The sequence below is a fragment of the Vanacampus margaritifer genome, chromosome 17, assembly GCF_051991255.1.
Source record: "Vanacampus margaritifer isolate UIUO_Vmar chromosome 17, RoL_Vmar_1.0, whole genome shotgun sequence".
NCBI lineage: Eukaryota > Metazoa > Chordata > Actinopteri > Syngnathiformes > Syngnathidae > Vanacampus > Vanacampus margaritifer.
The window spans coordinates 16,093,609-16,532,385 of NC_135448.1; the positions used below are offsets into that span (position 1 = coordinate 16,093,609).

Genomic DNA, 438,777 nt, shown 5'->3' on the forward strand with positions numbered 1-438,777 from the left:
GGAGTTCAGAAGATTTTAGCTGACACAAGTGCAGGGATGTGATTTGACCAAAGTGAAATTATCTGAAAATTTAGCCGGGGGTCTGGGGGCCGCTGGCACCCAGCTAGGTCCAGGGCAGTGCCCTGGTGGGGGGAGCTCATGGGTTTTCCGTGTTTTTAAGTACTTTCAATGCACTCACATGACAAAGAAATAGACAAAACAACAGCATAAATTTTCAATGTATATTGAACTATCCCATATAAAATGGCAGTTTTAGTCAACTCAAAATCAGTCACATTCAAAAACATTGGACTGCCTTTGCTTTTAAAAACTATCACTGAGAATATCATCATATCTAACTCATGTGATTACTAAGTTAACACATAAATAATGTTGAAGAGTTCAAATTTCATGAACAAATAATTGTATCATGACCAAATGAAAAGTAACTCATATTAGAGCATACCACAAATGTCTTTGTTATAGCAGAAGATGTTATCTGTCGGAGTCATGTGCATACACAATGAACTACTAAAAAATAGGGGGGGGGAGATAAAAAAAACGGAATTCCGCGAATTAGCGGAAAAATCACATCCCTGCAAGTGATATACTAGCACACAGGAGGACCTGCGTGGCTCGGAGAGTAGATGGGCTGTCTCCCAAGCTGAAGGTCGTTAGTTCGTACATCAACCCTTGAGTGACTTTTATTTATTTTTAATCTTTATTTTACTCTCTTCCAAGTGTAAATTTACTGTGTAGGTGCACCTTAAACTGGTCACCAGCCATTCACAGGGCACACAGACAAACATTCACACTCATGCTCATGAACAATTTGGACTCGTCACTAAAATGTTTTTGCACTGTATGTGGATTGCCACTATCTCACCGTCCTGCTTAAGTGTCATTGTATGTATATTACAAACCTAAAAAGTAAAGCAAACAACTCAAATCACCCAAGAGGAACTTGCTTTTGGTAATCTGTGAAACTTTTCACTTTTGTTTCCTAAATCAGCCCAGTGTCGAACATGCATCAGACATGAAATGTAATCTCCCGCCTAAGCTTAGCCGAGCCACAGGGAAATGCCGCGGCAGCCTCTGTACAGACTGTAATGTTTTATTCATCTCAAAAGTAGCTTGTAAATGTGTCTTTTCTATGCCATGGAACATGGAACCTATGTGTCACAGTGCAGAAGCTGATTGAATTTAAAAGGTATGCTCAGGCGAGGTAGCTTTTACCCAGCAACTGTTTTAGCCTGTGATTCTCTTCCGGTAGATGATCAGATGAATAGATTTTGTGTGAAATGTGCTGCAATGGGCTAAAAAGAAATACATGCCGAGGTTCGTGATTACCCAAACTGCGGGCGAAATAATGAAAGAGAACAATAAATTGGCATCAGCGTTTGGATGATCCACACAGATGAGGAGTGCGCAATCGCTTCAAAGTAATCAACGGGGCCGGAAAACTGTTGATAACATTGACAATTTGCTCATAACAGGCAGAAGATAACAGATTTCCATTTGTTTGGGTTATTTGTCATATCCATTGCTTTCTAAAATGTATTGTCATTTTGATTGTCTGACTGAGTGACTCGGATTCAGTGGAACTAATCATGCTGCTCATTTGAATTGGAACCCAATTGCCAAAAATGCCAAATTAAAGTGTACTTGACGCTATGGCGTACTGAAGTTATCCCAAATACCGTCAAATCCTGTGAATAACACACGCCCGACACCGCCGATCGTCCAATCCCCCACCCCCAAAATCACCCTCTAAACAAGCTTGTGTAAAATAGGGTCCATTTCACGGGATTTTACAGTGCTATTTTTGATGGTGCGATAGGGATAGGCCTTCGATATGGCTTTTGTCCTTAAAGCTTATCGATATACGTCTAGTTTTCAGACTGAGTGGCTTAATCAAAGTATTGCAAGAAAACCTGGTGTTGTGAAAATCGGCAAGAAAAAAAAAACACCAGGTCGAATCAGCTCAAATTGTGTTGACATTCTTCTCCACAACCCCCACAACAGCAATCGAGTTGGACAAGCTTGACACAGTGGTTTGAAGACGGTCCAGTTTTTCTGTGATTAATGGAATAAGTATGAGTCAGAACAATTTACATACCTCAGCATTGCCTGACATTTACTTGGCTCTGCTGTTCATGTTGGAAATAATGAGAAATCAAATGCACAATGTGTTTTGCCACCAAAATGAAGGATGAACTGTCAACCGAGATAGCATTTAGCATTAGCCAAAGTAATAACACAACCATATTCACTAGTGATTAAATTAGTTCCTGGTGAGAATTTATTGTATATTCAGGGATGTGATTTGACCAAAGTGAAATTATCTGAAAATTTAGCCGGGGGTCTGGGGGCCGCTGGCACCCAGCTAGGTCCAGGAGCCCCCCGGAGCTCATGGGTTTTCCGTGTTTTTAAGTACTTTCAATGCACTCACATGACAAAGAAATAGACAAAACAACAGCATAAATTTTCAATGTATATTGAACTATCCCATATAAAATGGCAGTTTTAGTCAACTCAAAATCAGTCACATTCAAAAACATTGGACTGCCTTTGCTTTTAAAAACTATCACTGAGAATATCATCATATCTAACTCATGTGATTACTAAGTTAACACATAAATAATGTTGAAGAGTTCAAATTTCATGAACAAATAATTGTATCATGACCAAATGAAAAGTAACTCATATTAGAGCATACCACAAATGTCTTTGTTATAGCAGAAGATGTCATCTGTCGGAGTCATGTGCATACACAATTAACTACTAAAAAAAAATAAATAAATTGATTTTTTTTGGGGGGGGGGGATAAAAAAAAGCGGAATTCCGCGAATTAGCGGAAAAATCACATCCCTGTATATTTGATACTTGAAACTATACTGTCCTGGTTTTCAATTTTGAAAGTCAGCTGACCCTAATCATATGATTCATTTTAACTGTTTGATTCCAATGTGTTTGTTTTTTCAAAATATCCAATGGCGGTCAGCCTTTCAAATAACGTCAGACTTAAATCTCATTAGGCAATGCAGGTGTGGCGGGAGACAAGCACCGCCACACGAGCAGGTGGAGACAGATTTATTGAGCTTTGTTTTGGCACGTCCATAAAGATAATGCGAAACGGCATCCAACATGCACCTGTGCGCACAAACAAAACCAGTTATGTGAAGTAGAAGCACCATAAAGGAGTTTCTATTAGCGTGACTAATTATCTGAAAGCTGAACCACTATATTACTTGCATGATTACTGAGCTATCTATAGTTAATTATACAGCTTGCTCTTGCCTGACCTCTGCCAGTATGATACATTACTCAACTCCACGTCCGCACTTTCATCCGCCGCCATCATTCTTTTGTTCTCCCATTTAAAGTTGCCTTCAACTCTCTCTGCAAAGTGTGACCTTTTTATACCTTATCTTAACAAGACGTAAAAGATGGTCTGGTAGCATATTAAAAAAAAAGGAGCATTTTACCACTAAAGCTCCAATTAGCATAACCACTCACAGAGTTAAGTCACTTTGTTGTAAGCTTTCTGCATGTTTGTATGCATGTCTGTCAAATATGCCATTTTAAAGCATCAAGTGCCGTTTTGGAATGAAATGAAAACACGACAGCTTCCCTAAGGAGCTTTTCACAAATTTTATCACAGCTAGAATCAAATGCATTATTTATTCCAAGCTGAGTCACTGCTAGTATATATATTTTTTTTTTTTTCGTCTTCGGCTTTTAACCATGTTTGTACATGCACCATGTTTGTTAGCTCTGAGGCAGTGGCACTTCTTTGAAAATAAAATGGTTGTGATCTTCAAGGTCTTCAGAAATAGAATATGTTCGATAAAGCGGGAAAACAGCAGGCTTTTAAAAGATTTGGTAAGTTACACGTGATCCAGTTACCATTTTTATTGTCCACTATAATTGTTGTTCTTTGTGTTAGCAACAAGATGAAAGCCTCCTTGTCCGATTCGACAAACAAGCTCTTCTATTTAGATAGTGGACAAAACTTAATATTTAGAACCAGTAAAACGAAGTTTAGACTATTCATATTGGAGAATGAACTTGAAACAAAAAAAAATAAATGTGCGGATGCAGTAAGGAAAAAAACATTACTGCGGTAAATTAAAAACACAACAATGGCCTTTTTGGCATTGAAAATAAATGTAACTATAGAACAATTAGTACTTAAAACAAAGCAATGTTTGACCCTGAAACAATTGTTCAATTCACTTTAAAAAATAAAAATAAAAAAATTTAACTTTCCCCCATTATGATTTGTTCTTACATTTCAGTCTCCAGATTTCCCCTTTATTCATGCATACAAAAAAAAGAAAAAAGTCATCAAGTTGAAAGTAAAATGTCAAATATGCAGGTTTGCGTGGGAGAGTGCAGAGGCAAATACAGAAAAGCAGAAGTCATGTTGATAAGCAGTTATAAACAAAACGGCTAACAAAGTTAATGGCAAACATCTAAATGCTAAATTCACACAGCCACAAAAAAAAAAAAAAAAAACACTGAAGTGAAAGTAACAACAAAAGCAAACAAAACACTCAACCACTAGCTAAAGTTATACAAACTCAAAAAAAAGCATGGAGCTAAATACAAATAAATAGCTGGTACAATGAGGCACACCTGGACAAGTCCAAAGCAGGGTTATTATAGTTTTGGAACTTTCATTTTAGTTCGTATTTATTTCATTTTGAGTTTTTTTTTTTTAGTTAGTTAGTTTTAATTACTTTTCAGGGCGGTTCTGTTTGATTGATTTAACATAATTTAAAACGTTGTTATTCCGGTTAATATGGAAATAAATCTACTTAAAATCTAAATTTAAAATCATTCCCAAAATTGAATTAATGACCAAAGACTAAAACAAAGGACATTTTCGCTATAATTATAGTTAGTTTTGTAAACATAAAATGTAGTTTCAGTTAGTTTTTGTTTTTTTAAAAAGCATTTTTTATTTTAGTTTGTTAACTAAATAGTTTTTTTAATTTTAAGTTTTTTCGTTAGTTTTTGTTAACTAAAATGACCTTGGACTCAAGTAGCCGGAGAAAGCTGCCAGGTCGACACAGGAAGCAAAAACTTAACAAGTTGACCGGACATGAATGTCGAAAAACATGACAGAAGATGAAACAAAAAGTAAAGCTAAATTACTATGTCATTTTCTCTGTCGTACTGAATAACGGATCAGCTCGGGAAAAAAAAAAAAGAAAAAGAAAAAAAGTTTTTCTTAAAGCTAGACAGCAATTACAGAGATGATCCCAACGGCCAAATTGTTATGAAGCAATTAAAAATATTTTGCACTGTCTTCTATTGCTGCCATTTGAGGAAATGCTGCTGATGGAGGAAAGGGCATATAAGCAAATTAATAAAACAATTTGTATCGAGTAAAATACAAGTTGTTGCCCTTTACTTTAACTATGCCAACAAAGAGTACATGCATCATCATCATCAATTGCTGCCATCACCTAGCCAGTAACATAAGTCTGACAGAATCACAATAACATATTTGTGATACCTTGTTTTTTTCCTGAGAGAAATGTTCAGTTGATTGCAAAATGTGAATATCCATCTTGACTCATTTAAAAACGGCGCGAACCCTAATTTAAGATCAGTCATGCCATTTCGCTTTAGCCATGTAAATATTTGTCTTCTAAACAGATAAACAACTGAGCGGTTTGACTTTCATGTAGTGTGGCTTTTTAATTCCCGCCAATCTTCTACTTTAAAGCCATCCCAAGCTTAGAAACTTTTGCTTCAGCCTCCATGCAATTTCATCACATAAGAAGAGCGATTTCATCTTCTAGGTTTCACAGGTCTAAAGGGATAACAAGATGGGGGAGGGGGGGTGGGGGGTGGATGCGGAAGAGGTACAAAGTGCAGCCGACCACCAGGTAGTGACAGAGCAAAACGAAAAGCAAATGAGATGACACTGCTGAGAAGTCAAGGTGAGGATAACACTTCAAGGATGAGTTGGAGCAGGATTCGTCCTGGGAGCACAAACTCCGAGGACGTCATTAGCTTGTGGTGCTACATAAGGCAATACAGAAGAAATCGAAGAAACTATCTTGCAGAATTTAAAAGTGCAAAGCAACAACCTATCGCGAGCAAGAGACTCAGAGCCTGATTCCCTAAGATTGGAAAAGCCATATGACATGACGCCTTCTTGTGATTGGCTCCAAATCAACCCTGAGATGATTTAGAACAGAAGTCACCAACCAAAATAATGAATTTGCTCAAATTACATTTAATCATATATTATTATTATTATTTAGGGATTGACCGATTATCGGCCTTTTTACGACTCTGAAGGCCGATAAAGCTGGTATCTCACTGAGCTGTGAATGCTTGCAAACTTGACAAATGTAGGGTTTTCATCAGGATTTGTAAGATGTTCACAGACAGTTTTTACTTGTTGTCGCAAAGACATTTCGAACATATTTAACAATTCGAAAATATTTTTAAACTTTTTTTTTTTTTTTTTTTTTTACAAACCCTTACAACAAAAACACATTAGCTACATTTGCATGCATTTGTTGCTCAATGAGATACAGGGAACATTTTATTTATGGATTTATTTAAATTTCCACTTTATAAAAAAAAATATGCCGACACTGGGAACTCCCTACACTTTATGTTTAAAAAAAAAAAAGTTTTAAGAAATTATGAAATTTTGGAGAAATTTATGTACAGTAGAAAATTTTAAGAAACTATTTACTTGCTTGGTATTTGACTTGGCTTAATGATGACCCTGGAAGCTCCCTGCAACTTTAAGGAAAACATTTTTTTTATTATTTTGACGCAAATATTTTCTCTTTTACTACAAATGCATACGGCTTGAAATAACGGTTATCGACCTCCTCGACAACTATTAATCAGTATCGTATCAGCCTTGAAAAAAAACAATATCGATCTACCACTATTATTATTATTATTCTGTTGTTATTAGGACTCGAGGCAATAATCGGCGAACTCGACCGCAATAATTGGTCAAAACAAAAATTTCTGCCTTCAAAATTTTGCTCAAATTTTTACATGTGAAATCATTTAGTAAAGATTTTATTCTCCAGCCCAATTTAGTACGGCTACAAAGGATGGTAGACTGTGGTTTGGTAACGCTAATGCTTTGTACACTCTTTACACCTGACACACAATGAAAAGACGAAAGTGGACCAGAGCTTACAGGGAAGAAAAAGAAAAGAGTGACTGGGTGAGGATGTCGCAGCGAGGTAAATTGCATTAGATGATCATTGATTGGCAGCGGGACAAAAGGCGAGAAGTATGAAACAGCAAGGGGAGAAAGAGGAACAAAAAAAGTCTGTTCCCACATGGGCGCACACAACCCATGTGGTAAAATGGAAAATTGCAGCCCATTTCACATGGTCATTCAGCTGGTAATCATGCTAAGGGTGATCATTTGTATTGCTTTGTTGTACTGTAGAGCGCAAATAGGAGGCCACTGCACAATAAGCACATAAAGGAATACAAAATAGAGACTATAGACACATGAAAGTTATCCTACAAGAAAACGGCTTTGTTTTGCCCATCAATGTTTTAATGTCCACCTATACAGCTTTGCTATCAATGTTTAATGTTATGTACTCTTCTCTTGCTTTTTGCTATTTACAGTACCTGGCTGCAACAGTTCTATACTGAAAGAGGCGCTTACCTGTTCTATAACATGCACATGGTAACTCTGTAGTGGGTAAAAAGGTTCATAGTGATGTATAGAGTGTTGCTTTATTTAGTGTCAATTTTACAAAAGCTTTGAATAGCCTCCAATTCGGTAGAGAACAAACTCTAATCTTGTTGTAGATGCTGTTGGCCCTCTTAAAGAAGACGGGAATCTCTCAAGCAACAGTGGTACTAGCTCCTTGGTATGGAGCTTTAAAAACATGTTTTTCCAAGCAGACTATATTGGGAACTCTCTGCACCTTCTTGTTTTATTGGAATTCGAACTAAGATACTAGTAAGTGAAAATTAAACATATTTTGAATTAGAAATTTTGGGAAACTTTATTTACTGTAAAAAACAATAGGTAGCCATTCACGTGTTTTCATTTAACGTTTTAAGACACGACAGTGATCCTGGGACCTCCCTGAGCTTTTTTCTCAAATTTTAGTATTAAGTATTATAAAATAAAATGAACATTATGTAAATCTGAAAAGTCAAAGAGTTTTGTTTTTTTATACCAATATTTTCCCTTTTAGTTAACTTGACTATTGGCTACAAATATCGGTTATCTGACGATTAATAATCGGTTTAAAAAAAATTTAAAAAAACATACCGGTCTATCTCCACATTTTAATGTTTTATTTTGTTTTCAAAATAAGTTGTGGTAGCGTATAAAGAGCAAATGACAAAACTCTGTAGCTAGCTGTACAAAAAGCTACAGTGGTAACTCATTTTGGATTTCTTTTTAAAGACAAGCGGCACAGGGCCAGCAAGGGTTTTGCGCAACCTGCTATATGCTGATGAATGGAACGGGAATGTAACTTTATGACTTTGACACAAGCCACTGGTTAGCCATGCTGCAGATCATCCGCAGCACTCAGCTAAAAAATTTATGGCGCTGTTCCATTCGCAGGCCCTTCCTCTAATGCGTTTGCTGAAAATGAAGATATAGTGAATCAATTTTCATTTGGCTTTTGTTTCTTTTCAGTTGTTGCGCATATCAGTCCATCTACTTTTTAAGCCCACTATCAAAAGTGGCAATTTCCACCAATAATCAAATTCTACACATTTCAGTGAGAAGTTCAGCTTCATGCAACCAATGTAATGTTGCTGCTATACTGCGTAGCACTATTATTCCTTTTATGCCCCGTCTATTTAACGAAGCATTGTCACTGATATTCACATATCAAGCCATGAAACCGTCTCATTTGCTCGGTGTTGAGTCAACAGTGCTGATGACTGTGTGAGATTAAAGGACCCTCCAAACAGCCATTTTTCCACAATCTCGCTATTTTGGATGACATCTTAATACAGGCGCTCCCCTACTTACGAACGAGTTACGTTCCGAGCGATCGTTCGTATGGTGAATTTGTTCGTAAGTTGCTTCAGCGCTATATTTTGTATTATAATTTATGTTTAAAGCCTATATAAGTATATTGAAGGTTTATATAAGTATGTTTAAGGCTTGTATACAAATAAACTGCATTGGTTTGTACTGAAAAAAACATTAAATAAAATGGAGAGAATACGTACAGTACTGTACTGTACTACGTATGTTAGAGAGAGAGAGCGAGAGACACACACAGTATGTACATGTACGTAATAAGATGAATAAAATGAAGTTAACTTACTTTTGGAAGATGTACTCGATGCTTAAGGAGATGATGGAGGAGGAGGAAGAGGAGGATTTTATATCATGAGAGGGTCTTCGTCGTCGCTGGATTGCGCTTCAAAAGTTACTTCCTCCTTCATGGGGACAGGCGTTTTCTTCCTCTTCCTCCTCGACACGTTGCTGAGCCTCCAATGCTGGGTGAGCTCTCACAGCGCCAAGCGTCGGTATTAGCGGCGGAAAGAAAACTACTCGGAAAAAGGCGCGCATACAAAATCTAACTTACAGCATCTCTTTCCGAACATTTTTCGACATACTGTACGCGCAGACATGTTCGTATGTACCGTTGTTCGTAACTCGAATGTTCATAAGTAGGGGAGCGTCTGTACCTCGAAATCTTATCAAGGATACGTGAGAAATTTTAGAAGAAGAAGAGATTTTTGTCCACACACGTAGCCACAGTTGATACTATTGTTTTCTTTGAAACTTTGTAGATTGATAACGAAGTGCTTATCAACCCTTAACCGAGCTTTATGAAAAGCATACCGTGCACCGTGTCACCGATTGGCTCCTGATCGGTCCCACTCCACCTTGCAGCGGCGCAGCATCAGATGGCCTTGTTTGCTCGTTCTGCTTTCTAAACTCACACTGTGTCATCCTTCATTCCACTGAACGCCAGTAAAAATAAGAATCCAATCTACTGATGCATTTTGAAGCACAGGACAAACAACGGAGCGCAAAGAGGCAAGACAGTGGCAGAAAGTCAGCAAAGAAAGAAAGCGGAAGCTGTGGGAGAGATTTATTGCCCAAGCAACGGATGAGCTGAAATGAGACGGAGAAATGCGAAGTGGATTACGGCTGTTCTGATTTCATTTCTACGGCAGATATAATGACGGTTAGTTTTCTATTCATCCTGCTGGATCCGTGGGAGCACAGTAGTCGAATCAGGTTTCAGGGTCTGGCCAGTGGGCATTGAGGAGGGCCATTAAAGTGTCATTACCATCTTCTGCCAATACTGAGCAGTTGCGCCAGTGGAATTACCTCAGTAATGAGATCAACCTGAACCCGACGAGTGCTTGCTGCGAGGCTGACCAAGACACGCACGCAAATACACAGTGCGTAGTCTGGACTTTTATCAAAAATAAGTCCAATGAATTGAATGAATGGATAGTAATAGATAGTATTAGTAGATAAAGGCATCGTGATGAATAGCCCATCTTATAAAATACTACTGGTTGGGCTCGTACCCTAAACCGCTTACCATTTAACTTTAACGGCACTGTTATTAGTGTTAATTTCAATAACGACAACTAAACAAAAATATTTTTGTCAACACACATTTTCATTTTTCACCAGACGAAAACTAGACTAGACTAAAAACCTCATTAAAAAGCAATTACAATAAATAGAGGAATTGTGGGATATATCGGTGCTAACCAGTGATGTAAACGGCATGGTTAACTTTGACCGTGCTGTTATTTAACAGCAACCATGTTTTGAACAACGTATATTTAACGGTCGGTTAGTTAACGGCGGGTTAGAAATTTAATCACCAAGTAATGTATCTTTTCCCAGTATTTGTTTGATCATTCTCATTTGGGCTCTCCCTTAGAGATAGGGTGAGAAGCTCGGTCATCCGGGAGGGACTCAGCGTCGAGCCGCTACTCCTCCACGTTGAGAGGAACCAGTTGAGGTGGCTCGGGCATCTGGTTCGGATGCCTCCTGGACGCCTCCCTGGGGAGGTGTTCTACCGTGTCCTACCGGCGAGAGGCCCCAGGGACAACCCAGGACACGCTGGAGAGACTACGTCTCTCGGCTGTCTTGGGAACGCCTCGGGATCCCGTCGGAGGAGCTGGCTGAAGTGGCTGGGGAGAGGGAAGTCTGGGCTTCCCTGCTAAAGCTGCTGCCCCCGCGACCCGACCCCGGATAAGCGGAATTGAAGACGGACGGACAGGCATTCTCATTTGATCTCTGTGTGGTGCTGCAGCTGCTCCTAACCACCACATAACCACACATGATCCAAGTATAATTTGACGAGCACATCTTTGTGTCTGTTCGCACTTAGTGTTCCTTCTAATTAATGGTCTGCCTCGTATTAACAGCGTAGAGAATGCTGAAAAGGTTCAAAGGTTTTTGCACCGTGAGGTAAAATAAAGGCCAGTGCCTGTTAGCATCAGGGAGAACACTTGGCTGAGGTACAAAGTGACAGCCTGTGTTTGAAAGATTAGCCATTTGAGTGGGGGGGGGAAAAAGCCACCTCAATCTTAATTTTGACCTCATGTATCAACCTACTCGGATGGTTTTCAAAATCAATAGGCTTCATACTATGAGCAATAATGTCTTAAGGAGAGAATAATTGGTTGCACTCAGTAGAAAATAATTATATACCCTGCCCTACAGTACAATCGTACTTATACTGATTAGTATGGATATAGGCTACAGCTCACCCATGAAAATAATGAGGAAAACCAGTAGAGAAAATGGATGGATGAATCACAAAACGACTACATAAAACTGTATGTCTGTTATATTACCCCAACCATTCAAGACCATCTGCAAGAAAAAGCACTTGTGAATAAATAATCCCCACTCTGACCCGGATTTTGCCTCTTTCACGCAAACAATTCCAATTTCCTCTGCCTCACTTTCTATTCCTGAGACACTTAGCGAGAGATTCACATACACAAATGGATGTTGTGTGGGGGTGTGGGGGTGGGGGGGCGGCGCTCTATCAGAATGTGTGGACAGGGTGGGGTGTGTGCAAGTGTCAACGCAGACAGATCACCAGCCTGTCAGCGGGAAGCCATTCAGTCTGAGAGGTGTCAAGCATGATAATCCCTATGGGAGAGCAAAAATGTGAGTGTGAGCGCGCGTGTATGCAATCGCGACCGCAGACGGGATTATGTGAGAATATGCAGTCGCTGGGGAACGTGCGCGGTTCACGAGTAAAGATATGAGGGTCGAACTATATCGAGTATATGTCTTTGTCGAATGTGCATGTGAGCATATTAATAATATGAATCTTCCTGTTTGGATTCAGGATTCTGCCGGACTACAATCCGGATATTCAAGGAGAAAAACGGTGTGGCTAAAACGTTAAGAAACATCACGATACTTTATTATCACGATATGAAGCTCACGGTACGATAACTTATCACAATATTGTGGGGAGGTTGGCAATAATAATAAAAAAGTCACAATATTGCAAATAAATAAGATAGAAGGGCCAAAACATCCCTTACGAAAATGTAACTGCACTAAAAAAAAAAATTAGCCACCAGAGGGTGCTAGAACTGCACAAATAGAACTTTTTTAACAGATGTGCTGCTTTTATTATCATCACATGATGACGACATTGTGGCAGTTTTACTAGCCCGCAATCACGATATTGCCGTTATCATTACATCCCTAATTAATACCATTCATGATTTGAAAATGTCCACACTAAGCTGAGTTACGGAGTGAACACCTCACCACACCCCCACAAAAAAAAAAAAACATTTAGCCTAATAAAAAATTTAAAAAAATTCCCCAACTTTGAGGAATTATACAAATTTTCTAAGCCACCAGTCGGCTTGAATGACTCGCGGTATGGATCTGAGGAGTGGCATTTCCGCACAATCCTGTGTATGCTCTGCTATGTTCAATGTGTCGTCTTGTTTGCATTAGTGTGCTTTTGAGCATTTCCTGTGGTTTTCTTCCCGCCATCCCATCCCTCCATAACAACGGAGCAGGTACACGGTGTGTTCTACAAACATGACAGAGCACCGTAGTGGGAGGAGATGCGCGTTGTTTGCCATCACTCGCTCTGTTTGCCCTACAGCCATGCGATAGTTGAGTCCCCATGACGGCAGCTAGAGCAAAAAGGTTGTTTGCGACACGAGCGCAGATCCACTCCACCAACGTCATCCTGCCTCCCATACAAACAGGTGCTTCTCTTCTTACTCATCGCTCTCCAGAATTGTCATTATGCTTATTGCGTTAAAGCCGCACAAATCGTTGAACTTATTACAAAGCATAAATCATGATGCGGTTTGACTTTGAAAATAATCTACATGAGAGTTTATAATGGCTTCCTTGTATTCAAAAGAGTCAAATCTCTGTCCTCTATGAGTCAGTATGTTTTTGTTGATAGTATCCAATCATGCGGGAGCACGAACCTATCTAATAAATTAATTCAAATGTTTGCAAGCACACCCGCAAACTTGTTTGGCTCCCCCATGTTTGGTGTGTATTTCCTTTGATGGCTAATGCAGCGCAAGATAAGGAAATTGTTTGAAAATGCAAGAAGGTTACTGTTTTATAGAGCGTGCTAGAGGAAAGGAGAAACAGTGGCATCTAGTGATAAGCATTTTATCCTTCATTAAAGATGCACCACAATTCCTTAAATGGGAAACCAATAGTAAATGCAGTCAAACTCACTGTTTGTTCCTGTTGTTATGTTTATCTGCCATTTTCACTGAAGCAACACCCTTCGCTCCCGGCTGTTTTACTGGATTTTGACAGATTTTGCAAGGCCCACAAAATATTGTGTTCTATTGCTATAAAAACATGGAACCTACCAAAAGAAAGATTAGAGTCTTTTTGTTCATCAGAAGGAAGTATATTTCTATCTGTTTCCATTTTGCAGCAATTAGCATTCAAATATAGCTAAGTTTCATGTTACAAATCTGTAACACTGGGGAAAAGAGCTTGTTGCAACATGGCCATGGTTGATCTTGTATACTCTACTGCCACCTGCAGGCCATTTTGGTAATAACTACCATTGCTTCAAGCGTTTTCTTCAGTTCAGAAGCTGCATCATTTTTTATGCTCTAGCATAAAAAAACGTATAAATATGTTTTTGGGACCATGGCCATATTGATAGTAGAACGTTTTTATACGTTTTTTGGAGCAAATGAGAAAGACCCACTGCACAGCGGACAACGTGGAGAAAAAAATTTGAGTCAGTAACTCAGACCCCCGCTTATTAGGTGGACAGAAACGCGTTAAAACAATATTCAGTGCTCTTGTGGCGGCGGATGAGAGCGAGCTTGTGCCTGATCCGAGCCAACTGGCCTCTGCTGCGCCCGTCTAATGTCAGAGTCAAGCTGGCAGCAGTGATATGACTATCACAGAGAGGCAGGAGGAGGAACAATTGACTTGTCAAGTAAGAGTCACTTGACAACTTCTCATAGATCAATTATGGGCATTTGGATCAAAGTGCCTGTGCCAAAGTGGGGAGCTTCCGATCCATGTAAAACCGTTCTGGGCTAGTTACATGATCTCAAGCAACAGTCGCTACAACAATAGGAGCTTTTGTTGCTATCGATATATTCAATTGTGATATTCAGGAATAGCTCTACTAGAAAAAACACTCATAATCCCAAGTAAACAAGACCCCTTTATACCCTTAAAATGCATAACTTTTCAAAGTTGATACCAAGAAACTGTCAGAATGCAAATATAATACAGTTTAATCGAGTTCCACGCTCTCTTGTATGTGACAATACGTCGGCAGAAAAAAATGACGGTTGTTATACAAAATACAGCCAATCACTTCCACCTTTACTTTAAAGGAATTTTCAGCAGTAAAGTTAATATTTTGTCCAGAATAAATTTTTATAAATTTATAATTTTTCTTGTACATTAATGGCTCAATGAGTCGAGTATCCTTTTAACTTAGTGGGTTCTAGAGCTATCAAAAAAATTAATCAACAACAATTTTAATAATCGAGTAATCGTTTGGAGCCATTTTTTTTTATTACAATTGTCCAAATTTTCTGATTTCAGCATATCAACAGTTAATTGTTCACCGATTTCTGTAGTCCTTCATGAAAGAAGGCGGATTATATTCTGTAATTAATCACAATAAGACATTTGCAAACATCTGTTTTTACTTTGGAAAACAAATGACCGAACCAGTAACATAGTAATCCCCCCCTTTTTTTTTTTTTAATCCCTATACAAATACAAAGTATTCTTACGTGTGAGTCAACAATATTTGAAATGGTTTACCATTCAGAGGTAATTTTATTCATATCATTGGCCATGTGTACCAGTACTGAAAATCTATGCACAAAAAGTTACTGTAGGTGTTCAAATGTAAAAAAAATTAAATAAATTGAAAATAATTTGGTACTTGGGTGCACTTTGTTTGTTGTCCATGTAACAACCGTACCAACATGTAACAACAGATTTGACCACGACATTCAACAGTCTCCTGCACGCAAAGGGCTGAAGGGAACTTATTTATTCATAGCACACAGCAGGACGGTTTGATTTAAAGCATATTTCATTTTGAACTGGTTTTACCCATGTTCAGGTTTGGCCTCATATGCTCTTGGACCATGTTTTCTCAGAACCACACATATTTTAATACAGTTACAACTGATTAAATATATATATATATATATACTGTATATATATTACAAAATGTGTGTTCATGGGGCAATGCGTATACTGTAAGGTTAACCACAGGGTGCCGCAGACAAAATGAAGGCAGTACATGTTAAAGGAGAGCAGCTCAAAAGAAGCACAAAAGCTACCAAACCATCGCTGAAATGAAGCTCAAATACAAATATTATCAAAAGAGGATACGATTACCAGAGCATAGGACGTGAGACTGCTGTGCTTCACTGAATCCAGACAGGAAAAAGAAACCAACTCTATTCAGTTTTTGGACATTGGTGCTGTTGATAATCCAATGACATTGTAAGCAATTTACCTAAAATAGGTGAAAATACTAACCAAGTGGATTGCAGAAGTACCCTGAAGTACCATATGAATTTGTATGATGCTGTGAATGACACCTGGCCTGTAATGAAAAATGTTGCGGTGAGTGGAAGGTTGGGCTCTGCAGCACTTCCACCCGGATAATTAAATAATGGCACTAGCCACAAATTAGAAAAGGGTCTTTGCAGAGAGGATATTCTGTTGGTTGTAAAAGAGCAAATGGCCTGTACAATGGCCTGGAGGTAAAAGCATAAATGCAGAGCATAAACCTGTTTGCAAAGCACCAGACGGCGACAATGAGGAAAGGAGGTCAAAGTGGAAGGACGGAGGGTTATTGAAACATGAGGAAAGGCTCGTTAGTCCCAACATGGGACTTTATACAAGGCATCCTTACGGGATTAATCATCATTCATTCCTGAATGCAGCACAAACATGGACGCAGCATTTTTTTTGTACAAATATGCCTTAACGACTTTCTATTTCTGGGCAGTGTTGAACAGAACGGCAAAGTGACTGTATGAAAGGGGCTAGAAAAGGAGGAGGAGGTAAAGAGAAGAGGTGTTAATCCATTTAACGCTTGACATTTCAGACCCACCCGTACAGGTCTCGTTTTTTTGCATCCCAAAAACACTTGAGGTATGTTTTTTTTTCTCCCTAGAGCCTAGAAAACACTTTGAGTTATTGAAAAAGTTACAGGCTACAACCCATTTGGAATATTGCCTCTAACATCTTTTATTCGCTCCTCTGTATTAAATCTAGTGAGGTAGTTATCAACGCCAATATCTGATTTGCCCCTGTTGGGGCTTATGAGCACAGTGGAAGAGAAAATCTGTTGCTCTAAATGGCTTGTTTGTGCACATTTTCCAATGACAAATTTTAATTAAAACGATCAATTTGGGGAACCACATTGAGTTTGCAGCTGGCAATGGCATCCAGCAGTGAATAAAGAGGAAAAAGGCTTATTTTGTGTGTTAGGTTAGGAGAATGCATTATTTTGCTTTAGGAAGGCCATTTCACACCCTTCATAGTCCATTTGCGTAAAACCGTGGTTGCCCACAGCCTGCCAAAGAGAAAAAAAAATGTTGGGAATGTGATACAGTACACGCTCAGGGTTTACTGCAGATGAGATGGAATTAATTAAAAATAACAACCCTGAGGTCAAATCTTACAGCATCCAATAAACATGTAAATATTTTTCTAAAAAGTTGTTTGAAAGTATCCAAAACATCTACTCTTCATCATCAATAGTTTCATGATTTTCTCTGCAGGAGTTTAAAGATATCCTATCATCCCACATAGAAGGTGTCATCTATGAAAGAGAAAGCAGAGACGGAGCATAAATGTTTTTTTTTAATGTCGTTCAAAAACCTTATTTAGTTAGAATCTCCTCGGTACCAAAGCTAACAATCTTAGTTCCTGTAATTACATTCTGCATGTCTTCACTATTTATTGTACTTTAATGGGAGCACTCTTGACTCCTCTTGTTTGCCACACAGTAATTAATGGAATGGATGACGCCAAGACAAGGACGATGAAGAAAAGGTAAAGGAAAGCAGAATGGAAACTTCTCTTATCTGATGACCAGCCGAGTGACCTTAGAGTTTCCCTTTCAATCTCCCACCTCCCGCCCTTGTTGCTCTTTTTTCCAGTGTTCTCTTTGACAAGCTGCCAGATCTAATGTCCTCTGTGAAATGTGCCTTGTCAACTCCCATAAACTCTTATATCTATCAGAGTTACCCCCTTTATACCAAAAAAAAACTCCCTCCATTACAGAGAGTGATTAAAAATGATCTCTAATCATTGGCACAGCCAAGGGTATGGTGATATTTTTTTTTTTTTAACAAAGAAACAATGGCAATATTGTTCAAGATTTGCATATTATCTGCTTGTAAAAACATGATGGGAGTTTTGGTAGTCTTGTAAAAAAAAAAATGTTGACCCCAACAATCTTAAACAGCAGATTGGATCAAAAGCCACTGACGTTAATCAACAATCTGTTCCAGACAATCTACCAAATTCTTAACAACCATTTACAGTCCTACTCACATAACTTTGGGGCATGAAATATGAATCAAAACTGAACAGTACAGTGAATTATTTTTGCCATAGCATGAGGGTCAAGAAAGTAGCCGAAAAATTTGCATTTTGTTTTTTTCCTACCAATTAAAGTACACAATACTCTTTTGTCCAAATTCATGGTACAAAATTACTGAGAAGATTGGATCAGTCATCAAGTTGATTGGGCAGAAAAGCAATATCTCTCGAAATCTGACGTAAGAATCTTGCAATATGACAAACTAAGACTTTGCTCAGGAAGGACTACACTGAAGTACACACATCCCCATTAAGGATTCTGGTCTCCTACTTTCCTGCTTCTACTACATATTTGGCACCAGGCCTTTAATAACTCTAGTTGGCCGAATAAGGTCCTATGTTGAGTGGGAGGGAAGCAATATTTTGAGTGAATTACGGATGAAAAGTAAATTTGTTTCAAGGGGCAGGAAAACAAAAACTAACCTAAACATTAGAGATCTTATACTGTATTGTGGCCATAAGATGGTTTAAAGATGTTGCTGCTGTAAATCACAACTATAGTACATAAAATGAGAACATTGCAAGTAATAATTAAATATGTAAATGTTGAAAGCATTCACACCATTATAGTTTTTTATTCTGACATTTTTTTGCCCTCCAACTACTTCTACATTCCTTGACCGATTCAAATCATTCCAGCTTTAACATGTTCCAAAAATTCACGCTTTGCGGGCTATTAATTTTCTCATTTCTAACATTCACTGTTTTCCCACAATTCAACATTTTTCACCCCCAAAATTCCTATTCATTTCCAATGAGGCGTTCAACAATTCACTCCCATTCAAACTTCTCAATCTTTGGCTCATTCAATTCACCTTGGGATAAATTTTTAACAGTCCCCCTATTCCCACATAGCACAAATTCCACATTTTTCACTAAATAGTGCATATTTTTGACCAACAAAATTCCTAATTCGAGGAAATGTGTTCGGGTTTAGGTTCAGAGCTTGTAACATTCCTATTCAAAACTCTATACAATTTCAACTGATTCAATTCCTACATACCAAAAAATCAACATAATTCCGTATCCTTGAACTGCATTCCACCTCATTCAATAAGATTCCACATTTCTATATGTTTTTATTCAGCATTTGAGTATTCACACGCAATTTCTCCAGAAATGTCTTCATCTAGTTAAGAAAAAAACAATTGGCAAAACGCATAAATCTCCTAAAGTAGGACAACAATGCATATGGCCAAGGTAATGTGAGGCTATAAAAGTTGGGGGTGTTGCACAGATGAGAGTGCATGAAAAGATGGGAACAAGACATAATCTATTCTGGTAAAGTGCACCATTGGACATCAGACAGAAAATGTTATGAGGTACAAACGCTTCCTCGTGCATATCAAACAGATGATTTTTGCCCGAGTGATGCCACCTTGGCGTTATCAAACTGTAGTGAGATGGTAATGCAGGCAGCTGAAGAAGGGCTGGTGAATTTCTTGGACAATGCATACCAAATGAGATCTACAACATTGTCCTTTACTTCGCAGCTTGGCATTTCTTCCACTTGCATCAGTCTGTCTTCGTGCCAACATAAGAGGAAAAACGTACGTTTTAAATTGTCTTGAACTCACAATAGTTTGGGAGAGTTCTGTATGAAAAGTAATGCTCTGTAATTAGTGGAAAACAGACTTGTTTGGGGTTTCTTTGAGCATTTTTTTTTAGCCAAGAATATAAAATATATATTTTTTTTTTTAAAGAATCATTTAACTGTAACCGCTGTGAAACTTTGGAGTGTTTTTGCATGTTTTGGGAAAATGGTTTGAACATGATTCAGTGTGATTTCCCACTACATTTTCAAGCTGCTTGTTTTGCATGCAAATCTTAATTATGCATTCAAATCTCATTACCTTCTTTGAGTGGATGTGATAAAGCAATGGGACATCATTTTAATTAGGAAAAATAAATAAAAGGGATTGCCTTGTCACCGAATACCAAAAATGTCAACATGATGTTGGCCTGGGATTAAAAGTCACGGGATCGTCAGGGGAACTGACAGACAGGCTTTGCCATCCCCTGAGTTGTGCCACCAACAGGGTTTGAAAGGCCATTGTTTGGCTCCGACATCTCATGTGAATCCAACTACGTTATGACATTTCCACTCCACTAAAATGGGAGCAGAATTATGTATCTGAGTCATGCAACTTTTTCAGTCTGAAGCAGGTATAATTGGTGAATTGATATTCCTCAGATAACATGTTGGTCACACACAAAAAAAAAAACACTTATAAGCACAAAAATATCCAATTCAATTTGCTTTTAACAGTGAGCGGCCAAGTAACATTTTATAATTCAATAACTTCTTGAAAATGTAATAAAATGTGCACTTTACTACTTCAAAAATGTTATAAAACACAGTAAAGTAACGTCACCATAATGTTATAAAAAAATGCTGACTGATGTTGTAATAACTATTTTTACTGATAATGTAATACCAGGTGTGAAAGTGGCTAGAATTTCTTGCCAGAACTCCCAAGTTTGCCACGCAGCTAGATTTTTTTTAATATATATTTTTTGGGGTGGGGGTCAAACCTCCTCAAACCACCGAAATGCAAAGAAAACTGCGTATGGCACCGTTATACCTAAATCACACAACAGGTCTTACACTTGCATTAGGCTACTACATTACATTTACTGTAACATGTTTGTAATGAGGCATACGTGAGAAAATTATATTTGATTCAAAATTGTATTTTTTCCAATGATGTGAAAAATAACAGATGACAAAAACACTCATGTGCGTGACTGGATTCATCAGATACACAGAGAACGGAGCTGGTGGACAAAACTCTGTGGAATAAATAAATAATAGTAATAATTAATATATAAAATAACAACACACCGCCTAAGCCCCCCGCCTCTTTTGGTGATTTGTTTGTATGTAAATCTGACGTTAGTAGATTGTTTTCTTCTTGTGTGGCAGCCTGGCAGGTTATTTAACAGTTGCCGTCATTTGTCCGGGACCGATAGCACCGTTCCGGATCGTTCCGGTCCCGAATCTTTTACTGGAACGTAGTAACTGACTGTTCCGGCACACTTTCATCCTTGTGTAATGCCTTATCATATCCCAGAAGTCTTTGCGGGCAGTGCAGTTCTAATCAAGTGGGTGGAGCCTATTTTTATTAACCTGCTACAGAGTTGGTTTAACACTAAACAAATTAACTCTGCCAAGTAACTCCAAAAATGACCTCCATTTAAATCAGAGAGTGTTTTGGGGGTTGTCTGAAACATTTAACACCAAAAATTTGAACACTCCAATTTTTGCTGTGAAATGTTTATTACAGTCTTAGATGCTCAAAACACAAAATGTACATCTTTGGACTGAAAATAAATATATAGTACATATTACATTATTTATCAAGTTTTACATTACCAGTATAATTAAATAAATAAAGTGATGGTAAAAAAAAGGTACTACAATATCAGTGCAAATTTGACTACATTTTCAGGTGTTATTACATTTTCAGGAAGTTGTTACATTATCGGTTGCTATAGCCCTTCTATGTCCTCAGTCTGTGTTCTCCTTCTTCCCGGAACATCCCAGCCAAAATCCCAAGGCAGCAAACAAAATGGCACAGATTTGTGAATAAAAGATCAAGTGGCTGTAAGAAACAAGAGAGGACAGAGTGTATTGTTGCTCAGCTATCAAGTATAGAAGAGGTGCCAGAAATGTGGATACAAAAGACTTGATGTTGCGTGTCTGTGTGTGTGTGTATTTAGCAAATGAGTATCAATGATTTTATGTTGCCTCTATATATCAGAGGCCACAACAATGGTGTCTTAACTCATTCAAACGCAAAAAACGTATTTTTCAGTACTTTGTCCTTAACTCCCAAAATGTGTTTACACATTTTTTATGCAACAGCATACAGAAGGCTTTGATGCAGCTTCTGACATGAAGAGGTGGCTTAAAGCAATAGTAGTTATTTAATAAAAACGGCCAGCAGGCGGCAGCAGTGTATAAGAGATCAGCCAGGGCCATGTTGCAACAAGTTCTTTTCCCCAGTGTTTTAAACAGGTTTGTGAATAATGAAGAAACTTAGCTATATTCTAATGCTAATTGCTGCAAAACGGCAACAGATACAAATATACTTTTTTTCCCCCGATGAAAGAAGAGACTAATCTTTCTTTTGGTAGTATGTTTTTATAGCAATAGAACACAATATTCTGTGGGCCTTGCGAAATCAGTCAAAATCTAGTAAAACAGCCGGGAGCGAAGGGGGTTGCTTCAGTGAAAATGGCTCAGAGTTAATGAGTGAACAACCAACAGAGAGCACAATTATAGCAGTTTATTTCTTGCCTAAAAAAGTTTACCATGAAAACAGAAGTAAATTGGAAACATTTGGTAAAGGAATAGTCCAGTGTGAGCGGGAAAGTTATTCGGTAAATATTGTAATAGAATCCACAGACTGGTGGAGAGTGAATGCAGTGATGCGCCCAAGGCGGAATAAGTCAGCGCATCAAGTATTCTGCATCTACTTAACTTTGCTATGGTGGGAGTCTGTATTTTCGGCTGCTGGACTCATGACACAAGGTTGTGTTCACAAACTGATGTTTAGCGCTGAGTCACTGACTCCATTTTCTTAATGCTCATCTACTGTGTTCTGCCTTGTTTCTCTGATAAGAGAGGGGGGGATGGGGGGGGGGGGGTCAACAACTTCAGAAGGCACATGTAGGCGATATAAAAAAAATTTATAAAATCTTCGCAGTCCTGTTCAAATGGCAGGATTTTGTCAATGCAAAAATAGACCAAGGTAAATGATTTCAAAATATTTTCAGCAATTAATGTAACATTTACAAATAAAAAGTTTTTTTCAAGAGGGGAAGTATAAATAAAGTGCAAAAATGTGTTTTCATAAATGTACACACCCTCTTATAATTCATGTCAAATGGGGGTTAACACCTCATTTGAAGTGCCTCTTTACCCTCTCTGAGGGTGTGCACACTTTTGCAACCACATTATGTTGTTCATTTTTACTTCCACTCACAGTCAAATTTTTTTTTTTTCAATTGTGATGTGTAGGTTAAAGAGGTCACATTAATGGTGTAAAAAGATTTGTTGACAAATGTTTGACAAAATGACTTCTTTTTTTTACATCGCAAAAACTGACATTTGAACAGGGATGTGTAGGCCTTCACTTTTTATAGTCTATATAAATGGTTTAATAGTGTTATAAATAATACATTTTGGATTCTCTTACTGCTTTTTTTTTTATCAACAAACTGGACCGAGCTTGAAATGGCAATGTGGACTTTATTTGTATTTTTTCGAATGCAGATCACTCCTCTGCTGTATTTTAATTAGCCTGTGCGTTTTTTAATTATAATTGACAAAAAAAAAGACAACATGCCAATTGACTGCAGTACATGATCCCCATTATTTCTCCATGAGATGTCATGTTTATAATTGAAAGTATTATCTCACTGATCACAGCTACTTTTCCTATCATCATAATTACCCCTGCTGTGTCATTTAGATGGTAATTCGCGTGATTGTTACCCGACAAAAAAACATTCATCACATTAATAGCATCCTATGGGATTGAACGTTATTGGAGATTTTTTAATAGTGGGCTTTTTGCGCATTCATTCTCAGCTTGAACAACATCGCTGCTGTGGAGTAATACGGAATGAGCCGTTTATTCCAGGTTGACCTTTAGGTCCGACACTCTTCTTTTTTTTTTTCAATTTTGCTTTCTACCAACCTGCAGTCTGTTGTCCAAAAAGTTGTCATCAATATGAATGTTGTCGAGTCAAGGCTGTTTGCCAATTTCAGATAGCAGATATTTTCTGAGGGGTACGCGCAAAACAAAAATAGAGCATTTGCCAGCAGCCAAGATTGGTGTGTTTGTTTATTTATTTATTCATTTTTGGGTGACCTTTATTCATTTCTTCTTCATTTAGTTTTAAATTCCTGATTGTGTTATAATATTTTGTCAACCGTGTTTTCACACTTGCTTGTTGGCAGCACTGTTGGCAAACAACATTTTATTTCCATTGTTAAATGGAAAAATTAACACAAAATGTTCTTAACAATTTATTGCATGCACCACCACTAGTCTAAAAATGGCATTTGGATTAACTCTTTGACTGCCAGACGTTTTCAGAAAAGGGATGCCATGGGTGCCAGCCGATTTAAGCATTTTGACTGATCTTTCAAGGTCCACAGAAAATTATGTGTTTGGACTATGGAAACACACATACTACCAAATAAAAGATTGGACTCTCATCTTTCATCAGAAAAAAAAAGTTTGTTTCTACCTTATTCCGTTTTTCAGTAATCAACAATAGAAAATGGTTAGTTTCACCTCTGTTTTGAAACAAACGTATTTTAACGTCTTTGGCACTCCTCCATAGGATTTTACTAAACGTTATTTAACGTTTTTGGCAGTCAAAGAGTTAATATTGTGATTATGGAAGATGAATTAAGCTGGTAACGGGCTCAGGTAACGACCAATTATGGCTCTCCAGGTCATGTTTGTAAATGAGAATTAGTTCTCAAATATTTTACCTGGTTAAATAATGCAAGTGGCAAAATGGCCGCACCCTTAGATAGATAAAAACAGGTGGATTTTGCTACTTAATCCATATTCCACAAACGGAATATTCGTCAGAATGTCATGTTTAGACGATTGTGGCTGCATAGAAGATATTATTGTAAAGAAATCCGCTTTAATGTTTAGTTTTAATACACACTGCTTCTGCATACATGTAAGTTACTGAAACTAGAGTTTTCAGATACAAAATCTAAAATATTGAAAACATTTTCACTCCAATTAAGGTAGAATCCCACCCATTCTGACAGTCTTATCACATATAGGGAGCACGTGCACAAGGATAATGTGAATCCTCCTTGCACATCTATTGTGTGGATCAGCCAAAATGTCGGTCGACAAATCACAATAGAAGGCGGGATGTTGGGATGTCAAAGGTTTAGCTGCACCGAGATAGCATAACACACACACACGTTATCATGTAAATTTTATTCCAGATAGGAATCGTCAAGGGGAACAGAACGCTGCTATCAGCAAACATTGGGGGGGATTTTGGCAGCTTTTACAAACAATACTGAATGTCACCGTGAGTGAGCACAAAAAAACGATGAGGTGTCGTCTCTATCCAAGCCGCAGTGTTTGTTTGGGGCCCGAGCACATGTCCTGTAGCAGATTTTGTGTTGCGGGACGTTGTTTCGGTATATCAACTCACGTAAGCGAAACTCTTCACACATTTGTGTGGCAGTGATAATCATTGTAACACAAATAATGAAGAAGCGATAGGAAAGCAGCGTGGAGGCACGGGAGGTTTTAGAATTTGAAACGTGCAAGCAGCGGAAAATAGAGATGCTGTAAGGGAAACAAAGAACGTTAAACTTTAAGTTTTAAAGGTACTTTCCTTTCATTTTTTTTTTAAACGTAAGGACATTTGATAAACGCAGTATAACAGCCTCACCCTTCTTCTGAATTTAAATTATTTGGTTTGCATTTGTAGGTTTTTTTTATCTAGAGCCCAAAGAAATCGTGATCACACTAAAGACAAATTGGAGTATTAGTAAAGATTGATCTCATTGCTTCAGCATTTCCACATATGTTATGATTTTTATTCTCCACACTTTTTTTCTTTATTTGCTCCCAAACATGTATAAAAACGTTCTGTTTTAAATATTGCCATGGTCCCAAAATAGTGTTTATACATTTTTTATGTTTGAGCATACAGAAAGCTTTGATGCAGCCCCTGACCTAAAGAGGTCGCTTAAAGAAAGAGTAGTTATTACAAAAAAACAGCCAGCAGGTGGCAGCGGAGTATAAGAGATCAACCAGGGCCATGTTGCAAAAAGTTTTGACCCCACAGATTTGTGAATAATGATGAAACTTAGCTAAAGCTATTCTAATGCTAAATGCTACAAAATGGAAACAGATAGAAATGTACTTTTTCCTCTTCATGAAAGAAGAGAGTCTAATCTTTCTTTTGGTAGGTTCTATGTTTTTATAGCTATAGAACACAATAATTCCAGGGGCCTTGCAAAATCCAGTAAAACAGCCGGAGCAAGGGGGGTTGCTTCAGTGAAAATGTCTGTCAGTAAATGAGTTGAAAGATAGAAAATCAGCCTCTTGAGTCCAATAATAATAATAATAATGATAATAATTATTATTATTATAAAATTATCAATTTGCTACTTACATCGATCCTGTATCAATAATAATTTTAAAAAGGGTGTTGAATATTTCTGACAAAATCTATTGGTATTATTTTTGCTAGGGGAGAAGCAAATCACCTGGAAAAAATAAAAGACTGAGCACAATGCCCAACACAAACACGCACGCCCGTACACAATAGAGGCTAAATAATGAAGAAGAGAGGCACATTGCATAAGTGATCAATTATCCATGTCACCAGATTAGATGATGTGCAAAAAAGAAAATAGTCTGTTTTTCTTTTCCACCACAAAAGGCATCTTGAGTGCGGGTTCGATCGAAGTAATAACAGCCATTTGTTGATGGATGACTTCAGGCGAGCATTCATCAGAAATACAGATCGGGGATGTACAGTGCTGCATGTTGGAAAATGTTTGTGAGACGACACTTGTCGTCCATTATCTATTTTATAAATATAATAATTAGGGATGGGGAAGTATTGATTACAGGTATTTCAAAATATAAGCACTCACTATCAGGCGCGCCATTTTACGAACAGGAACAAGAAATTCAAAGAATTTCATGCAATTTTATGGAAATATGCAACATTGGGATATATACTTCTTTCTTTCAAATGATCTAGTCAACATCACCTAAGAGCACAAACACATTGTTTTTTTTCTCAGGTGCTCTGTTGCGCAGCTAGGCTTGTCCCAATACGAAACTGGAGATGTGGTATGTATATAAAAAGGTAGGAAATTGAATTCAGCGAGCTGCCAGCAAGAGTGACCTCTTCATCTATCGATTCCTCTCCTGTCTGAATGGATCAGCGTCAGGGTGTGAGGAGCACATTAATTTGGAAAAGTGTGAAGGCAGCTACTTTTGGAAAAACTTCAGACAGAGGCACATTCATACACAACCTGTTACATAAGTTTTTGCAAATATATAAATAAAGCAGTTAAACAAGTTAGTTCAAATATTATTTTTTTTTAAAAAAGGTGGTCGATAGCATAAAATCTGAATGGCAACCAAGCAAAAATGTAAAGATCTTACTTTCCATAAAACACATTTAAAACGCTCTTTTTTTTTTTTCTTTTTTTTTTTTACGGGACAACAACAACTGACTTACCACTGACTTACTATCGCTAAAAAAACAAGTCTTGTTAACTGGAAAAATAAACAAACTCTGAATATCGACCAATGGTCTAACCTCCTCATAAATCACATTTTAATGGAAAAAATATCTGCCTCAAATAAAAACCAAATATCAAAATTTATAGAAACATGGTCTACGTATATAGAATTTTTTAACCTCCTTCCGGTTACTTAATTCTGTCTGTTAGCGAGAGCCACTACATCGCGATAACTTACATTGATGTTTCTGCATCTGGCAATTTATTATTATATTATATTATTAGTATGGGATTTTTTTTTAATGGGCTTTAGGTGAACTGATGAATACACACACGCTCGCACGCACGCACGCACACACACACACACGCACATACACACCCACATACAAAAAAAAGGGTATATATATATGTGTGTATATGTGTATATATATATATATATATATATGTATATGTATTTAAAAAAAAAAAAAAAAAAAAAACATTTATTACATTTTTTTTAATTGATTTGTTGGATTAAAAAAAAAAAAAAAAAAAAAGGAGAGCAATGATGATGTCAAATCGAATGAACAATACTGAGCTCTCCCGTAAAAAAAAAAAAAAAAATTTAAAACGCTCTTAACTCTTGAGCATTTTACTTTTAGTCACAAAATGTCTTTCTGCATTTTTTTTTTTTATCCAAAGAAGTGATTTGGGTGAAACCAACACATTCTACTAATGATCACATATGAGCCTCGCAATAATTTAAATTGGCATTCAAAAGGTTCTCTTTTTTTATGGCTGGCAATTAAATAGTTAACATAAAAACGAATAAATAGTCAAAGGTTTCATTGCAAAACATTTAGACATTCAATATAACAGTACTCACAGTCGTATACGCTTCATCTTCTGCGAGTAATTGAGCGGTCCGTCCTGTCCAGGCCGTCCATGTACAGCATGGCTTCCATCTCCATGAAACAAGTTCACCTTGTATCTCAAGGCACCAACTGTAACAGGAGTCAAAAGTCAGAGTGTGAATTTCCCTTCAAGGCAATTTAAATGAAAATGTTGCAGGAAAATCAAGCGGTGGGATCACTGTCCCGTCTTCAAAAGTCAAATCAACAAGAACAGCTTTGGCTTGTCTCCTGTCACTTACTGTAGTTGACAAGTTGCTGTGAAATTCCAACCTTAACAATGGAAGATGACATTTTGCACATCTATTCCTGTCAAGGCCTTGTCTTGTGTTTTTTTGACGCCTCAAAGTAAACAATGGAGTATTTTGGAGGAGTTGCGACATAGCTTTGAAGCATTTCAGTGACAGTTGCGTCGGAAGGAAGGGGAATTTGATTACAATTCTGAGGACCTCTAACTCACAATTGGGCCCTACAAAATACTATTTTCAATTTGTGCCATTAAAGTGGCAATATCTTCCTCCTGGTATCAATTCCAGACAAGATGTGTAAAATGTTAATAAGATTAAGAGGTAAACCCTTGTGGCGATGCACTGCATGGTCCAAACGTTGCGAATATGGTGCGCTGAAATGTTAAATTGTGTCATCATTTCCACGTGTTTATAGCGGTAGGGCATGTGATTAATTGAATCCTGTATATGTGTTACAGTTGGAACGTAATCATATTAAATGAAAATATGCTCCATTGGTACATAAAAAAAAAACACACCTTTAAACCACATCATCATGGCAGAGACTAATGCTGTGCTTCTCTATTGCAAACAAACACAGCTGAGATAGACCAAAACGTAAAACTGATCCCGTCACTTTGGTCTTCTAGATGGACCGCACAGAGATATGCATAGGTACACACTTTTGCATATATTGATAATACAGTATATTAGGGCTGTCAGAGAGTTCTGTGAAGTTCAGATCAGGTTTTCGTTATGCTGTATAAGCAAAGCAGCAAGTGGTCGGATTAGGTATCAAAGAGAAAGAGAAACAATTAACAAATCTACGATGCAAATATGAGGAAACCACTTTGGATTATATATTTATATAATTTACAGTATGTGATGGGTTCAGATATGGTTTTACTACAGTTCTCTTTCTTTCTTTCTCGTTCAGAACTCTTTCAATCTAAATAAAATAAAAAATAAAATAAACTTAAATTTTTATATTTCATTAATTTAGTAGGATGTTGTACATAGACTTAATTTTCAGTGGTTATCAGCAAATTAGCATTTGCTTAATGGTGCTTATAGCCAATTTTGTAGACGCGGTGCTTGATTAATCGTTTCTTGATGCAATTGCACTACTTGGCTGCAACCAGAAGAGGTGATCTATGACTCATTCTGGTTTGGAGAAAAGCATGACGTCAGCAAAGGAAAGAAGTCCTTGGTTGCATTCTGCTAAATGCCAAATGGACATCGACATCATTCTCAGCAGTTCTCAGAAATCACAGTGATTTCACAGCATCATTTTAAAACAATAATTGATTAAAGAATCCTTCAGTATGTCAAAGAATAAATTCCTAGTTTTTGTAATGTGCATGTTAAAATGTGTTAATGTAATGTTATATATTTGTGTATAATAAAAGTTCAGGACCTGCAGCAGTTTGGAGAAAGAAAGGTATTTTTTCATAATTTTTTGTCATTGTGTTAGATAAAATAGTCGCTATTCAGTATTTCGGAAAGGTATGGTATAAGACTGGTTGGGTTGAGCTGACTGCAGATCTATTTAAGAAACAGGCAACAGTTTGTGTCAAAAAGGTGACCATAAATTTGAATACAGTCATATTACATGTGGAGTACCGCAGAGGTCAATATTAGGTCCAAAATTATTTTAATTATACATCAATGCCATATGTAGAGTATCAAAATTGTTGAAGTTGGTCTTGTTTGCTATTGATACAAATGTTTTATTTTCTGGGGAGAATTTGCAACAGATTTTTTAAAGATTATTACAACAGAAAATAACAAATTGAAGTACTGATTTGACAGAACTAAATTATCTAGATCAGTGGTGCCCCTATCCAGCCTGTTTTCCATGTTTCTCTCCACTAACACACCTTTTTTTTTTCTTCTTCTTCCCTGGAGAGCTCAGTATTGTACATTCGGTAATTTTATCGATTTGACATGTCATCATCATTGCTCTCTTTTTTTTTATATATATAAAAAAAAAATTATTAATTTTTATATTTTAATTCTCGAGGACCGAACTTGCGCGCCCCTGATCTAGATTACGATGTTTGGAAGACATAGAATTAACTGCCATGTAGAACGGATAATAGATAACACAAATAGAAAGAGTATATGAAATCAAATTTCTTCATGTAATCTTAGACCACAATAATATGCCATTATACTAAAGGAGGGTGCAAAACAACTTCCTGGAACGTCTCTGAAATATAAGTTCACTACGTTTAAGATGAATAACAAATAAAACAATAAAAGAGGAGAGAATGCTGACAAAGAGCACTCAAAGAAAATAAGATTACTTCCTGGCCTATCAAACTTGCTGACCGTATTTGTACGTCCACAATGTCCCGATCCATACTTCCAGGTCTTGATTATTGCATGGTTAAAATGGAAATGCGGCGTCTCAAAAAGTACAGCAGAGTGAGGGCATTGTTATTGACGATATATCGCTCCCCCCTCTAGATTTGAAGCGTTTTCCCTGCGAGGGAATTCGGTTTGCATACATTATGTCAATGAAATACGGCGTCACAGCAGGTAATATTACCTTGCACCACCATGCGTCTTTCCCCTAAGGCCTGCTAAGTGCACCGAGCAGCCGTCATGGGACCCATTTATAGCTGTCCATTCCATTCACATGAATTACATCCCACATAATTTCCATCTTTGTTCATGCACGGCAATGCCAAAAGCCTGTGTGTTTGACACTCGTGTAAATCAAAGAGCAGTTCGCCATTTTGAATTAAGGTTCCCAAGTTACAAAGCTATCATTGGAGTGAGTCATGCCGTGAAGTATGGATGGCATGGGCATTCGCGGGACTCCATGCCAAGTGGGGATCGCGAGGAAGCCGCACACGAGAACGTTTATTATGCTCGCCGATTTATGACTTAGCATGTTTGCTCCTTGGCAATCATTGTGAATAAACTTGAAAATTCCTTAACTAGAAAATCCATATTTCCATCCGTTCGCACTGTATTTGCGGTAAGTATGATTGAATTGGCAAGTCATGCTTACATTGTCTTCTGCATATAGAATTTACAACAGCTCAATAATGCAGAGTGTTCACATGCTAAGCGTTCATGTTATGACCGTTGTGTGTTGGGTCATGAGGTCATTGTGTCATTCTGTATATGTCCCTTATGGTGATGTTGTCACTTATTATGTAAAGTTGCTATGGTCCTGTTGCAAAAAGGACAGTAGAAAATGTAAGAAGAAAATATAAGAAAATTACTTCAAATAAGCAAAATTATCTGCCAACAGAACATTTTACTTAAATTTACCTGTAAGATTTCGAAAATCCAGCCCTGCTCTCTGTTGTTATTTTCTTTTATCTCTGTTTTCCAAGTCCCGTGTCTTGTCTGCGTTTGGGTCTTAATGCAAACACCTCACGTGACAGTTCCTTCACCCCCCCAAAAAAATGACACCTCAGAGAAAATATGGAGAGAGACACAACAGCGGGTGCTGAAGTGGCGTGAGAGCGAGTACTAAATGGGCCATGAGATTTGAACCATTCCCTTTCATTCATCATTATGGAGAAAGTGAGCTCACTCGCTAAAGGACAAACTAATTGTCTTGTTAGAAAATTGCAGTTGTTTGTTTACATTCAACCGTAATCTGCTGCAGCCAACATGAGTGAAAATTCTTCAGATTCATGAAGTTTACCTGTATTATTATGACAGTATATTAAGTATCTTATAACCTTCTGAAGGCAATTAGAAGATGACAAAGATAAGGTTAACGATAACAGGGATTCACTGCACCAAATGACCCATGACTGTTTTAGCTTGCATTGCTTTGCCAAAAATGACCGTGACTAAGATACGAGGCACGTTTGCCCAGAGCTTAATTATTGAACAGCATCCATCTCCAAAATCTACTTAAGTTCCATCCTCCCTTTCCGTCGTCCTGTTTATTTCCCTGACATCACAAGACACAAAACAAGAAAAACAAAACAAAGCTCTCGACTGCAAGCTGAAAACAACATATCAGCAAGTGACAACAGAACCACCCAATTTACTTTGACACGAGCAAGATTGCCATGCGGCCGCTGTATTAACAAAGCTTTAACGGCTGAAATCTCCCAAGGCTAAACTCAAAGTATTCCCTGGACTTTGGCATTAAGTGCAGCTGTATTTTATTCACCACGTGAAGATCTTTTCTGTACTTGCTTTAACCTTCATTGAAAAGAAAAAGTGGTGTTGATGAGAAATCACTTTTTGCAGGTAAATAAAAGGGAGTCATGGACTCAATGGGTGTTCAATGTTCATCGTGGACTCGTATTTTGCTCTGCACAGTGTGTAGGTGGCGATTTTGCATTTACTTTAAAAAAAAAAGGTGTGAATGTTGAATAAAGGAGCCGACTGTGAACCCGAAGGCAATATATCGTATTATACTGTTGCTTCGGAGTAGCTTAAAATACTGTATTTATTTATTTTTTTTGGTCCTCCAGGCTTGTCTGTGTCTTCATCACTCTGACTTGTATGCTGCTGATGGCCTCCGAGGCAACACACTTCTGTGTTAATGCATCACCACCACTTGCCAAGGCAGTTGGAAAAGATTTTGAAGCAAATACGAGACGACATATTGCTGGAGGACACGTGAAACCTCGGGCATAAGCTCTAGCCTCACTGACACTACAAACCGAGGGTGGACAATCGGACATAACCGCAGGAGATGGGCTCAGTCGAAACTACACTATATTGCCAAAGTATTCGCTCACCTGCTTTTACTCTCGTATCAAATTTAAGTGGCCTACCATTCTTAATCCATAGAGTTGAATTAAACGTTCCCTGTTCGCTAGTGCTGTGCGCAAGTGGGTGGTCATTTGTTTGAGTGGGCGTGGCAAATGAATCAGGAGTCAAATTTTCTCTGGTGATTTGATGTAATTTTTTCCGGTTGTTGGTTGGAACGCCGACAGCGCCAACAAGTGGCCAAGCCAAGAAATGTGGAAATGCTAAGCGATCATTTAGAAACAGGAAGCAGAATGCGTACATTTCATTCAAGTCGGTATAGATATCGACACATAGAGCCTTCACTGAGCACCGCAATAGTCTTTATGTTGAAGTCCCGCTTATAAAAATGATGTGTCATAGCTGCATGTCTGACGTTTGTAACAAACCAATTCCCGTCAAAATCGCTCAATAATTCAATGAGTTATAATGAACTTTTATTTTGAGCCAGACACACGCGAGATGGCGGCTTTATGTGCGTCATCGATCAATCAAGTCTAGCTACGGTATGCTAGTATTTCTATGGTCTCCGCAGCTAGCTACCAAAGCATGCAAGCTAATCCATCCAGCCAGGACTATTTACTATCATTTTACGATGTCCATGTGTGGAATAGCCAACCCAAATTCTACCGTTGGTGACAATGCAACACAAGATTCTAAGAAAAGAACAACTATTCCGTAGTGTGTCTACTGATTATAAGTTATCAAATAACTGAATGACGAGCTTTGACACCTAAAGATTTCTCAATTTACCATTTTGATCCAATTGTATTCATCTTCCTGGAAATCCAATTTTTGTTTGCCCGAATATGTCTTTAAGTTACGAATCCAAACGGAATGTTCGCTGACATCGGTATGATTAGCCGGGATTTGGGAAGACATTCCAGGGCTCTACTGTTAGCACACAGTTGGGGATATGGAATTGCCCAAGAATGTGGGTCCCTTATTTCCACTGAAAGGGAAAACAGATTTTGGACAATTCCATGCATGTTTGAGGATGATGCATCCCTGATCCAACACGTGCTGCACCAGTACACAACGGTAGATCCATTAAGACATGTATGAGGGAGTTTGGTGTGGATGAACTTCACTGGCCTGCACATGGTCCTGACCTGGACGTGACCCGATAGAACACCTCTGGGATGAATTAGAGCAAAGACTGAGAGCCAGACCTTCTCGTCCAACATCAGCCTGACCTCACAAAAGAAGAATGAAAAAAAGGGTCAAGAATTCTATTAAACGGCCGCCTAACCTTTGTGGAAAGCGTTCCCAGAAGAGTTGAAGCAATAGTGGGTGGCCCGACGTCATATTAGTTCCTATGAATTATGAGGGGGATGTCAATTACGTTCCGTGTTTCCGTTGGGAGTTGGAGCTTGTCCAAGTTTGTTCTTAATTATTGATATTAATAACCAGTTTACCCATCGCCACCATATCGGTCCCTCTATTAATGTTGGCCCATTAGATATCAAATGAACCATGAGTGTCATTCGGAATAACACACAACTTCAACGTGAAATAAATGGTTACAAATATGTTTCAAATGAGACATTAATAGAAAGCAATAAATAAACCAAAACAACAGTTTAACCCAAAACGGAGCAATTTGCAACCAGTCAAAGTTTACATTGCATTTCAGTTCCAAAGTAACTTTGATTTTTATACCGGCACTTTTATGATATCCTATAAATTTATGGCGACGCAAACATTGAAGCTTGCTGAGATGAATTGGATTCATTACCAAAATATAAACCACAAGGCACTTTGCCCATATATTTATATGAATCCAAGGTATGACACTGACCATATATTTACCGTGCCTCGCATTATGACATTTTGCAAAAGTTGGCTCTTTGATCCCAGAACATAAACAATTGGCTGCGTATGGGAGACTTGTGAAGGCAGACTGAAGATGGGGTGACCTTCTGCCTCAAGCGCAGTTCAAACAGAATTGGAAGAAAGCCAAATGAGAGGATGGCACGTGAGAAATCACAGCACAATGTTGTTTTAATCATTATTATGACCCTTTTGGTGGCTTGGACTACTAACAGTCGCATGCGAATAATGAGCATACAAAAGCTACCAAAACGAATTACAGTATAGTATAAATGCAATGAGATCCTAACTACAGTAGGTTTTATACTAAAAAATCAAAAATGAATAGTCTGCCTTTCAGTCAGTTTATATTCAAACATAAATTTGTCACAGAACCCCGCCCCCACCCCACCAATTCCAACCAAACTCAAACTAGCCGACTTCAAATGCCCAAATGGCAAAGGTCAACAACCCAACATGTCCACAACTACCGAGAACAAGGGCACTATATATCGCCTAACAAGAGAAATGAATTGCTCAGATGATTGACACCTGTCAGTGCAAAGCAACACAAAAGAAACTTCAGACATTCAACTAAGCTGCAGATGAGCACCAAAGACACTACATACAAATGAACAATGTGAAAATTGAATGCTAACTTTAAACAAAAGCATGTCAGTGAGAGAGGCAAAAACATTTCTCAACTGGCATTCTTGTCCGTTCTTACGTCCTTGTGATTCCGTGAAATGCCATCAGTCGCGGCGCAAGTACTGTTCCAACTGAAAAGCACTGAATACCCGGATGTTCTTGTTAGCTAGCTTAAACCAAGGCTGGATCGTCTGAATACTTGAGTAAGGCTTAGCTAGGAATATATCCCAGGACGCATTTTGTGCTGCTATCATGGAAATATGTCAGATTGAGAGAGAAGGTAATAAGTACACAACAGTTCCAATGTTCAAAGATACTCACGTTCTTAGGAAGACCGTACTCTGCGTTCTTCATATGGAGAAACTTTTTCAATTTAGTTGCGACTAACGAGCGCAGCTGGCGAGTGGGGCAAGTTGCTCGTTTGGATCAAATAGTCAATCAGACCCGCTTTCTTGTCCCCGATTGGTGGGTTGAATTGAGGATGAGGGCCACCAATCAAGGGGAAGCAGTTCGAGTAGCCAAGTAGGGCACAAGCGCACAGATTAAAATGTACAAACACTTTCATAACGTAATCTGACAACCAGAAAATACTATGGGCCATAGCACGAGACAACAAATCTCATTTCAGTTACTCAGCAGCTATGATGAAACCAGACACGGCTGCTCATAACTAACGTATATAAAGCAGCAGCCATTTGGTAATTTACAATTCCGGCCATGTGTTGCCTAGTGAATCACAAACAACATTGTGTTCAATTTTACAGAAAGCCAGAGGTTAGACTGCTTAAACTTTTAACTTAAACTAAATTATTCTCATTAATTTTAAATGACTATAACTAAGTTCAAGATGGAACCACACGAAACAGTGACAATGCTTTACATTGATACAATTTGCATGATGCTCAAAATGATCGACGTCCAACGTGCAGGATTTTCTGATAAGTTAGTGCAGAGGTCCCCAACCCTGGTCCTCAGGGACCGGTATCCAGCCTGTTTTCCATGCCTCCCACAGCCAACACAGGTGATTCATATCATCAGCTAATCAGCCATCTCTGGAGAAAGGCTGATAACGATCTCCACCTGTGTTGGCTGTGGGAGGCATGGAAAACAGGCTGGATACCGGTCCCTGAGGACCAGGGTGTTTTCCATGCCTCCCACAGCCAACACAGGTGATTCATATCATCAGCTAATCAGCAATCTCTGGAGAAGGCTGATAACGATCTCCACCTGTGTTGGCTGTGGGAGGCATGGAAAACAGGCTGGATACCGGTCCCTGTATCCAGCCTGTTTTCCATGCCTCCCACAGCCAACACAGGTGATTCATATCATCAGCTAATTAGCAAGCTCTGGAGAAAGGCTGATAACGATCTCCACCTGTGTTGGCTGTGGGAGGCATGGAAAACAGGCTGGATACCGGTCCCTGAGGACCAGGGGTTGGGGACCTCGGAGTTAGTGGACTTAGGTAAATATATATAACGCAACAAGGAAGGCTTTTGTTTTGGTCCTGATAATGATCCTCAGGTATGTTGGCTGATGGAGACCGGGGTTGAGAACCAGTGTGCTAGAGCATACAGAAGGCTTTGATGCAGCCTCTGACCTGAAGAGGTTGCTTAAAGCAATGGTAGTTATTACAAGAAACGTCCAGAAGGTGGCAGCAGAGTATAAGCAACAAGCTTTTTTCCCAAGTGTTTTCAACAAGTTTGCGAATAATGATGAAACTTAGCTATATTCTCATGCTAATTGCTCTGACTCTTTCTAGTCTTTCTTTTGGTAGGTTCCATATTTTTTTATAGCAATAGAACACAATATTCTGTGGGCCTTGCAAAATCAGTCGAAATCCAGTAAAAAACAGCCAGGAGCGAAGAGGGTTGCTTCAGTGAAAATGGCTGGGAGTGAATGAGTTAAAATGGACCATTTCAAATTAAATCATTGCATTCGGTTTGGTGCTTAAATGTGTTTTTAGTTGTGGTTCGAAGAATTTGAACTAGAAATCACACTGAAAAAAAATCACCTTATTGAGACATCACCCTGAGCATAAAAAAGAAAGAATATGTGGATTACAACAGCTAAATAAAGGGCAGAACTTTTTTTTTTTTTATCAACGGCACCAGTACCGCAAGAAATCTGACCTTGCAAAAACTGCATGAACCCAACCCAACTAATATTGCTGGCAGAGAGCGTATACTTGAATAGCATTTGCGGGCATATTCTGGCAAAACTCCAACCTAATAAGTAATTCATGTACTGTATTAAAGCTAGGATAAATTCAGTGGGCGTATGAGAAAGAGTGTGTACGAGTCGTCCACTTGCTCCATGCCGGCACAGATGGTATAGCTGGTCTAAAAAGTGTTGTTAGTGTTGCAGGGGAGCAACGGCCGCAGCAAGTGGACAATCACCGCGCTGAGAGATAATTTCACACTCGCTGCTCTGATAACTGTCTGGACTGCTGCTGGAAGCAAAACTGGCAGAGTGGCCCTGCAAAGAAATCTTCGCACTTCAAGCCTAACAGAATTAAGAAAACTGTCCAGGCAGTAAAGCCAGTGTGCAGTAAGTACATGAGTGCATCTCGTCATTAATTTGTAAGTTCTTTATCAGTCATTGCCATCAAAATTAACCTTTTTCATTTGTGGTATAGTTGAGTTTTCAACCCTCCACCATAGTAGACCTTGAGTGTTTCATTTGCTAAATCCTTTCGTTCAAAAGCAACCAAATTTCACATGAACATATTCTTTGAATAAGATACTTTTTGTTAGTACAGCAACAGTTACCTGTTGAAAAAATAAAGAAAAGAAAAAAAGAAAATCAGACCGAGGGCCATGATGCCGAGCAACATGACACAAATCAGAAGTGAGACTATATTAACAGCATCTGCCGTTACTAGCGCTGTCAAAATTAATCGATTATCAAAGTAATCGACAACTAGGTTAACTCAATCACTCCCAGCCCTTTTCACTGAAGCAACCCCCTTCGCTACCGGCTATTTTACTGGATTTACAGGTTGATCTCTTATACTCTGCTGCCACCTGTTGGCCGTTTATTGTAATAACTACCATTACTTTAAGCGACCTTTTCAGGTTAGAAGCTGCATTGAAGCCTTTTTGTATGCTCAAGCATAAAAATAAAAAAATAAATCATAAAAAGCGCATAAATACGTTTTTTGGACCATGGCAATATTTAAAATAGAACGTGTTTATACGTTTTTGGGAGCAAATGAGTTAATAATCGATTGATCATTTAAGGCCAATTTTTTAACATTTAAGATGATCCCAATCCTATGATTTCAGCCTCCCAACAATAATAATATTTTTTTTATTTCTGTAGTCCTTCATGAAAATAGTTTTGCAATACAATGTAATGCCAAATAAAATTATACCCAGTTATTCAATTATTTGTTGAATTAATCCATACAATAATTATATATCATATAGTAACGATATAATAAATACAGTAATATATAATATAATAAAATAATAATGATTCTATAAATATTCAATAATGAAATTCACCTACTTAGTACAGTCGTTTCACGACATAATGTACCACAATTACACAGAAAACTCAAAAACACACAGCAGGCAGCGAAACAAATGCACATCTTGCAAATACTGCATAGCACATCGTGTTTCAAGTCTTTAACCACCAACTGTCCCAATATTTCCTGCTCTCCCCTATTTGCTTTGTAATATCTGGCTTTGCATGAGGTAAACTGTGTCATTAAAAAGCAATCCATGAATATTTGCACCATGGAACCTTCTGTGCAAATAGGTTCAAATGTGTTCATGCTGAAAAGACTGCAAAACATCTAAACAGGCACAATCAAGCTAGCTTTGACGGGATGAATGACGTCCTTTGACTTTGACTTAGGAATAAAAATAAATAAATTACCACAAGAATAAAAAAATATATATACAGTATGTTGTATTAACCATTGACATAAAAACAAAGGCAAAATAAAACATTTTAACAGGTTGTCCCCTCACTCCATAAATGTGTTTGACTGGTGGGGATTGGTGCTAAAAAGCCTCTGAACTATTTCAGCTATACCAGTAATAATAATAATAATGTTTAAAAAAAAATGTTCAAACATACTTGCATGGAAAGTACTTTCAAAGGTACTTGTAGGCTAATGCTAAAAACATAGCATATTTTTCCCAATGCCCATGAGGTATTTATTATGTGCTAACCCATCGGCAGTTCCACACTAACACTAACAGAATGGTGACACAAAGCACACTCGAGTGATTCAACAACAAATGAATCCTTATCTTTAAAATGAAACCCAGAAAGAAAGAAAAACAGGTAACTTACATGTAGCATTCCCAGATGCTAAAGATGAGCTTCTATTCTTCTTCTATCGTTTGTGACCTGCCAGCTAGCAAATCACTTAATGGTGCATTACTGCCACCAACTGGTATGGAGAGCGGATCATGATTTACTTAATAAGGAAGAAAAAAATATCTATAAATCCTACTAATTCTATGGATTTCATTCAAATACTGCAAATTATTATTAATTAATTTATATATTTTTTTTATATTTAATTTTTGAATTATATATTTTGAATTCGTTTTTATTTTCACTTTTATTTATTTATCTATTTATTTAGTCATTTATTTATTTTTAATTTTGGCAGTTTTGGTCCTCCATACTTCAGCACCAAGCTTGTGCCACATTTTAACATGTACATCCTCCTTTTACAGATATAGGCGTGTATCACAACTGGAGAGCTTACAGTAGTAGAGTAGAAAAGGGCGTGTCATTGATTCCCCAGTCATAGAGAAAGAATGTTCCCAAACAGATATGTCATGTTTTATTTGGTTCCCACTCCATTTTTGCTTCCTTTTTTTTTTTCCTGTCCCCTTAATGTACTTTCAAATTCCTTGGACTGGCAGAAGGCATACCTGACGTCCAGGGCACGGGGGTCTCTATATTAGATAATTATTCTATCTGTGGTGACATTGTAAAAAAGAAAAGCAAGTCATTTCATGCTGTGTTGAGCAACTTTGCTAGATTATGTTTGGGTCTCCGTGGCGTTCCCAAACCGTACACATCCACATCCACAAGTCTCAGCAGCCTCGCGTAACTCCCCCCGTGACAGATGGAGGAATAGAAATGAGCAGGTGTATAACTCGGCAAAATCTGTGTGCACAAGTGTTGCAGTGGAAAGCAGCGGTGAGGAAATAAGCCGCGTTGAGCCTTGCAAAGCACACGATGGGTTTTACAGTCTAACTCGTATCGCCTCTGGTGCCGGCACATTATTAAAAAAAAGAAGCAACATTTGCTTCTTTTAAAATTGCATGTTTTTGACTGCGTCACTCGAGTCGTCAGCCTTTCACCCATTCACTCCCGAGTCAAATTTGATAATCTCACCATGAATTTGCATAAATCCTTCCTGGCACTTTTGTCAGGATACATTAAAATGCTAAAGATAATCATCCGCAAGCTCTATTCTCCCCCTACGGGGGGAAATAAACGCTCCAGTATTAAGGAAACAGTCAACAAGCACAATTCTGCCAGCAAACTTAGCACAAGAGCAACTCCAAGGGGAGTGCTCAGCAGCCGATTGTGAGCACTGATGAGTTATGCAATCAAAGCAGTCAGGGGAATGCTCATTATTGCATTTTTTGGGGCTTTGTTTGTTTGGCTTATTTTTTGGTCTGTTTCTCCCTCGGTGGTACACGGTTATCTCATTCGAGAGCTCCTCATGGCCCGCCGATATTGCCTTCCTCTCCATTTGATGTGGGGTACCTCTCCGCAGTGCCAAGGCTGTCACAGCAGGAGGGAAAAGAGGGCTCAGATGCGTGCAGCTCTTATCTTTGGGTTCTCGGTGTGATGAAACGGAAAGATGTCCCAAAAGTTGAGTTTGATCATATACTGTGCTCTACAACCAGGTACAGGATCAAAAGTCAGGAAAAAGATATCAGCTTAAACAATTTGGCATTATTCACCTTTAGTGTTATTTGATTTGATAAAAAAGCTAAGTATTACAAAACTGGAATACATAATTTCAAATACTGATATAAGAAATATTACACCATATGCATTGCAATTCTCCTAAATAAAAGAAAAAAATACAGATCTAACTATGCCAATCGGAATTTCTTCTTGATTCAACTGATCTAAATGTAGTGTCGTCTCCGTGCAGTTGAACTTGATTCATTTTCATTTCATTTATTTCAGTAACTTACATGCAGGCTATAAGTGTAGCAGACTTAAGATGGATGTAGCACTCAAGGAGATGAACACTCAGGCAGGAGTCAGGACAGACACTTGTTTTCATTCTGCATGTAGCAAGAGAAAGGCACAGTCACGCTCGGGAGGCAACGGCGAGGTCTCTCACCTGCAGCAAAATAATGTACAGGTGAAGCCAAAGCTCAGACGACATAATATAGTTTAGTGTCACTTTTAGCAACCAAAACCAACTCTAAAAATCAGCTACAGGTTAATTATAAATCTACATCACATTTCTATGCAGTTTAGGAGCTTTTCATTAACTTTTGCAACTCGCTAGTTTAAAACAATGGAGAGAGCATCGCGACACGTCTTACCCACAAGCAGTTACGTCACAAATGAGCCCTTGTTGTGCTTCATTAATGAACGCCCCCCTTGCTACAAACCATGTGGAACTAACATAATTATTTACAAAATAGTCAATATGAATTAACGGTATAACAGAAATAACTGTAAAGTTGTTTTAACCCCTGGGCGTTATTTGACCATTTTTTGGCTTTTTGTTGGTTCTGACCAAGCCATTTCAAAATAAAATAACGTCAAGGGGTTAAACAAAAAATATGGATTTTGAGACACAAAATGAGAGTAGCAAAATATTTACTCAGCTACATACGTTTATTTTGTAAAATGATATATAAACAGTCAATCCTTCCTGGAACAGAGCTATTGTTTGTTTGTTTTTTTAAATATTTTTAGCTCTGTATATGCGATTTCCAACACAAATTCTCACCCACAATAACACCTAAAAACTCTCTTTCTCTTACTCGATTCATTTCAATACCATCTATATTAATGTCTCTATTAATAATCTCTAATAATAATAATAATAAATATATTTTAATTAAATAATTAATTAAATTATTTATTTTAATCATAATAATAATAATAATAATAATCAATAATAGTCTTTTTTAATATTAGTGTCTCCCATTACTGAATATCATGAAGTTTTTTTGTTTTTTTTTAATTTAGATTTAGCGGTAAATTATTGACAGCACACCACATTTTTATCCTCGTTTAACCACATTAAAAACGTGATATGTGTGATATCATCTTCAAAAAAGAATACATTTGAGCAGTTTCGATACACAAGTCAAATAATTCATAGACAACTAAACAATTTTGGCTCAAGGGCTGGTCCCTGAGGTACTCCCCAACAAATATAATGTGATTCGGTTTATATATGACACAAACTGCTGTCTATTTTTTACATAACTTAAAACCCATTCAAGTTTCTCAGTTGTAAGAAGTAGAGACTCATGATAAGGGGGTTACCGCTCCACTGTTCTCCAAAGCTTGTGAATGTTTCATACCATGTTTATTAAACCGAATACACGTCTGCCAGTTCAAGTGAAATGAATTGTTTTTCAGTTTCTCGTGGATGAATTTGTACACCAGCGTTTTCACTTTAAACCCCCGGCTGCATTCATACACCACGGTTTATGTATGTGTTGCTGTGATCTTACTGACCTAGAAAAAGCACAGTGAGTGAGATCGGGGAGTCTCCACGCAGTGACGGGAGGGAAGAGGGGAGAGAATCCGAGCTTCACTGAGCAAGCCTGCAGTCTCACGCCGTCGACAGCATTGTCTGGTCCCGACTAAACTGGAGCGGTGCAGTGGAACGCCCGTGTTCCATGAGGAGGATCCTCGGCATCAATCAAAAGTTCACCGCACCTTCTGGGAATTTCATTTTGGAATAATTTGGAAAGGCTTGCTTCTGAGCACCAAATGAAGCGCAATCCACAATTGGCGTTCACTTCACTTTGATTCAAGTTGCAAAAAAAACACATGCTCTGTTGAAGCCGTTTCCAGAAGTAGTCATGGACATTTGATGTGGATCTAGTGAGATGGGGAATCAGCAATTTGTCACTGAATAATGTATATTCACAAACATAGAATTTGCACTTTTCACAAAATTTTAAATCAGGGTTGGTCCAACAACCACTCATGGCAGCTGCGAAACTCAAAGTTCAAAGGCGTCAAAATTCTTGATCTGTTTCTGTTCATACCCTAGCTCTTTGACTGCCAGACGTTTCCAGAAAAGGGATGCCAGCCGGTTTAAGCATTTTTGACTGATCTTTCAAGGTCCACAGAAAATTATGTGTTTGGACTATGGAAACACGCATACTACCAAATGAAAGATTGTACTTTCATCTTTCATCAGAAAAAAAAGTTTGTTTCTACCTTATTCCGTTTTTCAGTAATCAACAATAGAAAATGGTTAGTTTCACCTCTGTTTTGGGAAAAAAAACATCTTTTAACGTCTTTGGCACTCCTCCATAGGATTTTACTAAACGTTATTTAACGTTGTTGGCAGTCAAAGAGTTAACCTTCTGCTAAGCTTCTCTAAACTTTGAGAAATATTCAAAAAGTCAACGCCGCCCAAAAATCTTGACAACAATCAAGACAATAACAAACATGCAACAAAATCCAGCCATTTTGATCCATCTCAGGGGGGCGGCCATTTTGCCACTTGCTGTCGACTGAAGACGACGTCAATGTTGTTCAGGTCTCAGGTAACAACCAATCACAGCTCAGCTTCAGAAAACAGGTGAGGTGTGATTGGCCGCTTCCTGAGCCTCTGGCCAATAGTTTTCAGACTGGATTCGGGTTCGAATTTCCCGCCCTCTGTCTGCGGATATCATGTGCCCATTGTGTATGTGAAGATGGGTGTGGCCTTAATGTACAAAAAAAAATGGACCAACTTCACAAAAAACGTATGTGTAGATGCGTAGATTTATGATCATCATAGTATGAAAATATTACAACAAAGCTTGCAATATTTTGGATTACATTAACGTGTTATGGTTGTACACTTACGCCATTAATACAGTATAATCCAAAATAGTGTGAATTTTGTTCTAATATTTTGACGTGGACTGGACGAAAATGTCCAACATGGCAGCGTAAGAATTTTTTCAGGGAATCAGATGCCATTGATATTTGCATTTTTGAATGAAGGAAAATAAAGTTTGAATGGTGAGTTCCTTCAAAAATACAGTGAAGACATTTAATTTCGACAACGCCGTACTTGATAGCAGTTGGTAGTAGTCACGCTCGCACTACCACGCACTGTGACGTACGGTACGGTGAAAGATGAGGAATCGGGGGATCACATCTGTGATGTATCATGGCAACAGAGACAGACGGAGGGAAGGGCTGTCATTGCAAGGCCCTTCACAGGAACACAATAGATTAGTCACACGCAACATCAAGTAGCATCCATGAAGCAAGGTGCAAATACTGTATATTAGTCAAAAATGACTTCTTCTTTTTTAATTAGAGCCCAGAGGACGAACAAAAAGTGCATTTTCCGTAGGCGGATCAAGACCCCACACTTGCCTTATATTGGAGGAGAGCTCAGGTGGGTTTTACATTTGAAGGATCATCCAAACCGACATTGCAATCAAAGCGGATGGCAACATCGAGGGCGACGTCCCCTGGACTCCATCCACTTGTAATAATGTCAAGTGCTTTGTATGTTTGGACCTTGTCGAGTGACAGTAAATCGAGATGAGATGTGGTTTCTTAAAATAGCATCGAAAGACACGGACAGACATATTTTTTTCTAATAGCTTTAAAAAGACATTTCGGAATTTGTCATGTGCTGTTTTCAGCTCATCTCCAAGAGAGGAGATTACATTAAAAAGCTGATGTCAAATATTAACCAGCCTTGCGATATCTTCTTGGCTCATTTGGGCTATTTAAAACTCCGGCTGCACTCGGATCAAACTGGCCTCTAGACACAAGCTCTATCCGTTTGATTAGGATCATCTCCTTTCCACAAACAGGATGGAACTTGGCATTATGGTAATGTTTGGTTTGAGGGGGCGAGTTGACATATCCACAATCCAACAAAAAAACAAAACACACACAGAGTGGAAATTCCAAAGTTGAAAACACTGATTTTTGATAGACTGAAACTGGAATTGGTAGCAGAGTCAAACTGTGGCTATTCTCAAATCAGTATTTACTAAACAAGCAACAGGCTTAGGGATAGACTGATAATTGGCCTGGCCGATTTTTGACAAATATCGGTATCGGCCTCTTCTTTTTTTTTTTTTTTTTTTTTAAATCTGATGGCTGATAAAAGGTAAATCTAAAACCATTTTAATCTCAGCGAACTATTCGTTTAAATTTTCACTTAACTTTATAAGAGATGCTGCTGACCCTGGAAACATTTTGTTTTTGTTCAGAATTAAAACAAAGTGATGTGAAAATTTAAAATTTCAGGTATTTTTTAATTTTGGGAAAAAAATATTTTCTGTAGAAAACTATAGAGAGCTATGAATTTACTTGTAAATTACAATTTAACTTTTTAAAACTCTTTGACTGCCAAAAACGTTAAATAACGTTTAGTAAAATCCTATGGAGGAGTGCCAAAGACGTTAAAAGACGTTTGTTTCAAAACAGAGGTGAAACTAACCATTTTCTATTGTTGATTACTGAAAAACGGAATAAGGTAGAAACAAACTTTTTTTTCTGATGAAAGATGAGAGTCCAATCTTCCATTTGGTAGTATGTGTGTTTCCATAGTCCAAACACATAATTTTCTGTGGACCTTGAAAGATCAGTCAAAAGATCAGTCAAAATGCTTAAATCGGCTGGCACCCACGGCATCCCTTTTCTGAAAACGTCTGGCAGTCAAAGAGTTAAGATGTAACCCTGAAAAAGTTATTTTTTTCATGTAAATTCTTATTTTTTATCAAGTTGTTGGAATGTGCACGTTTTTTTACCCTGTCATCAGCGCCCAAGCCCAAACAGCATTTTGGACTGTTTTGTATGTTAAAAAAGAAATCAAAATCTACCCTGAAACGTTCCGATCTGCAAGGCAGATGATACAAAGTAATATTTTAAAAACAACCATTCAAAAATCATTTTTTAATAATATTCAAAACGACGTTTAAGACTGTTTTATTGTATTGTATTTATTTATTTTTAAGAGGGACGTGACAATTTGCAGTTACTTAATTTTGCCCCTGGAGGTGGTTCGAAATAAATCCCGCTTCACAGCACACATCAGCTTTGCTAGCTCCCCATCTTTTATGCAGCAAAAGCCTATAGTGATGCCACAGAACATTCAATTTATTCACATGCAAACCTTCAGTGTGAAGGTCTTCGATTCATGTAGCCTGCTTTTGTTGTATTTAATTGTCTGGAGGATCTGTAACCTTTGCATACTTGAACTAGGGATGTGACATAAATGCCCACTAAATATGCTTTACGCATTAATTACTTACGGCAAGCTCCACACTTGAGTTCACGTTGTGCTCAAGTGGGTCGAGATTCACAGAAGATCATGCTCATTAAAGTAGAAGGACGGGAAAAAAAAACCTGAAGTGTATATTGCCGTTGTGCTGGAAAGGTTGGTAGTTGGTACCTCATGAGAGACATCATTATGTTGTGGTTTTGTATGAGCAGACCTAAAATTGATTCAAAAGCAATTAAAATTTCATTAAATTACCAAGAGGATTACTATCATGGGTTTACGCTTAACCCTACAAAGCCTGAAGCATGAAATATATGAGAGAAAAATCAGTATTGGTTCTTTTGAACAAACAAACACATTTATTATTATCATTTATTTTTGGGGAAAATTTACTTTCACATATGACTTTGGATTTGTGTCATATTTGATACATCTGGTCACAAATTTTCAATTTTCAATGTGTACATTTAAATTTTAAATGTGTACATTTATAAATGTCAAAAATATAATAATAAACAGACATATCAAACATGTTAGTATTTCCAAAAATCAGAAAGAACATTTCCCACTATAAATAAGTATAAGTGTCTCTCCTTTCTCAATTGGAGCGATCGCTAGAAAAGCCATCAGACGGGTTATACTGCCCTCTAATGGATTATCCATGCAGTGCGTAATGGCAAGAAATATATATACTCATGAAATAGAGGGCTCAAAATATATTGTATTTAATATGATACGTTTGGCGCTATAGGGTTAACCACATTTCACAATCACAAGAAGGAGTCATGCCATATCGCCTGTCAAAATGACTTTTTGACTTCATTTTGCGCTTGTGGTGCTCTCCCAAATCTTTCACGGTGAAAAACAATCAGTGACTGGAAACCAACTACCTCCTGGAACAAAGATCGAAATCAATGACACCTGCAAGCATCACACGTTCGCCAAGCCGTCGTGGGACAATTTGCCTTGGCTGACATAGAGCACTTACAGCTCAAGAGTCAGCCGTGGCTAACAGCTGCGCACGTATCCAAAGTAAGCAGATTATGGGCAAGAAGCAACAGATGTGACACTAAATGGGACATTTAGTGGAGTGCGACACGTTTAGATTACACAAAGTAATGCAAGGTGGACCACAATGTCTGCACCGTGCAAAGGGGACACATGCCCTGCTTTGTAAAAAAAAAAAAAAAAAGTATGCACCGGCAGAATGATAAATGATCACGCTGAAATCAGAAATGGTTAAATGACAAGATAACGAAGATGGGTGAAGTCCAGAGCGCTGGGGGAAAAAAAAGTTGAAGAACATGAAAGTCAAAGCACAAAAGTGTCAGATGTAATAAAAGGGACAATAGGGGGAAATCTATCGAAGACGGAGCAAGGGCGGGAGAGATGTAATGTCCGTCGTCTGGGGCCGCAATGAGCCTGCAGCGGCGAGTGCAAAGAGGCAGAGGGGCCGGTATCCCTGACAGAGCCTTATCTCATCTTCACCCTGGAATAAAACCTATTTTCCAGCCTCGAGACAATAAAGCACAAGGTCAAAAGATCTCCCATCTGTGGCACACTATTTGGAGAATGGCTTAGGTTCGACATAAAAATGCATAACACCGTCACCATTGTGCTCTTCTTAGCTTGCTTTGTCTTACTATAAATGGAAATGTGTGATTGACCCTCGGGAATGGGATGTTCAATGGCGCAATAATGGAATTGGGAGGGTACATAGATACATATAGATGCATTTAAATCCAGTTTAGACTGATCAGAAGCAGAGGTGGCAAATTTAGGCCCAGAAAGGGTTTTTACTTTCCTACCTCTGATCAGAGGGTGGCATGGCACAGGTGGTAGAGCAGTGGTCTCGCCAACCGAAGGCGAAGGGTTTAAACCTGAGTCCAAGATCCTGAAACCCCCGAGTTACTCTTGATGCTGCGTCATCAGTAGGGGAAGTGATAACTTACATTGATGTTTCTGCATTTGGCAATTTATTATTATATTATATTATTAGTATGGGATTTTTTTTTTTTAATGGGCTTTAGGTGAACTGATGAATACACACACGCTCGCACGCACGCACACACACACGTACATACACATACTCACCCACATACAAAAAAAAATGTATATATATATATATATATATATATATATATATATATATATATATATATATGTGTGTATATATATATATATATGTATATATATTTTTAAAAAAATAAAGAAAATAAAAATTTAAATTTTTTTGGTTTATTTTTATATATTTTTTTAAAAAAAGGAGAGCAATGATGATGTCAAATCGAATGAACAATACTGAGCTCTCCTTAAATTTTTTTTATTTTTTTTTAAATTTCGGTGAAGTGCTTTCCTAGTAACTTGAAGGTAGAAAAACACGTTTAGAATAAATGACACTATCGTTGCCCGGACCACACACTGTAGCTTCCCGCTCTTTCTTTCAACATGCAACATTTTGTCCTCAATGGTTTTCATCCCACATGTTGTTTCTAAAGTATGCCAGAAGCTGCTTTGAGATAAAAGACTGGGAAGAGGAAGAAACAAAAATCTCTGGCTGTTAGAATCCAAAAAACAATTGTGTTGCAACTTGCAGGTTACCGAATTTACTAGTTTACTTTGACTCTGAAACGTGATGATTTTTTTTTTTTTATAACGTTGCAAAACGTAAACTTCAATCAACACCATTCCGACTAAAAAATAACAAAAATTCTCCTTAGCACAGAAAATGTTTATTCATGGTTTACTTGTTCCACATTTGCCGTGTTTGAGTCTCACCTAAAGACATGTTCGACGATCAATAAGAACTTGGCTGATATGGTTGATCCAAGTGATCCGATTTGCGCAATAAATCTGATGCTAGGCCAAGATAGGAGCACTCATAGTCATTGGCTGTACCAGTAGAATTAGACAAACATTATTTTGCTGTTCCTTTTTTTTTTTTTCTGGAGAGCTCAGTATTGTTCATTCGGTAATTTTACCGATTTGACATGTCATCATCATTGCTCTTTTTTTTTTTTTTTTGTATGTGAGTGAGTATGTGTATGTGCGTGTGTGCGTGCGAGTGTGTGTGTATTCATTAGTTCACCTAAAACCTATTAAAAAATCCCATACCGTTCACCTAAACCGAACACTTCCAGCCAGAGTCGTGAGGCCGTCAGGAGACCCGAGGAAGGACCAAAGAAAGGAAAGGAAAGTGAAATCCAGCACCGACCAGACACCACCCACCAGGCCACCAACCAGAGTCCTTCACCAACCCCAGAGATTTTTGCTGTTCCAGAAAGAGTCTCAAAAAAAGACATTGTGCTGTCACCAGCAGAAATTTTTTTTCAACCTTATACGTCGACTGAAAATTGGACTATAGTGAAAAATGGCGGTTTAAGAATTGTTGTCGGTCTTGTTTACCCTCATCATCGGTTCAACATATGCTTCTATTGGATTCGTGACAATTCAACAAGCTACAGCTCAGGAAGACCGATCATCGTTTGGAACTATTCCAAAATAAACATTTTTTTTAAAGTGGTTTACACTAATTTGTTGAAGAAAACACTCCACCATGTGTAAGATCTTAAGTAATTTCCCACAAGCTGTTGTAGAACAGTTCAATGAGCCCCCAACAATGTAAAAATAAATTTGATTTTAAACTGACGGAACCCCTGTTGATTGGTGTCTAAAATAATCAACCCAATCTGTTCATTATTCCAAGGATTTTGCCCGGGATTCATCCGAGCACCCCTCACTGGTTTAACATCTCGGTTCATCCGAACGGCGTTGAAAGCTTCAATCCCTTGTTACTTGCTCCAGCGATGTTCTTTTAATGACACTTTAGTGCACATATGGTGTCTTGCTGAGTCATTCAGAGGCAAACACAATCACAGCTGTGTTACAAAAGAAGACTGCAAAATGGGGGACTAAAAAGATACAAGGTAAAAAAAAAATTTAAAAAAAATGGAAGCAGCCAAGCGAGTTTTATTTATTCCAAGTCCTTGCAAAGGTTTAGCAAAAAAGTGAAACGTCTGAGTTTGCCAAATTTGTTTTGACTCATTCCTAGCTAAAATGCACTCAAATTAAAGCTGGAATTTCTCCTTTTGTCAAGTCGCATCTGTGTTAAGAGTGAGGCCGAGCGTTTAGAGGCGAACTGCTGTCGAAAAGCTGACATTATTTGTCAGAGTGTATTTATGTCACGTATTAGTTGCAAAAGAGTCCGAGGCATCAAAGCTTGTTGATAAGCGTCATGTTCTGATTGGAGGATATTTCGAGCTTTCCGTAGCACAACTCTTGTTAACTCATTCAAGCAACCGCCATCGCTCGTGGCTGTTTTACTTGGATTTGGACTCATTTTGCTAGGCCCACAGAATATTGCTATCAAAACATAAAATCTACCAAACGAAAGATTAGAGTCAGGAAAAATATATTTGTTTCCTTTTTTGCAGCGATTAGATTTCATCATTATTCACAAACCTGTTGAAAACACCGGGAGGAAAAAAAAAGCTTGTTGCAAACTCGCAACGTGGCACTGGTTGATCTCGTATACTCTGCTGCCACCCGCTGGCCGTTTTTTGTAATAGCTACAATTGCTTTAATCAACCTCTTCAGGTCAGAGGCTGCATCAAGGCCTTCTGTATGCTCTAGCATAAAACAGACAAACGTATAAATACATTTTGGGACCGTGGCAATATTTAAAATAGAATATTTTAATACGTTTTTGGAGCAAATGAGTTAAATACAAGTGGCTAGGGTTAGGGTTGAATGTTTCATCGTCCTCTGTGAAATGTCAGGAGTTGGGACACGGAATCACATTTTCCAACCGATATCTTTTGGCAATAATATCCTCAACTACTCAGACTATGACTGTGTTTACGTGCATTCGATATTTTTTTTATTTTTTTTTTCATTTTTTTCTTCCTCAGGAGAGCTCAGTATTGTTCATTCGATTTGACATCATCATTGCTCTCCTTTAATTTTAAAACAAATAAATTAAAAAAAAATTAATAAAAATGTTTTTTTCTCTCTCTTTTTTTTTATAAATAAATATAAATATATAAATAGTATAAATATATATAAATATATATATATACATATACACACACATATATATATATATATTTTTTTTGTATGTGGGTGAGCATGTGCATGTGCGTGCGTGCGTGTGTGTATTCATCAGTTCACCTAAAGCCCATTAAAAAAAAATCCCATACTAATAATATAATATAATAATAAATTGCCAAATGCAGAAACATCAATGTAAGTTATCACGATGTGGTGGCTCTCGCTAACAGACAGAATTAAGTAACCAGAATTAGGTTAAAAAATTCTATATACGTAGACCATGTTTCTATAAATTTTGATATTTGGTTTTTATTTGAGGCAGATATTTTTTTCCATAAAAATGTGATTTATAAGGAGGTTAGACCATTGGTCGATATTCAGAGTTTGTTTATTTTTCCAGTTAACAAGAATTGTTTTTTTAGCGATAGTAAGAGCTACAAGTGTAGATTGAAATTGTTTATGTGGTAAGTCAGTACGTGCATTCGATATTCAAAGAGCATATTTGGTTTTTTTTGCGTGTGTTTACATGGCCTTTGAAGAACTGAATATTAGCAATATTCGGGTTTTAGATGGGTTGTTGAGTGCATGTAAACGTAATCATGGTCGTCATGGTAACCTTCCGTGAAAGAAAAGCAAACCACGATGGTCACGACCCAAGAGGCAGTCACTCCAATCAAACGATTCCTGTCAGTTTGGGTCAGACTTGTTTGCACCTGTCGACAGGGATTTTGTCTGACACCTCGTAAGCAAAAAAAAAAAAGTTGCAGCCGCCTCAACATTGCCTTCTTCAAACGGCATGTTTAAAACTCCTTCCGCAGAACAGATCAATGGGATTGAAATCGGGGCTGATCAAAGGCCACTTCAGAATAAGCTAATGTTTTGTTGAGAGCCACAGATTTGAGACACCCTGGTGCCATGTGCAAGCATAGAACATAACAGAGCTCAAGCGGGATTTGAAAAAAAAAAAAAAAAAAAAAGCATATTGACGTGCCAAGCTTTTGGAAGAATGTACTTGGGACGGATAAGACTAAGTATTTATTTTTTATTTTTTGGGGCAAGTCACATCAACACATTGGGGAGCTTTTATGAGTTTCTTTCTATAACAGAAGGGTTACCAAAAAATATTGCCCATGTGTGTGCGAGCTTTTCTATGGGCACGCAAAGAAAGAACCATAGTGTATATGTTGTCAACTTGTCTGTATGTGTCTTGCACAAAAATAAAGAAATGTGTCCAACGCAAAATCCGTTGAGGTTAAACTTGGCTCGGCTGACTGGAATGCGTTCCAAACAGCAAAGTAATCTATTCACAAAAATGTCCATCCTTGGAGAGCAACGAGCCACAAAGGCTTTATCCATCACAGAGTTTCAATTAAAATCCATTCAAAACTATTTAAAGGATAACCTCACTTCATTATAACTTTTTTTTTATTTGCAACATTACTCGTCACGGTTTCTTATTTAAAAAAAAAAATCCCAGATCAAACATACATTTCATTTGATCAAGTACACCGCGAAAAGTTACAATTCCATTTTAAGCAAACATTTTCAACAAATAAGTAAATTTGTTGTTCAATTTGAGTTTCGTTTCATACAGGACAAACATTATATTCAGGGGTGTCAAAATGAGTGCCTTAATTTATAGTTCCTTTGATGCCCCTAATTAGAAAACTGGGGGAATTCCAGTCGCAATGCGGTAGTCACGTCCATGTCAAAATTTAGCAGTAATAAATTTAATAATGCATATATTTGTGGAGAATGGGGTAAAGTTGTATTTTCCAATTTTATAAATGTGCAAAATTTCACAAAGTTACTTTATGTTAAAGATTAGATAGCTCTTTAACTCTTTGACTGCCAGACGTTTTCAGAAAAGGGATGCCGTGGGTGCCAGCCGATTTAAGCATTTTTGACTGATCTTTCAAGGTCCACAGAAAATGATGTGTTTGGACTATGGAAACACACATACTACCAAATGAAAGATTGGACTCTCATCTTTCATCAGAAAAAAAAGTTTGTTTCTACCGTATTCCGTTTTTCAGTAATCAACAATAGAAAATTGTTAGTTTTCACCTCTGTTTTGAAAAAAAAAAACGTCTTTTAACGTCTTTGCCACTCCTCCATAGGATTTTACTAAACGTTATTTAACGTTTTTGGCAGTCAAAGAGTTTAATATGAAAAGAAAATGCTGTCACCAACATCTTACAAATGCAATTATGCTATCTAGTGGCAGAAAAATTACCTCAACACTAATCAATATCACACTTGTTTTTTACAGTACAGTACTTTGTTAATTAATTTTAACTCAAACTTTCAAATTTTAACTTTTAACTCAAATTTATGAATTATGAAATTACTGTTTGAATGACTAAAAGATGCAGCCATATTTTTATTAATTTAATTCCCCCCCCCCCCCCACACACACACACACACACACACACACTTTTATGTTAACAAGAGGATGAAAACTTGGGAAAAAAAGATTTTAATGTACATTTAGAACAGATATAAAATTTGACACCCCTAATTGAATTACAGACTGATACAAAAATTCAAAGGTGGCTGCACAATTGATTCGGACAAATAATCATCACTACTGTATAAATCGTTTGACAACTGGAATCAAGACAAAGGCCGAGAGGAGGCCGTGACCTTCTCGAGGAGGGACACGCGGACATCATCCAAAGTGGCGGTGAAGATGGGACTTTGTCACAACACAGCGCAGAAAGTGTCGAGCTCCATGTCGCCACCTCTGATAAGGGTGACAGTAGCGGTGCCGGTGTCCAGGATGGGGGTGACCGGTGTAATCGGAACATTGAGTGATGGTGAGGAAGGCAGGGGAGGAGAAAAGAAATTAGAAGGTCATGCTGTTGTGTAGATATTTGGCATGAGAGCTCACAAATATAAAACACGGATTACCATACAAATTTGCGTTCATTTAAGACATCTTGACTTACCATAAGCCATAAATCAAATTCCCTGTATACTGTATTAGCATTCGAGTCCGTCCAATTTCATCACCGCAGTAGAATGCAACTACCAAAAGCTCTCAACAAAGCTTTGCCTCCTAAATGTGTCTGGCATGAACTATATTGAGTAAATTTTACTCTAAACTGAGTCTATTTGATCCCATGCTAAATAGAGTAAAATTTACACTTGGAAAAAAATGGAAAAAATAAAATTAAAAAAGTCACTCAAGGGTTGAGGAACAACTTTTTATTTACTTATTCATTTTACTCTTTCAAGTGTAAATTGTACTCTATTTAGAGTAGGAACTTTGAGTGAATCTTTTTTTTGTTTTGTATTTTTTTTTAATGTTTACTCTCTTCCAGATGTAAATTTTACTCTATTTAGAGTGGGAACTTTGAGTGAATCTTTTTTAAAAAAAAAAAAATATTGACGTTTCCTCTCTTCGAAGTGTCATTTTTTACTGTATTTAGAGTGGGGCTCTTGAGTGAATTTTTTTTAAAGTTTACTCTCTTCCAAGTGTAAATTTTACTCTATTTAGAGTGGTAACTTTGAGTGAATCTTTTTTTTTTTTGTGTATTTTTTTTAACGTTTTCTCTCTTCCAAGTGTAAATTTTACTCTATTTACAGTGGGAAATTTGAGTGAATCTTTTTTTATTTTTTTATTGACGTTTCCTCTCTTCCAAGTATAATTTTTACTGTATTTAGAGTGGGGCCCTTGAGCGAATTTTTTTTTAACGTTTACTCTCTTCCAAGTGTAAATTTTACTCTATTTAGAGTGGGAACTTTGAGTGAATCTTTTTTTTTTATTGTATTTTTTTAAAGTTTACTCTCTTCCAAGTGTTAATTTTACTCTATTTAGAGTGGGAACTTTGAGTGAATCTTTTTTTTTTTTATTGTATTTTTTTTAACGTTTTCTCTCTTCCAAGTGTAAATTTTACTCTATTTACAGTGGGAAATTTGAGTGAATCTTTTTTTATTTTTTTATTGACGTTTCCTCTCTTCCAAGTATAATTTTTACTGTATTTAGAGTGGGGCCCTTGAGCGAATTTTTTTTTAACGTTTACTCTCTTCCAAGTGTAAATTTTACTCTATTTAGAGTGGGAACTTTGAGTGAATCTTTTTTTTTTTATTGTATTTTTTTAAAGTTTACTCTCTTCCAAGTGTTAATTTTACTCTATTTAGAGTGGGAACTTTGAGTGAATCTTTTTTTTTTATTGTATTTTTTTTAACGTTTTCTCTCTTCCAAGTGTAAATTTTACTCTATTTACAGTGGGAAATTTGAGTGAATCTTTTTTTATTTTTTTATTGACGTTTCCTCTCTTCCAAGTATAATTTTTACTGTATTTAGAATGGGGCCCTTGAGCGAATTTTTTTTAACGTTTACTCTCTTCCAAGTGTTAATTTTACTCTATTTAAAGTGGGAACTTTGAGTGAATCTTTTTTTCTGTTTTTAAATTTACTCTCTCCCAAGCATAATGTTTTACTCTATTTCGAGAGGCACCCTTGAGTGAATCTTTTTTTTCCTTCTTCTTCTTATTTGACTCTTTTCCAAATGTCAAATTTAGAGCGTGACCAAACAGACTCCGTTTAGAGTAAAATGTACTATACCGAGTTTACGATGTATACTTTTAATGCTCAATACCTGTTTGACAATCAGACAGGTGCCATTGCTTCACTGGTCCTGCCATCTTTGGGTTCTTTCCCTGCATGTAGACTGCATGGACGAGATTTTCAACCTTTATTTACTGCATGTTTTTTTTCTGCAAGCAGAATGAAGGAGACTTATGTGTGCGGCTTGCCTGTTATGCCTCACGCTTAATATTAGGACAGGAAACACCACAAGCTATTTTGATCAATGGCGTTATGTTTGAGATTTATTTATATGGGTAGCATCAAAAGATAGAGCGGTAGTTATATCGGTTCTTTCTTCTTCTTTTTTTTAAGACGTGACTGAGTCCATTTTCAGTCAAATTTAAAGTCTTGAATCTGTGGATGATCCGGCTGCTTTTTTTTTTTTTTTCCTGGTCTGGGCAGTTCTTTCCTTTTTGCTGTGGACTATTTAATGGCCAACAATGGAACATTAGCGGCCTCTAGAGGCCTTTGATTGGTATAACTTTGTGCGGATGAATTTCTTCTGACTTTCAAGTGCAAAAATCCTATAAAACATTACACAGCAATTAAACACAGCGGCAACTTTACATGGACTTTGCATGGTTTTGTTTACATCATCTCAAATTCATGCAAATTCATGCAAATCAAGTATGAACGTTTTGAGGCTAGCACATTTTCAATGCGGTTCAAGTATAACTCCTAATTTTATTGTATGTGATAAAGTGGTATGCCTTTGAGTAAAGATTTTTTTTTATGACTTCTTAGGGATAAACTGACCACCCTCTCAGTTTATGATAATAAACTTTGTAGCATACTTTCCGCAGCGGCATTTATGGTCAAATGCATTTTTATTCCTTCACATTTCTTTCCCAGTGTTATTGCGCTAAACAAAATGGATGTATGCAATTCAACATAAAAGCTTTACTACCCAAATAAAATTGTTTGCTTTTGTCAAACACTGTAATTCAGACCAAAATAATTGCTCTGATTATTTCCTCTGTAGAGTCACATGATTGTGTGGAGTTTTGTTGTTATGCCTAAACCCCATTTGTTGCATTATATCACTCAAAAAAGCACTCCAGGCAGCATGCGACATTATTTTTGTAATTGTGCTGCATATAAAATACAAATTAGAATAATGAAAACGGTGTCAGGCACAGAATCAAAAATATATCTATTTTTTTTACTATAAACACAAGCATGCATAGTCCTAAAATAAGTTCACTCATAGATGGAAGCTCCGCCCATCGCATCATCACCGAGCGCCTTTAATAACAACCTGAAACCTGAACTTGTCATTTGCAAGGCTTCCCTGTCAAGTAAGGTAAGGGCGATGTTTACACTGTGCAATACAGCCTTTATACAGTATTTAGACTTCCTTGATGCCGACAGGAATTTACAATGTCTCTTTCTTGTATGTACAGTCAGTTAAAACAACTTTAAGAAAAGATGTATGGAATGTAATCGTCAGGTGCTTTTTGTTCTCCCTTTATTTGACATTATGCATGCAAATTATTTTTTTATTTTTTTTTAAAGGAGGCTAAAGACTCCAATTCAGAGAATTCTGTCTCACTCTAAAAAATGATTTACCAGTAATTACTTTTAATATTCTATCAATAAAAATGGTCATTACAATTAAAATAAGTTATACAGTACATTTCGCCAAATAAAGTACATAACTTGTTCTTATTGAGGCTTGTTGACCATAACCTTATGCTGCAGTTACTTGTTTCTTCAATTAAAAAAGAAAATTAATTTTTTTTTAAATGATCAATTTTCGCATATTTTATTTCAGTCAAGGGCGTGCTTTAGCCATTCAGAAAAAAAAAAAAAAAAAAGCCTGGCAAAGCAGACGTGAGACCGCACCTGTGTTGAGTCAACGACAACATGATCTAATAGAATAGAAAAGCAACTTGCCGGACCAGTATGGCAGGTCACTGAACAATCAATGTGGTGTGTGCGCTCATTTTACATAACAGCACTTAAGGCTTTTAAAAATCAAAAATAACATTCCAATTTTCCTCCTCGGTTGTTTTTGTGTTGCGAATGATCAAATTAGTGAAAAGGAAATTGTTAGGGTGTAGTGGTGGTTGCGGACCCAAATGCGGGGGAATCAGGGCAAGGAGGCAGAGGTGACGTTTAAAAAAAAAAGAAAAAAAAAAGGAATTGAATTAAACAAAACAAAAGCCAACTCCAAATGACAAACAATACAAGACGTGAAGCGGACAACAAGGCCCAAAAAAACAAACAAAAAACTGGCAGCATAACGGGAGGAAAACAACAATGCACACTAACGACAAAACAAGACACACCTGGGGCAAGACACAAGTGGCTGAGGGCACTGATTGGCTGGCACGAGGAAGGGCAGGATTACATTTAACAAACATAACACAACAGATCGCGACAGAAATTTTAAGAAACGGGACAAAATCAAACAGAACCCCAAACATGACAGAAATGTTGGCATAGTCATTTTCAGTAATAGGTGACGTTTTATTTTGAGTAATTACATCGGATCCTCCCTTGGAATTTCCCTCGTCCCAATTTTTACTTTCTATTTCAGCCAAACCCATTTTTGAAGTTAATAAATATAAGCACACTAAAGAAGACAGCTTCTATGCAAATGTCAATGCAAATGCAATGCAAATCATGCATAACTTTTGTTTTTTAGTGCATTCAACCTTAGACATCATCTGGTTTTACTCTCAGATTGAAATGTGCCACAAAATTGGAATGGTACCAAAGTATCTTGTATGTCAGAAAATTCGTGACAAGGACTCTTGGCACTGAAAAGCAGGAAACAGGAAAGTTTGCTGTAATCAACAATGTTATTTTGATCAACAAAGCAAGCAAGTTGGTTTCACTTCTATCTTTATGTTGGTGTTCCATGAAAAGGGCACGCCATCTTTCACAACAGCATTTAGCTGAATCGGCCAACTTAAAATGTTATCAAAGTTTGTTGCCTTGAAATCTTGACTTCACCCAATATTTTTTGCAGCGTAGACCAGGGGTGTCAAACATGCGGCCCTTGAGGACAGAACACAAACTGCAAGTGCTGCTGCTAATTTTGCCCACTGGAGGGTGCATTGAAATTCTGAAATTTGGCTTTTAGTCAGGATTGGATGCAAAAATGTTGTACTTATTACTGTTAAGAAATTTCAGATTACTCTGCAATAAAATGTAATAAATGGGAATGCTTTCAAAATGTACTTTTATTTGCACCAAAAAAAACATGATTTAAGCCTTTTTTCTTGATTATTTGTTTGTTTTATTGTCCAACCACATGTAATTATTTTCCATTATAAAGTCTGTCTGAATGGCTGTTGCCAATGAAGCTCCTTTAAACTCATTCCCTGCCAATGACGACTATAGACGTCAAAAAATAATTTTAACAATTTTTATCAGTAAAACATTTTTTTCCCACTTTTGTTAACAAGAGTTTGAAAACCTAGATTTTTTTTTATTGTATTAAAACAGATTTAAAATTTGTGACTTATCGTGAGTTAACTAGTGAAGTCATGCGATTAATTACGATTTACAATTTTTTTTTAAATAATCTTTGCTTTAAAAAAAAATTATTAAAAACATTCCATAAATTAGGGGCATCAGGCGATTAAAATTTGTAATCATAATTAATTGCATGACTTCACCAGTTAACTCACGATTTTTATATCTGTTCTAATATATCAAGTTATGATCAATTAAGGCCATTATGACAGAGGTGTGACTCAATCGAAACCATTGTATAATCCAGGAAAAAATAAATGTAGGTCGTCCATTTGAAACAAATGAAGCTGAAGTCTGAGCTTGCTAATGCTACGTTAGCTCAAGATGACTTATACTTCTCTTCTGTTTTCTCAACTCAAGCTTATCCTGTCAAGAACGTCATTCATTCATTCATCTAACGTCTGCCGACCAAGGCAATCGCCATGAACTGGTCGGCATTGGAAGTCCTCGTGAGCGGGGTCAACAAATACTCCACGGCGTTCGGCCGTGTCTGGCTCTCTATGGTTTTCGTCTTCCGGGTGTTGGTGTTCGTGGTGGCGGCTCAGCGAGTGTGGGGGGACGAGAGCAAGGACTTCGTCTGCAACACGGCCCAGCCCGGCTGCACCAACGTTTGCTACGACTCGGTCTTCCCCATCTCTCACATCCGCCTGTGGGCCCTTCAGCTCATCTTCATCACGTGTCCGTCCTTGATGGTGACATGTCACGTCAAATATCGCGAGAAGAGAGACCTCGAGTACACCACCTCGCACAAGGGGGCCCATCTATACGCCAACCCTGGGAAGAAACGTGGAGGTCTGTGGTGGACCTACTTGGTAAGGATGGCCGACGCAAAGGGTCCATTGAATGTACAAATAAATAAATGAATGAATAAACAAATAAATAAATAAATAAATAAATAAATAAATAAATAAATAAAAGTCCAAATAAAAACGGATACCAAAAATATAATTCAAAAATTAAATACAAAAGAATAATGGAAATGGAAATAAAACAAAATATTTCCATTAACAAAATAAAGAAAAGCACAAATAAAAAAAAATTAAAAAACAGATTCAACATATAAAAATAAATACAAAAATAAATGTATTTTTTGTTATTTATTGATTTATATTTAATTCTATTCATCTATATATATATTTATTTTATTTCCACATTTACCTTTATATTTATTTTTTATTATCTCATTTTTTATTTATTTTTGCTCTTATTTATATATATATATATATATATATATATATATATATAATTTGTTGTTTTTATTTCCATTTCTATTTTTGTATCGAATTTTTCGAATTTTATTTTTAATATCACTTTTTATTTTCACTTTAACCATATATTTATTCATTTATTTTGTCATTTTTTTATCTTAGCATTTATTTTTGCTTTTATTAATGTATTTATGGATATATATATTTTGCTGTTTTTATTTCCATTTATATTAATTTTTTTGTATTTCATTTTGGAATTATACTTTATATCAGTTTTTATTTATTTTTAATTTTGGCAGTTTTGGCCCTCCATACTTTGTACTGATTCTGATGTTCTGATCCTTGTTTTCAATTAGGTCAGCTTGATTTTAAAGACCACCTTTGATGCCGGCTTCCTGTACATCCTCTACTATATTTATGACGGCTTCGACATGCCCCGGGTGTCCAAGTGTTCCCTGGAACCCTGCCCCAACACGGTGGACTGCTTCATTTCCCGACCCACCGAGAAAAAAATCTTCACCCTCTTCATGGTGGTCTCCTCACTGGTCTGCATTTTGATGTGCACTTGCGAGATGATTTACTTCATCTCCAAGCGCGTCCTCAAACACAAAAGAAAGAAGAATGAAATGATATGGAGGGAATTTGCCGGCAATCATGAAATGACATCGCTGGCGGCGCCCAGGTCAAAGTTCAGGTCCAAAAGTTACCTCCCAATGGATCCCACCGCCTCGAACCACAACCTCAATAACGTGCAAGTTGAGGAAGTGGAAAAAGGACCTAGAAAATATTCACGACGTGAAAATGGCAAGGTGGAGAACATTTAAGGAGCTCTCAGACTCTGTCGACGGCAACTGTTGAAAAGTGTATAGATATTCATCGATTCAATGATGACTTGTAAATGAATGACTTTGTGCCTGAAGGCAGGATCTGTGCATCTAAGTACATATAAGCTGCACCGTCAATGACAATCTCAAATGAAAGTGTAAAGTGTGTCAAACATAATCACGTGTATGTCACAAGTAGAAGTGAAAGTCAGTGCTTTCTTTCACTTTTTATTCCTTATTGTTTGTTATTATGACTCTGATGTTTGTACTATTTAGTATTTAGCAAAGAAGCTCTAGAAATGTATATTTTCAAACTTTTTTTTTTGTACCACTCGTCTGCTTTGTGTTAACCATCTTGTAAGCTAAACGGGCTGTCAATTGTAGCGCTTTTCCACCTTTGTGGCACTTAAAGCACTTTCGGGGGCTCAGGATCTTGCTCAAAGACACTCCGGCATGGTCACATGGGGGTCAGGAGAAAACCCGTAGTTTCATTTTCACCCCATCTGGAAAATCTCCTTCAAGTAAAGGTCTGTGTGGAGACGACAGCCTTTGTGTGATTGTTGATTCTGTTGAAAACTTACACAGGTGTCAAATTCAAGTCCAGGAAGTAAAAGTCCTGCCACAGTTTGGCTTTAGCCGCAGGTACTTCCCGGGGAGCTCGTTTAATATTTGTTTCCGGAAAGTGCAAGTATACCGGAGTCGTTGGAGAAAACAAGCAAGCAACATCTACTGCCCCCTACTGTTCGATGAGAAAATATAATACCTGTATGTATTCAGGTTTGCTACTACCCATGCACATCTGTTCTGTTTCTTAAGACTGTTTTCTGCTGGGAAGGTAATTTAACTTTAATCAAAGTAATTGCTATTTAAGTAAGAATATAACATAATCAATTGTAGCTAATTATATGCTGTATACATTTATTGAGTGAACTATAAACCAGACTTGCAATGCTTCAAGTGTCACTTCTGTGCTTTGCTAGCTTTTTGGCTTGCACAAGTAGATAATGATGAAAAATAACTCTTTATATAAACCAAAAAAACTCAATGAAAGTTGCTTAGAAATCAAGTTAGACTTCATTGTGCATGAGTATCGACTTGTACGTCACGAGAGAAATGTCGTCATCACGCTGCCACTTTGACTGTCCAATCAAAATCGAGAAGGATGGGTGCGGTTTGATTGTCCAATCAAAATCTAGGACGATGGGCAGTTTAGACAGATGGTATAATGAACCAATCAGTGCCTCTCAGAGAGAGCAAGACCCACCTCTTGGTGAAAGGAAGTATTAAAAACATGAGTTACAACTACGGACAGGTACTGTATATTTTTATTGTTTTGTTGCGTGTGAAACAAAAGTTGTCTCACCTAGCATGTTTTTACTCTTACGCTTTAACATTTTACTTGCTTACATGTTGATTCCTTTACATTAAATGTTGTACTTTGTTAGCATGTTGTGGTAACCTACATTAATGTTCCGCTACGCGTCAGACAAACTACAGTCGAAGATTTGCGCTCAGTAGCCGCGTTTTATTTACTGTAAAAGTAGAATAAAGGGGAAATAAACAGAATATTGATAATGATGTCTATTATGTCGTATGTTGTTATAGAAATAAATGCAATACATTCGGCGCAGCATCATGTAATCCCTGCATTGGATTAATAGTGGATAAATGTCATTAATCCATCCATTTTCTATTTATGGACCCAATATCCGGGCATTTCTGCCATTTCCGCAATACAACGCACCATACAGGGTGAAAACAAATGGCATATTGGATTGTTTTTGCCTGTGACTAGCATACAAACCAGGAATTCAAATAATCCTCCCAAATCAAATCACAACGATCGAAAAAACAATGCAATGCTTTAAGACCGCCGTTTTGACCTGTGACACGAGCTCGGAATTGTCCATTTCTTTCTCTTTTACAAGCTGGCACTCTGTACTGGTGGAATGAGTCCCGTGAATTACGTCATGTTATAGGGCTATCCAGGAGCAGCAGGACATCCAGCTCCAAATGCCGCTGGTCCATATGCATCTGCACCTTCAGTTCCGTACGGCGGTGCAGCGGTTCCAACAAGAGGCTACTACGGCCAAGGTCAAGGGGGGCAGTACGGACCCGGACCAGGGGGTGCGGGTTACGGAGGACAACCTCATGGAGCACCTTATCGCCATCCTCCCCCTTCAGGTACTGCCGAGAGCTTCTTGCCGGCCCTTTGTTCATAACTCCTCTTTTCACGGCACCTGCGGTAAAATGACGGATGTGAAATGAGTGCCACGCTGACAGATTCACTTTGTACCCGCCAGCAGGATCAGACCGCTGAAGCCTATGTTTAAACCCGTCAGGTTTTAAACCCTTTCTTGGCCCTTGTTTTGTCTTTAGGCAACATCCCCCCTGGTGTCAACCCCGAGGCGTACCAGTGGTTCCAGAGCGTGGACACGGACCACAGCGGCTTCATCAACCTGAAGGAGCTCAAGCAGGCGCTGGTTAACTCCAACTGGTCCACTTTTAATGACGAGACTTGCCTCATGATGATCAGTGAGTGCTTGGCCAGCATTAAAAATATATCTACTGTTTATTTATATAAAATATACTTGAATTTTCTTTTAGACATGTTTGACAAGACAAGGTCAAGTCGTATGGATCTTTTCGGCTTCTCAGCACTCTGGGACTTCATGCAGAGGTGGAGGGCACTCTTTCAACAATATGACAGGGACCACTCGGGATCGATCAGTGGCGCAGAGCTCCACCACGGTAACCGTCTTAAGACCTCTAAGAAGCTGCACCACCCCTAGACATGTATCTCACCTCATCTTCTACCCCGTTAGCCCTGGCACAGATGGGCTACAATCTGAGTCCCCAGTTTTCCGAGTCGTTGGTGCGGCGCTTCAGCGTGCGTGCCGCGCGTCCCGGCATACAGTTGGATCGCTTCATCCAGGTGTGCACCCAGCTGCAAAGCATGACGCAGGTTTTCAGGGAGAAAGACACCAGCATGACGGGGAACATCCGCCTCAATTATGAGGACTTCCTCTCGGGGGCCATCACCAGGCTCATGTGAGCGTATTGTGTATGGTGGTCTGCATTTGACATATCAGCCAATATATCCTGTGACATGAAACCTAACCTACCAACTGAAAGTAGTAACTTTCGAAAATCATGTATTTAAGAAACTACTACTAACTACCCTTCCCTCATACACCGTCTACTAAATTCTGCAGTATTTTACATTAGTGAAAGATTTATATATTGATAGTGAAGTTGTTTACATAGATCAAAAAGACATACCACTTATGAATATTGTGTGATTGTAGGCTTTAGGGGGCCCTCACAACCCGCAAAATGTATTTTTGTACCTTCATACCACTGATTACCTACAATTCTAAAAATGTTGATCAAAACAGATTTCCAACAAACACACCCTCTGTCTGTTGTTTTACATTCCATAGAGGTTTATGTTCTAATAAGTGCCAACATTATGTCATTTAAATATTGATGTTTTCATTACTTTTTGTGTGTGTGTAATGAAAAACAATTGCACTTTCAAGGTACTTAAACAAACCTTGTAAAATAAATAAACTTCCCAAACTATTTTTGTGTTGTATTGTGTTTTAGTGCCCTCATTGTCGCTTTAATTTGCATTGTTTTGGTTCCCTTTTTAAACGTGTTCTCGCCCTGGCAGTGTATTATTCTAACCACTAGGTGGCCTAAAGACGAGCGAAACCAGTGTTACAACTGCTTGGTTAAAACGAAGAAGACTATTGGACCAATCAAGTGACAATCCGGAAGTGTAAACACACACTTAAACGTGTTCTCGCCTTGGCAGTGTATTATTCTAACCACTAGGTGACCTAAAGACGAGTGAAACCAGTGTTAAAACTGCTCGGTTAAAACGAAGAAGACTATTGGACCAATCAAGTGACAATCCGGAAGTGTAAACACACACTCGCATGTTACGTTGACCCACTGCGGCACCAGCGTGAAACGTTAAAGGTGAGTCAAATGACATAACTAATGTTTTGGAAAACAACATTTATAATAAAATAAGCAATAGTAGTCACTCGAGGGGCGTGCGTATGCAATATCCGGGGTAACGTTGACGAGTAATTGCAAGCTTACCTCACTACATTCTGTATTAAGGGCATTTGTTACACTGATGTATTTATCTTTAAATGTACTCAGGTAAAAGAAACACCAAGTCAACGAAATACTTGAAATGTACTTGACAAACCAAAACACAACACATTTTTAATTGAAAGAATGTATTTGTTTTGAAACACAAGGGGGAGCCACCTGTGAAGGAATGTAGTCCAGTACAATGTTCCAATTCTCAGTCAACTAAGGAAACTTAACATCAAATATTATGACAATTATGCTTTTTAATCTTTGTATTTTCCCCACCCCTAGGGATCCGACTACACGTGCAGCCATGTGGCCTATAGTCTGGACAGCCATGCGGACCTACGCCCCGTACGTCACCTTCCCCGTGGCCTTCGTGGTGGGAGCGGTGGGCTACCACCTGGAGTGGTTCGTCAAGGGGACGCCCAAACCTCGCGAGGAGGAGAAGAGCATTTTTGAACAGAGGGAGGAGAGGAAACTGCTGGAGCAAGCCGGGATGGACAGCACGCAGGTGCTCAGCCTCAAGGAGAAACTGGAGTTCACGCCCAAAGCGGCTCTGAACAGGAACCGGCCTGAAAAGAGCTAACGTCTTCGAGTACAGACGACATTATTCGTCACAACTTCCCGATCTTTTGTCCACACTATTTGTGCTCTTTGTCATTCTCTCTCCAATTGTGTCGCCAAAGACAATCATTTCTTGTGTGAATCATGAGGTTTGTGAAGTCAACCATCAGTATGAGAGATCTACGATGAAGATTAAGCTGCTTGGTCGTCTTATTGTGTGCAACAACTACACTTTCATTCTAGAAAGTTGTCCACTTTGAACAGTGGGCCATGTGTGTGTCATGTGAAAGGTGCTTGAATAAAGATTTAAGTGTCAAACTCTGGGCTCTTGGGAGGTCATCGTTCTGGCTGCGGCCTCATCTCGAGTGGAATGCATTCAAGTGAAGAACTTCCATCTTTTTACCTTTTACTAAATGTGTGTTGATTGGGTAAAAATAGGGATGTTAGATACAAGTACTGATGGCACTAGTACCCAAAAAGTTTGGATGCAGACTAAATTCAACTCTATAGAGCACTTTAAAACAACCACTGCTGTTTTTTATTATTCTTTTTTTTTAGAGTGGAACCCAGACCGCAGATAAAATGAAAACAGCAGAGGCCCCAGAATTGAACCCTGTAGAACACCATACCTTCAATTCATATCATACATACAGTACAGGCCATATTTTTGGACATGCTTTCTCATTCAATGCATTTACTTTATGCATGAAAACTTTGTGTGAACTGATGTCGAGTTATGTATTTAACAAACAAAAAAAGGTGAAATCATTGAAAATGTGTTTTATATTATGGATTCTTCAAAATAGCAATCCTTTGCTCTGGTTACTGTTTTGCATACTCTTGGCATTCTTACGTCTGGGAACTCCTTAACTCATTTACTGCCATTGACGGTTATAAACGTAAAAAAAATATTTCTCTTAGTTAAAAAATGTTTTTCTACTTTTGATAACAAGAGTATGAAAACCTAGACTTTTTTTATCGTACATTTAGAACATATATAAAATTTGTTTATTTTCACCTTTTCTTTTTTTGCTCGACAAATTTGCCCTCTAGTTTGTTATTCGCTACGGTGTTTATTATTTGTATTATTGTTATAATTATAATAATAATTATTATTATTATCATTTTTATGAGTAGTAGTATAATTAGTATTATTTTAGCTAGTTAGTTCTGGACTCAGCTGCGACCCGGAAGTTAAACACTGACCGGAAAAGGAAATGAAAAATTGTTTAGTTCGGCGTTTTTGTTTGTTTGTTTTGAGCACATGCTCGACTCCCAAGTTGCGTTAGTTGGTAATTTTGGAATGTTTACATGCACAGAGGCGTCCACAATAAAGGAATATTGTCTCCACGTCGACTGCTGCCCGTCAGCTGAAGAAAAGTGGCAACGTGTTGTGAAAAGGTAACTCGTGCTCAACTTTCCCACGTTTTTACTGCATGGTCCTCTAAATGTATATTTTTGTTTAAAAAGAACCATCGTCGCTTATTTAGCGTGTCCTCGGTTGACTCGATTAGATAAACTAACGAAACACGATACTATTGTCCAATGTAAAATGTGTTTATTTGGTCTACTTGTCGAAAACGAGAAAGTGTGAGATAATAATATTAAATACTAAAAAATAACATCAGGATTAACAAAAAAAATCCAGTTTGAGCATTTGAAAATGTTCTAATGACTCAGTATTTCTGATGCCTTGTGGGATTAGTTGATGCTGCATTCGAGAATGGTCGTAATTTATCCGACTTGCTTTTTCAGTTCCGACCTTCTGCGCAATTTAGCTTCATTTAATGTTTTTATCTCATATCATAAGCTTTTTATACAGTTCAGTAGTTCACCGTATAATTGCATGTAGGGAGATAGCGGCATAGTGCCACGTGCGTTGTGTTACGAATAGTTATGTCGTATATTTAGGAATGAAAAAAGCTATCTAGTGTTATACTCGAGTAAATTGTGGGTGGGTGTGACAATCAGTGGTACTTTAACTTTTACCATTTACGGTCTGTGTTTTCAAAGGGGTAGCCATTGTAGAGTGACGTCACATTGTAGTCCGTCGGTGAAATCGGGGTACTTTTTTTTCCGGATTTCGCAAGTGGGATTTAAAAAAATGAAAAAGAAAAATAATCGATTTTCGAGTTCAAGGGGGCGTTCCCGATTTCCTGCGGGGCAGCAGCGGTTGGCAAAGGCGCGGTCTTGTGCGGGTGGTGGGCGTGAGAAGGGTGGAGTCAGCCGAGCGGAGTGAGCGGGTGATGGGAGTGGCTTAAATTGGAATGCACTGACCTGCTTGCTCACTGCATGTATCACTTGTATTCTATGAAAAATCATCAACAGGCAGCCTGTAGTCAAAACTTCAATAATATGACATTTATCAACGAGTGACACGAATATTTAAGAGAATTTCAATTGTATGAAAGTCTAGTGTTTTATGCAAATTGGCACCTACGATATGCAAATGAGCATTACTCACCGCTTCCGTTTCTGTTTTCTTGACAGGATCGAGGCCGTTTGGGACATGGATGGGTCTGCGCTACAAGAATGCAATTGGAAAGCTGCTTTTCGACAGGTGTGTGTACTTTTTTTTACACCGAGGATGCCATGTTGTGTGCTTAAGGTGTGTCTGATGCCACTTTGCCATTTGTCAGTGCGCTGACTTGCGCTTGATCTACTTAGACACACACCAGAACAACATTCAATGGTTCTGAACATGTGCTTTTTTTTTTCTTTTTTTTTTACATCACATTGGTGTGGCTCAAATGATTGAAAAATTAAATATTTAGAAAATATAAAAACTTTTTTTTCTAATATATTAAAAAAAATCTTAGGTTGATATTATGTTGCCTGCTTATTCAAATAAATACTTTTTGTACAAAAAAAAATCTTCATAGCACATGTCCAGGAGCATTGAATGATGTGATGTTGTGTGGTTCCACTTGTGGATGAATCGAGTGACGGGTCAGCCCGTTAACAGCAACTTGTTGCTGTCTTGACTAATGTGTAGAGGTTCTGATAGTAGATAGAAAAGTCACAAGGTGCCCCTCAAGTGCACCTAATCAAGTGTCCAAATATTTAAAAAAAAAAAAAAAAGATTTGCTAAAAATGTTTCTGCTTTTACTGATGATTTCACATGCTAACCTTTGTTAACAATTTTTAGCCGATTTGGCATGATTGCTTACTCACTGTCAGTTTAAAAAAAAAAAAAAAATGGTTGAGCTGGGTAGCATCGGACTTAGCTGTGTTGTGAGTAATTTGATGTGAATGAGCATGACTGACTCCTTTTGTTTTTGTTTCCCGACAGGATGGGAGGAGGTCTTGGACCAACACGCAGCCAACAGACTCAAGACTTTTGGGACATGTCGGATGGTTCTGCACTCCATTGACAGCAAGCTGCTTCTGGACAGGTGCGTGCGCTATTTGAAGGCAAATGTTGTGTGCTTGAGGTATGTGATGTCACAAAGCCACTTCCCAATGCGCTTGAACCTCTGCTTGATTTCCGACACACACACAGCAGAACATCATTCAATGCTTGTGAGCATGTGCTTTGTGAAATGACATTGTTGTGGCTAAATGATTGAAAATGTTTGGCAAAATAACATGAAGGTCTTTTGAAATCCATCAATGGATGTTATTTTTGCCAACGTTTGAAAATAATGCTATTCAAACAAATGTCGAGAAGGATTGAATGATGTTCTTGTCTGTTAGTGTGTTTGTTGGCTTTCGGAGACGATGGCTCACTTGTGCTCATGTGACATCACACACACACACACAACATGGTGCCGTGTGTTGCTGCATCCATGTACAGCCTGTCAAGCAGTCTTTGTAACTTGAGCTCAACATGAAATGATTGCTGTGTCCAAAAAAGTGCTTGTCTCAAGTCAAATATATTGTTGAAGTGAAATGAGTGTCTCCGTGTTTGATTTCTAACTGCGCTGTGCTTGTATTTTCAGGGCCTTGAATGGATTGCACGTGGATTGTTCTTGAAGACGTTTGGCCTCACGTCCGAGCTGGCTTTCTGGCTTCATTTTCAAGGCCAGATGGCGGGATTTTTAACATGAATCGAGGAAGCCTGCTCGGACCAGGGGCCAAAACATCTTCAAGAACAACCTGAACAATCCACTTGCAATCCGTTCAAGAGCCCAATAATGTTTTTTTTGCTACTAGGAAGCTTCAAAATGCAAATGAATGGACATAAAAAAAATAAAATAAATCAATGATTTGCATAACTGGCCACGCCCTCTCTGTATTGACCAATCAGCTGGCTGCATGCAAAATAATTTGCATAACTGACCACACCCTCTCCGGATTGACCAATCAGCTGGCTGCATGCAAATAACCACACCCACTTTCCACACCGGAAATTGGATACATGGCCTAATTTGCATAAATCATGCCCATTTATGCAAATAAATGGTGCAATTTGCATAAACCACGCCCATTTATGGGGCTAGCCAATCAGATTCTGTTACTTATTACAGAACCCACCAATCAGATGGCTTCCTGCTCAATAATTTGCATAAACGTCCATTTATGGGGCCAACCAATCAGATTCTGGCAATTAAAGAACCCACCAGTCAGATGGCTTCCTGCGCAATAATTTGCATAACCATGCAATCTGGCCACACCCCTTTATTTAGCAAGATTTTTTTTCCCTTTTTTTTTAATTTTACAAGAAAAGTTATAATTCTTTCAAAATGTTTTTTTGCAGGTTTTCTAATGTTACAAGAAGAGTTCAGCAAAGTGGAAATGTTTCAATTTCTACTTTTTTTTTGCAGAGTAAATGTTGAAATGACAAAATGAAAAAGTAAAGATGTTTTGTTTCAAGTTTTTTATTAACACAAACAAAAAAACAACTGCAAGTTGTATGACTTCATTGCCTTCTCCTTGTGGTCAGCAGGTGAAGTTGCGAGCCAGCAGGAGCAGATCGTGCGGCCCTAAAACAAAACGACATCAGTGAGTCAAGTCAACTTGTTGTGCAGCAAACGTTTTTGAAATATGATGAAGCCCACCAGCAAAGAAGGGGATCCGACAACTTTTGTGGGATTTGGGCCGATCGCTCACACGGCTGCGTCGCCAGGAAGCCCGCCATGTTCCTCGGCACCTGCAGCAGAAAAACATTGTAAGACAGGAAAAGCTCGACAACATTCAAAGCTTACCGTCAACTTCAAGCTGATGGCATCAATTTAGCACCAAGAACACAAGTGTTGGACAAAAGTCACTGCCTGGTCTAGTGGACTCTACAATAACAAAAACGAAGTCAAGTGTTTTTTTTCTTTTTTCTTTAATGCAGCAAATTTGACAGAAGATGAAACCCACCAGTGCAGAAGAGGACCTGCGACTCGTTTCTGGGACGGTCAGTGATGACGCAGCTGCTTTCACAGGAAGATGACCTTGAAGAAAACATTGAAGTGACCTTCCACTTCGGCAGCGGACGAACCGACACACAAACAGGAGATGAGCAATGAACCAGTCTAGCTTCTACTTCAGTTTATTAACATGTGTCAACAATTAAAAAAAAAAAAAAAAAAAAAAAAAAGTGGTTAAGCTACTCCAGGGCCCAGAGATGCTTTGGCACCATTTAGTTAACAAAAGCAGAAGAAAACCAACGTCAACGTGTCAGCAAAGAAGGTAAATGTACCTTTTTTGAGGGTCCCGAGTGAAGCGCAGTTCAATGCAGCTTTGGGGAAACTACAAAAAGAGAGATGGTCAAATAGGTTTATCAAATGTTCACGTCAGCCATTTTGTTTTGCAGCATGCTCAAACCCAGCAATGGCCAGCCTTGTACACGTTTCTTGTTCTTCATGCAGCTCTGTTTCAAGTCAAAATGCCGTTTTTACCTGTACACATAGAAAAAAGCAGGACGTTAGGAATGGTCAGTGCAAATCACCTGGCATGTCTTTATCTTCCTCACCATGAACTAAAACAAATTAAAACATGATATCACATTTTAACGTGTATGAGTGTTTGTGTCTCACCAGTGACGACAACAGGGCTGGGCTGGACATCGTGTCAATGGCCTGGGCTGAAAGACACGGTGACATAATATGGTTAGCTTGGAAACATGCAAGCACGTTTAGCCAGTGTGGAGCAAAAAAATAAATAAATAAAAGCCTTCTAAGCCATGGTCAAAAAGATGGGGGAAGTAAGCAACTTGATTTCAAGGGGAGTCTATTCGCTTCAAGATGCAAGCCTGTGGACAAATGTAAAGAAAGTTAAGAGTTGATTTTCACTGAAGTTGCTAATGTACAAACGCTGGCAACTTACCTTCTGCCAAACGGTGCTTTTCTCCAGATGCTGGAAAGGGAAAAAGCACTTCGTGTTACTCAAGATCTTCCGTTTCCAAGTACCGTTCGGCGTTTAAGAACAAAGTTTTAACAAAGAAGTACTTTACTTACCGCGAGCATTTATTTCCGAACATGTCAAATAAATGCGTTGGTGTCATTTTAGCACGCGATTGACGTTGATTTATTGACCACGATCGCGCAAACATTTTAGCTAGCATGCTACCAAGGTGTTTGCATGCTGAAAAGGTGAACATGTTAAAAGTTACAACTACGAGTGTAATAAAAAATCTTTAAACAAACCTCTTGTAAAAGCTTTTGGTCATCTTGTCGAGATGTTGCGAACAGCAGGCGGAGGACGTCGACGTGATGCTGGCGAAGAAAGAAAGATCGCTCGTTCAATTAGTCACACCTTAAATAGGTTTTCGGTAACAACGTCATCACTTGCTGTTTTTTTCAAAAGCTTTATTGAACCAAGAAAACAAAAAAAAGTATTTCGACTGCATTTAGACAGAAAATCCTGATAAAATCAGTAAAGTATTTGATGGGGATCGAACCCTGCTCGTCTGTTCCAGAGGCCATGTCGTTAGCCATTCGTCTAAGCCGTCTTGAAACTTCCGGTTCTTTAGGTCAAATTTATGGTATAGGTATAGGGTGAAACGCTTCTTCCGAACTCAAATTAGTGTACAAACTCGATAAATTTGAGCTTCACAGCGAGGAAGTTGGCCGAGTGGTCAGTAACAATGGTTACCGTAACCACGGACCTGAGTTCGATTCCAGAGCCCTTCAGTTTTTATGAGATTATTTCTCAAATTATAGAAAATAAGGTAAAGGGCGGGAATCGAACGCGTTACCAACGGTACGGGAGTCCATATCTTATTTCACATGCCACCTGTTCACGTTCTTCTGCCAAAAAATTAATGAAGGTGATGAGTACGCTTCTTCCGAACTCAAATTAGTGTACAAACTCGATACATTTGAGTTTCATAATTGCGAAATTGGCTGAGTGGTCAGTAACAAAGGTTACCGCATTCATAGACCAGAGTTCCATTCCAGATCCCTTCAACTTTTATGAGATTATTTCTCAAATTATAGAAAATAAGGTAAAGGGCGGGAATCGAACCTGTTACCACCGGTACGGGAGTCGATGTTTTAATTCAAGTGCCACCTGATCATGTTACTTTGGCCAAAAATTAATGAAAGTGATGAGTAGCTTCTTCCGAACTCAAATTAGTGTACAAACTTGATAAATAAGAGTTTCACATAGGCGAAATTGGCTGAGTGGTCAGTAACAAAGATTACTGTATCCACAGACCTGAGTTCGATTCCAGATCCCTTCAGTTTTTATGAGATTGTTTCTCAAATTATAGAAAGTAAGGTAAAGGGCGGGAATCGAACCCGTTACCACCGGTACGGGAGTCGATGTTGTCATTTCATGTGCCACCTAATCGTGTTGCTCTGACCAAAAATTAATGAAAGTGATGAGTACGCTTCTTCCAAACTCAAGTTAGTCATTCACAGCGAGGAAATTGGCCGAGTGTTCAGTAGCAAAGGTTACCGTATCCACAGACCTGAATTCGATTCCAGATCCCTGCAATTTTTATGAGATTATTTCTGGAATTATAGAAAATAAGGGAAAGCGCGGGAATCGAACGCGTTACCACCGGTTCGAGAGTCGATATTTTATTGCACATGCCACCTAATCACGTTGCTCTGACCAAAATTAATGAAGGTGGTGAGCACGCTTCTTCCCAAATCAAGTTAGAAGTTATTTACTCAGAGGTACCCCCAACCTTCACCCCTCCCCACCAGCCATTATATAATTTTTTTATGGGTGTTACTTTCAATTCACACATACACATGCTGGTCGTCAGCTATGTAATCTACTCAAGTACGAATCCAACGATTGTTATATATATTAATTAACAGTTCACGAACAATTCAATCCTATTTCCATTCATCCACAGGAGGGCAGTATTGCATCGTGTCTCAGTTGCTTCTCAGTTTTTCTCTGAATTTTCACTAAACTTTGCTTGACTCCACCCACACGGATTCTCAACGATTCTTCTTTTTTTGTCGAACTATTATTTCCTTGGTGGCTTTAACGATGCGCGTCTTATAACGGCACGCTTATTGTTTTATCACATTATTGAACAATTACAAACGAGCCGAAACCCGGATATGCTAACCTGAAACGTCACCCTTCCAGGGAGTGCGCCATTTGCTGGGGGCATGTGGTACTGCACCCAACCCACAAATTTTTATGTGGACTTCTTTTCCCACAACTTTTGAACCCAATGGCCTCGAGCAGTGTTTCTCAATCCTGGTCCTCGGGGCACACTATCCAGCCTGTTGTCCACGTCTCCATATTGCAAAGCAGGTGAGGATTGTTATCAGGCTTCTCCTGAGCTTGCTCATGAGCGATCATTGGAATGACATGCGTCGGTCGACACAAACCACATCACATCTGGATAGATTAAATATTTTTTATTTGCACAAAACCGAGATCAGAAAAAGTGCATGAGGTGAACACAGAAGACTTGAAGGGAAAAAAAAGTTAGGGAACAACACTAATAACCTTTGACCTCCGCCGAACACCCGAGTCATAAATGGACGTCAGGAGGCTTTTAAAATAAAACTTGCAGAGAATGACAGTTTTGTTCTCGCAAGCCTTTCCTGTTTTGAATAATAATATCCGATCTTCCAAGCCCCGGGACCTTTTCACATGCATTGCACCAGAAAGTTATTCATGGGAAAGACGACGAGACTCCGGTTTGCTCACCACTCTTACTTTTCAGAAAGGATGGATGTGAAGCTTGAATCTGCATGGGGAGGAAGCGGGAGTGTGTACGTCTGCGTCCTTCGGGGAACAATTAGAGGACAGGTAACAATGGAGCGGCGACTCCTCCAAACTGGACAGCACTGTGGGAACTCAAGTCCAAGGCTCCTGGGAAAGTAGAAGGGGGATGTTGGGGGGCGTTCCATTGTTCCTGCTGGATGATGGTGGACAATTACGGAAGCGTATTGCATTCACTTTGAGGGAAAAAAAAGTCCTGTTTTTCTGACTAATTTTTGGAAGGGAGTTTTGTTTTGTTTTATTGAATATTTTAACCCCTGTTTTTTTTTGTAGTATTTTTCTTCTGTTTTTCTGAATACTTTTTAAAATGTTTTTCTGATACATTTTTCCCTGTTTTATAAAATAATTATTTTTCAGTTTTTATGAATATTTATTTTCTGTTTTATTGAATATTTTCCCCCTGTTTTTTGTGTGTAATTTTTTTCTGTTAAAAAAATATATATATATTTTCCTCTGTTTTTCTGAGTAATTTCCCCCTGTTTTATAAAATAATTATTTTTCTGTTTTTCTGAATATTTGCAGTATACAGCATAGTAAAAGAGAATATTTTTGGTAGTTGTTGAGTTAGAGTGCAGTCCATCATCCTCCTCTTGACTTTTGATGGGCAGCGTCGAACAAAGCCCACTGCAGCCCCCCCCCCCCCCCCCCCCCATTGTCAGGGTGAAATGTTCCTCAGTGGACCGGTCCCAGTGGGGAAACAATAGTGGAAGAGGAAACAGATACAGACCCACTTCCTGTCCAGAATCTAAATTTAGTGATTGCAGAATAGTTTTGTTTTGTTGAGGTGTAAAATGCCCAAATTGAGGACTGGATATTGTTATGGATACACGGAGAGTCGTTTGTCAGCATGAAAGTCCAGGAAACAAAAGAAAGTTGGCATACATGTTAACAGTAAACACTAAAGAACGATAATTACATCATTATGTTCAAATTTTTTTTTTGAACCCAGCCACTCCAATGCCATAGCCAGTTTTCGTTATCCCTGCCTATATAACATTTGCGTGTAAATAACTTTATGCTCATTTTCTTGCTTTTTAGTTTCTGTGCCTTCATTAAAATGATCGAGGAACGCCATCGACGTTAATTGACGTCAACTATGTGGTTGTTGTTTTTTTTTCTTCAATGGGCAGCGCAACATCTTTCATGAATGAGCTGGGGGGGGGGGGGGTCAAACAACAACAAACTCATTCACTGCCAGCCCAGTAAAAATCGATGTTTTGACGTCTATAGCCGTCATTGGCAGCGAATGAGTTATGGGAACACCATAGCACAGGTCTTGCACTGATGAAAGAAGAGACTCTAATCTTTTTTTTTTTTTTGGTAGGGTCCATTTTTTTTATATATATATAGTAATAGAACACAATATTCTGTGGGCCAGTAAAACAGCCAGGAGCGAAGGGGGTTGCATCAGTGAAAATGGCTGGTAGTGAATGAGTTAATGGCACGTTCCTTTAGTTTTGCTCGATAGTTAGTTGCGCTGGAACCCAGAGACAGCGGAAACAATGAAAACAGCAAAGGCCCCAGAATTGAACCCTGTGGAACACCATACGTTCCATTATACATTTGCATCCATACGACAAATCGTGTCCTATCAGGAAGTCGGATTTGTCTTCGGGGTTGTTTTTGTCGAGATTTGTGGCTTTCTTCGCGTTTATCAGCAACACGTGGCTTACCAACACAGTGAGGAAATGCATCAGCAATGACTCCGACAATCTCAGGAAGCGCAGTCACAATGGCTGTCCATCCCAAAAAGGGTTGATGTAGGACCGTAAGGACGACCCGTCATTCACGATGACTCATCATCTTATTCACATTAGCTTATTTGTGTGACGGATTCTGACGGCGGCGAACGTAATAAAGAATGTTGGCACTTCATCTTCCCTGGTTTTTGGTCGGCAGCTCCGACGACAATACAGGTCGACCCCTGCAATCTGTTGAATGCCCCCCCCCCCCCCCGCCCTCCCTGTTTGGCTCAGTGAAAACACCCACGTTAACAATAACAGGGTTGTGCCCAACGCGGACGGCTGCACGCGTGCACCCGCCCACCCGTACCGAGATAATAGGACGGCGCGGGAATGCCAGCCAAGTTTTAGTGAATAGACTTGGAAACCGGCAACTTTGGAAGGTTGTTTGGATTGTTTCGAGTTAACAATATCTGCCAATTCATCTTTGACGGTGCCAGAACATAATAAAAGTTCCTCTTTGAAGACGGTCTTCCGATTATTGTGTACCACGTTTCCATTCAACTGCAGTGAAATGAAAGCATTTAAAAAAATAAACAAGAAACTTGAATGCCTACAATCCCAATTATAATCACAGCCAAATTGAACTTCAATCGTAATTATAATTTTATGGTAAACCAGTCCAGGGCATACCTTTCGCTTAAAGTCATCTCACCTGCGACTTAATGAGGACCAGTGCTGGTGAAAATGGAAGCTAGTAAAGCCAAAGTCTTGTTTTTATCTCAATTACTAGCCATGAAAACAGTTTTAACAATGAGACGTCTCTTTGGGATTTTCAACAGAGCTAGCAAAAGTGCTCAACCGCCTTCATTTTACAATATAATTGAATACGTTGTTGTTTATATGACATCAATATTCGAGTTAAGGTGAAAATTTTGGATTCTGAAACATTCGGGATAACCCGTATAAGCGTGATTAGTGATTAGTCCTACACTGCAAAAAATGCCGTACTAAAAATAAGCAAAAATATCTTAAAATTTCGACAAATTCTCTTACTTTCTGACTTTTCAGACACACACATGAGTATATATACAGTACACACACACAAAATAAAGTGAAAATGCCGCAGAAAAATCACTGTATTCAAGTTACACTCACTTAGCGATTGGCAACGTAAGATGGCCGCCACACATACATAAGTAGTTCCTGTGACAAAGATTCTTTGCGGACAAAGCGTTTGCCTAACACAAGCCAATGTTTTGTTCACAGGTGCTAACACTCAATTGCGTTTATGTGACCAAACATTTGGGTTCGAAAAAGGGTAACCCTGGGGTCTTATTCAGTGTTTGTGAGTTTTGAGTAAATGATTGCCGTTACTCCCTGATCAGCGGTAGTGAAAGACATGAGGAATGTTAGCCAACCAACATCATTCACTTGTGACGGTTTATCCTAACTTTATTTTCCAATAAATAAACAAAACATTTTATATAAATACATATTTCATTGATTTGGCACCTTCTGTACCACCTTTAGTCCATCTTGTTTCCTGTCAGACCCATTTGAAGCATCCAAGCGCCGGGAGCTGGTTGAGTAGACGCTAAAAGCTAAACTGTGCCAGAGTTTTCATTTTCTGGACCTGGGTTCAGAAGATAAAAACCCTACCACAGTTTGGCTTTAGCCCCAGGTGCTAGCTAGCTAGCTCCCTAACTAGCTCGCATGGTGCTCGTTTACCTGCTAGCTAGCAGGTCCAGAAAATAAAAACCCTGCGACAATTTGGCATTTTCTGGACCTGGGTCCAGAAGGTAAAAACCCTACCACAGTTTGGCTTTAGCCCCAGGTGCTAGCTAGCTAGCTCCCTGACTAGCTCGCATGGTGCTCGCTTACCTGCTAGCTAGCAGGTCCAGAAAGTAAAAACCCTGCCACAATTTGGCATTTTCTGGACCTGGGTCCAGAAGGTAAAAACCCTATCACAGTTTGGCTTTAGCCCCAGGTGTGAGCTAGCTCCCTAACTAGCTCGCATGGTGCTTGTTTATTGCTAGCTAGCAGGTCCAGAAAGTAAAAACCCTGCCACAGTTTGGCATGGTGCTAGCAGGTAAACGAGCACCATGGGGGCTAGCTAGCTAGCTAGCTAGCTAGCACCTGGGGGTAAAGCCAAACTGTGGCAGGGTTTTTACTTTCTGGACCTGGATTTGCCACCTCTGTTTGGCACCTCTCAAAAATCCAACTGGTGGTCGGTCAGTAGTCCATTGTAGTGAGCCGATTGGAATCCTCACAAGTCCCAAGTTCTGTTATCTAGCCTCTGACTAAGTCACCAAATGCGAAACGGGAAGCAAACAGTACGTGTGCATCTGCAAAGCCATTATCCTCTCGGGAGCGGAGCTTAGACCGGAACATTCCATCATACGGGCTAAGAGGAACTCTAGGGATGACAATGCGGACCTCAAGGGAATGTATTTATTTTTATCCGTTATACAACTCTCTTAAATGCTCCCATAACATCCGGCGCCCTCGACCCTTTTTTTCTTTTTCACATATTCAAGCTATTTAATGTAGCACCTTGTGACCGTCAAGTTTTTGGTTGCCTTGGGGAACAGTTCTTCAAAATAGGTCCGTTATCAGACCAATGTTTTTTGAAGCATGTTGCTGCCTCCGAGGCACTCGGGTTCACAGTGCAACTCTTGTCTGTTATTTCAGCTACCTCTTTTTCCAGTGTCATGTGCAAACAAGCATGTTAGAATCATAACAAAATGTCTGGCTCAGACATAGTGCTTCTGTTTCGACGCTCCCCTGTGGTTGTCCTTTGTCTTTTGTCCGTAGTGGTTCCTGGGTGAACGGGATGTCCTCATGGCCTCCATGCAGTTCGTATAGCTGGGAAGCACGTCGCTTCCGGCCTCCGCCGGCTCCCAGTTGACCGTTATGGCCAGATCGCCGAAACTCTCACAGGGGTTCGTGTAGCCCGTGGACTCGCTCGGGCTCCCGGTGTAGGACTCTGGCGTTTCATCCCGGGCCTCCGGGGCCTCCGGTCTGGCCGCCGACGCCGCTACCTGCTCGGAACGTTTTAGGTAGACTTGACCCTGAGAGCGGTAGCGTTTTTTCAGCCGGTGGGAAATTGCGAGCTGGAGCAGATGAAGGAGCTCGATGAGGTTGAGCAGCAAGGAGACGGCGGCGATGGCCTGAGTGTAGATGGTGAAGATGGTCTTCTCGGTGGGTCGGGAGACGAAGCAGTCCACCGTGTGGGGGCAGGGGAAGCCTACGCACTCGAACTTCGCTTCGATCAGGAAGCCGTCGTAAAGGAACCACAGCCCCAGGATGAAACCGACCTCCAGGAGAACTTTTAGGAGGATGCTGAAGGTGTAGGCGCATAACAGCTTGCCTTTCAGTTTCGGCGCTTCTGGTTGGCTCCTCTCAGGGACGCTTCCTTTCTGAGCACCCCGCTCTTTATTTTTCTTGTGCCTTTCCGCGACAGCTCCGCCTTCTTCCGGCCGCTCGTCCTCCGCAACTTCCTCCTTCGCCGACCGTATGGCCACGTATCCAAAGTAGAAGATGGTCGGCGTGGAGACGAAGATAACTTGGAGGACGAAATAGCGAAAGTGGGAGATAGGGAAGGCTTTGTCGTAGCAGACGGCGGTGCAGCCCGGTTGCCGCGTGTTACAAACGAAGTCCGCTTGCTCGTCGTCCCAGGCGGACTCCACGGCTGTGCCGAGGACCAGCATGCGGAACAGGAAGAGAACGGTGAGCCAGACGCGGCCGACGCCTGTCGAATACTCCTGGCCCTCCTCCAGCAGGTGCTCCAGAAAGGACCAGTCAGCTCTGGACATCCTCTGATCCTGCGAGGACAAGGACCAGGAAGGAATCATCAGAATCGGAGTTTGGTAGGCTAGTCACGTTCAAACTTCATGGGACTCAGAAGACACCTGCCACCACTTAACATCCCTTTGATAAAGGCCAAATAAAATTCAGATGTTCTAGTAGGCTTTTCCTGACATTTGATTGCTTTCCAGCAGAAGCCGAAATGTTTTGTACCGTTTTGAACTGTTCATAATATGGTGCTCGTTTGCTATTGGCTATCGACCAATCACAGCGCAGCTTTAGAAAACACGTGAGCTGTGATTGGTCATTGCTTGAGCGTCATCTTCAGTCGACAAAATGGCCGCCCCCTCAGATGGATGAATCCGGCTGGATTTTGCTTCATAACTCATATTCCAAAAATGTAATATTAATCAGAATGTCATGTTTAGAATAGTGAGGTCACATATAACACATTATTGTCAAGAAATGTTTGAGGTTGACTTCCACTTTAACTCATTCACTGCCATTGACGGCTATAAACGTCAAAATTTCATTTTAACTATTTCTATTTAACATTTTTTCCCTATTTTGTTAACAAGAGTATGAAAACCTAGAATTTTGTATTGTACATTTAGAACATATATGAAATTTGTGATTAATCGCGAGTTAACTAGTGAAGTCATGCGATTAATTACAATAAAAAAAAAATTCATCGCCTCTTCCCCCTAATTTTTTAAAAATAATAATAATTTATGGCAGTGAATGAGTTAAAATAGTTTTACGATATGTGGGTGCAAAACCAGTCAAGGATGATTTAATTTGAAAGCGGAACGATTCAATTCCTGATTTGATATGGCTTGGTCCGAGACGGTATGATGCAATGCCACTTTTTGTTGTCATTTTAAATACATTGAAATGAACTTGTCTGTACTGTAAATGTGGAACAATTAGATTGAGTTGGATTCAATGCAACCACATCTTTTAAATAAAATAAAAAACAACATTTTCCGGTTCAAACCGTTTTTTGTTACACCCCAACTGAGAAGATTACGGTGAAACTACATTTTCCAAATACCTCTTCTCATCCAAACTTGATGCGTTCCTGAATGTTCACAAGGCGCTAAAATGAGGCAGGTCAGCCCAAAACAAAGCCCCTTTTATCAGAATCTTTTTTACTTCTTTTTTTTTTTTTTTTTTAACAATAGTCATTTCTTTGTGTTCAAATAGGACACAGCAATAGTTGCTTGCAAGTATGTTTTTCTTTTTTCTTCCAATCATTCTAAACATCGCTAATGAGCCGCCACCGCTTTTACATCTGCATTTGCGAAAACAGCAACACTTAACACCTAACTGGTATTTTATTTCTGCACCAGGCGTTTTAACGAGCACGCATCTAATGCATAAGTGCGTAATTATGTAGGTTTATTAAAGTCTCTGCTAAGTGGCATCCCCCCCTCCGCACTTTTACTAGGGAGCGAGGTTGGCTATTGCCCCCCTATTGCTTCTTCCATGAGCTCAGTCTTGTTACAATGGTCTTCCAAACAACCTCCACTCCCACAAAAACAAGTATACCGTGCTTAAATATTGACGATCATGAATGTAAACATCTAACTTTTTTAGGATTCTTATAAAAGCTTTTTTCCAGCAGTGCTATTAACTCGTTCACTGCCATTGACGGCTATAGACGTCAAAGATTCATTTGAACTATTTCTATTAGTTTTACATTTTTTCCACATTTGTTAACAAGAGTATAAAAACCTAGAATTTTTTTTATTGTACATTTAGAACAGATATAAAATTTGTGATTGATCGTAAGTTAACTATTGAAGTCATGCAATTAATTAAAATAAAAAAATGTAATCGTCTGACACCCCTAATTTTTAATAATCTTTTTTTTCAATCGTTAACTCACAAGTAATCACAATTTTTATATCTGTTCTAAATGTACAATATATATATATATTTTTTTTATAGGTTTTCATACTCTTGTTAACAAAAGTGGGGGGGAAGTGAAACTAATGGAAATAGTTCAAATGAATTTTTGACGTCAATGGCAGTGAATGAGTTAATCGAAATGAGGACAAATCAGCGATGCAATGTGAATCTTCATTTGGGTACAAAATGATTGCTATAATTGCATCGTGACTTGAGAGGAATCGCAAATGGGGAGTGTTTAATGATAATGAGACAGTAGTTTGTCGGGAAGCCACACACACACACACAAACACACACACACTAACACACACACACACACTATACATCTGAGTAAACATCCTGTGAGGAGCGAATTTGGGTACCGCTGTGACACTTTTTTTTTAGAGTACTTTTTGTTTTACTGTTAGCTCAGCCCTGCTAGACAAAAAACGGGGGCAAAAATAAATCCCACATAAAGTCAAGTCATGGATATTTATGACTAAATATCGCCACTTTCATTTAGAATGTAAACATTCCTCTAAGTATTGAATAAGTCAAAATAAATTAAGTGAGATGTAAGCAATAGCAACTTTATAGTTACTGTAAACATGCAAACATTTCTAAATCTTTGAATTATACACGGTAGAAAGTTTTATTAATTAGTATGCGAAGGTTATATAAGGCTATTCTTTTTAGAAATTCATACGTATTTGATTATTATTATTTCTACAAAAAGACGTCCATTTCAAGCCCGTTTTTACCTTTCTCTCTCGCGGAAGGTCTCAGTCTCCCAGCTTGCCCTCCCTTTTAATGCTCCTCTGAATCCTATTCGTCTTCTTTAAAAAGATTCCGTGTCATCGGAAAAATAAAGTGAGGAGAACTTTCCCATGCTTCCGAGTTCACTTCGGCCCTCCCTCAGGAACTCTGTCCAGGAAATGGGATGGGGCAACTCTATAGTACGTGACCCTCATTTGCGCTCCTCATTTGGGGGCAACGACACAAGACGTGTGTGTTTTTTTTTTTTTTTGTGTGCGTGCCTTTTACGTCATGCTCAATAGACATTTCAATAAATTCAAATTTTAATCAGAACAAGAAAAGGAGGGAATTATGCATTTATTTATTTTTTATGAAAAAGTTGAATTTTCCGTTAAATTCATTATCACCATCTCAAATTTAGAAATCCTCCACGCGGCGACACAATCCTTCACTTGTTTGCCCTCTTTAAGAATTTACTAATCAAGATTCATGATGTAATTTTCCACTCTGCCGCCAGGTGGCGCCAGTCACCCAAAAACAACGCAGACGCATGCTGGATGACTTATTTTGTTTGTTTTGCAGCAATGGTTTTTATTGACCTGTTAAAAGTTTATAACCCGCAAGCGCTGCAAAATCCACCCAAAAGAAAAAGAAAAAAAATATTATATAGAATAGGTAATGCTGCATTGTAAAAAATTCCAATGTTATTGCTTTGTTTCTAATATGTCAACGAGCCATGTGTGTGTTGAGCTAACATGTTTAACTAATTCGAGTGTGAATAGATTTAGTAAGCACTTTTGTCAACATTTTTTCAAGGTTAGTCATACAAAAAAAAAGCATTTCAAATGTTAGAATTTGAATTTATCATTAGTGCTCTTGCGCAATCAAGTCCTAGAAATGAGAAGAATAGAAAATTGCCATTCATTTCATGCAATTTCAAGGAAAATACTGTATTGGGATATTGAGGTCCTTCTTTAAAATGATCTCTTTTTTTTATGTATGAAAAAGACACTTTCCATTTTTCTTTTACAGAAACGTGCTATTCGTGTTGTTTGCGGTTGTGGATACAGAGACCACACTAGCCCATTATTATTTATACAACTAAAAACGTACAAATTGAATGAAATTGAATCGCCTTAAAAATATGTATAAAGCCCATCAGGAAATTTTACTAGTTAATATACAAACTAAATTTATAAAAAGGGAAATATAGACGAAAACAAAAATAACTATGCATTTCAACAATCTGGATCGTAAAAACAAAATCTTCTCAGTCTTTTTTTTTTTTTTAAAGCATTAAAGCACAATTACTGCAAAAAATTTTTTTTTTTTAGTTGATCAGGGGCAGACAAAATAAGTTTTACTTCTTTCTGTCCCCTTTCATTTTTTTTTTGCTTTACTTTGAATTTCAATATTGCCTTTTTTTTCCTTTTAAAAATGAATGAAATAAATGGATTAAAAAGTACTAGTGGTATCCGTACTTGGAATTGGTATCGGTGACCACTCAAGAGTACTCGTTACTGGTATCAGTTTTGAAAAAAAGTGGTATCAAAAATCCCTACTAACTATTGCATTTCAACCATTTGGACTTGTTTCGTTACAGTGCAGAAGATAAACGAATGAAATAATTTGCCATATTTCTACTTTTTTTTTTATGTTTTTTTTTTTTGTGTGCAAAAAAACCAGCATCCCGTACAATATGCGCTTGTTTTGAAGTCGAGCTAATGCAAAAGCGTGTTCGTCTTGCTCCTGCTGAATATGCAAACGGAATATACCAGGCAGTAAAAACATTGCTGGAAGCCAAGATGTTCTCTTATCAGTTTTGTCCGGGAAAAAAACAAAACAAAAACAAAACAAAACCGCAAAACCGCATACCGTTTTGAGCATTCAACCGCAACATTGAAACTGTGAATAATTTTGTGCAGAAATATATTTGCGCATGACTGTGACGCCTCCAAATGTTGTCATCACCACTCAGTCAAACCAAAGCCTTTAGTCAGAGGTCGTCTCCCCAAGGTTCGACCCAATCAACGGCCGCGTCCTAAAACGGAGATGGGAAGGCCAGCGGAAAAAAAAAAAAAAAAGGTGCGCTGTCAAAATCGAATTGAAAGTAAATCATCTTGACAGATCATGTTACGTCCCGGCCTCGTTTCATCTGCAGACGAGCGGAGAAAGGAAGCCAGCCAGCCAGCCAAGCCGGCGGAATACAAGTGTTTGCATTCAGGGGATGTGTTCTGCTTCCTCATGTTTGCAGTCTTCCTCCCTGCGTGTGCAGTTTGCAATTAAACTAATTGCCTGGTTCGGCTCAGCCGGTCTCTCACCAGCAGGCCCACAATCGCTCTTTTACATTCATTGTGTGCATGCGTGAACGAGATGATGACATCATCGATACAATGTTTGTTTGGATTTGTGAAATCTTATTGTGGGTAAAATGCCGATGTCGATTATATGAGGCGGCAAACAGGGTTGGTAAAAGGAACCGGTTTCGCGTTTGGATGCAAAATAATGAAAAAATGCTGAGGCAACAAATCATGCTTGCAGTTATGATTTTCCACATGAATAAATAATGACATTTTTTAGTCAGTCCTGCCTTGCGTCGCTAAATTAATAAACGCCGCTACTGCCGGGAGACAAAAACAAAACCTGTCGATCATGTTTCAGCTTGTGAGAGGGAAACAGTTCAGACCATTAAACAAAGCAAAAAAAAGTACATAAAAAATTATATATATTAGGGGTGTTATATATATCGCAATTCTCGAATCGATTCGATTTTTAAACTTACATTTTTTATGGGAATATTCAACAAAACGTCTTACATAGAGTTAGGATTTACACATAAACTCATTCACTGCCATTGACGGCTATAGACGTCAAAAAAAATATTTGAACTATTTCTATTAGTTTAACTTTTTTTTTCCACTTTTGGTAACAAGAGTGTGATTAATTAACTAGTGAAGTCATGCAATTAATTACAATAAAACAAAATGTTATCGCCTGACGCCCCAAATTTTTTCTTTTCTTTTTTAAATCACATCAGGCGAATTAAATTTTCAATTGTGATTAATCACATGACTTCAATAATTAACTCACGATTAATCACAAATTTTACATCTGTTCTAAATGTACAATAAAAATTTTTTTTTTTTTAAAAGTGGAAAAAGTGTAAAATTAATAGAAATAGTTCAAATGAATTTTTGACGTCTATAGCCGTCAATGGCAGTGAATGAGTGAAGCATGGAAGAATGTTATATTAATGGAACATTAAGCCTTAATATTTTATTTCAGTGCGGTTCAAACATGAAACAGACTGCAACCTGTTTGTTAAATGCAGTGGCTCAGTTATAAGCCTCCATTTTCAGATAAATAAATACCTTTTCATACAAACCTTACAGTGTACATGTACAAGTTTATTGATTAGTATTTTCTAAATTTGAGTAAAAAAAAAAAAAAATCGCAATAATCAATTTATAGATTCATATCGGGATTAATCAGTATGGAATCGAATCGTGACCTATGAATTGTGATACGGATCGAAACGCCGTACTAGGCAATTCACACCCCTAATATATATATATATATATATATATATATATGCAATACCATTTCAATCTGGAATACTTGAATAGTCCAGAAAACTTTTCCTTTTTGCATTATTAACTACTGCCAATCTTGTATACACTGCCCCTTTAATTGCCATTGTTTTTAAATTGCTCCTACGTACACCCTCCCCCCCGTTGCTCCTTCAGGATTCCATCTTTGTGATATTAGGATGCATTGCGTTATTGTCAAACCGTATCAAAGTGAAGCCACGCATATCCAGCATATACTGTGCAATATTTGTAAATGCAGCAGAACTGCTACTATCAGCCGTTTGTTTTCGGTAAAAGGTGTCACAGAAACATGAGCGATGGATGCCACAACCTTGTTTGTTGCAAGATAAAAAAAAAAAAATGCATGACACTGGCAGGGCTTTATATCTTTTTTGGAGTGAACGCAGTTGGCACATGACTGAATTCGACTCCACGTCCAATCAGAGCTTACCTTGCCGGCATCGTTAGGGGGAGGGACACCTTTAGTGACAGTCGCTCTTGACTGACAGCTTAAAGCCGTTGACGGCTAGTAACGGTTTTGGTCGGGAAGCCGAAAATGTTGATGAACAAAATTCCCCACACTGAAGTCTCATCTTTGTTTGGGAATCAACGCGGCGGCTGTTGTGTTCAGCTCATTCTGTCCAGTGGGGATGAACTCTGACCTGAGGTGAAACCAAACTATAAATACATGCAGTAATAATAATAATAATAAAGTTGATTCTGTAGACCTGTGAACTAATTCATATTCATGTTTTTTGTATGCTGGCAAACCCAATAAAGCAAAACTGATTTTCCTTTAGCCTTCTTTCAATTAGCATTAGCATGGATACAGCAAAGTTCAGATCGGAGCCTGCTGAGGAATGTTGGAAGTGAATGCAAATTTCCTCGAGTGCTTTGCAATAACTCATCCATCAGTGGATAATTGTGAGAAATAGTTGTCATCGGTTACATCACCCGATTATAAGCTAGACTGGCTCACGCTAGTATCGGACATGATATATGGAGCCTCAGTGAGTGGCTCAGGTCACTGGCCATGGTCCTGAAACCAATCGATTTTCTATGCCTATTAGTCTTCTTGCATTTAGAGTAGAGCTGTCAAAATTAAGCAACAACTATTTTAACTCATTCACTGCCATTGACGGCTATAGACGTCAAAAATTCATTCGAACTATTTCTATTAGTTTCACATTTTTTCCCCCCACTTTTGTTAAGAGTATGAAAACCTAGATTTAAAAAAAAATGGATTAGAACAGATTTAAAATTTGTGATTAATCGTGAGTTAGGCTCCTAATATTTAATAATCTTTTCTTAAAAAAAAAAGATTTAAAATAAAAAATATATATGTTTTTTTTTAAGATTAAAAATTAGGCGCAGCAGGCGATAACAATTTGTATTTGTAAATATTTGCGTGACTTCACTAGTTGACTCACGATTAATAACAAATTTTATATCTGTTCTAATACAATAAAAAAATCTAGCTTTTCATACTCTTGTTAACAAAAGTGGGAAAAAAATGTTAAACTAATAGAAATAGTTCAAATGAATTTTTGACGTCTATAGCCGTCAATGGCAGTGGATGAGTTAATTGAATCGTGTGTTACCAATTGAAGCATTTTTTTTTTTAAGTTGGTCAACAATTCAATTAATAATCTTAAATTGGTTCAATAATTCTCTTTTTGGAGCATAAAGTCGTTGGAGCGTATTAGTAAATTTGTATGAAAAGTAAAGTAAAAAAAATAAAGTCGTTCGAGCGAGTCGTTTCAACGACTTTTTTTTCCCACTTTTGTTAACAGGAGTATGAAAACTAATGTAACTAATGAAGTCATGTGATTAATCACAATTAAAAATTTTATCGCCTGATGCCCCTAATTAAGAAAAAAAGAAGAAAAGATTATTCAAAAATAGGGGTGTCAGACGATGAAATGTTTTTATTGTAATTAATTGCATGACTTCAATGGTTAACTCACGATTAATCACAAATTTTATATGTTCTAAATGTACAATAAAAAATATTATAGGTTTTTGTACTCGTTAACAAAAGCATTTTTTTTTTTTACTAATATAAATAATTAAATATAATTTTTTACTTTTATTGAAAATGAGGGACGTCAGGCGATTAAATATTTTAATCGCAATTAATCACATGACTTTACGAGTTAACTCACTATTATTTACAAATGTTATATCTGTTCTAAATGTACAATGAAAATAATTGTTGGTTTCCATGCTCTTGTTAACAAAAGTGGAAAAAATGTTAAACTAATAGAAATAGTTCAAATGAATTTTGGACGTCTAAAGCCGTCAATGGCAGTGAATGAGTTAAGTGCTTTCACGATATTCATGAAGGTGCAAAAAGCAACCTAACCGCTTAACCACTTTGACAATTTCATTAACTCATTCACTGCTATAAATTCATTTAGAAAAATAATAAAAAATTAGGGGCGACAGGCAATACATTTTTTTAATTGTAATTAATCGCATGACTTCACTAGTTAACTCCCGATTAATCGCAAATTTTATATCTGTTCCAAATGTACAATGAAAAAAATTCAAGGTTTTCATACTCTTGTTAACAAAAGTGGAAAAAATTAATTTTCGACGTTTATAGCCGTCAATGGCAGTGAATGAATTAAAAAAAAAAATAGAAGAAAAGATTAAAAATTTGGGGCGTCAGTTGATTAAGATTTTAATCGTAATTAATCACATAACTTTACTAGTTAATTCACGATTAATCACAAATTGTATATCTGTTCTAAATGTACAATAATTTTTTTTATAGCTTTTCATACTCTTTTTAACAAAAGAGGGGAAAAAATGTTAAACTAATAGAAATAGCTCAAATGAATTTTTGACGTTTTTAGCCGTCAATGGCAGTGAATGAGTTAATAAGCATACGTTATTATCTATACTACATGGATTCAGTCTCAGCACAGAAATGGATAACGCACAAGATGCTATCTGCTAAATTTGGAAGAGTTGCGAAACAAAGCTCGACTGCGGCAGTGGAATCACCTCAGGTGGTTTGCCGCCGTTTTGGATCCTGGCTGGAGTCTCGATGGATGCAGGCTGCGGTGAATTCATAGACGCAATATCAAAAATGAACACCGAAGGCGTTTTGTGAAAAAAAATCAAGGCGTTTGTGAGGCTCGTGTTGACGACTTTTGTTATGCCTTAGACTCCGCATTGCGTCGCGAATGTCTGCCTTAGACTCCTTCGTTATGATCTCAATTTCTAGACTTGGGTAAGGGCTGATGATGTCGCCGATTGGTCCTCAAGCCTGTTGAGTGTCTCAAGGGGAAGAGGGAAAATGTAGGTCATTATTATTTTGCTAACCTAATAGCAGCTCATATTTGAATATTCCCAGATAATCATAGAAGAAGGATATTGGTCATTTTCTGGTAATGACATGGGCGATTGTTTTGTTTTATTATTAGGCTAACGATTAGCACGTATATGCGCTAAGCACTCATCAAATGGCCATATTGGCCTATTGTTAGAACACGCACTCTCTCACTCGCTCCATCTCGGTGACCCATTTACAGTAGTGTCTAAGTTAAGTGCCTGGCGTGGTGACTTTGAACGCGGGCAGAAATATCCAGCATGACGATTCGATATGAACGTGTGAAACACAAACACAATCTTTAAACGTCAATACAAGCTACATCATCATCATCATCACAATGTTTTCCCTTTTACAACAAATTAACTCATTCACTGCCATAAATTCATTAAAAAAAACATTATTAAAAATGTAAAAAAAAAAAATTAATCGCATGACTTCACTAATTAACTCACGATTAATCACAAATGTCTGTTCTAAATGTACAATAAAAAAAAATTTGGTTTTCATACTCTTGTTAACAAATGTGGAAAAAAACTAATAGAAATAGTTCAAATGATTTTTTGACGTTTATAGCCGTTAATGGCAGTGAATAAGAAAAATACAAATAAAAAAAGATGATTTAAAATTCGGGGCGTCAGGCGATTAAAATTGTAATCGTAATTAATCGCATGACTTCACTAGTTAACTCGTGATTAATCACAAATTTTATAGCTGTTCTAAATGTACAATAAAAAAAAATCTAGGTTTTCATACTCTTGATAGCAAGTGTGGAAAAAAAGTTAAACTAATAGAAATCGTTCAAATGAATTTTTGACATTTATAGCCATCAATGGCAGTGAATGAGTGAATATCGGCTCCAAATATTGGGTAATCAGCGTCATTGACTACTAATAATCAGTATTGGCCCTAAAAGCAACAACAAAAAGAACATATTGGTATATCACTAATGATTTTTTTTTTTTACACCTCTGAAATCAATTCCTTATCAGATGGCAATTTATTTGAGTTGTAGTGAGAATTGCGCCATTTGAACAAGGGGTGTGTAGACTTTTTAAAACCAGCGTAGCTACTTTTCACCCCCTTTGCAACTGGATTTATTGCCCATAGTGGATACATTTCACACAATCAAAACCGTTTATCTTAATTGTGCCAATCATTTTGACAATGTTTGCTTAAGCACCTGCCCCAAACATTTCTGTGCACGTGAACACATATCAGCTTGCACCGCCGTGTGTAAATACATATTTTATTACCCACCGAGCCCGGTTAAGACCAGCAGTACATACTGAAAAAGCCTTTGTGAGTTCTTCCTGCTGGTTCCTTCCACCAAATGCTCTTTTCTTCCTCCGACCATGTCGTCTTAACATATATCTGACGCAAGCGCACCCTCAGGATGCACATGCATTTATAATCAAGTCATTATATTTGGAAAAGAAGGAATGTTCATGCTGCTGTATACAGTACAGGCCCTTCTGTAGACCAATCGCTTGCCTCTGACATGTCTTTGGGGAGCGCTGCATGTGAGCCACGTATGGAGGGGAGGGAGTTTTGAGAGAGAGAAAGAGACAGAGAGAGAGAGAGAGAGAGACAGAACGACAGAGACAGAGAGAGAGAGAGAAAGCGAGAGAGAGACAGACAGACAGAAAGAGAGACAGAGGCAGAGAGAGAAACACAGATAGAGACAGAGACCGAGAGAGAGAAAGAGACAGAGACAGAGACACAGAGCGAGAGAGAGACAGAGAGACAGCGAAAGAGAGTCAGAGAAAGAGAGACAGAGAGAGACAGACAGATACGGAGAAAGCGAGAGAGAGAGAGGGGGACAGAAAGACAGACAGAAAGAAAGACAGAGGCAGAGAGAGAAACACAGATAGAGACAGAATGAGACAGTGAGAGAGAGAGATAGAGACAGACAAAGAGAGAGAAAGAGCCAGAGACAGACAGAGAGACAGAGACAGAAAGAGAGAGAGAGAGAGACTGACAGAGAGAGAGAGTAAGAGCCAGAGAAAGAGACAGAGACAGACAGAGAGAAAGAGCGAGAGAGAGAGAGACATCGAAAGAGAGTCAGAGAAAGAGTGAAAGAGAGAGACAGAGAGAGAGAAAGAGACAGAGACAGAGACAGAGAGACACAGAGCGAGAGAGAGACAGAGAGACAGCGAAAGAGAGTCAGAGAAAGAGAGACAGAGAGAGACAGACAGATACGGAGAAAGCGAGAGAGAGAGAGGGGGACAGAGAGACAGACAGAAAGAAAGACAGAGGCAGAGAGAGAAACACAGATAGAGACAGAATGAGACAGTGAGAGAGAGAGAGATAGAGACAGACAAAGAGAGAGAAAGAGCCAGAGACAGACAGAGAGACAGAGACAGAAAGAGAGAGAGAGAGAGACTGACAGAGAGAGAGAGTAAGAGCCAGAGAAAGAGACAGAAACAGACAGAGAGAAAGAGCGAGAGAGAGAGAGACATCGAAAGAGAGTCAGAGAAAGAGTGAAAGAGAGAGACAGAGAGACGGAGACAGAGACGGAGAAAGCGAGAGAGAGAGGGACAGAGAGACAGACAGAAGGAGAGACAGAGGCAGAGAGAGAAACACAAATAGAGACAGAAAGAGACAGTGAGAGAGAGACAGACAGGCAGAGAGAGAGAGAGACAGAAAGAGAGAGACAGACAGAAAGAGAGAGAGAGACTTACAGAGAGAGAGAGAGAGAAAGACATCGAAAGAGAGTCAGAGAAAGAGAGACAGAGTGAAAGAGAGAGACAGAGAGAGGGAGACAGAGACGGAGAAAGCGAGAGAGAGAGAGAGGGACAGAGAGACAGACAGAAAGAAAGACAGAGGCAGAGAGAGAAACACAGATAGAGACAGGAAGAGACAGTGAGAGAGACAGACAGACAGAGAGAGAGAAAGAGCCAGAGACAGACAGAGAGACAGAGACCGAAAGAGAGAGAGAGAGAGAGGGACAGAGAGAGAGGGACTGCCAGAGAGAGAAACACAGATAGAGACAGAGAGAGAAAGAGACAGAGAAAGAGAGAGAGCGAGAGAGAGAAAGAGCGAGAGAGCGCGCGCGTGAGGGAGGATGTAGCTCGCACCGCTGCGTCTCAATCCTTTGCCTGCACAGTGTTCGGGGGAGCTGCACGAAGAGGCGGACGTTTGTGACACCCCACTGAGCATTACAGCAGTCTGCTGCAAGGTAAGAATATGCGGTGCTGAAAGTTGCTCATTTGCATGCACGCGCGTCATTTCGTCGCTACTATTTTGGGACGCAAGGTAAGATTTTGGTGCAGATGTGCCGTTTGCTGCATCCCAATGAGTGGCAGTGCCGTGTCAAGTTGACACACATAAAAAAAAAAAAAAAAAACTGAACTTGTGGATGGCTTTCAACACGCACACACGTTGCACCCGCGCGTAAATGTGCGCTGACCGTGAACGCGCGCTCGCTTGTATGCGGCTCGCGCTGCTGTGTTTTAAAGTCAGAGGAAGCACAAGAGGCAGTGGGCGGAGCTACTACAATTATCTGCACTGCATTGCTTTGTGGAAAGGGTTCAAAATCAATCACGTGAGCGCCGCGGACGCGGTTATCCTCCAGGGGTGCTGCTAATGGCGGGATGCTGGGATCTACCTGTTCATGCGTGTGTGCTGTGTAAACGCGTTCACTTATTAAGAAACGTCCCGGCGCAACCTTTAGCGCACATTTGTGCAAATGGTGAAGACTTTGCTTGCAGCCGGCCTCGTCATTTGTCTCAGTGAGCTCACGATGAGCAGATGAGCTGTGTCAGAAAAGTTCCAGGACTGGTGCCGATTATTTTTTTTTTTTTATGCTTAACTTTCCCCCCCTTGGAGGTCTTGCGAGGTTTGCTTCATTCAGCGCGCGATAATTGAACACAACCACGATTAGTGGATCTAGAATCCACCATTTATTAATTTTTTTGCCTTGATGTTTTGTGATTTTCTTGCTCGCCCATTTCACCAAAGGAGCCTGTTTCCATTGGAGACCACCTCAATCATATACAATTTTCTCGCTTGGAATCCGTCAGACGTGACTAATGCAGGCTTATTTGGCATGAGTCACGCAAATTACAGTTTTTTTTTTCACAAGGTGGATGGATTCCTGCCGCGTAGCGTAGCGTCGTCTTGACGGAGCAGTTCCGACTTTACCAAGAAGTCGTCCGAACAAATTTGTCAAGATGTTGTTAAAGTCGTTCAAACGACTCGCTCGAACGACTTTATTTTTTTTTACTTTACTTTTCATACAAATTTACTAATACGTTCCAACGACTTTAGCCGACTTTACCTAATACGTTCGAACAACTTTGTAGCACGCTCCAAAAAGAGAATTATTGAACTAATTTAAGATTATTAATTGAATTGTTGATCAACTTAAAAAAAAAAAATGCTTCAATTGGTAACACGCGATTCGATTAACTCATTCACTGCCATTGACGGCTATAGACGTCAAAAATTCATTTGAACTATTTCTATTAGTTTAACATTTTTTCTCACATGAAAACGTAGGTTTTTTTATTGTATTAGAAGAGATATAAAATGTGTTATCAATTTTGAGTTAACTAGTGAAGTAACGCAAATATTTACAAATGCAAATTGCTGCCCCTAATTTTTAATCTTTAAAAAAAAAAAAAAAGAGAAGATATATATATATTTTTTTATTTTAAATCTTTCTTTTTTTTAAGAAAAGATTATTAAAAATTAGGGCCATCAGGCGATTACAATTTTTAATCGTAATTAATCGCATGACTTCACAAGTTAACTGACGATTAACTCTTTGACTGCCAAAAACGTTAAATAACGTTTAGTAAAATCCTATGGAGGACTGCCAAAGACGTTAAAAGACGTTTTTTTTTTCAAAACAGAGGTGAAACTAACCATTTTCTATTGTTGATTACTGAAAAACGGAATAAGGTAGAAACAAACGTTTTTTTTCTGATGAAAGATGAGAGAACAATCTTTCATTTGGTAGTACGTGTGTTTCCATAGTCCAAACACATAATTTTCTGTGGACCTTGAAAGATCAGTCAAAAATGCTTAAATCAGCTGGCACCCACGGCATCCCTTTTCTGAAAACGTCTGGCAGTCAAAGAGTTAATCACAAATTTTAAATCTGTTCTAATCCAATTTTTTTTTTTTTAAATCTAGGTTTTCATACTCTTGTTAACAAAAGTGGGGGGGAAAAAAAATGTGAAACTAATAGAAATAGTTCAAATGAATTTTTGACGTCTATAGCCGTCAATGGCAGTGAATGAGTTAAGTTAGTCCAAAGTGCTCCAATCCATATTTAAGGTTTAATAGTTCATTAAACTTAATACTTTGGATTGGAGCCACTTTGGATTAACTTAACTCGGGTGAAAATATTAAATTGAATGAACTCATAATGAATGAAACAATATATTCACTTTAAAGACTTTCACTGAAAAAGACTTGAACCAGGCATCATTGCCTTCTTATGTTACATTCTATCATATAGTTTTGCAAACAATCTCTCAATAACACATTCGAATAAAAGAATAGCATGTAATTGCCTAATTAGCACTAAACGGCATTAGCCGAAAACAAACGGATTTAACCTTCTCATGAATAAAAACAGCCAACTCAATCCATGCCAATCGTTTATGTGGAGATCCTGGAAGCACTCCAACATCTTGCGCTTAATCAACAGTTTTATCTTCATCCAGCAGAACGGGAGAGGATGAACATGAGTGGGAAACTAAACCGGTGACTTTTCCACCTTGAAACTGATTTTTTTGCTTATTTGCTCAAAGGGAGACGGGGGGGGGGGGGGGGGGGGGGGGGGGTGAAGGTGAGTGGTGTGTTTGGCTCATCTGTAAAGATGTTGAGAACTTTGGACCAGGAACGGCTGCAGGGAAATAGAAATTGCAATAGAGATTCTGAAAGTGATTTTGGTTTGCCCCCCCCCCCCCCCCCATGTTTTGTATATTGGAGAAATGATAAAAAAATATATTTTTTTAATACCGAGTTACAGCACAAACACTAATAACTGATAAGGATGAGCTCAACTAAACATACATTATTTAATTGTTGCTTTTAGCACCTTAATTAAACAATAAACATCTGTTATCTTTCACATTCTCAATTTTAACGATTAAATCTTCCTAATATATATATAAAATTTTGGGGGGTGGGATCCATGAACATGAAATAGTGAAAACTCAATTCTATAAGCCATCACCTTTCATGTTTTAGGAGGATAGTTTTCACATCATTTCAAAGACTTTCTCATCAAAGTGTTGTAGACGTTGCATCATTGGCACTCCACCAAATCCTGTTCTTAATGACTGAAAAGGTAAATCGTGAATTGCGTGGGAAAGATGAAAAAAACTATCACAGAACTGAAAGGAATTAATACTTCCTGTATTATGGTGGATAACATCAGTGAGATTAGGTATCTTAATATATATATATATATTAGGGGTGTCAAAATGAGTGTGTTTATTTTGAGTTAATTTAAATTTCCTTTAGCACCACCTGTCCTAGGGGAATTCTAGTTGCAGTGCAGCAGACACGTCCATGTCAAAATTTAGCAGTTATAAATTTAATAATAATAGTGCATATATTTGTGGAGACTGGGGTCAAGTTGTATTTTACAATTTTTTTTTTAACTCATTCACTGCCATTGACGGCTATAAACGGCAAAAATTTATTTGAACTATTTGTATTAGTTTAACATTTTTTTCCCCACTTTTGTGAGAATTTTTTTTGCCGTACATTTAGAACAGGTATAAAATTGGTGAATAACTAGTGAAGCCATGCGATTAATTATGATTAAAAATTAATCTCCTAATGCCCCTAACTTTTTAATAATAGTTTCTTTATTTTAAAAGAAAAAATAAAATATTATTAAAAATTAGGGGTGTCAGATGATTAAATTTTTTTTCGTAATTAATCGCATGACTTAACTAGTTAACTCACGATTAATCACAAATTTTATATCTGTTCTAAATGTACAATATATATATATATATATATATATATATATATATATATATATATATATATATATATATATACATGTTTTTAGGTTTTTATGCTCTTTATAACAAAAGTGAAAAAATGTTTAACTAAAATAAATAGTTCATAGCCGTCTATAGCCATCAATGGCAGTGAATGAGTTAAAAATGTGCAGAATTTGACAAGTTACTTCATGTTAAAGATTAGGTAGCTCTTAATACGAAAAGAAAAATGCACTGAGCCTGTCACCAATGTCTTACAAATGCAATTATGCCATCTGGTGGCAGAAAAATGACCTCCACACAAATCAATATCACACTTGTTTATTTACAGTACAGTACATGTTTTTAATTTTAAGTCAATTTGATGAAATTACTGTATTAATGACTAAAATATATTTCTATTAGTTTAGCATTTTTTCCACTTTTACGTTAACAACAGGATGAAAACTTAGAACAAATATTTTATTGTACATTTAGAACAGATATAAAACATGCGATTAATCGTGAGTTAACTATTGAAGTCATGCGATTAATTCCGATTAAAAAAAATGTAAACGCCTGGCACCCCAATATACCGTTTAAATAAAACATACTTGAGCCACTATTAACAGGATAGTAAAGGTTCAAATATTTGCAGCAAAATGATAAACGCGGAACAGCTGCTGCGTTTGAGAACCGTTTCATTCCTCCGTTTTTCTTGTTTTCTATAAATCCATCTGTGCTCACTCAGTGCATATATTGCTAGGCTGCATTTTGATTAAGCCCGGCGAGTTCTGTTGAGCGTTCACAGACGAGTCACGTTTTCATTGGCCTTACTTCTTAATATCCGTATTGTCGGCGTTTCCACTTTTAAGCTCATCGTGCGCTATAACATTTAAATGCCGCACGTCATCGATTTGAATCTTCCTCCCTGAAACAAGTACAGTGACTTAAATACACCTGCAATGTGTCATCACGTGTAAACGGTTTTGTGAAGGGGACCTGAAACAGCTTCCAGGCGAGCGGTAAGGTTAAAGAGGCGAGGGTAATTGCTGTAACCTATCTGGGTTGGGGGAAAAAAAAAAAAAAAAGTTTGCCTGTGTTCCCGGTGTCCTCCTCTCTGATGCGCCTGGGCATGAAATTGTTCCCCTTTTCCGTCCTAGCAAGCCCCCGAGCCCCCAAGTCAATTGGCCGTCAGACGAGGCGGCCTTCCCGCATGCCGTTTGCTAGCTCGCCTCCTCCTCTCATGACGGCCGAGCGTTGTCAGCCGAACCCTCGTCGCCTCCTCCCCGACGAGCGGGATGCGCGAGCGGCCACTACGGGCCGGAATCAAGCGAAACTGCAAATGTACTGCGTGTTTGGTGAGATAGCGCTGGAGGAAAACATTGCATTGATTACACCGGGGAGATGAAAAATCCATAAAGTATGAGAAATATGCCGCAGTTGTGCGTGTTTGCGAAAAAGAGCCAACATGTTTGCTCTTGCTTACATGTTGGAGCGTCCCAGGAGATGTTGTGCATAACTGTTGAATAAATCCAAGTCATTTTCATGGGTAATAATTTAGCCTATGTACTCTGTACATGTTCTGTTCTATGATGTATGTAAGTATTGTGCACCCATGTGCACAAAGTGCGCTGTTTTTTGTCTGACTGAAAAGAGTGGGGGGAAAAAAAGTGTCGTATTTATTTTTCATATTTAACTCATTCACTGCCATTGGCGGCTATAGACGTCAAAAATTCATTTGAAGTATTTCTAGTAGTTTCACATTTTTTTCCACTTTTGTTGACAAGAGTATGAAAGCCTAGAATTTTTTTTATTGTAAATACAGAACAGAAAATGTGTGATTAATCTTGAGTTTAAATAATTAAGTAATCAAACAAAAAAGAAAAAAAGAAAAAAATTAGGGGCGTCAGACGATTAATTTTTTTTAATTGTAATTAATCGCATGACTTCAATAGTTAACTCACGATTAATCACAAATTTCATATCTGTTCTATAAATCTGCATTTTTTTCTGGGTTTTCATGAAACTAATAGAAATAGTTCAAATGTATTTTTGACGTCTATAGCCGTCAATGGCAGTGAATGAGTTAAATATTAAAAAAAATTAAAAAAAATAAAAAAAATAAAATAAAATAAAAAAATGACAATAGCCACTTTTTTTTTAACTAATAGAAATTAATTTTAACAAAATGACAATAACCACTTTTTTTTTAACTAATAGAAATTCATTTTAACAAAATGACAATAACCACTTTTTTTTTAACTAATAGAAATTAATTTTAACAAAATGAGAATAACCACTTTTTTTTTAACTAATAGAAATTAATTTTAACAAAATGACAATAACCTCTTTTTTTGTTGTTGAAACTAATAGAAATAGTTCAAATGTGTTTTTTGACGACTATAGCCGTCAATGGCAGTGAATGAGTTAAATATTTAAAAAAATACATAAAATAAAAAAATGACAATAACCACTTTTTTTTAACTAATAGAAATTCATTTTAACAAAATGACAATAACTACATTTTTTTTAACTAATATAAATTCATTTTAACAAAATGACAATAACCAGTTTTTTTGTTGTTGAAACTAATAGAAATAGTATTAATATTGAATTTTTGATGTCAATGGCAGTGAATGAGTTAATTGGATCGAAAAACCCTCTCAAGTTATTTAGTGGTTGAATAAAAGGCACTGAAAGACTCCAGATTGAATTAGTTGGATATTTTTACAGGATATATCGAACTTCATGCCTTCGCCACCACGCGATACTATATCAAGGCGCAAGTGGGCAGGGGCGAGCCGGAAGACGAGCCCAGTCATTATAAAGGGGGGGGGGGGGGGGTTGAGATGACGACCTAATGGAGTGGATGAGCAATGGCTGTCGATGAGTCACGCTGAAAAGCTGCCGTTTGACGGACGGGGGATGATTGTAAATGCTAGGCTTCATCGCAAGTATGGCAGCCCGTCATTGTCTCCCAGCGTGGCGCTCTATTCTCTTCCTGTGTTCCGTCCTGCCGCCTCCTCACTCGAGTTGTCTGCTTTCCTTCCTCCATCACCATCTCATCTTCTTTAACGCCTTCATCCATCACCACGTTTGTCCCCGTCTGATTGCAGTTTCCCAAACTCTTTAGCATGGGGCACGTCCCAATCATGCCACCAACCGTCGAGCTCTCGTCAACGGAGCAGGTGGCGGAGCGAGGACGCGTTTTCAGTGGGACATGCCGGCGCTGAGATTTAAATAGATAATGGCAGAGCCCGAGCGCTTGTTGGGCCCTCTGAATAATGCAAGAGGGTCCCCGAAGCCATTGTTGCTAGGCGTCGCTGATGTAGCAGCTCGGGAAGCTTGTCATTTTGATACCCAAAGAGATGGACGGGCGGCAGTTATGTTTTTATCTAAAAAAAAAAAGAAAAAAAAAGCAAGCTTTTGAGTTGCAGATTTGTGGAAAATGGCAATTTGGTTGGTTCAACCGATGAAGCCGTTATTTTGAAGACCGACACCGGTTTTCCTGAGCCAACCTAACAATTCAGTCACCAGTGGGATAGACAGTAGTTACTCTGGGTTACCTGAACACTGAGTATCGCAGTATAGTGAGCCAGTGATCAGGGTTAAGCATGGGTTTGACGGTTACACCGTCACCGTGATGTTAAAAAACGTAGTTTAACTCATTTGCTCCCAAAAACGTATAAATATGTTTTTTCAATTAATTAATTAATTATTTTTTTTAAAGTATACAGAAGGCTTTGACGCAGCCTCTGAACTGAAGGGAAAACTTAAAGCAATGGTAATTATTACAAAAACAGGTGGCAGCAGAGTATAAGAGATCAACCAGGGCCATGTCGCAAAAAGCCCCCCCCCCCCCCCAGGGTTTTAAAGAGATTTGTGAATAATGATGAAACTTAGCTATATTCTAATGCTAATTGCTGTAAAACGGAAACAAATAGAAATTTAAAAAAAAAAATCATGATGAAAGATGAGACTCTAATCTTTCTTTTGGTAGGTTCCATGTTTTCAAAAAAAAATCAGTCAAAATCCAGTAAAACAGTCAGGAGCGAAGGGGATTGCTTCAGTGAAAATGGCTGAGAGCGAATGAGTTAGTAACCACAAATACTGGCTTTCACCGGTAATTAACTCTTTGTTTAGTTTTGAGGGCATAATATGAACAAGCTCTTTGAAGTTACTTGCTACCAAGGTGCCAGCGGGTACTAGTTAGCCCCAAGGACAACATAAGAATCCCACGGGTCTGAGCTTTAATTTCAATACTATGATACTGTAATATTTTTTAGCTCATACTGTCAGAGTCTAATATCCTCCAATGTTTAATCCGAATTCAAAACGGTTCCAAAGTGTGAATGCTTCTTCTTCAGGCAACCAGTCCAGAATTTTAGACTCCGCTAGAAAGAGTTTCTGTTGGAAGCCTGCAAATTGGCGCCGTCAACAACGGACTTTACAACTGATGCACTTGCCATCTGGCTTTGTCTCAAAAGTGTTTACTCATATTGTACTTGTATCACATGGCACATAAAGTGCTACTGTACCTTTTGACAACTCGGAACGAGAACGAGCTCATTTATGTCGCAGGTCCTTAAAATGAGAGAAGTAATTTAGTAACCATATTAGATCACATAAATCCTTCATCTGGTGACGGAAGATATGGAGTAGTGTCAATTCATCACTTGTCATGTTCTGATGGAATATCATCAGTGGGATTGATTGACTTGATAACCATCCACTAATAACCTCGTTTGGCCTATCTGCCCATCGCAGTCTGTTTTTACACTCCGTGAGGACAAAAGGGGAATAAAGGAACAATTTGAGTTTTTTCGGACGAGTGTGATCCCAATATCTGTGTATGCTGTATATGTTGCCTTCCAGTTGGCCAGTTTAGTTTTAATGTGGTGCATCTGGAAGAGGGCGAGAGGCAGCAGCTGATGTGTTCAGAAGTGAAGGGAGTTGGGGTGGGGGTGGGAGAGGAGGAGGGGGGGTCCACAGCTGTCGCACTGCTTTGACCCGCCGGGCAGACATTGGGGCGTGGCAGACATCCACTGGCCCAACATGATACTGCGAGGGCTGTGACCTTTGTGTGCAATGTGACTAACTGCCACACCCAACGAGCGAGTAAAAATGGATTATTATCTTGGGAAAATATTTTACGGCCCCACAGAGTAATTTACATACATATACAATGTTGCTGGCGACGGGCCAAAACCTCATAAGTCACAATTTGGCACATTTTCTTTTTTTTTTTTCTAGAAATATTTACTATTGGTCCATCCATACAAATAATTGCTGGCCAATTTAAAGTGTTGAAAATGTCTTGCACGCTTTGATGGCCCAACGCCAGTGACATATACACATACATATTATACATATGTATTAGTGCTGCCAAATAATTACAATTTTAACTAATTCATCACACAAAATTTTCCATAACTAACTCATTCACTCCCAGCCATTTTCACTGAAGCAACCCCCCTTCGCTCCCGGCTGTTTTGCTGGATTTTGACTGATTTTGCAAGGCCCACAGACAAAACATGGAACCTACCAAAAGAAAGATTAAAGTCTCTTCTTTCATCAAGAATAAAATAATTAAAAAAAAAATAAAAAAAAAAAAAATAAAAAAGTAAATTTTCTCTTTCCATTTTGCAGCAATTAGCATTAAAATATAGGTAAGTTTCATCATTATTCACAAATCTTTTTAAAACTTAATGGCCCTGGTTGATCTCTTATACTCTGCTGCCACCCGTTGGCCGTTTTTTGTAATAATTACCATTGCTTTAAGCGTTCTCTTCAGTTCAGAGGCTGCATCAAAGCCTTCTGTATACTATAGCATTAAAAAAAAAAGTATAAATACGTTTTTGGGTCCATGACGATATTTAAAATATAACGTTTTTATATGTTTTTGGGAGCATATGAGTTCATCACGATTAATAGCATTTTCTAAATTTTCACACAAAATTTTCCATAATTAACTCATTCACTCCCAGCCATTTTCACTGAAGCAACCCCCCTTCGCTCCCGGCTGTTTTGCTGGATTTTGACTGATTTTGCAAGGCCCACAGACAAAACATGGAACCTACCAAAAGAAAGATTAGAGTCTCTTCTTTCATCAAGAATAAAATAAATAAATAAATAAAAATAAAAAAGAATAAAAAAGTAAATTTTCTCTTTCCATTTTGCAGCAATTAGCATTAAAATATAGGTAAGTTTCATCATTATTCACGAATCTTTTTAAAACTTAATGGCCCTGGTTGATCTCTTATACTCTGCTGCCACCCGTTGGCCGTTTTTTGTAATAATTACCATTGCTTTAAGCGTTCTCTTCAGTTCAGAGGCTGCATCAAAGCCTTCTGTATACTCTAGCATAAAAAAAAAAAAAGTATAAATACGTTTTTGGGTCCATGACAATATTTAAAATATAACGTTTTTATATGTTTTTGGGAGCATATGAGTTCATCACGATTAATAGCATTTTCTAAAAAATAAAAAATACTGTACATCCACATACACAAATACTATTATGCACGCACCTCTACATATAAATACACACTCACACACACATTCAATATTGTACTTAACTCTTTGACTGCCAAAAACGTTAAATAACGTTTAGTAAAATCCTATGGGGGAGTGCCAAAGACGTTAAAATACGTTTTTTTTTCAAAACAGAGGTGAAACTAACCATTTTCTATTGTTGATTACTGAAAAACGGAAAAAGGTAGAAACAAACTTTTTGTTCTGATGAAAGATGAGAGTCCAATCTTTTATTTGGTAGTATGTGTGTTTCCATAGTCCAAACACATAATTTTCTATGGACCTTGAAAGATCAGTCAAAAATGCTTAAATCGGCTGGCACCCACGGCATCCCTTTTCTGAAAACGTCCGGCAGTCAAAGAGTTAATACATGGCATTATATGTATTTAATGCTATAATGTTTCTGAACAATTCAAAGAAATTGAATACATTCTCATTCATCACGCTTTGCTGGAGCAAATTCCCTGCAGGCGTTGTTGTTGTTGTTCCACTGATGTGCATTAAAGAAATCTCTTGTCAAGTGTACGAAGCTACATACACAATACAAAATGATTAGCGCCTCGCGTGTTTGCTTTGCAGTGATTACTGAAGAACTGCCAAAGGAGGTTACGAGCGCCGAGTAAAAACGACGGCACTCATAGACAGACAATATGTCACCTCATCGCAATCTGCGGGTTTGATTTCCCATAAACAAAAACACTTGAGAGTCGTCATATTGATTTTTTAGATTCAAAGATTTTTTTAGAGTCCAAACAATGTCGTGTTCTTACAATTTGTATCTAGTCTGTATTGATTACAAAAAGTAAGCGACGACAATGTTGCGAGTGTTGAAGTTTGAGTGAAAGGAGACAGGAAATAAGGCATGTATGGAATTGGTTTGTGCTCCGTGTGTGTGTTAGTTGAAGTGCCTTTTTGCGGATCAGCCCACTTTGGCCATTATCTTCCTGGTGTGGACGTTTGACGAGCGTGTGTCGAGGCTGCAAAAACCAAACCACCCCCGCCCTTCTCCTACTCCAGTTTATTGATTCCTGCCGTCACTCACTCTTGACATTTTGTAGCTTCTCACAACTCGCCCCTGCCTCACCTAGTTTTTTTTTTTTTTTTTTTTTAAACTCTCCCCTACAACCCCTGAGTCTTGGCTGCTAGTCCATCGCTCTACAGCTACTTTATGGCGAAATGTGTGACAAGGTGAGGGTCGAGATTGGAGCCAACAGGGAAACGGCTGAGTGAGCCGGGGGGGGGATGTTGTGGCGCGAGGGAGTTCAAGGGTCAGCCATGATGGAGAGCTTGAACGATGAGGGACGAGGTCAGCGGAGAGCACTTTGGATTGAGAAAGGTTGGGGTGAGGGTGAGGTGACGTGAAGGACGAGGAAGGGGAGATGATTTAAGTGAGCCGGGTGTTGAAGGTTAGAAATGTGTCACACTTGGGGGGCAGGGGGTCATGTTACATTTAACCGCCAAAACAAAGGTATCTTTATTCAGAAGTTCGCATGGTCGCAAATGAGGAAACTAACAAAAGGTTGACGTGAATTTAACTCTTTGACTGCCAAAAACGTTAAATAACGTTTAGTAAAATCCTATGGAGGAGTGCCAAAGACGTTAAAAGACGTTTTTTTTTCAAAACAGAGGTGAAACTAACCATTTTCTATTGTTGATTACTGAAAAACGGAATAAGGTAGAAACAAACTTTTTTTTCTGATGAAAGATGAGAGTACACTCTTTCATTTGGTAGAATGTGTGTTTCCATAGTCCAAACACATAATTTTCTGTGGACCTTGAAAGATCAGTCAAAAATGCTTAAATCAGCTGGCACCCACGGCATCCCTTTTCTGAAAACGTCTGGCAGTCAAAGAGTTAAAAAGCAAATATCGGTAACGGTTTCATTATCACAACAACACAAAGCCGCTCCACACATAGAAGAAACAGAACTGAGCAAATCTGCTGCTTGAATAGAAACAGACGCTGATTAGCCCCCGCCCCCTTCAGGTGTGCGGCTCCACATTGGCGCTCGTTGTCTAAACGAGCAGCACCCGCTCCATTGAATTCTAAAAAAAAATAACAATAATGAAATTAAATGTAACCGAGAAGGTAATGGTCAAAACATTAGGTACAAATACAAAAAAAGGTGTTGACCAAGATGGCACTAAATAGGGAGAATATCTTAATTTAGATCAGACAAACAACAGGTTGCAATGAATCAACAAAACAAGAACAATTTGAATATCGTAGCTCCAAAAAATAATATTACAAGTCGTCCATTGAAAGTTTGTGAATTCCACCTGCCGAGTTGTGACTTTAGCGTTTTTCAAGACATAAGCCGTCGTAGTTTTTGCTTTGCGATACAAGCACTGAAAACGACGTTTTGAAGTTCACTTTCAAACTGAACACAAAAGAGAAGTACACACTATGTATTTTAAAAACGACCACACAACTTCACTTTAAAGAACGGCATAAGACTGGTGTACACAATTTTTGTTGAGTTTGGTCTGGAAGTTGTTTTTAAGTCATTTTTGAGTGCAGAATCTAAAACTGATCTCAGTTTTTTTTTTTAGATACGGGATCCCTATTTTCTTCAAAAATACAAACTAAATGTAATAAAACAAACTGATGGAATATTTACAAACTTTGAAAAACAACCAAACAAAAAAAGAGAAAAGCCAGCACTAATCCTTTTCATTCGCACTATGCTAGCTTTCTAGCTATGCTAGCTTTTTTTTTTTTCCTTTTCTTCAGATATTAATAGTACTGATGCAGGTACTGGGAGCTGCACAGAGCTCTTACTTTCAATTGTGACTGCACAAACAATTTGCCACGTAGCTGTCATTCAATCGTAAAATCAGCTCTTCTTACTACAGTCTTACTACAGCTAATCAGTGGAATTTTCCTTATCACAAAGTCCATTGAATTGAAGCATAAATGTGGTAACGACGGAGTAATTTCTTTACATTCTATTTAATCACGTCACTGGCGACGTTTACATGCAAGCAATATTCGGGTTATGGTCAGAATTCAGGTTTCTGGAACAATCGGAATAATATGTTTACATGCGAAAGTTGACATAGTTACACCCCCGTATACATGGCGTTTTGGAATAACCCGATGTAAGAGGGTGAAGGACGGACACCATCATGGCAGAAATAGACGTCATTTCCGCTTCTAACTTTAAACGGTCAATAAAATACATTGTATTCATGTCACTCACCACGCTAAATAAAGGAGTCGGTTTCCTACTCGCTCCAGAGGTGTGGTTCTTGTCGGTACACGCCAGAAGCACGGACTTCGTTTGGATAAAGCGGAACTATGTGTGTGTCATCTAATGTTCCTACACGGACGTGTATTAGATAAACATTGTTTAAGCATTACGAGTGATGCCGAGTCCGTCTCACATGAATAGTTGACGTGTCACAAACTGGCATTTTCGCCGCAGAAGCACAACATAACGGGAAAACGCCGCGGCGAAATCAATGTATTAAAACGAGGCCCGTGTAGGACGGCGCTGCGCATAGAAGTCGTTACTACGAAGGCCAAGATTCCTTGCGAGCGCAAATAAGTCGAAGAAAAGGAGATGAAGAAGAGCAATGACCCCGTTGATTCGAGGTATGCCGATTGCGTTTATATGAACCGGTTTTCCGGTTATTAAAAAGGGGTAACCATATTCGGGTTATTGCGCGTGTTTACATGGCCTTTCAAAACCTGAATATCGCCAATATTTGGGTTTTAAAAGGGTTATTGCCTGCATGTAAACGTAGCCACTGGGCTAGCTAAGTGTTGCAACAACAAACAAACAAGGAAAGGATTTTAGTATTCATGACGCAGTTTCTAATAGCGGCTGTTTTGGTGTCACATGTTCACTCGCCAACTCAACACCTTATTGTTGTTGTTATACGTTGCCTTTGCCACCACCTTGTCGCTCTTTCTTCGCACTCATTCCATATTCAGCGCAGCCATCCGGGTCAGTTCTAATTATCGGGGTCCAATTGGAATTGACTTTTCAATTTTTGACGGCGTAGTGGTGAAAATCACAATGTGCCAAGCCCCCCCCCCCCCCCCCTGCCCCCTCTCCAGCGGCGTGACTTAATATGCCCGATACGTTCACCTCACTGCGCCAAGGCTTGGCACGTACGGCCCAGCGTGAACGCCCGTGCGATGTTAGGTGGAAAACGAGAGACTGAGGCTATTATTGTAAGTCGCTCTAAGGTCAGCCGGAGTGCGTGATCAAAGGGGGTGTGTTTATATGGTAAACAGATGTGTCGGGGCTAAAGAGCGCACGGGGCCACGTGCGCGCGCGTGCACCGGATTGTTAAAAGAGGTGGGAGTGGCCCGGGTGCTTTGCTTGGGGTCCGCAGTGCAGAGGGAAGATTAGAGCGAGGACGCTTCTTTTGAAGTTTGGCATTATAGAAAAGGCAACACACACACACAGCAACCAAGTGATGCAGTAATGGGAACCCTCGGTAGGTTTTAACATTCCTCAAGAACTCAATAGTGTCCCCTCATTTCAATGAGGGGTAAGGTGATAAGAAAATAAACTCCTGATTGAGGTGAAGGGGACTTGTGGCCCACTCAAAAGATGCGGGTGGACGTCACATCAGCGCGCTCAGTATTTGTAAATGTGGTAAATAAGATGACTAATTGTCCACTCACAATGGACTCAGCTCTAATTAATGAAAGTGGCCTTAATAAGAGTCTGAAGCAGAAATACCAAGAGGTCATTTCGAGGTAATATTTTAGTCTTGTTAAATGTCAGTGTCACTTAACAAGCTACGGCTCATTGCTTTGCCAAGACATTTTGGAAAATCATAGTTTGGATTTAAAGAATATTATGTTATGTCGCTGGAATGAAGTTAGGATGCAGCTATGTTGGATTGGTTAAATGTAGGGAAGACAATTTCTGTATGTTATGTGTGAATGACAAAGCAGAACAACAACAGACTGGCGAGGTTATTTTAGTTAAGAAAAATAACGAAACAATATGACTAAAAAATAACATTGGGAAAAACTTTTAAAAATACGAAATCTGTAACTATAGCAAAATGTTTCGTTTTTTCGTCTTTGTCAGTGTCATACGTTGATTTTAAATGTATTTACAGCACGACCGTTAGCCAGAAATGGGAGTCGTGGTCCTTTTATATTTGAAAAAAAACAACAACCTCAAAAACAATACGTTGATTATCATACGTTGTGACGGGTTGCCGAATTTAACTTTAACTAAAATGAAGCATTTTTGCAAATAAAAAAAAATAGCAAACAAGCTATAAAAGCCAATTAAATCCAACTATATTTGAAAAAAACAACAACCTCAAAAACAATACGTTGATTTTAAATGTATTTACAGCACGACCGTTAGCCAGAAATGGGAGTCGTGGTCCTTTTAGTGCGTGTCGCCAAAAGCGACGTGATTGAGCATCAGCCAATAAAAACGTGCAACCAGATGACATCACTACTAGCAGAAGTGAGCGCGTCATTGGGCAATCGTCAAGTCGGGACACGCTTCCGTCATCGTCGATATTTCAAGCCGAACCGTCAATCCGTCATCATGACGGAATGCCGAATTTAGCTTGGCTAAAATGAAGCATTTTTGCAAATAAAAAAAAATAGCAAACACGCTATAAAAGCCGATTAAATCCAACTATATTTGAAAAAAACAACAACCTCAAAAACTGATGATAAAAAGCATTCCAAAACTATTATAACCCTACAGACTGGTTGACATTACTCCAGTTAATCACTGTAAAAGCACTAATAATCCATACTTGCATTTTAAATGATATGATGTCCATAGCATTTTCAACAGGACCAAAACAACAACCTTCATTGACTTTCTTCTTGTTGTTTGACATGAGTGGACTTTATTGATGTCGCAGTTGAAATATGGCTCATTTTCTGTGCCGTTGTGTATGACACACGAAAGTGTGCTCACATTTCTGTGTTGACAGTCCATTGCCAGCTCTCCAATCAATCCACATTCATGAACATTGGCAGGCTGCGGTGAGGCGTGATCGGTCTCGTTCTGTCATACGGATCGTTGTCAAGCGACAAGCGATACGGATGGTGACACTTGAGGCGAGTGCGAGTTGCATCTTATAGCAGCGCAAAAGAATAAGCAACAAACTAAATTGAAATTCTCTTGAGTCATGCACAACAGCCGTTCCCTACTTGACCTCAAATTCCCTTCCGCTGCAGCAAAACTTTACTATCCGTATTTCTTCCCTCTCAAAGGATGCGGTTAAAAGAAAAGCGGCTTGAATTAAACACGGGGGGGGGGGAAACAAATATAGAAGTCGAGTTTTGAAATGACTTGAGTGACACATTTTTATTCATAAACGTCACAACATAACTTATCTCAAGGTACGCCGGATCTCAGCAGGTGCGAGTGTCCCTAATGAAGTGTCCGGTGAGTGTCGTCTGTATGTAATAAAACCGGCTTAATGTGGTGCTGGCTTCCCCCCCGTGTTGGCTTTTGTATCAGCCCCCAGCTGAACATTGTTACAGATCAATGCCATCGACACGCACGCACGCACGCACACTCGCACACAGTTGGGCTTGTTTACAGTTTGAACAGCAGGTGGCACAGATAACAACCACTTAATCCGGAGCCATTTGGATGACTGAATGCAACACCCAAAAACGGGGCTTTTCTTCTTTTCTTACTGCCGCTGCCAAATAGGAGGGGGAACGTTTTTTTTTTCATCGCAATCTTTAAAGTTGTTCGTCACTCACGGATGGAGTATATATATATATATATATATAGTAATATACTGTATTTGGTTTAATATGTTTACAGCTGTTATGTGTTAAGCGGCAAGGTGGACCGTCTTGAAATGTTTCCTGAGATTGATGAATAAAAACGGCTTTTAAACTCTTTGACTGCCAGACGTTTTCAGAAAAGGGATGCCAGCCGATTTAAGCATTTTGACTGATCTTTCGACTGATCTTTCAAGGTCCACAGAAAATGATGTGTTTGGACTATGGAAACACACATACTACCAAATGAAAGATTGGACTCTCATCTTTCATCGGAAAAAAAAGTTTGTTTCTACCTTATTCCATTTTTGAGTAATCAACAATAGAAAATGGTTAGTTTCACCTCTGTTTTGAAACAAACGTCTTTTAACGTCTTTGGCACTCCTCCATAGGATTTTACTAAACGTTATTTAACGTTTTTGGCAGTCAAAGAGTTAACTCAAGACAGAGCTACCAATTGTAAGCCGTTTTATGATAAATATTTTTTAAATTGTTTAGTGGACAACTATACAAAAGCAAATAAAGTAACACACATTTTCTAAGTTTTTTTCATTTATTTATTTTTTATTTTTTTCCTGGAGAAAACACATTTTCTAAGTTAGCCTCCACCTTTTTTTTTTTAATTAAATTAAATTTTTTTATTTAATTTTAAATTTAATGAGAACATCCTTGGAATTATACAAAGCAATCATAACAAACAGTGAGATATAATTAAACGCAGACAGGATGTGTTGCACAAATAAACAAACAAAACCCGTTGGGTAAGTACCTTGAACCTGAAAAGTTTGATAAAGACTGGTTGGAAATAGTCGAGTGGCTTCCCAGGGGACTATAAGGAAAGTGAAAAGAAGAAGACTGGACTAAAACGGAAGATTCTGGCTCTATTTAAAAAAAAATAATAATAATAAGTTAACTAGGGCGATGGTATGCTCAAAGGTGGCTGTAGAATACAACCGTGTGGAACGGGTGGGTAAACTCATACGGTTTGCTTTTGTGAAAATTGTCTTTCTTATATTTCACGGCAAAGAAATAAGAGTTTACAGAACGGTTGTCCTGTTTACGGAACCCCAACTTAAAGATATAAGTACAAATAACAGTTCCATGCTTCCGTACGTTTTAAGACCATGAATCATTCTTGTAGCCGATAACATTTCTCTTAAATAAGGCCATGGCTGGGGAATTTCTTGCTTGTCCGAATCTGTTGCCGTCATAGTTAACTCTTTGACTGCCAGACGTTTTCAGAAAAGGGATGCTGTGGGTGCCAGCCGATTTTAAGCATTTTGACTGATCTTTCAAGGTCCATAGAAAATGATGTGTTTGGACTATGGAAACACACATACTACCAAATGAAAGATTGGACTCTCATCTTTCATCAGAAAAAAAAGTTTGTTTCTACCTTATTCCGTTTTTCAGTAATCAACAATAGAAAATGGTTAGTTTCACCTCTGTTTTGAAACAAACGTCTTTTAACGTCTTTGGCACTCCTCCATAGGATTTTACTAAACGTTATTTAACGTTTTTGGCAGTCAAAGAGTTAATGATCCCTGCTTCATGTTCCTTGTCGCTGCTGTCCGTTTTTTTTTTTCCCCGTCTTTATAAGTCCCGAAGAGCTCAATCGATCAAGATCTCGACTGCGGCTGACAAAACGACATTGTTTCATCTTCCATGCAAGTTGCAAAAGGCAACAAGCCTATTTTGGCAAAATATGAAGTAGAGCTATCTATAAATATATCTAAATAAATACAAGTGGAGATATCTGAAAAATGTGTTACTTCCCACCAGTGCACTGACGAAATAAGGCTGCCCTAATCTGCCACATTCTTCTTCCGTCCAAGCAGCTGTTCTTCTAGCAGCTAGCTTCAGCGCCAGCCTTCTTTTCACTTCCTGGTGCTACGAGCGGCGATGAAAGCCAGTTGGTGAAAGCTTGCCTCTCGAGTTGGTCTTTGAAGAGCTTCCAGCGCCTCCTTCGCCGACGCTTCAGCGGGTTCAATGAAGACGACAAACGTCTGCAGTCTGCGAGCTTTTTACCATCTTTGGGACAGCTGCCGCTTTTTGCGGCTTTGATGCCGGACAGATGTGCTTTGTCTTCCTCGTTGCGCCTCTTGCCAAACCAGCAAGACCACTTTCAAAAGCATGTTTGGGGGGGTGGGGGGGGGGGGGTTGGTCTGCTAATTTGAATGGCGTATGCAATTGCATGCGCCCTCACATGTTAAGTGTTTATTGGCAAGGTATTGTTGTGTGGTCTTCGCCAGGTTTCATGCGAGGCTTGTAATTAGGGTGAAGTGGGAAAATATAGCGTCAGTGAGGGAGGAAGCGCCGTGACATATGAGATGGGAAATTGAGGGAAATGGCAAGCAACGGAGCTTTAGTAAGGCAAGCCAACGGTAAAGGTTCCACTCGTCACCATAGCAACCCTTTATAGGACCCATCACCAATGCAATTAGAGCGCCTTTGATGTAGGCAGTCCAAGGGGCTCGGATGACGATAAATAATGCCAGGAAGTGAACATACATCATAAGCAGTGCAGATGAACGTGTGAAAGTGCATCCATCCATTTTCCGAACCAAAGATGCATGGTTGAAAAAGTGGATTTTGACCTGGAAAATGGATGCTACATCAGTTAGCATTTTCTTATGTGTAATTGTCTATATATCAGGGATGTGATTTGACCAAAGTGAAATTATCTGAAAATTTAGCCGGTTTACATTCGATTTCACGAAACATGAATATTAACAGTATCTCGACCCCCCGTGCCTGTGTGACAATTTTTCTGTTGGCTGGCTTGTAAGTTTTGTTGTCGATGTGATACATCATGAGGGCAGTGCCCTGGTGGGGGGACAAGGGGGGCGAAGCCCCCCGGAGCTCATGGGTTTTCCGTGTTTTTAAGTACTTTCAATGCACTCACATGCCAAAGAAATAGACAAAACAACAGCATAAATTTTCAATGTATATTGAACTATCCCATATAAAATGGCAGTTTTAGTCAACTCAAAATCAGTCACATTCAAAAACATTGGACTGCCTTTGCTTTTAAAAACTATCACTGAGAATATCATCATATCTAACTAATGTGATTACTAAGTTAACACATAACTAATGTTGAAGAGTTCAAATTTCATGAACAAATAATTGTATCATGACCAAATGAAAAGTAACTCATATTAGAGCATACCACAAATGTCTTTGTTATAGCAGAAGATGTTATCTGTCGGAGTCATGTGCATACACAATGAACTAAAAAAAAAAAAAAAATCGGATTTTTTTTTGGGGGGGGGGTAAAAAAAGCGGAATTCCGCGAATTAGCGGAAAAATCACATCCCTGATATATACATATATAAAACTCAATGATTGCACTTTTTGATAGATATTGTAACATTTTTAATACTTCATTTTATTTTATTAACCATTGTTACACATTATTAACATTTTAATTCTTTATATTAACCTTGTCGAAATGTTTTGTGTCCTGTGCAGAGCAGATGGTGTTGACTTCGTATAGGCTGACCTTAAGCTGGGACATACTATTTAGTCTAAAAAAAGTTCCTTCTCAGCGCTTTGTGCGAAAACACATTTGGTCCTTGAGAACAGAATCTGTTTTTGAACACCCACACCTGACTCTGTTTTCGTCCATCGCTCACGGAAAAGTACCAGAGAGTATGTTTTGTCTACAAATGAAAGAGAGGAGGTCTTTTTAACTATAAGAAACCGTTGTGCACGCGGAAGAGCTACATTTGACGCTCTGAATCCCACGATGTTTAAGTGATGATAGAGGCGTTTATCTGTCCAGAGATCTCTGATTGATTAAAAATCATTTTTGCAAAGGTGTATTTTTCTTACATTAAATCTATTTTCATTTTTGGAACACGCAAAGAGGACAAAATTCGAAATTCCTCTTCACTTTATAAAAGTCTATCTACTTAAAATCTCCAGAATATGCAATTTATACCACCTGGTTGTTGCGGGGCTTTTTCACACCGCGACAACCAAGCGCTCTAAAGTGACCATGACCACGTACGGAAGAGTGGAACTGTCAAAGTGGAGTTTTGAACTGGCAATTATGTTCAAACATATTTGTTTACTCTTTGACTACCAAAAACGTTAAATAACGTTTAGTAAAATCCTATGGAGGAGTGCCAAAGACGTTAAAAGACGTTTGTTTCAAAACAGAGGTGAAACTAACCATTTTCTATTGTGGATTACTGAAAAACGGAATAAGGTAGAAACAAACTTTTTTTTTTCTGATGAAAGATGAGAGTCCAATCCTTCATTTGGTAGTATGCGTGTTTCCATAGTCCAAACACATAATTTTCTGTGGACCTTGAAAGATCAGTCAAAAATGCTTAAGTCGGCTGGCACCCACGGCATCCCTTTTCTGAAAACGTCTGGCAGTCAAAGAGTTAATACGCTTGAACGTATGTGTAAGTAGGTTTGAACGTATTTGCAAGTACATTCAAAGGCATTTGCAAATACGTTCAAAGGCATTTGCTAGAACGTTCAAACGTATTTTTAAATACGTTCAACGGTATTTGCAAGTACGTTAAACCGTATTTATGAACATGTTTAGACATATTCGCAAATACGTTTAAAGGTATTTGCAAGTACATATTTTCCAGTCAAATTTTTTTTTATTTTTGCTCGCTTCCGTATATACGCAGTAGAACCAAAAAATAAAAATAACGTCAGAAATGTTTTAGCTCAGTTTTGTCCACTTCTAAACTGAGTGGTCTGTCTGAGGCTTAAAATGGCCAACTCCTAAACTTTTTTTCATCGTGTTTTTCAAAAGAAAAAAAAAAAGCTACGGAACATCAAGTACCTTGCATTATTGCACCTCAAAGTATTGTTATTTGATTTTACGCTAAAGCAAGCACAATGACATCATCACAATCGTAATCTCTCATGCTAAAACAGTGAACAAATTAATGGTGGTGTGAAATCGTCCACCCCGATAAGACCTCCATTCTCTTTCTTCTACGTGTCACGCGGTGACTCAACTGCGCTCGCACCCATGTGGAAAATGTTAGGACGGGAAGGAATGAGGATATTTTTCACTGCACATCGAGGGCACGTTGATGACTTGTGTTGCACTCGTCGCGCTGCTGAGTGTTTATAATGTAGCATTTGCACTCCACTGCCCAGATCCTGCAGCCCCCACAGGGGGAATTGATTCCTGCTGCCTTTTCACATTTCTATCTTCCCCTTCCATACTCGTTAGTCCTCTTAATGTCATCTTCAACTCTTACTTCATCTCTCACGCCAATGTCTTTGGAATTCGGCATTCGTCTCATCCTTCACTTTTGTTGCATTCGCTCCCTCCTTGTTCCCTCTGGCTGTCTTGTCGTGCCGGCTTATTTTATTGTTTCAAACAGTGTCTGAAAAAGCAGCCACTGTTTTCTATTGCTATCCCCGCACAGCATTGCGGCCTCGTCCTCATCTTTTTTATCTTTCACTGCCCTTGTATTCACACCCACCATCTGTCTAATCACCCGATCGTTTTCTTCCTTTTGCCTCTTTTTCCTGATTCCGTCGTGCCCTCCTCTTCCCCTCTCTGTTTGCGCCGGTGCTGCCAAGTGTTATCCCTGCCTCCACTTCTCCGTCTGTCTCTGTGTACCGGGTCCTGTCTTCAGCCCACAGCCTGCTTGACAAATAGATAACATCTCCGAAAGACACCGCATCGCACATCTTTATTCAACGGCATCCATTTTTTTTTCAAGGCTTTTGGAGGGTTCACTTCAAATTCCAGGTCTCGTAATCATTTGTGTATGGCGTAAAAAAAAGATTCAAATATTTAATCAAGAGTGCAGCGTGTTTATCCGCAATTAAATCCCACTCCTACATTTCAAAATAGACCTTGACGTGTGTGAACATTTATCTCGGTTGCGTTCCCTCCTAGTACATACGGTAAAGTATGTACTCGCTGCATTTATAAATTATTTATGAGAGAATGCAACCTGCGACGTTAATTGCCTCAGTCAAGGTTTGGTTTCAAAGTGGCACGATTCTGAAAGTGTGGAGTTGTCATAAATAGTTGTAGAGAACCATATCGAGGTAAAATAGCAATGCTAACAATACGAAGCTAGCATTAGCATTGTTTAGCTAACCCTACATATTGTGTTTCAATATACTTGCAAATACATTCGAGCATATTTGAAGGCTAAATGCTAAAAACACTTGTTTTGGCTCGCGTTTTCTTACGTCTATACATAATTTCATTTCAAAATATATCTGCTTAAAAACTTCAGGCATATTTGAAAATACGTTTCAACTTCTAGACAAAAATGCTAAAAACGTACCATTTGTCCAATAATGCATATTGACTGTTGTTGTTGTTGTTGATTTTTAAGCAATTAGCTAACATTATACCAATATGTTCATAAATGATGTAAGTAAATATTGTTTATTCAGAATTTTTATGATTTATTGTTATGTCTGCAGTGCATGATTTCCGTTCGGTATATTTTCCCATAATGCCACGGGGTATGCGCGCGCGCGCAAGTAAATACCGTGTTCTTAGGCTTAGCTTTTAGCGTTAAGCTTATAAGTTGGTTTGTACATACTTGAAAATGACTTTGCAAACTTCCCCTTTCACAGTTTTATTCTGCAAGAATGGAAAAAAACAAAACAAAAATTTAGACGGAAATGTGGAAGATTGAAATTATGGTACGGCTCCTGAAAGTACTTCATCTGTACAACAACAGCGCGTTCCCCGTTATGAAAACAATCACGGATTTGATGAACAGTAGGTGGCTGATGATGGGAGTTGTTTAGATGAGGGAGACGCCTGCATGCTGGTCCAGCTCCATTTCCTTGTCAAACCACTGTCACGTCACGCAACAATCTTGCTATAAAACTCCATACAGTCCACCATGTTAATTTATTCCGTATACAACACGGGGTCATTCGACTTTAGAGGTTCCATTGTACGGATTTGCTCGGCTCAGGCTGCCAAACCTTTCAAACGTGCCCTTTTGAGGTGAATTATTTAGCATTTCCACAGTGAAAGACTGTCACACTTGGCCCACATTTCTGTGTGTATAAAAATAAATATATAAAAGTTGTGAACTGTGACGCCAGCAGTCAAATGTTTACTTTCTTTCAATTAAGCAGCACACTTTAAATTGTTAAGCAGGAAAACGATTTCTCGAGACGTGACCTTATAACCTTTTCCTCGAGATTTTGGCGCTCCATTGAGTCATTCAGTCAAATGAAAAATCGTTTTCTTAACACCGGGTGAAAGCGATCCATTCGCTTGTTTTGTTTTTTTCTTTCTTACTATTTATGTTTGATTGCTGCACTTGATTATGCGGCGCACGGCGCATACTAAAAAGTCAGCCATCTGCATAATTTAAAATGAGAGGGAATCAAATGTGCCCCACTCGCTGATTTCGACACCATTTGACACAGCAGCGCGATTTACTGACATCTTTGTGCGCCAATTGTCTTAATGTCAGGCAGGTATTCATTTATCACAACGGTGTCCACACTATGGCCTGGGGGGCATTTATGGCCCGCCATCCATTTTTAAGCAGCCCATGGCATACACTAAAAATAATAATAAATTTGTGTTACAAACTGTAGAGCATTTCTAAAACTAAAATATGCAAATTAACTATTTACAATTATTAACTCTTTGACTGCCAAAAACGTTAAATAACGTTTAGTAAAATCCTATGGAGGAGTGCCAAAGACGTTAAAAGACGTTTTTTTCAAAACAGAGGTGAAACTAACCATTTTCTATTGTTGATTACTGAAAAACAAAAAAATAAGGTAGAAACAAACTTTTTTTTCTGATGAACGATGAGAGTCCAATCTTTCATTTGGTAGTATGTGTGTTTCCATAGTCCAAACACATCTTTTTCTGTGGCCCTTGAAAGATCAGTTAAAAATGCTTAAATCGGCTGGCACCCACGGCATCCCTTTTCTGAAAACGTCTGGCAGTCAAAGAGTTAAACAAGTAACATTATTTTCATAACACTGTGGTGAGTGCAGATGATTTTTTTTTTACAATGGCCATTATCGAGCCGCCTCACTTGGCGCCAGCATGAACGTGTTTTAGCCTCTATTGGTATTCCATATTGCAGACATTAAGGTAATGGATGACGTCTCAGTGTGACAAATGCCCAGATGATGCGGTAGAAATCAGCAAAAGAAAGTGAGGAAGATGGACGAGGACACGCGATCGGGATGAGAGAACAGACCGAAAATATGGGAGCGCTCCTTGGTTGAGATATGACGGCACGCACGCCGCTCAGAGTGTGACACATGTGGCCCGAGCAAGCAGGTGCTTCGGCCACGGAGTGAAAGAGAGTATGAAAAATTGATGTGGCCTACTTAGAGCAGCTGAGCAGACCGTGGCGGGAGAGAGGGCGCTCGCTCCACTGGAATGATATTAGAATTTAGAATCAAGCAAAGCGTATCTTTTCCTCCTTTTGCGCATTACATCACATTGTGCGTGTGTGTGTGTGTGTGTCAAGTTAAAGTTGAACTGCTTTTGCCTCGTAGCCGCACGGCTCTCATTAGCCCATCTCGCACTTTTTTTTTCGATGCTGTTTAACCAAGTGCGGATCCTTTAGCTGCCCTCCTCCCATTAAAACGCGATTGGGGGAAAAGGAGCGTTCCCCGAAGGAGTCAGCACAATAGCAAAAAAAAAAAAAAAAAAAAAGCTGCATGTTAATCAATGCTTCCCGAACTCCACGCAGGGACAAACGCAGGAAGCCTCGCCTCCGTAGCCGGTTTTCTCAGAGGAATATGTTAACGACCAAATGAGTTTATTTATAAGCGGTTATTGTATGTTGCGGAGCGTATCCGTTGCGCGATTCGTGCTGTCCTCAGCAGATGGCTTACTGCGACATTCACTTCATGTGGGCAACATTATTTGAGCACCTGGTCATTGAAGCGACAATTGAAGAGCATACGGAGTTGGATTTGTGAGTGTGATTTCACATGTTCCACATATGGAGTGTAAATAGGTGGCTAAATGATACAAACACAAAATGTTTTGGTTTTATTGTCCTCACTGATTGACATTCAGGATTTTGGAGCCCACCAATAGCCCAAATTTGCCTAAAACTGATTCCCATTGGAATGCATTGAAAAATTAACTACAATTAAATCAATCAAAACATTCTCCCAAAAACGCTAATAGACAATCAAGGGACAGAAAATTGCCCCCCAAAAAAACTAACTAATTAGTAAAAATATATTGGGAAATAAATTGATTAAAAAATCCAACTGTATATGCTAATAAGTCTTTGATTTTTAACAATAAGAGCACAGAACGTCCCTGAAGTCAGCGGGATTGCGTTTACTGTATTGTCTTATTTTGCGGATCCGCTCAATGATGTCATTGATCGATTAACAAATTATGACTGATTTACAACCGAGCACCAATTTTGGGTAAAATGCAAAATATCTGAAACTGTTCCAGCCGATCAAATTTGTGTAAAGCCTATTGACCAATAGCCATTTCTAACAACAACAACAACAACAACAATCAACTTGACGTCAACAGAAAATCTCAATTTTTTTTCGTGAAATTGGGAAGTCTCAACAGCACCGATATTCATGTATTATTTGTGATGTCGGACTTTGGGCCGTACTATAATAAAGTGTAATTGCTCATCCACAACTGTAAGTGGCAATAGCACTCTCAGTGTCAAAAAAAGCACTGCATTAACTTGATAGCAAAGATTTTCACTAATAAAAACGGTCTCAGGGAACAAAATTGATTCCAGTCAGTTATTATGTGTCGCAGATTAAAGTAAAATGTTTATGGATATTTTATTGCTCATCCAACAGGTACGCGTTTTCTTGGCAAAGGGCTTTTTAATTGACTTTTTTTTTTTTCATTCGATTTAATGACAATTTAAGGGCAATTTGTGTTGTATTTTAGTAGGGTTGGGTCCCAATGCTTTATTAAAACTCTTTGACTGCCAGACGTTTTCAGAAAAGGGATGCCGTGGGTGCCAGCCGATTTAAGCATTTTTGACTGATCTTTCAAGGGCCACAGAAAATGATGTGTTTGGACTATGGAAACACGCATACTACCAAATGAAAGATTGTACTTTCATCTTTCATCAGAAAAAAAAGTTTGTTTCTACCTTATTCCGTTTTTCAGTAATCAACAATAGAAAATGGTTAGTTTCACCTCTGTTTTGAAAAAAAAAAAAAAAAAACGTCTTTTAACGTCTTTGGCACTCCTCCATAGGATTTTACTAAACGTTATTTAACGTTTTTGGCAGTCAAAGAGTTAAGGTCTTGAAAAAAGTGAAAAGACGAGCTGATATTGATGCTACCATTAGTTGGACTTCAAAAATGTGAAGCAGGCTGGCAGCAATGCACTTAGAAAGTCTTTTACCAAGTCAATTGCATGCATACTTGAGCTTGCTGAACTATTTAATAACACACACTGACTGAACCTCTTCTTGAAGTTTCATGTTCAGTAAAAGTATTCCGATCTACTTAAAGACACCTTCATTTTAAAGCATCCATTTTTTTTTATAACAGCACAATCAGTGTGACCCCATATTAGCAACAAAGACAATTAATAAGACTTAAGGCGAACGCCTGATAGATGGCATTAACTATAAGTAGAAGAGGTGACCTTTAAACGTTGACACAATTGGCCAATGAGCAGAAGGTGTTTTTGGATGATGAGAAATACTGATCATTAACTCTTTGACTGCCAGACGTTTTCAGAAAAGGGATGCCGTGGGTGCCAGCCGATTTAAGCATTTTTGACTGATCTTTCAAGGTCCACAGAAAATGATGTGTTTGGACTATGGAAACACACATTCTACCAAATGAAAGAGTGTACTCTCATCTTTCATCAGAAAAAAAAGTTTGTTTCTACCTTATTCCGTTTTTCAGTAATCAACAATAGAAAATGGTTAGTTTCACCTCTGTTTTGAAAAAAAACGTCTTTTAACGTCTTTGGCACTCCTCCATAGGATTTTACTAAACGTTATTTAACGTTTTTGGCAGTCAAAGAGTTAATATGGCAAGTTTTTTTTTTTTTTTCCTTTAAGGAGACACATACAGAGTGTTAGATTATTTTTGTTTTTACGACTAGCTGAGGAAAGAACACTCATTAGCGCGTTGGTCCTCCAGAAACTTTCAAACAATCAAGTGGCAGTATTTCATAAAATGAGACAAATGACAAGCGTGTTTATTTTTTTGTTGAACATTCTGCCCATTTTCCGCTTCAACCAACTTGTTTTGTATGTGTACCCCCGAGGAAGAAAAGTTCATTTTGACATGAGGCGCAAGTCTAACCAGATGGAGGTGTAGCTTGCATGCCAGTCCAATGGATTTAGCAGTTCCTTAATGAAGGCCAACACACACGCGCACACGCCTCGTTTTGCCTAAATACTCCTTCTTCCAGTTTCCAGATGTGTCTCTTAGCCATCCAAAATAGATACGGATACATCTGTGCATATTCTTAAAACTGCAAGTCGTTTTGTTAAAAAATGCAAAACTACAAAATACATAATAACTCCAAAGTAACCAGTTAATCCCCCCCCTGCAAGTCTTTTCCTTTTTTTCAAGATCCTGTCCTTTCCCTGACTGCCCATTTAAGGATTTAAAAAGAGCTTCTTCAAGGCGTGAAGGAAATAATCCACTGTTTCCATAATCCTGTGCGGATAGATGCACTCAAGCCATCAGCGCACATTTGCGCACATTTGCGCACATTTGCATATTCAAATAAGTGCGCAGTCACTCACACACAGATTCAGACACGTATTTTAAACAAGCTGCAGGGTTTCCTGGAAAGTAGCGAAACTATCTTCCTGTTATGCGACTCTTGTTCATTATATATTACTTTGGCTATTCTTGTATTTGATTATGTATTCACATAGCTAAGAAACACCGACAAAACATTTAAATACAGCTACTGGCAGATGAAGCAAATTCTGGAAAAATGACGAGTGAATGCTGAAATGTTGATTGAAAAAATACAGAATCATATTGAATGAGCTGGAATGTTGTTAAAAGATGTGGAATTATATTGATTTAGAATGATATTGAATGGTAATAGTTATGTATGGATTGAATGATGTGGAATGATATTTAATAATACGGAATTAGGTTAAATGATATTGTTGAAAATGTGCAATATGTGAGTAAAAAAAATGGGGAATTTTTGCTGTATGGGAATTGGGGTAATGTTGAAAATTGATCCCAAGGTGAATTAAATGAGTTGAAGCGTGACAATTTCGAGTGAGAGACAATTGGAAATGGAATGGGTGAGTGATTTTTTTTTTTAAAATTTGGAATGGTTTAAATCTGTCGAGAAATGTAGAACTAGTTGAATGGCACACAATAGCGAAAAAAAATATATATTTAAAAAAAAAAATGCAAAATAGCAATTTGTCAATTAACTCTTTGACTGCCAGACGTTTTCAGAAAAGGGATGCCGTGGGTGCCAGCCGATTTTAAGCATTATGACTGATCTTTCAAGGTCCATAGAAAATTATGTGTTTGGACTATGGAAACACACATACTACCAAATGAAAGGTTGGACTCTCATCTTTCATCAGAAAAAAAAGTTTGTTTCTACCTTATTCCGTTTTTCAGTAATCAACAATAGAAAATGGTTAGTTTCACCTCTGTTTTGAAACAAACGTCTTTTAACGTCTTTGGCACTCCTCCATAGGATTTTACTAAACGTTATTTAACGTTTTTGGCAGTCAAAGAGTTAAAAGACAGAGAAAAATGTATCCCACTTGGTCCAGGCTAATTAAGGTTGAGACTAAGCCGCGAGGCGTTATATGTTGCAATCTTTACGCAATTGTTATTTTGCATCGTTCCGGCCTGTCAACTGCCTCAGACTAGGATGACAACAAACAACTCAATATGGTTTAAAGTGACTCCAGAGAAGCTTAAGACACAGACAGAAGGCACTGGTTGTGTCTATTAGATCTCGGTACGATGCTTTGTGACCGGAGGAGACCGTTTGCGTATGATTTTGTAATACTTAAGGGTTAATACGGCTTCTGAAATGTAAAGCTCCGAGTGAAGGACACCACGCAAACAAGCACGAAGACTGCGCGCAAAAACGCCGTCGTTCAATTAGCTCCTTTTCACAGCATCTTCTTCTTGTGATATCGAAGTGTCAAAAATTGCACTCAAAGTGCAAAGTTCAAGTGCGAAAGGTGCGTCGGGATAATCATGGTGCAAGAACTCGGGGGGGGGGGGGGGGCATCCATGTCAACCCTAATTTGGTCCCACCTGTATTACAAACCCATAAAATCCTTATTTTCCCATAAAAATCCTCATGTCAGTTTTATCAATACTAAAGCTGTTTCATGCAATAACATTAATCTTACCTTACTTTCTTTCTTATATGAAGACATTGACAGTATCTTGTTCCAAATGACATTTTATTGCACAAAGAAAAAACAGATTTCTAAATATCACAGGGACGGTTGACTTTTTTGTTGCTTCACATTTCTCTCGTGCAACTTTGATTTCAAATGTTCTTTGACATCGTAAATGCCAGATGCCGCAACCTTAATGTCCCGTGAACAAAGCGAACATGATGCATACTCTTCTCCGAGTTTTGACGGACCAATTACCTTAAATAAATCCGTCCATTCCGAACGAAAACGTCCGGTGTATCTTGTTTTTTTTGGTCGGCCTGTCCCCCATTTTCTCAACCACTGCGAACGACTCGCAAATTTTCGCGCTAACACAAATTTCTTAACCGCGCATGTCAGGAAACTGTTAGAAGTCTCGCGCGATAGACGAGATTTTGTGACCGGTTGTTGTTTAAATCGAGCTTATGCACACGTGTAGCACGTAGCCGACAGTAAATACTAAATAAATTTAAAAAGGGTAAGCAATATATACTAATATTATTATTTTCATGAAAACAGTTAAATCCGTATTCATTTCCAAATACGCCCGTATGCTTTTGCAACACTTAAAAATCCGTAAGAAATACGGACAAACCTTATGGGTTGACATGTATGGGGGGGGGGGGGGGGGGCATTTCGGGAATGTCATTTCACACTTCCGATCGCAATGAGGAGATTGTTGTAGCCAGGCCGAGTTAAATGAAAGTCAAACTAAAGAAAAGAGAAACAAATCTTCTTGCTGTGATCAAATGCTACCCTTGGATTTCTCTCTACTGTGATGGCTATTTCCCCTTTTGCTACCTTGGTATGATCCAATTTTTGACATCATTATACCTATCAAAGCCTGCCAAAAACCTAGGGTTTCCTTCTAGATAGATCTAAATCCTCAATATCCAGAAAATAGCCCCCACATTATATCATTTGGTATTCATTGGCCGAACCGAACCCCAAAACGTGTTCAGTATTCCGAGCCAGTTTGCGCTGTTTTTGTGTGTCGGAGAATTTCTGTGCAGGCGCAAAAAGGGCAGGAAGGCTCCCCGAAGGAAAGACCTCATTCCAAGGGCCGTGCCTGTCGATATTACTGCTACAAATCAGGGCTCCCCACTGCTGAGAGGAGCAAATACTCACGCGCCAACCACACGCGCGCACACACTCGCGGACCCGGACTGGACAAGGGAATTATGACCAATCTGCCTCGCACCGCTCCCCTGCCGCACGAGAGTCGTTGGAATGCTCTCAGACTTATTGAGCATGTGCGTGATATGCTGATGCGTGGACGTGGCTCAGGTCCTGATCCACATACAGAGCTATGTTGGCGACTTGTTATGGTGCACTCGCGGGAACAAATTTGAAGTCGTACCGTAAATGAATGAAATATACTTTTTCGTCTTTTGCTTCCAATTATACAGATCCAGGCAGTCTCCAAATAAAAAAGAGCAAAAATAGTAAATGTATAATGTTGTTTCGGTTTCTCCACTGTATTTACAACTCCAGTACGGTGAACTACAGACGCTCCCCACCTTACGAACGAGTTACGTTCCGGACGATCGTTCGTAAGGTGAATTTGTTCGTAAGTTGCTTCAGTGCTATATTTTGTATTATAATTTATGTTTAAAGCCTATATAAGTATATTGAAGGTTTATATAAGTATGTTTAAGGCTTGTACAAGTAACCTGCATTGGTTTGTACTGAAAAAAACTTTTTAATAAAATGGAGAGAATACGTACAGTACTGTACTGTACTACGTATGTTAGAGAGAGAGAGCGAGAGACACACACACAGTGTCAGTAAGATGGGGGCTTTAGGACCCAGATGCGGGAAGGCAGGGCAAGAAGGCAGAGGTGCAGTCCAAAAAGACGTTTTAATATCTAATCAAAAAAAAACTAACTTCAAAATACAAAATAAACTGAACTAACAAAACATGAAGCTAAACATGACAAAACAACTAAGGCGAGACTAACAACGTGACATGGATCCTGATACGGCGAAGAGGTCAGCGTGACGTGGCGAAAGACTTACGACAGTGGCAACAATGAACCGACACAGACAGGGGGGAGACAACCGACTAAATACACCAACACTAATGACATAACAAGACACACCTGGCTGAGGGCACTGATTGGATGACACATGAGGGTAATGGGGAAAGGTGGACACAATCAGGGATCAGGGTTGACAAAGACACCAAACAAGGAAGGGCAAGTGACCTGAAATGAGAGGAGTCAGACTTTTCACAATAAAACAGGAAGTGACACGACAAGGGGAACACACAAGGAAAACAGAGGCTAAACATGACAGGGACTAAACAAGACTGAAAATAAACATGACACACAGTATGTACATGTACATAATAAGATAAATAAAATGAAGTTTAACTTACTTTTGGAAGATGTACTCGATGCTTAAGGAGGAGGAGGAAGAGGAGGATTTTATATCATGAGAGATTCTTCGTCGTCGCTGGAATCGGCTTCAAAAGTTATTTCCTGCTTCATGGGGACCGCCGTTTTCTTCCTCCTCCTCCTCCTCGCCACGTTGCTCAGCCTCCAATGAGCTCTCACAGCGCCAATCGTCGGTATTAGCGGCGGAAAGAAGCACTACGCGCAATACAAAATCGAACTTACAGCATCTCTTTCCGAACATTTTTCGACATACTGTACGCGCAGAAATGTTCGTATGTACCGTTGTTCGCAACTCGAATGTTCGTAAGTAGGGGAGCGTCTGTACTATAGACTTCGAAAAGGTAGTCGAAATCTTTTCGGGATAAACACAACATTGGGAATAGTTTCTGGAAAACCTTATATTATACTACATTTCTTGAGTAAACAAATGGGGCTGTCTAGAACATTTTTCCATGGCATTGGGAATTTGGCGAGTTTCCCAAACGGCTGGTCCAATCTCATGCCGGTCGCCACACACACACACAATCTGGTCGCTAAATATTAATTGCCAGCCACTGTACGCACTCCTCGGCAATAAACGGTGAATAATAATCGCTGGATGTAAGCCGGGTTGCCGTCCAACCCCGCCGACGAACAGGATTTGGCACAAATTTCCCAATCTTCAAATTGAACAAGGATTGGTGTCCTGTTTCTTATCAACAACTATAGCCGTGGTTGCTAGCTAACACACTGTGCATTAGCCTTGTTAGCTGCGCAGTCTCAAATCTCGTTTTCAGGGACTGTGCGAGACAAACAGGTTGTTTTCATTCCTTTTTTTTTTTTTTTTCATACCTTTATCTCCAAACTTGTGTTTGCTAGGTGACCTAACAACAACTGACTTACCACATAAACAATTTCAATCTACACTTGTAGCCCTTACTATCGCTAAAAAAAACAATTCTTGTTAACTGGAAAAATAAACAAACTCTGAATATCGACCAATGGTCTAACCTCCTCATAAATCACATTTTAATGGAAAAAATATCTGCCTCAAATAAAAACCAAATATCAAAATTCATAGAAACATGGTCTACGTATATAGAATTTTTTAACCTAATTCCGGTTACTTAATTCTGTCTGTTAGCGAGAGCCACTACATCGTGATAACTTACATTGATGTTTCTGCATTTGGCAATTTATTATTATATTATATTATTAGTATGGGATTTTTTTTTTAATGGGCTTTAGGTGAACTGATGAATACACACACGCTCGCACGCACACACACACGCATATACACATACTCACCCACATACACACAAAAAATATATATATATATATATATATGTATGTATGTGTGTATATGTATATATATATGTATATATATTTAAAAAAAAAACATTTATTAAATTTTTTTAATTTATTTGTTTTGTTTTGGTTTTTTTTTAAAAAGGAGAGCAATGATGATGTCAAATCGAATGAACAATACTGAGCTCTCCTGAAAAAAAAAAAAAAAAAAGTTGTTTTCATTCCTTTTGGGAATCTACTTTTCACTCCTCATCCAACTGGCAGACCACAAAGGAGTCAAAACTATTGTTGTGAGATCTTTGTTATCACCGTCCATCTGTTAGACAGGCACTGGACCTCTGGTGACTTGGGGGGGGGGGATAGAGCGTGTGGACGAAACAAAGAAGTCTTACCGCAGGTGGCGTTAATGTGACCGGATGGTTGGGGTGTCAGACGAGCTCGTGTCGCAGTTGTGCCCATCACATGCGCTTCACACCTGCGTCTCGTTTTTTCAATAAACATCCATCGTGACATGACGGGCAAGTGCTCATTCTGCACTACGACATCACAGTCCTCTCAAGGAGCGGGTATTCTATTCTTATACTCGCATGAAACCAATCGTTTCCATATGTTTCTCGGCCTCTACCGCCCTTGCTCGGTCTTCGATTTTTCCTATGATTAATCCGCATTTACATTCATTGTCATGCAGAGACTTGTAAACCTCTGCATTCTTTGTCCGCTTTCAAACAGTTTGAATTGTTATGCATGCCTCGTAGTGTTTTTGCTCATTGCCACTTCCCACAGTTTAATAAAAAAAACATTTTTATAAACAGAATAATTCATCGGCAGAAACAGCATCCTTGCCGGTTTTGTTGACAGAAGCCTGTGATACCGTCATAGGAGCGTGTTCATTACTTTTTAATGAATACGTTATTACTGCTTCTCTATTCTGAGTGTGGTGCGCGTTTGATGGATTCAAAAGAAGCACTCCAGAGTTGAACGCATCAAAAGGACGAGAGAGCTGGCGATGCTGACCCGAGAGAAGCGCACCCTCACGGGTCAAATCTGACCTTTGTCTGCCTCCTGCTCCAAGTAGGCTTTGATCCGCGGCGATGGCGCCGGGCTTTGGTGGTGCGGCTGTCTTCTTAAGAGTTGATTTGGTTAAGGAGCCATTCGTTTTAATTAACTAATGAATGTGTTTGGTTAAATGGGGATGGATACTAGGTTGCGTGCTCTCATTTAGAAAGTGAGTGAATGTTGCTGAAGGTCACAAAAAGAGGAAAGTTGTCAGGAAAGGATGACAAATCATTCCTGAAAGCTGAATTTTGCTGCTGCTGCTGCTGCTGCTTCAGTTTTTTTTTTATTTTTTTTTATAACTTGAAGCAGACATTGACATAATCAAATTCCGATTTAAATGATGCACAGAAGAGCTATCGACAGCGCAATTAACAATCATTCCATGACGTGGAACTGCCGAGTTAATGAAGGAGAAGGAGCGGAACGGGAGGAAAGAAACCAAAGGCAAAGCTGGAGAGGGTGAAGACGAACGGCAAGACAAACAGATGGTTTCGGCTTTCTCGCTCCAGGCACTCCATATCCACAGAAATCACTGGGACGATGAACAGGAAGATGAAGATGATGAGATGAAGCACTGAATCCACATCTGCAGATGTCAGGGCTCTACATATAGTATGCAAAGACTAAGAAAAAAAAGTAGTGGAGAGGAAAGCGAAGACTGACATCACCAACAGGCATCATGTCAGAAAATATAGCGGAACTGCTTTACATGATGTCATTGGTCAGATTTGGAGGATAAAGGTCTGCCGGGCGTAGTTTTCACCAGTACTCTCCAAACGTTCTGATACGATTGCCTTCTAAGTAGTTGCCCAATTCACACTGAGTGCGGAACGGACACGGAACGGCATCCATACGGACGCTGGGAGGAATAGAAACCATTTGAGTCAGCAGTGCGGTGCGTATGCGGTGCGGATCAGATTCGGAGTTGATTCGCAAGGTTTCCGCAAGCTTTCTATTTTTTTCCGGATTCCGCATGCGGGATTTTCATGAAGCTGAAGAAATTATACGAGCCGGAACAGGAAGTCAGGCGTCGGCATCAAGGTTGAGCCGGTATATTAAAATCAAAAATAAAATCATTTTGGGGAGGGAAGCTAGCTAACTACGTAGCTCCACATGAGTCGGACATTTAAAAGGCAAAGAACAGGCTCAGAATAAATTAAACATGACAAAATAACACTATTTAAACACAAAACGTACGTGGTAGAAGAGCCATGGTAGGAGTCCAGATATAAATTCCAAAAAGCAGATCGATGTGACGACAGTTTACCGATAGCACGATATATACACGGTTGTTACCGCGTGAACTCAACTCTCTAGCGTGAACCCCACCCCCGAGATATTGTGGTCTGACGGGTGCCGATTTCCCGACACGTACAGCTCCCGTACTCTGTGTCGCAGTCAGTGTGAATTGGGCGTAAGAATTTTTCTTAACTCTTTGACTGCCAGACGTTTTCAGAAAAGGGATGCTGTGGGTGCCAGCCGATTTAAGCATTTTTGACTGATCTTTCAAGGTCCACAGAAAATTATGTGTTTGGACTATGGAAACACACATACTACCAAATGAAAGATTGGACTCTCATCTTTCATCAGAAAAAAAAAGTTTGTTTCTACCTTATTCCGTTTTTGAGTAATCAACAATAGACAATGTTTAGTTCCACCTCTGTTTTGAAAAAAAAACGTCTTTTAACGTCTTTGGCACTCCTCCATAGGATTTTACTAAACGTTATTTAACGTTTTTGGCAGTCAAAGAGTTAATACAACGGTCCCATAGACAGCTCTCTGGTCTCCCTGTTTGCTTCACAACAAATGCAGTATTCACAGGTGAAATCCATAAGCAAAAACAAGCACTATCTAAAGTTTCTCACTCCGACGTAGCACATGATAGCAAAAAGATTCAAACAGAAACATCACTGGCCTAAAATCTTACAACGGAGGAGCAGTAAATACCTGATTGACATCCTATTTCCTCTCTGGCACTTCACTTTGGACACACGCACACACTGATACACTGCCGTATTAAATGGGTAGTGAATGATGGATCTGCGGCAACCTGAGAGACAACGGAAGATTCTCGTTCGGCTCCGGATCCATCGTGGCGTTTGAATACAGTTGACACATGGACCGGATTTGTGTCTGGAGAGGAGAGTGTCGACTTTATTAACGCGAGTGCCTCATGACCTCTACTGAGATGATCGTCATTCCCTTTTTTTTTTTTTTTTTTCTCCGGGAGCTCAGTATTGTTCATTCGGTAATTTTACCGATTTGACATGTCATCATCATTGCTCACCTTTTTTTTTTTTTTTTTTTTGTATATATGCGTGTGTGCGTGCAAGTGTGTGTGTATTCATTAGTTCACCTAAAACCTATTAAAAAAAATCCCATACCGTTCACCTAAACCGAACACTTCCAGCCAGAGTCGTGAGGCCGTCAGGAGACCCGAGGAAGGACCAAAGAAAGGAAAGGAAAGTGAAATCCAGCATTCCCCATATGCTAACGAATGATGAATATTAGCCTGTTTTATTTCATAGCGCCGCGTTTTCAGTAGCGCGGCACCTTGTCACTGCGATTGCCACGCTGCGTCTTGACTCAAACGGACCGCTCCAATGCTAACCGTAGCCACTCAAAACACATTTGAAGGCGCAACTTTTACCTCACTTGTGCAGTTCATCCAGGGAGAGGAATGACTGCACTCGCTTCATCTGCCCGTGGGTACGTGACGCATCGATGAGAAAGAGAAAACGCACGCTGGGATTTTGTGTGACGAGACGGGAAATCTTGGTTTTCATCCGGTTGGTTCTGCCTTGTCGGACCCGTCTAATTCGAAAAAGACGTGTTTCACCCGATTTTTTTTTTCGATCCGAGCGCACTCATCCTCTCATCTCCCGCTTAAGACATCCAGAAGGTTAACGGAGGAGTGTTATGCAGCAGATAGCTTTGCCCTTTGCAACAAAGAATTGGTGCCCATTAAAGGCTATGAGTACGGCAATGGATGGACTAAAGAGCGCGTGTGTGTGTGTCAGCCTGTTTCTCGCCAGGCGTCTCACACATACGGCCTAAAAATGTCAGCTATTCACCCAGCGAGGATACATTTATTCAAATATTTTGCCCAAATTACCGCTGCTGCTCCTCGTCGTTCTCTCGGCTGGCAAACTATTTATTTTGTGTCACACTACGTCCCGAACGTTTCGCATGGCAGAGTTCGGTCGGCTTAAAAAAAAAAAAAATATGTCACAGCCACTTTGTAAAAGTTTCCCAAGATTTTCTCGCTCGTCACGGCCGCCGAGGCGATGGACCTTCATCGCCGGTGTTATTAATAACCCCTTTTCATGTAGCGAGCACGCGACGCTGCCGCCTCGCATCATTCAAAGCTTTATGATTGTTGTCTCCTGGATCGTTACATCGGAAATGTAGATCATAAAGTTTGATATTAATCACTCGTCTATTACCAGTTTTACAGTGTTTGATCGTAAGCTTTCGTTTTCGGTCTTAAATATACCACTTCTTGACTCCCGCCCTGAAACATAAATTGGATGGAATAATCTCTGAAGGCCACACGCATGTTTCAGGAAAATAAACTAATCTCTATATATTTATTTATATGAGAGACCAAAAAAAGCAGTCTTTGATGTCTTTTGGGTGGGATTTTTGTGGCTTTAGCCCATTATTCTGCGGTTTGCATGGGAAACGACATGAAGTCATAACAAGGTCACTTCAAGTGGAAAGCTGGTCTCACTGGATTAGAGCTCCCGCCACGTGTTCTGGGGCATTCTTATAAATACCAACAAAGCCACGCTGCTTGAACGATCCTGATATCTCCTTTTTTGAAATAGTGTCACACTGCTACCTTGATGCAGACTCTGAAATAGGATTTACTTCCCTGGCTTGTTTTTACACCTTTTTTTTTTTTCCAAGTTAAAAGTGACGGGACACGGTGGCACAACAAAGAAGGACTTTGAGGTTCAGGGATTGAATTTGTCTCCTTGGGTGCAAACTCAAGACTCAGGCGAGAAGATTGCACTTTCATGACATAAAAGTACGATGAAATGGATTTTTTTTTTTCCTTTCAATGTACAAAGGAACTTTTTATCCAGGCATCTGATTTTTCAATAGTAAGCGAGAATCCAGCTATCTATCCATTATCGATGTATTTATTTTACCGCTTAACTTTTCTTGTGAGCTGGACTATACCAGCCTGTCAATACTAGGACACATACCGTCCTTTGTTTAACATGTACCCTTGTATAACACACACCCGTGTATAACGTACCCGTACCCATGTATAACATGCACTGGTGTATCCTGGCAAGCCACACCCACTTTCTTAAAAAGGAAAGTGGGCAGGCACCCATAAGACAACGATTCGGCACCGGCCGAAAACAGTTCGAATATCAAAACAGAGTGACTCATGACACCATGAATCTTCAAGTTTCTGTTTCCACAAAAATTTTAAAAAATATTTCAACAAGTTGCTTTTCTGACGTCACGACAGCTCGTCGCTCATTGGTTCATTCCACTGTCTATTAGATCAGGTTTGCCCCGCCTCAGAAATGCGATAGAGTGCTGCGATGCTAACCTCCTACCATTGACGGTAATCTAAGAAATATGCTTTTTCGGAAATCAACTCTAATAAAACATAAGATGACTATTCAGTCCTTCTGCCTGTTGCTGATATGTGCATTTTTAAGGCAAATAGCTCCCACAGGCAGGTTAGCAAGATCAGGCCAACACATTCGCCTCCTCTTACCTTCAACCTCACAGCATAAAGATATTGGAAGATTCTTAAGCAATTGCATATGCGAAAAAATACCCTCCAAATCACGCTGTTTTTTTTTTTTTTTTTTTTCAGGAGAGCTCAGTATTGTTCATTCGATTTGACATCATTAAAAAAAAATATATATATATATATTTTTTTTTTAAATATATATACATATATATACATATACACACACATATATATATATATATATATATATTTTTTTTTTGTATGTGGGCGAGCATGTGCATGTGCGTGCGTGCGTGCGTGCGTGTGTATTCAAAACTTAGCGTGATTTGTATTCAAATCACGCTAAGTTTATTATCTAAGATGCGCTGTCGTGCAACATTCAGGGCGGGAAATGTGACTTTATCTCAGATTTGAGTTACACCGTTAGAGCAGTGCATAGTAAATAGTGGCGTGCGCAACTTGCCCCGGCACAACTCCCGCTGTATGAAATAATAATGCGACAGGAAGAGGAGAGGTCTGAACTCATGACCTCATGCTTCATAATGAGCCGTGTTGCCCACCGTATGCACCATTCGGCTTTCTGTGCGGACCCGTGTGGCGCATGTTTTGTCTTCGGCTAACGTAAGGATGCGCATGCGGCGGCGGCGTTCTCATGCAAAATGCATGTCGCTAAGTGCTGTCGCCGGACAAGGAGCGAGCGAGGGGACGGCGGCGGAGCAAAAACCGCCCAAATGTTATGCAAGGCTTGAATCCCGTGAGACGTCGACGGTACATTAAGATTAAGGGCCGCTCTGTCGTTTGACTCAAAAGTTGTTTTGCCAGCAAAGCACAACAACAGGCAGCGATCAGGTCCGACAGCTCCTTTTTTTTTTCAGTATAGCAAAACATATAGGATGATTCAATTCCAAACAGAAAAAATAAGCTACAGTGGGTATTGTAAATCTACACACCCCTATCAAAATACCAGATTTTTGTGACATAAAAACGTGAGGCCAAAAAAAAGTGAAAAAAAAAAGGTAAGGTCATTAAGGTTGCACAAGTGTGCACACCCTCCTAGAAATAGTATGTGGCTGTTTTCAGAAGTAACCAATCACATTCAAACTAATGTTAATTGGGAGTCAGAACACAACTGCTACCATTTATAGCCCCTCTGATTAACCCAAAATAAAGCTCAGATGTTTTACTAGTCTTTTACTGACTTTTTTTTTAAAAGCAGATACACATTTCCCTGAATGTATTTTGGAGATTTTGTTATAATCCAATGAAACTAATGTTGAACTTTTTGGCCATAACCAAAGTCATTTGAACACACTATTAAAAACACACCTAGTATTTATTATTATTATTATTGAACAACTTTAAAAATTAAATTTGGATTTTATGGCAACACTGTTAGCACAACAAAACAAACAAGTTGCTTGCTTCTGTCTTTGAGGGACAATAAAAGCGACAATTAGTTCTGTAAACTCTTATTTTTTTGTTCTGAAATGTGGAAAAGCATATTTCACACCAGCTAAATTTAAAAGATTTAGTTGAACGTAAAATTTCATCAAAGTTTGTTGCCTTGCAATTTGGAGTTCATCCAACTTTTAACTACTGTATGCATTCACAGGCACTATAAGTGTGACAAATAAAATATCAATGATTGAAAAGCGGCATGTGATCGCCATGTTGCAAATCTACAAGCAAGAAAGTGCTCATAGCCGACTGCAGCGTGTGAACGCTTCCCCGCGTGTTGACACTGCAAGTGCAACGTTCCAACGTGTGCGCATGTTCTGGCTCGCTTTATTGAACAGATCTCAGGATTAAAACAAGCATAAAATGAGAGCATAGCAAAAGCAATCTATAGGCGCAGAAAAAGAAGAGGTCCAATTTTTCCAGACGAGATGCAACACTTCCGTTTTCATCATCTGAACATCCTAAGGGCAAATTGGGACGAGCACTTCAGCTGGCTTCAACTAACACAGCGGTGATGTTTTACCTCTGAACAACCCTTCAATCACATTTTGCAGTTGTGATTTAACACAAATGGACTTGTTAGGAGTGCAAATGAGATTCCCGCTTCAAGCTGACTCAATTCATGCCTTCAGTTTCAGTCAAAACATCCACCAATTTGACCATTTTACATACTTAACCCATTCGCTGCCATTGACGGCTATAGACGTCAAAAATTCATTCGAACTATTCATATTAGTTTAAAACTTTTTTTTCCACTTTTGTTAAAAAGAGTATGAAAAACCTAGAAAAAAATTATAGTACATTTAGAACAGATATAAAATGTGTGATTAGTAGTGATGGGAAAATGAAGCTTCATGAAGCACTTGCGATACTTTTTGACTCCTCAAGATGGCACTCATGATTCAAAGATGCAATGCAAATGTATTAATTTTTTAATTGCACTTACCTTTATTTTTAAACCAAGAACACCATCTAGAGGAGTCAAAAAGTATCGCAAATGCTTCATGAAGCTTCATTTTGCCATCACTAGTGATTAGTCGTGAGTTGACTATTAAAGTCATGTGATTAATTACAATTGAAAATTTTAATCGCCTGACGCCCCTAATTTTTAATAATAGTTCCTTTTCTTTAAAAAAAATAAAAAATAAAAAAGATCATTAAATTAAATTAAATTAAATTTAATTTTTTTTTATTAAATTAAATTATTTTTAAAAAAAATCTAGGTTTTCATACTCTTGTTAACAAAAGTGGAAAAAAATGTTAACTAATAGAAATAGTTCAAATGAATTTTTGACGTTTATAGGCTCACGACTAATCACACATTTTATATCTGTTCTAAATATACTATATTTTTTTCCTAGGTTTTCATACTCTTGTTAACAAAAGTGGAAAAAAAATGTTAACTAATAGAAATAGTTCAAATTAATTTTTGACGTTTATAGGCGCCAATGGCAGTGAATGAGTTCAATTGTAATGTGTTACTTGAAGCGCCATTGTCATTTTCCGCAAGCTACTAGGCAACATTTTGGTAACAGCAACCCCCCCCCCCCCCACCCCCCACCCATTGATTCCTGTGACATTGTGCAAACAGCCTTTCTTAATGGAGAGAATCCCGTTTGGTAGAGAATACCTTTTCTTTTCATTGCAAGCGGAAGTCTTAATGCACCGAGAAGGATTTCATTCGATCAGAGCGGCTCCATAACAGTGGGAGCTTCACAGAGCAAATTCTCGGCTAATCCCTGTATTGCTTGAGGGCTACAAGCGGAAGCGAGGTGGCACGGCGCGCTGGTGCCACATCTCGGGAGGAGAGAAAATGAGTGTGTCGCTTTTCATTTCGTTTTTATTTTGCTTGTATTATTTGCTACTTTTGCTAGCATGACGACGTGCAGTTAAGCAATGGAGAAAAATCAGTTTGGGCGCCCTATTAACACACCTGTAATCACACACACACACACACACAACCACACACAGACATGCACAAAAGTACACACGCAAGCATGCTAATTACAGTACATGCAAATGTAATGTATGTAATTAGTTAAGTAAATAATTAGTGGCAAGATTTATTTGCATTTTTATGGCATGGTGTATGCGGCATGTCCACACTGTTTATGTGTATGTGTGCATTTAGCGCCTTTAATTCAAGGATGGCCAATTTAAACACTGGGGGGGGGGGGGTGGGGGGGGACACAATTTCTCATCAGTGGGGGCCACATTCGACCACGTATTCCCAAACTAGATGTGTGGCAAAATTGTTATTTGCGGTGACAAGCATATCATATCGTTGCTGCTATGTGAAAAACACTTATGTCCATTTTGTTATTTTTATATTTTTTGGGATGAAACTGAATGCAGAGACATCCCAAAAACATAAAAATAAAAAAAGGGGAACAAATGGACATAGACCCCCCCAAAAATGTGAATATAGTTTTTTCACACTTATGTCCATTTTCTTTTTCATTTTTATGTTTTTGGGATGAAACTGAATGCAGACATTCCCAAAAATATATTTTTTTAATGGGGGGAAAAATGGACATAAGTGTTAAAAATACTTAGATTATAATTCATTTTTTTTTAAAAGGTTTTTGGAATGTCTAGCATTCAGTTTCATCCCCAAAACATAAAAAAATGGGAAAGAAAATAGGCAAGTATTTTTCACACTTATGTCTGCATTCAGTTTCATCCCGAAATGTCAATTTTTTTTATATTGTTATTTCTTTATATTCCTATTTTTGGGATGAAACTGAATGCTAGACATCCCAAAAACCTAAAAAAATATATATATATAAAAAAATAAAATAAAATATAATCCAAGTATTCACACTTATGTCCATATTAATATAATTTTTTTTACGTTTTTGGGATGCCGGCATTCAGTTTCATCCCAAAAATAGGAATATAAAGAAATAACAATAGAAAAAAAATGGACATTTTGGGATGAAACTGAATGCAGACATAAGTGTGAAAAATACTTGCCTATTTTCTTTCCCATTTTTATGTTTTGGGGATGAAACTGAATGCTAGACATTCCAAAAACCTTTAAAGTATTTAAGTATTTTTAACACTTATGCCCATTTTTCACCCCATTAAAAAAAATATTTTTTGGAATGTCTGCATTCAGTTTCATCCCAAAAACATAAAAATGAAAAAGAAAATGGACATAAGTGTGAAAAAAATTATTATATTCACATTTTACGTAAAACGTAAAAAAATATATTAATATGGACATAAGTGTGAATACTTGGATTATATTTTATTTTATTTTTTTTATATTTTATTTTTTTTTTAGGTTTTTGGGATGTCTAGCATTCAGTTTCATCCCAAGAACATAAATAAAAGGGGTAAAATTGGCGAAAAAATGGACATGAGTGTGAAAAATATAAACTAAAATAAAATAAAAGGGGAAAAAAATGGACACAAGGTTTTTCACATAGCAGTGACGATATGTGAAAAATACATGCTCTTTATATATTTTATATTTAGTTTATTATTTCTTCTTTTTTTTTATTTTATTAATCAAGGGGCCAATCAGAGTGCGGTCGCGGGCCGCCACATGCCCATCTTTTTTGATCATTTGAAACTATCGTGCCTAAGAAAAAAAAGACAGAAGACGTGAGTCATTTGTCACAGATTCACACCCCCACTAAAAATAACTCTGACTCCAAATATATATAACATTTAGTGTTTCAGTATAGCGACACTTTATTACCAATTTTTGGTAAGACTTTTTTTTTTTGCTAACTCCCATGAAATGCTTCATTAAATTCTTCTAGATTGTGCGGAGGTCATCATCAGGCGACTTGTCATCGTCACACACAATAACATAATAACCTCTCTAATGATGCGGTCGCCCCACGCTGGGGGGGGGGGCCGCAGCAGCCTAATGCTAACAAATCACCGCAAGCGCTCTCATGCATGGCACACACACACACACACACATGCGTGACGGCATTTAGAAGCCAATTAATGAGAGGAAAGGAAAAGGGTGAGAGGAGAGAAGTCCAAAAAGACAACATTCCTCCTTGTCAAAACTGGAAGCTGCTGCTATGCTTTGCACTCCGTCTCCTAATTAGTGTCCAGCTATGGGCTCACTTTTGTGTTTTTTTTCTCGCCATTGTGTGCTTGTAGTTGAGTTTTAACATTTACACAGTCAGTGGGAAAAGAAAGCGTTTTGTCTTGGTAATTGGGGTTTGGGAAACGGGAATCGAAAAGCAGCTGGGTTTTATCAAAGTGATGAAATATCACAGAAAAATTTTTGGTTGCTTTTTGGACTAAAAAGCCATACAGGTTATGTGGCTGTGTATCAATGTTTGTTAACGTATATTTTTAAGACAACGCAGCTATGACAGCCACCGAGCAACTTTATTTTATTTTATTTTATTATTATCAAACTTTCGTCTGTACGTGCAAAACACAAAGTGATGTCTGTGTGCCTGGATCGGTTTGGTTTGCAGAGTTCCTGAAAGGTCACCGGGACATTTGCTATTCCGCAACATGCAAACTGGAGATGGCACCGAGTACAGACCTCCGCCAAGGCCAAACGAAAATGCCAGATGATTGTACAGAAGAAACATTGGCCAAGTCGTTTCTTTTTTATTGTTTTTGTTATTAACTCATTCACTGCCATTGACGGCTATAGAAGTCAAAAATTCGTTTGAACTATTTCTATTTTTTTTCCCCCACTTTTGTTAACAAGAGTATGAAATCCTAGGAAAAAAATATTGTACATTTAGAACAGATATAAAATTTGTGATTAATCGTGAGTTAACTAGTGAAGTTATGCAATAAATTACGGGGGGGAAAAGTATTGCCTGACGCCGCTAATTTTTTTCTTTAAAAAAAAGAAGTAATTTTATTTATATTTTTTGTTTTTAATAATCTTTTCTTTTTTTAAAAAAAAAAAGAAAAAGAAAAGATTATAAAAAATTAGGGGCTTCAGGCGATTACATTTTTTCACAAGATGCGCATTTCTTTCAATGGCTGAATTTCAAGCTTTGTAGCGCACCCGCACACCTGGTTAAAATTTGAATATTAGCCGGCACGCCCCATTGTGAGCTTTCAAAAACGCTTGTCACAGTGAATCGGGTAGTCGCTCTGAAGCCACGCTACGTTTGCAGACATATTGAACTCTGCTGCAGTAAACCGAGAAGGGGGAATCTGAAATCTCTTTGGTGAAACAAATCCACATTTCACTCACCGCGTAGCCTTCAAATCAAGTGGCTTGTTCGCCGAAAATAGTCCAAAAAAAGAAAACTCCAAATAACTTAAAAGGCCCGTGAATGTGTCTTGCACGTCATGCTTCTTACTGGTGCAAATTAGGCAGCCATAAAGGTCTCATTTGTTCTCTTTTAAACACGCTTTGGAAAGTATTTTCAAAAGGGAGTGTGGGGGAGAAAATGTAAATGCGCTTGAGTGACAGTGAATATTGCAGGTGCAAACACAGTCAACTGGTAAAAATGAAATCATGAAGGCTGACTCGCTGAAATGAGCTGAAGTAAAAGCAAAGGACAATTCGCTATTTATTTCTAGCCTGGCCTTTTTCCAGAGAGACAAAATTAGCAAGTGTTTCTTGAGGAAGATGTTTTGAATCGAGCACTGATTTTTTTCTTTCTTTCTTTTTTTGTCCTTTTATTTAGAGCTGGTCTGCCGCAAAATGTTCTTAGGTAACCATTACAATTACAAATGGTCTTCTTAATACAATCATCGATGCTATAATGTCTGGTCCGTTAGCAGGAAAGCTACGTCACTAATGACAACGCGCTCCCAATTTAACAGGGATGTGATTTGACCAAAGTGAAATTATCTGAAAATTTAGCCGGGGGTCTGGGGGCCGCTGGCACCCAGCTAGGTCCAGGGCAGTGCCCAGTGGGGGTTGGGGGGGGGGGGGGGTAGCATGAAGAAATAATTATATCATGACCAAATGAAAAGTAACTCATATTAGAGCATACCACAAATGTCTTTGTTATAGCAGAAGATGTTATCTGTCGGAGTCATGTGCATACACAATGAACTACTACAAAAAAAATAAAAAATAAAAAAATAAAAAAATAAAAAAAATAAATAGATTTTTTTTTTGGGGGGGGGGGATAAAAAAGCGGAATTCCGCGAATTAGCGGAAAAATCACATCCCTGTAATTTAAAACTTAACAAAATAATGGCATACAATGTTGTACAAAGGAGTGACTATAACATAATTTAGCAATAATTAATAGAATATGAATATATATATAATGTTACTAGGGTCTAGTTTTAATTTACAATGAATTAAATGGGCAGGAATGAACAAGTTGCTTCATGTTCGAATCAAATTTGCTCTTAATTTGAAGCAAAAACTGTACTGCTCCTGTAGCCAACATTCAACATGAAACGCTAACGCCACCTAATGGCAGAAAATTCGCCTCAACAGAAATCGATGACTCAATGTTTAACACTCATTTGAACGTCTAATGTATATGTCTTTAACGTAAAATAACCTTATGAACTGCTATAAATTTACAATGAACTAAGACATACAACCACATTTGTATTAGGGCACGCATCGCGGGAAGTCACGGATATTTGTCAACAATTTTTATTTAACAAGAGTTTTAAAAACGTATGAAAAAAAGATGAAATATATATATATTTATTTATTTATTTTCATTCTTTTTTTCTCAAGTTTCATTCTCTTGTTAACATAAAAGTGTTTGTGTGGGGGGGGGTTAAATTAATCGAAATAGGGCTGCATCTTTTAGTCATTGATACAGTAATTTCATAATTCTTTATCAAATTGAGTTAAAATTGAAAAGATGTACTGTACTGTAAAAAAAAAAAAAAAAAAAACGAGTGTGATATTTATTTGTGATTAGGTCATTTTTGTGCCACTAGATGGCATAATTGCATTTGTAAGACATTGGTGACAGCTCAGTGCATTTTTCTTTTCATATTAAGAGCTATCTAATCTTTAACATGGAGTAACTTGAATGAACCCAGTCTCCACAAATATATGCATTATTATTAAATGTATTACTGCTAAATTATTAGCTAAATTCCAGTACAGGCTTTCCAAGTAAGCGGCGGTCATTAATCGCACATTCAAGAAATTTGTGGCGTTAAAGGAACTTTAAATGAACTCAAAATGAATGCACTGATTTTAACACCCCTATATACTGCGACTTTAATTCAAACTGACTTTGTTGAGGTGCATTGAAGCTGACTAGCGACTCGGATTTCCACCTAACGTTTCCACACGAACACCAAGTGCTGTTTGAAAGACGAGCGCAAATAAACAGAAAATGAATGCGATTGTCCGTCATTGATGCCCTGCAAGTGACCTTGAGCGAAGGCCGATGACGCGGTCTCGGATGACGCCTTAACCTTCGCCGTAACCCTGGTATCACATTACCAATAGTCTGCCTCTAATGGACATCCTCTTCATTACCTTGAGACAGTCTATCTGAAATGACCTCATTGTTTGAACTGAAACACAATTATGCACACATTTACACACACATGGAAAAAAAAAAAAAGAGTATGCATCATTCAGTTTTGTAATCAGTGCTCAGCCAGTATGTTTGTCTAATGATCTGTAATGCATCGGCAAGCAAGGGATTTGGTTTCGGGGGTGTGAAAGGATGCAGGCATTAAATTACATTCCGAAGATCACCCCGGCACGGAGTTTTGAGCATTTTCTGACACCCACGCACACACAAATCTTTCACAAGTCGCATGGCGAGTAATGACAACGCTACCGATTATACGCGTATGCTCCGGGGGGGGTATCAGCGGGACTTCGGGATTTAACAGAGGTGGCGGGATGAATTAATCATCAGTTTAGTCGTTCTTCAAGTCACCCGCTTGTTAATAGCTGCTAACATGAGGCCACATTTGACGCTTTGCGAACTGGTTTTGTTGTGTTGTGGCGAAATGAATATGCAAAGTGCCCAGCGTGTTTTTGCTGGAAATGTTGGTTTTGTGGATTTGATGAAAAAAAGACTAAGATAAATGACTGTATTAATGTGTTGCATAGGAATTATTATCCACACAAAAATAGGGATGTTCGATACAGCTGTTTTTTTTTTTAGCTATTCAACTGTAAAATGTCAAAAAAAAAAAAAAACACTTTGGAGATTGCAATTCTGCCTAGCAACGAGTGACTTTGCAAACCTTTCCTTTTCTGACTAGTGGGTGTGGCTAGCACGTACTATTTCCTTGCAACTGGCCTATTGGGCAGACTCATGAAATCTGCCTAGCAACAGGTAACTGTGCAATCATTTGACTTCCTATTCTTGTGGCTAACGCACTATTTTTTTTCATCCCATTGGACCAGTTATGATTGCGCCATATTTCTCCATGGTCACGTTAAGCCAAGAGTTGAACATAGAATACCACACTGAATGCAAACTCGTCTATTTAACAAACACAACAAGCAAGCGCTCCCTGGGTAAATGGTCACCGATCTTAAGACGAGGCACTCGTTTGTAGGTCAACATGCCAGAAAGCAGATGCACCATAAAGAGGCTTAGTGAAATTAATTAAGGTGTCTATGCAAAGTAGGCGACACTAGTGGCATAATGATGCCGAGCTTTAGAACGCTCACTTCCTCAGTTGAGGTTTAATTATTGCGCTGCTTCTCGTTTACACAGCTGTTGGGTTTGCATGCACACTGAGCTGACAGAACAGAGATAATACATGCGAGGTGTAACAAACAAAATAGTACTGTCCACTTTTAATTGATACAGTGAAAGAGTGTATTTATTATCGGAGTTTACAATAGAGTGAAAGTACACGAAAGGTTTTATTTTATGATCCTTAGAAAACTGGGTTGTCAGCATCTCTTAACTGTAACTAATAAAGTAACTTGTAAGACATTTTAGTTACTTTTTAAACTAAAAGGAATCTGTAAAGTAACCAAGTTACTTTTTTATGTAACTGGCAACTAGCAAATTCACTCACAGCCATTTTTACTGAAGCAACCCCCTTTGCTCCCGGCAGTTTTAATGGATTTTGACTGATTTTGCAAGGCCCACAGAATATTCTGTTCTATTGCTATAAAAACTACCAAAAGAAAGATTAGAGTCTCTTCTTTCATCAGGACAAAAAAGAAAAAAGAAAAAGTATCTGTTTCCGTTTTGCAGCAATTAGCATTAGATTATAGCGAAGTTTAATCATTATTCACAAACCTGTTGAAAACACTGGCAAAAAGAGCTTGTTGCAACATGGTCCTGGTTGATCTCTTATACTCTGCTGCCACCTGCTGTCCGTTTTTGTTGTTGTAATAACTACCATTGCTTTAAGCCACCTCTTCCTTCAAGCCTTCTGTATGCTCTAACATAAAAAAAACAAAAAACATACAAATACGTTTTTGGAACCACTGTGATATTACGTTTTATACGTTTTTGGGAGCAAATGAGTTAAATGTAACTAATGAAGTAACTTGTAATCCAATTTAGTTACTTTTTATTTAAATAAATCTTTAAAGCAACGAAGATACTTTTAAAATCGAGTAATCTGTAAACTAAGTAACTAAGTTACTTTCTCAAGTATCTGTGGCAACTAGCAGATAAATAGTAGTGTATGATGTGTAAAAATGTAATATCCTCCCATCAGGACAAAACTTGCCGAATTCAAAAACAAAACATTTTGTGGCTCTTGTGTTTGAAATAATAAACATCCAACTCCCATTTTAAATTAAGTTTCACTTGGTGGAAAGAACATAGAGGGATTTAATTCCAATTTGAGAGTGACTTGACAGAGAATATTTGGAAGTGAGGGAGGAAAATCTTCAGTTCAAAGATCTGACTAATGTGCACACAAGTCTACAAGTGAAGATACTCCAGCCCTGTGTGATAACACATTAATGCGATTAAAATCCCTCTGTACTAGCTTTGATTGATCCAACGTGCAAGCGTTAGCGTTTTCTTTTAAATATTCCCCGGAAAATGTTTTGGATTGGATGGAAACCAGATGAATGGTACCTGACTGCAGTGGTTAGATCAAGTCAAATGGGTCCTCTGCTAGCTTGGTATGAACTGGACTTACTGCTGCACCCTGTAGGGAATCCTTGGCGCATGTCTGGCCCTAATTAATGCCCCCCACTGCAGCGTCTTGTTGGAGAAGATAGAGAGAGAGTCAGTAGAGAAGCGGCCCATTAAATATTGATTTTATTTGTATAAATACCCGCAGCTTTAAGCCCTGCGTGACCCCACTTGCTAGCGTTGCACCGTTCTGGCTGAAAGAAGCAGAGAAGATTGCGCGGATCTCCCGCAATGCGACATTATGCTGACCCCCTCTTCCGAAAATCAAACTATCACAAAGGCCACGAGTTGTCCGTGTAATTTATACCAATTATTGCCCCATCAGCTCAAAAGCACATAACGTTGATTTTATGGTGAGTTATCAGAGGGATGGGTTGGCGCAGGCACTTGAAGAGGCGAAGTATACTTGCTCCGTGCTACTTTGACATGATGACCGACAGGCAGAAGAAGAGAGAAGATAATTACTTTCCTCTCTCTCTCCACACTCGGCTGTCTCTTCTTCAACTTGGCTGCAGCCCAGTTGTAGCAAATGCAGTTCTTGCCTAAGTCCCTGTGATTTGGCTTTGATCCATCGCAGGCACGCAGGAGATGACCAAGGATGTATTTAACATGTAAATAAATAAATAATGGTTCGAATCTGAGCTTCGTCTGTGGAGTTTGAATGTTCTACCAAAATTTTCGTGCGGGGCAAGTCGAGTTGACTGTGTTCGGGAATTTGGCAGATCATGCTAGGGCAGGCTGATGGACTGACACAAAGCAGACTGGACTTTAGCCCAGGTTTAAAAAGAAAAAAAGAAAAGAAAAAGCAGGTCTAAGTTGTGGCGCAAGGGGGAAGAGGCGATTAATTTTTTTTAAATTGGAATTAATCACATGACTTCACTAGTTAACTCACGATTAATCACACTTTTTTTTTTATTCTAGGTTTTCATACTCTTGTTAACAAAAGTGGGGAAGAAATGTTAGTTAAATTTTTTCCCCACTTTTCCTAACAAGGGTATGAAAACCTAGAAAAAAATATTGTACATATAAAATTTTAAATTAATCGTGAGTTAATTATTGAAGTCATGCAATTAATCACAATTAAAAAAAATATATCGCCTAACGCGATTTAAAAAAGAAAAGATTATTAAAAATTAGGGGCGTCAGGCGGTTACAATTTTTAATCGTAATTTAATCGCATGACTTCACTAGTTAACTCACAATTAATCACAAATTCTTTTCTTTTTTTTATTCTAGGTTTTCATACTCTTGTTAACAAAAGTGGGGAAAAAATGTTCCCACTTTTCTTAACAAGGGTATGAAAACCTAGAAAAAAAATATTGTACATACAAAATTTTGGATTAATCGTGAGTTAACTATTGAAGTCATGCAATTAATCACAATTAAAAAAAAATATCGCCTAACGCGATTTTAAAAAGAAAAGATTATTAAAAATTAGGGGCGTCAGGCGGTTACAATTTTTAATCGTAATTTAATCGCATGACTTCACTAGTTAACTCACGATTAATCACAAATTATTTTCTTTTTTTTATTCTAGGTTTTCATACTCTTGTTAACAAAAGTGGGGAAGAAATGTTAGTTTAATTTTTTCCCCACTTTTCCTAACAAGGGTATGAAAACCTAGAAAAAAAATATTGTACATACAAAAAAAATATTGTACATACAAAATTTTTGATTAATCGTGAGTTAACTATTGAAGTCATGCAATTAATCACAATTAAAAAATTTAATCGCCTGACGCGATTTAAAAAAGAAAAGATTATTAAAAATTAGGGGCGTCAGGCGGTTACAATTTTTAATCGTAATTTAATCGCATTACTTCACTAGTTAACTCACAATTAATCACAAATTCTTTTCTTTTTTTTATTCTAGGTTTTCATACTCTTGTTAACAAAAGTGGGGAAGAAATGTTAGTTTAATTTTTTCCCCACTTTTCCTAACAAGGGTATGAAAACCTAGAAAAAATGTTTTTGATTAATCGTGAGTTAACTATTGAAGTCATGCAATTAATCACAATTAAAAAAAAATATCGCCTAACGCGATTTAAAAGAGATTATTAAAAATTAGAGACATCAGGCGGTTACAATTTTTAATTGTAATTTAATCGCATGACTTCACTAGTTAACTCACGATTAATCACAAATTTTATATCTGTTCTAAATGTACAATAAAAAAAATCTAGGTTTTCATACTCTTGTTAACAAGAGTGGGAAAAAAATATGAAACTAATAGAAATAGTTCAAATTAACTTTTGACGTCTATAGCCGTCAATGGCAGTGAATGAGTTAAAAACCAACAATGTGTATGATGACAGACATCCAGTATTTATTGTCATCGAAACGCCAAGAAGCAATTCATGCTGGCTTTGTGGACACCATTCTCTCGTCTGTACAATAAACTCAGGGATGTGATTTGACCAAAGTGAAATTATCTGAAAATTTAGCCGGGGGTCTGAAATAGACAAAACAACAGCATAAATGTTCAATGTATATTGAACTATCCCATATAAAATGGCAGTTTTAGTCAACTCAAAATCAGTCACATTCAAAAACATTGGACTGCCTTTGCTTTTAAAAAACTATCACTGAGAATATCATCATATCTAACTAATGTGATTACTAAGTTAACACATAAATAATGTTGAAGAGTTCAAATTTCATGAACAAATGAAAAGTAACTCATATTAGAACATACCACAAATGTCTTTGTTATAGCAGAAGATGTTATCTGTCTGAGTCATGTGCGTACACAAAAAAAAAAAGAAAAAAAAAGAGAAAAAAAAGGAAATTTTAAATTTTTATTTTTGGAGATAAAAAAAGCGGAATTCCGCCAATTAGCGGAAAAATCACATCCCTGTAAACTGTATATGCAACAGCATTATTTGCGTGCAGGCCAAGCTGATCAGCGTCCATGCAGTGGTCTTTGTCACAGGCTGACCTATATTAGGTAAAAGCAGCTGGATCAGTGTCCTGCAGGGACAGCAAAAGAGTTGTGTTCTAATTATCTCGGTAGAAAGCTAGCAACGCGTCACTCCCACACTCGCATGACTACGCACACAAAACTCCGGCAAATCAATGAGAGAATCTGCAGCACAACACGTATCGTCGCCCGTTCAATAGTACGCGTTCGGCCTTTTGATCCCGTCGGGTCGCGGCGTTGCCACGACTTGATTCTTCCCCGCGCAACGCAACCACAAGGAGAATTTATTGGGAATTGTGCGGGAGTCGTCTTTTAAGGCGGCTATAGTGTATAGTGTACATGGGCCGCTGTTGCCATGGAGATGCAAGCCCTCGCTTACAAAGGGCGTGTGTAAGATAACTTAGAAGCAGAGATGAAGAAAAGTCTAGCTGCTTACACTAATAGAAGGATAAAGTATCTCGCAAAAGTGCGCACACCCCGAACATTTTTTTTTCAGGTATTTTTTAACTTCCCGTGAGCAAACTTTAACACACCTGCTCCCATTCTCACCTGAGACCATATAACAGTAACGATTTACAAAACAGCAGGGAGGGGAAAATGGCTAATGGGGGGCCTAATTGGGACAATTTCCCTGAGGGGTGTGCTCACTTTTGTTGTAATCAGTTTATCAGCAATTAGAGCATGAGCGAAATTGAACACACCTGCTCCCATTCCCATATTTTTTTTTATATTGATTTGGATTTTTATTTCGAACATGCATAAAAAATAATGAAAATAAAAATTGTGAAGCCAAAATTTGTAAACAGCAAAAAATAATAAGAAAAAAAAAACAATTGAAGTAAATAAGAAACAAAACTGAACAACAAAAAGTAAGCTCAGTTTTTTTTTTTTCAACATCAAAATCTCTTCTTTTTTTTATATAATTTGTAAATTCTGCTAAACGTAGTATACTATTAGGCTATCTGGTATATTATTAGACTTAATGAGAATTAATACACTTCTTATTCGCAATAAACATGCCATATGTAGTTGGCTTTTACATAACAACAGCAATAATAATAATAAGATGATGATGATAACAATAATAACAACAACAATAACAATAAATATTATTATTATCAGCATTATAGTGTAACCAAAGTGTTTCTCATAATACAGTATAACCATTATTTCCACAACAATTTACTAAGCAGTTTTACTATTTGGACAGTTTCACTTTGGGGTGTGCTCACTTTTGTTGCATTCCTGCTGTCACCTTGACTATTTCCCCCCTTAATCAGATTAAACGAAGTCAAGCCAAGTCATACGTTTTACACACTAAGAGGGCAACTGAATGCAGCATGCACACAATTAGCTCTTGCCTCTCGCACCCTCACCCCTTCCCTTTTTTCTTATATTCTTTCCATCACTAATGTTGTCATCTAGTACACCCCCCCCCCCCCCATATACACACTCTCAGCACATCATTTTCTCTGATCATCCCTCCTTTTTATTATTCCTGGGGAGGGGGTGCTACAGCTGTAGCCAGGCAGTGAAGGGAAGGGGTTGGGGGGGGGGGGGGGGGTGGCTCATACCACAGTCCATTTTCAGGCATCACCAGGGACCCATTTACAGGTCAGACTACATAGTTACCATTACAGAGAAAAAGAAATGCTCTGTAGGCACGTATGGGCTTATGTGCAGCTTCCCTGATCTTTTTTCTCTCTCTCTCTATTTTTACAGCAGAGGGACTGTGAGTGAAGTATAAAGTCGGCTGTTTCTCCCCCCCCCCCCATCCCCACCCCCCACCAAGTAAACATGGAGCACCATTTCCCGACGAGATTGTGGTAAGTAGCCGATATGCGCATGTACACCGGCGCTCGAGTGTCATTCCCGCTGCTCGTCGTCACCTAGCACGTAGAAATCCCACTTCTGCCTGGCGCGTCCTTGAAATTCATCCCCTTGAGGAGTGCGCGAGCGAGCCCGCTGGGACCTCTCAAGGATTAACCCGCAGCCAGTGAAGTAGCTCCAAGGAAGTGCATGCCACTCACTCTCGGCAGCCGTTTTAGGTGTGAAGCGGAGTTGTTGTCCTCTTGTCGTTTTGGCTTCATACGTTGCTTTCTCCGGGGTCAGCGGTCACATAAGCGTTATTCTTGAACGGCCACAGTTGATGGAGAAAAGAGAGAAGCGCGGCTGACAAGTCGGAGCTGGCACGGGATTAAATTGAAAAATAGCAGGCGGGGGCCGAGGTTGTACCGCTATTCTTAGCCATAAACCTCCTTTTTGCTCACGTCTGTGCTCCAGAGGGTTTTTTTTTGTCGGAAATCTGGTGCCTGCAAGCACAACTGGATCCATCAGCTCAACTGTAATTGAATGATTTTATTTGCGTTCGCCACTGATTCAATCTTTATTATTTTACCTTTATTTTCAGATTGGATTATATCTGTCAACGTAGACATTTGAAACATTGTTCCTTTTGTAGCATTTTTCTTTTCTACAGTAATTCCAGTACGTCTGCTTTTTTTTTTGTTTGTTTGTCCCATTCAGATTTCATTTATGTGTTGCTATGTCAATGTAATCTGCCCAGGGCCTTCGGAATCACTAGTGAAGGTTGATATAACAAACTATGTTAGCAATGGGACGTTTCTGCGGACATCAGCATGTTTCCAACCTCTGATTGGTTGGTCAGAGCAAAACTATCCAAACGTCGCAATATGATATTATCACGATATGAACCTCACGGTACACAATTAGCACGATTTTCGGGGGAGGGTGGCGATATTAAAAAAAGGTTACGATATTGTAGAAAAATATGAGCTCATACTAAAAAATAAAGCTAACGCATTGCACACATTGAGTTCCTCCACACATATTACATTGCCCTTCATGGCAAGGATTTTAAACATATGAGGGACAAAACATGCTGTATCAAAATTAAACTGCACTAAAAAAAAAAAAAAAACACCAGAGGGTGCTAGAATTGCGCAAATGGAAATCAACGACATTTTTAACAGATGTGCTGCTTTTAATATTGTGGCATGACGACGACGATACTGTGGCAGTTTTGATATTGCGATATCACGATATTGACGTTATCGTTAAGTCCCTACTTCTGACCTTACCATACCATACTAGATCACTTTATTTAAATAGCACTAAAAAAGACAACAGAAGTTGACACCAAAGTGCTGTACAAAGAAAAAAAAAGTTAAAAAACATCAAATGTTTTTTTGTTTTTTTTTTACTGTTGAGTGTATTAGGAGGCAAAGACTAGCAAAACATGTCTTTAGTGATCTGCATACATTGTGTTTCATAATCAGCTTCTCTGGTGAGTAGATTGCATTTTATGCAAATGTTTTTGTCATGTTATTAGATTTCAGGATGATTGTACGCAGTCGTGTGCTCTTATATTGCATTTTTGTATTGTGTTGATGGTTTCTATTAAGATCTGTTATTGTTTTTTGGGGGCAATTTTTACGTATCAAAAGTACTAGTGCTATTGGGACTCGGTATCTGTATCGGTGACTACTCGTGAGTTGAGTATTGTTTGGCTGGAACATGGTTGGGAAAAAAGTCAACATTTTTGTGGAAGCCCATAGCATATTGTGTGACTCAGTGTGATGACTTGCCAAGCCAATCAGTCCAAATATTCCTGAGGTCATTTTGAAAATCTTTATCCCGTTTTTACCCTGTGCCAGAGCAATTACACGCCTTTCCTAATTACTGAGCCCCAAAAAATAAAAAAAATAAAATCATTCACTAAACTGCTGTTATTATTCCACATAACTGCTGCAAATGGGCCCTCAAATGATCCCAAAATTGGCAAATCATCCTTGGCACCTAACACGTTGTGCCGACTGGAAGTTGAATGCTTAAATTACTCTTGAATGAGTGAGACGAAAAAGATGAGCAATCAAAACATGATCTCCAATGACTGTAATGTATCAGGTGCATGTATTTGAGCACTTTCTGGGGGGAGACGATTTTAAACTGCAGCATTAGAAGCATCCCATTGGGAGGCACGTTAGGATGTTGATTGTTGAACACAACAATTTTGATGAAGCGGATATAAGTCAGCCAGCAGGAATACAAGTTATCAATTGTGCTTCTTCCTTTGTTCAGTTGCGGCTTATCAGTTGTAGATAAGAGAATTGGTCTGGAAATTGTTTTCTCTGCTGTCGCCATCCTGCATGTGTGCTTTTTCAACTCACACTCCCAATACTGTTTATTTTTCTTTAAAAAAAATAATGCTTAGGTTCAATTCAAAAGTTGGTAAATAAACGATAAATCTATTGTTGTAAATCACTGTAGTGCTCATTTTTTTTGCACTGTGACAGATACAGTAAAGATAGCAAAAAGACCATTAGCTGATGCTATATTTTGGCATGTTGCAAAATTTTTTAACTCATTTGCTCCCAAAAACGTAGAAAAACGTTGTATTTTAAATATTGCCATGGTCCCAAAAACGTATTTAAATGTTTTTTTTTATTTTAACGCTAGAGCATACAGAAGGCTTTGATGCAGTCTCTGACCTGATGAGAGTGTTTAAAGCAATGGTAGTCATTCCCAAAAAACGGCCAGCAGGTGGCAGCAGACTATAAGAGCTCAACCAGGGCCACGTTGCAAAAAAGCTCTTTTCCCCAGTGTTTTCAACAGATATGTGAATAATGATGATACAAATATACCTTTTTTCCTGATGAAAGAAGAGACTCTAATCTTTTTTTTTTGGTAGGGTCCATTTTTATATATATATAGTAATAGAACACAATATTCTGTGGGCCAGTAAAACAGCCAGGAGCGAAGGGGGTTGCATCAGTGAAAATAGCTGGTAGTGAATGAGTTGATGGCACGTTCCTTTAGTTTTGCTCGATAGTTAGTTGTGCTGGAACCCAGAGACAGCAGATACAATGAAAACAGCAAAGGCCCCAGAATTGAACCCTGTGGAACACCATACGTTCCATTATACATGTGATTTCATATAGCACATATTCATCCAACCATTTTCTTTTTTTGCTGGACTTAGTATGAAGGGATTAACAGAAAGAAATCACATGATGTACAATCACAACAGTCACAACTCGACTACAAAGTGCAACAAATTCCCTGCAGCACAGCCAAACAATGCAACGTGATTGACTGGTTAAGAACAACTGATTTAGATATTCAATACATCCTTTACATATGCCGACCTCCTTGAGAATTTGTGTAGTTTTTGTAAGATCACAGTTAGCTGTCGCCAAATGAAAAATGACGACTCATCGCAAAGCCTCCCAATATAAAATCTAAACTAATTTTCTGTAAGCACCAGCGATACTGCTCTCTAGTTGTCCATCTTTTCTGTGTAATTCATTCTCACAGCCCTCTCTTGCTACCTCATGATGATTTATGGATATCTTTTATCAGCGCTGAAGTGAGAGCTCATCTTTTCTGAACTACTCCAGTCCCAAAGCATCGAGCGGGCGCGAAACAAAAAGAGGGGCGGAGGGGAATAGAGGGAGGCGCCGACTGTCTCGGCCTTCATGCGCTTTAATCAAAGTCATCCATCACATGCGGATAATTAGACAGCAGCAGAGATCTGGTGGCCACGTCCCATCGCTTACAACCAACACACACTTGTGCGCAGCTGCGTCAACACATGCTTTTCTGCCTTTACAGATGGAGACAGAAAAGCAACACAAGACGCGTCAAATCTTCCGTTCAGTCGCCATAGTGACACCAACCAGTTATAGCCAGTCGCTCACTCTGGCCAATTAAGTGGAGGATTAACATTGCTGATCCAAGAGCTTTGATTATTTCAAATTGCTGCGGCAAACAGCAAATATGAACAACTCTTCACTCTCAAATCACCTTTCCCCATTGAAATGAATGGAAATGTCATTAATCTGTTCCAGTCTCCCACCAAAAAAAAAAAAGTCAAAGTGCACTGCCTCCAAGGACCACGAGAATCCCACAGGGCTGTTCTAAAAATAGCTCACCAGTGATGGGACATTGTGACATTGTGAGAGATTTTTATTTTTTTTTGTCGTTGACAAAATTAAAGAAAAATTAAAATTATTTAAAAAAAAAAATTGGGTGATGATGTACATTTAAGACACGATATAGTTAATAAACTACAGTAAATGTATTCTCATAACGGGTAAGTCCGTTAAAAATAAACTCTGATATATTTCACTTTTGCAATATTAAGGCAATAGAACGTGAAATGTCAATATTTAGTGGAGATTGTAAGATTAAATCAGTGCAGTGGTGCTCAAAGCGAGAAAAGAGTCCAAAGTGATAGCTTGGTCATTCCTCCACATAAGACAAATGAGTCCACTCGTACTTTTTACTTTGAAAATCAAGATCATTTTAATCTTAACTCCGGTTGTCGGCCAAACTGCCACTGTCAGTATCTGCAAAAACCCAAAAGACTTTTAATTTAATCTACAAAAATGACTGATGTGATTGTGCAGTGCTTATGACTTGTTTGTTTTACTGAGGATTATAACGCTGCCATTAATGATTCTTGCAATTAAATTGCATTTGTGGATGATATGTATTGCAACTACAGATTAGCACTAATCCTTCCAAGAAGTCTTTTCATATTTTGTTCGCTCATAGTCAACCAACAATGGCGCTGCCAGTGATCCTCTTTTAATGGGGCTTTCTTATTATAATGATGAGCGTCCATACAGGATTTGAATCAAGACGAGAAGACGTGTATATGGAGGACCAAAACTGCCAAAATTAAAACTAAATTAATAAATTAATAAATAGAAGTGAAAATAAAAAACAATATTAAAAAATTAAATATAAAAAATATATATAAATGGAAATAAAAACAACAAAATATATATATACCCTAAATAAATAAATACTACCGAAAATAAAAATTTATATAAAAAATGTAATTAAAAAGTTAAATGCAAAAATATAAATATAAATGGCAATTAAACCAACTACCCCGAATAAATAAATGAAAGTAACAATAAAAAAATAAAAATGAGATTAAAAAATATTTCATGCTGCAGACGCTCTGTCAGGTCGAAATGCTATTCAAATGAGGGGGTGGTGCCAAGACATCCCAGCCCCCTCATTTGAATAACATTTCGACTTGACAGAGCGTCTGCAGCATGAAATAAATAAATGTGAGAGCACAGCGTTTTTATTTATTGATGGATATTTAATTCTATCTACTGTATATAATTATTTTTGTCTTTATTTCAATATATTTTAAATTTTTGAATCTCGTTTTTTATCTGTATTTTTTACTTTTATTTATTTATTTAGGGATATATATATTTTGTTATTTTTATTTCCATTTTTATTTATTTTTGGTATTTAATTTTTGAATTATATTTTTAATATCCGTTTTATTTATTTATGTATTTATTTATTTTGAATTTGGGCAGTTTTGGTCCTCCATACGTGTATACGACATATTGACGCCCCCTCATTGATGCTTCTGCTGACTAAGACCAGTTGTCCTCTCTCCACTCCGTCCTCACACACCCTTTGATTGATCACGAGCCAGCGGCGAGGACGCAGCATGGATCTGTTCCAGGGAAGGTGAAAACTCCCCAGGATTTGTTTTTCTCCCGTCTTTGATTTGTCATTCCCGCAATGCCATCTCGCACACAATCACACGCAACGAGGGCCTGAAAAAAAAAGAAAATTGCATCCCCCACTTCTATGTGTCGTAATCGCCTCATCGCTTCTCCCGCTTTCATCCTCAGTTGTGACTCAGTCAGTGCAGGTAATGAGTCGGTTTGAGCCTAAAACACATCCCCTTGGAACAAAAAGCTGCTGAAATACAAAAGGCGTTGTTGTGAAACTTGGTGGGGGGGGAAACGAACCGTGTGTGTGTGCGCATGCCGCTTCGGGATCATGTTCGTTTGACAGCATGTGTGTGTATTCTGCGTCCAGCGGGAATTGAGGGCAGTTGAAAATTTGAGCCACCCACAGCCTCTTGCTCCCTGCCACTCGCAGCTGAAATAACATGTGCTTGTCACACACATGCACACACACATTGAGTTCAGAACAACCTTGATCTAGTAAATTTTTAACATCCGGATTGTTTTCACCAAACGCTTAACCCCTTAATATTACCGTATCCACCAAAAACAACAACAAAACCTCTGAAATTTTACCCATTCGCTCCCAGAAATGTTCACTTTAGTCATTTTCACTGAAGTTTGACTCATTTTTTAAGGCACACAGAATATTATATTCTATTGCTATAAAAATTGCAGCAATTTCTGATCTCTTAAACTCTGCTGCCACCTGCTGGCCATTTTTTTTATAATAACTACGATTGCTTTAAGCCACCTCTTCATGTCAGAAGCTGCATCAAAGCCTTCTGTATGCTCTTGCATAAAACAACAACATAAAACGTATAAATACGTTTTTGGGAGTGAAGAACAAAGTATTAAAAATGTGTTTGGGTTTGAATGACTTATTAAAAACAACAATTATAGTTCCCCAAAAGTATTGGAACGACAAGGTCAATTCCGTTGTTTTGTTGTATGTTGATAGCTCTCTGGGCTTCTTGTCACAGCAATAACAGCAAATTCAGTCTCACAGGTGAAATTCAAAGCCAAAAACAACACTAATGATTAAGCAATCAATCTAAAAGGCACATCTGAGCAACCCCAAACAACCACCAGTCACATGTTCTAGTAAACTCATCTAGATGGAAAATACCATGAAATAAAAGCTGGAATTCTTAACTTTTGATCTGAAACCCAAATGTCTTCAAGATACAACAAAAACAAATGAATTGTTCCAATACTTTTGGAAGGCACTGTATATTTTCCTCAAGGTAGCTCTTTCCACACAGTTGTGAATAGGGAGGGATAATATTCAATAAGCAATACAAATTTAGCACATGGACATGATGAGCACGATTTGAGAATGTGAGGAGTGATGTCAGCAAACCACTCGAGACACTGTGAGCATAAAAACACACTCAGGCAATCTTTTATTTATGATGTTTTCTCACTGGGATATGACACATTGCATCACTGAGGTACGTACAGTACATCGGACTATATGCGGTGTGCAGTAATGAGCAGTCAGTATATGAATGGGCGAGGTGTTGACGGTATGGTTGCCATGGTGAGCGTGACCTATAGCCTTGAGTGGAAAGCAGAGTGATGCCTTCACTGGTAAAAAAAAAAAAACGGACTCTATTTTGATATATTTTGTGAGTGCACAACCGCCTGAGAATGATGTGATGTGTTTTTTTGGGGTGGGGAAGAAAATATCATTTTGTCGTATCGCAACTAATACATCACCCAGTAAGCAATATTGCAGGAATTATCATACAAATTAGTTTCTCTGGAGATGAGCCTTCAAGCTTCTGGAATTGTCACTGTTGCTGATAGCAACAATGTCGCCACTAAGAAGCTTTCACACGCATAGCCTACCCGCTCTACCCTCTTTTTTCCTTTTTTTTTTTAATTAGAGCAATGTATTAGAATACCAATATATAGTTAAAGGGGACTTGCATATGGGAAATATACTTTTTTAGTCCTCATATGCAACTTGTTGTGTCTGCCCACCCGTTATGTGTGAAATTAAGCAACTAGGCTGGGTGAAGATTCAGAGCCACCTTTAGTTGTTGGCCAAATTACCCATCAGAGAAACTTGCCCATCCCATTATCTTATGGCCACTGAAGAGGTTAAATTTTATTCCTCTTTTGCGTGTTCCAAAAATATGAAGACAGATCTTTAATGTAAGAAAAAACACCTTTGCAAAAAATGATTTATTAAAACAGAGATCTCTGGACATCGTGACAGACTCCGAACATCACGTAACAGGTGGAATTTTCAGAGTGCCGAATGTGCCTCTTCCTCGGGGAAGATGGCTTCTTATAGTTAAACAGACCGCCTCTCTTTCATTTGTAGACAAAACATACTCTCTGGGTACTTTTCCATGAGCGATGGCGCAAACAGAGTCAGGGGTGTGTGTGTGTGTGTTCGAAGCAGATTCTGTTCTCAAGGACCAAATGCGTGTTTTCGCACAGAACACTGAGAAGGAATTTTTTAGACCAAACAATATGTTCCAGCTTAGTGTAAGGTCAAATTATACTGAGTTCAACACTATTTCACCCACTTTACACATCTACAAAACACTTCAACATGGTTAATATATGAAATAAAGAATTAAAATGTTAATAATAATGAGGAAGAATCATATTCCATCCAAGGTGCAGCAGATATAATGAAAACAGCAGAGGCTCCAGAACTGAACCCTGTGGAATGCCTATATGTGAGTGGGGCAATACACAATACTGCGGTCGAACGATGAATACAATTAATGAATGAATACATTTTTACAAGAATATGACTTGTGTTGCTGTAATGTTATGTTCAATCCGTTTCAAGTTTTATAAGCTTTGAAGCATAGCATTAAGATAGCAGATGAAAAGGCTAAGCTACGTGATTGTTTTAAACAGACAATCTGTACTCTGTTTTATTTTTAGTGTGGCGGTAATCTTCATCTGGGTGGGGCAATAAATAACTTAAAGGCTCTTTTTTTACTATTACTTGGTGTGAAGTGAGTTGAGTCACTGCCCACTGTTGATCGACCTCATATATTTTAAACCTCATAAGTCACTCGTATCTAAACGCACCACTGTGCTTTCAATATATAGAAACCAAAACAACACTAATTCAAAATATTTAATATTTCCCCTAAAAGTAAGAGAAATAATTTAAAAGTGAATGAGTGAGTTGCCTTTGTCCAATGTCATCCCTTTTCTCACGTAATTTTCCATTTTTCCCATTTCACCAGCAAACTTCTCTTGGTATAGTAGTCCTCATTCCACCCCTCTTCTGTTCTTATCTCCATTCCCCCGACTGTGCTGAGACACTCCAAAGCTCTTCTTCCCTCATTAACTCTCTTTCATGTGGCTGCAGTTGACAATAACTGGTTTGGAAACAGTAGACAATGGGATACAAGGATTATCCCTGGCTCGTACCCGCCATCGCCGCCACACCCGTCCAGCATTCGTCCGATGTTGCTGCTCCGACTCTTGTCCTTGTTTTTCCCTCTGAGGGTTAGGTTTTGCCCCTTTTTTTTCCCCCCATTCTTTTGTTTCATAATTAATTCCGGGTTCTTATTTGAACCTCCATTATTCATTAACTTCCACTTGAGATTCCTTAAAATCCTTTCTCACGGAGCTAAGAGACGAGTTGCGAGTGCGGTAATCCGATCACGGGTGCCGATGGCATTACTGTCGCTTGTGCACGTACCTGCTTCTGCCAAGTGGTAGTGACGTTTGATTAAAGGGTGTGACAAATGTGATGTCAGCTCTTCGTGAAATCATGAACCTGCGAAGTGACAAAGAGGATTGGCTCAGACGGAAGATGAGGATGCAGAGGGGGTGGCTGTGGACAAACAAGTCTTTCTAAATAAGTCCCCTTGAAAAAAAATTAAAAAGTGTTTTTGTGAAATTCAAAACATTCAGCTCATTCACTCAATTCATTCGATGATTTTTAACATGCCAAAAAATGTCCATTTACCACAAATATGGCATTTTCAACATTACAGTTCCCACCAAAAATTCCCTATTTATTCCCAATGACTCATTTGACAAAACAGATTCACCTTGGAAATGATTTTCAACATGCCCACAAAAAAAATAAAAATTCCCAATTGCTCATTCAAAAAAACTTTCATTACATTCAATATCTATTTCTTTCAATCTCATCCCATATTTTTCACATCATCAGCATTTCAGCCTTCGTTTTGTATTTATTTGTTCTATTCTTTAAAATGGACCATCACCAAAATGTGTTCTTCTTTATCCACTTGGTGAAGCAGGCATACAAACAAACCTAACCTCAAGCAAAAATCACAGTCACCCAATTTCACCTCATAGAGAAGACCACAGAAATTTCAAGTGAAACTTTTTTCTCTCGCTGGTATCCAATCTACTTGTTTTCTCCTCATCAGTCTCTCCATTCCACTCCCCATCTGCTTTCTCCTCATTTCATTTTGTCCCGAAAAGTCACTCCCTCCGCAGTTCCGGCTCATCCCGCCCTTTCGCTGTCAGCTCATCCCTCTCGATAGGATTCTCGGGTTTCGGTTTCGAGCACTGTTTTAGCGCAAAGAATAATGGACTGTAATTCACTACCACCTCCTATCTGTTTGTCAAACCTTGTGTTCAAGTAGGGGGGAGGAAACTGTGTTGTCATGCAGTTCGAAGGTCATCTGATGAATTATGTAATCTTTTCTGCCCTTCCAACCTAAGACCATTTACACATTTTTTCCTCCATGAAGTGACACATCCACCTGATCCTCCCCATCAAAGTCTCCAAGCCTCAATCTCCCCACAGTATGAATAATACAGGCATCCCATATGTGTTCGCCTGTAAAACTAGAGCACCAACTGTGGGCCCGAGGAAGCTCTCGGTAGGGCGAGGGCTGCCCCAGGGGCCTCCGGGTTGTTGTGGGTGTGGGCTATGCAGACTGTCCACATCTTTGGGCAACTCATGACATGTTGACACTTCTCAATACTAAGAATGCACCGATACTACGTTTTTTTCCCAGACAGAACCGAGTTGTGTTTTTTTAGATAACACATGCAGAGAAAGACGAAAAACTATACTATAACTCTCATTTTCCACAGTGGTCAAATTGTTCATTCACAAGCTGAGTCGTCGTTACCTGAGCAACTGTGATGTAATTTTCAGTCGACAGCAAAAGTCGATGGATAAAAAACAGGCTTTAAGATAGCGGCAATGACGCTGTGTGTTTGTAAGACAAAGTACTTGTTTGGGTAAATATGTAGTAAATCTCTATTGTGTGTTTATAATAATAATAATAAGAAGAAGAATAATGCATCACATTTATAGTTTCAAGGTAAACTTCAACTGGAGCGTCAATACAAAGTTTGAATCAAGCAAAGTTGGTCTCTTTTTGAGGAACTGTTAGCTATTAGCCAAATGACATGACTGCCTGCTCAGGGAGGAAAGATACAGTACTATCAAGTGCATCATTATAATTAATAAACATAAAGAAATAACGTCTTCACTGCACGTTAAAACCAATCATTGGTTTATGGCCGACTTGGTTTTTCCAGGCTCCTACTATGCTCCCCTATGGGAGCATGGTTTGAGCTTGTCTTTTTTTTTTTTTTCTTCCCCTCCCTAGCGCCCTTTAAGATTTTGGGGCACTGAAAAGCCTGTCTACCTCTATTTTTTTTTTTGTTTTTCATGTTTCTTGGTCAATTTCATTGCTCTGTACTTTGCGCATGTGCAATGACAATACAGATCCATAAATTCCTACATCCCACTCTAAATCGGAACTGAACCCGTACTGCTACACCATCAGTAACTGATGATTAGTCGTCATTTCTACAGCAATTAAAAGCCCTCTTTTCTTTGGAATATGGCCATAAAAGCCTGCCTGTATTTATGATTTATTACATGCCTAATTTGGCATTCACGTGTATTTTATTATTCATAAGGGTAAGTAGTAGCATGTGTATTTCAACGGCAAAGAGAGCGTGACAGATATTTCAAATTACATTGCTTTGCTCCATTCTTAATTCTATTCTCCCCGCACTCAAGTATAGCACTCCTATTTGAATTAACGGTGATGTCTGAGCAATGTTTGCCTGCCTCCCCGAATCATCCCAGTGTGCCGCGATCATAAAAAATGCAGAATACATCAAATAAATGTTTCTCAAACTGCTCCTGGAACAATAGGAAGGGGGAAACAATGATGGCTCAGCCGGTGAGTTAAGTTCAATAATTCAGATCCCGCTCATACATACCACGAATAGATCAAAAATAATCACTTGAAAGTTTTCCACTTTACCATCAAGCTACCGTGCAGACACCTTCTACCATTCTTGTTCTTTCAACCGCGTCCATAGCTTCAGATTTAAAGTCTTAAGATTTGTTTTCTTTCCCATCCGTTAGCCGAAATTGCCGGGATATGCCGCTACCGTCACGGTGCCGGACCTTTCCCTTCGTTAGCGCCAAGGTTGCAGGCGAGCTGCTTTGTTTGTAGAGACGCGCTCAGCAATTCAATTTCACAGCTTCATCTCACGAGAGGAGCTGGACGGGCGGCAGGATTTGAGGGGACAGTAATTGAAAGGCACTGAGGCTCATCCGGTGTCCTCGTTTTTTTTTTTTTTGTGTGTGTATGCCTCTTGTAGTCATAGAGGCATTTTGTGTTTGCGCTATCATTATTGTTGGAAGGTACATCTGGTCGTCTATTGTCACCCTCCGAATGTGCCACAAAGCGAACTGACATTCTGCTTATGTCTACATTTGTCAAGCTTGTTTTTGGGTCAAACGTTTTTGGTTCCCCATTGCTGGAAAAATGGGAATATATTTTATCTGTAAACGTCAATACGAATCGTCAAATTATTTGCGTAGCAAGGAGGACCTTTAATTTCATCTTTAATCGATTAATTGCAACTAGGTCTGAATGTTTCGACAGTGATTTTGAAAGGCGAGCGACATGAGTGGGATCCACGCTGCATTATTCAGAGGGAATGGGAGATTATGAGCCATCTGCGTCCATACCCCAGTGGGCCTGTCACAATTGATCCACAACCCTTGCCCTCGTCCATACCAGCAGTGTTTTGCAGCCATCCCGTCACGTTTGTCGTGATTGCGTGCAAACGCAAGGCTTTGGACGGACAGACTTCGAAGCTTGTCAGGATCGCCTTGGTCTCAGCACAGATGCTATTCATCCGTTAGGTCATCTGTGCAAAAACTCCAGTATCACTTGTAAATAAAAAAAACGGTCTATGACTGCTCCGGATCAGTGGGAGGCTCATCTTAAGAAATCACTGACCTTTAATACATACTGAGATCGAGACTTGCAACTCGACTTAGATTCATCCACTAGACTAAGACTCGGACTATTCTTTCGGGACTCGTGAGCATTACGAGTCTCAATGGTGTGGCTTGTGCTCTCATTTTCTCTCCTTACAGCAAATATCTATATGTATGTGTGCGTAAGTTATCTCTCTCTCTCGCTTTCTCTCTCATCATTTCCGTGTAGCTGAGCAACATATAAAGCGTTAGCTTTGTTAATGACAAAGAGTACACAAATGCGACAAGAACACACAAGCAAGTCCGTGTCTTGGACTTCACTTGGACTCTTGGTCAGGGACTTGAGACTTGACTCGGACTTGTGGGTCTTGACCTTAGAGACTTGTGCCCATCTCTCCTACAGATGATTTGATTTACGTTAGAGTTCGGAGGTTTGTTTCAGAGTAATTCATATCCAGAGAAAATTTCTTAGATTTTTGGGTTTAGCTAATGAAAAATGAGTGTTGGGTTTATATTTTTGTTCAGAAGTCTCATGGATACGTACCCCTCACAACTGCGTTCAATTTAGGCATTTTCACTTTATTTTTTTTTTATTTTATTTTTATTTATTTTTTTTTCCAGGAGAGCTCAGTATTGTCCATTCGATTTGACATCATCATTGCTCTCCTTTTTTAAAAAAAAAATAAATTAAAAAAAATTAATAAAAATGTTTTTTTTTCTTTTTTTCTTTTTAAATATATATACATATATATATATACATATACACACACATATACATATATATATATATATATATATATATATATATATATATATATATATATTTTTTTTTTTTGTATGTGGGTGAGCATGTGCATGTGCGTGCATGTGCGTGCGTGTGTGTATTCATCAGTTCACCTAAAGCCCATTAAAAAAAAATCCCATACTAATAATACAATATAATAATAAATTGCCAAATGCAGAAACATCAATGTAAGTTATCACGATGTAGTGGCTCTCGCTAACAGACAGAATTAAGTAACCAGAATTAGGTTAAAAAATTCTGTATATTAAAAAATTCTGTATCGGCATTTTCACTTTAGGGTGTACTCACTTTTGTTGCCAGGTGTTTAGCTATCAATGGCTGTGTTTTGAGAGAAGAATAAACGTACACTGTTAGAGAAGCTGTATAATAACTACTTTTCATTGTATCAAACTGTCATTTATTCCGTGATTAAATATCTGCGGAAATGTGAGGTTTGTACTCCTGTTTGTAGTGAAAGTATGCTGTGTGATGACATACTCTTATACTAAATATCGTTTGTAACCGTGCATGGTTGTATGGACTAACCAAACACCTTAAAATACAAGGTTGAACACAATCCGTTCTTGGAACACTGTTTGGATTTTACCATTTCGCCACACGGATAATTAAGTAAGATTTTCCACAATGTGACACTAATAGTAGTGGCTGGGGCTGTGTGGTTGATTAGCGGCTATTAGACTGACTTCTGTTGAGGCAGCGTGGGTTGAGTTAACACTCCCTGACGGTGTAAATAAGAGTGTGAATGTTTGTTTGTGCCTTGAATTCAACTCAGTGGGGGTTTGGTCCACCTTTTGCCTGACGTTAGCTCCCTGTGACCCTGAACAGAATTAGCATGTAGCAAATGGATGCGTACATACGTAAAACAATTTTTTTGTGTATAACAACAATAAACACAAGTTATACACTCAAAAAAAGCCAAGGAAAACGTTAATCACAAAACTCTCATGGGGACCAGGTTCTACCGCACCCTTTTTAGTGGCCTTAGCCTTCACAGTCGAAGGTCTGCTGATGCAACTTGCCATCTCCAAAGAGCTAATCATCATCAGCGCCGGCATACAAACTACAATATGAACGCCTCTTTACTTTGCAATTGATGTCAAAGAGCAGCCGAGCAAACGGGCAGAAAGCTTCCCTCTCTGATCCACCACGTGTTCTCACACCTCCGCAGGTTCGGTTATCATACTGAATCACCGTTTTACTGTCTTGCCACAGCTGGCTGCAAAGATAAGGCCGTTAAAGGTTAGCATCGATGTGATGAGCCCAAATGGTTCCGCTTTAACGGCGCCCTTGGAGTCGAGTGAGGTCGCACGCTCGCAGATGCTTACGTTCGTATACCAATTGTGAAGTACAACCTGCATTAAGACCAACTGTGTCCATAGGAAAGAAGTGCTGACACTAGGTCAGGCTAGTGCGCAGCTCTGACTGATTGTAGTTAATTAGATGATGAGAAGTGTGCCATGACAAGCTGCTTAGTCTGATTAGAGAGATCAGCTTCCTGTGACAAGCAGAACTTAACGGGGCTTGCCAAGCTTGACGCCGAGCTTTTGGAGGATGTGAACACTCTCAACTAGTTTTATTGCTTTTTTTTCTGCACAAGACCAAAAAGCACGATTTTTATACCTTAACTCTTTCACTGCCACTGACGTTTAAAGACGTCAAGTAAAAACCTACGGATCACTGCCAATGACGTCAAAAGACGTCATCCAATGATTTTTTAATTTTTTTTTTGAAACGGGTAGAGGAAACCCTTCCGCATGTCTGGTGAAAGTTTCCAGTCTGTCTGTTGTGCCTAATGACTATTTTTGGCCCCTAGAGGGCAGCGATGACTCTCTTTTGACAAGATCGGGTGGGCGTCAGTAGAGGCGGAGCTAGAGCGTCGAGCAGGAGATGAGAATGGAAGACAAAGGAAAAATGGCGGCCGGTCGCGAGGAGCTCACGCCCGAGACGTTTTTTTCAAAGACCAAAAGCATCGCTGAAAGAGCACATTGTTGACGACGATGATCATCATCGATGATGAAGATGAGGGTGGTGACTCCGTGGTTGAGAAGCATTGACGCGGCAGTAGAAGACGTTAGATGGAGCTAGATGGCGGAGGGAACGGGCAATGGCGAGCGTTTGCAAGCAGCTCTACACTTACAAGACGAAAGGCATCGACCAACGCTAAAATAGTACATTGATGACGACGGTGATCATCCTCGATGATGATGAAGGTGAATCCGAGCTTGACGGCGAAATTGGAACCGCTGACGCGGCGGCTATGACGGTGTCGTAACGCGGAACGCAACCGAGCACGCACAGGCGGACGTTCGATCGGACGACGGAGAGTGCCCCGAGTCCAATGCATATTCATCGGAGGAAGTGTGTACAGTCTGCTACTTGCTTTTTATTCCCCGGAAAAAAAGGCCGTCAAGAAAGTGTAACGTTTGCACGCAAAACGGACCAATGTGAAAGTGAAAGTAAACTGTTGTGCGAGTCCTGGCGTCTCCTTGCACGCAGGAGAGCGTTACAAAAGGAAAAACTGTATTTGAAACATCCACATAATTGTAAGTAGTACCACAGTTGCACACATTTGTAAATAGTTTGCGAAATTGTTTTGTCAAATTGTTACACTGTTGAATGGAAATAAACGTATTTTGCAATCAAAAAACACTTTTTCATTGTTGGTGAAAGCGTTTTACAGAAGTAAAGCACTATTTAGGTGTTTGTGGCATCATTCATGGACAAAAAGAAGTGTACAATTCACTAGAGTGCATGAAATAACATCGTTTCACAAAAAGCTCTTTTTCTCCGTTTTTTGTTTCAAAAGAGAGAATTTCGGTGAAAGTAACCATTTTCTATTGTTGATTACTGAAGAACGGAATAAGGTAGAAACAAACTTTTTTTTCTGATGAAAGCTGAGAGTCCAATCTTTCATTTGCTAGTATGTGTGTTTCCATAGTCACAACAAACACAACATTTTCTGTGGACCTTGAAAGATCACTCAAAATGCTTAAATCGGCTGGCAGTGGGGACAACCCGTTTCTGAAAACGTCTGGCAGTGAAAGAGTTAAAGGAAACTTGTTTTTTCAGATTTAAAATTATTTCAGGCGTCAGGCTAGATCTGTAATTCTTACATTTGCTTTGCAGCTCGGCTACTCCAAAATCTTCCCACTTTCACAACCGGCATATTAGGGACATTTCTCAAACCTGTCATTTGAAAAGTGGTGTGTAGACTTTGTACAATATTCCATAAAGCTCAAAAGTAATGCAACCTTCCAGAAGATGAGTCACTGTGTCTTTCAGATCTATTGTTCCTCAAGATGTATTTGATTATCGCAGCATTTAAGGCAACCAAGAGTGAAATTAAGGGAAATTCAGTGTGCCATGACCTCATTGACGCTAATTGCCAAGAGCTGCTGCTGTACAATATTTGCATATTCCAGTTACGCATTAATTATTGACAGTAATATCCGATGTGTTTCGGCGTTGCTTTTGCTAAGCGGTGACTGTGCTGACTTGTGCTGCAGAAGAGGTTAGCAGTTCTCCCCTTTCATTTCATACCAGACCGTCTATGCTTGTAAAATCGTGAGCCGGTTGTTTCCAGTTTATTTGCAAACATTTGCCCCGTTGAATAGACGTGAATCCTTCACCGTTCATTTTGTTCTTCTTACATAAGCATGCTTCCCCAACATACTCCCTTTTATGCGAAATGACAGGAGTGTGTTGGTTGTACCGGCCGGGATGCAAGGACAATTAAATGACGAGCTAAAACGTATATATATATATATATATATATATATCAGGGATGTGATTTGACCAAAGTGAAATTATCTGAAAATTTAGCCGGGGGGCCAGCCAGTGGGGGGAGCTCATGGGTTTTCCGTGTTTAAAGTACTTTCAATGCACTCACATGACAAAGAAATAGACAAAACAACAGCATAAATTTTCAATGTATATTGAACTATCCCATATAAAATGGCAGTTTTAGTCAACTCAAAATCAGTCACATTCAAAAACATTGGACTGCCTTTGCTTTTAAAAACTATCACTGAGAATATCATCATATCTAACTAATGTGATTACTAAGTTAACACATAAATAATGTTGAAGAGTTCAAATTTCATGAACAAATAATTGTATCATGACCAAATGAAAAGTAACTCATATTAGAGCATACCACAAATGTCTTTGTTATAGCAGAAGATGTTATTTGTCGGAGTCATGTGCATACACAATGAACTACTAAAAAAAAAATAAAATAAAAAATCTGAATTGTTTTTTTTGGGGGGGGAGATAAAAAAAAAAGCGGAATTCCGCGAATTAGCGGAAAAATCACATCCCTGATATATAAATAATCGTATTTGATGTGCATGTAAATGCATGTAAGGACTTGTTTCTCCGTGGAAATTCTCTCCAAGCGTCTCAGTCGTGTGTTTACCGCTGATAGCTTTTCAGTTGCGCTCAATTAACCCGAGACAAAAATCCTCAAAAACTTTTGCAAAGATTGTCCCTGTGAGTCTCTTTTTCTCTGATTATGGATATTTCTCTGAGGGCTCACTTGTCTGCACTGAATGGTGACGGACATCCTCCCTAGTTGAGTGACACAAGTGCGTACACACACACACAGCTTGCTTGTGTGGCATAAAAATAATAATAAGTCCCATTGCACACATCAGATCGTGCAAAGAGATAAAAAAAAAAAGAAGAAACTTGATGAAAGGAGAGCCTGACAAAAATGGAAGAGCACTCTCTGTCATCCACTTTGGCAATGTTACTGTTGGAAACGCACTAATCCTGCTTCCATTGTTTTCCATTACCGCCAGCCAGACAGGTAATCAAGTGTCAGAGTGTTTCCATGAGTTCGCTTCTCGTTTGAACTCATTTGCATTTTCCCACCACTTACTGTACATAATCTGCCTTATACACTCCACACCAAATATATTGGAACAGTGACATCAATTCCTTTTTTTTTTTGTTTTGTTTTTTTGCTTTGGAATAAACTATATGTATTCAAAGCACACTGAAGAAGGTTTTGATTTAAAGCTTATTTTCAAATGTTTTTTTTTTTGCATAACACAGTGGAGTTAACTCTTTGACTGCCAAGCATTTTCAGAAAAGGGATGCCGTGGGTGCCAGCTGATTTAAGCATTTTGACTGATCTTTCAAGGTCCACAGAAAATGTCGTGTTTGGACTATGGAAACACACATACTACCAAATGAAAGATTGGACTCTCATCTTTCATCAGAAAAAAAAGTTTGTTTATACCTTATTCCGTTTTTCAGTAATCAACAATAGAAAATGGTTAGTTTCACCCAAATGCTCTGTTTTGGACCAAAATATGGAGAAATCAAGCTTTTTGTGAAACTATATTATTTCATGCACTCTAGTGAATTTGACCCTTTTTTTTTTCCCATGAATGATGCCACTAATTACTAACTCGATCTGCTTGATACTTTAAGCACAGCTGGCCAAGGCTTTCCTCCACCCCCCAAAAAAAAAATCATAGTTAACGTCTTTTAACGTTTTTGGCAGCCCTCATTTGGATTTTACTAAACGTTATGAAACGTTTTTGGCAGTCAAAGAGTTAATGTCATGTCTTGGGCTTGCATGGCTTCATATCTGGCGAGCTCACTTATCTTCATTTCTGTAACAAATGATTGCAGCAGCCATATGAACTCGGTGATCTACAGAAAGAAATCCTTTGTCTGCGAATGTAAGGAAAAATACAACCAACTTGATTGGGAGTTCATCACGTTGCAAGATAAGAACTAAACAACAAAGGGAAAAAAAAATGAAAGATTCTGGACCGTATAATAGATCCAACCCAATAATTGTTCAGGCTACAACATAAATAAAAGGAATCGGCCTCACTGTTCCTCATATGCATATATTGAAGTCATCATCCTTTTACAGTATATTCAATATATTCATGAATTTCTTTTTTTTCCCCCCTCATTAAATAATCCACCGTATGACCTGTGACCTTACCAGCTCATTTCATATGGTCGCCTGACTTTGGCATTATAAAATTATTCTTGAGATTAAGGTAGTATGCGCTTGAACATTTGATTAAAAAAGAAAGCCTCCCTTTTAAACTAGTGACTAACAAATATATTACCAATCCATAATTGAATTTCACAGCAAATACATATTTGCTTCTGCTATTATTGTAGTTAAAATTGCATCTTCAGTATATTGGTTACCGCATATTAGAGACATGTCACGTCGTACACATCCGGGCGTCTGTGCCGGCAATGCAAACGTAGTCATAGGAAAAAAGGGACCTAAATAGACTTGGGCTAATCATGCAGACAAGAAACAGCTGGGTTGAACACAAGCGCAACCTGGGAGCTGATTGGCTGACAAACAAAGAGCAGGCCAGGTGAAGCCAATGATAGCCAAACAATGAGCGACATGGATAAATAAATAATAAATACAGGAGGTGACTTACTGCGGTTTGGCCAACAAGGAGTTAACAGAAATTGTAGATACTGTATATTTCACTCTCTATACTTGCCAGGAAATTAAAAGATTCATTGATTGCCAAAATGTCATCTACATTCACCAGACACAACATTAGGTACACCTGAACAATATCCAGTACAGTATGACATTCATTACAAAAGATAATCGAACCAATCTGCTTTTCAAAAGATGATGCGCCATTTTGACACTGTCAGGGAGTTAATTTAATGTGTTTATTGTAGTGCTTGTAATTTGCAGTGGTGTGGATCTGCTTATTGGGCTCCATGACATTTGAATATTATTTCCATAATGATGAAGAGTTTAAATTAAAACGCAGCATTACTAACTTTTGCAAAGGGCGAATTTTTTTAGACAACAGTTAAAAACATTTTAATCATGTGCAACAATGTAAATGTATGTTATTATTTTATGTTCATCTTATAATGTGTATGTTTCTTTTTGTTTTATTGGTGTTTTTAGGGACTTTGGAACGGATTAATGGCATTTCTGTTCATTTCAATGGGGAAAGATGATTTGGCATTAAGTCTAAGGCACCATTGTCATTAAAATATATATATTTTTTAAATCCCATGTACAGTATATGCATCACCTCCACCAGATTTTGTGACAAGTGAAGACCTTTCAGCGATGAGGAGGCGCAGAGGTGGAATGTATACGTCTAAACGACGACATGACAAACGAGAGCGTGTAGCAGCGGTGATTAATTAAGTCTTTATTATCTCCTGTTTCCCGCTTTCTCTTTTCGTCCTCACTCTGGTCTACGCTAACTGTTTTCCCTGCTTAGATTGCATCAATTTTTTTTTTAAACTTCATAATGAGAACGGGCACAATAGAGGCGTTCTTCCCCCCCCCCACTTTCCATCCTCAGCAATACTTATTCTTTTGTCTGAGGCTTCCACTGATTGTCTCTTGAATGTCACCAGCTAGTTTTTTTTTTTTTTATCTCCCCTCCCTTACTTTCTGCAAGCAATTCTCATTGATTTTGAATGTTGACTGGAATGAATGAGGAGACCTTTCCATTTATTGCACTACTGACTTTTTTTTTGTGTTGTATGAACCAAAATAGCAATTTGTTCATTTCAAATCGTCCTTGTGCATCGGGATTTTGCATCACCTGACACACATGCTGCCACTCTGGGATGACTAATCTCTTTGAGTTAGACTAGACTGGTGCTGAAATGCAACATTATATGCATTTTGAATATCCTATTAGATCGTATCTATTGCAGAAATGAAATTACCTTCAGTTAATTCTATTTGCATAATATTAGGTTAATAGAGAAATGGAATATTGTGTGCGGCGCACTGTCGACTATGAGCCGAGCAAATATATTTGTACATCCATAAGGCGCGTCTCTGCAACCTCTGGATGTGTTTAGTAGCTTGCTTTTCAATTATAGAATTCCATGTTCTCATCTTCAACAAAAGAAGATAGCAGCGGGAAGCCGTTAATCACATAAAGCACATGGACCGAATTTTGCTTGACCTCAACGCACAGCTTTATAAGCAGCCTTGTTAGCCTTCCCGAAAAAATATGGAACGGGGGTTAAGCGTGTGCAAAGCTCACACTTTCCCTGCCTGTCACCTCTAACATATTGCGCAGCTGCGTCCCTGCTACCAGGAGCGACCTCCTAGCACAACTCACTTCTCACCGTTTGGTAAGGTTCATTAAGTTTGTTTGTATCTATAAAAAGCTGTCTCTTTACCACATCACATGACAAAATGGATGCCAGGTCTGCCTTTTGCCACACAATCTCTTTAAAAATGTGAGTGAAAGCACATACGATGAAACAAATCAGTGTTGTATCTAGGCATAGGCCGATCACAAATTGAACAGGAAATGACCTGGAAGTGCCCTCAAATCAACAGGAAGTGCCCTAAATTGAACAGGAAGTGACCTGGAAATATCCCCAAATCAACAGAAAGTGACCCAGAAGTGTGCCAAAACCAACAAGAAGTGCCCCAAAAACAGGAAGTACTCAAACTCCACTTCCAACATGTTCAAATCATTAAAGCCATCTTATTTATTATTCCCCTCCACTAAATTCTCAAATTTTTCACAATTTTTCGACGTTTATGAACAATTAATCTATTCAATCCAACATATTCAGTTCATTCTCATTCATTGTCTATCATTCCATGTTATTCATGAATATCATTTGACATCATTCAGCCTTCTCTCAAAACTGATACTGATATGAGAATTCTGATGATGCGATCTAAAATGACCCTTTTGAAATATTTGGGTCAATAAAAACAGCAAATTTGTTCCCACAGAACGCAATCTATTTTGTATAGATTATTTGTCTTAAGACTTTTAAAATCATAGAGTATACCAGGCTTTTTGAAGTTAGCACTGTTGCTATAGCACTGACATTGACTGAGTCACTTTTCTCAGGTCAAATTAAGGAAAGGAAATGAAAGGTAAACAAAAAGGGCAAAAAATGGGCTGACTGTGTCCTCAAAGCTACATAGCAATCCTGAATAAGAATCTGCACTTATGCACACATATATTATGCAAATGCACATACAATATAAAGCGGGTTTGTCATCACTCACCCATGTAAGACGTATGCAAATGCACTGTAAATGTAGTAACCTAGTTTACTAAGTAACCTAGCAACACCAGTGTGTGTCCATGCGGTGGTGTGCCCCACTGTCAGTGTGGGATTTGCATTTTATTCTTCCTAAGAAACTTGGTGCGCTAATTAGCAAACCACCAGGCTTCTTTTTCTGTCTCCCTCTGATGGTTATTTTTCGGGTTTCTCGGACAGGTTGTGACTGTGAGGACAAATTCCTTGTCTTTTAAAAAAAAAAAGAAAATACTTAGCTGATAATTCTGATTCTATACACGTGCAGCAATTGAAAAGTGCTGGAGACGAGTGCTGGGGATCAGTCTACAACCTTGAAAATTAAGACTTATTGTAGCAACCAGCCACAAAACATTCATGAGTCAAATCTCTTTCTGATTTTCCTTTGCCGTCATGTACTGCATTTTTTGCGTTTTTTTGGTTGTTGTTTTTTAAACACAGCCTTCCCGTCAGTTTGTTCTTGACCTTGAAGAGTGTATTTTACAAGTTAGTAGCTGAATAATTCTATTTGCTTTAAGTTCCACAGCAGATGGACTTCCCCAACTTGTCAGAGATGCTTAATTAGTCATTTTTTTCAGCTCTTCCTGGCTTAAATGTTGACCTTGACAATAGCAGCTGCCCGTGCAACCTTACTTAAGGCTCCATTCAAGTATTTCATCGTTGATTTTCAGAGGTGGCAAATCCAGGTCCAGAAAGTAAAAACTCTGCCACAGTTTGGCTTTAGCCCCGGATGCTAGCTAGCTAGCTCCCTAGCTTTGTTTACCTTTTAGGGAGCTATCCGTCACCATTTACTATTAACATCTAAATGGCAAAGAAGCCATTCTATACTGATTAACACACAATCGCTGTATTGTAATATTATTCTTCCATCTGTCCGTTTTGCCGCTCGTAGCGGTAGCCCAATCTGAACGCTCTCTCCACTCATGCGCGAGTGCGTCAGTCTTTAATATCAGTTACAGATGAAAGAAAATCAATTTTACTTGTTTAAATGACGTCTGAAACCACTCATCAACCCTTTCTATCTCGAATTATAAATCTGGGCTCTTCAATTCGTGCTGCCGCATCAGCGACAATTGTGACGGCGCACCAATGCATTTTCCTCGTCTCGACACGAGAGTAATTACGTCGCGCGGTCTTAGTGATGAATCTGGATGAAGCGGCACTTTGAGCTGCTCAGCCTGCGAGCAATGTGTGACGTGAGCCTTCTCCGAGCTGCGTCTACCTTCATCTGCCTTTGATTATCCGTCAGGAGAGCTTGTAATACAGCAAAACACAACGTAGGCCAGAGAGAGGGAGTTTTTGGAAGCGGCAGAGAGGGAACGGTGGATTGAGACCAAAAAGTGAAAGCAAGTTGAAGAGTTCACTTGCTGTTCATCAGCCATGGGTAGATGATAAAAATAGGTCAAATGTGTGGTACAGTATACGTTTATCCGTTGAGGTGTCAAATTAAGAAAGTAGAAGTAGGCGGAGTAGGATACCTTTATCCCCAAACTTGTGTTTGCTAGGTGACCTAACAACAACTGACTTACCACATAAACAATTTCAATCTACACTTGTAGCCCTTACTATCGCTAAAAAAACAATTCTTGTTAACTGGAAAAATAAACAAACTCTGAATATCGACCAATGGTCTAACCTCCTCATAAATCACATTTTAATGGAAAAAATATCTGCCTCAAATAAAAACCAAATATCAAAATTTATAGAAACATGGTCTACGTCTATAGAATTTTTTAACCTAATTCTGGTTACTTAATTCTGTCTGTTAGCGAGAGCCACTACATCGTGATAACTTACATTGATGTTTCTGCATTTGGCAATTTATTATTAGATTATATTATTAGTATGGGATTTTTTTTAATGGGCTTTAGGTGAACTGATGAATACACACACGCTCGCACGCACGCACGCACATACACATACTCACCCACATACAAAAAAAATATATATATATATATATATATGTGTGTATATGTATATATATATATGTATATATATATATATATAAAAAATAAAAATAAAAACATTTATTAAATTTTTTTAATTTATTTGTTTTTTTTTTTAAAAAGGAGAGCAATGATGATGTCAAATCGAATGAACAATACTGAGCTCTCCTGAAAAAAAAGAAGAAAAAAAAAAAAAGAAGTAGGCGGAGTTCTTGATGGAAATGAGCAAAAATGAGAAGCGAGAGGGGACAAGGCACATCAAGAAAAGGGAGAGACGATTTAGACTACGTGAGATGCGAGAGGACGGGAGTGGGAGTAATATCCAAATAAGATGTGTTTACATGCATGCGTGCGGAGAGGCGAGCGCCCGGGCGTCCACGGCTGCTGATGAGCTGAAGCTCAAAATGAGCCTGTTGTGCTATTCTCTTATTAGCTTTCATCTCCTGTTGTACGACCATCTCATGTCCCCAGCAATGTCCCCTCGCGTTATCGAGGTGGAGAGCGAGAATGTAAGCCAATTACGAGCAAGCAGCACCGTCTAAGCGGTGTTGGTATTTTTTTTTTCTCATTACAGTCAGCAGCTCTCTTAGGGATGTTTCTGTGCTGTAAACAGTTGATGATCACGAAAGGGCACACGTTTTGATATATGATGAATTTCATGCGTATAATGATAGTCGTTTCTCTCTCACTAATGTGTTTGAGCATCCTAGAGGGATTCGAAACAAAAGTAAACGATCATTTGCCGCAGTCTTCAATGAACCTTAGGCATGCCGATTTGATCACCTGATGGGTTTTGAGGCTCCACACACACTATATTGTACTGAATCACATTTATTGAGCCATAAAACCATAGCATGATTGGCATTATGAAGTTGGATACCCCAAAGAGAGGAACAAGATGAGAATAAGGGAGAGAGTGTGGATAGAGGCTGATTCGCACCGTTCGTTGACTCCACCCGGCATGCTAGGTACATCACTCGGGTGAGTTTTGGTGACAGCAAACTTTGCTATTTCATCCAATATCCATATATTAGGGATGCAACAAAAAAAAACGGTTTGAACCAGAAAATCGTTTTTTTATTAAAAATGTGAGTGCATTAAATTTAACCAAATCGTTCTACTTCTGTATATATATATATATATATATATATATATATATATATATATATATATAGTATTGACAAGTGCATTCAAATGTATGTGAAATGTCAACAAAAAAATCCATTGCGTCGATCATACCCTCTCAAACTGAGCCGTACCATATCGGGTCAAATCGCAACCTCACTGAGTTACACTTACAAATAAATTGAACAGTCCTCGCGCCGATCCGCACACCCGTATATATATGCTGCTATCTTACCATTGGATTTGTATCTCAAGGCACAGCTGTGTGTATTCAAGCACCTCAATGGAAATCGAGTGAGTCCTACTTGTCAGTTCCTTGGAGCTTCTCAATGGCAAGAAAAAATGACACTTGCCCGAACGTGTGTTCTAGAAATGATGAGAGAAAATGTGTCAAATTGTAAGTGGAAAATCAGGGTAGATGGAAAAGCAGGGCAAGGCTAGGAGGAGAGTAAGACAGAAGGAAATACCCCCAAGGCTCTCTTCCATTTTGCCCTTATGATGGCGGCATATTTCCCTTGTGCTGTGGCCATCAGAATCTCTCTCACACACAGACTCACTCACGCAAACCTGTGCTAAATTCCATACCAAAATATATCAAATTTGATCCAAATGCTTTAGCCTAATAGCATAATTGCCCATGTCATTTTTAACTTACTGTCACAATGTCAATAAGAATGCATGCTTGGTTGTAATTTTTCTTGTTTTCCAAAAATGTTGAAAAATGACGTGGACAGTTATGGCATTAGGCTCCACTTGCATTTCAATCACTCTCAGTCATCCACATAAAAAAAAGGTATTTCAGTTGCCAGCTCTTGGGAAATATTTTTTCATGTCCACTGGATAGAACGGTTAGAAGGCACAAGGCGCGTCCACGTGACTGGAACCATCTGCAGTGCCGTCATTTCACACCGGTTTCTATCATTTCTCCTTTCAAAGTCCCCAGCTACAAAGTCTTCATCTAAAATAGATATAAAAGCATTTGCCCGCCTTGCAGGTGCTTTGCATTTTTTAAAACCCCGAGACATGACTTCCATTCCTGTCTTCTCGTCTTTCCACTTTACTCTCTTGTCGACCTTTCCTTCTGTATGGGCAGGAATGACAAGCGTCTCCCCACTCCCAAAAATGTTTCCTATTATCTTCAAGTCTTCCTGGATCTCACTGCCAGAAGAGAAAAGTGTGTGTGTGTGTGTGTGTGTGTTCATTAGTCTTTTTTTCCCAGAATGTGGATTCTGCCTACCAACATGAGACAATTCTATTTTTTTTTTTGTTACTGCCCATTTTCCATGACAGCTGTACGGAGATGGTATCTTCAGAGTCGACTGTACTCTCCCGTAGCAAGCTAATGAAAACCCGTTTGGCTACAATTATTTAAGCAGCTCATGCATTCACGCTCTCCAATGGATCGGCGTATCAGCATGGAGCCCGCGGTTCATTGTAACCGCGGTCCAACAAAGCCCACATTCGGGGACACAAATGCTCTCTGCCATGCAGCATTAGCCGTTCCAATGAAAGCCAAGGCAGCGGCTGGCTTGTGATTATCTACTATTGTTTGGCTTGCACCACAAAATGACAAAAAGCTCAAATAAAAAAAAGTGTATTGATATTACATTTTCAAACTATGTGACAAGTTCAACACCAAGCTTTTTTATTGCCAAACCAAAATGTGATGTCATAACTACAAAACTATTTGCCGTACGAAACCTCAGACCAAACCAGTAGTTTGGAAAATCAGTGGAATGTTACTACCAAGGGTTCAAGCAAAAGGTGTAGTAATATTTTTTTCCCACCCAATCCTTCACTCACTGCAGTTAGACCTTCAGTACCTTTCCCAAGGATACTTCCACGGGTCCTCTATGTGCCTCAAGATTTTGAGCCTGACACTTTTGAGAGTGACCACTACTCACTAGAGGCGGAAAAAAATAAATAGGGTATTCAAGGTCTTGAAGTTATAGTAGAGTACATCCGTAGCGTGAAGCACCCCCTTGACCCACGCTCTCATGAAGATAGCAAAGAGCGGGGCCGACTCAGCTGTTAGCAAAGTGGGTCAGAGCAGCTGGCATGATCGCATGAATATTTAATGAAAAGAGCTCCGGAGTAAAGTCTCTGCAACAGTCAGGTTGATACTAACAGTGTTAAACATCAGCGGCATGACAGCATGTTGTTGACTCCCCAATGAATAGATGCTACTTCAAATACAGGCAGAGGCGTCATAGATGGATATGCATCCATCAAAAGATTTCTTCTTCATTCCTAGAGTCAGTACAAGACAACCATGGGCATATGGGGCATGCTTTTGTAGTTGTATTGTAGCTGAACTTCACATTTGTGTTCAACTTTGAGCTTCCACTGTGGTACAGTAGGGAAGAAAAACTACGGAAGAAATCCCACAGAACACCGTTGAGAAATTGCGATATAGTGCCTGATGTTTAACGTCAAAAGTCAATACAGGGATGTGATTTGACCAAAGTGAAATTATCTGAAAATTTAGCCGGGGGTCTGGGGGCCGCTGGCACCCAGCTAGGTCCAGGGCAGTGCCCTGGTGGGGGGAGCTCATGGGTTTTCCGTGTTTTTAAGTACTTTCAATGCACTCACATGACAAAGAAATAGACAAAACAACAGCATAAATTTTCAATGTATATTGAACTATCCCATATAAAATGGCAGTTTTAGTCAACTCAAAATCAGTCACATTCAAAAACATTGGACTGCCTTTGCTTTTAAAAACTATCACTGAGAATATCATCATATCTAACTAATGTGATTACTAAGTTAACACATAAATAATGTTGAAGAGTTCAAATTTCATGACCAAATGAAAAGTAACTCATATTAGAACATACCACAAATGTCTTTGTTATAGCAGAAGATGTTATCTGTCGGAGTCATGTGCATACACAATGAACTACTTAAAAAAAAAAAAAAAAAAAAAATCGGAATTTTTTTTTTGGGGCGGGAGATAAAAAAAGCGAATTAGCGGAAAAATCACATCCCTGTCAATATAACAGGTGTTAAACTCAAGGGCTGCAAAAGCAAATCGTTTGTGTCAACTTCCACGATTCTTGCGAGAATTTTTGCCAATTTTTCCAAATTATCGTTTGTAATAAATGGCGTTGCAAAATTGCAAGGGTTTTTATTGTTACCAAACCCTTTTTTTACAGGAAGGTGACCAATGGTTGGAAAACTATTATCCTTGATTTATGATTTCAAAACTATTTAGCCATCAATTTGTTGGGTAAGTGTAATATTATGATCAGGTGGTTTAATATTTATATTATTATTAATAATTATTAATAATAAAAAATAATAAAAATATTTAATTAAAATTTATTTAATTTATTAAAAAAATATTAATTAATATTATTATAATTATTATTATTATTAATATTTATATTTATTTATTGTTTTACAGTCATAATGCGTAAGAAAAATTGGATTGATACCTCTGGTCTATACTGTCCCACTCAATGAAGATGGCGGTATAGCACAATATACACAGTCAATTTTGTGGAGTAATTAAAAGGTCGATTTGGCCCCACTTTAAACAGAGTAAAATTTACACTTGGAAGTAAATTTTCTTTTTAGAGTAAAATGCACTCTACGAAATTTACTGCGTAGTGATCAACAACAGCCAAATTGAAAAAAAAAAAATGTTTTACTGTCTCCTGTTTCTATAGTGATTGTCCTCATTATAGAGTGATGTGCGATCTGGAGCAACATACAACCAGTCACCAGCCAATCACAGAGCCCATATAGGCAAATAACCGTGCACAAATCTAATAAACATGTTTATGTTACGTGGGAGAATGCTGGAGTACAAAAAAAAAAAAACACAAGCATGGGGTAACTAGCGATTTTCACATCTGAAGGCGGGACCCAAGACTCAAACTGTGAGCCAGACTCGCAAACTAATTCACCTTTTTGTGGAATCAGTTCTCAAAATAAAAGATGGCGAAAGTAGTCATGCAGCCCTCAGTTTGGAGTTTATAAAGCCTGTAAGGAAGACTGAGCACGATATGTTAATATTTAGAGCGACTGATGGTGGATCAAGGTGTCGAGAATGAAAACAAGCATTTGCTAACAGCCAGTGAACCAGATGGGCATATTAAGGAGAGGACTGTGGGATGGGACACCCAGGATGAATGGAAGTAGGTCAGTAGGAAAGGCAGAGGAACAGGTGCCATGTGGTGAAAAAAAAAAGAGTCAGAAATAATGGGAATTGTAGCACTTTCTCTCCTGGCGTTGTCTTCGTGGCTGTGTGTGTGCATGCGTCACAATGATTGGCAGCTTCTATATAGCAGGCAGCCTGTAACAACGCCACAGACTCATTGATAAACACAACCGGGTTTAATTTACTCCTTCAGGCAGAACAACACTTGCCATCTATTCATAGAGGGACACCCACAAATAAGGCACACTGCCAATTAGAATTCAAAAAAACATTTTAGTGGAGTCCATCCACAAATACAGTCCAGTCTCTTACGTTCATTTTTTTTCCTGTCCACGTCTGTGTACTAGACACTTGAATGAGGGTTAACCGTCTTAGTGGCACCTCTCATTTAGCCAATCAAGGCCAGCAGGCCCCACTCTGCATGATTATCTCGCACGTGCGCACCAACCCGGCGACGCGCACTCACCGAGTCCCACGCTGCCGAGCCAATTTAACTCTAATTATATTTGAAAATGACGCGAGATGCATGTGTTCAGGAGTTGGAGAGGATAGTGGTAAACAGAGAGGCGATTATATCAACTACAGTCAATAAAGTCCACTTTAATCCCATTTGGAATTTAATCGCCAGTTTTTGAGCATTTGGTGACAACTGCAATGGAAACTCCAAACATGAACGCATTCCATTCTAGAGGTGTCAAAAATAATCAATTACAGTATTGGACAAGTAATCAATTAACAGGTGCTCCATGGAAGAGTTGAGGCGGAAAGCAAAGAGAGAGACTTTTGATTTATCAGCCCGGCCATTGAGATAAATGAGAGTCAGACATCTTTCTGTGGTTGCTTTGTAGAATCTGTTGGATGGATGCTCACCATTTGCATTTGGGGGGTGCAGAGAGTGGCAAAAAATGTGTTAATCAGAAAAAAAAAAACGTGTTTCCACTTTCAATTCATTAAGCCACTTCACAAATGACATAAAGCAATCTGCGCATCAATCGTCAGTCTATTGCCGACGTGGTGATTTGTGTGTCGCGAATGGGAAAATGCAATAAGTCATTTTTCTGACACACTAGTTACTCAGGGTGTCATTAGAAAAATATATTGTTTCTGTTGTCGACACTATGAATCGTGTATTTTCATTGTTACAAGCATTTGCTTCTTACAGTACACAATGGAAGGGAGGAATATTTATGTTTTATCAAGTTTTTGAATAAAATCATCCCTCACTATATTGCACTTAATTTTTTTGTGGCTTCACTGTATCATGGATTCATGGAAGTCGCTCAATACAGCAAGGCTAACGGGTTAGCCAGTCAACAATTAGCTAGTCAACAGGGCAGGCCCCCCTTATTAAAGTCACACATTCAGTCACAGTAACAGATACAGCACTGTGAAACATGAGTTTTGTTATTGTGCATAAAGCTTTAAAATAAATACAAATAGGGATGTGACAAAAATAGATTCTAATTGGAAAATGTTTTTATTTGACAAACCGAATTGCTACATTTTAAAATTGTTGCATCCTTGAATTGTATTGCATCCTATGTATCGAGATTATGAAATTGTCTTTTATCACAAACGTACACAAAGGTATAAAGATTTGTTGTTTATTTGAATTTAACTAACTTTGATAGTTCAAGTTTTGGAGAGTTTTTATGTTGTTGAATCGCAATGCCAATGGATCAAACCGAATGGAATTGTTACATTCTAAAATATTTATATACTTGAATCATATTGTGTACCACATGTATCAAAAAAACATATTGAATCGTCTTTTGTGGATGCACACCCACCCCTACTTACAAATAATAAAATTTTGTTCTTATTCTATCGCGAGTGGTCTGGAACGTAGCCCCCCGCACTTAATGAAGGATTGCTGTAATGTGCTATTGCTCTCTTTCATACTTGACTATCTTCCTTGTGTATGTGCAGGTGAGACTTGTGCAGCCCTGTCACGCCCACAGCGCCCCCTTTCTGCCCGGACGGCCCACCACGCCCCGGTGCATATGAAAGGGTACCATGTCAGCCGAAGCTTGTCCCAGCATTCCTCCAGTGGTGGCGGAGGAGGCCCCTGTCACTGCCCGCCTGAGGACTACGACGGCCCAGCCAGAGACTACTACCACGGTCATAACGATGGCCACTACTACCCTCCGGGAGGTCCGGCGGAGGTTTTGGCGCTGGAGAGACACCATTCCCACTCCCATTCCCATTCTCACAGCCACTCAGGTGGAGGCACTTTCCCTCGCTCGCACCCCAGCCAACATCCGCCTCTGCAGTCGTTTGACTCGTGCGAGGAATGCTTGTCGTCGGGCCACGGAGGTAAGATGCACCGCATCCCTCCAAACCTGATAGATCAGTTTGAGAAGCAGGTACCCTTCCACCCGGATGGCTTCCACACGCTGCAGTATCAGCGCACCACGAGTGGGGGTGCTGAGCAGCGCAGCGAGAGCCCCTCACGTATCCGCCACCTGGTCAACTCGGTGCAACGTCTATTCGCTAAGTCCCATTCCTTGGAGGCCCCTTCCAAACGGGAGTACAATGGCACAAGAGGAGGCGGGGACTACCGAGGTGAGAGAGGAGGGGGTCACAGGAGTGGTGGAGAAGACGGTGGGGGTCATTACTCCGGCCACCAGTCTCGCTCTGCTCGGAGGAACAAGTCTCGAGAGCGCAGTAAGAGCGGGGACTCTCGGCACGAGTCGGGCAGACGACACCGCAGCAGGACAGCCGGCTGGTGGAGCTCCGATGACAACTTGGACAGTGACAGCAGCTTCCTGGTGAGCGGCGGCAGGAGAGGATACCCCAGCGGGCACGAGAGCTTGGACGCAGCCATCCAGGAGCTCACCATGAAGAGGCCCAAGGAACGAGGCGGCGGTGGGCCAGGGCCTGCCGAGTGCATGGCCTGTACCACCATCGCGCTGGCTGGAAGCGAAGGAGGCGGACACCATGGTCACACAGGTCACCCTGGTCACTCCCTGAAAAGGAGTACGTGGTCGGCCATGACAGTCAGTCAAGCCAGGGAGGTGTACCCTTCTCGGGGGGGCGGAGAAGGCTATGACAAAGCTCTGGTGCCCATTGAGAACAAACTCAAGGAGAGGACGCTCCATTATCTGCAGGTGAGTGCAAGCCTGCGTGTTTGTGTCTGGTATGAAGCCTAATGTTGAGCAAGACTTTGGAAAATTAGCTGTGCAATGACGCATTACGTAAGAACAGCACATTGCATGTTTTCTCAGCAATCTGTTCAGGCAAAACTCATCAAATGGAGACTTGAAATGGACACTAAAGTATGTTCCTACTCACATGATGATGACGGATTGACTCCCAAAGACAATTTCCATTACCGTAAGAAACAGCACAAGCAGTTGACCTTAACGCATTCACTCCCAGCCATTTTCACTGAAGCAACCCCCTTTGCTCCGGGCTGTTTTACTGGATTTTGACTGATTTTGCAAGGTCCTCAGAATATTCTGTTCTATTGCTATAAAATCATGGAACCTACCAAAAGAGAGATTAGAGTCTCTTCTTTCATAAGGAAAAAAGTATATTTATATCTGTTTCCGTGTTGCAGAAGTTAGCATTAGACTATAGCTAAGTTTCATCATTAGTCACAAGCCTGTTGGAAACACTGGGAAAAAGAGCTTGTTGTAAAATGGCCCTGACTGATCTCTTATACTCTGCTGCCACCTGCTGGCCGTTTTTTTTTAATAACTACCATTGCTTTAAGAGACCGCTTGTCAGAAGCTGTATCAAAGCTTTCTGCATGCTCTAGCATTTAAAAAAATACATTTGGGAGTGCAAGACAAAGTAGGAAAAAAAACATATACTGTATATATATTTTTGGATTTGAATGAGTTAGTTAATGTTGATGCGCTCCCCAAAACCAGCATGGATTTCAAAGTAGCGTTTTGCCCTGACAAAAGGAGGTAAAGAAAGAAGAACAGGAAGTAATCACTAGTTTGAGAATAATAAGATGCTGTCAGGTCTCCGCATTCTCAAAGTCACTCACTCAGCAGGTAGCCACAATTGTCGCTGGAGCTTGGTCAACTTTCATCCCTTAGCCACAGCTCAAGGCTGCTGATACAAAGCGAGAGCATCTCTCTGTAGGTGTTACATAAATCCTTGTTAAATCACAATAGAGCTTTATATAATAGATATAATTTACAGTATGTTTGACAGTAAGATGCAACAAGGCTTTTTCTGTGGTTTGACAGAATTCATCTTAACTGTGTTCATGAAAGTGGAATGAAAGTACTTTCCATTGTACACTGTCAACGCTGATATGTCAAAACATGCCACCCCGAGAATTAATTTTAACTTTAATGAAACAGTGTTGTTTTGTTTTGCCTCTACCGTCATCAGAAAAGTTAATATCTCCATGTTGGCTTTGCACTGCTTCACAAAGCTTCTAAAATGGCTGTCATTTCACACAATATATCGTTCAGACTTTATAGTTTGGCAAAGCTGAAACAGTAGAGTAAAACAATAGATTTATCTTTGAGAATTTTGTCCATCTTGTGGACGGTGCCGTTGAGTCACTCTAAACCACGTCAGATGTATTTTTAATCGCTAGAAGATGGCGCTTTCTCCGACAGCACCACCAGTAAACAAACTCATACTTCCTGGCAAATGAAATCACGAGATAGCCATAAATGATCTTTTCATGGTGAAATGGATACCACAATGCAGACCAGACATTAGAATTGAGAAAAATCAGCCAAATAACCGTCGCAAAATGAAGTACCACAAAAACTGATGGACTTCGGACCTCAACAATGCCTAAGCCCCTCTCTTCTTATCTCGATCTGGATATAAAGAATGACAAAAATGACATTATAGAGAAAGAGTGACACATAGGCAGATATAACATATCAGGTGCAATGATGGAGGGAAATATACGGGGTGCGAGATAGGAATCCAAGCTGAGGGAAGAGATAAAGTGATGGCTGCTACGGAGGGGATAACGAAATAAGAGGAGAAGAGCATGGAAGCGATAGTGAAAGGCCAGAAGGGGTGGCAGATTAGACCTCAAACATATTTGAAACGATGACCTTAAAAATGGGAACTCAGGTGAGATGCCAAAGCCTCAAGGCTAGACTGTACGTGTAGTGCCGGAATGTACGCTTTGCATAAGTGTCACAATGGGAACCGGTTAATGTAACCGTTTCATTGCTTCTTATCCGTTTTCTGCACCTTGTTATTGTCTTCATTCTTTTCGTTTTCTCATCAGATTCTCATTGCTTTGTCCTTCTGTCTTCTCCACCTGTTTTTTATTCATCCTTTCCTGTCTTTGTCTCTCACTTTCTCCTCTTTCATCACCCCGTACGTCTGTCCGGGCATGTGCCACCCCTACTCACTGTCTCTACGTTTTGTTGTCCGTCATTCGCTCTGCTTGGCTACCTGCCTCTCTTTGTTGCTGTCTGCTTGCGACTGATGCTTCCTTTTTTCTTTCTCGCGCGTCAAGTGTTTCTCCGGTTGTCAGTTTCTCTCTCTCTCTGTAAGTTGCTGTGTCGCAGTCTCTCTTTGTAGCATCTCTCCCTCACTTTCTCTCGTATGCATGTACAGCTTGATCTCACAGGAATTTAGGAAGATTTCATATGAAAGGGTATATCATAACTAGAGAAGGGGGGGGGCATGTTTTTAAAGGTTACATGTCTCTGTTGTATTAACCGCTTTGAACTTAGGGCTTAATACAGTGGACTATCAGAACCGGAATATGATTGGAAAACTGTGTGACCTATACTGTGATCAGAATTTATACATTCCAGGACTAAGATTTGCAAAAAACTTTTAAATACTGAACAATTCTTGTTTTAAGTAGTGTCTGGCAGTAACAAGTAATAGCCACCCATTCTTTATATTGCCAGTTCTCTTCAGGGTTTGTGAAAACTGGAGTCTTCCCCAGGAGACTTCGGGCAAAAGGCAGACTACATCCTGGAGTGGTTGCCAATTAATCATGCACATAAAGAATCAGACAAGCAAGTCACTGAGTGGGAACTGAATTCACGTTGGTCAAGTGAGTCAACCACAACTCTATGAATGACTCATGTAATCATAGTAAGACCTATAAACGATAAAGGCTATACTTCCATTTTTCCTCTTGGGCTTAACATGACTGATATCCTAGTTAACAGATACCCATGACAAAAAAAAGACGGTGACATTAAATCACAAAATCAGGTGATGTGCTACTCAAAATGTGTTCCATCTGCAATGGTGATTAACTTTTCAAACATGTTCTAGTAAATTCTTCTGAGATCATGCTGGCATGTGACTTGCATGTACAGTACTTGTGAGGTAATGGATGTCGCACGTCTACTTTGTGTGTCTGTGTAAGAGGGAAAACTTATTTACCACAACAACAGAGAAGCAATACTGTCACTTACTCATCTGACCTTTTTTTTTTTTAACCTATAAAAAGACTCTGCCTTGCCGAGTGTCAACAAGCTTGTACTCTACTCACAACTGCCGTATTGTAAGGGCCTTGGTAGATTCATTGCTGATTTTCAAGTGGATGTGATTGTGTCTCAGGTTCCTTCAGAAGACTGGGGGGGCGGATACGGTGGCACAGACAGTGGAGGCGAGATTCCCTGCCGTCGCATGCGCAGCGGTAGTTACATCAAGGCCATGGGCGATGATGACAGTGCTGATTCAGACAGCAGCCCTAAAGCTTCACCCAAGTCCACCATGATCGCTCAGAGGGATGCCTTCAGACGATCCATCAGCATGGATCAAAGGTCAAACTTCGCATACGCACTGTTTAGCATAATACTGACACTGCACATTTACGCTGCAATCTGTTTAGTCTGCTTTAGCCACTTGCTGTTTGGTTTGTCTGTTCAGTTCTGGCATTTGTCTGTGACATTTAATGTGTCATTGTCATATTTGGATAAGGGTGTGAACCATAGTGATGATGAGATGAGGATTGAGGATGAGAATCACAAATCCAAAAATGAGATTATATAAAATCTGAAGAAGCTGTTTCAAAACTCACACCATGAAGAGTAATACAGTTGGGTGTTTCCAGAATAGGAGGATGATTCAGGCACAAACATCTTTGAAAATGTGATTATAAATATGCTAATATTGTAATAATGATAATTAACCATCATATAATTTAATTCTTCTATCTTGACAATCAGAGGGACAACAACAGCGTTATGTATCAATGCTAACATGAAGAGGGTTCTCTCTCTCTCTCTCTCTCTATTGCTCTCTCTCAAGTGTGTGCTAGCTCTTATGCTAACTGGTCAAGAACAAATTTAGCTGTAGAATGAAAAAAAGGATATGTATACAGTATGTCTTCCTGATAAAGACTCACAGTTGGAGTGACACACATCAGGGCAGCTAAAAACATTGAACAAATATGAAGAGGACATACCCTAGGTCTATCCATGGCAGAGCAATGACCTCAGTCATGTAGCTTACTTTCTTCCTATTCTTCGAGATGGGTTTACATTGAAAGACAACTTCAGAGTCCTACTATTTTAAATTCCTGTTATAAATGACTCACTAGTTGGTTGTGTTTAATTTCAGATATTCATGTAAGCAGTGTACGGACTCCTATCCTAACAACCGAACGGCACCCAAGTCCCACACGCGCTCACGTAGTTATACTCGCTCGCTGACCAGCTCACAGGTAACAGTCACTGCGTGGGTGACTTTGAGGACGTTCTATTGAAGCATTGACTTATCCAGATGTTTGCTTTAGTTGGGAGACACCCTGGACAGACAGTTTGAGGCCGTGTGCGAGACCATGTTCGGGGAGGTGGAGTCCCAAGCGGTCGAAGCTCTGGATCTCCCGGGGGTGTTCCGCACGCGTAGCCATAGCTATGTCCGCGCCATCCAGGCCGGCTGTTCCCAGGACGACGACTGTCTCTCTGTATTCTCCATGTCTGGCCCCCAGGGAAGCATCAAGGCGGGAGCTGGTAAGTTTCTGTGCAATTCACTCCAACGGTAGGACTGTGCTGGTGAAGGTTGGGTGTAAATACATATTTAAATAATACAGCTTACAAATGTAATTTGCTCTGTAACTCCACTTACTCGTATATCAAATCCCCATTTTGATGATTTGAAATGCCATTAACGTATTCCTTTTGAAACAAACAAATTGAAGGTCGACCAGGTCCTATAAGGCATTGTGTTCAACCTTAGAGCTTCCACTGCACAAGGACTGCTTTTAATTAGGCCTCATGAATTTGCTTTTGTGTGTTTTGTTCTCTACATTTGTCTATGCACTTTTGATTGCAAAGCCCAAATATCCCAAGCTAAAACAAGTAAATCTGACAATATGAACTAAAGCCTCTGCAGTGTCGAGTCATCTCCTTCACCTGATAAACACGATCCCACCTTTGCTAACAACCATGCATGCTCAACATATTTGAGTGCATCTGCTCAACAAAGCCGTTAAGGTAGAGGAGAAGACTGAAGAGGGGAGGGACGAAAGGCCTCATTTTAATATCTCCAAGGAAATTGCTTCATCTTCTAAAGAGGTAGACTTCAGCTTGCTTAAGGGAAGAGCCAAGTACTGCATATCATTTAAAATTATGCAAAAAAAAAGCTTATTTATTCAGAACACGGGGGCTTTCTATGAGTCATTTCTCAATGGTTTTGTTATTTTTCCCTCCCTCTAATTTAACTTCCTCGATGTCAATATTCTACTTTGTTTCCATCCCCTCATCCCTCTAGTCTGTCCCTTTTGTAAGTATCCATCCCTGATCCCTTTTGGAAAAAAAAACTTTTTCTCTCAACAACAACCTTTGTCTTCCTTTCTCCCACTTCTCTGACACTTCAGTCTTTCCTTATCGCAAAGGTGCTCCTCCCCCACTCCCACCTCGCATGTCCAAGTCTTCGCTGTCAGTGCGAGCCCAGAGCAGCACAGAGTCCACCCAGGACGCCTACTACCAGAGCAGCCACGGACGCCCCAAACTGCACAGTAACTCAGTGGACCTGGGCTGCTCCGACGGACCTTCGGGACGCTCTTCCAGAGTCGGCTACTACACCGCCACAGGTCCGGGGCGTTCCCGGCAGCACAGTAACTCGGCAGAGAGCCTGGATGGAGGGATCAGGGGCTCGCGGGAGATGGTGCCCTACGGAGGAGGTCCGGGAGTCGGTGTGCGGGCCAAACACAGCAGCTCAGCTGATAGTTTGCTGGAGGGGCCACCGAGGCCAGCTCGGGAGAGGGACAGTCGGGTTGGGGGAAGCCTGGGGAAGTCAGTCTCCCTGCCGCAGAACAGCATTGTTTTGAGTAAAGCTGGCGGGCAGGATGACGGATGCAGTGGGAGGAAGTGGAGGCCATCCATCGCTGTGCAGGTGAGAAACAAGTATGCCTTTGTGTGTATTACAGAGAACCCCAGCTTAAGAGAATCTCATTCACTGCCAGACATTTTAGAGTATTTTGACATTTTCAAGACCCAGAAGATATCCATCTTTCGAGGAAACTAACAATTATGAAAAGAAGTGTCATTTATCAGTGGATTGTCTTACTCACTCCATTTAATTACAAAAACATGACATGCATGACAGTACTATCCAAATGGATTGACCTCAGACTATAAGGAAACACTCTGTTGCATTCTTGCCAAGAGAGAAATGAGATGAGTGATTAGATCGGTGTCTGGCTTGGCAGCTGTGTTTGTCATTCCCAGATCGGAGTTTACTTATGATGCATACCAAGCACACATTTTTGGCTGACTCATATCCGACCTTTTTTTAGAACACATTTTTCATTAACATAACTCGTGATCACAACACACCTGGGCCTTCTCTGGTGTCCTGCCTTCATTAACCTACCCGTGAATGCTGTCATTATCACACCATGTCAATATGCTTGATATTACAAACAGAGATCTTGTAGTCGGAATAAATGTCACCACGAACGCCACAAAACCTTCAAGTTGTCAGTCAAGTTGTCAGTCATTTCTGCCGCATGCACATTTCCAGATGAAGCTTTGACACTAAAATGACGGACAAACGAATTACATATATAAATTTGGCTACTTCATAGTCATAATACTGCTCGTGTTTTTTTTTAACTGGCAATGGCCAACTTATAAAGGTGTTAGACAGGGCTGTAGTCAGGTCCACCATTATTGAGTCCAAGTTAAGTTTGAGTCACAAAGGCCCAAGTCACAAAGGTCCTAGTCCAAGTCCACAAGATCTGAGCACAAGTCCAAGTCCAAATCCAAGTCCAGATGAGATCAAGAGCAAAGTACTTTAAGACAGAAATGTACTATTTTCACGACCACAAAATTAGAGAAATGTCGAGATGCTCAACACTCTTCCAAGATAGTATGTGACCCTTTGCTTTATTAACCATTACTAACACAGAGTAGTCGGGAGTGAATTGGATTGTGCTCTTTCTCCTTTAATCCAGGTGGACAGCTCAGAGACTCTGTCAGATTCAGACGCAGATGGCAAAGCTCTGACAGAGGTTCATTCAATAGGAGTACAGGTGGAAGATGACAAAAGGTAATGTCAAATTATTAACTACCTTATTGATTGCATATTATACGTACATGACATTTAACAGAAGTGCAAACTTAAAATGTACTCATTTATATTTAGTCCAAAAATATGTCTTTTCAGCCCAAGCATCATCATTTGATTGCATAATTTACAAAAGCTTTTATTTTTGTCAGGGCCCCCAACAGGGCAAACACCTTTGGTTGATTTCGCCAAAAGATCCTATTTAACATTTCATCAGACGTCACAGCTTGAAGTCTGTAACACCTTATGCGTTTTCTAACCATTAGCGTGCACTCCTACTGCTATGGTTTCGGGTGTGCTGTGGCCTGAAGCCCTTGGTCAGATTCACACATAAACACAGAATCCTACGCTAGAGATTGAGCAGTCCGTGTGTCCTGTTGTCATCGCGTATGATAGTGTCACACCTCAAACTGTCACACAACACAGACGAGGAGGGGAGGTGTAAATGATATGACTACATCCATTGACGTACACTCGTTTGTCATATGCCAGATGATTTAACAAGACTTTACTACTAGTGAGGGAGTAGTATTGACAGGAGTTGCAGTGTGATGCTCACTGCTTAAATTATCCGGAAGGAATAAGAAGAGAAAAAAAAGGAAAAAATTGAGTCTTTTGCGTGCGATGGCAGTGCATAACGGATGGCTCTGGGCCTGCTGTGACTTCCCTGTGTCACAGACGCGCCCGTTTCAAGCGCTCCAACAGCGTGACGGCGAGCGTGCAGGCCGACCTGGACCCCGAGGGCTTCCCGGGGCTCAGCGTTGCCGTGCCAACGCAGGACAAGAGTCTCCAGTTTGGTTGCTCCTTCCAACGGCATTCATCAGAACCGGAGTCAGCTGGCCAGTACACGGAATGCCACCGCACTGTGCATACACAGGGACAGTGGGCTTATAGAGAGGTATGTGTGATATTTACCCATCTAACTCAACCTTTATTGAACCTTGGCATGTTATATATTAGAAAAAAATCACAGCACTGATAATGACCTTTAAGGTCCTGTCTACTCATTCACCTAGTGATGGTACAGTATTAGCAGCACCTATGGGTTAAGTGTCTTGCCCGACATGGTGACCTAAAATCTAACCTGCAACCTTCAGGGTTGAAGACGCCCTCTCTAAAACCTTAGCAATTCCAAGTGGGTTCCTCAGCCATTAATCTTCTTGTAATGCTTCTTATTTGGAGGGTGTTTGACCATTTGTGAGCTCAGATCTCTCTAATTATAGTTCAGATCGATCACCAAAGTATTCGATGGGTTTGGTGGACCGAAACGAGCCTTCCCAAAACTGTGACCAAAAAGGTGGAAGCATAGCAATGTCCCAAATAAATGGCAAAACTCGATCCCGCCCCATCGACCTTCACATGATTACAGGCCTCACTGTGATCTTGCTGTGGAATCTACCTGAGGATGAATGGAAGGATCAACCAAGTGGTGATCCACACTCCATCCAATTTTGCGGATGCAAGATATAGCCAGTGAGAAAAACTAGTAGTCTGACAATGACTGTCTCCCACACCTCCTTCACTGCCGGCCCCTTGACTGTAACCCATTAACAACCCTGCGGCAGCTATGCAGACTTTGTGCTCTCTCAGCTATTCTCCTTCGAAATCATCTGGTCACAACGATCCCCAAGTGAACTTATCCGTGAGGTTCTGCAACCGACACCGCCTTCAACATGGTGAAGGCGGGTCGGTGGGCAGCTGAGGACATACGGTAGACAAGCATGCTCAAAGATTCACTAGCAGACATCAATGGCCCCGAAGACGTCAGCCTCGGTCACTGGAACAGGAAATGGCTGACCATCGCATATGACATGGTGCAAGATCACCATACATGGGCTGCTTCTGTTCAGGCTGCGGTCCAAGCCAAGGAAAATGCTGGCTCAACCCGGACTGGGTGAATTCCGTTTCAATAACAACACCAAAACTTGATTGGTTAATTAAATGAATAGGTGCAATCCAAAGACTGTCCATAGATATGCTTGTGGTTGACTGCTATAAGACGAGAGTTAAATTGATCTGCTGTCCCCCAATCATTCCAGGACTTTATCCAGAGCGGCTACACCACAGATGCTTGTCCAGGAGACCCACGGTCACACCAGCATCAGCACCTTCCTCCACGTTCCCACTCACCACTCCCCCTCACATCCGAACGAGCGTGGGCTGGGACACCCTCCTTGGAGGGTCCCCGCAGTCTGCCCGACTCGGGTCGAGCCTCCCCCTGCATGAGGGACGGAGAATTCTTCTTGCGCCTCCTGCAGACAGAAGTGGAGAGGATGGAGGGCTGGTGCCAGAACATGGAGAGGGAGGCGGAGGAGAATGAACTCCCAGAGGAGAGTGAGTTTGAGGAGGGCAACCTTTGAGATCATTGCAATAAACAATTTCTGTCTTCAACATCTTCTTTTTAAACAACTCCAGTTCTAGAGCTGATTCGCAGTGCAGTTGGCAGTGCCCAGATGCTGATGTCTCAGAAGGTTCAACAGTTCTTCCGCCTCTGCCAACAAAGTGTGGTGAGTTTGTGTGATTGCATGTGAAGTCATGACCACACTACAGAGGTGGTTGAACACAGTCTGTAGTCTTCTTATTCTCATCATTATTCCTCTAATAGACTAGCATAAGCCAGTAAGTCTTTTGGAAAAAATGTAAAATGCATGTTTTTATTATGGTATATTTTATCACTTCACACCCACTCTAGGACCCATCTAGTTACCCTCAGCCCACCTCTCAGGACCTAGCAGGCTTGTGGGACCTACTTCAGCTCAACATAGAAGACATCCGGGTCAAATTTCAAGATCTCCAGAGGCTGAAAGACTCTGGCTGGAAACTCCCCGTTGAAAAGAAGGTGAGCCAAGCAACCATGGTTTCCCTCCAGCACTCCCCCAAAGCTAAGCTGGCTATGTGCAGAAGACTACCACAGATGTCCTCAATACCGTCACAAGTGCAAAATCACAATAAGAACTGAACTGAGTTCCAAATTTAAATCTACTCTATATTGCAGGAAGGTGTTTTGTTGCATTCTGTCGAATGGTTAAGGTGCTCAGTCACTAAATTGCTGCTCATACTGAAAGAACTAACCGTTCTCTTTTTTCCTCTTCTTCTTTCACATCATGTCATTGACCATTTATGTTCTTATCCCATTGTTCCCTTTCTTTACCCTATGCCAATGAATATACACGACCCAATTTCAACAACAAAAACTGTTTATACACACCCATTGTCATCTCCAATGTGCACGTCACCGTTGTTGGGCTATAGGAGGATAAGAAGCTTCCTCCTCCCTTACCAAAGAAGCCAGCGGGCGGAGTGAGTGGCAGCCTCAGGGCGGATAGCGTCGGCGATGGAGGCGGCGGAGGCGTGTCAGGGGGCCTGGTGGTGCCTCGTGTCGGGGGACACACCCTACCAATGAGGGAGAAGTCCCTGGACCTCGTGGAACGTCAGAGGACAGAAGCAAGAAGGAGGCTGCTGCAGACCAAGCGTACTGCCTCCTTCAGGCAGAATTCGGCCACAGAGAGCGCAGACAGTATCGAAATCTACATTCCCGAAGCCCAGACTCGACTCTGAAATCCCCACTCAGCCACTTCACTCTGACCAGCCACATAGTCCTTTGCAGCTCTGGATTACCTGCAGGTCATTACTAAATCATCCGCTTCCCCCCTAGACTAGAGCATTTCCATTAATACACTTCGCATAACTCTTAATTCAGTTCTCAAGCAGTAAGAGCCATTTGTGTGTCTTGAAAATTGCACATATTACTGACACAGAAGCCTAAAAAAAAAAACAACGTAGACTAGCTAGCAGATACGAATTACCGCCTTCTTTTCAAGTCTCTGAATTTATATTTATTTATTTATTCTATTTATTGTTTTACTGACAACAAACAAGAAACACTTTTTTTTTGGTAATGGTGATTTGCTGAGGCTCTCGCACTAGTTAGTAGCATGCCTGGTCATGTTCACCCAGCACTTGTGCATCACTGAAAATTAAGGGCTTAGCAGGCACAAAACCTCCATGACAGGAGATGACAAGACTTCCCAAATTTGAATTCCTGTTGCCACCCTCGGGAAACACTTTACATTTGTTGGGTTTGCCATTCCCAGCAAGACGTATCCATACTCTTCACTGACACTGCCAGTATGGATAACAAGGCACGCCCTTAAATGTCTGATGGTTCACTATCGTTATACTCCACTAGCCGTCTGCATCTTTAAATTAAGCACTTTCTGTTCTTTTTGTTTGCTTCAGCATCAAACCACATTCATGCAAACGAGCATTTGGACCACACTTGAAAAACAATAGTACAGTTATATGAAATACTGTAAGTCCTACTGTGTCACGAGAAATGAGTCGTAACGTGACAAGACTAGCCATAGCCTGAGGAAAAAGTCATATCACAACAATAAAGTCAGAATGTTAGAAGAATGGTCATATTGGGGCGGCATGGCTTAGTGGTTGAGTAGTCATCTCCCAACCCGGAGGTTGTGGGTTTGATCCTCAACCCTTGTGACCATTTTTGAAGTATCTTTGAGCAAGATACTGAACCCGCAGTTGCTCCTGATGCTGCATCATCAGTAAGTAAAATGAGGCAGGGCTAAAGCATTTTCAGTACCTAAGGTAGAAAAGTGTGAAAGACCAGTTATTATATTTTTGATGAATTCGACCAAATATGAGAAGAACGTTTTTTATTGTAATGTGACTTTTTTCTTGTAAATGATATTTTCAATTGTAATATTTCAAATGTATTCCCCTTAACCCGCGGGCAGTATTTTATTTTGAAATGACTCGGTCAGAACCAACAAAAAGCCAAAAAATGGTCACAATAACACCTCGGGGTTAAAATGACAATAATTCAATGGGTTATTTTCCCCAGTGAGTCCCATATACTCGTTTGAACATTCAACGTGAGGTTTTCCTGATTGAACAGTTGCTATTTTGTCTAGAGCGCTCACACTCATTCTTGCCAAATGGAGCATTTGCATGGTAGCATCAGAGCCTTGACAGCAAGAGAGCATCATTGGCCGTAAAAATTGTTCAGTTGATTGGCTGAAGTGGCTTCTCAGGACTCCACTGAAAGGGTGGGGGGGGGGGGCTCCATTTCACTGTGAGACTATAGCACCACCAAGTGGTCAATTTAGGAAGAAACAAGAGTATCTAGTCTGGATTTTACAAGACGCCCTTATGAGACAGACATGACGGAAATACGTTGTTTAGTTTTGAAAATTTACCCGACTCACTGCTAAAAGCAAGAATGACAAATCTTATCAACAAGATGAGTCTCTGTCTGGGAAACTGCTTCCAAAGAGAGTGGTCACGAGATAAAAAAGGAAGCTGCTGGGTCACAAGGAGTTGTGAATGAAATTGACGGATCTTGAGTGTTTTGACGAAAACAAGTGCGGCAGTGTAGCATGACTTTAATAATTGTGTTCATTCGCGTGAAAAAGAGTAGGAACACATTTGTAATTTCCAAATATTTTTTATGGATGTTTTGTACGATGCTTAAGTGAATGCAGCGGGCGCGTGCGTGCTGGCGAACAGAAGTGATGAAGATCAATCAAATTTAGCCATTAGCATGATTTTTCTTTTCCCCTAATATCTGAATGGAACCTGGCAAATATTTTAACGGGAGATGTATATTTTATAATATAATCTACATTTATAGATAAATAGAGTCTATTGAGTAGAGTGTGCAAAAAGGCCTATATGAAAATGTGAAATACCACTGTATTATTGTTATTATTATTATTATTATTATTATTATTATTGCATAGACTTGTGTGATACTACTGCTGTGTGACATATCCAGATGCAGCACATGTGAAAATATTATGTGAGTGCTGGGTCAGGTTCACAGGGTAAAAAAAAATAAAAATGTTAGTTGCCAAGTCAAATCCTCGAGAGCAGTGGTTCTTAATCTGGGTATGATCGAACCCCAGGAGTTCTTCGGTGAGTCAGTCTCAGGGGTTCGGCGAAGGTTAAGACACACCTGACTCAAATGCTTCGTGGTGATATGCCCCGATTGGCCACCATTGGCTGCAGGTGATCACGCTACATTATTTGGTCTATGTTGCAGGGAAACTGGTGCGCTCGGTGAATTCTTTATTATGTAGGCCCTTTATGCTAACCATGTTGAGTAAAAAAAAAAGAAAGGGGTCAAACGAATATGTGCAATATGAACTGACCTGTAAAACGGAACGTATGGTGTTCCACAGGGTTCAATTCTGGGGCCTCTACTGTTGCCCCTGGGTTCTTTCTTGAAGAAACAGTGGTGGTTGTTTAAAAGTGCTCTATAAATATAGAGTTGAGTTGAGTGATGGAAGCTACTAAGCTAGCAAGCAAAACAAAAGGGACACTTCCCTATGCTGCATGGAGATGGGGAATACAAGAACACAACACTTGCTGAATTCAAGTGATGAGAGCAAGAATTAAAAAAAAAAAAAAAAACATTTTATTTTTTCCATAAAGAAGAGTTCGGTGAATGCGCATAGGAAACTGGTGGGGTTCAGTGTCTCTAACAAGGTTAAGAACCACTGCTCTGGAGCTTTTGACATATTCGAATTACATATTTCCTCCTTTCACTCTCTCCTTCCCTCTATTCCCACATTCGAACCAACGACATGTGCCTAACCAGCTATATATGGAGGTTACTGTTCAAGTTTACACTGTGTACATATGTTCGATGTATACATAATCAGAGGTGGCAAATACAGGTCCAGAAAGTGAAAAACCCGCCACAGTTTGGATTTAGACCCAGGTGCTAGCTAGCTAGCTACCTTTCATGGTGCTCGTTTACCTGTTAGGGAGCTAGCTAGCGAGCATCAATAGCTAAAGTCCAAATGTGGCAAGGATTTTACTTTCTGGATCTGGATTTGCCACCTCTGTACATAAGAGAAACTAACAGTCAAATTAATTTCAGGCTCTTCTTTGTCACCCCCTCACTTTCTGGAATACTTTCTGTTTGGCGCTGCATGTTTTGAGAGGTATTAGCCTGCCGACGAGAGCTGATTTTGTAGCTTTAAAATCTTTGTAGAGATCTTTAAGAGACAATATTAGTGGCAACGGACAAACAAAGTGCTGAAGGAAGTGTTCCATTCACTTGCAGCAGTGTCGAACTTGGCATCATCCGAGTGGTGGTTGAGGCTCATCAAACAAAGCACAAAGACCTGCTTTTTATACTCTTACGCCACTGTGAAAGACTCCTGACTGGTCTTTTCATCACAAGGATTCAACAAGTTTATATCCACAGTAGCAACTTCAATTCTCAAGTGGAGAAGTTGATTGAATCACCTACATACAGCTTTGCTTTTTTTTTTTTTTTCTTTTTTTTATGTCACACAGTACACGTTTCAAGGACTCTCGCTTTGAATATCACTCACCAACACACCTGACTGACTGTATGCCACAAAACACCTGTCACCTCTTCGGAAAAGTGCAAAAACCCCGCATTCAGAGCCAGACGAACAAACCCCGTGTACCTCAGCCTTTTGCGACCCGGGCCTCTGTCCTCAGGGGATTCTCTATACAACAGCACATACAAACAACTAGGACAAACACAATACAGTGCTTTTTAAAATGTTTATTGCGGACAATTTTCTGCAACTGGGAGAAACAGGAGTTCATATAGTGCATACGAGGGGTCTTGTAGCTGCAGATTTGAGTTTTAGGTGGACATTTCTAAGAGGCTGCTCTGATGGTACTAAAGACATTTTTACATTTTGTTTATATCCGTTACAGGGGGGGCTGGATTTTGATTTAATTTTAGTATTGTGTCTTATTTATTTTAATTGGAACAATCAATAAATATAATTTACTATTTAAAGGATCCCGGAGGGGGGAATCTAATTGACTCAAATATGGGTTCTCTTTTTACAATTTTACCAATGATAATAAGGCCTACCAAATTTCATGTTGCTCAGTAAGCCTGGTTTAGGCATGGGCCGATTTCCGGTTTGCTGTTTTAGCGTGGTTTTAAAAAGTCAAGGTGTCAATAACCGCTAATGCTGGCTTATGAGCTCTTCACCCCCTTTTTTTTTTTTGAGGGGACATCTAAGCAGAGCAAAATATAATTGCCTCCTTGCAAAGTTGAGTAAACAAGCCACTTTTTTTCTCTCCTCAGAGCATAACGCGGGAGAAGGGAGCAAGATGTGATACTACATACACCAGATGCCTTTTTGCTCTGATGAACTCATTTGCTCCCAAAAACGTATATATACGTTCTCTTTTAAATTTTACCAGTGTGCCAATTTATGTTTTTCTGTTAGAGCAAATAGAACGCTTTGATGCGGCCTCTGAAAAACGGCAGCAGAGTATAAGAGATCAACCAGGGCCATGTTGCAACAAGCTCTTTTTCCCAGCGTTTTGAACAGGTTTGTGAATAATGATTAAACTTAGCTATATTCTAATGCTAATTGCTGCAAAACTGAAATAGGTTGAAATGTACTTTTTTCCCTAATAAAAGAAGGGACTCTAATCTTTTTTTTGGGGTAGGTTCCATGTTTTATAACAATAGAACACAATATTCTGTGTAATCAGTCAAAATCCAGTAAAACAGTCAGGAGTGTAGGGGGTTGCTTCAGTGAAAATAGTTGCGAGTGAATGAGTTAATGTGCATTATGCTAAAAAAAATCTAATAAAAAAAATAAAAAAAATACAAAATCCCTTTGAATACTATCTAGCCCAAAGGACTACATGAGTAGCCCACAGGTCAGTTCTAAAAAAATAGCTCACCAGTGATGGCACATTGACTTACTAAGAAAAACATAAACAGAAAATTAATGTTGACATTTATTTAATATTTATTTAATAATACATAATAATACACATTTCTTGTGCACTAATTTTGTTAAAAATAAAATTGTGTTCAATAAGGGGGGGAAATGCTGCTTTTATCTACCAAAATATTTCAAGAAAAGTAACTTTACACCTGTAATTTTAATACTATGATACCGCAATATTTTTGCTCGGCCCATGCCTATACTGGCTTCAAAACATTGTGGGTGGCATGAGCCAATTATTAAAAATGAAATTTAACGAGGCACCCGCATTGATACTAATTGCGAACAAAAATGACCCTTTTTGTTTATACCGTTTCTCCTAATTGCATTTGTTACACGATCGGGAAATATTTGCATGTGTTATACATCCATGTTTAAATGTCACATTTGGACATTTTACAATCCACAGAGCAGCCGAGAGACATGCAACTGAAACTCCAATGTGCCTTTAGCACTGAGGTGTACTAACTGGTGTGTATCAACACTGTAACAAAATGATCACAAACTGAGCTACGTATTACTGTGTAAAAACAAAACAAACAAAAAAAAAAACACCCTGCCACTCTTTTGTTTACAAAAAAATGTAAATACATGTTGCCAACGAACATTGCTCAACTGAATATCACATATATTGTTATTGCAATACGATTATTAGTTGTAGTATGGTTATTGCCCTTAAAAGAGGGTTAATTATTGCCACCGCTGTCATTCTTATATAAAGTTATTATATAGAGCGAGGGGTGAGTCTTGTGTACAATAACTAGCTTAATGTGTTAGGACATGTCTTTTAAAAAGAAGTGCTGCTAGGCTGGACAAACAAAGGGACATGAACTCTGGGAAGACGTACTGTATTTCTCTCTGGGAATGGATGATGGACACCCTCACGAGGAATCACAAAAGAGGGTGGATTCAAACATTGTGTGCTTTTTCTTCCCTTTTCAACTCGCATCCAAGAAGAGGAACGTGAAATTCCAGGACTTCCCATGTCGTCCACTATATAATGTAGCAAAAAGCGAAAATGTCCTCTGCCCTCGTTCCATCTTCTCGCCCTAAATACCAGACGGGTCTTACACATTATAGGTTTTCTCTTCTGTTGAATACAGTGCCAAGACAACATCGTGTACATAGAAACATTCTTTTTTGTTGTTGTTGTTGTTGTCATTTGAAATGAGACAACTGGAGCAGATAGCAATACCATTCCGATATAAATGTCTCATCGATCCAGAGAAGACGCATGCTTGAGAAACACCGCGGTGACTTGAAGATGTGTCGGTCGGGATCACGGTTCGTGGTTCGGTGTGTTGTGTTGCGGGTCTCATTGTGTACATAGCGATTTGTATGATTTCCTGTAAAAGTTTTATGGCTCGGGATGTGTCCAAGGAGCACGCCCCGGAAAGCCCAGAGAGATGGCACACTGTGACGTGGTTTACCCCTCAACACAGAATGTAACACGGTCTAACGTCAAAAACATTTTCTAAAGGCTAATATTATTACTATTAATATGATGATTACTATAAAGCTATTTTAGCCAGTTAAACGAGGCTGCCGCGTCTCCTTTGTCTTCATTTAACATTTTTCATACCAGGATCAATTACATTTGAAAATGGGGTACTAAAAATGATGCTCAAGGCAAGTTTTTGTTTTAAACTACACTCTAAAAAGAGAATTGTTGAACCAATTTAAGATTACAAATTGAATTATAAACTTAATATATTCACCTGTAAAGTGAAGTAAAGTAAGGTAAAGTATTGAGTTTAATAAACTTAGTTAAACTTAATATATTCGCATTGGACTAACTTAATTCAACCGTGTGTTACCAATTGAAGTGTTTTGTTCTTTTTAAATTGGTCAACAATTTAATTTGTTATTTTAAATTGGTTCAACAATTCTCTTTTTAAAGCGTAATCTATTTGTTTACATTAGGATCAAATGGATTCAAGATGGCCATTCCCTGTCAAATTATCCATAAGGCATTGCCCCAACATGTCCACTAATGCAGACTGATTGATTGATAGGAGGGCGGGCATTTTTATTTACAGTACCCCCCCCCACACACACACACACACACACACACACACTTCACATCACTTGTGGCAAAGAGCTGCAGGAATATTACATTATAGTTATATATTACAACATTGGGTGAGATTTTGTAATTTAAAAAAAAATAAAATAAAAAAAATAATAATAATAATAATAATTTCTATCCCCCAAAGAATCAGCGGTTGGCTATATTGTTATTTTTTATTTTCAAAAACAGTAAAAAAAAAAAAAAAAAGTAAAAAACAAAAAAAAACTTTGCACTCTTAGTCATTCAATTTTGTCACCGTGCAACAAAGCAAGAAATGAACAGGAGTCCTCAATTAGGCGTAATTACATTACATTATCAGTAAATTATTACATTACAGCGTGTTACAAGCCCAAACAAAACTTTTTGATTTTTGTACCTCCAAGTTTGAAACTGTGTACCTTAAAATGTTGAACGTTCACTTGACGCCATCCAGTTTGAGGGTCCAAGCTTGTCCTGCAGCGTCGGGGAGTTCGGGTAAAACAATAGTAAGGCCGGCATTGGGCTTGATAGGTGACCAAGACAAAGGCGTCGGGTTCCCCAACAACGTCACCTAGATGCGGACCAACAATGTGTGATGACGATTTTTAGTCAAGTACTTAAATGCTGACTTTTCCCAACATTACAACAGCGTTGTTAACTCAGTTTATACCTTGGTGGTGGCTGACGTTTTGGGTTCCAGAAGTTGCACAGAGGGCTTGGGGGGCCTCGTTGTCAAGAAGGCATAAATACTGTCCCCTTTGGAAGTATACCTAAAACAACAACAATAACTGCATTATCGATATTTGACTTCAGTTACTAAATTGGGACACATTCTAGCAAGAACTTAACACACAAAAGCTGTCAGCATGTCACACCTAAATTTCACTGATTGAATGTATGAATATAATGAAATACAGTTACACTCATTTTAATCCCCAAATGTTAACTGTAAATAGAGCCTGGCCGGTATGCATTTTTGAGCCCGATGCCGATACTGATTTTTGGCAGAAAAAAAACACAGATTACCGATTAATCTGCCAATTATTTAAAAATATATATTTAATGTATAAAAGTATTATTTAAATAGAACTTGAAAGGACAATGACAAAATAAAACAATAAGAAAGTGAAATAAGAATAGAATAAACTAAAACAATAGCAACTGAAAAAACAGTACGGACAAATATTGACAGTTCCTGCATGTTTTGGCCTCTTGGGGGCAGTGTGGTGCCGTGCATCCATGCTGTACACACTTAAAAGTGAATACTGAACAAAGTTGCGATTGAATTCTGTTAAAACTTATTTTTCACACATTGAGAAAAATGTGTGCCTTTGCGTAGTGCTATCTTACCTGTGGGTATGTGTTCCCACAGCATTTGTGTGTGAATATTCGTTATTTGAAAGAGAAACACTCCCGAAGTCGATGCTAACTTCCTGTTCGCATTTGAATGGGATCCTCCCTTCGCTTTTAGCATTAGCGCTATGCTATCGATATTTTAAAAACAAAGCATTTTTTGTTTTTAAATATTCAGTGAATGTAATTCTTATCGCCGTGTGTTTAGTTTTACAGTTAACTCCAACTGGGGTGTCATTAAATAGCCTAAAAGATGCTTAGCGACAACAGAATTCACATACGCTAAACACTTGGTAGTTGCTAATGCTACGCAAGCAAAATGGTGTATTCAGGGTACTTTCACAGCGTCGGAAACTTCCAACGTTTTAAGGGGAGAATAATCGGCCATTTGGCCCGATTGGCCGATGTTTGAAGGGCAATAATCGGCCGATTAATGAACTTTAATGTACAAATGCACTAAGAAAGAATGCATTCAAGGTTTGAGCTTCTATTAGAACAGAGGGCACTATTTGAGGCAAAATTGTGATTTTGCGTTCCTAGCTACCTACCATACTGGCACGGAGGCGTTTTCCATCTGGACCCTCCAAGGTTTGGAGGCGTAGACAGCCTCTCCGTTGACTTCGAGCCAATCACCGACTCCCCGCAGCCGCTCCTCAAACACCGCTGGGATCATTCCGTCAGGAGTGGGGCCCACATTCAGGAGGTAGTTTCCTCCCAGCGCCACAGTTTGGACCAAATCCTGAACAGGAACAGGTCAAAGGGTCAGACTACATTTTAGGAGGACTGATGATTTGATTGGCTTGGATTCAATCACCTTTATGATGGCGGGCAGGTCCATCAAGTCACTCAGTTTCATGTTCCTGCGATAACCCCAAGAGAACGTGTCCACGGACGTGCATTTCTCCCACTTATGTGTGGGCAGCTGGCCTGGAGTATACTTGTCTTCACAGTTGTAGTAACCTCCATGTTTACATGAACAGCCAGCTCCCCATCTGTCATTGGTCACCACTGTGTCCTAAGAAATAAACTATAGTTACAAAGTGGGAAAAAATATTAAAGTTTAGGGTTGATATTAACTCATTCACTGCCATTGACGCCTATAATCATCAAATATTCATTTGACCTATTTCTATTAGTTTAACATTTTTTTTACACTTTTGTTAACAAGAGTATAAAAATCTAGAATTTTTTTATTGTACATTTAGAACAGATATTAAATTTGTGATTAATCACAAGTTAACTCATACAATGAATTACAATTTTTAAAAAATGATCGCCTGATGCTGCTAATTTTTTAATAATATTTTCTCTTTTTTTAAATCACGTCAGGGGAATAAAAATTTTAAATGTACAATAAAACATTTTTTTCAAGGTTTTCATACTCTTGTTAACAAAAGTGGAAAAAAAATAACTAACAGAAATAGTTCAAATTAATTTTTGACGTCAATAGCCGCAATGGCAGTGAATGAGTCAAAAATTAGGGCCGTCAGGCGATTAAAATTTTTAATTGTAATTAATCGCAATGCGACTTCAATAGTTAACTCACGATAAATCACAAATTTTATATCTGTTCTAAATGTACAATAATTTTTTTTCTAGGTTTTCATACTCCTGTTAACAAAAGTGGAAACTAATATAGTGCAAATGAATTTTTGACGTCTATAGCCGTCAATGGCAGTGAATGAGTTCATGACACGTACTTTAACAGGGCTATCATTGTAGAGCCAGGCCAGGAATTGCGTGGAGTTCCAGTACGTGTCAGGTGCCTCCCAGTCTCCATCAGACCAGATCACATCAGGTCTGTACCTGTAAAAGGGATGCTGAAATTTAACGAAGGCTGCACCGATATGTTCATTCATAGGCATGCGTGGATGAAAATGTAGGTGCGAGCTACCTTACAACCATGTTATACAGCTCTGGCAATAGCTTATGATGCACAAACTCCTGCGTTTCGAACCCATTTTGCTTGTCCATCAGGTAAAGAGGGTGGAACCACTCGTAAAGGGAGTTGTACAGTCCAAAGTGCAGCGACCTAAACATGGAAATATAATCCCTCACTTAAAGCAAGTGGAACGAAAAGCAACACAACTACATTGAGAGACTTGAATGTTGTTCATCTACACGTATTTCATAGCGAAGTAGCCAAGAACACACCGCTTCCGCACAGCCTCCCCCAGGTCTCCGACAAGATCTCTGTGAGGACCGACGTCGACAGAATTCCAGTTCCAGGAATTGGGAGATTCCCAGTTGGTAAAACCTTCGTGGTGTTTGGCTGTCAAGACGACATATCTGGAGTGGACATAAAGAACAAGACAAGGTGATGATGTAACAGTTGGTTGAGTAGCTGAAAGTGTGAATTTGATTCATATTTATTTATGTATTTATTTAGGGGGTGGGTTCAATTATGAGTAGTCCTTGGGGGGGACCAAACAGAATTTGCCCTGTGAGGGGCCCCTGTTCCCCAAAAGTTCGAGACCCCAAGTACTCACTTAGCTCCAGAAGCGATGAATATATCAGCCCACTCCTCCGGGTCAAAGAACTGAGCGTGAAACTGGGCAGCAAACTCCGGGTAGCTGAACCCGGGTGGGTAGTTTTTGTTCATGTAAGCCACGCATTTGGGGTCGGGAGGTTTCTGACCTTGCCAGTGCCACCAGAACCACTCGCTGTCAAAGCCGGGCACGGAAAACACCCCCCAGTGGATGAAGATGCCCACCTTTGCCTCGTCGTACCAGGAAGGCAGCGGTCGGGCGTCAAGACTCGTCCAGTCGGCCGTGTAGCGAGCACCGGACGCGAACGTGACGAGTAAAAAGGCAAACGTTAAGACAAGCATGGCGGTATTTGGGCTGCCCAAACTCGTTGTTAAGCTATTAGCCGCTCAATTGACTTTATTATTCGTTGTAGCGTTACACGTTGTAGTTTTAAATCACGTGATTGTAGTCTTACGAAGAGTCACGTGACTTCTTCATCGTTTGGATGTGTTTATATTACAATCCAGTTCAGTGTTAAATAGCGACCCCTGCGGAGCTGGAGACACTAACATGACCCGGATTTGCCCACTACACTGGATAGCTTTTTTACCATTTTGAATTAAAAACGAACTAAAAAGCTTAATTAGCTGATTATAATGCCTGAAAAAATACACCATATCAGTGTTAGTTTTTTTCACATTTGATTTTTTTTTAACAGCAGACCCTCCATTTTGTAGACTGATGCAAGGCAACACATTCTCTGTGGCATCGTCATCAATACTCCGTGTTGCTGCTGCTGATGTCCCTATTTTTCGGCCTTATAAGTCCGCAAGACCTCAACACCACCATTTCCATTTATTTTACATTGCATATGCATAATTTCGAAACAGTAACAAGCCCGTTTTTGACAAAGAAGTAGGATGTAAGAAGAAGATATATTTTCTAATCTGGTGTAAAACATGCTTCTTTAAAGCACAGTCCAGATATCTGAAAAGTAGTGATGGAAAAATGAAGCTTCCTGAACCACTTGTGATATTTTGTAATCCTCTACATTGCTTGGTTTAAAGATGTCGTGGAAATTTAATCAATTTCCATTACACTGGTAAAAATATAAAATGTATATAATCACAAGTGCTTCATTTTCACATAACTATTGTAAAGGCTACTTATGTATAGTAAAAAAAAAATTAAAAAAAATATTTGTTACTTCCCACCAATGCAATGACCAATATTTATTGATCACCTGACTTTTTCATCATTCATGACAAGTTTCAGTCTCTTGTATCCCTTCCATCTACTTTTTCTTAATCACACAGACAAACATTTGATAAAATCCCATTTTATTTGCCATGTCAAAACAAATCGACTTCAAACTAAAAAACCCATGTCAGTAGTAGTGAAAAAAATAGTAACAAAATAAGTAGTAAAACAGAGAGAAGAAAACTAGATCGTCTTTATGGCAAGCATTGACCTTGGGCGTCGGTGGTCTGGGTGGTTGCGGTCCTCGTGAACATTTTAATCCCGGGAGGGTCGCTCCAATTTCGGGGAGGGTCTCAATCGAACTCACATTGGATTTGACTACCCGTTTTCGGTGCAGTATTGTTATTGTCAGCCACGTCGGTTGCTAATTCATCCTTCTTCTGATCGTTGTTCCGAGGCGACGACCTCTTACCAGAAGACCCTTCCCCCGACCGAGCCGCCGAATTTCGCGTGGAAATCTTCCACGTATAGCCCAGCCGCTTCAAGACCCGCTGGGTGGTTTTGATGGAAATGGGCTTCTCCGCGGTGCGGTTGTACAACCGCTGGATCTCCACGACGGACGCCTGGTTGTTGGCCTCCACCACTTGTTCCATCTGCAGCTCTCCCAGCTCGTCCACGAAGGGTTTCCTGCAGCCAGTCCGCTCGCTGCGGGTCTTCTTTCGGACGCACCAGTCCCTGTAAACTCTGGACACGGCGGTCTTGGAGAAGCCCAAATGGTTTACTGTTTCCGAAATGCTGCGGCCGGCGCTCCGGAGGCCGACGATTAGGCCCCGCTCAAACTCGCTTAAGTCCCGCGCCTTGCCCATGTGGTAGCGTCTGGGTCCGAACCCTGGACTGGGATGACTCGAAAACTCCCCCTTTCTCACCTTGTGCTTTTTGTTTTGATGGAAGAAAGCTGGGCTCTCACTTATTTTTCATAAGACCGTCTTCTTCTATTGTGTAGCTTTGTGATATAATGGACTCACTGATGTACCCCTTAGTTTGCTTTCGGTACTACATGCTGCATTCGTAGAAGGTGGGAAATCCGAATGTAAACTACAAAGATGGCTGACTCCGATAAATAGTTTTTGTTTTGATTAAATCTCAACAATTGTTGACCTTTGAAAAACCTTACTTCATAAATTCCTTTACTTTTGTTTTTTCCCCCATTTAAATCTGCAATAAATTCCATGCATCAAATCTACATGCAGTTTTACATTATGTCGAATAGTTACATTAAGTAATAATAAATCAAATATATCTCAGTCATTATCTTGTAAATTATGTTTTGCAATCGGATCTCCCAAGTTGGGGGCGAAAAAAGGACCCCAAGTTCACGGTTCACACTTTTCAGTTCAAAGTTGCATTCTATTTCACTTTTCCTGATCAGAGGTCAGAAATTTTAGACTTCCCACTTTCGGCGAATGCAGCATTAGCTAAAGAGGTATAAAATGAAGTACCTTTGTTCATTTTCTCTTTTTTTTCAGTTTGAATCTATTATAAATCAGTGAGACGAGAAAATATAATGCTTTCATGAGATGGCAGAAATTTTGTGACAATAATAATAAATAGCGTTCATTCAAAATAATAGCTTTATGATAAAAAGTCCAAGATTTCTTGACTTTCACTGCTACATATTTTTTGTACCCAAATTGAGACAAGATCATAAGATTTCCGTATGTATACTTTTTGGGATTATTTTTGTTTGGTGTTGGACTAAGTGAAATATGGATCAGCTCATATAAGGCAGAAAAAGACTAATTTAATCAATGCCTCATAACACATTTACATTCTTTTTAGGGAGAAAAAAATTGACATGCAAAGTGAATGACACTTTTATGCGCGGCAAAGAAAACAAAACTCAAGTGAACACATACAATATAAACAACACACAAATAAAATAGTGCAGAGAAGTACGCCATTAATAGCCAACCTAAAATTACTTTTAAAAAAAGTTCTTTAGTCGTCCATCTGACTGGGTGTGAGGCAATATACACCCTGGACAGATCCTTTAATTGTTCATAATTAGGGAAGAAAATTGTGAATGGTATTCAGGCAGTAGGCTACAGTAAAACTACTATATTGATCAAAGTAGTAACTATAAATACGAGTGCCATCCATTTCTGGTCACCAGAATCACAAGGCACATTAATTCACACTCCACAATGAGAGAATCACTCCCAAGCTACTATATTGTGTCCTATATAGCAAGTTCACCATTTTGTAGTTTTGCTCACAGGTCGTCCCCTACATAGTGAACTCAATGTATCCCACAATGCATCTTGAAAAGTAGTGAACAACTAATGGTCACTACTACTAGAAATGCAATAAATTGCATGATACAATTAAATGCACAAGTTATTTTGTGAAAATGTAGCAACACCTCATAATGGAGATGGACATAAAGTGCAAGTTAGTTGAGCAAATATTCTCAACACAAGGGTGGGGGGTGGGAGGACATTTACCATATCAAATGCTGCTGTGGGGCAAATACTGCAGGCTCTAAAGTTTTGATTTGCATTGTTTACAAATTGTCAATATATTTTTTAAAAATGTCAAACGTGCTAGGAATGTCGGTAAATGTTAAAAAACAAACCAATGTATGACAATTTACACACAAAAAATACTTAACTGCCAGTTGCTTACTATAAAAGCTACAATGCAAAAAAAAAAGTGACGTGCATGAAAGTGCATAATTGTAATGGTAAGCCACTGTGTTGAAAGTGTCCACAACTTCTCGTGGAAAAATCCACCAAAGTGTCCATTGGTGGGAGAATAGTTCAAGAAAGTGCATGGGGCAATAAACTAAAAATTGAAGCAAAGGGGCCACAGGCACCGGTGGTCTTAAAGGTCCGGGGAGGCGCTGCAGTCCTCACGAGCACTGTGAGCCCACTTTGGTTACTCCGACTTTGGGGACAGTCACACTGCAACCCACGGTAGCTCCATCTTGACGCGAAGGATCCAGGCTTTTCCTACACGTAGCCGCTTCTGTGACGTATGCCGTGGATAACTGAGACGGCGAGTTCTCAACGGGGTCGGCCCGCGACACCAGATCCCGCCGGGTATTCGCCCGGGTGTAACCCAGTCGCTTCAAGACCCGCTGGGTGGTCGTGATGGAGATGGGCTTCTCCACGCTGAAATTGTACAACGTTTGGATCTCCGTGATAGTCGCTTGGTTGTTGGCCTCCACTACTCTTTCCATCCGCTTCTCGCCCGTCTCGTCGACGAGGCGTTTCCTCCCGCAAGCCCCCCGCTCGCTGGTGGTCTTCTTCTTGCCGCACCATTCCCTGTACACCCGCGACACGGCCGTCTTGGAGAAGCCCAACCGGTTGACTGTCTGCGAGATGCTGCAACCGGCGCTCCGGGCGCCCACGATCAAGCCCCGCTCGTACTCGCTCAAGTCCCGCGACTTGCCCATGTGAACCCCCGTGCGGTCCAGCACCCGGACTGGAGGAAAACACGTCTTTGGGGACTCTTACTTCTTTTGTTTTGATGGCACCAAGCTCAAACCTACACCATGGACGCCTCGTAAATAAAGCTCTTCTTCTGTGGTTGTATGCTTGGCGCATTTGCGCCCTCTTCTGCTAGGTTTAGTTACTACAATTGTAAACATGGACGCCTCGTAAATAAAGCTCTTCTTCGGTGGTTAGTATGTGTGGCAATAGACACGTTTCCGCCCTCTTTCGCTTAATTTGGTTACTACAATTGTAAACATGGACGCCTCGTAAATAAAGCTCTTCTTCTGTGGTTGTATGTTTGGCGCATTTGCGCTCTCTTCTGCTAAATTTAGTTACTACAATTGTAAACATGGACGCCTCGTAAATAAAGCTCTTAGATTATTATTTGATTCATCTTTAAATGTATCTTGCTAAGTTTTGTTTTCATGAATGTAATTGTGTAAAGTCGATACCTATTTTTTTCTGTTTTTGAAAGAGATGGATGTACATTTACAGTCCATCTCTACTTCCAAAAATAAGAAGGCTATCAAGACTTTAAATTTGTGTTCTCATTTTGGTGTTTTTAATATTTCTTAGTTTAAGACCCCTGGCATACTTTTTATTTTACTTTATTTATTTTTCCTTTATTGTTTTTGTGAGATTATTGTGTACTGTGATGATGTTTGTTTGCTTAATGTTTGCCATGTTTGGCTTGTGATTTCAATTTGTTAAATAAAGCATTACAAAAAAAGTCACCAAAAAAGATCTCTTCTTCTGTGGTTGTATGTTTGGCTCATTTGCGTCCCCTTCCGCAAAGTTTAGTTACTACAATTGTAAACATGGACGCCTCGTAAATAAAGCTCTTCTTCGGGGGTTTGTATGTGTGGCAATAGGCACGTTTGCACCCTCTTCCGCTAGGTTTAGTTACTACAGTTGTAAACATGGACGCCTCGTAAATAAAGCTCTTCTTCTGAGGTTGTATGTTTGGCGCATTTGCGCCCTCTTCTGCTTAGTTTAGTTACTACAATTGTAAAATGGACGCCTTGTAAATAAAGCTCTTCTTCGGTGGTTTGTATGTGCGGCAATAGACACGTTTGCGCCTTCTTTCGCTAAATTTAGTTACTACAATTGTAAACATGGACGCCTCGTAAATCAAGCTCTTCTTCTGTGATTGTATGTTTGGCGCATTTGCGTCCTCTTCTGCTAAGTTTAGTTAATACATTTGTAAACATGAACGCCTCGTAAATTAAGCTCTTCTTAGAATATTATTTGATTAATCTTTTAATTTATCTTGCTGAGTTTTATATTCATAAATGTAAACGTGTAATCTACTGTTAAATGGGACTTTGGAGTGCACACAAATGCCACCATTTAGTTTTTAGTATGTTTACAGGGAGAGTTGTACTTACTGTGGAAGTTAAAGGTTTTAATTGTATGAATTATGTATGTTTTTACGGCTGTTCAAGTTATTATAATGTAAAGGGGGCTGAACTAATGCCTTGCTTCCTTCAACCTCTTCTCAAACTTGTACTTTATCAGAGTGTATTTTTTTCAGAATATTTTTTATTCTTGTTCATGAGACAAAAATCTAATATAAAGTGGATCGATTTAACCTCAAATAACAATTTTTTTTTTTTTCCTGTTGGTGTTCAACCAAATGATTCTTTGGTTGACACTTTACTCTGGTCATTAAATAATCATACAATTGTGAATACAAGTAACTAAAAATAGACATTTAATGGATAGTACCAAATATTTAGGAACATACAGGCATCGTTACCTTCACAGGAAAATGCATGCAAACCTTAAGACACGGGTGAATTTCATAACAACATTTGAGGCAAGTTCAAATAAAGATATTTACAAATATCTGTAAGGTGCAAAAATAATATTAAAAACGCAGAAACCTCAGACAATTCCAATAACATTCAATTGTCCATACACAAAAATCAATATAATTTAAGATTATGGAGACAAAGGGAAACATTCAACAGCTCACAACAGATTTACACGGCTGTTTGAGCTCTTTGCTTGAGAACTCGTTAGAATGGTGCTACCTTTACTATGACTTGAAAAAAGGTAAACAACCCCGACAGCAATGGTGAACAAGCAGAAAGAATTATGACAATTAATTTGATGGTGAAAGGTTGAACAACAAACCATGTGCTGTTATCATTTTTAAAACGGCATGCAGTTGCGTGCGCTGCACTGCGGTTGTAAACGTGCTTAGTGGCACGAACTTTCATGGAAGTGCTTCAAAGTATAGCATACAAGTGTTTTTACACAAGTACGTGACATTTGGACTACAAGGGATAACAAAAATGAAAAAGATGATTAAATGTGGAACAGTAGGCATAAAACCCTGCAGTAAAATTTTCAAACTGTGCCTAACGGGGTATATGCCACGGAGGAGGCGGGACTTCCGACTTCCTGGTTTTCTTTTGTGTTTGCTGTTTGCAAAGTGTGGGCCGAGTTCCAGTTATTGCGCTTCCGCCTTTGTGCCCACCCCCTCGGTTGCGCGTTCCCGTCGACGGGTGCGAGTGTGTCTGTCTCAGTTGTCCGAAGCATTTCAGAGAGTTGAGACGCCCTGCTGCGCGATCCCGCCGACGGTCGGTGTGAGTGTTGGAACGCGGCCATCAGTGGCCGGAAACGACGCTGATGTGTGGAACCCGGAAGTCCGTGGCATCTACCCTATTTTACAGCAGCTTGAACTTTTTTTTTTTTAATTCACTAAAGCACATTTGTTAAGTAATATTCAGGTGTATTTTCCTTTGAAGTAGTCAACAACAATTGTGCGTTTCTGTCTTTTAAAAATTAGTTATATTATTCAATACGGCTTAAATGATTAATCAAATAACAGTTGTTTTTTCATTTTCCTATACTTTAGCACAGTGGTAACACAGACTGTACATGTTATGTTAAAATGACTTAAATGCACTTTTCATTTGGTCTGAAGGCTCCAGGTCCAGGCCGTGCATTCCTCACCAACACTGAAATCCAGGTAAAGGTGCTCCAACCCCGGGGAGCGTCTGGTTGCAACTCACAGGGGCGCCCTCGTATGGCAACGTCTCCTGGTTTTTACTCCCCGTGTCCTGTTCTGCATTGTTATTCCCAACCAAGTCCGTAGATACGGGACTCTGTTCTTTGGGCTGCGAGCTCTGGACGGGGTCCGGCTGCCTGGTCCGGGGTACCGAGTCCCGCCGGGGAGCTTTGCGGCTGTAACCGAGTCGCTTCAAGGCCCGCTGGGTAGTTTTGTGCGAGATGGGCTTCTCGGCGCTGCAGTTGTACAGCGTCTGGATCTCTTTGACGGTAGCCCGGCTGTTGGCCTCCACCACTCGCTCCATCCGCCTCTCGCCGATCTCGTCAACGAGGTGTTTCCTTCCGCCGTTCCTCCGCTGGCTGGACGTCTTCTTCTTACCGCACCATTCCCGGTAAATCCGGGACACCGCCGTCTTGGAGAAGCCCAGCCGGTTGACCGTTTCCGAGATGCTGCAGCCGGCGCTTCGAGCGCCGACTATTAGTCCCCGTTCGAACTCGGTCAAGTCACGCGACTTCCCCATGTCTGGGGGCTGGGAAGCAGCTCCGATTCCTTTTTCTTAATTAACCTTTTGTTTCAATGGGGACCATATTTGTTATGCCTTTAAACAATGGCTGGTAGTAATTGTAGCTCTTCTTCTACGGTCTTTTTTTACTACATTGGGCTCACTGTCGCCCTCTTCAGTTAAAGTACCGATTCACATCCCGTACTCAAGTAAAAGTACACTAGTAATTCATGTAATCAACTCGCTACAAAGTTATTTGATTTTCACTGAAAATTTAAGAATGAAGGCTGTCATTGGAAATTACAATAGAAAGGGAAAAAAACAGCAAATTACTCACAATATTGAACAGTTGGACATGTGCATTCAAAACTTTAAATTTAAACAAATGGTCGAATTGCGCTCAAAGATTTAAGTGCATTTTAGGTTCATCCTTAAATGTCAACCGAAAGAAAAGCACTTTTTGTGAGTGATGTGCTGTATCCCATACAATTTGAAGACGTGGCAAAAAAAAAAAAAATCTGCACACAAAAGTTTCCCCTCTTTATATAATGCTCATACTGACGAAAAATAAAATAAAATCACATGCCGCTGTCTTGCTTAAAATCTAGCAGGCCATGCATTATTTGACTTTTATGGAATCCAACAAGTGTTCCCATAGATTAACAACAATGTGAAATGACTAACCAAAAAACGCTAACTTAGCTAATGAAACTGGAAGAAGAAGAAAATACACCATGTATGTTTTTTTTTTCTTCCCGCAGATTGGACGGGTTTAAAGCTAGTGGTTTTAGGCTAGCACGAGACAACACATTCATTGCAATCATTCTTGGTGCCAACAACATCAAACAATTCTTATTTTTGATTGATGCAATTCAATGTAATACTAAAAAAGGAAAGAAAACACTTATTTTGTCATCATTGGCTCCCAAAAGTGAAATGGCAAGTTAGCAATGCAAGTGTGTGAAATCACCACTAGGGAGCAGCACTCTGCTTCTCATAGGACAAATTTGCTCAAGCCGTGCACCAGGGATCAATGAAATTTCAATATATAAAAAAAATCATACACAAGACACTTGAGTCAGAAGAGAAAATGAATGGCCTAACCATCCTCACACAATTTCATCTATAAAGCATCTACCTAACGCTGAGTACACAAATAACTATAAATTAGCTTAATTGAATCATTTTTCCTTTTTCAATCAAATTCAGCAAATACGTCTTCTTTTTTCTTCGTGTGAGATTTCGCATTCATTTACTGTAAAAAAAAAATAAAAATCTAACTATGTGCACACAACTAACCTAAATCAAATTGGGTGTCTCCATGAGTCAAAGATATTTTTTAAAATCACAGAATTTTGTAGTTATAAATACATCACTTAACTCATTCACTGCCATTGACGGCTATTGACGTCAAAAATTCATTTGAACAATTTCTATTAGTTTAACATTATTTCCCATTTTTGTTAACAAGAGTATAAAAACCTAGATTTTTTTTTTATTGTATTAAAACAGATATAAAATGTGTGATTAATCGTGAGTTAACTAGTGAAGTCATGCGATTAATTACAATAAAAAATAAAAAAATTTTAACAATCTTTTCTTTAAAAAAATTTTTTTTTTTAAATGTTTGCTTTTTGGTTTAAAAGAAAAGATTATTAAAAAATTAGAGGCATCAGGCGACCAAAATTTATCGTAATTAATCTTAATGACTTCACTAGTTAACTCACGATTAATCACAAATTTTATATCTGCTCTAAATGTACCCCCCAAAAAATCTAGGTTTCCATACTATTGTTAACAAAAATGGGGGGGGATGTTAAACTAATAGAAATTGTTAAAATGGATGTATTTAAAGTCTATAGCTATCAATGGCAGTGAATGAGTTAATGACAATCAAGGAAGAACTACAAATTATAATTCTGTTCAATCCCCAAGTGCAGCGAAATGTTTTGTTTTTTTTATTTCCCCTCAATGTGGCCAGTACCCTTTACACACATGCTAATAAGCATAACGTGTCTTTAGCGACAGACGCTCTCCTGCATTCACAATATTCTATTCTGGGAACCCGGAGACAAAAAAAAAAAAAAGCAGAATACAGTATGTATACAACTTAAAGGTTCACAGAGTGACCTACATCATCGCACGCATTCAGCTGCCTTTCAAGCATCTGTTTCTCCACCAAGTCTTCCACTCGGCCGACCTCCACCTCGTCCACGTCGTCCATGAAACTGGCCCAGTCGGTGCCGCCGTCTTCACGCTCCATGGGCTCCGCCTGGCCGGCCGGGTGCAAGGGGGTGGAGTCGACGTGAGTGGTGGTCACGCAGTTGCAGCTGTCGCAGATGCCGTAGCGCCGGAAGCCCGGAGATACGCTGGCGCCGGAGAAGATTCTCCTGCAGCTCTTGCATGACATGGGCAATTCATGCCGATGGACCTGGTTGAGGGTTCGCGGACAGTTGGGAAATTATATTATTGAACAGTGTTCCCTCACATATTTGCAATTTCCTATTGGTAAATCTATGCACTGATTTTTTTTTTTTTTGGGGGGGGGGAACTATGTTCGAGTGAAGGGAGGCACTTGAACTCATTCACTGCCATTGACGGGTATTGACGTAAAAAAATCATTTGAACTATTTCTATTAGTTAAAAAAAAAAAAAAAACTTTTGTTAACAAGAGTATGAAAACCTAGAAAAAAAAATATTGTACATTTAGAACAGATATAAAATTTAGGATTAATCGTGAGTTAACTATTGAAGTCATGTGATTAATTACAATTCAAAATTAGGAGCGTCGGGCAATTAAAATCGTAATCAATTGCATGACTTTATGAGTTAACTCACGATTAATCAAAAATGTTATATCTGTTCTAAATGTACAATAAAAAAATTATAGGTTTTCGTACTCTTGTTAACAAAAGTGGAAAAAAACAGAAATAGTTCAAATTAATTTTTGACGTCTATAACCGTCAATGGCAGTGAATGAGTTAATTAGCCATAAAATCACCTTTGTTGCTATCTATCATACTTAGAACCCTGTTTGGGGACAATGAGATTCAATTACTTGCACTTTGTCACTACTAAGCCCTTTTCACACTGCACTCGCTCAGTGTGAAAGAGTTGAGCAGTAATACGAAATGACCGGTTGCCAGCGTGCCCATATTTGGAAGTGCCTACCAAGAAGTAAAAAAAAAAAAAGGGGGGGGATTTTGCCGCTGGTTAGACCGCACCTCGAGAAGATGCATTTTTAATTGTTACAAAAGAAAGCCCTGACTTTGCTCATTTTAAGCAGCGGAGAAATAAATAATGGCTTGGCAGTAAGTTGGATAGTTTAATCATGCCGCTATTTGTAAATAATTTCACCAAAGTTACACTACATCACTCCGCCAGATCCTCTCCTATTTGAACACCACATACACAACGGATGGGCACTACTAAATGCAGTGCGAAAAAGGGGGTCCAAACTAACGTCGCAAAGGATTGTGGTAAAGTAGCAATTCCCTCTTAAATTTACTCTTAAAGTAAATCGGCTATCTTAGAAGCCTGTTATGGAAAGTTGAAAGGGCGATTCAACTCTTACGCTCAGGGCGTGGGTGCGAAGATGTTCCTGCCTGGTGAACCTCTTGCCACACATGGGACAGGGGAAGGGCCTCTCGCCTGTGTGACAGCGAAGATGCCGCTTCATGATTCCCTTCTGCTTGGCCGTGTACGGACAGAAGGGGCACTTGTGCAGTTTGACCGGAACCAGTAAGCTGTCACCTGCAGGATCGACCGGGCGGTTAAAATTCATTCGACACAAGTCATGATCACAGATTGCACCGAACCAATCAGGTTTGCTGTACCTGTGTCCTCTCCAATCCAATCAGACTGGATCTCCATGACAGATGAGCCCACAAAACCTAAACTGTCCTCCATCCGGCTCACTCCTAAAATGCTACCCGGTGGTCTTTGAGTCATGCGCTGGGCCCCTCGGTCCACCAGTGGGTTGGGGCCTTCACCCCTGGCCAGCATCTCCATCAGCTGCCTGGCACTAAAGGAAGAATTATAACCCATGGAGGAGCGCTCGGTGGTAAAACTTGGGGGAAGTGATCTACTATGATGAGCAACGGAAGGCCCGGGATATGACGCCAGGTCTTTATTGTCAGGAGATTCCAAAAGCTCCTCATCTGGGTCGTACTCTATCTTAGGGTTCACCAACTCGGGAGTCAAAGTTGAGCCGGACGTCGAGGAGAGGTTAGTCTGATCCGTGTGTGCTTTTGGTTTGTCGCTGCCTGAATGGTAGTTGGCGTCCACGTCTCGGCTCGGGCCTGGCGGGACGTTGCCCGGCATGTTCAAAGGGCTTCGACTTAGCTTTACAGAAGCTGCGTGTGCTTCCGTAACCTGCGAACGATGCTCCAGGGCCGCAACACCACTCGACTTGGACGCAGCGGGAGTGCCGCTGTCTGCAGGTCTGTATCGTCCTTCCTGTCCTGGATTGTGCTCCTCTGCTGCGCCCTCCCTGTCTTTATTGCATATTTCCAAAGAGGAGCTAATGTATTTTTTGCAAAGGTTCACCAGGTCGGTCATTTGCAAGTAGCTGGCCGCTGACATGACTTCGATGACACTGCTGCTGCTCAAGGCCAGCCGGCCAGAGTAGAGGAAGTCCAGGATGATGGAGAAGGCATCAGCCGTAACTATGTCTAACGACGCTGTGCTTTGGCGCTGTCCGTTATCCTGAAATGAGATCAACAGACAATTGACAAAATGGATTTAAAAGGCAGAGTTTCAAGTATTTGAATAGGGCTGCAAAAGTTTTTCATTTAACTTATTTAGAATTTTGTAATGTTAGAAACTTTCTCCAGTGCTAGGAATAAACCAGAAATTTAGACAATTTAAGGTTTGCTCCTAATAAGGACTTAGTTGTGCAGAATATATTGCAGCATAGAGCTAAATATCCATAAAATGGAACATCCTAAGCTGTACTGTATATATGGATCGATGGATAATTGACATCAATAAGAGATTCAAAGTCATTTTTGTTTAGAAAGTGAACCAAAACGCTACCGCACCTGTAAATAGTGAACCAAAAGAGCCCTAAAGTAGCCGCTTCCCGCAAACAGGACATTGCGATGGGCCTTGAAGACGCGGCCCTCCACCAGGATGCTGCAGTCACAGAAGTAGCCCCGCTTGCGCTGCTCATTGAGTTCAAACAGAAGCTTGGGCAGGTAACAAGGCACCTCCATGACCAAATTTCAGTGGGCTCTGCCAGAGGGGAGGAAACACTTAATTAACTGGAGCGTAAAGGGAAATGAGTCACGTTAGTTTCAATTGAGTCACATTATAAAGAACAAAATAAAACAATTAACTTGGCAAAGTTATTGTTTCCTGACTTTTTTTTTTTGCAAACCAGTATGTATTGTGTGTTAATCAGATGCAGAGTTTGTGTGCAATTAAAGATGTTTTATTGCGCTAGACAGCGTGAGTCCGCTACAAGATGTTAGTATGAAACATTTCCATGTGGACTTGCATGAAAAACTGCAGCCACATAAAACAGTGTTTAAAGCCTTCATAAGCAGCAACGAACTCTGGAGTTGATGCATTTGCTCCACGTTGTCTTTGTTTTCAGGCTAACTAGCGCTGCTAACGCTAAATAGCTAGCAAAACCATATTCGTTTATTCGCACGCAACACCTTAAAGAGCGCGTGTAAAATAAAAATACAATCAATCCGAATGACTTACTTGTCGATACCCTGAAAAAACCCTCGATGGTTGGCCGTGAACTTTGAAACATTAGATTGCTAATACCACTGTTTTGTTGTTTTTCTGCGATCGATGTACAAGAGAAACACTTCCGCCTTTAAAAGATTGACGTTTACGTTTAGCCAATCAGGAGTGACGCGGTCGTGGCTACAACCTCCGATTGGCGGACCAATTGCAAAAGCGAACAACAACTTCGATTAAAGATTAAATAATAAAATAATAATAATAATCTAAAAAAGAAACTATTGGTGGCTCAATGAATAGACACATTTAAATATAACATAAATAAATGATAGTAAAGCCCAAAAAAAAGTAAGTCTTTTGTTTGAAAATTTATTTAACCTATCACATAGGTTATTAATTAACAATACATGTTAACAAGGATGGCATAACCTTATGTTGAGATATCAAAATTATGAAATTACATGTGTGGAGCATAAAGTTAAACATTGTTTCACATTTAAAGACATACAACAGATGCCCAATGGAGATTAATAAACACTAAAAATATATGCGGTTTGACGGCAAACTTTTCTGGTCATTTTCATGCTAGTCATTAGCTTTTATGTTATTATGCTTTATTTGTGTATGTTATTTAACTGACGGTATTGTTCATACTGAGCTGCCAACCCCAAAAAGCCAAAGGAAAAAAAACATTAGATCTGTAACTTTGTGCTTAAGTAATGTTTTCCATTTTAGAGTGAAACTAATCTGCCTGGTTGCAAGAAACAAATGATTAAATTACTATTCATTTGTTTGCCACATCCACACATCTCAACACATGGTTCTTTACTTCACTATATTTTCCTATGGCGTGCTGTGAGAAAACCACATTGATGCTATGACAGTCCCATAAAAAAATATGACCAGGATGAATATTCAACCAACACTAATCTTGCTCTAATTAAGGGTTTCCCAAACTTTGTCAGCACAAGACCCAAAGAGAAGTTTGGATCCTCCCTGCCAGGGATGGCGCTACAAAAGGACTAGGGGGTGCTGTAGCCCTTTTAAAAATCTGTGTGGCCCCAGTTAAGTCCTCTAGTATTTAATTTCATATTCTAAAATATATCTGTAAATTATTTTATGGAATCTATGAGGAAGAGTCGTTCCTAAAAAGTGTGGAACTGCCAATGATATGTAAACATTTTTGACTGGTAATTATGTTCGAATGTATTTGTGAGTACCTTTGAATGTATTTGTGAGTATGTCCGAACGTACTTGCGAATATAGTTCGAATGTATTTAAATGGGGGGTATCAATATTAGTGCGTTCATTTTGAGTTAATTAAAAAATCCTTAACGCCACAATTTTTTTTTTAAATAAATTTTTGTTACTTGGCAAGCCTACTGGGGGAATTCTAGTCACAACGCAGCAGACACGTCCACGACAAAATTTAGCAGTAATAAATGTAATAATAATGATGCATATATTTGTGGAGAATGGGGTCAAGTTGTATTTGACAATTTTTAAAATGTGCAGAATTTCACAAGTTACTTCAGGTTAAAGATTAGAAAGCTTTCAATATGAAAAGAAAAATGCACTGAGCTGTCAACAACATCGTACAAATGCAATCATGCCATCTAGTGGCAGAAAAATGACCTCATCACAAATCAATATCACACTCGTTTTTTACTGTACAGTACATCTTTTGAATTTTAACTCAATTTTATGAATTATTATTAACTCAATCACTGCCATTTACGACTATAGACGTCAAAAATTCATTTGAACTATTTTTATTAGTTTAACTTTTTTTTCCCACTTTTGTTAACAAGAGAATGAAAACCTAGAAAAAAAACAGATAGAACAAATATAAAATCGTGAGTTAACTATTAAAGTCATGTGATTAATTAAAAAATTTAAAAAAATAATCGCCTGACGCCCCTAATTTTTAATACTCTTTTCTTAAAAAAAAAAAAAAATGTCTAGGTTTTCATGCTCTCGTTAACAAAAGTGGGGAGAAAAATGTTAAACTAATTAGTTCAAATGAATTTTTGACGTTTATAGGCGTCAATGGCAGTGAATGAGTTAAATTACTGTATCAATGACTAAAATACGCAGCCAAATTTTTAGTAGTTAAATATTTTTTCCACTTTTATGTTAACAACCGTATGAAAACATTTAGAAGTTATAAAATTTGCGATTAATCGTGAGTTATCTATTGAAGTCATGTGATTAATTACAATTAAAAAAAATAATTTAAATACATTTCAACATACTCGCCAGTCAAAAATGTTTACTCCACATTGGCAGTTCCATGCTTCTACTGTATACGTATTGTGCTATTTGTAGATTTTGTTTTTTTTTTAGGAGTGGTTAGTGCGTATCTTAAAACGGCTTCTCTAATTGATCATTTGTTTACATGTTTCGTTACTACACCGAGCAACCTCTTCAGGACAAAAAAAAAGACCAAACTCGTGATTTACGACCAAAACTGCCTTCATGTATGCTTAGCATCCGCACTCATTGTGTGCGTCGGCCGCAGTCTGGCGCTGAGGGCCTGCAGCAGCACCCCTCGCTCCTTGTGGTCTGACGAGCACTCGGGCCTGCATTTTCCCAGGCTGAGACAACGCACCACGGTGGCAGCGCAAGCCACACTGGCAGCCTGATTAAAGACTCGGGACAATGGAGGGACCGCGGTGGCATTTTCCATTCCTAGCGCCGTCTCCCGGGGGGGGGGGGGGGCAAGTATGCGCCGTGAAACGTTTGAATGATCCCAGAATCTCTGGAATTCCGAGCGAGGCTCCGCGGCGAGGACCCTCGACCGGGGATCAAAAAGACCAGAACGCGGTGAGGTGGTTTGGTGGAGAAGCACACCCACACAAAAAAGCGAAACATTCACTGTTGTGGCTGCAGTTTATTTGTGATTTTTGGCCAATGAGCAACAGGCATGTGGTGTGTATTGTCCTTTTATCTCTCATGGGCAATCACTGGGAGTCTAATACAGCAGGCGCCCCTTTTTATTCGGGAGACACCACTCTCCTCTCTTGTTCTCTCTGTAATTATCATTTCATGTTGTGAGAGCGACGGCCCGGCACATCTCACGCTCTTTTCATCACTGGCTGGAGAGGACGAAAAGAATTTGCGACTGAAATAAATCTGCCAGCCTTTTTATTATTGTATATCGAGCACCACGGAGCCTTCTCACACCACAAACTTCCGGTAGCGAAGGGCCCCAAAAAACTGATGTCTTTGCCACAGGCGGATTGCCACGATCAAAGCCTGCTTGTGCTATATGCAGTTAGCCAAGAGCCCTCAGACGCTGACCTCAAACATAGCTCATGTCTGAGCGCAACACTGACTGTGTGTTTGCGGTACTTGCGAGGAAGATTGTGTAGCAATGGTTTCGCGGCACACGTGTTGCCTTTCAGCAAGATTTTTTCTCTTTCGTCTCTCACAAGTCCGCCTTTCATGTGAGCCTGTCGGCGCTGGCTATGAAATGTTGACTTGAATGTTGCGCTTTTAGCAGAAGTGGGGGACTTGAGTCGCGTGACTTGTAGACAATTTTAGGACTTTGGCTGACAGAAATAAAATGTGTGATTAATCGTGAGTTAACTAGTGAAGTCATGCGATTAATTACAATTCAAATTTTAATCGCCTGACGCCCCTAATTTTTTATAATCTTTTCTTTCTTTTTTTTTTAAACGTAAGGTGAATAAAAAAAAATTGTTTTCATGAATCACATAACTTCAATAATTAACTCACGATTAATCACAAATTTTATATCTGTTCTTTTTTTTTCTGGAGAGCTCAGTATTGTTCATTCGGTAATTTTACCGATTTGGCATGTCATCATCATTGCTCTCTTTTTTAAAAAAATTTTTATTAAAATAATTTTTTTATTTTTTATTTTTATTTTGTATGTGTATGAGTATGTGTATGTGCGTGTGTGCGAGTTCTAAATGTACAATATATACATATATATTTTTTAGGTTTTCATACTCTTATTAACAGAAGTGGAAAACTAATAGAAATAGTTCAAATGAATTTTTGACGTCTATAGCCGTCAATGGCAGTGAATGAGTTAAGACAAAAAACATCTTCTCTGTAAGTGATAGTGATGATAAACATCAAAGCCTTGTCGCACACTCTGTATAATCTCTTCTGGGAACATTAAAAGTGTCCCATGAGTCCCGTTCAGCGATGGCAAGTTTTTTTTCGGATGACTTTTTTTTTTTTCTGAGCTTACGGCCGCTCCTCTGAGATGCCACGGGGGGTGACGTGTGGACGGATGCCTCCCTGATAATCGGAGGTGTTCCGTTATAAGAGGGATTTGAGCTACTAAGAGGCTGTCAGAGGGACTGTGTAAAACACAAACGCGTCACCCCTCCCTGTGGCATCCAACAACGCCGAGAGCAAAAGTGTATTTTGGATACATTCCTAACAATTTCTGCGGACTTTCCCTTCAGTCCTTCCATGGATTGCACCATGTGGAAAAAAAAATTAAGAGTCCTATTTCAGAGTTTTCAATATTAGCCCAGACGTAAAAGAGCGTAAGTCATTCGATTAAGCACAGTTGTTTTCATTTATCACTTTTTCTTTGTTGTGTGTGGCCCATAAAAGATGAAATCTTGTATGTGATGTGCAAGTCACAATGAAGTGATTACGGGCCGGCGTGCCTTTGAGACATGGCACTGAGCGGCATTCTTCACGCTCTTAAAAATAGAAACCGTCTGCTTTTCCAATTTCACTCACTGGAGGACATTTAGGCATCTCCTTTTTTTAGCAAATAGAAAAATAACATTCTTTCAGATGTTCTGCAGCATGTCCCTGTGATTTTATGATAGCATTCGACTAATGCGGGAACGGCGTGGGAAAGGCACAACGTTGCTTTTCATGAGCAAGGAAGCAAACATTTTGTGGAGCACCCCATAAGTGGAACAATGTGGCGTTCAACAAAATAATTTGGTGGGAAAATATTTCTGCAGTCAAAGTTGGCGTTTCCAAACGTTATCGATGAGTGCAAACAGCTGACTGACAAAAACATAAACGGAGAACTCGAACCAAGAGCTTCAGTAAGCTGAAACTCGAGCCCAGAAAGTCACACCAAGACCTGTATCTTGACGTCACGCACTAGGCCACGCCCCTTAAAAGGGAAGACAACCTTGACATTTTCTTTACAATAATAAGTTGTATGCGCTCCCACTATTGCTACGATTAATATTGCGTTAGTGGAATATGAATTAAGCAGCAAATTCCACCCATTTTATCCATCTCTGCGGACGGCCATTTTGTAAAAAAAAAAATCTCAAAAGCATAAACACAAATTATATAATTAAATATTATGCCAAGCGGATGCTATCATAATTAGCATGTAGCTGCATTGACGAGCATGAATGGAAATTGTGATGCTTGTCAACAAGCGGCACATCATCACCGTCCTCCATTTGAGTTTTGTAATGTTACACGTGGAGACCCGCAGGGATCGGTACTTGACCCTCTACTGAAGGGGTGTCCAAACTTTTTCTTCCGAGGGCCACATAGAGCAAAATCAAAGGATGCAAGGGCCACTTAGATCTTTTTTTTTAACTTCATTTGATCAAGTTCATCAAAAGTAGTCAAAACAGGCAATTGCGTAGTTTTTTTGGTTTTGTGTTTTTGTTGTTGTGAAAAACAACGATTAATTACGATTGAAAACTTTAATGACCTGACGCTCCAAATTTATAATAATATTTTCTTTTTTCTTTTTTTATTCATTCACTGCCGTTGACGGCTATAAACGTCAAAAATTCATTTGAACTATTTCTATTAGTTTTGTTCCACTTTTGTTAACAAGAGTATGAAAACCTAGAATTTTTTTATTGTACATTTATTACATTGATTAATTGTGAGTTAACTTGTGAAGTCATATGATTAATTACAATTTTTTTTTAAAAATCGCCTCTTGCCCCTAATTTTTAATTACATTTTTTTAAATTAATTTATGTCAGTGCATGAGTTAAAAATTAATTGACTTGTCTTGACTCATGAAAGCTTTTTCCTCATTTTTTGTTGATATATTGAAAACACAATTTTTGTTCCCATCTAACAAACTCGGGGCGCTTATTAGCGAACCACAAACTGAATCTGAATCTGATGACGGTGATAGTCTGAACCCGGAACAAATGAATTCACTTTGCATCATTTCCTATGGGAAAATGAGTCGAACTTGGAAGTCAAACAGCATCCATCTCAGCTTGCGTTCCACATTGTAGGTTCGACTAAAGATAAAGATCAGAGCGAGGAGGCAGGCCTGCACAGCGCTGTGACAAATGTATGACAAACTGTCTGAGCAAATGTTGTTCCCCATCGAGAACAAAGAAGGACAACATGAGCGAGACAGAGAATTGAACGAGGGGAGAGGGGGGGGGGGGGGCGGAAAACAAATGTGGATGGATTGGTGGGAGCGTGGGGAGGAAGATGGCTATTGGGGGGGAAATAACGCAGATCAGTCAAAGGGGGCGAGAGGGGAAACATTCGCCCTTGCCCACATTAAAGCCATAAAAAAAAGAAAACAAACAGAAAAACATGTCTGACATAAAGAGACTGGTTTCCGCGGCGACAGCACAATGGCTGCCTGTGGCTCCTCGGGCCCTCGCCATCTCGTCTGGGGCCCGGCACCAGCGAAAGTCACCGCAGTCCCATCAGTACGTGTGTGCGTCTGTGTGCGAGTGTGTGCGTGAATGTCATCATGCTGGATGCTGTGGGAACGGCCATGAAAGAGACCCCACTCACAAGCCACAAAAGCTCCTTTCTGTGCCTCCTCGCCGCCTTTTAGCCTCTCTATTTATCTTTGCGCGGGGGAGCCGGATGAGGAGGGAGGACTCGCTCTCCCGTCTCACGCCGTGACAAGCCGACTCAGCCGTGACTGACATCTCACTGTCACACTTAGCTTCGTATCAGCTTGAGGAATCCGACTTCCTGACAACTAAACAGCAAAAAAAATATCAATCTCACTAACGTCTCAAACCATACGGAGTGAATCAAGGAGCAGTCTAGACTAACACATCCATTCCCGCATGGATCCAGTCTGGACATCGCTGAGACATTCTGGTGCCAGTTCCCATGCCGGTCCTGACTGGATCGCTGTCAAGGCCTCGGACCGAGAAAAGGGCACAGATCACTTCTGACACTTACAGTGTCAGTATAGCAAGGCATGATGAGCTCGTAGCAGCATGGAGGAGGACGACTGGATATTTAGAGTCGCGCTGTCACTATAGAATTTTTTTTTAATCAATTCATCAATCAATTATTCCATGAATGAAAATGAATAGGATTCATTTTAATGTTTTTTTTTTTTTTTTTTTTTCAGGAGAGCTCAGTATTGTTCATTCGATTTGACATCATCATTGCTCTCCCTTTTTTAAAATAAATAAATAAATAATTTAAATTTTTTTTAAAAAATATATATACATATATATACATATACACACACACACACACACATATATATATATATATATATATATATATATATATATTTTTTTTTTTGTATGTGGGTGAGCATGTGCATGTGCGTGTGTGCGTGTGTGCGTGTGTGTATTCATCAGTTCACCTAAAGCCCATTAAAAAAAAATCCCATGCTAATAATATAATATAATAATAAATTGCCAAATGCAGAAACATCAATGTAAGTTATCACGATGTAGTGGCTCTCGCTAACAGACAGAATTAAGTAACCAGAATTAGGTTAAAAATTAGGATTCATTTTAATGTTTTAATGTGATTGGAGTTTATTGTTTACTTCATATCTGTACGACGTATGAAGAAAAAAAAGGGGCGGGGATTGATGTTGTACTATATGTTGCTGGTTCGGTCATTGCTTTCCAAAGTAAAAACAGATGTTTGCAAATGTCTTATTTTGATTTAACACCGAAGATAATCAGTCTTCTTTCATGAAGGACGACAGAAATCAGTGAACGACTACTATTGAGATGGTGAAATTAGAGGATTTGGACAATTTTAAATTAAAAAAATGACTCTAAACGATTATTAGATTTTTAAAATAGTTGTCAAGTATGAGTTTTTTTAAAAAAAAAAAAATTCTGGAATCAACTCTAAGGAAAATGCATATTGGTGGTTTATCAGCATTTTTTAAAGGTTTTCTTGGGTTTACAATGTTTTGTTTTTTTCCTGCAAAATTTCCCCACTGCATTTCAATAGGCATCAATTACACACAGATTTTTGCTATTACTGGCTGGCACATATTTTGTCTGAATAAATTTTTTTTGTTGTTCATCTGGTCCGAAAGTGTGTGGTCGTTTGTGGGCTGCCCAGTAGTGCCTGGTGATGGAAAAATTCCCCCCCCCCCCCCCCCCATCCCTGAGCTATTTTTTTGTAGAAAGGGCGAGTACCAATAGCTTAATATGAAGGTATCGAGTACTCATGGAGGCTGCCGATGCCAGCCGACAACCGTCAAAAAAACCTCTGAAATCAAGTAAATCCTCCTTGCCAGTAGTTGGCGCTAACTTCAACGAAAGAAACTTCTTTGATCACAGTTTTTTGTTAATGTGTTAAATGGCATTTTAGAAATCAATGTAACCTGCATCTGAACAGGGGTGTGTAGACTTTTATAGCTACTTAATATAGTACATAATAAGTCAAAAATAACTTCTTCCTTTTTTTTTTTTTTAGGAAAAGTGGAAAATAGCTTCTTTATTTATAAAATCAAGAAAATATGTCGCAACTCCCTTTTGCTTTTCAGCCGAGCTAAGTGACTGACGCCCCACCATCAGTGTATTCCATTTGAAGCCAGTTTAACCAAATTAAGCAAACGAGGTAGTGGTTGCATGCAAGAACATCTTTTTTTTTTTCACTCATGACTAACATAGATAAGATATTCTTTGATGTTTCATTTTTCTGACGTAATGTTGCTGAATGAAGACATCTGTTGCCCAAATATGACATGCTAATGAAATAAAAGGAGTCATTCTTGATACAGATTGAATTTTAGATCAACATCAAGTAAATTGCCGCTTGTCAAATTACATTTCAGATATTCTTGCTGAGATCAAACATAAAAAAACTAGAAAAGAAGATGCGAAAAGTTGGTTGTCTGTTTCTACTAAATGGAGCACAGTTAAAGTAGATGTAACATATTCATGTTATATAATACAATATACTATTTCCATAGTTTATAGTAAAGTGGGTGTTGTATACTTGAGTACATTAAGTACTTTTTTTTAGGGATGTCAGGCGATTACATTTTTTTTTATCGTAATTAATCGCATTACTTCAATAGTTAACTCATCATTAATCGCAAATTTTATATCTGTTCTAAATGTACAATAAAATGTACAATATTTTTTTTTATAAATTTCAATACTCTTCTTAACATAAAAGTGCCAATAGAAATATGGCTGCATCTTTTAGTCATTAATGCAGTAACTTCATAATAATTCATAAAATTGAGTTAAATTAATAATATGTACTTTACTGTAAAAAAAAAAAAAAAAACGAGTGTGATATTGATTTGTGTTGGGGTCATATGTCTGCCACTAGGTGGCATAATTGCATTTGTAAGACGTTGGTGACAGTTCAGTGCATTTTTGTTTTCATATTAAGAGCTATTTAATGTTTAACATGAACTAACTTGTGAAATTCTGCACATTTTTAAAATGGGAAAATACAACTTGACCCTGGTCTCCACGGCATTTTTATTAAATTTATTACTGCTAAATTTTGACGTGGGTGTGTCTGCTGCATGGCGATTGGAATTCCCCCAGTAAGGGGGCGGTCATTAATCGCACGTTAAAAAAATGAGTGGCATTAAAGGACCTTTAAATTAACTCAAAATGAACACACTCATTTTGACACCCTTACTTTTTTTTTTTACCTTTACTTAAGTAAAAGAGTAAAAGTATTTTACCGTAAAAATATGAATACTTTTGCCGCCTTTAAAAACAAAACTGCAAATCGGGCCACACACCAGAAGTAATAATTGCGGCTGCGAGTTAGTCCTTATAAATTCCATCCCCGTTCGTGTGAAGAGCAAAGGCGTGTGCGTGAGGGAAAATTGCAAAAGTATGAGCCTGTTAATTTCAACGAGGGGACGTGGCCTTGTTGTGGTTTGGAGGGATGTGGCGAGGAGAGGACTTAAAATAGCAGATCAAGACTGGCAGAAATCTTGCCGAATTCCATCTCATCAGCTCTCAGATCTCTCGCTCTCATGTCTGTCTTCACCAAACCCCGATCCGCACACGATCAAACTACTCCTCATATTTAACTCATTTACTTTCTTCATTCATCTTCTTAATCACTTCTGTCTTTGGGCATGTTTTTCATGCGAGTTGCGTCATTTTGGAACAAGCAAGTGTGGCCAGCTTAGAGCTGTAAGTGAAACCAGAATGTACATTCTAAAAACATGCATACATTTTTTTTTTAATTCTAATTAGAAATTAATGTAATTGCACATTCACTCCAGTAGATGGCAGTGGTGCTCTCATTTTATTATTTATTTAATTTAAAATATTTTCTGTTACATACTAAAAAAAACAATGATCTATATTATATTATATATATTTCTATCGTTTTTCTTTTTTAAATACATTAATAAGTATACAATTTCATGTAGAGGCATACTGTACTTATAAAATATTTTTTCATCACCACTCTTGAGTAGGATATAGAAAATGGATGGCAGGATACCTTTAATAATGTTTTGACTATTCCCACTATTTCATTTATTTATTTTTGTTGTCATTTTAGTATTTTATTTATGAATTTATTACAAGTGTGTCACTAATATGCTGGTGTATATAGAAATACTATACAATAGATACTCTTCTCATCATTGCTATATTTACATAATATTATTTTTTAAGTAATATTTTGACAATTCCCTTATTTCTATTAAAAAAAAAGAAGTATTTTTGTTGTTCTTTTTTTCCATTATTGTCCTGATAGACTTGTTTAGAAAATTATTATTTTTTCCCACAAAAACTCTAGTTTTTGCTACAATTTCAAAAACGAATAAGTGCATATACTTTTCTACTAAGTGTATTGTATGTATATAAAAATGAGAAGAATAGATAATTGCCATTATTTTCATGCATTTGCTAGGAAAAATGCTGTTTACCAAAAAAAAATCTCTTTTTTTTTTTTTGGAAACTGGTATCGGTCTGAAAAAAAATCATATTGTATATCCCTAATATATATATATATATATATATATATATATATATATATATATATATATATGTTAGTGTGTGTATTACTTTACGTATGAAATCCAACTAGAGGTGATGTCTTTTCCTGTGCACACACAAATGGTAGCCTGTGTTCCCGCTAGCTTTTAATAAATAGATTGCCAGGGCAAGTTCACTTGGATAAAAGTACTTTAAGTATAAAAAAAGAGCATATAATTGAGTCGAGACCGAATCTAGCGCGAGATGTTAAGCCCTGAAAGCACCAAAACAAACGCTAATGCAACATCTTGCACACAATCGCTGTCGTATGTTTAAACGAACACACCCTTTCCAGTCTGCCAAGCAGGAAGAAACACACTCAGCTGGGCATTGTGTCCAACGGGGCATGCCACTTAGCCTCGCTCTTTTCACGCACACACACGCGGCGCCGGGCTCTCGTGTTTCCATGGCAATCTGCGCCAGCGATCTTCCCACGGTGGCTGTGGAACCCGACGACTGAGTGTTGCACAGAGGCGCATGTGTGAATGAATGGAGCGCGCTTGGTGCGCGTGTGTGTGTGCGTGTGTACAGAGTGCTAACCTGTCCAGTGAAGAATCCAGATGTTCAGACACTCACTGGGCTGATAGCGCTCTTGACCCTCAGTGTACGGGACCTCAATGGGGCCGGGCCTCTTATCTGTCATGTTGCTTTGCTTTGACACTTGGCACCTGGGATGCTATCTTCAGTAGTGGGTAGTAACTAAGTACAAATACTTAGTAATCATACTTAAAGTAGATTATTTAGGTATAAGCGCTTCTTATGTTTACTCCATACTCGTACTTGGTGTGTCAAAATAGGCTTGTTCCTTTTTTTTTAACCTCCGTGGATGATGACAATGTAAAAAAAAAAAAAAAAGACGGGAATCAGGGAGCATTAGCAACAATGATGTAGCAGATTCAGAGAATCAAAGCCTTATTTTGGTTGGGGATGACGATTATTTATGCCAGCCTAAAAAAAACATTCCCTTAAAAATTGATCTAAAATCGAATCTTACAAAGGATGTTTTTGTTCTCTCTCTCCGTGCCAATTTATCAAAACGGGTATTGCATGCAATTGACAGTAAAAATTACACAGTAATTTTTGTAGCGTAAATTTGACTCTGTTTAGAGTCGAAGGAATCGGATCGCGCATCGATAATGTAATTAATGTAATGTAATTCTCTTTTTCGAATTGGAACTTTCCTTTCCTTTTTTTTTTCTTTTTTTTTCTTTTAAGGAGAGCTCAGTATTGTTCATTCGATTTGACATCATCATTGCTCTCCTTTTTTAAAAAAAAAATAAATTAAAAAAAAATGTTTTTTTTGGAACTTTCCTTTCCTATGCCAGCGGATTAGGTTGTTGGAATTCTAAAATGATGGAACCTTATGGAATTATGGAACATGTGACTCACCTTTAGCATATTTTACTCTGAATTAACCTTCATGAAATAGATCAGGGGTGCTCAAGTTCGGTCCTCGAGAGCCACTATCCAGCCTGTTTTCCATGTTTCTCTCCACTAACACACCTGATTCATGACCAGGATCGTTATCAGGCTTCTGCAAAGCTTGCTGATTAGCTGATCATTAGATTCAGCTGTGCTTTAGGGGGGGAAACATGGAAAACAGGCTGTATAGGGGCTCTCGGGGACCGAACTTGAGCACCCCTGAAATAGATGATATTGGTTACCCATAAACCTTTACGACTTGTGCCTCCATCACGGGATGAATTCGACAGTAGTAGAGCCACATTTTGGATGAATGGATGGACTGCTTATTATTATATAGCGCTTTTTTTAGCTTTAGGGAGCAAATCGGGGTTCAGTGCCTTGCTCAATGACACTTCGACACGGTCACCAGGGGTGAGGTTCGAACCCACAACCTCACGGATCCACACCATATTCATATTATGATCTAAAAAAACAAAATGGCCGGTACACAACAAAAACAAAGGAATTGACCTCGACTGTATTTTCACAGGGGACAAACCCTATAAAGTCTAAGGAAAAAGTGGAATTAGCATATTAGCCATTCTGAAGAAGCCCGTAGAGAAGCTAAAAGAAGAGAATGAACATCAATCAACATGCAATTTTCCCACCTGAGAACAATTGCTGACTACTCTCACACCTCATACAAGAGATGGAGTCCTCATGTTCCATCATTCCCACACTCCTCACCTCTGTGCCACAAATTAGTCCGGCCATTGTTCTACATGAGCATACAATTAAAGAAGCATGAGAAGAAAGAAGGAAGGAAGGAGAGCAGGATGAGACTGGAGGCTAATTGACAGAGGGTGACTGAGCAAAGGGTTGGGAGGACAGGGTGGTGGTGGGGGTGACAAGTCGGGGGAAGGGCAGATTAAAGGCGAGGAGGAGGGACACGAAGAGGAGGCGACCAGGGGGGGGTGGAGGGATGGAGCCAAAACTGGCAACCCTGCCTCAACTGCCAAACGTTGTCACTGGGTGGCTGTGACAGGGAGAGGACATGCCAGAGGGAGACGAATAGAAGCTTGGGAATTCTCACCGCTTTGTCATGGGCCCTCGGGGGTCGAGTAAGTGCCGCCGCCACTAGTCAAGCAGTAGAGGAGGGAAGACCGACGAGTGGAAAAGCAACACAACGGGCTTCTTATAAGCAACAAGGAGGAGACGGAAGAAGCAGAAGAGGCCAAAGGGGGCACCATCCGCGGTCCAAAAGCAACATTTTCAGCCTGGCTCCTTCCACCGACGACCTCGTAAGGGCCAGCGAGATGAAGAGACCTCACGATTACAGCTCAGAGTCGGACACGGACGAGCTGATTGATGTGGGACAAGAGGACGGCTACTGGTGAGCACACCTGACACAGGACAACGGAAATATATGGGAATTTGACATCAGAAAGTTAAAAAAAATTACAAAAGTTGACAAGTTATTTTAATTTATTTAGTTATATCTCTAATATATTTTATATCCATTCAGGATGCTAGTTATTAAAATTAATTTTACACTTAATTGCACACTTAAGCATATATATCAGCATATACAGATTTTGAGTTAGCAATGAGCAAAAAACTATAATATTTTACTGCTTCCAATGTATGGAATTTGCATATAAACAAAAACACGTCTCATTATTATTCACAGAAAATTTAGCAAAAAATAAGTTCTTATTACTTTTTCATCAAATAAAAAAGAAACATGACTAGATGTTTTCAAAAATTTGAATTGTTGAATAATAATAATAATATTCACTCATATACTATCCAATCCAATCCTGCATCATACTTTAGGGTATTTATAATATTTTGACTCAAAAATGAAGTAAGATGTAGTTCAGTTATACACCCCAGCAAAATGTAACCTTAAAAAAAAAACAGGGTGTAGTATCTCACAGACTCAAAAATAAATATTTATAAATATTAAAAAAAATATATACATTTAAAATGTTTAATTTTGTGGTGTTTATTCAACACTTAGAGAGTTCAATTTAACACTGCGTTTGAGTGTAGGTGGTCCTTATAAGAATTGGTGATAGAGTAACTCTTTCTACAGTGTTAAAATGTAACTAAAAATTGATTTTAAAAAAATTAACACTGGCCAACAATGCGCAGTGTTAAATAACTCTAGAGAGTAAATATGACTGCTAGTAGAGTTGATTATTTACTCTAGAGTGTATAAAAGCATGATGTGTTATGATTTATGGTAATATATGGAGCAAAAAAGTTCAACTAAGCATGGGATAAGATCAAATACAAAAATAATTTAATCAGTTCCATGTCAACAGAAAAGTGTGTCTGAAATTGAAATATGTTGCAAGTCATCGACACATGTTGTTGGAACTGTTAACATTGAGAGTTCAAAGGTTCCAAAATCTGTGAGGTTCAAGACACTGAATCACTGGTGCGATCAGAAGGAAGAAAAAAAAAAAAAAGCATCTTCAAAACAGTTTAAAAAGGGTCCGCAGGCGACAAGCGCGCTGGGCTGTAACGGACAAAACCGATCCCGTCTTATTTGTCAGCGCGTGTTTGTAGTCGGAGGAATTCTGACGACGTCACGGGGCCTCAGCAGGCAGTACGTGACAAAAAAAGACGGCCTCGGGGTCAATTGAATTTCTGCCTGACATGCCCTTTCAAGTGGAAGCCATCAAACGGCATCCTAAACAAAAACACACGACCACATTGGCAGTGTTAAAATCTCATAAAAAAAACACAATGGGGACAATGTTGCCGCTCCCTCTTGCAGGTCTGCGCGCAAACAAACATTGGCAGGGTGTAACCATTTCGGATTGTGCCTCATGGGAGCGTGCGCATGGCCTGCAGGCCCGTAAAATCTTCTCGAGAAAATGCGTTCAGACAAATGGAAAGTAGAACGGCATGTAATTCTAAATCAATGCTTGTTCGCAAAGCACTTTTTTGCAGCAAATGCCCAACGAGGTCTGATGTTTTATTCTGCCTCTGTGTTAAATTAAAGAATGGTAATAAAAACAACATGTAGACTCACCAAATATTCTCATGCTTTATACAGCCCAGTCACCGGGTCCATGTCCCCTGGCAGCGCATCACAGATTCTGGCCCGAAAGAAAAGAAGAGGGGTGAGTGCATTCAAATCTTAATGTGGTTAAACGATAATATTTTGCTAAGCCTTTTGCGCTTTTACATATTCCAACTGTTGTAGTCATACAGTACATAATCCTAATGTACTACTTTCCTATTAAGAATGAATGAATGTTGAATTTTTCAGTCAATAATAATGCAAATTGGTAAATAGGGTTAGGTTTAGGATCAGGGTTCGACCATGGACGGAGTATGGTAGGTGGAAAACTTATGATATTTGGTGCCCAAGTCTGGAAGTCCGGGCTGGGTACGATTGAGGTAATTGGGGGGTTCCAAACTCCAAATGCCCAAAGCCAGCTGGGATGGGATCCAGCACCCCCCGCGACCCTTGTGAGGAATATGCGGTTAAGAAAATGAATGGGTGGAATTTAATTGAATTAAGGGTGGGGGGGGGGGGTGCCTGGGATCGACCCTAAGCCGCCGCTGATGTGCCAGAATGCCAGAGGTCTGAAGTATGGAGACCTCCAGAGGGCGACATCTCCTGGACACGTAGCCGAGAACGAACCATTGCCGTCGAGAGTTCGAGAGTCGGGGTCTGTGTTTAAGCCCTTCAGGGGAAGGTTGACTTGGTACATTGCTAGCTAGCAAGGAGGGCTAAAGCCAAACTGTAGGAGGGTTTTTACTTTCTGGACCTGGATTTGCCGCGTTTTGGACTACAAGATGATCGCAAAAGACTTTCTTCTGGTTTCTGATTGGCTAATACACATCACAGTTGGCGAGTTATAGTGGCAGCAGTTGCCCCCAGCATGCATCTTGGCAGCCTACGAAAATATACTGATAGAATTTTGCTCTCCAATAGATCATTGAGAAGAGGCGCAGGGACCGGATCAACCACAGTCTGTCGGAACTGAGGAGGCTGGTGCCAAGCGCCTTTGAGAAACAGGTGACAACTCAAGCCAAATGGTTGTTTGTGTGTGTAAAATCCTATGGCATATATTTTGAAATACAGTAAAAGTCCATTTTGGTGAAAAGAATCTGTGTCTTTTATAAAAGACCCAAAACATCTCTTGAGACAAATCTGATCCGGGATTGTAGCTATTCAAAGGTTGATTTTGCATGACACAAATTCTTGAGTCTTGGCGGAGGTCTCAAGTCTTAACTTAAACTATTGTGGACTTTCTGTTCTGTTCAGGGCTCCTCAAAGTTGGAGAAAGCCGAGATTCTGCAAATGACTGTGGACCACCTCAAACTTCTGCATGCTATGGGGGGGAAAGGTAAGAGTTCTTCTTTGTGTCCCTTGTAGAATAAAACAAATGATAGCATCTCTTCTTCTTTTATGACAACTTTCTCCCAATTTGTTCTAGGTTACTTAGACGCAAGGGCTCTGGCAGTGGACTACAGGACTTTGGGCTTCAGGGAGTGCGTTGGAGAGGTTGTCCGGTACCTCAGCTCTCTGGAAGGAGAGTCTCCAGACCCCATAGGCGCCCGCCTGGTCACGCATCTCTCCCACTGTGCAAGTGAACTGGACCCCCTGATTCTTCAGTCGCACCCAACCTCCGCTTTGCCCTTCCCTCCTTGGCCCTGGGTCTCCTTCCCCCAGATGTCCGCCGCCCTGCCGGCCTCATCCTCGCCGCCCTTCCCCAACGGACGAAGGGATCTCGCCTTGATGGGGAGCTACCCGCCAGCCGCAGCGCTCCGCCTCGCACCGTTGGCCGGCTGCCAACGAGGGGCGCCGCCCCTGCTCGCCCCCACGGCTCTTGCAACAATTCACAGGCTGCCATCCCCCGTGGCATCCCCATGCTCAGGTCCGCCCAGACCGGCTCAGGCGTCCCCTCGCAGCAACTCTAGGAACTCGCCTCTTCCTCCTGCCCCTTCCTCTTCCTCTCCAACCACTGCGCCGCCACTGGTCTCATTCAGACCATTTGCTCCCCTGGTGTCTTCCTCAGTCCAACGTCGTGGCTTAGTTGGATCCGGCAAATCTGCCCAAGGATGGGCGACTGAAATTGGAGCTTTTTGAGGACTATCTTTCTTTCTTTTCTTTTCTTTTTTAACCCCAACTGAACTTTACAAGGGATACAAAAGTCCCATGTAGCAAACGATGCAAACGATTGATGAACATTTAAGGACTGTGACTTTTTTTTTTTAAAGGACTCTACAAGCCATATCAGACTGAAAGTTTCTGATTATCGTCAACAAAGTATCAAGGAACAATGAAGACATTTGTCAGCAAACGGACGATCTTGATTGTTAAATAGAAGAATGTCCAACAGAGCCATATGTGTATGTTTAACACAAAGCAATGATTTCTCAGCTGTGATTTATGTATTAATTTCCAAATCAATTATACATAAGATGATTGTTTGTGGCAAAGAATGTTTTGGACAACAAATCTACATAAAAACAAAGTGCCTTTACCTTTTGGTTGTGTATTTTGTCATCATCCCAAAGGTGTTTTTATTCCCGCTGTATCATATTCCCATCAGGGTTGGGGAATCCAGGTCCAGAAAGTAAAAACCCTAAAACAATTAGGTTTTAGCCACAGGTGCTTCTACTCAACTGGCAGGCAAATGAGCTCATCTCCACCTATTGAGTAGAAGCACCTGTGGCTAAAACTCAACTGTTTTAGGGTTTTTACTTTCTTGACCTGAACTCACGAATACCTTTCTTCCCAATCTTTTGTCATTTTATTATGACCTCTTTCTCATAATATTGCCACTTTTAAATTATGACGAAAATGATTAATTTATTCCCATAATATTTACACTTGGTTGACTTATTCTTTTACATGTGGTCTTAATGCAATCATAGGAGTAGGGTAAAACTAGTGAGGCAGTTTCCACAAAACTTTGGAGCCAAGGACAAAATCCTGGATATACTTATTTGTGGGATTTTTTTTTTTTAAATTTCCTTCATGAATATTTCATGAATCCTAAGAGGATGATTCAGTCAGTGTTGACCTAAAATTTGATTTTATCAATACGTTCTAAAAACTTTAGCAATGCGTGCAAACAACTTTATACCAAGACATTCGAACAACTTTATACCAAGACGTTCAAACGACATTAACAATACGTTCAAACGACTTTAAACCAAGACATTCAAACTACTTTATCAATATGTTCTAAAAACTTTATTAATGCGTTCGGACAACTAAAAATGAAGACATTGGAACAACTTTATACCAAGACATTCGAACGACTTTATACCAAGACGTTCGAATGACTTTACCAAGACGTTCGAACGACTTTACCAATACGATCAAACAAATTTATACCAAGACGTTCGAACGACTTTATACCAAGACATTCAAACTACATTATCAATATGTTCTAAAAACTTTATTAATGCGTTTGAACAACTTAAAATGAAGACATTGGAACAACTTTATACCAAGTCGTTCAGACGACTTTAAACCAAGATGTTCGAACGACTTTATACCAAGACGTTCGAACGACTTTATACCAAGACATTCAAACTACTTTATCAATATGTTCTAAAAACTTTATTAATGCGTTCGGACAACTTAAAATGAAGACATTGGAACAACTTTACACCAAGACATTCGAACGACTTTATACCAAGACGTTCGAACGACTTTATACCAAGACATTCAAACTACTTTATCAATATGTTCTAAAAACTTTATCAATACGTTCAGACAACTTAAAATGAAGACATTGGAACAACTTTATACCAAGACATTCAAACTACTTTATCAATATGTTCTAAAAACTTTATTAATGCGTTCGAACAACTTAAAAATGAAGACATTGGAACAACTTTATACCAAGACGTTCAGACGACTTTAAACCAATACGTTCGAACGACTTTATACCAAGACGTTCGAACGACTTTATACCAAGTCATTCAAACTACTTTATCAATATGTTCTAAAAACTTTATTGATGCATTCGAACAACTTAAAATGAAGACATTGGAACAACTTTACACCAAGACATTCGAACGACTTTATACCAAGACATTCAAACTACTTTATCAATGTGTTCTAAAAACTTTATTAATGCGTTCGGACAACTTAAAATGAAGACATTGGACCAACTTTATACCAAGACGTTCAAACGACTTTAAACCAAGACGTTCGAACGACTTTATACCAAGACATTCAAACTACTTTATCAATATGTTCTAAAAACTTTATTAATGCGTTCGAACAACTTAAAATGAAGACATTGGAACAACTTTATACCAAGACGTTCGAACGACTTTACCAAGACGTTCTAACTTTACCAATATGTTTGAACAACTTTATACCAAAACGTTCAAGCGATTTTACCAAGACTTTCAAACAATTTTATGCCAAGAAGTTCGAACAACTTACCAAAAGTCATTCAAAGGATTTTATACCAAGATGTTTGAACGACACACTGTCAGTTCCACACTTCTATACTGTATATAAGGAACTGACTTATTGGGCAAACGGCATTCAGTATCTAAAGGGAGCGGACAATGTTTCGGGGATGCCACAGCGGGGCAAAGCCGTCACATTATCCCGCACCACCGTAATTATGTTTCCCCTCATATCAGCGTGCATCATCTTCTCCATTGTCCCCCCCCCCCCCGCCACCCAATCCTGCGGTCTACCAGAAAGCTATCTTCTCTCCCTGTTTGTCTCCGCCGCTGTCTCCTCAACAATGGGCAAGACAGTGAGGATGAGGCAGAGATGCAAAAGGGGGAAAAACAATGACAAAGATCTCAAAGGCTTGCTTGCGTTTGCGGAGCATGTGCGGGCGGGAAGATGACAAAGCCACGGCGAGATGAGAGGAAGAGTGTGAATCCCAAAGGGGTCGGCGAGAACAGTGATGGATGACGCTTGGGTCGTCTCTCAAGCAGACAAGCGTAATTGTGTCGTGCCTCATGAAAACAGTCGCGAGGGGATGAGAGGGACTAGTGTGTTTGCCGGAGAATGCTTTGATCCGCTCCAGGATACGATGTCTGTGGTCTGCGGTCCAAAAATGTGTGTGTTCTGCAACGTGCACTTTGTTTATTCGAGCCAGTGTGCTGGCAGGCCAACGCTGCGCCGTTGCCCTGTGTTTGTGCGCCTTCCAGAGGGCTTTTGTTTATGCGGAGCCATGCGTGTGCGTGTGTGTTATGCGAGTCTTGGGGGCTGGCGTCAGGACTGAACCGCTGCGGCGGCACGGCTCTCGTGCAAGGTCGGCCGGCGGTTGCACGGATGGGATTGCGGCGGAATGTTTGTGGAGGACGCGAGTGCGCGCACATGGCACACTCTCTCACAGACATGAACGCACACGTACACAGCCGGACTGGCAGCGCTCCGACTGGAGGAGCCAGAGTCACCACCGCAGCTTCCAGAGAGCACGACCGCAGTCACACTGCACGGAGGTTCCCACGGGGGAGGGGAGCCGGGAAGACGCGGCAATAATTTGTGCGTGCGTGTGTCGGGCGTGTCTGTGAGAACAACTTGAAAAGCAAGGGTAGTTTTAAAAAAAAACAACAACAAAAAATATCTGAAATAGAGGACATTTTTGCTATTGTGTGAAAATAAACTTAGGGAGTCACATGCTCATTGCTTACTATTTTCAGTTCAACTCTCCACCGGGTGCGTGTGTGCGCGCGAGTGTGTGTAAATAATCACACAAAAAAAAAAAAAACTCAGCAGCAGGGGGATTATAGTTTTCTTTCGCACCATAGAAACAACAAAGTTTCCATTTTCTTGTAAATAGTCAGTATGGAAGCGTGGAAATGCCAATGTGGAGTAAACATTTTTGACTGGCGAGTATGTTTGAGCTAGGGGTGTCCGGCGATTACATTTTTTTAATCGAAATTAATCGTATGACTTCAATAGTTAACTCGTGATTAATCGCAAATGTTATATCTGTTCTAAATGTACAATAAAATGTACAATAAAACTTTTTTCATACTGCTGTTAACATAAAAGTTTTAAAAATGTTAAACTAATAGAAATATGGCTGTATCTGTTAGTCATTGATACAGTAATTTCAAAATAATTCATAGCATTGAGTTAAAATTAAAACGATGTACTGTACTGTAAAAAACGAGTGATTATTGACTTGTGTTGAGGTAATTTTTATGCCACAAGATGGCATAGTTTCATTTGTAAGACGTTTTTCGTGCATTTTTCGTTTCATATTAAGAGATATGTAATTTTTACCATGAAGTAACATTTTTTAAATGGTAAAATACAACTTGACCCCAGTCTCCACAAATATATGCATTATTATTAAATTTATTACTACATTATGTCATCCCTGAAAGTAGCTACATAGCTTTCCAAGGCAATTTGGATGCTATCGCTAGGCTAGCTGCTCCTTTAGCTAACTACATTATGTCATCACTGCAAATAGCTACATAGCTTTCCGAGGCAATTTGGATGCTATCGCTAGGCTAGCTGCTCCTTTAGCTAACTACATTATGTCATCACTGCAAGTAGCTACATAGCTTTCCGAGGCAATTTGGATGCTATCGCTAGGCTAGCTGCTCCTTTAGCTAACTACATTATGTCATCACTGCAAGTAGCTACATAGCTTTCCGAGGCAATTTGGATGCTATCGCTAGGCTAGCTGCTCCTTTAGCTAACTACATTATGTCATCACTGCAAGTAGCTACATAGCTTTCCGAGGCAATTTGGATGCTATCGCTAGGCTAGCTGCTCCTTTAGCTAACTACATTATGTCATCACTGCAAGTAGCTCCATAGCTTTCCGAGGCAATTTGGATGCTATCGCTAGGCTAGCTGCTCCTTTAGCTAACTACATTATGTCATCACTGCAAGTAGCTCCATAGCTTTCCGAGGCAATTTGGATGCTATCGCTAGGCTAGCTGCTCCTTTAGCTAACTACATTATGTCATCACTGCAAGTAGCTACATAGCTTTCCGAGGCAATTTGGATGCTATCGCTAGGCTAGCTGCTCCTTTAGCTAACTACATTATGTCATCACTGCAAGTAGCTACATAGCTTTCTAAGGCAATTTTGATGCTATCGCTAGGCTAGCTGCTCCTTTAGCTAACTACATTATGTCATCACTGCAAGTAGCTACATAGCTTTCCAATGCAATTTGGATGCTATCGCTAGGCTAGCTGAGTGTTGACACTAGCTCTAAAAACCGCAATGAGCTCAAATCACACGTACCATTGTGCTGTTTGGTCCGAGGAGCGAGGCCTGCTCAACAGGTTCTTCCTTTGAACCGACAGAAAATGGATCACTTCTTCATTCCATTTGCAACACATCTCCTCACAGGCATTGTAAAAGCTACCCGGTTATTGTGTCGACAGTCTCAGACACACACTCACTCTTCATTTTTTTCTAATGTACCTGTAATCGTTTTTTTGTTTGATTACATTTTATTTCTCACTTTATCTCTTATCTTTGCATTTCTCAAAACTATAATACGTCAAGACCCTTACTCACCAATTTGGGAGTGTGTTAACAGATACAGATCCGAACAAAGACATATCTGTGCTCACTACCCGAATAGATACGGATCAGCACAAATATTTATACACACAGCATAACTGAACAGTTTGTGTCCGGCGAAGTGTGCCTTTGAACACAGCTTTATCTGAAAACTCTCACGCACAAGGTCTGGCAAACATGAGATCTGGCTTGCCACGAACAAACCTTTTGTGGCTTATAGTCAAGAAAGTCAGGAGGTTGCTCATTGCAGTTCCTCTTTGTGAAACCAGACACCACACTTAATTTCGAAACATTTATTCGTAGGGTCTCCCTGCCCCCGCCGTCCCCCACCATTTGCTTCCAAAAATAAAAAATTTTGATGCAAGTGACAAAGAAAGCCTCGTCAGGAGGTTGGTGATCTAAATGCAGTTCCTCTTGGTGAACCCGGACACCACATTGTTCAGTTTGGTAACTTTGGGAGGAGCCGGCATGGTGATGAAGCGCTTGAGATAGCAGCGACGCCTGTCGGAAAGAACTCGTGCATATATCAAAGTCGAATGTCGAAATTAGCGTATAATACTGTACCAGTAAGCGGAGTCCTGGAAGTCCTCATTGACGTAAGTGTAGAACTGGCAATTCTGATCAATGGAACACGTCTTCTGGCACGTTTCTGCATCATCCATCAGCTCAAAGCGAATATCCGAACCTTGGAAATCGACCCCTTCGAGAGCTGTCTTTGCCCAGTCTGTTGGTCCAAAACAACATGATGACCAAGAAATAGCTGCATTTCGACAAGAATTGGAGATGATAAATAATGACAAATTTGTCACATTTTCATTCACTTTTTATATACAATCGATCAAAGCAAGCCTACAATATTGTTATAAATACACAGTACGACACCAACTCTCCGCCCTGACTATAAATATAATATTTGTTGTGCACTCTCTGACAATGAGAGCACTACTGCCACCTACTGTATTGGATGCAGAACTACACTTTATTCTAGCACGGCTTATTTTTATTTATTTAAATAAATAAATAAATGACCTTTCCTGGGGTCACCCAAAATCAGTACTGTATAACACAGTTCAATCATTTCTCTCATAACACGTCTAAGAATAAAATAAATAAATGCATCATACGCACCACAGATGTTTATTTATAGACAAACTCAATTCTCTGTTGCTAGCATTGTTGATATGGTCCGAGAGTTACCGTAAGCATAGTTGCTGCTAGTGATGGGAAAATGAAGCTTCATGAAGCACTTGCGATACTTTTTGACTCCTCAAGATGGCACTCATGATTCAAAGATGCAATGCAAATGTAATCATTTTTTAATTGCACATACCTTTATTTTTAAACCAAGAGCACCATCTAGAGGAGTCAAAAAAGTATCGCAAATGCTTCATGAAGCTTCATTTTGCCATCACTAGTTGCTGCCACTGTAAATGGCCAATAAATCTTTTACTGGGTTGAAACAAGCTAGCCAGGTACAGAAACAGTTTTTTTCTTTTTTTGAAAAGTCCCCATGAAAATGAATATTCAGACATGTTACAGTTCGTTCCTCTCCCCGCTCTGAACCAATCAGAGGACGGAAAAATGTTGACGTCCACCAAGGCCTTGTCGATTTTTTTTTTTTTTAAGTTTTAAAAAGGTGATGAATAACACTCACTGGTATCTTGTTGACAGAAGTGTGTTGCTATCCCAGACGTTACACCTTCTTGGGCGCTCATCACCAGTTCATTGGGATTGTTTTTCAGATGACAGGTGAGGGAATCGCTGCACAGATAGAATACACCTGTGTTTAATGTTTAATCAGTAAATGGGAATAACAGGCTAGTCAAACGAGTACCTGTGGTGAGAGAAGTAAGTGCAGCGTGGATGAGCAGAGCACAGCGCCAGACAATACTCTGGCGTGCCGGCCGGTTGTGACTCAAAGGGTTTCCCCGCAAATTGGGTGTTCGGAAAGAGTTTCGAGGAGCATGCTAGATTAGAACGCGGCAATGTGATACGGTTAAGAACATGCGCAGCATTACCTTGGCTTTTCTTACCTTTGTTGGAGGGCTGACTGAATTGGACGACGTGCGAGAAGCCAGAAACCACGCCGAGCTTCCTGTTTACGTTCAAGGTCATCGGCAGAGGCCAGCTGAATTTCAGGTGGCATTTATACCTAAGAAAAGAAATATTTGTATCAAGGGGGTGTCAAAATGAGTGTGTTTATTTTTGAGTTAATTTAAAGTTGGGGGAATTCTAGTTGCAATGCAGCAGATACGTCCACGTCAAAATTTTGCAGTGATAAATGTAATAATATCTGTGGAGACTGGGGTCAAGTTGTATTTGACAATTTTAAAAATGTGCAAAATTTCACAAATTACTTTATGTTAAAGATTAGATAGCTCTTAACTCATTCACTGCCATTGGCGGTAATGAAAATGTAGAAAAATAATTATTGTAAATTTAAAACAGATCAAGTCATGTGATTATTACAATTACAAATTTTAATCTCTTGACGGGCCTAATTTAAAAAATATATATATTAAAAATAAGGGGAATTTAATGGTAAATAATCGCATGATAATTTTATATCTGTTTTAAATGTACAATAAAAAAAAATTCTCAGTTTTCATAAAAAATGAAATGAAAAAAATTACCAGCAAATACTTCACATGAATTTTTGACGTCTATAATCGTCAATGGCAGTAAATGAGTTAATATGAAAAGAAAAACTGAGCTGTCACAAATGTTAAACAATTGCAAATATGCCATCTAGTGGCAGAAAAATGACCAACACGAATCAATATCACACAAAAAAAATGTGTTTACTTCTTTTTAATTTTAACTCAATGTTATCAATTATGAAATTACTGTATTAATGACTAAAAGATGCAGTCATATTTCTTTTTAACATTTTTTCCACTTTTATGTTAACAAGAGTATGAAAACTTAGGAGAAAAAATGTATTGTACATTTAGAAGAGATATAAAAAATTGTGATTAATCGTGAGTTAACTATTGAAGTCATGCGATTAATTACAATTTTAAAAAATTATCACGACACCCCTATTTGTATCAAACCATGCAAATTAATTTACCTGATCCTCTCAGGTGTGAAGATATCATTGACGAATGTAAAGAACTGGCAATGAGGGTCTTCAGTGCACACTCTCTGACACTCCTCGTAGTCGACTGTGAACAGGGTCCGATAGTCTGCCCCCAAAAAGTCCACATTCCGGTACATGCCTGACAGGCATGGCTCTTAAAGACAGGAGGTGGGAGTGTTAGCATAAAATTTGAATTGCTTTTGGTAAAATATGTGGTGTAAATTTACGTGGTTCTGGGCTGCAAGGTTTGAGAGAATATCCAGAGGTGACACCAAGTAAGGATTTCTGAAGGTTGGGCTGTCCAGAAGGCGTAGACTTAAGGTAGCAGTAGAAGGTTCTGCAAAGAGGTCCAGCAAAGAATTACAATACTCACAAAAAGTTTGAATAATGGGTTTTGGGGCTTTGTAATTTAGAAATTAAAAGATTAAGACGTCAACTAACAATTGCCCAAATGTCCAATATCCTTAATTTACTGCACATTTAAACATATTTTGCCAACTTCCTTTTAAATGTGTATTTCCACCTGTCATCTCTGGTCCAATCCGCCCGTAAGAACGTAAAGAAGAGACAAGATGGGTGCTGCGTGCACAGATTTTGACAGTGCTGCACATCAGGAGAATACTGGAATTTGATTTCCGTTCCCGGAAAGTCAATATTCTCCAACAATTCTCGTTGACATTCTAGATAAAATGGAAAAACAAGTGTGCATATGAATGCCAAATCACATGAAAATGAATACAGTTTTTTACCTTGGCTTAAGGAGAGGCTGCTAATAGAGAGGACGCTCAAGAGGATGAAAAACGCTTCCATGTTGCAGTCCACAGTGCAACTGCCTGTTTTGCAATTTCATTTAAAAGAGCAACCTCTGTGCTTAGTGTCATTGACCTGTGATTGGCTTATGACATCGCATAATATTTGCCGACTCAAAAAAAAAAAATTGTTTCGTAAAAGTTAAACAAAGCTGCAATGAAACATCCTGGGGAGGTTATCAGTCAGAGTCTATCAACCTCTGCTGCCAAAACTTACTTCAGCTGATTGACCTTCATTTGAGTGAAATGCTACACAAGCATGCCAAAAGTCCAAACATTTTATTTAATAGTTTCCTTTGCTCCAGAAATTAAGATGCACACAGCAGTCATGAGGTTAATCATCTAAACGCAGTTCCAGTTCAGATTGGCCACTTTAGCAACTCTGGGAGGAGCTGGCAAGGTGATGACACGTTTGAGATAGCAGCGGCGCCTTTGCATCTTCAATAAACTACATTTTTTTTGGATGGAGATTGTGTTCAGTTGGTGTGCTGCTCTATTTAACTAGTGTATTCTAACCATGTAGACAAAATAAAAATGTCATCCGTCAAGTTATTTACCTTTAAAAAACATACAGCACCTGTATTTGAATGTGATGTTTTAACAGCACAAAAGCTGCTGCTTCAAGTAGAGAAACCTATAGGACTAACACTTTTTAAAGACAATACAGAAGATTAGTATGTCGAATTAAACACTTTACATAAGTTTCTTAGAGGAATTTGTTAGTCCAAAACCTGTTTTGAGTCGAGCAACCTTTGCTGTCAAAATAGAGCGCAGCCTAAATGTGCTCCCTCTGCTGGATTGACCCGGTAGTGTGTAAAAACAAAACCCACTTAAACGATAAAGTGTAAACATTTATTCTACCCATACCACAGACAACAGTTTAATTTTTAATACATTTTTATTTTTGCTCCAGACATTATGATGCACAGCAGTCATGAGGTTGATCATCTAAACGCAGTTCCTCTTAGCGAAGCCGGAAATCAAATTGGCCACTTTAGCAACTCTGGGAGGAGCTGGCAAGGTGATGACGCGATTGAGATAGCAGCGCCTGTCAGAAAGAACATTTATCAATGTCAAAGAGAGAGACAGCAGAAAGTCCAATACCGTACCTGTGAACGGGGTGGTTTCCATTGATGAAAGTGTAGAATTGACAATTATGATCCATAGAACACGCTTTCTGCGTCATCCATTAGCTCGGAGCGAATGTCTGACCCATGGAAATCGACACCCTCAAGATCCGTCTTGGCCCAGTTTGTTGGCACGGAACAAAGCAAGCATACATTTTGACGACTAAGCAATGCTTTACTTCAAAACAAAGGCATTTTTTCCTTGGAGGGGGGCGTAAATGAGGAAATACTGTACTCTAAAATATCCAGTAGGGGGCACAAGAGCATTTCTGTGGATTGATAATTACAGTCTGCCCAAGAATTTACATAAAAAAATTTTTTTTAAAAAAACTGTAAGTCTCCTGGCAGAGTACATTTAAAAAAGGGAAACTGATATATTTAAATATTAGAAAATTCATTTTATACAAAAAAAAAAAAATGCCACCAGTGCAAGTACGCATTCAAAGGCAAAATGGATGCTATCGCTAGCTGCTACAGCACAAGCCAAGTATAGTATTTTCCTTTACTAAAAAAAATAAATAATAAGATGAATAACACTTACTGGCATCTTGTTGACAGAAGTGCGTTGCTATCCCAGATGTTACACCTCTTTTGAGCACTAATCACCAGATGATTGGGATTGTTTTTCAGATGACAGGTGAGGGAATGACTGCACAGAAAGAATCAACCCCCGTGTTTTTCCCCCCTCCAAATAATCAGTAAGTGGGAATAAACAAATAATTTAATCACCGGTCATAAGAGAAGTAGGAGCATCGTGGGTGAGCGGAGCACAACGCCAGACAATACTCCGGCGTGCCGGCAGATTGTCACTCAAAGGGTTTTTCCGTGATGTTGGTGTTTGGGGAAAATTTTGAGGAACACAACATAATACGGTTAAGAAAAAGAAAGTTTAGACCGCATTACCTTGGCTTTTTTTTTTTTTCTTACCCGTGCCCAGGGGCCGACTAAATTGGACATTGTGTGAAAAGCCAGACACTATGTCAGCATTTCTGTATACCTTCAAGGTCCTAGGTAAGGGCCAGGTGAATTTCAGGTGGCATTTGTACCTAAATGAAAAAAGGTATTTGTTTTTGGTGACAAAATTAAAGTACTGCACACATTTTTTTGTTACCGTTTATGACAAGATTTCTAACGCTTAGTCAAACAAATTAAACACGGCTTTGGTTTCACCAGTCAAGTGGGTTAATTTACCTGAGGTACTCAGGTGTGTAGAAACCATTGATAAATGTAAAGAACTGGCAATAGGGGTCTTCAGTGCACACTTTGACACTCCTCGTAGTTGGCTGTGAACAACAACCGATAATCTGCGCCGAAAAAGTCCACAGTGAGGCAGACAAGGTTCTTGGAGAAAAGTAAGAAAAAAAAAGTGAGAATACTTTCAAATTAGACACATTTGGTGTAAAATGGCTCAGGGGGCGTACGTGGGTTTGGGCCGCAAGGTTTGAGAGAATATCCGGAGGTGATACCAAGTACATGGGTCTGAATTCTGGGCTGTCTAGAGGACATGGCCTTAAGGTAGCAATGGAAGTTCCTGCAAAGAAACCCCAGAAATAATTAGACAAATTCTTCAAAAAAAAAAAAAAAAAAAATTTGCTGTTAAATTTTCTATTCCCATCGCTTGGCAGCAGTCCAGTCAGCACGTAAAAATGAAAAGAAGACACAAGACGGATGCTGTGTGCACAAATGCTCACAGTGGTGCACATCAGGAGAGAACATAAACGTGAGGTCCGGTCCCGGAAAGTCAACATTCACCACTACTAACTGATTGTTGTGAGGTTTCCTATTTTATACCTCACAACGTCTACGCTGATTGGACTTGAGCTGTCCTGTGATTGGCTAACACATCCATCCATTTACTGCCGCTCGTCTAGAGTCAGTTTGCTGGTGAGGTAGCAGCCCCAGCAGGTCATTTGCTGCTAATTGATTAATTGGCTACTGTGGTTGCATGTTTGCAGTCTGGGGTGTTAATCGTTACAACATTCTGCGATCTTGGCAAAGTGAGTGTCAAAACATTAATTAATACTATTGTGAGATTCGAGAAAATAAACTCTCATGTCTCATGTTACCCCAACAGCAGTTAGCTTAACAAGCTAATACTAGCATGCTAATGTCAAGTACCATATGGTCTGTAAATGTGATGACCTGAAGCCAAATTAGCAACCTTATCTTAGTTTGGGCTATCATGTGTTTCAGCCATCTGGTTATTTATTTATTTTTTATGAATGCTCAGTTATTTCCTCATCTTTAGAATTTATTTGAACAGAGATTGATTCATCATTTGAATTGTGACGTTTTGCAAGAATGCCACCAGCAAACGTTGTTTGTTTGGTATGTCACCCTTTTTATTTATTTTGAAGTAACTAACGTCTAGTCTGATGCTTGATTTTAATTTGAATCCAATAATTTGGATAATTTTGATGTTTGCAATGTCTGAATGATTTTCCTTTATACAGGGTGACAAAAAAATGTTTTTTTTAAACAAAACTAATAAAACCAGGAGTGATGGAAGACAAATATTTTATTCATAGTAAGTGAAACCTTAAAACATTCCATTTTAGAAACAATTTTGGATTAAAAAATGTATTTGAACTATTTCTATTAGTTTATATGAAAACCTACAATTTTTTTTACTGTACATTTAGAACAGAAATTTGTGATTAATTGTGAGTTAACTAGTGAAGTCATGCGATTAATTACAATAAAAATTTCAGGCGATTAAAAGTTTAATCTTAATCGCATGACATCAATAGTTAACTCACAATTAATCACATTTTATAGCTGTTCTAAATGTACAATAAATAAATGATTTTCATACTCTTAACAAAAGTAGATATTTTTTTTTATCTAATAGAAGTAGTTAAAATTCTTTTTTGACGTTTATAACCGTCAATGGCAGTGAATGAGTTAATTACGTACTGTAGATGGTATCCTCTTGTATGAATCTATTGAAATCTGCTGTTGAGATTCCTCATTGACCGCTGCAACATCTCAGTTGGGATTCCATCATTATTTGATTGTAGACGGCATGTTTGAAGCTTTCAATTACTATGAATAAAAAAAAAAAATCTTCGATCACTCTTGGTTTTCTTGTATTGTTAAAAAGTTTTTTTTTTCTCACCCCGAATGCTTTTAATGTGTTATGTGAAGCACATTGAATTGTCTTGTACATGAAATCTTGCCTAATGTTTTTTCATCTGTAAAGCCAACAAGTATACCTTGAAAGAGACAAACAAATGACTGCGCGTGTATTTGAAAGTGCGCTTTTTATTGACTTTCATAGCACAAATGCTGTCGTTTAAAGTAGAGAAAACTACAGGAGTAACACGTTTAAAGACAGTACAAGATGAGGTCTTATAAATGTGATGATTACTCCGTTGTAAAGCTTCACTTTGTCTTTGCGATGTCTTTCAAGAGGTCTTTAGTATCGGTCCAGCTAGTAGGCCAGTGTTTGTTTATGCTGGGCCGGTCCTTCAGCATGTTGTAATATTGAGCCAGTTTAGGAAAACGCTCGGGACACAACCTGGAATATAAAAAAAGAAACATGTTGTTTTTATAACTACCTTTTGTAGTTTTGTCCTTGTACAACCTTTGACACACTTACCCATAGTGGAAGGCGTAAGCGATGTTTGGAAAAACGACCACATCAGCCAGGGAAAAGTTCTTTCCTGCCAGGAAAGGTCCTGGCCCCTGCAAAACGGCAAAAAGGGGATTAGAAAATAAAGTCAACGCCCTGATTATGCAAAAGATAGCAGCTGTATAATGTCAATTCATTCATAGGCGAATCTGCATTATGGAAATATTCCACCAGATGGCGCTGTTATTATTTGCCTATGTTTCACGAGTAAGGGCGTTTTTTTGGTGGGTTGTCTGCTGCAAAAATTACAAGGTATTTGCAGGGAAGGCAGTCACTGCATTTTTATATTACTAAATAATTGTACATATTTATATATTTGTATCTTTTACCTTACAAATGTATCCCTCCCACAGGCTGAGCTCGACCCCCGCAGCCTCTTTGTTTCTCTTCTTTGCAGACTCCTGCCTCTCCCCTTCCGGGACCTTCCAGTCGTAGTAGATAACATCACCTGCAAAATGTCAGCAAGTCATTTTAGAAACTAGATTGGTGAGATTTTGGGAGGATACAAACATTCGTTTCTGCATTTTATTTTCACGTTTTAAATAGTTGGCGTATCAGTATTTTTATTTTTTACTGGATGAAAACGTCATTGAATAAACAAAAGACATTTTTGTAACTAAAAACAAAAAAAGCATCCTGTGATTTATTAAAACCTACAGTGATGACATCATTCTAGAGATTGTAAAAGTTACAAACTGGCTTTGCCACTTTTTTTGTTGTTGCTTCAAATCAGTGGAATTTATTGCTTAGCCACAAGGGGGCAGTATAATGCTATAACAGTCCTCAATAAGCCCCATGTATATCTTGTCAATGAGTATATCTACCTGGATGTTGTATTGCTTTATAAAACATTTTTATTCTGAAATGACTTTCTTTCATGTTTAAAATGCAATAGATAATCTCAATTTAAACTTAATTCCGAACGTGGCCCTCAAGAAATCAGCTTCGATAATGTAAAATTTTGGAAAAAAAAAACATTCCCCTTGCAAAAACCAAATACCTCGTCTTATGATTTGTCTCGCCACTCCTAGCATGTGATCCTTTGTGGGATTAACATCAGCGACCTCTTATTAATCACTAGCGCCCTGTTGCCACGAACGCACACATGATGTGTTTTGAACAGTCCAAATCTCTCGGGGTGGCCTGTTGTTATGAGCTTCTCTCATTTGGGGTGGGGGTGGGGTGGGGGGGAGCATGTGATGGCGCCAAAGGCGATCGAGTGTCAAGTCACACGATGCAATCACACAACGGATGGAAACCTGCAAAATAAGTCAGATTGTTTGCATACCGAGCTTCTGGCCAAGTGTGGAGGCCTCGAAAATGCGCTGGTACATGACAGCTCGTTCTTTAGGACAGGTTGGGGTCAGATGGGTTCCTTGTTCCTTGAACTCATTCTGTTTTGTGTTTAACAAACAAAAACAAAATTAGCATTTTTTTTTCTCTCTCTGCCTTATGGGCAGTGATGAGCACATGACACACATTGGCATATAAAATTCTGTCCAATTCGAAAAACCCTTCCAGGCCAGGTACATTGTTCAGTTATTTATCATTGAGCTAATTTAGCATTTTTATTGTTAGTCAGTTAGCAAAGCTACAGCACTATAAAGTCTTTGAATTTACATTTTTGAGCATGTACATCGGTTATACATGATTAGCTCATTCACTGCCATTGACGGCTATAGACGTCAAAAATTCATTTAAACTATTTGTATTAGTTTAAGATTTTTTTCCCACTTTTGTTAACAAGAGTATGAAAAAAAATATTGTACATTTAGACCAGATATAACATTTGTGATTAATCACGAGTTAACTATTAAAGTCATGCGATTAATTACAATTTAAAATGTTTTGCTTTTTCTGAAAAAAAAAAAAGATTATTTAAAATGTTTTTTGAAAAAAGATGATTTAAAAAAAGAAAAGATTATTATAAATTAGGTCATCAGGCGATTACAATTTTTATTTTTTATTAATCACTTTACTTCAATAGTTAACACACGATTAATCACACATTTTTATATCTGTTCTAAATGTACAATAACAACTTTTTTCTAGGTTTTCATACTCTTGTTAAAAGTGGAAAAAATGTTAAACTAACAGAAATATTTTAAATGAATTTTTTTTTACGTCTAAAGCCATCAATGGCAGAGAATGTGTTAAAATATGGTAAACCGATGAACATGTTAAAAATTAGTAAATTTAAAGCGCTTATTAAGATATTTAGCATTTTGTCTTGTTTACCAAAAATATTGTGATCACTTTTTGAGTAATTTTGCCACTTCTGGCCTTACCTCCAGGTACATGCAGGCACCAGCGGACTCATTGACGACTCGTTCCCCATGTTTGAAGGTAGGAAGCTTTTAGCAAACACATACTTCAAAATGAGTTACATAACACACAGTTGCACGTTGACGGCTTTTTGCAAGCAAACTTACTTGCCCTCTGGGGTTAATCATGAGCACTTGCTGCGACTTGTGCTCCCCCTTCTCAAAGGAGAGCAGCTTGCTGTTGTAGCCTTGGAGAGCTTTCTCCTCCAGGGTGATCAGCACCCTCCAGCACGGTGGAGAACCGTCGCCCCACAACAGAGTCATGTCCTTGGCCATGGTTGAATTTGCAGCGAGTTCTCAATCAGCACCGGGCGTCGGGAGAGCGAGTAAGACGGTGGATTGTGGAATGTCTGTTTATATAACGAGCGTGGAGGGGGCACACTTTCGGTTTGGCAGGAAAGGGGAGAGTCCCGCCATAAATTAGCATAGTCACGCCCCCATGTTAAACTCAACTAATATTTAACAAGTCCGCACATTCGTGCACACACGCCGGTTAACTTTTATACTTAAATGCCATTTTAGACCCTGAAATAAAGATTTTGTTGACTTTAAACTTAATAGATTACCTTACCACCAATACGCCAAAAAGGATGAGTGAATCATCTCGAACTGTGTGCTTACTCTTTGATTTTACTGGCGCTAACACGGAAATGGACATTTCTGTCGTCAAATAAGTAAACGAAAAAAAAAAAATTGTAAACATTTTTTGTTTGAAACTTCCCCTGGCTTCTCATTTTCTCTGTATTAATAATTGTAAAAAAATAATAAAAAAAATCTTTCGTAATATTTAAACATAATTTTTTTTTTTTTTTAAATTACCCCCACTGCTTAGATTACTAGTACTACACATATTATGATGTCTGTATACAGTCGTATTGCAGTTTTGCATGTGCGTTTTCATGAAACGTCATAATGACTAAGCACTTTTATCTTGGACGCTCTGCAGTTATCAAGCATGTACACAATAGGTAATTTGTGCATTTATGAAAACAATAAAACCTCCATAGGAATTGCACCAAACATTATTGCACACATTTTCATATATGATTTTATTTATTTTTTTAAAGCTGCATTAAATTTCTTGGCACACTTGTAGCCTTTTTTTTTTTTTTTTTTGAATCCTCGGATGGTGTACACAATCTTTGCCCTCCACACCCTTTCAAGACAATATAATCTAGTAGTGAGCATTAACAATTTTGGTTCATGGTACAGTGCGAACCTTTTATATGCCCCATATCAACTTTTCCCATTCTAAGTTAACCTGATCTCGTGTCCATTGTACAAAATAGGTCAGATTACCAAACATATTCATTATGCAAGACCTTTAGTGGAGTCTTATTGTACTTCGAAATGTAGGCTAACAAAATCCATCCAATTTCAACGCTTTGTTAACACAAGCAACAGAATGAATCATGAATTAACATATCAAATATTAGGTTATTCATGTGTCAACATTAGTGATCATCAAAAAGTCACCATGACAGAGCAAATGGCGGTTTTGTTTGGGCAACAAAAACCTGTTGGGGCACAATTGCGGCGTGACGGCATTTTAAAGTAAGTGATAGTAAAAGTCATACCTTTTTGTTCTGTTGTAGATAAAGAGATGACTTGCAGAAAATAAAAACAGCAAGGTTGTTCATTTAAAGTGCTTAATTTGATTTTATTTGATAGAATCAAAAACAAAAATGCCTTCTGAGTAAATGGAACTTTTTCCTTACTAGTTTGTTTGATTAAGCAGAATTAACCGATTTCATCAGACATAATAGTGCAATCTTTTTTTAGAAGATGGCGGTGACGTGCACGTCAGACGTCTTTGAGGGTGTCCTCTCCCTTGGGGTTCTCCAGCCAGTGAGGCGGCCAGCTGGCTTTGATGCTGGGTCGATCCTTCAGCAGAGCGTAGTAAGCAGCCAGTTTTGGGTAGCGCTCAGCTGACAACCTAAAAATTAGGGATGCACCGAAATGAAGATTTTTCACTAAAAAAAACAAAACTAAAAATGAGAAAGGCTTGGCCGTAAAAAAATTACGCCAATTTTTTTTTATTAGCATTGCATTTTATTATAATCAACTCATTTAGTGCCATTGACGCCTGTAGACGTCAAAAATTCATTTGAACTATTTCTAGTAGTTTAACATTTTTTTTCCACTTTTGTTAACAAAAAAATATGACTTTTTTTTATTGCACATTTAGAACAGATATAAAATTTGTTATTAATCGTGAGTTAACTAGTGAAGTCATGCAATTAATTACTACTAAAAAAATATATCCCCTGACGCCCCTAATTTTTAATATATATTTTTTTTAAATCGTGAGTTAACTAGTAAAGTCATGCAATTAATTACAATTAAAAAATGTTAACACCTGACGTCCCTCATTTTTAATTATCTTTTCTTTTTTTAAAGATTTAAAAAAAGAAAAGTTTATTAAAAATGAGGGGCGTCAGGTGATTAAAATTTGTCGCATGACTTTACTAGCTAACTCACGATTTTATATCTGTTCTAAATATACAATAAAAAAAAATTCTAGGTTTTCATACATTTGTTAACAAAGTGGAAACAAATGTTAAACTTATAGAAATAGTTCAAATTAATTTTTGATGTCTATAGCCGTCAATGGCAGTGAATGAGTTCATAATTGACCCGAATCTGCTGGTCTCAGAACCCTATTGGGTTTCAAGGTCACCCAACTCACCCGAATCGGAAAAGATTAGCAACAGTTGGGAATATAATCACGTCAGCCAATGTGAAGGAAGTCCCGGCCATGTGGGGTCCCGCCTGCAAAGACAGGCCAGATGACGCATGTTGAATACAAAATAAAAGTTTTTTCGAGTGGAGCCTTTTCAATTTCCCCCGTGCTCACCTTGTTCAGGTAACCCTCCCAAAGCTGCAGCTCAGTGACGAGGGTTTGGCAGTTTCTCTTCATGGCGGAGGCGAGCCTCTCGCCTTCAGGAACATAATACTCGTAGTAGATAACGGCACCTAAAAACGAGGTGAGACAACAAACAGCTTTGCTGTGCGACTTGCGGGCTAATTAATTCCATTGGGAAGCTTTCCAACTGTGCCGTCTCATCACTGCGAGCTCATTTAAAACAAAAATGATAGTACCTAGTTTGTCGTAAAAGGTGAGGCCCTCAAACGTGCGCTGGTACACGAGGGCTTGTTTGGCGGGGACGTCTGGGATCAGATTGGTCCCCTGACTCTTGAACTGGCTCTGCCAAAACAAGTCAACAAAACACGTTAAAAACACGCTTACGCCTCAATAAACAATACCAACGTTAGTGTTTTTTTTTGTTTTGTTTTTTTACTCACCTCCAGGTAAAAACAGGCTGCGTAGGATTCATTCAATACGTTATCGCCATGTTTGAAAGAAGGAATCTGAAAGAAGCAATTTATTGAGCATTTGGAATAAATAAAAATAAATAAAATCAAATAGTTGACCTTTCCATTATCTAATTGTCCAATTCAATATGTTAAGTTTTACATCTGGGGTCAACTATTTGTATACTCAAAATTTTGAGCTAAATATAGGTCTGGAAAAAAAAAAGACAACTGAAAAATTAGTAGTTGACATTCCCTGTCTATGTAGTACGTCCATGTAATTCTGAAGTGTACCAACGCTCCCTCTAGTGGCATTTCAAAGAATCACAGCTCTGGTACAATTCAGTGGTTTTATTTTTGTGTGTATTTTCATTCTATCTTTAAGGACAGTTTATATTTTTAAACATTTATTTATGTACAATTTTTATTCTCTATTTATGCACAATGTTTATGTTCAAACTGTTGATACATTTCAGAGGTATTTAGTTTTCAGTACTTAATGTTGATCATACGGTGATTCTTTTTTTTTTTTTTTTTTTTTTAAGGCTACTTGTAATACGTTTGAAAAATCCAACAGCAAATATGATTGTGACACAACACAGCAAGCAGCTTTGGTCCTCAAAGTCCATCTTTGATTTTGAAGTCTTTAAAAAATATATATATTTATGTAGTGTTCTCTTTGCCCCAATACGTTTTATGTGTGTGATTATATCACTTTTGTGCATGTTTATATGCACATTTTTGTATTATGACATTCTAAAAACAATCTTAAAGGAAATCAACACGGGCCGAATGATAACACTGCCTCTGTTGATTTCAACTAACTCAAAAAGTACGTCGACAAATGATCTTTTTCTTTTTTTGGGCGTAAAAGTAAAAATATCAAAATCTTGCAACGGACTCTGGCTTTGACCTAAACAAATCACAGCGAGTCAATGCATGCATGTTTCTTACTTGTCCTCTGGGATTTATCGCCAAAACAGCTGCTGACTTGTGCTCCATCTTATCGAAGGAGAGCAGCTTTTGGTCGTATCCCTGCAGGTTCTTCTCCTCCAGGGCTATCATCACCCTCCAGCACGGAGCTGAGCCGGAGCCCCAAAAAAGATGCATGTTTTCGGCCATGGCTGACGGACGGACGGAGCTCTTTTCCAACTGACTAGAAAGTAAGTGGGCTGCGGACACGTATGCCTCCAAATGGTCTTGATACGATTAACTTCTTCGTCAAGGATTAATTATTGGCCTGTATGACACCGTTAGATAAGATGCTGACCCCTTATGGACGAAAATGTCACTAGCACACATGACGGTTTCTTCTTTTGGGGACGTAAGCCTAATGGTAGTTTTGGGCGCATTGTTGCCACCTACTGGCAAATGCGGTATAGCAGGAAAAGACCCACCTCAGGGTTGTTGAATTTTGCAGCACAGCGATTGCAATGCTGCTGTAAAAAAAGAAGTTATAATTATTATTTTGAAATGCCATTTTATTATTCATCTGTGACAGACCTAAAAATTTGGTTCGATTGATATTTTGTGATTAAACAAATGGTATGTCCTCCGAGATGGATAAAACCAGGTGGATTTAACTGATATGCCACAAACACAATAGTAAACACATAAAATATATTGTAAATAATATATATATTTTTTTGTAAATTTTTTTTGAAGCACTTTTAAAAAATGTATTCCAAACAAAGTAAAATAAAGTCAAAATGGCACATTATTTCCCCCCAACACACACTTTTTTTAAATTTTATTTTTATTCATGTACAAACAGCATTTCAAGTGAGACAGTTGGACTTCATGGTCTTATATGTGGTGATGCTTCCCAGGTTGTGAAGGAACTTCATTTCCTTCAGCTCGATAAAGTAAAAAAAAACAAAAAAAAACAGAAGCTTTGAAAGCAAAAGAAGCGAGGAGTACCTATAAAAATATTACTTCCCTCTATATGACCAAATCTAGTTTGTTTTTACAGATTAGGCTCTTCTGTTTGTTTTGCTCCATCTATAATACAACTTTCTACACATTTTATAAAATTATAACACAACTTGAACCTCATACACGTACACGCTACAAACACCGATGTAACGGGGCACGTACACGTCATATGCAGTCTTTGCTGCGTGTCTTTCAAATACTTTAATAGTTGTAAAAAATATATAACCTTTTTACACTTTACAAACACTTCCTCCAAAAAAAAAAAAAAAACTTCCTTTACTGTGAGTGACTTAGTAAGGTGCAAAAAGCTTACAAAATGAGAGTGAGAGCTTTCAAATAAATACTGAGAAATTTTTCGCCCAAACATAAAAGTGAATCGTCAGCAATACTGACAAACTTAACAAATAACAGAAGCAGGTGAGTAAAGCAATACAGCATTTTCCCTTTTTTTTTGGTAAAAAGGCACCTAGCCAATTGAAGGCCTTTCGCATTTTTACCTACCAAGCACTCGCCGCAAGCAAACGTGTTGATTTTTGATGTCATAAGGTACTTTTGGAAGTGGGTGGAAGTGATCATGATCAGTTCGTCTTTGGGTCATAAGTTCACAGCTTAAATAGGAGACGTCTTTAAATAACAGTTGTTCCATTTAACGCTAATATTAGCATCACTTTCCCTCCTTCAAGTTGACACGATGCCTCCTCTCTCGCCTCATCCTCGGGAGGATTGTCTCTGTGCAGCATTCAAAAGCCAAAAAAAAAACAAAAACAAAAACAAAAAAAAACACTGACTTCATCACTCAGACACATCCGGCAAAGGTTAGCAGCTGACAGAAACTTAGAGCTCCTGTTTGGTGCAATAAGAAGATTGTGTAGCGAAGGCAGCCGGCGGGCTGGCGGGCAGCGACCACGTTGCCGACGGCGACGAGGGCGTGGATTACATCTGCGGCTCGCCAGAATCGGTTAAACCCAACGCCAGTGCCTCCTCTGGGGTCAAACCGTTCTTTAGGGTCCGCCTCACTGAAAGAAAAATGTGAGCATTTATTCGATAGCCAACCCCAAAAAATTCCACTATTGACTTTGTAAGATTAAATTATAATTTGTAATCTTTTGCGTGTTCAAATAAACCAAAGATGAGATTCTTGTGAAGAGGGTCCTTGCAAGGATGATTTATTACAGAGATCTCCGGTCACACAATTGAATATCACCAAAAGAGTGTCATCCAAGAATGTGTGTCTCCCCCCATGAGACACAGCCCTTTATTACAATCAGAGTTTGTACAGAAAACGCCTCTTCTCCTCCGATCAAATACGAAAAACAGATTACATTCTCACAGTATGCTATGTTGATCTTTCACATTTAGACAAAACAGGTTCTCAGTGTGCCAGCTTGCACTTTCTCAAACAGGACAAGGGAAAGGGAATTTAGACGTAACAAGATAACAGATAGGTTAAGGTCGAGTTATATTGAGTTTAACCTAATTTCACCTGCTCTACACATCTATAACTAAATTCAAAATAGTTAAAATATAAAATAAAGAATTAAAAATGTTAACAACTTTCACTGCTGTAGGCCTTACATGATTTCCGATTAACCCTCGATCTCCTCCTCTCCCGCGGTTGCGGCCTACTTCCTGGAGCCTGAGTGGCCGACCTCACGATGCGCTCCATGATCTCATCCGCCGCGTCGTCCCCGCACACCTGGTCGTCTTCCACGGCCGGCGTCCGCGCCCGCATGCTCGCACCTGGGCACAATTGAAATGTCAAAATGGTTCCATTCAATTCATTGGATCCCGCCCGGTCAGTCACCCTCACCTCCCCGTCCTGGTCGTGAGCGAGTGCGCGTTCGCAGGCCCGGCACGCCGCTGACGTCCTTGTCGCTGCTGCTGCTGAGGCTCGTTCTCAGCACCGCTTTCATGTGCTCGTGTTCGGCGGCGTCCTCCGCGTGGCCCAGACCTTGTGGCTGCGCGCTGTCCTGGCAGCCACTAGGGGCGCTGCTTGAACCATACTTCACACTCTGTACAAAGACAGAAGGCAAAGTCAGCTTTACCAAACTAGAGCAAAGAGATCCAAATATATCACTCCAGTCCTTAAGTCATTATTTTTGAAACACAATAAACCCAGAATGCTGTCGACGTCAAAAATTCATTTGAACTATTTCTATTAGTTTAACATTTTTTCCCACTTTTGTTAACAAGAGAAAAACCTAGGAAAAAAATTATTGTACCTTTAGAACAAATATAAAATTTGTGATTAATTGTGAGCTAACTAGTGAAGTCATGTGATTAATTATGATTAAAAAATTGAATCGCCTTGAAAAACGAAAAGATTATTAAAAAAACAAAAAACTTTTGGAGAAGAAAAGATTGTTAAAAATTAGGGGCGCCAGTCGCCAATTTTTTTTCGTAATTAGTCGCATGACTTCACTAGTAAACTCATGATTAATCATAAATTTTATATCTGTTCTAAATGTACAATAATTAGTTTTTCTAGGTTTTCATACTCTTGTTAACAAAAGTGGAAAAAATGTTAAGCTAATAGAAATAGTTCAAATGAATTTTTGACGTCTATAGTCGTCAATGGCAGTGAATGAGGTAATATTTCTGTGCAATCCATTTCACTTTAAAATGGGGGAATTGAAAGTGACAGGAAGTGATGTCATGCACACACGTAAATGCACATGCAGGAGACGGGCACGCGTTTTGGTACCTCGCTCTCCTCTTCATCATCAGACTACACGGGAAAGAAAGAGGGAAACTCAAAGAACAACACCAAGAGGATCAAGGGAGGAATTTCAAGGAGCCACACTCCATTTGAAGGAAGAAAAGCAAGAAAATGAACCTGAGTGTGTGGCGAAGAGGTCGCGTTGGCGTGAGAACTCACTGTCCCGTCGATATCCAAGATCATCTTCCCTCGCGTCTTGTTCCGCTCGCGGTGGTCGGCGCGCTTCTGTTTCTGCTGCAGCACGCGGTCTCGGGTGGTGCGGTACTCCAGAGCAAATTCGCTGAGGATCTTACTGAACCTGTGCACGCTGACGTCTCCCGCGCTGTACGCCGGATGCCCCAGAAACAACAGGAAGGAATGGAACCTGGTAGGAAATATAGATGAGGACACAAAGTTCTTTCATTTTCTTTTAATAGTTAAGAATACTATAGGGCTGGTGAAAAACGTCAACCAAGTCGACTATATTAAAGACAATTCAAACATTGAGCTTCCCCAAAACACAGGAAAGTAAGTTCTGAACATCCTAAAAAGCACTTGGGCTGTAATTAATATAAAATATAACTCGGTTTTAGATGTTCATCTCAACCAGTAGAGGGCAGCCACGTACTAAGTGTGCCCAAAAGAAGACAGGAACAGGAAGTTAATGACCTAATGTAGCTAACAGCTAGCGCTAATTTAATTAAAATAATTAAATAAATAATTGAATGCTAGCGAGCTAGCTCTACCCTTGTTCACTCATGCAATAATGTTGAATGTTGTATTGTATGTGTGAACTAAATGTTAGTTAGTGTTCGTTTACCTCCCGAAGTGGTCATTGCTAGCATGCTAATGCTAATCGCGATTGCTAAGCGTTTAGCTTAGGCTAATCTTGTTGGTGTTAACTCATGCACATGCATAGAAGATAATTAATTATGAGTACTTACTTCCACCTAATTCTACTCAACCAACTTTAATGGCTTATCAAAAAATATATAATAATTGGGGTTAGGATAAGATAATCAATTTGAAAAAGATTTGATAGTGACAGCACTGTAATACTATACATTAGGGATGTTCAATTTTCCTTAAAATTGCACCAAATTAACGGCTATTTTCTATTCTTCTCATTTCTAGTTGCTGATCGTCACAAGTACCGATACTTTCAAATAAGGCCAGATATCGGCTCTGATGCGCCAACCCTTGAAATTGCAAGCAGTTTGAGTGGTAATCAGCCAAACCACCAGCAGAGGGAAGCGGTGCTCCATTTTAAATTCAAAATCCACCCGTTTACCAACTATTTACAGTGAGAGCAGGGGCGCTATTATCATGTTGATGAGAAAAAAAAATGATCTGCAAAATAATCCCAGCCTTTGTTGTGACAAAAAAAAGTCACCTGACCAAAGCCTCCAATCAGGTTCGGTGGGAAAATTTTGAAGCGCAGCACCTGTTATCTGAGATCAGATTTCAGATAGGAGGTTTTCCGTTTTGGATGTCGGATTCGGCGTCAAGGAAGTATGTTGGAGTGATACATCTATTTTTAAAGGGATGATGAGTAGTGTGTAGTAAATTAATGTTTTAAACTCCTAATCTATGCAAATATGACCATTTTTATGAAGGGGGTGTGACAGTAAACAAACGAATGATTGTGAGGAGCGCCACCTATTGATGATCCTGCGATGGACGATCTTGAGGATGATGATTCGCTCCGCACAGTCTTTGAGGAAGTCCGACATCTTCTGCTTGAGCTGGGGTTTCATCTCGTGCTTGGCGATCACCTTCAGGTGGTCCCACGACGCTTTGCAGCGACGCTCCATCTGACCCAGGTTCTCCCGCAGCAGGTCGAAATCCACCTGCCGTCGAAAAAGGAAGGATCATCATCAAGCCTTTGATTCGCTTAAAGAAATGATAGCTAGTATCAAAGGCCGACCTTTGCGGAACGTGTGATGGCTCCGATTTCCGAGTAGAGGTCGGTGCTTTGAGGAAAGTTCTCCACCACCACGGAGCAGGCGTGATGTAGTAAAGACTGCTTATGGACCGTGTCCTTGACTTCGGGAACCTTCTGCAAGTACGTCAGCTGAAAACCTTTAGCCTGGAACACAAAAATGGAGCACGTAAAAACAAAACAACAGAAACGGCACCGGCCCGAACCCAGCAAGGATCCCCGACTCACGTTGGTTCCATTGAGGAAGTTTCCGATAGCGAGCAAGGTTGAGAGAATGTAGCGCAGAGTCTTGTTCTTCTCTAGTTGCTCCATTCCTTCCTTTAGATCCTGCAGTGGCTCAGCTACTTCCTGCAGGTGAGGAAAAAAAAAAAAGACACACTTGTATATATAGTGCTAACAAACTACAATGTGTTAGCCCCCCCGCAGCTAATCACATATAGTGGATTGAGGTCAGTCGACCTTTGTCGGAAATACGGCCCTTTTAAAGGAAATATAAAAGAAGACTGTATCCTGTGAGAAGCGCGAAATTTTACAAGACCACACGGAAAGCGGCTTTTTTTCTGAAGATTTTGACTTTGAACTCTGTATGAGTAAAACGCGATACGCCGGAGGAAGGCAGCTAATAAGCTTGGTGAGGTAACGGCGTTGATGTTTTGCACGCACCACACAGATGCAGCGCACATTTAGATGATAAATGGACAAAAGTATTGAGACAGGGGAAGTAGGTTTGAATTTAATCGACTCTCCTGGAAAGACATTTTTCTATTCTTCCGATTTGTGGTTCCTGGTTGTAAACCGGCCACAAGAGGTCGCTACCATCGTGATGATGATGATCCCTTAAAACACGGGTGTCAAACATACAGCACGCGGGCCAGAAACGGCCCGTCAGGGTGTCCAATCTGGCCCATGACAACAGAACACAAACTGCAGTTTTCACTAAAAATAATTTTGTCACTGCAGGGTGCACTGACGAACACTTAAATGGTATTTTGAAATTTAGTTAGTCAGGATTTGATTAAAAAAACAATTGCGCTCATTTTTGTTGCATTGAGGTGATAATAAATGGGAATTATTTACATATTATTAGACCATTGACATACTGGTCCGGTCCTCTTTCGATCAAATTTGGGTTTAAGTGGCCCCTGAATTAACTCATTGACTGCCATTGACGTGCTTATAGACGTCAACATTTTATTTTAACTATTTCTATTAGTTTAAAAATTTCCCCCACTTTGTTAACAAGAGTATGAAAACCTAGAATTTTTTTATTGCACATTTAGAACAAATATAAAATTTGTTATTAATCGTGAGTTAATTAGTGAAGTCATGCGATTAATTAAAATAAAAAATTTGTATCACCTGACGCACCTAATTTTTAATAATCTTTTTTTTAAATAGTGAGTTAACTAGCAAAGTCATGCGATTGATTAATTACAATAAAAAAATTGAATCACCTGATGCCCCTCATTTCTAATAATCTTTTCTTCATTTTTTTTTTAAAAATTTAAAAAAGAAAAGATGATTAAAAATGAGTAGCGTCAGGCGATTAAAATTTGTCAGATGACTTTACTAGTTGACTCACGATTTTATATCTGTTCTAAATACAATACAATTAAAAAAAATTCTAGGTTTTCATACTATTGTTAACAAAGTGGAAAAAAACTGACAGAAATAGTTCAAATTACGTCTATAGCCGTCAATGGCAGTGAATGAGTTAATAACCCAATTATGGATCAAAAATGGACCGATCCACTTTATGGGTCAATTTATGGGCCAATTTGACCCAACATTTTTGGGTTGTTTTACACTAAAAGACCCATTTCTTGACTCAAAGTCGGGTCAAATGGACCCAAGTAGAGGATCGGTCCATTTTTGACCCCTAGTTGGGTTATTTTGAACCCAACTGTTTTGAGAGTGTACTTGCCAATCCCTATTCTAAATAAACAAATTCTCCTAAACAGACCTTTTCAGTCGCCTCGTAGTCCATCTTGAAGGCCCACAGCTGAAGTCGGGCAGAGAGCTCGCTGATGGACGACAAAGTGAGGAGGAACTGCTCGGCTGAACCCAGAGGGGTGTCAGGATTCGCCAGCTGAGCCTCCTGGATCTTCTGCTTCTCCTCCTCGGTGGGGATCATGGTGAGGATTTTCTGTTTGATTAGCATAACGCGAGAGGGAGACAACATTCAACGCCCGGGTTCCTTTGATTGAAATCCTTGCCTTCGTATCATACCTCGATGCCTTCCTTGTTGAGCGCGTATTCATCAAAGTTGAGGATGGCCGTCTTGATGGTGCGAGGGGGCGGCAGAACGGTGAGCCCGATGTTGATGGCGTTGCTCCTTTTGGAATCCAGAACGATGACCTCTTGACGCTTGCCGTCCGCTGCCGTTTTCTACGAGACGTAAACACAGCGAGGGGGTCACTGCTGGGTCTCGTTGGTCTCCCGAACCGTGTGGTCCCGCTTTATGGGCTTTTTAAAGGTTTAAAGCTGGTTATATTGTCTGCAGCTGTTGTGGACTACAGGTTTAGTCCTATGAGGAACAAAAAAGTCTGTAGTGATGACAATGACTGCGGTTGTTGAACTGCATTAAATATTGCGCATTACGTATATAATCCACTGTAGCTGAAAATGATTTGTTTGTAAAAGTCCGAGAGCTTTGAAGACCAGGTGGTCCTTGACGTGGAGGATCCGCACAGTGACTGACAGCTTAACAGGACCGAGACTACCGTAGCCGCAGACCCGCGTAAACCTCGTCAGTAAGTCTTTGGAAACGGAAAGGCCGCATCTCAGCTCCTGTTGTTTCTATATACCGGACCCTCAAAAGCATACTTGTTTGATCTGGATCAGAACACACATGACCCGGCTTAACCTTAAATATATTGGAAGAACAAAGAGAGCCACTGAAGGATTCTGAGACTTACCTTCGTCACAGGCATTTCTTTGGACTTGGACTCGAACAGATGTTCCAGTTTGGCTGTGTCTAATTTCACTGAATCCAGTTTGGACCAAACGCAGTCTCCATTTCGCTTGTAGCCCCTGCTCAGCACTTCTGGACGCACCTGAATACACAGTCAGGATGTAACGAGTCAGACACAAGGTAGACTTCAACACATTTTATTGACTTTATTGCTTTAGCTAATGCTAAATGCTATCTTGGTTGACCGTTCAACAGCGCGAAACCAGACAATGGACAACTTTTTGGGCTCCGTTGTCGGTTGCTATTGGTTAGCTGGCTGTGCCGTTTACCCTCGTGTCAGTCCCACATTGTAACATTGGAAATATGCCGCCACATCTCCACCATCTCTTCTCAGATAATATGTTTATATCATATACATCCTTGCTCCAAAAATACAATATAAAAAACGGGAATTTTTTACATTATCTACAAGTTAAAAATATGATAAAGAAAAAAATTCCAACACTTCGGGGTACGCTCCAACCGCCTGTTTTAGCTAAAGATATTAACAAGCTTTCTCCGACAACAACAAAAAAACTTTCAAAAATATATAAGTTACTTTCATATACTGATAAAATGTCTTTACCCATCTCGAAATTGGAGACAGACTTGTCTATAGCACCGGAATATGACTTTTGGATTCAAGTTTGTGAAAACGCAGTTAAAATGACAAAACGCACAAATTTACAACTTATCCAATATAAAATTATTCACAGAACATACATTACTCAATATATGATGAAGAAAAAGGGACTCTCAGACTCCGACATTTGTCTCCAATGTTTACAAAACACTACAGACACTTATGTTCATGCTTTATGGTTATGTACTCCGGTTATGTATTTCTGGACTAAAGTCTTAGAAAAACTTTCCGCTATTTTGGACCTTTATCTCCAAACTTGTGTTTGCTAGGTGACTTAACAACAACTGACTTACCACATAAACAATTTCAATCTACACTTGTAGCCTTTACTATCGCTAAAAAAACAATTCTTGTTAACTGGAAAAATAAACAAACTCTGAATATCGACCAATGGTCTAACCTCCTCATAAATCACATTTTAATGGAAAAAATATCTGCCTCAAATAAAAACCAAATATCAAAATTTATAGAAACATGGTCTACGTATATAGAATTTTTTAACCTAATATATATATATATATATGTATATATATTTAAAAAAAAAAAAACATTTTTTTTTTTTTAAAAAGGAGAGCAATGATGATGTCAAATCGAATGAACAATACTGAGCTCTCCTTAGAAAAAAAAAAAAAAGGAAATATGCCGCCAGAAAAGCTCACCTTGCATTGGGTCTGACTGGCTACCGCAACATTAGGCTAGCAGGACTACATTTCCCATCATTCTTAGACAATGACGTATGACGAAAACATGCCTGTTAGCAATTAGATAGATTAGCCGCATGAATCGCTTTTTGTGCTTTTTGTGTGTGTTGGTCTACTCCAATGCCCTTTATCGAATGTGCTCTGGTGCCAAAACTGTCAGCACCTCGAAACGTCTGACTATAGAAGCCGTCCGAAAATTTGAAAGAAAAAGAAAACTCAGAAAAAGCACAGTCAGCAACCCAAGCACCAAACCAGAAGATGCGTGTTTTAATGTATCACGCTAGCACAACAAAAAATCGGCCCTGGCATTTCGACTTAAGCTGGCCAGCCCGGCCCAACTCCTGATCACTTTGCCTAACATATAATTCAGTTTGCTGACTATATTCAAAATGGATTAATGGACTAGTCGCTCTAAATTGTGGGCCAGTCTCTTGGGGTAAAATGGAAGAGAACAATAACTCAAAAGCACTGCATTGGCCCCAAAAGACGCCGGCCCACCGGGCATCTACCCGCTATGCCGGATGGCCTGTCCAGCCCTGCTCTCACCTCATTCCAGAACAACCTGATGGTCTTCTTCTTCTTGTTGAAGAGAAGAGGCTCGGGAGGAGGAGGTATTAGGGAGCTGAGCGAAGGGGGAGGCGGAGGAGGCAGCAGCATCCCCGACAAGGGAGGAGGCGGCGGACAGGTGCCGAGCACGGGCGGCGGTGGAGGGAAGGAGGGGAAGGAGAGCGGCGGAGGCGGCGGCGGAGGAGGAGGAGGCGGCGGCAGGTCGCTGCAGCTGCTCATCAGGGTGGCGTCCAGGATGTCCACGTCGTCCTCCTCCGTCAGGTCGGTGAAGTTGATGTCGCCGATGCGCAGCTCTCGCGGGCTGGCTAAGAGTTGGTCCCAGATGGTTTCCGACTCCTTTTTGGGAGGAGCAAGCGGCGTTACATCGTCGGCTTGGCTGTCCGAGTGCGGGCCGCCGATGTCCTTGATTAAGTCTCCGAAGCGCTCGGCGAACTCGCGTATGCTCCCCCGCTGCTCGGGTTTGTCCTCGCGGTTGTCGTCTATCTGTTCATCGCTCGGCTGCGCGTCGTCGTCCTTGTGCGTCTCCTCTTTGTCGTCCTCCTCTCCTTCTTCCTTCTCCTTCTCTGCATCCTCCTCTTCCTCGCAGGGCTGCTTGTTTTGCGAGTACAACATGTCCAGCATGAAGAGTTTACTGTGGAGTTTGCTACTTTGCTTGTTTACTTCTTCTTCTTTGAGGTCTGAAAGGAAGAAGACGAAGGGAACGTTGGTCAAAGGTCAAAGGTTAAATGAAGATCCGCACTCACCATTCTCGTTGCTCCCTCGCTCCTCTCTCTCCAAGGTGCTGCTGGCTGACGAGATGCTGGAAGCCGAGCAGTTGTCCTTCTCGTTCACCTCCTCGTTTTGCCGCTCCTTGTCGCTCAGGATGCCGCTGTCCTCCTCCGCCTCCTCGCGCTCCTTCGTGGCTTGAGGCTCCTCCCGTTCGCCTTCCTCCTCGCTCTCGATCTCCGCCTCCTCCTGCGCTTCCTCCGTTTTCTCCTCCTCTTGTTCTTCCTCCGGCTCTTTCTCCTCGGGTTCTACGCTGGCCCTCGAGCCGTCGGCCTCCTCTGTCGCTGGGAAATACGATTTTGTTTATTTTCCACAATGCTCGTATCAATACGCCACAGACGCATAGTGTAACGGTTGATGTTTTTGCTGCGTTCAAGGGGACTTGTGTTTGGACGCGGGCACGTGGATCAACACGCATTTGCACGCGCGCTCGCAAGAAAAACAAACAACGCTTGGCTAATGCGAAACCACATCCCGGCACACAAAGCCGGGTTGTGGCGGCAACTGGGATACGAAGAGGAAATGAAGAACCGAGTTCCTGTTTGTGCCAAAACGCAACTCGGGAGTACAGTCGGCGCAGTGACGCCGGCGGGGTTAGAATAACACGGCGTCGCCCCTGAGCTACTGTACACACCTCGCGGCACAAATCAGGCACTTTAAAATAGCCCTTTGACCCCTTCACCTATTTCCCCATCTTCTTTCATCTTGTTTTTCACTTCAGTTTGTAGGTCATCATTGACAAATGCACCTATCTAGATGCTGCCAAAGTAGGAAAGTAGTAGCGTAAAAAAAAAAAAGCATCATGAAGACGGAAAAAAGGTAAATGTGGATAATAATAAGGTGGGGGGAGGGGATAAAATATTCTTATAATTTGTTAGGATGAGAAACGTCTTTACCTGGGAATGGTAGTTCATTTAGCAGAAAACAACATTTCAGACATTTCAATTGTCTCTCAGACCCAACTTAATGGTGATAACTTGCAAGTAAAGCAGAAATGTCCTTATAGTGAAGTCACAGGTGAAAATATAACCAAACTAGGTCCTGCGCACTCAGAAATGCAAATCGAAATGTAGTTAAAGGGTCTTCCATGCTAGCATTGGATTACTTTCTTATCCTAACGAGAAACTTTCTAGTTCAAACGAGAAATGTTCTCGTCCTAATGTGAAACCACCCAGTTAATGAATAAATATTTTCACAGGCCAAATTGTGTCCCCAGTTCGTCCTTGATTCATTCTAAACTAAAAAAATCAAACTTTTTTTTTTAATATGCCAGTCAAAACCCAAAAAACGTATAAATACGTTTTGTAATACTTTGTCCTGCAATCCCAAAAACCTATTTATACGTATTTTATGATTTTTTTATGCTGGAGCATACAGAAGGCTTTGATGCAGCTTCTGACCTGAAGAGGTGGTTTAAAGCAATGGTAGTTATTTCAAAAAACGGCCAGCAGGTGGCAGCAGAGTAAGAGACCAGCCAGGGCCATGATGCAATAAGCTCCTTTTCCCAGTGTTTTCAACAGATTTGTGAATAATGATGAAACTTATGCCAATTGCTCCAAAACAGAAAAAGATACAAATATTCTTCTTCTTTTAGATGAAAGAAGAGACTCTCATCTTTATTTTGGTAGGTTCCATGTTTTTATAGCGATAAAACACAATATTATGTGGGCCTTGCAAAATCTGTCAAAATCCAGTAAAACAGCGAGGAGCGAAGGGGGTTGCTTCAGTGAAAATGGCTGGGAGTGAATGAGTTAATAGATACAAGTAGGTGGGAATCATCACTTGTGTTATATTTACAGTTTTAACTATGAATGAAGGCAATTCTAAACATTTGCGGAGAGAGCAGTCCCTCATCATCCCGCTCACGATTCTTACCATCTGGAGAGGCCGCATAAGGGCTGGCGTTGGGTTCGTCTTCGTTGTCAGCCTCCGCGTCCTCTTGCGAGGACGGGGTGCTGCTGCGCGTCGACGACGTCCACGTCTCGGAAGGTTCAAAGGTCAGGCCGAGCTCGGGGCGAGTCCTCGGCCCGCGGGGAACGCGCTCTTTCTCGTATTCCTCCGCCGCCACGCGCTCCACGTTCTTATACCTGAGAGGGAGGATCACGCAAATTCGGTTTCAATCAAGAAAATAATGCAAAAAAAGACTTGTTTGGTTGCTCAACGGGCCAAAATGAAAACCTATTCACGTTCAATCCCACAGCATCCAACCTGCCAGCTGGAGCTTGAGTTTGAAGAGTGGACCCTCTCCCTTTCTATGCTCCTTCCACTAACCCCTCCTCTCTTTCCCATGAATATGTGGTGCTTCTGTTCCGAGTTCATTAGCATCGGACCACTTCAGAGGTCCAAGGGAACTGGATACCGCTTTGTGTGTGTATTAGCACGGTGTGGAGTGAGGGAAGAAGTGTGACAAACTGTGTGTATTTATGGTGAATGAACCTGGAGAGACTGTCTGCAGATACAAACACAAATCCGCTAAAGGACCTTTTCGATTGGATGCATACAATCAAGTTTCCTGTTGGCAACGTGCATCACTGTATGCAAAATATTTCATGCAAGTTTCATTGCAGGTCGCTGAGGCTCTTAGTGTGAAGGAAACGCAAAAATATTTGCATCAGTATGCAAACGTGCGAGTGACATCTTAGTTCCGCATGTTAGCTGGCGCTAGTGGTTCTCACGAGAATTTGGGGGGGGATCTATAAGTCCTAAGTTGAAATATTCACAACGTTACACTGACACAGAAAAGAGGAAAAAGTTACATTTCCTACTAAATTGCAAAATCTTGCATGCTTCCAATCAATAATCTGCTGCTGAGAGTGACGGGAGAATGTCTCGGGAATGAGGTCACACGGAGGATCTGTACACACTTTAGAAAGTAAACAGGAAGGAGTCGAGGATCATAAATATTTTTTTCTTCTTAGCAGCAGATGCTTTCAGAATTATCAAATAATTTCCCTCATTATTTCTCTCATGTAATAAGTTGTCCTACCATACTAGGAGGACAATTGAGGCAACATTTGTTGTGGTGCTAAGAGCCATGTTAGTGACCGGTGAGGCACTGACTCCTCTTGAGTCAGATATTTAAAAAAATAATAAATAAATAAATAAATGTTGGACTGAAAAAGAAAACCAATGTAAAGTTAAAAAAACAAAAAAAACAAAACAAAATAATAAATAAATAAATAAATGTTGTACTGAAAAAGAAAACCAATGTAAAGTAAAAAATAAATAAAAAAAATACCCAAAATAATAAATAAATAAATAAATGTTGGACTGAAAAAGAAAACCAATGTAAAGTAAATAATAATAATAATAATAATAATAATAAATAAATAAATAAATGTTGGACTGAAAAAGAAAACCAATGTAAAGTAAAAAAAAATAAAAATACCCCAAATAATAAATAAATAAATAAATGTTGGACTGAAAAAGAAAACCAATGTAAAGTAAAAAAAAAAAAATACCCCAAATAATAAATAAATAAATAAATGTTGGACTGAAAAAGAAAACCTTTGTAAAGTAAAAAAAAAAAATACCCAAAATAATAAATGAATGTTGGACTGAAAAAGAAAACCAATGTAAAGTAAAAAAAAAATAAAAAATACCCCAAATAATAAATAAATAAATAAATAAATGTTGGACTGAAAAAGAAAACCAATGTAAAGTTAAAAAAAAAAAATACCCAAAATAATAAATAAATGTTGGACTGAAAAAGTAAACCAATGTAAAGTAAAAATAAAATAAAAAATACCCAAAATAATAAATAAATAAATAAATGTTGGACTGAAAAAGAAAACCAATGTAAAGTAAAAATAAAATAAAAAATACCCAAAATAATAAATAAATAAATAGATGTAAAGTACAGACCAGAATACCAAAATAGAAAAAAAAGTATAAAAAAAAAAAATAATAATTCTACTAGACGGCAGGGAGGCTCTCCCTTTATTATTATGCAAATGATGTTTTTCTCTGATTTTTATAAATAGTAAATGCCAGTTCACATCCGAACAGCAGCTTCGGGAGGCTATTGTGATATCCTGCAAATAAATTCAAGAATAGAATCTACAAAAAAGGTTTGTTTCTAAAACTCGAAAATGATTCTCTAACAATCGACGACTTGAGACGGCTTACCTCTCTTCCCGCGCCACTCTGACCTCTTCCATTTTATCCACATAGTCTCGGCTGTGGCACACACATCAACAAAGATTGAAGTATGATTAAAATCAGCAAGAAGTGATATATGGAGAAAAAATGACAGTGTGCTTTTTGTTGTTGATGTCAAAATAAGTGATAGTAACACCTATAAAACAACATGCATGCAAACCAAACCTGTGTTTATTCCTCTCCTCTCGTTCGATCCTTTGCAGTCTTTCCTCTCTCTCCACCCGGCGGCGCTCTCGTTCGGCCGCCAAAGACTCTTGGTGTTGGCGGTACGAGGAGGATAAGAGACCCCCCAAAGGCGGCCTGAGGGTGAATGAGAATCTTAATTGAACTGTTTTCATATCCTTGTATGACGATAATCACATGACATGCGAGTGCTCACTGGATCATGCAGATAAACAGAAAAAAGCGTAATTATGAGGATGGCGCTCGATCATGTGACTTCACCTGGGACTGGTGGGCGTGGTGGGGCCGCTGTGATTCGAGTAGGACGTGAGACCTCTATTCCTTGGAAACGAACAAAAAACACGACGGCAGTGAGATTTCAAGGTAAGGAATAATGTTGACTGGCTGGAGTCGGAGGCAAGACACGGAGGTAAGATGATGATTTGCTGCAAAAAAAAATCACCAGGTGCTTTGATTTTATTATGAATGTGCAAAAAAGTACTGGTATTAGTTTCTTTTCTGTATATATTTATCTGTCATATCAAGTCCAACTACTTCAAGAGCAGATCCAAGTGCAGAGGAAAGTGCATCCAAATGCTTGAGGGAACAATTCACCAAAACAATGCTGAGAAAGTATAAAGAGTCACCATTGTATGCAAATGAAATTGTTAAGAAGTGAAGAGAAGTTCCTTAGAGGCCGACAGGTGAAGAGTGGGGGGGGGGGGGGGGGCAAAGTTGTTAGGAAAACGGAATAGTGACAAGTGTGCCAAGAACTGAAGTGAGTCTTTCTAACAAAGTGTGGAAGTCTTTCAGTGATGTGATTAAAGAAAAGTGAAGCGCATTCAAAGAAGACTTGCTCAAAGTGAAGAAGATTGTGATTAAGAAAAGATTGAGGAAAAGCCAGAACCAAAAGATGAAATTTCAAGTCTGGGTGTCCCTCTGACCTGTCCGTATCCACAGATTGAGCCGACGTCTCTTCATCCATGTCATAGGAGAAGAGGTGGAAGGGCGAGTGGGGCTTGTAGGGCAGGTGCTCGGGGGATGGATACAAGCCGCCGCGCAACGGCGGGCTGACCTCTTTGGTGGCCGGCACGGTGCTGGTAACCCTCTTCCTGGCCAACAGGGCGGCCAAAAGCGAGGGGGCGCTGAGGGGCGAGGGCATGGGAGGCGGGGAAATGGGCGTGGATGGGGAACTGACGGTGCTCGCAGGATGTGATTCCTTCCAATTCCCGGGATCTCGCTCATGTATGGGTTTGGATGTGATGGTGATGGACTGGATTGTCCGCTGGATGATGGATGGAAGATGGCGAACCGGGCTAAGAAGAGAGGATTGGGATAGGATGAATAAACATGAAATGAAGTAAATGGCAACCCAAGTGGGAAACAGTGAACGTGTTCTAATAGTTTATAAGAGCTTCGGAGATTTGTTTAACTCATTCATTTCCAATTGTATTATGGACGTCAATAGCCGTCAATGGCAGCGGATGGATGACTTTAAGAAGGCCAGACTGTGCGGTTTGCCCCATTGTACCTGGAACTACTCTGACTAGGCAAAAAAGCGTCATCGTTTTCATCGGAATCAGACTCAGTCAGTGCAGGCTCATCCTCTTCATGCTCCTTTATCGCTGCATCCTCATAATCCTCATCTCTATGGAAGGGGTAGGTCAGATAGAAAGTTCGGTTACATGCACAGGCGGATGGCAAGATATTGGATGCAAGGTTAAAGGGAAATACACAAAAAGCATCACAATTCAATTTATATTATGTGACCGATGTAACCTGTAATAATGAGTCCGAAAGGGGAAAAAAATGAATAAAACAAAACAAGAACGTGAATGGGAAATGATTTGAGCGCTATAATCCCAATTCACAACATGCAAGTACGCCCTCTAGTGGTTTTAAGCAGATTATGTTATGACATCAGAGCAGTCGAATTGGAGTGTTTTTGGAACATTCCAATCATCCCCAAAATGCTAATCAAGTTTTTGGGGGTTGCACAATAGCATCAGCGCATGCGTTTGAATTCAGTATTTGGTCAATAAAGATGGAATGCAGGTACAAGAAGTGAATTCATGGAGAGGGTTAGAGGAAATCGCGATGAACTTGATTTCAAAGACACACTACAGCATCTGTCGTTCCATATCCGTAATACTGATAAAATGTTATCAGTATTTTGATACCATACATAGCATACTCAATAAATTAGAATATCTTGGAAAAAATATTTTAGAATTCAAAAAGTGAAACTATTACTATTTACCCATCCCTTTATATTTTTTTAATACATAAATTACAAAGTGTTATATTACGTGTTAATCTGTAAAAGTTTCACTTTTTGAAATGACCTATCGAAAACAATTTACCGTTCTATAATATTCTTATTTATTGAGTTGGGCCCGTAATAACATGCACAACATATGATGCCAACAATTGCTTTTTTAAAATCCTATTGTTAAAATACACACTGTATTGCAAGCTTGATTATAAGTGACTTGCAGCATACATACTTTTTAAGTACGGCTTAATTGCAACACAATCCTGTGCAAGTGAAGGGAACTTATTTTAGAGCACACGTTGAAGAGGAGCCTGTGCTTGTTTAATAGTGTGAACAATTTACGAATTAAAAGGGCAGCTGTTACATCCTGGAAGATCCGACATAATGTTGATAAAGTGATACTTGAGACACACAATTAGCCTCTATGGAGGTGAAGGTGCATGTAGTAATTGATGGTAGTAGAGGACCACATAAGGTCAGAAGCTGATCTTCTTTCCAGTGAACTCAGTGAACTTTTGAACTTACATGGATGGAAGGCAACCTGAAAGTGCTCTGGAGCAGAAAGTGTTGACACAAAAACCGTCAGAATTTTTTCTCCTGAGTTATTTCAAGAGAAAATCCTTTAAGAAATGACAAGTGGGTTGTTGGTCTACGGACATCTCCTCTTTCGTTTCCTCACTCACCTCTCGCTAATCTCCTCGGCCCTCTGTCCGTTAAAGGGGTGGAATCCCCCCCTCTGGGGAGACGCGGGGCTGCAGGGGGACGCATGCCCGGATCGCACCAGCGAAGCCCTGCGGCTCCGCCTCCTCTCCAAACCGCTCCGCTTATCCCCGGCGCCGATGCTGGCTCGCCGGCGATCCCGTCGACCGGTTGGCGGAGGCTGGCTGTCGTCGTCGCCATCCTCGTGCCGGAGCGTGGACTGGCGGATAAATATTAATCAGCTGTTAAAAATAGGAGGAACACTTTTTATGGCTATTTTTTTTTTTTATTCATTCAAACAAATAGTTTGTCCTTCACTCCCAAAAACGTATTTACATGTTTTTTTAAATGTTTTTTTTTTTTTTTTTAATGCAAGAGCATACAGAAGGCTTTGATGCAGCTTCTGACATGAAGAGGTGGCTTAAAGCAATGGTAGTTATTACAAAAAACGGCCAGCAGGTGACAGCAGAGTATAAGAGATCAGCCAGGGCCATGTTGCAACAAGCTCTTTTTGCCAGTGTTTTCAACAGGTTTGTGAAGAATAATGAAACTTAGCTATATTATAATGCTAATTTCTGCAAAACGGAAACAAATACAACTTTTTTTTCCCCCTTGTGAAAGAGGAGACTCTAATCTTTCTTTTGGTAGGTTCCATGTTTTATAGCAATAGAACAGAATATTCTGTGGGCCTTGCAAAATCCGTCAAAATCCAGTAAAACAGCCAGGAGCGAAGGGGGTTGCTTCAGTGAAAATGGCTGCGAGTGAATGAGGTATCCAAACCTCATAAATGTTGAGCTGCTCAACCAAGTCCAGATCAGTGCCTTTCCGACTCAGGTGTCTCTGGGTTACCGTCTCCATTCCTTGCTCCTCCAGACCATCCACCATGTCGTAGAAGGAATCTTGGTCTGGTAAGGCCGCCAATGTCTGCCGAAACAATAAACACAAAGTTGATACGAATGCTTCTGTTAGTTAAAGCATTTAGAGAGTCTTCAGTGTAGTACCCAGTTTTGCCACATCATGCTCGGCAGCACTGAGTCTACTAGGTGAGATAAAGAATAATTAAGAGCAAGAAGAAGACAGAGAAGGTTGCCAACTCTGCTCCACTACACAAGTAATTAATATCCTTGAATGACCTTATTGATTAGAGTCATGGCATAGACCAGCAGCTCTGTGTCGACGCCATCTTTCTCTTGTAAGATCTCCATGGCGTTGGACCACGCTTTGATACCTGGACACACAAGTTCAAATGCTAAACCACCTGGATGAATTTGTAGATGAACCGAATTCCAACTGACGGGTTTTAGTGCACCTCTTTTGGAATCCACCGTGGATATGGCTTCTATGAGAAGCGGCGCGTTGGACTCGGAGTACTCCACGAAGACCAGCAACAGTTTCATGGCTGTTTTTACCACCAGACGGAACTAGAAACCAGACAAGAGAAAATGTTTGCTATTTCTGTTAAAAGTGACAGAGCAAATAGTTTTTAGGTTTTTCCAGATGTTTTACTTTTGATCCGACAAGCGTGTAAAGCCACTCGATTGTCTCCGTGTGGCCGATGACGCCGTTCATCCCGTCCACATACAGCATGATCTGTCCCAGAGCTGTCAAACGCATGATAACAAACACATTACAATAAACAAACTACCGCCACGCCTGCAATCTTTGCATCTCATAATCTCCCTTAATCTCTCAACACCGTCACACGTTCATTTGAACAATTTCAAGCACATTTGAAGGTCATGTTAACATAACATCACCTACACCTGTGAAACACACCATCGATGGCATATGTTATAAAAATAACGTGAGTCATACGTGCACCCTTTTTATTTCAAGGTGATTAATAGCAGGGGTGTTTCTCTCGGGGGACCGCAGACAACTGTTCTAAAGTGCACCGAGCCGCCCCGTGTTGTTTATCACATGGCTGCAACTGCTTTGAGTCATTAGGCTGATAATAGCAAACCAAAACACTCCATCATCGTGCAACGATGCTCCATCTAAGTATACAACTAGCAGGACTTTGCACAAGGCTGAAATTAAAACAAAAACTAAGAATACTTTTACGTACATTGTGGACTTTTTCTGCTTTGTGTTTTTGCCCTTCTTTACTATGTTTCAGTGTACAGTAGTATATTGGCGTTACAATGTGTTCTAAATACCTCTTAATATGTAGTTCTGGTAGTTCTGGTCCGCTTCTGCGCCCACTTTAATGAGACACGTCAAGCCTTCAGCTATCACAAACTCATGGACCAGGTCTTTGTCATCCTAATGTACAGAAGATGGAAATTAAGATCATATTTCGGTATACATTACACATCCATGCAATGATCAAATACACATTTTGCCCAATTGCATTGTTTCTCCCCCCCAGCAGGAGGCAGTAAAGTCTTCGTTTACAACAAACTGTCAAAATCAAGCGCAATCTGTTCTACCCTTGCTAACCTTATGGCAAAAACAAGATCAGCAAGTTAATCATGTAACCAAATCCAAAAGACGCAGGCCGCGCCCCCAAAACATGTCATGTTTTGTTTTTGTTTTCTTCTTTTTCTGGACATGTCATGTTTTTATCTTGTGCGTTATTATGCATAGAGAAGATTAGGCTCAAAAGACTTGAAATACAGCAGTGTAATGAACTCCGCAGATATTGGAATACAATTTCAGTGTACTTCTGGGTGGCATTCAATTTTATTTACAACATGGAAAATCTTCATATGTGGTGTTGTTGTATTCCAAAATAGCACATACATTCATATACTGTACTGTTGTATGTTGTGTAAGAGCTAGCTATCCTTGACTCAACTATTATGCTATCAAAACAAAGCATAGTGTTACCATTGCTTTACTAGTCTTGTGAACTCAACAGAAACAAAAAAAATGTTACATTTCCTACTAAGCGTTAGCTCGACCTTTATGCTATCAAAACACACTTATGCGCCCAACTTGCTAGTATTGTGAACTGAGTAACAAAAAATGCTAAATGCTAAGCGCTAATAAGTTTTGGTCATTGTACCTGAAAGACTTGCTTTAGCGAGAAAAGCGCCCGCCTCAAGTCGCGTCCATTGGAGTTATAAAGTCTTTCTGCAAAGAGAGAGAAACATACATATGCTTTAATAGTTATTAAGATTTAATTAGGAATAGGCTTTACACATTTTATGAAAAAAAAAAACTTCTAAATTAGTCTCAGATGTGCAAAGCTTTTGAAGTGAGTGGAGTTGATGGACATCATCACACACATCAGTGCCCTGCTGGCCACTGGCACTGAACACGACACCGCACACTTTCGCCGTGTCCTCACTGGCCGTGCGGCACGTGTGCGACCTCTCACCCCCCCCTCTGTCTGTCTCACACGGACACACACTCACACACAAACACATGCGCACACGGACACGTTGCAGTAGTGATTAGAGTTGTAATGGAATGTTAATGAGCTGCTGGCTGGTTTTCAGCTGTGAGGTATTCAGGTCACGACATGGAAAGTACTCGGGACCAAATGCTATAAGTGCTGATAACACGGCAATTATACTTAACCTTGTCCATCTTCCAACATAAAAATATATATTTATGACCTTGTTAACTGCACTCCATATCTGATGATGTATAAATTTTACATTTGTATGCTGATGTGAAATCCTTTGGACCATTACAAGGGGGACAGGGTTTTGCTAAAAGCATATGAAAGTGAGGGCACCCCCGATGTCGGCCCAGACGAGGGCGAGTAGGGCGGCGGCGCTGGCCTGTCTGTCTGGGGTTCAGTGGTAACAATCTCTGACGTGAGGCTAACCCGTGGCCAGGGTCACAATCATTATCATTCCACACGAACAATTACGCGCCTGTCTGTCTCCCCAACGAAGCAACATTCATGAAATATGTCTGTCTATACAACAGTTAGATGTGACCAAACAATTTGATTGGGCAAGAGACATTCCACGAGTGATGATAATATACAGACTTATGCTGCATTCGAGGAGAGCGGGAAGTCGGACTTTTCTGACTTCAAACCAGGAAGTGTGTACGGAAACTTGCAAAGTTGGGGGGGAAAAGGACCCCGACTTCACCGATCGACTTCAATGTGACGTCACTCTTTGGAAACACAAACTGCGAATGGTAAAACACAATTTACTTGAGTATAAAATTAGATAGCTTTCTTCATTCATAACTATTCAACGTAACTTCACGAAACACAACATACATGGCAGTATACTGCATGAAATTGGTCAAAATGTGTTTTGAGGTCCACAACAAAAAACAATTTATCACTATCCGCCATTTTGGTTGTTTACTTTCGCCTCGAATGCTTTCAGGTTGGATGGAACTGGGAGAATCCAAGTGGGATAACTCCGACTTCCGAGCTTCCTCGAATGCACCATTAACACATTCTCCGCCTCACAGGTGTTCTAATCTGTTAATTTAGCCTACATTAAAAGTCAGTTAAAACACAATTTACTTGAGTATAAAATTAGATAGCTTTCTTCATTCATAACTATTCAACGTAACTTCACGTAACACAACACACATGGCAGTATACTGCATGAAATTGGTCAAAATGTGTTTTGAGGACCAAAACAAAAAACTATTTATCACTATCCGCCATTTTGGTTGTTTACTTTCGCCTCGAATGCTTTCAGGTCAGAACTGAGAGAATCCAAGTGGGATAACTCCGACTTCCGACCTTCCTCGAATGCAGCATTAACACATTCTCCGCCTCACAGGTGTTATAATCTGTTAATTTAGCCTACATTAAAAGTCAGTTAGCTAACAGAGGCTGTCAACAAGTTTGCGTTGCTAGGATGGACAGAAAAACATTTCATTCAAAGCATAAATGGTTGTCAAATGAGGACAAAGGCAAGAGAATAGCCCAGAAATGTCACCACAAACCTCCAGGTATGCTCATGTGATTAATTAGGAACAGACTCTCGGCCAGGATGCTAACATGGCTAACAAGTGCAGTCATTGTGTCGGTTAGCTTAATTTTACATTTCCAAACTACTTTGTGTAACTTTTGAACATCGTAGAGCTCGGCAAATGACTTTACTTGAAGTGGACTAATTGTCCAAAATACACTGTGAAAGTGAAACAGCAAAACAAGCTCCATTTGTTTGATTTTTGGCTAGTTAGCTAGCGATTAACTCCGTGGCTAACACCACAGTTTGCTGCTATCTGTGTTGTGACCGAGTCAAATAAGTGATTAAGTAAACAAATTAATCTTTTGGTTTTGTCACTTGTTCGTTATTACTGTTGGCTAATGAATATTGCTTGTAGAACGTGTGCATACAAGCAATATCACGCTTGAGGCCATGATGTCGCACCATAAATCATCACGGCTGTGATTTGGTCGACGGCACGAGGCCACAGGCTCCTTCTACTCCGTCTCATGTGATATTGCTAAGCGGTGATGGAAACAGTAGCCAACATCATCAAACAATCAAAATTAGCTCTAAGAAGTGTTCAGCATACAAAAATAATCGAGTCAGGCATGCGAGAACAAAATTAAACTGATTGTCTAGATAAAGGCAGCACGGTGAGGGTTGTGGTTAGCATGTCTGCCTTGCACTTTCGAAGTTCAATGTTTGAATCTAGGCCTTTTTGTAGGGATCTTGTGTGGGTTTTTCCGGCATGACAGGTTTATTGAACACTCTAAAGTGCTGCATCAGATGTGAGTGTGATCGGTTGTTTGGCTATGTCATAAATCATGGAATCCAATAATAAAATGCTTTACATTGAGACACTTTACACTCACTGGCCACAATCCAATGAGTCCCAACACAGTATCCTAGGGTTTGACGGACACTGCCATAAAGCTGTTAATTAAATGTTTATTATAGTGGGTGTCAATTACATTTTGTCAAAATGCACTGCATCATATACGCCAATATTTTTTTCGTCTCCCATAGCTAAATAAGGAAACATAGTGCTAGATTGAAGTGTCATGTGACTGGATGCCCGTTTAGAACATATAGGTCAAACTACTACCCTGTTTTGTTATCCACTTTATAATGTGATCTTTTCCTTATGGGCACTATAAAAAGTTGCCTGCGCCGCTTTTATGGCTTCGCTGCCACCATTTCTGTTTCCTTTCAAATCAAAGCCAGCAACACTGTCTGGGCCACTGGATCACACTTAGAACCACACAAAGAACCTCGAGTGACAACCATGTTCCCTCACCAAGCTGTCAGGGTAACCTTTACTTCAACATCTGCTGCCCATCAGAGGCATGTAAGCATCTGTGATAAGGTTGAAACGTGGCCTAATTTATTGTGCAGTATGAGACCTGCACTTAGGTTCAGAAAATCCAAAATGAGGTCATGTCAAGATCTAATCTGTAGGTGTTACAGCAGCTTTCTGTAGCACAGGTGTGAATTTACAGGTTCATCAACATACTTGGAGATGAACAGTTAATTAGACTATAAGAACTTTTTTTTTTTACTCTGGCGTAAGACTGGAATTCCAATAACTCGCAAACTAGGCACGTCTTAAGATAGATGAAGACAAATGCCTCCAGTTGTTGAGGGAGAGAGAAGAGGAAGGAACGAAAAAACAAAAACAAAACAAAGCCACGGCGTTCCGAGCGAAGCGTTGGCTGTCCACGTGTCCTACACAGACCAAACTCTCATTTTCCCCCGGCCACGCGTTTTATTATTGTCATAAGGAAACCTGAAACACTGGCTGGGATGTGTCATCGCGGCTTGTACTTGTACTTGAGCGCTGTCTGTGCACGCAGCGTGTGGATGCAGACTGGATGACACGTTTTCAGTTCAAACTTTTACTGTCCTCGTTTTTTGTTTTTTTTGAAAGGACACATAGTCCTTCATCCTGACCTCACAGGCGCTGCATTGTGGCAGCCTCAGCACATAATTTAATCCCATATAACCGCCTTAAAATAGATTTTTATAAAGACAAGAGAAAAAAAATAAAAACCGCAATGAGCTGTTATTGTTTTATTATAAACGTCTGCAAGGCCATTTTCCCTCAAATAGTGCACAGGGGGTATTTTTTGCTCAACTGTCGGGAGTAAAAACAAATCTATTTAAGAGGAGGTGGAGCAAGACATTTCTGTCTGTTGATTGGTTGTTTTTGTTTTATTGGAATTATCTGACTTACTATTTATATATTCTCATATGTAACCTATATTACTTTTCATGTATTTTACATAATCATGACTAAGGTGTCAATCATTGCCAACAGCGGTGCACGAGGCTAGTAAGCAAGAAGCAGAGCTAAGCGACCTCAGGCAGCCGAAAGGATTCAGAAGTGACGTGGAATTAGCAACATTAATGCTCGACAGGTACGTTTATCACCAATTGATTGTTCATTCCAAAAAATACCAAAGTAGCAGCTGTGGCTAACTAGCATTGGGTTGTTTACAGTGCTAATGCTAGCTTAGTATTGATAGGCTGCTATTTTGTTGACGCTAGATTTTCTGCGACTATTATGACTTTGCGCTTTCATAATCGCATGCCATTGTGAATGGACGTGTTTGAGAATTGTGATTGTGCACATTTGTGATTGCTTTGGTCAGAGACTCGGGGAGGGGATTAGTGAAGTGTGGCTAAATCAAAATCTCGCTCGCACTATTAAGAATGCACACTCTTAAATCATACTGTAGGTCAAAAAGCATTCTCACACTTAAGAGTATATTACTGACCTTTTTTCCCCCAATTAATAGTTAATAGTTTGTCATGTGGATGGATCAGTGGGAGTGTCCTCGGCACAGAGGGATTCCCCCCATACTGGATTCTTCCTACTACCGCTAAGTCGCTCAGGAGTGCTGAGATCCCTCCTTCTTCCGCCATAAAGAGATTAGCACTGTGACCCTTCAGCTTTGGCTAATCCCTCAACATTTTACTTAGCATCTACTCACAGATTTCACACAAGTCAACTCAGGCTGACATTATAGGCCTGAGTATCACAGCGACGATGTATTTGCGATACGTTAGTCAAGTTCAGAACAAAATCGGTCCGCAAATGACATTAGCCATCGTAGTTAGCATTGCAGATCTAATAGTAGCCGAGAGAGCCTGCTTTGACGGGAAAACTGGCATCAAATTCATCTTATGAAATAAACCTAAGCAAATTGGGAAGGTACTGACAGCAAGACAAACAAAATCATACACTCCATCTGATTGACAACTGAGGTCAATATCGTCATCTTTGTTTGGCCACATGAGTGTCAAGGTCAACCAAGGGTAACATTATTCACAATGGCACAACTGTCAGTGGGTCAAGCTTGAAAGGGGGGGCATCATAGCTGGCGGTCCCCACTGTTTAAGCTCAGCTAAAACCGCTGACGTGTTTCTTGAGGATTTAATAGCACCCCTAAAAAAATCAACAGCCCCCACCCGGCTGTGTGGGCCAATCAGTCAGTTGGTTCTTAAACTAGGTCTTCAGCGGCCTCTAAAATAAAGACGTGAGAGGAGCATGGGGTGTAATGGCACGCTGGAGGGCTTTATTTAGGCTCACAAGTGTCAGTATATCATGCTATATATATATAGCCAGGTTGGGTATCACACACACACTGTAACATGTACAGTATTTTTTTGTTGTTGCTGCCAGGTCATCAATTGAGGCCTTTTAAACTTACAAGTAAGAATGACACGACCATAATGAGACAGTTCCACAACAGTGGATTACTTATGCATCAATAAAATAAAATGTAAATAACGTGTCATTAGTGTGACTTTCTTACAGATCGATCAATTATGAATAGAGAATGTAAGTGGTTCACAGAAAGAGCCCAGAGGTACACCATCGTTAAAGGAGGTTTTGAATAATGGATTATTCAACAAAATATTTTTGAATGGATGCTTTTGGAGGATCACTTCAAATGTTTTTTTCTCAAAGGGGATCCGATTATTGCTGTGTCAAAGTACAGCTAGGACTGCATGTTCATGACTGTGTAGTCTAGAGGGGGAACAAAAAAAAATAGCCCATCAATCTCTCAGAGGCTAATACAGTTTGGATAATAATGGTCGATTACATTCTCATGTCAAAGCGAGGCAGAAAGGAACATTTGGCAGGCCGTGACGACGAAACTGCTGAGGACAACTTTGTTATTTTGCGACTGTCTATTTTCTCTCTGTTGGTCTTGGCCCACGAGGAGGAGCGCTGGAAGCTGCTGATGGTGCGGATGACGATCGAGAGCCCATGAATTTTGAGTGTGTGTGTGTGTGTGTCTGTGCACAGTAAGACCTCCAATGTTTTCCTGTGGGATATATGTGACTAGATGTAACCCGAGTGTGTGTAAATGTCCACATACAGTAAGTGTGAATTGTTGTTTGTCTATATGAGGAGGCCCTAATGACGACAAACAGTTTATGATTTCTGACCTTGGAACTATTTCCCATGGGAAATAAAATCGGTTCCAAAATCCTCCTCGAACAGATGTTGTCAACCTTCAAGTCTCCGCTGTATTAAAAATCCAACCCATGGTGAAGTTATTGAATACCGTCATCATAGCATGGCTCACCTCACCTAATTAGATTCAAATTGCAACTCATCGGTGATTGTGGGAACCGCGCCGAGCTCCCTCCCAGATTTTTGTGTGCACGTGTGAAACAAGCGCTCAGTGTTTTCCCTCAAACAACCCCCACCCACCCTTTGTCATTTCCTCTCATGCCCTCTCTCACTTCTCACGCTCGCCGTCATTGTTAATTGACTGGCCCCGGCGTGCATGTGCGGTGACGTTGCATGGCGGATAAACAACAGAGGAAATTAGAGACAAGATCAGGGATTAGATCCTGAAAGGCGGAATATATCATCCTTTGTAATAGATTTGAATTCAGATTGATGTCAAAACAGAATTGGAAAAATGAACCATACTCTATTTTAGTAAATTGGCTGGTGCAAGAAATAAATAGCGCTTATATATAACAAATTACAACCGTAGATGTAAAGAATTAAACCATGGATGCATCACGATTTGATTTCATGTTTCAATGCCCATTGACGTTCTGTTCAATCGAGTGTGTTTGTGTCTTGGCCACCAGGTGGCAGTGTAATAAGGACATACAAAATACACAAAGAAGAGTTTCACATCTACGTGACTCAGTAAACTGGATTGAAGTCAAAACCCCAAATTTGCTTTACAATTTCACTTTCCATTCAAAGGGGCGGCCATTTTGTCCCTTGCTGTCGACTGAAAATGACATCGCAGTTGCTCAGGTAACAACCAATCACGGTTCAGCTTGTTAATAACTGTGATCAGTCGATAGCAAGTGAGAAAATGGCCACCCCCTGAAATGAATAAAAATGGGTGGATTTTGCTGCTTAATTCATATTCCACAAATGCAATGCTAATCAGAATGCCGCGTTTAGACTAGTGGGGGAAAATGAGAGAAAATTAGAGAAAATGTTTGGGTTGACTTCTCTGAAAGGTTTTAATCACAGAAACATTGATGCTAGTTTTGTTAGCCTTGCATTGAGTGTTAACATTATGTTCGTGGACTTTCGTAACTTATTTGGTTTAGTTAAATATCCAACGTGTGATTCAGTTTCTTTTCTGGTTGAACTTTAACTGTTAATGGCAATAAAGCCATTAACGTAAGCACTTGGCCTATTTTTTGAAGAATTGTTGTCTTATATGGTGCTTGGCGTTCACGCCACCATTTAGTGTGTTGACGATGAAGTTCACAAGTCAGGTTCGCCTTATATGTCATGCTTCCTGTAGCGTTGTTTTTATATTTGGAAGTACTTCTGTGATTTTGTTTTTGTTGTCTAAATACTTAAGTCAATCCCATTGCCAGTGCTCCACCACAGCCAAACAAAACAAAACCCTGACACAACTTTATGCCGATGCAATATTATCTTTAAGAAGCTGAATTTATGATATGCACGCAAATTATATGACACAGCAGTTACCAAGTGTTTGTATTGGACCAAGAGTGTGGTTTCCTGTTCCATTGGGTCCGTAGCCAGAGAACTCATACGAATGTCTACATTAAGGAGGACAGCAAGGAACGATCCCGTCTTTACGTATTTCTTTACATTCTGCGATGTCTGGCAGGTTGGGTCTCCCTCTTGTTTTGTCTTCCATGTGTGTTTCCTCTCCTGATTCACCAGTTTTCCCTGGAACAACCGCTACCCCCCCCCCCCCCCCCCCCCCACACACCTATCTCTCTCCTTTTCACTCTTCTCACAAAGCCCCTTAACTCATCATCCCTTAAAAAAAATACAAAAAAAAAACTCCTGGATCGGACCCCAAGCTCGCAGATTCTCCCGCGCGTGCACGGCATGTTTAGCTTGTGGTGATCCTAATGTTTTATTGCATTATGTAATCGTTGGAAAATGATTAAAACAGATGAGCCAGAGGTTTGCGGGAGGCGCGCTCAGTGGCTATAAGCAAAAATGCAGACTTTGCAGTTAAACGCACACATGCAGCTGAGCACACATTCACACATGGAGTGATATACGCTTATAGTAGTGTATACTGTATATTCTTCCATACAATGTGGATCCTGATTTGAAAACCTCAAGTTTGGGCCTTTGGCTTTCATTGTCTTAAATCTTCGCTCCAGTGGTGCAAGAAGAATTTTCATTTTTATTTTTATTTTTACAAATATATTTTTAAACCGTTGCATGCAGTGACAGTCAACAACAATCGCTCACCGAGGTGTTTTTTATAAGAAACTGTTGGTGGGTCACCAACCACTTAAGGTAATCTTCATACCAGCAAAACTACAACCCTCCATCATACTGTGCGGTGTGCTTTTTTTTAAATTCCTATTTGTCTTTCCACGGCAAGTTAAATCAAATTTTAGGAATAGCATCTATAGTAAAGGCAACAACGTAGAGCAGAATTTTTCACATTCTGTCTCATGGTTATGTAACACGTTTGTATAGTAGTCTTGTTGTTAGGCGGCGTTAATAGGTGCGCCAATGACAATTGCATATTCCCGCCATGCCTCCTAGGCTGAATGACAAAAATAGAACGTCAGACATACAGTCAAAGGAAAGTACTCCAAAGTACAACTAAATTAATTTTGATATTGACTCTGTATTCAATAAAAAAGTGCATATTGGAAAGAGGAAAAAACAGTGTCAGTGGCTGGTTCTGATGGTGACACTGAGTCACTAGTCGCGCTGCCCACTTCTTTTACACAGGCTATTATTTTTCCGGTGCGTGCATTGAGGCTTAGGAGAGCTCACCCCAAAGAGCCGCAGCACAACAGTTGGACGGCTCATGTTTGTCACCATAACTGCAGGCCTGGGAAAACCCTGCCACATCCACAGCAAGCACAACACACCACTTTTGCTGTACAGTAGTTGACATTTATTCCCTTTGACATTTAGGAAAACTCAATGCACGTTTGATGTCTGTTACATTTTTTTATTTAAAATGTGTCATTAATGGCTGAGATTGAAGAAAACTGTCATATGAGCTTAAAGTCAGAGACGGCACATAGCCAGGCAGCAGCAGCGGGTCAGATAGACGTTTGGTGCTTTTTGAGCTACTGCTGAATTATTCCACGACTTCCACCACTTTACACCTCCGTCCATAATACCTCACCAGCTCCACATCTCCCACGGCGGCAGTAAGCCATGACTCATGTGGGCTCTTGCCTGTCGGCGGTGAGGGTAAAGGGGAAACTATGCGAGCGATTTTCCCTGTATTTTCTTCTCGCTGTGACCGAAGACGAGGGTGTCCTCGATTCTGATTTGTCGGAAAAACGCACTGAGAAATGACGCACACGAGCATTCATTTTTGAGCCGTAGTCACAGGTGAGCAAAAGTGTAAGTGTAAATAGAGATATAGCCAGAAAAAGCTACGCAGACTGTACGCTTTTCTCAATAACTTTCTTACTCTACAAAAGAATGTCCCGTGACAATGTGCAGTAGGAACATTGCTAGTGTGGTTAGCACATATTTAACACTTTTGACAACTGCCAAACAAATTATGAAGATCTTCCTACCAATTCATTTCCCACTCAGTTGACAGTGTGAATGTTTGTGTGAATGGTTGTCTCATTATATGTCTTGTGATTGACTTGTGACTAGTCCAGGGTGTAGCCGCCCTTGGCCCAAAATCAGCTGGCATAGAATGCAGCTCTCCGTATCCCTGACAGGATAAGCGGTAAGCTATTAAAGATGGATGGATGGATTTGTGATGCTAATGCTAAAAACAATGCTAACAACAAAGCAGCAGGCTTCCCTTGTTATTTGTGTCTTGATTCGTGCCGAAAAGGTGAAGAAAGAAGATACAAAGGTATTTTAACTAGCTATTCATGTCGCGATTGACTGAATTTCCAGTCAAGGTCAAGGGCTGGCAAGCATCATATGACTTAACAACACCTGATGATCCTTGAAATTCATTGTAAATCTGGTTTGATACTGTCTAAATTTGAATGTAGAGTTCAGCTCAAGCATGGTACGCATTGGCCTGGGAAAGCCTGATCTGGCTTGCATTTGTGTGTGTGTGGGCCAGATGGTGACAGCTACATAAGCTATGCACTTTAAATAGCATCACACCAACAACCCCAACCCCCCTACGACATTAACAAAGATGAGGTACGTTATATAGAAACAAATGACAACCGTGGCTTTGTGTAATTCCTATTTAATTGGGGATTGTTGTCAGTCTGCAAATACTGTATTCTGAACCCCACCATTAGGTTGTCAAAAGTGGTAAAATACGGCTGAGTTATTTCGGTAGCCTTCACAATTTTAGACAACGGAACCCCCCCAAAATTGCATACTGCATCAAATTGAACTGAACTATACCGTTTAACGGAAACAAGCCTCTTGAGTGTGTTATTGCAGAGCAGCCTTTCAGCTTGGCCGTAATGTGTCTGGACCTTAATGACTGCAAAGCCACAGATGTCCTGTTCAACTGCCCCCCTCCTAGCTTAGCCATCGCCAAACATTATCTCCCTGTCACACCATGCCATTGCCAGGCCTTATCTCCCGCAGCCTGCACAGTAAATCGCTGTTCGAACCAGCTGTTTTCTCAACTTGCATCTCAAAGCCAGACTGCACTACACAACTGCGCCCCTGCTGGCATAGAAACAGCCACTTGTCACTGGACCACCGAGTCATTTGAGCCTGTAGAGTTTATTTACTGGCATTGTGATTTACTCCACTTCAATATCTAAAAGCATAGTTTAATTTCCAAAGCCAAGTGACATGGGATTGAACGGAAGCCAGAACACGGGCATGGCCTTTTGTTTTACCTGCTGCACTACTCTCATTAGTCTGGCATACCTGTCAAATATCATAGCCGCTCTATTTTTGATCAGTCAAACCAAGAGTAATTGCTGCATGTAGGAATTCGGGCCACAAGGAAAAATAACTTGCAGAATGAATATTCCCTACTTCCCCAAATAGCTTTAAATGTGTGGCAATACTTAAAAGATTTTTGATTGACTCTCAATACAGCATTCCAGAAATTTCTGACCCCGACGTATGACAAGTCAAAGTCAAAGTTGAGACTACGCAGCTGCGGAAATCTGACATCACACAGTTAAGGAAGCGCCCACTTAACCACAGAGCGACTATAACAGACTACATCAATTGTATGCATTGGTTGCTTTTGGGGTCAGCTTGGTAACCGAGCGGTTAGTGCGTCTGACTCAAAATTGTGAGGTCCGGGGGGGGGGTCGAATCTCTGCTCTGGCATTCTGGTGTGGAGTTTGCATGTTCTCCTAGTGCTTGCATGCGTTTTCTCAAGGTACCTTAGCCTTCCTCCAACATTCCAGAACTGCCATGTTAGGTTCATTTAAGCCTCTAAGTTGTCCGTATGTAGGTGTGAATGTGAGTAAGACTGGTTGTTTGTCTAAAGGCGCCCGGCAATTTTCTGGCAACGAGTCCAGGGTGTGCCCCGCCTCTCGTCCATATTCAGATGGGATAGTCTGGCTCACCCGTGACCCTAATGAGAATTAGGGGTATACAAAAACGTAAAGATGGGATATTTTCATTTTGGATAACATGTAAGAATCTACATGTTCTCTGTTTACATTTGACTGGAACGTGAGTTTGTATCCTGTAAGCTCCAAGAGGGATATTTCGGACTTTATAGCTTTGTTTTGTCTCTTAGCGCACCGAATGACGTGTCTGATATGTACGGTATTTCAGCTATTGCAAATTAAGATTGATCAATCAATTTTTTATCCCGCTTGTCCCCATTAAGGTTGAGCTTGAGTCTATCCATGATGACTTTGGGTGAGAGGAGGAGTACCACTGGTCAAGGCACATGTAGACATAGAAGGATTTGCCATTGAAATCGTTCCCATTTTTTCTTAAAAATGTTGTTGGATTCAAGCTTGATCCTGTATTACGCAAAAGTCGAAACAGTCTGCTACCTTCGTCACGTTTCTGTCATGTCAACACTTTCTAAAGATAAAAGTGTCCTCTGCCATTCAACCCCCACCCGTCATTCCGGAACCGCCTCTTCTCCACCCGTCTGCTTTTAGGCCTGCAACGACTCCACAACCGTTCGACAGCTAAAATTAACCTTTAAACAGGAGGTTGTGGCACTCTAATGCGAATGCAGACCGCAGGATTATCTGAGGGAGAGCAGGCCTTTCAATAGACACAGAGACAAAGAACGATGCTTCTCATACTTTAAGTCTTTTCAGCCTGACGACTAAAGATCGGATTCTGCCATTTGACCTGAATCCAAGCAAATACTGATTCTTTGCTAATCAAAAACACGACCCGGGTGAGATTACAAATATCTTAAATGAATTGATCCCTTCCTGTGATTCAACCATACATCAGTCCGTGCACAAGCAAGCGTAAAAGCAATACACCGTAGACTGATTCTGCAAGCAATCTCAGTATTTGATGGTGACGGACTTTTTTATTTAGTGGATACAATTCTGACCACTACTCAAGCGATTTGAAGGTCAAGACCTCGGAAGGATTAGAGCGCGTTAAAGAAGCAGATGAGTAGACAACTGAGCCAGAGGGCGGGGTAACTGGCCCGTAGGTCTCGAAAGTCAACAGACCACGTTACACTGGTCGTAAGTCTGTTTACTGCAGCAGAATTAGGAAACTGCTACTGTACAGCTTTGACCAAAATCTGTCCTGCTAAAACCTAGACGGGGGCCAAAGTGGTCCTCGTCAAGGTTTGTTGTTGACAACGCTGATGATAGCTAGAGACATTTCTAGGAAGCAAGTGTTTATGTCATACTGCAAGAAAGCAAGCACAATGTTGGTTTTCCTAAAGCCGAGATGTGCAATGTGTAATCCCCCATAAAGGCATGTGCACTGTAGTAGTGTAAGAAAGGGATTTAGCCAACAACGCCAATCCTTACGCTCAATCAACCCCAGCAGAGAGGCTGTCATATAAATGTGGCTTGTTCACTAAGGCTTTACTTGTCGTTTGGACATGCTTATTTGCAACAGGTTGCAGGTTTCTTCTCAATATTTTCAAGCTCCCATCCTGTTAATACGTAGTGAGCCGTATCTACATTTGTGGTTTGGTCGTCGAAAAAAAAAATGATTTAACCAAAAAAGATTCAATAACGTTATGTTACAAAATATAGAATCCAGATCCTGAGAAAAAGCTCTGCTGTATAAGCTTATCCCCAGTCAAGTCAACTCAAAGAAATGGTCCAGCCCTGGAGTGTCAAGGCACACACCAAGCCACATTAGTTCCCATTTTAATGCACACTACTGAGCTGACTGACGCTAACTTGAAAAGAGCAACGGTAATCGTAGGACATACTAAAAAGCGGTTGAGATGTTCAAAATCGCTAAGTGTGTACCCTATTTGTTATACTATAAACAACGGTTACTTGTATAACGACTTGTTGCACATACAAGACTTATTTAAACTATCAGAAGTCTAACTATGGTATTGAACACTTCTAGATGGAAAAATGCATTTCAAATCCCCTATACAGTATAATGTTGTATATTTAGAAATATTTTTGCTTCCCACTCAGTATTATGCTTTTCTGAAGCCCTGCTCTGCTTGATCCATCCTATGATTAACTCTCAATGATCCAGGCTTTTTTTTTTTTTAAGTCGTCATCCAATCAGCACCAACGCTGCTCGTATCTAGTATAGCCACCTGTTCCCTTTTGTCTGATTTGTTCAGTAGTATTTTTTTTTTTATCCTGTTGTTTCACGTTCTTTGTTCAAAGTCGTCGTTTGTGTCTTTAGTAGTACAATTATGCCTACTTTTGAAATGAATTTTGTTTCCGTCTGTCGGAACATAGCTCAGTATATTAGCAATGATTAGTCTTTATTGTCACCATTAATGCTTTCCCAACTTTCAATGAATATACTTGTCGTAGGTGATATAAATCTGATGCATTATTAATATTATTATTATTATCTCCCTAAAGATGTTGTAGGCGTTTGAACTCCTCTCATTTTCAACCACTGATTCCGCCATTCATATTTAGAGCTGCTATCACTGGCATGGACTTTGCTGACGCTGGCTACGGACGGGTCATGAAGGACAGCAGTGAGAGGGAAAGAGAGCAAAGCATAGATAGAGATTAATTTAATGCCTTTGGAAAGAGGGCAGGAAATGGCAACTAAATACTCTCGTGAGATTCCGCGCAAAAAAAGATTTGAGCCGCTCGACCGTAATAAGATATTTAAATCGCCCGTGTGCTCGTGGGTATTTCCGCGAGACCGCAAAAATAAACCTTGCTATACTTTATGCTATTTGACTACTGAGAATTTCCTACATAGAGCGAGAAAATATTTTTTTTTTGAAGGGAAATATTAATACTCGCATTGCAGGAGATGGCCATTGCTTGTTTTATTTTCTGTGGGAAATGAGTCTAGCATGTTAACAAGTCATCAACTTAGGGACGTCATTATGAGGTTAATGATTGCTAATTGCACTTAAGTGGCTCTGGCTGATTTACATTGCATTAGTCTGACACATATTTAGACATAAAACAAAAAATTGACATTGTAAACACTATTTTATATGACAAACCACACAGCTGGATCAAAAATTCTCCCTGTACACCACATTGTTGAAATGATCAAGTTCATCCTAAGAGAGCCATCACCCAATAGCACACTTCATCTTCTCCAATACTAGCATTTTCCAGTTGGGTCACAGCAGTAAATCCTATCGTGCTTCTTCCTCTCTTAATCATGCCTAAATTGCCAAGAGACAAGGGATTTTCCAACCGGAGACCCCAACAACTCCCAGAGTAAAAACTACAGCACAGAAGTTGCTGTCACATCACTTAACACACTTAATGCAATTGAGCTATCCATCCAGAGGTTATCATCATCATCATCAATTTTCTATCCCTGTATAAGCTTCACTCGCAATGATGTTTATACCATATTACACTAAGTGCATTGGGAGTCTTAAAATACCCGTGCTTCCTCACAGTGGGAGGTTGATCATCCCGGGGGGGAAAAAAAAAATCTGGATGTTCAGTAACGACGCACATTTGATTGTTCATGGGTCAGACTATAATGCATGTCATTTCAATGGAAGAAATATGAAGAAATATGCTACGTGGTACTCACCAATGCAGGCATGTACGCGGACGGTCAGTTGGGTTCGTAAAACGACACTGTGCTTTTTCCCTCTGGACCTTTGGGAGAGAAAAATACACATTTACGGTCATTCCAATAGTAAAGTAAATTCTGTTGGCATTCAAGGTTTTCATTGGCTTTGGTGCCATTACTAGTGGTCTACTAGTAATGATCGGTAGGTAGTCTGTCAAGAGATTTTTGCTGATAATCAAAAATTGTTAAAATCCCTACATTTCCAAACGTCACAAGCATTAACTTTCTATTTCATGCAAATTGGCCATTTGGACTCAAACTACATTTAACACGGGAACATACATACATACAGCGGATATTAGATGTCGACACACATCTTATCAAATGTCAGGTTTTTGCGATACGAGACCACGATAAACCATTTCAAACATTTTTACACTATTAATATGATCTACTACTACTATTTCGAACTGTTCATAATTCCATCCATCTTGACCAAGGCCCAGTTCCCGCCGAAGGGTAACAGCCCCAAAGTGTGACGCTGCCGTATGCTACCTGTGAGATTTTTTTTTTGAAATCACCAAAACCTGGCATTTGAACAGGGGTGTGTAGACTTTTTATATCGACTGTAATATTATAACCTTAATATTGATTTGTGTTCACATGATTTGATAACCTGCTGCACTAAGAACTAAATGAATTTGAATGAACCCTAAATGTGTTTTTGGTCACTTATTGATTTTTGAAGGTGAGTAATCAGTTTTTGTTTATGTTATATTTGTTTTGGGCTCATGTAGTCTTTTTGTTTTGTTTTGTTTTGTTTTTCTCCAGTGTGCCATATTCATATCTTGTCAACTCGTTAGGTTTTCATTTCCACCTGTTCTCATCAACCCTGTTCCTTGTGTCTACCAATCAACTCCCTGCACCCACTTGTGTCTTGTCCAGGTGTGACTCGTTGTGCGAAAGTGAACAACCAACCTGAGTTCTTTCAGTCTGTGTTTGTTCATTGATGTTGCAAGTCATGTTCTGCTTGTCATGTCGTAATTGTTGCCGTGTTGAATGCCTTCCCTTTGTTTCCTGGTGTTACTTTCAATTATGATTGTTTTAAGATGCTACTATTTAGGATTTCCCCACTGAATTGCCTACCTTTTTTTATTTTGGGAAATAAATTATTTTAATGGAAGATAAATTCCGCCTTGCCCTCCTGATACCTGCTTTGTGACACGAGTGTAGTATTTTAGCATCAGTGGAGTTTTGAACCCTTTGAGTGTGCAATTTATCGTGTAAAAAATGCCATAAAATCCTTAATATTTTTCTGACAAATCTAGTATCAAGTTTGATAAACTATGGCATCCTCTGCCCTTATATGCTGATATACATCTGAGACTAGAAGATGAGGCAGCAGGACTGCAGACAAAACACTACATATAGTCACATATTGTAAGAAAAACAAAATGACGGGAAGGTATGATGGTATTTTGCGCAAACAAATCGAAATCTCGTTTCTAATCCTGGTTGTTTCATCCAACCTGTTGCTAATCTGACTCCCATCACGTCCACGCTGTTGGAATTTCCAGGCAAGCAAGGAAAGCGTTGATGTGATAACAGAACTAAGAAACCCCCTATAATGTGTGAGAAAATCACACCTAAACACACCAAAAAAGTTCTGCTGGATTAGTTTTGTTTAGAACTACAGTACAGAAAAACTATAACTGGACTTGTTTGGTTGTTGATGGAAAGACAAAAATGTTTTCATTGCAGATAATTTTTTTAAAAAGAAGTGCAGGTGTTGAGAACATTCTGTATCATATTGTTACCACTCACAGTGGCGTACCGCTAAACCGTAATGTACGGGTAATTTATAGGTATACTGTATATTTTGACACGTACGTTGTCTGATAATCTCTTCCACATTGCAACAACATTACACCAAAGATGTTGTGCCCATCTCCTTTCCTTTTGTTTACTATCAACTCGGTTGTGACGGGATGCTGCCGGAAACCTTGAAAACTCTGCTCAGGTTGTGTTTTGCTTGTGAAGATTAAATGACCAGGGTTAGGCAAAAACTACTTAACAGATTAAGAGAAAACTTTGTGGAAGAGAAGCAAAAATATCTACTGCACCTTAATTAAGAACTGCTGAGGCTTGGGAAGAAATATCCATCCCCAAACCTGTGAGATGTTTTTCAAGTTAAACCCAACCCCAGCGCATGACTCAGTGCCTTCTGTTAATTCACTGTGACCTTTGTTTAAAAAAAAAGAAAAAGAAATCCGCATTGATTGAAAGGCACTGGGTTCCAATCCAACCAGTTTCTCCAGATCGCAGCCACTTAAAAAAGTCACGCCTTGATTCACCTGTCTGTTATCTGGAAGCACAGCTGACAAAGTAGACACATGAGACAAACAAATGGACACAGGTTTTGTGGTTTTGTCTTTGCTTAGTGCGCTGCCGCTGGCGTCCAAACAGACCCGCATACCTCAAACCCCTGCAAACAAGCTAGGACTTAAGTGGTGTGATTCTGTGAAGTAGACGGGCGAAACACTCAATATTGTTTTGCTATAAGTCCTCTACGATTATTGTAACGTGTGGTGGCGCCGAGCCTATAGTTTTTCTTTCGGCTAAACAAAGTGAATCCGTGTACTGCCAATCCTTTTGTTGCTCTCCCGTTTTGTTTTTGTTTTTTTTGCTCTTGCACCGCCTGTTGTTCCAGATTGGTTGAGAACTCCCTTGAGTGAATCACAATATAAATCTGGCTATTGTCAGGTTAGTTAGCGATAGCACTTTTAGCATAAAAAGCTAACAGATTAATAATTTACTAGTGTAGTAGGCTATATAGAAGTGAATAAGCAATCATTGAGGCCACTTTTCCCTTCAGTGCAGTTAGCGTTAGCACTTTTAGCATAGAAAGCTAACAGTTGCCACATGGACTAGCAGGGCTTGTGTTATTATTAACCATTAGAAATGCACAGTTAGTGCAACATGAGTTGTAGGGAACGAAGAGCAATTAGTCTGAGTGTTTCCACAGAGTTTCATACTTTCCATGAACTTCTGCTCCAAACAAATCTACTATCAAGCTACTTATTACTGAATGGGGGAAGTTTGCGTATGTGTTGGTTTGTTCAAGTGAGAATAGTTAAATGGATGTATTCCTATGGTATGTGGCAAATGATTAGTGATGATATGAAGAAGTCGTCTCACCCGGTGTCATCCTGCTGGAAGCCTTCCAGCTCGTCCCTTTGCTCCGCCAAGGAAGACTCCAGGTCAAGATAGGTGCCATTGTGGGAAAGCTGCAGCGCACAGTCATCGAGCTATGGAAAACAATAAGAATAATAAAATAATAAATAATAATAAAAATACTTACCACATAAACAATTTCAATCTACACTTTGTAGCCCTTACTATCGCTAAAAAAACAATTCTTGTTAACTGGAAAAATAAACAAACTCTGAATATCGACCAATGGTCTAACCTCCTCATAAATCACATTTTAATGGAAAAAATATCTGCCTCAAATAAAAACCAAATATCAAAATTTATAGAAACATGGTCTACGTATATAGAATTTTTTAACCTAATTCTGGTTACTTAATTCTGTCTGTTAGCGAGAGCCACTACATCGTGATAACTTACATTGATGTTTCTGCATTTGGCAATTTATTATTATATTATATTATTAGTATGGGATTTTTTTTAATGGGCTTTAGGTGAACTGATGAATACACACACACTCGCACGCATGCACGCACACACACACACGCACATACACACACTCACCCACATACAAAAAAAATATATATATATATATATGTGTGTATATGTATATATATGTATATATATTTAAAAAAAAATAATAATAATAAAAAAAAAACATTTATTAAATTTTTTTAATTTATTTTGTTTTTTTAAAAAAAGGAGAGCAATGATGATGTCAAATCGAATGAACAATACTGAGCTCTCCTGGAAAAAAAAAAAGAAAAAAAAAAGGAAAACAATAAGACATGGTTTGTTTGAATAGATGGTTTACAAAAATCAATTGAGATGTCAAAACTCAATTTGATTTCAGTTTGATGCGAATTTGCGACACTCGCCTCGGGTTCAAGTTATAGTTGGTCTCCACGACAGTGTTTGCATGTGTTTCAAAGAGATTTTCATCTGGGGTTTGAACATGACAACAGTAGGGGGGCCCTTTTTCATGTGGCTCAGTTTTAATGTACTGGGGAATTAACTTGTTGGGGGTACAACTAAAGACAGTAGATCATAAAACTCAAACCAGAAAGAAACCGAGGGGGGGTTTGTTTAAGTGTAATTCAATTAATGCTGTGTTGTTAACGTAAAGAACTCTATAGGGTAAATGTGTACGTGGAAATTGGTGTCCCGCCGCGAACAACCAATAAATGCGGTCGTGACATCTGCTTTTACTTCATCCAAGGTAACACTGCAGTGCATTGTGCGTCAGAGTCGCTCCATTACATTGTGTAACTGGAAACCCCGCAGTGTGTTTGAGACCAGGTGCACAAGAATATATCTGTACACGACTTCCATTGATGTTTATGAGCACGGTCACAAGTTGACAGCAGGTGCTCCGAGCTGTCCCGGCGACTACGCATAATAAGTAACATATCTCACCAGATGTAAATATAAAAATGCCCACACTCAAAAAAATGTGACTCTAAATTGGTCATAGGTCTGAGTGTGATTGGTTGTTTGTCTATATGTGCCCTGTGATTGGCTGGAAAGTTGAGGGTGTAATCACCAGGCATCGGCTTCAGTTGCCCTCAATCCGAAAGAAGACACGTTGTATAGAACATGGCCATAAAGCTAAAAAATAGCAGATTCAAGAACAGAGGTCACTAACATGAAATAAAGGTCATTAATTAACATTCCATCGATTATCAACACGGCCACATTTTGAGGCAGAAATTTTCGTGTCAACCAATTTTGTTTGGTTGACTGACTTGACTCTGATGATAGTGATGATGATGAAAAGTAATTTGAGCAAATGTATTTCAGAAGTGGGTATGAAACTGGTAAATGTTGCTACTTTTTCAAAAAAACTAAGCTAGTGTTTGTCTCAAATTGCTGATGAATGAGATCAGAGTCCAAAGTGTTGAATTAGCATTTAGCACCTGTGCGCTATCAGTATGGCATTGACCTGGAATGGTCCCGGGTTGCGATGCCAAGCACCCCCCCCCCCGCTGGAGCATGACGACACAGCGGGACCGGCAGGCGCTGATCACAATCCCTCCCTCGGAAACAGAGACGGCCCGTCGGTCGGTCTCACAGCATAAATATAACCCGGCTATATTTACTCGAGGTTGCGTCCACTCAGGAACTCAAGGGTAGGTGTGTCCCTGAAGCTCGGGGAGTTGAATGGCCAGTTCTATATGAAGCTTGTCAAATTTAGAAATCGTAGATTATTCCGGAACTAAGCAGGCCACAAGCAAAGGCGGTGACTTTGGGTCTTGTTCTAGTTCCTCTCTCACTTTAATCTGAGCCAAATCCTAATCCAACAACAGAGGAAAGGCAAAACATGGGACAGTAAATAATCAGACACAACCCTGATTAAAAACGCAGTCGGGAAAGGAGATTAAAATGCATTTGTAGCTGCGTTTCCGTGTTTGACACCGTATTATTCAAAGGACGGTCAATTTGCTCTTCACGTTGTGTGCCTAATGCTCGGTAATACTCCAAATCTTCATCACAGCACACATAATTGACAAGAGAATGATCATTTTAACACTGCACTCATTTAAATAAAACTCAACCTTGTGCTGCCCCACTGCCCCAATTTGAAGTTGAAATAAGACAAAAGCCTTTCTTGTGCCACATCTGTCCACATTATTCAGCGCGTTTACCGACCGCTCTCATTCCACAAATACCTCGCAGCCACTTTTATCCTTTTAATAGTCGAGTGGAGCTTTTGTTATCTCTATCAAGCCCTATCAACTATTCACCTTGCACACTCTCAATCACACATGCTGCTTAGACGAGTGAAACTAATAACCATCCAAAGCGTCTCAAGTAACTAAAACTCTCCGGTGGGCGAGTGGATGCAGTTCCAGGAGCAACTGTAAGGTCCCAGGCCGTGCCCAGAATCACTTAGGAGCAAGTATTATTTACACTCATTTAATCAAACTCTCCCCGAAGTGGAGAAGCCGGGAGAAAAGGGAGAGTAATTATTTCCGTGTTAGAATAACACAAAGCTTGCTTGTGTTCCCCGCACTGGTATCGACCCCATTATGTAACTTGGAGGATGACTCTTTAAGAACTTTCTACAGTCAATCAGAGTTGCACTTTGAACACAAGTGGGTCGGGTGCGTGCATTATCGCCTCTAATAAATGGTGCGGTAATGAATTGTAAGGAGCAGTCTATTGGGCACATTAATAGTGGAAATGTTTTAAAATATGGTTTCTTAAGATAGAACCCAGGGGGCAGCAGATTCAATGAAAAAAAGACGAGGCCCCGGAATTGAACTCTGTGGAACACCGTACGTTGGTGGGCCAGGTGGCCAGGCTAATTAAACGGTGGTGGAAGCCCTAGGAAGCAAAATGAAATTCATGGAAAGCCTACTACTACTTTATTTGGCCTTAATCAGAAGCACTTACAGTGTTTCCCGCAAATTTGAAATCTACTTGGGTGGGTGGATTCCGGCGGTGGGGATGTGAGGTGGGTCTCAGTCCTGTTACCATGTCTCCTCTAGCCTCACGATCCACAAGTGAGTGACGACAGACTAACGTTACATGCGGTATATCCTGTCGCGACACTTTTTTTTTTTCTTTTTAAATATATTTTTAAAAAATGTTCTTGAAAACCTCTTGGGTGGTGGCCAAAATTGGGGTAGCACGCCCAAGTATTAACATGGTGTGGGAAACACTGACTTAGGTGACAAGAGTGTTGCTGATTAACATTTAATATGAGTTTGGATATGGCTGGTTAAAAAAAAAACATAGCAACGTCCCAATTTTGAGAGGGTGTGAACACTAATGCAACCACTGTCAGTTTGTTTTTATTTTACCTGCACTTTTACTTGTACAGTCTTTAGGGCACATTAATAGTGAAAATGTTTTGAAAGTATTGATCTTTAGCTTGTTTGTTTTTTTTAATATTGCAAAAACTGGCATTTAAACAGGGGTGTGTAGACTTTTTATATCCACTGTACACATATGCAAGCTCTAAACTGACATCGCCAACTTCTGGCCTGGCATGCATAATCTAACATTTCAAGTTGATTTTGCACTTGTGGGATTGTTTTGTCAACACGTGAAAACTTTTAGTCAGCTGTTGACGCGTAAACGTCCCCTTATTCCACGCCGTGTGTTTAAGCACGTTTGAGCGTCTGAACTGGTGTGCGGTCAGCGAGGTGGAAGGAGGAGACAAGGGGGGGAAGAGGTCATGAAAACCATGTCACCTAAAGTGAGAAGAACAAAGTGTCGCAGGCATCCGGGCCTCGGCCGCAAGAATTCTGGGCCCAGTGACCTATACTTTATGTGTAACCCAGCTGGCCATTCGCAAAAGTCACAACATAATCATACAGTAGGTTTTGCTGAGAGAAGGACAGGGGAGGTTATTTTGCTTTGACAAAGAGACGTTATCAAATATTTTAAAAGAATCAACACTCATTGAGTGTCAAACCGCCGGCAAGTGTGCCATGTTTCAATAACATAATCCCAAAGAAGTCCCTTAAGCATTAGCTTTGCAATCTGACGGGGGGGGGGGGGGGGGGAGTGCAACTTTTCAGTTCCATCCCTATAATCTAAACTGGGTATCCAGTTGCCATCGCACACAAATTGCAAACACCAACGCAAGCCGTTGCCATCTGTCCATGTAAAGGTTGTAATCATAAGCTTTTCTGCGCTGCGGGCCATTTTTCATTTGTTTTGCGGCTTTTAAATACGGGGGCAGCTCGAGATCGGCTGGTGTGGAAAACCACTTTGCTGTCGAAAGTCGGTTTGCTGTCAGAAATGTGTGCGAGCGCTTCAACTCTTTTCAGATCACTTTTTTTTTTTTTATACACCTTCAACTTTTTGTCTTACAGTAAAAACAATGTCGCATATGTGGTCATAACGGAGTATGTGAGTGCCTGGAAGGAATGCGCTGCTGTTTTGGAGTTTTCCCTCTGGCTCCTTTCGGACCTTGAACTTGGCATCTTTTGCTTTTCACATACCCGTCATAAACTGACAGTGACCACTATACACCTGTGTGTCAGGATACTTCCAGCTAAATGAGGCAGCTGGAAATTATTTGAGCGCTTGCGCTAATAATGACTTTCACAGCGATCTTTACACTTGCATAATCTTACTGTATTTGTAGACCTTTCCTAAAATATGGCCAGCGTATCACACCGTGGGATTAAATGAGGACAGTTCATCATGAGCAAAAGGACATTTGCGGTGGAGTTTGTTGCTACTGTAAGCTCGGAGGCAAACATTTGCGATATATTTCACCCCTCAGGCTGGTGACCAGTCATGTGCTTTTAAAATAGGATCTGGGTGGCTGTTAGGGAAGTTTTCTTGGATTTGAAGGTTGCAAAATAACCTTGGTAAGTTGCAGCAAAACATTTTGGAGGGGCAAAGTGTTGTATGGTTGAAATAACGTTTTTGAAATGGATGCATTTTCATGATGGAATTACAAGGTACTAAATATCCAATCAGATCGCTTGATTTGACTTGTTAGGTATATTTGTGTTGCAATTCAAATACGATTCCTATTTTTTCTTTTTTTTAATTTAGTCCCACATTCCCAGGTAAAAAATATGTAATAAAAAATTTAAAAAAAAAATTACTGATACTCTCTACTGCATTTAGTAAAAAAAAAAATGCAGTACTGATGACCTTTTACTTTTCCCCCCACATTTGAAAACATATATTTGTACTTTACATTCTCAAAATCGGCAGGTTACTTTTTTTTAACCTGGGCATATGATGACATAAAAAGGCATAATTAAAAAGATATATACAAAATAAGTAACACTATTAATTGATTCCTTTTGTACTGAGTCAAAATTACCACGAGGTGCCTTTTGAGAATTCATTTTTTTTCCACCCAAACAAACTTTTCCTTTGAACTCCATTCATTGTATGAAGAACTTGTTATGAGGTTAGGAATGCATAATAAGCTCCCGCAGACAATGCAAATCCATGCTGACTGGGTGGACAATGACAGGGTGGACAATTTTGACTAATGTTAAAATTAACCTTCACTTAGCAACATGATTCAGTTAGCAAACTGACTGCGTACTCTTAGACAAAGAGCCCCCCCCCCCATATTGATATTTATTTTCTGATATTGCTTGGTGAAATCCTACCGCACACAAAATATGATGAAAATTTCAAAACAAGTGTAAATATTTACTCTTTAACTAACCAGTGTTTCTTCCCGCATCGAAGAAAAACAAAATGCTGGTCATAATGTCAACTAAAAACATCGGCAGGTTTCCTAAAGGCGCGGTTACACCATCATGACAGGGTGGACAGCAATTTCAGGGACATTCATGATGAAAACGATGAAAATGGCTCAAATAATTTGTTGTTGATAATAACATATTTGTTTAGTATACACAGGGCAGTTAGAACATTTGAAAATATTGTATTGTTATAAAAATGTTTGACCAGTTCCATTTTGCTTGATTTATGATGACTGAAAAATTCTGAGGACACCAAAGGCACGTCATAGTGATACTGACCCACTTACAATCCTTTTTATTTTTCATTTACTTTTGCTTACATACAAAAGAGCCAGTAAAGTAATAAATGTTTACCTTGTGCGGAGCCTTGAGGAGCCGGTGGATGCCGGCGAGTTGGTTGATGAGGGGGATGTCCTCCCTGAAGGTGTACAGCGGCGGTCGGGTCGGTTCCGGGAAGTTGGTGCTGTTGAACGGATCGGTGTCGTCTAAAAACTGAACCCTGCACACAAAGGTGGCCATGGTGCATCCATGCAAGTGGCGGCCAGCTTCCCTGAGGCTGCTGAGAGCTTCTCAATTTGGTAACCAACACAAACAAACAAGCGTTGTCAAGTGGGAACCCGGGTCCGAGGTGGGGGGGGGAGTTAGGGAGGTTAGTCCTGATCCCGAACCGATGGACAACAGGTCACTCACTAATGTTGTCCCGTCTTCCAGTAGTTTTTAGTTTTTTTTGCACTGCCCTGTTTTATTCTGGGAAAGGCAGGTGGCCAGTAAAAGGGGACGTAGGCGGACCCCAGCAGCAGCCTGGTGCCGGAGAGTGTCCGTCTGACACTGACAGCCGCTCTTCTGTCTGTATGAGAGTCCCACTAAATCCTCCCCCCTCCTTCTCATGCGAGCACACACAAGCACTCGCGCACTGGTTGCACTCGAAGTGTGACGCATCAATACAATATGCCCTTATTTGTTGTGGTTCTTTATGTTTATATTTCAAAAGCGTTCTTGTCCCCCCCCCCCTAACCCCCACCCCCACCCACTGATTTTGTTTTTTTATTCATGAAAGCAGCATGGTTTTTTTTTTTACGTTTTTATCATGTAAATAAACTTCAAATGCACTTCAGCTCACATTGTTGTTGTTGGGCATTTAAAATATTACAGTGTCCTCAATATTAACGGACCTTTGTCTCGTCGATTTGTGGCCGCTGTAGGCTTACATGACGGACAGACAGATGGACAGACAGGCAGCAGTGGTGTCTATAGTCAATAGGGGGCGCTAGAGCACCGCTCCACCACGCATGGTGGGCAACACGTTACTTTCCTTGGGGTAATTAAAAAAACAAAACAGATATAATATATTCATTATTATGATAGATAGATAGGCACACCTCACGGAACAGTAGTTGGGAATCACATCTAGTCTTCTATTAGCATGAACTAACCATGTTTTTCGATTATGTAGTCCATCTGTCCAAGTAGGAATAGTTTCAGCACGAACTCGCGTGATTTAAAGTGCATTGCGAACCAATGGCGCCCTCTTGTGGTTGTAGCTTTTAAACGCAAGCGCCGTGGTGTTAATCATCCATCCAGGCATCGATTTTCTACCACTTAGCCTGTTCAGGGTCACTGGTGAGCATGACTCATAAACTAATGTGTAATATCTTACACGTTCATATTTGCAGGGGAGTAGCAGCAAAGTTGCTGTCACGTTTTTGTGATAATTCATCACATTGTAAATAAAAAGTCACAAATGTGGCCCACACGCAGCACCAACAGTGTGTAAATTATTTGTTTTTATTTATTTTTTTAATTATAAATTATTGGGGAAAATTAGTCAGGTGGTCATTTTCACCTCTATCCAGGAAGTTTTTCCTAGACGGTGGGGGGAAAATGACGGTTCAATTTAGTAGGCTACAGAAAAGCTGTTTAGAAGAAAAAAAAAGGCAGGAAATGGAAGGCTTTTATAGACAGTGTAAGAGTTTGTAGTGTTGGTAAAGCAGGCCAATGAATCCCATTTGCTACCAGGGGGTTAGGCCAGTGCCCTCAATTGCAGACAGTAAAGCGTTTTAAAGCATTTTGGATAAAAGCCCTATAAAAGTGCGGTCTGTTTACGATTGCGTGTATCGCTTGCGTGGAAACTGTAAACACCATCTGTGCATGAAAATCGACCTCAAACACATGATACATGCAATCCACTGCTAATTTAATTAATCATTTGTATTTAAAATGATTATTCCTAGCGGCAGTCCCGAGTTTAAGCTTGAGAGTTTTGCATGTTGCTGAATCTTGGACTCGCTGTTCATGAACACATTCATAATGGTCAGAATCAAAAACTGCGATGAGGCTAGAGGTGAAAATGAATGAAATAACATTGAGCACAAAAAAACAAACAAACAACGTACATACATTCAAGTAAAGAGTGTGCGTGGTTACTTATAAAGTCAAACTAGCAAAGTAAACAGGCCTCAACGTGACATGACTCCAATAGAGCAATTACTTATACAGATTGCCATTCAATGTGACAGTCGTGTCATATCAGCTGATTTACATCCGCTACCAGCAACACACACACACACACACACACGCGCACGCACAAAACAATCCCGGCAACAGAATGAACTTTCAACCCTGCGTTCACCCCACACGCAGCGTCATACATGATAATAGAAGACAATAAAAACAACCTTTTTTTCAAGGTGATATAATAAAGATTAAAATCGTCCTTGTATATCAGATTTTTTTTTTTTAATGCTCTCCACTCCGGTTCCATGAATATCGTCACTCCCCGCCATCTTTTCAAGTGCAGTAAACAAGGTGCGCACCTACAGTTCCTATCAGTCAAGTTATCGTGATAAGTTTACCTTGGTGTGTCCCACGGTTTCTTTTATGATCAGCCTCCTGTGACCTTGGGCATTAGTTTGGGCAAAATACTCTAAGTCTGGTCTCTGAGTTCTCAGTTAATGTTTTAAGGAACAAGTGATTGTGTTTTCCCATGATTTGATTTCAAAATGGCTACCATGATGTCATTGGTATTCATCGTCGTGAATGATCAACTTCGCTAAATGTGTTACCATAGTCTGGACAAAACAAACGGTGTACTTATTTTGTCCAATTTTTACCAAGCCAATTGTTTGGTCCACATGTATGTCAATCACAATCACAAACAAAGCGATTCATACGATAAAATAATTAACTCATTCACTGCCATTGACTTCTATAAACGTCAAAAAATAAACTTTACTTAACTATTTTTCCCCCACTTTTGTTAACAAGAGTATGAAATCCTAGACTTTTTTAAATAATCTTTTTTATTTGTTTGGGAAAATATTATTAAAAATTAGGGGCGTCAGGCGATTACATTTTTTTTTAATTGTAATTAATTATTTAAATAGTTAACTCACAATTAATCACTCATTCTAAATCTGTTCTAAATGTACAATATTTTTTTCCTAGGTTTTCTTACTGTTGACAAAAGTGGAAAAAATGTTAAACTAATAGAAATAGTTCAAATTAATTTTTGACGTCTATAGCCGTCAATGGCAGCGAATGAGTTAAAAAGGAATTCAGCTGGTAAAATGCTTCCTGTTTACTTTCACATTCACGTTTGCTTTCTCATTGTCATCTAACAGCTAGCAAGTATCCAATGTTTTCATCTTACTGGAACTAGAGCTACTAGTTCCTGGTGGAAATTTCTTGTATATTTGATTTTCAGCGAAAATGTAGTGTCCCGGTATTTAATTTTGAAAAACTGGTCACCCTAAATGAGCACTAAAGCTAAGCTAAACTGAGCTAAACAAAGCAATTCCAGTATTTTTCCTTTACTATTGACAACCAAGTTCACGTTAGTCTACTACTAATCCAGTTCACTAAATGACCTCAATAGGGGGAATTTTTTTTTCTAGAGATGTAACATCATCTTATCAGTGTGTGTAAATGCTATACAAACCGCCATGTTTATATGATGAGCACTTATGTAGTGAATTTGTTTATTACCTCCTCTTAGGTAATAAACAGCAAAGACCCCTCACCCCTCCTCCGACGGCTCATCACAGACACTGTAATAGAAGTTCAATCAGCAATTTTTTCTTAAAAGAGACACCATGCACAGGTGTCCGAAAAGTCAATATACCGGTAGGCCTACATGTTCTTTTTTTCAATTTTGATTTAGGTATTATTCAGACATATGTCAGATGAAGCCATCATCAGTTGACAGCTTTTTGGATTTTTTGTTCATTGTCACTGGAGCAGCATTGCAGAACTGCCACATATCAAAACTTTCTTATTCACCATTTCCTGACCTAAGCCAGGGTGTACAAACTTTGGCCCTGGGGCCATTTACGGCCAACCTTCCATTTTTTAGCGGCCCCGCGGCATTCTTTCTTTCTTTTTTTTTTTTAAAAGGACACTCCTACTATTATTTTAACATAAGTTGTACAAACTATGGCCCTGGGGCCATTTACGGCCAACCTTGCCTTTTTTAGCGGCCCCGCGGCTTTCTTTCTTTCTTTTTTTTTTTTAAAAGGACACTCCTACTATTATTTTAACATAAGTTGTACAAACTATGGCCCTGGGGCCATTTACGGCCAACCTTGCCTTTTTTAGCGGCCCCGCGGCATTCTTTCTTTCTTTTTTTTTTTTAAAAGGACACTCCTACTATTATTTTAACATAAGTTGTACAAACTATGGCCCTGGGGCCATTTACGGCCAACCTTGCCTTTTTTAGCGGCCCCGCGGCTTTCTTTCTTTCTTTTTTTTTTTTAAAAGGACACTCCTACTATTATTTTAACATAAGTTGTACAAACTATGGCCCTGGGGCCATTTACGGCCAACCTTGCCTTTTTTAGCGGCCCGCGGCTTTCTTTCTTTCTTTTTTTTAAAAGGTCACTCCTACTATTATTTTAACATTAGGTGTACAAACTATGGCCCTGGGGCCATTTACAGCCAACCTTCCCTTTTTTAGCGGCCCCGCGGCTTTCTTTCTTTCTTTTTTTTTTTTTTAAAAGGACACTCCTACTATTATTTTAACATAAGTTGTACAAACTATGGCCCTGGGGCCATTTACGGCCAACCTTGCCTTTTTTAGTGGCCCCGCTCTTTCTTTCTTTCTTTCTTTATTTTTTTTTCATTTGTTTGTTTCTTTTTTTTTCCATTTGTTTGTTTGTTTCTTTTTTCTTTCAAAGGACACTCTATTATTTTAACACTATTACGATGACTAAATCTTTCTAGACAGGCAAAAATATATAAATACATTTATAGCTGAAATAGTTATGATGTTTCTCTTCAATAACACTGTGGAAAATAAAGACAACACAAAATTGTGTTGTTCACATTTTGCTCTTTGCCAACGTCCAATTTATGGAAATTTCCGAAGCATCTTTTCTCACTCGAAATGACTCGCCAAGCTCAGCACACAGGCTCAATGTTAGCTGCGCCATTTTACACAGGACGTCTCTGTTTTTACAATGTCGATTATGCATGCGAATATGCGTTAATGTTTAACCCTTTTCCCCCAAGACATTGTTTTCCCATTTTTATTTTTTTTATTTTTTTTTATGGGACCTCTTAAAAACCCTTTTCCGTTACCGTAGTAATTTTCATATGTTTTCTAGCCTCGACACAATTTCCACAACGTAGCCTCTTTACTGTATGTGCTGTGCTGTAGAAGATGAGCGTCAAGGCATTGAGACTTTTTTTTTTTTTTAAGTTTAAAAGAGTTTAAGTTTGATTAAATCGTCATGTGCATCTAATAAGAAGATGATTATACATGTATGGGGATTCTTAACGGCTCTGAGGGATATCATAACAATGACAAAAATGAGTTGCGCACGCACACCTGCGCTAAGTGATACATAAAAGATTAGTGTTTAGTAACACACACACACTAAAACGTGATTGAAAACAAAGCATGAAGTTCATTATCAGTCAAGATCTCACGCACACTTCAAGAAAAACTCACATTTCTAACGTTGGTTAATAATTGCGTAAGAAAGGAACACTGATTAGATCCTCCCTTTGCACCGCCTGACAATAATTGTACACAGGAAGGAAAAACAACACAGAGTGAAAAATGTTAAAAAAACGTGACCATGTTTTAGTTTTGGAAAGTGACAAGAGGAGGAAATCAAATGCGTGCTTATCACTAAGCAATATAATCAAATTGGTCCTGGTGAGATAAGATAAGGAAAATAAATGATATCTGATCAGATTGTGGATCATTCTTTTATTTCAATTCCACACAAGGACCATGAAAGCGTTTGGTGCTTTAAATGCATTATTTAAATTCAGTTACATCACATTAAAGTGAATCCAAGTGCATTTTTATACGTTTATACATTATCTTATCATCATGTCGACCCTTTGCCTCACAAAAATGAGGCGCATCATATTTATACGGTCAGTGCAAAGTGTCGCCGATCATGTGATGCATTAACCATTGTCGAGAGGGTGACACCTACTGATAACTGCGCTTCAGCGGCCACGGGTGACAGTAAAAACTTCAGACCTCGTGCCGGGAGCACACAGTGACACTTGAGAGAGGACGACACTCCACAGAGGACATCCGCTTGTCGTGAAGGGGAAGACGTCAACACATTCAACATGAAGCTGAAGCTACCGAACCCGGGACTGGACGATCGGATTCCCTCTCACGGGGAGCTGGAGAAGATGGAGATGGACGAGGCGGGGGACAGACCCAAATGGGACAATAAAGCCCAGTACCTGCTCACCTGCGTGGGGTTCTGCGTGGGGCTCGGCAATGTCTGGAGGTTCCCGTACCTGTGCCAAAGTCACGGAGGAGGTAGGCTAGCCGCTGGCATCAGAGCTTGTGAAATTCAAACGGACATTTTCTAAAGCTTTGTGGATGTTGATTCCCTGCGAATGTCCCCTCCAGGTGCGTTCATGATCCCCTTTCTAATCCTGGTGGTTCTGGAGGGAATCCCGCTACTGCACCTGGAGTTTGCCATCGGGCAGCGCTTGAGGAAGGGCAGCGTGGGCGCGTGGAGGTCAATTAACCCCTACTTGACTGGAGTTGGTGAGTAAAAAAAAAACGGAATCGTTGTACAGTGAACCCTATTTATATGCGAGGTATATTGCCCATAAGATGGCGGCAATGCACTACTTTTGTCTAAAATGAAACTGCTTAACTCATTTCAAAAATATTTACTTGACTCAATGAGTTCATAATGTGAAAGCAAAGCGCTACTTTTGTCTAAAGTGGAACTCCTCAAATGACTTCAACATAGTTCCTCGATGCCAAAGTAATCCTTTGGAATGTGTGAATTTGCAAATGACATTTCTTAAATCACTACAAAGTAGTTCCTTGACACCATGAGTCCAGCAAATGGAAGCAAAGCACTATTTTTGTCCGAGTGAAACTCCTAAACAGTTCCTTGATACCAAAATAGCGGCAAAGTAATTCATTCGATTGTGCGAATGTGCGAATTTGCAAATGAAAATAAATATTTCCTTGACACATTACTCTCTTTATAAGACAGGAGCTGAAATGAAACTCGACTGACTTCAATATAGTTCTTTGACACTAAGATTCCACAAGATGGACGAAAAGCACTCTTTTTGTCTAAATGAAACTCCTCAACTTGCTCCAACAACAAAAGAGCGCCAATATAATCATTTGGAATGTGTGAATTAGCAAATGAAACTCCTTTGCGCCCTCCAAAATATTTCCTTGACACAAAGATTCTATAAAATGGAAGCAAAGCACTCGTTTGTCTTAATGAAACTCCTCATCTCAACATAGTTCCTTGACACCAAGATAGTAATCCTTTCAAATGTGTGAATTTGCCAATGAAAACAAACCTTTCCTTGACACATCACTCTATGAGACGCTGTCTTTGTCTAAATGAAACTCCTCAACTTTGACAACAAAATAGCGTCAATGTAATCCTCCTTCATGACGTCTATGACTGCAGGTATATCATCTTTGATGGTGTCCTTTCTGGTGGGCATGTACTACAACACCATCATGGCTTGGATCATGTGGTACCTTTTCAACTCCTTCCAGGATCCTCTGCCATGGAGCCAGTGTCCACTCAATGCTAACCGCACAGGTACGACTTTCGAGAAGCTCCAAATAATTCAGCAATTGATGTAACGTCGCTCACTATTTACCTGTACTTGCTGCCAACAACCAATAGAGGGCGTATTTGTCCCATCTTTCATTGGAGTGACTCATAACACTCAGCAACATAAACATAGATTGTAAAATTGCACATTTGTGCTTTTAAATGTCAGCGTTTGCTTAAATTACAAATATCACCCGTGAGTGGCTTACACTGTACTGTAATAATATATTTTGTCAACTTTGAGCCCTTTTTGTCATTTATACCATTTGCCTCCAAGGCTAAAATTGCTATATTCTTGCTACAGTATATTATTTTATTATTATTTTAAATCCAAAAAGAAGAATCATTTAGTGAGCATCTTCACCTTAGGGTTCTTCATTTTTTTCCCCCTTCTAGGTCCGGTGGACGAGTGTGAACGTAGCAGCACTGTGGATTATTTCTGGTACAGGGAGACCCTGAACACGTCAGAGTCCATCGAGGACTCTGGAGGTCTGCAGTGGTGGATGGTCCTCTCTCTGGTGTCCGCCTGGACTGTACTCTACGTCTGCTGCATCCGCGGGATCGAAACCAGCGGCAAGGTCTGAGCAGCCCAACAAATTCTCATGCGCCATTTTCATTCCGCATCGTGTTCGATTGAGCTTGTTTGATTTTTGTTCTACAGGCTGTGTACATCACCTCCACTCTGCCATACGTGGTTCTGACTATCTTCCTTATCAGAGGACTCACCCTGAAAGGTTCAGTGGCGGGAATTAAGTTCCTCTTCACACCAGATGTAAGCATTGATGTCAATTTATTGTAATGAATTTTTTTTTTTTATATATATATATAGGCCTAATAACAATAATAATTAATTAATTAATAAATCAATTAAATTCGAATATTTTTTTGGTATACGATAATGCTTATAGTGCTGCTAATATGAGACAAGTTAATTCACGCAAATTATTTTTGAATAACTACTCTGTATGAAAAACACTGACATCTGATGGATATTTTGGGTACTGCACCCTTCACGGTTCAACGTCATACAGTTTTCTGAAGTCACAATAGCACAAATCCGAAAGTAACCGTTGACAAATATATTCCTGAGCACAAAAACAGCATAACATATGATAGGTTAATAAACAAATAGATTCAAATATATATATATATATACTATACTATACCATACTAAAATAGCCTTATGCTGTTCATACAGTTGTAGCTAGAGTCAACATATTTTCTCAAGGCCGGATTAATAATATCTTCGCCATAAAAGGAATAGCGCCCAGATAAAAAAACAAAAACAGTTATTACATTGGCGAGAACTCAATTTTATTGCACTATTACCTTTTATGATTCTCCCACAAAAGGGTGATTTCATTTGAAGCGTGTCATATCAAAGATTACGATCTTCACGTAATAAATACGAGCACGTTTTAGCTCGCAAGGAGGGAGCGTGATATCGTTTCGGATGATATCATTGATCCGTTGTTCATATTATTCCATTTTATTATCAAAGGTGGATGAGTTGATGAATCCCGCAACGTGGTTGGACGCCGGCGCGCAGGTGTTCTACTCCTTCTCCTTGGCGTTCGGAGGCCTCATCTCCTTCTCCAGTTACAATTCTATCCAGTGAGTAAACATCCCGGCGGAACTGAACAACTGCACTTCCGTTACATTATCGACATCTTATTTTTCACGTGCGACCCCGAAGCAACAACTGCGAGCAGGATGCCGTTCTCATCTCCATCATCAACGGCTGCACGTCAGTGTACTCGGCCACCGTCATCTACTCCATTATTGGCTTCAGGGCCACAGAAAAATACGACGACTGCATCGGAGGGTGAGTTATGATGAGCGGCGTGCGGTCGGGGTGGGCGAGTGAGGCGGCGCCGCTTCCTGTTAGCCGTTCTCTGTATGTGAAAAGTGATGACTTGATTCTGATTGCATTTAGCTATTGTTAGATTATTGTTTTTAATCCACAATTTTTTTATATATATATTTTTTAAATATTATGTATATTAAAAAATATATATATATAATTATATAATTTTATATAATTAATTATAATATTTTATTTTATTTTTTTAAGATCCACTTGGGTGTTTTTATTGGTTTGTGTGTAGCCCATGTGCTAGGTTAGCATGCTAGGTTAGCATGCTAGTTCAAGTCATTTGTTTTCTCCCTGCAGCAACATCCTGAAGCTGCTAAACGCCTTCGACTTACCCGAGGGCAACATCACGGAGGGCAACTACGGCGACATGCTGCTGCACCTCAACCAAACCAGCCCGGGTGTCGTACAAGATTTGCAAATACAGACATGCGACATGCAGTTCTTCCTCAGTCAGGTCTGTCGAACGTTTATGGATATTACAACATAAAAACATGTGCGGTGACGTTTGGCGTGATCTTCCGCAGGGGGTGGAGGGAACCGGTTTGGCCTTCATCGTCTTCACAGAGGCCATCACGAAGATGCCGGTTTCGCCAATCTGGGCCGTGCTCTTCTTCATCATGCTCTTCTGCCTCGGCCTGTCCACCATGTTTGGGAACGTGGAGGGTGTTGTGGTGCCGCTGCAGGATCTCAAACTGTTGCCCAAAAAGTGGCCAAAAGAGCTTTTCTGTGGTGATTCTCTCTTTATTGATACTATCGCAGGACAATTCATTAGGTACACCTGCACCGAATACCGAAACGATGATTCTGCCTGCGACTATTATGTCGTCGCTATAGATTGATAAAAGTAAATACATGTTTTTTCGGACGAGTCATTGGCTCACAATATGTAGAGAATACATCTATAAAAAATGAGTATTTGTCTTTGCTTTCAGGTTTGACATGCGGCATCTCTTTTGTCTTTGGCATCATTTTCGCCCAGCGCTCCGGAAACTACTGGTTGGCTCTTTTTGACAACTTTGCTGGCTCCATTCCTCTTCTGGTCATCGGGCTCTGTGAGATGATCGCCGTTGTCTACATTTATGGCATAGATAGGTACGCACCTCCAGGAAGTTATCGCTCCGTTTGCGTTCTGTAAAAAAATGCTTTCCTCATTGCGTGTTAATTATTCATCCTCATATTTTGAAAAGCACAGAGACGAACTGGTGAGAAACATGGCAGTGCCTTCACAATAGTACAAATCGTACTTTTTAAAATATTAAATTCCAGTGACGAAAACACTTTATGATGTGGAACTACTGTATTTTGGCTGTGATACATTTTCCTCACAACAATTTTATTGTCCTTTTAATTGTTAGGTCATGTCAAGAATGAAAAAAGAGATTTATTGAACCAATTTAATAAAATTGCTTCAAGCAGGAACACACAATTGAATTATATTAATCCAAACTGATACGATAAGTTTAATTAATTATGCGAAAAACATGTTTTAATAATGATAAGTGGTATAATTATATATATTGTTTACCTTCATATACCGTATGGAAGTTGTGTGAAAAACACAGTGGATATAAAAAGTTACACACTTTAAATGTTACCAATGCTCCAATTTAAATGCCAGTTTTTGTGATATGAAATGAAGATGAAAATAAATAATATCGATATTTTTTTCCCCACCATTAATGCAACCTATGATCTGTACAACTCGATTATTAATTAATAAAAATGTTGTTTTTTTTGCCATTTTGGGCCATAACATCATTTTCCAAGCACGTGGGAAAATAATAAATAAATAAATAAATTAGGGTAAGAGATTAAATGCATTAAAAATATCCATTCATACATCCATTTTCTTAACCGCTTGTCCTCACAAGGGTTGCTGGAGCCTATCCCAGCTAGCCTCGGGCAGTAGGCGGGGTACACCCCGAAAAGGTTACAACCATCCACACAATCACACCTATGGACAATTTGGAGTGTTCAATTATGATCACCCGCATTAAAAATATACTTAAAAAAAGAAAATATTTTTTGTACAGTTTATAGGGAACATTAATGTTGAAAAAAGTTTTGAATTGATTTATCTTAGTCTCTTTTTGCATGCTTTAAAACAGTAGCATATGAACAGGGGTGTGTAGACTTTTTTTCCTCATGTTTTTTTTTTTTGAAAAATTCGTCATATCTTTTTTTTTTTTTTTTTTTTCTCAGGAGAGCTAGTATTGTTCATTTGATTTGACATCATCATTGCTCTCCTTTTTTTAAAAAAAAAAAACTAAATTTAAAAAAAAAATGTTTTTTTTTTTTTTTTTTCTCAGGAGAGCTCAGGATTGTTCATTCGATTTGACATCATCATTGCTCTCCTTTTTTTTAAAAAAAAACTAAATTTAAAAAAAAAAAAAATGTTTTTTTTTTAAATATATATACATATATATACATATACACACATATATACACACACATATATATATATATATATATATATATATATATATATATATATTTTTTTTTTTGTATGTGGGTGAATTCGTCATATTTCTGATTTTATCAGGTTTATTATCTTCTCTATCTTGTTATATGACCGCTCTCATGCACGCTTGCGCTTAAACGACATCTTCTATTGCTTCCGCACAGGTTTAACAAAGACATCGAGTTCATGATTGGCCACAAGCCCAACATCTTCTGGCAGGTGACCTGGAGGGTGGTCAGCCCGCTCATCATGGTCATCATCCTGGTGTTTTACTTCGTCACGCAGGTCACAAAGTCTCCCACGTATCTGGCCTGGAACGCAGAGTCGGTAAGCGTCCCGGCACATGTTTGTCGGAGTTAGTCGTGCCACGTCGATCTGATCGCGGCTCCGTGTCGCTTCACAGGAGAACTTTCCCACCCTGGAAGTGCGTCCGTACCCGAGCTGGATCTTTGTTATTATTTTCATCCTGGCGGGCATTCCCAGTTTACTCATCCCGCTTGTGGCTCTCTTCAAATGCCTGCAGAGGAGATGCTGCAAGCGGAGGGACGACGGCGCTGACACAGTGAAGACCATCTCGGCCCAAATTCAGTATTAGCTGGCAAATCTGTTCAGGCTTTTTATAGGATTTTTGTCATGTAAATCTTTTATTTCCACCCTCATTTGTGTTGTTAATAACGTGTTTGCCATTATTGGATTATTGTAATATTTATCTTGTGTATTTTACCATCTACGCTTGTGTATGTGATGTTATCATTTGAATAAATGTGTAAATAATAAGCTATTTTAGTACTGAAAGATCAATAAATGTGGCATTTTTTGTATCATATTATTTGGTATTTTGTGTATTTAAGTCCGTCTTGACTGCCAATGTTGTGATTAAAGTAACACTAAGGAACTTTTCAACATTTTTCCTGGCATTAAGCAACTTTGAGGAGGATGGTAGGAAGTCAATTTGAACGTCACCGCACAACTACTGCTTTCCTGGCAGAAGCTGCAAAACAACCGGAAAGTTTTGTCTGAGGAAACGTGAAAGAAAAAAGGTAAGCTATCCGGGTAAAAGGACAGTCAAAGATCAACATTGGTCCGGCTTTCACTCGCTGGCGTGAGCTAAAAAAAACAACACAACGCGCTTGCCCTCATGGGAAATGTGGTCTTCCTTGAGGCATAACAGTACGGCTTTTGTCCATATGGCGGCGCCATAATCAACGTAAACTGAAAGCTCCTTAGTGTTGCTTTAAAGGGATACTTTCCTTTCTTTTCTTTTTTTTGCCATTTTCAGCAGTAAAAAGTTAATATTTTGTCTATAATTAATTTGATATCTTCATTACTCGCATGTACAATTAATACTTTAAAAAATGTATTTTGCCACACAGTCAACTGAAAATGACATCACAGTTCGTCAGGATAATGACTCGGCGCAGCTTGTGAACGTCACATGACCGGGTGAGCCGTGATTGGTTGTTACCTGAGCTCTGAGTAACTGTGGTGCCATTTTCAGTTGGTGTTAAGTGACAAAATTGGGTTTCTACCAAAAAGGATTAGGGCCAGTGAAGAGAGAGAGAAAAAAAAAGTTTGCCAGAATTCTGACTTTATTCTCAGAATTCTCACTTTAACTTCAGAATATTGACTTTAAAGTGAGAATAATAGTAGCACTAATAAAATCTGACTTCGGACTTTATTAGTGCTACTATTATAGAATTCTCACTTTAAAGTGAAAATTGTGACAATTCTCACTTTAAAATCAGAATTATATGATTAAAGTGAGAATTCTGAGAATAAATTAAATTAAAAATTAACTAATTCTGACTTTATTAATTCTGAGATTAAAGACTGACTTTAATTTCAGAATACTGAGATTAAAGTCAGAATTCTGACTTTAAAGTCAGATTTCTGAGAATAAAGTCCTGCCAAACTTTTATTTTCTCTCTTCACTGGCCCTAATCGCGTATGTAAAATAGCGAGGTTATCAAATATATTATAGAGAGACACTATATCGTGATAACTTACATTGATGTTTCTGCATTTGGCAATTTATTATTATATTATATTATTAGTATGGGATTTTTTTTTATGGGCTTTAGGTGAACTGATGAATACACACACGCACGCACGCACGCACACACACACGCACATACACATACTCACCCACATACAAAAAAAAAAAAATATATATATATATATATATATATGTGTGTGTGTATATATATATATATATGTATATATATTTAAAAAAAAACATTTATTTATTTATTTTTTAAAAAAAAAGGAGAGCAATGATGATGTCAAATCGAATGAACAATACTGAGCTCTCCTTAGAAAAAGGAAAATATATATATATATATATTATAGACAAAATATACATTTTTACTGCTGAAAATGGCTAAATAAGTTAAGGTCTTTTTAAAGCATTTATTCATAAAATATTTTTTTCAAAAATGTTGTTTTTTTTTGCGCTGCACATTCTTTTGGTAATAATTCTTCACTCTGCTTTTAAATGTCTTGAACTGTTTTGTTTGTAAATGCTTTCAAAAGTTGTATTGTTAATTTTGTGAAGCTCATTGAGTTAGCTTGTGTCTGAAATGTGCTATATAAATAAAGTTGTCTTGCCCTAATATCAGCTCTAGCCAAATCTACTCCATTATGTTTTGTTGAACATGTTCAGACCGAGCCAATAAATAACTTGATAACATAAAATTAGTCGTTAAGCGTTTTAAATGTCGTTCTCCCGTAAAATACTCCAAATGGATTAATAGCGCTTTGGAAAAGAGCTCTTCAAATAGTATTTGACAATTGTTCAATTATTAGTATTTAAAGGGTAAAAGTGCAGAGTACATTAGCTAATCTATATCCACAAAAGATCATAAAGCGATTCCGACGTTGCTGATTCGTGCTCTGGACGTATTTGTGCCGCCGCGTTACTTAGTTAGAGTGACCACTGATTGTGAAGGCTCATTTCAGCGTTTCATCTGGCGGGTGCAGACCATTCCTCCACGCCATGAGACTGACGATTCCCAACCCGGGGCTGGACCTGCGGATCTCCAGCTATGAGGATCTGGACAGGATGGACAAAGAGGAGGCTGACAACAGGCCCAAGTGGGACAATAAAGCTCAGTACATCCTGACTTGTGTGGGATTTTGCATCGGCCTCGGCAACGTCTGGCGATTCCCGTACTTGTGTCAAAGTCATGGAGGGGGTAAGCTGGGGGACGGTTATTTGAAATCAAACTGATATCGGGTTAAAGGCTGAAGACTTGGCGGTTGGGGCGCCTTCATTAAAGGAGGGCCAAAGTCCTCAGCTTTTACTTAAACGTTGCCTCGTCACTTTCAATTGAAAATCGCTCTTTGTGTCCTTTTGTGCCGGAGGTCAAACGGCATGTTGAATACATAACCCACACACGACAACTGCAGTGGAAATTTGTTCCGTTTTGTTAATCATTGTGGGAGTGGAAGCTCCGCCGAAGAAACCTCTGGCGGTACATTGTGTTGAGACTGTATAGATTACGTGAGACACGATAGTGAGTGTTTATCTTGTCTAGTTTATAAGAATTTTTGAGGCAAAACACATAAAATGCACGTCCGACAAACAGCATGTCATAATTTGTACAGTTAAGGACAATGACCTGCCCCCAGTTCCAGGACTAATATATATATATATATATATATATTGGTAGGACTGGAACAAATTAACTGTATTTCCATTATGTTCAATTCAAAAATTTGATTTGACATGCGAGTCTCGACTCGGAACAAATTACACTTCGTATCTCAAGACACCCCTTTAATCGTGTTTATTGATATGTCTCCAGCCATGATACCAATTACTACGATTATTATTTTTAAATCATCATCATTATGCATTAGCAAAATGAAGGTAAGTGCGTATTATACTCGTCGATCCCATTTGCTCATTATTTTGGAAAAATGTTAAACAGATTTGCATGTTTTCATGTGAAAAAACATTGACAAAATCTGCCGGTGCTACCCTAGTTTGATAGTTTTTTTTTTTTTTTTTTTGGGTGTATCACTCCAAATGTAACACTCAAATTGTGTCGTTTTCCAGGAGCCTTTTTGATCCCTTATCTGCTCCTGCTGGTGTTCGAAGGAATGCCGCTCCTCTTACTGGAATTTGCCATTGGCCAGCGTCTGCGCAAAGGCAGCGTCGGAGTGTGGCGCGCCATCAGTCCTTACCTGACTGGTGTGGGTACGTTCAATACTGATAAAAAAAAAAAAAAAAAAATTTAAACATAAAAAACATGCTAGCTTTGTTTGTGATGCTGTTTTTTTTTTGTTTTTTTTTTTGTTCCAGGTATAGCCTCCATGCTGGTGTCCTTTTTAGTCGCTCTGTATTACAACACTTTGATAGCCTGGGTCATGTGGTATCTCTTCAATTCCTTTCAAAGCCCACTTCCTTGGGCCCAGTGTCCTCTCAATGAGAATGCGACAGGTAAATGAGAAGAGTTTTACAATAACGGCACAGCTTTTGTGTTTATCGATCAGTGCTACTTTGACTTATGAGTCACCCGACTTAGTTGAGTTTTTAAGCCAGTATTTTGTATAAATAACGAAAAAAATTGTGTCTATCTGACTGAGCTAACGGCTAAATAAAACAAGGGGAAAATATAAAAGAAACTGTACACCTAGTTTGTGAAAGAAATTTATTTTGCGTGCAAAACGATTCACCCTTGCCCGAGGGTAACAACATGGCGTCCGTACTTTCAGTTGGCCAGACTCTCTCTATATACGGCTCTGATTTTGTACTTAAAAATATTTAAAAAATTCGCCAGGCCCGATGCAAAGTTTGCTAAATTTATGTTTAAACCGTCAAGGGATGTGAAACATTGCAAATAATAAAAACAATAATAATAACTTCTACAGAAATCTAGCCAAACGGTGGGGTGACCATATTCCCATTTCGCAAAAAAAGAGGACACTTTTCCCGGCTTTTAAATTGTGGTTCGAGTCGCAGTTACACAGTGTACTTAACCTCCTATTAGTCACAAAATACCAACCGGACATTTTTATGAATTTATAAAACCCCAGGACGCCCGAACTGGACGTAAGAAAATGGTCTGTCCTCCCAAATGTCCTCTTAAAATACCAAACGGCATACCATTTCCTCGTGAATGTCCACTAGCTTGATGCTAACACATAACAGGAAACAGCATCATCCGCGTCTTGATATTTTCAAACTGTATACTTGCTTAGGTTTTGTACCAGAATGTCAAGAGAGCTCCACCGTGGACTATTTTTTCTACCGGGTGACCCTCAACAGCTCAACCTCCATATCCGATTCTGGTGGGCTCCACTGGCCCATTGTGGTGTGCCTTTGTGGCGCGTGGGCGGTTGTCTGCATTTGCTGCATCAGGGGGATCGGCACCTCGGGCAAGGTGAGTTGTCATTGACGACACGTCAAATTAGCCCTCAAAATATGTATGAGATGTTTTAACGTGCGCTGTTGTTGTCTTGACCGCAGGCTGTTTACATCACGGCCATCCTTCCATATGTAGTGTTGTGCATATTCCTGGTGCGAGGGCTAACCCTGAAAGGCGCCTTTAGCGGTATTCAGGTGCTCTTCATTCCAAAGGTATTTTTTTTTAAATCTCACAATAATAAAACATTAACGATTTCATGCACAAGTTAAGATAACCTACATTAGAAAAACGGTTTTCTATTACTCTTTAGGCATGAAAATAAATAAATAAATACTTACCTTCATTTTTTTTTTAAACATACATTTTTCAAGTTGGTGACATGTCCACTAGGGTGGACAATGTGCATTTGAGCAACAGATTAAATACGTTTGTAAGAAAATAATAAATAATAATAAAAAAAAAATTATGTAAAAATTATAGAAAATGTCAGTTTGATTTTTAACATATTTCAAAACTACCACATGTATTGTAAAAAATATTTACCCAAAGAAAAATGTACTTTTTATGAAGTATAGATAGTCATTTTCTATTTTCTGGAAACCATTCATAATCAATGTGGCTGTCATCATCCCCACTTGAGTCAGATGGCAAATGGTGGACTGTCCTGTAGGTTTTGCTAGCATGTTCCGCACTTGACCACTACAAAACATAAGGACCATAATTACTTTCATATGAGGATTAAAATCCATAAAATATTGCTATAATGAAAATTACATGATGATTTAAAGAAGAAAAAAAAATACAATGACTGCAGATGAAGTATTTTCAAAAGCAATCACGAGTCACGTTACAGCTAATGATGTCCAATTTAGTGGACTTGTGATCAATCGCTGTTTCCTCAAATTACAAAATCAATACTTGGCTAGTTTAACAATTAAATTATTCCTTAGTTGTTGCTTGATGTTCCAATTTTTTTTTTTGACATGCAAGGGCCCCCTGGAATAGAAAAAAATAGACCCTTATTCCTTTCTTCACATCTGAACTTCTGTCGGCCATCTTGTCGTCTTTTTTTTTGTTTACACTTACAAACGTTGACCACTGGATGGCAGTGTATGTCAAGACTCCAGTAGTGTCCACTGGAGTGGCGAATGGTGGCAACTGTGGCAAAAAGTACGTTTTAATAGCTGTCCACTGTAGTAACCACTATCCGTGAAAGGGTTAATGTATGCTTGCGCAACACCTTTTCTCACAGGTGGAGGAATTAATTAATCCGTCGACTTGGCTGGATGCGGGGGCACAGGTCTTCTTCTCGTTCGGTCTGGCATGGGGAGGCCTCATCTCGTTCTCCAGCTACAATCCCGTTCAGTGAGCGTCTTATGTTTACGCGAGAGCAAGATTTATGCGGCTAATGCTAATGCTAATGCTGGTTTCTCTTCCTAAGTAACAACTGCGTGCAAGATGCTGTCATCCTGTCGGTTGTCACTGGCCTGACTTCCGTGTATGCTGCTACGGTTACGTATTCCATCATTGGCTTCAGGGCCACTGAGAAATATGACCAGTGTTTTAGTGAGTGAGTACATTTCCTTATTTTTATTTACATGGGTTATTTTTTGACGGATTTTTGCTGTCAGTTTTGCTGCTGTTTCATACACTCAATGATGGCATGTATTTATTTTTTTTTAAATGGCGTTCATAGACAAATTTATTGGTGGCCAGTGGCGGTCTGAGCTTGAAAGATGCCTTGTGCAAGGTCTCGGCATTGCCCCCCCCCCCCCCCCCAACCCAACTTGATGCAGTCTGAAATCATCGTACGAATGAAAACAAAACAAATTAATCTTCCCCCAGTTGCATTTCAAGCACTAATAGAAAAAAAAGCTAAACATGTAAAAAACAGGAACAAATGATAGTGGTTGTAATTTGTTGTGGTTGTTGGTAGGGATCAGGGTTATTATAGTTTAGGAATTTTCATTTAAATTTTTATTTTTTATTTTTTATTTTTTATTAGTTTTCAGGGTGGTTCTGTTTGTATTAGTTTTTTTTTTTTTTTTTAATAAAAAAGGCTACATTTTAGTTTAGTTTTAGTTAGTTTCAGTATTAGTTTTATTTATTTATCTTTTTTCTTGAAAAAAAAAAGGTGTATTACTTGAGCGCAATATTTAAGAAATGGTCAAATTATAAAAGTAACGCATTTCTTACCTAATGTTGCATTTCGGCCGAGCCATTGGCGCCAAAAGCATGCAAAATTGTGAGCGATGTCATCCGAGGGTGTTTTTCTATCGGCTGCTGCTAAATGACGTCCTTATGCTGGTTAATATCAAAATAAAAGGATTTAAAAGGATCCCCAAAGGCTCATGCATTAAATTGATTACCAAAGACTAAAACGAAGGGCGTTATTTTTGTAAACGTAGTTTCGGTTCGTTTTCTTTAAAAAAAAAAAAAGCATTTTTATTTAATTTTATTTTGTTAACGCAATTGTTTTAGGGGTTTTTTTTATTACAAAAATAACCTAGTTGGACTTGAATGCATCATGCTGACAGCTGTTCCTAATATTTTGGCTTCCATATTGAGCTAGATGAAATAATGAGTGAGTTTCTTTTAGCGCAAGGTGTTTCTCTCAAATATTTCGAAGTTGCTTTGAGCATCCACCTATTTGAATTCTCGCTCATTTTTTTCTCTCCCCCCCCCCCCCCCCCCTAGTAACATCATGTCCTTAATAAATGGATTCAATCTTCCTGAGAACAGCATCACTCCAAGCACGTTCGACGCGGCCTTACAAAATCTGAACAACTCCGACCCCGAGGCTGTTCTTGGATTGGACCTTAAAACCTGCGACTTGCAAAAATTCCTCAGCGAGGTAACCATGTCACGTGTTGTGTTGACTGTTGTTTTTGACATGTTGTGTCATGTGACTAACATGCGTAACGTACCACAGGGAGTGGAGGGAACGGGTCTGGCATTTATTGTTTTCACAGAAGCCATCACCAAGATGCCCGCTTCTCCTGTTTGGTCTGTTCTCTTTTTCATCATGCTCCTCTGCTTGGGGCTTTCCACCCTGTTTGGGAACATTGAAGGAGTGGTGGTCCCCTTGAGGGACTTGGGGGTTTTCCCCAAAAAGTGGCCCCATGAAGCCCTGACTGGTACGTTGATCTGTTTAATTAACACAGTTAAAAACGGACTTAACTTGAATGTGGAATGGGGGAAATACTTTTTTTAAAGATGGATTTAAAAGCATTTATACTCGAAGCAACTTTTTCCAATTTTCGCGCAGCATAACATCAAAATGCCGCTTCACCATGTTTGCTTTGCTTTAAAAGGAACCCCGACCGAGGAAAAAAAAAAAAAAAAGGAACCCCGACTGTAATGACAAGTTTGTTCTATATTATTTATGTGGTTGTTACTAACATAACTATGAGATTCATTTTTAAAAAATCGTTTCCAGTTTAACTCATTCACTGCCATTGACGGCTATTGACGTCAAAAATTCATTTGAACAATTTTTTATTAGTTTAACATTTTTTCCACTTTTGTTAACAAGAGTATGAAAACCTAGAAAAACAATATTGTACATTTAGAACAGATACAAAATTCATGATTAATCCTGAGTTAACTTTTGAAGTCATGCGATTAATTACATTTAATTAATGACGCGATTTAAAAGAAAAGAAAAGATTATTTAAAAATTAGGAGCGTGAGGCGATTGAAATTTTTTATCGTAATTAATTGCATGACTTCATGAGTTAACTCACGATTAATCACAAATTTTATATCTGTTCTAAATGTACAATAAAAAAAAATCCAGGTTTTTATACTCTTGTTAACAAAAGTGGAAAAAAATGTTAAACTAATAGAAAAAGTTCAAATTAATATTTGACGTTTATAACCGTCAATGGCAGTGAATGAGTTAATACATTTCCTTTAAATGAAAATGAAATACAATGTATTGAACTTAACAGATCACTGAACTAACTGACATTCTTTTGAGTACCACTAGAGGGAGCCAGTGTACCACACACACACACACTGTACGCTGTGATGTGATTTTGTGTTTCAGTGATAACGTGTCTCATGGCCTTCATCATCACCCTCCTCTTCGCTTTGCATTCTGGGATTTATTGGATTACGCTTTTTGACAAATTTGCCGGATCTGTTCCGCTTCTGACTATTGGATTATTTGAAATGATTTCGGTTGCTTACGTATACGGCATTGACAGGTAAACACCGTGATGATGATGATGATTAGGTTCGGTCGCTTTCCGACTAACCAAATTCTCGTGCGTCAGGTTCAACGAGGACATCGAGTTCATGACTGGACGCAAACCTTCCATCTTCTGGCAGGTGACGTGGAGGTTTCTCAGCCCTCTCATTGTCCTGGTGATTTTAATTTTCTACCTGATAACCCAAGCCCAAGAAGAGCTCATCTATTTAGTGTGGGATCCCGCTTCGGTAAGCACTTCGCGGCTGTGACATCATCAGATTCCACGTTTTCCTGGCGACAATTAGCTAATGAATGTATTTTATGCCTCGACAGGAAGTTTTCCCGTCATTGTCAACTGAAGCATATCCATCATGGATCAATGGAATGATTTTTCTGTTAGCGGGAGTTCCCACTGCCATTGTGCCTCTGTATGCATTGTGTAGGTTCATCTATGTGTGCTTCAGGAGACACTAGATTGAATAATATATAGCTCACACTGTTTTAGGTGCTTTAGTTTTTTTTTTTTTTTGGTTTGGTTCTCTGGTTCACACTTAATTGCAGGTTTACATATATATATATATAAATTAATTAATCTAGTAGAACCTGTAAATAGTTTCACAGAGAATATATGAAATATATAGAAAAATGTTTGGCTCGGTTGTCTTTGAGTAATTTAGCAAATCATAACGTTTAGCCTGCGAGCTAACATTAGCGCTAATGCATTCAGTCTATTTTAGCGTCGAAAGGGATTGTATATAAATTCAACTAATTTTAAGTCTCTTAAATTGATAAAAAATAAATTAAATTAATAAATAAATGATTGGCATTCATGCAGAAATATTTTAAAAATAACTCTAACTATAATAACTATATTTCGAATCAAATTATTGCCTCCCCCCATTATTTAATTCTTATATAATTTTGTAAACATGTAAATTGGATTGTCTGATCTTTGTATTATACCTCTGTGTCTGGTGTCTAATAAATGTTTATTTAAAAAAAAAAGAAAAAAAGATAGGTGAGTACACTTAATTTTGAAAGTTGTGTTTTTTTTTATGTCAGTATACTGGTGTTGGATCACATCACAATGGCCACAAGGTGGCAGTCTAAGCAAGGGGTCACCGACTTTCTTTTTTTGAAACTGACAGCTACTTCGTGACTTCGTGACTTATTAAGGCAAAGGGCTACCAGTTTCAGACACACGTTATAAATAACACATTCGCACAAATGACCTTCCAATTAAAGTTTATTGTTAACAATTTATGATGCTCATCTATGTGAAGACGCTAATCCTGTTAGCGATTTCTCACAATAATGATCAGCAATGCTTTATTTTACCAAGGAAGGAAACACAATCAAAATGCAAGACTTTAGTCCTGTAAATCGCTGCAAGTGCTTACACTTTGACAGCATTCCTAGGAAATCACAATGGCGCATCACTGGTCAGATACATTCCGAAGAGGCTCCCCAGTCGAACCTTGGTGACAACCTGCACCTTCATGTCCTAAAGCTCACCTGTTTCCGCCTTTCAAATGAGCACAGCCTTTATCGGGGACTGTAAGAGAAATTCAGCCAAGCTTTTTATGATGTGCAAACGAAATCAAAATGTTACAAAGCACAATATCCTTCATGGTAACAACATCTCTGGATCCACGTGCATGATGTGTGTATTATGTAACGGCGATTGTTGGCAGCCCGATCTGCATTGGGACTATTTTTTGTGTGAGAAGAAGTGAATGAATGAATGGGAAATGAATAATGAGTGTTTTACCGACACATTTTAACTTAAAATTGTTTCATTTCTGTCTTGGTTTGGGTTTATTTTGGGTTTTGCGTTTCTGTTGACTTTTTTTCTGTTGTGATCAGTGTTTTTTTTTTTTTTTCTTGTTGCTCCCCCATGTCTCGTCAGGTGTGACCACCTCCACCTGTGTATGTCTTCCCTTCCTGTGTGTCAACCAATCAGTGCCCTCTCGCCCAGGTGTCGCCTTGTTGTGTAATTAGCTAGTGTGTATTTATTGAGTCACCCGTTTTTGTTGTTTTCATGTCTTGTCTTGTCCTCAATATCTTCCGTTGTTGTTGTTGTTGTTGTTGTTGTTGTTGTTGTTGTTGTCACTTGTCAGGTTGCTCATTTGGATGTGGACTTTGTCGTTTTTTTTGCCAAGTACCTTGTTTGCCCATTTGTTTTTTTTTTTGCTTAAATTATGTGCATTTGTTTTCAAGGACTATAAAAATGACAAAAAAAAAAAAAAGCCTACCAGACCAACTTTAAATGGGGCAAGGTGCAACAACACAATTATGCAACTACATTATTTAAAGATTATTTTCTCATGAATTGGACAGGTTGCATCAGCAGTTATTTTAAGTAATTTATGTTGGTGTCACTTTTTTATATTGAAAATATTTGGTGTTTGAACAAGGGTGTGTAGACTTTTTACATCCAGCGTTGATCAGAAGCGGATAAATGTTATCTTATGAGAGTGGGCCTCATTTCTTCCCTCTAATGATTCTGTGGTGTCAAATTTTATACAGAAGGAAAAAAAAAATGTTTTTGGCCTATTAAAGTTGGTATTTAGGTCACACTGAGAAGAAAATAGGACAGGAGCGCCCCAAAAATGGTTTACCTCTTAATCTTTTTTAATAGGAAAATCCTAATACGTATCCAATATCTCATTGTTGGTTCTGAGTTGGTGCACGGTGCAAAAAAAAAAAAAATAAAAAAATCATCCAAGTCACATCCACGGGCAGGTGACCAACATTTATTTACCATTATCAACTTTACAATAAAACCAGTAACATCTGTCAACATTAGCAAAATAAAGAACAGAAATCAATCCAATTGTATTTACAGAGACAAAAGCAGATTCAGGCTCACACACGACAGATAAACAATTCTGCTTCATATCAAACCGCAACAGTGAACATAGCAAGCTGAAGTGTTCTTTTTTTTTTCATAGTAAGGTAAAAATCAAAACTTGTCTATAGTTTTTTTTTTTGTATTTTTTTTTTAACAAACAAGACATAGCTTCTTTTAAGATGGTTCTCTATAATACACCACAAAATACTTCAAATTTGGGTTAAAATATAGGAATGTAAAAAGTTGGCGAGTCTCTTTTCGGATTTATCTCTTATTTTCTGTTGTTTTCTTTTTTGAGCTATTTAACAGTCATTTCAAGTGGTGTTGTCCTAGTTGTTCCTTTTCTACCTTCTTTTCTTCACAAAGAGGTTTTTTTTTTTTTTTTTTTTCTTTTTTTTGAAGATGCGTCCTCCATCAACCTATTTGCCCGCTTGATGATGTCGTCTCGCCGCCGCGCCGAAAGCCTCAAAAGTCAGTCAAGGTCCAGATGTCGAGCAGGAAGTGACCTAGTGAATCTCGTCTGTCGTCTTGACGAAAAGTGGCACGTCAAAGGAGTCTCTCACATACATGTGTATATATTTACATATACATATATCCATATACATATGTATACATATACACATATATATATAAATATATATATATACTCTTAAATTCTCTCTCTCTCTTTCTTTGAAAAACAGTTCAGCCAGTTCATTGTGAGTTGCGCGTACAATCACTCCTTCTTTTCAGAGGGGGCGGGGGTCGAGCTGCTCTCCTCTGTGGGTTTCGAGGCCTCGGGGGCTGGAGCAGCTGCCTCCTTGGCCTCCTCCTTGGGGGCGTCCTCTTTGGCAGCCCCCTCCTCGGCTTTCGGGGCCTCGGCTTGGGCCTCCTCCTTCACCTCCTCCTTCTTCTCCTCTGCAACGGCGGCGGTGGCGGCGCCGGCTCCGGCTCCGTTCTCGGCGGGTTTCTCCTCAGAGGAGGGGGTAGCAGCAGTGGCGGTGGCGGCGGCGGCGGCGGCGGACGGCTCCTCCTTGACCGCCTCGTTCTTCTTGGTCTTCTTCAGGTTGATCTTGAAGTTGAAGGATTTTTTCAGGGAGAACTTCTTCTTCTTCTTCTTAGGGGTCTCCTTTGTGGCGGCATCAGTGGCGGGGGCCGCTGCGGCCTCGCCTTCGGGTTTGGCCGCCTCGCCGTCGGCGGCGGGCGCCGGCTCGATGGCGTCGCCCTCCGCGCTGGCTTCGGGCTCCTTGGCCGCCTCGGCTGAGCCGTTGGTGGCTGCAGCATCCCCGTCGGGCTTGGTGGAGACATCGCCATTGGTCTTCACATGCCCATTCTCCTGCAAAATAAATAATTAATCATCTCTGTGTGGAAAAATAAATCAATAAAGCAAAAAATGACTCTGTGGGGTAAAAACACGCCATATTTGGTCTCATTCCATGACAATTTCTCATTATTTGTCAGAGCATCGTCGTGCTCATCAATTAGCGCCGTCTGGCTGAGGCGACGCCTTGCAGCTCCTCACCGAGCCGATAGGCGGCGGTAGAGCCACGCAGACGGCTCGGGGTACCAGACAGCCCCAACAAAGACGCGACTGGAGAGACAAGCCTTCACTTATTGTTTGACTATATCGTCCAAAAACACAAAAGAACATCCATTTGAACTCGTTTATGATTAGTGACGCCATAAGGGAACATTAAATTCAAATTAGCGGTTAAATCCTCAAAACGAGCCATCGATTAAAAGCAAAATGTGAAAGATGCAATTGGTACAATAGAGATAGCAGGCTTACTTATAACAAGGGAGTAGACTGCACTCAAGACGCCCCCTCCCCCTCTTTCTCTTTTGCAGATTTGAGATTAAACACCCCTCCTTTTAAATGCACTTATTACAACTCCATCTTGACATATCAATGATGTCTTTTTAGATGAGCGAAGGATGCTGAAAGCCACACCTGCCCCCCCCCCCACCCCCAACAGAAAAAAAAAACCTCCTCTCGTTGAAACTGCATCAATTTAGTCAACGCGTTGATATTGTTGCAAAAACTTTGAAGCAATCGAATTGTACCTGGCCGTTGGTTTTGACAGCCGCAGCATCAGCGGCGGCGGCGTTCGCCTCCACGGCCACCTCTCCCTTGGATGACTGAGATCCCATTGTCTTCTTTGTCTGCCTCGTTCCAAAGCAAATGAAAAAGAAAAACTAAAAAAGAGTGGCCCGAAGTTAATCCAACCCCAGGTCGAGTCGCGTATCCAGCGGTGAAGCGACGAAAAGTGTATTTGTGGTGGAATTATGATAATTTTCGAACGAATTCCAAGTCCGTCTCGCTCGTACTAGTCACTCCGGGGGAGAGAGAGCCTCTAAACTCATCAGCGCTTGAACGCAACGCTTCAACATACAACAGGTTTGGGGCGACACCCGGTGGGCGGGGCTTGCGGCGGCTTCGACCAATCGGCGTCCTGTCTGGGGGAAAGTCTACCAGGCTGTGGCCAATCAGCGCTCGCTGCCTGGCAGAAGACCCCCAGCAGCGAGTTTAAGTCAGTCCAACTCATTTCTCTACCGTAAAAAAAAAACATGAAACATGCATAAAAGCTATAACTACATTTTATTTACATACATTTAATTGACATAAATCCGCTAGTATTATGCTTCATACAGTTTGTGTGTGTGTGTGTATGTAATAGATTCAGAGATTTAGATACTAGTGAAAAAAGAGAAGTAAATGTAAAAGTAAGTAAAAAAAAAATGCTTATTTTTATTCCAGATGCTCAAAAGTAGAATAGACACTACCTGTTTTCTTTTTCTTCTTTTTTTTTCTTTTATTGTGAATCTTATTGAACAAAGTAGTTTCCCTCGTGGGTTAGCGTGAGCGTTTATGCTAACAAAAACAACATGTTCCCATAAATTAAAAATAAATGCTAGACTTGCTAATGGATTATGAAGAAAATTTTTCAATGCCATATCTAAAAAAAAAAAGAAAAAAAAGTATAAAGTACAGTAACAAAATGTTTTTCCTTCTTTACATCCAACCTCTGAATAGAAATGTGTCAACCCTAGTACGGTAAACTCGGCATGTTTTGACCTTTAGGCGATAACATGTAACCTTTAAATGACTTCTAGACATGATTTGGATGAATCACTAAGGACTTTTCTTGTTTAATTACACACAGATGCGCGCACACATGCACCATCTTCACTTTCACTTTGACTATTCTTCAAACAAGGGGATCTTTCTTAATGTGACTTTCGTTTTGAGTTATATAAATCATTTAACTGCTTTTATGATTTTTTTTTTTAAATATTTACACATAATTACACACAGGTCACAGTCCGACTTATTTTTGTGGCTGTCGTTTGCAATTGTGTACACAAAAAAAAAAGTTGTAGTTCTATCACACAATAGTGAATGGAGAAATAATCTATTGTAGCTATTGTTCAACATGGTCGTGTATATGTTGCGTTAAAGAACCAGATCAGCATTTGGGCTGATGCTATATCACGTTGAGTCCTCATGGTTGCATGACTAGATTCGTTGTTCACTTCCGCTGGTCAACAACATACCAGGAGCAAGAAAAAAAAAAAAAAAAAAGTCAACGGGATGATCATGCACATTCCACCTGATCGTTTTCTCCCATGCGCATTTCTCGCAACAGCTGTTAAAGCTACAAATCTCAATTAAGGGAAGAAAAGAGTCTCAGTGTTCGACGTGACAAATTGATCTTCGCTGCAACCAATCAGTCAAATTGATTTTGCGAAACTTGGGAACAGCCCGAACCTCTCGATTTGCAATTCGGCTTAAGGGCCAACTCCTTTATGTAAAACCATGCTTGTGCCAATAATTGTGATTATTATTTTTGTTTGTTTGTTGAAATGTATTATGATCATTTGAATAGAACGCATTTTGTTGCTAAAGCAGTAATGTGATTGCAGGACCACTTACCTGGAAAATTTATGTTAAACCTCTAATTGCCAATGTCATATAATGTCTAAAAGTGATTACGCAAAGAGGGAACATACGTACTGTAACATCAGTTGAGCAGAAGTATGAACAAATTAGAGATGGTTTCACTCATAAGTATGAATTCTAGGGATGTACTGGAAAGGCAGAAGACTTATCCAGAACATGTCCTGCAGCCAAACTGTGACCCGAGTAAGACAAGGGCACCCACATTCCGCCCTTTACTGTTTAATTTATATACAGAATCGTCCATCAGGAAGGAACTCCCAAGGATTTTCAGATACTTGCCTGAAAGTGGGTAGAACTCGTGAAAAATGGTTGTTGGCAATAACCAGCCCTACTAATCGAGAAATGAGGAAGATGATGAAGAAGAAGAGCTAAACTACTGGTAACTCTCAAGAGGCCTGAAAAGAATGGCAGAAAGAATAGCGAGGGATGGCAGATGACAGACCTGTAACCTGTAGAAGGACCTGCCCGTTAAGGCAAAGCACTCATGAAGTAAGAATGAATGTGAGCAGCTTCCTCAGTGCTTAACGTCCATTTAATGGGCTCATAACACCCACAAAGGGACCAAGACGTCAATAGGATTTAGATGTTGATTGGAAAAAATGCGCAAAGACTGCAAAGGCATTTTCTTAGGATCGTTTTCATGGATCTAGATCACAGGAAACAAAAATGGAAGATATATATTGAATATATAATCTTCTCACGCATTCCCATTGAGTTGAATGTTTCGTTAACTGCTGGATTTAGAAAACGCGCCGCCTAAAAAGTCATGTAAATTAGAGTAGTCCAAATGATTGGACAACTGAACGCTCGTCTATCTCCGAAAGTGAATATTGCTGGGTCGTGGCAGTTTTTTTTCCATGCCGTGACAACGAGGCGCTCTAAAACCAGTTCCAGCATATTGTCATGGGCAACAATGAGGCACTCTAAAGCTAGCTAGCCAACTTAATGCACGTCACCCTGCTGGCACTCAACGTTTGTATATACTGGCACAGAAAATCAAGAAAATAATGAAAAACGGTTAACATTATAACTCCCCACCTGATTACCACGTAGCTCTCAGTTTTGCATGTTTCCATTGATCATTTTCAAACTAGCAAATTTGAATGAATTCACTTAAGAGGGTCTCTAAAAAGGGAAAGGATGTCTTAGGCCAGGATGCATTTTGCTCACTCATTTTACTTCACCATTTCACCTCTACCTTGTCTCCATGGCGTACGCACACTCATGGCCAATAATGAGGCACTCTAAAGCTCACTAGCCAACTTAATGCACGTCACCATGCTGGCACTCAAAGTCCGTATATACTAGCACAGAAAATCAAGACAATGATGGAAAATGGTTAACTCCCCAACTGGTTAGCACATAGATGATAGCTCTCAATTTTTGCGTTTTTCCAATAATTTTCAAACCCGCAAATCTCTGAATTCGCTTTACAGGGTCTCAAATGATAGGATTTCTTAGGCCAGGATGGATGCATGATTTCATCTTTCTCACTCATTTGACTCCCCATTTCCCGCCTACTTTGTCTCCCTGTTGTACGCACACTCATGGGCAACAATGAGGCACTCTAAAGCTAACTGGGCCAACATGCTCATAACATCAAGATCTTATATACTGGCACAGAAAATCAATAAAATTATGGAAAACGGTTAACTCCCCAACTGATTAGCACATAGATGATAGCTCTCAGTTTTTGCGTTTTTCCATCGATAATTTTCAAACCCGCAAATCTCTGAATTCGCTTTAAAGGGTCTCTAAATCGAATGATAGGATATCTTAGGCCAGGATGGATGGATGATTTCATCTTTCTCACTCATTTGACTCCCCATTTCACACCTACTTTGTTTCCCAGGTGTACGCACACTCATGGGCAACAATGAGGCACTCTAAAGCTAACTGGGCCAACATGCTCATAACATCAAGATCTTATATACTGGCACAGAAAATCAAGAAAATGATTCACATAGCTCTCACTTTTTGCACGTTTCCATCGATCACTTTCAAACAAGCAAATCTCCGAATTCACTTTACAGGGTCTCGAAATCAAGCGAGAGGATGTCTTAGGCCAGGATGGATGCATCTTCCTCACTCCTTTTGCACGTTTCATAAGTGTTGCTGTGAGTCAAAGACAAACTAAATCCACAGCTGCCCCCACAACCTTGACCAAGTGGTGTAGCCATGACAACACAAAGGAACCAAAATCTTCAGAAGAAATATGTTATTGGTGTATTGTGGTCAGGTCCGAGCCAGATTGTTCTCGTATGTATTTATGACGGCGTCAGAGAGGTTTGTCAACCAAGACGGACACATATGCTGTCATATTACACTCTGCTTCTTGCGTCGCAGTCACTCCGAGGGCACGGCCTTTTTCTCACACACATATCACGCTGTATCTATCGACTTGGCCTTGTAAATGTCATAATAATGTGTCCACTGTGCGCTGTGGAATGCCTGGCACGCGGGCGCTCCCGTCTCCTCCGGCCGTCTTCTCCTGTGAATGGGCTTCTTCAGCCCGCCCCGAGGTAACATCATGCTTAACTTTCGCAGATGGAGCAACATCAAGCGCTCCTTTCTTCCCCTTGAAAAAAAAAAAAAAAAAAAAAACCCGCGCTCGGTCGCGGTGATGACGACTAACGTCGGAGGCGGTGACGAGGCTCTTCGTCCTCTCGTTGTGGTTGCGTGCGTGTTTGCACATGTGCATATAAGGGAAGCATTGTCATGGGACGACCACTGAGCGTCAAGGGGTGGGGGGGGTGTTAAGGAAGGAACAGAGAGCAATCCTTCACACATGGATCGCACATAATGCACACACACATACATACAAGCGCAAGGAGGGCATCAGCTGTGACAGAGTTCATTGAGTTGGGTTGAGGGTTGGAATGCAGAGAGAAGACGAAATACCGAGTCGGGGGGGGGGGGGGGTGATCTGTATGATATAGCCGAGAAGACCTTAGATGGAAAGAATGAAATGGTGGCGAAGAAACGGGTTTGATGCCGATGGCAAAGTGGTGTTAATAAGATGGTATCAGTTAACCACAATCTCACACTTACAGTACGTGTGGGTTTGCTTCGATCAAAAACAAGGAAGCGGTGCAAAAATGACAGGAAGTCGTTTTTGACGGGCCCATCTGCTTTGCATTCTTAAATTCTCCTCATACCGTTTTCAGCGCGGGGGTAGAGGACTGGTTCTCAACCGCGGCTCCTCGAGTAGCCTGTTTTCCATGTCTTCCTTAGCCAACACAGCTGAGGATCGTTATCGGAGCTGGCTAATTAGCTGATCGTTTGAAAACACCTGCGTTGGCTGACATGGAAAAACGCGAGGACCGCGGTTGAGAACCACCAAGGTAGAGTATAACGAGACCGTCCTGTATGCGGATTGGTCGACAATATTGCCGCGTCGACGTTACGGTGCGGAAGGAGCGGGAAGGAAACAACACGGATGCGGTAGGATCGGATCAGGGATTACATGAGAGACGGGGAATCCAGGTTCAGGGAGCCAAAACCCCGCCAGAGTTTGGCTTTAGCGACAGGTGCTTGTGCTCAATCTGACGGTTAAACGAGGTCATTACAAGAAGCACCTGTGGCAAAAGCCAAACTCTGGCAGGGTTTTGACTTTCTTGACCTGGTTTTCCCATCGCTGGTTTACATACAGTATGTCTCAGAACTGAACTGTTTCACTTTGTAGAACCCCCCCCCCCCCCCCCCAAAAAAAAAAAGTGAAATGTGTACTGATCTGTGTACATTTTATTGAAGCGTCAACTTGTCATTGGATAAATGCTGGGCTTTTCCCGCCAATGGAGTGCTCAGCGTCTCTTGGGGGTCTGGACCGGACGCACAGCTTCTGCATGACGATTGGATGGAGGCGGAATCCCTCTTTGATTGACAGTGAAAAAAAAACGACTCAGCAATCTTGAAGTATAACCATCCACCCTCCAGATCCGAAGACCTTACAGATCCTTACAGTCTTTTTTTTTTTTAAACAACTAGCCTTGTGCTTGGCGACTCTTCTGTCACTCCGCAGTGGCAGTTGCGTAACCCCTTTCGCCACAAAATATGGAAAATATGCCGAGTTGGTACGACGGGGGTCACAGATCGTTTTCTTGAAACGGAACGGAATATCGAATTTACATATAACAGAACATTTCTGAAAGACTTCTGATTTGTTATCCCTCCCAAAGTGCCGTTTTAACCTTCAAAATATCAACTTGTCGTTCCCAACAGGAAAAATACGCCTATTTTTCAAATCACCGTAACTCGTGAACCGTTGGCGCTAGCAAGGTAATTCCAACGGCTTCTGAAAGCAGAGAAACTGTGCTTTATATCGAACACATTTTAATCAACTGACGCCGCTCATTTTTAATAATCAAAGAAAAGATTATTAAAAATGAGGGACGTCGGGTGTTTACATTTTTTAATTGTAATTAATCGCATGACTTTACTAGTTAACTCACGATTTAAAAAAAATATATATTAAAAATTAGGGGCGTCAGGTGATACATTTTTTTTATTGTAATTAATCGCATGACTTTACTAGTTAACTCACGATTTAAAAAAATATATATTAAAAATTAGGGGCATCAGGTGATACGTTTTTTTAATTGTAATTAATTGCATGACTTCACTAGTTAACTCACGATTAATAGCAAATTTTATATCTGTTCTAAATGTGCAATAAAAAAAAGTCTATTTTTTTGTTAACAAAAGTGGAAAAAAATGTTAAACTAATAGAAATAGTTCAAATGAATTTTTGACGTCTACAGGCGTCAATGGCAGTAAATGAGTTGATTATAATAAAATGCAATGCTAATAAAAAAAATTGGCGTAATTTTTTTCCCGGCCAAGCGTTTCTCATTTTTAGTTTCGGCCCCAAAAAATGTTCATTTCGGTGCATCCCTAATTTTTAGGTTGTCAGCTGAGCGCTACCCAAAACTGGCTGCTTACTACGCTCTGCTGAAGGATCGACCCAGCATCAAAGCCAGCTGGCCGCCTCACTGGGCTGGACAGATTACGTTCGAATGCATCAAATATGACAACGTGACAAAACACTCAGTTGAGGTTTGAGTGGAATGACTCAATTTGAAGATCCTCATCTGACACCGAATTGAGCTCATCAGTCTGTTACGTTCTCATTTCTTGTTGACACCTTGTTCCGCCATCTTCCACCTCGGGTTATCCTCCAAATTGTCCCCGACCTTTAACCCAGTCTTCCCCCACATTGCTTTGATCACTTGCAGGAGTTTTTTTTTTTTAGCCTGGGGCTTGTCCTGCAACACAGACCCTTGACCAGGAATGCTTTTGGTTTTGGTCTTGGAATGCTGGACCCATCGCTACCTGTGCCCTTCGTTTGACGCCGGCATCAAGACGATGTCATCCATTTGCGGTTTCTCCTCCAAAAGAGGCAGCCCCTTCTCCTCGCCAGCGAGCCGTCAATGAGGCTTTGTGTTTATATTCACGGATGTCTGGATTGCATACTACGGGTGAACTCGGTCTCCCAAAGGGGCCCATTGTTCGGTGCCTCATCTCGCTGTGGATGAGCATCACAAACGGGGTGGGTGGGGGTTGAGGAAAAGGGTGGGTGAAGAAAGGGAAGTGAAGAGGAAGAGCAACCGAGGAGACAAAGGATTATGGGTATTAAGTAAAATCTCACTGAGAAGGCTGCCCCTGCAACAGCTCAATGTTTGCGGACACGGTCACCCTAAACAAAGCAGGAATGTCATGTTTTGAGGATGAAGTTCATTATTTTTGTGGGGGGGGAAACAGTGCCTGGCCCAGATTATAAACAGAATTTTAATCAAAGCCACCCTTTGCTGTGGTCAATCTCTACAATAGATCCCATATGGCTTCACGCTGGACTTGACAGATGTCTGTGCTGGACAGAAGCAGGGAAAATAATCACCACGATAGAGCCGTGATCTGCCCCAGCCGACTGGGGTCGAGAGGTCAGGGAGTTGGTGGTAAACAAACGGAAGCAGGAAGCAGAAAGGTGTTATGTTTTCAGTACGAGGTAACTGGGTCACATTAGCATCTCGTCTTCTCCGAGCAAGACAGAAAATCATTTGAATTGCAAATGAGGTAAGAATAAATGTATGTTGTCCACCTTTTCGGGGATTACTGATGAGTGGACACCAGATAGACAACAAGCATTTTCAAGGGAAACATTTGGGACTTTCCAGTGGCAGTCTAACGACTCCTTCTTGAACCGTCACTATCTTGCTTTCTAAAAGCCAGTGGCGAGTGCGGTATTGTCCAATTTCATTTTCTGTTCACTTCCTCTTCCGTTATCTCAGTCCTGGGAGGGGAAGGCGGGGGCTTGGGTAACGCTTGTATGTCATAGTGTACTTTTACAGCGTAATTCAGGGTTTCCCGAATTTGCCATTTTACATGATTTTACAACCAGATTACATTTTGTGCTTCTTCCCCAGGAAATGACTCAAATCTACCATGCTTTCGCCAGAACATTGAGAATATAAAATAGATAAATAGCAAACAAAACAGAGATGAAATATAATACAAACAACATCCTGTTTCCAGAAAATTAGCTTGATTGACAAACAAATAAATATCTTAAACTCATCCACTAAAATGGATGCTAAATTTTAAAGGATAAGTCAAGTAAAAAAATATATATTTTTGATCAACTAAGCAAGAAAATCCAACCGTTTTTATCCAACTCAGGGGGCGGCCATTTTCCTGTCAACAGAAAATGACATCACAGTTGCTCAGGGCTCGGTTAACTACCAATCACGGCTCACCTGTGATCTGAGTTTAGTCACGTAACGTTCGCAAGCTGAGCCATGATTGGTCATGACCTCCTAGTGGGCAAACTGTGATGTCATTTGCAGTCAACAGCAAGTGACAAAATGGCCGCCAAACAGAGATGGTTAAAAACAGTTGAATTGTGCTGCTTAATTCATATTCCACGAATGCAATATTAATCCAAATCTTTTGTTTAGACTAGTAGGGGCTGCATGGAGCATTTTGAACCTGTCTTTCCCTTTTTAATTTGATTTAATTTTGACAAAGAAAGACACGCATATTTATTTGCAACATCATCCTTGCTAAAAAACAGTATTAAGGTTGGATTTTATGGTTATAAAGCAAAAGAAAAGATGCCCATCAAAATGTTTGGGAACCAATGATCAAAGAAATGACCAGACAGTCTATATCTACTGTAAACACACATAAATACCACCCCCCCCTCCCCCACACCCCCCCAGGCTAGTGCAGCACTGGAAATGGTGTCAGTCCAGTATAAATCTCTTTTGACTTGTGAGCATGCCTATGACCTTATTGCCATGACAACACTTTCTACAGGATAATAACATTGTGGCAACGCTGACACGCTACGACACAACAACGCAGACGCTCGTTGTGCGAAATGCCGCTCAGAGCTTTTTATTCCCCCCCCCCCCCCAAGATTTTCAATTTCTTTCTTTGTCCTGCATGTCGTGCTTCAGGTGCTCCCCCCCCCACCCCCCGCCCTTTTTTTTCTTGATGTGACCTGAATTTCTATGTGTATGTGTGCGTTGAGTGTTGTGAGTAAGAGAATTTAGTCTTGGAGCTAGAAAGGAAAAGCATTTTTGCAGTTGCTTTGAAAACAAGATTGATAAAAAAAAAAAGAATAAAAAAAAAAAAGGATAGGTCAGGGCTCATCTATGAGCATGTGCACATGCTTTTCCTGTGCATGTGTGTGTGTGTGTGTGTTTCAAATCTGTGTACACCCACGCGAGAGTCCTAAAATAAATGCTTCTCCTTTCATACATGTGAACACATTCAGCAGTACTGAACAACACACTCACCCCCTCCTCTTCCTCTTCTCCCTCCTCCTCCTCCTCCTCCTCCTCATCTCTCCTCCACTTTGGAAAATGTCAAAGGACAGCGTTGGATGGGAAATTAGGAGAAAGAGAAACTGAAAACAATAAATATGTGTTCTCGTGCTTGTTTTCTGTGGAAATGCTTGTAGTTTTAGGGAAGGAGGAAGTACAAAATGGAATTGAGAAAATTAAGGGTTTTTTTGGGGGGGGGGGGGGGGGTATCAACTGTAGTTCCTGTTTATGAGCATTCATTTTACTTCCAGACACAGTTGTGTAGAACCGGTCTCACTATCCTGTGCTATTTATAGAAATATTCAAGTTGAGAATTAAATTACGCTTTACACATGAGTTATTTTGACAAAATGGGGACAATCAGAAATGGCGTCGCCTGACACAACAATGAGCTCGACTGTGATTACCGTTCATCTGTCATCATTGATGGATTCTAAAAGTATTCAAAAAAAATCAGATTCTGATTTTTTACTGATCCTTAAAAAGGAAAATCAACCAGTCAGATTCATAGCCGAACAGAATGGGAAGCCTGGCGGGCCGACTTTCAGCGCCCCCAATTAAGCAAGTCTCCATTCTCGTTATCAGTCCACTTCCTGTTTCACAAAAGATGATTTTATTGTTTGTTTGCAAAGAAAGTCGCTTCTTCTTAGAAAGAAAATTAGCATTACTTTTAACCAAAGATCTACTGATAGCCTGCTAACCAATTTAGCTTTAATTCATATGGAGAGTTTTTAGCAGTTCTTGGATAAAAATCCTGACTCAGCGTCTGGGTTATTATAATTTTGGAATTTTCATTTTAGTTAGTGTTTATTTCGTTTAGAGTTTTGCTTTTTAAATGTAGTTAGTTTTAATTAGTTTTCAGGGGGGTTGTTAGTTTTTATTGTAGTTATTTTTTAAAAAAAGCTTAGTTTTAGTTAGTTTCAGTATTAGTTTTTGTTTACTTTTTTTTATTACTTGTGTGCAATATTTAATAAACACCATAGTAAAATGAAAAAAGTAATCCATTTCATACCTAGCGTTGTATTTTAGCTGAATTAAATGAAAAAGTGTGACATCATCTGCAGGTGCTTTTCTATTGGCTGCTGCTAGATGACATCACTTCTGTGTGACACACTTTCAAATGTCCTTATTCCGGTTAATATGGAAATAAATATACTTAAAATCACGGATATTTTCGCTATAATTATAGGTAGTTTTGTAAACGTAAATTCTACTTTCAGTTGGTTTCTGTTTTTAAAAAAAGTTAACGAAAAATGTTTTGGGAATTTTAGTTTTAGTTATTTGGTTAGTTTTCATTTACTAAAATAACCTTGCCCAGCTTGCTGGGTGACATCCCCAATCCGGAAATACTCTATTTTTTAGTTGTGGCTATACCACCTGAACATAATTATTGACTATAAGCGTGTTAGCCAAGGGTGCTAAATTCTTTGAGTTGAGCTGAAAAACCCAGTTAAATCTTTGTGCGCAGTGTTTCCCCTCCTAGCTAAAAATGCTAATTCCCTGTGTATTATGTATCTTAAGAGACTTGCCATGTTTATTTGGAAATGCTTCATAATTAAATGCTGTTCAGGAAAGAAGCTTAGTGAATTACTGTATCTCAGAGCTCGCCTTCCTCGTTCCATCCAATCAGAACAGTGCAAATCCAGATCCACCTTTCTGTCAACTTTTTTCTTCTTCTTTTTCCTGGAGAGCTCAGTATTGTTCATTCGGTAATTTTACCGATTTGACATGTCATCATCATTGCTCTCCTTTTTTTATTTATTATTTTTTATTTTTATTTTATTTATTTATTATTTATTTTTTTGTATGTGGGTGATTAGGTGTATGTGCGTGTGTGCGTGCGAGTGAGTGTTTATTCATTAGTTCACCTAAAACCTATTGGAAAAAAAAAAGAAGAAAAAAAAAGAAGAAAAAAAAAGAAGAAAAAAAAGAAGAAAAAAAAGAAGAAAAAAAGAAGAAAAAAAGAAGGAAAAAAAAAGAAGAAAAAAAAAGAAAAAAAATTCTGTCAACTCCTCAATGGAAAACGTTTTGCCCAGGTGTCCCCTAGTCAACCTGATGAGTTTGCTTCCTTCAGCCGCCGTGCGTACGTCCCGGCTCATTCAGCACTCGTGAGTAACGCCGCACGGTGCCCACTTGACGAAATACGGAGTATGAGGCATAGATGGACGGGCGTGAGTCACGGGGGGGGGAGAAGTGCTGATGAATGGCTTGATGGCACACTGACCCACTAATGTTCGCAGCTGCGTCGCCGGTGGCTCCGCGTGGCCTCGTGAAACAGACACAGACTCGTACTGATACACACAAATTAATAAGGCCTTTTTAACTGGACTTAGAAGTCCCCTTGCACCCCTGACAAGGGAAAGGGCTTTTTATATCCTCTTATTGTCGGGACTTGAAGCGGCGGTTACTCATTCGCTATTGTATTTGTCGTCGGCTGCCGCTGATGATTTAAGCGCGGAAGCCACGCACACTCCTGCCATTTGCGCTAATCGCAGACTGGTGTTAGTACAGGTCACGAAGAGAGGAAGCTATGTCGCGTCTGTATAGGAAACTGGTTTCACTACTCCTTTTGGAGCAAACAGAGGTACTAAATCTGGGAAATGTATTTTGGGATGACCCTTTGGCTTGATTGAGTAACAGGTTCGGGGATATTGAAACCAACGTTGGTAAAAGATCATGGCGAGTTCCTCAACTTTTTTTAACCCCAAGGCAGTCATTGCGGAAGCGTTAGGACTGCCAATGTGGAGTTTTTGACCTGCAAATAGTTTTTTAGAAAGTTTTTTTCAAATACGTGGAAATGTATTTACAAGTTCGTTTGAGCGTACTTGCAAATATATTTAAACATATTTGTACACTTGACGGGGGGGTGGGGGCGATTGCGGAAATCATGCACTGCAGAGATAATAATAATCATAAAAACTCTCAATTAAAATTGCTTATTTAATTTTCAAGCGTGCTGATATAATGACGGTCAAATGCTAAGAATTTTTATTTATTTTTTTGTATTTTTTATTTTATTTTATTTTTTATTTTTATTTATTTATTTTTTTTATCATGCGCATGCAAGTCAATACATTGTGGCATTTTTGGGGGAAAAAAAGCTTCTTTTTTTTATAGCATTTAGCCTACAAGTACATTGGAACGCATTTTGAAACGCAAGTAAGTTCGAACGTATTTAAAAGTACGTTCGAACACACTCGCAAATACAAAGAAACATTTAAATATGTTTCAATGTATTTGTTTACTCCCCCTTTGGCAGTTCCATGTCGGCCCTCAGAATGCTTTGGTTATGAGTGATCTGTTACAATGTATGCCCCTGGATCACAAACCTCTCCCAAGGCTGACACACACACACACACAAACATTGTATTTGTGTTCTTTTGACTGCCCAGCTCAAATAATGTAATTATATTGTGAAAAAAGAGAAAAGTCAAGTTTTGCACCCAAATGTATCGTTTTCTTCCTTGGCACAAGTCCCACTTCTACAAATGTTCAAGTTGAATCTGTTAATTAGTTTTTGTGTAATCCACCTAACTAACTAACAAACAGCAATTAAAACAACACATTCCGCCTTCACGCTCGGCGGAGTTCATTTTAATTTAACCTTTATTTATCCAGGTGAGGCAATTGAGAACTTTTAATTCGCAATGCCGACCCGGCAGCAGACTACAAAGTCAAACAAAGTCAAACAGAAGCAAACTGTGATATAATTGCATCTTAAAATACATAATAAGACACAAATAAGAAATAAGAGATGACTGTACACTCTAAAAACAGTAGGGTCAAAAATAACCCAACCATGGGTCAAAAATGGACCGATCCTCTACTTGGGTCAAGAAATTGGATCATTTTGTATAAAACAACCCTGAAAGTTCGGTCAAATTGACCCATATAGGATCTGTCCATTTTTGATCCGTAAATGGGTTACTTTTGACCCAACTCTTTTTAGAGTGTAGAATCTGATGCCTATAAGTGAGTTAGATGAAAAATGTCATGTTACTTCTGTGTGCAACTGCAATATAAAGTAAGTCAAAGGTTTAGATTTAGATCATCATTTTAATTTCCAGTAAAGTTAGCTCATTCACTGCCAGCTCATTTAAAATTGAACTTTGACGTCTATAACCGTCAATGGCAGTCAATCTGGTAAAATGCTGTCTTGGCATTGGAGCATTTTTATTTCCCCAAACACGCTTAAAGCTAATACAAATGATATTTTATGATGGCGGTACGCTCACACATATAATCAAATGTTTTTAATTAATTAGTCTGTCTGTCAAGCTGCAAAGCATTTTTTTTTGCCATTTGTGTCATTGCTGTAAGGTCAAATAAGGACGCATGAACTGAATCAGGGAGTCGGCAATCCTGAAACTTCTCTTCACCTTGTTCAGCTTTATGGAGATCCTTCTACAGGCATCCCAGCCCATCATACTCAGCCTAACCCAAATCAGAGCCGCGCAGGGCCGCCGGGCAGGTGATTTTTCGAGGAATGCTGCTGAATTTGCATGGTTGCGTTTGTGGCGAATTTGTGTGGCGTGCGTTCCGCATTGGCGGGCGCGCGCTATTGAGGTGACGAGAAGCGAAAGGGCAGTAAGTGGCCGTCGCCGAAATGCTGGCTAGCCCGGCCTGGAAAAGCTACTGTGGCAGAAGCTAGCGTTGGCATCATCAGCAATAAACACACACACGCACACACACACATCGGTTATGCCCTCCCAGCACACCCTCTGGGCTGGCACATGGAGCAGAGGGGGGAGGGGGCGGGGGCGTCCGTGTGCCCAAGGATGAGGCTGAAAAGAGAGCAGGATGTGGCGATGGCAAGATGGCCGCACGGCTTTGCCTGCCTTTGAGCACTGCTTTTAAAATCAAATCCATTTGACTGGCTGGAAGTGTTCGGTTTCGGTGAACGGTATGGGATTTTTTTTTTTCCAATAAGTTTTAGGTGAACTAATGAATACACACTCACTCGCACGCACGCACACACACATAATCACCCACATACAATAAAAAAATTAAAATAAAAAATAATAAAAAAAAAAATTAAAAAAAATAATAAAAAATAATAATAATAAAAAAAAAAAGAGAGCAATGATGATGACATGTCAAATCGGTAAAATTACAGAATGAACAATACTGAGCTCTCCAGGAAAAAAAAAAAAAATCTAATCTATTTGACTCAAAACTGCATCTAAACGTACCGCACGGAATAATTCCACTGCGGAAAATCAAACACATTCAAACATAGAATCTCCAAATGATTCCTTAGTGGCTGATTTATTTTTTTGTCATCTCTTTTTTTTTTTAGGGAGTGGGGACAACGCTACTGGCGTGTTATTATATAAATTCCTGTAAAAACAATTGATAGACAGACAGCGAGATGTGTTGGGAGTCAGAAAAGGCAGAGAAACGAGAAAAGGAGTGTGTGTGTGTGTGTGTGTGTGTGTGTGTGTTGACCTAATTCCATGCAAATGGCTGCTCGAGTGGCAGACGCAAACGTTGGCGCTTCACTGTACATTGTAATGCCGGAGTCTGGGTTTGGGCCAGGCGTGTTACACGCATGTAATCGACATGCATCTGCTCCCTAATGATTGGCATGTTATGTTTTGCTTCAAATGTTAACAGGGGGGGAGGAGAAACGATCAGTAGAAACAAATGAAGGAATTGAGCTCGCGCATGACAGGTTGGCCAAAAAAAAAAGCAGAGCGGTCCCAATTTGGATCGGTGTCCGATTGTACACCTTTGAAAGATGCCCGCTTCCTCTGCGGCTTGGAATTTTGGTCGTTAAGATTCATGTATTATTCACGTTCATTAAGGATGATCTCAAAATGGATACTCACCTCATATCAGGGTTGGCACCAAAAAAGGGGGTCTGGGCTTACATGACGCCGCAATGGCTACGTTTCCATGCAGTCAATAATCGGGTTAAGGTCGAAATTGCGCTTTGTGAAATATTATATAATATAATATAACTTATTCACACCCATATAGAGACAGAAAATAAAGTAAACGTCAATGTATTCAGGTTAACACAAACCAAGGTTCCATTCCAAGGAGATACCTCAATTGTGTTTATATAATTAAATATTTGGATTGGAAAGGGGGTAATCTTATTTGGGTTTAAAATTTTTTTTTTTTTTTCAAGTGCATATTCGGATTTTTGCATTTTTCCAAACCCGAATATTGTCAATATTCAGATTTTGAAAGTGTTATTGACTTTGTTTACGTTGTTGTCAATAACCCATGTCATGTAAACGCTCAAAAACCCGAAAAACCTCCTTTTCTAACCCGTATGTTTGGTCATAAAAACGCGATTTGGGATGCCTCCTTTGAACGTTGTTTTGTGCTCTGTGCATGCGCTGTTCACAAGATCGGAACTCTTCGTATACGCGGCGGCCATCGTACATTGCCGCTGACTAAATCAGCCTCACTTGAATACACTAGTGGGGTTTCCATTTTTATTGGAATTTTCAAGAAATGCGAAAATCAAACTGAGTGGAAACGCTAGAAATCCCAAAAAGGGCGCAAAATTCGCAAAAAAAAGTTTTTACGCTTGGAGGGGGGGGGGGGGGGGGGATTTTGAAACGTATTGAAAAAAGGAAAATGCTAATTTTGGCTATGGAAACACGTCACACGTTCTGACCGGGTATTATCGTCACACGTATGTTCGTAGTCACAAAGCAATGGCGGACGACAAAGTAAAGTATGTTTTGTGGGACGACGAACCAGAAATCTTTTTGGAATGAATTAAAGAAGCGAATATTAATGCAATTTTAGATGGAAAACAGCAAAGAAACGCTACGGTTTATTCAGAATTACAAAAGCAAAATTATACGACGTCATCGCACGGCGCAGTCGCTTCCTGTTGTTCTGCTTCTTTTAAATTATTTTAGGGTCCCCTCTCAATATTTGCAAAAGAAGAACAGACGGAAATGTTTTGCTCATTTTCAGTCAATTCGCTTAAGAAATTCGACACAATTGGATGGAAACACGACTATTGATTTCTCCGCGGCTTTTTCATGTTCTGTCTCTACGTGAAAATAATAACACGGTGTATATATATATATATATATATATATATATATATATATGTCTATATATGTCTATATATATAAATAAATGACTTCTATATGTTGTCCGTGGGCCGTTTATATCAGATCATGTATACGGGAGCACTCTGTCCGCTCACGCATGTGAACGGGTTATCCCGGTGCATTTTTGACCTTGACCCGATTATTGACGGCTTTGTGTTCTTTTGAACTTGACAAAGTAGCCTACTATTGTATTCTCTTGCATTGTCCCCCGTGTCGAATATCTGAAGCTTCACACTTGAACTGTGCACGCAGCAATACTGTAATTGCATTTCTCCCGAGCATCTATAAAGGTGTTTTATTACTCCTGTTAAAACCGGACGCTCTTATCTAAATGCTGCTGAGGCCCGCAGAGTGGCCTCCAGCCCCCCCCCACCACCACCCGGGACAAATCCTGATTCATTCTATTTGCACTGTATTCAAATTGACACATTTAACGACGCCGAATATCAGCGGTGAACATCTGCTGGCGGCAGTCGAAGATACGCGCGTAGGTGTGGAGAGTGTCAGCATTTTTGAAAAGGCATTTTGGGGCCAGCAAATCTGGGTTACGGGGATCTAAACGTTTCTTTAAATGTGTGTCAGAGATAAAATGAAACATTTGTAAAGCGATCGTAAGCTACAAAGTAGCTTTTTTGTCTCATCAGCTCGTTAGCGTTACATTTCCAGCTGTTGTCGTCAGCCCTGGCAATCAATCAGCTCCTTCCCAGCACTTGCGTCTTGTCCAGGTGTGGCTTGTTGGCTCGTTGGTATGTTTGTATTAAGTTCCCGACTTTCTCCCGGTCTGCCACTTCTTTGTTGTTGCTGTCGTGTGTTTTCCTCCATAGGCTTCAGTATTGACTGTTTTGTTTCTCCCATTTGTTACTTTGACTGTTAAGTCAATATTTTTTTTTGTTTTATGTAGAGCCTGCCACGTCTTGTCTTGTAAAAAAAGACTTAACATAATGCAAATGTGATTTTCAAGCAGTTTCGCCTCACGTGTTTCATTTTTTAACGTTTTTAATTGTCAATCCCAGAACAAAACAGTCTACCTTTGATATTCTAATTGACAATATTGCGTGATGACTAGGGCTGGATTAAAAAATCGAATAATCCAAATTGAATCAATTTAACTTTTCAAGCCCGATATCGATTCATAAAACCATGAATAGATTATTTAAATATCTCATTTTTCCCCCATAAATTAAAAAAGCTGACTTTTAAAGCCCATTTTTTTTATCTTAGTTTTCTTGAAATTACTGTCAACATGAATTGAAAAGTATTTTCTTACAATTATGAAAGACCTGATTTATTGCGCTTTTAGACAATTCAGAATCTTTTTAATTTATAGTATGTAAAATTATAAAAATATTTTGATCTCATCCTTGCTGATGTCAATGTGTGTAACACTTAAGTGATAATACTACATGCTAAAATTTACTTTGGAATTGAATATTTGTGGAGTTTTTATCATGTCCTTGACATTTAAGAAGAATTTGATGTTCCATAATTAATCTGATATCAGATTGAAGTGAAGTGAATCGAATCGGATTTTTTTTTTAAATCAAATCAAACTAAACTCTTGTGAATCGAATCGATTGAGGAAATTAGAATCGATAGCTACCCAGCCCTAATGACGGCTGTCCATTTTTGGGGGGAGAAGTGCAAAAAAAAAAACACTTGACTGGAGTTATGTTGAGGGCATTCCTAAATTCAAACTTTTTGGTGACTTAAGATCCCTTTTTTCCCCTGAAAATTAAAAAAAAAATTTTTTTGTGACTATGACCTTGTTTGATTTGATCATTTTTACTATGTGCCGTTTCTTTCTGCGGGCAATTGTACTCATTTATTTTTGTAACCCAGGAAAAAAGGTTTCACCGGAATGTCCTTGCTTCCAAATTCAAATGACTCTGACTACAAATGCTTGCCCCCCCCAAAAAAAGACCAAAAAATCCACCTATAAAGCGAGGAGACGACGTTTCTATGCACGCTGTGATCAACCGAGAGCTGATTAGCATTTCCAAAATCTTCCGTCCAATTCAGGAATGATTGGGGGAATGATCGGAATTCAGCGCAGGGCTTTATCTGGCCACGCAATCATCTCTTTGCACCCCAACCCCCCCCCCCCTACCCCCCTCTTCATCAGCGAGTCGAACTTTATCCAGTTCTGACGGCTCTTGTGTGCGCGTGCGCTCGTGGAAGCGCATACACAAGAGCCGATTGAGTCTCTTTTTTTTTTTTTTTTTTTCATGCCGCCGTTTCGTTTAAAAATACAAACACACACTTTCTGACGCTATTTTCTTCCCTCTTCTATATGCCCAATCAGCTCAAGATTCCCCCCGGCGCCATTGGGTAATGAGTCATCGTTCACAAACACGCACGCTCACACAAACCGCTCCAGTCCCTTAACGTCGTTATAGCACCCGCTGGTTCAAATTATCCTCAATCAATAAGGTCTTGTTTATCTGTTGGTTGGTGGCTTGTGTGCATGCGCCTGGCGTTATCAGTGGCGAGCTCCTTGGACGCTCCCATTTTGGGACTGACCCCCATCCCCCCCCACCCCTCCCCCGGGGGGAAGGCAGCAGCCACATCAATGAAGGTATTGGTATTGGGATCTGATAAAGTCATTGACTCCCCAACTCTCAATGAAAAGCTCATTGAGATGCAGCTCAGCGTCTCCCAAGCAACAATGAGGAGAATGTTAATGTTTTTTTTGTTTTTTTTAGGTGTGGGGGGGGGGCAACAAGGTAAACACCTCAAGCAGTCTGGATGCCTGTTAGCATTTGTTCTGCCACATTATCACACAGCTGCTACACAATGCAGACGGTGATAAACATTCCTGGAATCACAGGGCCTCGTTATTTGGCAGGGTAGCGTCGGTTGCGGCCTGCAGGAAGGGACATATATCAGAATTAATGCAAGGGAGAGAGTAAATGCCATATTTCTCTTGGTCATAAAAAGGTGGAGACTCCAGTTTGAAATATTGGATCCATATTGGTCAACATCGCCCGTTTAATTTCACACACTGCCTCGGTTATAAAACACATGTTGTTTGTGGGGTGTAATGCGTACCACATGGAATATTTATATACAGAGCAACTCAACTAATGACATTGCCCCTCTGGCATGAAAAAATATATAATGTATGTGCCATTTTATTGGGTATACCCGCTCAGTCTAATGAGATCCAATATACTGTAGTTTTATCAAGCACTTTGCCTATACACAGCTAATAGTCCTCTTACACAGCTAAATAAGTTAACCGTCCCTCAATCCACCCATCCATTTTACATGGAAGCGTGGAACTGCCAATATGGAGTGAACAATTTTGACTGGCAAACACGTTCACACGTATTTATATATGTTCAAACGTATTTAGATGTTCAAACGTATTTATATACGTTCAAACGTATTTATATACGTTCACACGTATTTATCTACGTTCACACATATTTATATACATTCAAACATATTTATATATGTTAAATTGTATTAATATACGATTACACGTATTTATATACGTTCACACGTATTTATATACGTTAAAACGTATTTATACATTCACGCGTATTTATTTGTTCAAACGTTTGAATGCATTTATATCCGTTCAAGCGTATTTATATACGTTCACACGTATCTATATACGTTCATATGTATTAATATACATTCAAGCGTATTTATATACATTCACACGTATTTATATTTGTTCATACGTATTTATATACGTTCACACGTATTTATACGTTCACACGGATTTATATACGTTTGCACATATTTATACGTTCAAACCTATTTATATACGTTCGCACGTATTTGTACGTTCAAACGTATTGATTTACGTTCACATGTATTTATATACGTTCAAACGTATTTATATACGTTCACACGTATTTATACGTTCACACGTGTTTATATACGTTCACACATATTTGTTTGTTCAAATTTATTTATATACGTTCACACGTATTTATATACATTCAAGCGTATTTATATACATTCACACGTATTTATATTTGTTCATACGTATTTATATACGTTCACACAGATTTATATACGTTCACACGGATTTATATACGTTCGCACGTATTTGTACGTTCAAACGTATTGATTTACGTTCACATGTATTTATATGCGTTCACACGTATTTATATTCGTTCAAACATATTTATATACGTTCAAGCGTATTTATGTACGTTCACACGTATTTATACGTTCACACTTATTTATACGTTCACACGTGTTTATATACGTTCACACGTATTTGTTTGTTCAAATTTATTTATATACGTTCACACGTATTTATATACGTTCACATGTATTTATATACATTCACACGTATTTATATTTGATCATACGTATTTATATACGTTCACACGTATTTATACGTTCACACGTGTTTATATACGTTCACACGTATTTGTTTGTTCAAATTTATTTATATACGTTCACACGTATTTATATACGTTCACATGTATTTATATACGTTCACATGTATTTATACGTTCACATGTATTTATACGTTCACACGTATTTACATACATTCAAGCGTATTTATATACGTTCACACGTATTTATACATTCACACGTGTTTATATACGTTCACACGTATTTGTTTGTTCAAATTTATTTATATACGTTCACACGTATTTATATACGTTCACATGTATTTATACGTTCACACATATTTATATACATTCAAGCGTATTTATATACGTTCACACGTATTTATATTTGTTCATACGTATTTATATACGTTCACACAGATTTATATACGTTTGCACAGATTTATACGTTCAAACGTATTTATATACGTTCGCACGTATTTGTACGTTCAAACGTATTGATTTATCTTCACACGTATTTATATTCGTTCAAACATATTTATATACGTTCAAGTGGATTTATATACGTTCACACTTATTTATACGTTCACACGTGTTTATATACATTCACACGTATTTATACGTTCACACAGATTTGTATAAGTTTGCACATATTTATACGTTCAAACGTATTTATATGCGTTCACACATATTTATATTCGTTCAAACATATTTATATACGTTCACGCGTATTTATACGTCCAAAAGAAGTGACAATGTTTCTTTTAGTAAGGAATTAGAATAAGGATAAAATAAGTATTTTCTCAAAACTGCCTCACAGCTTGTGGTTCAGTTTACTTAAGAGGTAAATTTACATTAACTTTTGCGTTGTTTATTTTCTTCGTCCATGGTATAAGGTCATAAGTTGATACCAGACTGTACCAACTAAGACGATCATTTCAGTCATGTTGAGCTTTATGTCAAAAGACATCGTAAACAATACATTGAGGCATTCTAGGTGACATCCAAGGCGAAAAAGCCCCCCCCCCCTTCCCAGTGGGATGTGGAAGGGGTGGTCAACCCTTGCATAGCCACTTTTACAGACAAGCAATTAACACAATGAATACAATCCAGACATCCAATTAAAGCATTGTGGTAAACCCCTTCTTCTATGTAAATGAGCCCTGGAACTTGCAGAAATGCACTTGAGTGCTCTCAGGAGATAGCAACAAAAAAAAGCAACCAAAATGTGAGTGTGGCTTGCTTGGAAACAAGGTTGTGACGAAAGCAAAATCGTCGCCGCATCAACGTTTCATGAGACGGGCTTCAAGTCAGCTTGCACATTTGCTGCTTACTGTACGGGATGGCGTCCACAAGGGTACGTTTGCGGTCGTACCCTCCTATTTGTTGAACACATCGCAGTGCAGATTGTGTGTGCGTCCGGGGGAGGATAAAATCGGCAGTTTGGTGAATTTGTGTGTGGGATCACACCAACACACTTGACTCTTAATGCCAAAAAACACACACTCACAAACTCACAAACACATTTTGGGCTTTGATCCATAAAGCCGCCAATACATTTTCTTCCTTCAGTTAGAATTGCTACTTTATCGGTCTTCTTTATCATGTAACAATTGATCAACCCCAACTCGCCAATATGAGGCTTCAAACAGCTCTCAGAGGGAACCCGCCATTCCGTTTAGCCGCAGCAGAAGCTGAAATTAGAATAAGAGAATAAGAAATAGACGAATAAGTTTTGTTGGGCGCTGTACGTACCTGCCCGTCGACAAATATTCCCGGGTCAGATTTACTAGTAAATTCAGCCGTTCACTTCCCTGTTAGATAACAGCAAGTAGTGCAGAAAGAGCAAAAATACTGACCATTTGGACATTCAAAAGTATAGAAAAGGACTGATTGAATTCACCTGTAAAACTAAACCTAACGATTTGTGAGCAGGTTATATTATTATTATTATTATTTTAATATTTCAATTATATTATTATAATTCAAGCGGTGCAACATTATAAACCTCAGAGCTCCAAAAATGTGGAGTTTGGGACACTTTTTTTTTTTTGCTGAAAAATTTAAATTAAAAGTATTCTGTGAAAAGAGAAGCGGAAGTAAAACAGGCCAAAATTCAGGTGGCAGGCTACAAGAGACTAGTTAGGTGCTAGGTGTTATTTAACCGAGTGTGCGATTTGAAAAATTTCTAATGCTTGCATAACATTTTTTTCTAACAAATTTGATGCTTGATAAAAAAAAAAAAATATTTTTAGGGCTGATACCGATTATTAGTGGTCAAGGAGGCCAATAATCAATATTTGGAAATTATATTGATCAGCCGGAAATATATTAATAAATATATATATATTAGCCTCAAACTAAAAAACAACAACTTTGTTTTCATGTAACTTTGGTCATTAGCATGTTAAGCTAAATTAGAAATAGCTTTTCAATAACGTCAACATTATCTGAACATGTTCAACATTTCTTTGCTAAAATGAAAACTGTTTGCGACAAGTAAAACCGTGAACATTTTTGCAACATCTTGAGAACCCTGACGAAAACCCCAAACCCTGAGAGACCAGCGCTATCGTATTTCAGATTTTTAAACAAAAGCCGACGCCGATATCCGTTAAAATGCCAAATATCGGCACCGGGTGATAATCGGTCTATCCCTAATTTCTATGTGTTATTGTAAAGATGTGATTCCATTGTATTAGTAGTGACGGTTTTTGTCAGGCGTCGTCCCTCATGAGCTGTCATGTCATTAGATTGTGATTTCTGCCACCCATGTACTCATGTGCGCCATAATCTCAGCATGTCACATTGGCTTATCTGTGTGTGTGCGTATATATGTGTGTGCGTGTGGTAATGGGATTGAGCTCATCATGTTAAACCCAGTCACATCAGCAGTATTTTGCCGTGTTCTCCATCATCACAAACCGTCCTCCTCTCGGACGACATGATGCTTTTAAACCAATCGGAATCATTTCCAAACTCAATTGCTTGGAGCTTAAATGATGTGCAACCGGAGGCTCTGCTAACCTGATTTGTCTTCCACTGTTTTAATTAGAGCCTCTAACAGTACTGATTTATTCAAAAAAAATTACCCCCCCGCCAAAAAAAAAAAGTGCTGAATGCTGCTGTATTGTAACGCATGCAGCAAAACTGGAACAGGCCGGTTTCTCAATTTGCGAGAGCTGTATTACGCTTTTTTTTATTATTATTATTATTTTTAGCTTTGGCAGCCATTTTATCATGGATTATTTATTTATTTGTATTGAAGAAATGTACATCCATTAGAACGCTCACTTTTCATGATATTAGGAATGCAGTAAATACACCAGATTGACCCTCACCTTGTTGATAATGTCTATCAAAATTATGATTTGAATTGATTCCGATCTTATGTAAATATATAATATAATCTCTTTTTCATCGGACCAAGCCCTGACACAAATAGTGACAATTTGAGTATAATTGAGCATTTAAATTTGACTATTTTTAAATCAATTCTTCTTCTTCTTTTGACCTGCTCCTGTTTTTTGCAAATCTGAACTGAATTTCCACATCTGTTTCATCTGAAAAGCATTCCAGCAACGGGTGTTGTTGTGACCTGTCTATCAAATAAGCAAGGATTCCTCTTCTAAGGCACCCAGCTTTAACAGTTTAGTCTGGTTTAATTTTCTAAATGATACAGTAAAGAGCTATTTTGTGAAGCAGTTGCTAACCCGCGTTTGACCCTGGATTTGAATAACCTCCAAAAAGGAAATCAAATGACTTTTGGAATCTCCCTCCCTAAAGAAGAGAACTGCACCAAGACAATAATCCTCCAATTTGCATCAGCACCAGCACAGAAACATTTTGATTCATATGGTATATTAGGACATTTTCACTTAGGGATCTGCTCACTTTTGTTGCAAGGGCTTAATTATTTTTGAAAACTTTAATATAAGATGTACACCATAAGTCTCAAACTCTGATCTTCAAGAGCCTCTATAATGCTTTTTTTTTTTTTTTTTAGATCAACACACCTGATTCAATTCATCAGGATTGCTATGAGGCAAATGGAAAAAATATCTGCCTCAAATAAAAAACAAATATCAAAATTTATAGAAACATGGTCTACGTATATAGAATTTTTTAACCTAATTCCGGTTACTTAATTCTGTCTGTTAGCAAGAGCCACTACATCGTGATAACATACATTGATGTTTCTGCATTTGGCAATTTCTTATTATATTATATTATTAGTATGGGATTTTTTTTAATGGGCTTTATGTGAACTGATGAATACACACACGCTCGCACGCACACACACACACGCACATACACATACTCACCCACATACAAAAAAAATAAATAAATAAATAAATAAAAAAAAAAAATATATATATATATATATATATATATATATATATATATTTTTTTTTTTATTTTTTTTTATTAAAAAAAAAAAAATATATATATATATATATATATATATATATATTTTTTTTTTAAAAACAAAAAAAAACATTTATTATTATTTTTTTAATTGATTTGTTTGTTTGTTTTTTTTAAAAAAAAGAAAGGAGAGCAATGATGATGTCAAATCGAATGAACAATACTGAGCTCTCCTGAAAAAAAAAAAAGATTGCTATGAGGCTTATGCACAGCTTGCTGCTGAGCCGACGATTTGAATCAGGTGTGTTGGAGGATAGTGGCCTTTCGAGGACCATGGTCGGTGGCCCCACTTTTAAGATGTTTCTACCTCCAACACCCCTAATTCGAATCCCTACCAGGCTCCTGCAAAGTATTGCTGAATATCATCATTTGAATCAGGTGTGTTGAAAGAGGGAAATATCAAGATTTGTGAGACTTTCCAATCAGTTTGGATGAAAATTCCCAGTCTAATCCAATGTCTACATCTGTAGCCCCGCCCCTCCGCACTCAAGGGAGTAAACAGGTGCATTTCATGTCTGGGTCACTTTCCGGGCCACTTTTTCCCGCACCCTCCCGTCTTGGGCAATATCCATCCAACACTCCCTTTGGCCCCCAGCCCCATCCTTGCTCTACCCCTGATTATGTGCTGGTAATGAGAGGTCTAGACATGCTTGATTAGGATTAAGGCCTGGGAAGGCCGGCAACGGCGAAGTCACGCAGCCAGAAGCCGCTTTAGCTCGGACACACACTGCTGCCGAGACGGGACGCGCACCAAGAGGGTCCCGGGCCAGAGGTTTTTGAGGAACGTTTAAGGGGTCACAGAGAGGGAAGAGACGCTTGAAATGAAAATCACGATTAGGACTAACTGGCCTGGAGTGCTTCCGTGCAGTGTTTTCCAACTGGGCGTGGCCTAACAAGATCACATTAAGAGGATCATATCTTTAGCCAAAAGATATTAGATTTTTTTTTTTTATATCATTGTTTATGTGTTGTATTGTATTTGAAAAAAAAAAAAGTTTTCTGACAAATTTTTGGGGACACCTTTTTTTGTGTATTTTTAAAATGTTCTGTTTTTCAAATTTTTTTTTCCATTTTACAGAATTTTTTTTTCTGTCCTAAAAAATATTCAGAAACATTGAAAAAAATTCTGAAAAAAGTTTTTCTAAGTGTTTTTTTTTTTTTTTTTTAACCTCTGAACTGCTAATGCTAACTGACTTGCTAATGCCGGACACTTTCCCGCATACCTCCAACGTACCTCCAATGTTTTGACTTGCATGTACCGTCATTAGTAACACGCACAGTATTGGTAATGTTTTATGCTTTTAAAAAAAAAAGTTTTTACTGTATATTATCATTCTAACGTAAGATAAGTTTATCGTTTTATGGACCATGTAAATAAACGAACATGTCAATCAATCGCTAACTAATTCGCTAATTGCATGCAACAAGTCAATTGGAATTGAGAGGTAAATAATATAAATAAATAGTCCAAAAAAAGAGAGCACCAGCTTCTGTTTTTCATTATTCTTATTCTTATTTTTTTCAGTTTTTTTTTAGGGGGAGCTTTGTTTTTTGTGTAATTTTTTTTTAAATATCTGTTTTTCTGATTCATTTTTCCTCCTTTTTTTCCTGAATAATTTTTGTTCTTGTTTTTCAGATTTTTTTTTAAACAGTGGAAAAAAATATTTAAAAAAAAAATGAAAATTAAAAATTACACAAAAAAATCAAAGCTCCCCCTAAAAAATGTTTTCCAAGTGAATGCAATACGCCTCCGTAATATTATACTGAGCGAAGTCATTGTAGTTAAGAAAAATTAACAACAAAAAAATTAATTAAAAATTTTAATAGCAGAATTCCATTGTTCCATTCCAGTAAATATAAGATTTTAGTGATTAGTTGAAGATTTTCACAAATTTGGGGCTGCATTGTTAAAGCCAATGGAAGTACAGTATAAGTAAAGTATCTTTTTTTTGGGGGGGGGGGGGGGTACAGTATCTTATGTGCAGCCTCAACGTGTGCACTAACCTACAAACACAGACGCCGATAGACTCCGAATTGTTGAAAAGCTTTACATTCGCGCCCTCGTCCCTATTCACATCTCACATCTCTACTCTGGGGCCACGAATGTAAGATAACAGGCACATGCTAATGTGTGCTAATGATGTCATTATCTCCTGATGAGTGCAAATGGAGCGAGAGATGCAACAGGGTGGAAGGTGTAGGTTCTCCCCGTCACATTTGTGTGCGCGCGTGAACATGTGCTGGGAAGTTACGCAATGAGGACGACGGAGACTGGATAAGGAAAGCTGCGCAGTGGAGAAAACAAGAACGGCGGATGCGTTTAGAATGGATCCTCGAAAGTCACGCACAGTTGATTGGGTTTTGTGTTTTCCATTTTGTATTTTATTAATTTGGCCTATTATTAAATCCATTAGAGCTCACAGGGTCCAACAAATTAAAGTATGTCACTCTGGTCCGTCTGAACTTCGAACCATCATGTAAATAATGCATTGCAACTCACTCAAGTTCTTTCCTGCCTGGGATTCCAGCAGAGTCCCGAAATCCTCTCCACTCAGCGATGTGCAATCGGTGTCATTTCGTCGGCACCACAGCTTGCGGATGCCGAAGACTCCCGTCTGCTTTTTTTTTTTTTTTTTCGCCGTTTATCGCACGCAAGCCACGTTTTCACAAGCTTGCGTCATCGGACTCCCACACGTGTGGGCCCGCGCGCGCGCGCTCCTCTACAAAAGCGATGGAACGTTTGCCTGAGCACCGATGAGCGCCTTGTGGTTCAGAAAACAAAAAACTCTGCCACAGGTGCTTCTATTCAATCGGCAGGTAAACGAGTCGGTGGAGATCGTTTGCGAAAGAAGAACTGGCGACTTAAGGCAAACTGTGGCAGGGTTTTTACTTTCTGGAACTGGATTTGCCACCTCTGGGTAGGAATGTATGTAAAGTGTTTGAAGACTTACGAGTATCAGTATCCGTCATGGTTATATGAAAAAAAAATATATATATTATTATTATTATTATTAAAAAAATACTATAGTGTGGCTCTAGGTCGTGGATCCGGAAACTTCCCGTTGCAAGAGCTCAAAGCTTCCAAAGGCAAGCTGACATGATCATCACTAGATCAGAGCGCCGCAAAATCCTTTGTCCAAAAAAAAACGTTTCTGATGCTTGCATAACGTTGACGAACCGTTCGTCTGACAGAAGACAAAAAAGCTTTTAGGATAAAAAGGTGAAAGGATTTCAACCACTGACATGAAACTTTTTCAACAAATTAAGAAATATGTCAGTTTCTACTGGTTATCTATTCTCAATTTTGAGAAGAGGCTTACTGTAATATATATATATATTTTTTTTAACTCTTTGACTGCCAGACGTTTTCAGAAAAGGGATGCCGTGGGTGCCAGCCGATTTTAAGCATTTTGACTGATCTTTCAAGGTCCATAGAAAATTATGTGTTTGGACTATGGAAACACACATACTACCAAATGAAAGATTGGACTCTCATCTTTCATCAGAAAAAAAAGTTTGTTTCTACCTTATTCCGTTTTTCAGTAATCAACAATAGAAAATGGTTAGTTTCACCTCTGTTTTGAAACAAACGTCTTTTAACGTCTTTGGCACTCCTCCATAGGATTTTACTAAACGTTATTTAACGTTTTTGGCAGTCAAAGAGTTAAAGAGAATATACTGAGAGTAACTCTTGCATTGGACTGACTGATGCATTTCCAAAGCAGGGTTTTAAAATAAAGGTGCTTTAAAATATGTGTTATGCATATTTTGCTTGGTGGTCACACTTCCCCTTTTCGGTACAAATCGTCACTTCCTGGAATTGAAAGTGAATAAGAAATGTGTCATTTTTTTTAAAAATAGAAGATTGCGACACAGATGATGATCATCGCGTTACTCTTTTTTTTTTGCTCTAATGGCAAAACGTCAGGTCAGGCAAAACCATTACAAACCTCGTGGAAATGTATGCATAGATTTCAAATGTATAGATTTCAAAATCAATAAATACGGAAAACTGATGATAGTGTGTTCCTGCCCGTTCTTACGACCATGTGATTTCGTCAAACGTAATCAGTCGCAACCTGAGCACAGTTCCAATTGAAAGTACGACTTAACCAGAACGCACGAAATACCCGGATTGTTTTTCTTGTCACCGAGCTATCTTAAAACCAAGGATGGATCGGTTGCTTACTTGTGAAGGCTTGGCTAGGAAATTAGCATTTTGTGCTGCTATCACGGAAATACGTCCGAGTTGGGGGGAAAGGTGACATCATCTACAGCTTATCCGGGGTCGGGTCGCGGGGGGCAGCAGCTTTAGCAGGAAAGCCCAGACTTCCCTCTCCCCAGCCGCTTCAGCCAGCTCCTCCGACGGGATCCCAAGGCGTTCCCAGGCCAGCCGAGAGACGTAGTCTCCCCAGCGTGTCCTGGGTCGTCCCCGGGAACTCCCGCCGGTGGGACATGCCCGGAACACCTCTCCAAGGAGGCGTCCCGGGGGCATCCGAACCAGATGCCCGAGCCACCTCAACCGGTTCCTCTCAACGTAGAGGAGTAGCGGCTCGACACTGAGTCCCTCCCAGATGACCCCGAGCTTCTCACCCTAGACAAATAGACAAAGAGACTCGTGTTGTATTTTTTTTTTTTAAATATCTGTTTTTCTGATTCATTTTTCCTCCTGTTTTTCTGAATAATTTTTGTTCTTGTTTTTCAGATTTTTTTTTAAACAGTGGAAAAAAATATTTAAAAAAAAATTAAAAATTACACAAAAAATCAAAGCTCCCCCTAAAAAATGTTTTCCAAGTGAATGCAATACGCCTCCGTAATATTATACTGAGCGAAGTCATTGTAGTTAAGAAAAATTAACAACAACAAAAACCTACAAAAGTGATTACAAATTTTAATAGCAGAATTCCATTGTTCCATTCCAGTAAATATAAGATTTTAGTGAAGAATGTTCTCGCGTACATTTTTAGGACGACCGTTTTTAGAGAGTTCATGAAACCGTACTGTGCGTCGAAATTGCCTCACAGACAAATCGGAAATTGTAAAACTCCAACACTATGACCATGAAGGTGTCTGGTTCTTGTGATCGGATGAGCGAATGGCGGTTGCGAACGTGTCTCCAGGACGAAGGTTGTCGGTTGCTTTTTAGGTAACATTTTGATAATGACGAGATTATTAATCAACCACCACTCAAAGTAAATATTAAAGTATATTGTGTTGTTTTTGTTATGAGAGGACTCTGTTGACTTGAGGATTACAGGCAATTCGTCAGCTGAAACAGCTAATTAACTAAACAGCTATAATATTTCCACTCACTGTTTGTTGAGTAATGTTGATCATTAATCGACTACAAGCTAGTGGTAAAGTCGACCATTTGGTTGGCTTTATTTGCTGGATGTCATCAGCGAATGATGAACTGAAACGACATTTGTCTCCAAGGGGCTGCTTGCTTCGTGTTGACACCAAAACAACTAAATCACAGTACAGCGGTTGCCACATGGTCGCTCACTTGGGACGGTGCCAAAAATAAACCTCTGGTTGTTACGACAGCAGACCATCAGGGAGATGTTCTGCTTTTTTAATTGCAAGATGAGGTAGCGGAATATGAATCGGAATCAGTCGTTTTTTTTTTTTTTACCGACTACTCCCTCAGCTGAGCTGTCACTCCACCCTGATGACTCTATTTGCCTCCGTGTCCTCTCCCACCCTCCACTTTTATTCTGCCTGATGAGTTTCCAGGCTGTCAGACGCTGCATCTCCACTCTCTATTTGCACCCCTCCCTTTCTCACCCCCATTGGTTCCTGCTCTCTCTCTATCATTTATAGAGCGTTCTCCACCGCTAGCCGGGCTCGGCGCTGAGGGTTTCATTTGGGGGGGTGGGGGTGCGGGGGGGGATGGGCGGCGGTTGCCTTGCGCGTTTTCAAGCAAACTGAAATATTCATGCACAAGAGCCCGTGTCTCTGTGTGAGAGCGACTTCACATGTATGCGCGTCCCTCCCCCTCTTCCAGTTCTGTGGAGATGATTGTGTAGTATGAAGTGGAGCCGCGGGTAGCTAACTCGGCATCTTTGTGTACTTCTCTGCTCTGTTTGTACTCCCCCCCCCCCCTACCCCCCCACCCCCTCGACCCTCTCTATCTTTGCCAGGTGATGCGTAAAGCCCGGTCGTTTGATTCGGCTCCCAAAATAAGACTTGGCGCATCTATTACCCATGAACTATTCTGCAGGCACTCACACGACCAAGCGAGGAGGTGGAATTTTTAAGAACCGTGTAGCCATCCATCACCATAGCAATAAATGCAGCTCATGCACTGAGCTCACATTTAAGATATAGCGCCTCTAATTAAGCCAAATAATCGAGAGTTGAGTACTCGTACTGGTATTGTCTGAATTATTTTTTTTTCTACATCCCTGATTGATCAAATCATCTTCCTCCATTGAAATGAATGGAAATGCCATTAATCCGTTCCAAAAATACATTTCTTGTAATATTTACCAACAAAAAATAGTACTCGTACGATATAAAAACAAACATAATTAAATAGAATTCCTAGAAAATCACAATATCCCATCAGTGGTGAGCTATTATTAGAACAGGCCTGCGGGTTACTCATGCGCAACTTGGGGGCTACCTGACACCATGTTGGTGACCCCTGACTTAAAATGGTTATAAAAATGCAAAGTGTTAGCATTAAGCTAGCCAGCTTGAGAGATTTTTTATTTTTTTTTGTGTACCAAGGGATCTAAAATAGCAGTTATGATAAACGGCTTTGGTGTGCTTTGTCGTTTTGACAATTTTTTTTAAAAACATTTGAGGAAAAAGACAAAACCTACATGGCCCACAAAAGCATAAAGATCTACTGCCCCCCCCCCCCCCCAAAATGCTTTAGTTTGTAGTTTGGAGCATCAATACTAATTTGTAACAGGGATTTTTGCACAATGCAAACTAAACATGATACATTTTCATACCGTGAGATTTTGGCATCATTAGCCAATGAAATATGACAAAAGTGCTTATCTTTTACTATCTCTCTGCGTTTCCTCTTTTCTTGTCTAGCTTCCCTCCGTGTCTGCAGATATTCGCAGACCAGCTGACCCCCCCCCCCCTTCCCCCCCCCTCCTGGCCTTAGATGGCTCCCTCCCTGCAAACACTTTCCCAACCATCTACTATCTATTATTTTTTTCACCCTCTCCCGCACCCCCAACCCGCTCCGCATCATCTCGTCGACCGGAGGCAGCAGCCGCTACATGTATAGCCGGTTGCTATGTGGGCGCCATGACAACCGTCATGAATTCGGCATGGCGCTCACGTATGCAGGCGGATGTGGGGCTTGTGTGTGTGTGGATGCAGCATTTCGAATGGCGCTCACGTATCCCGAAGATGAAACCTCTCCTGGGGTTCGGTGTACATTCAGTCGGGTCTTCCTCTTTTGATTTATTCAACGTTTATGTGTGTGTTTGTGTGTGTGTGTGTGTGTGTAAGATTGCAGTACAAAAACTCAGTCTTATCAAACGATTTTATTCACATACATCCAAAAAGATGAATTCCGGTAATAGTCTTTTAATGAAAAATTTGAAATTCATCAATCCCCGGCACAATCATCACGATATCGCCCCACCCTGCCACCGACATTAGCACATTCACCGAGCAAACACAAAAAAAAGACGTAAACACGACAGACCAATCCAATTATGTGATGCTATCAAACTCAAAAACAAACCGCAGTATCCAAAATTCCCGTGGGTGGAGCAGGGGGGATTTTAATTTACTGTCTTCGAGTGCTTAAGGCTTCTTCATTCTTCATGGAAAATGTTGCTGCCTAGACAAGGACTTTAGGATCTTAAAAAAAAAAAAAAAAAAAGAGAATTAATTATCCCCGTGTATTGGTTGTTTTGTTCACCCTGCACACAGCTCGCATTGTCTTCGCTATGTAGTGGATGTTTGCTGGGAGAATTATTTGTCATGTGGTTTATCACACATCTACAGGGACAGATTTAGTTTTTTTAGCTCAGCTTATTATTTTATTTTTGTTTTTTAAAGTCCTGCAGCAACTTTGCTAAAAACACACACACACGCGCAACAAATAATTAAATGGAGAATGAAAGCTATTCTGGTCAAAAAGATGACTATCTTTGTTCCTCTTTCTTACTCCATAACTGCACGCTTAAAATTAGATGAAAACAAAGTATCATTTATTAAAATGGGGTTGGGATGTCAGATTCTACAAAAACAGTGTTTGTATAAATGTTTGATGGTTTTTCATGCAAGAGGGTTTAATCATTAATTAAGTAAATGGTTTCAAAAAAAAAGAAATCCTCTTAAAAATACACCACAGTTTCAGTTCAATAACTTCCCAAAAAGGATTTTGACATTGAGTTGTTATTGTCTCGCGAGAAATCCCTTCCAGGAATCAATAAATATCCCAAAGTCTTACAGCATTAAGCTTCAACTTTAACGTGGCACGTTAGTGGTTTCTCTTAATTAATATTACATAAACTACTACACATTTAAACCAAATTTTGGTGCATACCCAGAATAAAAAAGCTTGCGGTATCTATTTTCAGTTTTTGTTTGAGTCATGATGACAAGAATGAAACTTCAAAATCAAACTAAAAGTGTTTGGTCATCTTATGTGAAATTGCTAACTAGCAAACTGACACAAAAACACATAAATACAGAATTATTTAAAAAAATATATATTTTTTTTAGTATGTGTCTAAGCACAGCTAGTGGCCTATAGAAGACTTTGGCGGCTAAAAATAATAAGAATTAAAGTGTACAGACAGGCTTTATCTACCACCAAAGCGCTTCACCAAGCCTCGGGTAACCAGACATCCTGGGTTAACCCCGGGAAAATCCCGGTTGTTTTTCATGGTCAAAATGGATTGGCCACAAAACAATCCCAAAAAAAAAAAAAAGTTGGATTTTGGGTTATTCTTTTGACCCAGCTTTTTGGTTTAGCTGGGTCAGTCCCCCCCCCCCCCCCCAAAAAAAATTTGTTGATTTTTGGTTTATTCATTGAACCCAACTTTTTAGTTCGATTAAATAACCCAAAATGTTGGGTCGATCTCCCAAAAATGTGTTGCGTTGTGGGTTATTCATTTGACCCAAATTTTTGCTTTAGAGAAATAAACCAAAACGTTGGGTCAGTTCCTTTTTGACCAAATTTGAGTTATTTTTGACCCAACCGTTTTTAGAGTGTAAAGGTTCTATTATTATTATTATTATTTTAACTTTTAGAAATAGTAACTTGGAAAACGGCTAAAACATGAACTGTACAAGTATTAAAAGTTATAAGGGTACAGCTGCAGCTAATTTAGATTCCCAATATTTCTTACAGGCAAAAATTCACTTTCAATTTCAAATAATTGAAACATCGAACAAAATCCTGGGTCAAGTTGACAATAGCATTGCTAACTAGCGTTCGTTCAACGGTCACACTTGCCAAACATTTGCATCACGGGGCTTTCGCAGCACATAGGAATAATTGACTGGAGGCAAAAAAAAAAAATCCTTTTGCATACACAAACAAAGAGACTTTTGTTGTTTCAGTGTGTTTTCATATAGTGTAATGACATATGTAAAATTATTGAAGTCACGAGCACACACACACACACACACACACACAAGGCCCATCTGACCAAGATTTCAACCCCCCCGCTCTCACCTTCCAACGCCTTCCTTCCATTCATGCACAAATGCACGTTTGACAGAGTAATGCCTTTGGCTTTACTTTGTCATTATCAAGTAACAAAACGACCTTGTGAGCGGTCGCTAAATTAAAATGGAATATGTTGTTCAAAGCTGCGGGGGAATTCGCCCCCCGCGAGCCTCAGTCAAGGTCAGGAAGTTGAGATGGATGGAAGAGACACACAAGACAGGCGGCGCTTTCATCTGCCCCCTTAACTTTGTATTTATCCACAGTGGCGTGCAAATGTCTTTTTCCGCGGCTACTGTAACACCCTCTGCTAAATGTGTCATCTCCGTTTTGAATGAGATCGTTGTCGGCTTGGGCTTTATTTCAGTTTGTTAATTGTCCTTTTTATTTTTTCATCGGTGTCAAATGACCAAGTGCCGAGCTGCAGCAACGTTGCTGCAATTTTTATCGCTTCATCGCAGATGAAATGAATTAGGAGCGCTTATTATCAAAGTGAGCAACACGTCTTTACTTAATAGAATTGTTGTTAGTCTCAGGACGTTATTTTTTATTCCAAAAATTAGGGATATTCTATGTTTTAACTAATAGAAATTAATTTTAACAAAATGACAATAACCACTTTTTTTGTTGTTGAAACTAATAGAAATAGTTCAAATGTGTTTTTGACGTCTATAGCCGTCAATGGCAGTGAATGAGTTAAATATTAAAAAAAATACATAAAATAAAAAAATGACAATAACCACTTTTTTTTAACTAATAGAAATTCATTTTAACAAAATGACAATAACCACTTTTTTTGTTGTTGAAACTAATAGAAATAGTTCAAATGTGTTTTTGACGTCTATAGCCGTCAATGGCAGTGAATGAGTTGAATATTTAAAAAAATACATAAAATAAAAAAATGACAATAACCACTTTTTTTTAACTAATAGAAATTCATTTTAACAAAATGACAATAACCACTTTTTTTTTTAACAAATAGAAATTCATTTTAACAAAATGACAATAACCACTTTTTTTTTTAACTAATAGAAATTAATTTTAACAAAATGACAATAACCACTTTTTTTGTTGTTGAAACTAATAGAAATAGTTCAAATGTGTTTTTGACGTCTATAGCCGTCAATGGCAGTGAATGAGTTGAATATTTAAAAAAATACATAAAATAAAAAAATGACAATAACCACTTTTTTTTTAACTAATAGAAATTCATTTTAACAAAATGACAATAACCACTTTTTTTTTTAACAAATAGAAATTCATTTTAACAAAATGACAATAACCACTTTTTTTTTAACTAATAGAAATTAATTTTAACAAAATGACAATAACCACTTTTTTTGTTGTTGAAACTAATAGAAATAGTTCAAATGTGTTTTTGACGTCTATAGTCGTCAATGGCAGTGAATGAGTTAAATATGAAAAATAAATACGACACTTTTTTTCCCCCACTCTTTTCAGTCAGACAAAAAACAGCGCACTTTGTGCACTTGTCCTACCCGTACTTTGTAAGAAAAAAAAAAAACATCTTATTGGTGTATTGCTACAAAAAGAGTAATACAATGATATCAAACTTTGACATTTTTTATACAGCATGACACAGTGGTTATGATTTCTTTAGATTCAGTCAATAAATGAGTCTCCATTGTGTTAGAATATTGCGGGATTTTCCCGAACATTTTCTGGATAATAGCAAGAGTATGATAGAAATAATTCAACTACAGGAAGTAAATGGATTGGATCAAATGCAAGATGAAGGACACGGATGAAATATTCATATTCGGCACAAGTTGTTGATTGGCACACAAAAATGGGGATTATTAGCGACCGTGTTTTTTAGATTGTGTTATATACGGGATTTTACGGTGATTGGGTATTTTCAGGACATTTTATTGGTATGTTTCGAATCTGTATTCAATCATATTATTCACTCTGATAATAAAGGATACCAGCAAATCGTGTGGGATTTTTTTTTCTTAGTTTCTTCCTTTCATAGTTTGTGGAATTTTAAAATGCGAAAATAATTCCGCAGAGAGACACGGATCAAAAAGGAAAACAATTTTACAACGTTGAATAACGTGAGCCATTTATTTCACGGAGGAGAAAGAATTCCACCTATGAAGCTGAGCGACTTGATTCAATTACCTGGAAAAAAAAAAAAAAGAGCACAAGGGTTGTATTTGGGAATGTGCTTACAGATTTAAGAATTTTAACACGATTTGACTCTTGACTGAATTTGCGCACACACAAAAAAAGAGAGTGTATGCACCTAGCATGCAGTTTTGCTACCTATTTTTTTTTTCCTGTCACACTCATGTTGTTGCACACAAAAAGGTCATTCTGCTCCACAGGACGAGTGTGCTTTCAGTAGTAGGGATCAGTGCACACGGGGGGGGGATTGGGCACCTGTAACTTTGCCAAAGGCGGGATCAACACGCTTAAAATTTCCAGGAGATTTCTTGAATGTTGCTAATTTTTTTTTTTGGGCCATGCACTAGAAAAACAATTCGGTGTTAATGCTGGGACACATTGAGGAAGTGATTACCAGTTGTTGTTTTTTTAGGGTGGCCCTTTTTGTTTGTTTTGGACCGACCACCAGATGACCTTTTTAGTATTTGCAAAAATGAAGCGGAGATGTCTTAAAAGTTTTTTGGGCTTATTTCCGTCAATTATGAATATGATTTTGTTTGTCATAATTGGGAAGTGGTCCAATCAAATGGACTTTCTCCATCAGCAGCAAGCATTCTACACACCTGTGTTTTATCTGTGAGATGGGTCTGAGTCCATTTACCTGAATCTGCTCACCATATTGAGTGAATAATACAAGTTCTATATTAACATATGCAAGTAATAATACATCAAAAAAAATAAATAAATAAAAAAAAAAAATACATCAATGCCACAGACAGATGCTTGGTGACCTCATTAGATCAGAGCTGCACATTTTTGCTGTACATTGCCTACCAATGCATGCCACTTAGGGGAATATTTCGGCATTTCTAGGAACTTTAAAGCCAGTTCTTATCATCCATGTTTAGCTTCGGTGTCTTGTTTACAGTCGTGATCGGTCTAAGTTGAACCTTCAGTTTCCTATTAGCCGAAACTGAAATTCGAAAGCCGACGTAAACATGTTAAGGAGCACACAAGGAAGGCATTTTCAGGTCAAAATGTTGACGTGTTAGGCAAAGACTTGTGACCGAGTATCAAAGGAAAGATGGGAATGTGGATGAAAGGCGGAAAAGCAGCAAAGACCCCTTTAGCAAAACTAGCCAGAGGTCTTTTGAGCCATCTGTGAAAGGAAATATGCCTTAGGAGTGTTTCTCCTTATTGTTTGCGTTTGTGTGTCTTGTCTTTCAAAGAACTCAAATGAATTAGTTAGTCGGCCATTTCAGAGTAATTCAGGCGTTTTTTTTAATTTTATTTTATTTTACTTATTTTTATTTTTTTTAAGTGGACCACTGTGGATCTTAAGTTGAGTTTTTGACAGCACTGTTGAGAGCCACAGTTGTTTGTTCATGCACATGTTTTTGTATTTTGTATATGTAAAACCACTTCCCACATTAGAGTCCATGATGTGTTTGTTGTTTGTGATAAAAAAAAAATACACCACCAATTAAAAAATAAATAAATCAACAAGCAATTTTTACACGTTTGAATGCATTGAATAGTTGTTAATGTTGGGAAAAGCAATGCTAACAAATTCTAAATGCTAGCTAGAAGCTTTCTTCAGTCTAATTTAGACTTATTAATTTAGTATACTATACTAAATATATTATACTAATTTAGACTTTTAATTTAGACTTTTAATTTAGACTTAAATTAAAAAAAAATATTTAAAAATCAACAAACACATTTTTGAAAGTTTTGAATGCATTGAAAAGGTTCTAAATTCTAGCTAGGAGCTAGCTACTAGCTTAAGTCTCATTTGGGACGCAAAAGAATTTGAAAATTTTAAATACACCACCAATTAAAAAACAAACAGACAATAAACACCTTTTTGAAAGGTTTGAATGCATTGAAAAGGTTGTTAATTTACGCAATTGAAGCAATGCTAACAAGTTCCAAATTCTAGCTAGTAGCTAGCTACTAGCTTGCATCTACTCTAGGACTCAAAATAATTTGAAAATTAAAAATACACCACCAATTTAAAAATAACACACTCATTTTTTGAAAGGTTTGAATGCACTGAACTGTTGTTAATTTGTTAATAGTTGAAGCAATGCTAACAAGTTCATTTAGGAACCAGGACTCAAAAAGAACCTGACATTTTTACAAGCGTATAATGTGATCCATTTCCAATTGCCAATTTGCCTTAAACCAATAACATGACAGGCACATTTATTTGTGGTTTTTTGGTCTTTAAAGATCACCAAATATATTTTGGTCTACATCTGTCAGCTGATTATTGCCACTTAAAAACATCTCAGGGGCAGGAACTGGTGGAAACACTCGTGCCTCTCAATTGATCTTTAGCTGGATCAGTTCTAAAAACATTTCTAAAAGCAATTTCGGGACGAGCATGTGTTCTACTGTTGTGCTAAGGAAGGTAACTAACTGCCTTAAGGCCAAGTCTTGCGCTGGTGGTGTCACAAGACATGAGCGGAGGCACGTTTCATCACCGACTGTGATTGACTTGTGTATGTTTGAAGCAGCTCCGACACTCACATTGGCTGTAAACCAGCAACGTGATATCCACAAGGTCACAATCTGGTCGTTTTGACTTTCACAAAGGAAGCTTTAGAACTTTGCGTAACAACAAGCGGAGTCATTTCAAATGCTTATCATACTAAAGAGTTTGGTCAAGGTCGACCACACACTCTGTTTGTGTCTCAGTAGTGGCTGAGGAAATGTAAAACCAATCATAGCCTTTCTAAATTTTAACATTTCTAAAATTCTGGTGGTTAACGCAGTTTTTTTTTTTTTAGAGGCCTTGCTGTTGTTTGTATTGTGGAATTACAGACAAATGATGTTTTAATTTTTGAAGTCAGCCAGAAAATGTCTTCCTCCGCACTGTGGAGGAAAAAACCCAACTAAACTTGTCTTAAAGGGGAAGTCAACTTTCTTGACAATAATATGTTATATGTGACCTCACTAGTCTAAACATGACATTCTGATTAATATTACATTTGTGGAATATGAGTTATGAAGCAAAATCTTGCCATTTTAATCCATCTCAGGGGGCGCCCATTTTGCCACTTGCTGTCGACTGAAGATGACATCACAGTTGCTCAGTCAACGACCAATCACAGTGCAGCTGTTTTCTGAAGCTGAGCGCCGATTGGTTGTTACCTGAGACTTGAGCAGCTTTGATGTCATTTTTACTCGACAAGTGGCAAAATGGCTGCCATCTGATATTGATCAAAACAGCTGGATTTTGCTGCTTAACTCCTATTCCACGAACGCAATATTATTATATCTAAAAATCGTATGAATGACAAAAAAAAAATGGTATTCTGGTTAATATTGTGTTTTTGGAATATGAGATTAGCAACAAAATCCAGCGTTTTTTACCAATCTCGGGGCGGCCATTTTGCCACTTGCTGTTGACTGAAGAGGATATCAATGTTGCTCAGATCTCAATTAACGACCAATCACAGTGCAGCATCAAAACAGAAGAGCTCTGATTGGTTGTTGCTTGAGGCCTGAGCAACTGTGATGTCATCTTCAGTCGACAGCAAGTGGCAAAATGGCCGCCCCGTGAGACGGATAAAAACGGCTGGATTTGGCTTCACAACTCATTTTCCAAAAATGTAATAATAATCAGAATGTCATATTTAGACTAGTTGAGGTCCCATAGAACATATTATCGTCAAGAAATGTGTATGGTTGACTTCCACTTTAAACATCCATGTTTCCCCTGCGGCTTTTATTCAAATCGCACATGAACCGGCAGCATTAAATGGCGAGGTGAAAGGCACGGGGAGTGGAGGCTGAGAGCTCTTGCAGGACTTCAATGCCACGACGACAAGCACAAATTGGGTCACTGGGAAAAAAGCGAGTGCGGTGACGGAAACCCTGTTGTCGCCATGGCAACTGCGCTGTGTTGACACAGGTATCCGCTCCTCGTCCAGGCAAATACCCCGTCGCGTTTTCGCTCATAGGCCCTTTGGATACGACACAGTGCTCCACGCAAGCCGCTATTGACTTCTAGATTCGTGTTTTGTGGAGCGCAATCGTTAAAGGGACTCCACTTTCATACGTCGATATTACTCAATCAGCCATTTAATGCGTTCTATTCTCTTAATGCTCAACTCATTTCAACTGCTTTGTTTTTTGGGGGGGGGATGGAAGACATTTTCACCAAATTGCTTCTGCAATTTTCTGCTATGTAAAACGTGTGGTTTTAAATACAAAAGAGCATTGATTACAGCAACATCTCGTGTATAATATAATAGATCACATTATTTTTCAATAAAGAAGGGAAACTGGTTCAGTACTTCCACCAAGTTTAAGAACCGCTGCTCTACGTTGACTGAAAGCACACTGTAAAAAAACAACAACAACCTGTAATATAACACTTTTTGTTTTACAGTTTTTTTTCTTTATTTTGAAAATATAATTTCATTTACAAACATAAACTCAGATTTTACATGTTAAATGTAAAAATAACATGAAATCACTAACTGTAATAACATACAATATTTCTGTTCTTTTACAAAAAAAAACATTTGAAATACATACCGTATATTGATTGTTAAAATACGTTCACAAATATATAATAATTTCGTTATTTAATGGAATAGAATGTATAATTCAACTAAAAAATTAACTAATTAATTTTTTTGATTTTACCATAATTTATTTTGTGAATTGACAATTTTTTTTTTCATTAAAATGTCCTAGATGGTTGTGGCTTTATAAATGAATTACCCGAACTGTAAACTGTTGCAATTTTAAATCCAATATCTAGTTTTTCAACAGTTGTTGGCCATGTTTTGAAAGAAATTTTTTTGTCTGTTATATTGCATCAAACACAAATTATAATTACAAATATTAAACATTTTTCCATGTAATAATGTCTCTGTTTACTAATAATATGCCATGTAAGCATTAATATTTCTAAAACAACATTTACTGACCGTATTTCTAGTTAATTTAATTGTTTTAAAATGTGAAAATGCTTTTAATTAAACATTAAAAATATTTAAAAAATGTATATATTATATAAAAATATATATTGTTAAAATTTAACTGAAAAACCCTGTTTTTATGAGAAAGTAATTTTCTATTATTTCACAGTATTTTTCTGGCGCTGCACCTGCCGGAAAATAACCGTTTTTTTGTTGTTGTTGTTTTTTTTTGTGTTTTCTTATTTGTTTTTATTTACTTTTTTTTACAGTGCATCATTGAACTTCAAGAGCATGATAGTGCTTAGATCCTGATTAAAAGTCTAGATTTTCCCTTCATTAGTGCCACGATGGTGTGCGACATCTCACCCTAAGCGAGGGTGGGATTGCCGTATAGTGTACGCGTGCGCCTTACGCGGGTCACACAAGAGGGCAGAGTCTTGCGGCACTTGATTGAAACAGGCGGTTAATTTCAGAGCTCCCCACTGCGATTAGTGAGGAGAGAACTGGAGGGGAAGAAGGGCTAAAGGCCGAAAAGGGTCGGGGCAGAATGAATCCGACTGTGGGAGTTGAGAGGAAAAGGCATGAGAGAGGAGGGTAAATGCTGAGTAATGAAGTGAAACAAAGGCAGATGACATCGCAACATGAGGTATGGATGGACCATTTTTTGGCAAGGGTTCGTCATATTAAGTGTTGTGCGTTTAAAACATGCCAGAGATGTAAATAGACATCCCTGTTTGTATGGGTGTTGCCCACGGCACTTCTCACCTTGAATCAATGTCCAAAGAAAATGGAAATGAAGGTATCCATGGCAACAGGATCCTCCAAGAGCGCAATGGGCGGTTTTGGCAAGTCGCATTCGGCACACGGTGCCAAAATGATAATTGTGAGCGACACTGTTGGCAAAACATGGTTGCAACTTCACTTAATATAATAGACCACTAAATTAAATCAGTCATATGTTCATATATGGGGTCCCAAAAGTCACAATTCCTTTTTTCTTTTGTATTTCAGGTTTTATTTAGACTGATATAAGGATTCTGGATGGACTTACCCTTGCTTTACTTACATGCCTGCTCTAGGAGTTCAGTGTTTTCATCTATTATTTGTCTAGAACAGATTTTGTTTGAAGAAATTTGCCATGGATAGCGTAAACTTACCACTCATTGGAGCAGTGTGACGACCATTAAATCTCTTAAACTGACGACAAACTGCAGTCAGGCACCAAGGGCACTTTGTTTCATCTTTCTTTCCTTTGATCCTTCCTCTGGTCTGGTTAAGATGAAGGGTTTGGGATTTTTAACAGGTTTCAGGGGAATTAAAGAGCACAAAGTCACGCGCACACACACACTTGTCTTTGTATCATCATGGGGAGATCTCATTGACTTGATGCCTTTCCTAGCCCCTCCCCCTAACCCCAACATTCAAAAATGAGTGCCTTACCCTAACCTCAACCATAACCCAAGTCAAACCTAAGCTCTAAAACCAAGTCTTGACCCTCAAAAAGAGGGCTGAACTTGTGGGGACCACTAAAATGTCCCCACAATTTTAAGTTAGTCCCCACAATGGTAGTTGTACCTGGAAAAACACACACACACACACACACACAAAAAAGAGTGCGATGATGATGACATGTTGACTCGAGAAGGTTGCCAAATGAATAATACTGAGCTCTCAAAAAAGAAAGAGAAAAAAAACGAATGACTCGGGGGGCAATGGCCCTCGCTTGCCACCACCTAGCTCCGCCCCTGCCAGAGGACAGAAAACCTTTTGATGATATGATACTATTCGAACTAATGGCAATGGTGACTAAACTAGCGGCTGAAATACAGAAAACGTCCTTCCTTCCCTATAAATGTGTGTGCCTATACCATTCCAAACTGTTTCGCTGCCTCAGCAGTTTTCCGACTCTTTCTCATATTCACATTACAGTTTTTGACAGGCCGCTAAATCTCATAGATGCAAAACTGGCGGCAGGTACCAGTAAATTGCAGTAAAGGTCATAAATATGTGTGCCAGTCTGTTCCCCAAAAAAAAAAGAAAAAGATTTGAATTCACTCCCCCCTCCCCAACTAAATCGTTGAGAGCTATCACTATTCCTGCGAGCGAATCGGAATCCACGTTTTGCCATTTGAGTTTGGACGGTTGCTGATTAGAAGCTGCAGTAGCGGCGCAAAGTTCACTGAGGGTTTACGAGTACAAATCCCGATAGATGTAATTATACGTTTGCGCGCACGTGTCTGTATGCATACACAATGTGCGCACGGATATTTACAGTATGTTTACCTAATGCACTCGGAAATTACGAGGCAGTTCCACATGATGACTGCTAATCACAGGAATGCATGAATTTGAAAGGGTAGGCCTCGCTGCTCGCTGACCATATTCTTATTATTATTCAACACGAAATCCCTTCAGTCGGTGTAGAAGCAAAATGTTGACAGCCATTTTGACACGCAGCTCTGCTTGCTGCTGGCTCTTGTCTAAAGATCTAATAGAGCGCATTGCTTCTGGCAAAGTCATGCAAAACAGCCAACCTGTCTTATTATTATTTTCCTTTTTTTTTGGGGCGGATAAAGTCGGCGTTCTGATGTGGATATCGGCGCGGCGATAAGCAATAGCATCGAAAAGCAAAGATTACAACGAGTGCTGTGGGCTAGCAGGATTCTTGCTCGCCTGCTTTTACAACCTTCCCTCCTCCACATGGTGAAAAATTCATGCAAGTTCCCAGCAAAGAGCTTGGAATGATTAAACATTCAGATTGTAAGCCTGAAAATGGAAGCTGAAATTGCGCCTGCATGGCGGAGAAGTACGGCTAATGCGGAATGTGTTTGCATAGGCAGCAAACATTCCAAGTGATTTACAGTTGTTTTTTTTATTGCAAACAACTTTCACTTACACATTTTTATTTTATTTATTTATTTATTTTTACATAATTTTGGATATGGTCTAATGTGTGCTTAATTAAGTTGTATGCTATTAGCTACAAGACAAAAAAAAAATACAGACAAACCAACCCATGACAACTGGAAAAGAAAACAAATCACACGATTAATAAAACAGACAAAATACACAACGGGGTCTTACAGCCTTTGCGGCAAGTACAAACATGACTAAGATAAGCGCATATGAAAAGTCTACACACCCCTGTTGTGCCGTCAAGTTTTTGTGATAACAAACAATTAGACCCAGATAAATGATTTCCCCATCATTAATGCAACACAATAAAAAAATAAAATAAAAAAGAGAGAAAACAGAGTGGTTGCAAAAGTGTGCGCACCCTCTTATAACTGAGATCACATTTACACCATCACAATCTAAGTCATGTTAAATGGAAGTTAGCATACAAACTGCTGATTAATCTCAAACTTCAGCTGTTCTGGTAGGCTTTTCCTGGAGGCTTCATTGCACCTATCATCATTTTACCAAATCAGCTTGTCTGCTACTACCACACTGTTAAGTCATTTGTGTCTGTACACAAATATTTGTAAAAATTAGAAAGAAAAAAAAACTGTTTCGCAATCAGGGACTAGAAATTCTAAATTACAAGAAAAAAATGGCCATTAATTTAATGCAATTTTAAGGAAAATGCTATATTGTGATATAGTGGTCTTTCTAATAAATGATCTGTTATTGTTTTTTTTTATGGGGATGGTTACGTATCAAGTACTATCTGGTATCGTAACTTAGTATTGGTATCTGTACCTAATCAAAAGTTGAAAAAAAAGTGGTATCGAACATCTTTAGTACAAATAAAGGTCACATCTGAAGACAGCTGGAGTTTCCCTTCTTGTGGCGCTACACAACATCATCTCATTTTAAAAGTGGTGGGGGTCAAATGAGTAACCCGGCCGAAAATCCCCTCCCGGCGTTTGTTTATAGATAACAAAAGCGTATAAAGCACCCAAAGCAGCAATGAGTTTACTTGTGTGTTCTCCGTCTTCCTAACCCGGAATTACAGTGTTATTGCAGTCGAACCAAACTGGTCTCAAAAGCCACTTTCATTACCATGGACAAGGCCTCTGTAATTTTATGGGAGCCGCTTCCACACACAACAAAGCGGCAAATCTCTCTTGAAGGGACGGCACCAACAACCGCAGCGTTCACTCTTGTGCAAGTCACACAACCGCCTTGCTGTTTTACAACTTTCAACTTGGAGATTTACCAAATGTAAAAAGACAGAAGAGACGATTTGTTTTTGTTTTTTTTTTGTTTTTTTCTTGGAGAACTCAGTATTGTTCATTCGGTAATTTTACCAATTTGACATGTCATCATCATTGCTCTCCTTTTTTTTTTAGATATATTTTATTTTATTTTATTATTATTATTTTTTTTGTATGTGTGTGATTATGTGTATGTGCGTGTGTATTCATTAGTTCACCTAAAACCTATTAAAAAAAAATCCCATACCGTTCACCTAAACCGAACACTTCCAGCCAGAGTCGTGAGGCCGTCAGGAGACCCGAGGAAGGACCAAAGAAAAGAATGGAAAGTGAAGAAAGAAAAGACGATTTGATTTGTTGACGGTACGTCCACAGATCCGATAACAACGGATGGTTATCCTTAAATCACATCACTAGTAGTGTTGTTTTTTTCCCCCCCACAACAGCAAGTGAAAATGCAACATCACTCAAAAAAATGTTTCCCGCGTTTCCAAAAAACCTTCCAAGGCCGTCACTCAGTCATACTTGAGTGACAAGCACATGAAAAGGGAAGCGCTCTGCGATCTGTGGGGAATTGGGTCATCTATTAGCCACTCGGTGGCGTTCGTCAGCGCAAGCGTTGAAATTCTGACGTCGCGCACGAGCCGCAATCGTCTCAGATTACTGGGAATTAAGACGAGCCTTGAGGATTTTAATCTCTTACAGGTGTTAGATGCTGGATCCGTGGATAAACATTAGCGTTGGTATTTGGCAGCGCAACGTGGCCGTGACACGTTGGTTTGAGGATGGAATCCCACTGCAGAGATTGTTTCAGAAAGAAAAAAAAATTTGGCATAGACAATATCGATAAAATTATCGGGGTATTTAGTGTAATTTGTTTGAAAATCAATTTCTCCCATTCAAATGAATTGAAATGTCATTAATCTGTTCTATCCTTTCCCAATAAACAAAAATAGCACTTTATAATATTGTACGTTACAAAAACATACGACGAAAATAATTTTGATGAACCATTTGTATTACATTACGGGTTAAAGCACTGCAACATAGGTGCTAATTAGCATTAGCATTAAGCTAGCGAGGCCATTCTTTATGCAGTTATTTGGCTGTTTTAGGCCACGTTTATATGTTGACAATTTGAACCGTAGATGCAAAAGTGGCGTCTCGTTGCTACTTTTTATTTCGTGTTTTGACCAGCATGTCTCAGAGATAATATTTGCGCGTTCGGTGACGCAAGTGTGTGGAATTCTATTGTGTATGCAGGACAGGCGGCCAGGTGGTGCTGTGATGTAACTCCGCCATGTTTGTGTACATGCGGAAAATCTCCCCTTCATCTCTGATCTGCGTTCTTCGTCACTGATCTGCGTGCGAAAGACAAAATGATGGCTAATTAGCATTAGCATTAAGCTAGCGAGGCCTTTCTTTAGGCAGTTATCCGGCTGTTTTAGGCTGTGTTTATGTGATGACGATTTTTCAAGCATTTTCAGAGATAATTTGGTCTGATCTGATCAATGATCTGCGAAAGACAAAAATGATGGTTGCTAGCAAAAAAAAAAAAATGGTTGTGAAACTGTTGGAAGGACTCATGTTGGGTTATTGATGACGAGTCGTCGGATGGTCATAGTCAAACTTATGACCTCATGACGCGTGAGCAGATCTGATCAGAGTTTTGAGTTTTGGGTTGTGTGTGAATCCAACGGCGGACCGTGTTCAACTTTTCCACTCTGGAGGGTGCTTTAAAATTTTTGCGTTTTAAAACCCGCAAAACACTGTCAAATAATTTCAATAGAGTATTTTGACGTTTTTTACCTGCAAGCTTCTCTCATATACGCTCAGCGTAAATTCCCTTTGTTTTATGAAAACATTCACGCCAAGTAGAAGAATAACCATCATCTTTAAACAGCGGCCATTATCAACATTACAGTGAGCTAATCTCGCTGTAAAAGGCGCAAGCCATCAAAGGCTATGAAGTAAAACCCATAAACTTGTAATAATGCCGTAACATGCTCATAAATCAAACTTTGCCTGCACTCTCGGGCCGTGAGTGCCCCCCTCCCCGGGCCGGCGGCTTATAGAGTAGCGAGCCGCAGCTGAAGGCGGCGGTGAATCGAGCACTGTGGCGCGGAGAAAGGGCGCCATTGTTTGGCGGCGGCCGTAACAATAGGAGCTCTGTCGGAGCGGATCATCTGTTTTCTTGGCTAGTTGGCCCGCTAATAGGGCTACTTATGCTCTGTAAATGTGCCGGAGCCGGGTCAGAAACAAATAAACACACAAACACGCAGGAGTGGGTGCGTGTTTAATCAGACGGGGGAGGTTTTTGGATGATAGGATGTTGTCACACGCATCTGCGGAAAGCGAACATGGATTACGACTTTCCCGGCACTACTCTGCATTTTTATCCCCAACACCCTAACATGAGCGCTTACATTTTAGGCGCCACTGCCGGCAGAGCTCACGTAAATCATGCGTGAAGCACGTTTAGTGCAACGCGGTGACAGCTGATATCACCTACTGTCATGGAGGCTTTCATTTCAAATTGCTCGAGTGACAGTCGGAGCCCCAATCCCCAAAGGCTTTCTTATACGCAGCTTTTTTTTGGGGATGATTAATGTCGGAGCAACACCATGTGTTGCGATGCTTTTCCGTGCGGAAGCAAAACTGGAATCGTACGCCGATATTTGACGACAGTGATGCCTCGGCTTTAAACCATCTGTCTTGTGAGACAATTGACAAGGAATGGTGAAAGGGAGCGATTAAAGGGAGACAATGGGCGAGACAAAAAGAGAGAGAAAAAGAGCTCACGCCCAACATTTTCCAGGTCAGCCCAAATGCCCCGGGCTAAACTCACGGCCAGTCTGTTACTGTTTTTCTTCTCCCTTTGTCCCCCCCCCCTTTTTTTTTTTTCTCTCTCCCTCGCTCTAACACTCTCGCCCAGGGGCAAAGTCGAGCTGCAATAGGATTCAGCCGTTGCCACGGAGACCAGAGCGACACCGCTGCCATAGCAACGCAGCATCGCTTGCTCAAGCGTAGCCCTCTGTCTCTCTCCTCCTCTCATCTTGTGCACTCGAACCACTCGCCTGTCATTTTATGGACTTTGCTTCCTTCATCAACGTGTATTTTCACATTTTATCCTCATTTATTTTTTGCTCTTTGCGCCTCGTAATGTAATTAGAGGGCTGCCGCCGCCAGTCAAAGGTGCTGCAATTGAACAGCTTGTTCGGGCAGGGCACTCGATCCACATGGCGCTTTCTCACGGCGTCGAAAGAGGAAAACATTTGGATGGAATGGACCAGCCTCAATTACGCTCTCAATAGATGTTGGGGTTAAATGTACACTGAAAAGCCATTTCATCGCACTTCACCTGCGTGCCAAGAAATATTGGCAATCACAGCAAATTATCTAGCATCATTTTGAAAACCTAGTGATTACAGGCCAATTATTGCTGTTTCTTGGGATATTATGTTAATGAAGATTTGAATCTTAGCATGTATTGCATTATATTTGCTGTATAACTGTAACCCTAAATCCTAACCGTCGTCTTTTTCTAACCCTAACCCTTTTGTAACTTTAATTTTATGTAAAACCCTAATTGTCATGTTTATTTTCAGTCTTGTTTACTCCCTGTCATGTTTTCCTTGTGTTTTCCCCTTGTCTTGTCATTTCCTGTTTTATTGTGAAAAGTCTGACTCCTCTCGTTTCTGGTCACTTGCCCTTCCTCGTGTGGCGTCTGTGTCAACCCTGATTGTGTCCACCTTTCCCCATTACCCTCATGTGTCATCCAATCAGTGCCCTCAGCCAGGTGTTTCTTGTCATGTCATTAGTGTTGGTGTATTTAGTCGGTTGTCTCCCCCCTGTCTGTGTCGGTTCATTGTTGCCACTGTCGTAAGTCTTTCGCCACGTCACGCTGACCTCTTTGCCGTATCAGGATCCATGTCATGTTGTTAGTCTCACCTTAGTTGTTTTGTCATGTTTAGCGTCATGTTTTGTTCGTTCAGTTTATTTTGTATTTTGAAGTTAGTTTTTTTTGATTAGAAATTAAAACCTCTTTTTGGACTGCACCTCTGCCTCCTTGCTCTGCCTTCCCGCATCTGGGTCCTAAAGCCCCCACCTTACTGACACTAATAAATAAACAGACGCTCCCCACCTTACGAACGAGTTACGTTCCGGACGATCGTTCGTAAGGTGGATTTGTTCGTAAGTTGCTTCAGTGCTATATTTTGTATTATAATTTATGTTTAAAGCCTATATAAGTATATTGAAGGTTTATGTAAGTATGTTTAAGGCTTGTACAAGTAACCTGCATTGGTTTGTACTGAAAAAAACTTTTAATAAAATGGAGAGAATACGTACAGTACTGCACTGTACTACGTATGTTAGAGAGAGAGAGCGAAAGACACACACACAGTATGTACATGTACGTAATAAGATAAATAAAATGAAGTTTAACTTACTTTTGGAAGATGTACTCGATGCTTAAGGAGATGATGGAGGAGGAGGAAGAGGAGGATTTTATATCATGAGAGATTCTTCGTCGTCGCTGGAATCGGCTTCAAAAGTTATTTCCTGCTTCATGGGGACCGGCGTTTTCTTCCTCCTCCTCCTCGCCACGTTGCTCAGCCTCCAATGAGCTGTCACAGCGCCGATCGTCGGTATTAGCGGCGGAAAGAAGCACTACGCGCAATACAAAATCGAACTTACAGCATTTCTTTCCGAACATTTTTCGACATACTGTACGCGCAGAAATGTTCGTATGTACCGTTGTTCGTAACTCGAATGTTCGTCGAATGTCCTTGCTCCAAAAATACAATATAAAAAACGGAATTTTTTTACATTATCTACAAGTTAAAAATATGATAAAGAAAAAAATTCCAACACTTCGGGGTACGCTCCAACCGCCTGTTTTAGCTAAAGATATTAACAAGCTTTCTCCGACAACAACAAAAAAACTTTCAAAAATATATAAATTACTTTCATATACTGATAAAATGTCTTTACCCATCTCGAAATGGGAGACAGACTTGTCTATAGCACCGGAATCGGACTTTTGGATTCAAGTTTGTGAAAACGCATTTAAAATGACAAAACACACAAATTTACAACTTATCCAATGTAAAATTATTCACAGAACATACATTACTCAATATATGATGAAGAAAATGTGACTCTCAAACTCCGACATTTGTCTCCAATGTTTGCAAAACACTACAGACACTTATGTTCGTTCATGCTTTATGGTTATGTACTCCGGTTATGTATTTCTGGACTAAAGTCTTAGAAAAACTTTCCGCTATTTTGGACTGTAGGATACCTTTATCTCCAAACTTGTGTTTGCTCGGTGACCTAACAACAACTGACCTACCACATAAACAATTTCAATCTACACTTGTAGCCCTTACTATCGCTAAAAAAACAATTCTTGTTAACTGGAAAAATAAACAAACTCTGAATATCGACCAATGGTCTAACCTCCTCATAAATCACATTTTAATGGAAAAAATATCGGCCTCAAATAAAAACCAAATATCAAAATTTATAGAAACATGGTCTACGTATATAGAATTTTTTAACCTAATTCCGGTTACTTAATTCTGTCTGTTAGCGAGAGCCACTACATCGTGATAACTTACATTGATGTTTCTGCATTTGGCAATTTATTATTATATTATATTATTAGTATGGGATTTTTTTTAATGGGCTTTAGTTGAACTGATGAATACACACACGCTCGCACGCACGCACGCACACACACACACACACGCACATACACATACTCACCCACATACAAAAAAAAAACAACTCGAATGTTCGTAAGTAGGGGAGCGTCTGTATATATATATTGTTAATTGTCGTAATATATGAATATGATTTATAATTATAACAACTCTAACAAAATTGATTGCATTGTAATTGTGCTCATCTTTGTTAAGGTCCAGCTTCCTGTCTAGTTCTTTTTAAGCTTGGATCCCCACTTCAAAACTGAGTGTATCGATTTTGGACTTTGAAACGAAGGTTGTGTTGAAAGTGGAACAATATTGGCATTATTCCTTTTATAATGGGACTATTTCTGCTGTTTGGTATGGCTGTTGTTGTGTCAGTGCCTCCATCTAAAAAAAAAAAAAAAAAAAAAAAAAAAGCACCAGGTCTGACGGACTGCCTACTGAGTGTTATTCTGTTTGAGGTTTCTTTCTGAAAGGGAAGTGCTTGATCATGAGCGGTTTAGTTGTTCTTTTTTTTATGCTGTATGCATCCTATATATAATGTATAAAGAGTGTGGTTCTTGACCTGCTTAAATGTGTACCCGTTAAGTACCTTAACATACTTGAATTGGCACTTTATACGAACAGCTGACCTGACTTGACTTACAATACAATTCATAAATGTATTTATTCACAAACCAAAATGAATTGCTAAAATAATTGTTTTAATGAGCATCTATTAATAACAATGTGTGTGTGTGTGTGGGGGGGGGGGGGGGGGGTCGGATCCACAACATTTGTAAGCAGGGTCAACTGAATCTCCACATTGTAATTGCCTGGAATTTAAATAAAATCATCTAAAAGTCCTAAAAATCAATAAGGCACTCTTTCGTTCACTGAGCTTTTGCCGTAGAATTTCTAATTCAAAGCTAAAGGCACCTCTAGTCAATGAGTGTCCGCATCCTGAGTTGTAGCATGCGTCCGTCACAAGTGGTCAGATGATCCATGTTGCCATGTCGACCGCAGATTGTGACAGTCGATGCGAGCTTGCTCGGAGGGCGCGCTGGCGAAAAAAGAGGGGAGACCGAGGGGAGACCGAATTTATAGATTATTTATACGGCTGTCAAGGACGCTCAGCGTCATACACAGCGGGTCGGAGCGTTGCCCGCGTACGTGCGGGTTAAAAGTAGTGGGAAAAGGAATAGCGCAGGTCACGGGTTTTGAAGCTCAAACTTGTTGATAATGCCGCTTAGCTTGTAGCTTGTCATCGTGTCATTAGGTGCGCGCTGACAAGCCCTGTGGAAGCCACACTTCCGCACGCACACACACACACATACACGTACACACTCAGGTGTTGCCGAAAAGGTTGACTTTCTCTGTCACTTCATATTCCATCAAGCCTGGAGCCTTTTGCTTCAACCAACACTTCCTCCTTCTTACACTTGATAAAGTTTGATGACGTGTGTATTGTGTGATGGACTCGACGCACTTTCACAGTATAAAGGGGGCCGAGCGGCGGCGGACACGGTACAGGAATGTTCAGGACTGTGGTGAGGGATTCAGGTAAACATTCCAGGTAATCTTATGGGATTGTTACAATAGACATTGCACTGTAAAAAATAACCCAGTTTGGGAGGAAACAAATGGACCACTTTGACCCAACTTTCTGTTATTTTGGGTTATTTTTGAGTAAAACAAATTTGTTTTATGAAAAACAAACAGAATTTTTTTTAGGTTGCTATGTACAAAACAACCCATAAAGATGGGCCTGGCTCTATCCTTTTTTGACCCAATTTGGGTTATTTTTGACCTGGATTGGCTGGCGACCAGTTCAGGGTGTACCCCGCCTACTAACCCGAAGCCAGCTGGGATAGGCTCCAGCAACCCTTGTGAGGACTAAGCGGTTAAGAAAATGGATGGATGTTTTTAAAATGTACACTGTAAAAACAGGTAGAGTAAGAGTCCATTTTTGACTCGACTGTTTTTAGAGTGTACACTGCAAATTGGGTCAACCCCCAAAATGATGATTTAAAAAAAAAAAATAAGTTGAATCAGTCTATTATTTATTTTTCACCCAATTGTTTAAATAGTAAACCGTCCCAACCCCAACTGACCCAACTTTTTGGGTTATTCATTTCACCCCAATAATAGCTGAATGTTTGGGTTGGGTCACCCAAAAACAACTGAAGAAAAATTTGTTCAAAACAACCAAATTTGAAGGCTTGTTTTGTTCAATGAATAACCCAAAAAGTTGTGTCCGTCCATTTTTGACCCTTTACTTGTAAAACTGCTGGGTAAAAAATAACCCAATATTGGTGAAAAAAATAAAATAAATTAAAATTAAATTGGACCGACCCACTACTGGGGTCAATTTGACCCAACCTAAATTTATGGATTGCTTTAAACTACAAATTCGGTCAAAAGTTGGTCTTTTGACTGAATTGTATCTTTATTTAATTTATGAAGTTTTTCATCTTGCAATGAAAATAATTTGAAGAAACCAAGGGTAAGAATTCATCGTTATTTTCAGGGTGGAGCGCGCAGGTTATTAATTTCCCAGCATGCCACGGTGCAGCAGTCTACACACAACTGAACAACAGGCATGCTCTGACCCCCTGGCAGGAATCTAAATAAAAATCCGCCAACCATACCGGATGTGCATCATTGGTTGTCATGGCCACCGGGGAATATTCTTGAGGGTTGCCAAGGTAACAGCTTGGTGAACGCTTCGCCAGCCTGCCACTGACTGGTCTGAGGACAGCAGAGTGATTAAGGATTTTTTTTATTTTTTTTTTGGGATGACGAGATGCTTAGCGGAGGTGTTGTTATGATTTACGATTGCCTGATGGAGATTTGAGTTGCAGTGAAAACATGTTTACATACAGTGGACATATTGGTGTGTATGTGTGTGGGGGGGGGGGGGATACATCCATGCGCTGGCACGTGTGTATTTTTGTGCGAGACGATTGTGATTGTCTCAAAGCGTCCGCCAGACAGGGGATGAGGGGAAGAGAAAGTAGGACCCAGTTGCCATGGTGACGCAATCAGAAATCAGCTTTCCGTCCGAGCCCGTCTCCTCCTGGGCTCTGTCGACGTCTGCATGATAACAAACATACCTGCACATACACACGTACACGCACCATATGTGATCGGGGCATCGTTTTTTTTTTCTCTCCGTTTTTCCACGCTGTCTTTCCGTTTCACTCTCTCACGCTCCCCTCATTTCTCCTGCCCTATATTCATCCTCTAATCTGGTCCAGTCTGTCTTCTTGTCTGACTCCAGTAATCTTGTCAGGACAGATGGCACGCACGCACACAGCAGCAGCAGCAGCATCTGCCACCAACTTTAGATTACATCTTTGAATGAAAAACATTCCACAAAATAAATGAAATGGGAACTTAAATGTGAATGAGGGAGCGTTGCCTTGTTTACATGAATGTTGACGTTGCGGCATTAGCGTGTATTACATCTGCCTGCTGCACTGTTATCCCCATTCATTTTAAAGGCTGGGGTACCAGGGGCCAAAATGCTCAAAAGGTTGTAAAAAGATGATTGACAAGCCATTAAAGTGAAATGTATGTATAGAGAAACAGTGCTTTTAAAAATTGCATAAAAAAAGTCATTTTTGTGCTTTTTTTTTTTTTTTTTTACCCCTCCCACATACATTATACACATTTAAACTTTTTTTTTTTAAATTATAGATATTTGGAGTATTTGTTGAGTTCAAGAAGAAGAAAAGGTCACAAAGTATTGTGTAATAAATTAAAGTCAATTATAATATTCATAAGACAATATGACCTTCCTTCAGACGTACAGCAATGCCGAAATAAATAGATTTACGTCGAACGCCAAAAACTCGTATATGAGATTGACACCTGAAGATTTTTTTTTGCTATAATTATAGTTAGTTTTAGTTAGTTTTATAAACACAAGGTGTAGTTTTAAATTTTGCTAAAAAAATTTTTTAAAAATTAATCCAATTTGTGTTTTAGTTATTTGATTCGTTTTCATGCTGTCAAAAGAGGCCAAGTGTGCTTGCTTCAAGCTGCCTGACACTACTAGTTGAAGTTCACTTTAAAACTGACTCCAAAACAAAAGAGAATGAAATATATGTATATTTAAATAGAGTCGCGAAAGGCTTGAAATTTGACAAATATTAATTAATGTCAACACACCAGGATGCTAACACTTTTTAGCTAATGCTAGCATATAATATAAAACGCTATAGACGTGCCATGAGAAATTAGCATAAACGTAAAGTAAAAATGATACTGCCACAGGATATTGACAACCTTTGAGAGGGCTCGTGATGGATCAGGACGGACGAGATGAACCTGTCGGAGAGAAGAGATGGGAGTGGCCAAAAGCGGCCAAATAGGTTCAATTACTAGGACTCGCACCTTTTTACAATCATTTCTTACCATATTTGCTACGGATAATTTGGTGCTATTCTACTTTACGGGCACATTATTCATACGCATTGAATTATATGTGGAGAATCATATAATTCAGTATAATCAATCAATTGAATATGCTTAATTGCTTTGACACCTTAATTACCATTATTAATAGAAGGTGAATATTGTGCTTACCTATAATTGGAGGTGAGCATGTTATTAGTTGGCATTAAATAAGGCCTATGTGGAGGATATTTCAAAAGCACAGTAGATGAATTGGTGTGGTTGCATAAGTGTGCACACCCTCTTGTAACTGGGAGTCGTGTTGAATGGGAGTCGGCACATACTTGCCAAGTACAATACATATACTCAACAAAAACATTTTTGTTTTTGTTCCCATTTTTTTTTTTACGAGATGAACTCAAAGATCTAAAACTTTTTCCACGCACACAATATTACCGTTTTCTCAAATATTGTTCTCAAATCCAAATCTGTGATAGGGAGCACTTCTCCTTTGCCGAGATAATCCATCCCACCTCACAGGTGTGCCACATCAAGATGCTGATTAGACACCATGATAAAAGGTGCAGTTTTGTTTTAATATTGAGGGGAGGGGCAGAAAAATGACTGTTACTGACTGTTTTTCTCAGTCCCCAGAACCAAATAATACAAAACAAAACTACACCATTTAGAGTGGCTTTTTATTGTGGGCACACCTGTGCACTAATCATGGTGTCTAATCAGCATCTTGATATGGCACACCTGTGAGGTGGGATGGATTATTTAGACTGGTTTGCGAACGATATTTGAGAGAAATTGTGTATATGGAAGAAGTTTTAGATCTTTATTTGAGTTCATCTCGTAAAAAAATGGGAGCAAATACAAAAGTGTTGCATTGATATTTTGAAGAAGAAAATAAAAAAAATAACCAGTCATATGGGATAAGTCACATTCTCCCAAAAAGTTTGGTCTCTTTTTTTTTTTATATCCCAAAAACCTGGCATTTGAAAAGGGGTGTGTAGACTTTTTATATACGCTGTAGATGCATACCAAAAAAAAAAAAAAACTCATAATCCACCCCTCCATGACATTCTTTGGAAATCCGTCAAGTCATTTTTGCCTAACAAGCACTTTGGAAACAAAAACCACCTGACGTTCTGTTTATTGAAGTAACACAATATGTGCTTGAACGCAAATAAATCCCACGGCGAGCGTCGGGCTGGGCGTCATAAAACAACGGGGCGTTAAGCTTTAATCACCGTGACTGCGGCTCGGCGTTGCGCAAGTGATGTCAAAGAAAAAAAAAAAAGCATGAGTTGTTAATAAAACGGATGATGGTCGCGTTCCATTTCGCTGGGCGAGAGAGTGAGCACAGCTGTGGATTACGACGTTATCCCAACGGACAAGCCCGGTTGCGGTTCAAGTTTACAAGGAATGAGTCATCTCAAGTCGTCGTTGGCCACGATGCACATGCCTCGAAAGAAATATTACGATGAAATGTTCAATATTTCGTTTTTGGCAACATTCATTCGTTTACTTCATTGCCACCCAGATTACTCAAATTGATTACTCAAATTGATTACTCAAATTGATTACTCACCAAGTAATCGATTATCAAAGTAATTGATAATAATTTTTGATAATCGATTAATTGTTTAGATAGAATTTTAATTTAAAAATTATCCAAAATGCTTCTTCATCCAGCTCCATTTCAGCTTTTCAAGATGATATGACATCATTTCTTGCAAATGAGCTGCTCATGAACTCCGTTTGAGAAGCTCTAGCGTAGCGTGATAGTCCCTTCTGACCGCTCTGACCTCTGCGGACTGACAGAAGGCAAATGGGGTCCATCTGTTGCTCCATAATGGCAACTAGCGGTGCAATTATCGCCCAAACCAGGCCGCTGGTTCGATACCCATTGACGGCTGATGGATGGGTGGAGAAATGGAGGAGTGGATGGATGGATGGAGAGAAATGCAGGCAGCAGCAACATGGAGCAAGACGAAGGGGCGAGTTCATATTGGGGAGGAGGGGGATGGTAGGAGGGTGGGGGGTTAGGAAAGGAGACGCAGCTACATGACGTTTGTTTCCATGGTGATGGTCTCCCTGTCTCCAGCACGTACGGAGATGGCGCTTAAAAATGCGCGTTTGCGTCCGTGTTTGTGTAATGGCATTTTTGTCAATAAATAACCGAGCCTTTTCCAGCAACAGTGTTTATTTTTTGGCACTGCAGTAAATAAGGGCTGCTGCGATTGATCCAGGGTTGTATTCCGAGTGGCTTTAAATGGTGTATTTTACTACACGCCTTTTTGGGGGGTGGGGGTGGGGTGAAGGTGGTCTGGGTGGGGTTGTCGGCATGCAGACGTTCAATGATGTCAAGTCTTGCTACTGTCACGGAATTTGAAAATTGACATTTATTTCACATGAAATGACTCTAATATATATATATTTTTTTTTTCTTGTATTCCATCCATAGTTAAAAAGTTTCAATTCAAATTGAAACGACTTATCGACCATAAGGAACCAGTGTTTTCGTCACTTGAGCGCCATTAAGATCTCACTCACTGATGACTGTTATAATGGTTAAAAATAGTTCCGTGTGGGCTCATCTCTCTCCAATGAGCATGGAAACACAGCAATTTGATTGAGGGGGGGGGGGGGGTTATGCACAATAAGGCCCATAGGTGCAGTTAAGTCTGTGTATGATTGACACTACAGTATGTGTGCCTGCTTACATAATGGCATGTGCGCGCTGTTCATGCTACGGTGTCTTTGTGGAGAAACGAGCTGATATCTGTGTGGGGCGTGACCGGCATGGCGAGGAGATGATTCTGACTGTCGCGCCGGACCCACTGAGCTGGAAAAGGAGGATGAGGATGTGGTGGAGGGGGCACGGCTGGGGAATTGGGATGGATTTTGAGGACTACACTGCCCTCTGGTGTCAAGATTAATATTGCATTGGTCATGCAATGAACACGGATAGAAATGCAACATGTAACGGTGGCTGATGTTAACTGCACGGCCTGCCATTGGTAGTTACAGTCCCAATCTTTAAATTAAAAAAAATAAATAAATAAATATATATATATATAATTATTAAAATTTAGGGGCAAGAGGTGATTATTTTTTTTTAAATCTAATTAATCTCTTGACTTCACTAGTTAACTCACGATTAATCACAAATTTTATATCTGTTCTAAATGTACAATAAAAAAAATCTAGGTTTTCATACACTTGTTGACAAAAGTGGGGGAAAAATGTTAAACTAATAGAAATAGTTTAAATGAATTTTTGACATTTATAGCCGTCAATGGCAGTGAATGAGTTAAATTTAGTGACCTCGACGATGATAAATGATGTTCAAAACATGAAATTCATTGACAAAACTGGACTGGCCACTGTTGTGTTATTTAAAATAAGTTTCTTTTCTTTCTTTTTTTAGAGTAGGGTTACCTGTGTGCAATATCGCATTGTGGTCGTTAGAGGGAGCCCTCGCTTAGTTCTTCACTCAAAACTGTGAAGGCGCTCGTCTATGGCATCCTGTAGGGGTGAAAGTTCACACTCAGCTTAGTTGCAGGTCATCAACAACTCTTTAATTCTCGTATAAAATATTGTTAAAGCACCAATTTTAGAAATATCTGCTGATGATGATGCATGTAAATAAAATCCCAGATAGTCTTAATGACACGTAATCAATCTGTAATCTGTTTACATTTAAAATCCAAGAATTTATGACAAGCTCTTGTCACGATTGTTCCATGCATCTTAACGAATGTGATAAGGCCCACAGCGTCGTGTCCTTTTGTGACATTGGGAAAACGTTTCCCAGCCAGCGCGTACAATCCCCGCTGTTGTAATTAGTGAAAAGAGATGGAGGGACAGAAGGGCGCACGTCACATGGTTCACCTGTCAACCAGGACATCTGGTTGGCACGGGCAAACCTGCCTCCCACTGAGCGAACCCCACCATGAGCTGAATCTTATGTTTGCCAATCAGCCTCAACTGCTAAATGTATTCAGAACATGACAGTATAACACAAAAAGTATCATTTAAAGTGTGAGTGTAATTTATTACGCTAAACTCGGTAAAAGCCGGGGAAGGTTCAATCTTGTGTTTCTTCACTCCGCGAGTATGCGTCTGTGTTTTATGATGCCGCGCAGCTGTCCGTTGTCACGGTGGCCCCCGCCTTCTAAAATGGCATCTGGGGCCGTCGCACCTTTTTTCAGCGCCAGAGGAATAAAAGATGAGGTTCGTCTGTTGTAATTCATCTGGGAGACCATCTTTGGTGACACCCTCCATGAGTTCAGCTGCTCCCCCACTGAATGATGGCAGATAAAGAAGAGCTACAGGTGTTAAGAGTTCTGTTTAATACAGCTGCTGATAAATCACACTCGGGCTGCTGCCGCTAAGAGGAAAAGTAGAGACAACAGGAGAGAGCAAACATGTTCTGTTTTTGAATTGAAGGAATTTAATTATATGGAATTAGGTTAAATTTTATTTAATTGAATGAAATTTGAATTGGAACGATACTCAATTTTGAATAGGAATGATACGAGCCCTAACTCTAAACCAAACCCACTTCGTCAAAATAAGTGAGGGATTTTGTTGGTCAAAATTAGGGGGAATGTTGAAACTTGATCCCAAGGTGAATTGAATGAGCAGAAACTTGAGAATTTTGAGTGAATTGTTGAATGGAAACGAATGGGGATTTTGAGATGAAAAATGTTGAATTGTGGGAAAAATGTGAATGTTGGGAATGAGAAAAATAATAGCAAGCGAAGCATGAACCTTTGAAACATATTGAATTTAGAATGGTTTGAATCGGTTTAGAAATGTAGAAGTAGTTGCATGGCGAATAATGGCAGAATTAAAAAAAAAAATGCTTTGAGCATTCACTCAACAATACACTCAGGCATATGAAGGAGGTGCCAATTTGTGAAGGTGCACAATTTGGTGCTGATCCAAATTAAGATTGTCTGGCCTTGGCGACCGTCTTGCCTTTACTGAATGACATTAGCGTTTATACATGAGAAACATTCAAGTACTTCTGAACAAGACTTACATCCGCGCTATGAAGTTCCCGAAAGGCTTTTAAGGCGTGTTGGAAGGTGCGGAAAACGAAAAAGTGATCAAGCCTTATCGCTATCTCTTTGTCGGGATCTAATTTCACGCCGTTTTTCCTTCTTGTACAATAAAAGCAGGTGCTCCCCAATTCATTACGGAGCATCAGCTGCACTGCAATCAAGCCTCATTTCATGGCACTGCAACTGATCCGATCTGATGGCTGCTATTTAGCACCACGCCGCAGTAGCTCTTCTATCATTGTGTGAGTATTTTTTTTTTTTAATTATTATTATAATTACTCTTTCTTGGCATGCGATCTGCCGCAGCTCACCTTTGAAAACAACGGGAGATGTGGTTCGAGGCTTGAGAGGAGCACGGTATATATGTTCTATATGTTCTAAATGTACAATAAAAAAATTTCTAGGTTTTCATACTCTTGTTAACAAAAGTGGGAAAAAAATGTTAAACTAATAGAAATAGTTCAAATGAATTTTTGACGTCTATAGCCTTCAACGGCAGTGAATGAATAAAAAAAAAGAGAATGAAAATATTATTAAAATATATATATATATATATATATGTGTGTATATGTATATATATGTATATATATTTAAAAAAAAAAAACATTTATTAATTTTTTTTAAATTTATTTGTTTGTTTTTTAAATAAAAAAAAGGAGAGCAATGATGATGTCAAATCGAATAAACAATACTGAGCTCTCCTGAGAAGAAAAAAAAAGAAAAAAAAAAAGAAAATATTATTAAAAATTCGGGGTGTCGGGCGATTCAAGTTTTTAATCGTATTTAATCGCATGACTTCACTAGCTAACTCGCGACTAATCACAAATTTTATGTACAAAACTAAATGTACAATAAAAAAATCTAAATTTTCAACAAAAGTGGAAAAAAATGTTAAACTATTACAAATAGTTCAAATTCATTTTTGACGTTTATAGCCGTCAATGGCAGTTAATGAGTTAAAAAAAAAAATGTCGACGTCACCTACGTGACTCTTAAGTCTTCTCACACAGTCCACTAAAAAGTAATGTCCTCTACTCCTGGCGAGGACACACGCTCAAAGTGATGCCAACACTTTGGGACCACTTAGGGAAATAAACCCTTGCCACCTTTTCACGTCTCTTTGCTGTCGCCGTCCCATAATGCAACAGTGCAGCTATGTGAGAATAGCTGGCGAGCTAGGTGAAAGAACAATTGAGTCATCAATCAATCAGAGTTAATTGAGAACAGGGTTCTTGCGAGTGACTCTTTCTCTGTTGTGATTTTCTTGGAGATGTTTTTCCTTTAAGCTAGATAGTTTAAATCGGAGTTCTTTGTTTTTTTTGTGTGTGTTTTGAAGCCCTCTGCAAGACATTCAGTCATATTCTTATTGTTTTGGTTCCTTGTCACTGCCCCAAGGTATCAACTATAAACTCTCTCATGATGCGATTTCTTGATTGACTCCTGCAGGGGATGGTTATTTCCAAATAATGTCACATTTTCCTGAAATATAAACACCCCCCTATTATCACAGCTTAACGAGTCTAACCATCAAAGCCGCATTTGCATGCTGGAAGGGCTCCAACTGGATGCGAGGTGTAGTCGGACGATGGTCATCAGGGGAGATTTTGCACATTTGAGTTCAAATTGACTCGTAAAACTGTCAGCAGCCGAGCGAAGACGTATAACAGCGCTGGCCTGGAATCGCTCTTCCAACCTTGAGGCCAGAGAGGAGGTGGGAAAGAGTCTCTGCTGCCTTTCCTCGGTTTGAGGCCATCCCAGAGACTTTCACATGCCTCTGTTAGGAATGTTAATCATTTATCGATCCGCCGAATTGGTTTCCCTGGATGTCTACGTGTGAGCAATGACGGTCATTCGTTCACATTACGGCAGGTCGCCGTACCCTTCTTTTAAATCCCGTGTCCTTATAGCGTCCTAATAAACTGGACGTGTTATATTGAACTACCAGTGGCCAGAATGAGAGAGCATCAAATTTAACACACTTGCTTCCCATTCGAAGAGGGAAAATGGCCAATTTGGGCATTTTCACCAAGGGGTGGGCTCACTTTTGTTGCCACTGCGTCTTTTTTTTTTTCAAACAACATGAAATTTGGTGGACATGTCTATCATGACATGACAAACGAAAAAGTCTCTATGACATACGCCTGAAATTGAACACAAAATCCTCCATTTTGGTTTGAAGCAGCCATTTTGAGCCAATTCCAGGGTTCAGCAAATGACGAACTCCTCCTGAATGCCCATGAAAATGGCATGTTCATCATGAGTCCCAGTTTACATAGGAAAAAAAAACTCAATTTACTAAAGACATTATAACAATATTTCCATTTCCCTTACAAAAGGGGTGCTCAAGTTCGGTCCTCGAGAGCCCCTATCCAGCACAGCTGAATGTAATGAACAGCTAACCAGCAAACTTTGCAGAAGCCTGATAACGATCCTGATCATTAATCATGGAAAAAAGTCTGGATAGGGGCTCTCGAGGACCGAACTTGAGCACCCCTGCCTCACAGCAATGAATAACCTCAGCTAGCATTTTTTAGATTATTGCTCCCTCATGACCTTTATTGATTCCATTTTTTGATGAAAGTGGAACTCAACGAGCCACACAAATATGACATTTAACCTGTTTTCTATTATATAGAAATAAGGAGGAGCTTGTTTAGGAATTAAAGCTTATAGTTATTTTTTTCTCTCTCAACATTTTGAGGGTCAAAACATGCACAAAAAAACTAAAACTTGCCATACTTTGCACACGACCTGGCAAAAGACTTTCTATTTTAAACTTGTCATAGAGAGAGAGAGAGAGACAGAGAGAGAGAGAGAGAGAGAGACTGCACCACTTACATTCTTTTTACTCTCAGTGCTACGTTCCAACAGCTGGACACTCCTCTTCCTCCTCCTCCTCTTCCTCATTCTCATCCCCGTCATCATCATCATCCTGTGCACCTCGTTACTCTCCTGCCGCGGCGAGCCTCAGTCGACGTCTCCGCCACAAACGCAAGGAGCTCGGGATGATGCGTGCATCCCACGGGGGATGCTCTAAATGGGCCACGTAGCGTGGAAAGAGGAGGAGGAAGAAGAAGAAGAAGCGGGAGGGATGGTCGGGTCTCTGTGGCGGTCTTTGGTCCTGCTCGGCTTCCTGTGCGTGTCCCCCGTTGGAGCTGGTGAGTACAAGAAGCTTCTCACATGCAGACGGTACGCTACGCCACAACACGTGTTGCTGGAGGGAGCACATGTCCATGGCTCAAAATGGATTTTAGGAAGGTGTGTGTACAGGGATTGGTGAGCCAAAGTTGGTTTGTTTCATACAATTCGGAAATGACAAAGTCGATGCGTAGCGTATTACAGCAATCTCCAGGCGTTGATATAATGAAACTAGAATGACTGGTTAGTGCCTCGGTAGGAAGAATTCGACAATCGCATAAAACTACAACTTAAAAGAGAAAAGTCATAATGAGAAGAGTCATAGTCATACTAGTACAGTGGTTCTTATTTATTGAAAAATAAAATATGATTAAAGACATTGGCATAGTGTATACATTTTATACATTATTTATATATTTTTCTAGAGCACTTTTAGAGCACAATTAACACTTTCTTTCCTAAGATGGAACCCAGGGGCTGCAGATACGATGAAAACAGCAGAGGCCCCGGAATTGAACCCTGTGGAACACCATACTGTTAGATTAGGCCTCTTAAGGATTAGATAGGTGACTTGAGCTAGGCCGTTGTGTCGCTGTGACTTGTCCTGGCTCGGCTATCTATATGCACACTTTTTACAATAATTTTATATTTTTGGGCTTTTCAATGTGGCACTAATACCACTTTATATTTCTGAGCTATGTACGTCACAGCTGAAAATATAAATGCATAATATATAAACCGTTGACTCATCCATTTGTTCAAACTTTTAATATTTATTGTAGAAATGCGATCCCTTTTTTTCCTGATTCAAAATCACCTGTCGATGAAAGTCCCATTATCTTGTCTGTTTGTTCAGCGGAGCTCGCAATGCAAACAACGGTTCGAGTAATCCTTTTACGCTGACGTCAAGGGCAGCATGTACTACACGACCGGGACTCTTTGTCCCTTTTTTATACATTATTTATATATTGTTCCAGAGCACTTTTAGAGCACAATTAACACTTCCTTTCCTAAGATGGAACCCAGGGGCAGCAGATACAATGAAAACAGCAGAGGCCCCGGAATTGAACCCTGTGGAACACCATACTGTTAGATTAGGCCTCTTAAGGATTAGATAGGTGACTTGAGCTAGGCCGTTGTGTCACTGTGACTGGCTCGGCTATCTATATGCACACTTTTTACAATAATTTTATATTTTTGGGCTTTTCAATGTGGCACTAATACCACTTTATATTTCTGAGCTACGCACGTCACAGCTGAAAATATAAATGCATAATATATAAACCGTTGACTCATCCAGAGCGAGCTGCACATTTACTTCTTTCGGTCCTGATGTGTTGAGGAATGGGACACAATTTCTGTTTCCACAGTTCATAACAAACGGTGATGTCATTTAAAATATATATCATGCAAATGAGGATGATGTAACAATAGTGATCATCGTGAAAGTGAATGTGATGAAATCTGTTTCTTCTCCTGTGTGCTGAGATCAGCACTCTCAACGTATCACACGCATGCTTGAACACTGCATCCGCACGCTAGAAGCCTTCTGGGGGCCACACGGCGTTTTGTCACCCCTAAAACAAAATGCAATTCCTTGTGCGTTATATAATCCAGTCTTGTGCTGTGTTGATGGTGTTAGTATCGAACAGAGAATAGAAACTGGGCGACAGTACATTAGTCTTTGTGGAATACCATTAGTGGAGCTTCATGTGCTTGTGAGGCAATAACTGCTCATCATATGCAGTGTTGTTACAGTATATGATGTCGTCGTCATGGCGATTCGTGCGCCAGACAGGTGGCAGGTTTAAGTGCTGTGCGGTTTGGGCAGTGAAAAAAACCCAAACCCATTTATTCAAACTTTTAATATTTATTGTAGAAATGCGATCCCTTTTTTCTCTGATTCAAAATCACCTGTCGATGAAAGTCCCATTATCTCGTCTGTTTGTTCAGCGGAGCTTGGCAATGCAAACAACGGTTCGAGTAATCCTTTTACGCTGACGTCAAGGGCAGCATGTACTACACGACCGGGACTCTTTGTCCCTTTTTGAGAGCTTTAAAGGTGAATATCAAGATGGGGGATTCATTATTTGATCCTCTCTGGTCATTTTAGATCGTCAAATATGGTAACAGAGAGAATGTCAGTCAAAAAAAACATTATAAAGTCAAACAATTCTTCAAAACTCACAAAATGACGATCAAATGCACTCCTTGTCTGAATTTCCATACAAGATTTTACCTTGTGGAGTCAGGAAGATCATGAGAAAGCTAACGGAGCACACGGCAGGAACTTGTTAATGATCTCAAGGCAATTGGGACCTCAGTCACCGAGAAAACGGTTACTGTAGGATGTAAGCTAACACGCTGTGCTTTAATGGATCTAAATCTTGCAGTGCCCGCAAGATCCCAGGCACATGCAGCCTGCTTTAGTTTGCCAGTGTACATCTAAATGACTAAGAGAAGGCTAGGGACTGATTTACGCCACATTCGCTAGTGTTGTGGAGTAGATCTTTTCCTCCGCGTGTTCGTTTTCTTTCGGGTAGTTAGAATGTTGGTTATCTGGATACAGGCTGGAGACTATGAACAGTTCCTTCGAAGCTTTTATTTCTACATAATATTCCGGGCACAAGTGAGTCACAGACAATGGCTGTAGCCTCTGTTATATATTATTAACATTTTTAATTCTTTATTTCATATATTAACCATGTTGAAATGTTTTATAGATGTGTAGAGTAGGTGAAATAGTGTTGAACTCAGTATAATTTGACCTTAACCTTGTTTTTGTCTAAAAATTCCTTCTCAGTGTTTTGCGCACACACATTCTCTTCGTGAGAACAGATTCTGCTTTGAGAGAACACACACACACACACATTCTCTGTTCGCACCATCACTCACGGCCACTCTAAATCCAGTTCAATTTGTTTGTGAGATATTGTTTTGGGAAAAAAGTACGAAAAGTACCCTGAGAGTATATTTTGTCTAAAAAGATGAACACAGCTGCGGACTGTGTACGAAAATAATATTATGTAACATATTGTGTGAGAACCAATCTGTTTTACTTATTCATGATGGGAGGAGAATAGGTGTTCTCTTACTGATTTGGATTCTTTAAAAGCTGTATTCCGCAAAAGAGGGGGCACACGCGCACCCTGGAATTCCACCTTTTACGTGATGTTCAGTGTTGTGTGACTGGAGATTCTCTGTAATAAATCATCCTTGCAAGGGCCTTTCCACAAAGAAGTCTCATCTCCAATTTTTTGGAACACGCAAATGATGACAAATTATTTCATCATTTAACACCTCTCACAAATGCGAAGATTACAGAGGACTTACAATATTCTTATACTATCTTGAAGGGCGGTACCACACAGTCTCCAGTAAACAGTTCAACCGGAGTTGACCGGACGTACAGAGATACGTTCGAGGACACTATTCGGACACAAAACAAAAGCCCATTTGAGGAATAGAGGAGGTTTTTCAGTCATGACTGCACCTGGCAGAAATTGCGATAACACTCACAAAGATACATCCGCAGAACAAAGTTCTACTGAGGAAATAAGGAAATTAAAACAGTTATGACTAAATCTGGGCAGAAGACCCTCTTCACTAGCTAGCTAGCAAGGAGCAACTAGCTTTGGTTAGCTACTGCTGTCTAAACATTGCGGAATCATTCCTAAGTCAGTAATCATCAACTTCATTGTTCATGAATATTACATGTCATATCATTGCATCCTTTTTTGCACTTGTTTTGTTGCCGTATCAGACAGTCTGCTGTCAGCTCCGCTCAATGTGACCATTAAGGAGATCGAGGTCAACTCGGCCGTGGTCACGTGGGAAACTCTGGAGGGAGACCCGGTCATCGGATTCGCCATCACTCAACAGGTATATCCAGACACAGTCTCGGGTCTCTCAGTTGGGTTAAAATAGTTTCGGAATTTTCATTATCGTTACTTTTTATTTCGTTTTGAATTTTGTTTTCAGAGTGGGTCTGTTAGCATCTATTTGTTTTAATTATTTAGAAAATGCTTTGTTTTGTTTAGTTTTTGTTAGTGTGAGTTTTATTTTAATTGTGTATTTCATGTGCACAAGATTTCCCCAAAAATATTATTATTTTTTAAACAATTAAATACCTGTATAACCGTCCACAGAGTTTGAAGTACAATTAGTAATTACGGAAGCATGGATACTCGCAAATACTATGCATTTATGTTCAAACGCACTAACAAATACGTTCAAATGTACTTGTAGGCTAAATGCTACAAGCATGGAATATTTTCCTGTAATTTTTGACACGCGCGATACCTCGTGGAATTATGAGAAAAAATGCCTAACCTAAATCATGCACTGCAGATATATCAATAAATCAGAATAAACAATGTTTTTTTGCTTATTTTACGAACGTATTGGTATAATGTGGGCCAAATGCTTTATAAAACATATATTTTTTCAATACTCAGTGGCATTATGGGAAAAATGTTTGTAGCATTTAGCTTAAAAGTACGTTTGAACGTATTTGCGATTATTTTCAAACATATCTAAATACATTTGTACGTACTCGCCCGTCAAAAAATATTTATTCCAAATTGGCAGTTCTACGCTTTCGTACATAACAATTAAGGACATTTTTTGCAATAATTATAGTTTTATTTGTTTGTTTGTCTGTTTTTCGTTTCTCTTTCATTTCATTAACGAAAATAGTTCACTACTTTTGTTCACTAAAATAACGATATGCTGTACAGACAGATTACGGTTTTATTCAAATACTTCAAAAAAATTTAAAAAAAACTCTGGTAAAATTAGACGTACTGTTTCTACTTCTTTCCTCAAGTAAAAGTAAAAAAAACAACTTTGTGTTACTCCTGTAGCTTAATTTGCTACCGTTGAATATCCTGTTGCTTTACGTACAATATTTGGAATAATTTGCCTCGCCGACACATACGAACCTCGCTTTTTGTGTTCGCCGCAGAAAAAGGACGTGCGCATGATGCGTTTCATCCAGGAAGTGAACACCACCACTCGTTCCTGCGCCTTGTGGGGTCTGGACGAGGACACCGAGTACATCGTTCACGTGCGGAGCATAAGCATGGGCGGCAGCAGCCCCCCCAGTGAGCCCGTCCTCTTCCGAACCCCCAAAGAATCCGAGAAGCTGGCGTCCAAGAGTCCCGGTGAGAAACGATAAAAAGGAACATAAAAAAACAACCGTATTTCTTCCAATCGTTTCAAAGGCTACAATTGGGGACATAAAAATACTTGCACTGTGCTGTCAATAGGAAGCTTAATTGACATTTCCCGTCACAATAAAGTACCATAATCGCCGTCTGTCACGCCTGCCCCTCACGTACGGCGTACTGTTCTCCCTCTCAAATGCAGAGGAAACGGTTTATCTGCAGCCGCCGCATGCAGTGCTTCCAATTTTATCAGGGCCGACCCAGATAGAACGTCAAGAGCGGCCCGCTTCAGAGGAACCCTGCGAATATTAAACGCTCATCAGCAGCGGGGTGATAAGAGAGGGAAGTGGTGAGCAACATATCGCAAAGAAACGCCCCCGAGGGAGGAGAATATAGTTCAAATATATCTTAAAAGCTGTGCATAAATACAGGAAGAGCAAGTCCATTTTTCATACTTTTTTTTTTTTTTTTTTACTTTATGTTCTCTTCCCAGACGAGCTCACACTGGAGGAAATGGGACAGGCCGCTCAGCTGCGAGCTGGCGAGGTCATCATCATCGCGGTGGTTCTTGTCATGTGGGCAGGTAACCATTCCAAAACACACACACACACACACGGGGCAATAGAGATCCCGACGTTGACATCGTGTGTCCCAAAATGGCCGTTAGCAGTTGCGCTAACGGTTACCACACGCAAAATGTGTTTCGTTCATTTGTGCTGCTACGGTTTATTACATAGTTGAATTTAACTGACCAACACCATAAAGAAGACTTTTTAACGGTATAAAAGATGGCGGCCGCGGCCGATTTAGCTAAGCAGCTGCTAAGTTGCTAACGTACATAAATAACACTGCAACTCAAACGATGGCATTTTGAGAACACTTAACTCTATGGGTGATGGAAAAAAATCGATTCGGCAATATATCGCGATTTACAGCGAGCGATTCTCGAATCGATTCGATGTGCGGCCGAATTTATTTTATTTTTTCAAATTTTTTTTATGGGGATATTCAACAAAACATCTTACTTAGGGTTAGGATTCACACATTAGGCATGGAAGAATGTTATATTAAGCCTTAATATTTTAGTTTGTTACCTATTTGTTAAATGCAGTGGCTCAGTTATAAGCCAGAATTAAATAAATACATTTTCATACAAATCTTACAGTGTACATGTACAAGTTAACTGATTATTAATTTTTTTAATTTGGGTAAAAAAAAAAAAAACGCAATAATCCATTTAGAGATTCGGATCGGGATTAATCGGTATCGAATCGAATCGTGACACGAATCGAATCGCCAGGTAGTAGGCAATTCACACCCCTACTTAACTCGTTCACTCCCAGGCATTTTCACAGAAGCAATCCCCTTCACTCACGGCTGTTTTGCTGGATTCTGACTGATTTTGCAACCCGAGTTGTTTAACACATCTAAGATGATAAAACGAGAAAATATACAACAAAAACACAGGAATTGGGCTCCTCGTTCGGAGCGGACTGTATATCAAGGGTGTCAATAAAAACGATTTAACGATACAAAATCTCCATCCAGTAAGTGGAGGTGAAGATGGATGGATGCATGAGGAGAAACTTGGCCTTGTGCCTCCGCCGCCCATGAATTATTCCGCTTCCGCGCCGCCTCGCGTCAATCTTCTCTCCGCCGCTGTGTTTTTAATCTCGCCTCTCGGTCCGCATGGGCCGGCTTTCGACACATCGACCCTTTTTCTTTGCGTCCCCAGGCGTGATTGCGCTGTTCTGCCGCCAGTATGACATCATCAAAGACAACGAGCCCAACAACAATAAGGACAAGGCCAAGAATTCGTCGGAGTGCAGCACTCCCGAGCACCCGCAGGGAGGTCTCCTGCGCAGTAACGTTTAACAGACGCTCGCCATCCGCCCCCCCACCCTGCAATAACGTCAACACCTCGAACCTCAGGACAGGTGAGGATTGCTGCTTGTTTCCACCACTAAATAGTATACATCAAATCTGATGAATATTATCATCTAAAAAATAACGTTTTTGTTTCGATTTTCTTTTTGTCCCGTTAAGTGTATTGTTTGCACCTGTGCTCGTCCACCTGGTCCCTCGTCTCATCCAATCAGCTCCCTCAGCCACTTGTCTCATGTGGAGGTGTTTCTCATTGTATCGTTAGTGTGCTTCTATTTAGGTCCCGCCTTCTGCTGCCTCTTTTGTTTGCTTTCACTCGCAGTCCCTGTCAGTTGTCTTGTCGATGCGTCCATGTAATGTTTGAATCCATTTTGTTTTTGGACTTTCTTATTTTCATTTCTTGGTCATTTCAAAGAGTTGTTTTTCTTTTTGCATTTTGGCACACCTGCTTAACGCATATCCATACACTGTAGGGAAAACAAAACAACACATTTACAGTTTTCTTGTAATCTGAATCTAAATGTAGCAAGGCATTTAGCATCGTGATTAGCATGAGATTTTTCATTCTTTTTATTAGTAACTTTACCGGTACAATATTTTTTAATTTTAGCGTAATGATTAGCACAAGCTATTTAAAAAAATAATAATAATTCTTAACATTTAAATCAATAGCATATTTAAAAAAATAAATAGTGTATAATACACATTATTTTTAAAATATTATTGTACTGAAAAAAATCTATAAAAAATCTATATATAAAGAAAATAGTATTTATTTACAAAACAAAAATACAGTAATTTTTACCAGATACATCCACAGTTACACGTTCTGCAACACAGCACGGGGGGGCTAAAAGAAAACCCTTAAGCCCAATTCCCAAACATAATAAACTTGAAAACGAAGCTGTGCCAGTTTTTACTCTGGGGATAATCGGTTTGTTTGTGACATTCCTATTCAGATTCATTAATATATGAGAAATTATGGAAAATCATCGCCTGAACAGAAGTAGATAAAAACTGCAGCAGAACGTAATGAATTTTATTCTCCTCCTGTTTTGTGTAAATCCGTTTTGGGTCGTAATTGTAACAAGCAAATGGGGAGGGAAACAATCTCCTTGGCTGAGGTAATACAATCCTTCACTGTCTACTTAATAAATATTCCAGTGTTATCTTAGCAAGCAGGATTAATGGTTAACCGTTGAATAAGCTTAAGGGGAGAGAAAAAAAAAAAAAGATAAGCCATCGAGAAGATGATTACAGAATTGCTTCCAGTGCATTTTCCTTCTGTTTCAGAGCCTGAGAGCCATTTTGCAGCCAAACATGCTGGAATACACATTCAACGTTCAACTCGTCTTGGCACAATGAAGAATTGTTGGAAAAACCTCCAAACAAGTGGAAGCAAACGCTTCCAACAGTGGAACAATGGAGGATCAATCACATTTTGTTGTGATCAAAAGCAGCTGTTACGCTTGCATACCGTTTGACTTTGATCCAAAATCTAATCCCTGATCGTCCCATCTGTTGTTGTTTTTTTTTTTTTTTTGGCCTGTTGCCCTCCATTGGCGTTTGCGGCACCACTTGGCGTGATGCATCTCCTCGCCATCTTTCAAGCTAGTGGGCGCCCTTGACATTTGGGGGATAAAATGTGACAAGGTTTTTTACAGCGCACCGTATTTCCCTTCTACGAGCCGCTGTCACGCCGATGCTGATGATCGTTAAGGGAATCCGTCATAAAGTGACGTCTCGCTACTTTTTAACTCATTTACTGCCATTGACGGCTATAAACATCAAAAAATCATTTGAACTATTTCTATTAGTTTTACATTTTTTTCCCCCACTTTTGTTCACAAGAGTATGAAAACCTACCCTATCTACAGCGCCCCTAGTGGTGGCAGTGGGTACTGTACCCCTGGTAGCCCGGCCATTGAAAATGAATGGGCCCATTCATTTCCTATGGGGAATTTCAACCCCTGGTCACCCGCCATTCATTTGACATTTTTTTAAATATTTTTATTTTTTATTTTTTTTAAGATTATTAAAATTTAGGGGCGTCAGGCGATTAAAATTAATAGCATGACTTCAATAGTATATATCACAAATTTTATATCTGTTCTAAATGTACACAAAAAAAATTCTAGTTTTTTTTATACTCTTGTTAACAAAAGTGGGGGAAAAAAATGTTAAACTAATAGAAATAGTTCAAATGTATTTTTGACGTCTATAGCCGTCAATGGCAGTGAATGAGTTAAATGCACTTTGATGTCCACAAGTGAACTTCTACGCTTATAAACTTAATAAGGATATAGAACGTGCACTCAACCTCACTTTGCAGCCTAAAGGAATCGAAACGGCAAAGAAAATGGGAGCGACAAATGATTTGAGTTTTTGTTTTTGTTACATTGTGGCATTGATATGATAAAAACGATCGACATTATATTTGTGTATGAATTATTGTTCTTCGGTGAAACCAAATGTATGTACAAAAGCCGGTAGAGAATTGTGCTATAAGGATACCAAATAATATTCACTTATACTGGAATGGGGAGTCAATCGGTCCTCAAAGGCACCCACACAATTGTCTTACAGAAGACTAAAAAAGTCACTAGTAAGACCTCGCCATACTAGTAGCGCACAACTGTCATACATTATTGAAAAACACCCCAAGTACTGCATAGTCGCCCTACTAGTGCGCTCTTATCATCTAGTCTACTACTGTCTACTAGTGGGCTGAACTGTTGTACAAGTTAGCTCATTATACTAGTGCACCCGAATCATTCTACTAGTGTGCCGTTGTCATAGAGTGTATGAGTAAGACAGGGTTAGGGTTGCGCCATACAGTGGTGGAAAAAGTCATTCTACTAGTGCCCCTACGTTGTCCTACTAATGAGTTATTGCACTAGTTCCATTAGAGCAAACAATAAGACGGTCGTTTTACTAGTGCACCCCAGTTATTTTAGTAGTGCGCATAACTGTCATCCAGTACAAGAAAAAAGACAGTGGTGCTCTAGTCATTCTACTAGTGCCCCCTAGCTATTGAACTAGTTCCACTACAGTAGATCCAACTGTAAGACAGACGTTCTACTAGTGCGTATATTCAGTAGTGGAAAAATGACATTTATAAGAGAGAAATGGAAAAAGGCACTAGTGCTCTAGACATTCTACTAGTGCCTGCTAGTCATCTTGCTAATGTGCCCCAGTTTTTCAACTAGTTCCACTTGGTGCACTTGTTAAAGTCATAGTCATTTTACTAGTGCAGACTGTCATATGGTAGTACAAAAAGTCACTAGTATGAACATCAGTATACTAGTGTGCCCTCGTATTTCTATCATGGCACACAAGTCATTCTATTAGTGTAAATCATTGTCATACATTAGTGGAAAAACGGCACTAGTCAGTCAATGTACTAGAGCGCCCTCGTCGTTCCACTTGTGTGCTGAATTGACTTACTAGTGAGGACAAAGAGCACACTTGTACATGGGCGAGCACTAGTAGTAGGATAGCCAATAAATGTTGAAGTGGCTTGCCATCACCTCGCGCTTTCTCATTATTGCCACTCGGGGTCTGCGACTCCCATTAGCCGCCTTCTCTGCGCTTTTCTGCCTCATTTGCTCTCACTGCCAACGTCCTTTTTGTTGTTTTTCGCACCCAATGACCATGAATCTGCCCTGGCGAAAGCTAATCAATATTTGTTTGTTTTTTTCGGTGGCAGGTTTGAGTTATTTTAGAACGGGAAGCCTGGCGGTCCACTATGTAGCGCACCAAGTTTGTTAGATGGAGGGAAAAAAAAAGGAAAGCACCGTATGAACCTGGAAAAAAAAAATACATCCAACAATTTGAAATTTTGGTACAGATTTTACATGGAAACTAACGAGCTAGATATTCTTTAACAGGCCACATCCAATATGTTTTGGCGGGGCTTGAGTTGACGTCTGTGCATTACAAAATGGAGAGATCAGAACACACATCAATTTGTCATCTGGATGGTAATAACAATCAGCTGGTCAATTCATTGGTCTTTGTGTCCATAGTGTAGAATCGATTTTTGATTGTGTTGAAACAATTGTTAAAAAAAAAAAAAAATGCTCTTGAAATTAGCATAGCAATCGATATGAATTTAAAACATCATAAAACAATTGAAATGAATTCATTTTTCATTTTTCATTTCCTCTTTTCCAAGAAAATGTGAATGTCCAAGTATGTACTGTATTACATGATCAAGAAATAAATATTTTCAGCGTACCCTTTTGTGTTTTTTTTTTTTTTTTTTTTTGAGGGATGAGAAATTTCAGTGTTGCCAGCAAACTGAAGCAAACAAAAACACTACACCTGTGTTTGTTTTTGGACTTCCTTTGTACCCCTTTTAAACAAGTCTCTCACTTGACCTTTGAGGCTTCAGCGCCTTATCGACATTTAAATGCACCAGGCAGAGAGAGAGAAAAAAAAAAAAAAGCACTTTTAGTCTTTCCGCTCTTTCTGGCTATGCCTTCCATTAAACCAAGCGTGAGGGCGGCATGTTAAATAATGCAGGTGGTTAAGTAAGAAGGTTGGCACACCACGTCCCTGACAAACTGATTGGCCGAGCGTGTGAGGCGGAGATCACGTGACTTTCAGCCTCCCAGAATCGAGTGCATAACGTAGCGAGGCGTGTGCGTACAGAAAGTCCATGTAAGAGCATTCAGCACACGATGTAGAACGATTACAGTGCAATGGTGATGTTGTTCCACTTTTGGCCCACTAGTACAATAGTAAAATTTACTGGTAAGCTACAGTTGCTGCAAGAGAATTATTAGTAGTGAAAGTATAATGTCAATCAGTGATTTCAAAACTCCACTTCACATTTTGATCCCCATGTCCCTGGTGCAACATTGCCACCTGCAGGACAGAAAATGAACTGCAGAACCTTGCACATCACTTTTATTTTTTATTTTATTTTTTTAGGGTAACCTCAGTCATTAAATGCTGTATAGAACAGTGTTTCTCAACCCTGTTTTCCATGTCTGCCTATTTCCAGTGACAGCTCATTTAGCAAGCTCTGGAGAACTCATTCACTGCCATTGACGGCTATAGACGTCAAAAATTCATTTAAACTATTTCTAGTATTTTTTTACATTTTTTCCACTTTTGTTTACAAGAGTATGAAAACCTAGATTTTTTTTTATTGCACATTTAGAACAGATATAAAATTTGTGATTAATCTTATTAACTATTGAAGTCATGCGATTAATTACAATTAAAAATTGTAACCGCCTGCGCGATAAAAAAAGGTTATTAAAAATTAGATTAAAATAATTAAATAAATAATAATAAATAAATTAATTATTATTATTATTATTAATAATAATTATGAATAATTAAATTAAATTATATCTGTTCTAATTGTACAATAAAAAATGTCTAGGTTTTCATACTCATGTAAACAAAAGTGGGGGGAAAAACGAATAGAAATAGTTTAAATGAATTTTTGACGTCTACAGTCGTCAATGGCAGTGAATGATATAACGATCCTCACCTGTGTTGGAATCGGGAGACATGGAAAACAGGCTGGATAGTGGGGCCCGAGGACCAGGGTTGAGGAACACTGGTATAGAAGATAACAGAGGGAAAAATATACACTCATCCACTTGCACTAGCTATAATTAAAAACAAACAAACATTGCATTATTAAATTATTAACATAATTGCTCAAATATATATATTTTTCAAAACATTTGTTTATTATTTGATAAACAAATCAATCTTTAAGTCATGTTAATCATACAAAAACTTTTTTTTTTTTAGAACCTATCCTCCAATAAGTCCATGTCTAAAAAAAAAATGCTTTTGCTTCTTGGGGCCAAGAAACTATTGAATTGAGGGGAGAAGCTTCAATTAGTCAGGCCATAGCCTTGTCTAATAAGAAAACAAGTGCTTTGCCGCCATCTTGTGGCACCTCTGGCCATTATGTGGTGACATGATACAATTGGTGAACCCGACATAATCAATAATATTAAAAGTCATCCTAACTGAAATCATTCTGCATTGATACGGATGGTGATGATTATTATTGTAGCACCATAACAAGACCGTTATTATTACTTTGGTGATTTGATGTCTTCATCGAATGTTGTGCCCATAAATACATTACAATTCATATTCGCTCTTATAATAAAACAGTAAAGCCATATGAAGTCACTGTGCATGCACGTGAACCTGACCCTTGTGCAAAAGCTGAGGGTGTCGTTCCCAAAGAAGGCGCAGGGCTTGTTTCCATCGGCCGGTTCACACAGTCAGTGTTGGGGGCATCAGCCCAACGTCCAAGATCTGGGGGTTAGTACGTGACACGGCCAGTCTGAGGGGGGGACAACATGTAAAGAAAACATTGATTGCAACATATTCAGTTCCCTTCAACTCCGGTCAGGTTGTGATAAACCATCTGATTATTTTTCTCATTTTAGAGGAAATGAAAACAAAAAGAATTGAATCAGAGCATGAAAGCGAGGAAAGACGACACAATTGTGATTTAAATTGATCACTGAGATTACGACGCCAGATTGCTGAGAATACTCAACGTCACCTGGAACTGAACCAGAGCTGTCCAGAGCACAGCTGAAGACACAAACATACCAAAGTTTAGCTAGTAAAATTGTATCATTCCCATTTATATCATCAAAGATGTTGTATGGTTTGTGAGGTGGTGGTGTGCAATTTATAAAGTATTGAATAAATATTTTCTTTTCTTAGCTCGAATTGTGACTCTACGACGGTGTATTAGGGCGTATAACGTATAAATATATATTTTTAAAGGGCAAGGGCAATATAACGAGAAAAAACTCACAAATTTGCCACTTCATTATGTGGCAAATCTTCCACTTTATTAAGTAGCAAATTTCCAGGGGGAAAAAAACTCTTAAATTTGCCACTTAATAAAGTAGTAAATTTGCGAGAGAGAAAAAAAAACTAGTAAATTTGCGACTTTATAAATAAGCAAATTTGCGTAAAAAAATTTGTAAATTTGCGACTTTAGAAATTTGTAGGGAAAAAAAACTCGTAAATTTGCCACTTAATAAAGTAGCACATTTGCGAGAGAAAAAATAACTTGTAGATTTGCGACTTCATAAATTAGCAAATTTGCGGAAAAAAAATTGTAAATTTATTTACATATTTATTTACATTTATATATATATATATATATATATATATATATATATATTAGTAAGGTTAGGTATATATATATACCTAACCTTACTAATAAAAATGAATTAAATAAAAATATTTATTAGATATTGTGCAGTAGTACACAGAAAATCAACAGCATGGGGCCAAGCAAAATAAGATACAACATGAGAATATTTTGAAGCAGATGATCAGATTCAATTAGCAAGGCTTAGTTTTGTCAAATACTAAAACACTCAACACACCAAACTCACTTGGAAAACGCTTCGTCCAAATCATCTTCTAGTTCCTACATTGGAAAAGAGAAAATGAGTTGATATTCTCAGACATCTCAAAGTAACTGTGCATAATTGTGTCGCTATATTTTACCCAGGATGGATTAATATGACTCTCAGACGTCCTTTGCTTGTCCATCTGATCAACATTCCCATTGGTCTCTGCTACCAACTTGTCCTCAATGTCCAACAGGTTGACCATGGCAACAACGTCTTGCAGGATAGACAACAATATTCAACATAACGCTCAGTTTGGATGAAGACTGTCAGAGGGGAATTCGTTTAACATTTAACGGACGCCGTTAAATGCGCATGCAGAAATGCTCAGGCATTTGTGAATATAAGCCCGGCGAAATGACAATTAGAAAGCAGAAAGTTTTTCTAAAGGTACACCGACCACGTCTAAAAACTGCCGCAAGTAGTCTAACATGGTTTTGGTGAATTTAATTGGGGTACAGGAAGAGAGAAAAGCCTTTGGGCTGGTCTACTAAGGTCATGCCGAGGTGACGGAGTAAGTTCATTATTATTATTATTATTAGTAGTAGAAGTAGTAGTAGTAGTATTAGTATTATTATTATAGAGTGATAATAAGGATTATTATTAGGCAGAGAGAAATCAATTCATTTAATGCATAATAATAATAATAATAATAATAATAGTAGAGTGAATTATTATTATTATTATATAATATATATTATATAATAATAATTCTTGTGCTCACTCTTTAATAATAATAATTAATAATAATAATAATAATTATTATTATTATAACAATAAGAAGAAGAATAGAGTGATAAGAATTATTGTTATTATCATAGAGTGATCATAAGAATTATATATATATATATAATAACAATTAAAAAAAAAAAAATAATAATATAGTGATAAGAATTATTGTTATTATTATAGAGTGATCGTAAGAATTATTATTATTATTTTCATCATCATCATCTATCATTATTACTATTATTATTATTATTATTATTTCTATTATTATTATTATTATTATTATTTTGCTCTGTTTAAAATGAGGGTAACCTCTTTCGTTGTCTGCTGCCACACCGGCCAAGAGCATTGAAAATGCCGGTCACGAAAACATGCCTAATGCGTCTTAATATTTTGGTTCTCGGTGGAAGCAGTTTTACCTTTGGGGCTGGAGGATCTCTCGGAGTGGGAACTACTGCTGAGCTCATCTTTTGAGTTGGACTCAACTTGCTTTCCTTTCTCTAAAACACAGGCAAAAAAGACCCATAAACTCCACCTACATCCCATTAAAGATGTTTTTTTTTTTTTTTTTTGCAGATTAGAGAAAATAAGTCACTCTTGACAAACATACCCAAAATTCGGTATGACAATACGCAATTAAATTAAAAAATAATTGCTCGAAGCAGTGCTACGGATCCACTCCAAGGAGTCTCAGGTTTACCTTCCCGGGTCACTTGCCACAGTTCAAAAGCCACTCCGAAGGCCTGAGCTACTGTCAAAGCTACAGCCTGAGCCTACGGAAGAAAACATGCAAACACTTGAATAACAACACATTCATGACGGCTAACTTCTAACGAGAGCGCCGTTCTCACCTCTTTCCTCTTGGGGCACAGGTAAGCATGGCACTCCAGTGTCCCGTTGAGGGTGTTTTGGGCGATGAATGCAAACACTCGGTCATGCGTTTTGTCCACTGTACAGTAGGATATTCTGCAGGCCCGCGGTTGAGCAGTTAAGACAAATATGCTACAAATAGCGCAGGATGAGCATTTGTGCAGGTCTGCACACACCTGTATATGGAGATGTTTTCCAGAAAGTTGTTGGTGGAACTGTCATGGAGAGTGATCCCTTGAGGAGTCACTTTAAGGTAGACTTTGCTTGCTTTTTTCCCACTGATTTTCGCCTGCCACACAAAACATTTTGAATACTATGATGTCAACATTGACATACATTTTGGAGGCAATGGACAGAGAACCATAAGGTAAATGTATATTTTGTTTACAAACAATTAACTCATTCACTGCCATTGACGGCTATAGACGTCAAAAATTTATTTGAACTATAATTAGTTTCACTTTTTTTTCCACTTTTGTCAAGAGTATGAAAACCTATTTTTTTTTATTGTGCATTTATAACAGATATAAAATTTGTGATTAATCGATTAATTACAATTAAAAAAAATTTAATCATCTGATGCCCATCATTTTTTATAATCTTTTTTTTTTATTAGGGGCATTAGGCAATTTTTTTTTTGTTATTGTAATTAATTATATATATTATCATTATTTCATTCATTGCCATTTTTTTTATAATTATTAAAATTTAGGGGCAAGAGGTGATTTTTTTTTTTTATCTAATTAATCTCTTGACTTCACTAGTTAACTCAAGATTAATCCCAAATTTTATATCTGTTCTAAATGTCTAATAAAAAAAAATTCTAGGTTTTCATATTCTTGTTAAAAAAGTGGGAAAAAAATGTGAAACTAATACGTCTATAGCCGTCAATGGCAGTGAATGAGTTAAAAAATGGTTTCTACAGTTGGTGCACTGAAAAACACCAGCACACGCTCTGATAGTTTTTTTTAAATTATATTTATAAATTTCAGTCTTACCGTGGCAACAATCCTCTTCACCGCTGCGGCTGCCAGTTCCTCGCCTTTGGGCTGATCTACTAAGGTCATGCCGAGGTGACGGAGGCTAAAGGTCATCCCATCCAGGATGGCCTCTCTCGTGTCAGTCCAGTTCTCTAGAAGCTCTTCCCAATATAAAATAAAGACAGCGTGTAACCAAATCATTGAGGGATTCTGTTTTAAAAGTCACATTTTTGGTGCAAAACCGAATTTCATGGTATTTATGACTTTGTTTTTGTAGAGACAGATTCAGTTAGATGTCTTATTTGTGTGTAGAAATCTTTGAGTTGCAAACTTTCATATCGTTCCTGATGATCATCAAAAGCATAACAGAATAGAACTTTTTAAATCGTGTAGTTTAAGTCGAAGCCAAAGTCAAAGCCACTGCTTTTAATTAGGGGTGTCAAAATTAGTATGTTCATTTTAAGTGAATTTAAGGTTCATTTAATGCCATTATGCGATGACCGCCCCTTACTTGTAAAGCCTGTACTGGGGGAATTCCAGCCGCAACACACCAGACACGTCCATTTCAAAATTTAGCAGTAATAAATTCGATAATAATGCATATATTTGTGGAGACTGGGGTCAAGTTGCATTTTTAAATTTAAAAAATGTGCAGAATTTCACAAGTTACTTCATGTTAAAGATTAGATGAAAAATGTCTTACAAATACAATTGTGCCATCTAGTGGCAGAAAAATTACCTTAACACAAATCTCACTTACACTCGTTATTTACACTTAAACTAAATTTTATGAATTATTATGAAATCACTGTATCGATGACTAAGATATAGCCATATTTCTATTAGTTTAACATTTCCTCCCACTTTTATGCTAACAAGAGTATGAAAACTTAGGGGGAAAAATATTTTATTGTACATTTTAAAATGTGTGATTAATTTTATATTTGCTCTAAATGTACATATTTTTCTAGGTTTTCATACTCTTGTTAACAAAAGTGTGTGTGTGGGGGGGGGGGGGAATGTGAAACTAATAGAAATAGTTTAAATGAATTTTCGACGTCTATAGCCGTCAATGGCAATGAATGAGTTAATATGTCATTATCTCATTTACCTATGTCAACTTTTTTTTTTTTTTTAAGGAAGAAAGAAACAAAATGTAAACAGCTTGAGTTGAGCTAATTCATCTACTCCCTCTTAAGGGGAGGCAGCCGGGACATCATATCTAGGTCAGAGGTACTGCCAGTGTAAAGTCAATATATTATCTTCAAAAACAACATATAGACCTCCACAGTTAAAGTCAAAGAGTTGGGAGCGTGTAGGATGTGTATGAAAAGTATCACGTTTCTGAAATCAACACACTGGGCGGCTCTAACTGACAAAAGAGCGAGGAGGAGTAAAGAGTAACTGCTGAAGAAGCAGCTGTGGGTTTTCTTATCGGTTCTGGCACCACCTGGCACTGACCTTGGATCTGTGTTTACATACATTTCCTCAGGGCAAGAAAGTAGGGGAAACTGGTGTTGGAGGGGGAGGAGACTTGAGCAGAAAAACAACCCAATTAAGTACCATGACATTACCAATTCCTTAGGTGTTTCCTCACAACTATAAATTAACTCATTAACTGCCATTGACGCCTATAGACGTCAAAAAATTATTTTAACGATTTCTATTAGTTTAACATTTTTTTCTTCTTTTTCTCTTAATAAATATTTTTGATCATTTGTAAAAACAAAAAAAAAACTAAAATAGCACACCAACTGTGGACTAACAATAGTACTCCTTAACAATAAAACAAAGTTACATTTTATCTTAACTCATTCACTGCCATTGACGGCTATAGACGTCAAAAAATTAATTTGAACTTTTTCTATTAGTTTAACATTTTTTTCACTTTTGTTAACAAAGATAAAGAAAAACCTAGAAAAAAATGTATTGCACATTTAGAACAGATATAAAATTTGTTATTAATCGTGAGTTAACTAGTAAAGTCATGCGATCAATTACAATAAAAAAAATATATATTATAAAATTATCCATCCATCCATCCATCCTCCAGAAAAAAAAAAAATCACCTTATGCCCCTATTTTTTAAATAATCTTTTCTTTAAAAAAAAAAAAAGATTTAAAAAAATATATACATGAAAAATTAGGGGCGTCAGGCGATTAAAATTTGTCATCGGAATTAATCGCATGACTTCACTAGTTAACTCACGATTTTATATTTGTTCTGAATATACTTTAAAAAAATTCGAGGTTTTCATACTCTTGTGGAAAAAATGAATATAAATAATAAAAATAGTTCAAATGAATTTTTGACGTCTATAGCCGTCAATGGCAGTGAATGAGTTAAGAAGGACCACAAATGAAGTTGTGAAGGAGGCTGCAAACAGCATCTTGACCATATAAATGGTATTTATATCATCACATCAGCTGGCGGCAAAAGAGACGCGATTATCGCTAAGCTAAGCTAAATTGAACCTTAATGCAGTCAATGTTTTCAAACAAACAGTTCTCGACTTAATGTGGACAAGCGTTCTAGAAAAAGGATGGATGGAACTTTTTAATGCAAGACTGGCAGAAGCACTTTGGTAACATCCTCTTACAGGAAGCTGAAGGTCAGCAACAGCACAAACCAGTGTAAACATGCATGTGTTAGCAGCTAAAATAAACTCACACCACAGGAAAAAAAAAAAAAAAGAAGCAAGCGAATGTTATTTCTCCATCAATTTCGACTCCGGAGCATCTATTTCCACGCTGGTCCAAAAGGGCAGACACTTGGCTGAACACACAATCTCCATGGAAACCGTCAACTGTGTCCATACACTACTGAAGCCAAACGTTTTTTTTTTGTTTTTTTTTTAAACAAACGTTCAAACATACCAAAAGTCAAAGTAAATTTATGCAACCAAGGCACAAAGTACAGATTAACGTGCACATTTACCACTAAAAGTGGATTACAAGTGAGCTATTGTAATCTGGTATTTAAATGCCGGAAGTGAACTTGATAAACATTGTTCAATATGCGTTAATGAACCAATCATGAATAAAAATTAAAAAAAACACTTCAAGTACTTTGTAACTTTACACAACTTGGGCTCAGTTCACACCTGGGAAGTCTGCCCCGGTCAATTTGGGTCGGCGCTGGCGAGGAATGCGCTCCCAGAAGGCCAATCCTGTACTGTAATCTATACCACAATGTGCTGCTTCTACAACAAGTGGGTCACTTGCCGCTTTTACCGGGAAGCCATAATTCCTCTAATAATCTCTTTGAACAACACAATTACCCTAAAATACCTCCTTCAAATGAGAAAATTCAGCCAGTTACGGGAAAACGCTACATAAGGATTGATTTGCGTGGTACTGTAATTAGAATAACACAAACATTTACATTAGTGTTAACTCATTCACTGCCATTGACGGCAAAATACGTGAACAAGAGTATGAAAACCTAGATTTTTTTGGGGGAAATACAGATATAAAATGTGTGATTAATTAAAAAAATTTAATCGCCTGACGTGATTTAAAGATTAAGAAAAATTCGGGGCGTCAAGCGATTAAAATTTTTAATTAATCCCACATTTTATATCTGTATTTCTAAAAAAAAAAAATCTAGGTTTTCATACTCTTGTTAACAAAAGTGAAAAAAAATGTTAAACTAATAGAAATAGTTCAAATTAATTTTTTGACGTCTATAGCCGTCAAAGGCAGTGAATGAGTTAAGATAAAATGTAACTTTGTTAGTCTACTACTATTGTTAGTCCACAGTTGGTGTGCTATTTTAGTTTTTTTTTTGTTTTTACAAATGATCAAAAATATTTATTAAACGTGGCGGGAGCCGTGCAGCAATATGTTGCCTCAAGATTCAAAGTTTGTATGTTTTTTTTAAATTTTGCTTTGATTACTTAAAAAAATAAAGGAGGTGTTGTGTCAACGTTCCTTTTTTTTAATTTTATTTTATTTTTTTATTTTTTATTCCTGAAATGTATTGCTTTTGGAAATGTAAGGTTTTCATCCATTTTTTTTGTTTTAATTTTCAGGGGTTTGAAAATCTACCAGGGTATATAAATATTTCCAGGTTGATTAAAATCAAGTGAGATTTATCTCACTGGACAGACCGTGACCCCACAAAACTGGACTGGGACCCCCTGAGCAAGGCATTAAAATCAATGCCTGCTTTATTTGAAACCCTCACCTCTCACCTTGTATCAGTCAAATGAAGTAAATCTGTAATTGAAAAAAAACATACTCAACAACTAAGATTTAAATAGCAAGTGACTACATCAGGAAAGTCTATTTATTATTTAAAGGGGCACTCTCCATTAAAAACTGCGAGGGGTTACAGTCTATTCATTTAAGTGGAGAAAATAAACAATACATGTACAACTTACTTCGGTGTCTTCTGGCAGTCCAAGACTGTTTAGCCGCACTGGGTCTTCGGATAATGGCTCTCCCGGCCGATTTAAGCGCATCCATATCGGCGTGCAACGCGCAGAAAGTCCGGAGAAGTTTCACAAATGTTGACCGGCGAACTGTTGGGGGCCAGAGCGTCATTGTGGTGCCTTCACGGACTATCGGAAATCTTGCAACCCACATGAGTAACTCAACAAAGAGCCTGGCTTTGATATTATCACTTCAGATTTCAGAACGGAGTTCTTATGGTTATTTTTGTGTGTCATTCCAGAATGACATTTTACTAGAATATAATTATAGTTACAAGGTGGCAATTCAATTTTGCTCAAGAGTATTTGCTAGCTGTTTTAGCTGCTAGTCAAGAAAAAAATGTGTTTCTGGTAAAGGAACTACTATTTACATATTTTTCTGATTATATTAAATAATCAGATAGCAAGCAATTTGTTTAATCTAATTTCTGTTCAGTTATATAGCATATTTTCACCTACAGATGTTTAAAAATGTTTAATATATCACAAAAGGAGAAAAGGCCAGTTTATGACCCTTGCATATCTCAAAATGATTTCAATTGTCTTCAATTTTTTCAGATTATATAAACACTTTAATATGTACCAGACACACAGATCACACACCGTTTGAAAGGCTTGCACTGCCTCCAACAAGACTTTAATAGCGATGGTCAAACTGAAAGTGTGACACCGTCACTGAGTAAAATGAGATGTGGGAAATGAAGAAAAATAGAACACAAATCACTTTGACCTCTCCTTGGCTGACTGAATTTACGAAGTCAGAGCGATCCACAACAAGAAGTGTTCCCGGTAGGTCACATGAGAGCACAAACATGATCAAAAAATGGTTCACGTTCACAAAATCCCGCCTGACTGGAAATTAGAGCAAAGTCAACCGAACATTATGAGAAATACAAAAATACGGTCTCATAATTAAATGCACAAATAAATACATGTATGAATAACACAATCAAAGTGACAACCTGCTGCTTCATCATCGCAATCGGCCGTGTAAACTCTACACCGTCTAGATACGTTCTAGTGACACCAAAACAATTGAACAGCACCTTTTTAAAAAATATGTTATGCTAACTACATCAATTCAAGTAAAAAAAAAAAAATGGATAACACACAAAACACTTGGCACTTAACTTAACAAAGTAACATTCCTCTAAGTTAATGTACATTGCTGTAAACAAAGAAATGCCGTTTTTAGGCATGAGGAGACAGTTTAGTTGATGTTTGGGCACATCAAGACCGAGTCACCATCAAAATGTACCTTTAAGACAAAACTCAGGCGGTCGGTATTTTAAGTTTGGAATTTGCAAGTTCTTGGTTGAGCTGGTGACTTAATTGTATTTGCCTTTCGAGAGGAAAAACTGCCAAAAGCATCCAGCTGAATTGAAAGGCACTGGAAAATCTGCACAAAAAAAAACAAACAAAAAAAAACAGTAACGAGCAGTTACCAAGACATCATTAATTTGATTGAATATAGCCTAACAGGTTGGAATTTGGTCCACATGGAAAGTTTTTGCAGCACACAAGGTGATGCTCTTTGTTTTGGCAGTGCCGTGATTAACCCAGGAGGTCTCAACTGCAGCATTTAGATTATCCATTAATCCAGTGGGTATACACACTTTTATACTTTTTTTAAGGGGGTTATCAAACAATCGTTGCTTCACGTTAACAGGGTTTCAAAGCATGAACAGTTTTACATTCATGTATCTCTCAATTGATGTATTAGGTACCTTTAAGTTCAAGATAAATGAAAGCCAAACTTGACTCAAGATACAAAAAAAAAAAAGCCTATTGAGGAAAAAAACAGACAAAAAGTGACACACAATGGCTTTCTCTTCGTTTGGCCAAAAAAGCTCCCTTCAAATGTCGATATGTATGCAGGAAGTCCCTCAGTGCAAAATCTGTCGGAGGCTTGTAAACTCAGAATGACCGGAACAGAAACAGAGAGCTTCAAATAAACAAAAGGAAACAAGTCAGTCCAGTCATTTTTTGAGCGGCTGGTAGACGGAGGCGTTGGGGTCCAGGGAGGAGGGACTATTGTCCATGAACTTGGAGGAGTAGTGTGGGGTCACCGGGCTCAGGTTGCTGCTGTCGGACGAGTAGGAGAGACTTGGCATCACTGCCATCACCTCGGCGATCTTCTGCTTCAGCTCTGCTATCTCTTGCTCCCTCTGGTGGATCTGGCCTGAATAAACAGGAAGAGGGACAAGTTGAGAGGGACACATTGAGAAACTTGGGGTGTCCGGTGATTAAATGTTTGAATTGTAATTAATTGCACGACTTCAATAGTTAACTCACGCTTAATCGCAAATTTTATATCTACAATAAAATGTACAATAAATTTCATACTCTTGTTAACATACGTGGGAATTTTTTTTTAAACTAATAGAAATATGGCTGCATCTATAATTCAATTCATAAAATGTAATTAAAATTAAAAAAGATATACTGTATTGTAAAAAAAAAATAAACATGTATGATATTGATTTGTGTTGGTAATTTTTCTGCCACTAGATGGCATAATTGCAAAAATGATGACAGCTCAGTTCATTTTTATTTTCAACATGAAGTAACTTGTGAAATTCTGCACAGTTGCCACAAATATATGCATTATTCTTCAATTTATTAATGCTAGATTTTGATGTGCACGTGTCTGCTGTGTTGCAAGTGGGCGGTCATTAATCACGCGTTAACAAAATCAGTGGCGTCAAAGGAACTTGAACGCACCAATTTTGACACCCCTTATTAGAAACAGATTTTTTTTTTTTTAAACCCAACAAACTCTACCTTGCGCTATCTCCAGCTGCCTCTTGGCATCGCCCAGTGCGGAGAACAGGTCCAGCTTGATCCTGGTCTCGGCACTGAGGCTGTTCTCCAGGTGCTGCGTCTTCTCCTGCATGGCTGACAAGGCGGACATCAACACCTCCGTATCCTTCTCGTTCTCTTTGTACTTGCGCAACTCCTGCAGGCAAGATTCGCGAGATGTAAACCAAGCGCCGAATGTGACCGCATACTCCTCCTGCGGTCCTACCTGGCACTTGCCCTCCAGATCTCGAATCTGCTCCTCTTTGACTTTCACGTCCATGCTGAGCTTCTTGCACTCCGTCTCCAGCTCTCTGATGCGGCCGCGCAGGGAATCCGTCGACTCCACTCTGGAAGGGGAAGCGAGAATCGTAGCGGGAATCAACCTGGCGTTGTCCTTCGATGTTGACTTTTTTTCCGAATGGCGTACCTGGTGGCTGCGGCTAATGCCACCGCTCTGGCGGCCGTGGCCTCCTCCATCTTCTTCCTCTTCCTCTCCTCGGCCAGCTGTTTCTCAGCGAGGACCCGCGCTTCCTGCTCGGCTTTTAGTCTCTTCTCCAGTTGGGAGATGGTCTGCTTGTCCTTCTGCTTGGCCTGGACGGAGCTGTGGAGCCTGTGGCGGCAGGTTGCAGCATTAGGAAATTGCCGCGTTTTGGCATTTGACAGCAATTCCAAATACTTTAAATGTCATTCCTTCGCCCCGCTTACTTTTCCAAGTCGCCCAAAATACACACAAATTCCCTTAAGCAGAGGAGAAAATTGCAAGACACGATGTGTGTGTTACGTTTCTGACGTTGCCATGAATGTTAAGACCATCAACATAAGTCATTTCTCTCGGCAAACAGCAACAGACAAAGCCAAGACTCCTTGTTATGAATTTTTAGGTCAAATTAACTCATTGATATTCATTTTTAAAAAATTATAAAAAATTGGGAACGACAGCCAATTACATTTTTTTTTTAAATTGTAATTAATCATATAACTTCACTAGTTATATCTGTTCTAAATGTACAATCAAAAAACATTCTAGGTTTTCATACTTATTAACAAAAGTGGAAAAAATTTTAAACTAATAGAAATTTGTTCAAATGAATTTTCGGCGTTTAAAGCAGTCAATGGCAGCGAATGAATTTAAAAAAAGAAAGAAGGAAAGATTATTAAAAATTTGGGGCTTCAGGTGATTGAAATTTTAATCGTGATTAATCGCATGACTTTACTAGTAACTCACGATTAATCACACATTTTATATCTGTTCCAAATATACAATAAACAAATTCTAGCTTTTCATACTCTTGTTAACAAAAGAGGAAAAAAATAGAAATAGAATATAATAGAAATAGTTCAAATGTATTTTTGTGAAAATTCCTATTTGTGGCATTCTCAAAACTTTTGGCCACGACTGTCGTCACTTCTTTTGATATTCTAGGAATTGTATGCGCATTCAACGCAAACGTGCACCCACTTGTTCTGGAGCAGTTCATTGTCCTGCTGGAGCTGGCTCAGTTCACAGCGAAGGCTGCGGTCTTGGCTGCTCAGAGTGGACAGCTGACTCCGCAAGTCCGACTCCACCTGCCTGTTGGCCTGCAGGTCTGCCTTGAGGCGTTTCACGTCCTGCTCCATCCTTTTTCATACCGGAGGGGTGGGGGGAGGGGGGCAATGAGGGCACAGGTCATCCACGGGACTTTCTGTTTTTAATTGCTACTCACTGGAGTACATGACAAGTAGGTTTCTAAATTCGACATACAGACGCTCCCCACCTTACGAACGAGTTACGTTCCGGACGATCGTTCGTAAGGTGAATTTGTTCGTAAGTTGCTTCAGTGCTATATTTTGTATTATAATTTATGTTTAAAGCCTATATAAGTATATTGAAGGTTTATATAAGTATGTTTAAGGCTTGTACAAGTAACCTGCATTGGTTTGTACTGAAAAAAACTTTTAATAAAATGGAGAGAATACGTACAGTACTGTACTGTACTACGTATGTTAGAGAGAGAGAGCGAAAGACACACACAGTATGTACATGTACGTAATAAGATAAATAAAATGAAGTTTAACTTACTTTTGGAAGATGTACTCGATGCTTAAGGAGATGATGGAGGAGGAGGAAGAGGAGGATTTTATATCATGAGAGATTCTTCGTCGCTTCAAAAGTTATTTCCTGCTTCATGGGGACCGGCGTTTTCTTCCTCCTCCTCCTCGCCACGTTGCTCAGCCTCCAATGAGCTCTCACAGCGCCAATCGTCGGTATTAGCGGCGGAAAGAAGCACCACGCGCAATACAAAATCTAACTTACAGCATTTCTTTCCGAACATTTTTCGACATACTGTACGCGCAGAAATGTTCGTATGCACCGTTGTTCGCAACTCGAATGTTCGTAAGTAGGGGAGCGTCTGTACTTGTTTATTGGCGGGCGGGGTTATATCATGGAACACAAGCCAACACTCATCTCTTACCGTACTAAAGCATCCATCTTCCCCAGCTGGTTGTTGGGGATGCAGTTTTCCAGTGGATCCTTTGGACTTTTCCCACCCCCCTTGTGTTTTTTGTCATTCTTACTGGACGAGGAACCCGTCGGAATGCTGCCGTTACTGAAACTGTGATTCCGTGGCGACGAGTTGCAGACGCCGCCCCCCGCGACATTTTTGTAGTTCTTCCCACTCGCCGCCGCTTCTTCCTTGGAAGCGGCGAGGGTATTGGAGTCGCCGTGCGCGTTCTCTCCCGCCACGTCGTTGCTCAGTTTCTTTGCCCTGATGTAGTTCTCGATATATTCCGTCTCCGGAAGTTTGGAGTCCAGTGAGTGTATAATGTTGTTATTGATTCCAATTGTGTTTTGTTTTTTGCCTTCGCGCTCTTTTGCAGTGCCGTCCTTCCCTTTTTCTCGGTACTCCAGTTCAGGTAATGGGACCGAGGTGCTTTTCTTACCGGGGGGTCCTCCGTTTTGAGGCCCGATGGAAGGCTCTGTTTCTGGAATCCCTTTAGCTGAAGCGAAAGGGAGAAAACATAGACAAGCAAAATTAGCAGACATGAAAGGAATGATTGTAAAAGATGGTCTTTGTCACTTTTACGCATTTTACCCTCCTCCGCTTCCCGCTCTTGTCGTTGCAGCATCTGTTGCTCGGGCGGCAGAGCCTGTTGCAGCAACTCCATGTAGAACTCGTTCTCCTTTTGCACCTCTTTCTGTTTCCTTAGCCGCATCTTGTAGCTCACGTAGCTCTTGAAGCCAAAGCCCAGCGTCACCACTGGGTAGCCAATACTGTCAAGAAGAAATTTGGCAAAGATTGAGATTAAACTGCACCTGCTCAACTCCACTTTATTTATAAAGCACTTGAAAACAAGCATTGCTGTATACAAAGTGCTCTACATGGAAATTGGTCATGCACCAGGTCTGCTTTGTCTTCATCGTTATTGATTTCATTAAGGAAAGTATGGGAGGGACAAATTATGTGAATAAATAAGTCAAAATCAATCCAAAGCTGGTTCAGAATGATGCTGCATGTGAATGCGTCCTACTCTGGGAAATATATCAGACGATGTGTAACCCGAGGAGGTATACGGGTTACATTTAGCCAGTGGTGGCTTTGAGCTTGCGTCATTCATTTTGTATCTGGATGCAGAGGAGAGAGCATTGCCTTCTGCAGAACGAGTCTCAGTCTCCAGATAACTCCAAATTAGGGATAACCTGATTACCGGCGCCGATATTTGGCATTTTGATGCATTTCGGCATCGGCCGATAACAGATCATCTTAACTCATTTCCTCCCAAAAACTTCCATTTTAAATATTGCCATGGTCACAAAAACGTATTTATACGTTTATACAGAAGGCTTTGATGGACAGCCTCTGCAGTGAAGAGAACGCTTAAAGCAATGATAGTTATTACAAAAAACAGCCAGCAGGTGGCAGCAGAGTATAAGAGATCAACCAGGGCCATGTTGCAAAAAGGCTCTTTTCCGCAGTGTTTTTAACAGATCATATTCAAATGCTAAATATACTTTTTTTTCTTTGTCTTTTTTGAGGGAAATTTTATGTATCAAAAGTACTTGTGGTATCGGTACCTGGTATCAGTGGTATTGATTATAAAAAAGTGGTATCGAACATCCCTAATTTTCAGTGAAGTCAAAATGTCAAAATTCAAAGGAAAAAAAAACAATGTTTTGAATGACTAAATAAAGAACTATGCTGATAGTTGTGTAAAAAAAAAAAACATCTTGCGTGATTTTGTGGAATAAAAAGTGAATATTCCGATTACTGCGGCAATGACCTACAAGTGCATTTTAGGACGGCACATCAGAGCAAACGGTTGAAGAGCCTCTGCTATACGGCACGTGGATACTTTTGCAGAATAATTGAAAGACTTACCAGTGAGCGGCAAAAGGTCGACACAAGTCGACATGAAAGTTCTTCAGGTCTTTGAAGCGGATGGCAGCTTCGATGTACACAAACAGGATCCACAACGACACAGTGGGAAGACACACTCCTCTCTCTGGGTGTCACACACAAAAACACACAAAGTCAAGGTTGCTCTCATCCATAAAAGGCTCAGTCATGCATTTCAACCGGTAAATTGCGGATTCAAAGCTTTAATGCTTTATGGCCACAATTTGATGTAAAAAAAAAAAACTCAAATTACAATAAACCGTGAGCTAACCTGTGTGCCACACATACTGGACCCATACGTAGGTGCTGGCAGCAAAGAACAGCCACTGCACAGGGATGAAGAGGAGGCAGATGATGTCTGATGTGAGTGCCACAAACACAAAGAAGAATGAAAACGCCTGAAACAAAAAGGGGAAAAGAGACTTTAATCATGCTCTAAAATGTGCAGTTACAAATAAGCATCTTACATTCCTTTTTGGCTGAAATACATTTTCATCTTTTGTTATAAAAACACGTTCTTACCAGTCCCTGATATCTGTAGGAATCGTAGACGCTGCGAAGGAAAAGCCAGAAGGGCCACAGGTACTCAAACCTGAACTCCAACACAAAGTCAGCCAGCAGAACTAACACCCACACGACCAGGAACTTCAGATACAGGAATGTACTGGAGAGAGAGGAAGACAAAAGACACGTTGGAGATAATTACGTTTGGGACAAAAGCGAGCTGCTTAAAATTGTGGAGCTTGGATTTCTGTGACGTGCAATTGGGCCAAATGGCGAATAGTTTTGCAGCAATTGAGGTGATAGATAGATGAAAATTTGTAGGAAAAAACAAGTGTAATTAGTAAATATAGGGCAATTATGCTACTGTAATAGTTAAGAGTGAATTATCAAAATGTTACAAAATTGCCTCAAACATTAAAGATCGTGATAGAACGTACACACATTTCTGTGCACAAAAGTACATCGGTTTATATACGCGCACATTCCCGATGAAACAATGTTCAGACCTTTGAGTCTGCATCTCAAAACATAAATCATTTTGTCTACTAAATCCGTTGTCATGATCATTTTATTGACAAAAAAAAAAAAAAAGGAACATATGTTCTGTTGGATGAGTCACACTAGCCACTGGGCGATTTCTAGCAAACGGTATTTAAATGCGGAGCCAGATTTGAATGAACTACCGTTAGCTAGCCAGGAACAAAATTAACACACGTTCGGGCTCCTCCACAACATCAACCAGAATGTTAATTTAGGTTTTTGAATTGCCCGTCATGTACACCATCGTTGAACATGAAATGAGACACAGCGTGGAAGAGCAATGTCGACAATGAGAGAGGCGCCATTGTTATACAATAGCGTCCCTCCAACCCATTTTTTTCTGTACCTGCTATATATACCCTCGGTGATTCGGTTCCGTTTTAACGGCCGTCTGAGTTTGCTGCAGTCCGCATTGCGCCGCTTCATCCTCCCCCAGATGATTTTCCCGATGTGTCGGTGTGGGAACAGAAGCACGGGACTGTCATTCGCTCACGGTAATATTCACAGATCGTAAAGTAGCCACCGTTGTTATTGTTAAATACACATGAAACAAAGAAATAAATAATAACAGTGCGCGTAAAGCCCCTCCCCCTTTCACGACACGCCGCGTTCCCTGTCGCGACGTCTGACGTGATGACGACATCAGAGGCGTCGCGACGTCAAACATGGCCGCCCCCTATGCGTATGCAGCTTTCGCTTCACGTTGACAGCGTTTTTGTTGCCTGTTTATTTACGGTAAGGCTTGCAGTGGTTCGACGTGCTTTTGTGGTTTTGTATCAATTATATGCTATTGCTAGTTTGACGTCGTTCAGAAGCTTTTTCAAGCGATTCCGTTCAATTTAGCACGGCAAAACGTGCCCATGCGCACGCCGCCACGTTTATGTCACACTACATACCACAAATGAAACAAGAAACACATTATTTGTAACTGAATAATGTTTGATAGACGATTTAATTATTCTGAATGTCACTATAACTATCACAGGAATAGATGAGCAAAGAAACATATTGTATTTGTAGTAAATAGTTATTAAAAGGTGAAATTGTATCATCTCTGTATGAAAACTGTTGCAAATTGTCATTATTGTAGTTTAATGTCCGACGTGTTTTAAATGAGAATACTTTTTGTATACATATTTGCATCCTAATTACTAATATTGGTGTTTTCCCAACATTTTTTGAGCCACAGCACATATTTTACATAAGGAAAAATCTTACGGCATTGCACCAATGTTATAAAAAACAAAAAACACTAACAATACTCAGAAAAAGTTTGGAATTTTGGCTTATGAAATGCCAGCAATGCATAACCTTAACACATGAACTAAAATTGACCTTCTTTATTTATTTTTTTAAGCCTAATTCCCCAAGTCATTTTAAACATTTTTAGAAAGCAAACAACTTCAACAAAAAATAGTCCGGTTACCTCAATTCAAAGTTTGTAGATTACCGTGACGTTACCTGACAATTATGCTATTATATATAGATACACTTACTGGTAAGTAATGATTAATACGCAGGTTAATTCTACTTTATGTCACTTGTTATTTCTTATCTGATCTATTGTGTTTATGTTTTGTACAGGTGACCACTTCTAAGTTCAACAGAGAGAAAATGGCATCAAATATTGAGGATAAGGAAGAGGAAGATATGGGAGAAGAGTCAAATAATGGAGATGAGAAGGAGAGTGTGGGAGGAGAAGCTGAAGGAGAAATAGAAGATTTTGAAGAAGATGGAGGAGATTCAGAAGATGTTAAAGAAAAGGACTGTAGTGATGACGAAGAGGAGGAGGAGGAGGAGTCAGAAAAGGCTCAAGTTGAAACAGAGAAAAACCCTGACCACGTTCCTATCAAAAAGAAGCCTGAGGTCCTGAACTTGAACAACGAGGTGGTGTATATGAGAAAAGAGGTGAAGAGAGTGAAGGCACTTCTCAGCCGGAAGATCATTCGACAGATTGCTGGGTTGAAGAAGAAGAAGGGGACGGAGGCGGTCATTGAGAAGAATCAGCGGAGGGTCGCCAGATTGTTGGAGGAGATCCACGCGATGAAAATGCTGCGACCGGATTTTGTATGTATTACCACCCGTGACGTTATAAAAAAAAAAAACTACAAAAAATGTAAGGCACATTTTAACCACACTTCTTTTCATCCGTAGGTCACCAAGACCGCTTTGCAGAAGAATTTCAATTTTAACGAGGTATGCAAGAACACAAAGTCGACCATGTCCGACAGAGCAATAGCTCGCATCGCCGCCCACCCCCAGTTCAAAAAAAAGATCGAGGACATCCGGGCCGCTGTGAAGGCTTTTAGTGAGGAGAGGAGGAAAGGAGGGAAGCAGACAGAACAAAAGGAGAAAAGGGATGATGAAAAGGTCGCTCTGCACTCTCTAGATGTTAAGGCTAAACAGGTAGAAAAGAGGACGAAGGCAAAGAAAGAAACAAGTTCCAAAGAAGTGAAGAAAATTACTAATGACGATGACAAAGACACAAAAGTTGAAACTATTTCTTCTGAGCCCGAAATGACTAATGACGATAACAAAGACAAAAAAGTCGAAACTATTTCTTCTGAACCCGAAATGGCTAATGACGATAACAAAGACAAAAAAGTCGAAACTATTTCTTCTGAACCCGAAATAACTAATGACGATGACAAAGACACAAAAGTCGAAACAATTTCTTCTGAACCCGGAATGACTAATGACGATAACAAAGACAAAAAAGTCAAAACTATTTCTCCCGAACCCGACGAGGACAAAATGGAATCTACTCAAGTCGTTCCTGTTGCTGAAAAGAAAGTAACAGCGGAGACTAAAATTGTCAAACCAGCTTCATCCAAAAAGAGCGAGCCACAAGTGCAGGAAAGGAAAAAACAGCAAGCTAAAGCTCGGGAAGATAAACCGAAAATGGCGCAAGTTACAGCTCAAGGAAATAAACCGAAAATGGCGCAAGTTATAGCTCAAGAAAATAAACCGAAAATGGTGTCCAAGCCCACAAAACAAGAAGAAAAAGAAGAAGAAAGTGATTTATCTGACGAGGAGGACAAACCGTACTTTGATGACAGTACTGAGGAACGATTCCACAAGCAGTCGTCCCAAGAGGAGAGCGACAGCGATAATGACTTTTTCGTGGGCAAAGTCAGCAAATTTAAGAAAAAGAAGAAGAAAAACATAGACGACGACACAACGAAAGAGGCTTCAACAGAAAAATCAAAGACTGCCGACAAGATTCAATCCGAACTCGATGAGCTTGAATCGCGGTTAAAGACGAAGCAACCCAAACTTCAGACTGTCTTCTGCTCTTTGTCTCAAACAAAACCGAATCGGGGTGGGAGGGGCAAACCGTTTAGGGGTCAAGGGAAACAGATGGGCAGAGGCCGGGGAGATTTTGATCAAACCAGCACGTTCCAAAAAGAGGAGAGAGCAAACTATAGAGGGCGTGGCCGAGGCGCCGCTACGGGCCAGCGGGATCGTCGCGGTCCCGGCGGCGTTTCTCATCAAGCGCCACAACAGGCCCTGCATCCATCGTGGGAGGCCAGTAAGAAAAGAAAAGAGCAGCAAGGGCAAATTTTGGCTTTCCAAGGGAAGAAGATCAAGTTTGATGACTGATGTGTACATTTCTTTGTCTTTTTCTTGGTAATCAAGTGATTTTTTTTTTTTTATGCCTTTTTTTGGGGGACTCTAATTGTGACCTGTTTAAGGATCAACTAGCTTTTATTTCCAGAAAAGGAGACAAAATGCAAAGTTTTTGGATTATTGTTTAAAAAAATGTGGTTGTAGAAGATGGAAGGACATATTTCATTGTATGAAAAGCAGAATCATATATATTTATATATATATAAAACTAGTATGTTTATCGTGGTCAGTGGAAGGGCAAGCAAAATCTTATGAATCAATTTGATGCGTTTGTTGTATTTGTTAAGGATTTACAGATGCATCCACTGTTCAGGTCCAGACTCCACCTCTCATCCTGGACTCGAATGAGGTAAAGGGTATTGGAAAAAGCGTGCAAATTGATTCGCTTGCCACACAATGATGTCAGTAACGTGTTTCTCCAACATGACCATTTATTTTGGCAACGAGTGCTCTAATGTTCCACTGGTAATCGGGTTGAAGTTTTTTTTTTTTTGTATCTAAGTCAATGTGTTACTATGTCTGTTCTTAGTAAAGAGAATACTTGTATTTCCATTCTTCAATCTGCTGCTCTCGTCATGAAAATGATAGAAACATGTAATACATTACGTACAACGGGTCAATGATATTAACAGGTCAGGTAAAAAAAAAAAGGTTTTGTAGACTTACTCAAAATAAGCGAAAGTGAAATCGAGACAGACAACAGCACAGTGATTTATATTTTTACCAAACTACTCATTTATTTTTATGGAAACGCTAAGTATCTCCTACGCACGTACATAGTGTGAAAACTTTTGAAAAACCACAAAGCTAAGCTTTAATATATTTGTAGTCTTTCATGCGCGAGAGACAACACTGTACTTGGAGAATTGAAAACAAAAGTCACGTGTGTCCTTGTCTCGCTCCTCATTGGTTGTTGTTTATTACGTCACGACATCAGCTAGCTGCATTGCTTCTCGTGGGTCGCTAGTACGCAGCTAATGCAGCTACCAGGTCAGAATTGTGCAAATAAGTAGATGTTAACGACCAGAATTACGCTTTATGCAACGAGTAACATTGTGTAAACATTTCCTGGTGCGCGTGCAAATAATCGTACTGGAATGGTCAAGGTTGGCTCTACATGTGTGCTCGTGAAGCACGTTTAACTGCTAACAGAACAACCGCTGAAGTACTTCTGGACATGCCGAGCGACGCAATGGGTAGAAGTGAGGACTCAATGGAAACTACTGGAAGTTCGGGAGATGGGACACCCGATGTTTCCTCCACCATAAAGCAAGAGGCATCGAAGTCGTTTGAAGAATCGCAGCAGGCGCCACAGGCCGAACCACAGTTCGTCTTAACCTGGCCGATTCAAAGTTCTGATGAGTCAGCCAAGGTAATCTATAAAGCAAACCTGAATTGGACCGTGTTCTAAGTCACTTTCTACACAATATGGTGCATTATATAGTGAGGTTGCCTTTGTTTTCTGTTCCGATTGTGCATTAGTGAAAGTGAGCATATCCCACAATGCATCTTGCAAAGTGAGCAACGACGCTCACTCCCAAGTCGATGTTGTGTTCATACTTGCAGAGATGAAATGATGAGACGAGCATAAGCATAAAGACATTTTAAGGACAATTTCAGTGATTATAGCTGACAAATACCAATAACGTTTTAAGGCTGGATTATGCTTGACCCGTGAGAGTTCCATGCGGAAAATGTATGGGGAGAGATTTGTCTCAAAATTATTCACACAAATAAAATGTGTGATTATCACGTGTTTTTGAGATGCACAAATACTGTACATTCGAGATTTTAGATCAACACAAATATTCTGTATTTTGACGTGTTTTTCAAATCCACAACTATTTATTGCAAGCAGTTTTTCCCCACAATATTTTGTTTACATTTTCAAGTGTGTGCAATTTTGACAGCAAAATGAGAGCATGGAAGATGGTGGTTACCTCGGTTGTCAGGATGACGGTGTGGCATCAGCTGTCAATGAGCCTGACCCATTAAACTCACTTACAGAAGAAGGTACGTTTTTGTAACACTTCATACTTTTACAACACAATATTCACTAGCAGTAAATGTATGTAGCCTATTTAAATTGTATTTATTGAAAAATAATAGTTGTTGATTCTTTATTTCCTTCCCAGCTTTTCCCCTTGATATGTATCCACACATTTTAAGGAGGTCGCGGAACGACGCATCCCTTGTTTTGCTGACAAGGAAATTTTTGAACATGCTGACGCAGTCCAAAGACGGCATTTTGGACCTGAACCTCGTGAGCCAGGAGCTCAACTCCTCCAAGAGACGCGTCTATGATGTTACAAACGTCTTGGAGGGGATCAACCTCATCAGAAAGATATATAAGAATCATGTGCAGTGGTTGTAAGTACAAGCGTGTGTGCGATTGAACATATAAGAATGAGACACGACCCTGTTGAAATGGCAAAGTTTGTTTTGTCTCATTTTTGTACATCAACAAAACCTGGCATTTGAAAAGAGATGTTTAGACTTTTTTTTTTTAAATCCACACTGTTGCCAAATGGTTCAAGTAGTTTATGCTGACATCAACGACTTTTTTGTTGCGCTCCATGTGTTCATAGGGGAGGCTTGCTCAACAAAGACGCAATCAAAACGATGAACGAGCTCGCTGAAAAAGAGAAGAAGCTGGACGATCTGATCGAAAGCTGCACGGAAGAGATACATCGGATATGTGTAGATGAACAGACCAGCAAATATCCTTTTTTAAAAATTGTATTCCTTGATTATGCTTCTCACACACTGATCAGCATGCTTAGTTTGATCCTAGACTGCATTGTCAGATTGCCTTATTGATTTGTATTCCTTGACAAAGTGCTTCACATTTTCCTATGTGACCTATGAGGATATTCAAACCATTCCCATATTCAGAGAGCAAACTGTGCTGGTGGTCAAAGGCCCCGAAGACACCACGCTGGATGTTGCGCACCCAAGTGAAGTAGGTTTTTGAAAGGTTTGGAAAAACACTTCTAGGCCATCAAAACTAAGCAAATGAAAAAGTGGTAACTTAGCGCCCCCCCCCCCCCCCCCATTGCTTTTAACCATATTAACTCATTCACTGCCATTGACGGCTGTAAACGTCCCAAAATCCTTTGAACAATTTAACTATTTTGTTAAGAGTATAAAAACCTAGAAAAAAATATTCTACATTTAGAACAGATATAAAAATTGTGATTAATCCTGAGTTAACTAGTGAAGTCATGCGATTAATTAAAATAAAAAAAATCTAATCGCCTGACGTCCCTAATTTTTGATAATCTTTTTTTTTCTTCCTTTAAAAAAGGATTATTTATTTTTTAACAAAAGTGGAAAAAATGTTAAACTAATAGAAACAGTTCAAATTAATTTTTTGACATTTATAGGCGTCAATGGCAGTAAATGAGTTAAAGGATATAACCAGATGGGACTTTAGGTGACCCAACACCTGAATGATCAATTCATCCTGTATTCCGATATTATAAAAACAATTATTACGTGCCTCTTGTCTGTCCTCAGAGCTTTCAATTCCACCTCAAGAGTACTCGGGGACCAATTGACATGTTGATCTGCTCCGACGAGCCTCTTCCAATGGAAGTCGCGAGTGACGACGTGGACAGCGACACCGAGAGCAACCACACGTCTACCAACGCTACCAATGACTCATACACCTCACTTGTTCGGATGCCCCTTAAAAACAAACCTTCTTTTTAAGGACGCCACTGTCCCAAAAAATATCTTAAGCTTGTTTTCCAAACACTCAAAACGCCTCGGTTACGCTTAACCAAACTCCCGCCAAAGACCCACAAAGCTTTCCTTTGCCCATCCCTGAAGATGATTGCATCACTGACCCAATGCTGATACACGCCTTTTACCTTTGGCCAATTTGTGTTCAAACCGTTACACTGAAAAAGGAGCCATTTATTTACCTCCATGACACTGAATGTACATGAAATGTAGTCACTGGTTTGACTGATATATGTAAGGGCTTGGTTGCATCACACATGTTACTCGTTTAAATTGTTATGACGTGACTATTTACATTTTTCACACATTATTCGTCGTCTTGTCATGACGTGACTATTTACATTTTTCACACATTATTCGTCGTCTTGTCTCCATGAACGGATGTTTTCTTTCAATAATGCACTGCCTTTAATTCTGGCCAAAAGCGGTACCATGAGTCCACTTGCATATGTTCTCTGCAATAATGTGATGCATGAATGTTTGTAAGATTAAAAGTGCCTTGACATAATTGTGTTTGGTCTTTATTTCCATGGTGAAAACAAATGGCGTGTTGTATTGCTTTTGCCTGTGATTAGCAAACCAGGCAGTTTGTTACAGTAGATGACATTCCATCACATTTTAGAATCAAAATAATGTAATCCTCACCATTAAATCACAATGATCTAAAGTTCAGTGCTTTTTAATGAGCAAGGTGCATCCTTTCACTGAGTAGCCGCCATTTTGACTTGTGACGTCATCCCGGAATTGTCCATAGAGGTGACAGGTACTTTACACACCCATGGGTCGAAAAACTATTCGGTGTCAGTATGGGCTGCTGAATATTTACGTGTTTTATTCATTTCCACAAATGACCCCGTCTTTAAATCTAATGTCTAATAGTGTACACAACTTTTATCGTCTTGAGGAAGTGTGAGGCCTCGCAATTGACGGCGTGCTATGAGCAGGTTGCAGCAAAGACTGAGGAGTCAAAGAAAGGTATTGAAGTGCACATTCTTGGAAATGTATTGGTCTTACATTTGATTGTTTTTCCTTTTTTCTCTCCACATTCGTATTAACAGTGCACGGCAGTGACCCAAAGCGCAGGAACAATGAGTTGTGTTGCGTGCACACGTGCAGACAATCAAGCCCGAATGGAGCATTTTTCTTCTGATCAAGGTAAAGGCCCGATTTGTGGATTTCTCTGAAAAATTATCTGGTGGTCTAGGTTGTATCAATGCTGATTTTATTCCACCCCAATGTGGTTGTAAAACGGCCAGGGATGGCAATTTTAAACGTCAAACCTTTTCAATATCGACGGTCACAATTCCTTATGCGTGTTCCTGTTGTCATCCCGACCGTTTTCTGAGCAGATTGTGGAGGAAACATATTTCCGTTCACCCACACCATAGGATAACCACTTAGGACTATCTTATAGATATCTTAAAATCAGGCCTTCGCTAACTTTGGCCTGATTAACACTAACATCAAAATAGCTTATTTATTATTTACGGTATATTGATGGCCTGCACATCTCTCTGTTGACACTAGATGGCAGTGTAATCCCACAGACTTCCTGACCCAAAGCTGTGATGTTTTCAAACAAGTATATAACCAACTACCTTGTTGCTCTCCCACATGCAGTACTTGGTTCAAGCTGCAGAAGTTCTCAGCACCCTTTTGAGATGATGGACCGACCCTTCATTTTGCTGCCATGATGAATTCTGGGTGAGTTTCTGAATGTGAAAAATCACATTGTCATTCACTGCTACCACTTGTGTAAATTAAATATAAACAACCTGAATAGAGTAGGAAATACAAGTTGTAAATACAGTTGTTTTCCGTCCTCTGACATAAAATGGATTAAATGTAGCCTATAAAACAAACACTTAAAGTGGTTGAGTGACAATTCCATTAACTCTTTCACTGCCACTGACGTTTAAAGACGTCAAGTAAAAACCTACGCTTCACTGCCAATGACGTCAAAAGACGTCATCCAATGATTTTTTTTTTTTTTTTGAAACGGGTAGAGGAAACCCTCCCGCATGTCTGGTCAAAGTTTCAAGTCTGTCTGTTGTGCTAAGGACTATTTTTGGCCCCTAGAGGGCAGCGATGACTCTCTTTTGACAAGATCGGGTGGGCGTCAGTAGAGGCGGAGCTAGAGCGTCGAGCAGGAGATGAGAATGGAAGACAAAGGAAAAATGGCGGCCGGTCGCGAGGAGCTCACACCCGAGACGTTTTTTTCAAAGACCAAAAGCATCGCTAAAAAGCACATTGGTTGATGGACATGATCATCATAGATGATGAAGATGAAGGTGACTCCGTGGTTGGAAAGCATTGACGCGGCAGTAGAAGACGTTAGATGGAGCTAGATGGAGGAGGGAACGGGCAATGGCGAGCGTTTGCAAGCAGCTCTACACTTACAAGACGAAAGGCATCGACCAACGCTAAAATAGTGCATTGATGACGACGGTGATCATACTCGATGATGATGAAGGTGAATCCGAGCTTGACGGCGAAATTGGAACAGCTGACGCGGCGGCTATTACGGTGTCGTAACGCGGAGCGCAACCGAGCACGCACAGGCGGACGTTCGATCGGACGACGGAGAGTGCCCCGAGTCCAATGCATATTCATCGGAGAAGTGTGTACAGTCTGCTACTTGCTTTTTATTCCCGGAAAAAAAGGCCGTCAAGAAAGTGTAACGTTTGCACGCAAAACGGACCAATGTGAAAGTGAAAGTAAACTGTTGTGCGAGTCCAGCGGCGTCTCCTTGCACGCAGGGGAGCGTTACAAAAGGAAAAACTGTATTTGAAACATCCACATAATTGTAAGTAGTACCACAGTTGCACATATTTGGAAATAGTTTGCGAAATTGTTTTGTCAAATTGTTACACTGTTGAATGGAAATAAACGTATTTTGCAATCAAAAACACTTTTTCATTGTTGGTGAAAGCGTTTTACAGAAGTAAGCACTATTTAGGTGTTAGTGGCATCATTCATGGACAAAAAGAAGTGTACAATTCACTAGAGTGCATGAAATAACATCGTTTCACAAAAAGCTCTTTTTCTCCGTTTTTTGTTTCAAAAGAGAGAATTTCGGTGAAAGTAACCATTTCTATTGTTGATTACTGAAGAACGGAATAAGGTAGAAACAAACTTTTTTTTTCTGATGAAAGCTGAGAGTCCAATCTTTCATTTGGTCGGATGTGTGTTTCCATAGTCCAAACACAAACATTTTCTGTGGACCTTGAAAGATCACTCAAAATGCTTAAATCGGCTGGCAGTGGGGACAACCCGTTTCTGAAAACGTCTGGCAGTGAAAGAGTTAAAAAAAAAAAAAAACTTCTCCTGATGGAATTGATATGTGCTCATGTAAATTTGGAATACAACAAAACATCTGAGACCAAAACAAATATTAATTAATATTTTTCATATAAATTCAGCTCATAATCCAAACATGTCTGTCTGTTCCTGCTTCTCTTTGTCGAGCAAGAACGTCAACAACAAAAAAAAAAGCAACCTCACTTGATGATGTAATCCATTGGGAGACTTGAGTACCCACACTCGTCCATAGATGGCACTATTGCTCCTCCAAATCATTGTAAACCCAATCAACCCAGTTCCCTATAAACGCAGAGTTCAATGGATCACTGCAGTGATTGATTTATGTTTTTCAGGTTGTTTTTTTTTTGTCTCGATTTGTGTGTCGTAAAGATCTTGCACGTGAGTGGGGGGGGGGGGGGGGGGGGCAAAACAACTGTGAATATTGAACCTGGTCGTATTGAATTAGACCTGACGTCAGCTTTGCCCCCCGCCTCAAGAGGACACGGTTAAAGATCATTCATTAAAGCTGTCAATCACCTGATCAATCTGTCGATGGGCTTTCATTTTTAGAGTGCATCTCCTTGTCGCTAACAAACAAACAGCAAAGGAAAAAAAAAAAAGAACAGACGGTCAGGCTTTAAAGGGAAATGGGACTAAGTCACGACTTAAGACCGCTCCTCAGGGGTTTCGAAATGCAGTTCATGTCTGTTTTCCCCGTTGTCCAAAACATATACGTCGCATTGGGTTCGATGCTGACTTCTGCCCGAAACTGACCTGTTGTTTTGACTTCAGCAATGCATGCAGCAGTGAGTGAAACAACACAAAAATGAGTCTGTGTTAAAATGGGAGCCCGAAAGTAGGAGAGCGAGCGAGCGAGAGAGAGAGAGAGGGTGGGAGAGAACGTACTACTTGCCTCGCCTCGCATTGGCTAGTAAGGGAGCATCGTATTTTTGCGCCGCGTGACGCTGACCAATCAGCTTCTTCCCAAATATTTTGGGTTTATGAATGAAGCGGAAAGTGAGAGAGCAGGGACGGGTGTAGTTTGATTCATCAAGCCTGAGTACACCAAAGAAAAAAAAAATGTGCTCAGTGAAGACCCTCTGGAGGGCCTATTACTACTGTCGATGTCTGGATCAGCAACACGATGCTTTCAAAGAAACCTGTCGCCTCTCTTTTCACATTTCACTGACGGCGCTACATGAGTTTAAGGTTGTGTAGCTCTACCCGTCATGATTAGTCTGTTAGTGTGTGAAACGATCTTTTCCGAAGTGGACGGACGAAAATGAACAGCTAACCCAACAGTTTGGATGATTTGAGTTATTTTATTATTGTAATTCCTTCATACTTATCATTTCGAGCATAAAAGGAAAGTGGTCGGACGAATATGTGCAATATGAATTCACATGTAAAACGTATGGTGTTCCTCAGGGTTCAATTCTGAGGCCTCTGTGGTTTTCACTGTATCTGCGGTCCCTGGGTTGCATCTTCAAGAAAACAGCAGCGGTTGTTTTGAAGTGCTCTATAAATTGAGAGTTGATGATTTTGCAGTGGCAAGTTGAGCAATTCTAGTCTGGCAAAACAAAAGGAACACGTCCTTAAACTGCATGTAGATGAGTCATACAAGAACACAACACTCTCTGAATTCAAGGTTAAAAGAGCCAGATTTGATGAAAAGGCTAAAAATGAGACCACTGACACGGTCACTCAAACACAAAAAAAACTTAAAAGGCATCCACTAACTAGTTGACATTCTCAATCCTCATATTTGCTAATTCACCTCAAGGTCTCTAGTGTGACAAGACTGCTTCGATGAGAAAACGTAATCAGTGCTGTGTATTTTTATTTATTTCCATATGGCGTAGATATAAAGTTAACACTGTGTGTGTGTGTGTGTGTGTAGCAGTAGAGAGTTTGCGGGGTCAAAGAGCATCCTGACGGGGGACGAGTAGGCCTCAAACCAAGTACCTTAAGTGTTCTCCAACAGTGTTTGAAACTTCTTGACCCGAAACAGATGATCCCGCAAGCTCACCCACTTCACGCTGGAATTGGCTTCCTGCGTAGAGCTGGGAAAGCAGACAAGGTTTTGCACTTCCATCGCACGCTCCTTTTCGGCTTGTGTTACTGAAGAACACTGCACAGAAAGAGAGATGTATTCTTTTCCACCCTTTTCAACGTGATTAATTTGATGCCATACGCAAGGTCCAATAACGCCTGAATTGTCGAAATGGACCCGGGGAAAAAAAAAAAAACGTATGCAAGGCCATGTGAAAAGTTGTAGTAGGCAAATTGGAAAAAGATCCGAAATGCTGCCAAAAGGAGAAATATATGTTTTCACACTGTCATCGGCCATTGGGGATTTGTTTTTGAACACTTCAAGTAGCTGTTTCCTGTTTGAGCAAGCACATGGGGGGAGGGAGAGAGGGAGGGAGAGAGGGGGAGAGGGAGAGGGAGAGGGAGGGAGAGGGAGAGGGAGAGGGAGAGGGAGAGAGAGAGAGAGGGAGAGAGAGGGAGAGGAGGGAGAGGGAGAGGGAGAGGGAGAG

At 39.3% G+C, this 438,777-nt stretch overlaps 22 protein-coding genes, 4 long non-coding RNA genes and 1 pseudogene across 60 annotated transcripts in view; 12 read left to right on the forward strand and 15 right to left on the reverse strand.

The window, feature by feature from the left end:
• Positions 1-21,397: 21,397 nt before the first annotated feature.
• LOC144037580 (uncharacterized) lies at positions 21,398-40,090 on the reverse strand. The gene is made up of 4 exons (XR_013288971.1): positions 40,061-40,090; positions 39,970-40,012; positions 28,213-28,330; positions 21,398-21,684 (listed from the first exon to the last, which is right to left on the reverse strand). It is a non-coding gene; the product is annotated as an uncharacterized LOC144037580 (long non-coding RNA).
• Positions 40,091-40,448: 358 nt separating this feature from the next.
• On the reverse strand, positions 40,449-42,327 carry LOC144037525 (uncharacterized). Of its 2 annotated transcripts, XR_013288937.1 has the most exons (3): positions 42,210-42,327; positions 41,850-42,001; positions 40,449-41,542 (listed from the first exon to the last, which is right to left on the reverse strand). It is a non-coding gene; the product is annotated as an uncharacterized LOC144037525 (long non-coding RNA). The 2 variants fall into 2 exon arrangements; XR_013288936.1 differs by lacking the exon at positions 42,210-42,327 and having other exon boundaries at positions 41,850-42,194.
• Positions 42,328-57,989: 15,662 nt separating this feature from the next.
• gjb9b (gap junction protein beta 9b) lies at positions 57,990-63,217 on the forward strand. The gene is made up of 3 exons (XM_077549234.1): positions 57,990-58,049; positions 60,593-61,044; positions 61,797-63,217. The coding sequence occupies exons 2-3, from the start codon at positions 60,655-60,657 to the stop codon at positions 62,262-62,264; spliced, it is 858 nt and encodes a 285-aa protein (XP_077405360.1). The 5' UTR covers positions 57,990-58,049; positions 60,593-60,654; the 3' UTR covers positions 62,265-63,217.
• A 199-nt stretch (positions 63,218-63,416) lies between these two features.
• pef1 (penta-EF-hand domain containing 1) lies at positions 63,417-65,849 on the forward strand. Its single transcript, XM_077549235.1, has 5 exons — positions 63,417-63,576; positions 64,244-64,448; positions 64,644-64,799; positions 64,872-65,015; positions 65,090-65,849. The coding sequence occupies exons 1-5, from the start codon at positions 63,490-63,492 to the stop codon at positions 65,317-65,319; spliced, it is 822 nt and encodes a 273-aa protein (XP_077405361.1). The 5' UTR covers positions 63,417-63,489; the 3' UTR covers positions 65,320-65,849.
• Positions 65,850-66,098: 249 nt separating this feature from the next.
• Positions 66,099-67,259, forward strand: smim12 (small integral membrane protein 12). The gene is made up of 2 exons (XM_077548917.1): positions 66,099-66,251; positions 66,666-67,259. The coding sequence occupies exon 2, from the start codon at positions 66,688-66,690 to the stop codon at positions 66,961-66,963; it is 276 nt and encodes a 91-aa protein (XP_077405043.1). The 5' UTR covers positions 66,099-66,251; positions 66,666-66,687; the 3' UTR covers positions 66,964-67,259.
• Positions 67,260-68,135: 876 nt separating this feature from the next.
• On the forward strand, positions 68,136-72,877 carry LOC144037848 (uncharacterized). 6 transcript variants are annotated; one of them, XR_013289081.1, is made up of 5 exons: positions 68,136-68,342; positions 69,432-69,501; positions 70,234-70,336; positions 70,883-72,051; positions 72,223-72,877. XR_013289081.1 is itself a non-coding variant. In XM_077549734.1 (5 exons), exons 1-4 carry the CDS (start codon positions 68,206-68,208, stop codon positions 71,868-71,870), a joined length of 354 nt encoding a protein of 117 aa, XP_077405860.1. In that variant the 5' UTR covers positions 68,136-68,205; the 3' UTR covers positions 71,871-71,885; positions 72,223-72,877. The 6 variants fall into 6 exon arrangements, 3 of the variants coding, with proteins under 3 accessions (XP_077405860.1, XP_077405861.1, XP_077405858.1); XR_013289079.1 differs by having other exon boundaries at positions 71,827-72,051; XR_013289080.1 differs by having other exon boundaries at positions 71,830-72,051.
• Positions 71,750-73,667, reverse strand: LOC144037849 (uncharacterized). Of its 4 annotated transcripts, none has more exons than XR_013289082.1 (10): positions 73,517-73,628; positions 73,328-73,454; positions 73,197-73,226; positions 72,908-73,122; positions 72,696-72,769; positions 72,571-72,620; positions 72,249-72,322; positions 72,089-72,169; positions 71,942-72,033; positions 71,750-71,866 (listed from the first exon to the last, which is right to left on the reverse strand). It is a non-coding gene; the product is annotated as an uncharacterized LOC144037849 (long non-coding RNA). The 4 variants fall into 4 exon arrangements; XR_013289085.1 differs by having other exon boundaries at positions 72,249-72,351; XR_013289084.1 differs by lacking the exon at positions 73,328-73,454 and having other exon boundaries at positions 73,517-73,650.
• A 6,525-nt stretch (positions 73,668-80,192) lies between these two features.
• On the reverse strand, positions 80,193-88,345 carry gja4 (gap junction protein alpha 4). 2 transcript variants are annotated; one of them, XM_077549605.1, is made up of 2 exons: positions 88,253-88,345; positions 80,193-81,579 (listed from the first exon to the last, which is right to left on the reverse strand). In XM_077549605.1, exon 2 carries the CDS (start codon positions 81,568-81,570, stop codon positions 80,509-80,511), a length of 1,062 nt encoding a protein of 353 aa, XP_077405731.1. In that variant the 5' UTR covers positions 81,571-81,579; positions 88,253-88,345; the 3' UTR covers positions 80,193-80,508. The 2 variants fall into 2 exon arrangements, with proteins under 2 accessions (XP_077405731.1, XP_077405729.1); XM_077549603.1 differs by lacking the exon at positions 88,253-88,345 and adding an exon at positions 84,217-84,376.
• A 4,717-nt stretch (positions 88,346-93,062) lies between these two features.
• On the forward strand, positions 93,063-201,231 carry dlgap3 (discs, large (Drosophila) homolog-associated protein 3). Of its 3 annotated transcripts, none has more exons than XM_077548576.1 (13): positions 93,063-94,322; positions 150,308-150,411; positions 182,376-183,556; positions 186,969-187,174; positions 187,974-188,076; positions 188,149-188,365; positions 189,250-189,749; positions 190,813-190,907; positions 191,604-191,823; positions 192,965-193,259; positions 193,341-193,432; positions 193,618-193,764; positions 194,178-201,231. In XM_077548576.1, the coding sequence occupies exons 3-13, from the start codon at positions 182,450-182,452 to the stop codon at positions 194,481-194,483; spliced, it is 3,288 nt and encodes a 1,095-aa protein (XP_077404702.1). In that variant the 5' UTR covers positions 93,063-94,322; positions 150,308-150,411; positions 182,376-182,449; the 3' UTR covers positions 194,484-201,231. The 3 variants fall into 3 exon arrangements, with proteins under 3 accessions (XP_077404702.1, XP_077404700.1, XP_077404701.1); XM_077548574.1 differs by having other exon boundaries at positions 93,064-94,322; positions 189,232-189,749; XM_077548575.1 differs by lacking the exon at positions 150,308-150,411 and having other exon boundaries at positions 93,064-94,322; positions 189,232-189,749.
• LOC144037248 (tissue alpha-L-fucosidase-like) lies at positions 158,362-206,028 on the reverse strand. Of its 3 annotated transcripts, XR_013288862.1 has the most exons (10): positions 205,583-206,028; positions 205,248-205,382; positions 204,988-205,125; positions 204,794-204,899; positions 203,908-204,108; positions 203,642-203,832; positions 202,411-202,510; positions 202,160-202,311; positions 159,803-159,880; positions 158,369-158,799 (listed from the first exon to the last, which is right to left on the reverse strand). XR_013288862.1 is itself a non-coding variant. In XM_077548578.1 (9 exons), exons 1-8 carry the CDS (start codon positions 205,921-205,923, stop codon positions 202,177-202,179), a joined length of 1,347 nt encoding a protein of 448 aa, XP_077404704.1. In that variant the 5' UTR covers positions 205,924-206,028; the 3' UTR covers positions 158,362-159,880; positions 202,160-202,176. The 3 variants fall into 3 exon arrangements, 2 of the variants coding, with proteins under 2 accessions (XP_077404704.1, XP_077404703.1); XM_077548578.1 differs by having other exon boundaries at positions 158,362-159,880; XM_077548577.1 differs by lacking the exons at positions 158,369-158,799; positions 159,803-159,880 and having other exon boundaries at positions 201,240-202,311.
• Positions 206,029-215,714: 9,686 nt separating this feature from the next.
• Positions 215,715-219,642, reverse strand: zbtb8b (zinc finger and BTB domain containing 8B). The gene is made up of 5 exons (XM_077549227.1): positions 219,492-219,642; positions 218,822-219,014; positions 217,616-218,486; positions 217,354-217,532; positions 215,715-216,210 (listed from the first exon to the last, which is right to left on the reverse strand). The coding sequence occupies exons 2-5, from the start codon at positions 218,993-218,995 to the stop codon at positions 215,890-215,892; spliced, it is 1,545 nt and encodes a 514-aa protein (XP_077405353.1). The 5' UTR covers positions 218,996-219,014; positions 219,492-219,642; the 3' UTR covers positions 215,715-215,889.
• Positions 219,643-233,336: 13,694 nt separating this feature from the next.
• LOC144037737 (uncharacterized) lies at positions 233,337-237,695 on the reverse strand. Its single transcript, XR_013289028.1, has 3 exons — positions 237,596-237,695; positions 235,128-235,194; positions 233,337-233,484 (listed from the first exon to the last, which is right to left on the reverse strand). It is a non-coding gene; the product is annotated as an uncharacterized LOC144037737 (long non-coding RNA).
• heyl (hes related family bHLH transcription factor with YRPW motif like) lies at positions 233,338-237,594 on the forward strand. The gene is made up of 5 exons (XM_077549486.1): positions 233,338-233,474; positions 235,152-235,218; positions 236,040-236,123; positions 236,373-236,454; positions 236,545-237,594. The coding sequence occupies exons 1-5, from the start codon at positions 233,398-233,400 to the stop codon at positions 237,195-237,197; spliced, it is 963 nt and encodes a 320-aa protein (XP_077405612.1). The 5' UTR covers positions 233,338-233,397; the 3' UTR covers positions 237,198-237,594.
• A 5,176-nt stretch (positions 237,696-242,871) lies between the features above and the next one.
• On the reverse strand, positions 242,872-246,562 carry LOC144037735 (coagulation factor XI-like). Its single transcript, XM_077549485.1, has 9 exons — positions 246,425-246,562; positions 246,199-246,355; positions 245,903-246,012; positions 245,667-245,829; positions 244,627-244,745; positions 244,428-244,560; positions 244,248-244,354; positions 243,158-243,317; positions 242,872-243,094 (listed from the first exon to the last, which is right to left on the reverse strand). Exons 1-9 carry the CDS (start codon positions 246,483-246,485, stop codon positions 242,992-242,994), a joined length of 1,113 nt encoding a protein of 370 aa, XP_077405611.1. The 5' UTR covers positions 246,486-246,562; the 3' UTR covers positions 242,872-242,991.
• An 801-nt stretch (positions 246,563-247,363) lies between these two features.
• Positions 247,364-249,383, reverse strand: LOC144037581 (coagulation factor XI-like; annotated as a pseudogene). Its single transcript, XR_013288972.1, has 3 exons — positions 249,033-249,383; positions 248,864-248,952; positions 247,364-247,532 (listed from the first exon to the last, which is right to left on the reverse strand). The product of XR_013288972.1 is annotated as a coagulation factor XI-like (transcript).
• A 1,474-nt stretch (positions 249,384-250,857) lies between these two features.
• LOC144037353 (glutathione S-transferase A-like) lies at positions 250,858-253,914 on the reverse strand. The gene is made up of 6 exons (XM_077548777.1): positions 253,678-253,914; positions 253,534-253,599; positions 252,534-252,639; positions 251,575-251,693; positions 251,213-251,298; positions 250,858-251,131 (listed from the first exon to the last, which is right to left on the reverse strand). Exons 1-6 carry the CDS (start codon positions 253,843-253,845, stop codon positions 250,996-250,998), a joined length of 681 nt encoding a protein of 226 aa, XP_077404903.1. The 5' UTR covers positions 253,846-253,914; the 3' UTR covers positions 250,858-250,995.
• Positions 253,915-255,208: 1,294 nt separating this feature from the next.
• LOC144036999 (glutathione S-transferase A-like) lies at positions 255,209-258,165 on the reverse strand. The gene is made up of 6 exons (XM_077548080.1): positions 257,839-258,165; positions 256,876-256,941; positions 256,672-256,777; positions 256,427-256,545; positions 256,259-256,341; positions 255,209-255,505 (listed from the first exon to the last, which is right to left on the reverse strand). Exons 1-6 carry the CDS (start codon positions 258,004-258,006, stop codon positions 255,373-255,375), a joined length of 675 nt encoding a protein of 224 aa, XP_077404206.1. The 5' UTR covers positions 258,007-258,165; the 3' UTR covers positions 255,209-255,372.
• An 840-nt stretch (positions 258,166-259,005) lies between these two features.
• Positions 259,006-305,099, reverse strand: fhod3a (formin homology 2 domain containing 3a). 7 transcript variants are annotated; one of them, XM_077548075.1, is made up of 29 exons: positions 304,570-305,099; positions 298,010-298,119; positions 294,830-294,897; positions 279,396-279,463; positions 278,545-278,650; positions 277,892-277,986; positions 277,695-277,806; positions 277,519-277,613; positions 277,166-277,309; positions 276,370-276,605; positions 274,943-275,059; positions 274,356-274,727; positions 273,694-273,753; positions 273,415-273,549; positions 273,217-273,267; positions 270,964-271,175; positions 269,067-269,372; positions 268,515-269,000; positions 268,303-268,484; positions 266,378-266,515; positions 265,689-265,847; positions 265,423-265,605; positions 263,688-263,807; positions 263,445-263,606; positions 263,177-263,367; positions 261,656-261,902; positions 260,630-260,831; positions 260,395-260,559; positions 259,006-259,835 (listed from the first exon to the last, which is right to left on the reverse strand). In XM_077548075.1, exons 1-29 carry the CDS (start codon positions 304,732-304,734, stop codon positions 259,753-259,755), a joined length of 4,770 nt encoding a protein of 1,589 aa, XP_077404201.1. In that variant the 5' UTR covers positions 304,735-305,099; the 3' UTR covers positions 259,006-259,752. The 7 variants fall into 7 exon arrangements, with proteins under 7 accessions (XP_077404201.1, XP_077404200.1, XP_077404202.1 ...); XM_077548074.1 differs by having other exon boundaries at positions 268,303-269,000; positions 273,694-273,747; XM_077548076.1 differs by having other exon boundaries at positions 261,698-261,902; positions 268,303-269,000.
• A 4,100-nt stretch (positions 305,100-309,199) lies between these two features.
• LOC144037268 (sodium-dependent neutral amino acid transporter B(0)AT1-like) lies at positions 309,200-317,450 on the forward strand. The gene is made up of 12 exons (XM_077548622.1): positions 309,200-311,002; positions 311,096-311,236; positions 312,135-312,272; positions 312,684-312,865; positions 312,949-313,059; positions 313,789-313,901; positions 313,984-314,112; positions 314,461-314,617; positions 314,688-314,892; positions 315,096-315,255; positions 316,789-316,951; positions 317,028-317,450. The coding sequence occupies exons 1-12, from the start codon at positions 310,804-310,806 to the stop codon at positions 317,217-317,219; spliced, it is 1,890 nt and encodes a 629-aa protein (XP_077404748.1). The 5' UTR covers positions 309,200-310,803; the 3' UTR covers positions 317,220-317,450.
• A 2,132-nt stretch (positions 317,451-319,582) lies between these two features.
• On the forward strand, positions 319,583-326,665 carry LOC144037294 (sodium-dependent neutral amino acid transporter B(0)AT1-like). Its single transcript, XM_077548662.1, has 12 exons — positions 319,583-319,818; positions 320,685-320,825; positions 320,931-321,068; positions 321,830-322,011; positions 322,098-322,208; positions 323,249-323,361; positions 323,438-323,566; positions 324,694-324,850; positions 324,929-325,133; positions 326,048-326,207; positions 326,277-326,439; positions 326,525-326,665. The coding sequence occupies exons 1-12, from the start codon at positions 319,620-319,622 to the stop codon at positions 326,663-326,665; spliced, it is 1,839 nt and encodes a 612-aa protein (XP_077404788.1). The 5' UTR covers positions 319,583-319,619.
• A 2,262-nt stretch (positions 326,666-328,927) lies between these two features.
• On the reverse strand, positions 328,928-331,395 carry marcksl1b (MARCKS-like 1b). The gene is made up of 2 exons (XM_077549305.1): positions 331,089-331,395; positions 328,928-330,360 (listed from the first exon to the last, which is right to left on the reverse strand). The coding sequence occupies exons 1-2, from the start codon at positions 331,173-331,175 to the stop codon at positions 329,761-329,763; spliced, it is 687 nt and encodes a 228-aa protein (XP_077405431.1). The 5' UTR covers positions 331,176-331,395; the 3' UTR covers positions 328,928-329,760.
• Positions 331,396-395,552: 64,157 nt separating this feature from the next.
• fndc5b (fibronectin type III domain containing 5b) lies at positions 395,553-407,135 on the forward strand. Of its 7 annotated transcripts, none has more exons than XR_013288931.1 (6): positions 395,553-395,864; positions 399,608-399,726; positions 400,811-401,009; positions 401,215-401,361; positions 401,506-401,595; positions 402,748-402,789. XR_013288931.1 is itself a non-coding variant. In XM_077549047.1 (5 exons), the coding sequence occupies exons 1-5, from the start codon at positions 395,744-395,746 to the stop codon at positions 402,885-402,887; spliced, it is 669 nt and encodes a 222-aa protein (XP_077405173.1). In that variant the 5' UTR covers positions 395,555-395,743; the 3' UTR covers positions 402,888-407,135. The 7 variants fall into 7 exon arrangements, 1 of the variants encoding a protein (XP_077405173.1); XR_013288930.1 differs by lacking the exon at positions 401,215-401,361 and adding an exon at positions 403,059-407,135 and having other exon boundaries at positions 395,555-395,864; positions 402,748-402,949; XR_013288929.1 differs by lacking the exon at positions 401,215-401,361 and adding an exon at positions 404,190-407,135 and having other exon boundaries at positions 395,555-395,864; positions 402,748-402,949.
• Positions 407,136-408,145: 1,010 nt separating this feature from the next.
• LOC144037382 (low density lipoprotein receptor adapter protein 1-B-like) lies at positions 408,146-417,420 on the reverse strand. Of its 2 annotated transcripts, none has more exons than XM_077548836.1 (9): positions 417,285-417,420; positions 412,918-413,060; positions 412,096-412,208; positions 411,901-412,015; positions 411,750-411,822; positions 411,469-411,549; positions 410,418-410,536; positions 410,303-410,337; positions 408,146-409,224 (listed from the first exon to the last, which is right to left on the reverse strand). In XM_077548836.1, exons 1-9 carry the CDS (start codon positions 417,367-417,369, stop codon positions 409,155-409,157), a joined length of 834 nt encoding a protein of 277 aa, XP_077404962.1. In that variant the 5' UTR covers positions 417,370-417,420; the 3' UTR covers positions 408,146-409,154. The 2 variants fall into 2 exon arrangements, with proteins under 2 accessions (XP_077404962.1, XP_077404963.1); XM_077548837.1 differs by having other exon boundaries at positions 410,294-410,337.
• Positions 417,421-417,950: 530 nt separating this feature from the next.
• On the reverse strand, positions 417,951-426,139 carry LOC144037261 (macoilin-like). The gene is made up of 11 exons (XM_077548610.1): positions 425,904-426,139; positions 425,036-425,177; positions 424,785-424,911; positions 424,496-424,619; positions 423,212-423,390; positions 422,591-423,116; positions 421,597-421,755; positions 420,565-420,747; positions 420,364-420,484; positions 420,120-420,294; positions 417,951-419,517 (listed from the first exon to the last, which is right to left on the reverse strand). Exons 1-11 carry the CDS (start codon positions 425,981-425,983, stop codon positions 419,315-419,317), a joined length of 2,019 nt encoding a protein of 672 aa, XP_077404736.1. The 5' UTR covers positions 425,984-426,139; the 3' UTR covers positions 417,951-419,314.
• A 21-nt stretch (positions 426,140-426,160) lies between these two features.
• srfbp1 (serum response factor binding protein 1) lies at positions 426,161-429,747 on the forward strand. Of its 2 annotated transcripts, none has more exons than XM_077548611.1 (3): positions 426,161-426,292; positions 427,142-427,624; positions 427,712-429,747. In XM_077548611.1, the coding sequence occupies exons 1-3, from the start codon at positions 426,191-426,193 to the stop codon at positions 429,158-429,160; spliced, it is 2,034 nt and encodes a 677-aa protein (XP_077404737.1). In that variant the 5' UTR covers positions 426,161-426,190; the 3' UTR covers positions 429,161-429,747. The 2 variants fall into 2 exon arrangements, with proteins under 2 accessions (XP_077404737.1, XP_077404739.1); XM_077548613.1 differs by lacking the exon at positions 426,161-426,292 and adding an exon at positions 426,924-427,055.
• A 288-nt stretch (positions 429,748-430,035) lies between these two features.
• On the forward strand, positions 430,036-433,442 carry e2f3 (E2F transcription factor 3). Its single transcript, XM_077548614.1, has 6 exons — positions 430,036-430,559; positions 431,098-431,200; positions 431,323-431,557; positions 431,776-431,907; positions 432,035-432,149; positions 432,707-433,442. Exons 1-6 carry the CDS (start codon positions 430,305-430,307, stop codon positions 432,899-432,901), a joined length of 1,035 nt encoding a protein of 344 aa, XP_077404740.1. The 5' UTR covers positions 430,036-430,304; the 3' UTR covers positions 432,902-433,442.
• A 263-nt stretch (positions 433,443-433,705) lies between these two features.
• sox4a (SRY-box transcription factor 4a) overlaps positions 433,706-438,777 on the forward strand; it is a 122,109-nt gene continuing 117,037 nt past the window's right edge. The window contains exons 1-4 of one of the 6 annotated variants that reach the window (XR_013288828.1): positions 433,706-433,909; positions 433,993-434,089; positions 434,555-434,638; positions 438,138-438,510. The gene's annotated coding sequence lies outside the window, so the exon portion shown is untranslated. The other 5 variants (XR_013288829.1, XR_013288826.1, XR_013288827.1 and 2 more) reach the window with 5 other exon arrangements.

Coding starts and splice junctions, on each gene's coding strand:
- LOC144037735 (XM_077549485.1), bottom strand. CDS start 246,485: ATGGAAGCGTTTTTCATCCTCTTGAGCGTCCTCTCTATTAGCAGCCTC. Junction 244,561..244,626: donor CAGTCAGCCCTCCAACAAAG/GTAAGAAAAGCC, acceptor GTTCTAATCTAG/CATGCTCCTCGAAACTCTTT. Junction 244,355..244,427: donor ACTTACTTCTCTCACCACAG/GTACTCGTTTGA, acceptor CTATCTGTGCAG/CGATTCCCTCACCTGTCATC.
- LOC144037294 (XM_077548662.1), top strand. CDS start 319,620: ATGAGACTGACGATTCCCAACCCGGGGCTGGACCTGCGGATCTCCAGC. Junction 320,826..320,930: donor TCCTTACCTGACTGGTGTGG/GTACGTTCAATA, acceptor TTTTTGTTCCAG/GTATAGCCTCCATGCTGGTG. Junction 322,012..322,097: donor GGATCGGCACCTCGGGCAAG/GTGAGTTGTCAT, acceptor TCTTGACCGCAG/GCTGTTTACATCACGGCCAT.
- fhod3a (XM_077548073.1), bottom strand. CDS start 304,734: ATGGCCACCTTTGTGTGCAGGGTTCAGTTTTTAGACGACACCGATCCG. Junction 277,614..277,694: donor CACGGTGGATTCCAAAAGAG/GTGCACTAAAAC, acceptor TTGTGTGTCCAG/GTATCAAAGCGTGGTCCAAC. Junction 263,808..265,422: donor ACTACGAGGCGACTGAAAAG/GTCTGTTTAGGA, acceptor CCTCACCTGCAG/GAAGTAGCTGAGCCACTGCA.
- srfbp1 (XM_077548611.1), top strand. CDS start 426,191: ATGACGACATCAGAGGCGTCGCGACGTCAAACATGGCCGCCCCCTATG. Junction 426,293..427,141: donor TTGTTGCCTGTTTATTTACG/GTAAGGCTTGCA, acceptor TGTTTTGTACAG/GTGACCACTTCTAAGTTCAA. Junction 427,625..427,711: donor AAATGCTGCGACCGGATTTT/GTATGTATTACC, acceptor TTTCATCCGTAG/GTCACCAAGACCGCTTTGCA.
- marcksl1b (XM_077549305.1), bottom strand. CDS start 331,175: ATGGGATCTCAGTCATCCAAGGGAGAGGTGGCCGTGGAGGCGAACGCC. Junction 330,361..331,088: donor CTGTCAAAACCAACGGCCAG/GTACAATTCGAT, acceptor TTTATTTTGCAG/GAGAATGGGCATGTGAAGAC.
- LOC144037353 (XM_077548777.1), bottom strand. CDS start 253,845: ATGGCCAAGGACATGACTCTGTTGTGGGGCGACGGTTCTCCACCGTGC. Junction 251,694..252,533: donor CACACTTGGCCAGAAGCTCG/GTATGCAAACAA, acceptor GACATTTTGCAG/GTGATGTTATCTACTACGAC. Junction 251,132..251,212: donor GCTTACGCCTTCCACTATGG/GTAAGTGTGTCA, acceptor TTTATATTCCAG/GTTGTGTCCCGAGCGTTTTC.
- LOC144037248 (XM_077548578.1), bottom strand. CDS start 205,923: ATGCTTGTCTTAACGTTTGCCTTTTTACTCGTCACGTTCGCGTCCGGT. Junction 204,900..204,987: donor CTGTATAACATGGTTGTAAG/GTAGCTCGCACC, acceptor TCCCTTTTACAG/GTACAGACCTGATGTGATCT. Junction 203,833..203,907: donor ACCTGCCCGCCATCATAAAG/GTGATTGAATCC, acceptor GTTCCTGTTCAG/GATTTGGTCCAAACTGTGGC.
- gja4 (XM_077549605.1), bottom strand. CDS start 81,570: ATGTCCAGAGCTGACTGGTCCTTTCTGGAGCACCTGCTGGAGGAGGGC.
- fndc5b (XM_077549047.1), top strand. CDS start 395,744: ATGGGCCACGTAGCGTGGAAAGAGGAGGAGGAAGAAGAAGAAGAAGCG. Junction 399,727..400,810: donor GATTCGCCATCACTCAACAG/GTATATCCAGAC, acceptor TGTTCGCCGCAG/AAAAAGGACGTGCGCATGAT. Junction 401,596..402,747: donor GGTTCTTGTCATGTGGGCAG/GTAACCATTCCA, acceptor TTGCGTCCCCAG/GCGTGATTGCGCTGTTCTGC.
- LOC144036999 (XM_077548080.1), bottom strand. CDS start 258,006: ATGGCCGAAAACATGCATCTTTTTTGGGGCTCCGGCTCAGCTCCGTGC. Junction 256,778..256,875: donor CAGCCTGTTTTTACCTGGAG/GTGAGTAAAAAA, acceptor TTGTTTTGGCAG/AGCCAGTTCAAGAGTCAGGG. Junction 255,506..256,258: donor GCTAATCTTTTCCGATTCGG/GTGAGTTGGGTG, acceptor CCTAATTTTTAG/GTTGTCAGCTGAGCGCTACC.
- heyl (XM_077549486.1), top strand. CDS start 233,398: ATGAAGAGACCTCACGATTACAGCTCAGAGTCGGACACGGACGAGCTG. Junction 236,124..236,372: donor CAAGCGCCTTTGAGAAACAG/GTGACAACTCAA, acceptor TGTTCTGTTCAG/GGCTCCTCAAAGTTGGAGAA. Junction 236,455..236,544: donor GCATGCTATGGGGGGGAAAG/GTAAGAGTTCTT, acceptor AATTTGTTCTAG/GTTACTTAGACGCAAGGGCT.
- gjb9b (XM_077549234.1), top strand. CDS start 60,655: ATGAACTGGTCGGCATTGGAAGTCCTCGTGAGCGGGGTCAACAAATAC. Junction 61,045..61,796: donor GTCTGTGGTGGACCTACTTG/GTAAGGATGGCC, acceptor GTTTTCAATTAG/GTCAGCTTGATTTTAAAGAC.
- e2f3 (XM_077548614.1), top strand. CDS start 430,305: ATGTGTGCTCGTGAAGCACGTTTAACTGCTAACAGAACAACCGCTGAA. Junction 431,201..431,322: donor AAACTCACTTACAGAAGAAG/GTACGTTTTTGT, acceptor TTTCCTTCCCAG/CTTTTCCCCTTGATATGTAT. Junction 432,150..432,706: donor ATGTTGCGCACCCAAGTGAA/GTAGGTTTTTGA, acceptor GTCTGTCCTCAG/AGCTTTCAATTCCACCTCAA.
- LOC144037382 (XM_077548836.1), bottom strand. CDS start 417,369: ATGGATGCGCTTAAATCGGCCGGGAGAGCCATTATCCGAAGACCCAGT. Junction 411,823..411,900: donor TGTGCCCCAAGAGGAAAGAG/GTGAGAACGGCG, acceptor TTTCTTCCGTAG/GCTCAGGCTGTAGCTTTGAC. Junction 409,225..410,302: donor TTGGACGAAGCGTTTTCCAA/GTGAGTTTGGTG, acceptor TCCCCCCCTCAG/ACTGGCCGTGTCACGTACTA.
- smim12 (XM_077548917.1), top strand. CDS start 66,688: ATGTGGCCTATAGTCTGGACAGCCATGCGGACCTACGCCCCGTACGTC.
- zbtb8b (XM_077549227.1), bottom strand. CDS start 218,995: ATGGAGGTGCCTTGTTACCTGCCCAAGCTTCTGTTTGAACTCAATGAG. Junction 217,533..217,615: donor TTGGATTGGAGAGGACACAG/GTACAGCAAACC, acceptor TCGATCCTGCAG/GTGACAGCTTACTGGTTCCG. Junction 216,211..217,353: donor TTCGCACCCACGCCCTGAGC/GTAAGAGTTGAA, acceptor ACCCTCAACCAG/GTCCATCGGCATGAATTGCC.
- LOC144037268 (XM_077548622.1), top strand. CDS start 310,804: ATGAAGCTGAAGCTACCGAACCCGGGACTGGACGATCGGATTCCCTCT. Junction 311,003..311,095: donor GTGCCAAAGTCACGGAGGAG/GTAGGCTAGCCG, acceptor TGTCCCCTCCAG/GTGCGTTCATGATCCCCTTT. Junction 316,952..317,027: donor TGGCCTGGAACGCAGAGTCG/GTAAGCGTCCCG, acceptor GTCGCTTCACAG/GAGAACTTTCCCACCCTGGA.
- dlgap3 (XM_077548574.1), top strand. CDS start 182,450: ATGAAAGGGTACCATGTCAGCCGAAGCTTGTCCCAGCATTCCTCCAGT. Junction 187,175..187,973: donor TCCATCAGCATGGATCAAAG/GTCAAACTTCGC, acceptor GTTTAATTTCAG/ATATTCATGTAAGCAGTGTA. Junction 190,908..191,603: donor CAGGTGGAAGATGACAAAAG/GTAATGTCAAAT, acceptor CCTGTGTCACAG/ACGCGCCCGTTTCAAGCGCT.
- pef1 (XM_077549235.1), top strand. CDS start 63,490: ATGAACCAATCAGTGCCTCTCAGAGAGAGCAAGACCCACCTCTTGGTG. Junction 64,800..64,871: donor GACTTGCCTCATGATGATCA/GTGAGTGCTTGG, acceptor ATTTTCTTTTAG/ACATGTTTGACAAGACAAGG. Junction 65,016..65,089: donor TGGCGCAGAGCTCCACCACG/GTAACCGTCTTA, acceptor CTACCCCGTTAG/CCCTGGCACAGATGGGCTAC.
- LOC144037261 (XM_077548610.1), bottom strand. CDS start 425,983: ATGAAGCGGCGCAATGCGGACTGCAGCAAACTCAGACGGCCGTTAAAA. Junction 423,117..423,211: donor AGAGCGGGAAGCGGAGGAGG/GTAAAATGCGTA, acceptor CTTTCGCTTCAG/CTAAAGGGATTCCAGAAACA. Junction 421,756..422,590: donor AAGATGGATGCTTTAGTACG/GTAAGAGATGAG, acceptor GGTATGAAAAAG/GATGGAGCAGGACGTGAAAC.
- LOC144037848 (XM_077549732.1), top strand. CDS start 68,206: ATGCTCGACTCCCAAGTTGCGTTAGTTGGTAATTTTGGAATGTTTACA. Junction 68,343..69,431: donor TGGCAACGTGTTGTGAAAAG/GTAACTCGTGCT, acceptor TTTTCTTGACAG/GATCGAGGCCGTTTGGGACA. Junction 70,337..70,637: donor AGCAAGCTGCTTCTGGACAG/GTGCGTGCGCTA, acceptor CTTGTCTGTTAG/TGTGTTTGTTGGCTTTCGGA.